At 36.2% G+C, this 576716-nt stretch overlaps 4 protein-coding genes across 6 annotated transcripts; 2 read left to right on the top strand and 2 right to left on the bottom strand.

Moving 5' to 3' along the window:
• Positions 1 to 3231: 3231 nt before the first annotated feature.
• On the bottom strand, positions 3232 to 63386 carry ZNHIT6 (zinc finger HIT-type containing 6). Of its 2 annotated transcripts, none has more exons than XM_059136851.1 (10): positions 62548 to 63386; positions 61088 to 61153; positions 60895 to 61001; positions 60724 to 60809; positions 51223 to 51326; positions 30964 to 31032; positions 30123 to 30203; positions 28610 to 28687; positions 8227 to 8351; positions 3232 to 4225 (listed from the first exon to the last, which is right to left on the bottom strand). In XM_059136851.1, the coding sequence occupies exons 1-10, from the start codon at positions 63207 to 63209 to the stop codon at positions 4185 to 4187; spliced, it is 1419 nt and encodes a 472-aa protein (XP_058992834.1). In that variant the 5' UTR covers positions 63210 to 63386; the 3' UTR covers positions 3232 to 4184. The 2 variants fall into 2 exon arrangements, 1 of the variants encoding a protein (XP_058992834.1); XR_009345237.1 differs by lacking the exon at positions 3232 to 4225 and adding an exon at positions 15289 to 15452.
• A 19408-nt stretch (positions 63387 to 82794) lies between these two features.
• COL24A1 (collagen type XXIV alpha 1 chain) lies at positions 82795 to 484914 on the bottom strand. 2 transcript variants are annotated; one of them, XM_059136719.1, is made up of 60 exons: positions 484474 to 484914; positions 474935 to 474999; positions 453616 to 454967; positions 445775 to 445828; positions 443151 to 443204; positions 420639 to 420692; positions 417259 to 417312; positions 404445 to 404489; positions 400230 to 400283; positions 398809 to 398853; positions 392951 to 393004; positions 390127 to 390171; positions 376598 to 376651; positions 374494 to 374538; positions 366200 to 366253; positions 366078 to 366122; positions 365575 to 365628; positions 365254 to 365307; positions 360884 to 360937; positions 338137 to 338190; positions 305394 to 305447; positions 303704 to 303748; positions 300355 to 300408; positions 297184 to 297228; positions 257113 to 257166; positions 254886 to 254939; positions 253628 to 253681; positions 252232 to 252285; positions 243752 to 243805; positions 243419 to 243463; positions 243254 to 243298; positions 227717 to 227770; positions 217185 to 217238; positions 210963 to 211016; positions 210504 to 210557; positions 209000 to 209053; positions 208730 to 208837; positions 186502 to 186555; positions 184305 to 184412; positions 180108 to 180161; positions 179798 to 179842; positions 178913 to 178969; positions 167523 to 167576; positions 163264 to 163317; positions 163099 to 163152; positions 156949 to 157002; positions 155720 to 155827; positions 134286 to 134393; positions 132590 to 132697; positions 132442 to 132495; positions 131810 to 131872; positions 127805 to 127858; positions 123548 to 123583; positions 114085 to 114120; positions 113955 to 113981; positions 100220 to 100285; positions 99432 to 99600; positions 90557 to 90666; positions 87550 to 87765; positions 82795 to 84255 (listed from the first exon to the last, which is right to left on the bottom strand). In XM_059136719.1, the coding sequence occupies exons 1-60, from the start codon at positions 484527 to 484529 to the stop codon at positions 84109 to 84111; spliced, it is 5118 nt and encodes a 1705-aa protein (XP_058992702.1). In that variant the 5' UTR covers positions 484530 to 484914; the 3' UTR covers positions 82795 to 84108. The 2 variants fall into 2 exon arrangements, with proteins under 2 accessions (XP_058992702.1, XP_058992701.1); XM_059136718.1 differs by having other exon boundaries at positions 179798 to 179851; positions 484474 to 484913.
• On the top strand, positions 313314 to 314957 carry LOC131809539 (Golgi reassembly-stacking protein 2-like). The gene is given in 2 exon segments (XM_059136720.1): positions 313314 to 313786; positions 313789 to 314957. Coding segments are annotated over 2 exon segments (1416 nt in total). The 5' UTR covers positions 313314 to 313348; the 3' UTR covers positions 314767 to 314957.
• A 52963-nt stretch (positions 484915 to 537877) lies between the features above and the next one.
• Positions 537878 to 538383, top strand: LOC131809256 (large ribosomal subunit protein eL27-like). The gene has a single exon (XM_059136121.1). The coding sequence runs from the start codon at positions 537923 to 537925 to the stop codon at positions 538331 to 538333; it is 411 nt and encodes a 136-aa protein (XP_058992104.1). The 5' UTR covers positions 537878 to 537922; the 3' UTR covers positions 538334 to 538383.
• Positions 538384 to 576716: the final 38333 nt, after the last annotated feature.

Genomic DNA, 576716 nt, shown 5'->3' on the forward strand with positions numbered 1-576716 from the left:
AGTGAATGAGAAGAAAGGCACAGAAGGGGGAAGCAGCCTGGAATGTCCCTGTAATAACCTTTATGTTGTTTCAGGACTGAGGCAAAGGGTGAAAAAGGAAGAAAGGAGAGGAAGGCGGGGGGGGGGGGGGAATGGGGAGAGGGAAGGGAGAGCAAGACACAGAGAGAGACACAGGGAGGGAGGTGGCCAAGTCATAATGGATAAGGGTTTCAGTACTTTATTTAGCAAGAAAGAAAACCGGCAATAGATTTGTGTGGTAGCTCATCAAAAGCTAAAGGATGCATTCGGTTATGGAGTTCAAGATGAGCGCAGTTGGCCATACTCCAGTATGGGAAACGATTACATTACAGTTCATTTTAAAGAACATACGCACACATGATTTAGATAGCTTTCACTGACCAAAGTTGAAAGAAAACACTTCGTAGCAAAGTAAGATCCATCCAAATTTATTTAAGGGCCAACTTTTATTTAAGCAGTGCTCATTTTGGGGGAAAGATTTTACTAATTCATTTGCCAAAGAGAGAAAGAGAGACAGACAGACGGACAGCACGCACAAGCAGGGGAGAGGTAGAGGGAGGGGGAGAAGCAGGCTCCCCACTGAGCAGGGAGTCCGATGTGGGGCTCAAACCCAGGACCCCAGGATCACAATGACTGAGGCACCTAGGTCCCCAATAGTGTTTGATTTTTTTAAGTATTTTCCTCTAATACATATCTCATTTCAATATCAAAATTTCCAAAGTATTGATGAAACTAGAAGTTTCCAAATCTGTGATGGCAATGGACTGGTGCTATGCACATACGACGAAACCAGGAGCGACAAAATGTCAAACACAATGGAAAAGTATTTTTTAAAAAAAAGTCTATAATGGCAACTCAAATCAGCAATGGCATCAAGTAGGAATTAAAATTTCTAGTTAAAGCCAATGAGGATTTATAGGTTAGTTTTGAATTTTACTCCTTATTTTAAATCAGAAAAATCTTACTACTCAACTCAAAGAGGGTGCAATGAACATCTGTTAGTTTTGTATTCTCAGTAACATCTTGCCTCTCCTGTTCCCTACCCTCTTCCTTTTTCTGATCATTTCCCCTTCCTCTGGGGTAACCCCTCTCCAGATCAGCTCAGGGACGGAATGTGATCGAATGTGGGCAAAATCAAGGTTCTTTCCCAAATTTTACATAACTTGCTGCCCTGCTTTGGTTATGATGACATAAGCTGACACTGTCAATGGCTGCCACCCACCATTCTCTCCTCACTGACTCCTTCCCCAAAGAGAAAGTTGGCCGGAAAGAGAAAACCAACAAAGGGAAAACACTGATCAGAGCTAAGTATGAGAGATGGAAAGATGGCTTCCTAGGGTGTTTGGACCAAGTCATGCCCGGACTTCCCTGTATAGGAGCCTGAGTTGAGTTTCTGTTACTTGCAATCAAAGAACAACTGGTTAATGATAAAAAAAAATTGTACAATATCTATTTGAAAATAAATTTTAACCCAATAGTATAAATTAAATAAAAGAAAACTAGGTATCTTTACTTAAAACTTAATGACTAATATGAAATCAGGTATAACACACTGTGTATGTCAACCATTTTAAACCAAATGTATAAAAGAAAATTGTTGGCATTAGAGTTATGTGTTTAACATTTCATTATGCACTGTGAAACCTTAATCGCACTACTTGCTACAGGGAAACAAATTGGCTCAACTAAACTTTGGAATCTTAAATATCTATTATACTAACTCTCTTTAACTCCTATTTATAATATGAACAGGTGCAACCTTTGTTTACTGTAATTTATGGCTATTAATCCCATATATAATAATTAGCAATTATGAAAGGCCTACCTTGCCTTTGAAATCATTGTTTGAAAAATAAAGAAGGCCAGGTGAAGCTTTCCTCCTTTAAAAATGTGATTCGTGGGACGCCTGGGTGGCTCAGTTGGTTAAGCAGCTGCCTTCGGCTCAGGTCATGATCCCAGCGTCCTGGGGTCGAGTCCCACATCGGGCTCCTTGCTCCGCAGGGAGCCTGCTTCTCCGTCTGACTCTGCCTTCCACTCTGTCTGCCTGTGCTCGCTCTCACTTGCTCTGACAAATAAATAAAATCTTAAAAAAAAAAAAAAAATGTGATTCGTGAACAAAATGCAGTATGTTGAACTTAACATGGGTCAGGGAGCTTGTTTATTCATCCGAATTTGTCAAGAATCCAAATGGAGAGGGGCCTCAAAAAAAAGAAATTAAGTCTTACTACTACAGACTTCTAGGGCTCAGTGAATTATTCCAACTTCACCCCCTCCAAGCCGTTGTCATAGTTATTTACTAAAAACATGTTTATTATAAATCCCATGGGAATAAATATGTATATTAATCAGTTGAGCTGATAGTTATATTTAAGAGAACTATGCTAAATTTCTTTCCTAAGAACAGTCCATAATTGGAAAATCTAATGGAATTCTAGACTACAGGGATGGCAAAGATGCACTGCATCACGCAGATGTCCTCCCCCTTTTGTTTTCCTCCTGGGCAGGGGGAAGCACAGGATAAATCCTTTGGTTGTCCAGTTTTCAATTTAAATGCTAGAAGACATGGAACTCAATACTTTTCTTGGAAATGAGACTATGTCATAACACATTTCACTATCAGGAAATTGCTCTCCATCCTGATATCCAGATCATATGCTCCTGGCGTGTACTTTATCCCACTTTCCCACTAACAATTCTGTGACACATTTGATTCGATTCATTCGATTTTTTGCCTGTTTTTCAAGAAAACAAATTTTACTTTTAGATTAAAGAGGAATCCTTTGAAATCCCATTTAGTTGTCTCCTCAGAAATACTGAAAAACCTAATTCTACACAAACCTTTCACTGTATGAGGAAGATTCCTGAAGTTGTTTTGGAAGTATAACTAATCCTCAAATTGCAAGACCTCGTTTTCTATGAATCACAGTTCCACTATTACTTTTATACTAAGGGTCTTTGTGGCATTATTGTCTTTGGATTTGCTTCTCCAGTTTTGACCCTCAAGTTACACGTATTTGTGCTCTACAAGTTTCTCCTATACTCATCCTCTTATTATTAATTCATATTTCTATTTTTTCCCAAGCCTCTTTAATTAATGCCTCTGGCTTCCTTTTGGTCTAAAACTTATTCCAATTTAAACTAAAAATGAATTCACCAATGTCCCATTTTATCATTGTTTTCTTAACCATTAAGTACACAGATGCAACACAGATGTAATAATCTTTTACTCTTTTATAGCCATATTGCAATTTCATAACTGTATAAATTCCAATAAAACTAGGAAACTTTAATTTCAGTATGTGAGATCATAATGTATACAGAGCGCCCATGAGGTATAAATTAGGCCATGTATATATATAAATGCACATTCCAGTAACACTTTGAAGAGTTCCAATTGTTTCTTTCTTTAGTTATTGCTGGATGTTTCAAAACAGCATAAAACTGCTCATCACAACACTCCTGTGTGGTAATGAGGAGAGTGAAATGGGAATGGGATGAAAGGCACAGAATTCATAATAAGACACAGCTCATTGTGCAAACAAGGAGAGTCAAATTTGTGAGCACCGAGGGTTCAAACAATGAGAAGCCACTGATTTTGTGAACTGAATATAAGAATTAGCAGTTAATAGTATTTATTTATCCTTTACATGTGACGCTATACTAGATGCTACCCAAGTTAAAAAGACCCACTCAGTCTCTCAAGAGGGTGAGTTACAAGTAAATCCCAAAGACAAGAATTGGCAACGATGGGCCAGTCCTCCTGTGGCTACATGGTAAGTCACATGGCTTCTATGTTTAGTGAGGTTCTACCAACGAGACTGCCAACTTTGTGGCTGACACAGGTGATCCTTGGGTTTGGTCTTGCATCAAACTAACATACAAAAGAAGTTTTCAGCCTATGGACTCAAGCATATTAAAACCCTGGGCCAAACTAAAATAAGCACTATGCTGGTCAGGTGCTAGGAATAAGGGCCTTACAAGTCAATCCACCAGGCTAGAATATACACCTTTTTTGAAAAAATTTTTAGATTGTTTAATTACTCTCAGAGAAAAAAAAATGTCAACCACCCACTGACAGTATCCCAGCCATCCGACAGCTAGTCAATGCATAGTCAGTCCTCTGCAACGGTCTGGGAATTTTCGCCTTCTTCCTCCAGAAGAAGTGCTCAATTTTGATTGCCAATGTTCTTGGTAGATTCACTTTTCACTGAAAAAAATAAGTAAACATACAGTCAAGTGTTTATACTGTTTCTGTTTAGCTTGTTCTGTTTTTCCTTCTTCTCTCCTCCCTTCCGATGCATACCAACAGCACTGCTCATGGGGACAGACAAACCATGTCATGTTCCAGGCAGCCGGAATATACAGATCTGGCCACAATAAAGAAAGGATGTCTGAGAGTAGCAATTATATTTTGTGAGGCAACATCCTTCCTGACTCTGTGGAAGACTTGGGAATGGTCAATTCACAGTGTGGTTATGATCCCCTAATCGTACCATTGAAAAGATCACTATCATCACATGGGCTGGCCAAGTGTGCTTGGAATTAAATTTTCCATTATTTCTTTTTAAACTTAAAATTGAGGGTCAGTGTATGTTGAGTGAATGTGGGCTGAGAGAGGACTAGCTAATCGCCATCTTCCTTTCACAGGAAAGATAACTTAGAGCAGAAATGGAGCTCCTTTAAAGGAGCAGTCCTGATTGGAGCGAGCAAGACTACGATTCACTTACTAAACTGAGAGCTCCTTAAGAAGGGAGACTAGATTTTTCCTCCTTATATCTAACTTCCCAGTGTAGCCTGCTTGCTGAATCAACATGAATGCAAGTCAACCAGAGTAACAGCTCTATCTCATTCCACAGAGCAGCTAAAAGGAAATAATATATTAAAACACTGAAAATTAAGGTTAAAATACAGATTATTTTGCTACAGGCTTATAGCCATTTATTTCCATTTTGTAGATGAGGGGAACAAAGCTCTGAGGCAGAGAAAATGTTCAAGGGGCCACAGCTTAGTAAGAGCTGATGCTAGAATCATAAACCTAGATCTTGCCTCATATTCAACTGCCAAGTTCCTTGGGGGTTGTCCGATGGTACCTAGATTTAAGATCATCCCAGCAACTGAAATGTTTACTAAATCCCTTTTTATGAGCAAACCACTGAAACAGGTTCAATCCAAGATATAGTCCTGATCCTTGTGAAATGTCAAACTCTAGTAGAATCCTTCAAGTATCTCCATGATAATACAAGTCAGTTGTTTCTCCTCTGGCTTTCTTTGCAATTAATACACATTTTATTAGAGCACCTACTGCACTGTAAAGTTTACATGTGTGTTCTTGTGCCTGAGATCCATCCCCATCTCCCCACCCCAATATGCCACACACACTGAAAGAGAGGAAAACAAAGAGGGTAAGGAAGAATGAGGGGAGGAGAGAGGGGGAGACAGAATGGATGAAAGGATACACTGGCCCACCAAGAGATTGATGAGTAGCTCCTACTTTATGTATTTTCACTAACTGAAGTCCTCACTTTGGGGCTGGGTTCCTTGTCAAAAGGCAGAGACATTTTCTATTCGAGTTATTTTAGAACAAGAGAGATATACATTTTGCTGATATTTTTAAATCAGTGGAACTTCGTACTACTGCAGTTTGGGGAAAACACTTCTCTTTCTTTCCTTCCTGAAGTGGCCCGTTTTCTTCTTTTATTGTATTCCATTCTTTGTTTCTTAAGACTGAAAAAGCAGCATGCTCTTATTTTTTTTTTTTTTAAAGATTTTATTTATTATTTGACAGAGAGAGCACAAGTAGGGAGAGCAGCAGGCAGAGGGAGAAGAAGGCTCCCTGCTCAGGGAGCCAGATGTGGGGCTTGATCCCAGCACCCCGGGATCATGACCTGAGCTGAAGGCAGCCACTTAACGGACTGAGCCACCCAGGTGCCCCCAGCATGCTCTTATTAAATCATTTAAAGCTCCTAGCTAACTTTGGCAAACAGGAACTATGAAGCAGGTAACACCATTCTAAGCACTTCCCACTGGACTAACAGAAGATGGGTGGTTAGCACTCCACATTTCTAATCTAGTGGGCTACCTTAACTGCTCAGTCTTTCACAGTCAACCTTTTACATTCCTTAAAAAGCAAAGAAACAACACCTGTCTATTGCCCATCAATACCAGCAGACTTTTGAAAAGAAATTACGGCACTCTACAACCATACCAAACATTATAACAATGATCAAGTGTGAAAACTACTGAATGCCGGCCCAGAAACACATTTTTCCCAAACGAGAAGAGAGACACCTTGTGCTATGAACTCAAGATCAAAATCCCAACATTTTTGCCTCCAGAGAGAGAAGGAATTTCAAGGCTTTCCAAAGAAAATGCCTTGTTCTTATATAAGCCTCCTCCTGCATTAAGGGGCCATCCTGCAGGATATCCAAAGTTATGAAAATGTTCAAAGAAACAGATAACTTGAAGTGCATTTCACACAAAGAAATGCACAGACAAAATTGTGTGCATTTCACATAAAGAAAGGCATGTACAAAAAACCCGGCATTATTTTTAAAGTGCGTGTATTTATGATGTAACAACACTGGTATGGTCCTTAAGATCCTGTCAGACTCACTAAATTTTTGCCACAGCAGCTCTAAATGATCCTCTATCCTGAAAGAACTAGTCACTTGTCTTCCTGTAAATAAGTCAAATATCATATACCCACCAAAAAATAGCAAATTTTACTTAATCAGGTTCCAAGTACACTACAAAAGTAGCCTTTTCATTCTGCTTCGTTACAGGAAGCCTTCCTTCAGTGTGCATTCCTAAACAAGGTGAAAGAGTTGCTGTGTGTGCTCTGTTTATTTACACAGACATGTTTGCCCTGGCTAGTAATCCACATTACTAAACAACTTTCCCTGAAACCAACATTTAGAGAGCCATGTGAATTATATGAAGGAAAAAGTAAAGTTTTACACAGCTTAAGAAAAAAAAGTGAAATTGGTCATTTATAACACATTTGTAATTTGAGAAAAAACCAGATATTCTCAAATTGTGAAAAATGTAAAGTCAAGAATTAATCTAAGGATTAAGAGGTCCATAACTGATTATTAGAAACTTCAACATTTGCTATCTAAAATTCTAGTTTCGAATTGTGATGCTGACAAAATTTTGGCTGCTTTGAAAAAAAAATTCTCCTATTCACTTCTGCCGAGAAAAAACCCCATTACACACATGTGTAAAAGAAAACCTTAAAACAAAGGTTACTGCCTATTTCAGCCTATACTGTTGGTATAACAATAAAACCCAAACTGTATGTTTCAAGTAATATCATTTAAAAAATAGATTCAAGCCAATCCAAGGATTCACTGGTCATCTGGAGACCGTTACAATGAAACTTGGCCTGTAACTATTATTCTTAGCTGAACAGTGGTATCTAATGGTTTTGAGTGAGTCACCTCTCTGTCTTTTAAAAAGTAATTTGTTGAATTTTATAAATCCTCTAGATTTTGCATTTAGAAACACAAGTAGCTCATTCTAACCAGCGGTGGCAAAGATGGATAAGTCATTTTAGATACTAAGCTTTTACACATTTCCAGTTTTATACTTCCAATTTCATTACTCGCCAAAGAGGGACAGTATCTACTTTTAAAGAATCACTAAAATGACAAGAAATATAGCCAAAGAAACAAACATCAAGGAAAATAAAACCACTGCGTTTAAAAAAAGAAAATAAAGGTCAAGTCAATGGCACTAGCTTATTCTAAACATAGTTCTAACTTTAAACCTGATGTTTTTTCAAACATTATCTCTTTCTATAAGGTAAAATACTAAAAATGTTTTATAATCCCTCATTTTAGGAATCTCTAAAGAAAGAGTTTTAACTAGAGAGTAAATTTATCTGATATTGGACAGACTGTTACTTAAAGGCTATTAGCTTTAAAAAAAGACAAAAGCCTGTAGTACCCTAATAAGACAAAGAATGTCATTTTAGAGACAAACTTATTCATTTTAAACTGATATTATAAGCTACGTGCTCCCATCATGACAGAATCAGTAGCTCATTCATTTGGTTCTTTACATTAACTATAGCTAGCTATAGAGCAAATTCAGGTAAGTGTGTGAATACAGGGGGAAAACATATATATAAAGAAATAAAGACAGTCATGTAAGTGCTCAGGTTCACTAGAGTTACTCTAAGCATTATAGGAACAAATTTACATTTACCTTGGTGAAGAACTTCCAAGTCATGACTGGATTCTTTTAATACCACATGTAATGTTGGATATTCGATAATCACTTTGTTCCTCAAATTGTCACGGAGACTTTTGTAAGGATCCAGTTCATAATACCTTACAATAAAAAAAGCAAAACAAAAATAAAAAACATCCTTAATACTCAAAGTTACTAATAAAGACGATATATCAGAGTCCCTTACATTAAAAAAATTTTAAATGTTGGGGCCCCTGGGTAGCTCAGTGGGTTAAAGCCTCTGCCTTCAGCTCAGGTCATGATCCCAGGGTCCTGGGATCGAGCCCCACATCAGGCTCTCTGCTCAGCAGGGAGCCTGCTTCCTTCTCTCTCTTTCTGTGTGCCTCTCTGCCTACTTGTGATCTCTGTCTGTCAAATAATAAAATCTTTAAAAAATATTTTTAATGTTAATAACATTAATTCAATTGTTATTTCCTTATAATATAGTAAGTTTAATACCTCTAAAAAATCAGATGCTATTACTATACAGGTTCTAAAGCTAAATCAAGAGCACATCAAATAACTGAATATTAGAAAAGCTTGAAAACAAGTCATTTTCAGATCAAGGAATAAAGGCTAACTTTTATACAGTATCTATGGTTTAATGTGTCATGAATTCTTCTTGGATCAGGGAATGACTAGTTCAAAATCCAAATTCCTCAAATATATTTAGTTTGAGCCTTTAAAGAAAAACAAAAAACTATCTCATGATAATTTCCAGGAACATATGGTATTAAAATAACTGGCTAGGAATACTTTTGGAAAAAGTTCATTCTAATTATAAATAAGAAATTTACATTGCCATATGATTAATTAGGTCTTCCTTTAGTTTGAAATTAAAAAAAATAAAACAGGTTTAAGTTTCTAGATGAGGCTAAAGCACAAAATTTAAGGAATATGAAGTTTACCACTCAAGGTATCATGACATAGCCGTCAAATGTGTCACCGGTAATTAGATGCTAATGTTCCTTAAGGTATAAAACTCTCAAGTCACACCTTTAAAAAAAAAAAAAGAACTTTTTTTGGATTGATTAAAAATGCATTCCTCTAACATTTTCCTCCTTGGTTGCTTTTCTGGGGCAGCAGAGAAAGGGGTAGAATTTCACTCACTTGGAGTTTCACTCACTAGCTCACTAGGAGTTGCACGTAGGAATATGTTGGCATATGAGTATCATGTCACATTAAAGAGGAAAAAGTTGAGAACATTTCACCAATGTAGTCATAATTTTCCAACTTTTTTCTTCCATCTCCACCAATGACAGATGATATTCATATGCAAAACACAAATCCTAAGGGATACCCACCCTGACAGCTGTAATTCCATCCTTTTCCCTCCTGCTCAAGAAAGCATACTGGATACAAGTGATCAAGAATGAAGTTATCACTGGAATACATTTGAATCTGCTGTAATTTTGTTAAGAGTAAATAATTTACAAACTTTGGTACTTCCTAATGAGTAATAGATTATTTGCACCGTAACTTGCAGCTGACTGAGACATGCAATGCACTTATGAAGAACTCCTGTGTAGATGTATAGATATGTAAGTTTGTTCCATGGAATACTTTTCAAATAAGGGAGGTGGTAGGGGGGTGGGAAGTGTTTAACAAAATGCAAAGACAAAACCCGCTATGGAAACTGATTTTTTTTGAGAAGTAGAAGTAGGTGAAAAGAGAGGGAACTGTACTTGACTTATGTTTGCCTGACTAAATTCCCTACCCCTGGAATTCAATTCTTCATTTTAGAATCACAGAAAAATTTTTATGTTGAAAGAAACATGAAATGCAAAATACTCAGTTTTCCTAAACCAGCCACCCTAGTGCCCATAGGCCATGGAATGCATACATTTTTCTCCCTGTGTAATGTAACACAGATGTGCTTACAATACTTTAAAAGTGGTTCCAGCATTCAAGGATTAAATGCTTCACATCTTTTAAACATTATTCCCCTTTGAAATAAGCAGGGTCTTTTTTTAAAGTTAGCAGCAATTATACATAAGAGAAAATGAGACTGAATTAGATATCAAAGTTTAAGATTAACTTTTAAAGCAGAATATAAAATGGATATAACCAAATTTTTCTTAAGAGAAAATAAGACTTGAATTCTCAGATAGGAAATTTTTTTTTTTTTTTTTTTTTTTTTTTTTTTAAAGATTTATTTATTTATTTATTTGACAGAGAGAAATCACAAGTAGGCAGAGAGGCAGGCAGAGAGAGAGAGAGGAGGAAGCAGGCTCCCTGCTGAGCAGAGAGCCCGATGCGGGACTCGATCCCAGGACCCTGAGATCATGACCTGAGCCGAAGGCAGCGGCCTAACCACTGAGCCACCCAGGCGCCCTCAGATAGGAAATTTTTAAGTAGTATATCTTACAAACACTTGCAGCAACTTATCGTCTGTGAATTTAAACTGAATCACAAGACTTCTATTAAGAAACATTTCACAAATAAGAGGATGTTTTCCACTTATTTCAGTTTTTGGTAATTTTCAGTGTAGACTTAACATTTTAGGCATTTCTTTTCATAATATTCAAACTTCATTAGGTTTCTCTGTATTTCCAAAGCTGCATTAAAAAAAAAAAAAAATTCTTCAAATGCCACATAACTGGAAGCCTAGTATTCTTGCTGATACAGTATAAAATATGTTCCCAGCAGAGAAACATCTAGAGATACTTAAAAAGTAACATGTAGTAAGTTATACATTACTTCAACCTCAAAGCTACAAGGATTACTTATTTAGTTATAAAAAATTTTGGTTCCTGTTTTATGTGTGTAGCAGGTCCTTTTACTTTTCTTTCTACTTTAACAAAGCACTTAGGATGCAAACATTTATAAGAACTTAAGAACTTACAATGAATTATTTTTAAAATACTTTATTCAAATACAATGAAAATCTGGTATGTTGTATGGTTTTCATTAGAACTGCTGAGTTTTATTTAGTGTTTCCCCTAAAACGTAGCAAACTTCTAATCACAGTAATATTGGTATTGTCAGTAAGCTTCTAGACTTTGGCTTTCAAGTCTGTTAAAGAGGTTTGACTTCACTAGATAATCTTTTAGTTGAAATCCTGAATTTCTTTACTTTTCTACTACTAGTGGTATCTCAGTCTACCATTAAAATTTGCCCATAAATTTAAAAAGAAAATTATGTAAACTGTTTATGAAGAAAAGTTATCAAACACATAAGGGTAACATTTTGTGACCTGTAGTTAAATAAAGCATCAACTTTTAGTGGCTGCTTGGGTTTGGGGCCTAATACCATGAGTTAAAGTCCTGGTGCCATTACTCATTGGTCTGTGATTCTGGACAAGTTACTTTACTTCTTTGATCCCTAGTTTCCACACATGAAACTGGAAAGAATGACAGTATCACTTCAGAGTTATTGCGGGGATTAAATGATAAAACAGAGAAACTGTTAGCTCATTTACTTAAGCCATAAACAAAGTTTTACATTTGTATTTACCTAAAACAAAATACATTCGGATAGAAACTTTAGTTCAGGTCATTGGACTTCTTCAGCGTAACAAAGAATGATACTTACTATGTAAGCACGAAACACACATTTGCTTTTTTATGCATTTTACATTTTAAATATAGAATTAAAACTTTCAAACTATTGTTTTAGATCACTCTTACTTCTAGGAAGCTAAAAGAACTTTCAATGTTTCTATTTCTATTATCTTTAGGCAAGCTGTAGAGTCCAGCTTGGCAGTGCCTAAAACATTTATAGGCCTTAGCTCTTTTTCAAGCCATTAAGTTACTGAATCCTAAGGGACAGCTTTATCTGTTTGAAATTTTCTCAACTCTGGAGTTCCCATTAGTAGAATGGCTCTGCTACCATAAGACAAACTACTTAGGTTTGGAAGAATTAAGACACCAACATCTGTCTTTTTTTTTTTTTTTTTTTTTTCCCCTAGGGATCCTCTCAGACATTTCCTTTTGTTATTTCACTTGTTCACCCTCACAGGCTGACTAGTTGACCTGCTCTAGGCAGCTTTACAGGGGCATTAGAAGGGCAGCATGGCTCAGTAGGCTAAACAGGTGTTACAGTGATTGACATTACATAAATAAAAGTTGTCTTGATAGTCAAGGGTATGTTTTTAATCTTGGCTCTGTTACTAACTTTCAAAGAAACTGCCCAAGTTCTCAACTTCTTCCTCTACTTTATTTGCAAATTAGGATTTTAAAAAAGTTTCTAATTCAAAAGAAGACTGAATTTTAAAAAGTCACAAACTACTTTATTTCCCATTACTGACACTCCTTAGATGATCTCCCTCTCCCCTCCTATAAAATATTGAAACTAAATATAAATATTCTCCAAATTTAATAATCTAATGGTAGTCCCTAGGCCACAGAACATTTTCCACTAAAAAAGAAGGTCACCGGATGAGGTGATCTCCAAATTGACTCCAGGTTTAAAATTCTACAAGTTTTGATATATTTTTTAAAGATTTTATTTATTTGACTGAGAGAGAGAGAGAGGGAGAGCGCACATGTGTGCACAAGCAGGAGAATGGCAGGCAGAGGGAGAGGGAGAAACAGGCTCCCCGCTTAGTGGGGGTTGATCCGGGGACTCCAGGATCATGACATGAGCTGAAGGCACACGATTAACTGACTGAGCCACCCAGGCACCCACCCTTATAAGTTTTGATATTTATGTGATGTTCATAGCACTTAACTTACATCCTTAATCGCTGCATTTATTTCTCAATCTAGATTTCTGAGTTAAAAGTGCAACTAACTGATTCCAAATGTACAAGGTTGAATCTTTGGCTATTAAAAAAATTAAAATCTTTCTATCCATATGTATGTGTGTATGTATATAAGCAAGCTCTATGCCCAGCACAGGAGTTGAACTCACAAACCCAAGATCAAGAGTCACATGTTCTACTGACTGAGCTAGCCAGGAGCTCTAAATTAACCTTAATATAAATCAGTTATTTGATAGTTAACTGTTTTTAAGGTATGGCTCCTCCAGGCCATACCAGTGAATTATGGTTTTTGAATCAACTGCAAACTCTTTTAGATCCACATTTATCAAATTCCTTGAAAATAATACAAACTTTGGGGGCGCCTAGGTGGCTCAGTGAGTTAAAGCCTCTGCCCTCGGCTCAGGTCATGATCCCAGGGTCCTGGAATCGAGCCCCACATCGGGGCTTCCCCGCTGCTTCCCCCTCTCTCTCTGCCTGCCTCTATGCCTACTTGTGATCTGTCAAATAAATAAATAAAATCTTTTAAAAATAATAATAATACAAACTTTAAAGTAATAAACTTATTTTAATAGGGCAGAAAGTGTACGGATTAAGGAAACAAATTGGTTTTCAAAATCCAAATGAAAAGGAAGAAAGAAACCAGATTGTTAAAAAGACCCAGAATAGGAGAAGATACATAAATTAAAACTAAGTACAGGGGTCAGAGAGTTTTAATTCTTCTGTTTAAAAGAAAAAGGTTTTACTTAAAATTTCTCCAAATAATACTCCTATGTCACAACTTCTGCAATTCATACAGTCCAGGTCATATAGAAATGGATCTTGCCAAAGTTGAATTTTTTTACCTAATTTCTCTTAGTTTTCCTACGTTTTTTAAAAATATTTTATTTATTTTTTCAACAGAGAGAGATCACAAGTAGGCAGAGAGGCAGGCAGAGAGAGAGAGGAGGAAGCAGCCTCCCACCAAGGAGAGAGCCTGATGTGGGGCTTGATCCCAGGACCCTGGGATCATGACCTGAGCTGAAGGCAGAGGCTTTAACCCTCTGAGCCATCCAGCGGCCCTTTAGTTTTCATATTTAAAAAAAAAAAAAAAAAAAAAAAAAAAAGCCAACAGAGGTTGAATTAGTAATTTGCTGCACTTTGTTTTGGGACTTCAATATATCTATGTAAATGAGGACTATAAGTGTTTGATATGGGGCACTAGTCACGAGCTGGGTAGTGCAGACACACATCTCCTCTTTCAGAAGGCTCAACAGTTCATACTGCGGCAACAAATGATTCTAGTCTATCCATCGTATGAAAGCTATGGAATGGGGTAAAATAGTGGCCAATTACTTATTTTAAAACATTAAAGAGGGACTTACAAAGCTCTTACTTGTTCTAGATGCCATTTGTTCAGTCTTTCCTGATCCTTACTTGAAGCTTAACTACTTTTAAATCCAGAGACTTGGGCTCCAATCTTAAGATCCTTAGACTTTAAGGTCCTCTGTGACTCCTCAACATTTGTTATTCCACTTTCTTCATTGGTATAATGATGGAAAAGTTATCTATTCAACAGCTAGCTTATAAAGATTACATAAGAGAATTTAACAGATGAAATGTTTCTAAAGCAGAAGTTGTCCAACTAGTATCAGTAGTAAGATTCTATACTCTGAAGATTTTTTTTATAATAAAGTATCTCTAGCAGGGAAATGACATACTAGAAAGGAATTATGTTCATGATCTATGACAAGATTAGTTAGTAGAAAAAGCATGATCTTATAGACAGACCTAAGTCCAAAACCTGACTTTGTAACTGTAAATTGGTTTCTTCTGGGTAGGTCAATTCTCAGATCTTAACCTTCCTATCTTGTGGAGATATAGTACATACTTCATTACACTTAATGCATGTGGAAATGTAAACACTTATTCATTGATTAATTCCTCAAATATTTATTTAGCATCTACCACATAGAGGTGGTCTACTAGGTAACAAGTTCAGAGAAATAAATCCCACAGTTTACTGATGGTACTAGTCAAAGAAATAATTAACAAATTTCATTGGGACAATTGTCATGATAGAAATTCTAAAGCTAAGCAGACATTCAAAATATATTCTCTTGTTCCTTACCAACCTGCACATATTCTTTCAGGCTGTGCTAAAAAAAGGGGAGGTAGGTAGAGTTAGGAAATGAAGTACCTAGATAACTAGTACCTACTAACCCAGCTCTGCCAACTGGCTGAGCTTCAGCTTCTCTGCAGCTAAATTTATAGTTCTTATCATAAAACTGCTGTAAGCAGAATGCCATGCATAAAACCCACTGGATATGTCCCTCTCTGATAAAAATATTTGGTACCTCACTCTACGTATTTCCTTTATATGTATGGACACTCTTCAGATTGATTCTACATTTTCTAGTCTTCAACTGTTCTCTTGCTTCCTTTGTTCTAAGGTCTAGATCCAAAATATGGCCATAGTTTAACAGCATTTTGAGCACGTACTCATCTTGACCGTGGCTCTCTGAAAAACAATCAACAATCCCAAAAAGAGATAACTAAGAACTGGGGTTGGGTTTCACATAATCAAAGAACATGCATTATGTCCATTTGAGAACACATACCAGTGTACTGGGAGACAGGCAGGCTTAGGTTTGGATCTAGGTACCACCATGTGGTGGTTACGAACCTACAGGTAGGGCTCTCTATCACTTACAATGTGTAAAACTTATAACGCCTGTATAATGTAACATAATCATAATGGATCTAAAAAATGCACCTAATGCACCTAAAAAACAGTGGAGGCACTCAATATGAGATTGTTATTAATATTTATTATGTTGCATAAAGATACCATTTGCCTCTCGATTTAACCTTGATCTTAATTCACCCTTGCAGCAAACATTTTTTGGTGTGTTTGTGAAAACTTATTCAGGATCTTCATACTTTTTTGGTTATGTATAACTTAAAATAGTTTTGGAAAACAATGATACTTTTGCATATATATATTTTAAAGATTTTATTTATTTATTTGAGAGAGAGAGAGTGCACATGCCAGTGAAGGCAGGAGGAGAGGAGGAAGGGGAGGGAGAGGAAAAGAATCTCAAGCAGACACTGCACTGGGCATGGAGCCCATCATGGGCCTTGATCTCACAACCCTGAGATCATGACCTGAGATAAAACCAAAGTCAGACGCTTACTAGACTGGGCCACCCAGGTGCCCCACTTTTGTATATTTTAAACTAGGTTATATAAAATTTCATTTAAAAACGTTACTCACAAATTTAAATAGATGAAAAGAACACAATTTATTGTGGAGTGTAAATACTAATGATTTAAAATGAAAATGTTAACTCACTCTTAAATTTACTCAAATCTAAATACCATAGTAATTCGATACCATATCATCCATTTAAAAGACAGATGGGAAAATTGGACAGCTATGTATAGAAGAATGAAACTCGACCATTCTCTTACACCATACACAAAGATAAACTCGAAATGGATAAAAGACCTCAATGAGAGCCAGGAGCCTATCAAAATCCTAGAGGAGAACATAGGCAGTAATCTCCTTGACATCGGCTACAGCAACTTCAAGACATGTCTCCAAAGGCAAAGGAAACAAAAGCAAAAATAAACTTCTGGGGCTTCATCAAGATCAAAAGCTTCTGCAGAGCAAAGGAAACAGTCAACAAAACAAAGGGGCAACCCAGGGAATGGGAGAAAATATTCGCAAATGACACTACAAAGGGCCGATACCCGAGATCTATAAAGAACTCCTCAAACTCAACACACACAAAACAGATAGTCACGTCAAAAAATGGACAGAAGACATGAACAGACACTTCTCCAAAGAAGACATACAAATGGCTAACAGACACATGAAAAAATGTTCATCATCATAAGCCATCAGGAGATTCGAATCAAAACCACATTGAGATACCACCTTATACCAGTTAGAATGGCCAAAATCAACAAGACAGTAAACAACAAATGTTGGAGAGGATGTGGAGAAAGGGGAACCCTCTTACACTGATGGGGGGATTGCAAGTTGGTACAGCCACTTTGGATAAGTGTGGAGATTCCTCAAAAAATTAAAAATAGAGCTACTCTATGACCCTGCAATTGCACTACTGGGTATTTACCCCAAAGATACAGATGTAGTGAAAAGAAGGGCCATCTGTACCTGTGTTCACAGCAGCAATGGCCACAGTCACCAAACTGTGGAAAGAACCAATACGCCCTTCAACGGATGAATGGATAAAGAAGATATGGTCCATATATACAATGGAGTATTGTCTCCATCAGAAAGGATGAATACCCAACTTTTGCATCAACATGGGTGGGACTGGAAGAGTGAATAAGTCACTGAGTGAAATAAGTCAAGCAGAGAGAGTCAATTATCATATGGTTTCACTTACTTGTGGCATAAGGAATAATGCGGAGGATATGGGGAGATGCAGAGGAGAAGTGAGTTGGGGGAAATCGGAGGGGGAGACAAACCACGAGAGACTGTGGACTCTGAGAAACAAGCTGAGGGTTTTGGAGGGGAGGAGTGTGGCCGGTTGGGTGAGCCTGGTGGTGGGTATTATGGAGGGCATGTATTGCATAGAGCACTGGATGTGGTGCATAAACAAAGAATTTTGGAACACTGGAAAAAATAAAATAAAATTTTAAAAAAAAAAAAAAAGATGAACACGCTCTTCTCTTTTTTCCCCCCAAGCTCTTCCTTAATAGTTAGAAAGCTTATATGGTTCCCTCTTCTTGAACTTGTATTTCCACGCTAATTCTCCACAAAGAAATTTTACCCTGAATAATGTATTTATGTTTGAAAATCTTTTAACTGATTACCCATTTATACTTTTCTGTAACAAAAATGTGTATGTAAACTACAAATTTAATTTTATTACCTATGACCTTAATACTTTAAATGTTAAAAATACTTCTGAATTGAATAATTTTAATAATTATTAGTGTAAAATTGATTAAAACTCAAGCATACTACATTTTAAGTAATATTTTTACTGGAAATTATTTTATAGATGGGCAATTTTGGATGATGGCATCTTCTATTACTTACAAGTTTGCTTACTATTGTAAGTACTCATTTATAGAATCAATTTCCAAAAAGAAAATAAGGAAATTAAGTAATCCCACCTAGAGAGCATACTGCTGTCTTTACTAACCCTTCCTTTAGCACATTTACTTTCAAGGGATCTAACTAAAAGGCAACAACGGAGTCTGCAATTTTCTTAAGGCAAGACATCTGAAAGTAATTAACACTATCCTTAGACATTCTGGAATCCCCTTAATGTTCTCTGATAATATATTTTATTCTGTACCAATATTCTCAAAATAATGTTAACTTCCAACACCCTCTTTTCTAATGGCAGGAAGTTTTTAAAAAATCCTAACTTTTAACTGCATACTAAAAATTTCTTTCTTTCTTCTTTTTTTAATGCAGTGGGGCAATCTGATTTTTTTTAATTTTTAAATTTTTTAATAAACATATAATGCATTTTTAGCCCCAGGTACAGGTCTGTGAATCGCCAGGTTTACACACTTCACAGCACTTACCACAGCACACACCCCCCCACAATGTCCATAACCCTACCACCCTCTCCTGATCCCCTTCCCCCCAGCAATCCTCAGTTTCTTCTGAGAGATTAAGAGTCTCTTATGGTGGGACACCTGGGTGGCTCAGTCAGTTAAGCTGCCACCTTCAGCTCAGGATATGATCCCAGGGTCCTGGGATCGAGTCCCGCATCGGGGTCCTTCCTCAGTAGGGAGCCTGCTTCTCTCTCTGCCTCTGCCTGCTTGTGCGTGTGCGCTCACTTTCTCTCTCTCTCTGACAAATAAATACAATCTTTAAAAAAAAAAAGTCTCTTATGGTTTGTTTCCCTCCTGATCCCATCTTGTTCCATTTATTCTTTTCCTGCCTCCCAAACCCCCCACGTTGCATCTCCACTTCATTGTATCAGGGAGATCATATGATAGTTTTCTTTCTCTGATTGATTTATTTTGCTCAGCACAATACCCTCTAATTCCATCCACGTCATCGCAAATGGCAAGATTTCATTTCTTTTGATGGCTGCAGAGTGTATACTATAAATTTCTTACTTAGAATATCTTCAAAATATGTTTTTCAATTATTTTCTGTAAGCCTGAAATAAGATAATTTTATAGTTCCAATTGAATTAGGTAAAGCTTACAGATTAATATCTTTAAAGACGTAAAAATCTGATTTAAAAAAATCCACCTTAATATCAAACTACATATTTCTTTTCACATCTTCAAAAATTCAACTGTATAAACATCTGCCAAATACTTATACAGAAAACATGTCAGACACTGTATGGGAATCAAATGTCCTCAAGGAGTTTAGCACCCCGGCCAGTGTTTCTCCAAGTTTGATCACACGGATAACTTAGAAAGCAGAGACTGTAAAAAATGCACTTTTCTGGGTCCTATGTGAAAATGATAAAATAGAGCCTCTCAAAGGGTAGGCTGGAAATCTGTATTTCCAACAACCGTCCTAAATGATTATGATGGACACTGAAATCTGAGAAGCACTTTGTGAGAAAAGAATACAGGTTAAATGTTCAGTTGTGGAGATGTTTATGGTCAGGAGGAATAATTGGCCAGTGGGGTATGGGTTAGGTAAAAAGCAAGGAGGGATATGGCAGGGCTATGTGGAAAGGCAGGCGAGAGACCAGGCTCTTAGAATTAACTGAGGCTGGGCGGTAGTATCTTGCAGGTAGAGCCGAGAGTCAGGGAAATCAGAATCTGAACAAGTTATATGAACTGGAGGTCAGCTCTGCTCTAAGGTAGAAAAGGTCTTTGCTTGCTGGGCAGGGGATGGGAGTGTTAGTGAAAACCAAAAGGAGGTCAGGTGGGTCTCACTTGAGGCCTTTTCATAGACAAAATCAATTTCTTTAAAACAACATAGGAAAAAGCATCTTCTTTAATTTCACTGTAAATGATTTTTAAAATATTTCATGCTACAGATCCAAAGAAAGTAAAGTAACCTTAGTTTTTATTTAAAAAACATCCTCTCAGGCACCTGGGTGGCTCAGTGGGTTAAGCCGCTGCCTTCGGCTCAGGTCATGATCTCAGGGTCCTGGGATCGAGTTCTGCATCGGGCTCTCTGCTCAGCAGGGAGCCTGCTTCCTCCTCTCTCTCTCTCTGCCTGCCTCTCTGCCTACCTGTGATCACACTCTGTCAAATAAATAAATAAAATCTTTTAAAAAAAATTAAAAAAAAAATAAAAACCATCCTCTCAGCATGGAAATAAAATCATCCAAGAGAAGGAGCTCATACTTTTGCTGGCTGATCCCCCACCCCAAGAAAGTTTTCCAAAAATTATTAACTGCAACCAGAACAGTAAGAAACAGCTAATAAAATCTGTGCAACTATAACATGGTAGTATCCCCAAGAAGAGTAATAATCTTCTGTGTTGCTCATTAAGTCAAAGCCTATTAAATAATATTTTAATTTGGCTTGGGTTTAAAGTCCAAACACTTGACTTTATATGCCAAACTTTGCAAGCAGAGTGAAGGCAACTGGTGTGCACGTCCATCTTCCAAGTCTGGAAGATCTATGCGAAATGCCCATGCCTTCCCTTGGGCACTTATTATGCCTTAAATATAAAATACATAGCTATTGTGGCATTTATCATATATTTGCCTTCTCTCCTAGACTGTGAGCTCCTTGAGGGCTGGTCTTTTAGATGCCTGTGTAGGGCTTAACACTGAGCTGACACATGCAAGGGGCTCACTGATACTTTAGGTCATGTTAATTTATTAGAAAGCCCGTCTTTGAGCAGGAACTGCTTTTTCTGAAGTAACTTTAAATTATACTGGGCAGTTGTTGTAATCTTTTTCTTTTTTTCTCTCTCATTTTCCATATTGAGAATTGAAGCCCTTCACTGATTAAATGATATAGTCAAATAACCAATTAAAAAATGCTTTAGGGGTGCCTGGGTGTCTCAGCTGGTTAAGCATTCAATTCTTGATTTCTCCTCAGGTCTTGATCTCAGGGTTGTGAGTTCAACCCCATGCTGGGTGTAGAGCCTACTTAAAAAAAAATCCTTTAGAGCAGAGATTGGCAAACTACAATCAGCAGGCCAAATTCAACCCACTGTCTGTCCGTTTTGTAAATAAAGTTGTACTGGAATGTCGTAAGTCATACCCATTCATTTATGTATTATCTATACTTGCATATGCGCTATAATAGCAGAGCTGACAATTTTGACTATATGGCCCACCATTCCAAAGACATTTACTCTCTGGCCATTGTAGAAAAAGTTGTCCCAATCCTGCTTTTGGGTATTAAAGTGGTATCAACATCTAGCAAATAGCAAGTATATATACATTTAAGTGAATCAGTATACTATTCGTTAAGAAATTCCTACTATGGGGAAGTCACTGGCTTAGTACTACAGGAAATGTAACAAGTACTACAGGAAATGTAACAATGAAGATGCCTAATATAGTCACTGTTTTTCAAAAGGGAGTTTATTATCGAATAGCATAAATCTTATTGGGAGGAAAAATAAGACAAGATTGCAGGAAACTATGAGAAGTACAACATATTTTTTATGGCACAAATGATAAGGAAATCACATGCAGTTGGTGAGAAGGGACAGGCTCCACTGCAAATACTGATAAACAATAGCCTACTCAGAAAAATGGAGAGGGAAGCAACCATGTAAGCCAGAATAGTAAGGGAAAAGTGAAACATGGCTCTAAGGTCTTACGTCTCACTACAAGAATGACAGTGCTAATAACAAGGAATAAGTATCAATATTTGCTGACTGCTTACTAGATGCCAGGAACATAATCAACCCATTTATTCTATATTTAAAATAAAACACACACACACCAGGAAAAAACAGATGTGGTGTGATAAGCTCTAAATGGTTTAAGATCTAATGAGATGTGTTAATAAGACAGCTATAAACCAGGATTTGGAGTTTGGGAAAAAGGTTGAAAATACATCTGAGAGACACTGTACAGAAATAATACTTGATAACACCGTAAATACACAAACTCCTCAAACCTCATATTCTCCCAATATCCAATTTATATCAAAAGAAATTGAAACAAACATGATTGGGTATCTGCCCCCATGTGGTTAATGGCAAACATGTTGAGAGTATAGCTAATATTGAACTTAGGGTACTTCTCACAAGTATAAGAAAGACAAAATGGCTGAAACAAGTTGTTATTTTTAAAAAAGTAATGCATAATATAGTCCACTGCTGACTACACAGAATTTTTTGTTTGAAACCGATTTCCTCCTTTTCGTAAGGAAGTAATCTTCAGGATTAAAACAATAATAAAAACCCTTATATTGAGTCAATTCTGCAAGATGTCTGAATATTGCAACTCTTATTTTTAATAATTTTTTAAGTAAGATTTTATTTATTTGAGAAAGAGAGAGTGAGCACAAGCAGCTCCCTAATGAGCAGAGAGCCCAAAATGGGGCTGGATCCCAGGACCCTAAGATCATGACCTGAGCCAAAGGCAGACGCTTAAAAAAACTGAGCTACCCAGGTGCCCCTATCACAACTCTTAATACATGAGTAATACGTATTTACTAAGAGCGATTTGCTATGTCCCAAGCATTGTACTAGCAGCTAACATCACAAAGTATTCTTCACAACAAGGCACTATTGCTTCTGTTTTGATCTCCACTTTCAGGTGGGGAAACAGGCTTAGTAACTTTCCAAGGTTTGTACCAAATTTATAACATTATTTTGACTTTACAGAAAATCTACTTTGATGTAGGCTTTTGCATAAAGACAAAAAGGTTATTTTGGAACATCTCATAATGTGGGCTAGGTTTGAGAAGCAGTGATCTAATAAGCTTAGTATTTACAATGGTGAGGCTTTTGGTCTACAAAGTCTAGTCTGGAACCTCTCAAAGTAAAATTAGGTCTACTTCTATTCCGAAATAATAGTATTAGTATTTTTTACTAGAATATGATATCATCTCACTCTGAAGGGATCCTATTAACAAATGAGTAGTATAAAAAGGCCATTGCTTTTAAAAATAATGTTCCAGAAAACGATGCCTCTTCTACTTAAACCTCAAATGTGCCCGAAGACTCTCCAGGCTCACCAGCATCTCTCAAAAAACAAATCCATGCCAGGAACCTCAGTCACTACTGCTTCAGGTCTGTATAGGAGAACTATACCCCATTCATTCTTGAATAAACCCCAGTTTTTATTTATATGCCACAAAGATAAAAGTGCTTAATTAATGGTTTTTGAGTAAATTTGGAAAGAACTATCCCATAATAGTTTAACCCATATCTATATCAAAACTATGCCCTTACAGGGCACCTGCGTGATGCAGTCAGTTAAGTGACCAACTCTTGGTTTCGGCTCAGGTCTTGGATCTTGGGGTTATGAGATCAAGCTCCACTCTGGACTCTGCACTCAGAGTGAAGTCTGTTTGGAATTCTCTCTCCCTCTGTCCCTCTCTCCCATTCTTTCTCTCAAATAAATCTTTAAAAAAATAAAAATAAAAAAGAACTTACATAAACATCAAAGCAGCAAAGTAAACATGACAAGAAAATGTATCTCAACTTCTTTATGGGAAATAAATGGTTCCATTAAAATACAGAAAACAGATTTTGAAAATTACAACTGAATGAACAGTATCAAACTTTGGAGTATTCTAAATTCTTCTGTCAGTAACAACTTAAGGGAGCAGCAACACAATGACTATCTCTTATAGGACCTGGCATTACCAACATAGGTTTTTCTGTTTCAAAACCACTCATTTACTATCTGAGAAGAGAGAGCTGGTTAAGAAATGCTGTGGCAAAAGATAAAGGGTGGCCTGCAAACGAAAGCACCTCTCATGAATTCTCCTCCACTGAGAATGTAAGCTCTACAGAGGCAGGAATGGTTCTCCTTACTGCCATTACCCTAATGTCTAGAATGATAACCTGAATCAAAGTGCGTATCACTGTTTGCAAGTGAATGAATACATGAATTTATTTACGAAGCCATATTAGCTTTTATAAGAAAAAAGCAAATTCAAAGCCAGTGTATTCTGGAAAGAAAACTCCCAAACAGATCAGCAGCAAATACCTTAGGGTTAGGCATGCACTCTATAATCCCCTAAGTCTAAAAATAAAAGTCATGTATGGCAAAGCTAAAAAGTGGGAAACATTTAAGACTGCTCTAGCGGATCAGGTACATCATGAGACAACTGTCATAAACCCTCCAAGAATGGAAAACACAACCAGTGGAAACTGGCAACATTAAATATTTGGTAAAAAGACTTTACTCCGGAGTCATTAGAATGCTGTAAATCGTAGGATACATTTAAAATCAACAGCCACAAGGAAACTACATGTTTCTGCCTTGTAAGTACATTTTAGGAAATAATAAAATCCTTCCATTTTAGCATGCTCATCTTATATTACAAGCCTAACATTTTAAAACCTATAATAATATTACTTTTATGTTCTCTGAATGTTTAATGATACATGTAATCAAGTTACAATCAAATATAAGTGCTCATTCTTATCCCATCTATGAATGCATTATCTGAAAAACACTGTGATTTAAAAATCTTTAATTAAAAAAAATCATTTAAAAATCATTTAAAAAAATCAAATGAAAATCTATTTTTAAAAGGATTCTCAGGTATCTAATTTCATTATTCAATGATTAAAAAATACTTGAAAACAGGAAGTTTTATAGCAATTAGGATCACGGCATCATGAAGTGGACTTAACAATTCAAAAATAAATGATGCACCTTATCCCAACTTAGAATAAAAACTCCTTCACTGGATTTTCTTTGCCTTCTTCCTAATGACTTCCAATAGACTACTGAGTTCAAATAAACAACTCAAATGGGGAAATTTGGATAACAAGTTTTTGATATAGGTAAGAGAAAGTCAAAATACTTTTCATGTTATTCAGATTGGCTCAGGTTTAGTATCAGAACAGCCTATTCTAGGTATTGCTTGAACAACATCACCTTTTGCTTTATTAATCTATCATGCCTTTCCCGTTGGGGATTAAGGTTAGGTCCCTTTTGGGTTCCTAAAGAAGGTATAAAAGAGAAAATAAAGGATCTTAATGGAAAACGAAGCACAGAGAAACTGAATGCCTACAATTAGGTCACTGGACCTTCAATTCAGTGCACTTTTTGACCTGGTTTCAGGTTCAGGTTTACACTCTCTGTTAAAAGAAACCTTTCCGATCTGACTGGTATCTTCCTGTGCTCTGGTCTCTCTGTATCCTAATTTCTAATGCAGTTGCATGAAATGATTTTCCCAACTGCTTCCCTCTGGATCATGCTGTAGACATTTCTGCCAGCCACTCTCCTGGAAAACCCTTGTCTGCGAGGAAATGCTGAAATCTCCATCTCAAAATCTCTAACCTCTCTGCCTCTTCAAGCATTTATAGCACACATTCTGAGCCCAAACAGCCTGTCCTGTATTATAAACTTTAAAATACTAAGCATCCACCTTTTAACATGTATAGTTTTGGTTTCCTTGAACTTTGGAAAAAGAGGATACCATGTCAAAGAGTCAAGTTTAACTGTCTCAGTGAGTAGCAGATTTCTTCCCTGGCCAAGCCCCAGTTTGCCTTGACTTAAAATGAAGATATAGCAAACTTTCTCTTTCTGGCAATGGAGGAAATAAAAACGGTAACAACAAAGAAAGAAAATTAAAAAAAAAAAAACAAAAAAACTGTAATTAACTAAAACAAAACGAAAAAGGAAAAAAGAAAAAAAAAAAACCAAACCTCTTGTTATTACCAGTTGTACCAAAATGATAATGGGCTGTTTTCCTTAGTTTTGGTAAAGAAATTTAATTATTTGCCTACCAGATTAGGAAAACAGGGTGACCGTAGTCAAGATGATGCCCAACCTCATCAAAATATTTTTATTAAGTCCAGAAAAGCATGGACCTTAGGGAGGGCATGTCCTATGGTGAGTGCTATGAAGTGTGTAAGACTGATGAATCACAGACCTATACTCCTGAAACAAATAATATATGTATGTTAATAATAAAAAAGCAATATATTTCAAACACATACTTATTAATTAAGAAAACCACTGCATTCATGCAGCATTAAAATAGTAGCCAATGTCTGCTATCTGTAATTATATACAACAAAGGAAATGATGAAGCTAATCAGCTGCATGGGTAGCACTTTTACTGTCTCCCTTCCAACCATTCCGGAGCCATTTACCTATTATCCCCCACCCTGGCAGTCTAGGACAAGGAGCTGGCAAACACTCAGAGTGGTGCAAAAGTGTTAGAAGGTTGGACACATCAGCAGGCTGTCAGGAGAAGACTTGGGAGAAGATGAGATGAGACAACTATCCGAAAGTGATTTCATTTTTCATAAAAACTCACAGGTGTTCTCTTAACAGGCTTATGAGACTGAAGCCACAATATACTCATCAAGAGCGTATGACATAAATGCGAGTAACATTTACAAGAATTAACTAAATAAAATATAGCAAATGTTAAGAAAGGAACTGAATTTGAATGAGGTAACAGATAATAAAAGAAGGAAAACTTATTTAATGATTGATAGGAGGTAAATTCCAAGGGAATGATGCAAATTGTTTTGTTTAAACATGAATTGTATGAAATTTATTTTAAGATTTTTGCTAGGCAAAACTGAAAAAATGCACCTTTTACATCAGTATTTCTCACTAATTACATAAATCTTTGATTGCCAATTCAGAAATACTGATTTTGGTTAACATGGATATTATAAGTGGATAAACTATCTTTGCAGAACCCACAAAATTTTCCACCCCTCACTTGAGACCCAAAATATTTTGGGGGAAGGAGTAGAGTTAAAGCATGAATTGTAAATAAATATACTGAATTAACAAGTCTAGGGAAAAAATATGTGATAGAAAACTTGAACTTTTTTTTAATCACTGAACCATGATCAATGATATGAAGTTGAGAGTGTCTGAGATATATTGGTAAAAGTTGGTTAAGACTTGGTGTTTAAATCTGTTCTTAACTACAGGTCTTATCTCATGTGTAAACATTTTGTAAGAATCCATTTATCTGTAGTAGTAGTAATAAAAGCATGCACTTACCATGTGCTGAATGAAATACCTTAATCTCTCATGACAATCTTTTTTTTTTTTTAAGCCTTTATTTATCTGAGAGAGAAAGAGAGGGAACGAAGGAGTGCACAAGCAGGGGGAATGGCAGAGGGAGAAGGAGAAGCAGGCTCCCGGCTGAGAAAGGAGTAGGACTAGGGGCTCCCTCCTAGGACCCTGGGATCATGACCTGAGCCAAAGGCAGACGCTAATCAACTGAGCACCCAGGCTCCTCATGACAATCTTTTTTTTTTAAGATTTTATTTATTTATTTGACACAGAGAGAGAGATCACAAGTAGGCAGAGAAGCAGGCAGAGAGAGAGGGGGAAGCAGGCTCCCCAATGAGCAGAGAACCTGATGCGGTGATCGATTCCAGGACCCCGAGATCATGACCTGAGCTAAAGGCAGAGGCAACCCAGGCAACCCTCCTCAGGACAATCTTATAATAATTATCATCCCCATTTTAAAGGTGAGGAAACTAAGGTAAGCGAGATCGTAAAATTTACTCAAGTTAACATAACTGGAGAAATCCCAGTTTTGCTTTCACAGCTTGGACTCTAAAACCTCTAAACTAACAAATCAAGTCATAGGTGAGACTGACCAGATACAGCCTGAACTGATTCTAGTAGTTTTGTTAAATGAACAATGAAAGAGCCTCAAAGGTCATAAAAGATCAGTGTTTTGTAAGTCAGTACAATGACAATGTCCCTGGCACTTAAGAAGACTTTGCAGAGACTCCCAGAGATCTTTGGTGTAGTCTATTTCACCACAGCATTAATGCAGGAACAGCCCAGTCAAGTTAAGAAGTTTCTCAAGTAATAGAGTTTGTTAGATCCCAGCTCTCTTTACATTTCTCAGCAGAGAATGCAAAGTACGCTATGCTCAGCTGATCATGTGAAGTTTTGTATTTCCAAAGGCAACAACATGAACTCTGTTGTAGAGAATATTTCTTGAAGTAAGTTAAAATGGGTTTTAGGATCTTTTACTTGTACATAATGCTATTTAAAAAAAGCGGGGGGGGGGGGGGGCTGGGTGGCTCAGTGGCTTAAAGCCTCTGCCTTCAGCTCATGATCCCAGGGTTCTGGGATTGAGGCCCCACATCGGGCTCTCTGCTCAGCAGGGAGCCTGCTTTCCTTCCTCTCTCTCTGCCTGTCTCTCTGCCTACTGTCTGTCAAATAAATAAATAAAATCTTTAAAAAAAAAAAAAGACTTTATTTATTTATTTGACAGAAAGACAGCGAGAGGGAGTGCAAGCAGGGGGAATGGGTAAGGGAGAAGCAGGCTTCCTGCTGAGCAGCGAGCCCAGTGGGGCTGGATCCCAGGACCATGACCTGAGCCAAAGGCAGACGCTTAACAACTGAGCCACCCAGGTGCCCTGTGCATAATGCTATTTTAAGATATTTTAACCAGAGTAATTTTTCAGTTGAATTTATCCTATAAGTGTGATTATTTTAAAATTTTAATCTGAAAATCATAGTAGTAAAATAACCAGCTACTTAAGCTAATCAAGCTACTTAATTATATTACAGAATTCGAAAATATTTAAAGAAACGGGGAGGGAAGCAGTTTTACCTTACTAAATTTTGCTGTGTATATTCAACCTTCATTAAAATTTGGACCCCGGTTTGAGAGCGAATGTAGGCTTTCAACCTGAAACAAAAATGTCATATTGAAGTAAACAAAACTGATTTTTAATATATTTCAAGATAATATCTATGGAAGACCAAACATTTAATTAAGAGTAGCTAATAATACTTAAAATTCAACTATCCAACACAGAAAAAAAGGTTAAAAATACTTTCTAACCAAGGATTTGAATTTTTAAAAAATTACCTTTCTTCTCTCTTAAATTAAAAAATATTTATTTCAGTAAATTAAGTTAAACTTGGTATTTATTTTTAAAAAATGCATCCAATTTAATGACAGGTACTTTGTCTTATTGCCAAACACATGACCAATGATTACAGTTGGATTATCAGTATTAAGAAGAAAAGAAATTCAATCACTATATGTGTACCAAAGACACTACTTGATATGGGGCGTGGATTTGGTTCAGTCTGAGCACAACCTTTTATTAGAAGTAGAAGATGAGATTTAATTAGAATTGGATCAGACATTTTAGAATCCACCCAATCTAAAGGTTAAATACCAGGTTACTCTGGAACCAAACCAAGCATTCATATCCTAAGCAGGTACCATCTGGAGAAAAAAAAGTTAAATGGGTTCCCACTCAGGAAAACTAATTCACACTCTAATAATAGATTTGCTTTTTGAGTGTTGCCTACTGTGTGCTAGGCCCTGTACCAGAAACTTTATAATTCTGGTTTTTTTTTAAGCTTCAAATAACCTTATCTAGTGAATATTATCATTCTCATTTACTGATGAAAAAATTAAGGACCAAAAGTTAAGTAACTTACTCCTTGATCACATAGTAAAAAAGAGAGCGAGCTACTGTAGACCAGATATATAATTGCATCTTTCTACTGTTCTATGTTAACCATTTTTATCCATGCTATATTTCTGGACAGGAGGCAGAGTGCATCTTAATTAGTTTTACGAAGACTTGGTTGAAACAGAACTCCCTGGTCTTTAACAATTATTCAGAAACTCTTAATTTGCCAAGTTTCTGATTCAGCTTTAAAGAAGCCTGATTCGAGAGTTAACAGTGCAGACTCTGATTCCAGAACATCTGGGTTTAAATCCCAGCTTCCCTGTTTACTTGCTATATGAAGTCATTTAACCACTTTAAGACTTAGTTTCCACCTGCAAAATGGGTATAAGTAGTAATCTACCTTAAAGGGTTACTGTGAGGATTAAATTACTTAGTACATATTAATTATCTCCTTCAATGAGTATCTGGAAAACAGTAAATACTAAGTATTATGTACTGTTTTTATTGCTATCCAAAAACATCATCCATGACTGACAAAGCCTTGAGTAAACACCAAGGAAATGGCACAGAAAGTAAACTGTACTGACATATCACATTCTAATAAAGTCATAGCTCTACATAATAAATGTGTACATAATCAGTACCTCAGCATTTTTAATAATTTCAGAAAATTTCAAGACTTTTGAAGCATACCTTTGACGAATTACAGGATCAGATTTTTCAGGATCAATGTAAGGTCTTAGGATTTCATTAATAGTTTTATCATCTGGTACTCTTCCCAACAAAAAAACAACAAAAAGAAAACATATTATTATGTATAAGTTTCTACTAATGGTGTTAACTTGGAATCACTGAATCTTGTGATGTTTTGTTTAAATGACTAAACACAGACCTTTTATTTTACTCTTGGCAAAATATAACATCCTTTTAAGCAAAAACTGCTTAGGAAAAAGGCTTAAAAAAATTCTTGGACACACTTAAAAAGTCCTAAAAAGCAATTATTTTGAGAAGCTCCCTATAAATCAATTATAAAAATATGAAGCCTCTTTTAACACACACCTGTGCTCACAGACGAGAAGAAAGAACTAAGGATGAAATATATTTGAAAGATGTAGAAATAAAAAATCCGAAAAAAGGTTGCAAATTTCAGTGCATGTTCAAGTTTATTCATTCTAAATCATAAGACCAGGGTAAAAAATTGATATTACTTTTTCTGGAAACAAAGTATTTCAAGTTTTTCAACTTTCCAGTAAATATGCACATTGTTTAGAATTATAAATCTGTAGAAACAAAATTAAGACACTGCTTTGAATGAGTAACTTTTTCCTCAATTATACATATTCATATATACTACTGTGCTATAAATAGCTCCATCCATAATATTTAAGTCCTTTCCCTGACTTTAGTCTGGTATAAACTTCAAAGGTAACAACTTAGTTGTCCATTTTACTCCTGATACACATTTAAGTTAACAGTTTATTGTAAATACAAAACCACAATAAGAACAAAGTTCTTAATAGTTGTAATACTATACCTTTTTTCTATGTACACAGCTTGACTCTGAGGAAACTGGAGCTTCACATGCCAACAAAACTGCTGTTTTCTAAATTAGAAGATAATCTTATGAGGATCAAGGTAGACAATAAATTTTCTTTTTCAGATAGTAATTCAAAAAGTATTCCTAACACTTAATGTATCTTTCAACTATTTTCTAAGGTTTTAGAAGCTGTTTTTCAAACAATATACCTGTAAGGATTCTGAAGAGGAAAACAAAATGAAGTGCAACAGTTTTGAATTACAAGGACTTTACACTCCTGAATTAGAAGGCAATTTCACACAGATCAGGGGCTTTTGAGATCAGTGTGTTACTACTTGAAGTTTACAAATAAATTCCTCCTGACTAAAAACAACGGGCTGATGTCTTTGCCTAACTAGTTTGGAAATTAAGTGAATGAAGTGTTGTCTGGTTACAACCAGCTGGTTGCAGATACACTTCCAAGCCATGAGTACGTGCATTTTATAGCAAAACAGTGGACAACAAGTTGGTTGCTAAGCAGAATGCACTCTCAGCTAGAGTCCTTTTGCTTTCAGGTCTAAACTTTGGTTTGATACACGATCAACAGTAATAATTCTCCAAATGACTAATTTTAGCATAATGACCATATGTTCTATTTAACACCCCTAAATTTGGTGACACTAAATACTATTCCTTCTTCAAAAAATTTAATGCTTCAAATATTCAATCCAACAGAGAAATTTAAATGTTTTCACCATTTGATGGTTTTACATGTTTTCCTTACTTAGAGAAAATTTCTAACAACCCACTGGCAAGTTAATGGCCAACAGCGTTTCCAAGCAAATGACCAGCATCACTATAAATCTGTCCCTTAGCAGGATGGCTCCAAAATCTCAAATAGTTTTCTTTTAATACAATCTAGTAGAGTATGTCTCACTAAACATTTACATGATTTAGTCAAATTTTTATCAGATACAATAAGAATAAAAGCAAGTAAAAATCCTTCTTTTAGGGTAAGTCTATCACAGATCTGCTTATGGAAGTTTTTGTTATTAAAAAGACAGTTTTTAGCATGAGCTAGAAAAAAAATATGCTTGATTATACTTCTGTTGAAAGTGCCACTTCTCATGTAAGAAATAATCATGTTAAGTTTAGCATTTCTTGGGCGCCTGGGTGGCTCAGTGGGTTGGGCCGCTGCCTTCGGCTCAGGTCATGATCTCAGGGTCCTGAGATCGAGTCCCGCATCGGGCTCTCTGCTCAGCAGGGAGCCTGCTTCCCTCTCTCTCTCTCTCTCTGCCTGCCTCTCCATCTACTTGTGAATTCTCTCTGTCAAATAAATAAATAAAATCTTTAAAAAAAAAAAAAAAAGTTTAGCATTTCTTTTTTTTCTGATAGAACAGAGCCATAAAGTACCCTTTATTAACTTAAAGACCAGATGTCTAAAATCTCAGAGGAAAAACTTCTAAAAGAAATCTGAATGCAAATGTAACAGTTCCTGGTTTTAAATAAACAATTCTTCCAAAACAAAACACCCTGCAATGTTCGTTATCTGTGAAACAGGCATTGCATCATATCACCATCAAAAGGCTCTGAGATGCCACATTTCCTTTCTCCCCATATTTATTTATTCATCTGAGAGAAAGAGCGCACACATGTGGGGTGGGGGACCAGAGAAGTAGGGAAGAAGAAAGAACCTCAAGCAGATTCTGTGCTTACTGGAGTATGGAGCCCAACATAGGGTTCAATCTCACAACCCTGAGATCATGACCTGAGTCCAAACCAAGAGTCAGATACTCAACTGAGTCACCTAGGGCCCAATTTCACATTTCTTAGTAAGATATAAACCAATTTTTAATCTAAATGTATAATATGGCTTCTTGCTAAATATATTTGTTTTTCCCATGTTATAGAGAAGAAAATAAGATTATGAATTCATCATCTTATGGGATTGTAAATCATATTTAATTACTCCAATCATTGCTTGAGTAATTTCAAGAACCATTCCTCTTTCTTAACACTCAGTAGACACTAAATACCTTCAGAAAGTACTTAGCATTCCAAAAACAATGGTAGAAAAGCCCCCGGAAATCATTTTATTTGCTATAGTTAACTAGTTGTGATTGTAAAGAAGTCATTCACTACTATTTTATTATATATACATTGCTAAATTATGACTATTATAAAAATATTTCTATATATGGTCTCAGTTCAAACATGAACAAATATGAGATGTATACTTTTAACAAATGTGACCTTGCAATTTTTCATTAACAAGGAAGAAGAATATAAAGAACACTCAATGCACCCATACTCAAGATTAATCCAACTTGCATGTTGCCATATTTGTTTGAAATATTTTTTTCTTCTAAGGAATAAAAAGTTAACTGAACTGTTCCTTGATCAAATTCCCTTCCCATCCAGAGGTAGCTAATTTCTTGAGGTTGGGTGAATATTCTTGCCATTCATGGTTCTGTACTTTATGTATGTATCTATACACATATGTATAAACAATATAGATTTTGTGTAACATTAACATTTACTTCAAAGTTATCATACTCTAAATATCCTATGCCTTGCTTTTCATTTACATTATCCTTTAGATTTTATTTTAATACATACAGATTAGTTCATTAACTTAAACTGTTCCATAGTATTTCATTTTGTGAAAAATGCCAAAATCTATTTATCCATTCTCTACTGATAGATATTATGATTGCTTCCACTTTTTTATCATTTGTTTTACCATATTAAATTACAGTAAAGAAAAAAAAATATTTTCCCTAGGGATGCGCCTATCATTTACCTCTTCTGACACACAAAATTAAATGTTAGCTTCATTGAAAAACTGCCTGTATTTTTTAACTCTATGGTAGTGTATAAATCATTTGCAAACAGTAGTTCAGAATACAAAATTTAAGGAAAAGAATGGACACAAGAGGTTGAAGGGTACTGTATAAAGATTCCTGAAATGGCTGAGTTAATTTATTTCTGAAGTAGTTGCCAGTTCTTTAGTGTTCCTGAAACTGATGTAGTTCTGCCATGGGCAATGAAATCTAAATCTCAAAAGAGTTAGGGTTTTTTTAAGTTCAATTTTTAATTTTAATTCTAGTGTGGTTAACATACAGTGTTCTATCAGTGCTCATCATGATAAGCACTATCATCTGTTTCACCCTCCCCCACCTCCCCTCTGATGAGCATCAGTTTGTTCTTCAAAGAATTAAGTTCATTTTCCACTTTTCATAATTACATAGAGTGATACATGTCCCAATTATAAAAATACATATACACCAAAATCACATTATTTTTGAGGGGGATTGTGAGTAATTTTATGTTTTATGTTTGCATCAGTAAATTTTCTAGAACACTGTAAAGGAAAATGGAACACTTTAGTGAGTATCTTTATGCATGCACACACACACATACATTTTTATATTTTGGACTATTCTGTAAAGACGGATTCCAAGGAGCAGAATCACTGGACTAGAACAGGGTTTCTTAACCTAGGCAGTGCTGACATTTTGGACCCCATACCCCTTTGTTATGGTGGTGGTGGTGGTGGAGGTGGGAAGACAGGGGAAACAATTCCCCCAGCAGGATGTTTAGCAGCATCCCCCAAGATGCCACTAGCAACACCCACTCCTCCAGTATGACAACCAAAGATGCCTCCAATTATTGCAGATGTCCTTTGGGAGGCAGAATCACCACTTGCTGAGAACCACCGGGATAGGGCTTAAAACATTCACTATTACTCCTACTATATCAAGACTACTATCCCCTAATTTCAACAAAATGCCTTCAACTATAATCATGTCACTGTGTCCTTGCCATAATTACCAAATTCTCATGAATGGAAATACTGTAAATAAATATTCTAGGTAACTTATGTACCTCAAGGCACTATGTCTAGAGTTTGATAAAAGACTAATGAAGAACAGTGGCAATTGTTAAACCTAATGTCCCCTTCTGGACCACCTGACAAGTAAGAGAACAGTGACCTCTCTTTGAGTCCATTAAACTAAAAAAATACTCATGCCCAGCAAAGCTTTTTCTCCTGCCCCCTCAATCATGCATTCTTAATGAGGGCAGCATCACCAAAGGGGGGTAAAGCTTGTTCTTGGGAGTGCTAAAAAAAAAGTCTCAAATATTACCATGGCGTGTGGGCTTCCAAAGGGTCCCCGTACATAAACAAGATTAATAAGTACATCCTATATCTATGGTATCAAATATCATGGAGGGGCAATTAGATAGAAATGTCTAAAAGGGCTCCTTGGGGGGCGCCTGGGTGGCTCAGTGGGTTAAGCCGCTGCCTTCGGTTCAGGTCATGATCTCAGAGTCCTGGGATCGAGTCCCGCATCGGGCTCTCTGCTTCCCTCTCTCTCTCTGCCTGCCTCTCCATCTACTTGTGATTTCTCTCTGTCAAATAAAGAAATAAAAATCTTTAAAAAAAAAAAAAAAGGGCTCCTTGGGAGGCAATAATAATAATAATAAAAAAGGTTGAGAAACATTTATAAGTATTAAAAGAGGAAAATAAATATTATACTTGATTTTAATAAGGTAATACAGGGCACTTATTTAAGAGCTAATGCTTACTAGAAACTGTTAAGGCTCATTCTCTCCCACAGTTTAAAGAAAACAGTATGTGCATGATGACACAAATTTACAGGGGATGCAAATTCTATACCCATGCCTGTAATTATTCTTCTGACTCCATGACTTAAAATTGCTAATTTTCATATCTGGAGCGCTACCACAATTCCAAGGAAGAAGGGCAGAAAACAAAGGCACCAGATCCTTTTAAATGGCACTGATTTCTTAATACAGTAAGATTTTCAAGTTCATTTATAACCAAAGAAATGGAAATGGAAATGAAATAGTTTTACCTGTCAGATTTACAAAGATGTCGTTAAAATCAGAAATACTAGGGACGAGTGGTGAAATGGACATTTTTCATTGTTGAGAGAAATATAAATTGGTATAAGCTTCTGGCAGTTTAGTTTCATAAAAGCCATAAATAAATATTCATAATAAAAAAAATACATATTTTTGCCTCAACAGTTTTATTCCCAGGAATTTATTCCAAGGAAATAATTGGACAAGTAATGACATATGTTCATGTCTGCTGTTTCACTCTAGAAAAAAAAAAAAACCTAAATGGGTATCATCAGAGAACTGATTAAATAAATTATAGCAGATCTACATAATGAATGAAAAGATGAGGCAGAACTATATGCATTGAGGTAGAAAAATGTATGTGTTGAATGAGGGCATATATGTTTAAAATACATATCCATAAATGTGTTTACAAGTATGAAGGACATGCCCCAAACTTTTAACTACGGTTATTTCATAATGAAAGGACTTAATTCTTACTTTATACATCTCTATTAAATCTCTGACATAATGATTTGCTAATTTTTATAATCAGCAAAATAAAATGTTTCCATGGGAAAGTAGAGGATCATAGTCCTAGAAAGGACAGGACTAATTTGACCATTCTTTTTAAACCTAAAAATATTCCTTAGTAGAAGTGTTCTTTTAAGAGGTTTCCTTTTTATCTCAGAGATTATTGCCCTACCAGAACTAGGGTTACCCATCTAATCATTTTGACAGCTTCAAAGCTCTCTTCCTCAAGAAATATTCCACAGCTAAGAGTTACATATGAAGGCTGAATTCTTAGTACTAAGATTTCTAATATAAAATTTAAACGAGCTTGAATATTTTTGTTCTTTAAAAAAAAAAAAATTAACAATTTTCATTCCACTCTCTCACTGACTAACCAGTTTTGACTCAAAGAACACTCCAAAGGGCTCCCTAAGCATTAAGCATGTGAACAAAGGGGACGAGGCCATGGAAAGCTTCTGTTTAGGGCTTAAATCAACCACCAATCCTGGGCACTGTGTTTCCCTTCCATATGGCTATGAGAGAAACACAGAGTTTCCATATGAAAGCACCTTGTTCTTCATGGCTGCTATACAGAGGAAGAATACTCAACATACCGTATGGACCAGAGGTAGGAGAAGGCAAAGGTTAAGTGGACTCTGGGCTTAAGTCCTACTCTTAACAATTTGTAACTTGATGTGATCTTGAGCAAGAGATAAATCTTTGTGACTCAGGTTTCTCAGAGTAAAGTGGGGAATAACAATAGTATTTATATCATAGGATTAAATGAGTAAATATATGTTGAGAGCTCAGAATATATAAAAAATGTGTTACTGTTTTTACCATTGTTGTAATTCTACATTCAATCTAGTGTTCTGAGTTACAAAGCTTAGCACAGAAATATTCACAGGTCCTTTAACTGAGAATATTTTGCCACGAGTTCCTGACCAAATTCCACTTACCGTGTGGCTGGAGATGAAACTGACCATTTGGATTCATATTAGATTGCTAAAAGTCCTGAATGTTCTGCTAAATCCTATGGATTTTATTTTGTGGTTAATGCACCAACAACAAAGCTTTTAAAAAAATGAAATGAAGGGCTTGGAGGGAGAATCATCATCCTACTACTTAACTTTCCTAGTAAATATTTCTATAGTATATTCTACAGTATATTCAAGACATTAACTTTTCAGCCCTTATTTGTAATTATTAAGGGAAATGTTTCTCACTACTTTTGAGAAGCACAATAATAGGTCATGTCAGTTCAAATATGTCTAAAATTTTTACTTCTGATTTTTAAATACAGGTAACTCCATGGGAGTAAACTAAAGCTAGAATTTCCACATTTCTAATCTTCAGAATACTGTATCACTAATTAAGTTAGTTAAGTCCATAGCTGATCAACCTACCAGCAGAACCTTTTACCAGAGTACTAGCAAGGAGCAACAGTAATAACAATAGTTTATTAAGTGCTTCTTTTTTTGCTTTCTTTTTTTTTTTTTTAAAGATTATTTATTTGACAGATCACAAGTAGGCAGAGAGGCAGGCAGAGAGAGAGGAGGAAGCAGGCTCCCTGCCAAGCAGAGAACTCAATGTGGGACTCGATCCCAGGACCCTGGGATCATGACCTGCCGAAGGCAGAGGCTTTAACCCACTAAGCCACCCAGGTGCCCCTAGTTTATTAAGTGCTTTTAATATGTCCGACATTGTTCTAAAGGTTTTACCTGTATTACTTCTTTTTACTTCTTTTAACTTTGAGATGAATGCCATTATTTCATTTTACAGATGAGAACCCTAAGACAGAGAAAAGTCTCTCAAGGTCATTATTAAGTTGGAAAGTTGCAGAGGAGGGATTTGAACCCAGACAGTACAATAACTCCAGAGTCTATGCTCTAATCAACTCTACCATTATGAACTTATCAGAACTGCAAGTTCAATAACAAACAATGTACCTTTACGTACTGTTAATTTAAATGCAGTTCAGTTATATTTTATATATTTGCCTTCATATTTTGAAATCATTTATAACAGTTATAGTTTAACTGCCTCCTTGGCAGTCTCTTACCACCACCCTCGTTCCTAATCTATAACCATGCTTTGAGGAATGGAACCCATTCCCTACCTCTAGGGATATGCACTTAATTGGTTGGCTTAAGAAAATCACTACCCTAGATTTTCCTTGACACAATGGATCAGGACTGGGCAGATGACCTAGGTGGTCTTATTGTGGTGAATTTCAGGCTTCCTGTTCAATAATGCTGGGAGAGAAGCACTCCTGGATCTTAACTGCAACTCAAACTGTTACCAGGGCACCCTATGAGCATGAGGATTGAGCTTACGCCACGGAAGATACAATGGAGAACCAGCAAAAAACTGAGTTATTGATGATGTAATCGAGTCATTTTATCTATTAACTCTGAAGTCATTCTACCTCTGGACATTCAGTTATGATGGCCAATAATATACCCTTTTAAAACTCAAACTGGTTTGAGTTGGGTATTTTATTTCAAGCAACATCAAGCATCCTGATATAAGGAATTGAAGTTTTCTTCTTTCTAGGTTTCATCTTTCATTTTTCATTCTGAAGCAGTAGAAAAGGAAGATAGACTAAACTGTAAATTGTCAACTTTTATGAAATTTGGAAGCAGCACATTCTACCTGAAGGAATTTCAGGAAAAAACCATTTTGTTCCACCATCAGTTATAAAACTTTACCTGAATTTAAAGCAGAAAGAAAATCTACCAAATTTTGAAACCCTTCGAGGGAAAAACAAATGTGTAAAATACCTACACAATCCTTCACTCACAGACATTTTATCTTTTAGAATACATTTCAAGAACAAATTTTAAAGTCTCAAGAATAAATATAACTATTCCTCATAAAAATAATCCATCTATTTTATTAGGATTGGTACCATAATAAGTGTTTTTGGAAGAGTGAATACAAAGGATCTGTGTAGTTACTTAGCATGGATTAAAATTACTGGAATTGGGGAGAATAAAAACCATAATTTTATATGTCTCACATCATTATGAAAATACTTTGAAAAGTTCCAGTTATATATTACATTTTGCTCTTTTAAAAATTAGTTTCACCACTACACAATAATAATAGGAAAGAGGTTAAGTATGTGGTACTGGCTTTAGTAGACAGTATATTAAAAAAATGGATATAGCAGGTGAATACTGAAATGAAAAAGTACATCTTGCTTCAAATAACTGATAAATACTTGAGCATTTAATAAACTAGCTCTCAACTGGGAGTTGTACCAACCTGGGCGGTGGGGACATTTGGAAATGGCTGGGCAGTTCTGACTGTTCCAAGACTAGGAAGCACTTCAGGCATTTTAGTGGGGAGAGAACAGAAATGCTAATCTTCCTGTAATGCATGGGAAAGTCCCACACAACAAAAAACCAGTCCTGTTCAAAATGCCAATAGAGCCCTTACTAAGAAACACTAGAATGCAGAAAGGAGAACACATGTATATGCATACCAAAAACCGAATGCCAGCACTAAATGCAGCATGTGTTTCGTATTAACTGTGGAGAAAATATGTACTATAGGAACTGTAGCAAAAAGAAGTAACAGAAAAGATGAGCTATTGTGTCTTCACAGATGGTTAGAAAATAATGGATGAGGAAAACATTCTAGGATTAAGCATGGTGACCAGCCTGGGTATACTTGCTTGACTGTATTAGGAAATCAGGTGGGGACAGACCATTCAGTAGGGATCCCTCATACCAAAAGGAACATTTTCTGCTCGAAGTATGACTATCTCAACTCCCTGACATGGCATATAAAGTCCTGCAAAGCCCAGCCCAAGTGGGGCTCTCTCCAACCTCATCTCCTACCACTTACCAACTCCCCACCCAGTTTCTAGACACACCAAACCACACACAGTGTTTTACCTTTACTACTTTATCCTGTTGCATCTGAGAGTCTCCCACAAGACCAGCCTCAAACCTAGACTTAACTTCTTGATTTTGAGCAGGTGACTGTTTCGATAAAAAAACATTTTATAAAGATGTGTCAGACAGCCATGTGTCAAGTGAATGAAGTAAGGAGACACTGAGGTAGGGTGGGCACTCAGAAGCTCTTCAATAATCCAGGGTGAGACAAGGTGGGCCCGCATGGGAGAATACAGCTGATAAATGCTATGGTGAAGGAAGGGGAAAGAACAGATGCCAGAGGCATATCATGAAGTAGTACACCTGGGGACTGCGGAAGGACTTCCTTAACTGAACCTAGGCGGGGACTCCAAGAAGACCAAGGGTGTTTTCCATTTTCATGAATTCTGGCTAATTGCTGCTATGGAAAAGTACCACCTCTGTGATGCTATGTCACAGAAACTTCCTTACCACTGCCTACATGGCCCCGGTAAGGAAATGCCTGTTTGGGGAATTATTAAGTTTCTACTTTTTCATACTGTTTTTTCTAAATCCCTGCTGTTGCTCTGAAATCTTTCCACCAAACTAGATCACTGCAAAATCCACTTGTCCCTCTATTACCACAACTGTTAAACCCATCATTTCCTTTTCCTTTGCTCTTTTCTAAAGTCAATTTGCAGTAAAGTATACTATTTATAGGTCATCATGCAAGTAAAATACTGTGTTTTATGAAGGGTATCACCACATAACTGGTTAAGGAAAAAATGCTACTGACATTAATAAAGAGGTAGATGGGTATATTACTGCAATATAATTAGAATGCTGTAATTTTATCTGAAGGAAACAAAGTAATTTTGTGAATCTGTAAATAAAAGGTTACTTCTTTACAAGAGAGACATCTAGTGGCTAGCTTCTAACACAGGACAGGCGCTCAATTATTAATTCAAAGTGTTGTTAAATAACGGACACACGTCTACCATCTTCTCAGACTTAGACTCTCTTAGACATTCCGTATTAGTACATTCAGACCTGTTCCATTCTTTTTCCATTGTAAAAACATGCCATAATTTATGCTGTCCACTCCTAACAAATTATTTATATTCATACTACTCTTTTGCTATCACAAACAACACTGCACTCAATATCCTTGTACATATTCCATTTAAATGGAATAAATTTCTAGAAGTGGAATTGCTAAGTGAACAAGTAATTATCATGTCTTCCTGATCCATCTCTTTTCCCCTACTGCCTTATCTTTGTACTGGGGCCACTGTTTATTTTAAACAAGACATTTTAGAAGAGATAATCTGAAAACCTTCTCAATAGCATACATTAAGAAATCCTGGAGAAATAAACAGACTGAGCTCATAGGCAGGTAAGAGATATCTTTCGGAACCAAAAGGAAGCAGGAACTAAAGACCCTGGGGGAATGCTGAAATGACACCTGCTCTGGAAACCTTTGCCAATTTTGGTACCGAGAGGCTTGTACACAACTATGGGATGACAGGAGACATGATCTTGGACCCACATATTTTGGAGACCTCAAACTGGGATCACACCATAAAGCCAGTGAAAATGTAAACCAGAAAAATCCTGACCACTAGCAAAGGAAACAACTAGGAAATATGTGGGCCTTAGCTCGGGCTCTAGGAGAAAGGTAGAAACAGTAGAGGGAAAGACCTCAATCGAAAATGTGGAACTGTAGCTTCCTCAAATTGGCTGGGATTCAAATTATCCCTACTAATATAGTCTAAGAAATTTAAGACTAAGAAATTAAAAAGGATCCTGAATTGGAGCCATAGAGTATCTTGGCATAAGCAAACGCATGCCACCTATGTCAACTTGTGTTCACAGCTCTTTTTTAGAAGGAAAAAAACAAGAAAACCAGCCACCATAACCAAAAGTCAGCAGAAACAGCACACAGCAGTAACAGACTTCTAATACTGGAATTATTTAAACAGATAATAAATGTTCTAAATTATTAAACAAAGGGAAACTTAAACATGAGAAAAGAATACAGTTCGATCTAAAAGAGCAGAGAGATTTGGGAAAGACACAAAACTTCTAGAAATGAAAAACAAAACTAAAACAAAAAACACTACATGAGCTAAAGATAAGATTAATTAGACACAGCTGAAGAGATAGTGACTTGAATGATGTAACTGAATAAATTACCCTGAAAGTAGCAAAAACAAACAAATGAGATATTAAAATAATGCCTTAGAATTCCCAGAACTGCAATATGCAGAAAGCACAAATGCTAAGGAAGATAAATAAATTTTTTCAAAAAATCACATGAAGACCCATATCATACTGAAGCTGCAGAACTCCAAAGACAAAAGTGAAGATCTGAAAAGCAACTGCAAGGGACAAAAAAGAGAGTGTTCTTACGAGTGGCAAAAAAAAGAAAGAAGGGAATAAGTAACTGAATGGAAGTATCAAAATAAAATATCAAGATATTTAATATTCAGCTAAACTCTCATTCAAAAGTAAGGGTAAGCTATATGATCTCATATATGGAATTTTAAGTCATGCAAAACTCAACACCAGGACATCACAGGATGTTCCTGGTGAGGAGAGGAACTAACAAGGAAAGACCTTTCTAGGGTGAAGGTAATATTCTATATATACAGTGTTACATAGATATAGGCATACCTCGGAGATAATTATGGGTTCAGTTTCAGACCACTGTAACGAAAGTAAATACTGCAACAAAGCCAGTGAAATGAATCTTTTGGTTTCCCAGTGCATAGTTATTTTTACATCATACTGCAGTCTGTTAAAAAAACAAAGTACATATCTCAAATTAAAAAAATACCTTATTGCTAAAAAATAAAAAATGCGAACCATCATCTGAGATTTCAGGGAGTCGTCATCTTTTTGCTGGGGGAGGGCCTTGTTTCAGTATTGATGGCTGCTGAATGATCAGGGTGGCAATTTTAAAAAACAAGACAACAATCAAGTTTGCTGCATTGACTGATTCTTCCTTTCGTAAATGATTTCTCCATAGCAGATGATGCTTGGAGTTCTTTACCCACAGAACTTTCAATACTGAGGTCAGTCCTCTCAAACTCTACCACTGTTTTATCAATTAAGTCTAACATTCTAAATCCTCTGTTGTCATTTCAACAATCTTCAGAGCACCTTCACCAGCAGTAGATTCTATCTCAAGATACCACTTTCTCCATTCATAAGAAATATCTCCTTACGTGTGAAAGTTGTATTGAGATCACAGCCATTCAGCCACCTCTTTAGGCTCCACTTCTACTTCTATCTAGTACTCTTGCTGCTTCTACCACATCTGTAGTTACTGCCTCCATGGATGTCTTAAACCCATCAACGTCCTCCATGAGGGTTGGAATTACTTCTTCTAAACATACCTGTCAGGCTGATATATGGACCTTTTCCCATGAATCACACAAGTTCTTCATAGCAACTAGAATGGTGGGTCCCCTTCTGGAAAGTTTTCAATGGATTCTGCCTGGGTCCATCAGAGGAACCACTATCTATGGAGGCTATAGACTTATGAACTGCATTTCTTAAACAGTGAGACTTGAAGGCCTAAGTGACCCCTGACCCATGAATTGCAGAATGGATGCTGTGTTAGCAGAAATGAAAACAAGATTCATCTTACTGTCTAGCTCCATCAGAGCTCTTGGATGACCAGATGCATTGTCAATGAGCAGCAATATTTAGAAAGGAATCTTTTTGTCTGAATAGTAGTTCTCAACAGTAGGCTTAATTCAGTAAATGATGTTATGAACAGATGTGCTGTTATCCAGGTTTTGTTGTTCCATTTATAGAGCCTAAGCAGAGCAGATTTAGCATGCTAGGATTTCTGGAATGGTAAAGGAGCCTTGGCTTCAACTTAAACTCACTGGCTGCATTAGTCTCTAGTAAGATAGTCAGCCTCTCCCCAAAGCTTTGAAGCCAGGCATTGACCTCCTTCCTAGCTAGGAAAAGTCTAGACAGCATTTTCTTCCAATATAAGCCTATTTTGTCTACACTGAAAATGTGTTGTGTAGTGTAATCACCTCTAATTATATTAGCTAGATCATCTGGGTAACTTGCTGCAGCTTCTACATCAGCACTTGCTACTTTACTTTGCACTTTTATGTTATGGGGAGGACCTCCTTCCTTAAACCTCACACACCAATCTCTGCTAGCTTCAGACTTTTCTTCTGCAGCATCCTCACCTCTCTCAGCCTTCATAGAACTGAAAAGATTCAGAGCCTTGATCTGGATTAGACTTTGGTTTACAGAAAGGTTGTCACTGGTCTATCTTCTATCAAGACCACTTAAACCTTCTTTGTATTAGCAACAGGCTGTTTTGCTTTCTTATCATTCCTGTGTTCACTGGAGTAGACTTCTAATTTTCTTTAAGAACTTCTCCTTTGCATTCAGAACTTGGCTAAGTGTTTGGTACAATAGGCCTAGTTTTAGGCCTACCTTGGCTTTGACGTGCCTTCCTCACTAAGCTTAATCATTTCTAGCTTTTGTTTTATAGTGAGAGACATGAGAATTCTTTCTTACACTTGAACACTTAGGAGGTCACTATAGCATTATTAATTGGCCTAATTTCAATATTGTTGTACTTGGAATAAGAGGCACGAAGAGAGGGAGAAAGATGGGGAATGGCCAGTTGGTGGAACAGTCAGAATCCACACATTTATCAATTAAGTTTACTGTCTCAAATGGGTGCACTTCATGGCACCCTAAAACAATTACAATAGTGACATCAAAGATCACTGATCACAGATCACCATGATAAATAATAACAAAAAAGTTTGAAACACTCTGACAATTACCAAAATGTGACAGAGACATGAAGCAAGCAAAATGTTGGAAAAATGGCACCAAAAGACTTGCTTGACGGGACTGTCATAAACCTTAAACTTATAAAAAACATAGTATCTGCAAAGCACAATAAAGTGAAGTGCAACAAAAAATGGTATGCCTGTATATGAATTTGTCAAAACTCAACAAGGGTACTTTTAAGATTTGTGTATTTCACTGCATGCAAATTTTATATCAATAGGAAAAGTGAGCTTCCTATCTTTCAGATAAATGTTTAAAAACTTTGTTTTTTCTTTCATTGAACATATGATGTCATTTGACGACAATTCTTCCACATCTAGTTTGTCTCTGGGTACCTAGAATTCCACCTTGGGAAGATACAATCAATTTAACTCAGTCCCACAGTACTGAACACTTGAGTTGTTGCATTTTTTACATTATTAAAAACAATGCCGGCATAGATATGTGTAATTCTGTAAAGTGTATGAATACATCTGTAGGCTAAATTATTTAAGTATGTGTATATAACATTTTGAAAAATATTACTAAACTGCCTCTAAAATGATCACTAATGTATATTCTCAACAGTCGAAGAGCAAATTGGCCTGGCTAACCCATACCTTCATTAGATATTATCAACATATACCTACAGGCCATGTATTTATATGTACATATCTTTCTATGATGTGCCAGGACCATCTATTCACTGAGATTTAAGAGATTCACAGTCATACTGGTCAAAAACTCCTGCCATAAAGGATGCCTGATTTACAATAAACCTCACGCTTCTAAGGTATGTATTGCACCTGCTATGTAACTATACTGATAGTTCTACAGAGGTAACCCAGACACAATGGAGCAGAGTCACACTTCACATGTATTTATGTGTGGTAATACCCACAAAGAATTCCTCACTCTATTCAAAAATTATCACTGGAATGTTTAATTTTAAACAAGTTCGATTTGAGTTTTTGACTATATTGTAACTCAAGCTGCTTAAACAAGCAATAACCAATTTAATATTGAGAGAGTTACAGCAATCATCTTCGTACACAGGACCAAAATCTCATGTGAACAATAACAGTAAAATCCCCAAATATCAGAAATTGTAAGTTTTCTCAGTAACTTTTTTGCCAGCAAAACCTGCCTGACTGAGCCAGTTCACAATCATTATTTACCCATTATAATGTAAACATTTACAGGTTTCACTGTAGACATAGTATCCTTTGATTATGTAATGCTGCTTCAGACCTCTTAGAGGTCAACTTAATATAGTAAATTTACCATATCTCCAAGGATTTCAGATAAGAAAAGCAGACCTTGAATTGTCATTGTATATCATTTACTAAGTGCCAGGTACTACTTTAGGTGTAACTTCATTTAATCCTCTCAACACAGTAAATTCAATCTTGCCGAAGGTCACCTAGTATGTACTTAATGGTAGAAGCAATATTCAAATTCAGGTTTATCTGAGTAAAAGCATTAATCGCTTCTGAAAGTTGAAAAAAAGTACTGAAAACGAACCTCTTAAAAATAGAATACTGGGGCATGGGAAGTGAAAATAATCCTTTAAAAAGATTTAGTATCCCCCTCTTCTCCCTTTCTAGCAATCATCTTAAATAACACATCATCTAATAACACTAAATCATAAAATAACACTTAAATCATTAAAACCTAGTCATTTTCATATGAATGGCTAAGAAAACAAAGGTATCTTAAAGAAGATACTTCTAAATTTTTAAATATTTTATTTATTTGAAAGACTGAGATCATAAGTAGGCAGAGAGGGAGGCAGAGAGAGGAGGAAGCAGGCTCCCTGCTGAGCAGAGAGCCCTAAGTGGGGCTCAATCCCAGAACCCTGAGATCCTGACCTGAGGTGAAGGCAGAGGCTTAACCCACTGAGCCACCCAGGTGCCCCAATACTTCTAAATTTTTTAAAATTTTGTTCCATTTTTTCCCCTATGAGTGAAGACAGGATCTTATATATTTATCTTGCTACTTATACACCACCTTTGAGCAACAGAAATTTTTTGCAATCCTGATTCTACTATACATTGAGTTCAAGAAGTATATCTTTTGTATTAATCTAAATCACTTGAATCTCAAGTAGGAGTGATTCTGTCTCTCCCCTCTGCCCCCACCTCCAGGAAACATCTGGTAATCTCTAGAGACATTTCCTGTTGCCACAAGAGAGGTGGCTGGGTAGATGGGTGAGTGTGTGTGTGGGGGGGGGGTGTATGTGTGTGTGTGTGTGTTACCAACATCTAGTGGGCAGAGGACAGGAATGCTCCTAAACACCCTAAAATGCACAAAATAGCCCCTCAAAACAAAGAATTCTCTGGGTCAAAAGGTCAGGAGGGCCAAGATGAGAAATCATGACCTAAATCACTAATGAAAATGCTGAACAAGAATGAACAAAATATTGGGACACACTAAGGAGATTTCCAAGCTGATTATCAATTAACTAACCAGCAATATTCTCAATATTCAGTATGGCTTTCACCCAACTGGGACCTCACCTTAATGTTTTATTCATCTAACATCTAAATGCAGACATTTTAAATTCAGTTAATAGCAAAACCATTTCATTTAAAAATAATAATGGGCAATTTCACAACAAACTAATGGAAAATTTAGTTACATAGATTTTGAATTATTTTTATTATTATTTTTTTTTCACTGAACTGACCCCCAAAATGGTCCTACGAATGAAAGATCATCTTACCATAATGGACTGGATTAAGTCAAACTTTATACTCTGAAACATGTATTCAAATATTCCATATCACAGTAACAATTAATAAAAAGCAAATAAAAAAATGTCATTGCAACCTTCCAATTTAGCAACATTTTTTTAAAGAGAAAACTCAGTGGTATTGAGACATTTAAATGGATATTCTCAAACACTACAAATGGAAATGAAAACCAGTTTAGTCCCAGTTTATTACTATAAATCACAGTTTACAGATGAGGAAACTGAGGCAAAAAGAAGTTCGTGGTTTAGCTTAGTATCACGTAGCTAGGAGGAGGCTGATTACAAATTTGAATATAAGTAGTCTGGCTCCAGTTTCTGCTCTTAATTATTCCATCTTACTATCTCTAGGTTGTAGAGATATTTACAACTATTTAAAATGCATCAAAAATGAATGTAAGACCAAATTCAAGGATAAAGAGACTAGTAAAAATATTCCCTATGTATGGAACAGAGTAAGATGAGCTATAAACAGGCACATCTTAAAAAAATATTCAAGTAAAATGAGCTATAAGCAGGTACATCTTAAAAAAAAATTCAAGAGCTCACCCTTTCCAATAACCAGATGTAGTCTCTATTGTCTCTGATCCAGTTAAGTCTACTTTCTAAGGATGGTACAGAAAAAGCCAAGTAAACACACAAAACAGTTCTTCAAGGAAGAATAATTTAATGTAATGTTTATCGTGGCATTATTGCTAACAATTAGAAACCAGAAAAAAGCTAAATGTTCATGAATATGGAAATAATTAAATAAATTTAAACATAGTAGCCATTGCTGGAATACACTATTTCGAAATAAGGCAGATCTGCATTAACAAGAAAAGAGACTCTAGTTGTAGAAAAAAGTAATTCTTTTAGTCATAAAAAATTAGCAATGTCTAACTTGAAAAGTCATGTAACTTTGTATATTCTTATGCATTTAATACCATGTTTTATTTATTAATGGAAAAGTAGAAGAAAACAGGGTTAGAAGGAAACATCAAGTGGTTATCAGTGGTCATCTCTACATAATGGAATTATAGGTGCTCTTTTTCCTTGAAACTTTTTTTTTTTTTAAGATTTTATTTATTTATTTGACAGATAGAGATCACAAGTAGACAGAGAGGCAGGCAGAGAGAGGAGGAAGCAGGCTCCCCGCTGAGCAGAAAGCCCACTCGGGGCTTGATCCCAGGACCCTGGGATCATGACCTGAGCTGACGGCAGAGGCCTTAATCCACTGAGCCACCCAGGTACCTCCTTTAAACTTTTGAATGATGAGTGTGTGTATATATATATATATATATATATATATATATTTTTTTTTTTTTTTTTAAGAATTTATTTATTTGACAGAGAAAAATCACAAGTAGGCAGAGAGGCAGGCAGAGAGAGAGAGAGGAGGAAGCAGGCTCTCTGCCAAGCAGAGAGCCCGATGTGGGACTCGATCCCAGGACCCTGAGATCATGACCTAAGCCGAAGGCAGTGGCTTAACCTACTAAGCCACCCAGGTGCCCAATGATGGGTATATATTATTTTTACAGTTGCTACATACACTGATTCCTTCTTACATTCCAGTTAGTGGTTAGGTAAATTTTTACAATAAAGGTTACAACTTGGGGCGCTTGGGTGGCTCAGTCAGTTAACCATCTGCCTCTGGCTCAGGTCATGATCCCCCGGTCCTGGGATTGAGCTCCACATTGGGCTCCCTGCTCAGTGGGGAGTCTGCTTTTCTTTTCTCCCATTGCCCCTCCTCCTGCTTGTGTACTTTCTCTCTCGCTCTATCTCAAATACATAGTCTTAAAAAAAAGGTCACAACTCTATATAATAGCTATCATCATCTCCATTTTACAGATGTGAAAAAAGCAAAGAAACTGACTCTAAATCCTATTTTGAATTATGTTGCTAATCCCCTTATGTGAAAACACTAAAAAATTTTAAGAATATCAATTCCAAATAACTATAAATTCATGAGCAAAAGAGTCCCATTTGCTACTTCAGAGATCTGAAAATAACCAACTATAAATTTGGGTTCTAAACCCAAGAAATACACTTAATATTTATTTTTGAAAAAACAAAAACAAAAACAAAAACTTCCCACATACATTCATGTTTCTAGAGACCCCATAATTTTACGTTTGAGGGTATATGGTTTTAAGTACTAAGAACTAAGCTCTGATGACAATCTGAATGGCTTCCTTCATAAGAATACATTTTGTATTTGAGAAGACGTGATCCAGTTACCTTAAATTTCAAATACAGTATGTCAATTTCTAAATATGTTGGTTTGAAAATGCACACTGGAATTACCTCATATTTGATAAATGAAAAACATTACTTTATTTCTGGAAGCTACCCAGAAAAAAGGAAAATCACTTTTATAAATATTTGTCTTGAAACATATAAAATAAATGGATCTACAACTTCTAACGTAACTTCTTTTGAAAATGTGGAAAGCTTATCAGAATAATGGTAATTCTGATGGTTTTGCCTTTTCAGTTTATGAAGCATTACAACTGGGAGGGAATCTTAGTTTACCTACTACAACCTCCACATCATACAGATGAGGCCCAGAGAAAGTAATCTGTTCAAGACCTTGCAGTTACTAAGAGGCTGAAGAAGGTAGAACCCACTCAGGATCTTTTACTTCTGAACCCACTCAGGATCTTTTACTTCTAAGTCCAGAATGCTGACATTTCAAAGTATTACCTAAGGGCGCCTGGGTGGCTCAGTGGGTTAAACCTCTGCCCTCAGCTCATGATCTCAGGGTCTTTGGATTGAGCCCCGCCTCGGACTCTGCTCTGTGGGGAGCCTGCTTCCCCTTCTCTCTCTGCCTGCCTCTCTGCCTACTGGTGATCTCTCTGTCAAATAAATTAAAAAAAATTAAAAAAAAAGAAAGTCTTACCTAATAATTCAGCAGGCTACTTACAGTATTTTGGGAATCCTGTCTCCTCTGTACTAATGGGACCTTTTAGATCCAGCACTTACAGAAAGCAGCAGGCTAATCTCTTTTGTATTTATCTGTACTCACAGATTTACTATAGAGTAAATGTTTTCAAAGTCCCTCTTTTCCAACATTGGCTTTCAAATAAATCTTACTGGAATCCCAAAAGAGTTTGATAGAAAACAATAAAAAAAACTAAACTCCTCCAGTCAAAATTGTACAGGGGTCCTGCCTTATTATTTTGTCCTTGTAATCTCTAAAATACTTCCATGGTACTTAGGTCTCAGATATGTACACATACAGTTACACATATATACACACACACCACAGGCCCAAAATTTTTATTAGTCACATGACATAAAATTGGTGTAAGTTTTTAAATGCTTATTTTCAATTTGTGCAATTACCTTGGCATAGACCAATAACAAAAAGCTTACAGACTACATGTTAGGTAATAATGCTCTAGAGCAAACCAAACTTTAAAAGATGTTCCTGATCAAATCAGAATACTCAATATACTAAGAATGAAATTAGAAACTTACTTCTTATCAAAAAATGTTGAATTTTCTTTTCTCTTGGTGAATCCATTGGGTAGAAGCTTTAAGTTAATACCTTGTCTTCTGGCACGATTTTTCATAAAGTACATCTAATAACAAAAAATAAATAAATGGACAAATTAATTTTAAAATGCCTTAAATTTCAGAAGTGAGTAAAACAATGTTCAAAATGTAATAGTTAAGATTCATTGGGTACGTATGTTTCACAAACTGTACTAAACAGCAATAACTCATTTAATCCTCACAATATTATCAGACAGGTACTATTACTACCCCCAATCTAGGAATGAAAATTAATGAGATGTCAACATTACATAGCTATTCCTGAGAGAGACAGTCTGTATTCAAACTCTTTTATCTAATTCTAGAGCCTGTGTTTTCAACCATACATTCTATGAGCCAGAAGAAGGATTTAATGGGATTTTTAAAATATATAGGTCATTTGGCAATTCATAGGGGCTACCTATACAGTTCCTTTTCTTTTACTGAAGGGTTTTTACCATCCATACTTGGCTTTATACATGCCTGCTTTGATTACCAGACAGGCAGTTTACTCAGGGGAGGAACCATGGCATTGCTAGTACAAAGCCAAACTTAAAGTAGCCACCACTGTAGACCATACAAAATGGGGTATGTGAATAATCTGGCTCTGAAATGTGTTACTCCACTGACTGTCTGGGTTGGTTAAGCTGAACTAGTCAACTCCAGAGAGTAGTGAAGGAAATAATATCATCAAGACTTCTTCCTTGACACTCTAAAGGCAAATATAAATGCAAGTTTTTGGTTAAGTGAATGGCAATCTAGATTTTGCAATGCAAAGAGACAATTAAATCATAAGCCCAGGTTAAAGAAGAGTCAGTTATCATTTGTTAAGAAGAGAAATAATTTAAGAAATTACATCCAATTTTATAACTCATGTGACTTTGGTATCAGTAGTGGCAATGATTATAAGGATCAACCCTGCCACTGAAAACATGGAAGAATTACAGACAATGGGGGAAATAAATACATGTAATAAGATACATTTAAAAATCACCTTAGAACCACCGAAAAGCTGTAAAAAAAGACAAAACAAAACAGAAAAATACAAATATACACACCAATATTTAGTGAGAAGTGAAAGCTCAGAGAGGTAAGCAAAGCATTGAAGCCACCTTTTTAAAAAATTATTTTTATTAACATATAATGTATTATTTGCCCCAGGGGTATACTTTGTGGATTATCAGGCTTACACAATTCACAGCACTCACCATATCATATATCCTCCCCAATGTCCATAACCCAACCATTCTCTCCACACACACCCCTCCCCCCAGCAACCCTCAATTTGTTTTGTAAGATTAAGAGTCTCTTATGGTTTGTCTCCCTCCCAATCCCATCTTGTTTCATTTTTTTCCTTCCCTACCCCCAAATCCCCACTCTGCCTCTCAACTTCCTCATATCAGGGAGATCATATGATAACTGTCTTTCTCTGATTGACTACTTCGCTCAGCATAATACCCTCTAGTTCCATTCATGTCATTGCAAATGGCAAGATTTTATTTTTTGATGGCTGCATAGTATTCCATTGTGTATGTGTATGACCCCCCCCCACATCTTCGTTATCCATTCATTTGTTGATGAACATCTAGGTTGTTTCCATAGTTTGGCTACTGTGGACATTGCTGCTATAAACATCCGGGTGCACGTGCCCCCTTGAATCACTACTTTGTATCTTAAGGGTAAATACCCAGTAGTGCAACTGCCGGGTCGTAGGGTAGTTCCATTTTCAACTTTTTGAAGAACCTTCACGCTGTTTTCCAGAGTGGCTGCACCAGCTTGCATTCCCACCAACCTTGTAGGAGCATTTCCCTTTCTCCACATCCTCTCCAACATCTTTCATTTCCTGACTTAATTTTAGCTCTAAAGAACTTATCAAACTCAACACCCAAAGACATTCAATCAAGAAATGGGCAGAGGACATGAACAGACATTTCTGCAAAGAAGTCATCCAGATGGCCAACAGACACATGAAAAAGTGCTCCACATCACTCAGTATCAGGAAAATACAAATCCAAACCACAATGAGATACCACCTCACACCAGTCAGAATGGTAATGAAGCCACTTTTGCAAATTCTAGCAAATATAGGCTTTCCCTTTCAACAGCCTTCTCCCCAAAAAGGTCAGAGTCAAGACCCTGTAATCTTCAACCCTCCTCAAATGAATCTCAGTAACAGAACATGCCTAATAATATTAAGTTAAGGGCAAACCAGAAATAAACCCTATCCCCAGAGCATGCAAGAAAACTTATATTGGAATGACTGGAATAAAGGGGAAAAAGGAAAGCAATTCATTAGAAGCTGTGGCCATGGGCCAGTTCTTGCTAACATTCAAAATGATTGGCCTTGCTTATGTAGTCAAGGGAATCTTAAACTTTCAACTTGGTTTAAAACAGATGCAGATTTGCAATATTCCCAAGTACCTGGCAGAATACAAGAAGGCCTGCACTCTACTCTTCAAAAAGTTCTCACAATTTAAGAAAAAAAAGCAGTACTGAATAAATAAAAAATAAAGAAGCATGAATAATGCAAAGGTCAGTGAGCAAGAACCAAAAGAGAAAAGAGGTAGCTGATAAATCCCCATATATTCAGATACTAAAAGGATCATACACAGACGGTAGAGTATCTCTACAAAATTTAAAAACATTAGCAGTTTAAAATATGCACAGTGAAGAGAAACTATAAAAATGGACTCAGCAGATTTTTCAAAGAACCAAATAAAACTAGAATGTTTGCAGAATACATTACAGAGACAAAAAAGATTTAAAAAATCAAAGACCTTAAAAGGTAAGTAAGATATGGGGAGAGGACTTAAGTCACATTTAATGGTAGTTATAGAAAAGATAAGGAATAAGGTAGACGTAATCTTTTAATAGAAATGTGCTAAAAATTTCCCAGAACTGACGGAAGATATGCCACAGATTCAAGAAATCTAACAATTATCAAGTTAAGATGAAAAGAAATTTGCATTTTTTGTATTATAGCACAAATACACAATACCAAAGATAAAAAAATGCAGCCAGATTAAAAGATTTCAAAGGCAGTTAAAAACTCTAGGTGACTGCAATAATAACAGAAGCCGTAAGACACTGGAACACTAATCCTAAACCAGAATTGCAGAGAAAAATCATTTCAAAGTGAAGAAAGGCAAAGAAATAGAAAATTAAACAAACAAACAAAAAACAAAAATCCGACAAAGGAACCCAAGAAGTGGAAAACCCTCTAATTTTCTTCTCTACAGGAAATCCTAAAGGTGTACTTGAAGCAGGAAAAAAGTTGTCTCTCAGATGTAAGATCTAAGATGATGAGAGAAGGAATAAAGAGCAAAGAAAGTGGGATATATAAACTCAAGGGGCGCCCGGGTGGCCCAGTGCAATAAGTGTCTAACTCTGGCTCAGGTCATGATCTTGGGGTCCTGGGATGGAGCCCAGTGTTGGCTCTACACTCAACAGGGAGTCAGCTTCTTCCTCTCTCTCTGCTCATCCCCCTGCTTGTGCTCTCTCTCTCAAACAAGGTCAAGAGGAATTTAAGGTAATTGCTAGTAAAATCTGCCTGCTACTTATCTTCACAGATAAATTTTGTTGGGATGTCACTCCAACCATTCGTTTATATACTGCTTGTGACGGCTTTCTCGATACAACAGCAGAGCTAAAGTAACAGAAACGATATGGCCTGGAAAAAATATTGACTATTTGACCCTTAACAGAAAAGTTTGCCAACTCCTATTATAAGGTCTTCTGCGTTGTTTAGGCACAGGGTTCAGGTACTACTTAACTTCAGATACTGGCAAATTAAGCATGCACGTTGTGGAGTCCAGCTTAACTAATGAAAGGATAGGAAAAGGGCCCATAAGTTCTAAACTGATAAAGAGAAAAATTTAAATGACTGAAAACAACAACAACAGTCCAAAAGATAAGAAGAAGAAAAAAAACTGATACAAATAGCAAAAATAATGTGACACATTTAAAGTCAATTATACAGGTGATTTATTAAAATGTAAATGAACTTAATGATTTAGTTAAAAGTTACAGACAATCAAATGGAAGAAGAACTTGGAAACCAACCACAACCAGAACATAAGGACACAGAAAGGCCTTAAGGAAAAAAACAGACCATACAAATACCAAGCAAAGAACTTTATAAGTATTAGTCAAAGTACACAAAAATCTAGAGACAAAGAGGGTTACCTTATAATGCCAAAGGATAAATACACCAGGGAAAAGTACTTCCTGAGGTATGCATTTAATAATTTAGCCTTAAAACATATAAAGAAAAACAAACTGAACCACAAGGGGAAACAAATCAAACAGGCCTGTTTGAGTTTATCCACTGGGAAATGTTAACATACTTCTTTTGGAAACTTACAGACAAAACACACAGAAAGTATCAGTAATTATAAACAATTTGAACAACATAATTAATAAACCTGAGCTATAAGGGGTATATAGAGTACTATATTCAGCAACTGCAGAATATTCTTTCAAGCAAAAAAGAACATTATAAAACTTAACCATAAACTGGGCCACAAACACAAGCACTAAGGTATTTTAAAGGAATGACCTTGAAGAGTATGCTCTCTTAAAAAAAAAAAAAAAAAAAAAAAAAGAGTATGTTCCCTGACCACAGTGTAAGTAAGCTAAACATAAAAAAGATATAACAAAAGTCAAGAGGACACATTAGCAAAATAGAAAAAACATATAACAGCGACTGATCTAAGGAAAAAAAAGATACAAATAACCAATATCACAAATGAAATTACTACAACTCCTACAGAACTGTAAAGGATAGGTTTATGAAGAACTTTATGCCAATGAAGGTGAAAACTTGGGTCAAATGGACAAATTCTTAGAAAAATGTAATAGCTAGTAACACTAAATCAAGACACAGTAAACCCACAGAATCCCACAAATAGTAAAAACTATACCTCAGTGGCCCAAACCCGAAGTCTATACTGGTTCCTTAATAATTTTACCAAAGTCCCAAGAAGGAAGTAATTCCAACCTTAGTGAATGCGTCCAAGAATAAAATGGGAACACTGCCAAATAATTTTATGAAATTAGAATCATTTTGATACGGAAATCTGAGAACACTAAAAAGGAAATATCACTCATGAAGAGAAATACAAAAATGAGAGCACGGATAAGGTGAACGCACACATATAATTCAAAGGAATTCTGCAGAGTATAAAAAGCATATGATATGATAATAGCACACCATGCAAGTTTAGCTTAAAATAGAAAACTGATTAAGATTACTCATATACGGCGCCTGTGTGGCTCAGTGGGTTAAGGCTCTGCCTTTGGATTGGGTCATGATCTGAGGGTCCTGGGATCAAGTCCTGCATCAGGCTCTCTGGTCAGCAGGTAGCCTGCTTCCCTCCTCCTCTCTCTGCCTACCTGTGATCTCTCTCTATCAAATAAATAATTTTTTTTTTTTAAAGATTACTCATACAGATTATAGATTAAGAGAACAAAAATAAAATAATCAAATACAGAAGAAGCATTTGATGAAATACAACCATCATTCATGTTAAAATCTGATAGCAAACTAGGACTAAAACCTCCATAATCTAGATGTCAAATTACACCTAGAAAAAATTTAAGAGCAAACATCATGATGCAATCTTGGAAGCTTTTCTTCTATAATTAGGAGTTATAAAACAAAGATGTACAGAGGCATTAAGATAGCAGGCCTGAGGGGTGCCTGGGTAGCTCAGTGGGTTAAAGCCTCTGCCTTTGCCTTAGGTCATGATCCCAGGGTCCTGGGATTGAGCCCCTGCTTCCTTCTCTCTCTCTCTCTACCTGCCTCTCTATTTGTGATCTCTGTCAAATAAGTAAATAAATAAATAAATAAAAATTGAAGAAAAAGATAGCAGGCCTGAGACTGTTATCATTAGGTGGTTTTGCTTGCAAGGTTTTCCCTGGCTGGTGCAAGGAAATTTGAATGATTGGTAAGTGGTTCCCTACACTAACTTTTTGTAAAACAGTAAGTGTGGTTAACTGTGCCTGAATTGTTTATATAAACAACATGGTTTTACTTGCGTTCCTTCTGGGAGTCTGGAATTTGGCACCTGCTAGGCAGAGGGAAGGTGCTTCTGTGACCAGCCCCCCTTGTGCAGTGAGTTTCTAATGAGCTCGCCTAGCAGACTATACTTCACAACCTTTATCACAACTCACTGACAAAGGAATTAACTGCATACTGTTGTGACTCCAAACGGAGAGGATTCTTGGAAGCTTACAACTGGATTCCTTCAGACTTCAAACTCTGTTCCTTTTCTTTTCTCTAACTTTTCTCTACATTCTTTCACTGTAATTAGTTTTAGCCATGAGTACAACTGTATGTTGAATCATGTGAATCCATCAAGCAAATCAAATCCAGGGAAGGACTTGGGACTTACAACATCAATATTTACTATCATCATTAGTATCTGACAATAAATTAGCTATTCTCATAAGAAAAAGAGAACAGGACAGAAAGATAAAAACAAATTGGGACAAATTGTTTATAGAGAAAATCTCAAGGAATCTATAGAAAAGGCACAGTATAGATTTTAATTCTATAAAATGCGAATTATAATCCCATAAAATAACAACAAAAATATCATTCCTAAACACCAGCAAAGAGATTAAAAATAGAAAATACTACTTTAAAAAGCATGAAAAAATAAAGTGTCTAGTAACAAATCTTTTTTTTTTTAAATTTATCTATTAAATTTATTTATTTGAGAGAGACAAGGAAAAGACAGCAGAGGGAGAAGGAAAAGCAGATTCCCTGCTGAGCACAGAGCCTGATGTGGGGCTAAATCCCAGGACCCCGAGATCATGACCTAAGTCAAAATCAAGAGTCACTTAACCGACTGAGCCACCCAGGTGCCTCTAAAATGCCTAGGAATAAATCTAACAAAAAACGTATAAAAGCTCTACAGAGAAAATTAGAGAGATATTAAATATATTAAATAAATGCAGAGATTTCAAGATTTAATGCTGTAAAGAAGTCCAATCACTCAAGTTACTCTGTAAAATAAATGTAACCCCAATTAAAATTCTCAGGTGGGGAAAGAGGAATGTAGAATCAATAGGTGATTCATCACATCTGTATAGAATTACAAAGAATCATACCCATAGCTAGAGTATAGCAATACTCCAGAAAATGAACAAAGTCAGAGGAACTATTCTGTGAGATAGTGAGTTGCAGTAAAAAACTACAGTTGAGAGTGTAGTATTGGCATGGACAGACAAGTAGGCCAACAGAATAGAAAAGATAGGCCAAATACTGACCCAAGCATAAATGGATAGCTGCCCTGCAGAGCAGTAGGAAAGGATGAACTTCTCAATAAATGGTACTAAGAAACTGGATCATCCATACAGAAAATTAAATGGGATCTCCACTTCACATGATGCACAAAAGTGGATTCCAGGTACTTTACAGACATAAATCTGGATGCAACACGATAAAACTTTTAGAAAATAACTATGGGAGAACAGCTTCATAACTTCAAAGTGGGAAAGGGTTTCTTTATAAACATATAAAACTACTAACTATAAAGGGAACATGATAAATTTGACTATATTAAGGTTAAGAACATCTGTTCATCAAAGATATTATAGAGTGAAAAACAAGCCACAGAATGGAAGAAGGTATCTATAACACATACAACCAACTGCCGACAGGCATTCAAGAAATTACTTACAAACCAGTAAGAAAAAGAAAGCTGACCAATAAAAAATGATCAAGAGACTTGACCAGGCATTCTACAAAATGAAATCCAAATGGCCAATAATATATTTGAAAGATGCTCAATCTCATTAGAAATTAGAGAACTGCAAATTAAAAACCCTGATAAAATTACAAAGCCATCAAATTGACAAAAACTTTAAAACTCTGCTCAAATCAAGTATTGGAGAGGACATGACAGCAGGTACACACAATATTGTAAGTCTAAACTGGTATAACCACTTCAGAAAATGTTTTGGTTACATCTAGTAAAACTGAAGATGTGCATACCCCACAACAGAGTAATTCCACTCCCAGGTATAAACCCTAGGAAAAAATGTGTACATACACAAATCACAATTCATAAACAGAAGTGCTCATTGCAATACCTTTAAGGCTTTTGTTGTTGTCGTTATTACAGAATACCTGGAGTCCATGTTATAATAGAAAATTCAGAGTCCATCAACAGAATGGATAAATTAATGATGATATAGTCCTAAACTAGAAAACTATTCAGAAGACTGAATTAAGGAACAGCATAAGTCTGTGGCAAATAATTTTTGAGAAGTTGATAATGTTCTAATTCTGGGTGGTAGTTACATGATGTTCACTTTATAATTACTCAATAAGAGTATATTTGTATTTAATGCTTTTTAAATATGTATGCAATTCTTTATGATAAAAACAAAAAAATTTAAAAATTTATCTTTTAAGCAGAATTTTAATTATGCTTAATTAAACTTGAGAAAACCATGCTGATGCACGATAATTTTTCTTTTAGATACGTGAAATGTCAAGTCTGTATCAGTAACAACAATAAGGTGTTTTAAAAGTGCTAAAATGCTGCAACTCCAAAATTAAAATGGTCTTTGAAAAAAGAACATAATTCTATGGCATGATTTAATAACACTATTAAAGAATTTCTAGAATAGCAGTTGCAAAGTATTTCAAATACATAAGCTTTAATTTGCATACTTAGCTTAAGGAATGCAAAAGGGATGAAAGAGTATGAAAATGAGGTGTGTTAGAAGAGCAAGCCCTGTTAGTTCTTCCTTCAAAATCAGAATCTAAACACTCTCTTGCCCAATGAAGCTCATTTTTCAGAGCGCAGCAAGAGTGACCTTTCAAAAGGCAAGCGTGCTCAAAAGCTTCCCATGGCTTCTATTTTCACTTAGGATTTATTAGGAGCCCTCAACAGTTTTTCTAACCCCATGTTCAACCTTCTCCTCCTTACTCACCTATGTTTCAGTCACCCTGTCCCCATTTTTAATCCTCAAACACACCAACCTCATTCCTAACTCAGTCTTACTTATGCTTTTGTCACTATCTGGAACAATCGTCCTCCAAAGGTTCATATGGCTGCCTCTTTCTCATCATTCAGATGACTGCTTAAATATCATCTCTCAGAAAAGCTTCTCTGAACTACAGTATTGAAAATACTCATGACCTCCTCCAATAAACACCACTTTCATATTCTTTTATCTCCTGTGCTTTATTTTCTACACGCAATTAACTCTATCTGAAATTATATTTGTTCCTCTACTCATCTCCTGTCTCTCCCCACACAATACAAGCTCCATGAGGGTAAGAACTTTGTTTTGGCCAGTGATGTAGTATCCCTAGTAACTGGAATAGCTCTGGATCACAACGCCACTTAACTACATTCATTAGGTGAAAAAAACGAAATCTGATTAAAAGAATTCTAACTGGAAGAGATTAAAAGAAATACTTACATGCTTATTGCTTATTGGTCTTTTTAAGAAAGCATCTCGAGAAATGTGGTCTGCTGTTCTTGCCACATCTTCCAAAAACCGATAATCTATAAATTTTAAAACAGGAAAATAAACAAATGACATATGCCAATGGCCAGGAAACATCAATCTGCTATGCATAAGATGACTTACCGCTTAGGAGATTCATTTCAGTAAACTGTTGTATGGAAACATATGCAGTCTTATCTCGAACTCCATTACAGGTCAGTTCTGCTTTGTGTTTCTTTACACATGGCAAACTGAAGAGAAAATGAGGTGGTACTATTATACTCTGAGGTGGGAAGGGTACAAACAAAGGTAGTAAGACAGGAAATTACACATATACCTGCAGGAATATCGCATACAACGTGGACACTTGTACTTTGCTTCTTCGGTACCACAAGTTTCACACCTACAAGAGTCCACAAGAAATTTAGTAAGTTATCAAATATTAATACTACTTATTGATTTATAAATTTTTAATGCTAATTCAATTACTCATCACAATTTATAGACATGCAGTCAGTGAATGAAATATATGCAAGTTACTCTGATAAAAGTACTCGATAGCTGTCAAACACCCTTGGAACATTCTCCTCTTAGGAAACTGTCTCCTCCAAAAGACCACTACATTTACAATGTTGTTAGTACTACATAATTCAAGAAAACATGTATTAAATTAAAAAAAAAAACCTCACTTTTGACTTCTTTGTTCTACTGTGATCAGAGAATGGGATTATTCATTAATATTTTAATTTGTAATTCCTGGCAGTCTGCTAAAGATTGTGTGTGTGTGTGAGTGTGTGTGCACACATGTATATAGTCCAATCCATGAATTTACATATCCTTAAACGCACACATACCACAAAAAGAATAGGAGGCCAAGTCAAATTTACAAAGTATCAGCTGTACCTTTTTTTAAAGATTTTATTTATTTATTTATTTGACAGGGAGAGAGGGAAAGAGGGAAACACAAGCCAGAGAGTGAGTGAGGGAGGGGCCCCTGGGTGGCTCAGTGTGTTAAGCCTCTGCCTTCGGCTCAGGTCATGATCCCATGGTCCTGGGATCAAGCCCTGCATCGGGCTCTCTGCTCAGTGGGGAGCCTGCTTCCCACCCCCACCTCCCGCCTGCCTTTCTGCCTTTTATTATTTATTATTAAAAATAATAATAATCTAGAAATGCAATTACCCATCATCTTTCTTCAATTACTCTTCTAGGTTCTTGGGATACTGACAGGCAAACTACAGTCATTTTTATTTGGCCCACTGTGTCTAGTCAGTAATAGTCCCAAGAATCTGACCACTTTTATTTCCTATGCTGTCACATGGTCATACACTATAAGGAAATTATAAAGCAATAAATATTCATATTCCTAACTATCCATTAAGAAAGTGGACAGTTGGGTGAGTTCAAGTGCATTTTTCTTCCTAATTTTAACTTAATCCATGTTGTCACTGTTAGTTTTTCCTATGTTTATCCTTTTTTAAAGAATATTGAGTCAAGACCATATTAAGTCAAACCAGAATCTGGTCCAAGGGTTTTCTGGTCCCCAGAATTTACACTTTCTTACTTGGCCATTGCCGACTGACCACTACCAGCCTGACATATTTTTACTGAATCTGCTGTTCTTTGACAAAACCCTTTCTTCCCAATTACCCCCTCCCTGCACTACCAACACGCAGGCTCCAGGTACCCACGTTTGTATTTATTTTTCATTATTCCACACCTGCCTGCTAGATTTCCTTCCATCCAGACAACAGAGGACTCCATAGCTTTATTCCCCCAATGAATTTCTCCCTGTCCTACCTTGACATGGACAGTTTCCGTCTTAAACCCACTGGGGGATTTATCTGAGGCTCTTCTTTCACCTTTGTATCATCCATCCCTTCTTCCTTTGGGAAATACTTCTCTTCTTTTACACAAACTTCATCCATCATTTCCTCCTTTTTAATGTTCTGAGCAACAAACACCTCTTCTTTTATCTCCAAGTTATCTTTCTTCTCTTCTTTCACATCTAGCCAGTCCATAACCTCCTCCTTCACCTTCACTTTCTCTTCTTTTACCTCTGCTTCATCCACTTTCTCTTCTTTTACCATAAAACTACTATCCATCTCCTGCTTCACCTCCGAAGTGCCTGGTTTCTCCTCTTTCACCTCAGGCCCATCCTCCAGCTCCTGCTTTACCCACCGGCCATCCGGCATCCCGTCTTCCATTTCCGACCAGTCCATAACTTCTTGTTTCACAACCGTTAGGTCCACACGCATCTCCTCTGCTTTTTGTCCACTTCCTTCTCTACCCTCTGTCTTCTCCATTCCTACCAGTCCATTCCTCGCGTCTACACTGCCAGCGTCCGCCCCTGCTGTGCCCTCGACTCTCTCCCTACCGGACTCGAGACTTAGCCGCGCCCCCTCAGCACCACTAGGCAGACCTCCACCCAATGTCCCTTCATTTGCAACAGCAATATCCATCAGCTCACGACCAGTGGCCTCCGCTCGCACTATGTCCTTCAGTGTGGCTTATCCACGCCAAAAGGAACGAATTCTACGCCGGTCCACCGACAGTCTCCCACGTGGGCGGCCGAAAATCGCAAGCAGCAAACGCCGGCCTGCAGCTTTCCTCCAAATCGTCGTAAAGCGACACTTCCGCCCCTCGCCACTTTACGACTGGTAGAACCCTTTACGGCTTCGCGGCAATCCCGCCTCGAGACTCCGAGAGAACCGGCGTGAAGCCGCGCCCATTTGAGCCCACTTCCGGGGCGGGGATTCGTGGAACCCTTTCCCCCGGGCAGGCATCTTCCACCGGCTTTCCCCGCCCTCCACCCGTGTCCTGCACGCTCTTCTGTAGAATGGGGGTGCGGGACGAAGTAAAGAAGCAAATCTCTGACAGTTTGGGAACGGTTGAGACCCACCTGTGTTAACGATCAATCCTGTATGAAAATGGAAGAAACCCTTGATGCCATACTTCTGCAAACTTTCTTTTCACCCATGCACTAGAGACGATGGTGTTCCGTGTTACTGTGAAGATTAAACGGAGTCATGCATGGAAATGAGCCAGTAGTTACTGAAATAAACTCAATATATGGTGGTTATTATAGGGAATCCCGAGAGTTTTCAGATAAGAAAGAAGGAATTAACTTTTATTGTAAGGACCTATTTTACTGTCCCTGCTCCCCTCCCCCAGGGGACTTAAAAACAAGTCCCAGAAACCAGTTCCAGGTGTGAAGGCCAAGAAAAACAAGGTTGTACCCACCTCCAGTCTAGCCCTGACATAAGTACAGCCATCTTGGCAAAGCAAAAGCTGGCACCTTGCACCGTAAGAGTGGGTTAGTATAAGAATGGTCATCCTAAAGGCGGGGAAGCCATTTTACTGAGTGTCCCTAACCAGTCCACAGGGCGCACGGAACTTGAGATAAAAAAAAGTAGCTAAAACCTGAAAAAGCAACTTAATCATATACCACCAGGGCAGTTAGGTGGTGGTGCCACAGGGACCAGATGTTAAAGAAAAACAAATAATTAACTTGCAGAGATCACAATCCTGCAAGACAGAAATCTCCCTTGGTTTGCAAATATCCTGGTGATTTACAACAAAAAGGGCTATCTCTTCAAATGGCCCGATTTCCAGAGACAAAGGGCTCAGTTCCTCAAGGCCTAAGAACGCACCATAACCCGGAAAGAGGCTGAGGCAGAAGGAAATGCAAATAAAGTTAAATTTCCTCTAAACCTAAATCTCACTTAACCGCCAGGATGACACCAGGGTGACACCGGTGTGGCAAAAGGTTAAACAAAATTAAACTGTCAAAGGGGTGCATGATATGTATGTAGCTATGAAAAAGTGCCTTGAAAATGCTATATGAACCCTTGGCTTTGAGTGCTCGGGGTCCTCCTTGAAAACCGCTAAGCTGGGCGGATACTTGGACCCCAGCTAGCTGGAAATAAACCTCGCTGTATGACTTGCATTATCGAGAGTGTTCTCTGTCGAATTGAGGGATGGTGGACTCTGTACCCTAACATTTGGAGGTTCCACCGACATTTAAGACCCTCCTCAGAGAGACAGACAACTCCCCGATACCGAGGTTTAACTAAAGGAACTGCGGAAGGAGAATTGGCCATCTCCGTCTGGAGAACTTAAAAGTTCTTGCCTGGAGAGACTAAAGGTTCCTGTCTGGATCTGATAGAGAATATAAGTCCAAACAGGGCTAGTTTGAATCTTGGTACAACTTTTCCTGTGGCTGACGACCCTGCTGACAGCCCTAGTGGGACCCTTGGTTATAATTCTGTTTGCCTTAACCATAGGACCCTATATTATTAATAGGTTAGTTCCTTTTAAGGAGAGGATCAACACAGTACAGCTCATGGTTCTTAGAGCTCAGTATCAGCCTATTGATCCGAAGGTAGCAGAATCAGGCGTGTAAAGTCAAGATTGACTATAACATGTCCAACTGAAAGGGGGAAATGAGATGCCTAAATTATAACCATTACCGCTATTTCTGCTTCTGTACCTTCGCTTGCTAACCCATGAGGAGATGGAAAATTACCAGCGGACTTTCTACAGACACTCTGTAACCACACATCCCCCTCCCAGAATTGAACCTGACAGAATGGCTGCTCCTGGACCCCTCCCCGGCTCTGGGCCAAGAGATAACAGCCATCTGACGCCAGAGAAACCCCCACCCGGAATTGGACGTAACAGAATGACTGCTCCCGGCCCCCCATCCGGCACTGGGTCGAGAGATAACAACCATCTGGTGCCCCGCGGCTTGACAGGAAGACCCCAGTCAATCCTGAGGTGACACATACCCTAGCGGCGCCAACTCAGCAGTTTGAAGAATGACCCTTTGTTTGAAGAGCCCTTTGCCCTAACCAATAATCCATTCCCAGCCTTTTCCCGCTCTGTAGCGCGCCATATTCTAGAGTACCTTTTTGATTTTTCCCGCGGTATGTGGCGATTTGTTACAAGATACTATGATGTATGCTAAGTCCCTGCCTTCCCAAAAATAGTGCATAAAAAGTGTTGTGATCCTGAGCTTGGGACCTCTTAGCGTCACCGGCAACAAGTGCGCGGAGGTTCGGGTTTGAACTCGTAATAAACGACTCTTGCTGTTTGGCTGTGACTCTGGACTCTGGTGATTGTCTTTGGGGGGGGTCTCAAAATTTGGGCACAACATTATTCTTTCAGTTCTGTCAGTAATAGCCTACAACAGCCAGTTTCCCATTCCTAGCATCCTACAGGATTCTCTTAAGAGAATGTGTTTGTGTGTGTATCCCTAAAGACTGGGGCAAAAGTTCAATCCCCAGGAAAAGAAGATCTAAAAAAAAAAAAAAAAAAAATGCAAAAAACAAAAACCACACTTTTATCTATTTCAGTCACTTTTCAAAATTATTATTATTACATACTGGGCATTAGGCCCTTTCACCTAATCTTCACATAATGTCTGCAAGGTATTTTTCTCACTGTTTAAGGAGAATTCATAGGAGATATATTTTTCTTGCTGCATAAAGGAGACTTCAAAGAAACGGTGTCTCAGCCGTGTGCTGCTTTGTATTATCTCCTCAGTGCAGGACATTTAACTGTTATCTCTTATTTGCAAGTTGGTCAAGGAATGGGAATTTTCAATGGATGAGCAGAGTGAGGAAGGAAGAAAATTTTGAAACCTAATTGGGGCACCAAGGATTAAGCGGAAGGAGCACTGAAGTAAATTGGCAAAGTTTAGTACAATCTTCTTGTGGAGTGTGAGAAAGAAGCTTTCAGGGGAATCACATGGATAGTCTCTTTTGGAGATACTTAGAAGTGCTAGCTGCCCATGGAGTCAAAGAAAGCCTGATTGAATATTCAGGCCAGATCACTTATTTACAATGGGGGAATGGGCTAAATGATAGAAAGAATTCATGTGGTTTTTGCTAAAGACAAGATTTGTGAGATGGGAGCAAGAAGAAGGAGTGTTGATCCTCAAGAGAGTAAGACCATCTGGATTTCCATTTAAGAAAGGGAAAAGTTTTGGAACTACAGATCAGACACCAGAAGCATAAAGACTCTGTAAGATTTTAAAACTTTTGTCAATTCCCTACGTTTGTTCTTGTAATCTGTGTGTGGGGTTTTTTGTTTGTTTGTTTGTTTGTTTTGTTTTGTTTTTGTTTTTTAAACAGTCACTGGAGGCAAAATCGTTAAACCACTGAGGCTCCTTGATGGCATCACAGCTAATCATTTACTTAAGTTAAACAATCCATCTGTGTGACTGTAGTTTTAATGGAGATACTAAAGGTTGTGGTGATATTGTTGAATGGTAGCTTTGAATTTAAAAGGAAGGCTCAGGTGGTTCTGAAGGAGGGAACTTTGGGTTGTTGGCATATAGAGCACAGCACTGTAGGACAAGGACAATGAAAGGATGGCAGAAGTTCTGTGGAGCTGTCACTGAATTCCTATTCAGTTCCTCAAACTCCTTTCCTCCCCTTTTCCTCATCAGTGGAGGAGAGGGACAACCCCAGCTCCTTCACTATAGGATTGTGCCTATCATTTCTGTCTCCTGCCTCTGCATCAGGCATCACCTTGCCACTCTCCTAACCACTTTGGGAACTGGCCCTTTGCCAAAATCATAGTTGAGTTCATTTTAATAGCCAGAAGCCTAGGAGTACTTTCTAGGAAAGCATTTTAGCTGTGACTGAAATGCCATGAAAAAGTATATCTTGGGGGGGGCGCCTGGGTGGCTCAGTGGGTTAAGCCGCTGCCTTCGGCTCAGGTCATGATCTCAGAGTCCTGGGACTCTGCTCAGTAGGGTGCCTGCTTCCTCCCCTCTCTCTGCCTGCCTCTTTGCCTACTTGTGATCTCTCTCTGTCAAATAAATAAATAAAATCTTAAAAAAAAAAAAAAGTATATCTTGGGGATGGTTAAATCATTTCAGCAGCTCAGCAGGTACTTTGTGTAGTCAATTGTCTGCTTGACTAGAGAATGAGGGTCAGACGGGCCTTTCCTGACCCTCCATTAGACAGGTAAGAAAACAAAGACCCAGAGAAAGAAAATGATTTGCTCAAGATTCAGTGGCTCTTCAGTGGCAGCACTGAAAGAGAAATTTAACATTCTGATCAAAGCCCTTTGTTTGCACTTGAGCTAGCTTAAGATAAAGGTCAGGATGTGGAATTTCAGCTGTGTCCGCAAAAAAGGCAGCAGCTAGGAACCAGAAAGCCTGGAAGTCTGAGTCTTATTGTATATGGCTATGTGCTGTGATGTGTTGCAGGTTTGGACTATTCAGAAACAGGTGCTGATAGGAGTTGTTAGGGATCAACACCTGTGAAGAGAAAGGGGAAGCAGGATTGGCCAGAGAAAGCATTTAAATTGCGATGCAGGTCTGACAAACTTTGGCCAAGCTGACAAGTGACTCAGAGAAAGCATTTGTCTTTAGAGAGTCTCACTTCAGGCAGAACTGCCTCATACTTTTTATCTGGCCCCGCTGGGTCATCTGATACAGAAAGGGCATGATCTTGGGCAAGAGAGCCTCTCTGCGGCTGGAGCTAAAAGATGAACTGTGCTCTTTGAGGCTAGCTAGCAAGTCCTTCTTTGAAGATCTGGGTGGCACATCTCTGTGGCGACCACGGTGTAAATGTGGTCTCTGTACCCACATGGCCTCTTGTCACTAAATTGACTTCATTCTACTTTCTCTGTAGGCAAGCTGTCTCTTTTCTCCAATGTACTTTGTTAAAAAAAAATACTGTCATTCCACAACTCTGAGTTTTCTGTATCCTCAGTGCTTATATAATCATGGAGACTCACTATTGTCTATTTCCAAATGTCTGGAGAAAATAATCTGATTGGATCAGCCAAGTAAGAGAGGTAGGGAAAAGCGCTGGGTTTAAATCTCCTTTGCCTGTAGCTAGGTGACCACTTTGAGTCTCAGTGAATTTATCTGTAAAATGGAGGTAGTTATATCTATTTCACAGAGCTATTTTGATAATTAAATGAGAAAATGTATGTGAAAGAGTTTTGTAAACAGTAAAGCATTCCACAAATATAAGTATTATTTTCCTTATCCTACCAGTAATTTTGAGACTCCTGCTGATGACATCTTGCCCAATTGTTTTCTCTTTCGGATCATGGAAGACAAAGTTGAGATAATCACATTTCTCAGTTCTTGGAACATTCTTCTCATGTGTGACAACCTTCTCCTTAATATTTTTGCTATTTGTACATCTCAACTATCATTACCCTCTCCCTCACTCTTATACGTGTAATATGCTTCCCTTAAAAATATGGGGGTCCTTGGATGGCTCAGTGGGTTAAAGCCTCTGCCTTGGCTCAGGTCATGATCCCAGGGTCCTTGGAGTGAGCCCTGCATTGGGATCTCTGCTCAGCGGGAAGCCTGCTTCCTCCTCTCTCTCTGCCTGCTTGTGATCTCTCTGTCAAATAAATAAATAAAATCTTTAAAAGAAGTAATATGTTTTAATAAATAAAATCTTTAAAAGAAGTAATATGTTTCACAGAAACATATATATATATGTGAAATATGTAGAATTTTTATTGTGTGCATCATTTAACAGCTTCATTGAGGTATAATTCACATAAAATATACCTATAATAAACATGCAATTCATTAATTTAAATTCAAAATTTTATACAGTTGTGCAGCCATCACCAAAATCCAGTTTTAGAGCATTTCCATCTATCCCCACCCGATACCCTTGTTCCCATTCACAGTTAATCCTTGTTCCTAACCCTAGTCCCAGGCAACCACTAATCTACTTTCCATTCTTATACATTTGCACTTCTTGGAAATTTCATATGAAATAATACAGTATTTGGTCTTTTGAGTCTGGCTTTTTCGGTCAGCATAGTTCTTGAGGTTCATCCATATTGTAGCATGTTTCAGTAGTTTATTCCTTTTTACTGGTGAATAATAATTCGTTGTATGGATATATTGCATTTTGGTCATTCGTGAGTTGATGGGCATTTGGATTGTTTCCGGGTTTGGTATTATGCAAAATTCTGCTTCCACATTCCCATACAAGTCTTTGCGTGTGTGCATATATAGACATATATATATGTATATATATATATACACAAGAGAACTGAGAATATATATATAAATATAATATATATAAAAATATAAATATAAATTATATATATATATATAAATTAAACGTAAACTTACCTTGTGATCTAGAAATTCCACTCGTAGGTATCTACACAAGAGAAATGAGAATATATATATATTCTCATTTCTCATATATATATATTCTCATTTCTCTTGTGTAGATACCTACGAGTGGAATTTCTAGATCACAAGGTAAGTTTACGTTTAATTTTTAAGGAACAGTCAAACTGTTTTCCAAAGTAGCTAAACCATTTTACATGCTCACTGGCCATGTATGAGGATTCCAATTTTTCTAAGTCCTTGCCAACAGTTGGTATTTATTGTCAGTCTTTTTGATTATGGGTAGGTAGTGGTATCTCACTATAAATTTAATTTGCATTTTTTAAAAGGTTTTATTTATTTATTTGACAGAGAGAGATCACAAGTAGACAGAGAGGCAGGCAGAGAGAGAGAGGGAAGCAGACTCCCCGCTGAGCAGAGAGCACGATGTGGGACTCGATCCCAGGACCCTGAAATCATGACCCGAGCTGAAGGCAGCGGCTTAACCCACTGAGCCACCCAGGTGCCCCAATTTGCATTTCTTTAATGACTAACCATGTTGAACATTTTTTCATGTGCTACTAGCCAGTTCTCTATCTGGGTTAGTGAAATATTCAAGTCTTTTGCTTACTTTTAATTTAGTTGTTTTTTTATTATTACATTGTAGTTCTTCATATACTATGGATAGAAATCTTTTGTAGATAGACATCAGGAGGTTCCTCAATGATCCCCACCTCCTGTTATTCATGCCAGTGTATAAAACTTCCCCAAATTATCCAGGATTGGCCTGTGTTACTCATAGGGTACAGTAAGAGTATACTATGTTGCTCCTGAGATTAGGTTAGAAAAATGGCTGTGGTTTCTGTTTCAGGCAATTGCTCTCTTACTCTCTCCCAGATTACTTACTCTGAGGGAAGAAAGCTGCCATGTTTGAGTTGCCCTACTGGGAGGGCTCATGTAACAGGGAGCTGAACTATTATAAGGCTGAACTGTGTTCCTCCAGAATTCATATGTTGAAACCCTAATTCCTGGTACCTCAAAATGTGGCTGTATTTGGAAATAGGGCCTTTAAAAGGTGATTAAGTTAAAATGGGCCATTCAGGGGCACCTGGGTGGCTCAGTGGGTTAAGCCACTGCCTTCGGCTCAGGTCATGATCTCAGGTCCTGGGATCGAGTCCCCCATTGGGCTCTCTGCTCAGCGGGGAGCCTGCTTCCCTCTCTCTCTCTCTGCCTGCCTCTCCATCTACTTGTGATTTCTCTCTGTCAAATAAATAAATAAAATCTTAAAAAAAAAAATGGGCCATTCTGGTGGACCCTAATTCTGTCTGTCCAGTGTACCTCTAGAAGGGGAAATTTGGACACAAACAGAGATCAGGGATGTGTGCGCACAGAAAAAAGACCATTTGAAGACACAACGAGAAGGAGGTCATCTGCAAGTCAGAGAGAGAGGCCTCAGAAGAAACCAAACCTGCTAACACTTGATTTTGGACTTCTGGCCTGCAGAACTGTCAGAAAATAAGTTTCTGTTATTCAAGCCACACATTTAACCTATTTTCTTATAGCAGCCCTAGCAAACTAATACACTGGGCAACAACCAGCAAGGAACTGAGGTCTGTCAACAGCCATGTGAGTGACCCTGGAAGCAGATTCTCTAGTTCTAGTCAAGTCTTGACATGGCTGCAGCACTGTCCAACAATTGCACTCAAATTCCTCATATTCAAAAATTGGGTAATAGAAGAAATATTTATTGTATTAAACTGCTAAGTTTCAGGGCAGTTGTTACACAGCAATAGACAATTAATACCAAGTCCTTGTATGGTTTGCATATACATTCTCCCATTATGTGCTTGTTTTTAATTTTTTCTAATTATGTCTTTTAAAGAGAAAAAGTTTTATATTTTAGTGAAGCCCAGTTCATGAATTTTTAAAATGAATTCTGCTTTTTTGTGTCACACTAATACATTTTTGGCTAGCCCAATGTCCCAAAGATTTTCTACTATATTTTCTAGAAGTTTTATAATTTTAGCTCTTACATTTAGATCTATGATCCATGTTGAGTGTTTTTTAATTAATTTATTTATTTGACACAGAGAGAGAGATCACAACTATTCAGAGAGGCAGGCAGAGAGAGAGGGAGAAGCGGGCTCCCTGCTGAGCAGAGAGGCCCATGTGGGGCTTGATCCCAGGAGACCATGAGACCTGAAACCATGACCTGAGACCATGACCTGAGCTGAAGGCAGAGGCTTAACCCACTGAACCACCCAGGCACCCCCATGTTGAGTTTTTTCATAGTGCAAATTGATGATTTATTTTTCACATATGGATCTCTTCTTATCCAAGCACCATTGGTGGAAAAGATCATCCTTTCCCCTTGAATTGCCTTGATATGTTGTAAAAAATGAGGGGATCACAAATATAAGGCTTTATTTCTGGACTTTTCTGTTTCATTGATTTGTATATCTGGCTTTGCACCAATACCACACCTTCTCGATGACTCTAATTTTATAGTAAGTTCTCAAACTGGGTAATTAAGTCTTCCTCCTTTTTCAAAATTGTGTTGGTCATCATAGCATAACAGACAGAGATGTTGAATCACTATGTTGTAGACATGAATAAAATGTAACATTGTGTGTCAACTATAATGAAAATTCTTTTTTGAAAAATTGTGTTGGCTGTTCTAGGTCTTTTGCATGTCCATATAAATTTTAGATTTAGTTTATCAATTTCTACATAAGAGCTTGTTGAGATTTCGACAGGGATAGCGTGGTATATATAGATCAGCTGAAGAGAATTATCATCTTAATAATACTGTGTCTTAGAATCCATGGAAATGGAGTGTCACTCATTTATTTAGATTGTCTTTAATTTCACTTAACAATGCTGTGTAGTTTTCAGTGTATGCGTTTTGCATGTCTTTTGCCTAATGAATTCCTAGGTATTTTATTCTTTTTTTATTTAGTTAAGTAAGCTCTACACCCAATGTTGGGCTTGAACTCATGACCCCAAGATCGAAAGTCCAATGCTCTACTGGGTGTGGTGCAAAATCAATGAATACTGTTACGCTGAAAAGAAATTAAAAAAAAAAAATCTTAAAAAAAATAAAATAATAAAAGAAAAGAAAAGAAATGAAAAAAAAAAAAAAAAAAAAAAGAGTCCCATGCTCTACTGCCTGAGCTAGCCAAACACTCGAGTGTTTTATTCTTTCTGATGTGATTTTGAAAAGAATTATTTAACTTAATTTTTGGATTTTCCATCACTAGCCTATAACAATGCAATTGATTTTTAAAATTGATTTTGTATCTTTCAACATTACTAAATTCATTTTTTATTATATATGTTATATATAGCTGGATTCAAATAGCTCATATTTTGTTTAGTAGATTTTATGTATGTTTATGAAGGATGTTTGTCTACAGCTCTCTTTTCTTGTAATGTCATCAGGTTTTGTTATTAGGGTTCTTTATGCCTTTTAGAGGAGTTCCCTAACTAATTTCTACTTTGCTAATTTGTTATTTGATAGTATCAAATGTTAGTCAACTCATCTACTAAGTTCATTTCAATCACTATATTTTCCATAATCAGTTTCCCCAGCTTCTTTTTGTTTCATATTGCTAATATTCTCCCTTATCTCTTCGGAGATATTTCTTTACTCATTTAACATTTCTCGCTTTAAAAAAAAAATCCATTAATTTTGTTCCACTAGTACAAATTGTCCAGTTTTCTAAGAAAGTTCTTTTAAAGAATTACACTTTTCAGATTCTGTAATTTTTTCCCCTGTGATCTCATATTCACTTGGGAGTATCAGCAACTTCAGTTACAATTCATACTTGAAAGGGAGGATCAAAGGCCTGAGACTTGGTTTGTGATTCTTCTGATGTTTCTTCCGAGGTGGCTGATAAGGAAGAGAGTGGATGAGTCTTAGGGTAGAAAGCTTCTGATGTTCTAGTTGGGGCTCCACTAGAACCACTTGGACTTTTCATGAGGAGAATATGCCCCCTCCTGCACTTGCCATCCCTTTCAATAATTACTATATTCTGTGTTATTACCCAGACCTCAGGGTAGAAGCAAGAGAAGAGAACTGTTACAAGCCAACCTGTATGTACAGTTATCAGCTTCCCTGATGTTATTCCACCTACATGGGCAGGGGTTGGGCTAGCTCTGCTGTTGGCCCTTGAGTTGGGGTAGGCTGTGATCCACCCAGGGTAATATGGGTAGACAAGGAGACAACTAGAGATACTATTCCTCCATTTTACCCCTTATTTCCATCAGGGTCCATCTACGACTCTAGGTCTTTCATTTCCCCACTACAATGGGCCCCAACTCCCTTTCATCTTCTATAGTCTTCTCCGAATTTCTGAGGAGGCTCTAAGATCTATTAGCACCCTCTCATTTATATGACATCATCAAGATTAGACTTGGAGACATTAGGAAGTACTAGTGTTATTCATTGGCTACCTTTTTCAGGAATTGGATTCTCCAGATTTATTTTAAAAATATGGATGATAGTAACTTTCTGAAATAATTTCAGAGGTGTCCTTAACATCCTTCCTACTAGGCTTCCCATGCTATAGCTCAAATTTTTCCAGCATGCAAGATGTTTTATTATATCTGCAAAGGTTTCATTATATTTGCAACTTTGAGGCAATATATGCAACAATTGCCATATACTTGTCCATGGACTGTTGTATCAGCATCACCTGGTGTGCTCAATAAGATATCTGGGTCTTTCTGTAGAGGTACTTAATCAAAGTAGAGAAAGCTACTGGAACATCTTTTAACAAGCACCTCTAATGTGTACTTAAGATGTAAATGCAGGTTCACTGGGTGAAGGCATTACAGTTACACAGACCTAGATGGTAGCCATGATGGCTACAGAGCCCTTGGAATGTGGTTATCCAAATTGAGATGTGCTGTAAATATAAAATGTACACTGACTTTCAAAGATTCAGTATTTAAAAAAAGAATAAAGTATCTCATTAATAACATTTTTATATTGATCACATGATGAAATGAAAATATTGTAGGTATATAAGGTTATGTATAATACAGTATTAAAATTAATTTCACCTGTTTTGCTTTATTTCTTTAAATGTGGCTACTGGAATATATATTTATATATATATAAATATATATATATAAATATATATATATATTTTTTATATTGAACAGTGCTGCCCTATGAGATTATTAGAATTCAAATGTCAATTGCTGAGATTTAGATAAAAGAAATATTCAAGAATCAGCTAAGTGTGGTAGTTCATTTATTAATTTGATCAATAAATACCTGTCTCCTCATTCTTCAATTTGTAGCCTGAGCATCTTTGCAAATCACAAGTCTGATAATGTCAACCAACTCCTTAAAACCCTTCAATGTCTAATTGTTGCTCTTAGGATAAAGAACTAAATAAATCCTTATCATAGCCTTGCAAAGATCCCTCATAATGGCCCATATCTTCTCTTCAGCCTCATGTCTAATTACTCATCCTTCAGAAGGAAGTAGGCCCTACTTTCCTACAGAAGCATTCCTTAGGCACTTCTCCCCTCTACTCCAGCCTCGGTCAGAGTTCATGTATATGAGCGTATTTTTTAAAGAGCACTGGTTTCAAGTTGTAATGATAAATTCACGAATACTATCATTTGATTAACATCAGTTTCTCTCCTAGATAGAAAGCTCATTGAGCACAGGGACCTTGCCTTTTTTGTTCAATTTGAGTTGCCAACTCACAGCACAGTCTCTAGTCCACAATATGCAATAAAACATGAAGACATGGAGGCCCTGAGCACCTATTTGCATCATACACTGTGCCATTCTGTGTAATTATAAGCATTAAAATCCATACTTTGAGAGACTATGGACTCTGAAAAGCAATCTGAGGGGTTTGAAGTGGCGAGGGTGTGGGAGGTTGGGGTACCAGGGGGGTGGGTATTATAGAGGGCACGGATTGCATGGAGCACTGGGTGTGGTGAAAAAATAATGAATACTGTTTTTCTGAAAATAAATAAATTGAAAAAATTAAAAAAAATCCATACTTTGCCTTCAGGGAGGTCACAGTGAGTGAAGGGAAACAGGCATGTGAAGGACAATAACAACCTACTGAAGCAAGTGTAGAAGACAGAATGTGGGGGTGCCTGGGGGGCTCAGTCGTTGGGCATCTGCCTTCAGCTCAGGTCATGATCCCAGCGTCCTGGGGAAAGAGCCCCATGTTGGGCTCCCTGCTTGGCGGGAAGCCTGGTTCTCCCTCTCCCGCTCCTTCTGCTTTTGTTCCCTCTCTCGCTGTGTCTCTCTCTATCAAATAAACAAATAAAAAATTTTTTTTTAGATTTTTTTTTTGACAGACAGAGATCACAAGTAGGCAGAGAGGCAGGTAGAGAGAGAGGGAGCCTGTAGTGGGGCTCCATCCCAGGACCCTGGGATCATGACCGGAGCTGAAGGCAGAGGCTTTAACCCACTGAGCCACCCAGGTGCCCCAACAAATAAAATCTTTAAGAAAAAGAAAAGAAAAAAGAAAAACAACAGAATATGCCCCAAAGAGGAAGCAGCATGCATTCCTTTGTGGGAAAAGTTAAGAAAGTTTTCCTAAGGATCTAACTTGAAGAAAGAGTAGGAGCTGGCCAGGAGAACAGGGCAGGAGAACTTTCCAGGCAAAGGAATGAAAACATACAGCATGTTCAGAGAACATGAGCTAAGATAGGTATGTCTGGAGTATATGGACTCAGATGAGAAAAGGAGGGGAGCACGTTGACAAGGAATCAGAGGCCCGGCCACCAAGGCCTTATAGGCTTCACAGAAAAACTTGCATTTCTTTATCCTATAGGTGATCAGGAACCAGTTTCATTTCCTCAACTTGGTTCTGAGGTTGGGATACAGAGAAGAAACCCCAGATTGGTTCTGGGTGTGATAATTCTTTACCACAGGAGCATGACATACTGTGATTTGGATGGGCCTATTATTACAACACAAGTAACTTGTTTCCAAAGAATGGGCTGGATCTATTATTGGCAAAAGCATTATTTGGATCAAACAAACAAATCATGATTCAGGAGGTTCAGTCATAATTAATGAGACTTTAGAAGGATCCAACAATTGGGTCATTACTATTAGAGGAATCCAGGACCTAATACAGAAGGCCTAACTATTTGCAGCAGGGAGGTATAAGAAATACATTTCTGAAAAGATTTTAGAAGAAAAATTTCTGAAAACTATTCTAAAATATTTATTATCTTTTAACATCTGAACCCTGAAGTCAGCAATAATATTGGTTATAAACTCAAACTAAATAAAGTCTGATTGTTTTAATTTCTCTCTTCCAACTATTAAACTAAAAACTTATTGGTATCTAGTAATTAATTTTTGTCCCAAGTTTTTAATTTTTTCATCATATGAAGACTTGGAAAAAGATATATAGTATTTTTCTATGATATACTGAATTATGTAGGAAATATTTAGAAACAACTAAAAATTATTTTAACTGAATGTTTTATATAGTATCTTGGCATTTGTTTTGGTACTTAAATGGCTTAACCCCTTTTACAAATTGAAATATTCAAGTGAGAAAAATTGAATGTAAAATCAATAAAGTTCAAATAAAGTTTTTATATTCTAACAGCTGAGGGAAATCTTTATCCCTTCATGAAGAATGTCCATTTCACGAAACTGGATTTCCAGTGTTTCCTTCAAGAAATGAGAAGTTTTCTTGAATTTCAGCTCTAAATTTGTTCTGAACTAGATACCTTGTGAAATTAAATTATTTTTAATGGACTGTTACTGAGATTACTTTGTCCTTATGTAAAGTCCTGAAATTCCACTGCTAGCTAGGCACAGCCAAGATGATAGCTCGATACCCCACTGGTTGCCCTTCTCTACAAAGGTGCCATTTTTCTAAATTAGCTTTGAGTTATACCAGGACTCTGAATCCAAAGCACACAGATTGCATAATTGTGTACCTGGGCTGAGGTGATAACGACTTAATCATGCCTTCAGAGCCAATTACTATGTAGGTCATGGTAGAAAAGTTGTGTTTGAATAGGGCAGAGCACATTACATTGAAGGCTTAGCTTACACTTATTTCTGAAACTATAAAAGCTGCTAGTCTTGTATGGGAGAACCAAACTTAGCATTTTGGACAGAAAATGAGGTCTGTCACAGTGCTTACTGCTGAACACCATGTTTCTACTGCACTGGTCATTCCTGTGCCACTAGCAACAGTCCCTCTTTTTGTTTACTATAGTCATCTGTTATTTCCTACAGAAAGAATGACATTTATATTTCATCCAGGTAAAACTCGTACAAGTTAGGGTCCTCTTTATGGAAAATAACTAAAAATTACTGTACTTTTGCAAACTCTACAAACATAAATGCCCCCGTGAAGACATTTTGAAGGCCACTTCAGGGCCCTAAAGCTTAAATTTATTATCTTCAGTGGTAACTCTGCCTCTGTATAAAGCCTATGTCATCTCTTCTTGCTTCTTTCAAGTCCACCTAAAATATGAAGGATGGAAGGAAGGAAAGAAAAGTATAGGAAAGTATAAATAGGTGGATAAAACCAAATAAATATTGCCAGTTTAAAATAATAGCAAATAGTAATATCCCGTAGGAGTCTAAATATGTGCTGAATTAAAATACTTGACAATAACATTCCAAAATGTCAGAGAAAGATGAGTGGGGTTGAAGTTTTGTAATATCCTTGAGTTGTCTGGAAGGTAGAAAAGTACTAATTTATATGACCTCTACAAAGTCAAGGATACATATTATTGACTTTAAAGTAGCCACTAAAAGAAAATAAAAATAATGTTTAACAAGCTAAAAGAGGGAAAATGGAATAAAAAGTATTTTACCAATCCAAAGGAAGAAAAAAGAAAAAGAAAGGAGACAAATACAAAATGATAGTAAAATATCAGGTTTAAATGCAACTATAACAGTAACTACATTAACTAAACAGACTACATATTCTGAGTCTAAAATTGTCAAAATAGATTAAAAATATACACATCTACAAGCATATGCCGAGTATAATAAATATGCCTAAACAGAAGGATGTAGAAAGGTCAAAAATAAAAAGACGAACAAAGATGTACTATCTTGACGCTAACAAGTTACAGCACAAAATTGGTATGGTCCAAGTGTTTATGCCATGAAAACTGGCTAATGCTACAAGTAGTGATTGTTTCTCTTTTTACCCTGGAGCGCTAGTTATTAAACATGTAGTGCGATACCTCTGAAAAAAGCTGTGGTAAATTTGAATGCAACTGATTACAAGTATAAAGCAAAAATGGGAGACGTAAAAGAAACGGGAATGTCCATAATCACAGTTTGAGATTTTTTAACACACCTACCTCATATAAGTATAAGAAGCAGGCCAAAAAAACAAAAAATTTTGCCCAGTATAGATAAGGAAACAGAGAATTAGTGACTTAACCAAGTACCCCAAACCGATAAGTGAGAAGGGAACTTAGTTCAAGTTTTACGCATATATTTAAAAAAATATATCATCCATCCATCCATCCATCCATCCACTCATTTGAGAGAAAGAGAGCACAAGCAGGGGGAATAGCAGAGGCAGAGGGAGAAGCAGGCTCCCTGCTGAGCAGGGAGCCAGATTTGAGACTCCTTCCCAGGACCCCAAGATCATGATCTAGCCGAAGGCAGACGTTTAACCAACTGAGTCACACAGATGTCCCAAGTTTTATGTATCTAAATCCAATATTCCTTCTGCAATGGTTTTATATTACAAAAAAAACCTGGTGATATTTACTTTTAATGACAACTATAATTCCCACATTAATAAAAAAAAATGGGGAGAAGAGGGAGGCACATTATCTAATTATATACTGTTACAGTTGTACCTTATTTCTAGAAAGCCTTTATATTTAATCTATGTTCCTAAAATATAAAATCTATTGTTACAAAACAAATTATGGGACTGGCATGGCTATAAAACAGATGAGTAATTTTATTAAGGGATTTGCTACCACCTCCTTGGTGATAACTAGCATGGAGCTTATCTATTAAATCTTCAATGATGTTGTTACTTCAACAAGAGCAGCAGGGAATGCTTACAGAGTGATTGATGGCTTTGTGCCAGGCAGTTTTATACTTCTCCAGGGTAATTTATTGAACCCATTCAACCACCAAGTGAGATATGTGATAGTTAATTTTATGTGTCAATTTGACCGGCCATAGGTGTCCACATTAAAAATTATTTCTGGGTGTTTCTGTAATAGAATTTCTGGAGATTAGTCTTTGAACCAGTGGACTCAGTAAAGTAAATCGTCCCTCTCCCACAATGTACATGGGCATCACCCAATCCACTGAGGGCCTGAATCAAACAAAAGGCAAAGTAAGGAAAAATGTGCCTTTTTTGCTCTGTCTGCTTGCTTGAGTTGGGACCTCCCATCTTCACCGGCCCAGAGACTGGATTTTAATCTATTGGCTCCACTGCTTCTCAGGCCTTTGGACTTAACTTACATCACTGGCCTTTCTGGGTCTCTAGTTTACAGGTGGCAAATTGTGGCTATTCTCAGCTTCCATAATTGTGTAAGCCAATTCATCATAATGCTTCCATATAAAAACATAAAATAAAAAATGTATTTATATATCATAACAATATTATATGTGTATTATATATAAAATCTGTGTTTCTACTTCTATCTATCTATATCTCCTACTGGTTTTGTTTCTCTAAGAAGCCTAACTCATAAAGATTTTTACTTTTATTATCCTCATTTTGCAGTGAAGAAACTGAGGCAGTGAAGAATAATATACCCAAAGTCACACAGCTAGGCTCCAGTGTACTCTTAATCACTATATATGCTATATTATCTATGATTATGTTGATTAAACTGTGCTTTAAATTTAATATTTCAAAAAAAGCATAAAGTGAGATATTTCTATTATATATATACATATGTATATATATATATTTAGTTCTTAAATGATACCTAGAAAAACCATTTATGTCTCTGAAATAAATTATTTTTGGGGGGGAGAAACAAAAGGTATGGCACATTCTGCTCCTTTAAAAAAGCATTCCATGGTTCTCAAGCAGGAAATCAGACATATTTGTCATCACCCCATTAAAAAAAATTGTGGTAAAATGTACAACATAACATTGGTCATTTAAATCATTTTAAGTGTTAGTTCAGTTGTACTGAGTGCATTCATGTGTCGTGCAACCATTATTACCATCCATCTCCAGAACTATGTCATCATCCCAAACAGAAACTCTGCACTCATTACAAAATTGTTCCCCATTCCCATCTCTCCCAGCCTCTGATAACCTCTGTTCTATTTCCTGTCTTTGAATTTGTCTATTCTTGATACTTCAGATAAGTGATAGGTATTTCAGATAACTCGCCCTTTTTCATCTGCCTTATTTCACATAGTGTAATGTTTTCAAGGTGATCAGTGTTGTTAGCACATATCAGAATTTCATTCCTTTTTATGACCCAATAATTTTCCATTGTAGGTACATACCACATTTTGTTAATCAATTCATCTGTGGATGCACATTTGGGTTGTTTCCAGTTTGGGGTTATTCTGAATAATATCTCCATGAACACTTGCGTACAAACATCTCTTTGAGTCCCTTCTTTCAATTCTTTTGGGCATATACACAAGTTAGAATTACTGGGTCATATGGTAATTCTGTGTTTAACTTTTGAGAAACTGACAAACTATTTTCCTCAATGACTACAACATTTTACATTCCCACCAGCAACATACAAAGGTTTCACTTTATCCACATCCTAACCAATGCCTGTTACTTTCATTTTTTTTGGTTTTGTTTTTCTTTTGGATAATAGTCATCACAGTGAATGTCAAGTGGTATCTACCTATGGCACTGATTTGCATTTTCCAAATAACTAGAGATGTTGAGCATCTTTTCTTTTGTTGGCTATTTGTATATCTTCTTTGGAGAAATATCTCTTAAGTCCTTTGCCCATTTTTCAGTTGGATTGCTTTTTATTTTGAGTTGTAGAAATTTAATTAATTAATTGATTCATTAAATTATGGTGCAAAATGGTGGTTTCTTAAAGCATGGGGACAGGATCTGTGGGCAGAAAGAGCTGTGGAGGTGTAGGAGTTTAAAAAAATACATCCTGGGGTATTAATTCTTTATCAGATATATGATTTGCAAATTTTTCCTCCCATTCTGTGGGATGTCTTTTCACTTTCTTTCTTTTTTTTTTTTTTTTTTTTTAAAGATTTTATTTATTTATTTGACAGAGAAATCACAAGTAGATGGAGAGGCAGACAGAGAGAGAGAGAGAGGGAAGCAGGCTCCCTGCTGAGCAGAGAGCCCGATGCGGGACTCGATCCCAGGACTCTGAGATCATGACCTGAGCCGAAGGCAGCGGCTTAACCCACTGAGCCACCCAGGCGCCCTCTTTTCACTTTCTTGATAGTGTCCTTTGATGTACAGAAGTTCTTAATTTTAAAGCAGTCCAATTTATTTTTTTCTTTTTTTGAACATGCTTTTAGTGTCATCTTCAAGAAATTACTGCTAAATCCAATGTCATGGAGACTTTCCTCTATGTTTTCTTCTAAGAGATTTATAAGCTTAGCTCTTATATTTAGCACTTTGATCCATTTTGAGGTAAGTTGTATATGTGATACCAGATAAAGGTCCAACTTCATTATTTTGCTTGTGGATATCCATTTTTCCCAGCACCATTTGCTGAAAAAACTGTCCATTTCCTATTAAATGATATTGGCACATTTTTTGAAAGTCAATTGACCATATATGAGAATTTATTCTGACCTCATTTTGCACAAGTAGAAAATAGACCCTATAATCCTCTTATAGGTGTGTAACAGATACTTTGTAATAATGTATATGTACAGAGGACAGAAGGACTCTGCCAGAGAACTACCATTGGTAATACAAGGATATGATAACAAAAGAAGAAAAATGAATACCACCAAAAAAGGTTTCAAGCATATTTTTATTATGGATAGGTAAGTGTGGTTTGCTGTGGCTAAAGATATGTTTATAATGGATGTACAAGCTTTTCTATATACCAAAAGGTATAATATTTTTCTTTTAATACTGAATAACATTTCTCTGACAAGGGAATTCTGAGTGGGCTGAGCCTATTTTAAATGGCTAAAGACTTTTTTCTTCCTGAATGTTGCTTTTAAGACTGGTAAATTGAAGTCTTTTAGGTCCAAACACAATAAATTTAAGAATAGTGAGATAAAATCAATGAATACTATAAAACATGTAATTCCTATGAAGAAGAAATAATGGTTTTTATAATTTAAAACAGCAGCAATTTCAAAAGATTTGCTGAATTAAAACTTTACAAAATATATATATATACATAGTATCATTCCAGATGATCATGGATTTTTTAAAAATAGTATATCACAACCCCAAACTCTATCCCAAACCTACTACAGGAAGTAGCTGGCCTGTAATATTTTTTACAACACTTTAAAAAATAAAAACAAAAGAAACCTCCTAATTCTCTTGTGCATAAGCACAGGTTACTGTGTGCTGGCTTTGATTCCATATCACAAAGAGAATTTTAAAATAGAACAAGGACTTCACATAAATAATGTTTTACTTGTTATTAAGCATGTAACCAAACAAATTAAAATAAAGTACTAACAACCAAAACATATCTTGATGTAACCAGTACATACACTCTTAAAGAATGACAAAGACGAAAAAAGAAATAAAACAGTCTATGAAAGCCACAAGCACCTTGTTTTAGGAAGAGCACCAAGCAACATAAAAAGGCAACACGTAAGAGGTAGTGTACCACCGGCTAAGATGTATATGCCCATTGGGGACCTGAATACAGCTTAGTGTTTGGGAAAATAAGACATGTTGGACTGTGGCTTGTGATTTTTAGACAGAAGCATCACACATGTGGAAGCATTAGCCAGTATTGCTCCATAGTGCTCTGCATCTCCAGCTGTCTAATGGGTACTTTGCTCTCAGTCAAAAAATAGAGGCTACCCTGAAGAATTCCATGTTTATAAATTTTCAGTTCTAGGGAATTCTCTAAGAAAGCTCAGATCAATATAATTTTTTAAAGAATTAAATACTTTATCAATTATAATCCTTTAAAAAATGCCTTTTCTCCTTCTTTGGAGGAAATCTTTTCTTCCTGAGATTCTTTAAGATTTAGCCAATGCTTTATTCCATGCATTTCACAATGATAGTATCTCTCTGTCTGTATTTTTCCCTCTGCAACAATTACCTGGCCAACAGCACAAATTCTGAACTAATTCAGAAACCTTAGAGAAAGCATACAGAACTGCTTTCAATGTAGTACTTCCTTTTGGTTTTGAGATGAGGAAGTTTTTGTACTTCAATGACTGGAAGCTGATTAGGGTCCTGGGTGTGAAAAAGGAATTTTGCCTTATGCCAGCTGCCATCTTGAATCTGTAAAACAAGAACAAAATGCTTTGATATGTAATCATGTCATCAGAAGTTGTTCTCAGCAGACAATGCCCTTCACTCTCAATGAAGATTTAGTTTAAGAATTAGAGATAATGAATAGGAAGTCCCTAAAACAAAGTAAATGCTGGCATAGAGTAAGTGTGCAATGCTAACACTCACTATGACTAATTGAAAACATGGGTTCATTCTTTTCTCCAAATGGCAATGTGTGTTCTGATTTTTCAGTCCCAGGGACTAAGGCTAGGCTTCTGCTTCTGTTGTCTGTAGATCACTGGACCAGGTATGAATTAAAAGGCTGTACTATTCCTAATATGAGTAACACATCTGTTCTCTGTTCCTTTATTTGAGGCTGATTCTTTAGGATGGGCATTCTTGGAGGAAAAGCAATGAGCTGTCTCAACCTCTCTGTAATTTAGGCAAGAAATAACCAAAATTGCTTCATTAGGAAATAAACTATAATTCTGTTGAATCACCGTTAAGGTTTCTTTTTTTCCAGTCTGTGGTTACTGTTTATATAGTTTCTTTCCTCTCTTCTTTCTAGGTCTTTCTGTTTTTTTTGTTTTTTTTTTTTTATCACTCTATGTTCTTTTGTTTCAGACAAATTCTACTATGGAACAAACACATATCATAAAATCTCTTATGATTAAGATTCAACAAGATAAAATAGAGAAACACAATTCGCTAGTTTTGTGAAGCTTTTTATTAAAAAGTTGATTCACGGGGCGCCTGGGTGGCTCAGTGGGTTAAGCCGCTGCCTTCGGCTCAGGTCATGATCTCAGGGTCCTGGGATCGAGTCCCACATCGGGCTCTCTGCTCAGCAGGGAGCCTGTTTCCCTCTCTCTCTCTCTCTGCCTGCCTCTCCATCTACTTGTGATTTCTCTCTGTCAAATAAATAAATAAAATCTTTAAAAAAAAAAAAAAAGTTGATTCACTTGTTTATAGAATTATGATATAAATTTTAAAATGTGAAGAAACCTCAGTGATTATTTAAGCTTTAAATTTCATTCACTAGTCATCAGCTTGGTGTGTGTGTGTGTGTGTGTGTGTGTGTAAGACACTATTAGATTAACTCGTTAAGTCTTTTAAGCAGTATTTATTGGATACTAAGTACAAGTGGCACAGCTGAGTAAGATGTAATCCTCTATTTTCTAACAGTCCTTGGGAAATATGAAGCTGAATAAATCAGCTCTGGATTTTGAAGACTAGCAGCTTATAAATCTAGTTGGAGAGGGGAAACATGAACGTAGACATAACACAAGACAACATATGGTGAGTACAGTATAAATAATGTAGACAGTGAGCGCTAAATTCCTCATTTCCAACTGAAGTACTCAGGGAAAGGTTCATGAATTCAGACTTCAGAATTTAAAATGGGCCTTCAAGTATGCCTAGTACTTCTACTTGGTTAGAGAGGTAGAGAAGGCATTTCAGAGAAAGATAATGACATGAGTAAAAACAAACATACAAAAAACTGTTGGAAAAGTAGATGATTGCCAAAGTAAGCCTACATGGGGATGAAGAGCAGATTTTGATAGAAATCCAGGTACCACCATTCTCTTTATATATAAAATTTGAAAAATAAACACTTACCTCACACAGTTGTAAGGATTAAATGAGATTTCAGTTAAGCAGTATAGTGTGGCATAGATTTTGGAGTTATACCCACCTAGGGTTTATTTCTTGCTCTCCACTAATTAGCTACATGACCTTGAGCAAGTTATTTAGCCTTTCTGTTTCTTCATTTTCTTACCTATAAAATGAAACTTCTTTATAAAGCTCTTATAATTAAATAAAATAATGTATGTAATACAGGGTAACTGCTATATAATAAGGTCCCAGTGACTAATAGTAGGGATTATTGTTGATATTATTATTGTTATTATTATTAATAGATCAGTTTCACCATACTTTAGGGCGAACAGCCACCGAAAGCCCAAGCTAGAAAGGTTGGGGCCGGACTATTTTAAGCGCTAAACAAAGAGCAGATAAGTTTAGATTGTATCTCAGAGATAGTAGTGAGTCATTGAAAGTTTCTGGAAAAAATTATAAAATTCAAATGAGTTTGTTGATAATATTGATCTCTTTGCTTTTAAAGAATGAGCCATATATCTCTGTTTGCCTCTCATTTTTCAAATTCTCAAGCACAATTTGTCTGAAAATAAAATGTGAAAAAGTAGAATTCCCTGGAAATGGTAAGAGATATTAAATCACGGGCTTTATGGTGCACAAGAGCAAGAAACCAAGCTACTTGAAATCATTAATGAAATGTATGTGATGTGGATGCTCTTTCTAACAGTGTTGGGAAACTCTTCTGTAAAGTGCTAGATAATAAATGTCTTAGGTTTTGTGAGCCACAGTCTCACATTTATTTAACTCTGTCATCCCTGTGTGACAAAAGCCATAGATACTGAGTAAACAAATGAGTGTGGCTATGTGCTAATAAAATTTATTAACAAAAACAAGTGGCAGGCGGGGCACCTGGGTGGCTCTGTTGGTTAAAGCCTCTCCCTTCGGCTCAGGTCATGATCCCAGTGTCCTGCAATGGAGCCCCACATCCAACTCTCTGCTCAGCAGGGAGTCTGCTTCCCCCCACCCTCTCTAACTGCCTCTCTGCCTCCTTGTCATCTCTGTCAAATAAATAAATAAAATCTTAAAAAAAAAAAGTGGTGGGGTGGATTTGGTCTGTGAAATGTAGTTAGCCGACACCTGCTTTATACCAAAACATTTTAAAATTATAGATTTTTTATAATATTAGTTGTTTAATTGTAAAACAAAAATGGGCTATTTTTCAAATATCAATTGGTAGGGCGAGTCAATATGCAATTTTGCTCGTATTTGGTTTCAGGAATAGGAACTGACAAAATGAAATACAACAGACTTGCCTCTATAACCTGTCTTCCGTATATAATGAGATGTAGAATTACAGTAGTGAAATATAAGAAATAAATCTATTTATTTATATGCTCTTTCTATCCATGCAGGGGTAATATAGATATTTCATACGAGCAATAAGAATTAGATTTATGTATTAACATCTGTTCTGCATATAAAAATCTATGGATGACCAGTGGGTGTTACAGAAGTTGACAAGATACGATACAAGCAAACGATTGATTCTGAAAAATGTAATGTTATTACAAATAGGGCACCTTAAAACTTATTAGCCTCTGGATCTTCAGTTTGCAATTAGAGTCTTATCCCCATTATTTTAATTTTATGTCCTTTTCAGTTTTATGTTAGCTATATTGAACAATTCTAAAAGTTGCCATCCCTTACCTTGCAGTCATCTGAAAGCACCTTAGGCTCAAGTAGAGTGTTTTCTTCAAAAATCTGGCCATTCCATCCCTTGAAGCCAACAGACAATCCTGAGCCATTTGGCTGAGCACTTGTCCACACTGGGGTGTTTAGACAGTGAATGGTGATGATATGGGTGGCTTCTGAGCTCAGTAAGTGAAGGAAGTTCATCTGGACTTTTCCAACTCCAAACTCCAACTAATGTCATAGAAATAATATCCAAGTTATAAGATGTGGCAACTGAATAGCTTATAATTTGGGGGAACCTGAGGAAAGTCCTTGAAATGAAGACCTGAGAAAGCCCCTTTCCTTGGCATTTAAGTGCCAGTCAACAGTATGCTGATAAATGCTTAACCACTGGCTCTTGCTAGGTGGAGTGGGGTGGGGGCGGTAATCGCTGATTTAGAGCATTTTCCAGTTTCTATGGTGTAACCACTCCTACCATGGCTGACTTCAGGCAATCATGGTGGTATCACTGAACACGGAGCTGGAAAGGGGTGTTAACAATAGGGTCTCCTGAGTCTGTATGAGCGGGCCTCAGCATACCACGAGGATACTAGACATGACCAAAAAAAGCGAGGTAATTTTCACATTATCTAAAATGCATTAGTTATTTGTTGTTGATTAATTCTTTAATAATTTCTTCCACAAAAATCTGAAATTATCTATAATTTACTTTGAAGATCTTTTTTTGAGTTTCTGAAGATAAGTTACAAGTTGTAATAATACCTTGTTGAGAAGTTTTAATTATAAAAGCATTTAAAGACAAGGATAGAATCTTATTTTTTGTGTTGCCAGCCCCTAATGTCGTTCCAGCCATAGAATGGAGTCATCAATATATGTTTATTGAAATGAATGAAGGCATGAACAAGTACTGATAATGAAGTCAACAGTGCAGGGCAAAATTGGAGCAAGGAGGTCTGACTGAAGATTTCCTAGGCTTGGAAAAGGAAGTAGATTTTTCTATAGCTTTTGACATTTTTATTATTTTATTTATTTAAGCAGGCGTATGGTCATAACATAAGTGAATGAAAGTGATTTCAACAAGGAATTTATATTGATTTCCAAACATCAAATTAGAAAAATATCAGTTATGAGGTATCAGAGGGGGAAAAAAAAAAGACAGGCACCAAAAAAGTAAAAGGAAAAGAGAAGAAAGGTAAAGGAAGGTCAATAAAGATGAAAACATGGAAGGATCATCATAAGGAACATTAGAATTTAAGTAGTTCAGGTTCCTTTATTTTACAGTTGAGAATCACAAACTTGTAAATTAATTTTTCTGAGCCTTAGTGTCTTTGTTGGTGAAGTGGAATATGACACTGACATGGCAGGATTGTTGTAAGGGTTTAAGGGGCCAAATGTCACTTAACCAACACAGTGCCTGGCACAGAGTAGGATATTTGGTGGCTCAGAGCATCATTTGCCAGATTAGTAGAGGGGTAGAGACTAGAACCCAGGTCCCTAATTCCAAGTTTACCATTCTTTCCACTACCTGCCCAGTCTTTCTCAGGTTGAGTTTATGCATAGGACAGATGGGAGAGTTGATTCAGTGAAGGAAGGAATTGGAGTGCAACGACTTCAGTGTTCCTATTTCCTTTGTACACACCTCCTGGTCTTCATCTGTCTTTTATGATAATCCAAATAAAAATCCTGGACCAAATCCAGGGGAATGAGGATGATCATACAGATATTTTGGAAGTAAGACTATCATGCTGATCTTCATGAGAGGAACATGCATTCCCTAGGGATGGAAGACTCTTTCCTGGTTTGAGAATAATAATGGTGAATGCTACTGTGATTAACTCGTGAAACACCCTTAATGAAGGGGGATATTTTATAAAAGGCCAGTGAAACAATGAGCAGCTAGAGAGATTAATAGACTGCACATTTTAGCTGCGCCTCTTTGTGATGGACCAAATATATAAGGGGCAGGTGTATCAATTCTTTGTTGATGAGAAGTAAGTCCTTAGTAATAATACCAAACTGGTTTAGCCAGAAAAAGAAAGAAATGCACTTTTGATTTCTTCAGGATATTATAGGTAGAGCTAAGCTATAGGTTTCATAAATGCTTGTTATAATTCCAGTATCATGCCAAACTAACTTTCATTCATGTTATTATACTTGAAAGGAGTTTTAAAAAATATTCAATGGATGTTTAAACATCCATTGAAGGGATGTTCTTTGTGCCAAATCATCAAAAATAGCAAGCTTTGTGGCAAAATTCCTCTTCTAATGATGTGATTTTCAGAAAACCTTTAGGTAACTGGTTACTAATTACAAATATTGTAGCTGTTTGGGGGATTTTTCCAAGGTATGTGTATGCATAAAAACATATGTTGCACATTTTTTGTTTTAGAGAGAGCATGAATTGGGAGGGGCTGGGGGGGCAGGGAGGGGTAGAGGGAGAGAGAATCTCACGCAGACTCCTTGATATCACAACCTGAGCTCAAACCAAGAGTCAGCTGCTCAACTGACTGAGCCACCCAGGCGTGCCCTCCCACAACATTTTTAAAAGGAGATTAAAAAAGCATAATCAGTAGACTAAGCCATGACATGCCAATCATAAAATACAACCAAAATATCAAGATTCTCTTGGAATTATTTTTAATTTTTATTTCATTTTAATTTTTTTTTAAAGATTTATTTATTTATTTAACAGAGAGCGAGAAAGAGAGAGTTATCACAAGTAGGCAGAGAGGAGGAAGCAGGCTCCCCGCTGAGCAGAGAGCCCGATGTGGGGCTCGATCCCAGGACCCTGGGATCATGACCTGAGTCGAAGGCAGAGGCTTTAACCCACTGAGCCACTCGGGTGCCCCTCTTAGAATTTTTTTTTAAAAACAACAAAAGAAATTTTCTTTCTTATATATGGCAGAAAAAGATATCTTACTTCCATTCATAAAAATCATAATTATTTAAAGTAACATTTTAAAAAATCATGCTCTTTGATACTGGGCAAGTATAGGCATATATTCTATAATTCAATACATACCTTTGCTACAGAAACAGGAGATAAACATGTCTGACCACCAGCACTGAAATTGCAGAAAACCTCAATGGCATCTGAAGGGCATCCGAGATTTGGATCAATCCAGTATTTTCCTATTAATTTATTATAAAACATAAAAATATTTAAATTACATACTAAAACATATTTGAACCATCATTACAAATTATCATACTTTAAACATATCTTTACAGTTTTAACTGTGAAAAAACTTAGAAGATTATAAAGATATTTACATTCAGTCCATGAATGGAAGGAGTAAATGTTATGTAACATTGATACCAAAAATAGTATATTTTTCACATACCTATCAATTTAAGGGCATTTCAACAACAAAAAAGATATAATGGTTGAATTTATTGCTTCTTTCCACAGATGAACTCATCATCTTAAAGGGAACTGTCTAAAGTTACATAGTTAATAGAAAAGTTGCAGTTGATGTGGTATACTTGTCCACTTCCGTTCTATGTCATTATAGATTTTAAAAATAAATATACAGAAACAACATCAATCTCCTGAGGTAAAATAATATCTTCACGATAATTGGAATAAAAATAATAAAACATCCTTTGTTTCCATAGAAAGAAAATGTACAATTCAATGGTTATCACTTTGGGGCTTTCTTCATCAGATTTCTAAGCAAGAAAAACTGAAATCCCTACAGCCAGTGTAAGCCTGCCAACCATTGTCTTCACCGAATGCCCAGCAGAATCAAATGGAGTCTTAGTCAGTCTACAGGAAATACTCAGGCTGAAAGAGTGTTGATCTAGTATCTTAATTCTGGAATAACAGGCCTAGAATATTGAAGTAGCACCTTATACTAAAAGCAAAGGCAAAGAATTTTTTAATGAGATAGTGCTGCTTTTTTGCATTAAAAAGGCAAGATAGTCAAACAGTATTTGGCAAATGTCATTTCTATCCTTGTCCATTCCATCCTTACCCTATTAGAAAGATTCTTCTACATCATGCTGGGCTTCCTCTCTGGCCCATTATTTTAGACTTCCAAAACATCCTCAACTCTTCTTTCTTCTACTATTCTACTAATCCTTCAAAACGAATACTTGCTGAGTTGGTGGCTCCAAAAGTAGGGACTGTCCTTTCCTGCAGGTTTTCAAACTTTGGTGGCATTAGAACCATCTGTTAAAACACAGATAGCTGGGCCCCATCCCCAGAGTTGCTGATTCATTAAGTTGGGGCTTGGAATCTGTATTTCAACAGAATCTCATTCTGGTCCAGGGACACTTGAAGAACCACTGATCTCTTGTGATATGGAAGAAAGGGGCAAAAGAAATCCGATCCTCTGGTCCCTTTTTGTTCCCTTCCCTTAGAATTTTGGACATTTTGTAAAGTTTATAGAAATGAGTGCCAGATTTTTTACCAGGATCTAATGTAGGCTTCCAATATTATCCAGTGGGTGTAAAAACATTATCTTCACTACTACCTCTTTTCTTCCAAGAAACGGTTTCCCCTTCTATTATAATAAATAATAAATTTATTTTATTAATAAAATAAGCTAATAAATTCCTTATAAAAAGTTTTCCATCAAGCACAATCCCGTTGTTTTATAGGGTATAATTCTTTGAATTCAAGCATTATGTTGTACAATGGTAACCTGGTGGGGACTTTCTAATTGTTCTCAGGATATACAGAGCTATTAATAATGCACTATACCATAATATATCTTTTGCAGGCCTAAATGTTCTAACCTAAAACTAGGTCTCCCATGAGGACAGTGCTTCTTTTGCAGTCCTTTCAAGCTCTGCCACAGCCTTTATTAGCATCGTACTTGTAGTACAGAAGGTGTAGAGATCACAGTAGGCAGAGAGGCAGGCAGAGGGAGAGGGGGAAGCAGACTCCCTGAGCAGAGAGCCTGATGTGGGGCTCGATCCCAGGACCCTGAGACTATGACCTAAGCCAAAGGCAGAGGCTTAACCTACTGAGCCACTCAGGTGCCCCAAGTCATCCACTTTCTTTGAAGATTTTAGTATTGGATGCCTATGACTTTCAGAAAATCTATGTATTAGCCAATTCTTGATGATTTTAAATTCTCATGGCTAGCACTTCCCATACCCTGGCCTCTCAGTTCCCTGAACTCTTCTGCCAAAATTCTCATATCCTTCTCCTGCTCTCCTGACTGCCCCATTCACTTCCCAGGCCATATCCTGGCCTTTTTAATCTATCACCTACAACTAGAGTTATGTCATAATCTCACCCCTTCTCTCTTAAGCTCATTCACTCTGGTGTCCTGAGTCTATCTAAAAAACTCTTCCTTCCCATCAGGACCTAATATCCATTGATACTACCACTTTTTTCATCATCCCTCATCATATGTGGATCATATGTTCAATTCCCTTCCTACCCAAGTAAAAACCCTGAGTTCTTTACTATAATTACTTCTTCGAAGACTTCCTTAATATCCCTGCCCTGCCTCACTTCAATGTACTTGTCTTATAAAGTCCTAACCTTATAGAAGTCCAATTTTGTGCCTGATCTATGCCTGAATTTATACAGCTAAAAGTAGCTGAAGGAAAACACAACTATGCTGACTGGACTCACTTTAAATTCAAATGTTTGTAAGGCTTCCAGAAAATGACACTATGTTGCCCTCTGTCACTCTCCCAGCTGATTATTTAAAACCTTTTCATCTTCTCTCAACTTTATTATACCTGTTCCTTCATTTTATTCTTGACTGATAACCTTTCAATTTTACTGAGACATCCAAAGCCATCTGAAAGGAACGTCTATAACTTCCCACTATTACATCTATTTACCTATTTGAACTTGCACCCATATATTCTGCCATCTTTGTTACTATTGTGAATATGCTGTGCTCCTATATAGGGCTTACCTTGTCTATTATACTTTCAGTTTCAAATTATTCCTCTTATTTTTCTTTTAAGTCTAATTCTGTTTGCTGTTTCTGTCAGTTCTCATTTGTGGTGTTTTATCAACCAGTATGCCTCATTACCATTGATTGTGTGCTGGGCACTGTGTTTGAGAAATGATTTGTAGAAGTAATTTGAGCCCTAGGATGATGGTATATTTTGTAGAAGACTTTTGTTTCTATCAGAATGGGGTGGGGGTTCTATCCATCTGGAACCATCTTAGTCCAAGTTCAAAGCTTTAGATTCTGAGCTATCTTCATGATGTGAAGCTAGGCTACAATCTATATGAATGTCTCTTTTCTTCCAGTTTATGTTTTCTCTTAGAATGGAGCCCTTTGAAAGCCTAAATCCCCACACTCGGTGGACCACAGATGCTAACTTTTGACTCTTAGCCCCATAAAGCCACCAAAAGCCGTATTTAGTTTGTGATCACATGTAGGGCAAGAGCAGCTCTAAGTGTGTTCATCTCTCCATTGTCTTCTTTTTTCTCCACCATTCTTCTTTTTTATTTTTAAGATTTTATTTATTTATTTGGCAGACAGATCATAAGTAGGCAGAGAGGCAGGCGGGGGGCGAGGGTGGGGGGTAGCAGGCTCCCTGCTGAGCAGAGAGCCAAATGCAGGACTCCATCCCAGGACTTAGGATCATGACCTGAGCTGAAGACAGAGGCTCTAGCCCACTGAGCCACCCAGGTGTGCCCATTACTATTCTCCTAAACTGCTCTTGTGAAGGTCATCGTAAAACTTAATGCTACTAAATCCAGTAGCTTCTCTAAGTTTTAACTTTATCCAACAAGGACCCCATAGAACCCTTCCTCCTCAGGCAAATATTTTCTTCACTCCACATGCATCTAGTTTTCTTCCTATCAGGTATGTTTTCTTCTTAGCTTTCTTTGCTAGTTCCCCCTCATTTCCTTGATCTCTAAACACTGAAGAGCCCTAAGACATGATGTTTAGACTTCTTCACTTTTCTTTCTCCACCTACTCTTTAGGGAGTCTTAAGCAGTCATAAGGCATTGGATGCTATTTATATGCAAGTGAATTCATAATTCTTATCCCTACCCAGGATCTCTCTCTTTAACAGCCTCCTACCTCCTGGACATTCTTACTTGATACTTAACAGACATCTCAAATGAATTGTATCTGAAATTGAACTCCTGATCTTTTCTCTAAAAATTGCTTCTCCATCTCTATACAGGAACTCACACTTCCATCTGTTAGTCAAAATCCTTGTTAAAGTCATAATCTATCCATCTATTTCTCTCTTAACCTATATCTGATTACCATAAAAAACTGCTGGCTCTTTGCAGTATAAACATTTTAACAGTGTTTCTTCTTCCAGTTCATGAGCATGGAATGGTCTTCCATCTTTTTGTTTCTTCTTCATTTTCTTTCATGAGTGTTCTGTAGTTCCTTGAGTACAGATCCTTTACCTCTTTGGTTAGGTTTATTCCCAGGTATCATATGGTTCTTGGTGCTATAGTAAATGGAATCGATTCTCTAATTTCCCTTTCTGTGTTTTCATTGTTAGTGTATAAGAAAGTAACTGATTTTTGTACATTGATTTTGTCTCCTGCCACATTACTGAATTGCTGTATGAGTTCTACTAGTTTGGGGGTAGAGTCTTTTGGGTTTTCCATATAAAGTATCATGTCATCTGCGAAGAGAGAGAGTTTGACTTCTTCATTGCCAATTTGGATACTTTTATTTCTCTTTGTTGTCTGATTGCTGTTGCTAGGACTTCTAATACTATGTTGAACAAGAGTGGTGAGAGTGGGTATCCTTGTCATGTTCCTGATCTCAACGGGAAGGCTGTGAGCTTTTTCCCATTGAGGATGATATTTGCTGTGGGTTTTTCATAGATAGATTTTATGAAGTTCAAGAATGTTCCCTCTATCCCTACACTTTGAAGCACTTTAATCAGGAATGGATATTGGATATTTTCAAATGCTTTTTCTGCATCAGTTGAGAGGACCATGTGGTTCTTCTCTCTTCTCTTACTGATTTGTTCTATCACATTGATTTGCGAATGTTGAACCATCCTTGAAACCCAGGGATGAATCCCACCTGGTCATGGTGGATAATCTTTTTAATGAGCTGTTAGATCCTATTTGCTAGGATCTTGTTGAGAAACTTAGCAACCTTATTCATCAGGGATATTGTTCTGAAGTTCTCATTTTTGGTGGGGTCTTTGTCTGGTTTGGGAATCAGGGTAATGCTGGCTTCATAAAGAGTCTGGAAATTTTCCTTCTGCTTCAATTTTTTGAAACAGCTTCAGGAGAATAGGTACTTTAAAATATAGCCAAAGACTTGCTCATTTCTTATCACTTTCTCTGCTACCAATTCTAGTTCAACCCATCATCATCTCTTACCTGGATTTTTTCAATGGCCTTCTCAGTGGCTTCTTTTACTCTTGCCTCCATTATTATTTGTAATATATTAGCCAGAGCAATATCTTAAAAATCTAAGTCAAATCATATCATTTCTTTGCCTGAAAAACTTCTAATGGCTTCCCACCTTATTCAGAACAAAAGCTGGAGTCTTCTGTGTAGTTCAGAAGATCCTATATAATCTGTGTTTTGGGTATCTTTCTGGCTTCATTTTCTACCACTTTGTGCTTATGCACTCTCTTCTAGTCACACTGGCCTTCTTGCGATTCCTAGAACACACTAAAGACACTCACTCCCAGGGCATTTGTTGGTGTTTTTTCTGCCCTGAAAGCTCTTTCCTGTTTGCTTCTCCTCTTCCCCCCTTTTGACATTTCTCAAATGCCATGTTCTCAGATATGCCTTATCTAACTGCTATATTTAAAATTACCCTCACTCTACTCTCTATTGTATCCCCCTTCCCTGCTGTTTTGTGTTTTTCTATAACATTTCCCATCTCCTAGTGATGAAAATACTTTTGGACATTAAAGCCTTTCTGATACCTTGCAATCCATACCACGTAGCTATTTTTCTTACAAGGAAGGCAGACCTTGAATTAGATTTCAGTCATTTTTATGTCTTAAAATGTCTTTTTTTCTTTCAATTCTAAAGAATCACAGTTTTATGCCTTCAAATATGGGAAAGAATCAAACAGAATTACTATAGCCAACTAACTATAAATATTAGTTTAGTTTTTGTGGTAATCTAGAGCAAGAAATATCTATAGAAGATAAGCATTTTATTAATATAAATATTTTCTTTGCACTTCTAGTAGAAGTATGTGTTCTTGGGCAAGAATGTATGAGAGAGTGTGTGTGTGTGTGTTATGTAGTAAATATGTATGTAAGTTAAAGAAAATACGGAATACTATTCACCCTACAGAAGGATATAACATGATTTTTTTTTTTCCCCCAAATCAGCATATATGTTACTCTGTTGGGAATAGAATTTTTAGCAAAAACCAGTAACTACTAATATTGAATATGCAGCTAACCTCAGACCCAATAGAAATTAAAATTAAATGATGTATTGTAGCAGACAGGGTTCCTTTACTTATCATTAGATAATTATAGCTGTTCTACTTGCTTTAAAACTTTTCCTTGATGCTTCTACTCTAAATTCATTTTTGCACCTCTGGTTAAGGATTTTGGGCTATCTGTGTAGGGACAAAAAAACTCCAAGAATACCAAACCATCTTCCTACTCAGTGACTCTACAATGATGTATTTAATTTCCATTTTGTGTAAAAACCATAAATTCAGGAGGTGTGGTGGCAGGGGTTCTACCATATTTTTTTTTCATGTTACCACTTCTGGTAGACCTGACATGTACTCCAGTTTACCCCAAAGGTCAGTCCTTCCTATTTTAATTTTTAAGATGAGTATGACATGTTCCAAGCACAAAAGGTAAGCAAATAATATAGTTATTGTGGAGTAGGAAACACTGGGGATCAATAAGGCTGTGTATAGATGGCCCTTCTTTTCACGACATCTGTATCTTTGGGGTAAATACCCAGGAGTGCAATTGCAGGGTCATAGGGAAGCTCTATTTTTAATTTCTTGAGGAATCTCCACACTGTTCTCCAAAGAGGCTGCACCAACTTGCATTCCTACCAACAGTGTAAGAGGGTTCCCCTTTCTCCACATCGCATTGGCCACGATCGCCAAACTATGGAAAGAACCAAGATGCCCTTCAGTGGACGAATGGATAAGGAAGATGTGGTCCATATACACTATGGAGTATTATGCCTCCATCAGAAAGGATGAATACCCAACTTTTGTAGCAACATGGACGGGACTGGAAGAGATTATGCTGAGTGAAATAAGTCAAGCAGAGAGAGTCAATTATCATATGGTTTCACTTATTTGTGGAGCATAACAAATATCATGGAGGACAAGGGGTGTTAGAGAGGAGAAGGGAGTTGGGGGAAATTGGAAGGGGAGGTGAATCATGAGAGACTATGGACTCTGAAAAACAATCTGAGGGGTTTGAAGTGGCGGGGGTGTTGGAGGTTGGGGTACCAGGTGGTGGGTATTATAGAGGGCACGGATTGCATGGAGCACTGGGTGTGGTGAAGAAAAAAATAATGAATACTGTTTTTCTGAAAATAAATAAATTGAAAAAATTAAAAAAAAAAAAAAGAAAAAAAGAGCAAAGACTGACCTCCCCTGAGCAAGAGGGAATTCTGGCAGCAGACTTTGGACTCGGTCTGCAACTCCCCCATGGGTTTGTAGCCTGCTGGCCTATTTTGGATTTATCATGCCCCCATAATTATATAAGCAAACTTCTTAAAATAAATCTTTCTCTAAAACCAAACAAACGAAAGTCTTTGTGGAAAACTGCACAAGAAAAAGTGAAAAACTATTAACAACAGGGTCTTTGGAAGAAGAAGATTAATACCCCACTCTTTTTGGAGTCTGCAAATTCATCTCAATGAAATACAAAGAAGAGCCCGTGTGAAACACAGCTAACCAGCTTTCACTGCCTCGTTGTGAATAAGTGCACACTGTCACATCCAACAATAGCAACAGCAGTAAACCAGGGTCACCTCTCTTGCTCTACCCCCATAAATAAATAAATAAATAAATAAATAAATAAATAAAATAAGTCCACTTACACTAAATTCCTGGCTTCCCGATGAAACCAACTTTCTTTGTGGCTTTTATAATATTGACAGGTCACTACCTTTACTGATAGAACGGTCATGTGAGGGAACAGTTCTATCATGAAAAGACTAACTCTTATAGATTTGATAATATTGGGGCACCTGGGTGGCTCAGTGGGTTAAGCCTCTGCCTTCTGCTCAGGTCGTGATCTCAGGGTCTTGGGATGGAGCCCTGCATCAGGCTCTCTGCTCATTGGGAAGCCTTCTCCTCCCCACCCCCCCACCGCATGCCTCTCTGCCTACTTGTGATCTCTGTCTAATAAATAAACAAAATCTTTAAAAAAAAGATTTGATATGGGACGCCTGGGTGGCTCAGTTGGTTAAGCAGCTGCCTTCGGCTCAGGTCATGATCCCAGCATCCTGGGATCGAGTCCCACATCGGGCTACTTGCTCCGCAGGGAGCCTGCTTCTCCCTCTGACTCTGCCTTCCACTCTGTCTGCCTGTGCTCGCTCTCACTCTCTCTCTCTCTTACAAATAAATAAATAAAATCTTTAAAAAAAAAAAAAAAAAAAGATTTGATAATGTTATCAATTTTCCCCTTTAAATGCCTGTTTATTGATTTAAATATGGTCAGCTAGTTTTTCTAAGGCTCAAACTCACTGTAAAATTTTTGCAAGTAAACTTACTTTCTTTTCTAAAAAAAAAAAAAAAAAAAATAAGGCTGTGTAGAAGACATTGTTAATGAGCCCTCAGAAAAGGATACTCTGACTTCAGGATTATGTCCCTCTAAGAGTATTTGTTTTTTGAAAACACTAAAATGCCTTCTACAAGGGTTTTATCAAAATGATAATGATTCTAAATGAATACACTCTAAATCTCAAATGCACTGAAATGATGAAATCGGACATCAGAGTTAGAAAAAAAAAAAAAAAGCCAAGAACTTACCATCTGATACTTTGTGTTCACAGTTAAGCAAATCTTTACAGATTCGTGCTGGGTTATCTCGTGTGCCAAGAGGGTTCTTGATGCTGTGCAGTAAATTGCTAAGGTAGTTCAGGGTTTTGAATATCTCTGCGCTGTAGTCAATTAAAGTCACTTCGGTATTCTGGTAGCTCTGCCAATTCATCAAAGGAATCAATCAGCAAAAAAGCATAGGGAAGCCATCACCAGTATGTAACCTGTATGATCAACATGGACCAAGGCAGAAGAAAAATGTATCCTTGTTGTATGCAATGAGTTGGAAGAGAGGTGTGAAGAACAGTTTATCTGTAAATACAGGCCTATGTGTAGATTTTATTAATCGTGACCCTAAATAAGAGATTAAATTGATTCTAATGGCCTAGTTTGCAAGCTAACATAAAGCTAAACAATTACTATGCCTGGTATAGTATAATGTTTTAAAGAAAATTATACACTGAATAGAGTTTAAATGAGAAAAATGAGTAACAATGATAGATCCTATTTTAAGAGGCGGCTATGCTTCATTTAACTATTTTCTCCTACAGTATCTAATTCCTTATTAAAAAATTCCTTAAATGTATTACATTTTTGTTTTAAATGGTTTCCTTAAAAAACATCCCATGCATATATTTCTGTTTATTAAAAAATGCCTACTTTGTTCAATCTGTTTTAAGTACAATCTCTGAGATAAAGCCACATTTTGGACTCAGAAAAAACTTTCTGTTTAATTTGTATATTGAGAGTGCCAATGTAAATAAAGCCAGATATATTACCTCCATCTGTAGAGCAGTATGTGATTCAATCAAGGCTTGAATAGCAGCATTGATATCCATTTGTTTCTGTGTAAAACAAAACCATTTGAGATTAGCAGTAACATCAACACTGAGTACTCTACAGTAAGGGCTGTAAATTCTGAAAGCAGTGCTATTAAAGTATACTAGACTTATTATCTGAAGGTGGTTTGTAACTCTTACGGTTAGACAGATCTTGCAAATTTTGCCTGGATAGCTGAAAGGACAATATGCTGCCTTCATCCAAATCTCAAAAGTCTCCTAATTAAAACAGGACCAAAGTCTAGAGCCCTCAAATGAAAAACTATTTGTCACTGCTACATAAAAACACACACAAAAGTTACTCAAATGGCAGAAGAATGAAATATGACCCCCTCAGTTAATAAATTGTAAAGTGAAGAATAAATAACTGTAGTAATTTATAACAGTTACATTCTTGGAAGGAAAATATAATAAAATACTACTGTCCTGAGGTAGTCACCACATTCGTTTAATCTGATACTTTTGTGGTCTTAAAAACAATTTCTGAAGTTGGAAAATGCACCATTAGTCCCAAAAGAAATACAGCATGAATCCAATCTCCTCCTGTATTTAATAAAAGATATTTTTAGAGAAAGCCTCACCATAACCATCAGTAAAGGTATTTTTTGTATTTTATTTTTTAAAAAGCTTGGAAACTAAGAAGCATGAATTGGGAGAAAGTTCTGTGAAATGGCATCTGTGTCAACAAATCAAGCAATCTAATTTCTTTCAGAATAATTATGTTGCTAAGATATCTTTTTACTTGGAGGGCCATACAATAAAAACTGTTTTCAACAGATCTCTCCTAACTCATGACTTGTAATTTGAAAAACTATTTAAAATGATGGGACAATCAGTAAAATGCACTCTTCCTTACTTCAACATGTGGTTTTCATATTGGAAAATAATTGAATCATTCTGTATATATATACTGCCAAACACTGTGATACATATTGAGGACAAAACAGTAGGCTCAAAGAAAACTGCCCTTGTGAAGCTGAAGTTTAAGGGAGACAAAGGCACTAACCAAATCCTAAAACTACATAATTAACAAATTGTGATATGTGTTAATGAAAGAAAAAATGTGCTTGGACTCATTAAAGAGACTAGGGGGTTTTAGTGAAATCTGGAGAAGAGTTTTGGAAGCAATAGGTCAGGGAAGTTTTTTCTGAGATAGTGACATTTGATTTGAGATCTGAAGACTAAATAAGAATTGTGAAGAGTGGGTGCGAGAGCTTTCCAGGCAGAGTAATAGCCTTGCACAAAAGCTATCAGATGGAGAAGTGTGGTCTATTCACAAAACAGAAAGGATCAGCCTTTCTGGTTCCCTGCAGAATAATTCCAACCATCATGCCTGCGTGGATGAGCAGATTGGGGCATGGGTCACATAAAAGGCACTAAACATGGGCAACTGAATTAAATACTGAATAGTAGCCACCTTTATATTTTCCAGTTGGTTTGTGATTAAGACTTTGATCTTAGAAAAACTACCGTAAACAATTCTCAAACTTTTCAGTTCAAGACCTTTTTGCCCTTTTAAATATTATTAAGGGCCTTAAAGAACTTTTATTCAGGTGAGTTATAACTTTTGGTTTTTATCACAGTAGAAATTCAAACACAAATTTTATTTTATTTTTAAAGATTTTATTTATTTATTTGGCACAGAGAGAGAGATCACAAGTAGGCAGAGAGGCAGACATAGAGAGAGGAGGAAGCAGGCTCCCCACTGAGGGGAGAGCCGATGCAGGGCTCCATCCCAGGACCTTGGGATCATGACCTGAGCCGAAGGCAGAGGCTTTAACCCACTGAGCCACCCAGGTGCCCTGAAACACAAATTTTAAAACTATTTGTGCTAACTGCTTTAAAATAAACCATATGTTAATATAAATATCTTAATGAAAAATAACTGTATTTTCCAAAAACAAAAAAGTGTGAGAAGAATGGCACTGTTTTACACATTTATATGTATCTTTAATGTCTGGATTGATAGAAGATAGCTAAACTGTTGTATTTCTTTCAGTATTCAGTCTGTTATGATATGTTATTTTAGTTGAAATGTGTGAAGAAAATTTGGCCTTAAAGAGATACACAGTTGGAAATAGAATTATTTTATTTTATTTTTTGAAAAGATTTTATTTTTTATTATTTGAGAGAGAGCATGCCCTGGCGAATAGCGGGAGGGGTAGAAGACGAGGGAGAGGAACTAGCAGATATGCAAGGTGGCACATTCCACCACCCTGAGAAGAAATAGGATTCTTTTAGTAGCCTTTTCAGATATTTGTGGATATTCTTCTTTCATAGCAAAACTTGATAAATGATAGTTTCTTCAGGGTTAGTTGAAATGTGAAATGTGAAATCAAATCTAAGATCTTTTTGTGCTTTTTATATTAAAATCTATTGGTCTATCTTAAACTGTGGAAGTATCTTCTATGCATCCATGGCTTTGTTAAAAACATGCATTGCTTATCTAAAAAATATTGAGTTATGCAGCTCTTCTAAATATGGGCACATTTCATTATTAATATCATACAATTATATTTGTTAACATCATCACCAATCATATGAGAAAAATATAAGTACTGCACAGCTATCGAAGAGAGTTGTAGATACAAGTTTTCCCAAATTTTTATTTTTGCTTGAAAGTTTAAGACTTATCATTGGGATCAACTTCTGTCAGTAGTTTTGTTGACATGACAGGTTCACTTAATTCATGTTTAAGGAAATATCTGCCAAATACTCATGTCTGTATAACACTGTTAGTCTGTCACATAAATATGGTGTTCTATGAAAAGAGCAGCTACTTCAGTTTCTAACCGAAACAATTGCACAAACGCTTTTATTTGAGGCAAACACTATACTTCAGTATGCAGCAGAATTGTTCTTCTATATCATCACACAGATTATTAAAAAGCTATATACTCAACACTGGAGTATTTAGGAGACAGAAAAAACAGTGGAGTAATGACCTCCCAGAATTTTCTCTCCTATAAAAGCAATAAGAAAACTGGAAAAAATGTCAGGATGAAGTTTTTCAGGATTATGGAAATTAACAAAATTCTTGCAGCAAGGTGAGGAACATTTATTTAAGAAAAATAGCTGAATCTTGGGAAGGGCAGTGAGCTTCATGTAATTTAGTTTGCCCTACTCCCATGTCTTCCTTTCTTTCTTCCTTTTTCCCCATGTCCTCTTTTTCAGTTCTGTAGTAGCTAAAAAACAACAGCACATAATTACAGGAAAAATAAGAAGTCACAGCCACAGGGGGAACAGAATGGAGTTGGAGTTGCTTCAGAGTCATTTCCAGTGAATTATCATTATCTGACTTGTCTGGTGGTTCCCTAGAAGACACCACTTGCAAAGCTGTCTTTATTTTATCTCACTCACAGCTCATCCAATACAAAACACCTTTTCCCTGGGAGCATTTTTCAAAAACATTTAGAGGGAATTAACTTTGTGGCTGTCTGGAGCACTGGAAAACAGTTGGGCAAATAATAAGCTAACAAAAAACTTACAAGAAAAAGGTAGGGAATAAGATGTCCACAGAGACTCTGAAAAGCTTTGACATATTTCTGGAAATCTAGAAGTCCATGTGCATATGTAGGGTTCAACACATGCTTAGAATATACGTAGACGGCCCTAAGTTCTCTCCTCTGGTTTTCAGTCTCTGAAATCAGGAAGTTCAAGCTAAGTTATAGTGTTCAATTGGCTGAGAAATGAAGGGGTGCTCCAACATACACAGAGACATTTGGGAAAAACTGGGAGATTTACTCATTCTGCCATTTAAGGAAATCTCATTCCAATTGTTAGTTGGCCATTAAGGTAGTTGAGTAGACTTTAATGGTCACACATGTTGAAGAATACAGACTTTATAATATTCAGAAAAGTAACTAAACAAATAGCAACAAAAATAAACCTATTTTATTTCTAGAAACACCACATTACATTATTTACAATGTACAATTTTCAACCACCACAACAAAGACATGCAAATAAGCATTCAAGTATGGACCATAAGCAAGCAAAAATGCAGTCAATAGACAGAAATTGCTCCTGAGGGAGCCCAAATGTTGTATTTAGTAGACAAAGATGTTTATTAGTTATTTTAGATATGTTCAAAAAACTAAAGGAAACTACTTCTATAGAACTAAAGAAAAATATGAAAAAAGACCTCTCACAAATAAAGAATATCAATTGAAAAAAAAAATAGAAATTACCGAAAAGAACCAAATAGAAATTCTGCAGTTGGAAGGTACAAACAATGAAATGAAAATTTACTAGAGAGGCTCAACAGTAGATTTCAGTAATAGAAGAATCAATGAACCTGAAGACAGATATATTGAGATTTTCAAGTCAGAAGAGTATAATGATAAAAGATGAAAAAAATGAACAGAGGCTCTGAAACTTAAGGAACACCAACAAGAATACTAACACACACATAATGAGAATCTCAGAAATGGAGAAGAGAGAAAAGGGGGCAGAAAGAACATTTCAAGAAATAATGGCTGTAAGACAGTGATGAAAGAAACTAAACAAGAAGATACAAATAAAAGGAAAGACATTCCATGCTTGGATTAAAAGAATTAATATTGTTAAAATGTCCATACTACTCAACATAATCAACAGAGTCATGCAATCCCTTATCAAAATTCTAATGGCACTTTTCACAGAAATTGAACAAACAATTCTAAAATTTTCATGGAATCACAAAAGACCTTGGCTAGCCGAAGCAATCTTGAGAAAGAAGAGGTGGAGGTATCAGGCTCCCTAATTTCAAACTTACTAAAATCCATAGTAATCAAAACAGTATGGTATTGGCATTAAAGCTGCACAAAGACCAATGGAACAGAATAGAGAATCCAAAAATAAATCCATGCATATGTGACCAATTGATTTACAACACAGGAGCCAAAAATATACAATGCAGAAGGGACAGTCTCTTCAATAAATGGTATTGGGAAAACAGGACAGCTGCATGCAATAGGATGAAACTGGACCACTACCTTACCCATACGCAAACATTAACTCAAAATGGATAAAGACTTGAAGAAAACACAGGTGGTAAGCTTCTCGATATCAGTTTTGGTGATAATTTCTTTTTGTATTTGACAATAAAAGCAAAGGTAATGAAGGCCAATATAAACAAGTGAGACTACATCAAACTGAGAAGTTCTGCACAGCAAAAGAAACAATCAGCAAAATGAAAAGGCAACCTACTGAATGGGAGAAAATATTTGCAAATCATATAATCTGGAAAGGGGTTAATATCCAAAATATATAGAGAATTCACACAACTCAATGGCAAAAACAAAAAATAAAACAAAACAATTAAAAATTGGGCAGAAGATCTGAATTGACATTTTTTCCAAAGAAGACATAAAAATGGCCAACAGGTTTATGAAAAGGTGCTTAACATCACTACTCATCAGGGAAATGCAAATCAAAACCACAATGAGCTATTACTTCACAACTGTTAGAATGGCTATTATCAAAAGAAGAAATAACAAGTGTTGGAGAAGATGTAGAGAAAAGGATGCTCTTGTACAGTGTTGTTGGAAATGTAAATTGGTAAAGCCATTGTGAAAAACAACATAGAGATTCCTCAAGAAATTAATAGAATTACTAAATGACCCAGCTAATCCAATTCTGGGTATGTATCTGAAGAATACAAAAATGCTAATTTGAAGACATATATGATTCCTATATTCCCTGCAGCATTACTTACAATAGACAAGAAATGGAAAGAACTTAAACCACCTGAAACTAATACAATGTTATCAATTATACCTCAATTAAAAAAAAAAGGAATAGCTGAACATTTGATGAGAAACATTAACCTACAAATCCAAGAAGCTCAGTGAACTCCCCAGACACATCATAATCAAACTGTTGAAAGCAAAGGAAAACAGAGAATCTTGAGAGCAGAAAGAGAGAAGACTCATTAGACCCAAGAAATCTTCAATGAGATTGACAGCTAAATTTCCACAAAAAATCATAAAGGTAAGAAGGCAGTAGGATGACACAGAGTGCTGAAAGTAAAAGACTGTCAACCAAGAATTCTACATCCAACAAAGCTATCATTTGAAAATGAAGGAAAAATTAAGACATTCCTAGATAAACAAAAACTAAGAGAATTTATCATTAGCAAACCTTCCCTAGAAAGATAAAAAAGGGAATCCTGGCTCTTTCCACAGTTTGGCTATTGCGGCCTTGGCTGCTATGAACACTGAGGTACATAAGAGCCAAGATGCCTTACATAGATGAATGGATTAAGAAGATATGGTCCATATATACAATGGAATATTACACCTTCATCAGAAAGGATGAATACCCAACTTCTGTATCAACATGGATGGGACTGGAGGAGATTATGCTGAGTGAAATAAGTCAAGCAGAGAAAGTCAATTATCATATGGTTTCACTTACTTGTGAAGCATAAGGAGTACCATGGAGGACATTAGGAGAAGGAAAGGAAAAGTGAATTGGGGAAAATTGGAGGGGGAGACAAAGCATGAGAAAATGTGGACTCTGAGAAATGAACTGAGGGTTTTGGAGGGGAAGGGAGTTGGGGGATGGGTGAGCCTGGTGGTGGATATTAAGGAGGGCACGTACTGCATGGAGCACTGTGTGTGGGGCATTAACAATGAATCCTGGAACACTGAAAAAATAAAATTAAATTAAAAAAAAGAAAGATAATAAAGGGAATCCTTTAAACTGAAATTAAAGTCTATTATGTAGAAAATTGAAGTCAGATGAAGAAATAAAAAGCACTGCTAACCATAGCTATAAAGACAAATATAAAAGGGAATATAGATTCCAAATAGCCAAAATAATTCTGAAAAAGAACAGAATTAAAGGCCTGGAAATCTGATATCCACATGTAAAAAACAAATGTAGACACTTACCTCACATTATAGACCAAAATAAACTCAAATAAATCACAGATTTAAATATAAGGACTAAACCTATAAACCTCTTAGATAAAAATAGTGGAAAAACTTCATTAGATTGGCTTTGGTAATGGTTTCTTGGATATGATAGTAAAAGCAAGGCAAGAAAATACAGAAAAATTTGACTACATCAGAACTAAAAACTGTGCAAAGGACACAACTGACAGAGTGAAAAGGCAACCCATGGAATGGGAGGAAATATTTATGTCATATATTGGATAAGGTATTACGATCCACAATATATAATGAACTCCTACAATCTAAGAACAACAAACAAGCAACCCAATTCAAAAATGGACAAAGGACTTGAATAGACATTTTCCCAGAGAAGCTATATAACTCAATGAACATATGAAAAGATGTTCAACCTCACTAATCATTAAGGAAATGCAAATTAAAACCACAAGTAGATACCACTTCACTCTCATTAGAATGGGTGCTATAAAAACAAACAAGCAAACAAACAAACTAGAATATAAAAAGTGTTGGCAGGGATGTGGAGAAATTGGAACCCTGTGCAGTGATGGTGGGAATGTGTAAGTGTGCAGCTACTATAAAAAACAGTATAGCAGTGCCTCAAAAAATAAAACATAGACTCACTATATGCTCCAGCAATGCCACTTCTGGGTATGTATCAAAATGAATTGAAAGGAAAGACTCAAACAGATATCTATACACCTACATTCATAGCAGCATTATTCACAATATCCAAAAAATGGAAGCAACTCAAATGTCCACTTAGATATATCAGATGTGGTATATATAAATACAATGGAATATTATTCAGCCTTAACAAGGAAAGAATTTCTGACACATGCTGCAATGCGTATGAATCTTGAAGACATTATGTTAAGTAAAATAAACCAGTCATAAAAGGACAAATATTGTATGACTGTCACATACATGATGTTCCTGGAGTAGTCAAATTAATAGGGACAGAAAGTGGAATGGTAGTTGCCAGGTACTGGGGAAGGGAGGGATGGGAAATTACTGTTTAATGGGCACAGAGCTTCAGTTTTGAAAGAGCAAAAAAGTTCTGGGTATGGATGGTGGAGATGGTTGCACAACACGTGAAGATACTTAATGCCACTGAACTGGATGCTTAAAATGGTTAAAATGATAAATTTATGTATATTTTACCAAAATTAATAACAATAATAAATAAGTAAATATGTTCATTATCCCTTACACTTAACTATCCCACTGTTGGGAATTAGTCCTATGGATATTCTGCAAAAACGATAAGCAAAGGGACTGGGCATTGGTACTGACTGTAATAGTAAAAGATGAGAAACAACTTTAACACCCATCAAAAGAGGTCTTAGATGAATATTCTTATGTAAAATGACTATTATTTAAAATTTTCTGTGAATGGGTGGCAGTGAAGAATACAATGACTTTTAGCAGATTAATAGTGTAGAGTATGTTACTTAATGCATAGTAAGGTACCAGCAATTTTAAATGTCAGCTCAATGAAAAAGGTTCCCCCCCCAATAAGCATTAGAAAGAAATGTTGTAACAATTGGTCACTCATAAATTTTCTTGGCTATACATATATTTGTATAATTCCCAATGAAGTCCCAAAGCCTAGGTCATGCCTAGGTCATGCCTGGCACATAGCAGGCATTCAATGTTTTCTCAAGGATAGCCTTTCCCTGGACAGGCTCAGAGAGACTATTAAGAGGATGTGCTGGGGGAAGTCATTCAGCAACATCCAAGTGCCCACATCTGAGTGTAAAACTCTCATTAGTTGCAGTGAAGGAATGTAAAAGCAGAAGCTCCCTCCAAGAGCTCTTGTTAGAGAGAACGTGTTCTCACATGAAAATCACTTAAAGTATAAAAATATGCACGTAAGATAGAATATAGAGAGTAAGAAGTAATCAGGTTGTTGGCACTGAGAGGAATTAGAATTCATTATACCTTGGGGGAATGAAATCTTCATAATTCTCTCCCAACTTATTTGAATAAAATCTAGAGTTAGTCTGAGCACTCTAGTATTTTGAGGAGCAGTATAATTTTTAAAAGGTTTTTGAAGTCTTAAGATCACTGGATCTTAACTGGAAGTTAAGTGAGCCACTGGGTGGCTCAGTGGGATAAAGCCTCTGCCTTCAGCTCAGGTCACTATCCCAGGGTCCTGGGATAGAGCCCCACATTGGGCTCTCTGCTCTGCGAGGATCCTCCTTCCTCCTCTCTCTCTGCCCGCCTCTCTGCCTACTTCTGATATTTGTCTGTCCAATAAATAAATAAAATCTTAAATAAAAAGAAAAAAAAAGATCACTGGATAGGGTAAACTTTATGGGATAAGAACTGATTTCAGGTCATGCCCCACTCCACAGTGGAAGTAACTTCTTGTCCTAGGGAACCAGGCCATCCCAGCAGCTGCAGCCTCTGTATTCACCAATCCAGGTTTCACAGCTGACCCACTAACTGGAGGAAATCAGTTGAATACTCCTTATCTCATTTAATTATTTTTAATGATTACTGTTTCTACCCCCCATACCAACACACATATTCCTGTTCTTCCCTCCTCCCCACCAATCATTTTTGGTTAACTTTAGCATCCTGTTGAAGATTTGTTAGTTTCTAAATATTCTACCATGTGCACTGAAGTCTGGCCATTGCTGTGATAATAACCTCAAACTCAAAAACACCATCAATATATATTCCTTTTCCTGAAATACTTTTGAGCTATTCTTCTTTAGAAAATTGGGTACATCTTTACTTCTATAGGTCTTTAAAAAAAAGGGAGTTAAACTGGATTTGAGGTTTTTAAACTTATCTTGACCCATAGCAAGAAATATATTTTTACTTCATGATAAGATTCACACAACAATACATACATGGAACTGAATAGTTTTAAAAACCATATTTACTCTTACTAGGACTGATATATGAATTTTGTTTAAAATTTTTTGCCCTTTTTATTGAGATAAAACTCACATAACATAAAATCTACCATTTTAACCATTTTTAAAGCATACAATTCAGTTGCTTTTTTCACTATGTTGTGTAGCCATTACCACTATTTAATGTTGGAACATTTCCATCACCTCTAAAAGAAACTTTGTACCCATCAAGCAGTCACTTCCCATATTTTTTCTATTCTATTTCATTTCATTTCAAAAGAATTCTGAATAAGACTCACTAAACTGTTCCAATCCATGAGTACAGAATATTTTTCCATCTCTTTGTCTCTTCCTCAATTCCTTTCATAAGTATTCTTTAATTTCTAGAGCATAGATCCTTTACTTCTTTGACTAGGTTTATTCCTATGTATCATACAGCTTTTGGAGCTGTTGTAAATGGAACTGATTCCTTAATTTCTCTTTGTTTAGTTACATTGTTCATGTATAGAAATGCAGCTGATTTCTGTGCATTGATTTCATATCCTGCCAACTTGCTGAATTGCTGTATGAGTTCTACTAACTTGGGGGTGGAATCTTTTGGGTTTTCCACATGAAGTATCATGTCATCTCTGAAGAGAAAGAGTTTGACTTCTTCTTTGCCAGTTTGAATGTCTTTTATTTCTCTTTGTTTTCTGACTGCTGAGGCTAGGACTTCTAGCACTATGTTGAACAATAATGGTGAGGGTGGGCATCCTTGTTGTGTTCCTGACCTTAAGGGAAAAGCTCTGTTTTTCCCCATTAAGAATAATATTTGCTGTGGGCTTTACATAGATGGCTTTTATGATATTGAGATATGTTCCCTCGATCCCTATAGTTTGGAGAGTTTTAATCAGGAAAAGATGCTGTATATTGTCAAATGCTTTTTTTTTTTTAAACTCAATAAACTGGTCTAAGGAATCACTAACTAACAAGTCACCAGTCAGGGACGCCTGGGTGGCTCAGTTGGTTAAGTGGCTGCCTTTGGCTCGGGTCATGATCCCAGCGTTCTGGGATTGAGTCCTGCATCGGGCTCCTTGCTTGGCAGGGAGCCTGCTTCTCCCTCTGCCTCTGCCTGCCACTCTGTCTGCCTGTGCTTGCTCTCTCGCCCTCTCTCTCTGATAAATAAATAAAATCTAAAAAAAAAAAAAAAAAAAAACAAGTCACAAGCCAGTCTCAAATAATTGCTAAATAAATTACTAAAAGAATGTATTTCTCTAATTCTATGATCCTATGATCCTATTCCATTCTAGACATTATTTCCCTCCAAGTGAAATATTTTATCTTGGAAGATTCCCAATGAAATTTTCCAAGAGATGCAACTTGCTTTTTGGACTCATTTACTCATTCACTCAACAGACACTTACTAATGGCTTAAATAGAAGAGAAATTAAAAAAAATAGTTTCCACCTTTATAGAGTTTATAATCGCATAATAGAAAGATACTGGCATGAAAATAATTACCAATATGAAGGAGAAGTGATCAGTTCTACCTTGTGGTGTGATGAGAAGGAATTAAGAAGAATTTCAAAGAAGGTATAACCGTAAGTTGACCTTAGGAAAAACATATAGATATTTTTTCACTGACTTTTAGACTTCTGCTCTAGAAGTCTTCTTCTCAGGGTTACATTGCCACTTCCTACAATAGACTGTGCAAATCCCAGAAAGATATTATAAGGAACCGGCTTTTATACTGACCAAGAAAGAAGACAAAAGAAAAGAAGGAAATAAAGAAACTAAAATTTATTAAATTTATCTACAATGTGACAAGCACATATATTTTCTTATTTAATCCTCCTAATAATACCTCAAAGTATATATTCTTTTTTTTTAATTTAAAGATTTTATTCATTAATTTGACACACAGAGAGAGATCACAAGTAGGCAGAGCAGCAGGCAGAGAGCGTGAGGGAAGCAGGCTCCCTGCTGAGCAGATAGCCCAATGTGGGGCTCCATCCCAGGACCCCGAGATCATGACCCGAGCTGAAGGTAGAGGCTTATCCCACTGAGTCACTCAGGCGCCCCAGAATATATTCTTATCCATATTTTGTTCAGGGCAAAAATCTCTCACGTTACTTCATTTTGGCTGTATAGGAACACATACAAATATTTTCCAAGTGAGACAGGGCTATGGTGCCACAAAGTTTGGTATTTCAATGTGAAAAATTTCACTAAACATCTCTAATTTGTCAGTGGTCTTTTAGGACTTACATCAAAGTCATTATAAAATGAGAAGAAAACTGATGAAGGTACTTGTAATCCATGCTTTGTGGAGAGTCAGGGGTGGTGAGGAAGACCACAGTAGAGAATAATTTAAGATTAAAGAAAGGCATTTCTGGGGCACCTGGGTGGTTCAGTGGGTTAAAGCCTCTGCCTTCAGCTCAGGTCATGATCATGATCCCAGGGTCCTGGGACAAGCCCTGCATCGGGCTCTCTGCTTAGCCCTGTCTGTCAAATAAATAAATAAAATCTGAGGGTTTTGAAGGGGCAGGGGTGGGAGGTTGGGGGAACCAGGTGGTGGGTATTGGAGAGGGCATGGATTTCATGGAGCACTGGGTGTGGTGCAAGAACAATGAATACTGTTACGCTGAAAATAAATTTAAAAAATTTAAAAAAAAATTAAAAAAAAGAAAAAAAAAGAAAGACATTCCTATTGATGTTCATGCCAGGGAAGGTTTCATTCCCCCAGTCAGATGGCCAGAAATGGGGAATAATTTTTAAAAATCATGGAGAATGAATCTCCTGTCTCCAAGGAGATAATCTTACTATAGCATCTTGCTTGAAAGTTATTCTTTGCCCTGATGAAAAGCTGAGAGAAATGAAGAGTTCCTGGCCTGTTCAGAATAGACCACAGTGATCCGCTAACTAGAACTGTCAAAAGATCCAAACGACATCAGAGCAGCATGTGGAAATAAGTAAGGCTAGAAAGCACAGGACTAGGCATTGTTTGGGATAACGTAGGTGGACCTTTTTTAGCAGGAAATCTGAACAAGGATCACTGTATTTGACCAGGTTGCCATAGGAGTGGGCATCGGTGAAGGTTGGAGATGGAGGAGACCTCTTGGAGGAAGCAGGAAGACAAATAGATTACTGAGTAGTAGAGTAAATGCACAGCATGTGGGAAACCAAACTTGGAACTTTAGAGTCCAGGAGATAACAGTTGATAATGAGGCAACAGAAGCATTGCTTCAAAGATAGGGGTAGAGAGCTCCGGGTTGTCATAGATAACAAGCAAGTACAGAAATCTGAGGGCTTCTATAGCCACCAGTAACTGAGAAGAATTCATATAAAGCCCAAGAAGTAGATTACTGGTTGGTAGAAAAAGAACATTTTAAAAAGGAGAGCCAGAACTTGAAGTAGGGAAAAATGGAAGGAGTTAGTATTTTATTGAGCACTTATGCCAGGTACTGTGCTGTGTGCTTTACATCTTATATAAAACTCATGGGACACCTGGGTGGCTCAGTCAGTTAAGCATCCAACTCTTGATTTTAGCTCAGGTCATGATCCCATGGTCATGGAACTGAGCTCCGGGTCAGGCTCTGTGCTCAATGGGGAGTCAGCTTGGGATTCTCATTCTTCCTCTGCTCCCACACCCACTCTTCCTCTCAAATAAATAAATCTTAAAAAAAACAAACAAACAAACAAAAAAAAACTTAAATTCACCCAAGAAAGTAAGAGATCATCCCTATTTTGTAAACAACAAATCTGGGGTTTAGATTTTGTTTTTATAGTTGGGAAGACTCTATATCAGATTAGCAAAAAGACCAGAGGTAGGGAAGAGAAACACTTTTTAACAGGGAGTTAGAAGAAGCTTTAAAAAGCTTTAATATATTATACTAAGATAAAATAAACAAAACCAAGAAAACTTACCCTTGGGCCTGGTGCTCCAGGTGGACCCTATAACATGACAAATTAAAAAAGGATTTTTCAGTAGAGATCTCAAACCAGGCAAGGCATATAAGCATCAACAGTAAACAGATATAAATGTAAATACACTCACTGGAGGTCCTGGTTGACCTCGTGGCCCTTGGGGACCCTAGAAGAAATGGAGACAAAGCACAATACATGTATCTTATGCTTTTGGTTTGATATAAACAAGACAACTAAGATTCAACCTCTATCATTGCCTTTCATGTGAGGCAGGTCATAAGATTCAAAGTTGTTTTACTGTTTTGAAGTCATACCCTCTTTGTATTCAACTATCATACACATTCATGAACAAGCTGGATATTTACTTTCATGTTTTATTGATATTACTAGAAACTGAATTTATTCGTTTTAACAAACAATTGGAAATACAACATTTAAAAATGTTAATACTGTCTAAGTATGTTTTTCTCGTTATTCCTACCCTCCACCTTATCAGCAAAGATGAAACTTTAGTGTTCTTAGACACCTCCTTTTCCTTCAACATCCACCTATAATTTGGTTACCCAACACTGTTGAATTGACCTCCAAATCTCTCCAAAATACTACTTCACAGTGACTTAGTTTAATGTTAATCATGTGCTATAGACTGAATGTTTGTGTCATCCCCATTAATATATTAAAGCCCCAATCTCCAATGTGATGGCATTTGGAGGTGGGGTCTTTGGGAGGTAAACAGATCATGTGGAGCCCTTATGAATGGTAATGACCTAGAGAAATGATCTCTTTACCATATTAGGATACAACAAGAAGGCAGCTATCTGCAAACCAGGAAGAAGACCCTCACTTGACATTGAACCTATCAACATCTTGATATTAGACTTCAGAGCCTCTAGAACCAAGAGAAATAATATTTGCTGTTTAAGCCACCAGTCTATGGCAATTTGTTGTAGCAGCCCTAGCTAAGGCATCACATGTTGCTTGTACTCCTAATCTGAGGTCCTGACTTTATTCTCTCTACTATGTTAATTATATTTATAAAATGGAACTCTAATCAGGTCATTATTTAGTTAAGATTATGCAATGGCTCTTTATTGTCTAGAAATTATAAACTTCCTAACAGTAATAGCTACTATTTACTGAGAACTTATTACATGCTTAGTCGTGTGCTCATTTTCTGAGAACTATATGCTAAGTTGTGTGCTATATTTCAGTTAAGAGAATGGCAACCAGCAAATACAGGACAGAGCTAGGATAAAACTGGTCAACTGGATAAAGAAGTATATGTTCTTAATCAATGTACATCCCTGCCTCCTCTTCAAGATCTGGGCCTCACCTCTGCTTATTCACCCAAACACACCTACACTCCATATATAACCAACTACTTGTGGATCTCTGAATCTTCAAAGTTCATCACACATGCTTTCTCTTGCATGTGCTATTTCCTTGACCAGGAATGTTCTTCCTTACCTTCCCTATCTGTTTAACTCTAATCCCTCTTTTAGAGTTAAAACTCTATACCCACCTTGCTCACCCCTCCCCCACCATCTCTCTCCTGCTCAACGGAACCACTTTTGCATTCCCTAGTACATAACATGGTGGAAAATCCTTAGGAACCCTTAAGAGTGTCTTAGTCACCTTCGCACTTTCTGGAACAAGAATAGTGACTACTTTGTAGCAGGTGTGTGAAAATTGTATTGAATGAATGCATAATATTAAAATTAACTTGTATTAGTTTAGAAATTAGAACAATTAAAATGTATATAATAAAATGTGAAGAGTTATGTTGACATTTTTCAAAATGAAACAACAGTAATCACTATTAAGAGAGGGTATTATGCTAAGAAAATAAGTCAATCAGAGAAATACAACTATCATATGATCTCACTGATATGAGGAATTTGAGAAACAAGACAGAGGATCATAGGGGAAGGGAGGGAAAAATGAAACAACATGAAACCAGAGAGGAAGCCAAACCATAAGAGACTCCTAATCTCAGGAAACAAACTGAGGGTTGCTGGAGGGGAGGGTGTCAGGAGGGATGGGATAACTGGGTGATGGACATTGGGGAGGGTATGTACTATGGTGAGCACTGTGAATTGTGTAAGACTGATGAATCACAGACCTGTACCCCTGAAACCAATAATACATTATATGTTAATAAAAAAAAAAAATAAAGTGGCTTGTGAAAAAAAAAAGAGAGAGAGAGAGAGAGAAAGAATGTCTGCTAAAGGGATACCTGGGTGGCTCACTCAGTTAAGCATCTGACTTTGGCTCAGGTCATGATCTCAGGGTCCCAGGATTGAGCCCCCCATCCAGGTCTCTGCTGAGCACGGAGTCTGCTCGTCTTTCTCCCTCTGCCCCTCCTCCTGCTTGTGCCCTCTCTCTCTTTCTCTCAAATAAATAAATAAAAATCTTAAAAAAAGAATGCTCGAAATTTCACTTATTTGATGATCAACTGAATGGTAAGACGACATTGAGTCAAATTCAGATTATGGTTAAAAGATGACAAAACACAATTTATCTTCAGATGACAAAACACAATTATTTAGATTTGAATAAAGTTGATGTTATACTTGACTTATATTAAGTATTGCTTGGAGCTATTGATTCTAAATATCCTGTGACAACTAGAGCAAACAACAGTAACTTAAAAATGATAGAGAACTCCAGTACCATGCCTGCTGGACATTTCTTGGTTTGCATGATTTATGATTACAATTTACAATAAAGAATGTATGAAACTTGTACCTCAGAAGCTGCATGATAAATTACGGAAATGTTATATTGGAGATAACCTTTAAATATATACAGGCTCAGAATGAATTTGGCTGTGTAAGTATCTCCATTCTGGAGCAACATTATAAAAAAATAGTTGACATTTCACCCTACTTAGCATATTTTGATATTTTGCAAAATATCACTGGTGGTTCAGGACAAAACATATATCTTTGACTTTGAAAGAGGAATTTATCATAAAAGGAAGAAGCTACTTCTATGCTGACTTTATTGATTTCTTTTTGTTAACCAAAACAAGTCCAGTCATTGTAAATGTGACCAAATGAAATACTTGCAACCAAACAAGACAGGGCAAAACAACTTTAAGAAAACAACTACATAGAATGATGCAATTAGCCAAGTAAAACAAAATATTAAAACAATATAACATTTATTAGTTCTTTTCTATTCCTTTAGCTCAGCAATAAGAAAAAGTGAGTAACTTTCTCTAGATACTATAGAAAAAAGTATTTAAAGCAGTTTATAATAGAAGCAGTTTATAATAAAACTATGATTGTCTGTGTTACTTTCCTAAAGGGAAACAAAATTAATATGAATGCTTCTAATGATAATTTGGCCATAGTCAAAGCACTACTATTGGAAATAGACACTCTTTCCATTTAATCCCAGAATTTACATTTGATCCTCCAAAGGTAACATATTTTTTCTTATTCTTTAAAAATACTGATATGTGCACATTCTTGAACTTGAATATGTTAGACTTTGCTGTAATGTAAATGCAATCTTGACTTAGTTTCATAATCTTCACTTTAGGCAGGCTTATAGATTGAGAAGCTTGCACTATAGGATGTTTAGCAGCATCCCTAGTCTCTACTTGCTAGATGCAACTAGCAACTCTCCCTTTTCCACAGTTGTGACAACTAAATATATCTCTACATATTGCCAAATGTCTCCTGTGGTATGTGTGTGGTTTGGGGGCAGGGGATGGCTCCTCGTTGAGAACCACTGATTTAGAGGGTTTAATTGGGAATTTAGTAATATTAAATAAGATTTATTAGAAGTAATATGCTTATAAGGAATCAGTGAATAATAAGGCACAGAGGATAACTACAAATTAAGAACCTACTCATGTGGAATCTGCCATATAAATGGCTGAGCTACTCTTAATGTAGGTGAGAGGCATCTATCTGTCTGTCTATACCATCTTCTTATCAAGTTGCTCCTAAAGCTTATTTTCTGAGAAGCACTATAATTAATAGAAAAGTGCAATAGTTAAAGGAATTGGGAGACCTGGACTGTAATCTTTTCTCTGTACCTCATTAGCTGCCTGTCCTTGAGTGAGTTGCACATTTGGATCTCAGCTATATCAACTGTAAGAAGGTTTGGTGAAGATATATCCTTAAGACTCACTTTAAAATTGTGATTTTTCAAACATTTTATCAATTTTCTCCTTCATATGTTGTATTTGAAGAAAGAAGGTAGTCACATGCATACATATTGGGAATTTTATAAACATATATTTTTATCCCCAGGGGTACAGGTCTGTGAATCGCCAGGTTTACACACTTCACAGCACTCACCAAAGCACATACCCTCCCCAATGTCCATAACCCCACCCCCCTTCTCCCAACCCCCCTCCCCCCAGCAACCCTCAGTTTGTTTTGTGAGATTAAGAGTCACTTATGGTTTGTCTCCCTCCCAATCCCTTCTTGTTTCATTGATTCTTCTCCTACCCATTTAAGCCCCCATGTTGCATCACCAACTTCCTCATATCAGAGAGATCATATGATAGTTGTCTTTCTCTGCTTGACTTATTGAAACAAGTTGGGAATTTTAAATTTGAATCTTTTTTTTTTTTTTTTTTAAATTTTTATTTATTTGACAGATCAGAAGTAGGCAGAGAGGCAGGCAGAGAGAGAGAGGAGAGGAGGCAGGCTCCCCGCTGAGCAGAGAGCCCAATGTGAGGCTCGATCCCAGGACCCTGGGATCATGACCTGAGCTGAAGGCAGCGGCTTAACCCACTGAGCCACCCAGGTGCCCGGGAATTTTAAATTTGAAGTTTGTATGAATGTAAGGAAGTATGTCCTTGAATTAAAAGAGTTTGATAATATTTGAATGAATTATGCTATCTATGGATTTTAAAAATCATATACATATATACTTTAAGTTCTTAATTTGGTAATATTTAAGAAATATTTTCCCATAACTTAGCTTTTCCTTATAAGGCATCTTCCTCACTTTCAAACTGGAGGCAAATAAGATAATTCTGCTAATCAAGAACTGTGAAGACACATGAACTTAGAGGTAGTATGTGAGAAAATGTCAATTGTATTCTTTAACATTTTATTGATTTTCATTAAATAATATGCTACAAAAATGAGACAACTAATCTAAAAATTTAAATGCTGAGATTATTCTCTATTTTTTTCTACTTCTGTGGCTTTAAGCTATATGTTTCAAGTTGTGACATTTTGTTAAAACCCTTTTCAGATGATTGACACTAGGATATTATTTTTGTTATGAGTTAAAATTCTATTTTTTTTTTTTTACTAATTATATCTATTATTTCTGGTGATTTTTTTTTTTTTTGCATTACTTACTTCATAAATTAATCATGTTCTGAAAGTGTTTGGTGTCTCATGGAAACCAGGAAATTTTTATAACTTTTAAAGATTAATTTGCATTAACATGATAGTTTTGAAGCAGGGGAAGAGGAGAGATTTCTACATGCTATATGCTAGGAAGCCTTCCTAGGATGTCATAAAACTCTGGCTCAGTTTAGAATATATATACCAAAGGCAGGCAGATATGGAGCACATATAAAATAGAAAGGAAAAAGTCACTCTTTAATATACGGCAATACAGAAACAACTTTCTCAGCAGTGGAGAGGACCTATTTGGGACCAATACTGGAGTTTGTAACCTTAAATTGTAGAACATAAAAGCTTCCTAGCCAGGAAACCCAAATTTATCCTAAAAGATATATATATTTCATATACTGTATAATGAGCTATAACTTTTTTTTTTTTTAAAGCATTGAATAATGATTTGGTCTTAGTATAAAATGGCATAGCTTTATAAATTCTTATGCCAGCTTCATGGAAGATTTAAAAATAAGATTTATAAAGCCTGCTTGATATATTCTTATATTTCTTATTTTTTATGAAGAGTGATATATCATGTTTGTCTCAATATAATAGATCTTGGCTAATAAAAATTCATTCCAAAAATGTCCCATTTTGGGCATATGGGAGGCCCCATATTACTTGAGGTTGACCCCCTTGAGGATATATTTGGAAACATAATAATTAACTAAAAGTCTTTAGGTAGTCAGGTAGTTAAACCATTCCCTTAAAGAAAACAAACCTGCAGAAAATACTGAAAAAAATCCTAATGAGAATATCAGAAATGTTATTAAGCTTTTCCATAGGATGAAAGCAGAGTATGGTTTAAATTGTACATTCTATAAAGTTGATGCTGATGATTTCTAGGAATTAAAAGATTACTTTTTTAAAGTTCCTTAAGCCATAGTGGGATCAAAGAGAAAGAAGTGATAAAAAGATACTTAGTACTAGTTAATCAACAATAAACCCCAGTAAATTCTAATGTGCCAGTTAATCCTTTTTTCAACAGCTAATTTTATTGCCTATACTAAATACCACTCGGCTCCTCCCCCAACCTTGTGTACTAGGAGTTTTCACTTTATTTATGAAGGGAACTATGGTGATCTACAGAGCAAAAGACTAATAAGTAGTTGTCAGTAAATGCTACTTTACCAGGCATAACAGAAAATAGTTGTTGACTTTTAATTTTACGGAATAGTATTCATTTAGTTATTAATTCTTTTCTCAAATATTACCTATTACATGGTAGATTCTTTTCTGGATACTGATAACCAGTGTATTAGACAAAGTTCCCTGATCTCATGTAGTTTATATTCTAGCAGAGGAGACAGAAAAATAATTTTTAATACTGCTAACTACTAGAAAGAAAACAAAACAGGATATTGTGAAAGAGAATGACCAGGAATAATGAGACTAAATGATGATGCAAGGCTTCTCTGAGATAGTATTTTAGCATAGACCTGAAGAATGAGATAAGAACCAGCCATGTGGAGAGCAGATGAAAGAATTCTCTAAGTAAAATGAAGGCAGTTCCAAAGAATAAAGAGAAGTGTGGTAGGAAGGGGAAAGGAGTTACATCATGAGTCTGGAGAGAAAAACTGGGGCTAATTCTTGTAGGCTATGGTAGACTAAAGTAAGGAATTGAGACTTTATTCTCAGTGCAAGAAGGAGTCATAGGAAGGATTTAAAGAGGAGGGTGATATACTCTGGTTTACGATTTAATGGTATCACTTTAGTTGCTACAGAGAAGGAACTGTAGTAGGGAAAAGTGGAAGGAACACAAAGAAGTCAGGAGACCAAGGGAGACATCAGGGCGATCTGGACAACACTGCCAGTGATGAAGAGTGGGAGACTTACATGGATTCAGAATAAGAATCAGACTTGACACGATCTCGCCTCTACTTTAAAAAACTCTTCTTTATATTCTGTACCTTTCTTTGTTCTTTTATGGGATGTCTACTTACTTTTCTTTTTTTAGAATCATAAACTCTTAGAGCTGCAAGGGGCTTTAGATGTATAAATTCTAGTTCCCTACTCAGTAGAGGACTACCAGTCCAGTAACTCAGAAGGATAGTCATTAGGCTTCTACTGACAGGCATTCACTATCTTGGCAAAACTATCTTGTTTTAAAATAGTCCCCTTATTGGGGACCCTGGATGGCACCATCAGTTGAGTGGCAGATTCTTTGTTTCAGCTCAGGTTGTGATATCCGGGTCCTGAGATCGAGCCCCGCTTGGAACACTGCTCAGAGAGCTCTGCATGGAGCTCCATGCTTCACACTCAGCACGAAGTCCGCTTGAGATTCTCCCTCTCCCACTGCCCCTCCTGTTTATGCTCTCTACCCCTCTCTCTAAAATAAGTAAATAAACCTTAAAAAAATAAAGCGGTTCCTTATTATATTAGCTTATTATTATATTGAGCTGAAATCAGCCTTAATGTTCCATCCATTTAGTTAATGGTATCTATTCTGTATAAATTATGTGCTAAGTTGTGTGACAGGCTGGAAATTAGGTTGTATTAAATATACTTCATACTCTTATGGAGCTCACTGTCTCTCAGGGAGCTAAGCACAGAAATGGAAAATTCAATTCAACAAATAAGCAATTTAAAATATATCTTGGAGAGTGACTCATATTATACAGATTCTTCCTCTTCCTTTCAAATGTTTAAAGACAACTATCATGTCCCAACCCCTCAAATGTTTTCTAATTCATTCACTAGTAATTTCCTTTCCCGTCTCCACTCCTCCTGGGGCATATGACTTCAATGTGTGCAGTCATCCTTGCTTTCTGCTAGAGTAAGTCCCCAGAGAAAATATGAAGGGCATGCTTCTGCAAATTAAAAACATCTGTTTCGGGGTGGGCACTTGGCTGGCTCAGTCAGTAGAGCATGCATCTCTTGATCACGGGGTTGGGAGTTCAAGCCTCATGTTGGGTGTAGAGAGAACTTAAAAATAAAATCTTTTTTTTTTTTTTAAGATTTTATTTATTTATTTGACAGAGAGAGATCACAAGTAGGCAGAGAGGCAGGCAGAGAGAGAGAGGAGGAAGCAGGCTCCCTGCTGAGCAGAGAGCCCGATGCGGGGCTCGATCCCAGGACCCTGAGATCATGTCCTGAGCCGAAGGCAGCGGCTTAACCCACTGAGCCACCCAGGCGCCCCTTAAAAATAAAATCTTAAAAAAAAAAAATCTATTTTGATCCCTCTGGGATTCTTAGACTATCTAAAATCACTCAATTTCCCTTCTTCAGCTAATTAACATAACTGTAACTTATTTATCCTGAGCCCCAAGAATACCCTTTAGTGAAAAGAGAAAATGTCAGCTGTCAATATAATTTCATTACTTATTAAGCAATATTTTTCTGCGACCTTCAATTTTATTCTTTTTTTTTTTTTAAAGATTTTATTTTATTTATTTGACAGACAGAGATTACAAGTAGGCAGAGAGGCAGGCAGAGAGAGGAGGAAGCAGGCTCCCTGCTGAGCAGAGAGCCCAATGTGGGGCTCGATCCCAGGACCCTGGGATCATGACCTGAGCCAAAAGCAGAGGCTTTAACCCACTGAGCCACCCAGGCACCCTTCAAGTTTATTCTTATTTGCCTTCTGTACTTGGTTTCACTCCATGCCTGCGCTCTGTTTAAGCTGGTACTTTAGTAAGTTCAGCAGAATCTCTGCTGGAAAAGTGGCCCCTTTACAAAATATCTTCTTTAACTGGGGGAAATGGCATCCCAGAAAAGTAGGACATAGTGCCAGCATAAGCCATATAGAGCCAGAACGTGCTATGTACCTTTTGTCCACCCTCCCACGATTGTTTCCAATTGGCTGCAAAGCTAACGATTTGCTTCTGCTTGGCACCTCTTGGGCACTGACTGGACGTAGTGGGTAAAACCCCCTACTCCCCCGCCAAGGCAACTTGGTGGTGCTCTCACTCCAGGACTGTTGTAGAAGGCTCACAAAGCAAATGCCTGATGCTCGACAAGGCAAATATGCCATTTCACACAGGGCCTGGGAAGAATTTGATTGGCAGGCTCTTAAACATGTTTGGGGGGGGGGTACTCAGGTCCCATGACAATGTACCACTTAGATTAATTCTACTTCCTGAAAACTCTAATTTTATTTTTATTCCACAAGTATTAGAGACATAATCATGAAAAAACCCCAAACAAGGTCCTTGCTTTTATGAAGCCTAGATAACCTAGTGACAAGTGATAATATAACCAGAAATTTAAACTTACAGTTTCACCTCTAATGCCTTTTTCACCTCTGGGTCCCTACAAGAAAACAAAAAATGTTGTTTTAGTGCTACTGACAGTTATTTACCAAATGCGGTTGAGGCTATATATAGAAACACGGTAACCTCTGTTTTTGTTTTTTCTATCTAGCTAGCCTTCTTTAGCAAATTTATATAAATTCTAGTTTCCTTTCCCTAAGATAAGCAAAGCAAAACACAAAAACAAGGTATTGATTTATCACCTTGCGCACAAAGTGAGACAGGGACAACAAGCACTCAGTGAAGCTGAAACAGCAGATCTGATCATCAGATACAGAGCTATTTAGAAGGGAATTTACCAGCTTCAATTCTTCTAATATTGGTTTACCTCAGCCTTTGAAACCCTTGTTTCTAGGGTGATGTCCTCCTTTTCTTTCATTTTCTCTACTCCTCCTTCTGGGCTACATCCCACAAACTTGGGTATATTGTACACAAGAACATTCAGTTTTAATTATTTTCTAACTTTCCTTGAGATTTCCTCTTTGATCCATGGATTATTAAGAAGTACATGGTTAAATCTGCAAGTGTTTGGAGATTTTCTTATTATCTCTCCAGTTTACCAGTTTTTACTTTAATTCCATTATGGCCAGAGAACATACCTTGTGTGACTTCAGTTCTTTTAGATTTAGTAAACAATTTTTTTATGATTAAAATATGGTCTATTTCAGTGATTTTCCATGTACACTTGAAGAGAAAGTATAGTCTGTTACTAGATGGACCTTTTGTTCAAAAAATCTCTGTTAGTATTTTTGTTTTCATCCTTGTGGAAATTATATATGTATTTTTTATTTTAAAAACAAGATAGTACTACTTGTCTTTTCAGAAACCTGAATTTACACTTTCACAATATGTTATGAGTGTTTTCCACATCAATCCACATTCTTCCATACAATTATAATGTTTATTTAGTGCTTAATAAACAATAATCTTTTTATTGAATTTCCTATTAGATTATTTCTAATTTTGGTCATGCTAACATTGCAACAAATATCCTTGTACTCTATAAAAATTGTCCTCCAGAAAGTTTATTTGAGTAAGCATGCATGTCTGCACAATATGGGGGTTTATGACTTCTGACACACACCATGTACTATCATTCTTTGTTAATCTTGCAGGCTAAAATTACGATCTCCTTATTTCACCATTGATCAGTTCTTCTGTGTTTCCTGATTGTTCTAAACTCCTTTTAAACTGGGATATTAACTTTCAGAAACGAATTGTTAAGATACCTTTATAAAACTTGTTTTAATGCCCTAGTCCACCTCCAGCCCGGTATTAACAATTTAGTATGTACGTTTTTTCATACCTCTTTTCCTAAGCAAATATTGACAAATATATTTATGTATGTATGGGGTGACTGGTTATATTTTATAAAACTGATATATACTCTTCTATGCTTCAGATTTTTCACACTTAACAATACATCATGAACAGCCACAAGGCAGCTGAACTAGATATAACTGGTTGTTTTCAATAGTAGCATAGTATTCTATGAAACGGCTAGGCCACGGTTTACACAACCATTCTTCTACAAATGAACATGGGATTTCAAGTTTTGCTAATATATCCAGTACTGTGAAAAAAATTTTTTGTAAACTTTCCTTAGTGTATACTGAGTGCTTAATTTCTATTGCACAAATTTCTCTAAGTGGAACTGATTGGTCAAAAGGTATATGCACTTATATTTTAACAAATATCTTTTTCCATGAGGGCTATAATTCACATTTCTACTACTACTGTTCTCCCTAATCCCCTTCTGAGAGGTTAGATGTAATATCTTGTTATTACTTTAATTTGCATTTCTGTTACTCTAAGTTAGGAGAGCATCTTTCCAAAAAATTATTGGATTTGTTTTTCAATTTTCTATTGAGTTTTCTATCTTTTTCACACCAAATTGAAAGAGTTCTTTACACATGAAGTCTTTGTATATTTTTGCAATTGCTTTTCCCCAACTTATATTAATTTTGTTTATGGAATCTTTTCCCATTCAAAATTTAAAAAATTTTAAGTGAACACATATTCTGTTCTATTATATAGTTTTAGGATTTCCTTTCTTATATAAAAGGTATTCTCAACCTTAAAGCTACACTTTAGCTTTCTAAGTTTTTTAAAATAATTTTAAGTCTTAAAAAAAGTTAAAAAAAAGTTGGGTGAAATATGGTTCCAATTTCTTACAGCAACAGTGAGACTAAAATAATTCCATCTCCCCTGTCAGTGATATACGAATGGGCATGTGGCTGATCAATGGACATGAGGAAAAATGCAATGGGAGACTTCTGAAAAAAAGCTTTATTTTTTCTCAAGATAGGGCTGGAGATCAGTTTTCACTTTGGATAATTATATCTGGATTTAATTGCTGAGAAATTACAGTTATAGAAGCTTCATTATGAAGCTAACACTCTGGATGACAGAGTAGAGACATGGAAAGAACCTGGTCTTACATAACATGATTGAGTCACTAAATTAACCAAATCTGAAGCCCTTCCTACCTCTGGGCTTCCCATAATGTGATATAAATTTCCTTATTAAAACCAGTTTGATTCAGGCTTCCTATTAACTTAACAGCCACAATCATCCTGATATATCATTTTTGTTATAATTAAATTCCTATATATTCTGAGATCTAATTCTGGGCTCTAGCCTCTTTACACTCATCTATTTGTTTATTCCTTTGTGCTACCATATAGTTTCATTTATAAGGACTTAAAAGTAATGTTTCCTGATTCAGAAAAGCATATCTTTCATCCCCCACCACTATTTTTTTTATCTCTCACAAAGTATCTGCCATTCTCAAATGCTTATTCTTTCATAGTAGACTTTTCTTAGAAGATTCTTCTTAGAATGGAAAAAATGGAACTTGGAAAATATTTGATGGGCATGGTGAATATCATAAGGATCTTTAAGAACTAGCTATACATAAAATTGATTTTAATTGAGCCATTTCTTTATTATCGTTACTTTGACTAATTAATATTTCACATTTTTTGACAGAGGAGAATTATTCAGTAATCACAAGTATGTGTTTCTTAGCTTGCTGAAAAACCACCGACCAAAATCAGAGAATTCTCCCACTTACAATCTCCCACTTAGACTATATAGCTCTGAGTCGTAAATGCTGAAAATCTAGAGAAATGTTGAGTTACACTTTTTGTTTGCAAAATCAAAAAGTCAACAGTTTTTGTGAGAAATTTTCCCCTAATTTATCAAAGAGAACATTGTTTATACACAAAGTTCCATTTTATATATTAAGATTCCGCGTCTCTCCCTATAATGCTTTCAAAGGATTCAAAATATTGATTCCATGCAGGGAATGCCATTTTCCTCTCCAAATCTCAATTTGTCCCTACCTACTGGGTTCTTTCTCTTGTATGTTTACACTACTATTAGTATTGTAAAACTCTCCCCTGACCACTCTGCCAACCATTATCTTATTTTTCTGTTTTATTTCATATTCAGATTTCTAAAGGCACTGGCCTCTACTAACTGTCTCAGTGTCCTCTCCAGACACAGCTTGGATGGGGGCAGAAAGAGCTGAAGAAACATCACCTATGTAATTTACTAGCTGTACCACCTTGAATTAACTAGGTGAATCTTTATAAACCTAATCTGTTTCCCCATGTCTTAAATAGAAATGATAATACCTATTTTAAAAGTCTGTATAGGAATTTGAGAAAAGTTATTAAATATTTATATTTACTGCCTTCCTTATTGCAGTTTGTGCTTTATCTTCCACTATAGTTTATTTTCTTAAAGATCACTGTTAACCACTCCTTACTTGAAACTCATCTAGCTGAACCTTGTGCTTTTCTGTTTTTCCTGGTATTCCCACAAACTGTCTCTTTTCTTCATAGTGTGTGGGCACTTCCAAAGATTCAGATCTTGACTGTCTGCACTTTTTTTGTTACAATTTCTCCTTCAGAAACGGATTCTTTTTATTGCTTTAGTGATCACCTCTATACTCATGGTGCTCAGCCCCTTCTCCCCTGCTCCAGTCTACTTTCCTTTCTCAACTCCAGTTTTCGTGTTTATCTCACTATACACACCTTCTTCAGTATACGTATAGTATCTAAGCTCTCAGGAATCACCTTCTAGATGAAAATTTTGCCCTTGGCTTCTCAAATACCCAGAGTAATCCTTTTTGGATTGCTCTAGAAATAGGATTAAAGAGGGAAAAACGAGAATATGGAAAAGAAAAGGAAGATCTATATTGTAACAAACTTACAGTTCTACCTGTTGGGCCTATTATACCTTCTTTGCCAGAGGGGCCAGTGTTTCCCTGTTGAGGTAAAAGAAAATCAGTCAGTGCAGAAATGCAGAAAAATTCTAGAGAATTTCTTGTGTAACAGTAAAATAGTCCATGTCCACATAATTCCAGTTTTTAGTAGAAAATCTAATAATATCAAAAGAATTCATAGTACTTTTGACTTGCCGTATGTGACACAATTCTATATATTATTACAGATTCCTGTCAGAAGAGTTACATCTGTGTAATTTCTAACAAACTGCTAAATCAGCAATACAATTTTTGTGTGGTGATAACTTTAATGATGCCATTTTACATGTGGGTTATTACATAAAAAATGCAAGTACTTTACATAAAAAAGAATACATAGAATGATGAACAAAATTTTGAATAACTTTCTTTACGGAGATTGAAGGAGATGTCTGAGTGACTTGCAGCATGGAATTGAGAGAAGGCATGGGAAAGAAAGAGCATCATATATGACTAACTTCAGTTTCTCCATCTATTAAATATGACTGCCTGTATCATAGAGCCATTTTGAGACTTAAATGTGAAAAATGTTTTGAAACTGTAAGTTGTTATTATGAAGATAACCTTGAATAAGCTCAGTCTGGTAATTCTTCCCAAACTATATATGGAAGCTATCTTTTTTTTTAATTGAAGTGTAACTCACATACAATATCTTACTAGTTTCCGGTGTATATCACAGTGACTCAAAATTTTTGTATGTTATAAAATGATCCCCACATTAAGTCTAGTTACTATCTGACAGCATACAACGCTATTACAATATGACTGACTACACTTCCTATAGTACAGATTACATCCTCAGGACTTACTTATTTTATAACTGAAAGTTTGTACCTCTTAATTCTCCTCACCCATTTTGCCTACCCCCAACCCCTCCCCTCCTCTAGGAACCAATAGTTTGTTTCCTTATGTCTATGTATCTGCTTCAGTTTTGTTTTTTTGGCTTGTTTTATTTTTTAGATTCTACACGTAAATAAGATCATGCTGTATCTTCCTTTCTCTGTCTGACTCACTATGTCTTTATGAATACAAAATACCTGTTGTAGTTATTTTCCCTCAACCTCCACTCCCACTCCCATTTGCAGCAAATTTCAGTCTTTCTGGCTTATGCTTAACCTGTATTCTTAAATGTAGGTATCTGATAGACTTTCTCTTTATCCAACTCCTGCCATGGTACAGAAAATACTAACAATTGAGATCATTATGTCATAAAGTCTATTCACAGATAGCTTAGAATGAGAGAAATTAGCTGGTACTATAAAAAAATCTAATGGAATCACTTTTAAAAACAAAGACTGACTTTAAATGGTAATTTGTAAGTATGGTCCCCAAATCTCAAAGATCTCCAACCAAATCAAGACATAGAACACTACATCAAAAACTAATGATGTACTATATGGTGACGAACATAACACGATAAAAAAAAAAAGAGAGTTGATTCATAAACTAATCAAATTTAAGCCCTAAATTGGTTTATCACTGAAAAAAAAGTCAACAAAGCTTTAATTTAATGAACTGGCCCATGATCTGACTCTAAAATAGTGATTTGTTAAAAGAACGGAGAGGTATACATGAACTCTAGAAAATGGTAGACCAAACAGCAAAAAACAGTGTCTATGCTTATCTAAATGTGTCTGAAAGACAAGGTGTTATGATTTTATTTATTTTATATTTGTATATTTTTATATATTTTATATTTATATATATTTATATATTTTATATTTTTAGAGAGGGAGAGAGAGACAGTGGGGAAGGGGCAGAGGAGGGCGAGGGATAATCTTAAGCCAGCTCCATGCCCAGCATGGAGCATGAGGCAGGGCTCCATCTCACAATGCTAACAACATGACCTAAGCTGAAACCAAGAGTCAGACACTTAATTGACTAAGTCACCCAGGTGACCCTGATGATTTTAATGGTTGGTCCAGTTAACTACACAACAACATCTTTGAAATGAAGAAAAATTAATCCAGATTTCCTACTTCAATTAATTTATTTAATCATCTAGTATTTATTGATTTATTGATTGTTGAGCAAGAACTAGTTACTAGACCACTTAATATCCATTCTATATTCTAATTATACACCTCATAACGTATTATTTGGCCAGTCAGCTGTGGATTCAGATTTTGGCTCTTCTACTTACTAGCCAGGTATGGCCTTGAGCAAATTACCTTTCAGAGACTTAGTTTCCCCATCTAAAAAATGGGGATGATGGCATCTCTCACAGGATTTTTATCAGGATTAAATGAGAGAAGGGACACAGACTGAACCCTGGTAGATAATAGTTTTTTTGCTAAGTTATTAACCTATCATGACTTTTCACTTGAATTTATAATGACTCAGTAAAAGATATTGCAATTATAAATTAATATTCATGAGCAGTTACCAGAACTTTATTATTGGTGAACTGATAAAATTTCTGGAGCTGCAAAGCAGGATAGGGCTCAGACCCTGGCCTACAGAAACCCAGCGCCTAGTAAGATTCTGCTTAGGACAGATGTTAGGCAGGCAGCCAAATATCAAGAAAGGACTAATTAATTGAGAAAGCTTAATAAAAATACAATGAAAGGATTTAATTAGTAGGGAACTTAATATATGTAAGAACTTAAAAGCAATATTTATTAGAGAGGCGGCGTTCCACATATAACTCACCTGCGGATAATCAAGAATTGGGGCTCATATAAAAGCACCAACTTTCCACGGTTCTTCAGAAATCATAAAAATAACTAATAAATTTGCACCTGAAGAAATGTTGAGGTGGGTCTTTAAACAAACATTTCTCAGGGTAACATTGCCCTTTGTGTTACTGAAAATAATTTATTGTAAGAGTTGGAGAAGTGTAGGATTTAAAAAATTTGACTGTTCATTTAATATTTTGCACAAGACACTGATTTTCAGCTGTAAAGTTCTTCGAGATTCTTTTCTCCTGCTTCTGGACCACTTTCCTTTTTCTCTTTGCTGTCTCCACCTTTGTCCCTGTAGTCGCTATTACTCAAGGGGGTGCAACTGCTACAGTCAAACCACTGTTCGACATTTTATCGCTTTTTTTTTTTTCTCCCAGTTTTACAGATCATCTCATCAATCAGGAGACTGGTTAATGAAAGCAAAAACAAAACAAAAAGCAAAATAAAACAAAACAAAAAAACCAAAAACCAGTGACTGCTGATGGCTTATCTATCCCTACTTATTATATTTGCTACACTTTGCAATTCTAAGTACTAAATAGCTAATGGAATTCTTCAGACACCAACCTTTGTAACTCTTTAAGCAGTTCCTCATCACTCTCCAGGGATAGCTACCCCTGAGTTGGGAAAACATAGCTATTGGGAAATATTTTTCAAAGTGTGGTGTGAGGAGTTCTGGTCCTAGACAAGCCTCCTCCAAGTGGTGCATGGGGGTGGTCTCTGGTCTCTGGTTGCATTAATGCATATAACACCAAACTGCTTTATGTTTTTGTTCCTAATGTGAGTTAATAAATACATTATTCAGTATCAACATTAATTCTGATATGTATTTTCTAATCTAAGAACAGGGAAGATGGGTGGTCTCTAGGGTCTTTTGCTCAAATTAATATATGAAGTGAAAAAGGCTAAGAACATTTGCATGGGGTCTACTGAATTTCTATCTTTTTTTTTTTTTTAAAGATTTCATTTATTTATTTGACAGACAGAGATCACAAGTAGGCAGACAGGCAGGCAGAAAGGGGGGGGCAGGATCCCTGCTGAGCAGACAGCCTGATGCGGGGCTCTATCCCAGAACCCTGGGATCACGACCTGAGCCGAAGGCAGAGGCTTTAACCCACTGACCCACACAGGCGCCCTTGAGTTTCTATCTTTAAAGTAATTTTATTAAGTTCTTAATTTGGAGTATATTAATTTTAGAATTCTTAACGCTAATTCTTAAAATAAGCAAAGAATCACAATCTCCCGGCAAGTAGAATGACTTTACACTTACTCTCTGTCCAATAGGACCTTTAGGACCTGATATTCCAACAATGCCAGCATCTCCCTCAGGACCCTAAAAATAGAATAAAAATAAAAAGTCAAAATCTTTCATTCTATATGAACATTTTACAAGTGAAGTAATCTTATAATAATCTATTGAGTTGATTCTTAAAAAATGGAACGTTAATTAAACGGCTAGTTAATGATGTACATGCTGAAGTACTATGGAGGAATTGTTCTGAACTATGCAAGTTACTTTGAAGTGTGCCAAAATGAATTCAGAGAGGGAGAGAGGGTTAGATAAGAGTCACAATAAAGCAAGTCCAGTAAAAAGTTATGGTGGAACCTAGGTAAGAGGTATATGGATTTTTACTCATTCTCTCAACTTTGCTGTATTTTCAAAATAAAATGCTTGTGAAAATGGAATGTGAGGGGACAGAGGTGAGTTATTCTTAAAATTGGTAGGAAAATATATACCTATGTAAAATTTTATATTAATATTCAATTTCAAAATTCAAATATGTAACTCTACGAATGGAAATTTTGCAGATTAGGAAATAGGTTGTCAAAGACTCAAGTCAGAGACTAAATATTGGTATTTCGACATCTTTCTGATGAATAGCAGAAAATGTGTAAACATACTCTGGGGCCTGGGAATCCTTGGAAACCTGTCAAACCTTGAACACCATGTTCTCCCTGCAATGTGAATGGATAGGATAATCATTATTATGCAATGGTGGCCTGGCCTGTAAAATAATAATACTTAGTGAATTTCTGAGTTGGCACATACAGGCTGCCCTTTCAGACCAGGATCTCCACATGGTCCTTGATCACCTTGTGCTCCTCGGTGACCTCTTTTACCTTGAATTCCAGGTTGACCAGGTAGCCCTTGTTCACCCTATGGACAAATAAAAAGGGTGATCTTGACTTTAGAATCTATAAGCATACCGTGTTTTAAATGAAACCCCAATACAGGTCCATCCTTAGGCAAAAGTACAAGGCACTGGGGAAATCAAATTCTGCCTGGTCATTCTCCCTACCAATATTTTTCACACAAGTAATGTTTGATTATAATAAGCAAGAGGTGTAACAGTGGGGAAAGAAAATTTCAGGGATGTGGTCGTAAGTGTGGAAAAAAGAGGGAAAGGGGAAGGACAGTTGGGCTAAAGAGAGAATGGTGAGAGGTGGTGTGTGTGTGGGGGTGTTTATATATCATGGAATTTGTATTTTATTTGAATCAGTATTACTTTGTTGTGTTTTCCTCACCATACAGAGATGATTCAGCTGATACCAGAAACTGAGCAGGGTCTCCTGAAGTGTGCGAACCTTGGCTTTTACCATGGTTATCTTTTCAATCCTATCATTAAGAAATTTCTAGTACTTGTTTCCCAAGGTTCCCTTTCATATATATTCCTTTCATCTCCTCAAATGTCACTTTAAAAAATATATTTAAGCACTGCTGTTTTGTTTGTAAAAGTTAAGGGTTTTCTAAATTCATTTTTATTTTATTTTTTGAAATGAAAGTTGTAATATCTTTCACACCACTTCTAAAAATAATAATCAGGAGGAGTTTAGAGTTAGGTTAATAAAAAAATGAAGGTTGGTTGATTTTGATCAAAGATTATTTAAGATTAGCATATTATCCTTCACTGTCTGGAAACAAAGACACAGCTTTGGGACTTGACAAATACAGATCCTTCTTATTGTCAGGTCATACTTAAGAGATAGGAATTTTATTTCACTTTCTGGTTTTAGCACTGGGTCAACTACATTGAATTTTAGTGGAAAGGAATGAGTCATTTCCAGTTTACCCATATGGGTCAGAATACCTGAACATTCTGTAGAACTAAAACTATGAAAATCAAATTAAGAGGTGATAATGATGAGGGTGCCAACATCTTAATCCCTGGCTTTTATAAAATTGCTTTAGACACTGGAGTCATCTTTTGGTTGTAGGGGTCAATTCTGCATTGAGATAGCTCTAAAACAGGTTTTGCTTAGAAAGCCTTATTGAATGTACAATACTCCATTCAATGAGTGTTAATGCAAGATTTCAAGATGATCACTTTGACTCTAAGAAATAAGCTCTACTCCTAATCAGATTTATGAACTGTTGGGTAGATTCAGATTCAGAGGAATAGGAAGTATTTCTAAGAAAGTATGTATCTGGAAGTAATAAGATTTCTCTTTTTAGGAGGAGACAGAGGATGACAGGAAAGAAGAAACAGAATGAGTCAAAGGGCATCTTTTAAAGCATTGCCAATACTGAATTAATGAGTTGTTCTGGCAATTATATGCACTGTGTTTATCACAGGAGAGGAGAATGTCCAGGCCACACACTTTCTTTTTCTTCCTAATGTGTTTTTACTATTGGTCAAATTTATTAAAACCATTAATCTTACCATCCTGTGACCTAGCCAAAGAACTCAGGGACAAGATGTTTGTCAATGGTGCTGCTCATCTATCAGAAGAAAACTTTGAAATACCTTTGGGCCTGGGATGCCTGGGCTTCCTGGGAGGCCTGATGACCCCTTGGCTCCTCGAGGACCTGGAGACCCAACCAGTCCTGTTCTTCCTAGGCTGCCTCTGGTGCCCTAAGAAATAAGAAATGAAAATTGGGGTATTTTCTAAAAATCCATCCAGAGGCTCAGTATATTTAGGAGGGGATGGTGTTCCGAAAGGCTGCTGTTGCCACACTACCCGGGTTTGAGACCTATCCTGGGCTTCTTTCCCAAATAAGTGAAATATTTAAGTAATATTTTGACTCACCTAAAGACTCTAATTATAGTTAATGTAATGGTCTGAGGTATTTAAAATGAAAGTACTGAGGCAGTATAGTCTGTCAGTACCTTCTGACTTAAATAGCCAAGGTGCAAAGTATGTGTGTTATGTTCTAACTTTCTGTATTATATTCTGGGTATGCATGACAACTCTAATAACTGATTAATGTTTCCTTAAGAAAAATATTCTATGGCTATTAACTAGACCTACTGTGGTGATCATTTTTCAATATGCACATATATTGATTCATTATGCTGTATACCTGAAACTAATGTAATATTTTATGTCCCTTATATATGTTTCAATTAAAAAAAAGATTAAGAATTTAAAAAAAGTTTGAGTGGTTTATTTGTTAGCCCAGCATGGAAAATCACTTAGTGATATGACTTACATCATGTCCTCAAAGTAAACTTGCTTAAGATTATTACCTTTTGGCAAGAACAATGGCCTGAAATGGTAAAGACATTGGAGCAGCTTCAATAGCCAATTAAAAAACAAGGCAGATGCTTTTCATTGGTTTTCCTTGCCTCTTGATGAATCAACAGATGTTACCAATACTACTCAGTTGTTGATTTGGGGATCCAACGCTGTGTTGAAGTGACTGAAGAGCTAACCTACATGAACAGTTTGCAGATTGACTATAGGTGAGAATATTTTCGAAAAAAAATTAAAACACTGAATCAGTACAACCTCAAGTGGAATCTGCTAAAATGTAATAAAAACTAATAGCAATGCATTGGGAAAATATTTATTGAACAAATTTATAAAAGTTGTGAAAATGTAGTGTATTTAAAGCTATGGATGTTCACTGTATTATCCACCATCAGGTCCACTGAGGAAAACACTCATCTAGCATGTGTTATTGAACCAGTAGTGCCAATAGTGAATTCCACTGACTCTGGCAACCTTCATCCATTTTGTGATATTTTTTGTGAAAATAGAAACCAAATATCCTAATTTTCTCTATCACACAGCAGTCTGATGGCTCGGCAGGGATAAAGTTTTATTGAGATATTCTGAGAATGAGATTGAAATGTCTTTGAATGGGAAGACCCACCCTCAACCTCTATTATTAAATGATGAACGGGTTTAGGAATTGGATTTTGCTGCAATGCCTATAAGTGAAGCATATACTTTGGTAGTTGTTTCTTTTTCTTTTTCCTTCTTTTTTTTTTTTAAGGGTGAGGGCAGAGGGAGAGTGAAAATCTTAAGCATGTTCCATGTTCAGCACGGAGCCCAACACAGAGCTTGGTCTTACAACCCTGAGATCATGGCCTAAGCCAAAATCAAGAGTTGGATGCTTAACTGACTTGACTCACCCAGGTGACCCAAGTCTTTTCTTTTTTTTTCTTTCAAAAAATCTCTATACCCAACACGGAGCTTGAACTTAAAACCCCAAGATCAATAGTCACATGCTATACCAACTGAGCCAGTCAGGCACCCCATGTGTCAGAGTCATTTTGATGACAACTAATGTTTGAATCACAAGTAACATCAAGCGACTTTATACATTTCCTGTGATGTCAGAAATTAAAACAATAAGTCAGATCTTCATTTCTCACACAAATTTGCAGTGGGTAGATTTTCTGAGCTCAACTCCCTTCAGTAGCATTTTTTAGCACTAGAGGCAAGACATTTCTATACCTCAAAATCCATTTAACTGTGCAGCAGAGGAGTTCCCACCTAACATCAACTGGAAATGCTAATATACAACGTAACGACATGCTAGAAGGCAAATAATCAAGAGAAGAATCTAACAGAATTTTACAAATTCCTTCCAAGCAACAAATATGCACAATTAAAATCACATGTTCATGAATTTGGCAGCACTTGTATGTGTGAAAAGAATTTTCAAAGATAAAATTTGGAAAATGTGTAAAATCTCATTATAAGTCAGCATTAACAAATAAAAAGAAAATTTTGATGATAGGGAACTGTAATAAGCTATCTTTCCTCCCACAAATAATTCTATTTTTTCTCATAAGTTGACTTGTATTACAAAAAATTGTACTAAATTATTATATTTTCAATTTCATAAAGAAAAATTTTGTGAAAATCTATTTTTTCTCATTATATAAGTTCTTAAATAGTACCTTAATTTTGCCTACTGCCCTGCAAAGCCCAAAATACAATATTTACAGAAACCATTTGTCAACCCCTATTTTAGGAGATGACTGCTACTTTTTGAGTTGATTCCTGGGATACTAAACTGGGTTGTGCAATCTTTCTTCTAGGCATTCAGCAAATATTAGATTATGATATAGAACATCATTATGTGAAAGCTAGGTCATGGGAAGCCCTATGAGCAATACAGAAATAAATAAAATAAGGCTTTTATTTTCAAGAAGCTTAAAATTAAGTTAAAAATTATAAAATGTTGGGGCGCCTGGGTGGCTCAGTGGGTTAAGCCGCTGCCTTCGGCTCAGGTCATGATCTCAGGGTCCTGGGATCGAGCCCCGCATCGGGCTCTCTGCTCAGCAGGAAGCCTGCTTCTTTCTCTCTCTCCCTGCCTGCCTCTCAGTGTACTTGTGATTTCTCTCTGTCAAATAAATAAATAAATAAATAAAATCTTTTAAAAAAATTATAAAATGTAATATATAAATAGTTATAATAAAAACAAATATTTTAAAGATTTTCCGATGAGAAGAGAGATACAAAGCAAATACTTAGAGGGGTCCTGAATAGGGGAAATTTTTTTTGGTGTTAATCAAAAAGGCATTACTGAGAAAGTAGGTTAGAACAAGATCACAAGATAAAGATATTGTTGGGGCACCTAAATGGGCTCAGTCAGTTAAGAGTGCGATTCTTGATTTCGGCTCAGGTAATGATCTGCATTAGAATCCCGTGTCCAGCTCTATGCTGAGCATGGAGCCTACTTGAAATCCTCTTTCCCTGTCCTCTTTCCCTCCCCCCCACTCACATATGCTTTCTCTCAAAAAAATAAAATAAAAGATAAAGATATTGCCCTATCACAAATGTGATAGGAGAGGTGATTCGTCAAAAATAGAGTCTCTTAAAAAAATGGGGCACCTGGGTGGCTCAGTGGGTTAAAGCCTCTGCCTTCAGCTCAGGTCATGATCCTAGGGTCGTGGATACAGCCCCACATTGGGCTCTCTGCTCAGCAGGGAGCCTGCTTCCCCCTATCCCCCATCCCCGCTTGCCTCTCTGCCTACTTGTGATCTCTATCTGTCAAATAAATAAATAAAATATTAAAAATAAAATAGAGTCATTTATGTAGAAGGCCTGGTTTGGAGAATAAGATCTAAAGATAAAGCTGATTTTGAATATAATACTGAAATATTATTCCTTTTTTCCCCAAGTTATTTCTTCCAAATTATATCATCACATACATTTTCATTCTTTTACTTATGGTAAATAATTCAACATAGTTAAAGATTTACCTTTTCCAGGTAGATTTTCTTCATTATCACAAAGCTGACTAAAATAATGAATGAAAATGTATTTTTATATTTATATTCCTAGGTGCCATGTACTATGCTGGGCACTCACAGGAAGACACCTACAGGATACCTACAGGATATAGCTTCATATTTCTTAATTGATCTCTAAACATTTTTTTTTTGTCCCAATCTACATTGACTATTTTTATCTCTTACCATTTCTCTATGTTAATGGCTCTCAATATACATTAAGGAACAATTATGAGGACAAAATCCTCACTGGGAAAAGGTGAAAGGAAGGGGAGAAATAAAGACAGAAGTACAGTAGGGGAAAGAGCAAGAAGGGGGAAAGGTAGGGAGAGAGAGAGAGACAGAATGAGAAGGAGGAAGCAGGGTTGGGCAAATAGAAAAGAGAAAGAGAGCCACGCTGTGGACTTAAGATTCAGGTGGTATGGTTCTCCCATGTTGCTTGCATCATTAATCCAAGTGCACTAATCTCTACTTCCTTCCCCTTGCCACATGAACTTGAGAACCCCGAATTCATGTAATTTATCCTATTTCTTTCCTCTTGCCACACAAATCCTGGATTCGTGACATGGTGTCATTTTAGAACTCATCAATGCAAATGAAAGCAAATCCAGTCATAGTCATCTGAGACTCTGGGATATAAAATTTCAAAAATGTTCAGTGAAGATAGCTGTTATACCAATGGCCAGGTCTCTAAAAAGAATATGACTTTACAGAAAAGGCAAGTCTCAAAAATTGAATTCTGATAAACACTGTCCTCCCCATTAAAAACAAAAACAGGTGGGGCACCTGGGTGGCTCAGTGGGTTAAGCCTCTGCCTTCTGCTCAGGTCATGATCTCAGGGTCTTGGGACCGAGCCCCGCATCAGGCTCTCTGCTCAACAGGGAACCTGCTTCCCCCCTTCTCTCTGCCTCTCTGCCTACTTGTGATCTCTGTCTGTCAAATAAATAAATTAAAAAAAATCTTTAAAAACAAAAACAAAAAAAACAGGTGAGAAATCCAAAGAAACCGATGACTTGGAGAAAAGGAAGGTATGTAAGCAAGGGAAAACAAAACAAAACATACATACTCAGATCAATATATAGACTTAGTTCCAGAGATAAACTAGGTAGAAAGCAGATCAGTGTAAGGATTTAAAAACAAAAAAAAAACCAAAAAAAAAAAAAAACCAAACAAAAAAAGAAAGGTGGATTGTCTTGCAAGGCTGTGAATATCCTACCTTTGAATGTATTACAGAGGTAATAGATGCCACAGGGAGAGGATAACACATGACAGATTACCTGAGACAATTTTAGGATACCTCAACATTCCAGAATTCTAATAGAGTAGCACTTCACTTATAATTTTAGGCAATTTTTTAAAGACCTTTATTCACCAACAGGAAAAAAATATATATCTTTCCAGTGATGCATGGACAATGGACATTCAGATCTTGTTGAATGCTCCAGAAATTCAATAGGTATTTTTAGCTGAGAATAAAAGAACCCTAAGACTAGTCCTCAAGGTTAACTGAAAACTAGAAACTTTACTCGCAGTGCTATCACACATTTAACAGGGCACACTGGATATGTTCCAAGTCACTTACTGTTCATGTTGGTTTCTTAGAGAGAAATTTGAGGATAGTGGCAGAGTGTTCTGCACAAAGTTCCAAACAATGTCTCATACAAGTAGAGAACAAATATTTCTTATTGTGAACACAGAGATGGATGAGTAATTTTACTTTCAAGAGAAACAGATGCTAATGCCTAAGCATTCTTTCCAGTGTCTTCTAAATGATTTATTTAAAACCAATCAGCAAAGAGTAAGTAATTCTGGGAAATGTTTTAAAAGAAATAAAATCGTATTTAATTTGTTCAGAGATGCTAAAACAATGAAGTTTACCTGAGTTAAAAAAAAAAAAGTTGATAGTATGATAAGAGTACATGATGTCTCATGGCTAGAAACTTCCACTATCCTCAGATGGAGGTTAGATTCCCTGCTGAATAAGTTTTTATTTTTTTTTTTTAATTAACATTAACTGACATAAAGTATTATGTAATTTAAAAGCCTACTTAGTGCTATTTTGGTACATTTGTGTTTATTTATTACAATATGATTATTGCAGTAATGTTGGCTAATACATTTATTATATCACATGTTTATAATTTCTTTTTTGTGCTGAGAACAGTTAAGATTCAGTCTGCTAGCAACCTTGAAATTTACAATATGATATCATTGACTATAATCACTATGTTGTGCATTAGATCTCCAAAATTTATTTATCTAGTAGTTTTAAGTCTGTACTCTTAAATTGGTTTTCAACTCTGCAGGAAGTATCAATTTTGTCTAAACTGAAGTTTATGACTGCTTGGGTCAGTCAGTAATCAACAATATCAGCCACAACAAGAGTTACTTTTTACTGAGTGTCTTTTGTGTATCAGAAACCATAATGGTTGAAAAAGAAGAAAGAAAGAAAAAAAGAAAAAAAAAGAAAAGAAAGAAAGAAAGAAAGAAAGAAACTATATGGTAATATGGTTGTATTGTTTTATTTAAACTGATGTCAGTGAAGGAAATAAGACTTTGACTTCCCTGTGGGGGAGGGAAAGAAGGATACATAAGCATGTACATGTTTTTCTGGAATTGAATGGGAAGATCTGGAACGGAAAATGGAGTTATCTGTATACATTCAGAGGACAGAAAGAGAAAAATTTTGGAACAATGATGACTAGTTTATATATAATAGTGAAACATAAAGTGAATGTCACTCTGTTACTTCCTAGGCCCCTTAATTTAGATGTTGTAATTTCATTAGAATTGAAACAAATATATTAAGGAATAAATAACAAATACACATTTTTAAGTACAGGCAAAAATAGAAATCCACATTTTAAAGTAGATTAACAAAGGAAAACCATCTTTAAGATATGTTGAATGAAAAGACAAATATTTTTAATATTAATTTTATAGATGTCTCAACAGCAGAGTGATAAGTTTAAAATGACACTAAACTTCAAATTAATTGTTTTTCTTTAAAGTAGCACCTTGAAAATCGCTAGAAAGATTTTTCCTTTCCCTACTTCCAAGCATCCTCTGTGCTCATACCATTATGTTTATATAGTTATAAACTATATAAATAGTTCTCCCATATTTCTCCCATATTTATGGGAGAAAATAGCAATTAAAATTACTTTACTTACTGTAGTACAAAAAAACAAGTATGATGCCGTAATTTTTTTTTTTTGCATTATTAGGCAACATAAGTACTGCATTTTTTGTTAAGCCAGCAAACCAATGAGTTATAAAAGTAATGCTTTGCTTCCTTTATTCCAAGCAACTAAAAACACTTCTGTTTAAGTAAGAATTTCTCATTTTATTTGGTTTACTAAATATATCCCCCCAGGAAAGAATTGGCTGTTAAAAAATGTGGGATAATAATTATTAGGTGATTATATGCAAGGCTATATTATATAAAAATAATGTAGCATTCATAACATTTTCTTTCAGTGTCAGTCAAAAGTAATGTGGCCAAACGTTGGAAATAAAATTTATGAATGAGCTGTACACTAAAGTCAGGAGGGGACTTTAGTTTTGAATCTCTAAACATACTAAGGCTTATGGAACTTGGAGCAGGGTTGAGACAAGTCACAGGGCAGCGGAGACAAGTCAGGTCTGCTTGACTTATGTCTATTCCCGAGAGTGTACAAAACTAAGTTTGTTCAGCCTTAATGAATACAGGCATTTCAACATTGTATTACCTCACAGAAATTATTTATACATTTCCATTAGAACAACTGGTGGTCTTACAAAATGGACAGTGCAAATGTCACTCTAATATTGGGCAAAATTCATGTGCCTTATGAAATCTCCTTTACTCAGAACTTCACCTATAATCATAGGACTGACAGGGACTAAAAAAAGGATTATTTCATTATACTTTGGATCTTAGACATGTCCAGGCTCACGCTACTATGAAGAAATAAATGTCCCTCTTTCATTTCAAAAATAACAAATCTATACCCATACTCTCTTACTTGATCCTCGGATAATCCTGTGAACATGCCAGTTCTTTCCTAACTGCAGGTTTTTCCATTTTGGTTCCTTCACAGAGTGTGTTTGCTCCTCATTCTTTATAGACCTGGCTCAGTGTCACCTTCTCAAGGGAGATACAGTCTCACTATACCCAAGTGCAACCTCCTCCACGAGGCCTGCACTGTCTATTCCATCTATAATCTATCTCCCACATGCTCTATCTCACAACCGTATTTCTTTCTTCCACAAGCTGGAATTACCAGATTTCTTTATATATGGACTACTAACCAATTACTGGGTTGATTCATAGTACATTATGAATTCTTTTTATTTTTTTTTTTTTTAGGTCAAAAATAGTCAAATGTCGGGATGCCTGGGTGGCTCGTTTGGTTAAGCATCTGCCTGCAGCTCAGGTCATGATTCCAGGGGTCCTGGGATCGAGCTCTGCATTGGGTTCCCTGCTCAGGGGAAGAGCCTGTTTCTCCCTCTGCCTGATGCTTCCCCTGCATGTACTCTCTCTCTCTCTGCCAAATAAGTAAAGAAAATCTTTTTTAAAAAATGGGCAAATGTCAGACATTTCTTGCTGTTCCATGTATGTTTCATGGAGGCAGTTCTTTGTCTATCTTGTCTAGTGCTATATTTTCCAACTCTTAGCTCATAATAAGCACTGAACAAATATATGTTGAATGAATGCACGTTAGCTTAACCATGAGTATCTATTATTATGGGAAGATGATTAATAGCAATAAGGGCATGTAGTCAGCTAAACACGTCACATACGAACCATATGAGGTAGGTGTTATTACATTCCTGTTAGAGATGAGAAGCTTAAGATGTTAAGTAGCTGACACATCTTAATTTTATTCAGGACTCCAAAGTCACAGTTTTTATGCAAAGACCATTCACTCTTCAAATATTTATTGAGCTTCTTCTTCTTTTTCAGATTTTATTTATTTATTTGAGAGTGAGAGAGCGAGAGAGAGAGCATGAGTTGGGGGGAGGGAGAGGGATAAGCAGACTCCCCACTGAGCAAGGAGCCCAATGCAGGGCTTGATCCTAGGAGCCCGGAATCATGACCCTGGAATCATGACCCCAGCCAAAGGCAGACGCTTAAACTAAGCCATCCAGGCACCCCTATTGAGCTTCTTCTATTGTCTGAGGCTGCTGAGTGCTAGAGCTCCAAAGATGAATAAAACACAACCCCGAATCTATATGAGTTTGCCATCTTTTGTCGCAGGAAGACATTAAAATATGTAATCAGCAGCCATATGATTGTGCTCTGACGGAAGCAGTGTATACAAGTTCAGAGCAGGGTTGCTTAACTCTGACTGGAGAGTTCAAGGAAGAGTGTCTGAAGGAGGTAACAGTTCAATTACGTCCTGAAAGTGCAAGAAATTATTCATCCTAAACTTAGAGAGAAAGATGAAAGAACTTTCCAAGCAGAAGGCATAAAGGACATGTACAAAGACAGGAAAGTAAGAAAAAAATACAGAATTTGGGGGGACTATCTAAGTAATTAAGCATAGCTGAATGGGTATAGCATAGTGATTAAGAACACAGGTTCTGAATCTAGATTGGCTGATTTTGAATTCTGGCTCTATTGTTTGTTGTCTATATGACCTCAGGCAAGTTGCTTAGTCTCTCCAAGTCTCACCTTCATTTTCTGTACCCTAGAGATAATAGCTATACCTACTTTACGTTTTTTTTTTTTTTTAATTGTTGTTGTTGTTTTTTTGTGGGATTAAATAGCTTCATACATATTCAGCACTTTGAATAATTCCTGGCACATAGTAAGCATTTAATAATTGTTAGCTGTCATTATGACTGAAATGCATAGGAAATGTGAGGATAAAGGCAGAATAGAAGACTAGAAACGTAAAGAGAGGTCAGACCATGAAGATCAACATTACACAAGGAGTATGAACTTCATTGGATGGGGAGTCACCGAAGATTCAACTAGGAAAGTTACATCCTTCAGCAAATCTTTCATTTTGTTGCTAATAAGCAGCCGAACTGGCTGTGTTTTGTCTGTTCTGGAAGAGTTCCTAATGAGCAGTAAAAGGGCCAAAACAAGTTGCAGGGGGGAGAGGGAGAAAATAGTAATCAGGATAAGCCATAACTGGAAATCACCCTTTTAATAATTAAGAGTTGACAGGATCTACTGAATGTAAATCTGGCAAACACAAGAGTGTTTCTTTCTCCAAAATACCATGGGGAAATAAATGTATTTTCTCAGAAACAGAAGTTTCTTTGGTGTGACTAGCTCACAGGCTAGAGAGTGCCACAGGTGGGTGGCAGACCTGCTAGTGTCCCTAACAGAGGCTTCCATGGTGGTCTTGCTACTCTGTGCTTGGACTGTGAGTTGGATGATGAAGTGTGTTTTTCCTTCTTATACTGGACACAATCCACAGTGGAAAACTCAAGACTTCCGATGTTCTTTCAGGATAAGCATCTCATTTCCTATAACACTTAAGCCTGTGTTCACCTTACAAAGTGTAAAGTCAAGATTGAAAATCCTTGATTTGTCTTTAGTCAAGATGGTAGGTTTGTTTCTTTCCCTCTCTTCCAATAACCAATTTTATTAGTTGTAGCAATAAAAAATAAGAAGACCAGTAAGCCTTCATTTTGGTGACAAGTAGATTTATGATCTTTGCAGGGAAAAGTTGTTTTCCTTTTTCATAAATGATTGAGGCACTACAGAAGTCCAAAGCGATGAAAACAGCAATGGTAGACTCATTTACTGCAGATGTGCTAAGTTGACTCGTCTCAAAACACTCATTTATACAGAAGGAAATTCACATAGGCAACTGTGAGCCTCTCCAATACTGTCCTTAGTTATAGTCACATGACTTTGAAAAAACACTGAAACTGTGGACCGAATATGCCAAGAATTCTTTAACTCCTTGGCCACATCAAAAAAAGAAAGAACATTGTTTAGGAAAATCAGGCAGTTGCATAATGCTAGAAATCCTAGAATAAATATTTTTCTTAGTGGAAAAATCCAGCAGTCTTTAAAGGTAAGCCAAGAAACACCATGGTGCCATGATTTAAAAAAATAAAATAAAAACTTAAAAAAAAAAAAGACCAATGGAAAGATGTCCTTATCTGTTGTTGAAAATATTCCAGGGAATATGCGAGTATTTAGAGACTATGTTACTTTCTCTTAATTAGTTTTTCTATTGCCATAATAAGTTTCAGAAATAATTAGAAATTACCAGTTAGCCATTGTTTTCTAAAGTCACTGACCAGACTAGTTCCTTATAAAGCATCACCACTTTAATTTCATATCATATTTCTACAGGAAACAGAAACATTTGTAGAAAATATTTCCATATTCATAAATACCAATAGCATGTGTAAACTTTGGGGTTAAAAAGAGGATTCCTCAAGGGAAAGTTATTTTTTTTTATTTTGATGGATACAAAACACTTCCATATTTATGACATCCTGATATTCAAAGTATGCATGTGAAATTTTTCTAACTTATTCTTTGAAAATGCTAAAGGTAGGAGATGATGAATTATGATCTGATACCAAATTGCTTACCAATGGGAATAGCATATACCATTCTTCATACTTCATGGCCCTGGGTGATATACTACAGCAATATTCAACATTATTCCTTTCATCACAAAATTCCATGAGATTCTTATACTGGCCCTATATAAAGGGACATCTAGCTCAGAATCTGTTTTTCAAAAATGATGGCCCAGTTAGAAGTAGAATAGCTTTGAAAATGGAACTAGAATGTACATGTTTTATTGTCCGACTAATTCATACTCAGATGCTCCTTTCTCTTTATTATGTCATCAGCCTCTCTGTCTCTACTCAGTCCACCTAGCTTTTAAATGTGCTCAAGGTTCTCTCACTTCAAAATAACTTCTACTTTAATTTCAGTTTCATCTCTAGTTATTGTCCTACTTTCTCTTTCAGAGCCGAATTTCTCCACTGAATTGCCTGAATATCTGATTTCTTCACTGTCCATGCTCCTCAAGCACTGCGATCCTATTTCTGCCCCTACTAATCAAATCAAATGGCTATTTGCTGAAGTTAACGATGACCTCCATATTCTAAAATATAATGGCATAATTTTATCTTTTTGAGATTTTGGTACTAGTCAGGGTCCTTACACGCAAACACCAGAAACCAATTCTGGAAAATTTTAACGGAAAATTTACTGAAAATGCACTGAATAGCTCCTAAAATCACAGGTAAATCCAGAAAGCCAGATTTGGAAAATACACAGAATAAAGGAAGTTTTGGCAGCCAGAATTTGGACACTGCAGTGTGTATCACAGTAGCTGCTGGACATGGACTCGTGTCACCCCTGGAAACTACTGATGTTACTGCCACTGCCACTAGAACAGAGTCTCTATTGTCCTGGCTTCTGCATATCACAGACTCCCCAGCCAAAGGTCTTGGTGAACATAATGATTGGTTTGGCCTAGGTCATTGGCTTATGTCCTTGTTTCAGGAAGGAACCAGAAGATGAGAGTCTAGCCTTTGACTTCTGTGGAAAGGGGCCCCCTATTGGGGTGCCTCAGTGGCTCAGTGGGTTAAGCATCTGGCTTTTGATTTTGGTTCAGGTAATAATCTCAGCATTGTGGGATCAAGCCCTACATCGGGCTCCGTGTTCAGCAGGGAGCCTGCTCAAAGATTCTCTATCTCTCTTCCTCTTCCCCTGCCCACTCTCACCAAAATAAATCTTTAAAAAGAAAAAGGAAAAAAGTAGCCTCCCTCACCAAGATCAGAGAGTAAACACAAACATTTATAAAGCTAAAAATGAGGTAAGATGCTGAATAACCAAACAAATAAAATTAAGAAAACACATGTGCAACACAATCTCTTAGGATTATTATAGTTGATGACTTACTCCTTGAAATATTTTTTGCTAAGTTTCCATGACATTATATTCTTTTCCTCCTATCTATTATGATAACTCCCTCTTGGTCACCTTTGTAGTCTCCTCTTCCACCTTTACCTTACTTCTAAATGATGGCATTCCCCACAGCTTGATACTGAACCTTCTTTCCATTGTTTACTTATATTCGTGTTTTTCTTCATTTGTTCCACAAATCTATTCACTGCTCCTTCTCTATCTCGCTATTTGTTCTGGGAATTTGACCTTTATGGACTGCATCACCTGGATTCTCTTGTCCTCTCTTGACTTTCAGTTGAGGTTGGCCAATGGGATATACTTCACTAGGATATTAGAGGAGGAAGGTGCACTACATTTACTGCTCCCATTTCCTTCTGGCCTTGGTGTTCTGTCAGTGGTTGGGTTACTTTCAGCTCTAGCTCCTGTGGGGTGTCCCTCTTCCAATAGCTCCGGCTCTCAACTGGAGTCTCAACTTGACATTATTTCTTTTCTTTAACCTTTCAGGTCTAAGGGCAGTAAACACTTCCTACTGCTGACAGTCTCTGGATTCTCCCAACATCCCTTATTGACTTCCCCGTCAACATTTTTGTAAATATTCTCTTCAATATTCAGAAGTAGAGTATTTCATCTACTTTTTAACATGACCAATTAAGTACATTTGTATACGCCGATGACTGTCACGTTTATATCTGACCTCCTCTCTGAGTTTTCTGTCAGAATATTTAACTGCCTACTTAATATCTCTACCTGGATCTTATAACCTTGCCTATAAAATTTGGGTCTCTTTCAGTGTTTGCTTTTTTTAGTGATGGGTACTATGATGCATTGAGTTAGAAACTTGCACAAGTTAGAAACCTGGAAGTTATCCTTGACATCCTTCTCTTTCCCTTACCTCCCATGATCAAATATCAAAGCTACCTCCTAAATACTACTAAATCCACCCACTTCTTTCCATTTCCACTCCACTAATCTAGTCCAAACCATGGACATGTGTAGCCTAGAATACTGCAATACATAGTCTAATAGTCTCCTGCATCTCCCTTGCTCCTTTCATTTTCTATAAAGAAACCAAAGGGAGTCCCCTAAAAATGTAAAATTGGATAAAGTTCCTCAATAGGGTCCTACTGTCTTCAGCTAATATTCAATATCCTTAATATGTCCTTCAACACGCATGATGATGTGGTTCCTGTAGACCTGAATGGTATTTAGCTTATTGGCTACATCTTGCTCATTGAACTTTATTACTCTTTTTTTTTGGTTCTTCAAACATACTAAGCTCTTCCTAGCTTCTTATATGCAGCTGTTTCTGCATAAAATATTCCTTTCTGGCTTTCTTCACCCACAATAATCATTCCTAATTTATTAACTCCTACTTATTGTTTAGTGTTACTTCTCCTTCCCTACCCCCTCATATCAAGCCACTTTACTGAGTGTAATTAACATAAGGTAAATTGCAAAATACATAATTTGATAAGTCAGCATAAGGGATTTCACATGTTTGTGTAATCACACAATCATCACAATCAGAATACTATATCATCATCACAATCAAGATCATCACAATCATCACAATCAAGATAATATATCTGCTCCCTTCCTCCAAAAGTCTTACCCTTTCCCTTTGTAAGCCCTTATTCTCATACCTCTCTATATGCATTCCATCCAGGATATTCCTGATTTGCTTTCTGTCACTACAGATTAGTTTGCAATTTCTAGAATTTTATATAAGTAGAATCATACAGTATGGGCTTGTTTTGGTCTTATTATTTTTTTTCAAGTAGGCTCTACATCCAGCATGGAGCCCAGTGTGGGGCTTGAACTCATGACCCTCAGATCAAGACCTGAGCTGGGACTGAGTTGGGTGCTCAACCTACTGAGCTAGCCAGGCACCCCTGTCTGGTTTTTTCCCCTCAGCTTATTTGAGATCCACTCATGTTGTAGCATTTATCAACAGCTTATTCTTTTTATTGCAAACTAATTATTTCTTTGTACATATGGAGCATGTTTTTTCAGGCAGTCATTTTTTAACGAAGATTTGGGGTGTTTCTGTTTTGGAGCTGTTAGAAAGATAAATGCTATAAATATTCATGTGCAGGTTTTTGTGTGGACATATGTTTTCATTTCTCTTGGATAAGAGTAGAAAGGCTGGGTCCTATGACAGGTATATGTTTAATGTTTTAAGATACTGTCCATGACAAAATTGACATCCTAATAGTATGAAGTGTTCTGACCCATGAACATAGTATATATACTACTTATTTAGGTCTACTTTGATTTTTGTCAGAAATGCTTTATAGTTTTTAGCATATAGGTATGCACTTTTTTGGGGTCAAATTATCCCATTTTGGCACTATTGAAAGTACTGTATTTTAAATGTCACTTTTTGAATGTTCATTGTTAGTATATAAAAATACAATTCAAATTTGTATATTGATCTTACATCCTGCAACTTTGCTAAATTTACTTAAATTTTTTTGGAGATTCTTGAAGATTTTCTATATAGATGATCATGTTGTCTGTGAATAAATACAGTTTTATTTCTTCCATTTCAATCTGGGGGTTTTTATTTTTTTATTACCCTGACTAGAACTTTATTGCATTGATTAGAATCTCCAGTACAGTGCTGAATGTGTCATTTAAATATTAGAAGGTAATACAGATATCTTTACACAACTGAGGCCTCAGAAGGTTTGTCTTACACATACCCACACTGGAAATACTTTTTAGGGGAAATATAATAATATATTAATAATAATATATTATTATAATATATTAATATTAGATACAATATTAATAATAATAGAAATAATAATAGAAACAAATTCAGGAGATTCTATAGAAATTATTCAAAGTAATAGTGATCAAATAGCTTAATTAAGTTTATTCCTCAAAAAGAAAAGCAATGGAAATAAAAAGAAAGAGTAAATGCATAAAAACTAAAAGTCAGGGGCACCTGGATGGCACAGTCAGTTAAGCATCTGACTTGGTTTTCGCTCAGATTGCGATTTCAGGGTTGTGAGATTGAGCACCTCTGTGCTCAATGCAGAATCAGCTTGAGACTCTCTCTTCCTCTCTTTCTATCCCTCCTCTGGTGCTCACGCACACACTCTCTCTCTAATAAATAAATCTTTAAAAAGAAAAACCTAAAAGTCAAAATTCAAGGCAATATCAAAAAATGATAAAGGCAAAGAGTAATTTATAGAAACAAAAGGAAATGCGAGCTCACACAAGAACTTATTTTGTTAGAGAGAAGATACAGATAGTGATATATTTAACAATCAATAAAGTTAAATACATACATATTTGGTTTTAAGTTCAGTGAAACTGCTACAAAAACATCCACCAAAAAAGAAAGGGCGACTTTTTAACAATTCTAAACAATGTCAGTGATAAAACAGTTCTCCTTATTAGTGCTATTATCATCCTTATTTAGTTGGGTTTGGCTAATGGGACATCCTTGCAGGAGCCTGGGGGTCAGGAGAAGACTGAAATCTACAGCAGATTCCCATGTAAGCTACCTTGTTATTTGAACCTTATGATTGAGCAATGATAATATCTAATAAGGATTATATTTGTATATATGTTATAAAATTATTAGCGTATCCAGTGGGAATCAAGAAAGAAAAAAAAAGAAGAAAACAAAAACAAAAAAGACAGTATTAGAAAAGGAAATACAGAATCAAGATGGCAAATATTCTTAGTGGAGAAAGTTTTAGATGCTTCCTTTAAGATCTACAGCACAAGGATGTTTACTATTGCTGTACTGTTCAACATAGCATTGAAGGTCCCTGCCAACATATGTGGAAGGAAAAAGAAGTGTAAGGAAAGAAATCAATCTGCCATTATTTGAAAATGATATTATCTACCTCAAAAACCCAATAGAATCACAAAAGGAAACTACTAGAAATTTTCTAAAAATCTAATTGTATAGAATATATCCTGAATCAGTAACATTTAAACTAGTAATAACTGGGGGTGCCTGTGTGGGACAGGCAGTTAAGCATCTGATTCTTCATCTTGGCTCAGTTGTGATCTCAGGGTGATGAGACTGAGCCCTATCACAGGCTCCATGCTCAGCGCAGAGTGTGATTGGATTCTCTCTCCCTCCCTCTGCCCCTCCACACCACTCTCTCTCTCTACCTCTCTCTAAAATAGCTAAATACATCTTAAAAGAATAATTGTATAAATAAAAGAATAAAATAAAATAGTAACAGCTAACTAGAAAGTAAAGTAATATACAAGGCCTTTATTAAGAGACAATATTGCATATTGATAAAAGCAAAGAGATAGGCTGCTTTTGTGGCTATGAGACAATGAAAGTGACAATCTCTCAGTACCTCAGTATGTGTGTAGGTATGTATTTTTTTAAAAATTGAGGTATAATTGACCTCAGTTTCTTCATGTATAAAATAAGGATCATAATTGTATACATCTCCTAAGATTATAACGATTGAGTCAATATAGTCCAACACTTATCATGGTGCCTGGCACATAATTAGCATTATAAAAATTTTGCCATTATTATTTTGGAGCTCTTCTATTAGAGCACAATAAAGATGATAACAATAAATATTTCATCTCCTTTATTGGATAACTATAATGATATGAATTTTCTCCCAATATATCTATAAACTCAAGGCAAACCTAATGACAGTTCAGTTCAAATTTACATTAGGTTTTTAGAGAGACTCAACAAATCTAATCCCAAATGTGCATGTGGCAGAAGTATAAAGAAGGGGGACTTGCTCTCTTAAATATAAGGACACATTACAAAGCTATAGAATAAGAACAGTGTGATAATCCAAACAGACCAGACAACGGCCAACTTTTTCTGTAAAAGAGCCAGAGAATAAACATTTTAGATTTTGCGAGGCCATTGGTCTTCTTTGCAACTACTCAACTGTGCTTTGTAGTGCAAAAGCAGCTATATGTAAACAAATGACTGTGGCTGTGTGCCAACAAAATTAATTTATGGGTACTGAAATTTAAGTTTCATGTATTTTCATGTGTGACAAAACCCTCTTCTTTTTACTTTTTTCTACCATTAAAAATTTAAAAACTGGCTTAGCTCATGGGCCATACAAATATAGATCCATTTGGTTCATCAGGTATAGGTTTCTGATAACCAAGAGTGGTCCGCTGATATAGACCATGTATAAATGAGAACGTAAATAGAATTGGTTGGATGTTTTCTGTTTGTCTTTGAGATTGAGTCTCTGCCCTTCTCTACCCCCACCCCCCCAAGCTGTAGCAGATTCCTTTACCCTCTAGCGGTTGGTTAATGATATAAGGAGGCGATGTAGATGGGAGAGAGCCCACTCCTAGTGCAAGCAGAAAGGGAATATATTGTCGTTAGTGAATTTTTAAAACAGCAATCACACTTTTTTCATCATTGTGTACTGGCCATTCTAAACAACGTCAGTGATAAAACAGTCTTCCCCATTAGTGTTGCTATTATCACCCTTCTTTAGTTGGGTTTGGCTAATCCAAACCTAGGATATTTTGGACATCCTGGCAGGGGACTGGGGGTCAGGGAAAGACTGAAGTTTATGGCAGATTCAGGATGCTATGTAAGCCACCTTGTTATTTGTACATTATGGATGAACAACGATAGTAACCAATGATAACAGAGGAATCTGTGGCTGGTAGAGATGCTGTATGGACCCTCTGGTAACCCCCTGTAACAGAATCACAGCTTTTATCCATAAGGTTTTGAAGATAAGCCATGCCTTTCTTTGTCATGTGTAATTTCCCATCTAGAATCCAGTTCTACACTTGCTCTGGTTAAAACTGAAAAACCAACCTTAAGACATTAAATGAGTATGTGTCCTGAATTACCCACTATGAACAAGGGGATATTTGATCAACGGAATCATAAAATTGGATGTGCAGCAGCAGCATTCTCCTCCTAAATGAAAAGGGGATATATTACGGCTGGGTACTACCAGGTCAAGAGACAGCAAACAAAATATGTAAGCAGCCAACTAAGATTTCCATGATACCTGCTCAACTGCTTTACCTCTGTTCCTTCAGCCTAGAGAAGGGCCTTTACCAGTATGGTGGAAGGAAAGATCAGATCTAATATGTAGATAGATCAGCATTGAATGTCACCACCCGCTAGAAGTGAATGGCTGCTGCATTAAAGCCTGAAAGATATCAGTAAAGGGAAATCCTCCCAGTGGGCAAAATTTGGGGCAAGCCACATATATGGGCAATCCCTAGATCCATGTCTGGTTATTTGCAACCAAACAGCCCTGGTTGATACTCTAGAATCCTAACTGCCTTTTGGAATAGCCCTGAGTGTGCAAATAGCCTCAAAATCTGGCTTTAAGTGCCCTACATTCCTGTCTGTTCCATGTAGAATCAGTGACTTGACATCATGCATAATCCTTCACCCATACAGCCAATAAAAACAGCATGGTAGATTCTAGCAATAAGGCTTAGAGTGGCCTCAAATGAAATCAGTATCTTATTTATGCTGATTATTTCCTGTATTGGCCTTCTCTTAGTCATTACCTTATGGTCCTTTAAGCATGATATCACTATTGAAGAAGAGTGTAGAGTTGTTAGAAAATGTCTATTTTTTTGGCTAGAATCTAGCAGCAGGTAACAATTACTTGCCACATTGCTGTTTTCATGCCTAGAAAACAATTCATATTTTAGAAATCTAAGTCAATGTTTTCATTCTATGGAATTTTCAGCCCTTTCTGGGAAAATTCAGGTGTCACTTAATTGCCAGAAAAAAAGTTGTTTGTCACATAAACCATTAAGTAAACAGATATAAAACATAATTGATAACTTTGACCTGTCATTAATGTCTGATGATTACCTAATATACTGAATTATTTGAAATTCTTATTAAACACATTCTGGTGTCTATTATCCATATCAGGAATGAGGATCTGAATTAATAGTATTAGTCAGATAAGAAATGATTCTCTCTTCCCAGTAATTAAATAAATCTCTTTCCTATTAGTAGTATTTACAACTCATTTTTTATACCATCTATCCACATATGCACCACCTCCATGGTCAAACTTGTGTTCAGCAGCAAGAAATATGATATGTTTTGAAATCTGGTTTTCTTTGTTTTCAACCTTCAAAATCTTACCTAAAGTAGTAAGGTAAGATTTACTGTAACATTTCCCAGTAAAACTTAATCCATAAAAAGACTCTCAGGCCAATTCAATATGCTCTATTGTTTTAAAAATCCCCAAACTCATTTAAAAAAAAATATTTTATTTATTCGTTTGACAGAGAGAGAGTGAAAGCACAAGTGGAAGGACGCAGGCAGAGGGAGAGGGAGAAGCCGGCTCCCCGCAGAGGAGAGGTCCCCACAGGGCTGGATCCCAGGACCTATGGCAGATGCTTAACCGACTGAGCCACTCAGGAGCCCTCGCCCCCACAACCTCATTTTAAGACTAGTATATGGTAAGTCTGGAGAGCAGCATGAGAATGAGGATCCAGGGCATAAACACCCTTAAAGACTGAGATCTCAAATGAAAGAAAATTCTCTTTCAACCAGACTGTTGTTAATGGCAGACAGAAGTCTATAAAATATCTATTTTAATTAAAGACATCAGATTGCTATCAAAGTTTTCTAGGTCTTAACCTGTTGCTCTGATGTTCTGACATATTGCCTCCCAAACAAATAGAAACCATGTTTAAACTCCTTTTCAGATAGAATCTGAAAATTCTTTTTCACCTTTTCAAATGGAATCTGGCTGTATTACTTCTGAAATAATGAAACTGGCTAGCTCATAGTTTCTTAATTTAATTAATTAACTAAGTAATTAACTATTTTAAAGGGAGACATGTCATCATAGTGAAAGAAGAATATTAGTTTGGGTTTGGGCTTAGGTTTAGTATCATGCTACATTTAAATAAACAAGTAGGATTGATTTAGTATTTAACAGAAGAAAAACAGGTCCATAGAAAACCACATCCAAATAGCAGAAATGTAAGAGTAAATATTACAGGGTTCTTGAAAGTACATGGTTTATTATTCTAATATTTCAAATGAAAACACCAAGTTAGATTAAAAAAAAATCTGGATTATGAGGACATTAGGGAAGGAAAGAGGAGAAATGGCTAAATGAAGACAAAATGTGACTTTTAAATTTCTGATCAAATAAATTAGATAAAGATTTGCATTAAAATCAGGGAGAAGCTATATTATTGCATCACCACTTGATAAACACAGAAAATAGTCACACAATTTTTATAAAATACTGAGGCTGTAAGTAAAGGGAAAATGAATTTTGGCAGAATTTCCACTGAGTTACTGCTAACCCTTAAATGTGCCAAAGGTAGCTCAAGATATTTGATGAACCCAAGACACAGCCACGCTGTGTAGTCGTTAAAATTTTGCTTCATTATGGTTCTTATTTACAAGCTTTTATATGCGCAAAAATGTCATGTTTTATTTATTTATTTATTTATTCATTTATTTATTTAATTCATTTGACATAGAGAGAGATCACAAGTAGGCAAAGAGGCAGGCAGAGAGAGACATGGGGAAGCAGGCTCCCTGCTGAGCAAAGAGCCCAATGCGGGACTTGATCCCAGGACCCTGAGATCATGACCTGAGCCGAAGGCAGAGGCTTAACTCACTGAGCCACCCAGGCGCCCTCCTGTATTATTGATAATAAGATCATAAACACAATTCTAAAACAACTTTGTCGTTGGCTACAATAAGCTTTGTTGTTGGCCAGTGGTTGGCTAATCTAAACCAATATCAAAACTAAGAAAGCCAAAATATATATGGTCTACCCAAGAGATGTGTATAAATAAGGAAAAGTAAAAAGAGATTCATTCTACTCACAGGAAGTCCCTGTTTTCCTGGTAGCCCAACTTTTCCAGAGTTTCCTGAAATGCCATCAGCTCCATGGTATCCTTGCATGCCTTTTGGCCCAGGTAGGCCAGGAAGACCCTTGGTAATCAAAAATTACATGGATTATAGAGAGATGCTATGCAAATGTTTAAGTGATAAATACCTTTATATTTGGGAGAGGGATGTTTACATTTTTAATACCCTGCCCTAGGATAAATTTTCCTGTTTCCTGAATTCCCTTTTGTATTCAACAGACCAGCTACCTGTCTTTAAATCCCTAAAGAGAAATGCCAAGTTTATGAAAAATTACTGTATAAGCTTTTCAGTTTCAGGGTAATTCTCCCATATTTTTCATTGTCCTGGCCTCTGCTCTCTCCAGCTATGGAGAAAAGTAAGCTGTCAATTTATGATACAACAGTATTTTACCATCTGCAAAACCTCATGTCCTGTTACTTTCTCAAGAAGTGTATGTATTACGGTTCTTTTTGTTGCCACTCTGAACTACATAATTATATGACTGCATAAAGGTCTGAACATTTTGTTTCTACTCTTGGGCAAGTGGATTTTATCTGTATGAATCTCTGATCTGTATGTGTTTTTAATTTATGTTCATTTTCTTTACTTTTTTTGGAACCAACAGAGGCCACCCAAAGTAGGCATCCAGCCCTTGGCTATGGAAGACCAGCAAGAAGTAAGTATTTGCTAATAAGCCAGTCAACACATAATTCGGTTGGCCAGAGGAAACTGATGGCTAAGGTAAAATTAATCTTTGTTCTGTGATGAAATGATTTGAAATATTTTCTTCTAAGACTTTCTGTTCTGTTTGCCAGGAAACTGAAAGGATATGTCCTTCAAGTACAATCCAGCTCATGCTTTTTATTCATGCTTGAGGATCTCTGACCTTTGTCACTAATCATTTAGTCATATTTCAAGTTCCCTGTTTTCAGTTATGATCAGAGAGCAGGATGAGTCCACAGAGAGAGCTCCATAACACCGGAAAATAGCATCCTTCAACTGCAGAGACTTATACTTAAATAGCAAGCCTGGTTTTGAGCTAACGGTCATATTTTGTTCCCTCTGTGTTCCAGCTTGGGCTTAAATTTTTTTTGAAGACAAGCTGATTTATCCAAGACTTGTCATAATTGACCCCAAACTTTTCTGCGTGCTGAAGCTGCCAATTCTATTTAGAAAAACAAAGATGAAAAGGGCCTGCTACTTACAGGAATCCCAGGTTTCCCAGAAGGACCAGGAGCTCCTTTTTTCCCCCTAGGACCCTAAAAATGTGAAACACAATTGTCAGTTAATTTTAATAAACTTCGCTAAGCTGAAGGCATAGAAAAGAAACCGGAGCCTGGGATTCTGCAGCCAGTGCTGCCAGAGGCTAGCTATACATCACTGAGATTGCCTGGGAGCCATTTTCTTTATCTGAAAACAAGATAATTTGACCAGATAATCTATGAATTTCCACCTAGCTCCAAATCCTAGGATTTAAGAATTTAAATCTTGGCTCTAAAAGGGAACTGAATATTATCAGATAAATGTTCATGTTTTCAGATAGGGCCTTTGTCTTCCCGTTGAATGTGGCTAAGTGGTTTACTAATTTCATAAACATTTATTGACTATTTTGTATGTGCTGGAGATGCAAAGGTAAAGTTACTGATCCCAAGACACTTACAATGTCATAAGAGACATGAACCAATAGCCTAAAATGTGCTTATCTGGAATCAGAGAGAAGAACATACTTGTGAATCAAAGAAAAGATATTTATTTCCCACGGAACTCTTTGTTTTTCCATGTGTGAGATGTTTTAAATCATAATTGATTCAGCAGTAACTGGTCTGCCAGGATAGTTAGGAACTTTGCCCTTTGAGAATCATGCCATTATTCTGATGATATCCTAAAATTATTTTAAAAAGAAAAATGTGGAAAAGAGTGACCTAGTTCACAAATAAGAAAAAGAAGCATATTGTCATTACCAGACACATTTCTCAGAAGTCACTGAAAGTTCTCACAAACAGAACAATTCCACCAAAATGGGATATTAAGTTATTCAAATTTGAAGGTAAATCATGCCAAAGATTCAAGTTGACAACAATAACAAAGTAAATAATTTTATAACATATTACATCCTCTGAAAATGATCTTAACATTTCAAGAAGAAATAGTACATGCAGTCATAGGAAAAAAAGGACATTTTCTATAAGAAATAAAAATCCAACTTTGTACAAATTTGATAATGGGGAGATAGATATAATAAGAGTTCTACTTCCAGCTTGGAAAACTAATTTACTTGCATTAAAAATTCACTAATATGAAGTCCTTCTAAGGGTAAGGAAACCAGGAAAAGAAACAGTAGATGATCTGACTTAGCTGAAGAAGATGCAATTCCTAGAATTATTTGATCTCTAAAATGTAATATATCTTTTAGAACAAAATAAGGAAGTAAAATAAATAAGATTTTAAATATTGAAAAAATTGTTATTTCAGTTATCTCTAATAGCACTCATTAAATATTATATGAACTGTGATAATATTCAGATATATTAACAAGAGTGTTTTTTCCTTTACAGTATTTGTTTTTAGGCAAAGTGATAGATCTGTTCTGGATTTTAGGTTTTCAAAATAGACTATTCCTTAGTTTATGAATTTCAAAATAGTCCTCTGTAACTCATGGCCGAGTAACAATTTGAGGATATAATATTTTGGGAAGAATATATTTTTAAAAGCAAAAGCCTGATTTTTAAATATTTAAAGTCTATATTTGATTATCAAAAACCAAGTTGACAAAGAATGCAAGTCATACATTCTGCCATAAAGAACAGACTTAGAATTGCAATAGTGTAAGAGAAAATTTTTCCTATTTAAGGGGATATAAAGATCTTCAAATTGGAGAAACGTAGAGAAGCAAGATTGTTTGGCTCTGACGGGAGTCTCTGAGATGGGCCCTTCACACCTCACTCTGTCCTCATGTCCTGGGGTGTGTATAAGGAATGATACCCTCAGAGAAGTGTGGGGATTTGAGCACGGAGACAATGGCTAGGGAGGCTAAAGTCTTCATTCTGAAGTCCACATAAACTGCACTGAGTGTCAGCAATAGAGTAGAAATTTCTGCATGAGATGTGTAGGCTGGTGGGCTTGAGAAAGTCTGAGATCCCCAAGCACCTAGCATGGTATAGGAATTAGCAGAATGTATTTCCACAGGGCCAAGAATAGAGCATATAGCCGTTAAGGGCCTATGTAAGGAGACTTTGTACCTTTTCTATACTCAGAAAATAGCTATACATGTCAGCATGGTTTGAAGAGCTTCTTCTGCAAGGAAGGGTCAAGGTAGATGTCAGCATGGTGGGATGATGGCAACTGGGGACCTACATGGATGATGAGCATTTCAGTGTATACTAGGGTGGACAGATGACTAAAGACCACACTCACCTTCCATTCCTCTTCCCCACCACTGCTACTCAGCATGTAACTATAAACTTGACAAGGGAGTGAATAGGGAAAACTCTAAATCAAATGTAGGATATTTGTGTGGCTAGAGTTAAAGGCACTCATTGATTAGATTTCCACCAATTAGGTTTCCTTTTTTTTTTTTTTTTTTTGTCTCCAACCCATTAGGTTTCTACCACCAGGCAGGCTGGGCACTCAGGACAGATGTTAAGTTCTATTATAAAGAACACAAAAAACAAAGTTATATTTTTAGTATACCTGATTTTATGTCTTATGGTTCAGATATACTACACATATAAATAATGGTTTTACTTCAAATGTTTGTATAACAAAATAAAAACAAAGAGATTCACATATCATCACAGACTGATTACATTTTTGGATCATGATTATGTTAGGGATTATTTCAGAGAAGTTAAATGTTGTGTACTGAAATCTACATGTATGGGTCTATTATCATGAAAATCAGAATATTTTTCAGACTTGAATGGGCAACAGGAAGCAGCTCCCTATAGAATAACATGAAAGGGAAAGTATGACTATAAAAATTATTTTGAAACTATATTTTGCTACTTGTAATAGGACACTTGAGGCAAAATCTGTCTATTCAAGACAAAAAGTATTTAGCAAACAAAACTATAGTCTGCTGTTTTGAGATGTTCAATTCAGGAAAGAGTTCTTTATTACAATTATTATGATCATACTCAAAGGAAGTAAGCCAGCTACAAAAAACCTAGTCTTACAATTGAGATTTTAAATGCATAAAGATCAACAAAGTGGTGAAAAAATAATGATACTGTTATGATGAAAATAAATAAATGAAAAAAAAAGCGTAGAACATTGATTTTTTTAAAAAAATGTGCATAAAAAAAATCTCAAAGTGGAATTATTGACTTATAAATAAATTAAGAGCCAAACATTACTAAACATTAATCTTATACAGAGCAGGTCTATTTCAATAGGAAATTATAGTTTTGGGCCAAAGACAAAGAAAATATTTGTCATATAAGGTGCTGGTACATGACTGAGTTGCTATCTTACAAAGGAAAAAAAGTCACTCTTTAACCAATACCCAGAATTCAAACAGTATTCTAATGATACTTTTAAACTTAACTTATTCATATTACTGTATTTAAATATTAAGTACCCCATAAGTGAACAAATAGACTTTTCTGTTCTCATAATAGGAAAGGAAAATAAATTTACATGTATTCTTTAGAGTAAGCATAAAATTGTGCTTTCTTTTTGTTTGGCTAGTTTTAAAAAACAGAATGGCCCATTTGAAATTAGATCCACTTAAAACAGCTTTCCTTTCATGGAGATTGTACCAGTTTATAGGCTCCTAGAGAAGGTAGTCTAATTCTTTGGATAAAAGACATTTTAAAATGTGTCATTATAGGGGTGCCTGGGTGGCTCAGTGGGTTAAGCCTCTGCCTTCGGCCCAGGTCGTGATCTCGGGGTCCTGGGATCGAGCCCCGCATCTTTCTCTGCTCAGTGGGGAGCCTGCTTCCCCCTCTCTCTCTGCCTGCCTCTCTGCCTACTTGTGATCTTTCTCTGTGTCAAAAAAAAAAAAGAAGAAAAAAAGAAAAAAAAAGAATATAAAATGTGTCATTATAGTACAACCCTTGTTTGTTTTTTATTTAAGTGAAACTGAAAAACAGTTACCTTGATACATTGTTAGTTCTAACTTTGTTAGAGAGGATAGGTTTACAATCAATAGAGTTTGACAATAATTATTCTTTCTCTCTTCTTTTTTTTCTTAACCAAGAAATTTCAATTCACTGAATCTGGAATTTGGTTTTGGAAGAAAAATAAGATTTTGGCTTGAGTCTTAGTCTTTGAAAGCCATTATAGGACAGTTCACTATATTTGAACTTAAAAAGTCTTTGAAAATGTAGTGGTTGTGCAATTGGCTTTGGCTTGCTCTTTTTCTTTATAGTTGCCCACTGTCTCATGCATGAGAGTCCAGTGAATAAGTTAGTTGGTTAAGTTAATCATATTTTCCTTAACTTATAAAAGATTTCAAAGTAATAGAAGGCTTTTATATAACATTGGGAGTCAGGAAATTTCTAGCTTTGGTTCTGTTAACTAATTCTGCGATCTTAGGTAACTCAATCTCTCTGAGACTTAAATTTCTTCATCTGAAAAAGAGAGGGTGGTTCAGATGATTTTAAAGGGCCATTTGCAACCCTAAAAAACAAATTTGAAGCTTTGCAAAAACAAGATGACAACAATTGGACAAAATCCACCTGGCTGCTGAAGGTGTCCCTAGTGAGTAAGACAGGGTCAATGATTATTCAATTTGTAGCAATTATAACTACTTTAAATTCTAAGAGGGTTTTTTTTTTAAAAGATTTTATTTATTTATTTGACAGAGAGAGATTACAAGTAGGCAGAGAGAGAGAGAGAGGAGGAAGCAGGCTCCCTGCTGAGCAGAGAGCCCGATGCGGGACTCGATCCCAGGACCCTGAGATCATGACCTGAGCCAAAGGCAGCGGCTTAACCCACTGAGCCACCCAGGCGCCCCTCTAAGAGGGTTTTTAATGTAACTTGAACTGTATGGCAGCATTGCCCAAAGCAGGGTAGAACTAATTCCCTTGAATTATACAGAATTTAAAGTATGTTTCCCCAGCATTTTTTGGCTCTAATACCAAGGGAGATCTGACCATGTCAGCTGGAAATGTAGTTGTCTGAGAAGAATATTTGAATTGCATTGGCATAATTTTTAATAGATACTAACAAATATTTCAAAAATTTCTTCTTCCTGACATATGTCAAAAAAGAAAAAAAATATTGAGAATATGAAAGTACTAATTGTAAGAGATTAAAAATTTTAGACTCAAAGTTGGGAGAGCATTTGTACCCTTAGGCACTTAATGCAAATATAAGGAAGTCAAATGAAAGCAGTAGTAGTGTTCTAGGCTTTTTCCACTATTCTTTCCAATTTGGGTATTAAAAATTCCAATTAAATGGGACAATTACCTTCTCTCTCCGCATTTTTTCTTGTTAAAGGTTGCCTTCAATTGGATGTTTTTATTTTTTATTTATTAGTTCTTATTTATTAAGGAAGCTCACAGGAAGTCAAGACTGGAATATAGTCAAGACTATTCAAAATGGCTTTAGGTGAGTGAGCACCTATGTAATATCAGATTCAACCCAATTTTATTACTTATTTCCATAAGTAGGAAACACAAAGTATGGAGGAAGACTTAACAAATTAGGAGAAATGTGGTCTCAAATTGATTGCTTTTTATCCATTCTCACCTGATTTATTACTAAAATACAGTATGTTTTCTCAAGAAATTAAAATCAATAGCAAGTGAAATCAGAATGCTATGAAAAACAAGGTAGCAATGAACTGATGGTACAAATTACAAAGCAAGTTATAAGGCAACAACCTTCAGTAAGGTTGAGGCAACATTTAACAGTACACAGGAAAAGACATGTCTAAATGCAATAGTTAATACATTTGTTGCTTGTTTGATAACAGATAATTGGCTTGTCATATGGAAAAAAATATTTTACACCAATTGTGAATCTGTGTACCATAGTCAAACTATTTCTATCCTTAACCTTATTACAACTACATAGGTTTGACTGATAGGTTTTCACTTTTCAATGCTGGTTTTAAGGATTATTGATATTTTTGCTTGAAACCCCAAGGAGCGACCATTTGTTTTGGACTACTCTAGGCCATTTTCACAAAGCCAGAAAAGGCTGCTGATAAAGGGAAACTGGGATTGCAATCAAAACAGATGAAATAACCAATAATCCTGTTTTGGCACAATTATTGCCCAACACTCTCATTAGGGGCCTACAGTGATCCTTGCTCTGGAAAGGTGAATGTTCATTTAAATTACAAATGTCTGTGCCTTCTCAAACCAACAATAAGTTTCAAGTTGTCTTAAATAATTTCAACTTACTTCAGATCCTCTCTCTCCTTTTAGTCCTTGTTCACCCTGGTCACCTGGCTCACCCTTTAACAGGAAACCAAATGTAAATCACATATGAAGCAGGGACAAAATGAGATATATAAACATCAATTTTTTGTCAATGCCAGAATTACAAAGAGTATTTTCAAAACATACTGGGGGCCCTTGTTGTCCAGCAGCACCTCTTGGTCCCGGTAAACCCACATGACCCTAGGAAGATATGATTATATTATTAGAGTAAATAGAGACATGTAACTTAGAGAATAGAGTAGTATCACTTAAAATGGTAGCAAAATGTTACAAAATGCAATTTAAATATAATAAATCATTATTTTCTCTCAGAAATGTTATAGAACATAATGTCCAATAGATATTATGATAACTGAGAAAGAATGGAAAGTGTAGTTTTGTTTTGCACATAGGTTAATGTAGTGGGGTGAATGAAGATTCTATGTCCTAATCCCCATAACCTGTGAATATGATCTCATTTGGAAAAAGGGTCTTTGCAGGTATCATTGAGTTAATGATCTTAAAAAGATATTATCCTGAATTGTCTATGACAAGTACCCTTAAAAGAGAGAGAGAGACAAACAATAAAGGGGAGGGCCTCGTGAAGACAGAGGCAGACACTGGAGTGTCTGGGGCCACCAGGAGACCTGTCAACCACCAGAAGCCAGAAGAGGAAAGGAAGGATTCTCCTCTAGGGCCTGTGGGAGGGAGCATGGTCTGCTACTCTTCAATTTCAGGTCCTGGTATTTGGAACTATGAGAGAATAAATTTCTATTTTTTAAACCACCAGTTTACAGTAATTTTGGTCAGTAAATTCATACGGTAAATGACCATAGGAATAGAAAGTTTGCGAACAAATTTCTTTCTTCAACCTATTCTCACTGTGGAAGTAAACTATGGTCTCCATTTTTGAAAACTGGGAGTTGTTACTGTATCTAATACCAAGGCACATCAGGTGACTTTGATATTCAGCAACCTATCATTACCCTAGACCTCCTAAGAAGGAATGCTAACCTACACATTTCCCTTTTCAAGTGTGTAAATAGAAACTAGCAACAACCCAAGGGCATGTCAGAATTCTGCATGAAGAATTCTGCATGTAATCTCTTTTATCCCCTTCCCTACTGTCCTCTTTGCTTCAGAATTCTTTTTTCCTACTCTGTATATTACAGAAAGAATGCCATAGGCTCATCTCCTTTTTCTGGACTAGGAGAATTAAGGATTGTCCACATAGGCTAACAATATTTAATTTATCTTATAGAAAGATCAGTTGAAGCCTTCTTTGTTTGCATTCTTTGAGGCCAATGTTTATGGCTTTAAAATCCAATTTCCTTAAAAAAAAAATACATCTTCCTGATCTAAAAAAAAAAAAAAAAAAAGAAATCCTCTTTAAGAGGATGAACAGTGGCAAGAGAGAAAGGCTAGTTTGGAAAGGTTTCTATAGAATATGGACATAACTAAAGAGAATACCATTACCACACATGGCCTTACCAGTAAAACATGAGCAGAGTCAGCAATAACAGAATCAGGTCAGTCAAGAGGAAGTTTGGTACAAATAAATATAAAGATTATAGGTCATTAATAAAGCAGAACTCAGGAGAGAAGCTATTAATGAAAAGCTGGAGTTATAGAGTGCAGTGAGGCTGAGCATATGAGCAAACTGTAAAACTCAAAACCATCAATGTCCAATTGAATTTTCTACCATTTTTGTCTATAGTTTACAGGGACTCTTTTAGGATGATCATTAAATAGCCAATTGCTTCCTTTGGTTTTGTGAAGTCTGGATATAAATCTTACTAAAAACAAATATCCTTTCTAGGGGTTTCACTATAAATCCTCTGATTCTTTCTATCATAATAAAAATTGACAAATGCCATTTTTCTGCAGGGTTAAAAATTAAATATGCTATAGTAAATATTATAAAGTCATGTAGACAAGGTTATGAGAATGACTGACTTGCCTAATAATATTAGTAGTAGGATGAGCTAAAAGGCCAAGGGGAGGTAGATGGTCAATTTTACAAGGGAAGTGATGAATCTTGAAGGATGAATGTTCCAGGCTGTAAAGTAGAAAGAAGCCATTCTGGCAGAGGAGATAGCATGGGGGAATAAATGGAGATTCATCTGACAGAACATGTTAAGAGGAGAATGGATTTGAAAGGGCTATAACTAGGGATAGGGAGTCTAGTTAAAAAGTTATTAAAGTAATTCAGGCAAAACTGAGGAAAACTAAACTAACATAGGGCAATTTTAAAATTTAATTTTAAAATTACAGAAAAGCAAATATTTAAAAATTTTACCTGAGGCTACAACAGAATCATCTAACTAAATGAAGCATATTTCCCCTATATGAATCAACCTTGTGCTTGGGAAAGCTTGGCAGGGGACCAGTGTGGATATTTCATGGCTTTCAGATATCTAATCAATAAAATTACTGTGGCTGTCTGGCTCAAGATGGCTTGTTTAGAATAAAAACAGCAACAAATGATGAAATGACCTCTAAAGCCTAAGGACATAGGGTAGAATAAGACAGAAAGGAAGATGTGGATCAAACTAATTCATGAAATATCTACAGCTGAAAACTTCAGAAGTATTTATGGAATGAGGAAGGAGAAACAGATTCCACAGTAGCACTAGAAGAAGTTCTCTGATGAAGGATTTCTGAATAAGGTCTGACTATCCAGAGTGAGGCAGGCAGGGTTTTTCTTCTGCTCGCCACGTGAAGAGATTGTCTTCTTCTTCCAAAAGAATAGTTACCTGTTCGTTTGGCAGTAAATTTGCTGGTTTAGCTACCAAATGTTTTGTAGTTGGTAGAGGCCAAAAGAAGATATTTCAAGAACCTGATTTTCCCGAGAATGTGTCAAGTTATGCACAGCAAAAACCAAGGATGTTTAAGATGCTTCTCAAATTATTCTGGAAGCAGTGGGTTGGCTTTTCAACCCAAAGAAAACCCATTTTCAAGTAAATACACTGGATTCTTTAGATTAATAAACACTTATAGATACAAATGTTACATAAATTTGAAAGAGAATATATGTATAATGTTCTAAAAATGCTTCTCTAAAAATAGAAGAAATGCAAGATGGTCACCACAACAATTTCACAAACATTTAGAACTACCTTCAACATTTGCTTCAAAGAGAATTTTAGGAACTGGAAGTTGATTTTTCAGATTTCAAGTTTGAGAAAATCAATTTATTGATGATAATTATGTACCTACTGGCTTGTTCACTGAATCTGGCTATTTAAATCTTCATTTCAGATATGATTACTGAAATTTTATATGAGAGGTGCATATCGGCTCAAATAACCCATCACTTCATTATTAAAAATGAATGATGGTTATATACATATTATATACAATTATGTACAAAGCTCAAAACAAAACATTGTAGAAGAAAGAGAGAAGTCATACTCAAATTGGAGAGCCAAGAGACCTGCACTTAACAATAATTAGCAAAATATCAGTAACAGAAGATGGTAACATATTTCTGTTGAATAATTTTTATAAATAATAAATATTATGGGACTACAGAATAGGAAAATATTCCTGTTAGAGTGAGTTGTGAAAAAAGGAGTTTGAACTAGCATATAAAAGATAGATAGGATTTATGTAAATAAAGATTGGATAATACTGTAAGTAGGCACAGAATGCTGTGAGCAAAGGAACGACATAGAAACTATAGGAGGAGAGCTAGCAGTGACTATTTTGTTTAGCTATTGACACTTAAACAGGAAGAAAAGTGAGATGAGGCAAGAATACACAACATCTTAAACACAAATATGCTAATAAAAAATGACACAAAATAAATTCTACACTTAGCCTAATATAATTTTGGCTGATGAAGTTGGTCTCACAAAATACGTCTAAGAATGAAAGAGGACAAGAACTGACAGAAGGCTTGAGAATATGACATTCATTCTCCCATTTGACAACTCCATTGAATTCCTGCTGTACACCAGGAACATTATGTTCTAGAAATTTGGGATATGATGAAGAAGCCAGAAAAGAGTATTATTTTCATTGATCTTACTTTTTGTTAGGGAAAAATAGGCAATGAACAAACAAACAAAACCTACACAAATGTATAAAAAAAGAGGTAAGAAAATATAGACAACATTAAATATGTTATAAAGGGAGGGCTAGAAAGGACAGTTAGAGAAGGTCTTTCAGGACGTAACACTTCAGCTGAGATATGAATGATGAGGAAAAAACAGCAATAGGAGAAGATGAAGATGATTTTAAAAAGAAGGAACAGAAAGTACAACCAGCTAGGCTTGTTCTAGGATCAAAACCACAAGATGTTACTAATAACTCAGTGATGCTTGTTTTCTTTTGAAACTGAGAAAGATCACAGAGAACACTAATTAGAATTAGCAGCAGGGTGTGAAATTTGCTATATTTACCTTATAGCCCTCTCCTCCAGGCTCTCCTCTCTCTCCTTGTTCTCCAACAGGACCCTACAGAGACCACATGCAAAAATAATCAGTTTCACAGCTGGATCCAAGTACTTGTGAATGCAGATTCTGTTTTGTTTTTTAGACTCCAAATATAAGTAAAATCATACAGTATTTTTTTCTTATTTATTTCACTTAGCATAATGCCCTCTAGGTACACCCATATTGTCACAAATGGCAAGATTTCACTCCTTTTTATGGCTGAGTTATATCACATTGTGTGTGTGTGTGTGTGTGTGTGTGTGTGCGCGCACATACTACATTTTCTTTATCCATTCATCTATCAGTAAACACTTAGGCTGTTTCCATATCTTGGCTATTGTAAGTAATGCTGCAATGAACATATAGGTGCATGTATCTTTTCAATGTTTTTCATTTCCTTCAGATAAATACCTGTAAGTCAAATAGCTGGGTCATACATTATTTCTATTTTTAATTTCTTAAGGAATCTCCATACTGTTTTAAATAGTGGCTATACCTATTTACATTCCCACCAACAGTTCATGAGGGTTACTTTTTACCCCACACCCTTGCCAACATTTTCTTTCTTTCTTTTTCTTCCTCCTCCTCCTCTCCCTCCCCCCCCCCTCCTCCTCCTCTTTTCTTTTTGGATACTAGTCATTCTGACAGCTGTGACATGAAATCTCATTGTGATTCCGATTTGTATTTCCCTGATTAGTGATGTTGAGCATCTTTTCATGTGTCACTTGGCCTTCTGTATGTCTTCTTTGGAAAAATACTTATTCAGGTTCTCTATCCATTTTTTAAAAATCAGATTGTTTTATTTCTGTTGAATTGTATGAGTTCTTTGTGTATTTTGGATAGTAATCTTTTATCAGATATATCATTTATAAATATCTTCTCCTATTTATAAGGCTGCCTTTTTGTTTTTTGATGGTTTTCTTTACTGTGAAAAAGCTTTTTAGTTTGATATAATACAATTGTATATTTTCTTTTAATTTTCTATTTCTTTTCAGCGTAACAGCATTCATTGTTTTTGCACCACATCCAGTGCTCCATGCAATCTGTGCCCTCTCCAATACCCACCACCTAGTTCCCCCAACCTTCCACCCCCAACCCCTTCAAAACCCTCAGATTGTTTTTCAGAGTCCATAGTCTCTCATGGTTCACCTCCCCTTCCAATTTCCCTCAACTCCCTTCTCCTCTCCATCTCCCCCTGTCCTCTATGCTACCTGTTGTATTCCACAAATAAGTGAAACCATATGATAATTGACTCTCTCTGCCTGACTTACTTCACTCAGCATAATCTCTTCCAGTCCCATCCATGTTGCTACAAAAGTTGGGTATTCTTCCTTTCTGATGAAGGCATAATTCTCCAATAGCGTATACGGACCACATCTTCCTTATCCATTCGTCCGTTGAAGGGCATCTTGGTTCTTTCCACAGTTTGGCAACCGTGGCCATTGCTGCTATAAACGTTGGGGTACAGATGGCCCTTCTTTTCATTACATCTGTATCTTTGGGGTAAATACCCAGTAGTGCAATTTCAGGGTCATAGAGAAGCTCTATTTTTAATTTCTTGAGGAATCGCCACACTGTTTTCCAAAGTGGCTGCACCAACTTGTATTCCCACCAAAAGTGTAAGAGGGTTCCCCTTTCTCTGCATCCTCTCCAATACATGTTGTTTCCTGTCTTGCTAATTTTGGCCATTCTAACTGGTGTAAGGTGGTATCTCAATGTGGTTTTATTTAAATCTCCCTGATGGGGCGCCTGGGTGGCTCAGTGGGTTAAGCCGCTGCCTTCGGCTCAGGTCATGATCTCAGAGTCCTGGGATCGAGTCCCGCATCGGGCTCTCTGCTCAGCGGAGAGCCTGCTTCCCTCTCTCTCTCTCTCTGGCTGCCTCTCCATCTACTTGTGATTTCTCTCTGTCAAATTAATAAATAAAATCTTTAAAAAAAAAAAAAAAAATAAATCTCCCTGATGGCTAGTGATGATAAAAATTTTTTCATGTGTCTGATAGCCATTTGTATGTCTTCATTGGAGAAGTGTCTGTTCATAACTTCTGCCCATTTTTTGATATGATTGTCTGTTTTGTATGTGTTGCGTTTGTGGAGTTCTTTATACATCCTGGATATCAACCTTTTGTCTGTACTGTCATTTGCAAATATCTTCTCCCATTCCGTGGGTTGCCTCTTAGTTTTATTGACTATTTCCTTTGCTGTGCAGAAGCTTTTGATCTTGATGAGTCCCCAAAGTTCATTTTTTGCTTTTGTTTCCTTTGCCTTTGGAGACATATCTTGAAAGAAGTTGCTGTGGCTGATATCGAAGAGATTACTGCCTATGTTCTCCTCTAGGATTCTGATGGATTCCTGTCTCACGTTGAGAGCAGAGATCAATGAGGTAGAAACCAGAGATACAGTAGAACATATCAATGAAACTAGAAGCTGGTTTTTTGAAAGAATCAATAAGATCAATAAACCATTGGCTATACTAATCCAAAAGAAAAGAGAGAAAGCCCAAATTAATAAAATTATGAATGAAAAGGGAGAGATCACAACTAACACCCAAGGAAGTAGAAATAATCATCAGAAGTTATTATCAATAGTTATATGCCAATAACCTAAGCAACCTAAATGAAATGGATGCATTCCTGGAAAACTATAAACTCCCAAAATTGAACCAGGAAGAAATTGACAACCTGAATAGACTGATATCTGTAACGAGATTGAAGCAGTGATCAAAAACATCCCAAAAAACAAGAGTCCAGGACCTGATGATTCCCTGGAGAATTCTACCAAACTTTCAAAGAAGATATAACACCTATTCTCCTGAAGCTGTTTCCAAAAATTGAAGCAGAAGGAAAACTTCCAGACTCTTTTTATGAAGCCAGCATTACCCTGATCCCCAAACCAGGCAAAGACCCTACCAAATAGAATTTCAGACCAATATCACTGATGAATATGGATGCTAAGATTCTCAACAAGATCCTAGCAAACAGGATCCAACAGCGCATTAAAAAGATTATCCACCATGACTAGGTGGGATTCATCCCTGGGTTACAAGGATGGTTCAACATTTGCAAATCAATCAATGTGATAGAACAAATTAGTAAGAGAAGAGAGAAGAACCACATGGTTCTCTCAATTGATGCAGAAAAAGCATTTGACAAAATTCAGCATCTGTTCCTGATTAAAACACTTCAAAGTATAGGGATAGAGGGAACATTCCTGAACTTCATCAAATCTATCTATGAAAGACACACAGCAAATATCATCCTCAATGGGAAAAAGCTTGCAGCCTTCCCGTTGAGATCAGGAACACGACAAGGATGGCCACTCTCACCACTCTTGTTCAACATAGTATTAGAAGTCCTAGCAACAGCAATCAGACAACAAAGAGAAATAATAGATATCCAAATTGGCAATGAAGAAGTCAAACTCTCTCTCTTCACAGATGACATGATTCTTTATATGGAAAGCCCAAAAGACTCCACCCCCAAACTACTAGAACTCATACAGCAATTCAGCAACGTGGCAGGATACAAAATCAATGTACAGAAACCAGTTGCTTTCTTAAACACTAACAATGAAAACACAGAAAGGGAAATTAGAGAATCAATTCCATTTACTATAGCACCAAAAACCATAAGATACCTGGGAGTAAACCTAACCAGAGAGGTACAGGAACTATACTCGAGGAACTACAGAATACTCATGAAAGAAACTGAAGAAGACACAAAAAGATGGAAGACCATTCCATGCTCTTGGATCGGAAGAATAAACATTGTTAAAATGTCTATACTGCCCAGAGCAATCTATACTTTTAATACCATTCCGATCAAAATTGCACCAGTATTTTTCAAAGAGCTGGAGCAAATAATCCTAAAATTTGTATGGAATCAGAAGAGACCCCGAATCACTATGGAAATGTTGAAAAACAAAAATAAAATTGGCGGTAGGCATCACATTACCTGATTTCAAGCTTTACTACAAAGCTGTGATCACCAAGACAGCATGGTACTGGCATAAAAACAGACACATAGACCAGTGGAACAGAGTAGGGAGCCCAGATATGGACCCTCAACTCTATGGGTAAATAATCTTCGACAAAACAGGAAAAAATATACAGTGGAAAAAAGACAGTCTCTTCAATAAATGGTGCTGGGCAAACTGGACAGCTATATGTAGAAGAATGAAACTCAACCATTCTCTTACACTATACACAAAGATAAACTCAAAATGGATAAAAGAACAATTGTTTATTTTTGCTTCTATTGCCTTTGCCTGAGGAGAGAGATCCCAAAAAATATTCCTAAGACTGATGTGCAAGAGTTTATTCCTGTTTTCTTTTAGAATTCTTATGACTTCTGGTCTTATACTTAGGCCTTTAATTCATTTTGAGTTTATTTTTGTACATAGTGGGAAGAGGTGGTCCAGTTTCACTCTTCCACATGTATTGTCCAGTTTTTCCAACACTATTTATGGAAAAGACTATCTTTCCCCCACTGTATATTCTTGCCACTTTTGTCATAGATTAATTGATCATAGAAGTGTGTGTTTATTTCTGGGTTCTATATTCTGTTCCATTGATATATGTATGTATTTTTGTGCTAGTACTGTACTGTTTCAATAACCACAGCCAGTACTGTACTGTTTTGATAACCACAGCCTTGAATCAGGCAGCATGATACCTACAGCTTTGTTCTTCTTTCTCAAGATTGTTTTGGCTATTCAGGGTCTTGTCATTCCATATAAGTTTTAGGGTCATTTGTTCTAGCTCTATGAAAAACTCTGTTGGAATTTTGCTAGGAATTGTATTGCATCTATAGGCTTCTTTGGATAGTATGAACATCTTAACCATATTAATTCTTTCAACCCATGAACATGGTTTTTTGTCATCTCTAGTTCTTTCATCAATGTCTTACAGTTTCCAGAATATAGGTCTTTTACCTCCTTGGTTAAACTTATTTCTAGAGATTTTATTATTTTTGACTCAATTGTAGGTGGGACTGTTTTCTTAATTTCTTCTTCTGATAGTTTGTTATTATTATATGGAAATCCAGCAGTTTTCTGCATATTAATTTTGTATCCTGAAACTTTATTCAATTAGTTTAGGAGTTGTAATAGCTTTTTGGGAAATATTTATTTTCCATTTATAGTACAATGTCATCTGAAAATATTGACAGTTTTACTTTTGTTTTACCAATGTGGATATTTTTTCTTTCTTTTTCTTCTTTGATTGCTATGGCTAGGATTTCTAGAACTGTATTGAATAGAAGTGGTGAGAGTAGGCATCTTTCTATTGTTCCTGATGAAAAGCTTCAGCTTTCACCACTGAGTATGATGTTAGTTGTGAGTTTGTCTTATATGCCCTTTCTTACACTGAGGTATTTATTGAGAGTTTTCATCATAAGTGGATGTTGAATTTTGTCAAATGCTTTTCTGCATCTGTTGAGAGGATCATATGATTTTTATCCTCCATTTTTTTGGTAAAGATTTTATTTATTTATTTGGCAGAAAGAGAGATAGCACAAGGAGGGGAAGCAGCAGAGGGAAAGGGAGAAGCAGACTCTCTGCTGAGGAGGGAGTCTGAAGTGGGTCTTGATCCCAGAACTCTGGGATCATGACCTGAGCTGAAGGCAGACACTTAACTAACTGAGCCACCCAGACACCGTATCTTGCATTTCGTTAATGTGTGTATCAAGTTGATTTGAAATACTGAACCATCCTTGCATCCCTGGAATAAATCTTACTTGATTGTGGTATAAGATCTTCTTAATGTATTGCTGAATTCTGTTTGCTAGTATTTTGTAAAGGATTTTTGCATTATGTTCTTGCATCTATGTTCCATGTTCATCTATGATATTGGCCTGCAATTTTCTTCCTTCCTTCCTTTCCTTTTTTATTTTATTTTATTTTTTGTACTGCTTTTTATCTGGTTTTGGTATCAGGATAATGCTAGCTTCACCGAATGAATTTGAAAGCATTCCTTCCTCTAATTTTGTTTTATTTTTGAGTAGTTTGAAAAGTATAAGTATTAATGCTTCTTTATACATTTGGTAGAATTCACCTGTGAAGCTGTCTGGTTTTGGACTTTGGTTTATTGGAAGTTTTTTTGATTACTGAGTCATTCTCATTACGAGTAATGGGCCTGTTCAAATTTCTATTCCTTGCTGATTCAGTCTTGGAAAATCTTCCAAGACTGAATACATGTTTAGGAATTCATCCATTTCTTCTAGGTTGCTTATTTTATTGACATATAACTGTATTTAGTAGACTGGGGGATACTGTTTTTATTTTCAATTTTCTTCAGGTATTTTTTGATTTCCTCTTTAATTCTTCATTGATCCCTCATTTGGTTAGTAGCATGTTGTTTAGCTTCCACAAGTTGTGCTTGTGCTTTTTCCCAGTTTTTTCCCTTGGTATTTATTTCTAGTTTCATAGTATTGTAATTAGAAAAGAGGCTTGATATGATTTCATCTATCTTAAATTTATTGATTTGCTTTGTGACCCAGCACGTGATCTAACCTACAGAATGCTCCATGTGCACTTCAGAAGAACGAGTATTCTGCTGTTTTTGAATGGAATGTTCTGTATATATTCATTAGGTCTCTCTGGTCTAATGTGTTGTTTCAGGCTATTGTTCCTTAGTGATTTTCTTTATGGATTATCCATCCACAGATATAAGTTAGGGTTAAAGGCCCTACTATTATTGTATTACTGTTGATTTTTCCCTTTATGTCTGTTAATAGTTGTTTTATAAATTTAGGTGCTCCTAAGATGGTTGCATAGATATTTACAATTGTTATATCTTCTAGTTGAATTGATCCTTTTATCATTATGTAATGTCCTTCCTTATGTTACGTTACAATCTTTGTTTCAAAGTCTATTTTATCTGGTATAAGTATGCTACCCAGGTTTTTTTCATTTCCATTTGAATGGAATATTTTCTTTTCCATCCTTTCATTTTCAATCCACGTGTGTCTTTAGGTATGAAGTGAGTCTCTTGTAGGAGCACATAGAAGGGTCTTGTTTTTCTTATCCATTCAGTTACCCTGTGCCTTTATATTGGAGCCTTTAGTCCACTTACATTTAAAGTAATTATTGAAAGATATGTACTTACTGCCATTTTGTTAATTGTTTTCTGGTTATATCTGCAGTTCTTTTCTATTCTCCTGTTCTCTTCCCTTGTGATTTGATGGTCATCTTTAGTGGTTTGAATTCTTTTCTCTCTTATTTTTTTGGTGAATCTATCATAGGTTTTTGTTTTGTAGTTTCTATGAGTTTCATGTTTAATACCTAATATAGTACATAGCAGTCTATTTTAAGTTGATAGTCACTTAAGTTCAAGAACATCAAGAACATTTAAGTTCAAGAATAAGAATAAAAAAGTCCTTCATTTTTATTTTCCTTTTCCCACATTTGTATTTGATGTCATAATTTACACATTTTATTTTGTATATCCCTTAGGTAATTACTATAGATATAGTTGTTTTTACTATTTTTTTGGGGTGCGGGGAGCCAGAGGAAGATGGGGGAGAGAAAGAATACTAAGCATGCTCCATACCTAACATGGAGACCAACACAGGGCTCAATCTCATGACCCCGAGATCATGACCTGAGCCAAAATTAAAAAAAAAAATCAGACACTTAACTAACTGTGGCACCCAGGTGCCCTGTTTTTACTACTTTTGTCTTTTAATGTTCCTACCAGCTTTATAAATGGTTGAACCACTCTCTTTACTATGTTTGCTTTTTCTTTCATAATTTTTGGATCTCTAGTTATGGTGTTTTCTTTTCCGCTTAAAGAAGTCCCTTTAACCTTTCTCATAAGTCCAGTTTAAAGGCGATGGATTCCTTTAACTTTCATTTGCCTGCGAAACTCCTTATCTCTTTAATTATGAATGATAATCTTGCCAGGGAGTGTATTCTTAGCCATAGGATTTTTTCCTTTCAGTGCTTTGAGTATATCAGGCTGCTCCTTTCTGGCCTGCAAAGTTTCTGAAAAATGACCTGATGGTCCTATGGGTGTTAATGTAACCAGTTGCTTTTCTCCTACTGTTTTAAGATTCTCTCTTTATATTTAATTTTGACATCTTATTTTCTGTTGGTGTGGACCTCTTTGGATTCAACTTTTTTGGAGCTCTCTGTGCATGCTGCAGCTAGATGTTTGTTTCTTTCCCCAGGTTTGGAAAGTTTTCATCTATTATTTCTTCCTTTTGTCTTGTTACACTCTTTATTGTAAGGTCCATTTATAAGACTTATGTTGATTTTGTATGCTGGATATATTCCCAGAGGTTCCTTAAACTATTCTTTTTTTTTTTTTTTCCAACGTTTTTCTTTTTGCTATTCAGTTTGGATGACTTCTACTACCTTGTCCTCCAGAATGCTGATCTGTCTGTATCCTTTAATCTGTCATTGTTCCATCTAGTGTATTTTTTTCATCTCATATTGTATTCTTCCATTCTGTTTTTTTTTTTTTAATATTTTCTAATGTCTTTGTTGAAGGTCTCATTGTTCATCTATTCTTCTGTCAAGTTTGGTGAGCATCTTTATGACCACTACTTTGAATGCCTTATCAGGCAGATTTCTTATCTCTGTTTCAATTGGTTCTTTTTCTGATTTGTCTTGTTCTTTTGTTCAGAACATACTCCTCTCCTTGTTAGGACAGACTTACTTTGTTTGTTTCTATGTATCAGGTAGATCAGCTATGTCTCATGGTCTTGACAGAGTGATCTCATGTATAAGTTGTCTGTTGGGCCTGAGAAGCACACTCCCCCTGCTCACCAGAGCTGGGTACTCCAGGGGTGCCCTGTGTAGGCTTTCTGTGCCCTCCTATTGTGGCTTGGCCACACCTGTTGCTGGCATGTTGGTAAGTGGGGCTGACCCCTGGCCCAGATGGCTGCAGTGACCGACCACATTGTTGTGGGTGGGGTATTTCCTGGTGTGGCTCGTTGTGAGGTCAGATCACAACTGTTATAGGCATATTTTTAGGTTGGCCTTGCCCCTGTCCCAGTCAGGAGCCACTCTGGAAGGGTGCAGGTTCAGGCTGAAGCCACTTGTTTGGTGTATTAGGACAAGAACTATTTTAGAGAATGCCAGGCCTGAACAAGGATACCTGCAGGGTGTGGCAGGATGGGAGCTGCTTTGGGAGACACTGTTTAATGATCTTTTTGAAAGTATTTAATAGCTGGGGCTCCTGGGTGGATCAGTTGGTTGAGTGTTGGTTAGTGGTTGGTTAGTGGGAGTAAGCCCTGTGTGGAGCTCTGCGCTCAGTGTAGAGACTGCTTGAGATTCTCTCTCCCTCTCCTGTTGCCCCTTTCCCTGCTCTCTCTCTCTCTCTCTAAATAAAATCTTTTTAAAAAGTATCCAATAGCTAATCTTACTTTATCATTCTTTATCAGAAATTATATTGTTTATTCCTTAATCTGTGAACTTCTAAATTTTTTAGAAGATTTATTTATTTTTAGTCAGAAAAAGAGATAGAGAGAGAGCGTGTGTGAGAAGGTGGAGGGTGGTGAAGTGGGAGAGGGAGAGGGAGAGAAAGAGAAGCAGACTCCCCACTGAGGGGGAAGCCTGACATGGGACTTGATCTCATGACCCTGAGATAATGGCCTGAGCCAAAATTCTAGAGTCAGACACTTAACTGATGGAGCCTCCCAGTTACCCCTGAACTTCTAAATTTTTACAATATAAATTAACCTAATAAAAATGTATTTATTTATTTTAATCCTTAAGGTAGTGGCAAAACTAATAAACTTACACTTAACTTTTGCCAAACATTCCTAATAGAAAATCTTTGATATGATGAACTGTTCAAATTTTTAGACTAAAATACACTTGAAAAAGCACTTTTTGTAGATGAGGAAAGAAAGTCGAAATGTTTGGCAAAACCATAAAATTAATAATGGACTACTAATCGATAAATTTTAACTTTTTCTATGTGAATAAGGATATCTGACATAATGTAAAGACAATAATCTCTGGCTCTGCATTAGTGATTTAGAATATTCTTCGTTTAGGTTCACATCTATCTTATGTCCACTAGATACAACGATGCATTTTATGTTAGACTTTTAATATATTTGTTATATTTCAATGACATTCTTTGACCCTGGCATACCTGAATCTGGGGAAAACAAGCACTGTTATATACCATTTGCCCATATTTTTCCATTTGCTTTACATTTTTATATTATTTCCATACTTTCCCCCCTGAGGGCTTTAGCGAGACTAGAGCCTATTTGATAAAAAACCTTATTTATTCTTATAGGCAAGATGAGACTCTGTATGAGCTAGCTTGATTTAATCAAAATAATTCTAAAATCTTTATTTCTAAAACAAAATATAACTTTCAATCATCTCCAAACAGCTAGATCAAAATATCAGAAATGACTACATAATGTGATCCTTCTGCTTTAGGATTTTTAAAAATCTTATCTGTGGAAAATGGAAAATTTAACCAATTATATTTATTTTTTAAATATATTTTTAAAAGATTTTATTTATTTACTTGAAAGAGAGCGCACGAGAGAGAGAGCATGAGAGGGGAGAAGGTCAGAGGGAGAAGTAGACTACCTGCTGAGAAAGGAGCCTGATGGGGGACTTGATCCTTGGACTCCAGGATCATGACCTAAGTTGAAGGCAGTCATTTAACCAACCGAGCAACCTAGGTGCCCTAACCAATTATATTTATTTCTATAAACTGATCAATTTTACTTTACCTAATTAATTTACATATGTCCTCTAAGATTTTTTTTAGTCAAACATGCTTATAGAAGTGGTTATTTTGATAATCAAAACTACAATAGCTACTTTTCAAAATACTGTTTAGTTATCTTGTAAAATCCTGAATCAGAAGATTATAGATCAGGGATCTTTAAAGAATATTTGTTCTAATAACTAGTTAGACAATTTTAAAACTTAAATCATTTGGTAACTGCATGTAAATTACTGTAAAAATGTACACAGATCAGATTTTTTTGACACTTAAAAACAAATCTGAATTTGATGACTGAAGAAATATAAGAAATATCTGCCCTAAAATGTCTAGGGTATATAGCAATTTTATAATGTCTGCAAAACGTTGTTATAATACATTTAATGCGGAAAGTTAGATTTGGAAAGTTACAGTATTAAAGACTATATATTATGCTAAGGATCTTGACCTCAATGTAAATAGATTTTTCGTTTAGATTATACAGCTACAAATAGTGTATGTCTATGTTACGAAACAAACAAATGTCTATGTTATGTCTATGTCATGTTACGAAACTAACAAAATGAAACCTCTTGAAATGATGTGATTGGTGCTGTAAATCTATTATCTTCACTGTATTTTATCTTGAAACATCAAAATAATTTTAGAAAAAGACCTACTGGTTCACCTCGAGGCCCAGGTGGTCCCAATACTGTGCTATCTTCTCCTGGATAACCCTGTAATGAAGATAATGACTTATAAACAAAACCAAATTAATAAAATAATGCAGGCTATCATTGTGTAATATGTTATGAAATATAAAATCTTTATCTATTTAAATGGAAATCTTTTACCTACAAAGCTTAACATAGCCTATTTTATACAGTTGAGATTCCTATAGGTCCTAAGAAGAGTCAATCTGCTTTAATTACATAAAAAGCAGTTTGTGAATTTGCTCAAAGTTTCAGATTTCCAATGATATTGTAAATCAACAGGAGTACTATTGTAGCTATTCTTTTTTTTTTTTTTTTTAAAGATTTTATTTATTTACTTGACAGAGAGAGTTCACAGTAGACAGAGAGAGAGAGAGGGAAACAGGATCCCTGCTGAGCAGAGATCCCGATGCGGGACTCGATCCCAGGATCCTGAGATCATGACCTGAGCCGAAGGCAGCGGCTTAACCCACTGAGCCACCCAGGCGCCCCTATTGTAGCTATTCTTAATCCATAAAAAATTTAAGTATAAATGTGCTAGTTAGTCATTTAATCTGTAGTCTCACAGTTTGTTTTGATAAGTAATTAATTTTACTTTACCAAGCTTTACAGATTGCAAAGTGCTTTAACATATATTATTTCATGAATATCTATAAACAACCAATTGAAGAAATTTAATGACATCTACACTACATTTTTGTCCTTTATTATTTATCTTCTAGAATTTTCAAAACTTCCCAAGTTGAAAAGTGTTTCTTTTATTCCATGAAAATGTTTCCATGCATATTTTCAGAAAGAACACAAAAATTTAATATTTAAATCTAGAATTGAAAAGTCAATATATACACATACCTTTTCTCCTTTAGGTCCTGGCAAGCCAGAGAGTCCTGGTTGACCCTGATGGCCCTAACAAAAGGACAAGTAAGCAGACATTCTCCACATCATTTGTGCATGTTCTACCTAACACCACCAAGGCCATGCTATTAGATATTGCAATATTCTGAAAGAAAAACAAGATTCACTGTCTAGGGGGCTGAGGCCTAAATATATTAGAAAGGTTTATCAGTGAGATTTCATTTTAATTGGCATAATCAGGATGACATCTTTATATAACCATTTTCATGTAATACACACATTTTAATTTCCAGTTAGAAATGATTACCCTATATCCTGGAATTCCTGGTTCTCCATCAGGTCCCATCAATCCTAAAGGCCCCTAAAAAACAAAGTAAATATTAGAGAGAAAACAACTGTTTCAACCATTAATCTTATACTCTTATTATTTATTTGTTTGTTTATTGATTTATTTATTTAGTACTCTTACTACTTAAAATTTAGATTTTTTGAGGTATAGTATTTTACTTAGTATGAAATGGGAAAACAAAAAAATAGCATTCTTTTATTTTTCTTCTAAACCACAAAATTCCCTCTAAAAAAATGTCCCTGTAGTTTACTTCTGGAATGAATATTCTTAATCATATTAAGAAAAATATTTTCAGTTATTAGAATCCAATAGGTTTGTTTAAGTTCTTGGAAATATAGTTTGTATCTGACAAAGTTTATGGTAGATGTGCATCATTGAATATTAGAATATAGCCTGATAGTTTTTGATATTATTATGATGGGATCATAAGGAAAGGAAAACATATTCATTGGTAGTTTCAGATGCTTTGATGAATAAAGTTTCAGCTCCAGTCAAACTTCTTAAAATAGAAGTGATTGACAACTTATGTGCAATAATCATCCCATTATTGTTTTCCTTATCAATATTTTACAGATGAGGATACTATATAAATTAAAGACTAATTAGTAAATGTCATAAAATACTGAAAATGTGACTCAGACAACTGAAAAGAGCAAAAATAATAATCCTAAAAATGTCTTACGCTTTTTACTATTAAAAAGTTTCTGTACCGACCTCTGCCGCAGCAACATCTTCCTAGGAACAACGCAAAAGGCAAGGGAAGCAAGGGAAAAAATGAACTACTGGGATTTCATCAAGATCAAAAGCTTTTGCACAGCAAAGGAAACAGTTAACAAAATCAAAAGACAACTGACAGAATGGGAGAAGATATTTGCAAACGACATATCAGATAAAGGACTAGTGTCCAGAATCTATAAAGAACTGAGCAAACTCAACACCCAAAGAACAAATAATCCAATCAAGAAATGGGCAGAGGACATGAACAGACATTTCTGCAAAGAAGACATCCAGATGGCGAACAGACACATGAAAAAGTGCTCCATATCACTCGGCATCAGGGAAATACAAATCAAAACCACAATGAGATATCACCTCACACCAGTCAGAATGGCTAAAATCAACAAGTCAGGAAATGACAGATGCTGGCGAGGATGCGGAGAAAGGGGAACCCTCCTACACTGTTGGTGGGAATGCAAGCTGGTGCAGCCACTCTGGAAAACAGCATGGAGGTTCCTCAAAATGTTGAAAATAGAACTGCCCTATGACCCAGCAATTGCACTATTGGGTATTTACCCTAAAGATACAAATGTAGTGATCCAAAGGGACACATGCACCCGAATGTTTATAGCAGCAATGTCCACAATAGCCAAACTATGGAAAGAACCTAGATGTCCATCAACAGATGAATGGATCAAGAAGATGTGGTATATATACACAATGGAATACTATGCAGCCATCAAAAGAAATGAAATCTTGCCATTTGCAACAACATGGATGGAACTAGAGCGTATCATGCTTAGCGAAATAAGTCAAGCAGAGAAAGACAACTATCATATGATCTCCCTGATATGAGGAAGTGGTGATGCAACATGGAGGCTTAAGTGGGTAGAAGAAGAATAAATGAAACAAGATGGGATTGGGAGGGAGACAAACCATAAGTGACTCTTAATCTCACAAAACAAACTGAGGGTTGCCGGGGGGAGGGGGTTTGGGAGAAGGGGGTGGGATTATGGACATTGGGGAGGGTATGTGATTTGGTGAGTGCTATGAAGTGTGTAAACCTGGTGATTCACAGACCTGTACCCCTGGGGATAAAAATATATGTTTATAAAAAATAAAAAATTACAAAAAAAAAAAAACCAAAAAAAAAAAAAAGTTTCTGTACCAACTCTCCTATTTGTGTTTGAAACTAAACAGGAGATGAGAAAATTAAGGAACAGAATAGGGATATGCTTAACCAAATATCAGATGACCAGAAGTTCTAAATATGATTATTTAACCAAAGAACCATGAGAACCACCTAGCATTAAAGTGGATATAAAGTAAAAATATTAAAGTAAATAGATAGCTTAAACAGCATCTATAAGAAGATATAATGGAAAAAAGGACTGCATTATAAATCATTAAGTCCATAAGAAATGAACAAAAAAAACCTAATGAGACAGAGGTAATAACAGAATGAAGGAAATAACAAAACTTTATTAAAGCATATGTAAAAAGATATAAGTAAATGGAAAGACATATAGTGCTTCTCTACTGAAAGATTCAATATTAAAGGAACTTGAAGAGCTGAATTTAAAGTTCACATGGAAGAGAGAATTATAGGAAGAGCTGAACTTTTTAGAAAAATGAATTATGGAGTACTTGCCCTGAGAGATCTCAAAAAATACTGTAACAGTATAGTAATTTAAACGGTGTGGTATTGGACCTAAGAAAAGACTAACAGATGGACAGAGGAAAACAGAGAGAATGAAAACAGGCCAATAAATATTTGAGAGTTCAGTTTATGGTAAAGGTAGTATTTCAGAAAAGGGAGAAATAGATTGACTGTTCATTAAATGATCTGAGACAACTGAATATCAAGTTGGAAAAGAGAAAATCCGTTCTTTACAACTTATTTCATAGCAAAGAAATGAACTTCATATAGGTTGGGGGTTAAAAATAAAGCCATAAAAGTATTTTAAAAAGGATATTGAAGAGTATTTTTATATAATTTAGGTAGGAAAGGGATTTCTTATGAAGAAATAAAACCTCAACTGTAAAGTAAAAAACTGACAAATATGATTATATAATTAACCTTCTGTCCAGCAAAAGATTTCACAAACAATATTAAAAGATAAATGACAGAAAGGGAAATATATTTGTAACATATCTCATAATACATTTAACAAAATATATTATCTAAAATATATAAGGCATTATTGCAGGTCAATAAGAAAAAAACAACCTGATATAAATCATGTAAAGTGCATATGAAAAGGCAATTTCTAGGAAAAAATACAAATTACTTAACTGCAATCAGGGAAATGTAAATAGAAAGAAAATGAGACACACTTTTTCATTTATCAGACTGTCAAACATCAAAAGGATTAACAGGAAGTACCGGTGGTGGGAGAGTGACTTTGACGGAACCTCTGGGAAGGTTAAATACATGTCAACATTTAAAAAGTGAATATTCTTTTTAGACAAAATCCAAAGTAGAAGCCTACTTTGATGGCAAGATTCCAGATTAATTCTGATGTTCATTAAAAATTAATCACATTATATAAAGTTTTTAAATATATAAGCAAAAAACAGAGAAATACTAGTGATTTAAATAAAAGGAAGTAAGAAAGACTTCAAGTAGTAATGATGAATATGTAAAATGAGCCTGAGACAAACTTTCTCAGAACTTTGTTCTGAGACAACAGACGGATTATGCAATGCTCTCAAGAAGGCCTTGGTAAAAGTCTAGAATTTGTGAAATTTCATGGAGAGTAGAAAATATATATGCATTTTGTATACAAACTTACAAAACAGTAAAAACACTAAACACTAAATCACAAATATTCTGCATCTCTTCTGCTAGGACTTTCTGAACAGGTCCAAATATATTAGCACCACAATTTTGCTATTATTGGTTCAGAAGTACCACGCTAGCCTTGTTTCCAACATCATATAAAATGCATGCGAAAGATTAAACATTAGATGTTATAGATATTGATCACAACTGGTTAAAAATATCTCCAGATAAGCATTTGGAGCCCAAGCTAATAAAGAAAACTCATTTTTAAATAAACCTACTTTTCAAAGCAATTTGCCAATCCTGAAAGTGTAGTTTTATACAGATATTAAATTCTGATTTTTGAGTGTAAAGCATATAAACTTTCTTACTTAGGTTAGGAGTTATAATCTGATATTTTTAAAACTCCATTTCATATTTTATTTCCATTTTGAGTTTTTTTTCCCCTTTCCCTTTCCCGTGTCCAGAAACCACTAAGCCATTTAAGTACTGTGGAATGCTTACAATTCTCCGCAGCCCATGGAGGTAGATTATTTTCAATGGAACTATTGCTTTCTCTGTAAAATTAATCAAGGGATGAAACTTTAAGGACATGGATACATTTCTTTTCCATCCACAGTGAACTTAGGTCTGGAAACAAATCAGATACTAACCACAGCACCTCTAGTTCCTCTGGCACCCTTAGGACCACTTTCCCCCATTTGTCCAGGAGCACCTCTGCTTCCAATTTCTCCTGTGGACCCTATTTGTCCTTTATCACCCTGTGGATGTCATTAGTAAGAGAGAAAAGTGAGAAAAAACAAATTTTTACTTAGATGAATTAAGTATATCATATACCTAGAATGACACCAGACGACATTCCGTAAGTAAAGAGTAACTTTGCTTTAACTTAATAGTAGTAGAGACCATCACTGACAATAATAAACCATCACTACCTAGGTTATCCTAAAGATATAACTTAAAGTAATTTAGGAGAAAGAACATTTAAAAAACAATTTTGGTATATTATGAATCACATCTTCTTTATCCATTCATCTATTGAAGGACATCTTGGCTCTTTCCACAGTTTGGCGATTATCATATGGTTTTACTTACTTGTGGAGAATAAGGAATAACATGGAGGACATTAGGGGAAAGAAAGGAAAAGAAAATTGGGGGAAATTGGAGGGTGAGGCGAACCATGTGAGACTGTGGACTCTGAGAAACAACCAAGCGTTTTGGTGGGGAGGAGGGTGGGGGTATGGGTGAGCCTGGTGGTGGGTAATGAGGGGGGCACGTACTGCATGGAACACTGGGTGTGGTGCATGGACAATGAATCTTGGAACACTGAAAAAATAAAATAAAATAAAATAAAAATAAAATAAAAACAATTTTGGTTAAACACCCAGGGGAGATCTGGTGTTAATGCTGAATTACAAAATAAGTTTTTTATCTTGAAATTTGTTATGTACGTATGTTCTCATGCATACACGTATTTCTTGTTACCATGAGAAACACAGGCCCTATGAGAATCCTGTTTCTATAGACAACTTTGATGCCACAAAGATCTCTTTAACGCAAAGTTTCCAGTGTATGGTTCTATATATTCATAATCATCATTCACTGGTTTTGAGTCTGCCTTTAAAATCCATAATTTTTTTAATCAATAATATTTTTTATATAATTTTGCATCCTTTTAAAAATTAGTTAGTTGCTTTCTGTTTTCCATTAAGCTGACTGATCATTCTCTACCACCAAAATACAGCTGCTTTGAAGCAACTTTAAGTACTATAATTCATTTTCTGAAAGTGGGAACCAACCTGTTCTATTATTGATATTCAAGTAGATAAAAAGAAAAATTAGATTCTGATCACAGTCAGAAAGTTTTTGGTAGTTGTAATAATTCCCAGGGGTGCAGGTTATTGTAAGGACTTACACTGTCCTACTCCTAATGTTGATTTTAGATATAACATTATGCATGATGAAAAGAGACTTCAAATATTGGGGTTATTTTCATAGGCAAGAATAGTTACTAAGTATATCAGAGAAGAATCACTGAATTCTACTCCTGAAACTAGTATCACACTATGTTAATTAACTAGATTTAAATAAAAACTGGAAACACACAAATAAAGAAAAAAAAGAATGGCTACTAAAATTTACCTCATTCATTTTTTCTTTACTTTTTATTCTCACTTATACTGTCCCTACCTTATGACAAAGATAGAGTGAGTATATATTAGCAGAAATGATGAAATTGGACTTTGGGAACTAGATATGGTGTGATTTGAAGCTAAATATAGTAATATATTAGAATTGCTGTGGTAGAATTAAGAAAATAATTTCTGTCTCACCAATAGTTGAATAAATTATTGACCCCATACAGAGATGAATTTTTCATTATAACATTCTAGTATCTTATAAATATATCATCTTTTAGTAAAATATAAAAGAAACAAATAAACCACATTCTTGATTTGTGTTTCTTACTCAATATATGCGAAAGCTAAAATCAATCATTACCACAAATGGGATAGTGTTTTCCTTTTCTCTTTTCCTGCCCATAGTCTACTAAATTTTTGGCAAACAGGAGAAGGAAAAGCAAAGATCTTTATAGAAACTACAAAGTAGGAAATTTGTCTTTAAATAATTAAGGTGAGGGGTACTCCTAAGTAGAGTTAAATATTAATTTATACAAACATGCCTTTTAAGATCAATATATAGTTCTTTATTACTTTATATCTATGTAAATAAAAACATCACAGCATCCTATGGAACTTGGGGCACATCAGAAGAAAGATGTGCCAGAAAAAGATGTAAAAAAAAAAAAGAATGTTAAAAAAAAACATAAAAAGATGTTAAAAAAACTACCTTTTTCCCGGGACGACCTCTTTGTCCTGGAATTCCCACAATTCCTTCAGGTCCCTGGATATCCAATATAAAAAAGAAAATAAACTGTTAAGGAAAGGACTAGATAGGAGTGTTTAAATACTTACATCACATAATCACTGAATTGAACACTATGTAAAAATGAGGACTGTTTTCAACAATAATTATTGTGCTTGTGCATTTATTTTTAAAGATTTTATTTATTTATTTTAGAGAGAGCATGCATGCACGAGTCGGGGGAGGGCAAGAGAGCTAGGGAAAAGAATCTCAAGCAGATTCTGCACCAAATGCCTAGCCCCATGTGGGTTCCATCTCTCAACCCTGGGATTACGACCTGAGCCAAAACCTAGAGTCTGAGGCTCAACCAAATGAGACACCCAGGCGCCCCTGTGTAATTATTTAAAAATAGGTCACAATGATTTAGAGGTCTAGCTGTTACCAGTGAGTAAAATTTACATACACAAACCAGCCAAGATAGATAAAATTAAACTGTTCTTTATTATAGGAAGAAAATTACTTGGATTCAGTGTAACTGTTTTAATTGGTAAGACTGTAATTAAAGTAAACCCAGGGCATCCATTTTAGCAGTTCTATGAGCTGCTGTGGGTTCAATATCTTATTGAATATACAGGGTTATAAAATATATCTAAAAATGATCAAGAAGACTCTGAAAATCTTATTGGAGTAGGTTAGGAGATTTTCTTTGATCTATGGAAAATAGATTGTAAACACACATTTTATTTTTGAAATCAATCGGGAGAGGGAAATACATTGAGAAAAAGGAGGTAGTCACATTAAACTGTTTAAAACAATATTTTCATTTCAATCAGTATTTTATTTAGACAAACACAGAAGTTTTTAATATATATTTTTTTAAAGTAAAAATTGGCTAAAATATTTTAGATGTCATGTGAATTTGCAGGTCAACAATAATTAGGCTTAAATGAGATCCACAGTAAACCAAAGGATGCAAGTTCTAAAATGGCTAATAATTAATCATGGCACTCCTTGCATTAGCTGGAAATGAAAATGGAAATCTCAAATTTGTGTCCCGAAGCTTGGAAAACTGCAAAAATGATGTAGACAAGAAATAAATTGTGGTTTACCACTGTGCTATGTAGGCTCTTGATAAATATTTGTTGAACGAATAAACAGATACCTAAGGAAATGACTCATGCCCTCTACTCCTGAGCAAATGCTCTTCTAGCTTCACGAAGTCACTGAATTTAGAAGCCAAAATGGTTAAGTTCTATTGCTGTAGTTCTAGCTGCATCCAGAGGTTGAAATGATAGTTGCACTAACCTGTGATTTCTTTGTGGTTAATGTGGAGTTTTAAAAGGAGGCATATTAACTTTCATTAGAGATTAATGGTGTGAACTTTTTTTTTTTTAAAGATTTTATTTATTTATTTGACAGAGAGAGATTACAAGTAGACAGAGAGGCAGGCAGAGAGAGGTGGGGGGGGGAAGCAGGCTCCCCACTGAGCAGAGAGCCCGATGCGGGGCTGGATCCCAGGACCCTGAGATCATGACCTGAGCCGAAAGCAGTGGCTTAACCCACTGAGCCACCCAGGTGCCCCAATGGTGTGAACTTTTAAAAAGTCAGACTGCTTGTTTCATATTCTGGCTCTTTCACCTTACTGCAATACGACCATAAGTAGATGATATAACTTCTAAAGGACCCAGTTTTCCATTAGATAAAAGAGGTAAAATAATACCTTTCAGAAGGTTACTAATATTAAATGAGATAATGCATGTAATGCTTATTAGAAAGAACTGGACTTACACTGAAGAGCCTAACTCAGTTCTCACTACTACTGTTGCTTTTTTCAGGCATATTATGTAATATTCAAATATATATAAAAACATTAGAAGGTACAAAAAATACCCTTGTACCCACCACCTACTTGAAGAAAAATAAGCAATATACATATGTACATATTTGAAGTCCCTTTACACATACCTTTCCAGACATGTCACCCTCTCTCTTTACTCAGGTGCAAACATTGCCCTCAATTTGTTTATCATTCCCATGCATTTCTTTATACTTTCACTCCATTTGCAACATATGGTTATTTTGCATCTTTTCAAACTTTAAATAAGCTGTACTTAATATATTCTTTTGAAACTTTGTAAACACACATTTTGTTTTTGAAATCAATCGGTCTTTAATCCATTCATTCTCTGGTTTTAATTCTACAGGATTCCATTTTAGCACACATTTTGTTTTTGATATCAATTGGTCTTTAATCCATTCATTTTTCTGGTTTTAATTCTATAGGATTCCATTTTCTTACCAAATCATAACTTATTTAAACCTTTCCCTACTGATGAATATTTGGCGTGGGTTTTTTTTTTCTTTTATGGATAATGTTGCAATAAATACCTTGTGCATCTCTCTATGTGCCATGCCAAAGTTTTGTTCTGTTTTCTTGAAGTTAAATTGCTGAGTTATAGAATATACACAACTCCAAGTAGGCAAGATATTGTCAAATTGTTCTCCAAAGTAGTTTTGCCAATTTACATTTCCACAGCAATGTTTGAGTCTAATTACTCCAAATCTTCTGTAATGCTGGGTACTGTCAGACTTAAAATATATCCATCTCACTGTGGAAAATGAAAAATTGTTTGTATCTTCAATTTGAATATTTCTGATTACTAAGGAGGAATGATTATCTATTCATACTGTTATCTGACATCTATATGTGAATCTCTGGCTCTTATCTTCTGTCCAATATTCTCCTGAGCTATTCTTATTGAGTTGTACATGAAAGATTTTATACATATTCCTGATACTTGTATTTTGCTCATTCTATGTAATACATATTTCTTCTCTCAGCCTGTAGCTTATTTTCTCATTTTGTTGAACATAATTTTTGATTAATACAAACTTGCAGTTGAAATGTATTCATCATATTCATCAATATTTTCTTATTTCTTTCAGTGTTCAGGAGATCCTTCTCCTCTCCCTTCAGGAGATCATGAAATAATCTCATAAATGTTCTCATATTTAACATTTTGATGTTCATAGTGAGGTCTTCAATTGGAATTTCATTCTTTTGTGTGTTTGCATACTGGTGTGAAGGAGCTGTTTTATTTTGTTTTCCATTTGGATACCCAATTGTACCAGTACCGTTTATTGAATATTTCATCCTTTCCTTAGTGATCTTCCATCTATAATCAATTTATCAAACTTCAAGTTTCAAAATATACTGAGATCTGAGTCTAGGTTATCTTCTATTTCCACTGGTCTCCTCTTTGTCTTCTGTGAATGAGTGTCACACTGATTAAATTACTCTAGCTTTAATCATAAGTTATGATACCAGGTAGGGCAAGTTCTCCCTTCCACACACCACTGTTCTCCCACCTCCTGCAACTTGTTCTTGAAAACTGTCTTGATATCAGTCCTTTGTTCCTCCACATTCCTTTTAAAATCACTTTTCATTAATCAAATCCTATAAATAATTCTTGTGGGATTTTGACTAAAACCATATTGGATTTATAGATTAATTTAGGGGAGAGTTGATAATTTTTTGATATTGAGTACACCTACTTATGAATATAAAATATCTCTCCATTTATTTAGGTCCTTGTTAATAAACATTATTTTCAAGAAAACTTTGCAAATCTTTTGTTAGATTTTTTAAAAAATTTATTTTTTTTCAGTGTTCCAAAATTTATTGCTTATGCACCACACCCAGTGCTCCATGCAATACATGCCCTCCATAATACCCACCACCACGTTCACCCAACCCCCCACCCTCATCCCCTCCAAAACCATCAGTCTTTTGTTAAATTTATTCCTAGAGGCTTAACTTGGTTGTTGGTTGTATTATAAATAGTATTTTTATTTATTTATTTTTGTAATTTTATTTTTCAGTGTTTAAAGATTCATTGTTTATGCACCACACCCAGTGCTACATGCAATACATGCTTTCCTTAATATCCACCACCAGGCTCAACCAACCTCCCACTCCCCTCCCCTCCAAAACTCTCAGTTTGTTTCTCGGAGGCCACAGTCTCTCCTGGTTTGTCTCCCCCTCTGATTTCCCCCAATTCCCTTTCCCTTTCTTTCTTCTAATGTCCTCCAAGTTATTCCTTATGTTCTGCAAAGAGTGAAATCATATGATAATTGACTCTCTCTGCTTGACTTATTTCACTCAGCATCATCTCTTCCAGTCCCGTCCATGTTGATACAAAAGTTGGGTATTCGTCCTTTCTGATGGAGGCATAATACTCCATTTTATATATGCACCATATCTTCTTCATCCATTTCTTTGTTGAAGGGCATCTTGGCCCTTTCCACAGTTTGGCAATTATGGACATTGGGGTACAGATGACCCTTCTTTTTACTACCTCTGTATCTTTGGGATAAATACCCATCAGTGCAATTGCAGGTCATAGGGTAGCTCTATTTTTTAATTTCCTAAGGAATCTCCACACTGTTTTCCAGTAATAGTATTTTTTAAATTTTTCTAACTATTGCTGGGGAAGAGGAATCTATATCTTTGTATATTCTTATATTTAACATCTTGCTAAAATCTCACTGATTCTAATAATTTATCTGTAGATTATTTCTCTTATTTTACTATACTGGCTGAGTCTCTGAGTAAATGTTGAATAGAAATACTAAATAGTGGTGATCTTTGCTCATATCTTTGAGGTTTCACCATTTCATATGATAGTCAACATGGATATTAAATTTTTATAAATACTTCTTGTTTCATCTATTGAGATTGTATCTTTTTTTCTTTCTTTAATTTATAGTTATGTGACTTAAAGTTACAATTCTTAAAAATGTTAGGCCTTTTTTGCAATACTTGTAAGAGAGGGAATTCATAAGTCCTTTTATTATATCAACATTTCATAACTGCATTGAACTCAAATACCCAGATGTCAGCTGATACTACTGTGTGGCAATGCTATCTGGCAATGAACAAAGCAGTTTAAACATCATTGTGTTTATATATTTAAATATTAATAACAATTTGTAGATAATGTAAAAATGTGACAAATTTAAGTCTCACAAATGTGTATAATTGGGAAATTTATTACTTTGCAAGATGGTTTGCACATTCTTCAAACTTCCATTCTTACCTCATTTTCAAGTTAATTACCTTGCTTTGTTCTACACTGAGACCAGTAGCAATTAAGAAAGAGAAATCTCTTCCCGACACCCAATGTACAGACGTACCTCCTTATGTACGCACATATTGTTTCCCTTCTCCGATGAAGGAAGGAGTTTCCCTATTTCTTACCTGAAGCCAGATCCTCACTTGGATCTAAACCATGTCCTCTTCAAGGCCTTCTCCTACACTTGCACTATCAATTTTTTGCTCTTAACGGAATCACTTCCAACAGCAATTGAATATGCTGGATAGCACTCATTTGAGAAAAATCCTTCCTTGACCTCATGTCCCTTCCTCCCTTTCTATTCACTCACTCAATTTCTCAGGTACTCTTCTAGTTCTGTTTTTGCTTCCCCATCATAGCAAAGCTTTTTGAAAGATTTGTTTATGCTCATTGTCAATACTTCTGTACTTCTCTTTCCATCTTCATTTGGGCTTTTGTTCTTACCACAACTCTGCAATTGCCTCCTTTTGGACAACTGACCTTCAAATAGCCACATCCAATAATGCAGTGGCTCATTTTATCTGAAACTGTTTTCCATTCTTACAACTTTTAAAAACTTTTGTTTACATGGCAGCATGCTTCTCAAATTTTCTACTTATTTATAACATCTCTTTATCTCCTGATAGACTAATGATTCCTAAAGTTATGTCACCTCTCCTGACAGCACCAATGACCTGATTTTCCCACCTACTGACATCTTTTTGCAGTTCTAATAGGCATCTCAAACTTCATGTGTCCCAAACTGAATTCCCTCCTCAAACCCCTAAACTTTGTCTCTCCTTATCTTCCACATCTCTGCTGTAATGGGGCAGTATTTTGAAAATTATTAAAATTCCTTTTCTATTTTGCCTTTTTGAATATATAGACTTTACCCTATTCAGCTTGAGGGGTTCATTTGCCAAAGGGCTGAATGTATTAAGAGAAAATTTTTCTTTTTTCATTGTTTGCAACTTTAAAATTTCCAAGTTGAGCCTAGGGTACCCAGCACACAGGTTGTTCTATATTATAGAGAAGACACACTTTCCAATAGAACTCTAAGGTCTCCACTAGATTATAGAAGGATGAGAATATGACATAGGGGAAATACAGAGAAGGCCAGTTTTGTTTTTTTGTTTTTTTTTCCTTTCCCTATTGATTTCAGGAATATGCATGAAGGCAAAGAGAGAGGGAGAGACATAGATGTTCAGATTTTCCTCTTCCTGAGTTTTGGCAGAGTGAAACCCTTGTTCCCTACTACCTCTTCAGAATGTAGGAAAGGTACCTTCTCTTTAGATTTCAATTGATTTATGGCCATGTCAATTTGGATGCTCAGGAAAATAAAAATGAAGAATATTTGCTAAATTTTCCCAAGCTACTCTTTGATTCCTCTATGATGTAGACAGGAACCTAGAAACACACCTGGGGAACTTGTGTGTGTGTGTGTGAATAGTCATTACTCTAGAATAGTCATTACTCTAGTAAGACGGGGCTCTACTATAAGGGCTAAAAGGCAGATTTCCTGGGCTAGAACTGAATGAGAATCCAGAAGACCTGAGAGGGATCTGCAGATTGCTGGAAGTTCAGAGGGAACACCCCCTCCCCCAAAAGAAATGAAAACTACTAGCTATAGATGTCATCATCACAGGCCAGCAAGGTAGGTGGTAAGCAAATTGACAAGGATGTTACCATGTCCCTATCATTATGAATAACACCTGCATCTAGAACCAAGACCTCTTCACCCTTACCATCAGCAGACATTCAGACTCTCTAATGGGAAGGAATAAAAGAGGGAGGTCGAGAACCGATAAATTTGAGAAAAAGTATCGTAGGAGTCTAAGTCTTATCTACAGAGACTACTAATTTATAGGCATAAATTGTTTAAGCTTTCAGCTGAGTTGGATTTAAAAATTTATTTTCCATGACAGCCTGGGTGGCCCAGTCAGTTAAACATCTGACTTTGGCTCAGGTCATAAACCCAGGGTCCTGGAATGGAGCCCTCTGTCAGGATCCCTGCTCAGCAGAGGAGTCTGCTTCTCTCTCTCTCCCTTTGCTTCTCCCCCTGCTCATGCTCTGTATCCCTTGCTCACTCTCAAATAAATAAATAAAATCTTTAAAAAATTTATTTTTCCCCTAGCCCCTCAAAAACTCCTCACTATTCAGTAACTCAGAGTTTGTGAGGAAAACCGGATGAACCAAAAACAGTATCACGTATTTGCACCTGTGTAAGTACCAGTTTGTAGCCCCATACTATGCTTAATAGTATGATTACCAATTCAGTTACTCCAGCTAAAAACCAGGATTTATTCTTTATAATTTTTTCCCTCTTTCTCAACATCCAAAACAATGAGCAAATCCAATTGACTCTATCTCCAAAATATGTCTTGAATGGGATCACTACTCATTATCTCTATTGCCCTCTTACATTCCAAACCACCACACCAGTTTTCATTTACATTACTGCCACAGCCTTCTAAATTCACTTTTATCCTTAGATCTGTTTCTTCAAAAGACCCCAAATTATCACTAACACCGTTAATCAAACACATCTCCTTGTTTAAAACCTTCCAAGTGGCTGTCCACTGAAATCAGAATCATCATCAAACCTCTTATCATGGTCTGCAATCCTCCTCATAATCTGGCACCTTCTATTTCTCTGGCATCATGTTTTCCAGTCGCTTACTACATTCTAGCTCCTTGGCCACATTTCCCCCTTTCTAATAGCGCATCTAATAAATGCCCTTTCTGCCGTAGGGCATTTGTGTTAGATGGTCCTTCCGCCTAGAAAGCTTTTTCTTAGATATTCACACTACTGGCTTACCTTCAGGCATCTGGCTCAGTGTAACCCTAGGAAGCCCTTTTGTGACCACCTTAATTTAAAATAGCCTATACCTAATCACTTTTCATCCCATTACCATGTTTTATTTTTTTCACAGCACTTATTACTATCAGAAATTACCATTCTTATGTACATTGCTTTCTCACGCTACAATGTATGTTCCAAGACAGCAGGGAACTTGTCTGTTTTGTTTATTGCTATAACATTAGTACCCAGAACAGTGCCTGGCATATAGTTGACACTTAATACATACTTAATACTTAATAAACAAAAGAATGATAGAATGCATGCCCATTCTATCATTTTTATTTAGCCTTAATAGGAGAGTAACCTAGTCTACTTGGTGTCCATTTGTAAAGAAATAACATCTTAAAAAGCATGTATTAAAGTTCATAAACCAAAGTTTATGTATAAAAGGTGTAGTGAGATATTTTTATGCTACTAAAACTTTTAGTTTCTAAGAAATGTAGCATATGGATCTACTTGAAACATTTTGCAGAGTAAACTTTTGTACACTCGAAGAACATATTATGTGTGAAAAAGGGGGTTGACTGTATTCTATATTATATTTTCTTTTGACATTATAATCAGAAAGGTTTCCCCTGGTTCTTTTGTCCACATTTTTTTTTTTTCTTTTCAAAGACAGGTTTTCTCTTTTTGCAGGGGTTGGGGGCAGGTGGCAGAAAACTTCCACTGATATTAGGCTGGTTTATTTTAGTGCTTGTTCTGAAATGCATAAGAAATATCTTGCTCTAAAATGTGGGCTATTAAAAGTTAACAGACCCATTGCAACCCATTTGTGTATTCACAAGCTTATAGGGCAGACTGGAAAAATAGCAACAATTTTTAAATGTGCATGTTTTAATAGATTTCTTCAACAATTATAAAAATAAGAATCCTTTTATATAAATGTCATGTTGACAAAGAATAGTCGGCTTGATGTCGAGCCTACTCATAAAATAGAAGGAGTTGGGATTCCAGTCTATTACTTTAAATATGTGGGAATAGCTATGCTGTCTTCAAAATAACACACCACATATATTTTTTAAACAACTTTGAGATATAATTCACATTCCATATTATGAACCCATATAAAGTGTACGATTTAATGATTTTTAGTATATAGGCACAGAATTGTGCAACCATTACCACAATCAATTTTACAATATTTTCATTGCCCCAAAAGAAATCCTGTGCCCATAAGTAGTAATTTCCCATTTTCTCCCAACCACTGCACTGCCCCCCAACCTCCAGTCCTGGGCAACCACTAACCTACTTTCTGTCTTTCTGGATTTGCCTTATTTGGGATATGTCATACAATATGTGGTCTCTTTTGACCAGCTGCTTTCACTAAGCATAATGTTTTCAAGGCTCATCAAAGTCATAGTATGTATGAGTATATCATTTCTTTGCATTGCCAAGTAATAGTCCATTGCATGGACATACTACATTTATTAATATACATTTACTAATTCATCAGTTGATTATCATTGTGATTATTTCCATTTTTTGGCTATCATAAAAAATGCTGCTATAAATATTTATGTACATGTTTTTGTCTGAACCTTGTTTTCACTTTTATTGGGTCTATACCTAGGAATAGAGCTGGTGGGTCATATAGTAACTGCATGTTTAACATGTTGAGAAACTGCCAAATTGATTTACCAAGTGGCCACATCATTTTAATCTCATCAACAATGTATATTTACATCCTCATCAACACTTGGTATTTTCTATTTTTGTGAAAAATTTTAAATTTTTTTTATTATAACCATCCTAGTCAAGTGGAGTGGTATCTCATTGTGGTTTTATTTGCATTCTTTTAAAGGTTAATGATGTTGATCATCTTCTCAATTGCTTATTGGGTAACTATATATCTTCTTTGGAGAAACATCTGTTTAAATGTTTTGCTAATTTTTCAATTGGTTTATCTTTATACTATTGAGTTGGAAGAGTTCTTTATATATTCTGGACACAAGTCCATTATTATATATAATTTGCAAAGATTTTTCTCCCCTTCCACAGGTGCCTTTTCACTGTCTTAATGGTGTTTTATGAAGTATGGAACTTTTAATTTTAATGGAGTCCAATTTATTTATTTCTTTTGTTATTCATTACTTTGGTGTTATCCAAGAAAACTTTGCATAAATCAAGGTCATGAAGATTTACTTCTATGTTTTCTTTCAAGACATTTATAGTTTTAGCTCTTAAATTTCAGTGTAAGACCCATTTTGAGTTAATTTTTGTGTGTAGTGTAAGGAAGGGTCCAACTTTATTCTTTTGTATGCAGATTTCCACATGTTCTAGTACCTTTTGTTGAAAAGACCATTCTCTATTTGAATTATCTTTGTACATAACATGCTCTTGCAATTCAAATTTACTTTGTTCTATTTTTGCCCCTCTGGGGTTTATTGTATCCTTTGAGATAGCCAATAACATTAGATATACTAAACAAAGTTTACAAGTTATATAGTGATTCCTATATAACTATATAACATATAGTCCTATATATCATATAACATAACAGACTATGTTCCTCTTATGCTTGAAACCTTTCAATGCCTTTTTACTATACTTTGAATAAAACCCAAACTTCTTACATGATTTAAATAATCCTTTATGATCTGCTTCCTATTTATTTCTTCAATCTCATCTCAAACAACTTTTGACTATTTATTATGCTGCAACTGTGAGTAGCTTCCTTTAAGTTTTCCAGAAATACCTAGACCATTCTCATTTCCACAACTTGGCCCTTGTTTTTCCATCTACCTTGAATAATCTCCCAAAGTTCTTTGGAGAGCTGGTTCTTTTTCATTCCTCAGGTCTTACCTCAATCCTCCCTGATCCAGAGAAGTCTTCCCTCAATGCTCTGTTGGAAGCAGGCTTCTCTTCCCTTAACCAGCTATTCTTTTTCATCGCCCTAGTTATGATCATCTCATTGCATTTATCACTACTTGCAATGATCTAGTCTATGGTCAGTGCTCATAATACTATAAAATCTGAGATCAGGAATATTGCCCATCTTGTTCCCCTTGATCCCCACTGCTTAGCAGAGTTCTTGGTTCATAGAAAGTACTCCAAAACTTTGCTGAGTTATTGAATGGACAAATACATTTTACAGAGTCACCATTTGTAAGGCTAATACAAATTTAGGAACATCCAAGCTAATCCACCCACCCCCCCTTTTTTTCTTTTAAAGCTATAGAGCCTTTTTTCCCAAAGAAAACCTGTACAGAAGGCAATATATTAGATATATATACAAATATTATATTTTCTGACTCACCTAATAATAGAAGAATACTCCTGCCCATTCAGCATCCCTTCCTGACACAGCTATCCTGGGAAGTTCTGCATTGCTCCCTTTATGTGTAATGTGTAAACTGAGAAACCAAAGAATGACTCACCCAACAATGTACAGCTCTTTAGTAGTAGAGCAGGGATAGTGGTAGAACAATTCTTGCATAATGGTCAGTGCAGAGTTCTTTCTATTTCTGTGTTGGTTTATGACACAACAGTTCAGAACAAACAAGCCTAAGACCAGAGTCATAAAAATCATTCAGAAAATAAAGATTTAAATAAGTCCTTTACTCCCTAATGCCACTGACCTCAAATTTCCAAAGTTACTATTTTTCAGAGTTTCCTGGGAAATTACCCCAGAAATAAGAGTCATGTATATCTTTATCATTCTTTTTTAACTACTGATAAGTCCTCGCATCTCTCTGACTTTGCTTTTAAAGATTCTATTGAGAAAGCTTCTAAGCCTTACTTGGTTTCATGTTTTAAGATAGTCCCCTATTAACAATGATCCTATTGTTCTATACAAATGGAAAAATCACACTTCAATAAATCCAAACAAGTTTTGTCCTAACAGAACAAAAGAAGACAATTTCATTTTTATATATTCAACTTTTAACTCCCATAGTTTCACATCTGTTTAGATGTTAGACACTACAGTGATAGATTTTTTTTTTTTTTTAAGAAATGGGTGACAGACCATAAGTCAGGCAGATGTTTCTTCTCAGATGTTTCCAAATTCTTTTCCCCTACAGTGTTATACATGTAGACAACTGAACACTTTAGCATGTAATTCAAGCATAAAATATACATACTAAAATTCTGTTCAAAGAAGTCTACATTTTAGATTTGGGAATTTGTTACGGATGCTTCCTGTGCTTTATTTTTCAATCTAGTTCTCATTTTCCAATCTTCTAGAAAGAATAACATTTCTTTCCTTGAAAAACAAGTTTTATTTCTTTTTCTCATTCTCTTTCTTGTTTATTTTTTAAGAATAGGTAGCATCTTAATGACATTGCTTAAGGAAGAATTTTTTAAAGTGAAAAATAAATCCAACATCAGGCTGTATGATTAAGCAATAGTTCCTTGGATCATAAAATTCTTTTGAAAAAATGTGCCATGGTATTTTTATTGAGTTTATGAGCTGAAAGGCATTTAAAATTCCAAGGAGAACAACAAAAAGAATAAAAAGAAACACACATGTGTTGTTACTAAAAAAAGGCACCAAAGATGTGTATGAGGCAAGATTGTTCCTGGGAAAAATTATGAAGCAGATGAAATCTGTGTTTATCATTTTTCCATGTCTTGTTTTGAGCCCCTTTTTTCATCTCTGTTCTGCCCATCACCAGCTGTCATGCTGCATCATCCCCTCCTGGGACTTGTGTCTATTATCCTATGGCATGGCTAGGCCCTTCTTTTTCTTAGTTTTGTTCTCCCCACCAACATTTAGTGTTCTGCTGGGGAAATAGATTAAGTGATTGAAAAAAATCCATACCAAAGTATTAATAGTTGTTAATGGCTAATGATTTTCTCATACAAAAATGAATTTGATAAGAACTCTCAGAAATATAATCACACTTCTTCAGCATTTGTTACTTGGCTTCTCTGTGAGTCCAGCCATGGTGAGTCCCCTAATAAAGATGGAAAATATCAAGAACTCCAAAAAGGTGAAATATAAGGCCAGCCTGGTTACCTCATGTGGTGTGGCTTAGAGGAACAGAAGTCATAATAAAAGAACTAGACAGAGCCACCTCTGCCATCTGCTATATTCTTAGCTTTGTCTGAGCCTGTGTTATTGTTGTTGTTGTTTTGTTTTCAGTTATAAAGTAGGGAAAAGAAAGCATCACTAGATTATTGGTAGGATCCTATGAGAAAATATAAGTGAAACTCTATTGGTCAGGCTGGACCAAGAGTTTGAAGATAATTTGGGCGGGGGTGGTTGATTCTCTAATGCTTTGTATTTGCTGCAGTGGAACACCTATCATAGTTTTCCAGGACTGAGAGGGCAAGACAAAGGAGAATTGGGCACTTAACCACTTATGTAAAACCATAGGGAAAAAAGACTCAATTTGCCAATTGCTGAAAAATAGGCAATGTTTCTGGTTCACTTTCAAACTTTAACTGTCATGTTGAAGTACACTGGTACAGTTGTTTATTATTTGGGGGAAGAGGTGAGATGGCATTATTTCTAATTATTGCTAAAGGAATCAAAATTATTGGTAAATGATGTGAATGGTAAGATAGCCAATGTGTGATTCATTTATGGTATTTGTTCTATTCTTCCAGATAGAGCTTCTTCTCGGTTATTGGAAATGTAATTGAGATTACTGGGGGCAGGAACTATCTTTGAAAGGCTGAGTAAGATTCCCATGATCTCATATTTAAAGATGTGAGGAAGATGAACAGTAAAATAAAAAAGTAAAATATCCAGAGAGGCCATATCTGAAAGAATATAACAAATATCATAAACTAAGGATTTAAGTAAAAGACAAGATGTTCTCATTATTTATTTACATCTTATATTTGCTCTGTGGTTAGAGAATCTGTCCAATGTGACATTTAGAATTTCCCTTGAAGTAATACTACAATTTGAGATCAGATATTGGTAGCTTAAATTAGCCTGCAAAGGATTTCTTATGTCATTCTAGAGTTAGGATATCACTCTATAGGAATAATGTCAGCTATATGAATAAAAATCAGAAATATTCAAAGTAAGTTTGAGATAACACAATGTTCCCCTTCAAATACTTTATGACAGAAGTTCCATAGCTGAGGTGACATCATCAGGATAGTGACATAAGTCATTCCTGAATTCAGCCATCCTCAGAAGAAGACCAACTAGCAAATATCCACATAAAAGACCACCATTGTGAAAATCCCAGAACCTGTAAGTGAGGATGAAGCACTCGCCTAGATCACAGAGATACAGCAGACCACAGTAAAAAGGTGAGAGTAAAGATTTCATTTTGATTTCATTGTCCTTTCCCAAGAACAGCAGAGCACTGCATCAGGTGGCTCCCTTGGCTTACAGTTTCTCCAACGAGGGAAAGAAAACCAAAGGTGGTCATTCACCTTCCCCAGGATTATGGAATGCTTTCAGGGTAGCCTACTAAGGTCTTACTTCACAGGGTTCACTGGGGAAGCCTGGAGGCTTGACCACTAAGGATCAGAGAGAGACAGAGAATGGAGGCAAGGATTATAGCAACCTGTACCAGACCTTGGTGGACTGCATTTCTCCTTGCAGTAGCACCTGAGCGAGATCTCAGGCAGTGATTCTGCACTTCCACAGAGCTGAGTTGGTCTCTCTGTCTGGTTAGGAGTTTGGCTGAGGGTTCTGCACAATTTGGGCCCCCAGCCAAAGGGTCATACCTGCTGTGGAGCCCATTATATGGCCCTGAGTAGCAACCTTGCCCAACAGCTAACCACACACTTCCATCCCACTATGCCTAGCCATAGAACCTGGACAGTTATGGAGTCCATGCTATAACTCTACACAGGCAGGCAGTCAAGCCAGCAGTCCTGCCAAAATGTTGGGAATGACCACAGAACCTGTACAGCAGTCATGGGAAGCCTTGGAACCTAGCTTAAAGTACTGCCCAGCTGTGAGGCCCAACCAGCAGTTCTACCCAGCAGCAAAATCTATCTTGTGGCCCTGTAAACTTACTAAACACAGCTTGCAATCTTGTATAAGCAAGAAACCCAGAAAGTGGCCTTGTCCAACTACAAAGCATAGCATTCAGCCCCACCTAATAAAACCACAGACAGTAAATCTACGCAATCATGGAACATATAGCCTCCGGCCCCAGCTAACACTGAGATACAGCTGAAGAACCTACTTAATCAGAAAGCCTGGCAAGTGACCTTACCCAACAGAAGGGCACAGCCTGTGGCCCAAGTAATCCTGAAGCATAGCCTGTGACTCTATACAAACTTGGGGCACAACCTGTGGGTCTGCCCAACTGTGAAGCTATGCTTGTGGTCTCTGAACATGGAGTTCAGCCAATAGCACTACTGAGATAGGGTGCACAACGTGAGACCTTGCCTGACTACAGAGTCCAATCAGAGATATTGCCTTGCCAGGGAATATAACTTGAGACCTCACCCTACAAGCTCTCCTACCCAACCAGGGTACATATTCTCTGGCCTCACTTGAAAATGATGCCCAGTCAGTGGGCTCACTCAGTTCCAGAAAACAGCCAGTGACAGCCTTTTTCCAACCTCAGATCATGGGTAGGGCCCTTGCCCAACTGGAGACCTCAACAGTAAGCTATGCCTGTCCACAAATACTACCAGTTAACCAGTCAGCTAAATATTACTAGTTAACCAATCAGCTAAGCAGACTAATGAAGGTCTTTCCTTGCCAAAATAAACCTCTAATGTCTGGAAAAGGGGCCGCTTATTCAAAAGTGAAAATACCAGTGCAAGGATACAAGGACCATGAGGAATCAAGTAAAGATGACAATGCCAAAGGAAACTAATAAAAATTCAATAACTGATACCAGAATAATGGAATTCTATAGACTTTCTAACAAAGAATTCAGAATAACATCTTAAAGAAGTTCAATGAGTATAAGAACACACAAATAGACAAATAAAAATAATAAAAACAATGCATGAACAAAATGAGAAATCTAACAAATAAATAGAAACCATAAAAATAAAGAAAACAAAAATTCTAGAGATGAACAATACAATGACTGAACTGAAGAATTCAATAGAGAACTTTAGTAGTAGACTCAACCAAGCAGTAGAATCAGTGAACCCAAAGACAAGTCATTTGAAATTACCCAGAAGAGTTAATAGGGGAAGAAAAAAAAAATAGAAGAACAAAATAAAGGGAAAAAAGTCTATGGTGCATATGAGATAGCATCAAGTGAAATATGTGCATACCTATAATGCTAGAAGGAGAAGAAAAAGAGCAAAAAGTCTATTTGAAGATATAATGGCTGAAAATGTCCCAAACCTGGGGAGAGAAATGGACATCCAGATTCTTGAGGACCAAAGGATCCCAAATAAGTTGGATACAAAAAGAGTAACTATGAAACACATCATAATTAAATTATAAAAAAATCAAAGACAAAGGAAGAATTTTGGAAGCAGCAAAGAAAAGCAACTTCTCACACAAAAGAGAGACTCTGTAAGACTATAAGTACATGTCTTAGCAGAAACTGCAGGCCAGGGGCACCTGGGTGGCTCAGTGGGTTAAAGCCTCTGCCTTCGACTCAGGTCATGATCTCAAGGTCCTGGGATTGAGCCTCACATCAGGCTCTTTGCCCAGTGGGGAGCCTGCTTCTTCCTCTCTCTCTGCCTGCCTCCCTGCCTGCTTGTGCTCTCTCTCTCTCAAATAAATGAATAAATAAAATCTTTAAAAAAAAAAAAAAAGAAACTGCAGGCCAGAAGAAAGTGGAATAATTTCTTCAAAATATTCAAAGAAAAAAAGTCAATCAAGGATACTATACCCAGCAAAGATGTCTTTTAGAAATGAAGAAGTGATAAAGACTTTCCTCAAAGAACAAAAGCTGAAGAGTTCACCATTACCTGTCTTACAAGAAATGTTAAAGGGTATTTTTTAGGCTCAAAGAAAAGAATGTAATTAATGTCATAAAAACATGAATGTATAAAGCTCACCAATAGATGTAAATATATATTCAAAGTCAGATTCTCTAATATTGTAATGATTATGTTATAAATCACTTATAACTCTAATTAAAAAGTGAAAAAACAAATGCATTAAAAATAACAATAACTAAGATAATTTGTTATTGTATCATAATTTAAAAAGATGTAAATTGTAACATCAATAACCTGAAATATGAGGAAGGGAGAAGAAGTAAAAGTATAGAGTTTCTGTACAGTATTGAAGTTATTATCTGCTTTAAATAAGATATTAAAACATATTTTATGTTAGCCACAAAGAATGTCGTAGATACACAAAATTTTAATAAAGGATTAAGTCATACTGCTACAATAAGTCATAAAGCCTTATAATTCATAACATCACAAAGACAACAAGAGAGAAAACAAGGAGATATGATCTATAAAACAGTCAGCAAACAATTAAGAAAGCAGAGTTAGTTACACTAATATGAGTCAAAATAGACTTTATAATATGTAATTATAAATATTAATCAATAATATATAATAATTATAAATATATGTGCACCAAACTTTGGAGCTCTTAATTGTTGAAGCAAATATTAACAAATAAAGGAAGAAATTAATAGCTGGTTCTTTGAAAGAATTAATAAAATTGATAAACCCCTAGCTAGACTTACCAAAAAGAAAAAAGAAAGGACCCAAATAAAATCACGAGTGAAAGAGGAGAGATTACAACCAATACCATAGAAACACAGTTATAAGAGAATATTATGAAAAATTATATGCCAACAAATTGGGCAATCTGGAAGAAAAGGCCCAACTTCTAGAAACATACAAACTACCAGAACTGAAACAGAAAGAAATATAAAATTTGAACAGACCTATGACTAGCAAAGAAATTGAATTAGTAATAAAAAATCTTGCAATAAACAAAACTCCAGGGTCAGTTGCCTTCCCAGGGGAATTCTACAGAACATTTAAAGAAGAATTAATACCTATTCTTCTGAAACAGCTGCAGAAAGTAGAAATGGAAGGAAAACTTCCAAATTCATTCTATGAGGCCAACATTGCCTTGATTTCCAAACCAGACAAAGACCCCACTAAAAAGGAGAATTATAGGTCAATATTCCTGATGAACATGGATGTAAACAAGATACTAGCAAATTGAATCCAACAGTACATTAAAAGAATTATTCACCACAATCAAGTGGGATTTATTCCTGGGCTGCAAGCATGGTTCAATATTCACAAATCAATCACTGAGATACACAACATTAATTTTAAAAAAAAAGGATAAGAACCATATGATCTTCTCAATAGATGCAGAAAAAGCATTTGACAACATACAGCATGTATTTTTTTTTTTTTAAAGATTTCATCTATTTATTTGACAGACAGAGATCACAAGCAGGCAGAGAGGCAGGTAGAGAGAGAGGAGGAAGCAGGCTCCCCACTGAGCAGAGAGCCTGACGCGGGGCTCGATCCCAGGACCCTGGGATCATGACCTGAGCAGAGACCTCAACCCAGTGAGCCACCCAGACGCCCCTACAGCATGTATTCTTGATAAAAACCTTCAACAAATTAGGGATAGAGAGAGCATACCTTAACACCATAAAGGCCTATATGAAGGATCCACAGCTAATATCATCCTCAATGAGGAAAAAACAAGGATTTTCTTCTAAGGTCAGGAACAAGACAGGGATGTCCACTCTCACCATTGTTACTTAACATGGTACTAAAAGTCCTAGCCTTGGGGCACCTGGGTGGCTCAGTGGGTTAAGCCGCTGCCTTTGGCTCAGGTCATGATCTCAGGGTCCTGGGATTGAGTCCCGCATCGGGCTCTCTGCTCAGCAGGGAGCCTGCTTCCCTCTCTCTCTCTCTGCCTGCCTCTCAGTCTACTTGTGATTTCTCTCTGTCAAATAAATAAATAAAATCTTTTAAAAAAAAATTCTATAAAAAGTCCTAGCCTCAGCAATTAGACAACAAAAAGAAATAAAAGGCTTATTTGTTCTTTGGGTGTTGAGTTTGCTAAGTTCTTTATGTTAAATGAAATAAGTCAGTCAGAGAAAGACAAATACCATATGATTTCACTCACATGTGGAATTTAAGAAACAAAACAGATAAACGTAGAAGCGGGGGAAAAAGAGAGGGAGGCAAGCCTTAAGAAACTCTTAACTACAGAGAACAGAGAGTTGATGGAGGGGAGGTGGGCAGGGAATGGGCTAAATTAGTGATGGTGATTAAGGAGGGCACTTGTGAGAAGCACTGGGTGTTGTATGAAAGTGATGAATCACTAAATTCTACTCCTGAAATCCATTTACACTGTATGTTAACTACTAGAATTTAAATAATAACTTGAAACAAAAATGGAAACACAACATAGAAAAAATTTATGGAAAGCAGTTCTAAGAGAGTTTACATGCCGACTTTATAAAAGGAGAAAGATCACAAATAAATTACCTAAGTTTATACCTCAAAGAAGTACAAGTTCTCAAAGTTAGCAGAAGAAAAAAAAAATGATGAAAATCAGAGCAAAAGTAAATAAAATAGAAAACAGAAAAACTAGAGAAGAGGTTAACAAAATAGCTGTTTGCTTGAAATGATAAACCCGACAAACACCAAGACAGAAAGACCTCAAATACAGTTAGAAAAGAAAGAGATTATGCTGAGTGAAATAAGTCAAGCAGAGAGAGTCAATTATCATATGGTTTCACTTATTTGTGGAGCATAACAAATAACATGGAGGACAAGGGGAGTTAGAGAGAAGGGAGTTGGGGGAAATTGGAAGGGGAGGTGAACCATGAGAGACTATGGACTCTCTGAGTGGTTTGAAGCGGCAGGGGGTGGGAGGTTGGGGGAACCAGGTGGTGGGTATTAGAGAGGGCATGGATTGCATGGAGCACTGGGTGTGGTGCAAAAACAAGAAATACTGTTATGCTGAAAATTAAAAAAAATTTAAAAAAGAAAAGAAAGGGAAAACATTATAAATTGTAACACGGCAAAACGAAGGATTATAAAAGACTATTAATATATAATTATTTGTCAGCCAATTGGACAGCTTAGAATATACTTATTCCTAGAAGAGTACTACTTACCAAGACTGGATCATGCTGAAACAGAAAATTTGAATAGACCAATAATGAATGAGACTGAATAAGTAATGAAAAACCTCTCAACAAAGAAAAACCTAGTTTTTGTTGATGAATTCTGCCAAACACTTAAAGAAGAAGTAATGGTAATATTTCTCAAACTCATCCAAAATTTTGAAAAGGAGGAATATACTCAAGCTCAGGTCAGCATTATCCTGATACAAAAGCCAGATAACTATATTATAAGAAAGCAACAGATCAAAGCCCTAATGAATACGGACGCAAAAATTCTCAACAAAATGCTAGCAAACTAAATTCAAGATCAAATTAAAAGGATCATACACCATGTTCAAGTGGGATTTATTCCTGGGATGCAAGAATGGATCAATCAATGTGATAAACCCCATTCACAGAATTAAAGATAAAACCATATGATCATCTCAATAGATGCAGAAAGAGTATTTGACAAACTTCAATAATTTTCATGATAAAAACTCTCAATACAGCAGGTATAGAGGGAACATACCTCAACATAATAAAGGTTATACATGACAAACTCTCAGCTAATGTCGCATTTAATAGTGAAAGGTTGAAAGGATTTCCTCTAAGATCAGGAGCAAGAGACTCTGACCACTTCTGTTCACAGTAGTACTGGAAATCCTACCCAAGCAATTATGCAGGAAAAAGAAATAAAAGGCACCCAAATAAGAAAGGAAGAAGTAAAACTGTCTGTGAAGATGGCATTATCTTCATATATAGAAGACTCTAAAGACTTGACAAAAAAAAAAAAAACCAAAACAAAAACCCTGTTAAAATTAATAAATGCTTTCAGTAAAATGGCAGGATACAAAAATCACCTAGAAAACCCAGTCATGTTGACATGTGCTAAGAATGAATTATCTGAAAAAGAAATAAAGAAAACATTCCCATTTATAATAGCATTTAAAACAATACAATATTTAGTGATAAATACAACCAAGGAGATGAAATATCTAGAGACTGAAAACTGTAAGATATTGATGAAAGAAATTGAAGAAGACACATAAATGGAGAGCTGTCTCATATTCATAGGGAGGAATAATTAATATTGTTAACATGTCCATATTACCCCAAACCATCTACAGATTCAGTGTAATTCCTACCAAGATTCCAATGGCATCTTTTATAGGAATAGAAAATAATCCTAAAATTCACATGAAACCATGAAATACCCCAAATAACAAAAACAATCTTGAGAAAAATTAAAGCTGGAGGTATCACACCTCTTAATTCCAGATTGTATTAATATAAGACTATATTAATAGAAACAGTGTGGTACTGGCATTAAAACAGACATAAAGACTAATGGAAAAGAACTGAGAGCCCAGAGAAAATGCATACATATATGGTGGTCAATTTATATTTAAAAAAGAATGGTATATATATGGTTTATATATACAATGGAATATTCAGCCACAAAAAGAAGGAAATCTGGACATTTGCAACAATGTGGATGGACCTGGAAGTCATTATGTTATGTGAAATAAGTCGGAGGAAAAAAAAATTCTGTATGATTGCAAATATGTGTGTTATCTAAAAAAAAAAAAAAAAAAAAAAAAAAACAACCCTGAAATCATAGGAACAGAGAATAGACTGACGGTTGTTGATGTCAGTGGAGAGATGGAGTGGAGAATCTCTCCACTTCTGGTTGTTGCCAGAAGTGGAGAGATGGGGGAAATGGTGAATGGACACAAAGTTCTAGTTATAAATAACTCACAGAGATATAATGTACAATGTGGTGACTATACTTAACAATACTGTATTGTATATTTGAAAGTTGCTAAGAGGGTAAGTCTTAAAAATTTTCTCCACACCACAAAAAGGTAAGTAAAGTGATAGATGTGTAACTAACCCTATTTGGTAATCATATATGTATACGTGTGTGCATGTGTGTGTGTGCTCATGTGTATAAAATTGTCACATTATACATCTTAAATTTACACAATGGTACTTGTCAATTATATCTCAAAGTGGGAGGGGGGAAAAAACTTCCAAGGACTTGTGTCCATTTGACACATGGAGAAATTATCTTTCTTCCTTGGATGTTAGGTAGGCTGATTATCAGTCCCTGGTTTGGCCTTTTCTCAAGCCACAGTTACATACCTTCAATTACCCAACGAACATCTAAGAGAATCAGAATGCGTGTGTGTATGTGTGTGTTTGTGTGTGTGGGTGTGTGGGTGTACATATACACAGAGGACTGAATTCACGGAGTACTCAAAAATAAACTCAGCAGTACTCACCGGAGGGCCCATTAGACCTGTCCTACCCGAGGGTCCTAAAGCCCCTGGTAAGCCTGTCTCTCCTTTTTCTCCATCTTCTCCAGGAAGACCCCTTCCTCCTGGGTTCCCCTGAAAGCCAGTAAAATTTTTTAAGAAAGGGAAAGCAGTAAAATAAGTATACCACACAATAAGCAGATTTTTGTTTATAACATAAAATCATGTAATTATGTAATATTTTAAAGATTTCACAAGAAACATCTACATACACATAATAAGAAAAGTATGATTTACCTTTAAGCCATCTTTCCCTTGGAGACCTTCTTCTCCGGGAGCTCCTGGTTCACCCTATTTTTTAGCAAAAACAGTAAGATTTATTATTTTGCTGAATTGCTTGCCTTAACTTACTCTTTGTTCCTGGTATCTATAGAAAGTATCAGGTTTCTGCACATTTACTCCTACTTATACTTTATTTATAAGGAATATTTGGCAGTATAATAAGCTTGATATAATTTGCTTGGAATAGCTCTGAAGATGATTTGAAGAATCAATATTGTAAATTCAAATATAAGATAGGCCCAGAATTTTAACTTTCAGATAATTAAGAGAAACACATATTCATTTGGTAGCTCTGAAAATTTATATAGTTACACCTGTGTTTCCTGAGTTCAAGGACTAGAAATCCTATATCTCTTAAAGTTATAGTACCTTGCTATACTCAATTAAATGGATTAATGTGACTTAATTCAGTTAAAACCATACTTTTACGGTCTGTATTTTCTCGCTTACAAGGGAACAGTTAAGGCCCTGGTACATCAAAAAGCTGTCCTCCAGATATAGAATTTAACAGAAAAATACAGCCATTGTCTATGAAGATATTACACTCTTGTCACCTAAAATAGTTAAAAGTGAGTTAATTAGTGCATCTTCACAATTTCTCTGTTGCTCCCACCATTGACACTTCCACTACCCCAACCTCACACTGCCAACCCCCCTGCAAAAAAAGGGAAAATGAAAAAGAAACAAGTCTCCAGACTTTGCCTTTTAGTATGCAAATGTCTCTTGAGATTATCTTGGGCATGGTTATCTTGGGAAAAAGCTTACCACAGCTCAAATTTCAAGCTGTCTATATTAGAATAACTTCTGTAAACTCTCTAATTATTCTTATTTACAATTATTTCCTTGAATCTTGTTAACTTTTCGTGACTTTAGATTTTTGTTTTTGTTTTTTTCAAACACAAATTAGGTTGTAATCATTTGTTTGCTTTGTTAGGTCAGGAAATATCCTGAGAGTTGATTACTGTTATTTGTGAATTTCTTCCTAATGTGAATATGAGTGACAATCACAGCTACTCTGCATATGTGTAAAGCATTCTATAGAGAACACTCCACACCGAGAAGAGGATGCATGAGCTTAGGACCCCAAATACTACTAAATGACAATATGAACAGCTTTAAAAACTAAGAAATAAAGACAAACGTTTTCTATTAGGCACCAGGAAGATTTATTATGCATTTTTGAAACTTTATTTATGCTGTTTCAAGTCTCTGAATCACTCAGGCCAGTGCATTAAAATGGTTCTCAGGGTACCTGGGTAACTCAGTTGGTTAGGCAATTGCCGTTGGCTCAGGTCATGATCCTGGAGTCCCATATCAGCCTTCCTGCTCCTCGGGGACTCTGCTTCTCCCTCTGACCTCTCCCCTTTCAGGCTCTCTCTCTCTCTCAAATAAATAAATAAACAAATAAAATCTTTTAAAAAAATAAAATAAAATAAAATGGTTCCCAGCAGACATTTACCCGTAACCCTGGTTCTCCAGCAACTCCAGCATTGCCTGCAGGTCCAACATTTCCCTAAAGAAACAAAGGGAAAGATTAAAATCATTTTCTACTAAAACAGTATATCTAATAATTATGGAAGGTGTATCATGAGGATAGGGCTTTTAAAACAATTCCCATTTTTTTCTTTTCCCCAGATTAATTTATCACCCCATTAGCTTTAATTAATATATTACCCCATTAGCTTTATCATTTTTATTTCCTCTCTTTCTCTTATACAAACATATACATGGAGTCAGTGAAAAGACAGATACATAGATATAGATATACATATTTATTTTCTGACTCATTTGAAAACACTTCCCATTTTTATCTGCTATCCTCACTTGTTTTCAAGATGATTGATATTTGCCAAAATGTGGCAAACAGGGGATTCAGTGGTAAAAATTGAGAGACCTTTTCACTATTTAGGAAGATTACCTTTACACCTGGTTCGCCTTGCAGACCAGATTCACCCTCAATACCTGAAGGTCCCTAGAAGAGAATGATTTGACACATCATTTGATATACATTCCTTCACTGATTGCAAAGGCAATAACAACCTCGCAAGAAGATCATAGTAATTTTTAGCCCAAGGGTAAGATATATGTCCAGGAAAATATTTTTGCTTCCACTTTATAAACTTGATGGCATAAGACCAGATAATTTTGGGACATTTTAACAGTTCAAATGCCAAAATAACATCTCCTGAAGTCAGGACTTTTAAGAACAATTTCTTCTATTCTTCCTGTCATCCTTCAATCCTTGGTCAAAGACAAACACTTCCCATTTCCTCTTCTAATTTCCTACCCTCATACTCTTACTATTCTCAGTGTTTTTTTTTTACCTTTCACCCTTATCCATTTCTGTTGAGCCCTCTGGAGCACACTTCTTTTAAAAATTTCAGTTTTCTTTATTCATTTTATGAAGAAAGATTTCAGATACAAAGATGATATGAATATATTCACATTATGAAAAATGCAAATGGCAGCTTTTCTACTTTCCTTTTGTGGGTGGGTCCAGTTGGGGAGAATTTGGTTCTTTATATCTTGAAAACATACAACTTCTTGCAACCTCTGGCTCTGCCTAGGCCTGACGCTCCTACAACTGCTGTTGTATTGTTTTTTTAAATTTGTTTGTTTCAGAGATATTTATCTTGTTTTTGAGCGCACTAAGGATATCCTTTCCCTCTTCCTCATTCCTCGTTCTTCTTTCTCTTTGACTGTGTACATGTACCTACGTATGTATGTATATATATATATATATAACTATAAAAACACACATGTATTCTGTAATTCCCATGTTTTTGGAGTAGAGGAGTAGCTTAAAGTATTAACTCACAACACACTCTTGACAAAAAGCTTCCTGTTGTCCTTCTATCTTTCAGTGATTCCTTAGTAGTTCTGACTCGTGGGTGATATTCTTCCTTATAACTACGAGAGTTTAAAATATCTTTTATGTAATAGTATTTTAGATAAGAGGAAGTTCAGTTTTCCATTTTTGACTCTGCTTCTGCAATACATATTCACCTTGCTTTTTTTTTCTAAAATAAAAGCTATACTTGCACAACAGTACTGATGGGAATTCTAATAAAAAGCCCAGTCCCATTCCTCAGAGGCAACTACTTTATTTTTTTATTTTTATTTTTTTAAAGATTTTATTTATTTATTAGAGAGAACACAAGTAAGGGGGAGAGACAGAGGGAGAAGCAGACTCCCTGCTGAGAAGGGAGCCTGCCTTGGGGCCCTATCGCAGGACCCTGGGATCATGACCTAACCTGAAGGCAGATGCTTAACCAGCTGAACCATCCAGGTGCCCCAGAGATACCTAACTACTTTATAAAACAATTTTTGTTTTCTTAGTGGTTATTTCTATAACTCAAAAATTATACCTTTACTTCTCAATGTATCACCTTGCTAAAGGTTAATTTCCTTATTCTCCCTCCATTTTACCATCATTTCACAATATTTTAATAGTCACATTATTTAAATTCTTCTGTGGGTTAGTTTTGTGACTTCTTTGCTGTTACAAGAGATAGTATAGTACAGTACTTAAGAGGAAAAATTATGAACTGAGATGGCCTGGGTTTCTGCTCTCTCTCAGAAATGATAGAATTTAATATCCTACTTTAAGATTAATATTCTGTCTTGAGAGAGAATCCCAGCTCTCTTAGAATTCCTTCCATATTAAAATTGCTTTCAATGTCACAGATTTTCTTTGGTTCCTAATTTCTCCCAACCTCTCAGCTCTTCCTGGCTTCTTTTATTCCTTTCTTAAACTAACTCTAATTGTTGATCTTCTAAAACCCAGCTGTTCCTTTTCTTATACCAATCTTGGATTAGCACTTTAAATTATTTCCATTTCTATTTCCAGCTGAATACTGCTGGAAAAAAAATTACACACTAGTGCAAAGTGGCATCATTACCTGTTGAGAGGCATAGTGGCTAAGATAAAGGATCGTGGAGAGAGAATCCCTGAACTGAAATGTAGGCTGTACCACTATTATTAGCTATCACTCTTCAGCAAGTGAGTTATTTAACCATTTCATGCCTTTGTTTCCTCATCTGTAAAATGAAAATAATAGCTGCATCTATCTCATAGGGAGTTGTAAGAATCCATTAATACAGCAAAACACAAATAGTGTTAGGCACATAGAAAATGCTTCATAATTGTGGGCTATTGGCATCATTATTATCAATATAAGGCAAATTCATTGCCTCCTACTAAAAGCTTGACTTTTAGTAAGGTGTATCTGCTCTTCCACTTGTCTATAGTCATTCCCTCCCCTATTATCTTCAACCAATGTTCTAAATCAGTGAATTTTCCTCGAATGACCTACTCAACCTCTACTCCTTATCACAACAGAATTTTTGTCTCTTACTCAGTTAAAAAAAAAACTTCTAGTTATTAGGTATGACTTTTCTCAGCTTTCTTTAGTCTCAGAGGATGTGGCATAGAATAGGTTATCAGCATCAGCTTTTGTGTCAGTTGTGGATTCAAAAGCCAGTCTCACTTCTTAACCATTTACCTTGGGCAGATTAACAGATGATGACCCTCATCTCCCTAATATTCCTCTTTGGTCTCTTGAAAGGTATTGTCATCCATCGTGTTGCACAGCCTAGAAAACTGGGAATAATTTTTGACTTCCCTTTCCACTTTACATCACATATTCTATACATATGAAGGTTCTGCAGAATTTATATAAAAGACATTTCTCAAATCCATCCACTCCTCTCCCTTTCTGTGCCTGCTACTTTCATTAAGAAGTCCATCATTGGGGTGCCTGGGTGGCTCAGTGGGTTGGGCCACTGCCTTCGGCTCGGGGCATGGTCTCAGGGTCCTGGGATCGAGCCCCATGTCCAGCTCTCTGCTCAGCAGGGAGCCTGCTTCTCTCTGCCTCTCTGCCTGCTTGTGATCTCTCTGTCAGATAAATAAAAAAAAAATTAAAAAAAAAAAAAAAAAGAAGTCCATCATTTCTTGCCTGGTTGAATGCAATGGTCCTTTAGTAGGTATTCATGGTTTCATTCCTGTCCTTTCAAATACATTCTCTATGTAGCTGTTAGAGCTATCTTACCACCCAAAAATTAAATCTGACTTTTTCACTGTCCTGTTTATCATATTTTACAATGACTTAATATGGCCCTTAAGATTAAAAAAAAAAATGAAGCTTAACAGAGTACACAAAGCTTTTCATACTTTTTCTATACTTTCGTCTACTACCACACCTTGCTTTGACTTTCAAAGAATCCATATTGCCTTATGTTTGTATGTTCTTGCTTATACTATTCCTTTTTCTGGAATTTCCTTATCTTTACTACTCTTTTCATATGGCTAACTCCTATTCATTCCTTAAAACTCATCTCGTAACTCATCTCGTCACCATTCCACATTCCCCACAAGTTTTCTTCTTCCTTGTATCCAGGTGGAGTTAAATGCTCATTGCCATGTTCCTATATTGACCTGGGAATATCTGCATCACTGGGTCTAATACATTGTAATGTAATAATCTTTTATATGACTATCTTCTGGAATAGGTTAGAAACTCCTACAGGAGTCAGGGACCATATATCAGCCTTCCTTGTATCACCTTCCAGTGGCTACAAAGTGCACAGCAAGAAACATGGCATCATTGTGGGATTAAAAATAGGCCAACAAACCTGGACCACAGAGGGCAGGAGAAGAGCTTTACTGGCATGTGGCTTAACGGTCTGCATAAGTCAGATAATGTGGAACATTATTCATTATGTTAAAAGGTTGGCATTTTACTAAAGGTCATGAGAGCCACGGAAAAATTCCAAGGAAAAGAATGGTATGACAAAGAGAAACTGGCAACAATTAGCTAACGAATGATGGAAGTTGCTGGAGACCTGCAGTAAGAGCAGACTAGAGCACTGGCAATAGGGATGAAAAAGAAAGGGTAAAACAGAGACACTATGGGGGTTCATTCACAGGGAAATGATGGCTGACTGGAGAAAATAAGTAGGAAGAGGAGTCTAGGAAGACTCAGTTTTCGGCTGTTCGGCGCAAGGAGTATCTTTCAATGAGATGGGAATAAAAAGAGAAAGAACACCAGGAAAGTAATAGGTTTGGTTTAGATATTTTGAATTTAAGATGTATGTAGGCTATGTAAGTGCATATGTAAGATACAACAGGGAATCAGTAACTGTAGCTGAAGAGACAGGTATGAGCTAGAGCCATCAAGATGAGAGCTCTAAGAATAATATTGGTAATTAGAGTCATTGTGATACTATGACTGCTAGGCTGAGAAAGAAGGACAGCTTCACATCATGACTGAGAAAGGCTAATGAGAAGGTAAAGGGCAGAATCTAAAGACAGCAGTTTCACAAAAGTCAAAAGAGGAAAAATTTATGTCTAATTTATTTAGAGCTAAAGTAAACAAACAGAAATGAAGGAACTGGGTTTTATAATTATAATTATAGTTTATTATTCCAAAAAATGTCCTAAATAGGGTCTTTTTTTTTTTTTTTTTTGAAGATTTATTTATTTGAGAGAGAGAGTGTGTGAGTGGAGAGAAGTAGAGAGAGATAATCTTCAAGTTGACTCCCTGTTGAGCACAGAGCCTGAAGCGGGGTTCAATCCCAGGACCCAGAGATCATGACCTGAGTGGAAATTAAGAGTTGGACACTTAACAAACTGAGCCACCCAGGCAGCCCAGGGGTCACTTCTTAATATTCTTCTATAAAGGAGATATAACATCTTAGAATGAAGGGTTATCAAATTAACTCAAAGTGAGTGAAGGGTAAGTTTTATTCACGTTTTTTGGTCATTTCAATGGGCTGTTACAAGAACTTTATGTGAATGGGCAGTAACCTCCTTGACAGGCTACAGCAACTATGCAAATATGTCTACTGAGGCAAGGGAAACAGAAGCAGAAATAAACTACTGGGACTTCATCAAAATAAAAAGCTTCTGTGCAGTAAAAGGAACAATCAACAAAACTAAAAGGCAACCTAAGGAATGGGTGAAGATATTTGCAAATGACATACCTGATAAAGGGTTAGTATCCAAAATATATACAGAATTTACAAAACTTAACACCCCAAAACCAAACAACCCAGTTTAAAAAATGGGCAGAAGACATGAATAGACATTTTTCCAAGGAAGACATACAGATGGTCCATAGACACATGAAAAGATGCTCAACATCACTTATCAGAGAAATACAAATCAAAACTACAATGACACATCACCTCACACCAGTGAGAATGGCAAATTAATAATACAAGAAACAACAGATGTTGGTGAGGATACAGAGAAAGTAGAACCCTCATATACTGTTGGTGGATACTGTTGGTGCAAACTGATACAGTCACTCTGGAAGACAGCATGGAGTTTCCTTAAAAAGTTAAAAACAGAACTACCCTACCATCCAGCAATTGCACTGCTAGGTATTTACCCCCCAAATAAAGAAAAACTAATTTAAAGGGATATGCGCACTCCAAAGTTTATAGCAGCAATATCAACAAATAGTCAAATTATGAAAAGAGCCCAAATGTCCATCAAGTGGTGAATGGGTAAAGAAGATATGGTGTATATCCAGTGGAACATTTCTCAGCCATCCAAATGAATGAAATCATGCCATTTGCAACAATGTGAATGGAGCTAGAAAGTATTATGCTAAGCAAAATAAGTCAGAGAAAGACACCATATGATTTCACTTATCTGTGCAATTTAAGAAACGAAACAAATGTTCACAGTAGAAAATGAGAGGAAAACCAAAAAACAGAGTTTTAACTATAGAAAACAAACTAATGGTTACCTGAGGGGAGGTGGGTGAGGGAATGGGTCAAACAGGTTATGGGATTCAGGAGTGCATTTGTGGTGATGAGCACTGGGTGTTGTATGTAAGTGCTGAAGCACTAAATTGTACACCAGAGACTAATCTTATACTGTATATCAACTAACTGGAATTTAAATAAAAACTTAAAAAAAGATAACTTTATGTGTATAAAATTATACTCATAAAACAGTCACCTTATTTTTTAATGGAATTTTAGGCTGTATTTTCTGAATATGAAACATAACACTACAGAACTATTCTTTAAATATATACCTAATGTATCAACTTTACTTTGAGGTGTCTTATAAAAAGTACTGGGAATTGATGAAACAACAAAGAAGAGCCACAGAAAAAAAAATTACCTCAGCGCCCATTTCTCCAGGAGGTCCAGCATCACCTTGCAATCCTCGTGGTCCCTACATTAAAATAAAATTTAAGATCTGAGAATCAAAGTTTACTCTGTATTTTGATTAACATATGCATCAAAATATGGGATTTTTAATATATTATATGTAATAGGACACATTTATCAACTTTTTGTATAAACAAAATTATAGCTTTATAGTTGATTCATCTGTTTTGTGTGTATGTGTATGTGTGTGTGTGTGTGTGTGCGTGTGTGTATGAATAGAAGGCTATGTTTGAATTCAAGAGTAAAGAAAGGACAGTACCCTTCATACTTTCATTCCCTAATTCACTCATCCATTCAATAAACATTTATTAAGCACCTAAGTTACTATTATATTCCATACTATATATTATATATATTATATCATACTAAGAGCTTTCAAAAGTTATCTTATTTGATGGATATGACAATAATATTTCTACTGGATATTTGTGGCAAAAATGTGACAAAATAGCATTTTTAAAGAAGCAAATACATGGTCTCCAATGAAATAAAAATACGTTAGAGTTCCATGATGTCATACTTTATCATGGTAGTGAATCCAGTTCAACATTTTCTCTGTTTCACATGAACAGATATAACAATGTTTACTCATATGAAATAATCACTAAGGTGCAATAAAAATCCATGTTTGGACCTTTATTGGAATCTGGTCACTGTAATAATGAATAGTGTAACTTTAAGTAAACAAACATTGAATATTTAGTTCATTGCATAAACATTAAATTTCTAAACCAAATGGATCGTCTTAGTGTGTAGAAGCCACTTATCTGGCTAGAACTATTATTTTACCATTAACATCTATGTAGTTTTTCATTTAATTTTTTTATATATTGTTAAAGATAAACTTTTCCCCCTAAATATGATCACTGTAGAATACCTGGAAACTCATAAAGTAAAAATGATCCAAAATAGCCACTTGAACCAGTTAACATTTGCTGCAGTTCTTTAAATCTTTGAGCTTAAAAAAAATTGGGATGAGAAAAATTCATAATTTTTATATAGTTAAATCTGTTAGTATTTGAAGACTTTTTCCACTACATTTTAAAACATCTATTTCCATATAATTATTTTAAATTTATTTAAATTTTAAAAATTATTTTAAACTCTACCAATCCTAATTCTCCTTTTATGGCAGGTTAAAAATATTAAGCTATTTTGCTGGCTCATTTTTATGTTATCCTTATAATAATTAAATCTCCACCTGATTTATATGGGTAATGGGATTTTTGAAGGGGACTGTGTTAACGCTAACAAATACATTAATTTTAAAAAATATAGTCTTCTAGTTAGACAATAACTTGACATTCTACCTAAGTCTATTTTTATGTATCTTAATGAATTTTTGAAGTTTTATTTATATGTGTCCTATCAACTTCCCATTAAGTTTATCCTTAATTATTATTTTGTTTCTATCTAAAGTGAGATATTTTTCTATTACATTTTATTGCTTGTATATTATATGTATATCAGAAAACTGATTTTTTAAAATGTCTATTTTAGGTGTTACCTTATATTACTGTATCTCAGAAATTGAAAAATACAGAATTAATGCTTTGGTTTTATAAGTTTTGGGGGATTTATTTAAATTTTCTCTAAATAATAATGTTTTTCTTTCCTTATATGTTCATTTTTGTGTCATATACCAATACACTAGCTAAGATTTTTCAAATAATGTTAGACAATATAGTGACAGTTGGCAATGTTATATTGTGGTTCCTATGCTTCCAGTGTTTCCGGATTTCCTAGTAGGTTGGGTGCAGATACAAGATAAGCTACTTTATTTTATTACACAACTATGTTTGACATTACCAGAAAGTTTCATTTCAATTAACAAACTTAATTTCTTAGAAAAGTTTTAGATTTACAGAAAAGTTGAACAAAACGTACAGAGTTCCCATATACCACCCTTGTCCAGTTTTCCCTATTATTATTAACATCTTGCATTAGTGTGATACATTTGTTACAACTGATTAATTGATATTGTACACCATTACCACTTAAAGTACTATTACTACTTAAAGTCCATAGTTTACATTAGGGTTCACTCTGTGTGAACACAGACACAGTTGTGTGAGTTTTGAGAAATGCATAATATCATGTATCCATCACTACAGCACCATATAAAATAGTTTCACATCTCCCAAATTTCCATTTTCTACCTATTCATCCCTGGTCCTCCACCCCCAACACCTGGCAACCACTGTTCTTTTTTACTGTCTCTATAGTTTTGCCTTTTCCAGAATGTCATGTGGTTGGAATCATATGGTATTTAGACTTTTCAGATTGAGTTTTTTCACTTATCAGGATGCACTTCCTCTGTCTTTTTGTGGCTTAATAGCTCTTTTTATTGATGAGTAATATTTCATTTTATGGATGCACTACACTTTTTTTTATTATTTAACTTCTGAGGACATATCAGTTGCTTCTACTTTGGGTAACTATGAATGAAGCTGCTATAAACATTTATGTGCAGGTTCTCGTGTAGGCATTAAGTTTTCCACTCATTTTGGTAAATACCAAGGAGCATGATTACTGGATCATAATGGTAAGAATGTGTTCAACTTTGTAAACAACTGCCAAATTGTGTTACAAAGTTGCTGTACCATTTACATTCTGTATTACTACCAACAATGAATGAGAACTCCTGTTATTCTAACGGGAATTTTGCTAACATTTGGTATTGTCGGTGCTTTTAGCCATTCATACAGGTGTGTAATGGTGTTATTGTTGTTTTAATTTGCAATTCTCCCTAATGACATATGATGATAAACATATTTCCTTATGCTTCTTTGCCATCTGTAGGTCTTTGGTGTATTGTCCATTCAGATCTGTTGCCCATTTTTTAAATGGATTGTTTGTTTTCTTACTGTTAACTTTTAAGAATTCTTTCTTGTCGCGCTCTCCCGCCTGCAGAGATGACGCAACACCAACACACACACAGGTCGATGCACAAGCTCTTGTTTATTCCCTGGTCGATCTTTCTCCTTCCCCTGCGGGGAAGTTCTCTTGCCTTATATAGGACATAACAGCCAATCACAGAGGTGTTCACATGACCAGGAGGTATCTGGGGCTCGTAGGCAGTGGTGGCATGCGGTGTTCATGTGAAGAGCACGAGGTCACGTGTGGCCAGGGCGGATGTTTTTTAGGCTGTCTGTGCTGCTCCGGCTATGTAGCCGGCGCCATCTTAGGGGCGTGACCCCGACACTTTCTGTATGTTGCATACAAGTCCTTTATTAGATAAGCGTTTTGCAAATGTTTTCTCCCAGGCTGTCACATGTCTTTCAATCTCTTAACATGTCTTTCACGGAGCGGAAGTTTTTAATTTTAATGAAATCCAACTTAACAGTTTTCCATTCATGAATCATGCTTTTGATGTTGTATATAAAGAAGTCATTATCAAATCCAGGGTCAGTGGTATAGAAGTTTCAGCTATACATTTTAATTTAGGTTTATAATCCATCTTGAGTTAATTTTTTTGAAAGGTACAAAGTCTTTGTCTAGATCCTTGTTTTTTGGATTTGCTTTTGTTTTTACATGAATACCTAGCTGTATTAGAACTAGCTGTTGAAAAGTGTTGCCTTGGCAACTTTGTCAAAGATCAGCTGATTATATTTGTAGACTTCTATTTCTGGGCTCACCATTCTGCTCAAATTATCTATTTGTCTATTCCTACTATGCTGTCTTTAATACTATAGTGTTATATTAAGTTCTTCAAGTTGGATAATGTCAGTCCTCTGACTTTGTCCTTCCTCAATATTTGTTGGCTCTTCTGGGCCTTTTGCCTTTCCATGAGAACTTTAGAATTTTGTTATCAATATCCACAAAGTAACTTGCTAATATTTTGACTGGAATTGCATTGGATCTATAGTTGTGACACCCTAACAATATTTACTCTACCTGTCCATTAACACAAAACATCTCTCCATTTATTTAGATCTTCTTTTATTTCTTTAATCAGTTTTGTAGTTTTCCTCACATATATTATGTGTAAATTTTGTTAGATTCATACCTATATCTTTTTAAATTTTTGATGCTAATGTAAATGCTGTTGTGTTTTAAATTTCAGATTCTAATTGCTTATTGCTGGTATATAGGAAATCAACTGACTTTTTTCTATCAGTCTTGTATCCTGATCCTGTAAACTTGTTGTAATTGCTTTTTAGTTCCAGGAGTGGGTTTTTATTGGTCAATTGTTTGGGGTTTTCCACATAGTGAAAATACCTACTATCTTTGTTACTGTTTTTTATTTGTTGCTCATTTCCTTTTTTTATTTCTTTGTCTTCTGCTCTTTTTTAACTGTGAATTTTAATTGATTCCATTTTCTTTTATTTTATCATATCATTTACACTTCTTTTAAAAGAATTTTAGTGGTTTCTACATAGTTTGTAATGTATATTTATAGTTAATCCAAGTTAAATCACTATATTTATCCATAAGGTATGAGATTAAATACACTGCTGTGATTATTTTGCACAGACTACCTATTCTAATAATTAAGAAAAAAAAGATTTAATATTACTTTTATGTATTCCTTCTAAAGTTCTTCCTGTCTTCTCTCCTAGATTCTCATCTATATCACTTTTTTTCTCTCTGAAGAATTTCATTTAACATTTTTTTATAAGGCTGTTCTACTGGTGACAAATTCTGTCAGTTTTTGCTTGTTTGGGAAAGTTTATTTCTACTTCACTTTTAAATTCCCAGTCTGAAATTTCAAAATCTCTGCTATATCTGAGTCTGTTCGTGATGCTTGCTTTGTCTCTTCAGACTGTTTTTCCCCTTTTAGCATGCCCTGTAATGTTTTTGTTGAAAGTCAAACATGGTATATAAGGTAAAAGGGTCTGAGGTGAATAGGCCTTCAGTAGTATAAGGTTGCAAGTTACCTGTTTGGGAACTAGGCTGTGTTTACTGTTTGCTGCACTATGGTGTCAGAAGCTAAATTTCCTGCTAGTGTCATTGTTTTTGTCTTGTCTGTTGTCTTCAGGCTTTCCCAGAGATGTCTTAAATAGGGTTTGGGTCTGCAGTTCTTTTAGCTGTAATCCCCAGTTGTTATACAGGAGCCCTATTCATCTGATGGTAGGTTTCAAGAGGGGTAGAATCACTCTATAGTTTTATAATTAGGTCTCAGTCTTTCAGTGAGCCTGAGTGCGGGTATTTTCTTTCCCCCATGTCCGAGACTAGAAGCATCTAGGGTTGGAGAATTGCTCTTCTTCCAAGTTCAGTAACTTTTTGCTTTGGCAAAAACCCAAATCAGTTAGTCTCAGATAAACCGATTTCCCTTTGTTAAGGAGAGCAGAATGTTCTGAGTGTATTTCAAAATGGTTACTTTTCCCAACCCACTGCTAGAAGAAAAAACATGTATGTCCCTGAACTTTACAGAGAGAACCTACCAGGTCCCCTAGTGGTAAAACTCAGAGACATGTGGGGTCTTGCCTTGGATGGGGTTCCCTCTTGGTTTTTTAATATTTATGATAGTCTAAATTGTGTCTTAAGCAATTTGCCAACTTTATATTGACAAATATAATTATAGTTAAATGTGTTCCTACCATTCAGCTATGGCCTTCTCCTTGCGGTAAGATGTGGTTCTCTACATCTTCCTGTCTGTCTCCCAAGTTTTCAGGCAACAGTTGGTTCTCTGACCTCAATGATCTAAAAAGAGTTGTTGATTTACAGTTTGCTCAGCTTTTTCTTTGTTGTTAGAAGGGGGATGACAGCTTCCAAGATCCTTACAATTAAGACCAGAAACTATTTTACTACAATTTTTAACAAAACAAAAATAGTTAAATTTTATTGAGTATGTGTTTTTAGCATTTTCCATACTATATCTGTAATATGTTATATTATGGGTTTCTTAATATTAAGTAATTTTTGTCTTTTTGTAATTCTTCTTATACTTCCTTTTTCTTTTTTTTTCATTTATTTATTTTCAGCATAACAGTATCATTATTTTTTCACCACACCCAGTGCTCCATGCAATCCGTGCCCTCTATAATACCCACCACCTGGTACCCCGATCTCCCACTCCCCTGCCACTTCAAACCCCTCAGATTGTTTTTCAGAGTCCATAGTCTCTCATGATTCACCTCCCCTTCCAATTTACTCCAACCCCCTTCTCTCTAACTCCCCATGTCCTCCATGCTTTTTGTTATGCTCCACAAATAAGTGAAACCATATGATAATTGACTCTCTCTGCTTGACTTATTTCACTCAGCATAATCTCTTCCAGTCTCGTCCATGTTGCTACAAAAGTTGGGTATTCATCCTTTCTGATGGAGGCATAATACTCCATAGTGTATATGGACCTCATCTTCCTTATCCATTCGTCCGTTGAAGGGCATCTTGGTTCTTTCCACAGTTTGGTGACCGTGGCCATTGCTGCTATAAACATTGGGGGTACAGATGGCCCTTCTTTTCATTACATCTGTATCTTTGGGGTAAATACCCAGGAGTGCAATGGCAGGGTCATAGGGAAGTTCTATTTTTAATTTCTTGAGGAATCTCCACACTGTTCTCCAAAGAGGCTGCACCAACTTGCATTCCCACCATCAATGTAAGAGGGTTCCCCTTTCTCTGCATCCCCTCCAATACATGTTGTTTCCTGTCTTGCTAATTTTGGCCATTCTAACTGGTGTAAGGTGATATCTCAATGTGGTTTAAATTTGAATCTCCCTGATGGCTAGTGATGATGAACATTTTTTCATGTGTCTGATAGCCATTTGTATGTCTTTATTGGAGAAGTGTCTGTCCATATCTTCTGCCCATTTTTTGATATGATTGTCTGTTTTGTGTGTGTTGAGTTTGAGGAGTTCATTATAGATCCTGGATATCAACCTTTTGTCTGTACTGTCATTTGCAAATATCTTCTCCCGTGGGTTGCCTCTTTGTTTTCTTGACTGTTTCTTTTGCTGTGCAGAAGCTTTTGATTTTGATGAAGTCCCAAAAGTTCATCTTCGCTTTTGTTTCCTTTGCCTTGGGAGACATATCTTGAAAGAAGTTGCTGTGGCTGATATCGAAGAGATTACTGCCTATGTTCTCCTCTAGGATTCTGATGGATTCCTGTCTCACGTTGAGGTCTTTTATCCATTTTGAGTTTATCTTTGTGTACGGTGTAAGAGAATAGTCGAGTTTCATTCTTCTACATATAGCTGCCCAGTTTTCCCAGCACCATTTATTGAAGAGACTGTCTTTTTCCCACTGTATATTTTTTCCTGTTTTGTCGAAGACAAATTGACCATAGAGTTGAGGGTCCATATCTGGGCTCTCTACTCTGTTCCACTGGTCTATGTGTCTGTTTTTATGCCAGTACCATGCTGTCTTGATGATCACAGCTTTGTAGTAAAGCTTGAAATCAGGTAACGTGATGCCCCCAGTTTTATTTTTGTTTTTCAACATTTCCTTAACGATTCGGGGACTCTTCTGATTCCATACAAATTTTTGGATTATTTGCTCCAGCTCTTTGAAGAATATTGGTGGAATTTTGATCGGAATAGCATTAAAAGTATAGATTGCTCTAGGCAGTATAGACATTTTAACAATGTTTATTCTTCCAATCCAAGAGCATGGAATGGTCTTCCATCTTTTTGTGTCTTCTTCAATTTCTTTCATGAGTGTTCTGTAGTTCCTTGAGTACAGAACCTTTGCCTCTTTGGTTAGGTTTATTCCCAGGTATCTTATTTTTCTTTCATTTCATTCACTTAATTCTTTATACGTGTATTTTAATTTTACTTGATTTTTTGGGTATTTATCTTTAGTTTTTTCTGCGGGTGCTATTTTTGTCTGATTTTAGCACTGTCAAAATTCTAAGGAGACACTGATCTTTTATCTTTTGCTTCTAGAACTATTGCTATTTTTTATATCTTCGTAAGTAATTTAATGTCCGGGTTTATCACATACTTTTAATTAATCTGAGAATCCTGCTGATCTTTTAAGGTAAGTGGAAGTGACTTCTAACACTTCAACTAAGGAAGTGTACCTAGAAAATAATTTTTTAACTGGAAGGTAGAGTGTAAAGCAAATTTATCAAGAATTGATTTTTTAGAAACTACAGCATTCCCCTCATATTCCTCTTTAAAGGCAGTGTTCAATGTTTAATGATACCAAAAATATTTATTTGGATCAGCCAAAAACTTAGGAATCACTTTACATATAGAAATCAATCTCCTCTTGATTTTATACTCCTTTTGAATCTTTTATATCTATCCACTTTTCTCTGTTAATCAAAAACATTCTACCATCTCTTAATTGGATCACAACAGAAAGCAGGGCTTATCCACTCTTAGTCCTTTCCAATTTGAATGATCTCTACAAAACAATAATATGATCATAAAACTAGTACTATCTCTTTAACAATATCCTTTTGTTTTTATGATAAAAATACAAATCCTTGGGATTAGGGCCCACAAAACTACCTGTGTTTCCCCTGCTTCCTTTTCCAACCTCATCTTACACTTACTCCCCACCTGACTCTCTGTGCTATTGCTGTGCTAGCCTTCTTTTAGATCTTCAAATAAATATGTGGAACTTCCTCTCAGTTCATGACTTCTCTCCGAAATAACCTCTCCCCATCTTTGCCTAAGTAACTACTATTCATCCTTCATATCCTAGCTCAAATACTTCTCCTCTGGAAGACTTTCCCAAGTATAGTTTCTCTGTTATACATTCTTTTAGAATTGAATTCCTATACTTCACAGCATTTATCTTAGTTTGTAATTTTCCATTTATCTCCATGATAATTCAATTAGTATATATTTCTATCATTAGACTGAAACCTCCATACTTACCAGTACATTCCAATGCAGGTACTTAATAAATATTTGTTGATTGAATGAATGGACAACTATCTAAATCCCAGTATTTGCATTGCTATGAGCAAACTAATTTTGAAAAATTGGGGAGAAAGAGACAACTCTAATAGCTGCTGACTATAGAAAAGATGTAGTCCTCTCTATTTTATTATTCTCAAAGTATAAATATGTTTCAACATCATTTCTGTGTCCTTCATTTTACCAATTTACTTCTTTTCTTTTCTTTAATTTAACCAGGCAGCTCAAATATATGAAACAAAGCCCATGATATCCATTACTAACTGATTTATATTTTATTTTCCAGCCCCACTGACTCCAGTGACTTGAATATTAATTTTTAGGTGCTGTTAAACTATTTAGTTGTTTATGCCTACAGTAACAAATCTTTTCTTATTTAAAGCCTGATATTGTCTTTGCTGATGACCTAGATCTTTTGACATATTTTACTGAAATGTGTTCCTCACTAAGATTAAGTTAACTTCCATTGCATTTCACTTCATCTAATATTACTGGCTAAGCAATTATGCTTTTTGTATATAACCTTTTGTTAATTCAGTTTAACAACCTTAACACTAAGTAGATCCAAGATGCTATGCATTACACCAGACATGATTGCAAAGATGAGAGAAATGGTCTCTAACTTCAAAGAGCTAGAAATTTTTTCAAAGAGATATTTAAGTAAATAATGCTAAATAAAGTTGCATTATTTTTGGTCAAATAAATATTAGGATTGGGATGGCAAGAGGTATAAAACAGGGAGAGAACCAAAAGGAGTTCAGTTTAATAAAATCAATACCATATCTAAAATTCTTCATTTGGAAAGAATTAGATATACAGTCAAATCTTTACTTATTGCTTGGAGAGTTTATACCATAGGTTAAAGGAGGAAATTCTTACCATTTGGTAAGAATACTTACCATTTGGTAAGAATACCTCTTTGTTACATTTTCCACTTGCTACAAGCTAAATGAATTATGTAAAGGCCACCTGTAAACCTTTGGGTCAATTAATAGATAAGATCAACCCATTAGAGTTTGAAAGACTATATTGTATTATAAGTCTTACAAGCATGTTATAGCATATTACATCTGATACCATTAACCCGAAGAATGACTTCATATGCAATAAAGAATAAGTTGTGAGAAAGTTGGTGTGACAAAAATCTTTCCTTTTCATAATCATTTTCCATGGAAATTTTATAATTGAATCACATTTATAAAATCATGATGTAAGTTTTTCATTATTGATATACCAGAATTTCTATGTTTGTATATTTAGACCCATCAGATGTAGAGTTTGGCTCCTTTGTGAGGTATTTTATTACAGAGTTGGCCTCAAAAATATGATTCTGTGTGTCTGTGACAGTATAATATAGTCATTTAAGAACAGCAAGCCATTCACAAAGAAAATTTCTGCAAGCCAATAAAACAGAGCTATCATTGTTGAAAATAGAAATAGGTAAAATCTTAGCAGTTCCAGAAAAACAGGACCAAATCTGGCTATATGAGATCCGGAAGGTACTAAAACTATATTTCCAGCAAAATATTTTCTGTATAATTAGGTGTTCATGATAAATGTTGCTTTCAAAAATGTACCAGTCACAGCACAAGGGGGCAATAACAGAAAAGTAAATGTATATTATGAGAAAAACATAATTAGAAATGTATAAAGATAAACTTACTGGTTCTCCTTCAAGTCCTCTTTCTCCTGTACTTCCAGGGGGTCCTTGTAAACCCTGAATAAACAAAGGCAAAATCTGAAGAAAAAGTGATGCTTGAAAATATTTTACTTTCCTTATTTCAGCTTTCCTTTATAATCCTCCTACCTAATTTTTCTGTCTACCTCTATTCTCTCTTTTCTTTTTGTGGTAAAATATACATAACATAAAATACACAATTTTAACAGAGTTCAAATGTGTAGTTTTATGGCATTAAGTACCTTTGCATTATTACACTACTATCATCACGATCTATTTTCAGAACTTTTCATCTTCCCAGATTGAAATTCCATACTCATTAAGTAACACCCTTTCCCCCTTTGTGGTTCTCCTGGCAACCACCATTCTGCATTCTCCCTCTAATTTGACTACTCTAGGTGCCCTAAGTAAGTAGAGTTATGCTACATTTTTTCTTTTGTGTCTGGCTTATTTCACTTGGCATGATGTCTTCAAGTTTCACCAATATTGGAGAGGAGGAAGATGTCAGTAGAATAGGAGGATCCCAGACTCCCCTTGACCCCAAATACAACAAGGTCACTATCTCATCCTAAATATCCCAGAAATTGACCTGAATACTGACAGAACAAACTCCACAACTAAAGGGAGAAAAGAAGCAACACTGAAGGTAGGAAATGCAGAGACATGGTTTAGTGGGGAAGCAAGTCTTGACTGCTGTGAAAGGGAAGGAACTATGGTTGTGGAGAAGGGTGAGACAGAGGAGTACACAGTGGACTGCACAAAGAGAATGATTCCCTATAGCTATTGGCTTGGAAAATGAGAAGGGCTGAATTCTGTGAGTTCTTGCAGCCAGTGGGGCTCAAATCCTAGTTTTAAAGTCTAGCAGGCTTGGCTGGGATAGAGCCTAAAAGGCACTGTGCTGCTCTTGGACAGAAGGCAGGCAAACCACCTGGGAGTATACAGCATGGAAACAACAATCTGAATAGTGCTTGGGGCACACAGTAGAGGAGATTATACACTCTTTATAGAGCAGATCCCTAAGAGGCAGTATTCAAGGACACCTCTAGGGGAACAAAGAAGCTAGCCAACACCATTTCCCTCCCCTTCCCCCAGTATAAATACAGCGTCATCTGGGGGGAAGCAGTGCAATGCTGGCACTTGCTGCCTAATGATATGTTTACACTAAACCCCCCCCCACAGCACTCTGGTGGAACTGACTGCCTTTCTCAGTCATGCTTGCCTCAGTCCCAGCACAACAGCACATATCTCTGTTCATACCACATCTCCCAACCAGAGAGTCTGGCAGAGCTTCAGTTCTGGTCTCATTTCACAAGCAGACCAGAGCATACCTAGTTAAAACTCACCACATTCAGGCAAAGAACCAAACACTGTCCACTTTAGACAAAAGGGACCTCTGCAGATGGCTGGCCTGAAGGATAGAGCAGCCAAAGCACAACAGCAGAGGACATACAGCACACACTGGAGAAACTCCCTGAAGTGCCAGGCTCGGGTACTACATGAGTTCTTTTTCATAAGGCCATTACTTTCAGAAAGAGATGACATAACTGGCTTTTATAACTGTTATGACATAACAGAGAAGAAGGCAGAGATTTAGACAAAATGAGAAGACATAGGAATTTATCGCAGATGAAAGAACAAGATAAAGTCATGGCACGAGATCTAAGCAAAACATATATAAGTAACATTCCTGATGGAGAACTTAAAGCAATGATCATAAGGATACTCACTGGACTTGAGAAAAGAATGGAAGACATCAGTGAGACCCTTATCACAGAGATAAAGTTAAAAAAAAATGAATCAGAGATGAAGAGTGCAATAAATGAGACTAGAAACATACTTGATGCAATGAATATCACTTTGGAAGAAGCAGAGGAACAAGTTAATGCCCTAGAAGACAAAATAATGGAAAGCAATGAAGTTGAACAAAAGAGAGAAAGAATTATGCAAAACAAGCATACAGTTATGGAACTTAGTGACTCCATCAAATAAATACCATTTGTATTACAGGAGTCCCAGAAGAAGAAGAGAGAGAAAAGGGTGCAGAAAATTTATTTGGAGAAATAATAGCTGAAAACTTCCCTAATCTGGGGTAGGAAACAGACATCCAGATCTAGGAGGCACAGAGAACCCCCATCAAAATAAAAAAAAGCAGGCCCACACCAAGACAATTACTAAATTGCAAAATTTAGTAATAAATAAAAAAATCTTAAAAGCAGCAAGACAGAAGAAGTCTAATTTAAATTACAAGGGAAAATCCATAAGGCCAGCAGGAGATTTCTCAACAGAAATTTGGCAAGCAGGAAGAAAGAGGCATGATGTATTCAAAGTGTTGAATGGGAAAAATCTGAAGCCAAGAATACTCTTCCTAGCAAGGCTATCATTCATCATAGAAGGAGAGATAAAGAGTATCCTAAATAAATGAAAACGAAAGGAATTCATGACCACTATCCCAGCCCTGCAAGAACTATTTAAAGGGACTCTGAGTGAAAGTGAAAAACCCAAAGTCACAATATGAAACACAAAATCAGTAAAAATGAATATTTTTGTAAAAAATTAGTCAAGGAACTCACAAAAAGGATACAAAATATAACAACATATACCTAAAACATGGGAAGGACAGAAGGAAAAAGGGGTTCAAACTTAAATTACCATCAACTTAATACAAACTTCTATATGCAGAAGAGGTTATTTATAAACCTAATGGTAATCATATATCAAACACCAGTAAGATTCATGCAAAGAACAAAAATAAAGAAATTCAAATATATCACTATCAATATATCAGCAAATGATGACAGAGAGGAAAGCAAGAGAGGATCAGAGAAAATCTCCAGAAACAATTACAAGATAAGTAATAAAATGACAATAATTATGTATTTACCAATAATTGCCTTGAATGTAAATAGATTAAAGAATCAAAGACAGAGTGTCAGAATGGATTAAAAAAAAAAACCCAAAACCAAGACCTATGTATATGCTGCCTACAGAGACCCATTTTAGACCTGAAGACATCTGCAGATTAAAAGTGAGGGAATAGAGAAATATTTATCATGCAAAAGGATGTTAAAAAAAGCCAAAGAAATAATACTTGGACACTACATGGACAAATTAGACTTTAGAGCAAAGACTGTACCAAGAAACAAGGAAGGACACTATATAATCATAAAGGAGATAATCCAACAAGAAGATATAACAATTGTAAATATTTATGCACCTAAAGTGGGAGCACCTAAATATTTGAAAAGATAACAAAGATAAAGGAATTAATCAATAATAACACAATAACAGTAAGAGACTTCTAACACCCCACTTACATCAATAGATAGATGATCTAAACAGAAAATCAACAAGGGAACAATGGCTTTGAATGACACACTAGACCAGATGGATTTAACAGATATATTCAGAACATTCCATTCTTAAACAGCAGAATACACATTCTTTTCAAGTGCACATGGAACATTCTCCAGAATAGATCATGTATTAGGTCACAAAATAGGTCTCCACAAATATGAGAAAGATTCAAGTTATACCATGCATCTTTTCTGACCACAACACTATGAGACTAGAAGTCAATTACAAGAAGAAATTTGGAAAGGTCAAATACATGGAGGTTAAAAAACATGCTACCAAACAATGAATGGGTCAGCCGGGGAATACAAGAAGAAATAAAAAAGTACATGGAAACAAATAAAAATGAAAACAGAATGGTCCAAAACCTTTGGGATGCAGTAAAAGCAGGCTTAAGAGGGAAGTGTTTAGCAATACAGACCTACCTCAGGAAGGAAGAAACATCTCAAATAAACACCCTAACCTTATACCTAAAGGAGTTAGAAAAAGAGCTCCAAAGCCTAAAGCCAGCAGAAAGAAAGCAATAATAAAGATCAAAGTAGAAATAAATGATATAGGAACTAAAAAGACAATAGAACAGATCGATGGAAACAGGAGGTGGTTCTTTGAAAAAAAAAAAAAAAATCAGTAAAACTGAAAAATCCCAGCCAAATTTATCAAGACGAAAAGAGAATGGGCCCAGATAAATAAAATCACAAATGAGAAAGGAGAAATGACAACCAACACCACAGAAATACAAATAATTTATAAAAGAATATTATATAAACAATATGCCCCCAAAATTGGACAATCTAAAAAATGGATAAATTCATAGAAACAAATAAGCTATCAAAACTGAAACAGGAAAATACAGAAAACTTGAACAGACCAGCAACCAGCAAAGAAATTGAATCAATAACCAAAATGTCCCCCAAAGGTTTCACTTACTTGTGGAGCATAAGGAATAACATGGAGGATACTAGGAAAAGGAAAGGAAAAGTGAATTGGGATAAAACAAAGGGGGAGATGAAGTTTGAGAGACTGTGGATTCTGAGAAACAAACAGGGTTCTGGAGGGAAGGGTGGTAGGGGGATGGATGAGCCTGGTGGTGGGTATTAAGAAGGGCATGTATTGCATGGAGCACTGGGTATGATGCATAAACAATGAATCTTGGAGCACTGAAAAAAATAAAATAAAATAAAGATGTTAAAAAAAAAACTCCCCCCAAAACTAACATCCAGGACCAGGTAGCTTCACACCTGAATTCCACTTAAAGAAGAGTTAATACCTATTCTTCTCAAACTATTCCAAAAATAGATAAGGAATGAAAATCTCCAAATTTATTCTATGAGGCCAGCAATACCCTGATACAAAAACCAGATAAAAACACTGTAAAAAAAGGATCTTTAGACCAATATTTCTGCTGAACATAGATGCAAAAATCCTCAACATAATACTAACAAATCAAAACCAACAATACATTTTAAAAATCATTCACCACCATCAAGTGGGATTTATTCCCGGGTTGCAAGGGTGGTTCAATATTCATAAATCAGTCAACATGATACATCACTTTAATAAAAGAAAGGATAAGAACCAGATGATCAATGCAATAGATGCCGAAAAAGCATTTGACAAGTACAACATCCATTCATGATAAAAACCCTAACAAAGTAGGTTTAGAGGGAACAAACCTCAACACAATAAAGGCCATATATAAAAAATCCACAGCTAATATCCTTATGGGTAGAAACTGAGAGCCTTTTCCCTATGGACAGGAATAAGACAGGGATGTCCTCTCTCAACACTTCTATTCAACACAGTACTGGACTCCTAATCATTGCAGTCAGCCACCAAAAAGAAGTAAAAGGCATCTAAATTGACAAGGAGTAAGTAAAATTTTCACTATTTGCAGATGACATGATACTATATATAGAAAACACAAAAGATTTTCACCAAAAAACTCCTAGAAGTGACAAATGAGTTCAGTAAAGTCACAGGACACAAAAATCAACATACAGAAATCTGTTGTATTTCAATACCCCAATAATGAGGCATCAGAAAGAGAAATTAAGAAATCAATCCTATTTACAACTATACCAAAAACATAGGATACCTAGGAATAAACCTAACCAAAGAGGTGAAGGACCTGTACTCTGAAAACTATAAAAGATTGGTGAAAGAAATTGAAGACGACAAAAAGTAATGGAAAGACATTCCATGCTCATGGATTGGAAGAACAAATACTGTTAAAATGTGAATACTATACAAAAGCAAGCTACACATTTAATGCAATCACATCAAAATACCAACAACATATTTCACAGGGCTAGAACCAATAATCCTAAAATTTGTACAGCACACAAAATAGACCAGATACCCAAAGCAATCTTGAAAAAGAAAAGCAAAGCTGGAGGCATCACAATTCTAGACCCTCAAGTTATATTACAAAGCTGTAGTAATCAAAGCAGTATGGTACTGGCACAATAATAACCACGTGGATCAACGCAACAGAATGGAAAACCCAGAACCCATAATTATATGGTCAATTAATCTGCAACAAAGCAGGAAAGAATGTCTGATGGGAAAAAGTCTCCTTACTAAATGGAATTGGGAAAACTAGATAGCAACCAAAAGAATGAAATGACCACTTTCTTACACTGTATATAAAAATAAATTGATTAAGGACTGAAATGTGAGACACAGAACCATAAACACCCCAGAAAAGCACAGACGCAGTAACAGTCCACTTCTTTGACACAGACTGTAGTTACATCTTTCTAGATATGTCTCCTGAGGCAAAGGAAACAAAAGCAAATATGAACTATTGGGACTTCTTCAAAATAAGAAGTTTCTGCACAGCAAAGAGAACAATCAACAAAGCTAAGAGGAAACCTAAGGAACGGGAGAAGATATTTGCAAATGACATCTGATAAAGGATTAGTATCCAAAATATATAAAGAACTTATAAAATACATAAAGAACTTATAAAACTCAACACCCCAAATAATTCAGTTAAAAAATGGGCAGAAGACATGAATCGATTTTTAATTTTTTTTTTACTTTTTTATTAACATAAAATGTATTATTAGCCCCAGGGGTACAGGTCTGTGAATCGCCAGGTTTACACACTTCACAGCATTCACCATAGCACATACACTCCCCAATGTCCATAACCCCACCACCCTCGCCCTACCCTCCCCCCTCCCCGGACCCTGTTTGTTTTGTGAGATAGATTGAGTGTCTTTTATGGTTTGTCTCCCTCCCGATCCCATCTTGTTTCATTTAATGAATCGATATTTTTCAAAGAAGACATACAGATGGTCAACAAATACATGAAAAGATGCTCAACATCACTTATCATCAGGGAAACACAAATCAAAACTACCATAACTACCTCACTCTCATGACAGCCAGAATGGCTAAAACTGAATATAGGAAACAAGGTGCTGGTGAGGATGTGGAGAAAGAGGAAACCTCTTGCAGTGTTGGTGGGGGTGCAAACTGGTGCAGCCACTGTGAAAAGGGTATATGCTATGGTGAGCACTGTGAACTGCATACGACTGATGAATCACAGACATGTACCCAGAAAACAAATAATACATTATATGTTAATTAAAAAAAACAGTATGGAGGTTCCTCAAAAAGTAAAAAATAGAACTATCCTTTATCCAGCAGTCACACTACTAGGTATCTACCCAAAGAATAAAAAAATTAATTCAAAAATATTAATTCAAAAGTTTATAACAGGATTACCTATAATAGCCAAGATACGGAATCAGGCCAAGTATCCACCCACTGATGAATGGATAAAGAAAATGTGGCACATGCACATACACACACACACACATACATACATACCTATACATATTTGTGTGTGTGCATATATATATATATATAAATTATATACATTTATATATTTATTTCATTCTTCAAAAAGAATGAAATCTTGACATTTGCAATGACATGGATGGAGCTAGAGAGTATTATGCTAAGTGAAATAAGTAACTCAGAGAAAGACAGATACCATATGATTTTACTCATATGTGGAATCTTAGAAACAAAACAAGCAAGCAAAGTGGGGGGGGGGGAAGAGAGAGACAAATCAAGAAAGAGATTCTAAACTATAGAGAACAAATTGGGGGTTACCAGAAGGAAGATGGGAGAGGTATGGGTTAAACAGGTGATGGGGATTAAGGAGTGCACTTATGATGGGCACCTGGTAATGTATGGAAGTGTTGAATCACTAAATTTTACACCTGAAACTAACATTATACTGTATGTTAATTAAGGGAATTGAAATAAAAAATTTTAAAAAGCTTTCTTCATTTTTAAAGTTCAATAATATTCTATTGTATATATATATTACATTTTGTATATCCTTTCATCCATCAGTGGACACTTGGGTTTTCTACCTTTTGGCTATTGTGAATACTGTGCCTGTAAACACTATAAAAGTGTTAGTTTCTAAGTCCCTGCTTTCCAATTCTTTGGGTTATAAATCTAAAGTGGAATTGATGAATCACATAGCAATACTATGTTTAACTGTTTGAGGAACCACCAAACTGTTTTCCATAGTAACCTCACCATTTTACATTCCTGTCAGCAATGTACAAGAGCTCCAGTTTTTCAACATCTTTGCCAATGTCAGTTACTTTCTGTGTGTATACATGTTTTGCTTTGTTTTTCTTTAATAACAGCTGTCCTAATTGGTAAGAAGTGGTATCTCATTGTAGCTTCAATTTGTATTTCTCTAGTGTCTAGTGAGTGATACTGAGCATCTTTTCATGTGCTTATTGGCCATTTTTATGTTCTTTGCAGAAATGTTTATTCAAGTCCTCATTTTTTGCTCATTTTTTTTTCATCAAGTTGTCTTTGCTGTAGTTGAGTTGTAGGAGTTCCTTATAGCTATCTCTATTCCCTATTTAATTCTGGCTCATACACAGAGACAATGATACAGAATTTTTATACCTTTATAATTTTATACCTTTATAATTTTATACCTTTATACTTTTAATATTGATTAAAAATGGTTTCTTTCTCCAAAAATAACAATCTTGTGATATGTTAGTAAGTATAACTTACGTCCTTAAAACCTGGTAAGGCACAGAAGTCTCGGAACCAAGCTGACCAGAAATGACTAAAACACTCTAATATCCTTTATTTTCCTCTATTTTTACACCATGCCATCCACAGTACCATTAAATTGAGTCTTAGAAGTGGGGGGATATTCTAAAATGGTATATAAAACTAAATCAAATTCTAAATTCTCTTTGATTATCCCATTTAAAGATTTACTGAGAATGTACCATGTGCCAGACACTGATGACTCTTAATGATATAGAAAATACTGCCATTCTCTATTTGCTATTTGTCTGTTTTATATTATTGTCCTTGAGAAGGCTGGCAAATATACAGTGGTCAAAATCACTATTTTATATTAAAACTAAAAACTAAGAAAAATATGATATTAAATTGGAAGTAAAGATATAAAATATTTCTAGCAACATAAAACTTTCTAAGTTATAGCCATTAATGCTATATTTTTCTGGTTAAGGAAAGGGTGGTATATAAAATCGCAAACTCACACCTGACTAAGGCCTTGTTTTAAATGCCATCCATTCACTCCAGGCTCCAATATTAAGAGAAAGGATCAATATAAATGTTCCCTTTGTGCCTAATAAACCAACTGAAACATACAGCAAAAATTCAGAACCGTGAATGTCTGCTTGATTTGTTTTGTAAACTACTTGTACACAATGTCAAACTTGATACATACTTTTAATGATGTTAATGGTGCATAAATGCTGTTTGCAAAGTTATGAAATGATCTAAATGGATCTATTTATTTTTATTAGAGACAAAGAAGTAAAGCACAAGCTGGTACAAAATAAAAATCCCCTTTAAGGCTTTTCAGATAGTATTGAAAATATATTCTTCGTAGTGGAACTTCTTGCTCTATGACTTCAAACCAGCAATTATGATAATGATGCCTGGGAGAATAATGATTATTGTGGTTACTATGTAGTAAGAACCTATGCCAAGCACATAATGATCATCATTTGATAGAACTATAAAAGTTATCTCATTTTATTTTTATTTTTTAAAAGATTTACTTATTTATTTGAGAGAGTGAGAGTGTGGACATGTGGGGGGCACATGTGGGGTGGGGGTGGGGAACAGAAGGTGAGGGAAAGAAAAATCCAAGCAGACTCTGTGCTGAGCATAGATTCCAACACAGGGTTTGATTTCATGACCCTGAGGTCAGACCTGAGCCAAAACCAAGATCTGGATGCTTAATCAACTGCACCACCCGTGCTCCCCAAAAGTTACCTCATTTTAAAGACAGGAAAAGTGAGGCTCAGAGAGGTTAAATAATTTGCATAAAGTCAAAACAGCTATAAGTGGTAGAACCAGTGTTTAACTTCCAATGTCTGAGTCCAGTGTCATGCCATCCACTATACTGTCCTGTGTTCTACTGATTTCAACAAGAAATCAGACATTCAATGACTCTCCCATTTACAGTAATATATGGATAATCTTCAAAGCCTTTTTATGGGAATAAGCAAGGGAGCCTGTAAGTATGTTTTCATTGGAGGATTATGAAAACTGTGTGCCTTGTTATCTAAAAAGGAAGAAAGAACAGAGTTAATACTATATGTTTTTTATATTGTAAAGGTTATGAAATAAATGTTTCTTAAGTATTCTGAGCTACTCCAGAGAAAACTACTTAAAGAAGAACAGTTAAGAGTTTCCACTTCCAATATTAGCCAAGTAGCTCCTATCAAAACCATCTATATAGGGATAACTATAAATCCAGGACAAAATATTTTTTAAAAATCTGAAAACAATGAAGAAAGACCACAAAGAGGTAAAACTCAGAATGGAGAGGTCTACATGTAGAAGAAAGGAATGGCACTAAGTAAGTGTCTGATTTTTTATTTTAAATGTGGCTTTTAGCCAGAAAGTAAGCTATGTAGGATTATTAAGAAAAAAGGAGGATAGAAACATTCAGTCTTACTGGCATGGAGAACTAGAGGGTAGAATGTGGAGTGACCACAGCTGCTGGGAAGTGAAGGAAGAAAAAGCAAGAGAGGAGGAAGCTCAAATTCTGCATGTAAACTCTGCTTAAATCTCTTGCTGACATTTCAAGTATGTGTTGATATGACAGACAACTAGCATCCTAGCGAGGCCTAAAAGAACTGGACAGAGATTTTAGCAGTCATTTACTACAGAGGAGAGAGAAGTTGGAGTTTGAAAGCAGCAAAGTGAATAATTCACCAAATCAAAAAACAAAATGAATAAAAAAATACTCTTTGAGTATTTACTCTTGGAGTCTCTAGAATGAATCATTCAAAATGTTCCAGAAAATACGGGCACGTGGGTGGCCCAGTCAGTTAAGTATCTGACTCTTGATCTCAACTTTGGTCTTGATCTCGGGGTCTTTTGTTCAAGCCCCTTATTAGGCTCCATGTTGGGTGTAGAGCTCCCTTAAGAAAAAAAAATCACTACAGCAAAAACTGATGATATACTATATGTTGGCTAATTAAAAATAATTTAAAAATGTCCAAGATATAATTCAAAATTACTGGACAGGAAAATTTTCCCATATTCAAAAGAAAAGGCAATTAATGGAGACCAAACTCAAGATTACCCAGATGTTAGAATTAACCCCATAAAGATTTTAAAGTAGCTATTATATATATGCTCAGTAATGTAAATAAAAAATACACTTAGGATGAATAGACAAATAAGAAATCTCAGAAGAACATCATCTATAAAAATGGAAATTATGGAACTGAAAATTAAATATCTGAAATAAAACTTAAAAATTCCCTATCATAAATAACATTTCAATGAACAGGCTTAAAAAGTGAGTAAAATAAGAGTTAGGTTATCTAATTAAAAAAAAAAAAAGAAAATGGGAAAAGATTAAAATAGGAATGAATAATGGTTCAGGGACCCGAGGGATGATATCAAAATGTTGAATATATATTTAATTAGAATCCAAGAAGGAAAGGAAGAAGACAGAGTAGGAAAAAATTTTAAATAAAAGTTGAAAAATTTCCATATTTAGTGAAAACAGAAACTTACACACAAAAGAAGGTCAGCAAATCTCAAGCTGAATAAATGTAAAGTAAATCCATTTAGACACATCATAGTCAAACTACTAAAAGTCAAAAGTAAAGAGAGAATCTTGAAAGCAGCCAAAAAAAATGATACATTACATGCAGGAAGAATAATGATACCAATAAATATGGACTTCTAACTGGAAATAACTGAGGCCAAAAGAAAATGACATGTCATCTTTATAGTGCTGAATGCAAACAAATAAAAGAAAACCCTGTTAGCCCAGAATTCTATAACCAGTGGAAAAAAATGATTTTGCTCATATGCAGAAACAAAATATAAACAAGCAAAGGGGGGAAAGGGGGGAGAGCAAACGAAGAAACAGGCTTTTTTTTTTTTTTTAAGATTTTATTTATTTGAGAGAGAGAAAATGAGAGAGAGAGAGCATGGGAGGAGGGAGGGTCAGAGGGAGAAGCAGACTCCCTGTGAGCAGGGATCCCAAAGCAGGAACTGGATCCAGGACCCCAGGATCATGACCTGAGCTGAAGAGAGTTGCTTAACCAGCTGAGCCACCCAGCCATCCAGAAACAGGCTCTTAATTATAGAGAACAAAGTGGTGGTTACCAGAGGGGAGGAGGGGGGTGGTGAGTTAAATAGGTGAGGGTGATTAAGAAGTGCATTTGTGATGAGCACAGAGTGATGTATGTAAGTGTTAAGTTACTATATTGTACACCTGAAACTAATGTAACACTACATGTTAACTAACCAGAATTAAAAACTGAAGAATTCATGTAAAACAAAAAAATAAAAGTGAAATAAAGATGTCCTCACAAATACTAAGAGAATTCACGACTAGCAAAACTTAACTCTAAGGAATCTAAAAGAAGTTCCATAGGCTTCAAGGAAATGATACCATTTGGAAATGCAGATTACAGAAAAGAGTGGAGAAGATCAGAAAAAGTAAATGCAAGGATAATTTTTTTTAAAAGCCCACTACTTTCCCCCTAAATACCCTAAAACACATATTTCATTTACAGTAAACAAAAAATATTTTATTTATAATAAAGCAAAATTTTAACTTTTTAAAATGGGTTTATAACACACATAGATATAATACACACATAGATATAATACACAAAAATAATTACAGCATAAACAACAGGATGTTGGTGGTGAATGGGTCTATATGGTTTCAAGTTTCTTACAATTATTTTAAGTATTACTATATTAACTCTAAGTAGACTTTTTGGAAAGTTAGGATATATATTGTAATCCCTAAACCAGCATCTGGCAAACTACAGCCCTAGGGGTCAAATCTGAACCAGCACTTGTTTTTACAGAAAATGTTTACTTTGTCCTGACCTAGAATAACCACTTGAAAATAATAGCTCAAAAAAGTGTAACTAAAAAGCCATTATCTAAATTAAAATATGGTGCTCAATGCCAGAAGAAGACACTGAACAACAACAGCACCACTACAATGGAAGAACAATTATAAAGTGGTTGATCAAAGAACAACCAAATTGATAATTACATTAAATGGATATGGAGCAAACACTAACTAAAAGGTAGAGATTTTCAGAATGAATAAAAAAAGAAAGGCCCAATTATAAGACACTCATTTTAAATACCAAAACACAGATGGGTTGCGTGTAAATGAATGGAAAAGATAAGCCATGCAAACTGCAAGGATAAGTAGCCTGGAGAGGTTTATTAACCAAATAAAGCCAATTTCAAAAACAGTATTATCAGGAATGAAAAGTATTACCAGAGATATGGAGGAATATTTTGTCAAAATAAAAAGGGTCAGTTCATCAGGAAGACATAATAATCATAAACATGAACTCTAAAAATAGTGTTTCAAAATATATAAAGCAAAATTTGACAAATTTAAAGAAAGAAACGTAGAAAAACAAAATCATAGTGGACATTTAACACCCCTAACTCATCTACTGAAAGAATATCTAGATTTCTAAAAAAATCATTAATAGTTATGGTTTTTATAAGATTTAGAAATCTAAAAAGAGTTACCCAGGTTTTATCACCTTAATAACATGGATCATGGCCTTAACTCTTAAGTCAGATCTACATGTGGATGGAAGGCAAGTATAGGAAACAGAGTTGGCCCATAGACAAATGCTGGTTACCTTGACACGCTATGTGTTAGCATTTTTTATTTCATACCTGGCTTTAGAATTATAATTTAGAGATGTCTCTTTATTTTATAGACAAGGAAAATACCATCCAGAGAGCTAACCCATTTAATCAAACTCTATAGCTATTAGGAGCATGTACTGGAGCAAAGGTCAATCAGGCCTTCAATATATCTTTCTATTATACAGCACTGCCTGCTAGTCAACAGTTGCATGAATGATTAGAGACAATGTGGAGGATCAAACCAATCTCAATTTCTTGGATTGATTGATCCTAGCTTCTGTAAAAAAAAGTCCATTTCAGTTCAGTCAAGAAGAAGGGGACAATGTAGGTAGGGGGCCATATAAACCTCAAAAACTACTATCAACTTATGATTTAATGTACGACCCATGTCATCCACTAAAATAAATTTACTCAATGTCCTGCCTTAAGCCATGGTTACAAAATGGTTCTAATGTCTTTTATTTGATTGAGGAAGTCAAACATCACATTTCACATTTATCTAGGCATATCTAATAGGCTGCAAATGAAAGTAAAATTCTTTTTAAATTTTTTTTTATTTTTTATTAACATATAATGTATTATCAGCCCAGGGGTACAGGTCTGTGAATCACCAGATTTACACACTTCATAGCACTCTCCATAGCACATACCTTCCTGAAAGTAAAATTCTAAGGAATGTCAACAATATGAGTAAGTAATTTTACTTCTCTAGGCCTCCTTTCTCTACAGTAAAGAATGACCATGATGAGCTTGGAAATTTTCTACTCATTGCCACGTATTTTAACAATGCAGCAAAGTGAAAAGAATATACAGAAACACCATTTGCATTGATATAACAGAAACCCAGATGATGAATATTAATACTCAAAGAATTTGTGGGGGGAATGACTTCAATGGATAACATTGTCACAGACAAATTCTTTCCCTGGATGTAGTCATTTTTCTCCTTCAGGTCTCCGGTATTTGAGATTTGACCACTGTCAAATATAACGCCGTTATGGGAAACAACAGGCAGGGGGCAGCAGATTTCAAAGAGGAACAAGTAAACAGTGACAACTATAATAGCAGAAAAAAACATTTTTCTCTTATCTTTTTCTGATTCTTCAGTTGCCGTCTATTTAAATTATTATTTAATTTTATAACTTTAAATTGTATATATAGATATGTATATAATAAAGCAAGATGTCACTACAAATTATAAAAATTATGATTCTAAATAAAAATACATGAGATGTACGAAAGCTCAGACAATTAAACTTATGTATTCAAAATTTTATATAATGTACTAACGTGTGTATACATATGCATATGTGTATCTTTTTGTGTGTGTGAGTTTTTTTTTAAAAGTATTTCTTCCCTTCATTGGGGAGAAATACTTATTAAAAAAAAAAAGAAAAAGATACATATATGCATATCTTTTTTAGCTGACAATCTTCTGCTTGTTTCTGCACTATGGCCATAAAAAAGAACTTGTTGCCATTCAGGGGAAAAAATTGTATACTTCTGAAAAGATGTTTTGATAGTAGGAGAATATCTAGCATTGTGTAATATTAAAAATTCTTAGAGCAGTGGCATGGAAAAGCATGGTGACACACACAGAACCACATTCCAAGGGTCCAAAGAATATTCCAACAGAATTAAAATGAAAGTAGGCAAGAAATTCCTTGTTATGTTAGCTTTATTCATATTCCATTATATTTATATAATATCACACCATTTAATTATAAGATGGATTTTATAGAAAAACTAATTATACCAGGGTAGAGTATAACCATCAGCTTATAAACAGGTAGCACAAGGGCCTAAAATGATTAAGCAGCTTGCACAAATAACCCGTCCACCTAAAGACTGAAGGAGGAAAAGAACTAGTACTCTTTCAGTCTAATGTACTGATAACAACAATAGTTGTGCCAGAGAATAAAACGGAAAAAATTTATTCTAGCTTAATTATTCTTTATTACTTACTGGTTTCCCTTGAACTCCTCTCTCTCCAGGGTTTCCAGTCTTACCCTACACAAGGAAGAAAATGTGTGAGTCCCCTAGCTCCTTCACCAAATATTAACCACACACCAAGAAAAACAGGGAAGATTTTATCTATTTATCTTTAATGTAAAATGTTTTACTACTTACAATAAGACCATAGGGCCCTCTTTTTCCTTGATCTCCTTTTTCACCCTAACAAAGTATCAGTACCAGAGGAGTTAATAGGAATATGGATTATGGTTTTACACGTGCTAGCATATACTGACATACAAGAAAATAAGACATCAAGTATATAATTCAAGATTCAAAAGAAAGTATTTGTCTGTGTAGAGTAAAAATTTTATGTATGTTTCATATGTTTACTAAGAGAAAATTTAGAACTACACTTTCGTAAGAAAATATAACAGTTTTAAATCAGGTAGAACACCTATGGGCTCAAAAAAACATAATGCGTATGAAATGAAAAAAATCAGTATTTACCTTGGCACCTTGTATACCTTGTTCCCCTAAGAGACCGTCTGGTCCTCTTGGTCCCTAGGGATGGAAAAAGTTCTATTGTTAATTTGAAATGTTATTATTATTATTGTTTACTGTTATACATCCTCACAAATGAACAGACTGTTCTTGACAAATTCCTCTGCTTCCTTCTATACCATGACCACAGAAAAGGATACAGCCGGATACATGGATGAACCTATTTGTTGTGTTTTTTTTTTTTAAGATTTTATTTATTTATTTGACAGACAGAGATCACAAGTAGGCAGAGAGGCAGGCAGAGAGAGAGGAGGAAGCAGGCTCCCCGCTGAGCAGAGAGCCCGACGCGGGGCTCGATCCCAGAACCCTGAGATCATGACCTGAGCCGAAGGCAGAGGCTTTAACCCACTGAGCCACCCAGGCACCTCAAGACATGGCATTTTTAGGGCTAAAAGGATTCAAAGGAGGAAGAGAACTTTCACATGTCTATATAAGGAATAAAGGTATCATTTTGACAATTGGAGATCATGCTCTAAAAGGAACTCTGGACAGAGGGATAGGATAAGAAAAGGGTACAGAGGCAGGAAAGAAGATAACCAAGAAAGAAAAAAGTAGTTTGTTTAGCTGGTTTATTGACTACAAGTAGTATTTCTCAATATTTCTAACTAAGTATTTTCTATATTAAGAAATAATTGTGGAAAGCCTGGGACTTAAAAGGTCAAAGACTGGAGTTTATATTTAAATCAATAGGTAATGAGAAGGAACTGAAGATTTCTTTTTTTCTTTAAGATTTTATTTGTTTGAGAGAGAGAGCCCATGCCTGTGCACTCAAGCAGTGGGGAGGGGCAGAGGGAAAGGGAGAAGTAGACTTCTCGCTGAGCATGGAGCCAGACTCAGGGATCTGGGCCTCTGGGATGATGACCTGAGCCGAAGGCAGATACTTAACCAACTGAGTTACCCAGGTGCCCCTAGAAGGCACTGAAGATTTCTATACAGAATAGTGATACAAATTTCCCAGCACAACAGGCTCCTTCTCTTTTCTCCCACCTGAGGTCAGTTTGGTTTAGCTTTATATTCTTACTGCTTACTGTAATAGGACTCTTTTCCTGGGTGTTCTTATGATACTGCATTCCCTGATCCTCTTAGGCACATTCAGGGTATTAGAGAGAAGGTTCACACTCCATGAGATCTGTAGCTCTACTGGTCATACTAAAGTTAAAGCCATAGCTCTAGCTCTTCAATCTCAGTTTGTATTGAAGGTACTCAAGGACCTGGCCCTACCTTCTTTGTCCTATTTTCCCATGGAAGACTATCAAGCTGAGTTTCAGTCTTATTGTGTAGAACGTTGACTGTCAAGTTGAGGAATATGGATTCAATTTAGTAGGTAAGAGAGTGCTATTCATTTAATAAACATTTGCTGAGTGCCTATTGTAAGCCAGCCATTACTTGAGGCACAGAAGATACAGTGGGGAGAAGAGACACATCCCTGAACTCATAAGCAATCAAATAAATACCTAAAACTATAAAATGACAGTGAGTAGTCAAATGTAATGAAGTAAATAAAGGAGCTTAAGGGATTAGAGAGAATTCAAGATGGGGAGCCCTATTTTAGAGAGGGTAGTCGAGAAGCCTCTCTAAAATGGCATATAGGCAAGATCATTCTGACAGAAGAATCTACAAAGGTCCTGAGATAGGCACATGCTTGGAATGATTGACAGTTAAGTAACTGAAGAAAAAAACAGGAACAGTTATTAAAGGATGACTTTGAAGTTTTAAGTGCAAAGATCCCTCAGGACCTCATTCTAAACATAATCTTCACCTTAAAAATTCAGCAGCCTATATTGATTCTCTTTCTCTGTCACCTTATAAGCCCATTCTCCTCTTTCTGCCCTGTAAGAAAATACTTTAAAAAATTTTTTGGAGTTATAACAGAAGGTGGCTGAAGGAGTATGAAAAGGAATGAGTGTTGTCCAGTGACAGATGGCAGCTACTCTTGTGATGAGCATAGCATAACCTAGGAAGTTGTTAAATCAGTATGTTGTACACCTGAAACTAATGTAAGATTGTGGGTCAACTATACTTCAATTAAAAAAAAAAAAGGGAATAGATGATCAACATTCTTATCAACACAGCAGAAAACAAGTGAGATCTAGACTGAAAATGTGTCCACAGGGAATTAGGCACTTAACACTTTTGAACCTGAAATCTCTATCTTGCTTGGATATTTTATGATAATAATTAGTAGAGTGATGACAGCATTAATAGCAAACAAACTGGAAGCGTAGGCTTGCTTGGGTGGAGAGGGAGAATGAAGCGAACACAAGGAATGTGATTCTAAACGATCAACCACAATGAGGCAGGTATCTCCAAGGCTAGTGCTAGAGAGTGCAAAGTCATTCTGTCTAGGTTTACTTTTTTTTTAATTTTTAAATTTCTTTTAGATTTTATTTATTTATTTGACAGAGAGAGAGCGCGCACGAGAGGGAGCGAGCGCGAAAGAGCACCAACAGAGGATACTGTAGGCAGAAGGAGGGAGAGAAGCAGAGTCCCTGCTGAACACAGAGCCTGATGCAGGGCTTGATCCCAGAACCCATGACCAAAGGCAGACACTTAACTGACTGAGCCACCCAGGTGCCCACATTCTGTCGAGGTTAAAATGGTAGCATCGAGGGGCACCTGGGTGGCTCAGTGGGTTAAAGCCTCTGCATTCAGCTTAGGTCATGATCCCAGGGTCCTCGGATCGAGCCCGAAATCGGGCTCCCTGCTCAGCGGGAGCCTTCTTCTGCCTCTCTCTGCCTGCCTCTCTGCCTACTTGGCATCTCTGTCTGTCAAATAAATAAAATCTTAAAAAAAAAAAAAAAAGATTGTTTGGTCTAAAGATGGCAAGTATCTTTTCTTATATAAAATCAGATTAAGTGGCTTCCCGGATACATACATAGAAAAGACTGAGTCTAGGTCAGGAGGAAGATCTCAAAATCAACTGCCAGTTTCTGCTTCTGAATATAAATCACCTAGTGTTCAAGGCTGAACTAGTGCAAACTCTGCTTTTTTCTGTTTTTTTAATATGAAGAAACGGAAGCCTGCAGATATAAGCTGCCTGATTCATATGATGTCTAAATGTATAAAGACTTTAAATAATTATGCTTTATTAAGTTTATGATATTTTTTCAAATGTTAGAAAGAAGAAAAGGTTAATCCTGTTAACAAGTGAATTTAGATTGCAAAGGGGACCTGAAGTTTAGGGGATGTTTATAAAATGGATATGAAACATTTATAATTAAAGTGCTGATTGGCATTATAACTGAAAGGAGCTCCCTTTTTTGCTCTAAGTATAGCAATTGCATTAATTAAAGGCAATAAAACCTAAGGTTGCTGGTTAAGAGGTTAAGGCTGAAAGAACTCTAAGGAAGCTTAATGCTCTCTATGTTTCAGTTAAGGCTAAACAAGCTCTAAGACAGACCAACAGCATTAAAACAGGCATCTAATTGGGCATTAAGTTATTTTTTTTTAATATCTGCTTTAAAATATCTGATTATCAGGGCACCTGGGTAGCTCAGTCAGTTAAGTCTCTGATTCTTGATTTTGGCTCAGGTCATGATCTCAGGATTGTGAGACTGAGATCTGTGTTGGCTTCCATGCTGGGCGTGCAGCCTGCTTCAGATTCTCTTTCCTTCTCCTTCTGCCCCTTCCCCCAACTCATGCACACGTGAACTCAATAAATAAAATAAAATAAATTAAATATCCAATTATCTATAAAGCTGTTGGAGAATGTATGCTAGCTAAATTAAAAATCTGATCTTTTCCTCATCATCTGTAAGAAAAGTTAAAGTTTGCTATGATAAGTGGCTATTAGTAGGTTCTAAAAACTGGAATAAAGTCTGGTACCTCAACTATATAAATTAAGCATATTTCATAAAATAAGAAGAACTTGAATTATAGGTAATAGTCTTAAAGAATTAGCAAAATTCCTGAATAGTCACATAATCCTAGAAGTATCAGATGATAGGAGACAAAACCACTACTGTATATAAATTCTACAATTTTAAAAAAATTATCATTAACACTAATATAAACTGCATACTAGCTTATGTAGGAAGCTTTTATGAAAATTACAAGTCCATCTCTATAATGCTTATAATCAGTTTTAAAGAGCTGAAGCATCTATGAAAAAGAAACAACCCTTATTCACAGAACAAATGTCCTTCTAACTTGGATTCAGTATGTTTCTATTTCCTTTTAACCACATCCATCTTCGCTTGACCCTTCTGTTAATTTAAAATTACCCAGATGCCTAACTAAGTATGTCTAGCAGTCTGCTCTGGCTATCGATTGATACCGCTGGGACAAAACTTTCCCTTAGACAGAAACTATTATCTGTGATTTTGTGGGAAAAAAAAATCATTTCATTCTACTCTTGTTATAAACTTTTTCAGGAGAAGAAACCACACAAAAAGTTCTTCTCTTATACTTGGTGTACTCTAGGTGGTACTCACATTGAATCTAAATGCAATGGCTGGTTTCCCAATATGGTATGCATTTCCTCGAAGAAGCCACAATTTAGAATTTTTATGGTCATATCCAGTTTCCATCTTGCATACAGAAATCTTAAAACATTTCTAATACAGTTATTTCAATCTTTTTTCCTCATTTAAATATTAAGTAGCATAGAATAAAAAATTACTCAGTTGTATGCCTCTATACCCTCCTTCCTGAGAAAGGGTACAAAATCTGAATTTGTCTAATGATCGAAGGCACAATCCATGGGCAAGAAAAGAGATGTTAACTTTGCTCAGTGGGTCATCTCTCCTGTCAGGGAAGCTGGAGATAGGACACAGAAGCACATACTGGAAAGACACCAAAGGATGAGTTACCTAGCCCCAGTGAGTTAAATGTGTGCATGAGGGACAGCAAGTAAAGTTGTGCCAATTCCTAGTGACCCCCAAATGCTAAGCCATCATCTTACTGGTACTGCAGTAGAGAATCTGCTAGCCTGTATTTTCTATATGGTGGATGTGATTGTATATATTATATTGATTAGCTGTGGCATAATAAATTGTATTACTACACTTAAATGACTGTTCTTCAGCCAAACTTGGCAGGTAAAAAAAAAAAAAAAAGCTTAGAGTATGTAGGATAAATAATAATACTTTAAATTCATGCCAAATCTCCCACCTAGGAATCTCAAACCATAGGAATAATACTTTCAGCCAATCCTGCTCTTTTTCAGCTATGTAAGAAGTAGGATTATACAACCTTCACAAAGCAGGTGAGACAAATATTCAATATATTAATTTGTTTAAGTTGTTTGCTGAAATGGCAGACTTTGTTGTTTGCCTGAGCTTTTTTTGTCCTCTGGAAAAGTACCAATGTTGTACAATATTTCAAAAGCCACTGGGCTGTAACTAATTGAATAGTAAAACCCATGTGGTCCAGATCTGAAAGATCATTACTCTTGAATCCTCCATGGTATGAGGAGAATGCTTGACAAATGATAAGAAACCAGTAAATGTTAGACAGTTGAGTGACAGACGGATGGGCACGCAGACCCCTAGGAGAATGTCCTGTTATTGATGATGTTCACATGGCCATGTGATAACAATGGAAGTCACAGGTAAAACAGTAATAAGCACTAGTTCCATAATGATAATTCTCGGTGCGATCTCCAGGTCAATGTGTGTAGGGTACAGCTTCCTTTCCAGTGTACTGTGACACAGTTGTATGTCATGAAGTGTTTACAGATGTGCTGGGAAGATCAACCCCCTCAGCCTTTGGGGTGAGCGGGAAGAGCTGGAGCACAGAAACTTCCAGGTAGATACCTTTCCATTTATCTCTGTGGGTTAGACATGTAGTCTTTTTTTTTTTTAATTGAAAAACACTGGGAAAGATGGACCTAGCATATTGATACCACATGTGTAGGGGAGAACAGATTAAGAAGAAGATAGTAGAAACAGGAAGACATTACGTGACATCTGGGATGGAACTTTATAATAATAAATTCTTAAATATTCTGGTCTTCAGTTCTTTTTGTATTCTCAATGTTCAGAAATTGCCTGAAATATTCTCCTGCAAAGGAAGTGTTTTTGTACTAAACAAAGCCTTTATTTCTAAATCAGATTTCTTTGTTTAGAAAGAACTGAATGAACTTTAGGTAACTGTGAAAAGCCATTTTGGGAGAGAATCAGTAAAATGTATTTGGAGGATAAGAGGAAAACAGACCATTGAAAAGATAACAGTTGAGGACAAAGTGGCAAATCAGAAAAGGATAACGATCTATTTGACTAATGAGTGGGTAAAGAAGATGTGGCGTAGATATACAATGGGATATTACTCAGCCATAAAAAAGAATGAAATCTTGCTATTTGCAATAAGGTAGATGGAACTAGAGCATATTATGCCAGGTGAAATTAGTCCGAGAAAGACAAATATCGTATGATCTCACCTCCATGTGGAATTTAAGAAACAAAACAGATGAACATAGGGGAAGGGAAGGAAAAATAAAAGAAGATAAAAACAGAGAAGGAGGCAAACCACAAGAGACTCTTAACTATAGAGAACAAACAGGTTGCTGGAGGGGAAGGTGGTGGAGGGATGGGTTAACTGGGTGATGAGCATTACGGAGGGTACTTGATGGAAATGGATGGTACTGGATGGTATATATAATTGATGAATCACTAAATTTTACTCCTAAAACTAATACTACACTTTGTTAGTGTTACATTAACAAACTTGAATTTAAAGAACACCTTGGAAGAAAACAAAGGGGAGGGGGAGAGAAGGATAACAATTACCCAGGGATCATGGGGAGTTTAGAAAACCATAGAGCCAATGACCTTTCTGTATGACTTAGGAGAAAACACAAATGGTCCAGGAGAATTCTTTTTTTTCTTTTTTTAAAGATCTTATTTATTTACTTATTTGACAGAGAGAGATCACAAGTAGGCAGGAGAGGCAGGCAGAGTGGGGGGTGGGGAAGCAGGCTCACCGCTGAGCAGAGAGCCTGATGTGGGGCTCGAGCCCAGGACCCTGGGATCATGATCAGAGCCAAAGGCATTAACCCACTGAGCCACACAGGTGCCCGGTTCAGGAGAATTCTTGTTTAGTTAGGTACATGGCTTCTATAAGACCTCAATTACTTAATTAACAAAAGGCAAAACATTAACAAAAAGTATTTCCGCTTTTTTTCAACTGCATAAAACTGGTTGAACTTTCTCACTTTGAATAATACAAAGCTGAATAAACACATTGGAGCTGATGAAGTACTGAATGCTGGCAAGGTACAGACCACTAAATGAATAAATTATTATTTTAAATTTCACTTGGGCTAAAATAGAAATGGCCATCAGGATTATTCGTAGATTGTAAATCTATAACCCAGTGAGGAAAAGAGTTTTTCAGAAAAGAAATAATAATAAAGACAAATTTGCTCTCTTTCATCAATCTTCACTTAAAACACAGGACATGATACTGAAGTTATTACTTCAAACTGGGCATTCTTAACACCTTTCTCCCATTTGCCAACTTCAAAAATGAAGTTTTTGTTTTGTTTTTAACTTCTGTTAGTTGGACACCATGTTCTTAGAAGTTAGCCCTAAAAATCAAAGTAAAGCCAAGGGAGAAAGGAGAATTCTTACAACCCACATATTCAGATTTATCAAGAAAAAAAAAAGAAAAACCTCCTTCGTATTCTGTATGGTGTCGAATAAGCACAGGACTGGGAGATAGGCACACTAAGGTTTGAATGCTGGTTTTGTCATTTTTCTCTGTGTGCCTACAGGCATATAGTTAAATTCCCTGAGTTCTGTTTTCCTCAGCTATAATATCTAAGATGATACATCTTCTTCAGGTAGTTCTAAGTATTAAGTAAGGTAACAGATGTAAAGTTGCCTGACATGTAATGGACATGCAGTAAATTGTGGCTCTTATTTCTTCAAAGGAAAAAAAAAAAGGATTTAATGTTTAAAAAACTCAAAGATTGAAAGATTTCTAATTTAATTCTTATATATAATCACCAAACAATGATGATTATATCACTTCTGATTTATATTTAATTAACAGTCATCCTGCATTTGTCTTCATTCCATTTCCTATTGCTCTTATTTTGTCATGTTACTATTCCTTGCTCTGTAAGTCTCTTGGGAGTAGAAAAACAGTTTATTTAAACATCTTCACACTTATAATTCTCCCAAAGAATGGAAATGGAAATTGAGAATGTGAAAGAAGTGTTCTATATGAATTAGTAAAATTTGTAAAACATAAAATGGAAAAGTATGGTTTTATGTGTACAAATGATAACAAGTCACATTTTAATTAATGCAGGTAGTTAGTTCATCTAATATAATGAAAACAAGGAAAAAGCCAACAATATCTAAGCACAATCTGAAGACATAGAGCTATTTTTATCGAGCACATCACTATTTGTGAAGTTTTTTTTTTTTTTTTCTATTTAGGTTAATGTATTAGATTACTTCTTCCATTAGATAACTTACTCTTTGTCCTTTAGGACCTTGACTCCCAGGTGGTCCTCTTGCCCCCACATGACCCTACTCATTGAAAATTTAAAAATCAGTTACAGAAGTCACAGAAATGTTAGCAAAATAGCAAAATATGACATGTAATTCTCCTTGGGAATTCTTAAAATAAAATTGATTAATCTCCTTTAAAATTTGCTTTATTTATGAAATAAATGCCATACTTCCCTCCCCCCATTATTCTGCTATTCTTCCCTTTCCAGGTATTCCAACTAGTTTTCAGGAGGAACCAACCCATGGAGTGACAGTGAAAAGAGAAAAATAAATAGCCATTCAGCCAGTCTGACTAGTTTAATCAGCTTGGTCCATCAAAAAAGCAATGGCTGTTGCTGAAAGATTTCTTTCTCATTATTCTAGATGTTAATGATAATTACAAGAGTAATAGAGTTTTTTTCCTGTTACAATGAAAATGTCACAAATTACACCAAATACGTCACAAATAGATGTAATGAAGATTTAGTTGTCTACTTATTACTAAGTCAATTACAATGAGTTTTTTAGACTTGATAGTTTTTCATAAAGACTTAATTATAAAATAAAATCTATTTATTTATATGACATTAGGTAGATAAAAACAGTGAACTTTTATAGGATTGAAGATTTATTTATTATCTTATGTGAGTAAAAAGATTGGCAATCATACCAATCTACAGTTTGGCAACTGTACCAATCTCAGTCTTCCTAATTTTAGAAGTTAATAACATGCCTATCAAAGTACTGGAAAGCCAAGGCTTTCTTCAAAACAAGAGCTTCACAAAACAGCATAAACCATTTCTGATAACAGTTCTATTTAGGGGATTATTAAAGCTTATCTTTTTCATATTTAAGTTGATAATAATGACCAAATTTTGATAAGCAAATTTATTTCTTGGAGTCAAGATTTGATTACCTTTCTCTATATAATAAATGGAGTATTTTCAAAACTCAAGTTTTGGTCAATAAAGATATATTTTTTTTCTGACTTTTATCTGGTCATTTGAGAATACTTCTAAATTTCTAAGAAAAATATTGTAACTTATTTATGTTTTGTTTATCCATGCTCGCATGTACACTTGATTACTGACTCTGTTTTCTTATATGTGGTTTTTCAAAAGAAAGTTTAAATTTCTTTTTGTTTTAGGCTACACAATTATACTGATTATTAAAAGTAAATAATATAGCAAGTAGCGGTGAGAAAGTTTAAGATACCATGAAATATTCTAGAGTGTTTTACATTGAATGAAGAGAGAAGTAGCCTCCATCAGTTTATACATTACTTATTTTGCCTAAGAATAAGAAGTTTTTTTTAATTAAATAAATCATAGATTTAAATTTAAATAGACATTGAAGAAGGGAATATAAAGACTTTACTCACTGGTAATCCCAGTGGACCAATGGGTCCTGGATCCCCAGGAGGACCTGGATATCCCTATAATTTGAGTAAATATGAAAGACATAAAGTTTCTATCATATCTGATTATTTCCATTGAAGACAAACCAGTAAATTATAAATAGTAGTAAAAGTGATAATGTAAATAAGATCTCTCTTTCCTATCCAATATATAAAAGGTAATGGGAAATGTACTACAGTTAGAAATAAGACATGATTATACAGAAGCTGTATATCCTTTTTTTAGTAACTCTGCCTAGAAAAGAAATTTGCTAACCAGAATCACATATTATAACCTATTGAGAAGAGAATATTCATCTTATCTTTCTGTAGGTTTTGTTATGTTATGAATAGATACTATATTATCTAGATTATGAAGCCTTTTCATTGTCAGAGGCCAGAGAATTCTGTAATTAAGGAATGTGAATGTGTATAAATACTCTAGAGCTTGTTAAATTTTAGAAGGAACACACCCTTTACAGCATAATTACTAATTCAGAGAATCTCTTAGTAGATAATAGTTCCTGATATTGATTAACCTAATGGATCTACTAAATTTCTTAGTTTACAGCAACTGGACATAGCTAAAAAAAAAAAAAAAATTTACAGAGTTTTGCTGATACAACAGAAGTTAAAACTAAAGAAAAACTTATGTAAAATAAATTTGTAGACAGTCTTATGTGCCACCAGATCTATTACAATATATTTTCTGAAGTAAGATTCTTTCATTGATATTTTTTTGTTCTCATTCCTATCATGTTTAGAAACTACTTAATAAACTAAAAAAATACAATCTATATATAATAGTTGTCAGCTATTACTACCTTAAAGATGCAAGATAGGTAAGATGAATTCTGGATTCTGATGTTTCACATATCAAAAATTACATCAGGACCACAAACGCATGGAAGAGTGACAGTGGTGATATGTGCTATAGAAACTATAAGCTATAAAAGAAAAGTAGAGCCCTCGTCATATTCTTTTTTCATTCATTTCACTAATTTATGGTGGCTTAATTCTTCTCTTAAATCTATAGAGTCATTTGACCAAGTCATCTGATTTTTCATGCTTTGCAATAGCAATCAGCATTTGAAAGGTAAACTGTTTAAAGGAAAGGAAAATTCAAATGGAAATATACTGTAAAATAAACACTTTTCACTTATTTAAATTTCACTCAAGGTAATTCCACTTCTGGAATTATGATGTTCTTTGGAAACATATATTTCAAATCAATGACTCTTACCATAACACCCTTTTCTCCTTGGGGACCTAGTGGACCTGGACTTCCCCGTTCTCCCTTTTAAAACAAAGATAAAAGAAAAATATTGAGGCAAGTTAATCAGTCAAGACTGAGATAAGCCTTGACAGGAAAATTGTCAGACTCATATCTTACATGCACATATCATCCTAACTGCCAATACTTTTTAATTTACAAATTGTATATTTTTACCTTAAAGTTGCTATACTTCTAATATAATAAAAATCCTCAAAATATATTTCAAGAGATAAAATACTAAAAATATTTTTATAAGTAAAAATGCTTGTCATTTTGAGGCATATAAAATAGGAGGATAGTAAAAGTATCAAAACATATTTTAAGAATTAACTAATTCCTATAACCATTGAACAAAATTTTATTTATGTAATCTGTCTACCACAAGTATAATTATGATAATCAAATATGCCATAGTACATTGAAAGAATTAAACTGATTCACATTAAAATTCCTAGGATTAGTATAGAGCATTCGACCTTGCACAGAAAAAAAAAGTCAGAATAAAAAAAATTACAAATCTAAGTTTTTAAAATGAGCTTATTTTATACTTGTTAAATTGTTAATAAAAAATAAATAAGTATACATATTAAGCACTTTCAATGTACTGAGAGTTGGAGAGCTATAACAGAAATTTGGCTTAGAGTCTACTCTCAAGTATTTGAAGACATGACGTTAAAAAAGGTCAATCAATTAGAGGACAATTAAATTGTAAATTGTGTGGTGCTTATTCTAAGTCCAGGAAGGAAAGAAATCAGGAAGGATCAGAGGAATCTGAGAAGACTTTATGGAGGAGATGAGACTTTGAGTCCTACAGTCTGGCTTTGAATAAACAGAGGGAAACAGAGAGAATACTCAAGCTAAAAAAACAAAACAGTAAGAACAGGAATAAGAAAAGTATGTAATATAGGAGAGGGGAGAGAGAAAGGTTTATATTGGAGACTATTAGAAAATGTGTTAGATGAACTGATTAAGCCAAAATTATGTACTACTTTGACAGCAAAGTAGAGGACCCAAAGTAATTGAGTCAACAGTAGGGAGCCAATGACGGTTTTTCAAAATGTTTCAGATGACCCATCAAAATTAGTCCTCTGCTTGTAGTATGTAGGATGGATGAAAGGATAGAAATATGACAGGATAAATTTAACATAAACTGATAAGAGTATGTTGGGGGTAGGGTGGGTTTTAGATTGACTATTAGAAAAGATAAATTACATAGAAAAAAACTCTAAGCCCTGCTAAAAGATTAGGCATAGAGAATGGAGGAAAAAGGAAAGCAAATATGGGTTTCCCTCTATTTATTCCAGAAGACTGGAAGAACTGAAATAGGTATAAAGTACACTAATGGACATGAGATTATTGGGAAGAGATCAGTTTTAAACCTGGGGAAAAAAGTGATAAATTTTAGACAGGTAGACTTTGACTTAAACTAAACATTTCAGATAGCAGTAACTGGAATATTTTCTAATTTACTCATAGTCCTGCCTCTACTATCTCACAGAGTAGCCTTATGTAGTAACTGCACAAGACTATCATGCTTACAATTTATATCGAGCACAATAGGTTTTAGTCAAAGACCCAAAGTTTTGGTTTATAACCTATTAGTCCATTATAAGATTCCATTAAAAAAAAAATTAAAAAAAAATTTAAATGCCCTTGGTTTCAAGTAAAGAATTACTTTTTATTTTTTAAAAAGACTTTCCTAAATTTGAAACTCAACATGGACAATCACTCCCAAGGTAATAATGATTTCTAGGTCATCTTTAAGCAAATTACAATTTCCATTTCCATAGCCAGGAATATGCACGAATAATTGCACACTGGATTCCAAGTGAAAAGCAAGAGATTGTGACTGAGACTTGGATCAGGTAGTGATAATTAAATTCCTTTCAAAACTGCTTCCTTTAGGGAGCTTGCTCTGATAAAGTTGATTTAAATATGATCTAGTCATAAACCTAGACCATCAGTTTCAGTTTCTCTTCAGACCACATCATCACAACCCAAAGAGTAGTCTGCCCTTTAAAAATTAGAAACATATATCCCATTAACTATATTTCAATATATTTAAGATATTCAAGACAGATGGTATATTTTAAGTTATGAGTGATTTCTAATCAACATAAAATACCATATGAATGTCTCCTGTTTGAGTTTAGCCTAGAATTCTTATCATTAGAAAAACAATGAAAGGCATTACCTTTTCACCAATGCTTCCAGTAGTCCCAACTTCTCCAGGTAAACCAACAGGTCCCTTTTAGGAAAAAAATATAACAGAAAGCACACATTTTTACTGCAGTGCTATTACAGCATTTTGGTTTTAAGTAACGTTAACCCATGTTTCTTTTTAACTCATCCTAAATTTTATCTTAGAGTAAAATTCTTCCTAGTATAGATGTCTAGCCTATGACTTCACATCAAAAAGTAATCTATTCATTCATTCATTCAACAAATATATATGAATGTCTAATATGTGGCAGGCCCTGAGCTAGGAGGCACTTAGTTTCATATCCAAACACAGTCCTTGACCTTGTGGAATTTGTAATCCAGGGGATGTTATAAAGAACTGTAGTTTTCATAGCTTCTTGATGTGGATATATCAGTTCATGAAGTCATTTCTGTGACTTCTTTGAAAATTCCCAATATTAGCACACATCCATTCATTAATCCATTGTCATTCAAGAAATATTTGGTGCCTGCTCTGTGCTGGTATTACATTACTTTGCTGAGATTTCGTTAGCAAGTAAAGCAGACACAGGCTCTCATGAGGCAAAAAGTCTGATACAAAGACTAAAACCAACTAAATTAAAAAGTAATAATTACAAATCATCACACTTGCTTATCAAGGAAACAACTGTGATAACGAGGTAGAGACTGAAAGAGAAGAGAGGGTAAAGCTGAGGTCTGACATCTAATCTGAAAGCTGAAGAATAAGAAGAGGCCAGTTGGCCAAGAGAAGAAAGCAGAAAGAGTGTTCTAGATGAGTAAACAGCTTGAGTAAAGGATGAATTTAGTGCATTGAAAGGAATGAAAGAATGCAGTCAGTAACACTGTTTCAAAGTGAACAAGGCTCAGTGTTCATCTACCTTGTCTTTATGGATTCTACTTCAAACAATATAGCAAACAAAATAACATAGACCTAGCTGTATAACAACCTAATCTTTTTCCTAGGATTATTTAAAGATGTATGAAGCATTTTCTTTTTCAATAGCTATACTTTGTTTAAATAGATTATTGTATGATAGTATAAATTAGCTTATAGAAGGCACCTAAATCATGAAAAAAAAATGATTTGCTATGTTGAAGCTAACTGAAGTTAAAGCATGGGGTATGATTTTATCTACATATCAATCTCTCCCTCACTCCCCTACCTACCTCTCTACCTACCTACCTACCTATTTATCTACTCGTAATGGATACACCGATGTATGGTAAGCACTTCCTGTGTGTCTTATTTAATCCTCACAAGAGCCATATTTGGTAGTATTATCCCGCTGCACTTACAGACAAGGCAGGTGAGTTAAATAGCTTGCTGAGGTGGATGTGTTTAAGTAGTGTGGTTGAGTTTAAATGGCTATTGGGCACTTAAAATGTAGCAGATCAAAACTGATATGTGCAGTAAACATAAAAGACATCAGATTTTGAAGACTTACTACAAAAAGAATGAAAAAATTAAATCACTGTTTAAATTGATTACATTTTTAAATGAATGTTTTGGTAATATTGTTTGGTTTAAATGAAATGTTAGTAAAATCAATTTCATCTGCATCTTTTTACCTTTGTAAATATGGCTGTTGAAAAACGTTAAATGACATTTGTGACTGGCCTTGTATCTCTATTGGACAGCACAAATTTATATTCTCAAAAACTATTCTAATGTTAATGGTTATATCCAGTAGAAGTGATCTAATATATTTCTATGATTACTGATTTTAAGAGCATTGACACTTTCACTCTGAGACAATGATCAATGGTCAGTTAATCAAATCTGAGAAGAACAATGAAATATAAATATTTGTGAGACAGTAAACAAAATATCAGAAACTGAACACAGACTAATATTGATTCAGGGGAAAAACCCTTTTCCTAACACAAATAATCTAGATGAGTGAATGGAGTAGGCCCACTTGACTTATACCAGTATTGATTATGTGTACCAGATCAATGTCCCCTACAGAACTATTTTGCTTAGACCATAGCACTTGCTTACTAATTAATGGAAACTGAATTAGGTACTAAGATTTAAAAATCCAGAGATTTTATATATGAAGATTAATAAGATTCCTAGTTTTAGATGATCTAGCACGCACAGACAAGCATTTTCAAAGGCAAATCTGGATGGATCTAAGCAACAGTTACTACTTAGATGCATTTTTTCATTCACCACAGTCCATACCAATTGCTCTTAACTCTTATTACTATATACCACCTGCTTCCAATAGGGCACTTGAGTTTGTCAGTACTGATGTCAAGTATTAGGAAGTGCAGTCTACCAAATTTGGAAGAAATAAGTTCTCACTGGAAAATGGGCAGTTCACAGGCTTATATCTTTGTCCACTGGGAATCGTTAATGAAACTTATATTAAGAAAGCATAAATAATGTATTAAGACTATGATTCCTCCCAACAGTTTTCTTTAGTTTCTTCTATCTGTTTTCAAGTTACACAGAAAACAGAGAAATTTCTAAATTAGTGTTGTAGGAATGATGTACATTTTCCCAAAGGCAAAATGTATAAAATTTCATTCATAATTATTTCATTAGTTATTATCTACCAGGTATAAAACAATATACTAGTCAACTTAGAAATAACTAGTAACTAAAATACAAAGATAGCAAAAATAATACATAAAACATGAAGATAAAGTACTATAGAATATCAGATAAAGTTAAGTCAGCAAACTGTGACCGCAAAGGCTGGCTACCTCTTTTGCTAAGTTTCACTGAGACACAGCAATGTCTACTTGTTTACTAATTCTCTATGGCTGCTTTTGCCCTACAAAGGCAGAGCTTAGTAGTTGTGAGAGAGTCTGTAGGGCCCACAGAGCCCAAACTATTTCTCTTGGTTATTTAAGAGAACTACAAAGCAGTCACTGAAGCTATAGCCTTCATTATAAGAACTATCAGAAATTTATACTTTTTTTCACCAAGAATTCTCATTTAAAAAGTTTCAAAACACTGATTCTACATCTAACACACATTAAGGAAAAATGACAAAGCCTAGAGCCAAAACACACTGTGTTAAGAGCTAGACAACTCTACAATAATTGAAAATATTTCATTTTTTATAAAATAGGATATGTAATAGACTATTTATAGATTTTGTTAGCTGAAGCAGAAATTCAGAAGGCCAAAAAGCCTTGCATATAATAAATCACTTGTTAGAACTGAAAAGAAGTATTATTTTTTTCTAAAAGTCAGTAAAACTCTAAAATACACTAGTTCTATTTTTTTAAGTAACCACATCCTCCTTATTCACTAAAGACTAATATAAAATTAGAATGTTTCCTAGTTGAAACTAAAATGTTTAAAAAAACTTTTACATAAAGTTCATAGACTTGACAATTCTGCCTTAACTGTGGTTTAGAACTTGTCTATATTGTTTCTAATTTTCTTTGCAGTACAGAAACAACTGCAGGTTTAAGATAAAATAAAATAAAATAAAATAATTCAGAGCCCACATCTCTTTAAACTCACTTGAAAATGGGGTATTAGAAGGTGAATTCTCGAGGATGTAGCTCAGTTTTATCTTAGAAATATTAATTTCAATGTTTGCACTTATTAGTGTTACTGAGTTTATCCACTTTTTAAAAATTTTTAGAAGTTATCTTACTACAATAAAAGCAATATTTGGTTATACTATATGAAATTGCTGATATTGACTTTTTTAAAACATTAAACATTGATAATTTTACACGGTTCAATCTAGTATAAAACTTTGAGGGTAGGAGAAACAGATGACTGGCCATGATGAGAAAGTGACAATTTTAAGCACTACATCAGAAAATGTATTTCCATTCTATTATTTACTTCTCCTCCTTAAGATCTCATACATTCACACATTTGTTGAAGATAGTGAAAATACAGACTTCTTGTCAGTCTAGACAGGTACCGGGAAGATGCAGAAAAGTGGAAATACAGTGCAGGTAATCTATCTGTGCAAGAAAGAGGAATGTGTTTTTAGATAAGACGGATATGAGATATATAGTGGACATTCTGGTAGGAATATCTGCAACACAACTGAGTACACAGGTCTAGAGCTAAGGAAAGATAACTGTGAACTATCAACAAAAAGAGTAACTGAGTAGATGCATCACCAAAGAGATTATGTGGGCTGAGAAAAGGAAGGACCAAGAACAACAACATTTAGCAAGCAGGATGACAAAAAGAAAACTTACAGAACTGACTATATAAAGAAAGTGTACTGTCAAAAGGAGGATATTGTCAGGGTAGCTGGGTGGCTCAGTCAGTTAAGCATCTGACTCTTGACGTCAGCTCAGGTCATGATCTCAGGGTTGTGAGATCTAGCTCTGCATTGGCCTTATATTCAGTGCATTGTCGGGCTGTCCCTCTCCTTCTGTTCCTCCCCATTCTTGAACATGCTCTCTCTCTCTCAAATAAATATATAAAATCTTAAAAAAAAAAAAAACCTAAAGGAGGATATTCTCTATTTATTTTTGTCCATAATGTTTTTTTTAGACTTTTTCATTTAGGGCTAATTTTATGACTTGACAAACACTAATGGGCCTTTTCTGTTTATTTCAAAATGCATCATTATTCCTAAAAGGCTAACCATTATATCATATCACCCCGATTTTCAAATGAAACCTATAAGCTAAGGATATATGTGATAGTGTGATGTGGACTAAGCAACTTCAGCTCATTGTGCCTCCTCCTTTATCATTCAGAAGATGCAACCTCAATTTCATTACTCTGCATGTTTTATAAAGCAAGGATAATGTCTTATCTGATACTATATCCCTTATACCTGGCATACTTCTTGGAATACAGAACATAATTACAAATACATGTTGAATGAATGAATGTTGAACAAATTAGATGGAGCCGTAGCTGTGGAAACAGATGAGCTGCCCACATCACCAGCAGAGATGCATAACCAAAGAGGCCTAGATCCAAAGACTAACTAAAGTGAGAGTATAAAGGCATGTCCATTTTTGCCCAATACGGGATTACTCTGTTGGGCTATATATGCTCCAGATCTCCCCTAAATGATTGTTTGGCTCTCATTTCCTCCAGTGGGAGGACGGAAAAACTAAAGCCCAGGATTTAATAGAGTGATCAAACTCCAGGAGAGGTTAAATGTCTAACCAAGATAACTCTGTTAGAACAAAGCCATGGCCTTCTTTGGAAAAAAATGGGACCCTGACACTTGTCATGAGGATACCTGGATAGAGGTCCCTAAGATTTTGAAGCACCAGACTCTATAAGCTTACAAATGTGGTCTACCTCTCATTAATGCTAGCACTTTCCCCTCTAAGAAAACATGTGCCCCAATTAGGATTTTTCCATACATCCTCTATTGGCCATTATGTCAAGAACTAGGGTTAAGTTACAGCATAACCCATCTGGGAGCTTGATATGTCTGATATAGGAGGAAGAGACTATATCCCAAAGGAATGAAAGATCTAGCCAATATATACTGGTAGGAATTGGGGCAGTGGGAACCTGATTTGAGAGGTACTTAATCAAGGGAGACATAATATAATCTAAAAAACATAAATATAATATAAATTAGATATGAGAGTTTATTAATTTGGGAGCACATATCAAAGATATAGGACTTAAAATCCTGTCAAGGACCTCAAGAGATTGTGCAAGCTCTTTTAGTGGGTTTAAGCTGTGAGATAAGTAGCTCTGTCATGTGGTCCATATGACCAGGCAGACCCTATAGTTTTTAGAAACATCACAGGTAGGAAAGGAAGATATGTAGAGCTAACAGCAAGCCTTGATAGGAAGGTCGCAAAAGTCTCCTTAGATTTTGTAGCAAGGCCATGCCATTTGCAGAAGAGAATTATATGTGTTTTGAAAATCAAATTCTAGTGTCCTTCTAGGCTCTAAACTGAGCACTTAATCATGGACACCAGATGACCGTGCATCATCAGCTGAGTTATGTCAGACACAAGGTGAGCAGTTCCAGTGCAATCTGGCATGGAACATGAACAGGACAGAGGTATAAGCAAACTGAATGAACAAGTAGTATAGACCCCCAACCAGGACCTCTTTTTTCAGCAGATACCTCTGGCTGTCTGGGAGATATCATGACCAGCTGCTTGAGAACAGATGTCTAAACTTGGTTTATGGATTGGTAGGCTTACTACTATGTACTTACTATTTGTGTCCTCTCAAAATTTCTACCTTAAATATCCAATGGAATGGTCTTTGGAGGTAGGGCTTTGGGGAGGTAATTAGGTGATGAGAATGGAGATAAGGTGATTAATTCCATGATGGGATTAATGTCCCTATAAGAAGAGGAAGAGAACTAGGGCTTTCTCTATCTACCATGTGTGGATACAGTGAAAAGATGGCCATCAGCATATCAGGAAGTGGGCCCTTATCAACCACTATCAATAACATGTTTGTTGTTTAAGCCACCCAGACTGTAGTGTTTCATTATAGCAGCCTGAACTAAGACACTTACTATGTAGTTGCAAACTGAAAATGGATGGAAGCTGTACTGTAAGTTTACTCAGGAGTGTCTTAAAAGGCAGTGGATAGGGAACATTTCTAATGAGCAGAATTTCTGACAATGCACCAGACTGTCTACTTTCTGGGAAGGAGAAGTGGCTTCAAGTTAGAATATACACAGACTAGCAGATATCTGTGAGTGACCCAGCTGGTTGCTTATTCACCTGAAAGGAAGAAGACTGTAAGATTGGGAACAAGGCTTCAAATGAGGCACGCAGCACACATAGGTACCTTAGACACAAAGTGCAAAAATTTTGCATCAAATGTTAATACCTAACAGAGAAGGTCAAACCTGGAAGAGTGCCTGGAAGGATACTGAATAATTCAGAAAGTTGACATCAGCAAGTCTTGGTCATTAGTCATCTCAGTGTTGGATACTGGGAGTATGAATGAAATGAGCATGGTGGGAGGGATGAAGGTGTGTATGGGTCTGACATCATGGGTTCCTATTAACAAGCCTGAATTAATTACTGCTGATACTGAATATTCACACTGAAAACAACAGAGAACAATACTGTTCCCATGATATGATGCCATTCTTTGAGGAGAACAATCAACCCCTCTGGAGCAAATTCACACTGGAAAGGCCAAAGAATTACTGTAACAGAAATGACACACTCTGGGAATGTGTTTCTTTCTTATCCTCAGCCCTCAACTAGCAGCAGTATCTGATAGTTTACAAAGTGCCTAATCTATCTTACAAGATCCCAAAAACATTGTGTTAGACCATGGTACCCATTTTACAGCAAATAAGTTGTGACAGTGGGCCTATGTTCATGGGATTTAGTAGTTATATCATTTGATATAATTTCCAGCCTGCTGGAACACTGGATTAGCCTGCTAAAGGAGCAGTTAAAGTGCCAGCTAAGAGGGGATACATTTTTTTTTCTTACAATTTTATTTATTCATTTGAGAGAGAGAATGCACAGTAGGAGGGGCAGCAGAGGGAGGAGGAGAAGCAAGCTCCCTGCTGAGCAGGGATTTCCCAATGCAGGGCTGGATCCCAGGACCCTGAGATCATGACCTGAGCCGAAGGCAGTTGCTTAACCAACTGAGCCACCCAGGTACCACCTGGAGGTGATACTGTTTAATGATAAAGCACTACCCTATAAGATAAAAAAAAGTATACACACCAAATCAAAGACCATTATATGGTACTAGATCTCCAACAGGAAATAGTCATTGGTCTTGGAACCAAGGCGAGGAATCAGAATTAATACTACTTACTACCACTCCCAACAACTCTGTGGAGGACCCTGTGCTTTCCATTCCCACAAAATGTAAGCTTTGCCAGAATAGAGGTCTTGGTCCCCAAAGAGGATGTATTTTCATTAGGTGATACAGTAAGAGTTCCACCATTGATGTATAACCTATGGTTGCCCTTTGAATACTTCAAGTTCTCTGTATCAGGGCACCAGAAATCAAGGAAGAGTAACTATTGTGGCATAGTTCATTCACCCCGATTATTAGAGGCAGAAGATTGATATCATTTGTGGTCCTAAAGCTTCATTGTTAGGGGCTATACTTTGTACTACTAAGTCCTTTTCTAATTTTTCCCTCAGGAGGAGAATCTACCAGAAAACTAGAGCAATCCCTTGAAAAGATATGAAGTCAACCCAAGTAACACAAGGAGTAAATGGTTGTGAACATCAATATGGGCCACCAAGATACATCACCAAGGAAGAATATGTTGCCTAAGCTGTTGTCAGCTTCATGTCGTCACCTTCAGAGGGCATTCCTGACCAATGCACACCCCAGGGTGACCCATATACTATGAGTGCTTGAGTTGGAGTATAAAAAGCCCAGCCATTCAGCCCAGCATGGTGAGTTTATAAAGGGTTCAGAGCTTCCTGTACAGATGGTTGAGATTTAAGTAGGGCCTGTATCAGTTTGACTTCTCTATCTATTTAACCCTATTTCCTCTTCCTCTTCCTCAGGTGTTACTTTCTAATAAATATCTTGCAGCAAAACACTATCTCAATCAGTCTACTTCTGGAATATCGCACTTGTGGTCACAGTTCTTCCCTAAATGGGGGTCTCAATCTACACGGGGCCTTGGAATTATGACAAAGTATCAGTGAATCCATACATAGATACTGAGAGTACACAAAATACAGAAAAGCAGGACTTCAACTTGTTGGTCTGTAAAAATGATCCTCATTTGTGAAAAGTCAGGATTGTCACTAAGAGTAGTCTGAATTAGTAAAGGGAGATTCATTTTTCATATATTCCCTTTTGTCAAGATATAACTGTCATACTTAGTGTAGCTACTAAGGTATACATTGTCAACCTACTTTTAATGCCTGGGTAATGACTATTATCATTGTTAGGAGGAACTGAACGCTTTATCCTTTTTACTAAAAGGGAGGAAATTGTTCCTTACATATATATGGTTTGTGGGGATTGGCTTGCATGTCCAAAGTGTAGAAAAAGCATTTGGAATGTATCCCAAATGCAACTCAAGGGAGACTCTCTGAGATAGCAATTGGAGTGAAATTTCATTCCTCACCCTTTGTACTAAGTGATAAATCTTTTCTTGATATATCAAGGATGAAATTTTCAAGCTCACCAAAGACTAAAGACACTTTAGCAGCAAAAAAGATACAGCTTATTATAATTTGATTTCCAGAATGTTTGACTTACTTTACAAAAAGTCCTTTAAACCTAGTTCTCTTTCAAGTAAGGTACACTTATATTGTATACAAACACTAACACTATACCAATACCTGGTGCCCAAGAATTTAAATAAACCAAATGAGGAAGCCATGTAGCATAGTGATTATGATAAATCATACCTGTTACTAAATATAGATAAAAACTCCCTTGATTTTTTTTTCTGGAATAATGTATAAGTAAACAAAAACAGTGATTATTCATCTGTGTTCTCTACTGTCTTTGAAAGCAAGAATGTGCCTAATTAGCCTTATTAGAGTTTCTGAAAACTGAAGATAAGCTAGCTATCTATAAGCACTGGTGATGGTGACATACTAAAGGAAAGCCAATTATTTAGAAAGCCTGCATTCATTAACACTTTAAAAAGTAGAGACATGCCCCCAAATTAATTAATTCACTCATTTCATCAACAAACATTTGAGAATATAATACATGCCAGATATTAATAAATAGTGCAGAAAATTTATACTGTGAGTTAAATTTAAAATACAGACAAGCATTTCATTATTTTAGAGGCTCCTGATTGGACAATAGTTTATTGTGGCAACAGTTGCTCCATTTCAGACTGTTGGTATTTGGATATACAGGTTTTCTGAGATATATAACTCCATGGTCTGCTCAGTACCAAACAAGGATTTCAGTTTCTGACATTCCCCTGACAACTACTTGACTCTTACTTCCTTGGATCATACATGTAGTCATGAAATAAGAGTTAAGAATGAAGTTTTGCCTTAGGAAGGTCTGGCAATAATTAAAAGAATATGCCTGGAATGTCTACTCAACAGATGCTTTTACTCACACTTATGTTATGAGAAGCTTGAGAATAGAAAGGCAGCTGGTGTTGTCCTCACTGCACTAAACTGCCTGGCATCTGTTGTTCACATTATTCTGCTCTTCTGAAGGAGTCTCATGACAATAAATCAAAGGTGATGAAGTGAGTATCAACACAGGGCTACCCCAATCTTGGTTGAACTTCTTAAATTATTGATTAAAAAAATAAAAATTTCTTATGAGAAATAAGTCTCCTGCTGTGACACTTGTGTTGCAAAACATTTGAACTGTAAGCTCTTCTTAAAGTTCTAATAAATTAGCAGACTCATTCACAGAAAAGAATTTGTGCTTATAATTATATTTTTTCCACATACAAAGCATTAAATTAGTTCTGCATTCTTTCATGCAGATCTTGTATGTCTTGAGTTTGTGTGTGTGTGTGTGTGTGTGTGTGTATTCTATCTGAAAACAAAACTACTAGTCAGAAAATCTGCTGTCTGATGACTCCCATCAAACCCCTCTTCCATCAAAATCTCTGTACCTAAAAATGAAGAAAATAAAAGTGTTGTATTGGTAGATTACTAGAGAGTTGAGTTCTAGTTTAGATCTTCATTCATGAAACAAGTCATGGAACCAGTTTGGGTCTTATCCTTCTAATTTTACAAAACAAAAAGGATGGACCAGATCATCTTTCTCATACATCACAGTATTGAAATTCTATAATCTCTCTCAAAGTTTCCAGTACTAAAATTCTATAATTTAACCACAGGAAGATGAAAAGCACCCAGGTATTTAGAGATGCTTAAAATCTTTTGAACAGGTGGCAAAGAGATGTAATTTTCTTTAATTGGAATACTTTTATTTTGGAATGAGGAAGGTGCATCTGCCATCTGGGATCTTCATTACCACTATGGAAACAATTTACTGATAAACCCCTACAGGAGGCAGGCTTTGTGATCTCTCTTAGATCTTCCTTTATTATTTTCTTTAAACTCATTGTTTATTACTTTTTTAAAAAAGCTTCTAACTTATAAACTCTTCGAGAGTGGCCTGTGTTCTGCTCGTCTTGATGTTCGTCTCAGCTAATCTCATCGCCTAGCACCTTACTTGGCACAGAGCAGGTGCTCATAAAATATCTATAGAATGATGCATAGCATAAATTGGATGCTAGATTTTTCTTTTAAATTCCAGTATAGTTAACATACAGTGTTACATTAGTTTCAGGTATATAATAGAGTGATTCAACAATTCCATACATTACTCAGTGCTCATCACAAGAGGACTCTTAATCCCCTTCACTTACTTCACCCACACCCTCACCCATTTCCTCTCTGATAAACATCTGTCTGTTCTCTATAGCTAAAAGTCCGTTTTTTACTTTTCATTTTTTCTTTGTTTTGTTTCTTAAATTCCACATATGACTGAAATCTTAATAGTATTTGTCCTTCTCTGACCTATTTCACTTAGCATTATACCTTCTGGATCCAACCATGTTATTGTAGATGAGAAGATTTCATTCTTTTTATGGCTGAATAATATTCCATTATGTATATACCACTTCTTTATCCACTCATCTATCCATAGACATGTGAGTGGCTTCCATAATTTGGCTATTGTAGATAATGCTTCAATAAATATAGGGTGCACATATCTTTTTGAATTAGTGTTTTTGTATCCTTTGGATAAATACCTAGTAGTACAATTACTTGATAGCATGGTAATTCTATTTCTAATTTTGGAGGAATATCCATACTTTTTTTTACTGTGGCTGTACCAGACTCCATTTCCACCAAAAATGCATGAGGTTCTTTTTTCTCCCATCCTTGCCAACACCTGTTGTTTCTTGTATTTTTTATTTTAGCCATTCTGACAGGTGAGGTGGTATCTCATTATAGTTTTGATTTGCATTTCCCTGAAGAGTGATGTTGAGCAGTTTTTCATGTGTCTCCTGGCCATGTATATCTTTTTTTGGAGAAATGTCTTCATGACTTCTGCCCACTTTTAAGTTGGATTTTTTGTTTTGTTTTGTTTTAGTGTTGATTTGTATAAGTTCTTTACATATTTTTGATACTAATATTTTATCAGATATATTATTTGGATATATCTTCTCCCAGTCAGAGGCTGTTGTTTAGATTTGTTGATTGTTTCCTTTGCTGTGCAGAAGCTTTTAATTTTGAGGTAGCCTCAAGAGTTTATTTCTGCTTTTCCACTGCCTCAGAGATACATCTCTGGATGGCAATATCAGAGAAATCACTGCTTATGTTCTCTTTTAGGATTTTAATGGTTTCAGTTTTCACATTTAGGTCTTTAATCCACTTTGATTTTATTTTTGTGTATAGTATAAGAAAGTGGGTCCAGTTTCATCCTTTTGCAAGTAACTGTCCAGTTTTCTCAACATCATTTGTTGAAGAGACTGTCTTTTACCTGTCACATATTCTTGCCTCCTTTGTCAAAGATTATTGGTCATATAATCATGGGTTTATTTCTGGGTTTTCTATTCTCTTCCATTGATTTATGCGTCTGTTTTTGTGCCAGTATCACACTGCTTTGATGACTACAGCTTTGTAGTATATCTTGAAATCTGGGATTGTGACACCTCAAATTTTGTTTTTCTTTTCAAGATTGCTTTGACTATTCAGGGTCTTTTGTGGTTCTTGAGAAATTTTAGGATTATCTGTTCTAGTTCTGTGAAAAATGCTGGTAATATTTTGATAAGGATTGCATTAAATTTGTAGATTGCTTTGGATAGTATAGACATTTTAACAATATTTGTTCTTTTAATCCACCAGCATGGAATACCTTTCCATTTGTAAGTGTTATCTTCAATTACTTTTATTAATGTTTTATAGTTTTCAGATACAGCTTTTTCACCTCATTGGTTAAAAATTTAACAGGTAATCCTAGGGATTTTATTATTTTTGGTGCTATTTATAAATGGGATTTTTTTCTTAATTTCTCTTTCTGCTACATCATTAAGAGTACAGAAGTGTAACAGAGTTCTATACATTGATTTTGTATCATTCAACATTACTGAATTCATTTATCAGTCCTATTAGTTTTTTGGTGGAATCTTTAGAGTTTTCTATATATATACTGTCATGTCTTCTACAAGCAGTGAAAGTTTTACTTCTTCCTTGCTGATTTGGATGCCTTTTATTTCTTTTTGTCATCTGATTGATATGGGTACAACTTCTAGTACTATGTTGAATAAAAGTGGTAAGAGTGGACATCCTTATCTTGCTCCTGACCTTAGGAAAAAAGCTCTCAGCTTTTCCTCTTTGAGTATGAGGTTCGTTGTGAGTTTTTCATATATGGCCTTTATTATGTTTAAGTATGTTCCCTCTAAACCTAATTTGTTGAAGGTTTCTATCATGAATGGTTGTTGTACTTTGTCAAATGTTTGTTCTGCATCTACTGAAAAGATCATACGATTTTTTAATCCTTTCTCTTGTTAAGGTGATGTATCACACTGATTGATTTGAGAATCTTGAACAACCTTTGCATCTTGGGAATAAATCCCACTTGATTGTGGTAATTTTTTTAATGTATTGTTGGATTCAATTGGCTAATATTTTGTTGAGAATTTTTACATCTATGTTCATCAAAGATATTGGCCTTATTTCTCTTTTTTGTAGTGTCTTTATCTGTTTTTTGGTAGGGTAATGCTGGCCTTAGAGAATGAATTTTGAAGCTTTCCTTTTCTATTTTTTGGAATAATTTGAGAAGAATGAGTATTAACTCTTCTTTAAATATCTGATAGAATTCACCTGTGAACCTATCAAATTCACATTTGGTAGAAGCCATCTTGTCCTAGACATTTGTTTGTTGGGAATGTTTTGATTACCAATTCAATTTCATTGCTGATAACCTGTCTGTTGAAATTTATTATTTCTTCTTGCTTCAGTTTTGGTAGGTTACTTGTGTCTAATAATTTATCCACTTTTCTAGGTTGTTCAATTTGTTCACTTATAATTTTACATAATATTCTCTTATAATTATTTGTATTTCTATGATGTTGTTATTTCTCCTCTTCCATTTCCAATTTTATTTGACTCCTCTCTCTCTCTTTTGTGAGTCTCATTAAAGGTTTATCAGATTTGTTGATCTTTTCAAAGAACCAGCTCCTGTTTTCACTGACCTGTTCTATTGTTTCTTAGTTTCTATATCATTTATTCCCCCCCATTTACCATCTCTTTTTTTTAATGTTCAATTAGCCTATATATAGTACATCATTAGTTTTTGATGTACTGTTCAATGATTTATTAGTTGCATATAACACCCAGCGCTCATCACAACATATGCCTCCTTAATATCCATCACTTGGTTACCCCATCCTCACACCCTTTCTCCCTTCTGTAACCCCTATATGAACCACATCTTTATCCATTCATCTGTTGAAGGATATCTCAGCTTCACAATTTGGTTATTGTGGACATTGCTTCTATGAACACTGGGGTGCATGTGCTCCTTCTTTTCACTACATCTGTATCTTTGGGATATATACCTAGAAGTGCAATGCTGGGTCATAGGCAGCTCTATTTTTAATGTCTTCAGGAACCTCCATGCTATTTTCCACAGTGGCTGTACCAACTTGCATTCCCACCAACAGCGTAAGAGGATTTCCCTTTCTCCACAACCTTGCCAACATTTGTTGTTTCCTGTCTTGTTAATTTTTGCCATTCTAACTGGTGTTAAGGTGGTATTTCATTGTGGTTTTGATTTGTATTTCCTAGAGGGCTAGTGATGTTGAACATTTTTTCATTTGTCTCCTAACCATTTGTATGTCTTCTTTGGAAAAGTGTCTGTTCATATCTTCTGCCCATTTCTTGACTGGATTATCTGTTTTCTGAATGTTGAGTTTGATAAATTCTTTATAGATCTTGGATACCAGCCCTTTATCTGAAATCTCATTAGCAAACATCTTCTCCCATCCATGGGTTGTCTCTTAGATTTGTTGACTGTTTTCTTTGCTGTGCAAAAGCTTTTTATCTTGAAGAAGTCCCAAAAGTTCATTTTCACTTTTGTTTCCCTTACCTTTAGGGTCTTGCCTTGAAAGAAGTTGCTGTGGCTAATTTGAAGAGGTAACTTCCTATGTTCTCCTCTAGGATTTTGTTGGATTCCTGTCGTTCACCCGTTTTGAGTTTATCTTTCTATATGGTGTAAGGGAATGGTCCATTTTCATTCTTCTGCATGTGGCTGTCCAGTTTTCCCGGCACAATTTATTGAAGAGACTGTCTTTCTTCCACTGGATGTTCTTTCCTGCTTTGTCGAAGATTAGTTGACCATAGAGTTGAGGACCTTTCTGGAGTCTCTGTTCTTTCACTGATATATGTGTATCACTTATTTCTGCTCTAATCTTTATTATTTCCTTCCTTCTACTGGTTTGGGGTTTTGATTGTTCTTCTTTTTCTAGCTCCTTTATGTGTAAGCTTAGGTTGTTTGAGATATTTCTTACTCCTTCAGGTGGGCCTGCATTGTTATAAATTCCCCTCTCAGAATTGCTTTAGTTGCATCTCAAAGATTTTAGATCACTGTGTTTGATTTTCATTTGTCTCCATACAGTTTTTGATTTACTCTTGATTAGTTGTTTACCTATTGTTTAATAGCACATTATTTACCTTCTATGTATTTGTGTTATTTCCAGACTTTTTTCTTGTGGCTAATTTTTAGTTTCATAACATTGTTTCAGAAAAAATACATGCTATGAGTCAATATTTCTGAATTTGTTGAGACTTGTTTTGTGGCCAAATATATTATCTATTCTGGAAAATGTTCCATGTACACATGAAAAGAATAGATAGTCTGCTGTTTTAAGGTGGAATATTCTGAATACATCTGTTAGATCCATCTGGTCCAATGTGTCATTATAAGCCACAGTTTCCTTATTGAGTTTCTGTTTGGATGATCTTTCCACTGATGTAAGTGGGGTGTAAAAGTTATCTACTATTATTGCATTACTATCAATTATTTACTTTATGTTTCTTATTAGCTGCTTTATGTGTTTGGATGCTCCCATGTTGGGTGCATAAATATTTACAGTTGTTCTATCTTCTCGTTGGCTTATTCCCTTTATAATTATTTGGTGTCCTTGTTTGTCTCTTGCTACAGTCTCTGTTTACATTCTGTTTTGTCCATTATAAGAACTGCCACCTAGGTTTTCTTTATACTTCCATTTGCATGATAAATCCTTTTCCATTCCTTCACTTTCAGTATGGATGTATCTTTAGGTTTGAAATGAGTCTCTGGTAGGCAGCACAGAGATGGGTCTTGCTTTTTATCCATTCCACCACTTTGTGTCCTTTGTTTGGAGAATTTAGTCCATTTATATTCAAAGTAATTATTGACAGGTAAGTACTTATTGCCATTTTGTTACTTGTTTTATAGGTCTTTTTGTAGTTCTTAATTCCTTTCTTGTCTTGCTCTCTTTTCTCACTGCTTGCTTTCTATAGTGATATATTTGTATTCCATCCCCTTTATTTTTGGCATGTCTATTATTGGTTTGTGATTTGTAGTCACCATTAGGTTTATATTTAACATCTTATGCACACAGTAGTCTATAGCTCATTCTTTACTACCCCCACCACACATTTTAAATATAAGGTATCATACATTATATCCCTTAATTTGTGAATCCCTTGACTGATTTTTATAAATATACTTAATTTCCCTGCTTTTGTGCTGCCTACTTTTGCTACTCCTACTGATGGTCTTTCCTTTCCACTCAGAGAGTCCCCTTTAATATTTCTTATAGGGCTGGTTTAGTGGTCATGAATTTCTTTAACTTTTTTTCTCTGAGAAGCCCTTTTTTGCTCCTATTCTGAATGATAGCCTTCCTGCACAGAGAATTCTTAGTTACAGGCCTTTTTTCTTTCAGTACTTTGAATATATATATCATGCCACTCTCTTCTGGCCTGTAAAGTTTCTGCTGAGAAGTCAGCTGATAGCCTTTTGGGTTTTTCTTGTATGTAACTGTTTCTTTATCTCTTTCTGCTTTTAAAATTCTCCTTTTATCACCATTTTTGCCATTCTAATTATGATGTGTCTTAGTGTGAACCTCCTTGGGTTGATTTCGTTGGGGACTTTCACTACCTTCTGGATCTGCATTGCTCTTTCCTTCCCCAGATTTTGGAAGTTTTTAGCTATTGTTTCTTCAAATAAATTTTCTACGCCCCCCCCACCTTCTCCCTCTGGGATCCCTATAATGCAAATGTTATTACACTTAATGGTGTTTCTGAGTTTCCTAAGTCTAATTGTCTTTATTATTACTATTTTTTCCTCTCTCTTGTTCAGTTTGATTGCTTTCCATTACTCTGTTCTCCAGGTTGCTGACCCCTTCTTCTTCTTCTTCCTCTAGTCTATTATTTATCCATATAGCGTACTTTAATTTGAATTTTTGAGTCCTTCATCTTTGATAGTTTTTTTTTTTTTTTTTTTAATATTTCCTATCTCTTTGTGGAGGATCTCACTGAGGTCCTCTAACCTTTTCTCAAGTCCAGTGAATATCCTTATGACCATACTTTAAATTTTCTATCAGGTAAATTATTTATCTCCTTTTTTTTTTTTTTTTTAGCTCTCTTGCTGTGATTTTTGTCTTTTTCTTTCATTTGGGATATAGTCTTGTTTCTTCCCATTTTGTCTAACTCTGTGTGTCTGTTTCTCTGTGTAGGTGGGTCAGCTACATCTTCTGTTCCTTAAAGTAGTGGCCTTATGAAGTAGAGGTCTTGTAATGGCTTTCAGTGCCATGTTACTTGTTCACCAGAACTTGACCCTTTGAGTATCTCTTATGCATGTTGCATGTGCCCTACTGTTAGAGCTGTTTGTCTTCAGTCTAGTCATCTGCAGTGGTTTTCTTTGCCTGCTGTGGGCAGTGTCTTTTTCCCTGTGTTGTTAGTGCACCAGTCTGGGGCCTCCTTGGGCTTACACTGAGTCAGACCACATGTCTGTCAGAGATGCAGCAGAACTGAACTGGAAGTTGATTTCCCTGTGTTGTCCCCTGAAGAGTTTTCTTTGGTGGTTGAGGCCTGCAGTCAGACCAAATGTCTGCTTCCAGCCCACTGTTAGGGCTGCAACTGAACTGGAAAGTATCATTATCTTCCCCTCTCCTTGGGGCAGCAGTCACCTTGGAGTGGTGTTGGATCCTACTGGGGCTGCTTGCATACTGCCACGGTTGTGGTACTCCTTTGGAGGGGCTCCAGCCAGGACATATAGGAAAGGCAAGTCTACAGAAGAGTAGAGGGGCAGGGCTTGCACTGACAGCAAGATCCATGCTGGTCCACTGTGGGAGGAGACATGTAGTCACCTGGGAATACTCCTGCTAGACTGGATTGGGTTGGAAGGGTTGTTTCAGCAGAAGCACATGGAGGTAGGACACGCTGTTAACAAGCTAGTTAGAGAGTGTTTCACCATGCTGATTCCTCCAGGGGTCCTTGTATCTAGGCTAGGAGGCATAGGAGGGAAATGGTACCTATCAGCATATTGTTCTTGGAAAGTCTTCCAAAGGTTCCTGCTCTATAGCACAAGCTCTGAGATTAGTAAATAAATCTCCTTCCTCTAAACCCCAGCATTTTTTTCAAACTGCTGACTCTGTGCTGTATCTCCATGGTCTGTTTGCTGTGTTCCCCAAAGGGGATACTGCTGATTTCTAACATTCCATGTGTAAAATCTCACCGGTTGTTAAAACCCTCTGGTTTTCTTTCTTTTTTTAAATATTTATTTATTTATTTGACAGAGAGAGAGTGAGCACAAGTAGGCAGAGCAACAGGAAGAGGGAGAGGGAGAAGCAGGATCTCCACTGAGCAGGGATTGATCCCAGGCTTGATCCCAGGACCTTGGGATCATGACCTGAGCTGAAGGCAGCCGCTTAAATGACTGAGCCACTCAGGGGCCCCTCCCTCTGGTTTTCCTTAAGAAATTAAAAATAGAGCTATCTTATGCCTCTTCAATTCCCTCTAGTTTTCAATTCCAAATGTTACAGGGATGTCTTCCCTTTGCAGGTCCTGCATGCCTTGGGTACCTGCTGTAGGGATCTGTTCATCTCCCTTCTCTATGCCTGCTGTGTTCCTCCCTCCTGCAAGACAGTCCAAAGGATCTGTTTGGCTACCAACTGCCTCTCTGTCTTTCCTACCCTCTTCAATGTGGCCTCTTCTTTACATGTGGCTATGGAGAGTCTGCTCTACCTATCTTTGGGTCATTTTCTGGGTTTGATGTTGGTGTTATCTAGTTATATCCATGGGGTGAGTTGAGCTTAGGATCCTCTTATTCCACCATTCCTGAAATTCCCCAGGAATTTCAGATGCTGGATTCTTAATTAAAAGACTGAAACTTGGAAGTTCACATAGTTTACTTATATAAATGTGATGATCTTTACTTTCCTATTTAAATTATTAAAAAATAAGGAAGGAAAAGTGGAGATCAGAGACGAAGAAGGATGTCCTCAAGAGACTTTCTTCTTTATGAAATAAAAAAACTTTTTTAATTTGTCTGTGAACTGGTTGGACAATGGTTCTTTGCAAGACCATTTGATTGACACCTATGATATTCTTAGGGCACAGGTGTAGAACAGTTTTAAGATATGCTGCAAAACAAATAAACAAACAAACAAAAAACAGACCTGAAAAGCTCTCCTGAAAAGTGAAGATACCATTTGCCACAATGAAATTGTACTGAGTCACATTTGTCATGTCTTTCTTGCACCATTTATTCCTGCTAGTTCTGAGTATCTATGCTATTTCATTTTGACCTCATTAAGTGATTGGCTTATTCTTGCCTCATTCTGTATGTTGTATAATATTGCTCACTAACTCTCTAGTATTAACTCTTACAGACCTTGGTTTTGGTTTCGTTACATTGTAGAATATGCTGGGTAAATTAGTAATTTCACTAGAACCCTATAAGTAGAAAACTCTTTTTTTCTGCAGAAAAAAAATGTCCTTGAACATTTACTGTGCTAATGATAAACATAATAGCATTGTGCTGAAAATATTGAAGCTTAATGATGGCCTCAGTGCCTGTTTGAGAAGATGAAGCAATTTTACAAAGCTCACATGTGAGTTCTTAGGTTCCTCATAACTCCTGACTTTCTCCAAAAAAGCTAGCAAGGTGGCCATGTCTACCACCATGCTGGTCATATGATATTCCCCATTATTCAACTCAGGGCATCAAAAATAAAAGATACTTAGGGATAAACTGAACCGAGAATATAAAAGACCTGCATCCTGAAAACTAAAGACATTGATAAGAGAAACTGAAAAAGACACAAATAAAATATCCTGTGTTCATGGACTGGAAGATTTAATATTGTTAAAATGTCCACATTACCTAAAGCAATCTGCAGATTCAATGAAATTCCTGTCAAGATTCCAATGGCATTTTTTACAGAAATAAATAAAATAATCCTAAAATCTGTACAGAACTTCAGAAGACCCCAAACAGCCAAAGAAATCTTGAGAAAGAACAAAGGTGGAAGTAGCACACTTTCTTGATTTCAAATTATATTACAAAGCTGTGATAATAACAGTATGGTATTGGAATAAAAGTCACACAGGTCAATGGATCAGAATAGAGAGCCTAGAAATAAACCCATGCATATACAGTCTATTAATTTATGACACAGAAGCCAAGTATACTCAATAGGGAAAGGACAATCTCTTCAATAACTGGTGTTTGAAAAACTGGATAGCCACAGGCAAAGAATGAAACTGAACCCTTATCTTATATTATACATAAAAATCAACTCAAAATGGATTAAAGATTAAATATAAGACATGAAACCATAAAACCCCTAAAAGAACACACATAGACAGGGTAGCCCCTTGACATTGTTCCTGGCAATATGTTTTTCACAGCAAAAGCAAAAATAAACAAATAGGACCATATCAAACTAAAATGTTTCTCCATAGCAAAGGTAAGCATCAACAAAATGAAAAGCAGAATGGGAGAACCACACATCTGATAAGGGGTTACTATCCAGAGTATATAAGGAATTCATACAAATCAACAGTAATAAATAAATAAACAAACAACCCAATTTTAAAATGGGCAAAGGGGTGCTTGGGTGGCTTAGCTCATTAAACATCCAACTCTTGATTTTGGCTCAGGTCATGATCTCACGGTTGTGGGATTGAGCCCCACGTTGGGTTCTGTGCTCAGTGCAGAGTCTGCTTGTTCCTCTCCCTCTGCTCGTCCCCCCTCTCTATCTCTAAAATATATAAAATCGTTAAAAATATAAAAAATAAATTTAAAAAATAATGAGATGGGAAAAGAATTTGAATAGACATTTTCCCAAAGAAGATATAAAAATAACCTTCTGTTCCATAAACGTGCTCAGCTGCACTAGCCATCAGGCAAATGGAAATCTCAACCACGATGAGATACCTCCTCCCACCTGTTAGAATAGCTACTGTGAAAAAGACAAAAGATAACAAATGTTAGCAAGGATATAAAGAAAGGGGAACCCTTTTATGCCATTGGTGGGAATAGAAACTTGTACAGTGCTATGGAAAACAGTACAGAAATTCTTCAGGAAATTGAAAATACAACTACCATATAACCTAGCAATTCTAATTCCCAGTATATATCCAAAGGAAATGAACTATTATCTTGAAGAGATATCGGTACTCCCATGTTCATAAAGGCATTATTTACAATAGGCAGTGTATAGAAGCAAACTAAATGTCTCAGTGTATGAATGGATAAAGAAAATGTGATATATAGCATGCTCTGAGATGAATAAGGCTTGAGGACCTAATGTATATCACTGTGACTACAGTCGGAAACAATGTTTTGTAAAATTGACATTTCTTAAGAAAGTAGAACTTAAATGTTTTCACATACATATAAAAGGTGAATATGTAAGGTGATGGATGTGTTAAGTAACTCTATGGGGGATTTCTTTCGCAATGTACATGTATATTAAACCATCACATTTTACACTTTAAATATCTTACAATGTTATTTGTTGATTACACCTCAATAAAGCTGAAAAAATGAACTGATATAATAGAACATTTTATTACTGGAGATTGTAAATGATCTTTGATAATATAAAGAATTAGAAGATCTCGAGAAAAAGAAAGAGAAAATGCTGAGAGGAAGGATCTGAATGCGTTTGGGAGGAGAGGTGATGAGTGTAGATTTGAATCCAATTAGTCTAAGGTACAATTTTTAACTTTAAAGGAAACTACACATTGGAGAAAGCTTTTGGATTTATCTTCATCTATTGTTTATTTCTTAAATATAAGTTATACTTCACATTTAGGCTTTGCTCCACCAATTCTGGTGTTTAAAGAACTTAATCTAAACCTGGAAAGTCATGTAAATAAATAAGAACAATAAATTATGATAGAAGTATGTATAAGGTATTGAGGATAAAGCAATCAAGGTTTAGAGGAAGTGAAACTTGAACTGATTTGTAGAAGAACAGTACGTATTTGTGAACCAGAAAAGACAGGAAAGACATTACAAGTAAGTCATAGCCAGGTGAGTTGTGACCACTCATGCCTTACCTTCCTCCAGCCACTCTGAACTGTTTACAATATCATTTTGCAAACACCGCAAATATTTCATGCCTCCATATATTTTATTCTCATGCTGCTGTTCCCATTGAAATGTCCCTCCTTATTCAGACTGTTTCACAAAAATATGTCACAGTTTCAGACTTTGCTCAAGCACACAAAAGTCCTCTTAAGATGCAGCCAGTAGCAAATAAATTAGAAAAATTACCTTTCATTCTTAATTTATTTCATGTAAATTTCATCTAAAACTCATGTAAATGAAATTTACATTATTTCATCATGTAAAACATATACTATTGCCAATGTAAAATGTATTAGGCATGTGTTCATTGCTATGGGAAGCAGTTTTCTATATAGATAATTCACATAAAAAAGTAACTCTGATATAAAGCAAAATAAGCTAAGGACCATGATAACATAGATAAAGCACTGAAAAGTTTAACAAAGAAAGGTACTGAATCTAACCTTGGGCGGGGATACCAGAAAAGATTTCATGATAGAGCAGATGATTTGAGAAGGGTGTTGAGAGTTAATGTTAGGCAGACAATGGAAATGGGAAAATGAAGGCCTTTAGAGATGACAGAAACAATCTGAACACAGGCAAAGATAAGTGGGTTCCTTTTAAGGAACATTGAATTCCCAGTTTGGTCTAGTAAACTGGGAAGTGTGAGAAATAACAACTATAAGGATAGATGAAGGATATATTGTAGGAGGTCTTAACAGTGAGGTTGAAAAATTCTTGTGATCTGTATTCTTAAGGCTTCTACAAACTCACTTCCCCCTTAAAACCTATTATGTCCCACCCCTGTAGCATTTTTGGAGGAGCTTGTATCATCTAGGTCTTTCCAGAGTTCAGTGAAAAAATTGATTTTATTGCTAATGATGTAATCAACACAGCAAAGAAACATAGGTTTTGACAGAAAATTTTTTCAAAACTCATTAATCAGAAAAAAAAAAAAATAAACAACCCTCACAAAACCAAACGTTTAAGACTACTATTTCAGCAGCTATGATCTTTCCATCTGGAAGTGGAGATATACAGAAAGGTTATATAGTTATAAAAAGTTTTCTATAAGACACAAAGTTGGCTGTATTTATGGTTAAAAATAAAATCATGATTTCACTTAATTATTTTTGCTATGGTCAAAAGAAGAGTATTAAACATGCATCTTTTTGAACAAAAATGCTGTGATGTTCCCCCTCAGGCTGTTTTGTTGAATTGATGAAAAAAAAAGAGATGTTTCATAAACAGAAGATAGAATGCAAATGTGAAATATCTCAACCTAATGGGAAATAGAAGCCTAATGACATTTCTTAGAACTTGTCCCAAAGTAATGAAAGAAAAACTCACTAAAGCTTAATATATGGAAATCCTTTGACTCAGAGCAGAACTTCAAAAATACAAGTATAATGTTCAAAAAAATGTTGCCCATAAACTTGTGTACATAAAAAAGCAGATTTCTTTGTTCCTGGGAAATACCTCCTGATAAGATTCTTTAGTGTTTCTTGAGGAGAACAGAAAAAGATGAATTAACTAGAGTACTTTGGATGCACATATGGTCTACATATAAATGCAAATTTATTCACTATGTTAGCACTTAGTACACAAAATTGGTGCATGGTAGCAACACAACACATCTGCTAGTTTAATCTGCTTTTTGATTTGAAGAAATCACATTCACATTTAGTGCTTTTTTATCAATAACAAAAGAGTAATGAAGCAGAAATGCATATGGCAGATTCGTTTAATAAAGACTGGTATATCCCAAATAAAGTGTAACTTTCTGTGAAAGTAAAGGCAAACTAGAGCCTATAGGCCAAATTCTGCCTGTTATTTCTTCTTTTTTTTTTTTCCACTGTTTTTTAAAATATTTATTTATTTGAGAGAGAGAGAGAGCGAGTGAGGGCACACATGGGGGTGGGGGTGGAAAGGTAGAGGGAGTGGGGAGAAGCAGACTCCCTGCTGAGCAGGGAACCCAACTAGCACTGATCGCAGGGTCCTGGGATAATGACCTGAGCCGAAGGCAAACGCTTAACTGACTGAGCCATGCCCCTTTTCCACTATTTTTGTAAATAAAATTTTATTGGGAACACAGCCAGAGTTATTCATTTAAATATTGTCTAGGAGAGTTTTTGTAATGCAACTGCAGAGAGAGTTGTGTAGTTGTAATAGAGATGATATGGCCTGAAAGTCTAAAATATGTAATATCTGGCCTTTTATAGAAAAGTCTGCATTGTTTATATAGAACTTATGCATTTTTTTTTAAAGATCAGAACCATAAAGTTTTTTCACTAGCCTTTCTCTTAGATTCAAAACTGCCTTTGACTTCCTGCAGTGCCTACAGGTAGCCCAGGGCAACCCCTTTACCCAAGTTCCTACCCTTATTTCTATCAGTTCGGTCCATTCATTTTTTTTTTTTTAAATTTTTAAAGATTTTTATTTATTTATTTGACAGAGAGAAATCACAAGTAGATGGAGAGGCAGGCAGAGAGAGAGAGAGAGGGAAGCAGGCTCCCTGCCGAGCAGAGAGCCCGATGCGGGACTCGATTCCAGGACCCTGAGATCATGACCTGAGCCGAAGGCAGCGGCTTAACCCACTGAGCCACCCAGGTGCCCTCGGTCCATTCTTTGACACGAATAAGAAATATATTCTCTATCTTATAAATTCTGAACATAAACACATCATTAGAACTCTATATTTATTGAAGTGTAGTATCTACATAAAATAAAATAGTGCACTCCTAAAAATGAAGAGAGTATATTTTTAAAAAAGATTTTATTTATTTGATACACAGAGAGAGATAGCACAAGCAGGGGGAAAGGAGTAGCAGATTCCCTGCTGAGTGGGGACTCCCCCAATGCCTGGCAGGATCGCAGAACCCCAGGATCATGACCTGAGCCCAAGGCAGATGCTTAACTGACTGAACCACCTAGGTGCCCCCCAGATAGTGCAGCTTTTATGCAAACATAGCTCCAAGGGAAGTCCTTTAGCACTCCCTTCCAACCAAAGTGCTGCCCCACATCACTTCTATATAGAAATTTAGAGGGGTGCCTGGGTGGCTCAGTGGGTTAAGCTGCTGCCTTCGGCTCAGGTCATGATCACAGGGTCCTGGGATCGAGTCCCGCATCGGGCTCTCTGCTCGGCAGGGAGCCTGCTTCCCTCTCTCTCTCTCTGCCTGCCTTTCCATCTACTTGTGATTTCTATCAAATAAATAAATAAAATCTTAAAAAAAAAAAAAAGAAATTTAGAGCTGCCATTTCCTCAAAAACTGTGATTACCACATTGTAGTTATATCTAATTGAGAAAACAGTAACATGTTTTTAGCCAAATAAAGCCGGGGGTTTGTTATCAACATATATATCCTTATGATAGGCATGAAAACAATTTTTACTATTTTTTTTTAAAAGACTATCTTCTAGGGTGCCTGAGTCACCCTGTGTTCAGCTCAGATCATGATCCCAGGGTCCTGGGACGGAACCCCACATCAGGCTCTCTGCTCAGTGGGGGGATCTGCTTCTCTGCCTGCCTGCCATTCTCCCTGCTTGTGCTCTCTATCTCTGCCAAATAAATAAATAAAATACTTTAAAAATTATTATTTTTTAAAATCAATTCTAAAATACATAAAGTGATCAAGTTTATGTTTCCTTAGTCAGAATACTAACAGCCCCCCAGGCAGTAGCACACTAAATGCTTACATGTGAAACGGACTAATGATATTGCTTGTGTTTGGAAGCACAAGCTTCCATTTTCATCTCTCTTCTATTTGATTACTTTGAAGCAGTGTATTGCTATTTCATTTGGGTAATCTGGAAACTTCATTAGAACAAGAAGGGTTTTCTTGTTTATTACTCTTTAATATGATGTATATGATAAATACCTTGTTCCCTACGTTAATCCATAAATGTTGGATCTTGTCCCAGAATATTTTACTTTTTACCTGTCACTAAATGTATATTTAGTAAGCGCTCTCTCTCTCTCTCTCTCTCTCTCTATATATATATATATATATATATATACACTTAATATAAAGTATATAAACCTTTATATTTCTAAGATATGATGGGCTTTCAAGAACTTCCGTGTTTTTAGCTTATAGCACAGTATTCTGTGTATCATTCATTTTCCCCACAGAAAGAAATTTTGACTTTTACGTTTATTTTATTATCATGTGATCTTTTTTTTCATTTTTGTTAGTTTCCCCTTTAATAACCACTTATATGTGCTTTAATCTTGGTCTACCTCTAGGACACTTAGGTTGGCGAACCGAACAAATTTTTATAATCTTCATTTTCCCATATACTTCAACTTTCATAGCTCCAGAAAAAAGCTTTGTAGGACTACATTTAATAGAGTATTTGTTATTTTCCTACTAATTTATTTTTCTTTTTACAAAGAGATGTCATAAATGTCGAAGAAATGATGTATTTTATAGCCCAAAGGATTCAGAAATCCTTCCACCTTTATAAACATTTAAAATGCTCCTAGAACTGTAACCCTGGGGATAAAAATATATGTTTATAAAAAATAAAAAATAAAAAATAAATGCTCCTAGAAATTTGCTGACTCCATTCTCTGAGAAAAATCTCCTGTATTTGTGATTAAAAAACTATTGATCTCAGGGGGGCTGGATAGCTCAGTCAGTTAAGTGTCAAACTTCTGATTTCAGCTCCGATCATGATCTCAGGGCTGTGAGGTCAAGTCCCACATCAGGTTCTGCACTCAACATAAAGTCTGTTTGGGATTCTCTCTCTCTTCCTCTGTCTCAATCCGCCGCACACACACCCTACTCTACATTCTCTCTAAAATAAATAAATAAATCTTTAAAAAAACACTACTGGCATCTCATTTATGAAGTAATAGCTCACCTTGGAGTTGTCTATACCTGGTTTTCAGAGAACACTAGGCTTTGAACTGTTCTAAAAACTCACTTCTCTTCAATTTGCCTAGAATTGCAATGTCATATACCTTCTCTGTTCATATCCTCTGGTATGTTCATACACTTTGTGTGTATTCCCTTTTGATTTCACTGATTTATGTTTTCTAATTTTCTTTTTTTTTCTTTCTAATTTTCTACAGCTTAGTGGACTTAATACTACTGTGAAATTAATTTGCTGTGGCTTCTTAATCCAGTAAGTGTTGCTATTTATACAGTTCAAAGATGATAAATGTCAAATATATGATCCTGAAACATAATAATTTCAGTATATCTATGTTTTTGAGACTCTTCCTCAAAGGATAATGTGGTATTTGGGACCCCATAATTTCTAACTTTATATAGTAACAACAGGACAATATGTATTCATTAGAAAAACGATTGGGAATCTTCCTCTCATTGTTAAGAGGAAGCAGGGTGCTAAATTTCTTAACTTCTCTGAAACACTTTTTTTTTGTACAAAAGAGAAGTGATTTTTATTTCGTAGAGCCTGTGTGAGGATTAAATGATATAACATACACAAAGTATCTGAAATGTCAGATTTTCAATAAATAGTACTTATTTTTATTATTTATATATTTATATTTATTTATTTATATATTCAGGTAAATATCCTTTTCATGATTGTATGTATGGTAGATATAAATTTTGTGTAACTTTCCATTCTGAGAAAAATTACCTCTCCCTGCCATGTAGGAGACATACAACAGCTTTGTAGCTGTCCCACAGGTATGCTGTGTGCCACTTGGAAACAGGAAGGGATAGATGACATTTTTAAGATAAAAGCACTGAGACTACAGAGACTGTATAAGGTCAGTTTGATAGAGTTTTACTTTGTTCTGGGACTTTTCCTCAAGAAAATATGAGTCACTTTTTACGATTTAGGTAAGTCCATCTAAAGTAGCAGACTCCTTTTAATGAAAGAAGAAATGGAAGTTACTAAATAAAATAAACTTGTATGAAGTTTGATAATAATTTTACGGTAATAGCAGAGAGCAACAAAACTCATCACTGTATTAAATGAAGTTTTTCGATGAGCACTTCTTAAATATTTTCTTCCAGATCTTTCAAAATCTTTCCTGATTCCACTGTAAGTATATTAAATTATGTTTTAATAATTATCAGAAATTAATAACATTTGACAATATTTTAAAATTTAGTTGCCAGCTTGACCTAAGAGATTATAAAGTAAAATTTCATTTTACTCATTTCTGAATCTATTGATTCCCAAGTTCCCATTTAAAAGACAAGACAACTAGAGTAGGATGGGAGGACAGCAGTTAGAGGATCCTAAACTCATCTCTTCCACATATACAATTAGGTAGCACTCATATTGTAAATACCCTGGAAAATGACCCGAAGACTGGCAGATCAAACTCCACAACTAAAGGTAACATCAGAGAGGGTACAAAGGGCAACAGTGTCCCCAACAATGGGGAACAAAAAACTGGCAGTCCATGGAGTGGGGGAGGGAGCTGAAGGCATGGGGGGGGTGGTGGTGAAAAGACTGTCACACAAGGGAGCCTGCATGGAGAAGATGAATCCCCATAAACTTTGGCTTAGAAAGTGAGAGGGACCAAATTTTATGAGTTCTTATAACCAGCTAGTTTTAAAACCTGGAATTTTAAAAATTGGTGGGCTCAGCTCTGGGAGAGCCCAGAGGGTAAGGGGAAACTAAATCCCAGCCCTCACAAGTACAGCACTGAAGCAGCAGTTTGAAAGATGCCTTGGGACTTGTAAGCAGGAGAGTAGTTTACGCATTTTGGAGAGCATCTAAGGACAGGGATCACAGGAAAACCATCTAGAAACAAAGGAGCTGGCAGGCACTGTCTCCATGCCCCCCCCCCCCCCGGCATAAACACACAGCCACCTGTGGGAATCAGCACAGTGCCAAAATTTACTACATAATAGCTTACACCAAGTCCCATCCCTTCAGCAGATGGGGCTTCAGCGGATCTGCCCTTTTCAGTCACCCTTGCCCAAGTATCCCAGCAGCAGTCCCTTGCCCTAGAAGACCAGCACAAACCTTGCCAACACCATGTCTCCTGACCATAAGCACTTTGTTGATCAACCCAGGCCAGTCCCAGTCCCAGCAATTGCAGCAGCAGGTCTCATTTTGCAAGCAGACTGGCGGACACCATGCTAAAACTGTGTGCCCCACACCAACCTGGCTGGTCCCAGCAGTGGCATCAAGTCCCTGTCAATACACTCACAAGCCTGTCCAAAGTAGTGCTACAAGCCTGGCAGCATGCAAATAGCTCCCTCAGGGGCCAGGAACACTTCAAAGTGACTACTGCCCTGAGATGAAGGAAAGATAATCACACACCAGACCAGATCGATTTAACAGATCGAGTCAGAACATTCCATCCTAAAACAACAGAATACACATTCTTTTCAGGATAACACAGAGAACATTTTCCAGAATAGATCATATATTAGGCCATAAAACAAGTCTCAACAAATTCAAAAAGATTGAAGTCATACCATGCATCATCTTTTCTGACCCTAATGCTATGGAACTAGAACTTTCTAAAAAAAGTCTGGAAAGAGCATAAATTTATGGAGCTTAAAGAATATGTGCAAGGAATGAGTCAACCAAAAAACTGGAGAAATCAAAAATTACATGGAGAAAAATGAAAATGAAAACACAATGGTCCAAAATCTTTGAGATACTCTAAAAGCCGTTCTAAGAGGGAAGTTTATACAGGTCTACTCAAAGAGCAAAAAACATCTCAAATAAACAACCTAAACTTACACCTAAAGAGCCACAAAAAGAACAAACAAAACCCTAAACCAGCAGAAGATAGGAGATAATAAAGCTCAGAGCAGAAATAAATGGAACTAAAAAAACAATAAAACAGATCAATGAAAACAAGAGCTGCTTCTTTGAAAAGATTAAGAAAATTGATAAAACTTGAATCAGACTCACACACACACAAAAAAAAGAGAGAGAAAGAGAGGAGTCAAATAAAATCAGAATGAAAGAGAAGAAATAATAAGCAACACCACAGAAATACAAAGGATTGTAACGAACATTATGAAAAATTATATGCCAACAAATTGGACAACCTGGAAGAGATGGAAAAATTCATAGAAACACGTAACCTACCAAAACTGAAGCAGAAATAGCAAATTTGAACAGACTGATTATCAGCAATTAAACTGAATTAGTAATCAAAACACTTCCAACAAAGAAAAGTCCAGTACTAGATGGCTTCACAGATGAATTTCATTAAACATTTAAGCAAAGCTAATACCTGTTCTCAAATTTCTCCAAAGAATAGAAAAGGAAAAAAACCTTCAAATTCATTCTATAAGACTAGCATCCCTGATACCAAAAGCATATAAAGACACTACCAAAAAAGAGAACTACAGGCCAATAACTCTGATGAACATAGATGCAAAAATCCTCAGCAAAATCTTAGGCAAACTGAACCTAACAATACATTAAAAAAATCATTCCCCACTATCAAGTAGGATTTATTCCCAGGTTGCAATAGTGGTTTGGTATTCACAAATCAATCAACGCGATACATCATATCAATAAGAGAAAAGAGAAGAAGCATATGATCATTTCAGTAGATGCAGAAAAAACATTTGAGAAAGTACAAGATCCATTCATGATAGAAACCCTTAACAAAGTAGGTTTAGGGGGATAATACCTCAACATAATAAGGCCTTATATGAACAACCCACAGCTAACATCGAACTCAATGAGTAAAAACTGAGAGCTTTTTTCCCCTAAGGTCAGGAATAAGACAAGGACGTTCACTCTTACCATTGTTATTCAATGTAGTATTGGAAGTCCCTGCCATAGAAATCAGACAAAAAAGGAACAAACGACATCCAAATTGGTAAGGAAGAAACAAAACTTTCACTATTTGGAAAAGACATTATACTATATATATAGAAAACCAGAATGACTCCACCAAAAAATTAGTAGAACTGATGAATGAATTTGGTAAGGTTGCAGGATACAAAATCAATGTACAGAAATTCACTGCATTTCTATACACTAATAATGAAGCAGCAGAAGGAAAAATTAAGAAGAAATCTCATTTACAATTGTACCAAAAATAATAAAATAGCTAGGAATAAACTTAATCGAAGGGGTGAAAGATCTGTACTCTAAGAACTATGAAACACTGATGAAAAAATTGAAGACAACACAAACAAATGGAAAGATGTTCCATGTTCATGGATTGGAAGAATAAATATTGTTAAAATGTCTATACTAAGCAAAAGCAATCATTTAAGACAATCCCTATCAAAATACCAACAGTATTTTTCACAGAACTAAACCAAACAATCCTAAAATTTGTACGGATCCACAAAAGACTCCAAAGAGCCAAAGCAGTCTTAAGAAACAAAAACAGAACTGGAGAGATCACAATTCTGGACTTCAAGTTGTATTACAAATCTGTAGTAATCAAAACAGCATGGTACTAGCATAATAACAGACACATAGATCAACAGGACTGACTAAAAAACCCAGAAATAAACCTATAATTATGTAGTTAATTAATCTTTGACAAAGGAGGCAAGAACATGGAATATGAAGAAGACAGTCCCTTCAACAAATGGTGTTGAGAAAACTGGACAGGTACTTGCAAAAGAAAGAAACTGAACAACCTTCTTACACCGTACACAAAAATAAACTCAAAATGGATTAAAGACCTAAATGTGAGGCCTGAAAACATAAAAATCTTAGAAGAGAACACAGGCAGTAATTTCTCAGATATCAGCAGTAGAGAATTTTTTCTAGAAATGTCTCCTGAGGCAAGGGTAACAAAAGCAAACATAAACTATTGGGCTATATCAATATAAAAAGCTTCTGCACAGCAAAGGAAATAACCAAAAAATCTAAACAACAACCTACTGAATGGAAGAAGATATTTGCAAATGACATATCCAATAAAGGGTCAGTGTCCAAAAATATATAATTATACAACTCAACACCAAAAACACAAATAGTCAAATTTTAAAATGGGTAGAAGTCATGAACAGACATTTCTCCAAAGAAGACAACCAGATGGCCAAAAGACACATGAAAAGATGCTCAACAATACTCACCAATAGAGAAATGCAAATTAAAAATAGAAAGAGATACTACCTCACACCTGTCAGAATGGTTAAATTCAAAACACAAGAAACAACAACTGTTGGTGAGGATGTGGAGAGAAAGGAATCTGCATGCACTGCTGGTGAGATTGCAATCTAGTACAGCTACTGTGGAAGACAGTATGAAGTTTCCTCAAAAAAGTAAAGATAGAAGTATCCTAGAATCCAGTGATCACACTACTAGGTATTTCCAAAGAATACAAAAACACTAACTCAAAAGGATATAAGCACCCTATGTTTACTGCCCCATCAATTACAACAGCCAAATTATGGAAGCTGCCCTTATGTCTACTGATAGATGAATGTATAAAAAAGAGGTGGTATATATCTACAATGGAATATTACTCATTCATAAAATGAAATCTTATCATTTGCAACAACACGGATGGAGTTGGAGAATATCATGCTAGCGAAATAAGTCAGTCAGAGAAAGGCTAATACCATATGACTTCATTCATATGTGCAACTTAAGAAAAAGAAATGAACAAAAGGGAAAAAAAAGAGAGACAAACCAGAGACAGACTCAACTATAGAGAACAATCAAAGGCTACCAGAGGAGAGGTCAGTGGGAGATGGGTGAAATAAGTGAAAGGGATTAGGTGAAATAAGTGAAAGGGCTTATCTTGATGAGCACTGAGTAATACATGGAACTGCTGAATCACTATATTGTATACCTGACACTAACATAACACTGTTAACAACACAGATAAAATACAATATAAAATAAAAAGAGAGAACAAGATAATAGGCCAACTTATAGAAAATAAAGACAGGATAAGTGATTTTTGATGTAGCTAAAAGAAGCTTGGAACAGGAAATAGAAAATTCAGACATGAAACCCACAGCCACTGCTTCCTAACTGTATGAATTTGAACACTTCAATAAATTTCAATTTCCTCACTCCCAAAATGTCAATAAGCTTTATCTTACTAGGGTTATTTCAAGATTAAATGAAATATCTCCAAAAAATAGATTTCTTTCCTTTCATTTCCTCCTCTGACTCCACACCTCTATTTGCTCTTGAAGGAACTGGTTATAAACCAACTTAGAATCAGCCATGGGAAGCTCTATGATTCTAAAGGTTTTGTAATAAGAAGTGGAATACCTGATTTTGAGGATTATCCATGGCCTTTCCTCTTCCTCTTCCTTTCTGCTCCTCAGTCATTTACTATACACTAGCACACCAGAGGGCAGGCAGAAAAACAGAGAGGACATAGCAGATGGCTTATGAAATTATGCTAAATTGATAAATTAAGGAATAAATGATGTAAAATCAAGTAGTTGAGCTCTACTTTAGGAGGTAAATCAATATGCCAGACTATCGGACACTCTTAATAATACCTTCAAGTAGAAAAGTTGCAACTGAAACTTCATGTAGTCACTTTATGAAAAAAATATTCCAAATTTTATATTCAAAATAACAAACCAGAAAAGAATTCTGGGGGTCACTGCCAATCGTTTTCCAAAGACATCCCAGGTTTTCTATTTTTGTTTTGTTTTGTTTTGTTTTGTTTGTTTTTCTACAGGAAAAGGCCTACATGGTTTTGATTATCTCAGGAATAAAGGAAATAGAAGTTATTATCCCCTTCATGAAGAAGGTTGTGGAACTGTTGCCTCTAAAATATTTAGTCTAGTTCTGTTTGCTATAACAGCAGGAGAACATAATGAAACTGGAGGAGAGCCAGAGAAAAGAAGCCAAATTGGCAGGTAAGAGGAAGACTAGAAACATTTAAATTCTTAGAAAAGCTTCCTAGAGTCTTAGAATTGGAATTATCCTTAGACATCATATATACTAATTCCTTATGCTTCCCGAAAATGCCTCATCAATCATAAATAGTTATCAAAGGCCTACTATATGCTAGGGACTGATGAGGATCCTTCCCTTTTTTTGCTGCCTATGTGCAAATTATCTCTTCAAATATATCTCATATGCATCCACTTCTTTTATATCCACTGCCATCGCCCTGGCCCAAGTCAACTTTCTTTCTCATTTAGGCTACCACAATAGCATTCTAACTGGTTACCCTCTTCTACTCTGCTCCTCATAACCATGTTCCAACTTACCAATCCATTGCCACCAGTATGACTGTGAAACACAAATTAAATCCTGTCATTGGCTTACATAGAATACTTCAATGATTTTCCATCTAATTCGGGATCAAGTCCAAAGCAATAAACATGGCCCCGAAAGAATTGGCTCCTGCCTCCTTTACTAATAGCCCTTCACTTTGCTTTTCCCTTGGCTCACCAAGGTCTATCCACACTGGCTTTCTTTCAGTTCCTAAGACAGCCAAATGCTTTTCCATATAACGATAACCACCACCACCACCATTAAAGCTAACATTTCTTGAGTTTTTAACTACATGATTGGCTCTGTGATAAGTGCTTTAAGGATATTACCATATCTAATCCTCACAAGAAACCCCATGAAATAGTTATTATTTTTATCCTTTTACTGTTGAGAAATATTTATTTAGAGGATATTTAGAGAAATATTTAGAGAGCAAGGTAAATCCAAAGGTATTAAGTCTACTATATTGCATATTCTAGGAATGCTCTTTCTCCCTACTCTTCCCTAGCCAGATCATACCATGCCTTATGGTTATAACTCGTATGTCATTTCCTCAAAACACACCTCTCATTTTCTGACCTAAATTTGGAACCTCTGTCACAGACCTTTAAACTTATCCTTTATAAAATATATCACAGCTTTTAACTATGTATCTTTATGCAGTGATTTATTTAAAGTTTGTCAAACCTCCAACAAACTATAAATTTTATGAAGGATCATATGAATATAATATAATTTCTGTTGAATAAATGATTGATGAAAATCATCCAAACCTTCTAAGAATGAGGGGTTGAATCACTCCATGGGAGAGTCTGAGGGTTAGAAATTCTACTAAAATATTTTTGCCTACAAAGTAAGCTGTCTTCTTACAATGTCTATCCATGATCCTAGTTCTGATCTCTTGATCTATACTAAAAAATTAAATTCTTTTCTCTTGTATATCTCTTCAAATATTTCAGCCTGGAGAGTTAAAGACAAAGAGGACTGGCTATTAAGGTGAGCTAATTCCAGATTTGTTCATAAAAAAAAAAATAGTATGCTAGAGTGCAGAAGATGAGGGGCATCATTTGGAATTACAGACTTCTTAGGGCACATTTACAGAAATTACTTACTTGCCTGCAGCAAATTAATGTAAAAAGTGTATAGACATGAAATATAGATTGGGCTGCTGTGCTGGGCACGCTGTATCACAAACTGGGTTCTAATTTGTATAGATCTAGAAAGACACAAAGCTGGAGGAGGTCTGGTAAAGGCAATTAAATGATGTACAAAAAGTTTGGGAAAAGTAAAAACTGGCTATGCAAATACAACTAATCTTAGATATCCTCAAATTATAAGGCTGATGTCAGGAAGTGTGATCCTATCTTCCTATATCTCTTATAAGTTTGTTTTAGGAGAACTCTAGATTAGATGAACTATATTTCTAAGATTTTGAAATTAATAACATGAAATAAAAATATAATAGAAAATAAAATAATAGTAAATAAAATATTCTTTAGGTATTTTATGTATTTTAAATTAACTTAATATCGTCACTGAAGTTTTTTTTTTTTGTCTCCCATCCTGAATGAGAAAGAAGGAACCTCAAAGATGAAAAGGGCCTCTTGTTTGATAATATATTTGATGCCTGAAATCTCTCTACAACTTGTAGTCCAAGTGGCTACTAGTTAACAGTAAACATCATCAGCTATATTAAATGACTTGATGGTGGCGGATCCTTAAATCATCACATACACTTTAAATATCTTATTAACTTTGTCACATTATACCTCAATAAAGGTGGGGTATTATGCTTTGGATTTTGAGATTTAGATTTTGAGTTTGGATCTTAGGCTTAAAATCTCAATTCCAGAATTTATTAGCTGTGTATCTTTGAACAGGTTACTTACTGTGCTTCAGTTTCCTCATTTCAATTTTTTATTTTTTATAAACATATATTTTTATCCCCAGGGGTACAGGTCTGTGAATCACCAGGTTTACACACTTCACAGCACTCACCAAATCACATACCCTCCCCAATGTCCATAATCCCACCCCCTTCTCCCAAACCCCCTCCCCCCGGCAACCCTCAGTTTGTTTCGTGAGATTAAGAGTCACTTATGGTTTGTCTCCCTCCCAATCCCATCTTGTTTCATTTATTCTTCTTCTACCCACTTAAGCCTCCATGTTGCATCACCACTTCCTCATATCAGGGAGATCATATGATAGTTGTCTTTCTCTGCTTGACTTATTTCGCTAAGCATGATACGCTCTAGTTCCATCCATGTTGTAGCAAATGGCAAGATTTCATTTCTTTTGATGGCTGCATAGTATTCCATTGTGTATATATACCACATCTTCTTGATCCATTCATCTGTTGATGGACATCTAGGTTCTTTCCATAGTTTGGCTATTGTGGACATTGCTGCTATAAACATTCGGGTGCATGTGCCCCTTTGGATCACTACAGTTGTATCTTTAGGGTAAATACCCAATAGTGCAATTGCTGGGTCATAGGGCAGTTCTATTTTCAACATTTTGAGGAACCTCCATGCTGTTTTCCAGAGTGGCTGCACCAGCTTGCATTCCCACCAACAGTGTAGGAGGGTTCCCCTTTCTCCGCATCCTCGCCAGCATCTGTCATTTCCTGATTTGTTGATTTTAGCCATTCTGACTGGTGTGAGGTGATATCTCATTGTGGTTTTGATTTGTATTTCCCTGATGCCGAGTGATATGGAGCACTTTTTCATGTGTCTGTTCGCCATCTGGATGTCTTCTTTGCAGAAATGTCTGTTCATGTCTTCTGCCCATTTCTTGATTGGATTATTTGTTCTTTGGGTGTTGAGTTTGCTAAGTTCTTTATAGATTCTGGACACTAGTCCTTTATCTGATATGTCGTTTGCAAATATCTTCTCCCATTCTGTCAGTTGTCTTTTGATTTTGTTAACTGTTTCCTTTGCTGTGCAAAAGCTTTTGATCTTGATGAAATCCCAGTAGTTCATTTTTTCCCTTGCTTCCCTTGCCTTTTGCATTGTTCCTAGGAAGATGTTGCTGCGGCAGAGGTCGAAGAGGTTGCTGCCCGTGTTCTCCTCAAGGATTTTGATGGATTCCTTTCGTACATTGAGATCCTTCATCCATTTTGAGTCTATTTTTGTGTGTGGTGTAAGGAAATGGTCCAATTTCATTTTTCTGCATGTGGCTGTCCAATTTTCCCAGCACCATTTATTGAAAAGGCTGTCTTTTTTCCATTGGACATTCTTTCCTGCTTTGTCGAAGATTAGTTGACCATAGATTTGAGGGTCTATTTCTGGGCTCTCTATTCTGTTCCATTGATCTATGTGTCTGTTTTTGTGCCAGTACCATGCAGACTCCACTCCAAAACTGCTAGAACTTATACAGGAATTCAGTAAAGTGTCAGGATATAAAATCAATGCACAGAAATCAGTTGCATTTCTCTACACCAACAGCAAGACAGAAGAAAGAGATATTAAGGAGTCAATCCCATTTACAATTGCATCCAAAACCATAAGATACCTAGGAATAAACCTAACCAAAGAGACACAGAATCTATACTCAGAAAACTATAAAGTACTCATGAAAGAAATTGAGGAAGACACAAAGAAATGGAAAAATGTTCCATGCTCCTGGATTGGAAGAATAAATATTGTGAAAATGTCTATGCTACCTAAAGCAATCTACACATTTAATGCAATTCCTATCAAAGTACCATCCATCTTTTTCAAAGAAATAGAACAAATAATGCTAAAATTTATATGGAACCAGAAAAGACCTCGAATAGCCAAAGGGATATTGAAAAAGAAAGCCAACGTTGGTGGCATCACAATTCCGGACTTCAAGCTCTATTACAAAGCTGTCATCATCAAGTTTCCTCATTTCAAAAACTGGAATAACAAAATGTGTCTTTGAAAATTGTTTGAGAATTAAATGCAATGCCACAGTATTAAACATCACTTTGTATTATGCCTGGCACATAACAAATAAATGCTCAATAAATGCTCATTTCCCTCTATTAACAGAAATCTACTACCTGCCAACAGAGTCCATTTCCACCTTAGACAATGGGTTCTTATCTGTGTGGAACCAGTCCAATACTGCTAAGTAAAGAACACTTGGAAGTTTAACACACGAGGTTATGTTAAGAAAAAATGCTCTTGGGGTGCCTTGGGAGGCATAGTCGGTTAAGTGTCCGACTCTTGGTTTCAGCTCAGGGGCTGACCTCAGAATTGTGAGATCAAGCCTCACACCAGGCTCTGGATTCAGCACTAAGTCGGCTTCAGATTCTCTCTCCCATTCTTTCTGCCCCTCCCACTCGTGCCTTGCTCACTCTCACTCAAATAAATAAATAAATAAATATCTTAAAAAAAAGAAAAGAAGATTGATATTTTAACTTTGGCTATTAATTCTAGTTTGTATATATTTCTTAGCAGTTTGTCACTCAGAAATGGCAGAATTTAATCTCTTTGAATGATCTTAGAAAAATATGAGTTATAATTTTATTTGAGAAGAATTCTTGAATAATCTAATTGATGTAAACGTTCCACTGGAATTACCCTTCTCGGTAAAAACAACATAAAATTCTCCTTCTAGTTATTAAGGATTAATTGATATGACAATGGTCTTTTAAGGCTAAATGGATTCTCTCCTTACTTTTATTAAGGATTAATGACAAAAAATAAGAATATCAGAAATGTATTGCTGTTTTATCACAAGACCAGGAAAAACAATTCTTTGATTACTTAATTTTGCAAGCAATTTTTAAGAAAAGTTTATTTTTAAGTCATAAGATAGGTTAGAAGGAATAGAATTTATAGATTTAACCTATTAAATGGTACCGCTTGCTTTGTGATAACCCAGCACACTTTGTAAATAAATTAACTTGCCTTGCATCAATGGAATTCACCACTTTATATATGCTATATGGGTTCATTTGTTAGAAAATACTTTATCTGGTTTCCCCACCACAGAAAATAAAATTACTTCTAACATACCCGACTCAGCTACAACACAAAGCCTCCTACTTTCACAGAAAATGTAAACTTAAACAAGTCAAACTTTTTTTGAGCAAAGAAATTATAATATGTTTTCTAATACTTCACCTCTTAGCTTGACCTTTCAAATCTAAAGAAAAAGATTTTCAAGCTTACTATTTTATGGCTTGGCAAGTTATAGCTTTTTAACAACAAAAAAAAAATCTTAAGATCAAATTTAGATTGAAATTGTCAGAACTAAAATTAAAGACCAAATATTAGAAACAAGAATGCTCCTGGTATTACAAATATAATTTATATTAGACAAAAATATCAGCAACTCTATTTCCCTTCATTTCTCCCATAGAGTAGATTTGTCACATCACAAGTAACTTTAAATTTGTAGGAGCTAAGAATATTTTATTGTGAATTTTATTAAGCACAGATGATGGTTAACATGACTGCTAAAGAGGCTTACAGATAATGGTAAAAATAAAAGAGCATAAAATAAGCTTACTGTTTCACCAATCTTTCCAATGTTTCCTTGATCTCCTACTTCTCCCTGTTAATAAATAATATAAAGCTGTAAAAATGATTACTTTCAAACAAGATCACTCATGGCATTGTTTCTATTTTCATTTAATGTAATTAGTCAAATTCCAAAAAAAAAAAAAAAAAAAAAAAGGCAGCAAAGAAAACCTCAGTTATTCAAAACTCTGTTACAGTATTTCTGTGGAACATAGTCTTTCTGCTATTTTCTTAAGTGACACTCTTCTGTTTTTGACTTTTAATCACATTTAAAACACTTTTGCAAGTAAAAATTTTAAAATGAAATATTTATTGAGGTGTACTCTGTAAAAAGCAGAGTTGTCGGTATTGTGGAAGGTATTAAGAAGAAAAAAGTAAAATAAAGTCTTTGTCCACAGAATGCTCTGTTTCAGGAGAAAAGATCTCACAACACTGAACAGAGCAGAATACCCACCACAATTAAGAAGCGAGGGAGTTCAGAGGAGCACGTTTGCTGTGGGCTGGTACAGCTAGAGATGGCTTAATGTACGTGCATAACCTTGACCACAGTCTCCAGTCCGTAACGCTCTGAAAACTCAGTTTTTCAAAACTTGTTTGGTAGCAAACTTGGCCTAACCTGATTTTATTTGACAGCAATGCTTTATCTCATCTGAGTGAGGCTATTTATAGTCTTATTTTAATTAACCTGAACACCCTTATATTTCACCACAGAAATATTAATATTTCTAATTATGGTGGGCTGTCCCATTGCCTGCTGGCAGTGTTAAGTAAAATGTAATATATTCACCTATTATCTTTTGAAAATCCAAACATCAATGATTTCAAGTAATGGATTATGAAACTATATTTGAGTTGGGCTCTGAAGAATAGGTGATATTTCACTGGTGATGAGAAAGGTCCATTTTTGGTGTTGAGGGATGGCATGAGGGAAGGCTGAACAAAGGCGTAGGTTAATGAAAGTTAGAAGATTAAGTTCAGGGTACCACACAGAGTTAATCTGACAAGAATATATGTTTTATTTATAGAAATAGGAAATTAAACCATCAATCGCCATTTAAAAATTAGTAATTATATTGCGGAATAGAGTAGTAAAATGTTAAGCTGAACTGAACAATATTAGAGTCACTAAGAACATATAGATAGCTACTGAGCGTTTGAAATTGGCTAGTGTGAACTGAAATGTGATGTAAGTATAAAATCCCCACTAGATTTCCAAGACTTTGTAGCAAAAAGAATATAAAATATCTCATTAATAATTTTAATATTTGTAAGATGTTGAAATGATAATATTTTCTTATTTGGGGTTAAATAAAATATATTACTAAAATTGATCTCTTTTTTCACTTCTTTATTGTGGCTCTAATCTATGATTCATATTATATACTCTATTGGCTAGTGCTGATTTTAAGCATTGAAACCTAATACTCATATGACTAATCAATTTGAAATGAACTTTCAAAGACTACACTAATTTTTATTTCAATTTTTGTAGACACTTAGATATACAGTAAAAAATGAAGCATTGTAGTAGTTTATAAATCCTAGTTTTTGACAGTTCACTAGATAGTTTTTTTTAGAAAATCTAGGGTCAGAATGATATATAGATTACTAATTTTCTTGCATTTTCCCCTCCTTTCCCAACAGTCCTTTCAAATTCCAAGGAAAATGGGATGTTTTGAATTTATAGTTGTAGGGGTGGTTTGGGTTAACAAGCAGAAAGCAGAAGTTGCTTGCAGATTACCTGCATTCCTGCTTTAGTTTTCAGAGAGCTGAAGGTAGGAGGTGAGTTGGTCTTTGAGGGCAACAAGATAGAGAGGAATATTTCCCCAGGCCTACGAAGAGAAGAGAGATCCTAGGGTTCTGTAAAAGGTGGTATGACCCTTAACCAACTCCCAAGTGCTCCCCTCAGGAATGCCAGGTTCCCCCAAGGGAACACCAGTTCTAGTGAATAGCTATGTGATACACCAATACTAAAATTTCAGGGACAAATACGAGGAGCTGAACAGTAAAGAACTCTTCATCCTCTGGGGAACAAATCTCAAATCTCGGGTGATTCTAGAAAAAAGGCAGGATGTCACTATGACTGAGATTCAGTTTCCGGCAAGTTTGGATGGTAGCTCACAGGTGGGTTTGTTTAGAGCTATCTGGCAGTACAGTGATTAATCTTAGTCAAGCAGAATTAAGCTTTCTGTTTATAAATACTGTGTTTCCATTTTTATGTATAACTTGAAAGTCAGCTACACATATTTCCCCAGGATAACTGCAGCCACAGAGAGACAGGCTGACACATCAGAAAATAGTTTAGTTCGCCTTCCTTTGTTAATTGACCTCAAAAGATATTGTTAATCTATTTCTTAGATTCTAGGATCACAGAAATAGTTTACTATAAATGATGACTTCTAACTTTAAGAAACTGAGCTATAATGCTATAAAATTTTTCCATTTTTCCTAAAGTTTTAAATTTGAATAAATCACCAATTCTTATAAGCTAGTTTCCTTTAGACCTTAGTGTTGCCCCTAAGAAACCAGTGCATTACCTTATATTTGTTGGTTTTAAAAGTCACACAAAACTTGGAAACAAGGCAAAAAAGTACATGTTGCATTCTTTCAATGACATAAAGTGGTGAAGGTCACCTAGTGATTTTCTAGGGAATGTACTTAGAATCACTATATAATTGCTTAAAAGACCCAGACTTAGTAGGGAAAAGAAAAAATATATCTCTCTCTATATATAGATATAGATATAGATATAGATATAGATATAGATATAGATAGATGGTGAATTTATAATATTAACTTGTAGAATTCTGTCCAGTGAAATGGACAGCCCCCAAAACTTTGGTTTATTTTATATCTCACCACAAATTTAGCAATTCTTTATTAAACTGCATATCTATCCAAATAAAGATATAGATATACACAGTCACATTATAGATATTTATAAACACACATATAGATGTAGATATAGATATAAAGATATATACGTAGATTTAAAGATATATAACTTTTTTAATGTTATTTGAGTCAGTTTTAACATATCACTGATACCTTATTAATAAGTTGACAAAATCTTAATGTTCATTTTATATTTTTATGAAAGTCATAATTTTATCTTTTTGAAAACTATAGTTTATAACTCCTAATAAGTCAGCTAATTTACCTTTAAGCCTTCTGGTCCTGGTTCACCTGCAAAACCCTTTTGACCTGGTTTTCCCTAGATGAGAACAGGAAAAAAAAAAAAAAAAAAGAGGTATGTTTAATGATTTTCATTTTTGGAAATTTCCAAACATTTATGAAATTCAGACCATTTCATGAGATGAAACACTTGATAAATGTATTTCAGCATACCCATTAGTATTCATTCTACAGTCTTTAACTGTTTACTATGTGCCCTACACAGTTCTAGGGATTGGGGATTGAGGAAAGCACTAATCATACCTGCCTTCATAGAGCTTACATTCTAATGAGGATGATATTATTTAATGAAATAAGTAAAATATGTAGTATGTTAGGTAGTGGTAAATGTGAAGGACATAGAATTAAGCAAGGAAGGGAAATATAAACTGTTTCAGGAGTTTTGTTCAAATTTTTTATAAAATTGCCAAGGAAGACCTCACTGAAAATAATAATAGCATCTTTGTTTGCTGATAGGATTGATCCATTACAAAGACTGAAATTAAGATGCAGATGAAAGTGGGAAATAGCTGAGTCAATGTTTTTCGGTAGACAAAAGGATAAGATATGTAGTAAACAAGTGGAAGTTTGACCTAGCTAGAAAAATGGCCTGTTCATTCACAATAACAGCAGGAAAGGCCAAGTAAATGGTATAGATAGAGAGGTAGATAGAAGCAATAGTAGAAACTTGTAGAAGTCCCCTGAAAAATTCAATCTTCTCAGGGAACTGGGATGCAAAGTAATGGGCTAAGAATGAAAATCAGAGGGGCACCTGGGTGGCTCAGTGGGTTAAGGCCTCTGCCTTCGGCTCAGGTCATGATCCCAGAGTCCTGGGATCGAGCCCCGCTTCGGGCTCTCTGCTCAGCGGGGAGCTGGCTTCCCCTCCTCTCTCTCTGCCTGCCTCTCTGTCTACTTGTGATCTCTCTCTGTCAAGTCAATGGATAGAATCTTAAAAAAAAAAAAAAAAGAATGAAAATCAGAGAGAAACGAATGGAGTTAAGAAGAGAGAAAGTAGAAAATAATAATTAGGAAATTAAAAGTAAAGGAATATGGAGGGGCGCCTGGGGTGTTAAATGTCTGCCTTCAGTACAGTTCATGATCTCAGGGTCGTAGGATGGAGCCTCGGATCAGGGTCCCTGATCAGCAAGGGGTCTGCTTCTCCCTCTGACCCTCTCAAACTTATGCACATGCTCTCTCAAATAAATAAATGAAATCTTTTTAAAAAAGTGAATGAGTATGGGACTAGAATCAAAATGAAATCAAAGGGATAATATAGTGTTTTAAGCATGATGAGGAGGGATGTGAAGTCTCTGAGGAAAATAGGAATAATGGAAAGGCAATTGGATCAATGGATTAAAATTCCTACTGGGACTATCGGATTGGTTACAAGATAGAATGCATTAGAAAGAAAGGAGATTATATTTGAGGAGTAAGAAGTCTGAAACTGAAAATAAGGAGAATCTATTATTGGCAATGACAAGGTAAAGGTTATGACTCCAACAGTACTAAAGAGTAGAGAATAAGATCACTGAAGGAGAGGAAATCAAAATCCCAGACACTTGGTAGATCAATCCATAGTATGTGATTCCTATTATCAAACAACTGATATCTAATATACAAAATCATATTAAGAAGATCACTATGCCTCAATCAATGTATGTGACAAATTCAATCTGAGAGTAAAAAAAAGTGTGTGGGGGGGCAATGGCTAAATAGAATACTAATTTATAATACCTATCACATATTATAGATTTGGATTTTATTATTTCTATCCATTAACAAATACTCCTAGTTTTCTTTCTTAAACAAAACAAAACAATCCTCGAGCTTTTAGTCAAAATACATTTTGACTACACATAAAAACTTTAGAAACTTAAAAATTATATTTAGTATGTCTATCAAAAAAATTGTTCTAATTTTTACCTCTGCCTTGCTTGGAATTGTCTAGTGTTTTTTTACCAAGCACAAAGTAAAACAAAGGACCAAAATCATCCTATTATTGCTGACAATCAATTGCTCTCTAATCAGAGATAGTTGAAGAAATGTAATGAAAAGTCTAAATTATTAGATTTGTCTATGATATTTACAGAATTTAAAATAATACAGTTAATTCACATTGTTTTATAAAAAGCCTTGGTGTGACTAATTCTTTTATCTCAAATAATGTAATACTCAGGAATTACAGTATATTAAGAAATAATTATACATTATATCACATTTTGAATGGAATCTGTATCAGCACATTTAAACTCTATTTGAAGTAAAGGAATTCAGGGCATCAGTGCTGAAGTCATCACTTTCAGTCCTGTTTAAGTTCTGCCATATTAGTTTTATCCTGAGCAGGTTATGTTTGAGCATGTAATAGTAAGGCCTTATTTTAATATTTTAAAAATGTGGACAATATCCTGCAGGGTTGTTTTCAGGATTAGAAATGATTCATGTGATTCATACTTCGAGGAATACTAGGTTTAAATTTATCTTCAAACAACAGTAGAACAATAGTAATACCTATTAAGACTGAGTTGGTAAGAGGCAACTGTGGTTTTCTTGTTTTCTAGAGAACTAAGTTTTAAATGAGGTCAATTATCCTGGGCTCAAATAATAATAATCTTTCTGTTATATAACTCACTTCACATAAAAATGAAATAAAAATTCTCCTTTCTCTTTCAGTGGGATAGTGTAGTATATGTACTAGTGAGGTAAAGGTGCAAAGGAAAGATTTATTGTCTCCTAAAATGTAAAAATGTTTGAAGAAACTGCATGTTATGATGTTCTCAAGAAAAAAGAATGAGATGTATTTCATGTGAGTCTAATGATCCCTCTTAAAATAAATGTGATACACATGCCTTAATTATTTCATAATAATGTATTCTTTGGTCATGCATGCCCAAATTCTTAAGGAGCTAATTTTCAGAACTTGAAAATAGGTAATTCATTTATTACCACACAATATTATCTGAAGAAAAAGTTGACAGAAAATACATCTTATTTAGGTTCCATAATTTTACTGGCATGCTTAGAAAACAGAAATTCCCAGAATATCACTAGAATGGCTACAGTATTTCACTTTCTATTACTTTATGAGAAACTTTATAATTAGCACAAATTACTAAGACCATAAAACTACTGAAGGAACAACCAGATATACTGTAGGCATATCATTTAAAATATTTCTGGGAAATTCCAGTTATAGGCTTGTATTATTTAGAGGGATTGTACGGTTATAGTGTTTTTTGTCCTTTATTACAACTTAAAATTTGGTGCTATTAAAAGGCATTCACATAACAGTTATTTTAAGAGAAGCACTTTTTCAAAAGTATTTATATGATACCTACTCTTGGCCCCAGTTCTCCAAAGGGTCCAATTGGTCCTTCTTCTCCCTTAAAAAAAAAAAAAAATCATAACATATCATGGCCTGAAATAAGTTTTTAAAAAGGTAAACCCTTATTCTATTTATTCTGAAATCTTAAACTCACTGAGAGGTGATGAAAATAATGCTGTGACTTCCTTGTATTTCATTTTCTTAAAGATTTTATTTATTTGAGAGAGAAAAAAAAAGAGAGAGACCAAGCAAGAGTGGGGATATGGGGGGGAGGGGCAGAGGGAGAAAGAGACTCCCTGCTGAGTGGAGAGTTGGAAGTGGGGCTGGATCCCAAGACCCTGATATCATAAGTTGAGCCCAAGTCAGATATTTAACCCACCAACCCACTCAGGCACCCCAACTTTCTTGTATTTTACTCTGTAATCCCAGAACGTTTTAAATATTTGGAGTGAGTGACAACTCCACATCTACTCTAAAGGGCACTATTTGTTTTTAAATTGGTAGAGCATAAAAGTTATATATAGAAAGTTGAGAATTAATAAGTGTTAAAGTAATTAGCATATCTATCACAAAATCAGGATATTTGTAAGGGGCTTAATATCTAAAATATTTGAAGAACTTATAACCTCAACACCAAAAGCCCACATAATCCAATTAAAAATGAGGACCTGAATAGACACTTTTCCAAAAACGACATACAGATGGCCAACAGACATATGAAGATAGGCTCAGTATCCCTAGTCATCAGAAAAATGTGCATTGAAAACCTAACAAAGATTAGGAATCATAAATTAAGGATTACCTTTACTTCTTGGGCTCAATATCTCTCCCATACAGAGGGAAAATCAATTAAGTTCTTAATATATGGAAATCAATATATATAGGTATATTAAAAAGTTGTTGGTACAGGACATGTTTGCTCTTGGCATATTTTAATATGTCATTCATTCAATACATATGGTTTTGAGCCTTAGTTCTGTTTTCAACAATATACAACAGTATATTGGATCCTACTGAATGGAGTTAATATTTAGAGCTACTTCTTGACTAACTTATAGGTCCAGTATTCTTGGGGTGAAGCCAGTTATAATGTCATTAAAATGCAAAAATCTTGTTCATTCTTCTAAGGATCAAAGAATATATGAGTGGATAGAGAACAGAGAAACATAAAAAAAGACACTTTATGTATTATTCTCTAAGAAAATTAAAAAGCAATAAATGTTTTTATTACATGTATTGACATATTTTCTAAAACATACTGACTTTTCACCTTTAAATAAAAAGCTGATGTTACCATATCTGAACAGCATCCATAGACCTATTTAGTATCATGTATTCTATTTTATTTATTTGATCAGTAAACATTTTTGCTCAATTCACAATTCAAGTAAAATAAAATTTACTAGACCACAAATATAAAACAGATACAAATAGTAACTATATTCTAGTACATATGAGTGAGAGTCTAGCTCATATTCTTCAGATATTCCATGGAGATTAGTGACATAAATTATTTAAAGTTCACAACCCTGAAAACATTCCAAATCCCACTCCATAACTGCCAATATAAAGTGGTTAGTAACCCGAAATCCTCGGTGGCAAGAACTGTCCATATTAAAACAATGTTTTTCTTTAAACAAAAAGTAAAAAAGGGAAAATTGGAACTGAAGCAATTTCTGCCTGGATATTTATTTCTTCCATACCTGAAGTCCTTTGAGACCAGGAGGTCCAGGAGGTCCCCTATTTCCGAGGAGTCCCTATAAAAGCAAAATAAACACAAATAATAAAATCTTCAGCTCAACTAATATTTTTCAATCAGCATGAATCTGAGATGATAATACAATTTGGTACCATTCTTTTCCATTATTAGGTTATCAAAATGAATTCAGAGGGTAGGTGAGCAGAAAACTATAGGGCATCCAAAAAATTGGGAGAGGTAGGATAAACTTATTTTTTTAAGCATGCTGGTGTTCAAATAATGTGCTCAGTATGTTACCCTTCAGCCAGACACTCAGAAAAAGTAGCTCTAAATTTCAATCAATGAGTACAATTGTTAATTTGATAACAGTACAATAAATACATAATAGAGTATCCACAAAGTCTAAAAACAGATGGAAGACATATGCACTATTTTAATATCTATTAAGAGACTAGCAGAATCCAGGGCCCATTATTCTCATTACATGTTCCACATCTTATTTCCCTTCTTAATACAAGCTGGTAAAAAGAGGATAATCCTCAGAAGAAAGTAACAATCTGAATGTGATTAGTAATTTCACAATTAAAAACCTTTTGTTAATCAAAACCAAAATCAATGTTGTTAAAAATCAAATGCTCCTTATCCATTCGTCCGTTGAAGGGCATCTTGGTTCTTTCCATAGTTTGGCGACCATGGCCACTGCTGCTATAAACATTGGGGTACAGATGGCCCTTCTTTTCACTCCATCTGTAACTTTGGGGTAAATACCCAGGAGTGCAATTGGAGGGTCATAGAGAAGTTCTATTTTTAATTTCTTGAGGAATCTCCACACTGTTCTTCAGAGAGGCTTAACCAATTTGCATTCCCACCAACAGTGTAAGAGGGTTCCCCTTTCTCCACATCCCCTCCAACACATGTTGTTTCCTGTCTTGTTAATTTTGGCCATTCTAACTGGTGTAAGGTGATATCTCAATGTGGTTTTAATTTGAATCTCCCTGAGGGCTAGTGATGATGAACATTTTTTTCATGTGTCTGATAGCCATTTGTATGTCTTCATTGGAGAAGTGTCTGTTCATATCTTCTGCCCATTTTTTGATATGATTGTCTGTTTTGTGTGTGTTGAGTTTGAGGAGTTCATTATAGATCCTGGATATCAACCTTTTGTCTGTACTGTCATTTGCAAATATCTCCTCCCATTCCTCTTTGGTTTTTTTTTTTTTTTTTTTTTTTTTTTTTTTTTTGACTGTTTCGGTTGTTGTGCAGAAGCTTTTGATTTTGATGAAGTCCCAAAAGTTTATTTTCGCTTTTGTTTCCTTTGCCTTGGGAGACATATCTTGAAAGAAGTTGCTGTGGCTGATATCGAAGAGATTACTGCCTATGTTCTCCTCTAGGATTCTGGTGGATTCCTGTCTCATGTTGAGGTCTTTTATCCATTTTGAGTTTATCTTTGTGTACGGTGTAAGAGAATGGTTGAGTTTCATTCTTCTACATATAGCTGTCCAGTTTTCCCAGCACCATTTGTTGAAGAGACTGTCTTTTTTCCACTGTATATTTTTTCCTGTTTTGTCGAAGATTAATTGACCATAGAGTTGAGGGTCCATATCTGGGCTCTCTACTCTGTTCCACTGGTCTATGTGTCTGTTTTTATGCCAGTACCATGTTGTCTTGGTGATCACAGCTTTGTAATAAAGCTTGAAATCAGGTAACATGATGCCTCCAGTTTTATTTTTGTTTTTCAACATTTCCTTAGCGATTTGGGGTCTCTTCTGATTCCATACAAATTTTAGGATTATTTGCTCCAGCTCTTTGAGGAATACCGGTGGAATTTTGATCAGAATGGCATTAAAAGTATAGATGGCTCTAGGCAGTATAGACATTTTCACAATGTTTATTCTTCTGATCCAAGAGCATGGAATGGTCTTCCATCTTTTTGTGTCTTTCAATTTCTTTCATGAATGTTCTGTAGTTCCTCGAGTACAGATCATTTACCTCTTTGGTTAGGTTTATTCCCAGGTATCTTATGGTTCTTGGTGCTATAGTAAATGGAATCGATTCTCTAATTTGCCTTTCTGTATTTTCATTGTTAGTGTATAAGAAAGCCACTGATTTCTATACATTGACTTTGTATCCTGCCACGTTGCTGAATTGCTGTATGAGTTCTAGTAGTTTGGGGGGTGGAGTCTTTTGGGTTTTCCATATAAAGAATCATGTCATCTGCGAAGAGAGAGAGTTTGACTTCTTCATTGCCAATTTGGATACCTATTATTTCTCTTTGTTGTCTGATTGCTGTTGCTAGGACTTCTAATACTATGTTGAACAAGAGTGGTGAGAGTGGGCATCCTTGTCATGTTCCTGATCTCAGCGGGAAGGCTGCAAGCTTTTTCCCATTGAAGATGATATTTGCTGTGGGTCTTTCATAGATAGATTTTATGAAGCTCAGGAATGTTCCCTCTATCCCTATACTTTGAAGCGTTTTAATCAGGAATGGATGCTGGATTTTGTCAAATGCTTTTTCTGCATCGATTTGGAGGACCATGTGGTTCTTCTCTCTTCTCTTACTAATTTGTTCTATCACATTGATTGATTTGCAAATGTTGAACCATCCTTGTAACCCAGGGATGAATCCCACCTGGTCATGATGGATAATCTTTTTAATGTGCTGTTGGGTCCTGTTTGCTAGGATCTTGTTGAGAATCTTAACATCCATATTCATCAGTGATATTGGTCTGAAATTATCTTTTCTGATAGTGTCTTTGCCTGGTTTGGGGATCAGGGTAATGCTGGCGTCATAAAAAGAGTCTGGAAGTTTTCTTTCTGCTTTAATTTTTTGAAACAGTTTCAGAATAGGTGTTCTTTCTTCTTTGAAAGTTTGGTAGAATTCCCCAGGGAATCCATCAGGTCCTGGGCTCTTGTTTTTGGGGAGGTTTTTGATCACTGCTTCAATCTCATTACAGATATCAGTCTATTCAGGTTGTCAGTTTCTTCCTGGTTCAATTTTGGGAGTTTATAGTTTTCCAGGGATGCATCCATTTCATCTAGGTTGCTTAGCCTTTTGGCATATAACTGTTGATAATAATTTCTGATGATTGTTTCTACTTCCATGGTGTTAATTGTGATCTCTCCCTTTTCATTCATAATTTTATTAATTTGGTCTTTCTCTCTTTTCTTTTGGATTAGTGTAGCCAATTCTTTCAAAAAACCAGCTTCTAGTTTCATTGATACATTCTACTGTATCTCTGGTTTCTACCTCATTGATCTCTGCTCTAATCTTGATTATTTCCCTTCTTATATGTGGAGTTGGTTTGATTTGTTGTTGATTCTCCAGCTCTTTAAGGTGTAGAGACAGCTGGTGTATTCTGGATTTTTCAATTTTTTTGAGGGAGGCTTGGATGGCTATGTATTTCCCCCTTAGGATCGCCTTTGCTGTATCCCATAGGTTTTGGACCGAAGTGTCTTCATTCTCATGGGTTTCCATGAATTGTTTAAGTTCTTCTTTGATCTTCTGGGTGATCCAAGCATTCTTAAGCAAGGTGGTTTTTAGCTTCCAGGTGTTTGAGTTCCTTCCGAACTTTGCCTTGTGATTGAGCTCCAGTTTCAAAGCACTGTGATCTGAGAATATGCAGGGAATAATCTCAGTCTTTTGGTATTGGTTGAGTCCTGATTTGTGACCCAGTATGTGGTCCATTCTTGAGAAGGTTCCATGTGCACTTGAGAAGAATGAGTATTCTGTTGTTTTAGGGTGGAATGTTCTGTATATATCTATGAGGTCCACCTGGTCCAATGTGTCATTCAATGCTCTTGTTTCTTTATTGATTTTCTGCTTCGATGATCTGTCTATTTCTGAGAGAGGCGTGTTAAGATCTTCTACTATTAATGTATTCATTTCAATATGACTCTTTATCTTGATTAATAGTTTTTAAAATGTAATTGGCTGCTCCCATATTGGGGGCGTAGATATTTACAATTGTTCAATCATCTTGGTGGATAGTCCCTGTAAGAATTATGTAGTGTCCTTCTGTATCTCTGACTACAGTCTTTAGTTGACAATCTAATTTATCTGATATGAGAATCACTACTCCAGCCTTCTTTTGAGGCCCATTGGCATGAAAGATGCTTCTCCATCCCTTCACTTTCAGTCTGGGTGTATCTTTAGGTTAAAAATGGGTCTCTTGTAGAAAACATATGGGTGGGTTCTGTCATTTTTTATCCAATCTGCAACCCTGTGTCATTTTATGGGCGCATTTAGGCCATTCACATTGAGAGTGATTACTGATAGATACATTTTTATTGACATTGCATTACCTTTGAAGTCTCTCTTTCTGTAGATTGTCTCTATATTTCTGTTCAATGCTATTCTTAGGATTTTTCCTCTTTTATAGAACCCCCCTTAATATTTCCTGCAGTGTCAGCTTAGTGGTTGCATAGGCTTTTAAGCCTTGCCAGTCTTGGAAACTCTTTATCTCTCCATCCATAAAATGGTGACATTCTTCTTATTCAGTTCTGTTTCCCTAACTATCCAATATGTCTGCAAAGCTTTAAGTAAATCTCTTCTAAAAACTTTTACATTATTGTTTTTAGTGATTCTAAAACCATTAAAAGATTTTATCTAATTTTTAAGTGTAGTAAATAACTATGCCAATAGTGACTCTATCCAAGTGGGTTTAATTTTTAGTTCTGAAATGCAGCAGAGTGATAAACTGCACAAGAATCTTGTCTTCATATTATACCTTGTTCTATCATTGCTATGTTTTAATATAATCAAAAAATGAAAAGCTCTTGGTCAGTTTAGTATATGTGCTGCCAAAGCAAGCACCTCTTGGTCAGTTTAACAGTATATAATATATTAGCACAAGCTTATGTATAGAGCACCATTTAAGAAACTGTATGACTTTAGGCAATAACATTTTTGTGCAGTTATCTTATTTTTAATTGGAAGAGATGGATTAGATTATTGAAATGGGTGTATGTTGTTTGATGCCAGTCCAATTACATTCTCAAAAGACTCTTAATTTTTCTGGTTTTATCTTATTTTTCCTTCCATTTCCCTTATGTTAGTCTGTTTACTTTTTATTTTTTGTTCTTTTACAATTTAGGTCTTATTTGGTTTGTTTGTTTGTTATGTTAGTCACCATACAGTACATCATTAGTTTTTGATATAGTGTTCCATGATTCATTGCTTGCATATAACACCCAGTGCTCCCTGCATTACGTGCCCTCCTTAATACCCATCACTGGACTAACCCTTCTCTCTGAAACCCTCAGTTTGTTTCTTGGAGTCCATACTCTCTCATGGTTTGTGTCCCCCTCTGATTTCCCCTTCATTTTTCCCTTCCTTCTCCTAATGTCTTCCATGCTATTCCTTATTTTCCACAAATAAGTGGAATCATATCAGAATTGACTTACTCTGCTTGACTTATTTCATTTAGCATAATCTCCTCCAGTTCCATCTATGTTAATGCAAAAGTTGGGTATTCATCCTTACTGATGGCTGAGTAATATTCTATTGTATATATGGACCATATCTTTTTTTTAAATTTTTTATTAACATATAATGTATTATTAGCCCCAGGGGTACAGGTCTGTGAATTGCCAGGTTTACACACTTCACAGCACTCACCATAGCACATACCATCCCCAGTTGGACCACATCTTATTTACCCACTCATCTGTTGAAGACCATCTTGGCTCTTTCCACAGTTTGGCTATTATGGACATTGCTGCTATGAGCATTGGGGTACATGTGGCCCTTCTTTTCACTACATCTGTATCTTTGGGGTAGTAGTGCCGTGGGTCATAGGGTAGCTCTATTTTAGCTTTTTGAGGAACCTCCACACTTTCCAAAGTGGCTGCACCAACTTGCATTCCCACCAATAGCGTAAGATGGTTCCTCTTTATCCACAACCTCTCCAACATTTGTCAATTTTTGCCATTCTAACTGGTGTAAGGTGGTATCTCAATGTGGTTTTTTTTTTTTTTTTTTTTTAAAGATTTTATTTATTTATTTATTTGACAGAGAGAGATTACAGGTAGGTAGAGAGGTTGGCAGAGAGATAGAGAGAGAGAGAGAGAGAAGGAAGCAGGCTCCCCGCCGAGCAGAGAGCCCGATGTGGGACTCGATCCCAGGACCCTGAGATCATGACCTGAGCCGAAGGCAGCGGCTTAACCCACTGAGCCACCCAGGTGCCCCTCAATGTGGTTTTGATTTGAATATCCCTGATGGCTAACAATGATGAACATTTTTCCATGTGTCTGTTAGCCATTTCTAGGTCTTTGGAGAAGTGTCTGTTCATGTCTTCTGCCCTTTTTTCTTGACGTGATTATTTTTTGGGTGTTGAGTTTAAGAAGTTCTTTATAGCACCCTAATTTTACTTAGGGAAACAATTTCTCCTCACTCAGCCCATATGATTGAGGAGAGGTTGAGTCCACCCCTGCCTAAATTCGTGGGTTGACATGTGACATGTATAAGTCAGTCAGCATATTCTACACCCTAGAAACAGTGATTGGTTCAGTAATGAGCCAGAAACCCAACTCAGTCTTACTAAAGGAAATTTTAGACTACAGTGGAACAGCTGGAAGTAGCATTAAGGATGGTATAAACCTAAAGAGTAGGAAACCATGAAGTAGAGAGAGCCTGGGAATGCAATCCATACATTAACAAATTAAAGAGCAGGAGTAATTGGATTCTAATGATATTGTTTGTGGTCCCGTATTTAGTTGTTTGAATTCCTAAACTTTTCTCATATTTATATAATCACATTTAAATTGGTTTTTATTACTTACAACTGAAAGAATTCTGACTGGTAAAATGATTTCTAACTCTTTAATATCCAAAATATTCTTCTAGATCTCTAAGTGATACATTTTAAATATTTAGACTGACTTAAGGTATGGGATCAGCATGTTGTGATATTTCCATTCTATCACAAGACACCTAATTCTTAATTATTTAATTCATTGTTCATTCATTTTTAAAAATCCTACATTTACTAATTTTCTACTCTGCATTAGGTCCAATAAACAGCACAACATTAGGCCCTGAGTATACAAAGACAAAACACAGTTCATATTCCCAATGAATTCATAATTTCCTAAGGATGATGATACTTTAAAATAAAAATTAGTAAATAAGAGTTGTGATAGAAAAAAAAAAAGAGCTGTGATAGAAGTAGAAGCAGAAGCAAAGTATAATGGGAACTTACATGAAAGAACAAAATCTTTTCTGGGAGGGTCAGAATTTTTATCGTGAGAGTGTAAACACAGATGGTAAAAGTATGGCAAAAACAAGAGAGTGGTTATCTATAAACAAGATGGGAAGAGGCAGACATGATTAGTGAGGGATACTCAAGAAGCTTATAATGGTTCATTTCTTAATATAGTTTGTTTTATTATCAGTTTAAATTATGTGCATGTTTCATATTTGTCATGTTAAATACACAAATTCTTTTTCTTTTTGAATTTGAAATATATAGAATCTGAAGTCAAGTCTGGGCTCGAATTCCAGCTCTGAAGATTCCTAGGGCTATAGTCCAAGTTTCCTTATCTGTAGAATCATGTTACCATCATCATCATAAAGTTATTGCAAGAAAGAAAAAGATACCTTGAATATAACAGAGACTCAATAAATATTAGTTTTCTTCTCCTTATGGTGTTTGTAACAGTCTTTAACTGATATTGCACTTATCTATCCTATATATCCACTACATTCATATTTATAATTTGTTATTGTTATTCTTCCAAAAATAATGTTTCATCATCTCATACCTCTCAAAATCTTCCATAGAGTAAAAGAGTAGAGTTTTTGTATGTAACCAAAGTTAAGTTGTAATCAGCTTAAAATAGATTGCTATAATTAAAAGAGGTTTTATATAAGCTCCACTGTAACCACGAAGAAAGTATCTATAAAAGATACACAAAAGAGGCGGAGGAGCGGAGCGGGTGGTGCGCGGGGGGCGGGGAGCAATGCGGATCCCCTTCGGGCCACACCGATCGCCCGCCGCCATGGGGTCCTCGCAGAGCGTCGAGATCCCTGGCGGGGGGACGGAAGGCTACCACGTCCTTCGGGTACAAGAAAATTCCCCAGGACATAGAGCTGGACTGGAGCCATTCTTTGATTTTATTGTTTCTATTAATGGTTTGAGATTAAATAAAGACAATGACACTCTAAAGGATCTACTGAAAGCAAATGTTGAAAAGCCTGTAAAAATGCTGATCTACAGTAGGAAAACACTGGAGCTGCGAGAGACATTTGTCACCCCCAGCAACATGTGGGGTGACCAGGGCTTGCTGGGAGTGAGCATTCGTTTCAGCAGCTTTGATGGGGCAAACGAAAATGTTTGGCACGTATTGGAAGTAGAATCAAATTCTTCCGCGGCACTGGCAGGTCTCAGTCTTGTATCAGGTCTTGTATCATTGGAGCAGATACAGTCATGAATGTGTCTGAAGATCTGTTCAGCCTTATTGAAACACATGAAGCAAAACCACTGAAGCTTCATGTGAATAATACAGACACTGATAACTGTCCAGAAGTGATTATTACACCAAATTCTGCATGGGGTGGTGAAGGCAGCCTAGGATGCGGCATTGGATACGGTTATTTGCATCGAATACCAACCCGCCCGTTTGAAGAAGGGAAGAAAATTTCTCTTCCTGGACAGATGACTGGTACACCTATTACTCCTCTTAAAGATGGGTTTACAGAGGTCCAGCTGTCCTCAGTTAATCGCCCATCTTTGTCACCACCGGGAACTACAGAAATTGAACAGGGTCTGTCTGGACTTTCTATTAGCTCAACTCCACCAGCTGTCAGTAATGTTTTCAGTACAGGTGTCCCAACAGTGCCATTATTGCCACCACAAGTAAACCAGTCCCTTACTTCTGTGCCACCAATGAACCCAGCTACTACATTACTAGGTCTGATGCCTTTACCCACAGGACTGCCTAACCTGCCTGCCCTCGCCAACCTCAACCTCCCCACACCGCACGTCATGCCAGGCGTCAGCTTACCGGAACTCGTGAACCCGGGTTTGCCACCTCTTCCTTCCTTGCCTCCCCGAAACTTATCTGGCATTGCACCTCTCCCCATGCCATACGAGCTCCTCCCGTCATTCCCTTTGGTTCCGGAGGTGTCTTCTGCAGCAAGCTCAGGGGAGCTGCTCTCCTCTCTCCCACCCACCGGCAGCCCACTCTTCGACCCTGCCACGACCACTGCAAGGGCAGACGCTGCCTCCGCACCCGCTGCCTCCGCACCGGCTGTGGATGTGACGCCCCCCGCCCCCAAGGCCCCCAGCACTGTTGAGGACAGAGGCTGCGAACCCACCCCAGCCAGCGAGAAGCCTGTCTCTGAGGTTACGGATGAGAGTGCCTCCGAGTCACCCTAGCTTTGAAGCAGCCTTCGGAGTCAGCGTGGTGGGCTTATTTAACCACGCGAGCATGTCTGGAAATGCAAACTGTCATTAATTTCATCCTAGTTTGTACCATACCTGTAGGCATCCTGTAAATAATTCTAAGGGGAAAACTGAGGAAGAGGACATGGGCTTGTATCCTGCCAGGCTGGGGTGGTACTCACAGGCTGGGGAGGGAAATGTCAGAGAATGCTTGTATGTTTAAAACAACCAAAAAGAATTGTGAGTGGCTTGCTGCCAGGTTTCCACTGCCATTCTTGGGGGTATACATCTTTGGGAAAGGTGGTGACAGGGCATCCACTAGGCTCCCTGTCCCCCTGCTGCTCCTTCTGTAAGAAAATGGAATATTTTATGCCTAGTACTCACACGCAACATTTCTCGTATTTTGTAAATCGTTTTTGAGAATGCAGACCACCTCACTAAATCGTGAAAGGAGAAGCTATTTTACTTTTGGTCTCTGTGAGTCACATCTCTCTAAAGGTTTACATGAAAATTCCAACTAAAGATGTTTGTTAAAGTTAAACAGTGTACTGTTTAAAGTTAAACACTATGAATCGAACATCTTTTTATTCAGCATGTACACAGATCTTTGTTTAGAGCTCTTAGAATTACTCAGACAACATTTTGTAACTGCTGCTGTTGCTTTATACGTCCACCATAAAATGGCATTTAAAAAGAAATAAAGGAGATGTTGCACAGTTTTAAACAAACAAACAAAAAAAAGATACACGAAAGAAAACAAGAAAGGAATCAAAGCATATCATAATAAAAATTCAACCAAACACATCTGAAGACAGGAAGAGAAAACCTGAATAAAGAAGCTATAGACATAAAACAGCTGCAATTAACAAAATGACACTAGTAAGTCTTTCCTTATTTGTAATCACTTTAAATGTAAATGGATTAAAGGGTACAATCAAAAGACAGAGTGGCTGAATGGATTTTTAAAAACTACATCTATATGATATCTACAACAGGCACAATTTGGATTTAATGACATATGTCAGATGAAAGTGAAATATGAAAAAAGACATCCCATGCAAATGATAACCAAAAGAAAGCAGGTGCATAAGTATGTAAGCATACTTACATCAAACAAAACAGACCAAATAAAAAAACGTTATAAGAGACAAAGAAAGACATTACCTAATGACCAATGGGTCAACTTGCCAGAAAGACATAACAGTTATAAATAAACAAGCACCCAATATAAGATACATGAAACAATTATTGACAGAAGTGAAGGAAGAAAGAGAGAGAAACACAATAAATGCAAGAGATTCCTATGCCCTATTTTCAATGACTGATAGAACAACCAGATAGATGATTAACAAAGGAACAGAAGGCTTGAACAACACTAAGATCAAATGGACCTAATAAACATACAAAGATCATACCACTCAAAATAGCAGAATATACTTTCTTTTTAAGCACATATGGAACATTTGCCAGTACAGATTACATAGATCATATTTTAGGTCACAAAAGAAGTCTTAAAAAATTTAATAAAGTTAAAATTGAAATTATACCAACTATCCTTTCTAATCTTAGTGGAATGAAACTAGAAATCAATAGCAGAGGAAAACTGAAAAAGTCACAAATAGGGAGGAAATTAAACAACATACTCCTGAAGAACCAATAGGACAAAGATGAAATCAAAAGAGAAATTAGAAAATATCTTGGGACAAATGAGAATGAGAACACAATATTGCTCAATTTATGGGATAAAAAAATAAAAATAGTACTGAGGGAATTTTAAAATGGTAAACAACTACATTAAAAAAAGAAGAAAGATCTCAAGTAAGCTACCTAACTCTATACCTCACGAAACCAGAAAGAACAAAGTAAACCGAAAGTTAAGAGGTAGAAGGAACTAATAAAGATTAGAGCAGAAATAAGTGAATAGAGGATAGGAAAACAGTAGAAAAAAAAATCAACAAAACTAAAAAAAAAAAAAAAAATCAACAAAACTGACAAACCTTCAGCTAGACTAACAAAAAGACAAGACCTAAATAAAATAAAAAAATGAAAGAGGACCTTAAAATACTAATATGAACAACTGCATACCAACATTTTGGTTAACCGAGAAGACAAAAGATAGAAGATAAAATTCCTAGAAACACATACCCTAACAAAACTAAATCATGAAGAAATACAAAATCTAACAGATCTCTAATGAGGAAATTGAATCAATAATTAAAAACCTCCCAAAAAGAAAAAGCATAGAACCCAATGACTTTACTGGGGAATTCTACCACACATTTTTTAAAAAGAATTAATTCAAATCCTTTTCAAACTCTTTAAAAAAGTTGAAGAGAAGGGAACACATTCAAACTCATTTTACAAAGCCAGCATTACTCTGATACCAAAGCCAGACAAAGACACTACAAGAAAAGAAAATTACCTGCCAAATTCTCCAGTGAATATTGGTGTAAAATCCTCAAAAAAATACTAGCAAAATGAATCCGACAGCACATTAAAGAATCATATACCATAACCAAATGGGATTCATCCCTGGGATATAAAAATTGTTTATATATGAAAATCAACCAATCTGATCCACCACACTAACAAAATAAAAGATAAAAATAACATAATCATGTCAATAGATGCAGAAAAAGCATTTGACAAAACTTAAAACCCTTTCATGGTAAAACACCCCACAAACCAAAAATAGGAGGGGATTACGTCAATTTAATAAAGGTCCACAGTTGATATTATACTCAAAAGTGGAAAACTGAAAGCTTTTCTCTAAGATTAGATGTAAGGCAAGAATGCTCATTCCTACCACTTCCATCCAACACAGTATTAGAAGTCCTAGATAGGGCAATTAATCAATAAAGAAAAAAATGTACCCAAGAAAGAAAGGAAAAAGTAAAATTTCTGTTCACAGTTGCCATCATCTTGTATGTAGAAGATCCTAAAGATGTTACCAACATATTGTTAGAACTAATAAATAAATTCAACAAAGTTGTAGAATATGAATTCAACATACAAAAACTAGCTGCATTTGTATACATTGACAAAAAAACAATCTGAAAAGGAAACTAAGATAAAAATTCCATTTATATTAGCATCACAAACAATAAAATACTTAGGAATAAACTTAACCAAGGAAGTGAAAGACTTATACACTGAAAATTATAAAACAATGCTGATAGAAATTAAAGATGACACAATTAGTGTAAAGATATATCATGTTCTTGGACTAGAAGACTTAATACTGTTAAAACATTCATACTACCAAAAGCAATCTACAGATTCAATGCAATCCCTGGCAAGAACTAAATGGCAAATATAGGAAAAATAATTCTATTATTCATATGGACATTCATATGTCCTCCACAAAGGACCCTGAAGAGCCAAAAGAATCTTAAGAAAAAATATTGCTGGAGGTCTCACATCTCTTGAGTTCAAAATATATGTTATTAATAAAAATTTGATACCAACATAAAAACAGATATAAGGGCCAATAAAACAGAACCCAGAAATAAAATCACAAACATATGATCAGTCTTTGACAAGAGTGCTGAGACTATACTGTGGGAAAAAGATAACCTCTTCCACAAGTGGTGATAGGAAAGCTGGATATGCAAAATCGGACCCTTCTTTTACACCATACCTGTGAATCAATTCAGAATGGTTTAAGGAATTAAATAAAAGACCTGAAACCATAGGCAGAAAGCTCTATTACATTGGTCTTAGAATGTTTTTTTAGACTTCACACAAAAGAAAGACAACAAAAGCAAAAATAGACTGGTAAATACTTCTGCATAGAAAGAAAACAACATAGTGAAGAGGCAGTTTACAGAATAGGAGAAAATACGTGTAAACCATAAATCTGGTGTTTAATATCTAAAATATATAAGGAACTCCTATAACCCAACAGCTAAAAATGAATAATCCAATTTAAATAATGGCCAAAGGACTTTAAGAGAAATTTCTCCAAATAAAACATACAAATGACCAAGTGTATGTTAAAAATGTTCATCACTAATCATGAGGAAAATGCAGATCAAAGCCACAAAGAGATATCACCTCATACCTGTTAGAATGACTACTGTAAACAAACAAAAAGAAAATAAATGTTGAAAGGATGTAGAAAAACTGGAATGCTTATGCACCGTTGATGGGAATGTAAAACAGTGCAGTCACTATGGAAAACTGTGTGGAGATCCTCCAAAAATTAAAAACAGAACTAACATATGATCCAGCTATCCCACTTCTGGGGATTTATCTAAAAGAAATGAAAGCAGGAGCTCAAAGAAGTAACTGCATTCCCATGTTCAAGGCGGTATTATGCAATAATCTATAGGTTGAAACAACCCAAACATACATTGATGGATGAATAGATAAAGAAAATTTAATGCAATTCCTATCAAAGTACCATCCATCTTTTTCAAAGAAATGGAACAAATAATTCTAAAATTTATATGGAACCAGAAAAGACCTCGAATAGCCAAAGGGATATTGAAAAAGAAAGCCAACGTTGGTGGCATCACAATTCCGGACTTCAAGCTCTATTACAAAGCTGTCATCATCAAGACAGCATGGTACTGGCACAAAAACAGACACATAGATCAATGGAACAGAATAGAGAGCCCAGAAATAGACCCTCAAATCTATGGTCAACTAATCTTCGACAAAGCAGGAAAGAATGTCCAATGGAAAAAAGACAGCCTTTTCAATAAATGGTGCTGGGAAAATTGGACAGCCACATGCAGAAAAATGAAATTGGACCATTTCCTTACACCACACACAAAAATAGACTCAAAATGGATGAAGGACCTCAATGTGTGAAAGGAGTCCATCAAAATCCTTGAGGAGAACACAGGCAGCAACCTCTTCGACCTCTGCCGCAGCAACATCTTCCTAGGAACAACGCAAAAGGCAAGGGAAGCAAGGGAAAAAATGAACTACTGGGATTTCATCAAGATCAAAAGCTTTTGCACAGCAAAGGAAACAGTTAACAAAATCAAAAGGCAACTGACAGAATGGGAGAAGATATTTGCAAACGACATATCAGATAAAGGACTAGTGTCCAGAATCTATAAAGAACTTAGCAAACTCAACACCCAAAGAACAAATAATCCAATCAAGAAATGGGCAGAAGACATGAACAGACATTTCTGCAAAGAAGACATCCAGATGGCGAACAGACACATGAAAAAGTGCTCCATATCACTCGGCATCAGGGAAATACAAATCAAAACCACAATGAGATATCACCTCACACCAGTCAGAATGGCTAAAATCAACAAGTCAGGAAATGACAGATGCTGGCGAGAATGCGGAGAAAGGGGAACCCTCCTACACTGTTGGTGGGAATGCAAGCTGGTGCAGCCACTCTGGAAAACAGCATGGAGGTTCCTCAAAATGTTGAAAATAGAACTGCCCTATGACCCAGCAATTGCACTATTGGGTATTTACCCTAAAGATACAAATGTAGTGATCCAAAGGGACACATGCACCCGAATGTTTATAGCAGCAATGTCCACAATAGCCAAACTATGGAAAGAACCTCGATGTCCATCAACAGATGAATGGATCAAGAAGATGTGGTATATATACACAATGGAATACTATGCAGCCATCAAAAGAAATGAAATCTTGCCATTTGCAACAACATGGATGGAACTAGAGCGTATCATGCTTAGCGAAATAAGTCAAGCAGAGAAAGACAACTATCATATGATCTCCCTGATATGAGGAAGTGGTGATGCAACATGGAGGCTTAAGTGGGTAGAAGAAGAATCAATGAAACAAGATGGGATTGGGAGGGAGACAAACCATAAGTGACTCTTAATCTCACAAAACAAACTGAGGGTTGCCGGGGGGAGGGGGTTGGGAGAAGGGGGTGGGATTATGGACATTGGGGAGGGTATGTGATTTGGTGAGTGCTGTGAAGTGTGTAAACCTGGTGATTCACAGACCTGTACCCCTGGGGATAAAAATATATGTTTATAAAAAATAAAAAATTTAAAAAAAAAAAAAAAAAGAAAATGCAGATATTTAGACTATTGGGCAATGGACTGTTATTTAGCCCTAAAAAAGAAGGAAATTCTAAAATGTGCTACATCATGAACCCTGAACACCTTATACTAAGGGAAATAAACCAGTCACAGGAGGACAAATAATGCATAATTCTATGTATATGAGGTATCTAAAATAGTCACCATCATAGAAGCAGAAAGTAGGATGATGGCTGCCAGACATTGGGGGAGGTGGAAATACAGGGTTGCTGTTCAATGGGTGCAGACTTTCAGACATGCAAGATAAAAATGGTCTAGAGATTCACTGAAGTTAATACATATAGTTAATATTATTGTATTATACACTTAAAAATTTGTCAAGAGAATAGATTCTGTTATGTGTTTTTATCACTATAACAAAACAAGATCTTCTGTGAGATTATTGGCTTATTAGTATTTAAACTTCTCAGCTTTATATTTAATATATGTCACAGTCTGACTCCTAACTTTTTTTTAAATTTTTTATTTTTTATAAACATATATTTTTTATCCCCAGGGGTACAGGTCTGTGAATCACCAGCCATTTGCGACAACATGGATGGAACTAGAGCGTATCATGCTTAGCGAAATAAGTCAAGCAGAGAAAGACAACTATCATATGATCTCCCTGATATGAGGAAGTGGTGATGCAACATGGGGACTTTTTTTTTTTTTTTAAAGATTTTATTTATTTATGTGACAGAGAGAGAGAGATCACAAGTAGGCAGAGAGGCAGGTGGGGTGGGGCGGAAGCAAGCTCCCTGCTGAGCAGAGAGCCAGATGTGGGGCTCGATCTCAGGACCCTGGGATCATTACCTGGGATCATGACCTGAGCTGAAGGCAGAGGCTTAACCCACTGAGCCACCCAGGTGCCCCAGACTCCTAACTTTTTTTAAGACGAGTGGGTTTCCTTTTGCCCTCCATCCCGTGTTCATTTTTGTACCTGTTATATAAAAACTTTCATTCCTTGACTCTGCCTGGCCAAATTCAACCCATCCAACTCAAATCCTAATTTTTCTTCAAAGTTTCTCAGAAAAATGGTCATATTAGTCATTCTTTCCCCTTCCTTTGAGCTCCTTATTGTTCGCTTATGTGCTGCCTAGTTGTGCTTTTTTAACTTTTCACATGTGGAAATCTCACGCTTTCAGAAAATTACAAGTTCCTAGCAGACAGTAGACCATGTTTTAATCTTGTTTTCAAGTAATTGTTTAACACAGTACATTGTTCATTGTACAAACTTGTAAGTATTTCTTAGCTGACTAAATGATATCTGGAGAATAAAAGGATAAATAATAACAGAAACTTTTATTTAGCATATTAAATATGAGTCTTCAGGGTGGGGTCAAGGTGATCTTAGAAAACTATTACGCATTTTCCTCTTACCGTGTTAGCTCCCCTCTATACAGATGATCACATGACATATTTTAATAATTCAGTGTGAAGGTTATTTTCATACATTGTGTAACATAGCTTCACAAATAGGCTTTCTCTAAAACCTTATCAGAGATGTTATACAATGAAAATAACAGCCTATTTTGCTATCCCTAATTCCATAACCAAAGTAACAATACATATACAGCAATAAATTATTCCTCTGTTTACTAGAGAACAGAGAATATATTTATTGGATACTCACTTCCTACAGTAAGCAGCAAAGGATGTGGTTTTTCTAATGTTGTGGGATGCTTGAAAGCAGATGGCCAAATTGGGTAGCTCTTAAAAAAGGCTCGCTAAACTATGTTTTGTATCTATATACACGCATACATATACACACATTCTCGCAATCAGTAGAATCATAATCAACACAAGTTTCCAAACTTAGTTTGAGGTTTTTTTTAGTCAACTGGCAGAAAATGAAGAGAAAATAAAAGGTTTCTTTAGAGCTGTGCCAAATTCCTCTGGAAAGAACTCAATTTGTCTACAAATAGGGTAACCATATATTTCACATAGAGTACACAGAATTGTCTTGATGACCACCTTGAATAGCCTCAATGGAACTTTAATAATTTATACTGTCCTTACTTTCCAAACAAGATATGTATATTAAAATAAAGGAAGTTTTAAGATGCTTCCATGATACAGTATATACTAACGAAATTCATCATGCTAATAGGGTCAATATGTTTGACTCTTTCCTTCCCTTCTGTTTCTAGAAACAATTTCAATAAAAATAGGAAACACCAAGAAGAAAAACATAACCAGACCCCTCTTAAACTATAAGACAAATTCACGTCCCTCTTCCTTTAAAATTTTCTGATCCTTTTCATCTTTTCTGAAATATTACTTAAAATTTAGTGATATATAAACAATTAGTCTAACAACATTGCTGCTGATGGGACTTCAAGTTCATGTTTACTGAATAAATTTAGATAAAGAATCCACAAAGTGATTATTACTCATTGGAAAGTCAACCACTGTTATTCATTAAAATGTCTTGTTTTCAGGGTTTTTGTCCCACTCTTAAAACAACATAATTCTAAGACTAAAATAAGGAATGAGAAGGGAGTTTTAAAGATCACTGTTGTAATATTATTCAAGAGGGCAGTTGGAGTTTTTCAGTTCTCTGACATTTTTCTTGACAAAACTTGAAGCGAAACAAAATTTCCAAACTGAAAAGAATTTAGAAAACTAGCTGCTTCTTCACCTAGTATGATATGCATTCTTGAAAACATTAAGTTTAATTATCATTTCCTCTTAAAGTAATTTTCAATTTCCTAGAGCAGAATCTGTTTCCTTAATTATTATTTAGGCTCTCATAACACCTCACCAACTCTTTTGTATAGCATTTCTTACATTTTATAGTTTTTTGTTTTGTTTTGTTTTTGGATCTTTTGCTAAACTGTTACCTGATCCAGGCGAGGAACCACAATTTAGAAATCTTTATAATCTCACATTTACTGCTTGGCTGAACACATAAAAGAAACACAGTATATATTAAATGAAATACTAAATGAATGGGTGAATGGTGTTTATATATGCATCAAGTTCAAGTATGTAGCAGGTGGAGGGTTAAACATTACAGAAGTTATCAACTCCATTCTTTATACTACAGTTCTCTCTCAACAGCCCTCATGCTACTATTTCTACTTTCAAGCTTGGTTTACTGCTATTTATTGATTACTTCCACCTTGATGTCAAACAGTACTTCAAACTAAATATACCCAGAATGAAATCTCTTATATTGCCCATCCCCCAAACCTACTCCTCCCGAGTTCCCTATTTAAGTCAGTGACATCAGTAACCCAAGTTGCAGTCTCAGTAAAAGAGACTTCCCTGTCTTTGGCTTCCCTTTCCCCCATCATCTTTGTTTAATAAATTACCAAGTTGTATTGTTTCTGTTTCCACAATAGCTTTTAAATACAGTTATTCAATCAATCAACTATTCAGCCAATATCTACTGCATTCCTATCCTATGCTATAGATATTATTATGGTTATTGTGATGTTTATAAAATCAATTAGTCTCTTCTCTGAAAAGCTCATAGTCTAATAGAGGGATAAGCAAATCAGCAGATACAATATAAGAAGGTAGCTGCTTGACAGATTTTTTTTTTTTACAGGAATATAGAGAAAGGATATCCTGATCAGATTTGTAAGATACAGGAAAAGTTTCCTAGACAACGTAGTATGTGATGTGTAAGTGTTAGCTAGATGAAGCAGGGCACAAGAAGGTAGAGAGATAACCAGAAAAAAAGGACAGCACACTGGAAGCTTTGAGATTTGAACAAGAATGGCATGGTTTGGTACTCTAAACAGCTGGAGTAGTGCTTTTGGAAGAGTGCTGGTAGATGGGACTATAGATAATAGAGTTAAAGAGAGAGGGTAGGTCATAAAGAGCTTGTGTAAAAAGTAAAAAAATACAAGCCTTAACCTGGAAGTTGTAGAGATCACTGAAGGATAGAAGAATAGGAGTTACATGATAAGAGCTATATTTTACAAAGGTTATTCCATCAGCAGCTTGGAAGCAGATTTGAAGAAATACCAGACTGGAGGCTAGAAGAACAAATGAAGGATTATTACTAATGCTGTGAAAAATAAAAATGGCCTAAACTACATTAAAAGTAAGAATGGTTTTAAGGGCAAAGGGGAAATTTTGATTCAAGGGAGAGATCAGTATAAAGGTGATAATTGATGCCACGAGGTTATTCAGAAGTTAAAGGAGAAGTTTTGATGCAAAACATGTGTGGAACTTGAATACCAAGGAAGAAGAGGAGTATTTCTTCTGTAGAAACAGAAAAGAAGGGAGAAAACACTGTTGTATATATGGAAAGTTTGTAGGTGGCCAATAGGGTTATCAGATAAAATACAGGATGCCCAGTTAAGTTTGAACATCATATAAACAATGAATAACTTTCAGTGTATGTTCCACATACTGTACTTCCATCCTCTCATAAGTTTCCTTTTCCTGAATTCCATAAATCTCCCTTGTCTGTATGCAAAGTTCCACGCATGTGTCATGTCAGCTCATGGGCTACCTTCTCTGCAAAACATAATCTGAATTCCCTATCCCATTACTTGCACAGTGTTACATATTGTATATTACTCCTATGGTCATTATAAAGGTTTCCTTGCATATCTTTCTCTAGATTATAAGTTTTTTTGAAAGTAGGGATCAACAATTTTCATCTTTGTAGATGGTTGAGCATCTAGTACAATGGCTGTCATACAAAAGGTAGTCAATAAATATTTGCTGCCTGAATGTTCTATTTCAGATCTTTATAATTCTTTTCTTTTTCTAGTTTATCTCCTTGCCCCAAGTTTCCCTCTGATTTAAACCATCCTCCGAGCTGAAAGGTATTATTTTTAAAATGTAAATCACCTAGGACACTTAACTACTTAAATACCTTTGATTATTTCATGATGCCCTTGGATAAAGTGGAAACACTTTAGCATCGTAGTGAATGTTTTCCATGGTTTCATCCCAAAGCTAAGTGGTTAAGAATTCAGACTTTGAAATCATATCTGGGTTAGAATTCTGGCTAAGTCACTTGATAGTTATACGATGGCGAGACAAAAATTTAACCATCTAAAGTGAGGATAATACTTACCTCATAATGCTGTTGTGAAGATTAAGTAAGATGTGCATAAGACATTTACTGTAGTGTTATAGTACTTAACACTATAGCACACTAACAAATAGTTATTAATATCCTTTCCAGCCTCATCTCCTCTCAGTTTCTCTAACTCACACTCACCTTCCACAGCAGCAGTACTGTGCTTCATAACCTGTCCATTCTCTAAACTTCAGGCTTTTTCATCCTCTCGTGTCTTTATTAACAATACATTGTTTACAATGTTCATTCTATGTGAGTCTGCATGGTAAACCTGAATATTTAAATTTTTGTTATGGAGAGATAATACAAGATGATGGCATAAAAAGATCCTGAAGTCACCTCCTCCCATGGACACACCAAATTTACAACTACATATAGAATAATTCTGAAGAAGAACTAAAGGCTCATTAAACAGCCTTCTATACAACAAAAGATAAAGGACCACACACAGAAGGGCAGGACAGATAAAGGCAAGTTAACAATGGGAATGCCACTCCCATTGTGGTAATCTGTAGTAAGGAGAGATACCACTCCCATGCAGATTTGCCACAATGAGGCAAAGAGAAAGAGCAGTGGTTTAAAGGGAAACTAGACTGTAAGTAAAGGAAATCCATCCTAGAATGACTGTCAAATGGGCAGAAAACTGTTGAACTCTCACCAAAATCAAAAGAGCTGGTGAGCACCATTTTTTACATTATCCTTCCATCTTGATGGTGCAGAAAAGAATAGGGTACAGGTCCTCTAGCTGATCTGGTGAGGCCATCCCAGTTCACCCTGGTTTCTGGGCCCATACCAGCTCCAGCTGTCCTTAAAAGGTGGCACTGCACAGCATGCTCAAGGTCCCAATACCTGTGACACAGTTCCAACTGTGCTATTACTACAGTCTTGGCATGGTATGCTTTGGAATTCTGCAGTCTTTGTCTGATCCTGCCATCCCACCAAAGGGACTTTGGTAATATGCCTGGGAACCCCTAGCATGTGCCTATATTAGCTCCAGCCATCCTATCAAGTCAGCCCCAGCATGGCATGCTATGGGACTGTATAACCTGCACCAGACACCACCCCACCAACATGGCACTGGCACAACACATCCTGGACCTCCCCCACCAGCCTGTGCCTACTCCATCTATCCAAACAAAGCAGCCTCCTGCAAAAGATTCCCAGAAACCCTCCTGGCCTCTGGCCACTCAAGCTCTAGTATCCTGTTAAGACGGCCACAGTGCAACAACTCCAAAGACCTTCCTAACCCATGCTTGCCAAAGCTGCCAAGCACATCTAGTGTATAAAGGGGATTTTTCTACACAAGGTCACTCCTTCAAGACAAGAGATGCTACCTAATTTACGGAAACAAATACAGAAAGTTAAAAAAATAAAAAAAAAAAAAGAGGAAACATAGGAATATGTCCCAAACAAAAGAACAAGATCAAAAACTAGGAAATAAGCCCTAATGAAAAAAAGCTAAGTAATTTATCTGATAAGGAGTTCAAAGTAATAGTCATAAAGATACTCATCAATCTTGGAAAAAGTAGAGAAACACAGTGAAAACTTCAACAGATATTAAAAATATCAGAAAGAACGAATCAACGCTGAAGAATGCAATAACTGAAATAAAAAAATACTGAGGAGAATCAATAGCAAATACAGAAGAATGAATCAACAAACTGAATGAAAAAAAAATAGTGGAAATGCCCAATCAGAACAGCAAAAAGAAAAAAAATCTTTTAGAAATGAGAACAAGGGACCCATGAGACAACATCAAGCATACTAATATTCACATTAGGAGAAGAGAAAGGGACAGAAAACTTATTTGAAGAAATAATGACTGAAAATTTCCTTAACATAGGGAAAGAAAGAGACATCCACGTCCAGAAAGCAATGAGTCCTCAACAAAATGAACCCAAAGATATCTAAACCAAACCTATTTTAATTAAAAATATTATAATCAAAATGTCAAAAGTTAAAGAAAGAATCTTAAAGGCAGTAAGAGAGGGCACCTGGGTGGTTTAATTGGTTAAGCAATCAACTCTTGACTTCAGCTCAGGTCATAGTCTCAGAGTGATGAGATCAAGCCCTGTATTTCTCTCTTCTCCTCCCTCTGCCCCTACAACCCCCAGCTCACACACATTCCCTCTGTCTAAATAAATAAATAAATAAAGGCAGCAAGAAAAAAAATAAATAATCACAAACAAGGGAAACACTATAAGACTGTCAAGCTAATTTTTCAGCAGAAATTCTGGCAGTCTGAAAGGAGTAGCAGGATATATTGAAAGTGCGGAAAGGGGAAAATTTACAACTGAGAATATTCTACCCAGTAAGGTTATCACTCAGAATTGGAGGACAGATGAAGAGTTTCCCAGACAAGAAAAAAAAAGTAGTTCATCAGCACTAAACTGGCCTTATAAGAAATGTTAAATAGTCTTGAAAAAGGAAAGTTCCTATTTAGAAATATGACTCACTTCAGGTCTACAGATATATATAGACTGAAAATTAAAAATTGGAAAGAGATATTCCACACAAATTCAAGTGAAAAAAAAAGGTAGAGTAGTAATACCTATAAATGACAAAATGGATTTTAAAACAAAGATTGTAAGACAATAAAAGAATGGCATTACATAGTGACAAAGGAATAAATCCAAGAAGAGGACATAACATTGATAAATATTTGTGCACCCAACATCTAGAGAGCACCTAAATCTAGAAAGCAAATGTTAACAGACAAAAGTGGAAAAATTAACAGTAAAGTAATAATAGCAGGAGACTTTAATATCCCACTTACATCAATGGATAGATTATCCAGACAGAAATTAATAAACACTGGCCTTAAATGACACATTAGACCAAATAGACTTAATAGATATACATATGGAATATTTCATCTAAAAACTGTGGAATACACATTCTTTTCAAGTGCATGTGGGCTACTCTATATTACGGGTAACCTATAAGGCAACAATATAAGTTTCAATAAATTCAAGATGACTGAACTATGTCAAACCTCTTTTCTGACCACAGCACGAAACTAGAAATCAATTACAAGAAAAAAAAATTAGAAAAAACACAAGCACACAGAAACTAAGCAGCACGCTACTAGACAACCAATGGGTCAACAAGGAAATCAAAGAGGAAATTAAAAAATACCTTGAGACAAATGAAAATAGAAACATGACTTTCCAAAAATCTATGGCACAAAAGCAGTTCTGAGAGGGAAGTCCACAGCAATACAGGCCTACCTCAAGAAACAGGAAAAATCCCAAATAAACGATCTATTTCTACACTTAATGGAACTAGAAAATATGCAGAAAAAGCCCAAAGTTAAGAGAAGAAATAACAAAGAACAGAGTGGAAAGAAATGAAATAGAGACTAAAAAAAAAAGACAATTAAAAAAAAAATCAACGAGGGCGCCTGGGTGGCTCAATGGGTTAAGCCGCTGCCTTCGGCTCGGGTCATGATCTCAGGATCCTGGGATTGAGTCCGGCATCAGGCTGTCTGCTCAGCAGGGAGCCTGCTTCCTCCTCTCTCTCTCTCTCTCTGCCTGCCTCTCTGCCTATTTGTGATCTCTGTCAAATAAATAAATAAAATCTTTAAAAAAAAAATTAATGAAACTAAAAGCTGGTTCTTTGAAAAGATTTTAAAATATTGACAAACTGGAGAGGAGTCAAGATGGCGGAGAAGTAGCTGGCTGAGACTACATCAGCTAGCCGGAGATCAGCTAGATAGCTTATCTAAAGATTGCAAACACCTACAAATCCATCGGCAGATCGAAGAGAAGAAGAACAGCAATTCTGGAAACAGAAAAACAACCACTTTCTGAAAGGTAGGACCGGTGGAGACGTGAATCCAAAGCGACGGGAAGATAGACCCCGAGGGGAGGGGCCAGCTCGCGGCAAGCGGCGGAGCAAAGGAGCACAAAATCGGGACTTTTAAAAGTCTGTTCCACTGAGGGACATCGCTCCAGAGGCTAAACCGGGGCGAAGCCCACGCGGGGTCAGCGTGGCCTCAGGTCCCGCAGGGTTACAGAAGGATCGGGGGTGTCTGAGTGTCGCAGAGCTTGCGGGTATTGGAATGGGAAAACCGGCTACAGAGACAGAGCCGACAGTAAGCTCACAGCTCGGTGTTACCTTGAACCAGCCACAGGCTCGGTGAGCTCGGAGCACGGCCGGAGGTCAGGCAGACGGGAGTAACTGGGCGCTGTTCTCTAAGGGCGCACTGAGGAGTGGGGCCCCAGGCTCTCAGCTCCTCCAGGCCGGAGACCAGGAGGCCGACATTTGTATTCCTGTCCTCCGGAACTCTACGGAAAGTGCTCAGGGAACAAAAGCTCCTGAAAGCAAAGCCGAGCGGATTACTCAGCCCGGTCCCTGGTAAGGGCGGTGCAATTCCGCCTGGGGCAAAGACACTTGAGAATCACTACACCAGGCCTCTCCCTCAGAAGATCAACGAGAAATCCAGCCAAGACCAAGTTCACCTACCAAGGAGTGTGGTTTCAATACCAAGAAGAGCAGCAGAATTCCAGAGGAGGAGAAAGCAAAGCACGGAACTCATGGCTTTCTCCCTGTGATTTTTTTTTTAGTCTTGCAGTTAATTTAATTTTTTTCTTTTTCTTTTTTTTTTTTTTCTTTTTTCTCGCCTTCAGGTAAAAGTTTTAAATTTTTTACCCTTTTCTTTTTTAACGTTTTTTAACTAGTTTATCTAATATATATATTTTTTCTTTTTTATATTTTCCTTTGTTTTCTTTTTTAAAATTCTTTTCTTTTCTTTTCTTTTTTTCTCTTTTTTTTTCTTTCTTCCTTTTTGAACCTCTTTTTATCCCCTTTCTCCGCCCTCACAATTTGGGATCTCTTCTGATTTGGTTAAAGCATATTTTCCTGGGGTTGTTGCCACCCTTTTAGTATTTTCCTTGCTCCTTCATATACCCTTATCTGGGCAAAATGACAAGATGGAAAAATTCACCACAGAAAAAAGAACAAGAGGCAGTACCGAAGGCTAGGGACCCAATCAATACAGACATTGGTAATATGTCAGATCTAGAGTTCAGAATGACAATTCTCAAGGTTCTAGCCGGGCTTGAAAAAGGCATGGAAGATATTAGAGAAACCCTGTCAGGAGATATAAAAGCCCTTTCTGCAGAAATAAAAGAACTAAAATCTAACCAAGTTGAAATCAAAAAAGCTATTAATGAGGTGCAATCAAAAATGGAGGCTCTCACTGCTAGGATAAATGAGGCAGAAGAAAGAATTAGTGATATAGAAGACCAAATGACAGAGAATAAAGAAGCTGAGCAAAAGAGGGACAAACAGCTACTGGACCACGAGGGGAGAATTCGAGAGATAAGTGACACCATAAGATGAAACAACATTAGAATAATTGGGATTCCAGAAGAAGAAGAAAGAGAGAGGGGAGCAGAAGGTATACTGGAGAGAATTATTGGGGAGAATTTCCCCAATATGGCAAAGGGAACGAGCATCAAAATTCAGGAGTTTCAGAGAACGCCCCTCAAAATCAATAATAGGCCCACACCCTGTCACCTAATAGTAAAATTTACAAGTCTCAGTGACAAAGAGAAAATCCTGAAAGCAGCCCGGGAAAAGAAGTCTGTAACATACAATGGTAAAAATATTAGATTGGCAGCTGACTTATCCACAGAGACCTGGCAGGCCAGAAAGAGCTGGCATGATATTTTCAGAGCACTAAACGAGAAAAACATGCAGCCAAGAATACTATATCCAGCTAGGCTATCATTGAAAATAGAAGGAGAGATTAAAAGCTTCCAGGACAAACAAAAACTGAAAGAATTTGCAAACACCAAACCACCTCTACAGGAAATCTTGAAAGGGGTCCTCTAAGCAAAGAGAGAGCCTACAAGTGGTAGATCAGAAAGGAACAGAGACCATATACAGTAACAGTCACCTTACAGGCAATACAATGGCACTAAATTCATATCTCTCAATAGTTACCCTGAATGTTAATGGGCTAAATGCCCCTGTCAAAAGACACAGGGTATCAGAATGGATAAAAAAGCAAAACCCATCTATATGTTGCCTCCAAGAAACTCATTTTAAGCCCGAAGACACCTCCAGATTTAAAGTGAGGGGGTGGAAAAGAATTTACCATGCTAATGGACATCAGAAGAAAGCAGGAGTGGCAATCCTTATATCAGATCAATTAGATTTTAAGCCAAAGACTATAATAAGAGATGAGGAAGGACACTATATCATACTCAAAGGGTCTGTCCAACAAGAAGATTTAACAATTTTAAATATCTATGCCCCCAAAGTGGGAGCAGCCAACTATATAAACCAATTAATAACAAAATCAAAGAAACACATCAATAATAATACAATAATAGTAGGGGACCCCTCACTGAAATGGACAGATCATCCAAGCAAAAGATCAGCAAGGAAATAAAGGCCTTAAACGACACACTGGACCAGATGGACATCACAGATATATTCAGAACATTTCATCCCAAAGCAACAGAATACACATTCTCCTCTAGTGCACATGGAACATTCTCCAGAATAGATCACATCCTCGGTCCTAAATTAGGACTAAATTGGTATCAAAAGATTGGGATCATTCCCTGCATATTTTCAGACCACAATGCTCTAAAGCTAGAACTCAACCACAAAAGGAAGTTTGGAAAGAACCCAAATACATAGAGACTAAACAGCATCCTTCTAAAGAATGAATGGGTTAACTGGGAAATTAAAAAAGAATTGAAAAAAATCATAGAAACAAATGATAATGAAAATACAACGGTTCAAAATCTGTGGGACACAACAAAGGCAGTCCTGAGAGGAAAATATATAGCAGTACAAGCCTTTCTCAAGAAACAAGAAAGGTGGGCGCCTGGGTGGGTCAGTGGGTTAAGCCGCTGCCTTTGGCTCAGGTCATGATCTCAGGGTCCTGGGATCGAGTCCCGCATGCTCTCTGCTCAGTAGGGAGCCTGCTTCCCTCTCTCTCTCTCTCTCTCTCTCTGGCTGCCTCTCCGTCTACTTGTGATTTCTCTCTGTCAAATTAATAAATAAAAGCTTTTAAAAAAAAAAAGAAAAGAAAAAAGAAACAAGAAAGGTCTCAGGTACACAACCTAACTCTACACCTAAAGGAGCTGGAGAAAGAACAAGAAAGAAACCCTAAGCCCAGCAGGAGAAGAGAAATAATAAAGATCAGAGCAGAAATCAATGAAATAGAAACCAAAAAAACAATAGAACAAATCAACGAAACTAGGAGTTGGTTCTTTGAAAGAATTAATAAAATTGATAAACCCCTGGCCAGACTTATCAAAAAGAAAAGAGAAAGGACCCAAATAAATAAAATCATGAATGAAAGAGGAGAGATCACAACTAACACCAAAGAAATACAAACTATTATAAGAACATACTATGAGCAACTCTACGCCAACAAATTTGACAATCTGGAAGAAATGGATGCATTCCTAGAAACATATAAACTACCACAACTGAACCAGGAAGAAATAGAAAGCCTGAACAGACCCATAACCAGTAAGGAGATTGAAACAGTCATTAAAAATCTCCAAACAAACAAAAGCCCAGGGCCAGACGGCTTCCCGGGGAAATGCTACCAAACATTTAAAGAAGAACTAATTCCTATTCTCCTGAAACTGTTCCAAAAAATAGAAATGAAAGGAAAACTTCCAAACTCATTTTATGAGGCCAGCATCACCTTGATCCCAAAACCAGACAAGGACCCCATCAAAAAAGAGAGCTATAGACCAATATCCTTGATGAACACAGATGCGAAAATTCTCACCAAAATACTAGCCAATAGGATTCAACAGTACATTAAAAGGATTATTCACCACGACCAAGTGGGATTTATTCCAGGGCTGCAAGGTTGGTTCAACATCCGCAAATCAGTTAATGTGATACAACACATCAATAAAAGAAAGAACAAGAACCATATGATACTCTCAATAGATGCTAAAAAAGCATTTTGACAAAGTACAGCATCCCTTCCTGATCAAAACTCTTCAAAGTGTAGGGATAGAGGGCACATACCTCAATATCATCAAAGCCATCTATGAAAAACCCACCGCAAATATCATTCTCAATGGAGAAAAACTGAAAGCTTTTCCGCTAAGGTCAGGAACACGGCAGGGATGTCCATTATCACCATTGCTATTCAGTATAGTACTAGAAGTCCTAGCCTCAGCAATCAGACAACAAAAGGAAATTAAAGGCATCCAAATCGGCAAAGAAGAAGTCAAATTATCACTCTTTGCAGATGATATGATACTATATGTGGAAAACCCAAAAGACTCCACTCCAAAACTGCTAGAACTTGTACAGGAATTCAGTAAAGTGTCAGGATATAAAATCAATGCACAGAAATCAGTTGCGTTTCTCTACACCAACAGCAAGACAGAAGAAAGAGAAATTAAGGAGTCAATCCCATTTACAATTGCACCCCAAACCATAAGATACATCACAATTCTGGACTTCAAGCTCTATTACAAAGCTGTCAGCATCAAGACAGCATGGTACTGGCACAAAAACAGACACATAGATCAATGGAACAGAATAGAGAGCCCAGAAATAGACCCTCAACTCTATGGTCAACTCATCTTCGACAAAGCAGGAAAGAATGTCCAATGGAAAAAAGACAGCCTCTTCAATAAATGGTGCTGGGAAAATTGGACAGCCACATGCAGAAAAATGAAATTGGACCATTTCCTTACACCACACACGAAAATAGACTCAAAGTGGATGAAGGACCTCAATGTGCGAAAGGAATCCATCAAAATCCTTGAGGAGAACACAGGCAGCAACCTCTTCGACCTCAGCCGCAGCAACATCTTCCTAGGAACATCACCAAAGGCAAGGGAAGCAAGGGCAAAAATAAACTATTGGGATTTCATCAAGATCAAAAGCTTTTGCACAGCAAAGGAAACAGTTAATAAAATCAAAAGACAACTGACAGAATGGGAGAAGATATTTGCAAACGACATATCAGATAAAGGACTAGTGTCCAAAATATATCAAGAACTTAGCAAACTCAACACCCAAAGAACAAATAATCCAATCAAGAAATGGGCAGAGGACATGAACAGACATTTCTGCAAAGAAGACATCCAGATGGCCACCAGACACATGAAAAAGTGCTCCATATCACTGGGCATCAGGGAAATACAAATCAAAACCACAATGAGGTATCACCTCACACCAGTCAGAATGGCTAAAATCAACAGGTCAGGAAATGATAGATGCTGGCGAGGATGAGGAGAAAGGGGAACCCTCCTACACTGTTGGTGGGAATGCAAGCTGGTGCAGCCACTCTGGAAAACAGCATGGAGGTTCCTCAAAATGTTGAAAATAGAACTGCCCTATGACCCAGCAATTGCACTACTGAGTATTTACCCTAAAGATACCAACGTAGTGATCCAAAGGGGCATGTGCACCCGAATGTTTATAGCAACAATGTCCACAATAGCCAAACTAGGGAAAGAACCTCGATGTCCATCAACAGATGAATGGATCAAGAAGATGTGGTATATATACACAATGGAATACTATGCAGCCATCAAAAGAAATGAAATCTTGCCATTTGCGACAACATGGATGGAACTAGAGTGTATCATGCTTAGCGAAATAAGTCAAGCAGAGAAAGACAACTATCATATGATCTCCCTGATATGAGGAAGTGGTGATGCAACATGGGGGTTTAAGTGGGTAGAAGAAGAATCAATGAAACAAGATGGAATTGGGAGGGAGACAAACCATGAGTGACTCTTAATGTCACAAAACAAACTGAGGGTTGCTGTGGGGAGGGAAGTTGGGAGAAGGGGGTGGGATTATGGACATTGGGGAGGGTATGTGCTTTGGTGAGTGCTGTGAAGTGTGTAAACCTGGTGATTCACAGACCTGTACCCCTGGGGATAAAAATATATGTTTATAAAAAATTAAAAATTAAAAAAAAATATTGACAAACCTCTAGTGACACTCATTAAGAAAAAGGAGAGCCCAAATAAAGTACAAATGAAAGAGAAAACATGGGCAATACACTTTTTGACAGCAGTCTTAGCAATATGTTTTTGGCAAAGCAACAAAAGCTAAAATAAAAAATTGAATTACATCAAACTAACGTGGTTTTGTACAGTAAAGAAAACTATTAACAACAAAAAAACAACCTACTGAATGAGAGAAAATACTTGCAAATCACATACCTGATAAAGAGTTTATATCTAAAATACATAAAGAACTTACACAATTTTTTAAAGATTCTATTTATTTATTTGAGAGAGAGAGTGAGAGTGAGAGTGCATGCCAAGGCAGAGGGAGAGGGAGAAGAAAATTCTCACTGAGCAGGGAGTCCATCACAGGGCTCTGTCCCAGGACCTGGGACCCTAAGGTGATGACCTGAGCTGAAGGCAGATGTTTAACTGACTCAGCCATCCAGGTGCTCCTACACAATTTAATACCAAAACCAAATAAATAGGGGCACCTGGGTGGCTCAGTCGGTTAAGCAACATCAGGTCATGATCATGTCATGATCCTGGAGTCCTGGGATCAAGTTCCTCATTCAGTTCCGGGCTCAGCAGGGAGTCTGCTTCTCTCTCTATGACCCTCTCCCCTCTCATGCTCTCTCTCACTCTTTCTCAAATAAATAAATTAAGTATTTTAACAAATCAATAAATAGCAAATTAAAAACCTGGTTAAAAAATGGGCAGAGAACTTGAATAGATAAGTTCCCAAAGAAGACATACAGGTGTCAACAGGCATATGATAAAATGTGCAACATCACTAATTACCAGGAAAATACAAGTCAAAACCATAATGAGATGTCAACTCACAGCTCTCAGATTGGCTATTATCAAAAAGACAAAAAGTAAGTGTCAGCTATGATTAGAGAAAAGGGATTCTCGTACATTGTTGATAAGTATGTAAACTGGTATAGACACTATGGAAAATAGTATAGAAGTTCCTAAAAAAAATTAAAATAGAACAATCATGTGATCCAAAAATTCCACTTCTGGGTATTTATCTGAACAAAATGAAAACACAAATTCAGAGATATATATATCCCTATGTTCATTGCAGCATTATCTGAATAGCCAAATATGGAAGTAACCTAAGTATCCATTGATAGATGAGTGGATAAAAAAGATGAGCTAGAGATATACAACAAAATATCACTCTACCACAAAAAAAAGGATGAAGTCTTGCCATTTGTGACAAAACAGATGGACCTAGAGGGTATTATACTAGATGAAATAAGTCAGACAAAGACAAATGTCGTATAATTTCATTTACCATAGAATCTGGAAAACAAAAACAAACAAATAAAATAAAACAGAAACGGACTCATAGATGCAGAAAACAGTTGATTACCACAGAAGACAGGGGTCAGGGCAGGGAGACAAAATAGATGAAGGACTTAAGAGTTAGTTACATACCTCCAGTTAGAAAATAGTAAGGTATGGAGAGATCATGTACGAATAGAGAATAAAGTCAATATTTCAGTAACTCTATATGGTGACAGATAGTAACGACACTTATTGTGGCAATCATTTCATAATATATTAAGTTGTCAAATCATTATGATGTACATAGGAAATTAACAGGGTATGTTATAATTATACTTCTATATATAAAATTTAAAAAGAAAGAAATTTTGCTAATTCCTAGTAATATATACACAACAACAGTAAAGGAAGTTAAAAATGCTTAGTGTTCTTCAGGTATTCTGTGCTATTTATAAATTCCAGGACACTGCAAGCTTTCTTGTATTTTAATCAGAGGATTTTTTTATGGACCCAAAGGGTTTCAGTAGCCAGAAAACTCTCATCCATATATCATAGGTTATGGCCTTTTAGTTTATTTCACCTCTTCCAAGAATTCCTTTTTCAGTGATTTACATTTTTTTGAAAATATTATCCCCCTAATCTATGTCTATACCAAACAAAGAAAATCATTTTCAAAGACCTGAACTCAAGATGTTGGAGAAGATACTCTAACTAAACAAAGGGTGCTGAAAGAACAACTAAACATGCAAGCAACTTCCTGATTATCTTGAAATAAGCTCTACAATTTATTAAATGCGCCTGAGACAGCTCAAAAATATCCAGACATCTTCTGATATTCCTAAAGTCTTTTTCTTCAACCATTCATTGAAACATGAGATTAGGAAACTTTAAATATAATACTTTTTTCCTCCCTTCCTTCCTTCCTTCCTTCCTTTTTCTTTCTTTCTTTCTTCCTTCCTTCCTTCCTTCCTTCCTTCCTTCCTTTCTTTCTTTCTTTCTTTCTTTCTCAATTTTCTTTTACCTTTGATCCTTCAGGGCCATTTTGTCCAGGAATCCCAATATCTCCTGGAAAACCCTAGGGAAGATAAAAACATAGAGAATTTACTCAAAAGCCATTATTATATGTCTGTTAAACATATAAAAATTTCCTTTGCTATTCTCTCATCCCCAGTTAGAGTACTTTATACCACTCAAAGACTCAGTATTAAAAGCGAATTATTAGGCAGTTGTTTAACTGTGGAATAAAAAACTGACAAAATGTACTAAAACAGAATTTACTCCAACAGTTATTCACAATTTTTGGACCCAAAGAAAATTCTTCAATCCAGTCTAAGAGTACCAAAGTCTTATTCCAAAACCAACCACAACATGGAAAAAAGGCAAAAAGTTTCATATAATAGGTCCTTCCAATGATCTATGGGACACATGGCCACCCAAGGATTAGGGGAATATAATTTGTTAGATTTACTGTTTACTAACCGAATGTTAATTTGTACATTTTTGTTAGGCAGAAATGCAAATAACTTCTATCTGGTGAAAAAAATAACCATAAAGGTTACTGGTTAATAGACAGGATATTAGTTAGTTTTGTATCTAATTTAGTTATCTTATTTTAACATTGCCATATTTAATAGTCAATACTTAGCTCTTCAAATGCTACTCAAACTCATCTTAACATCCTACCGATTTCATCATTAATTAATGAATTCAAAAAATTTTTTCACCCATATTTACTTTATATTTGCCTGAAAATCACAATTTTATGTTTTTGGAAATTATATTTTGGCAGTCTAAAATAATTGGTTCAAGAAACAGAATGGAGCTAGTGTTAAATAAAACTTGTTCTGGGGAAAGTTCTAGAATGTTGCTCTAAAATAATTAGATCAATCAATGTTCTTGCTGAAATAATAAATTAGAATGTGATTTATCATAATTAGTTTCAATAATGAGAATAAGCTAATAAGTGCAGTTTTATTTCTATTGATTTTATCACAGATAAACCTATTTTCTGCTGACTTGGGAAAAGGAACAGAAGGTAAGATGAGTACAAGAATCAGAATCTTTATTTAGTATGTTATTTATTTGAGAGAGAGAGAGAGAAGGGGCAGGGGCAGAGGGAGAAACAGACTCCCTACTGAACAGGAGCCCACAGCGGGGCTCCATCCCAGAACCCTGAGATCATGACCTGAGCCAAAGTTAGATACTTAACTGACTGAGCCACCCAGGTGCTCCAAGAATCAGCTTGTTAAAAAGTAAAAGTTGCAAGTAAATATGAATGGAAGCTAGAAAAGGTAGCTCAGTGAAGAAGTAAATATGATGGCAGTAAAAATGCCCACAAGTTATATGGAACTGCAAGGTTGATTCTGGAATACTCATACTGGAAATAAAAACAAATAAAAAAAAGCGATACTAACTCATCCAGTCCAGATTAGGAGAGAAAGGCCTTGACTCTGATTTAAAATTTGTATTCTATGGAGAAAAATATTATTTAGGGACATTTCTGGCAAGAAAGAAGACAATGATAACAGAAAAACTGGTCACAGGATCAGATTTAAGTTTGGCAACAGAATATTTTTAACACAGACTTGTTGATTGCTTTTCTAATTAAAGAAAAAATCAGGTTCAACTATGCCTTCTATGCCTAAATAATCTTCCCTCATCTTTCTTCAACTAAAGACTTATGTTTTAAATAGAAAATTGAATAATATTTTTTTCCAGGTTTTCATTTAAATACCAGCTAGTTCACATACAGTGCAATGTTAGTTTTAGGTATAGAATTTAGTGATTCATCACTTACATACAAGATCCAGTGCTCATCACAAGTGTCCTCCTTAACACTTATCACCTATTTAACCCATCGTTTTGCCCACCTCCCCTCCAGTAAACAACAGTTTGTTCTCTACAGTCAAATTATGAAGAAGCCCAAATATTTATTGACCAATGAATGGATAAAGAAAATGTGGTGTGTGTGTATATATATATATATATATATATATATATGAATATTGCTCATCCATGAAGGAAATATTGCCATTTGCAATGACATGGATGGAGCTAGAAAGTAATATGTTAAGTGAAATAAGATGACCAGAGAAAGAAATAACATATGATTTCACTCATATGTAGAATTAAAGAAAGAAAAGTGAACATAAGGGGGGGAAAAGACAAACCAAGAAAACTGAGTGATATTTTGCTTCTTTGATCCCCAAACCATGAGTTAGGTCTCTTCTAGGAATTCACACCATCTTAGAGTCCTAAAAGGTCACTTAATATTGTGTTAAGGCTTATATTATTTTCCTCATCAAACTGTAAACCCCTTGAAGGCAGTTTTAGGTCTTATGAACTATAATATTTCCAGCAACTAATACAATGCCTGGCACATAGTAAGTGCTGAAAAAGTTATTTTGTTGTCATTGTTGAGTGACTGACTTGTTTCTTTCAGGGGAAAAAAAAAAAAAAGACAACAAGTCTTTTTTTGACTTTTGGTTCCTGGGTACTGGTTTACAACCACTGGTTGAGAGCATCCTCACGGATAAATTATTAGTTCCTGTCCATCCTCTAATGAGCCTGAAAAACCTTGTCATTCTAGAAAGCAAAAAGACTATGAAAGATTTTAACTCCGGAGTTATGTTAAAAGAACCAAGGGGCTTGAAGAGGATCCCAGTGAGAGGATATGGAACAATATGAATTTCAATATGGATAAGAATTGCAATGGATTGAAACATATCAAATACTTTAAATTTACGAGTTTGTAATGATTCAACAATTAAAGAACTGCCCATGTATAGAGAATGAAAGGAAGTCAACTCCTTGTTTTGAAAACTGGTAAAGAAAGGTGAAGAATCAAGCACTTTTTCTACTTTCCCCATATGCACTGTGCTGCTACTAATGAAAAAGTAGATGAGGGAGTGTATGCAACCAAAAATAATCAATCACCTACATCTAATACGTCTGGGCAGTTATCAACTGTTATTAACATCATTAAGAAAGAAATAACTAGACATTATGTGCTTCCTGATGAAAGAATACAGTATCAACTATAGTCTTACCAAAAACAAACAAACAAAACTCAATATGGTCAGGTCTCTGTATGTGACTACCCAGGTCACATGACTGGGGATCTTTAACAGCTAAATTGTGAGGGAGAAGGGGTGAATGGAAAGAGAGCTTGTAGACTGAAAGACATAGTAACAAAGTAAGTCTACACTATAGTTTTAAAATATGCACACTTGAATGACAAACCATAAAAGAAAAAAGTACTGCCAACTTTTGAGAGGAGAGAAAGGCTGTGGTTCCTTCTTAAACATTAAAATAATAGTAAAGGAATATTTAAAAAAAAAAAAAAAAAACCTGACATGCTAAAGACCAGGAGAATAGAGGATGACAGATGTCAATAATTTGGAAACTTTTTATTTCTTTTTGTTGTCTGATTGCTGTGGCTGGGATTTCTATACTATATCAAATAAAAATGGTGAGAATGAACATCCCTGAGTTGTTCCTGACCATAGAGGAAAAGCACTTATCTGTCAGAATGACTAAAACTAACAACACAAGAAACAACAGGTGTTGGCAGTAATGGAGAGAAAAAGGAAATTTCTTGCACTGTGTGGAGACTGAGCAGAAGGCAGCGTCTTAACACAATGAGCCATCCAGGTGCCCTAAGGAATTCTTTTTAACTCTCAAATTTAACATTCAAAATTTAAATCAAATGGCAGGACATGGCTGACCTTGCCAAATAGCAACATTTCAAAGAACTTACAGGCTGAAAGACAAAAAGTACATCAAAGTATAATTTCTGTTAAAAAATTATGTTCATAGTAGCAATGGCCACAGTCGCCAAACTGTGGAAAGAACCAAGATGCCCTTCAACGGACAAATGAATAAGGAAGATATGGTCCATATATATTATGGAGTATTATGCCTCCATCAGAAAGGATAAATACCCAACTTTTTTTTTTTTTTTAAGATCTTATTTATTTATTTGACAGACAGAGATCACAGGTAGGTAGAGAAGCTGGCAGAGAGAGAGAGAGAGAGAGGGAAGCAGGCTCCCTGCTGAGAGAGCCTGATGTGGGACTCGATCCCAGGACCCCGAGATCATGACCTGAGCCGAAGGCAGCGGCTTAACCCACTGAGCCACCCAGGTGCCCCAATACCCAACTTTTTTATCAGTCATCATGGATGGGACTGGAAGAGATTGTGCTGACTGAAATTAGTGAAGCAGAGAGAGTCAATTATCATATGGTTTCACTTACTTATGAAGCATAAGGAATAACATAGAGGACACTGGGAGATGGAAAGGAGAAGTGAGTTGGGGGAAATTGGAGGAGGAGACAAACCATAAGAGAACTGTGGACTCTGAGAAACAAACTGAGGGTTTTAGAGGGGTGGGAGAGGGGGGTTGGGTGAGCCTGGTAGTAAGTATTGTGCAGGACAAGTATTACATGGAGCACTGGGTATGGTGCATAAACAATGAATTTTGGAACACTGAAAAGAAATAAGACGAAAAAGAAAAGAAAAAAAATTATGTTGGCATGAAGCTATACAAGAAAAATATTACAAATAAAAATCTGATAAAGATGTTTTCATTCATTTTAACTTGAAATAATTTGGAAAATTTTGAAAAGTCAAAATGGTTTCTCCCACAATGTGTTTCATTATCTCGGTTAAGTCATCACATCACAATAGAAAATAAACATCTCAGTGAGAAGAAGAAACAGCAGCCTCACTTCTGGTGCCTTTATTTTCAGCTGAGATACAAGAGACATATAACATATTAATTTCAGCTATAAAACACATTCATTCAAATATGTATTTATTGTGAAATGCTTACCACAATGTCTAGTTAACATTTTAATCACTACAAATGGTTACAATTCTTTTTATATTATGGTGAGAACTTCTAAGATCTACCCCCTTAATGACTTCTGGCAGTAGTTAGAAGTTTGGAAACTACAGTGTCCTAATAAAGTCCATGATGCTCTATGACATACATTGAGCACTTTAGTATTTCTTTGTTAAGAGTTATAAAGTCTCTGTTTTCTACTAAAATATATAGTCCTTCTGGGAAAAAAAAAAAAGGTTAAAAATGGTAAATGGATAAACAATCTATAAATAAATAAATCCAAAGGATAAGCTAATTATGGTATATCAGAAAATGAAACCTGACGTGGCAACCTAGATGAATATTGAATGTGTTCTATATTCTTGGCTCCTTTGTCATAGATTAATTGACTGCATATGGATGGATTTATTTCTGGGCTTTCTATTCAGTTCCATTGACCTATGTATCTGTTTTTTGTTTTGTTTTGTTTTTTTTAAGATTTTATTTACTTATTTCAGAGAGATAGAGAGAGAGAGAAAGAGAGAGAATGAGAGGGGAGAAGGTCAGAGGGAGAAGCAGACTCCCCACGAAGCTGGGAGCCCAATGCGGGACTCAATCCTGGGACACCAGGATCATGACCTGAGCCAAAGGCAGTCACTTAACCAAGTGAGCCACCCAGGTGTCCCTATATTTCTGTTTTTAATGCAAATACCATACTGTTTTGATTATTATAGCTTTGTAATATACTTTGAAATCAGCAGAGTGATGCCTCCCTCCAGCTTTGTTCTTCTTTCTTGAGATTACTTTGGCATTTTGAGTTTACCTGTGGTTCCATATACGTTTTAGGACTATTTGTTCTATTTCTGTGAAATAGAATTTTGATAGAGCTTGCACTGAATCTGTAGATAGACACATTTGGGTAGTACTGACATTTTGACAATATTAATTCTTCTAATCCATGAACATGGATTATCTTTCCATTTTATGTGTGTCTTCTTTAATTTCTTTCATCAGTGTCTTAAAGCTTTCAGTAAAGATGTCATTCACCTCCTCAGTCAATTTATTCCTAGAGATTTTATTCTTTTCAATGCAACTATTAAGTGGGATTGTTTTCTTAATTTTCATTTTCAGATAGCTCATTATTAGTGAATAAAAACACACTTTTTGTAGGTTGATTTTACACGCTTTTTAATAGAAATAGTCTAATCAATTTCTATCGAGAAGCAGAAAACTGAAGTGGCTTTAAAAATCGTAAATAAAAATGTGTCTTCTATTTTCAGACTTCTCACATGGGTTTACAGTACTGATAAGAGTGACTCCGCATTCTCTCCAGTAATGCCAATGTTTTATTACTCCCTAATCACTAAAGGCCAGAGACAAATTAAAATTTTTAAGGCAAAACCAAAGTACTAGCAGACTCCATTAGTTTCCTGGGAAATCACAAGGATAAAATGTGGTCATTCTTATTTTGGCAGTAGTTAGAGGTTTGGAAGCGAGCATGTTCTATTAGAGTAAGTACATGATACTCTATGGCATACATCGAGCCCTTTAGTATTTCTTTGACAAGTGTTACAAAGTCTGTTTTCTACTGAAAATGGTTAAAAAATGGTTAAAAATGGCAAATGGGTTTTTGGCAGCTTCCAAGATGGAGGAGTAGGATACCTTAATTTCATCTGGTCCCAGGAATTCAGCTAGATAGCTATCAAACCATTCTGAACACCTGTGAACTCAAACGGAGACTAAAGAAAATAGCTGCAACTCTATGAACAGAAAAGCTACCACTTTCTGCAAGGTAGGAGGTGCAAAGAAGTGAATCTGAGGTGATATATGGGAAGATAGACCACAGGGGTAAGGAAGCCTCTGTCAGCTGGCTACTAGAAAGTGATAAAGCATCAGAACCCAAAATCAGAACTTCTAGAAGTCTGCTCTGGTGAGGGACATTTCTCTGGTGGCTAAGTTGGGGGCAGAACCCTCGCTAGGACAGTGTGGTCTCAGGACCCCAGGGTCACAGAAGACTGGGTGTGCCTGAATGCAGCAAAGCTCCCAGGGAAGCGAGCAGCAGAGTGAGCCACGGAGTGGGCTCTCAGCTCAGGACTGTGATAAATAGTGATCGACGGCACAGTCAGGGGGCCACTGTTCTTCAAGCAGGGACCCAAAAAGCAGCAAATCCAGGGAGATGCCCCTTCCTCCCTGGGGACGTGCAGCATGGGAACCTACTGTAGGAATCTGCTGGGTTTGGAGTATCCAATGGGGCCATTTGCCCGAGATACAAAGGCTCAGTCCCAGGCTGGGTGAGCACACAGTGCAGATAGAGACTCGGGACACAGGAGTGATTGACTGCTTTTATCTGGGTGCTCTCTAAGGAGTGGGATCCCAAGCTCTGGCCTCCAGGGCTGCAGATGGGGAGGCCACCATTTTCATTCTATCCTCGAAAGCTTCACAGAAAGCCTTTACGGTACAAAAGCCACCTAGAGCAAACCGGGGTTGATTACTTAGGCTGGCCCCTGGCAAGCAAGGGTGGTCCAATTCCTCATAAGGCAAAGACTTTTGGGAATTAACCCAGCAGGCTCCTTCCCCAGAAGATCAGAAAGAACATCCAGCCTAGACTAAGTTTACTGATCAATGAGAACTACAAATATTCTAGGGGAATACAGCACACAGAATTCATGGCTTTTTTCCATGATTCTTTAGTCTTTCAACTTCAGTATCTTAATTGTATCTCTTTTTAAAATTTTTCTTTCTTCCTTTTCAATCAACTTATCAACTCCTTTTTTAAAAATCTTTTTAAATTTTCATTTTTATAGTCACGTTCTATCCCTTCATTATATTTAACCTTATTTTTGCATATACGTAAGTTTTTCTTTCTTTAAAATTTTGGGATGCAGTTTCCTCTAACAGATCAAAATACTCCCCAAATCTAGCATATGGCTCTGTTCTATTCACCTGCCTGATCACATTATCTCTCTCTACTTTTTTCTTCTTCCTCTTCTTCTTTTTTTTTTTTTTTTTTTTTGGTCTTTTTAAAGTTTTTTTTTTTTTAATTTTCATCTTTACAGTTATATTCTATATAACTTTGTCAAATTAAAAGTTTTTCTTTCTTTACAATTCTGAGATGTCATTTCCTCTAACAAACTGACCACTCTCAGGAGACAGTGTATTGCTTTGTTCTGTTCAAAACTGAAGGCATCACAATTCTTGATTTCAAGCTGTATCACAAAGCTGTACAGTACTGAGCCCTAAAACAAACACATATATCAATGAAACAGAACAGAGAACCCAGAAATAAAATGCTGTTATAGGCAGTAGCATCATTTAGGCCATTTAACTCTTTTGAAAGTTTTCTATTTTTCATTGACTTTTATATTGATTTTGCTTTAAATATACAAGAACACAATACAGTTGGCTTAAATTTATCTTAAGTAGTTTATAAGTCTGAACAAAGTAAAAATGAATTTATCTCTTATAAAAACAGTCCTATTAAAACAGGATAAAACTAATAAATCATTCAAGCTGGGGCAACACATAAGTTATGGACTCCTAAAGGGCGAAGTTATTCTAAGTCTAGTTTGGTGCTTGGATATAGTACATTCAATAAAGATTTGACAGCTTCAATTGATGAGCAAATTAAAAATAAACTATTTACACAATTATATTTTCAGTTGTATAGTTTCAAAGTTATTCTTTGTCAAAACAAACAAACAAACAAAACACTGCCCCCCAAAACCCAAGTAGCATCGCTTCTATAGATAGGATAATAACATACGCAAACGAGAAAGAATGCAGTCAGACGGAGAGAGGTTCTATAAGGGGAGAATTCCATTTAAGACATGGATCCAAAAAACAATTGCAAGATTTTATTTTTTAGTATTTATGGAAGTACATACCATGTCAGTAATATGGTGAATCCAAGTTAGAAAGCAATAATAAAAAAAAAAAAGATGAAAATGACCTTTTCAGAGTGAGAATAATCCATGTAAAAGTTAATGCCAAAAAAAAAAAATTTTTTTTTTTGACAAGGCAGATGTAATAAATTCACTTTCCCAGGAAACTATAGAAACGAAACTTAAGCACAGAGCAGCATACAACTGCAAATTAAGGAACTATTCTGTCTTCAGGGAAAACCACAAACAGAAAATATGAGCTTCTGGAAAAATAAAGACAAAATAAGGAATTCATCTAGGTATCTGGCTTTCTTTCACTCTCTTTTGCTGTTTTAGAACTAAAAACAATCAAAAGCAATTTTTTTTTGTTATGATATTGAAAATCTTTGCAATCTTTGCAAATGATTACTGCTATTCATGTATTTTCCCTTTTGCAATTCTATATTTTTGAGTAATAAATTTAGCACAGCTGAATTCCATTAATATGTAGCATCCTAAAAACTCAACAGAGAAAATCCAGAGACAATAATGACAATGAAAATTCCTTATAACACCACATACACTCTCTAAATGACTTGTTTGGTAGGGCTTTCTTTAAATAATATTATTAGTACACTTGAAGTCACGCTACAAAATCAGTTGCAAAGTCCATTTTTATTTTACTGAAATCCATGCAAAGCTATACTAAAGTTTTAATTTTAAGATAAACTATGTTGATTTGACCCTTATTTGACCCTTAGATTTGGATAACCTATGTGACAAAAAGCAGATCAGTGTTAGACTAGGGAAGGGAGGAACATGAGAGAGAGAAAGGAAGAATAACAATGGTGACCAAAGAAATTTTGGGATTTTTAAAAAGATTTTATTTATTTGTGAGCAAGAGAGGGCTCATGAGCAGGGGGAGAGGGAAAGGGGAGTGAGAGGGAGAGACTCTAAAGCAGACACTGTGCTGAGCATGGAGCCAACACAGGGCTCAATCTCAGGACCCTGAGATCATGACCTGAGCCAAAACCAAGAGTTTGACACTTAACCAACTGAATCAACCAGGTGCCCCAGAAATTCTGGGATTTGATGGATGTGTTCACTATCTTGATTTTGGTGATAATTTCATGAATTATACCTATGTTAAAAATGATCAAATTGCACAATTTGAACATATGTAGTTTGTTATGTCAGTTACACCTCAATAAAAGTATAAAAGAAAAGGTAAATGGTACTGGGTGTATCCAGTCCTCGTACCATACAATGTATATTCTGGAGACCATCTCAGATTTTCCCTTTTTCAGTGTGTTTAAGTTTGTGGCAAGGAATAGGAAGTTAGATGACTTAAAAGTTGATTTGTATTTTTATGAGGGACTGGCATATATCAATCGCCTACTTTTGTTTTAAATGCACAGCTATGGGCATGGGCCACTCTACCTTGTTTCCTATTCTCTCTTTTCTCCAAATGGAATGAATATTGTGGCTATTTTGTTTTCTTTCTAAAATCATACTGATTATCTGAGAGATCAGACCTATATATAGACCTCACTGAAAAGAATCCACTTTACTCCCAGAATCTGGACTTGGAGCTCAAAGCAGTAAGTGATCAATAGATTGGGTTATCTCCCTTTGGAGAAGGGAGAGTCTATTTTCAGCTGTGCAGGTGGCTGTCTATGTTACTAGAGGCATTTAAAAAACTATATAAGTGTGGTTTGGGGGGGTGCCTTGGTGGCTCAGTTGGTTAAGCATCCAACTCTTGGTTTTGGCTCAGGTCAAGATCTCAGGGCCGTGAGACTGAGCCCTGCATTGGGCTCCATGCTGGGCATGAAGCCTGCTTGTCATTCTCCCTCTCCCTCTGTCATCCCCTCCATCCTTTAATTTAAAAAAGAAAAAACTGTATAAATGGGAGAATGGTATATGTAGATACTAGGCACCAAAAATGTAAAATGTAGAGAGCATCTTCTTTTTGTCTGCTCACCATCTCTGAAAAACTACTCTTCAGTTTCCAGTCTATGTGCTTCTGGTCCCAATCCCAATTTCCAGGGGTGAGTAAATGACCCAAATCTTGCCAATTACAGTATTCCAACCTCATGATTACTGTGACTGATTTAAAGATAATCATGTAACCCAAGCCAGATTGGCTGAAATCTACATTAGAATTTTTGCTAGAGCTCTAAGGAAAGAATGCTTTCTTTCTGCTAAGATTGCTAACTCTCAGGGCAATATAAGCGTAGAATTGCCAAAGGCCACCTTTTCCACAGTGTGTTGTGAAAGAAGCCAACAGACGTAAGTAAGGCTAAGAGATGGACAGTGTCTTGATTATAGTCATCAAACTTCTATAGTCAGTCAAAACTCTAGGCACATGCACTGCTGGACTTCCTGATTATATTAGGCCATGCTAAGTTTTGCTTAAAACCACTTGAGGTAGCTTTTGTTATTTTTAATGGAAACGGACTTGACTAAAACACTGAATTATATGCAGTTTTTTAAGCCCACCTAGCTTCGTCATATATCTGTGCTAGAGTACCCTTGCCCTCTGTTTCCATTTGACAAGCCACTACTATTTCTTCAAGTCTTTGCTCAAGCCACCAGACTTCTTGGAAGCCTTCTATAATTCCTTGCTCCAGGTTCCCTATTCATATAAATTGTTACCAACTCAAATATAACATAATCTGTGAGGCCTTTCACGGTTCCCCTTAGCCAGAATCAGTAGCTTTTTCCTTTATATTCATACAGAACTCTGTTAATATGGCTATTTAGTACTAATGACTCCATATTGTAATTAAGGTTTTTTTTTTCTTTTTTTCCAATAAAATGTGACCTCATAGAGGAAAATGAAGGTATCTTACCTATCTTTATACTGCTAACATTTAACTTAACATGCAGCTGGTATACACTTCTCCATAGTCACTTGCATTTCTGCACATTATACAAATGGGTTACCAACTATCCACTGTTCCAGTCTATCTTTTCAGAGATTTTCACCATAGCAAAAATGGCCATAGTGTCTCCCTTTGCAGCAAAAGGCAGGAGTGCTTACTGTCCATGTAATAATTTCTTTCTGGAACAAAGTTTTTTTTTGTTGTTGTTGTTGTCTTTTTTTTTTTTTTTTTAAATAACTGACCATTATAAAAGATTCAGTTTCTCTAAGTTCAAAGTTCCTTTTAGGTAATACAACTACTGCATATGCAAATGTCATCTAGCTCTCTCACATCACCCTATGAGAAGTAAACCTCCATGAATCAGAGCAAAAATGCTGATATTCTGGAAACTGTTATTGTTAAGAATAATAAAATATCCTTTGTCTCTGTCTGAGGAGTCTTGCATCTTCTTTTTTTTTTTTAAGATTTTATTTATTTATTTGACAGAGATCACAAGGAGGCAGAGAGAGAGAAGAGAAAGCAGGCTCCCCACTGAGCAGAGAGCCCGATGTGGGGCTTGATCCCAGGACCCTAAGATCATGACCTGAGCCAAACAAAGAGACTTAACCCACGGAGCCACCCAGGCACCCCTTGCATTTTCTGATAAAAATCTGTGAAACTATTAGGCTAACTTTCAGGCATGGGATCCTTCACAGTCTCTGACAATTCTGGTGATGAGAATGGGATACTGGTGGAGACATAGCTTTTTGGAAGAGGAAGTATGAAGGCCTTACCACATGTTTAATTATATTTGAGGAAAGGCCATGCGAATAGGCAGTAAACACGTTAACCAAAGTGTATGATCAACCAGACAATAACTGGTTCTCTTCTTTATTGTCTGCTAAAAGGAGGAATTGGAGGAGACGGCTATAGACCAAATACCGGGAACAGAAAGTATCTTTGAAGACAGTTGTTTTAGTTGTTAACTTTCCTCGGGGTGGGAAGATTTCTTCATTAATCTAGTGAGCAACCTCAGATCTACCTCAATGTAAAAAGAGTACTCAGTACTATTAGTAATAGCAACTAATAGTACTAAGGTTCCTCCTGGGTAGCCAGAAGATTCTGTCCTCTTTTAAACAACAGTTATGAAAACTCCCACCTACACTATGAAAGGGCAGAAATTTGTGACCACTATGGGCAGAAACCAGGCAAATCAATAAAATTTTGCCTGGTTCATTTGGGAGATCGGGGGTAGGTTCCATATTTTTCACAATAAAGAACTGTAATATTAGGCTTCACTATCTAGCTACTAAAAACTCTGTCTTGGTATCACTTGGAGTCAAAGGCCTTGTGCAATTTGGCACCAGCCTAGTTTTATAACATTATCTACCACTCTATACCAACACAAGGAATCTGCATCAGGAAGTCAGTTTCATTCACTGTTCTATAAATCCACTCTGTATATTACCTAGATGGCGAGGCTCAGGACCCTGATATCGTGACCTGAGCCAAAATCAAGAGTTGGATGCTTAACCAACTGAATCACCCAGGTGCCCCAGAAATTCTGGGATTTTATGGATGTGCAATGATTGTGCAATGATCAAATTGCACAATTTAAACATATGTAATTTGTTATATGTCAATTAGACATATGATTTGCTCTGCCTGGAATGCATTCCCCTTTTCCTGCCATTTATTCATCAACAATGTAATTCAAGATCCATCTTTTCAATGAACCCTTCCCTAATCCTTCCATCTCAATCCTTTCTTGCTTAATCTCTCTCTACTAACACTGAACTATAATAACTACTTATTTCTTACATGATACTTTTACTATTATCTCAGAGTATATGTTTATATGCTCTTTTTCCAAAATAGATTATAAATTGTCCCAAATTAGAGACAATATATTATTTTTGTATATATCCTATAGTGTTTATAGGCATAGCTCTCACACAGTAGGAACTCAAGAAATGATTTGTTATTGACAGATATGATCATATTTTCTTTCAGCAACAATGTTTGAGTAACAACTAAAAACATCAAATTACTCAACCAATCCCAAGTGGTACTTCTTTGTTAATAAGTAACTGGTTTAAGTAAAGGGGATCCATCTGGACTAAGATCTACTCAACTGGCTACAGGTGGCCTTATTCAAGTTAAGTCCACTGAGGTGCTAAAATGGACATTTACAAGGTATACCTTTGCTTGATATGGGCAGACTCTCCAAATGAACTTTGATATTTGTCTCTAGTGAAGACCACCCTGGTGGAAAAAAAGGACCCACAGCTTGGCCACTTCTGGGATCTCTCTGATTAGTAGTCTCAGCTCATTTTGTAGTAAACAACTGGCCTCACTTACTGAGAATGTCATCCAATATTCAACTATTTGGCAATCTCACTAGTCCACTGAGGTTAACAGCTGAATCAACAAACATTCTAACTATCCTGCTACCAAATCTGAAGACGGTTTGCTGCCAGAACTGGGAGGAAACATAGGTTTAGTTCTCAAAACTGATACTACTATGGTTAAAGAAATAGGGAAGATTTCTGTACAGCATTTTCCATATGTTTTTGTTAAAAGCAGACAAAGGACTAGCATGGAAAAAAATTAATCTTATGTTTTAAGGTACATGATGTCTTATCTTGGGAGATCTCTAATATTTATAATTCTGGAAAGAGCTAAGTGCACAGATATGTTTACTTCTCTGGTACAGCCATTTAACTTGCCTACAATAAGTAAAACATTATGAAGTAAGGAGAAAAAAAGCTTTGAAGTGGTTTGAAGTGACATTTGGTCAGATGATTTTAATGATGAACAGTCTCTTCAAAGCAATGGCAAAAAACTTAGCATTTATAACAAAAGCTTCAGAGTGCTTTGCTTTCATTGATTTTGAAGATCTGAGATTCTGAACTAGAAGGTACTAGAAAGAAATATTGGCCAGTCCCATCTTATTGGTAGTACAGATGACAACACAGATGGTACAATTAATTTGAGGAGCACCAAGTTTGAATCACCCATGAATCTTTCCCTGCTCACTAAATGACATCCTAAATTCTACAATTCAAGACTCATTGCATTAGTTCCAGGTATCTGTTTAGTGTTAAAATGTAAATATCCTTGAAAGGGGATTCTACTGAAGTTAGCTCTTCTACTAACCACTTACTGCCTGGAGTAAAATATATTTATCAGATCTTTAGAAACAAGCTTTGATGAGAAGGGTAAATTATGGAAAGGAAAAGAGACACTGGTTGTTTGAGATAAATAAGAACTCATGCTCCAAAGGAAAAGAACAGAGGAAGCTCATTGCCCATAACAATTGAGTTATTTGGCTATTTTATAATTTTTTTCTGAGACTAAACTGATTCTAGACTTTCAAAGTATTAGCTGATTTTTAATTTTTTATTATATCAAACCTAATTAATTTTGATGTCTGAAAAAAAGACAAACAGAGACAGTGGAGGCTTTGACATAGTCAGAATTGAATACTGAATTCTTGAATATAAGTTCTTTGCAGTCAAAACCAAATCTAATTGACCTAGGCATTTTTAAATTTTTTTATCTTTTTTAGTGATGAACATACAATGGTTATCTCAAAAATGATCTGTTGAAAAGAAATAGTTAGAACTGGATTCTCTAAAGAAGAACTTAAATGGAAGAGATATTTCTATAGTTAGGTAGACCTCTGGGTTCTAAGGATCAGACAGTCACTCACATCTACATGAATACCAATCATATCATGTAGAGTGTATGTCAGAGATCCTGCCAGCATTAAAAAAATCTAAAATATCTTTGTGTGATGGTCTCTATCAGAACATTGTTTAATTCACCAGACTACCACCTACAGAAGTCAGTTGGATTGTGGAGACTGACTGTAGACTACCACAGCTCCAGTTGCAGCTGCTGTGTTAGACACAGCAGATTACTATGTCCTTCTATATTTGGTATGTAATCACTGATTTGGCAAGCACACTCTTTTCCTTTATAATTAAAAGAAGATTTAAAAATAGTCTGCATTCATGTGGGGCCCTTCAAATTTGGAAGTATCAGTTCATCTTCACAGAAACAAATACATATTTGTAAGAGTTTACCCTTTCTTCCTTTAAAGCTCCAACTAGCACCACTATCTAAAAAATTATAGAATGCTTGATCCAAAGGCATTGTCTCTAAAAGACAATGGTAATAAAAATACTGCATAACAGAATCTTTGAAATACATTTAAAGTAGTAGGCAGAGGGAAAATAACAGTTCTTAATAGTTTTTGGAATGAAAATAAAACAACAAAAATAAATAAAATTAATTAAAATTAAATTCCTAAATTAAAAAAATAATATTCAAGAAATAATAAAGACAAAAGGAGAAACTAATTTGTAGAGAAAAGAAAAACAAAAAAACAATAAATAAAAATTTCAAAAATTTGAGATAAAAGTAACTGGACAAATGGAATCACCTAACCAAAACAAGAAAAAAAGGATAAGTACGTACACAAATATTAAAAAAAAAAATTCATGGCACATGGGAAACAATCATTAAAATAAAAATTTAAAAACAATGAGACTATTTTGTGGATTTATATGGAAATAAATTTGAAAACCTAGATGAGACAGATAATTTCCTAAAGACAATTTAACCAATCTAACCCCATTAGAGATAGCTTAAGAAGATTAATTTCTGCAGAAGCTGTAAAAAAAAAATTCATCAAGGAACTACCCCATAAAAAAGCATCAATTCCAGATGGTTTCACAAAGGAACTCCATCAAAGCCTCATAGATAAGATAGGCCCAACGTTTCATAAATTACTCCGTAGCACTAAAAATTAAGAAGACTTCCTAATTATTTTCACAAAATAAGTATAACATTAAAACCTAAACTTGACAAAGAAGTACAAAAAAAGATTGAATATTATAGATCAAGACCACTTATAAATACTGATGCAAAAGTACAAATAAATATTAGTATATATTGGTAAATATTGATACAGCCATTATAGAAGACAGTATGAAGTTTCCTAAAAATAATTAAAAATAGAACTACCATATGATCAAGCAATTCCACTTTTAGGTGTTTATCTAAAGAAATAGAACACACTAACTTAAAAAGATGTATTCACCCCATGTTCTTTGCAATATTAATTCACAACAGGCAAGGTAAGGAAACAAAATTCAAAAGTGGATTATCTAAAAATAATCCATTTGATGAGTGAATGGAAAAGAAGTGATACGAAAGAGAGAAGATGGGGGCAGAGGAAGAGGACCCTAGGTATGCCCTGTTCTGCTAATACAACTATTAAAGTATTATAACTATTAAATCCTCCTACATAGCCCCAAAATTGATCAGAAGACTGGCAGAACAAACTCTACAACTAAAGGTAGAGAAGAGGCCACATCAAAGAAGGTAGTAGAAAGTGCAGAGATGTGGGGTACCTGGGTGGCTCAGTGAGTTAAACCTCTACCTTCAGCTCAGGTCATGATCTCAGAGTCGTGAGATCAAGCCCCGCACCAAGCTCTGTTCAGCAGGGAGCCTGCATCCCTCTCTCTCTGCCTGCCTACTGTGATCTCTCTCTCTGTCAAATAAATAAATAAAATATATATATTTTTTTTTAAAAAAGAAAGGATTATTGCTGATGTGCTGGGGAAGGAGCTACAGTTGTAGAGGAGGGTGAATGATAAGACTAGAACACAGGTCAGTATGTAGGGAAAAGTAATCCACATAACAATAGCTTGGAAAGGGAGAGGGGCTGAATTTTTTGAGTTCTTGCAACCAATAGGGCTTAAAACCTCAATATTTAAAGGTGGGTATGGCTGAGATAGGCCCCAGAGTGCACTGCCCTGATCGTGGAGAGAAGGCAGGCAATCTGTTGACACACAGCATGGAAACAGCAATCTGAAGAGTGTTTGGGTCACATAGTAGGGAGGTTATTCATTCATCTTGGAGTATGTCTCAAAGAGGCAGCATTCATGGAAAGACCCCTCTGGAAACAAATGAACAGACTAAAGCTGTGTCCCTGCCCTGCACCTCAGTATAAGCCCAGGGTGCCCTGCAGAAACCAGCACAGCCCAGTACTCCCTATCTAATATGCTTATACCAAGGCCTATCACCTTGTGCTCCAGTGGAACTGGCCCTCCCAGTCATGTTTGCCTCAGTTGCAATGGGTCTTTCCCCTTTAAGATCAACCCAAAGCCCTGCTCATGTTGGATCTCCTAATGTGAAGGTTTGCAGAACATCAGTTCCAGTGGCAGTGGCAACAGGTCTCATTTCATAAACCAATCAGAGCATACCTAGTTAGAACGTGCCACATTCAGGCCAAGGACAAAATACTACTCACAACAGGCAAAGAGAGCCTCTGCAGATGACTGGGCTGATGGATAAAGGAGCCAGAAGAAAGCAGCAAAGCACACATACTCTGTAGACACTCTAAAAATTGCCAGACCCTGAAGGACAAGGGATACTAGAGAACAGGGCAATATAGGACCTCCTTTTCATAAGGCCATTCCCCTCAAAAACAGCAGACATAGTTGACTTTCTTAACACAGAGAAACAGGCACAGAAACTTAGAAAAAATGAGAAGACAGATAAATTTATCCCAAATGAAAGAAGAGGACAAGGTTACAGCCAGAGATTTAAGTGAAACAGACGTAACTGACATGCATGATATAGAATTTAAACTACTGATCATAAGGATACTTCCTGGACTTGAGAAAAGAGTGAAAGACATGAGTGAGACCCTTAACACAGAGATAAGGAATAGTGTAGCGGAGATAAAGGGCTCCATAAATAAAATGAGAAACATGCTTGATGGAATTAACAACAGACTGGAAGAAGCAGAAGAACAAATTAATAACCTAAAAAACAGAGTAATGGCAAGTAATCAAGTTGAACAAAAGAGAGAAAAAGGAATTATGCAAAAGGAGAATAGAGTTAGGGAACTCAATGACTCCCTTAACCATAATAACGTTCATATTATAGGAGTCTCAGAAGAAGAAGAGAGAGAAACAAGGGAGCAGAAAATTTATTTGAAGAAATAATAGCTGAAAATTTCCCTTAACTGGGGAAGGAAACAGATATCCAGATCTAGGAGGCACAGAGAAGCCCCAACAAAAATCAACAAAACAGATCCATACCAAGACACTGTAATCAAACTGGCAAAATACAGTGATAAAGAAAAACATTTTAAAGTATCAAGACAAAAGAAGACTAACATACAAGGGAAACCCCTAAAGCTAGCAGGTTTTTTTTTTTCTACCTCTGAAACAGTGTGACATTTGTGTAGGAATCATTCAATGGAATCATTCAAGTGGAATAGAAAACAAAATCCAGACATAGACCAAAGAAACATGAAAATTTAGTATTTATAGAGGTGGCATTTAAAAATGACTAAAGTAAAGACCAATTGCTTAACAAATAGTTCTGGGACAACTGATAACCCATTTAGAAAAAAACAAAAACAAACAAACAAAAAACTCCAAGTGATCTGCTAAAGTTACTCAGGCTGTATTAATCCCAAAACTATGTTACTTTTTCAGATATCAACTTAAACTTTTTATCACCCAGTAATTAACAAACACTATCACAGAAGTATAAAACTAGGTGTCACCATTTGGCTCCTAATAGAATTACTTTTACTGAATTATACTTTGACATTATGACATCAGTCTTAAAGATGGAAATCACACAATACCATGAACTGCTGCCCTTCTTTTGAACTATTAAAGTGTTTTTTATACAGAGGAGAAGAGAGTCTTATAGTTGAACATGTTTTACTGTTTTGGCCAGTAGGAAGTTCAGACTAAAATTTACAATACAATTAAAAAAAAAAAAAAAGTACAGGGCTTTGCGGTTAGGTTTTGAGAAAAGACGGCTTTTCAATCTCAGCTGAGTTATTTATTTTTTTAAAGATTATTTCTTTATTTATTTATCTGTCAGAGAGAGGGAGAGAGAGAGAGAGAGAGAGCATGCACAAGCAGGGGGAGTGGCAGGCAAAGGGAGAAGCAGGCTCCCCACTGAGCAGGGAGCCTGATGTGGGACTTGATCCCAGTACTCTGGGACCATGACCTGAGCCAAAGGCAGACACTTAAACAACTGAGCCACCCAGGCATACCCTCAGCTGAGTTCTTAATACCACTCAGAAATTATTTTATAAGTCTTTACTCACTCTCCCACTTACTTCTCACAGATCTCCTCAAGCACCCTCTTTCCATATGTCCACAGTCCTCTAACTTTTGGGTGTGTCTCCTACATTTAAAGAAAACAAAATCTACTCTATTTCACCTCTTTTAACTTCTTTCTCCCTTTGAAACAAATCTCTATACTTGCGGTATGAAAAACTCACTTGTTCTTTTTTTCAAATTATTTGTATTAACATAAAATGTATTATTTGCCCCAGGGGTACAGGGCTGTGAATCATCAGGCTTACACATTTCACAGCACTCACCACAGCACACACCCTCCCAATGTCCATAACATGTCTGTAACCAAACCATCCTATCCCCTACCTCCCCACCCCCCAGCATCCCTCAGTTTGTTTTGTGAGTACACAACTCATTTATTCTTGATCTTTCTTGCTTTTTAGAGAAATGTGAATTTTCCCCCCAGGAGTTACTTTAGGTCCAACACCTGAAGTTTTTAAAGTGGTTTGTTCTCATCCAGTTCTAAATATTTTCTAATTTCTATTGTGATTTTTTTCCTTTTCTGTATGTCTTTACATTACCAAAGTTTATTTTACAGCTCTTATATTGTTAATTTAAAGCTTAATTGCACTGTAGTTAGGAAATGTATCCTTCTGCACGTGAGTGTCCAGGTGTGATATTTTCAAAGCTTGTTGCATATAGTCTCACTAAATGATTTCGTCTGTTACAATTGTTTCATCTAATAGCTCTATGTGGATGATTACAAACGTTTATTTCTAGTGAGCTTCAGGTCTGTAGTTTTCTATACACTCACAGACTAATTTCTTGTATGTCCAACAGACACTGCAGCCCTTACAAATTCAAAACCAAAGCATCCCTCTTGAGTATTTTTCCTACTCCCTTTTTATTCTCTTTTTAGAATGGTGATCCCACATTCTACCTAACTCTTCAAGCAAGAAACATTAAAATTGTTTCTTATTCCCATCTCACACAAACTAAATGAACTGGAGTGGTTCAAGTGCTGTGAATTATATATCCTAATAATTTCTTGAAGCCGTCCTTTCTTCTCAATTGTAACAGGCCTTCATCATTTATAGACTGGCCTTGCATTATCCTCTTAAATAGTGTTCGGTTAGCTTTGTCACCTCTCCCTCTCTCCTTCTCTTTTTTACCATTTCGCCCTTGCTACCAAGCATGTATTGAAAACACAAGTCTGATCATTTCATTCCCTTGCTTAAAAATCTTTGATCACTGCCTAAATAAAGTCTCAATTTAACACAACATACAAAACTCCTTATCTGAGAAAATTTATCTACTGTGCAAGTAGAAACTTTTCAGGCTTGATATAATATTAAACATACTATTGTAAATTCTTGGGCCTGCAACTCTATCAAAAGTCTAATGTTGAGAAGGAGTCGGATACAAGTGTTGCCTCATATACAACTGCCTACACATTATACTTTTATGATTAAAAAAACCCTTAAGATCTTTAGACTAGACCCATTTTCCAAAATGAATTACATGAGTACAGCTTACATCTTTGGCCTAATGAAAACATTTAATGCAGTTGAGCAGACGAAATGGGCACAGCCTGACAAGACCGGAGCTCAGGACCTTATATTAGCAGTGCAGAAATCAAACACAAGGAGACAATGTTTTGAAAGATGATTGCAAATCATAAAAGCTCAGAGGTAAGAGAGGAAAAAGAAACATCTTTGGAAGACCAAGTAATATTTTAAAACATGGCCCATGCATGCTTTAACCTGGCTTTAGGAAAAAGAAGAAAATGATCCCAACCATGCAGATAATTAGGAGGGGACACTGTCCTCCCTAGCAGGTATCTTATCTGTAACTAAAGTTACAACAGAACAACCCATGTTCATGATAATAATCTTTAAAGATAATAAAAGATAAATTAGGTTCTGTATCCTCAGTATGTGAAGACAGGTAAAAAGAATTCATTCCAGGAAGGTTTTCATGAAATAATACTAAAAGCATACAGGCCCACAGAAGATATAAACTTATATTAATGTGTTAATTACTAATTTAATTATCTGTTAATAATTGCTTAAATTACTCAAAACAATATCCTCCTTCCCAGAATGCTAACTTTGATACATTGCCATATTTTATCTCCTACTATGTCCTTATTAATAAAACGAGGTACAATGTTGTTTTTTAGATTTTTGAACTACCAATATCCAATGTGTTTTTAAATGAGACAATAAGAAAGAATGGTATTTGCTGAAGAAATCAGGGAATCCTGAAAGAGAGATGAAGCGTATACAGATTTTATGGTTTACAGAGAGAGAGAAAGCATCAGTACAGTGCTATTTCTAGGAATTCTGTCTGCTGCTTTGACACTGTTTATTGTTCTGATTTATTTATTCTGAAACCAAATTCATTTTCTCAACTTTACTGTTATACCTATGATTCTGAATTAGATGTGTATGTATATTTACATGTGTATTTACATATATTTCTTTGGCCTATATTTCCGAACTAGAGTGAGCTTCAGAAGTTTTATTTCCATGTGGTACATATCTTTGACTCAGAAAATTATTATTTAAAAACTCAAATCTTTCACGTTAGAAGCTTGCATTCTATATGAACTTGCAGGAAAAAAAAGAAACTCTCTATCAGATATTCAGCCAAAGTCAAATTTCAAAGAATAAACAAGCAAATTTGACATATATACTATAGTCCTAATTGTATTTATTCTAGAATGTGAGATCCAAATGATGTATACATACAGCAAACATTGGAAGCATTTTGTATTAAGAATTCAGTGGAGTTTATCCTGAAATTTGATTTCATGCCCCAAGTATGTGTTATTAAGAGTTGTGCCAAACAAATTAAGTCAGCTGTGATCTAATCAGGACTATAATGTGGCTACTACATTTCTGTTGCCTTGGGATCACTGTTGCATACCTTCTGATACAGGAGAAAAAAGATTTTAGTTCAAACTATTTACAAAGATGTGAACTTTAACAAGAATCTTTCTTAAGCCTGTTATGTAAAAACATGTTTTACAATCAAGTTTAATTTTTATGACTTTTGCTTTAAATTTATTATTTTCCCACCAACATTTTACCTCTGGTCCTGGAGGTCCACATGGTCCTTGGGGTCCTGGGTCACCGATCTGGCCCTAGGATGGGGGTGGGGATCAAAGTAGAAGTATGAATCTGATATACAATTTAAAGCAGACATATGGTAAGCAAACAGAAATCAAGTATTATACCACATAAAATTTTAATGACTTTTCAGCAAACAACACTCAATATATTGTGTCAAACAAAGTTGAAACAACCATTCAGAAAGACTTAATTTGTAACCATCATCACTGTGGAAAACTTATTTAAATAAAAGGTATATGGATGTAATATATATTTACTCCTAAGTGCTGGAGATACAAACAAACAGAGTTAAGTGTTCAAGATAAAAATAGTGTGTGAATGTGTAGGTTATCCAGAGATAAGGAGCTCGACTTAACAAGGTAGGGGACTCTAGATAAGGACTTGGTTTCATAAACAATCAGAGTCCGGGACAGTCCCTGAAAATTCCTCTCTCCTTTGATACTACAAGGGCCTGATTTAGTAATTAAGAATCATCTGGATTTAAATCCCTGCTGCTTAATCCCTCTTAGGCTCAGTTTTCTTAACAATAAGATAGGAATAAAAATGCTAACAGGTACTAACATTGTTACAGGGTAATTGTGAGGATTAAAGGAGGAAATATATTTAAGGTGCTCGGTTTAGCACAGTGCCTGGCAATAAATGTTAACCAATTTTATAACCATTAACCTTTCCCTTTATATCCTCTGTCCTCTCCTGTGTGCCTATAATTCCTAGATTATTTAGATCATTATTATATTAAAAATTTGAGGATTTGTTGTCAATATTTCTGACATCTGGAATAACCAGGCAAAGTCAGGGCTGGAGAGCAAGTTCAGAGGAGAGAAAAGTGGTTAAAAAGCCTGAAACTAGAGATGAAAGGAAGCAGTAGTTTAATACCCTTCTTTTCACCAGAAAAGCTGCTGAATTCATTATTTCTGCCATATTAAATTTCTATGTGAGTTTCAAATTTGACCTAATAGTTCTCAGATTACATAAAATTATAAGAAATAATATGTGCTTATCCACATTTCAAGAAGTAAAGCAATTTTCCATAAGCACTAACACCATTCTCATACAGCATTTAAGTATCTGGATACAAAACAATGCACAATCAAATCTAGAGAAAAGTAATGAAGTATTACATAAAACTTGACTTAAATGCTCCTATATAAAGTCAAAATTCATCATAATCAGTACCTAGAGGAGCCTTGAATTCTTAAAATGGCAAGTACCTCTCAGAGAGATAAAGATGGGGCTCTCACTGGAGACCTCTGGTGGCAAAAAACAAATGAGAGGCTAAATTCACAAGCTTTAGGAAAAAACAGCATCCTCTAGGTGTTTGTTTCTGGAAAAGTTAATTGACAACTAGATATCTATAAACACAAATTTTGAAAAATTTCATTCTTCAGAATAAATCTTCATTTTAAAAAACTTTAATTGGAAGTTTCCTTGAATGTCAAGTCTCCTTTAAAAAAACTCAGTTTTCAAGTAAGTTTTAGACAATGGAGTAGGATTGAGTAAACCTCTCTAATTGACAACTTCTAGTTAAAAATATAGAAAGGCATAATAATTGTCTTTGTTTTCTTGGTTTTAAGGAAATAATATTAATTAACAACTTCTGATTGGTAATTACCAATCAGAAACCTCTGGTTTTTAGATGTTTCCAGAGCTATAGATTCCCTAATTCCAAAATGTAGAAAGCCTTCCAAATCAGGACATTCTTTTTTTTATCTTATAGGTATTCTTTCATGTTCCAACTTAGATTCATTTGGGGGGACAAAAATCACTAATGCCAGCATCTTAGAAAACAGAAAGCCAAAAGTAGGAGATATAAAATGAGAGACATCTTTATGACTTTGATATTCTTTTCATGATAGTAAACAATTGATTTAGAGAGGCACTAACTTGTATAGTTTCTTTTTAATATAACAGATTCAGTGCAAGCAATTTTTCATTAAACAGATGTCTCCTTCCAAAACTAGAGAAGGTTTCTTGGTCAAACCTCTATAATTTTTTTCTATTAGTAAGATACAAACAAGTGAGAGACTACAAACTCTTCACAAATATTAATTCATATATCTCTAGCCTATCTTCAGTCTGATGTATATATTTTTCAAAGATTTGATAAAACAAACAAAAGATGGTAAGCTATCTCCTACCAAAGTAATCACTACTGACATTAAAAATCTATTTCTTATTAGAAAAACAAAGAAAGGTACAAAATGAGCAAGTAAAAGCCTCACTATTATCATCTTAATGCTCCCTGCATCACAGCCCTAAAAAAAAAAAAAAAAATAGTTGGTTCTGGTGATTTATTTCAAGAAAAAAAATAATATTAAGGGTTTTAAGACAAAGTGTTAAAGGCGACACAGGCTCTCCACCTTTTCTTTAGCTTAGACTAGAGAATTACTGGTAAACATTGTCACTGAGAGAGAAAACCAAAGAGTCACAGATTTACAAGGAACCTTAAATAGGATGTAGTGAGACTCTCAGTTTAAACAAGTAACTGGATGTCACAGTGGTTAAATACTCAATAAAATAGGAATAAAAATGCTAACAGGTCATAGCAAGTCAGTGTCAGGGCTGCGACTAAAATCTAAGTCTGTTTCTCAGAGAAGTATATCCCCTCTGCCTCACAATAAACATGTTATCAATACAAACTGTATCAAAAAGTAAGGGAGACATTAAAAAGATTTACTTTGTTTAAGCATGATACTTGACTTAAGTTTTATCCAGTAATTAATTGTAAAGCATTATAGAATAATATTGATATGATTTATCACTCAGTATTGGTCTTAGAAAATGTGTTGTACCTGCTCCTTTTATTATTATTGTTGAAAGTCAGAAAACCCTCACATTATGAACAATTAGGATGTAAGAAGTTGAGGGGTTTGCTTTGCTAGCCACTGCAGATATTGTAAGTTCCTGTTATGTGATTGGACAGATCCTTGAAAAACAGAAGCTTTTTGTTAGCTTCATGACCTGTTTTCATGCCTTTTATTTATACAGTTTGGAATTTCTGAGATTCAACTCCAGAGCCCAAGTCTGGGTACATGACTGACCAGGTTTACTCCGAGTTCAGGGCAAAAAACTAGTAAGAGCAAAGCTCACCACCAGCATGTCACTTGACAAAAAGACACCGAAAATTTTTCTTTGGAATAAAGACTTTCTGAGAGATGTATATGAATTCCCATCACTGTTAGAAGTTATACTAAATGAGGTATGAAAAGTGTTATGTCTTAATGCTGCTTCAATCCTGAGATAGGAGGAGATAGTTAGAGGAAACACAATGATTTGCTCAGGGAACAACTCTTTTTAAAATGTAGATTTTAGTGTTATATTAATAAATTATAATTTCCATCTATTTTTCTATCTATAATCACCTGCACCTTCATAGAGTTGTAATCAATATTAGAAATCCCAGAGCAATCTTAAAATATTAAATCCTACAACAGTATGGCACAGTGGCTGAGTATGTGAGCTCTGACATATGATTACCTAGATTTTACCAGATGGCCAACAACTAACTATGGAAACATGGACAAGTTACTTAACTCTGTGTCTCAGTTTCTCCAATCTGTAAAATAAGAATAATAGTACCAACTTCATATGATTTTTATAAAGACTAATTTAGAAGTATAGACTGGTATAGTGACTGGTACTTAACACTCAGTACATCTGAGCTATAATAATTATCATGATTTTTAATGTAGAAAGACATACTTAACTCATGTTTTAACCATTATTTAAATGATTTTAATTACTCGATAATTTCAGTTTGAGTTAGGTTTCATGTTAACTACAATATAAGGTATTCTTTTTTTTTTCAATTAACAGATGCCCAAAGGTTAAAAAAAAAAAAAAAAAAAAAGACAAAGAATTAGTATATTTGTGCCCATGGGGAGTGACATGCTATCGTTTCTTCACAATATTTCTTTAATGAAATATATTAGAATGAAAGATATTTGGAAAAATTAAAACATTATTTAAGGAGCTTTGTATTTTTTGTCTTAAATATCTATCATTTACTTCATAATAGTATTATTATGAATAACAATAGTTATGAATAGTATTATTCATAACAGATCGAACAAAATCTTTAGGGCCCACAGAAGTTTGGTTTTGGCCTGGGATGAGGGGGAGGGCAGGAAGGAGGAGGTCCAATACTCTACGGAATGTGAGCTGAAAACTTGAAGGATTAGCTGTACCCTAAAACTGAGGAGAAAAAAATGCCAGATTGGTAACCCTAGCTCCTACTTACATTCCACTAATACCAACAAGTGTCAAGACTCATGCCATGATGTACACTTTGTTAATGGGAAAAAGCAAAGGAAAAGTTCAAACCTACTGAAGGTCCTGGCTTTCCTCTCATCCCTGGTGGTCCTGGAACACCAACGGCACCCTACAGAAGAGAATCATAGAGAGAAGATGAAAGCTATTATACCACGAGAGACTCTTGTCTCTGTATGTGCCTCTGTATACAAACTGCTTAAAAAATTCATGGAGTGAATCTAAAAACTGAGAAAACCATTTTGAACAAAACGTGTAAAACCATATTGATACCACATCCTAAGTACATGGTTAAAATAATCATTACTCCTTTTTTTCTTTTTAAGAATTTATACTTTTTCATATTTATATAAACTTAATGGTAAAAAAAGAAAGTTACCTTGTCTCCAGGATACCCTAATTCTCCTGGCTCCCCTGTAATGCCTTGTTCACCCTAGAGGGCACATTTAATACAAAGACACTTAAGCAACACAAACATGGCAATGTTATAAGAAAGTAAATATTTATTATAGAAAAATAATTTCTATTTTTCCTACTTCTGATAAAAATTGTATAACTGATGGGGCGCCTGGGTGGCTCAGTGGGTTAAGCCACTGCCTTCGGCTCGGGTCATGATCTCAGGGTCCTGGGATCGAGTCCCGCATCGGGCTCTCTGCTCAGCAGGGAGCCTGCTTCCCTCTCTCCCTCTCTCTGCCTGTCTCTCCATCTACTTGTGATTTCTCTCTGTCAAATAAATAAATAAAATCTTAAAAAAAAAAATTGTATAACTGACAATACAGATTAGATCCCATATATAAAAACAAGATATTTTATAAGTATTGACTAACAAGAAAAAAATGTGATAAGAAATTATCTCTATGATAATGCAAATATTTAAATCACCTTATCACCTTTGATTCCAGGTAGGCCCTTATTCCCGGAAAGACCCTAAAAAAAAAAAGTGATATTTTGTGACATCATAGAGAAATTAAAGGAAAATATCCATTATGCAAATAGAGACGTACCATTGGGCCAGGATTTCCAGAAGGTCCAACTGGTCCAATAGGGCCAATACTGCCCTGAAAAGCAATCAGACAGAAAGGCATCATTAAGCATCCACTAGGATTAGAAAGAGAATATGATAAAATTAATTAATTAACTAACCCAGAACAGTTCATCTCACTCAGCTCCCACATGTGTCTTGTTCTTCCACAACTTCTTTTTCTCTCCACATTTAGAAATCATACCAGTGTTTGAAACTTTAGCGAGGTCATCCTACTCCCTGAAGCCTATTCATACCCATGTAGTCCACAAGGATCCTCCCCTTCCTCTAGTCTGTATAATGCTTAACTCTCCTTGACATTCATCTTGAAATACTTCTCTAACTAGATAATATCTTGAAGAGCAGGGAAATATTTTAGTGCCACATTCCCAGTTAATAAATACTTCATTTGATCATCTTCTATTTTAACTCCATCTATTTATTCAGGAATTATTCATTGGGCACTTACTATGTTCCAGGCGGTTCAGTGATTTTATTTCATGATTTGAAATTTGCAGAACGATAAAGTTTACCATAATTTCAGGGATAAACTGAGTACTGAACAAAAGACTCTACTCTTCTGGGCTTCTGTCATTCATTTAACATTTCATCATTTAACATTTGTTGAACATAACACGGACACAGACACTGGGTTTGTGTGAAGGAAATAAAGATGAAAAAGACACAGTCACCAACATTGAGGTTCTCAGTTTAAAGCTCCAACCCAAGATTCCTCAAAAATATAACAAACTATCATCTCCTGTAAGCAAGGGATTTAAAAAAAACTCCTCAAATCTATCATCTTAAAAGACAAAAGACAGGGGCACCTGGGTGGCTCAGTGGGTTAAAGCCTCTGCCTTCAGCTCAGGTCATGATCCTAGGGTCCTGGAATCAAGGCCTGCATTGGGCTCTCTGCTCAGTGGGGAACCTGCTTCCTCCTCTCTCTCTGCCTGCCTCTCTGCCTACTTGTGATCTCTGTCTGTCAAATAAATAAATAAAATCTTTAAAAAAAAAAAAAAAAAAGGAAGACAAAGGCCAAGAGCCACAATAAGGGTATTTCAAAGTAAAATTTGAAAAAAAAAATGGCTTGGGGATCACTTACAATTTTTGTGTCGCTGACACATTCATTTTCCTTCCTTCTTTTGCTACCTTTCTGTGCCTAGCTTCTGTATCATCCTTCATCTTCACAGAACAAGTTGTCTTAAACCTCCCTTTTATGGTTTTCAAACATTAAGGAAATTCTAAATGTGTATTTGTGGCAATGCTAGAAATGTTGCCCCTTTTATCAAATTTCTTAGGAAAGCATCCCAGGCCCTCACTACTAGGTTTGCACCAACCCTTCCCATCTTGTCTACTTCCATTTGTCGCTACTTCTCCTTTATTTCTACCTTGTCCAAATCCCACAGTCTTGCCATAATGGACGGTTTTCCATTCTCTGAACATGGTCTCTCTTTATTACATGCTCCAAGCCTTTGAAGATATAGTTACCAATACTGAAATGGCTTTCTGCTGCACTAGTGAGTATACTGTACCATACTTTTCTCCTTGTGTTCCTAGTCTGCACATTCTGTGAAAGTAGAAGCATGTTTATTGACTTTTTACTTCCCAGACCCAACATAATTTGCATATAACAGTTTTGAAATAAAGTATGGAATGAACACTGTAGGACCTGTCAGAATAGCCAAACCCAAAAAGACAAGAAATAACAAGTGCTGGTGGGGATTGCACATATGAGTGAAAAAGGAACCCTTGTTCCACCTTGGTGGAAATGCAAATTGGTGCAAGCACTGTGGAAACCAATATGGACATTCTTCAGAAAATTAAAAGTAGAATTGCCATATGACCCAGTAATTCCACTACTGGCATTTACCCAAAGAAAAGAAAAACACTAACTCAAAAAGATATATGGATCCTGTGTTTATTGCAGTATTTCTTACAACAGCCAAGATATGGAAACAACTTGAACATCCACCCACAGAAAAATGGATAAAGAAGATGTGGTGTACACACACACACACACACACACACACACACAGGAATATTACTCAGCCATAAAAAAGACTGATATCTTGCCACTTGTGACAACATGGATGGACCTAGAGGTGAAAATGTTAAGTAAAATAAACAGAGAAAGACAAACCGTATGATTTCACTCATATGTGCAATTTAAAAAACAAAATAAATGAACAAAAAAAAAGACAAAAAAACAGAGAACTGGTGGTTGTTAAAGTGAGATGGCTGAAATAGAAAAACAGAATTAAGACTACACTTACTGTAATGAATGCTGATTAATGTACAGAGTTATTGAATGGTTATACTGTACACTTGTAACTAATATAACACCGTATGTTAATTATACTTTAGTAGAAAACAATTTTTTTAACAGGGATTTCAAGAGCTCTATCTCCCAACATAACAGAGCATTGCTAACAGACTGCATTCATATTACACAAATTTCAGAATGGAAAATATGACATCTTTTGCATGAGTCCTAAAGTCTGTGAAATATAATGGAGATAAATTATTTCCAACATGTTTAATCCTGAAATATATGAGAAAGGGAAGAGTAATACTTTCCAACTTAATAGACAGATACACAATAGTTATATGTCACTGACAAATTCTGTCAGTAGGAAACAACTGTTCTTATAATTACAGTAGCTAGTTTATTCAAAGTTCCTGGTTTTAAAAATAATGAGAGTTTTAAAAAATACAAAAAATGTTTCTGTTTGGAAATTCTGCAGCAATAATCTATGAAGTATGGGGGAAATCTTATGAACAAATAAACAAACATTACTTTGTCATCCTGTTGGTTTTTTTCTATGGGCAATAACATTAGCTGTATTTCAGTAAACATATCACTGTGCATAGACTAATATTTTCAGATGAATGAATGTACTTTGTATGCACAATCTGTTTTACTTTTTAGTGACTCTAAAAAAATTATCACAAAATAGTAAGTGTTGAGAAATGTTAAAGATACAAAAAATTATAGTAAAGATAAAAAAGATTTAGTATTATAGGGAACTAAAAAGTAAAATAATACAGGTATAGAAAGCTCCAAGAAATAGCAAACATTTTGTGGTATGTTACAGATGATGTGGAAAATCCTGGTCCTGAAAAATTATAGCTTTCTCAAAGCAACCCGCAATAAGCTAAGAGCAGTTTTTAGTTACACAAGGATAACCCGAAAGCCTTCAGCACTCTCTGCTTACGATACTTCTCTTCCCATGAGAAGACAGAGCAGACAGGAGAAATACTTCCATGCATGGCAGCTTAGCTGAGGGTGTCTGGGATACAGAACCAAAGGCAGAAAAGCCTTCCACACATCCAGAAATAATAAAGAACTTTCGAGTCAAAGTGAGTTGAAGAAACAGAGACCTAAGAATAGGTTCTTCGTATAAAATGAGCAGCCGCTAGCCAATTAGAGCTCATGAGTGAGCACACTGTGGGGAAGACTTGGGGCTTTGGAACCGCCACCACCCACCCTCACAGGTGAGAATCACCATCACTAATTAAGAAAGCAAATGACAATCAGCTGCAAGGAAAATATCATTTAGAGGAAGCTGTGTCATCTCTTCTCAGAAACTATGCTTCCTATAAGGGAACAAGCAGATGTGTGCTTGCTGATAAACTGGGCAAGCAGACCAAGTGTTGACTATGAAATATAAAGGTTCCATAGAAACCTCTCCCAGTTATCTTCAAATCTTCCCCTCCTTCCATTCCACTCCCATCCCCCCCGCTTCCTAGGCTACAGTCCCACTACTCCTCTTTCCATTGCCCAAACCGCACTTTTCTTGTTTTTTTTACCTCTTCTGTGCATTTAGAGAGGCATTCTTCTGCCTCAAGAATCCTTTTCCTGACTACTCCACTCCATTCATGTATAATCTTCAAGATATGGTTAAAACACGTCTCTTTTATGAAGTCTCCTCTCTCAGGATGACATAAATTGCTCCTTGCTCAGTGGTTTTTAGTCCATGAGAACAGTGATCACATCATATGATATACTGATTTTTCCTTCTATGCCCTGGATTATAATGTTGCCCAAAACAGAAATCTTATTTGTATTTTTAGGCCTAGCTCTAGTTCAGCATTTGATACACAGTAGGTGCTCACACTGTTTTGACTTAAAAATTTAGTAAATGTAAAATGGAGGTTGTTCTATCGACTTGAGGAACAAATGAGATACGAGTGTAAAAGTACTTTGGAAAGTATAAAGTACTACCTATATCAATGATGAGGATAACAAAGATCTATATCAGAGATGAGGATTACAAAGATGACTGTTAGTATCATTTGGCATTTTCTTTTCTCTTTTTAGAATTTCTTTCTTTTTAGAATCTCTTCCCAGCAACCAAAGGGTATATTGAGAAAGAGAAAGGACAACAAACAACAACAACAAAAACCCAGTTATTTTTACCAGCACTATTATGTGTTGGAACTGTGCAAAGTCCTGGAGTAGAAAATGAGTAAGGGTTAACTATTAGACAGAGAAATCTAGGTAAAGTATTTCAGGTAGACAAACAAGTGAAAGTACAAAGGCCTTTTGGTAGGAAGGTTGCATGGCATCTGAGAACAAACAGTTTGCTAGTGCACAAAGTATGTCTCAAGATGCCCATAAGAACCAGAACAGTCTAGACATGATAAGTATTTTGGTCTTAAACTAGAGCATAATGGCCTCTTCAATAAATGGTGCTGGGAAAATTGGACAGCCACATGCAGAAAAATGAAATTGGACCATTTCCTTACACCACACACAAAAATAGACTCAAAATGGATGAAGGACCTCAATGTGTGAAAGGAATCCATCAAAATCTTTGAGGAGAACACAGGCAGCAACCTCTTCGACCTCAGCCGCAGCAACATCTTCCTAGGAACATCGCCAAAGGCAAGGGAAGCAAGGGCAAAAATGAACTATTGGGATTTCATCAAGATCAAAAGCTTTTGCACAGCAAAGGAAACAGTTAACAAAATCAAAAGGCAACTGACAGAATGGGAGAAGATATTTGCAAACGACATATCAGATAAAGGACTAGTGTCCAGAATCTATAAAGAACTTAGCAAACTCAACACCCAAAGAACAAATAATCCAATCAAGAAATGGGCAGAGGACATGAACAGACATTTCTGCAAAGAAGACATCCAGATGGCCACCAGACACATGAAAAAGTGCTCCATATCACTCGGCGTCAGGAAAATACAAATCAAAACCACAATGAGGTATCACCTCACACCAGTCAGAATGGCTAAAATCAACAAGTCAGGAAATGACAGATGCTGGCAAGGATGCGGAGAAAGGGGAACCCTCCTACACTGTTGGTGGGAATGCAAGCTGGTGCAGCCACTCTGGAAAACAGCATGAAGGTTCCTCAAAATGTTGAAAATAGAACTGCCCTATGACCCAGCAATTGCACTATTGGGTATTTACCCTAAAGATACAAACGTAGTGATCCAAAGGGGCACGTGCACCCGAATGTTTATAGCAGCAATGTCCACAATAGCCAAACTATGGAAAGAACCTAGATGTCCATCAACAGATGAATGGATCAAAAAGATGTGGTATATATACACAATGGAATACTATGCAGCCATCAAAAGAAATGAAATCTTGCCATTTGCAACAACATGGATGGAACTAGAGCGTATCATGCTTAGTGAAATAAGTCAAGCAGAGAAAGACAACTATCATATGACCTCCCTGATATGAGGAAGTGGTGATGCAACATGGGGGTTTAAGTGGGTAGGAGAAGAAGAAATGAAACAAGATGGAATTGGGAGGGAGATAAACCATAAGTGACTCTTAATCTCACAAAACAAACTGAGGGTTTCTGGGGGGAGGGGGTTTGGGAGAAGGGGGTGGGATTATGGACATTGGGGAGGGTATGTGCTTTGGTGAGTGCTGTGAGGTGTGTAAACCTGGTGATTCACAGACCTTTACCCCTGGGGATAAAAATATATGTTTATAAAAAATAAAAAAAATTAATAAAAAAAAAAAAACTAGAGCATAATGGCAGAAGCTGCTGAGTTAACCAACTGATAGGTGAAATGAAGAATACATAAAGACTGAACTCCCTTCTCCAGCTTCCTTTCCTCCCATTGGTAAAACCATGGACTACCACCTACAGTTTAATCCTACTCTAAGTTCTGAGCAAAAAAAAAAAAAAAAATGGTCCTTTGGCTTCCACCTTCACACAGAGCTTCTTGCGAAGCCTAAAGAAATCTCATGAGTTAAATGGCACCCATTATAAGGTAATACGAGTTTTAAGGAGGTGGTATAGCACACAGGTAGAATTATGGGCTCTGGTTCGATCGCCTGCTTCAAATTTGGGCCTAATACTCATAAAGTGAATGGTCTTGGCTTGTTCTGAGAATTAAATGACCTAGCACTGACTAGCACATGGAAAATGCTAAATAAAAGTGAGCTGTTATTGGGGTGTCTGTGTGGCTCAGCTGGTTAAGCATCCGACTCTTATTTTGGGCTCAGGTCATGACCTTAGGGTTCTGAGATCAAGCACCACAGACTCGGCAGGGAGTCTGCTTGAGCTTCTTTTCCTCTGTCCCTTCCCCATGCTCTCTCTCTCTCTCTCCCTAAAAAATAAGTAAATCTTTTTTTAAGTGAGTTGTTATTGCTCATTTTATTGTTAGTATACTACTATTATCATGTAAAAGAGAAGTTAAATGTGTAAGACTCACTCAGGTGCTCTGATCTTAATTCTATACTCTTGCCAGCCCCGAATGGCAAGTTAAAACTTGTTATACTGATTTTAACCATAGTTCCAATAATTGAACTCCTCATGTATTCTGTTGTTCAAGTTGTCACCTTCTGCCTTGGGGTGGTTAAGGTGGGGGGAAAACATTAAATTAGAAACAAAAGACCTGTGTTCAAGTTCAAGCTACAAATAATTGTGGCTGTAACTTATGACATAAAACTCTGGAGTCTTAATTACCTATTTCATATGTTAGAAGCAAGCTCTGAATTGATTTTTAAGGAAAATCTTACCTCTGCCCATGGTCACTTACCTATTTTTATACAGATAGACATAGTTTCCTTTTAAGATTATACTTTCATTAGACTCCTTACATTTCATAAAAGTATGAATCTTGCCTTTAGTTCTGCTGCTAAAGCACATGGTTCTAAATTTATAGAAAATATCTGCAACTTACATCCCTGTCATGAACCATAAGCTTGACTGAGAGAAATATATTTATGGAGATACGGCAGAAGTAGCAGTCTGTTTGCTTCAATGAACAATCTAAAATTTATCAGGTAACTATGTAACTGGAGTACATTATTTTGGTCTCCACAGAATTGCTTTACTAAATTGTACTTTGCCTACATCAAAACTCCAGTGAAACTCAGAGTTAAATTCACTAAATAAAAATGATTTAGTGAGCAAATAATGCAGTCACTTATATTTTTAGTATAATAAATTAGGCATCAGGACACCTGGATACCTCAGTGAGCTTGGCATTCTGCCTTCAGCTCAGGTTGTTGGGCTCCCTGCTTAGTGGGGAGTCTGCTACTCCCTTCTTCCTCTCTCTCTGCCCTTCCCCGCTGTTCATACACACTCTATTTCAAATAAATTTTTAAAAAATCTTTAAAATATGTTTAGCAGCATTAATGAAGTGCAACTACTACTGATTGTTCAGGATGTTTCCCAACTATTTATTCAATTTTATTCAGAAATAAAATCTACAGTTACCATGTGCTATATAATATGGTATGGTATGGTATTCAGACCTATCTGTATCTATCCAGGCCTGATGCTATGAAAGAAAATTCAAAGGAGAGAAGTGGCTGTTCTATGTCACACTTTTGAAGAAACAGAGTCTTAGGTATCTATTAATGAAACAGACATAAATAAATCTGTAGAAATTTGTCATTTTAGATTACCATAAAGTTTAATTTTTGATTAGTATTCCTGGTCTAATTTGTATATCTCTTGGGAAAATACATTTGAGCAAGTCTGATATCCAACAATGACACTAAAACATCTCATTTTTTCTAAAGATTTTAACATGCGGGGGTGCCTGGGTGGCTCAGTGGGTTAAGCCTCTGCTTTTGGCTCAGGTCATGGTCTCAGGGTCCTGGGATCGAGCCCCGCATGGGGCTCTCTACTCAGCAGGGAGCCTGCTTTCCTTCCTCTCTCTCTCTGCCTGCCTCTCTGCCTACTTGTGATCTCTGTCTGTCAAATAAATGAATAAAATCGTTTAAAAAAATGCGGCTAACAAATACAAACATAATATTTTACAAGAATGATAATACTTGATACTCACTCTAAGGCCAGGAAATCCCGGAGGACCAATGCTACCAACAAGTCCCTATGTAAAAGAAAGTACAAGGGTGGTTAAATACAATTGCAAACTACTATGGGCATTTTCTAAAGACACAGACAAACATTTCTAGGAAAAAAAAAAAAGTCAAATTTTACCCCCATGCATCTTCCTAAGAAGCATAAATCTCTGGTGATAGTGTAAATTCTCCCAAAATGCCCTTGGCCCCATGCTTTTGGATGCCAGGACTACCACCTAGCCTAGGATATAGACTGTTCTGTGTCTTTTATGTATCTAATAAAGGATGTAAATCCTGTAAGTAGTCAGCATTATAGACATAACCAACCTATGTATTATGTAAAAAGGTAAGTTGTCAGCATATAAAGTTAGAAGAGCATTTTCAGATGGTTTAAAACACTACCCACTCTTGATGTATAATATTTAAATTCTTTAAACTTCAGTTTTTTTATTTAAAGAATAGAAATAATGATATTTGGGGGTGCCTGAGTGGCTCAGTCAGTTAAAGTATCCAACTTTTGGTCTCAGCTCAGGTCTTGATCTCAGGGTCTTGAGTTCAAGCCCCACGATGGGCTCCACAGTGGGCATGAAGCCTACTTAAAAAAAAAAGGAATAATAACATTTGTTCTCACTATTATAAGATCACAATGAAAACTGTCATAATGTATAAAAGGTTTTGAAAAATTTCTCACAAATATAATAAATTACCAACACCATTAATTATGTATATAATTGAGATTTTAAATGAGATTTTAAATTATCAGTATTAATTTTCCAGTTGATTTATGGTCTTGTGAACCCATCATTACAGTCTTTATAACAATTTCTATTTTAGTCCAAGGCAGTGTTAGAAAGTGAAAAGTACCCCCTTTTTTTTGTATCTGAAGTGTTTTGAAAATAAGGTACAGTAAAATACAGAGAGAATTATAAGCCAATAAACTAAAATATCCAGTTTATCCTTATATTTTAAAGATATTAAAGCCTGAAAATGCTCAAGAACCCTTATATTTAAATAAAGAGCAGATTTCAAAAAGAAATATCTTAAATATGGTAGAAGCCCAACCCTAACAAACTTCATGTATATTTAACTGACAAAAATTTAAATAAGAGGGCTTCACAGTAGTTACAAAAGTACATAAATGGTATTAAAAGAAAAAATAGATAATGATTTCTTATCCTTGAAATGAAAAGCTCCGCAGAATCAAAGGCAAGAAAACTATGGTAAACATTCTATTTAAAACATCATTCAGGTTTTTAACAATTTATTTGGAATCAGTTCTATTCTCATCTGCCAAGACTTATAACAAATAAAACTTTGGCTAAATTAACCGAATAACTGATAAAGTCATAATTTAGAAAACTAAATAAAAAATAAATGATTTTCAAACACTTTAAGTATAGATGCTAGTAATTCACCTGTATCTAAATATAAGAACTATTCCTAATTTAGGCTAAGAGGATTTAGTGATTAACTCTAATTCACCTTAAAATCTTATTAAAAGAATGTGTGCATGGAATAATTGAAGGTATTTGATAGATGCTCTTTGAGAGAAAAAAAAAATTGAAGATTTTGCTACCTAATGTCAAAAAAACCAACAATCTATCATCATCCTTTGATAATGTAATTAAACTAATTATAGAATAGTAACTTTCTAAACTGCAAATAATAGCTGAATAATCCTAAAGGAAAGATTTCTCTAGAAATCAATACCCAAAAGCCAGGTAGATCAATGACAGGCTTGAGACAAAAAGGGCAATCACTGCAAGCACAATATGAGGCTTGTTAGTACCTTCATGTACATGAAAGGCTCACCCCAAAAATATACAGGTCAGTATCATGATCATGTACTTCTAATATTTTACTTAAGCAGGTACATTTAACATGGTCACAATGATTCATTTTAATGATTCTCTCCCAAGACAGAATATATTCATAACATTTTTGTCTTTACAAATAGGAATGTGCACAGAGGTATTAAAACTGTCTGGCCAACAGCACTTATTTGAATGTCACGAGGATAGCAAGTGCAGGTGCTGTGGCGTCTGAGTGATGTCAGATCACAAGGCTGGACCATAACAATATACTCACAGGACTGCCATCAGGGCCAGCAGGGCCTCTGTCTCCAAAGTCACCTGGAAAACCCTGGCCCAGGGAAAAATGAAGAAATGCTGTTAAAACCAAGAATTCATTTTTGTCCATTCATCTGTTGAAGGGCATCTCAGCTCTTTCCACAGTTTGGCTATTGTGGACATCGCTGCTATGAACATTGGGGTGCATGTGTCCCTTCTTTTCACTATACCTGTATCTTTGGAGTAAATACCCAGTAGTGCAGTTGCAGGGTCATAGGGTAGCTCTATTTTTAATGTCTTCAGGAAGCTTTATACTGTTTTCCAGAGTGGCTGTACCAGCTTGCATTCCCACCATCCGTGTAAGAGCCTTCCCCTTTCTCCACATCCTCACCAACACTTGTTCTTTCCTGTCTTGTTTATTTTTGCATTCTAACTGGTGTTACAGTGGTATCTCATGGTTTTGATTTGTATTTCCCTGATGGCTAGTGATTTGTTACATATATACAATGGGATATTACCCAGCCATCAGAAAGGATGACTACCCACCATTTGCATATACATGGATGGAGCTAGAGGGGATTACGCTAAGTGAAATAAATCAAGCAGAGAAAGACAATTATCATATAGTTTCACTGATATGTGGAATATAAGGAATAGTGTAGAGGACCACAGGGGAAGGAAGGGAAAACTGAATGGGAAGAAATCAGAGAGGGAGACAAACCATGAGACTCTGGACTCTGGGAAACACACTAAGGGTTACAGAAGGAAGGGAGGTGTGGGGATGGGGTAACTGAGTGATGGGTATTGGGGTGGGCACTTGTTGTGATGGACACTGGGTGCAACTAATGAATGTCGAACACTACATCAAAAACTAGTGGTTACTATATGCTGGCTAACTGAACATAATTTTAAAAATTCATTTTTGCTGTGTTCTCTGATAAGGAGTTTACTAATAAGAAATATTTATTTCCTAATCTCTAAATTATGATACAGCAAAAACTTGTATTTGTTTTGTGTAATACTTCATTGATTTTGTTCAGTACTATATTTCTATGTTTTACAAAAATTATTTTACATGCCATATGATATATACAGAAAGTGAAGCTGAAGAAAATATACATTTGTTTGGCACTATATAAAGAACCACTGAATGAGAGAAAACATAACAAAGATTTCTGCCTGACCAATCCATTAGTTATGTCTACGATTTCTTGCCATTTTTAGACCCACATCACACAGAATGAAATGGCTAATACTATTTAAGCATGTACTTACCATATGCTAATGGCTTTAAACACTTTATTATATACATACTACTTTATTTTATCTTCATAACAAGTTAAATCAATGAATATCAATATCCCCACTTTGCAATTGAGAAAGCTGAAGCACAGAGAGCTTAAGTCACTTTCATTCACTAGCCACACAGGAGAGGGACTGAAATTTGAATGAAGTCTGAATGCAGAATCCATGTTCTTTCTCCTCTTCTACACTGAATAGTTTAGCTAATCATTTCAAGATAAGATAAACATGTAACAAACATCATTTAAGTACTATGTTATTGGGGAAAGCCATAATGTACATAAATCCTGCAACCATAAGGTGCAATGCCACTGAAAATCAAGATTTTCAGTGAAAATCTACCGAAGATTCTACACCATAAACTATGAAGGATAGTAAGTAACACACTTTCTTATTATATATTCTTCTGTAAAACAACTCAATTACTCAGTAACTATTACTTTATACACTAAAATTCTTCTCTGAATATTTGCCACTATATTTATCAACTTTAAATCACACTTTTAAAAAGCTACTTTGCAAAATGGTTTATAAGATTTATTATTAACAACATTTTAATAATATTCTTTTTAAAAATTTTTGTAAGACTAACAAATAAAAGTATATTATTAGAGTCTTATAATCTATTTAGGTAAACCAGTTATTAAATACATATTTAATAGATCGCCAAAAATCACCAGTTCACTAGTACAAACGTGAATGGGCAAAATTTAAAAGATAGCAATGGAAAAAAAAAGTACGATGTATCTAAGGCATAGTTAACTCATACTAGAAGCAGTTTTTCTTATTCTGTAATCAGAGGATAATGCAAAAACCATCTGTGTAGCCAAACATATTGTAGCCATACCCCCTTCAGAGTCAGCTGAAGTTAAGGCAGGCATTTTGCTTTCATTGTCCTTGGAAGTCTAATTCTGTTGTCAACAAGCTCACATATCTGCAATACATCATACTGTTCGGTATGAGCTAATAAGGGTATTTGAAAGTATTTATGATGTACAGGTAATGGAACAAGTGGAGGAAAAATTCGGTAAGAGGCCTAAAACATAGGAGATGATTGATTTTTTAGATAGATCATAAATGGGTTTTACAGAAAGTTCAGTGAAATAATAAAGATGGGGGTACATATCGCATGATTCCATTAATGTGAAATGTCCAGAACAGGCAAATCCAGAGACATAGAAAACAGACTAGTGGCTGCCTAGGGCTGGTGCTGCAAGGGGAATGCGGCAGTGAGTGCTAATGGGTACAGGACTGTTTTTCTGGGTGAAGAAAATGTTCTAAAATTCGTGTGACAGCTACACAACTCTGTCAATATAATAAAATATACACTAAATTATACATTTTTAAAGGGTAAATTTTATGATATGTGAATTAGATCTCAACAGTTTTTCTTAGAAAATGAAGACACAATCAGTCTGAATAAGATGCAGAGAGGGACTACTACAAACATCCTTGGGGACTCACTCAGGATGGCCTAGAAGATGTGCTATTTGGGACTGAGTGGCCCCATCTTCAACCAGTAGGAGGAGCTGCTCTCCAGTTCAGCTTTCCATAAAAACTGGGGATTCCCCAACCCCCACACCCCCACCGGAAGGGAAAGAGGAGAGAACTATGATGAATGCTTCACTTACAAAAAAACTGAACTAGCATAATAAATAATAGAGAACTTATTAATTTCAACATCCTATTCTTCTGGTAGTTCAACATTATAATAAATATTAGCTGTTCAACTTGACTTTGCCCCTGAAACAATTTAGTTAAACTGAGTAATATCTACTTTTAAATTTTTTATGTATTATTTCTCCTCTCACTTTACTACCCATTAAACATTTCATTTCATTCAATTCTCTAGTCTAGACGGATCATTTGTTTTATTATTTTTTATCCTTTCTATATGTTGACTACTGTGTCATCAATTTCTTTTTTTTTTTTAAGATTTTATTTATTTGACAGAGATCACAAGTAGGCAGAGAAGCAGGCAGAGAGAGAGGAGAAAGCAGGCTCCCCGCTGAACAAAGAACCCGATGCGGGGCTTGATCCCAGGACCCTGGGATCCATGACCTGAGGCAAAGGCAGAGGCTCCAACCCACTGAGCCACCCAGACACCCCTGTCATCAATTTCTGATATAAATCCTCCAAAATCTAGACATACTTTCCTGTTTAATGAAACATAGCACAGTTCATGCCACCAAAAACAAAACAAAACATTATATATGGCTATTTACCGAACATATATTTCTTTTAAAAAACATCATGCCAATATTTTATGTTTTTGAATATGTCATATGTTTGCTATTTATCAGTTGTTATTTAATTTCTAGTAATTACATGCATAAATTTTTTAATGCAGGAGAGTTTCTGTATTCCTTTAATTAGAAGCCTAAAAGTTCACAGCCACCAATCTCCACTGTCACAAACTGATCTTAAAAGATTGGTTTTGAAACATGGAACAATAGTGATAAAACGCTTTGCCTTTGAACTTAGTATACGAAAGATGGCTTCTACAGTTTCTTTCTCCACTTGAATGAATTTGTTATAAAATAAAATACCAAATTTTCTCTCACATTTACCTAGTGGAAAATTATAACCATTAATTTAAATCAAATTGCACTTTCCTAGGAATACCTTTATACTGCCAAAGGATTTAATAACCATTTTCCAGGATTACCATCCATAAGGAAGCTTGAGTTTTTTGCCTTTCTTGCCCCATTTGCCAACTGCATCAATGTAGTAACTGTCTACTAATGGGCAAGGCAGAGTTGCACTGTTCCTTCTATGTTGTGCATAATTCTCTTTCTTACATTTTAATCGCTTTGATGGGTCATAAAATTTTATCTTATGAAGAATATGACATTCAGGGATTTCATTCAATCTCTTCAAGTCATGAATAAGGTTCTTGTTCATTTCTACAGTTGGATAAGGATAGTGGACAGATTTTAAAGTGACCTCCTGCTATTCTTGCTTTTGTGTGCTACCCAGCCATGAGTATGAGTGGGAGTATGATTTGCTTATTCTAAAAAACAGAATATAGCACGGGTGATGGGATGTCCCTGATATGATCATGTCATACTATATATGACTTCATCTCCCATATGACAGGGAATTGTATGATCTCTAGGAACTGTGGACAATCCAAAGGGCCTAAGGTGTTCTATAGCCAAGAGCCAGCAAAAAGTTCCAGGGCGTTCAGTTCTACACCCTTGAAGAATGATGTCTTTGTACAACCCGAATGAAGCTGGAAGTGAACTCTTTCCGAGCCAAGCTCCAGATGATCGTGCAGCCACCTGACAGTTACTTTGACTGCAGCCTTGAGACCCTGAGCAGAAGACCCTGTAAATTAGTACCTGGATTCCCAACCCAGGAGAACTGTGAGAAGATAAGTGGGTATTGTTGTAAGCCACTAAGTTTGTGGTATTTGTTATGCAGTGATCGAAAACTAATAAAATTGGTAACTAAATCTTTGAGTAGAGATTGTGTAAAGTCCTATTTGCAAATTTTACCAAGTGGTAATGTTTTATAAAAAACTACTTGCATTATTTCTAGATTTTTAAAATTTAAATAGGTCACCTCTCTGAAGACTTTCTATGGCTTTCTATTTTCTGTGGCAACTTATAATTACTATCAATATTAGTTTAATTAAAATGTTATATTTACTTTAGATTTTAAAAATTTAATCTAATATCTACATTTTAAAAGTTTCATCATTCTAGCATTTCATATTCATTTAATTGCTAATGCAAAATTCATGCTTCATGAATTTTGGGTTTATAGTTATAAAATGCAAATTTAGGAGTAATACAAATTGCTTAATAATGCAAAATATTTCAGTCTCTAGGTGCAGCTATTACAAATACTACACTAATTCTATTAACTCTGAAACCATAAATTGTAACACAAAGAGAAGGAAGAGAACAGATATCTGCATTATCAGGAAACAGTACTTCTTTATACAGGATTCTATTGCATTCATACTGAAAGAAGAATTAGATAAGTTAATTAATTAATCTTTGCTCTTACCTAAGTGCTTCTACTTCCTGCCCAAATCCTCACCACCATCTTGAACAATTTCTGTCTCTAATTTTGGCAGTTGTACCACCTACAAAGCTTCATGGCATTCAGACATTAGATTAAAGGCCACAGGTATGGAGAATTTTTCTGAGGCCTGAAGACACTAAATTGTGATAGTCAGCCTCAAAGGTAGACTCCCCATGATTCTCACTTCTCAGCATTAATGCTTTTGTGTAGTCTCCTCCCATTTTCAATCATGGCTGGCCTATGTGACCAACAGAATATCGAAGTACAGTGGGACTTCAGAGGTTAGATCATAAAGGCACGACACCTCTACCTTGCTCTCATGCATCACTTCATTCTAGTCCTGAAGACATTCTAACTGCCACATAAAGAAGCCCCTATGGAGAATAAATGAGGTCTTCCAGAATCTAGCACCAAATTGGCTGGCTGGCAAGTGAGCTCCCTTAAAAGCAGATCCTCCAACCCCAGTCAAGCCTTCAGATGATGGTAGTCTTGACCAAAATCTTCACTGTAACCTCATGGGAAATGCCATGCTAGACCCACCCAAATAAAACTTCCCCAAATTCCCAACTCACAAAAACTCTGAAAAAACGGTATCTACTTACTGTTGTTTTAAGCCACTAACTTGGAGTTACTTGTTATATAGCAATAGATAATACATAGCAATAAGAATGGTTGTCTAGCATTACAGGTCATATTATATCAATGCTAACTGCTGGATCTTGAGTGACAGGGGCACTCATCTGTTTTGTTTTGTTTTATTTTTAATGCATTTACTTCTGTGATATAACAGGGTCCTCAGAAGTATAGTGTCCAGATCAAGTTTCTCTTTTGCTTGGGTCTAACAATGGTACTGTTACTCAAACATGATAATTATCAAACACTAAGAACTATTCTAGACTTGGTATGACTGAATATATACATGGTATTAATATTTTAGAGGACAGATACTAAACTTGGTAGTTACATCTAAATATCTTGAAACATTGGAAAACTTATTACATAGAGAGTCTAGTAAAATGGTTATTTTCCTAGTTCTACAAAGAAATTAGAAAAATACTGCATATAAAATAATTAGGAAAGTATGAGAACCAAAATAACCATAAAATACTAATGACTACATTTATGGAATTTTAAAAAATAAAAACAATGCAAAATTTTTCTGTTAAAGGCCACAGTTAACTATGAACATATTTTGCTCTTTTCAGAGAACAATGCTGAAACAACGTATTCAATCTAAAGTAGGGACAAATAAGAATTATCACAAAAGATATATATACTAAATAAGCATTATCAACAAATACAGGATTTCAACTTTTTCTAAGACTAAGTAATGAAAAGAGAAGATCAGACTAACTTGTCTAGGATTAGAAACACTGTAATAAAACCTGGTAGTTGCTTCTACACCTTTTACACATGAATACATATTACCACAAAATTGTGATATTTTTAAATCCTTCAAAAATAAAGTACAATTAAATTATTATAGGAAAAGGCTAGACTGTCAAGTACTCTGTGAATATTCATTAGTCTCTTCCCCTTTCTTTTCCTCACAGGTAGGGCAATTTGATCCATACTTCAAGGGTCAACTATTTTCCTGTTGGTTGAAACTAATTTTAAACTTGGGAATTTAAGGACTTCTAGCCCAATTCTTAGAGACTTAGCATCAAGTCAGGCTGACTGTTTACCTAGGTACAAACTGGGCCTCAGTTCTCAGATTCAAATTCCTGCTTTGGGGGTGCCTGGGTGGCTCAGTGGGTTAAAGCCTCTGCCTTCGGTTCAGGTCATGATCCCAGAGTCTTGGGATCAAGCCCCACATCCCACAGTGGGCTCTCTGCTCAGCAGGGAGCCTGGTTCCCTTCCTCTTTTTCTGCCTACTTGTGATCTTTGCCAAATAAATAAATAAGATCTTTAAAAAAGAAAAAGACAACAACAACAACAACAAACAAATTCTTGCTTTGTTCTTAAAGACTGGTTACCACAAAACAGTATCCACAAAACAGTTTTGGTATACATGTTCTATCCCTTGATCATAAGGGCTCCAACCTTATTCTTGCCATTTTCCCACACAAGGAACACAGTCCCTGAACTCAAGCCAAGTTTTATGGCCATATTTGCACTCACATTCTTGACTTTGATAACCTACAAGTCTGAATTTTCTCTTATGTTTTCTGCCCTGAAAGTAACTGCCTGCTTGAATTTCCACCTGTTAGTGTTATATCTCTATGAAATCATTCTCTGCCAGGACTTCACCCAAATTATCAGCTGTAGTTCATTGGGTATCTCTCTTCTCTATCTATCCCAACCTGGAAGGAGGTTTAAATTCAAAGTCCTAGTCTCTTCTATGTCAAGATGTGGGTAAGCGAAATATAGTCACTACAGACTACAATCAGTAAGTAAAAATCAGAAAATACATTTTTTTAGGAACGAGACAGAATATTTAAAAATTAATAACATTTTTTTCAGAATGCTCTAGCAACAGTAGTACTTTCTCTAGAGCCAAATTAACTATGACCCTAACAAAGAAAACACTCTCTAAATTCTTGATAAAAATGTGTGTATCTGAGACACTATTGTGTAACATGTATTTAAAACTGTCTTAGGCTAAGGATAGAAACTAATAACAGATGGCTAACAGAAGGATTTTATATTCTGAAATTCTAACACTGGAGTTAGAAGCCAAAGTACAGTTTACTTTAAATAGACTCTTCTAACAGAAAGATGTATGAGAAAAAAAGAGGAGACACTGCTTTCTATAGTTAGAAAAGTAAACATCTCTGAAGTCCAGGTGCCTTAAGGGTGTTATTTTGTCTGCATTCCAAGGCTATGATATTTTTATTTGCATCAGAAGAAAACAGAGTATACTTCTTTGTCAAACTTTAATGTAATATGAATTCATTATTTATAATCTACTCCCATCAGGTCTGAAAAACTCCTTCAAAAACTCTCTAGTTTGACAACGGTTTTCTAGGCGTTGTTGAGAGTAAATTACAGCTCCCATTTCATGTTTATCTTTAATCCCAACAAGTCAGTTCTGGCATAAATATTTTAGATCTGTGGAGTCATACCAATTTGCATAACTAACTGAGTACAACAAAGGGAATACTGATTAAATCAATCCGGGAACCATCTAAAATGCTTTTTTTCTTTAAGCAAATATAGAACTTCCTGACTGTGGCACTCCAGAATAAAGTTTGAAATCTTTGCATTAAAAAAAAAAAAAAAAGCTGCTTACAATTAGGTAATACATATCAAATCTGATGTTAAATATATATATGAAACCTCTTCCTACCTTCTCTCTCTCTCCTTTTTTTAATAGCATTCTTCTTTTCTATTATAAATCAGTGAATGACATATGCTTTTAAAGAATCTGGATCATCAGTTATGTTCCAAGAGGTTTTTCAAATAAAGACAGTAAAGTCTATAAAATAGAATGGTAGTTCTATGGTATTTAAAAGAGTCCTGGACAATAAAGATTGTCTACCATCTTGTTTTTATCAGTCCCTCAGAAAGTACTTGAGATAAATTCAAATTATATCCAGAGACAGCAAAAAGCATGAATGAATAGCACTTAGACCCTCATGGCTACCCTCTAATATTAACTGACAGTAAGGAATTTGATCCAATTGTAATTATGTAGGGAGTGAAAGAGGGGAGGAAAGAAAGAAGTAAGAACTATAATATCTCAATACCCAAAAGCACAAGTACACAAGTATTGACTAATATATAACTTACTACATGAGGTCTTTAAAAATAATTTTAATGATTATTAGTAAATACCTTATCTTACATCTTGAAATAAAATAGCTTATAGTTCAAAGAAGAAAAAAACTTCTCCAATATCAACAACATAAGGCCAAAGAACATAAAAATTTGTTAATATAACTACTTTTATATACTCTGATCCTAAAATCCACCAAGTTTCCAACAAAACCAATTTTCCTACTTTTCTGGTTTGAAAAAATAAAAACACATTGTGTTATAAATATCAAATCAATCAATAAACACTGAATAAATATTTTATTTTGGGGAAAAGTTTCCTGGGAAGTAAGATTTAAAATGAAATAATTTTAACCCAAACATTAAATTTAAAAACAGCAGTATGGGGGTGCCTGGGTGGCTCAGTGGGTTAAAGCCTCTGCCTTCGGCTCAGGTCATGATCCCAGGGTCTTGGGATCGACCCTATGTCGGACTCTCTGCTCTGCAGGGAGGCTGCTTCCCACCCCCCCGCCCATGCCTGCCTCTCTGCCTACTTGTGATTTCTCTCTCAGTTAAACAAAAAAAATCTTTAAAAAAAAAAATAGCAGTATGAGGCTAAATACTAAATAACTGTTAAACAACCAAAATAATATGCTATTCTGAAATGTTTCCATTTTCAAAAGAGTTCATACAATACTTATACTATTTAAGAGAAGATATCCCTTTCTTATAAGTCTATCATTTTATTTGAAAAAAATACAAAAATCCCTAAGGAAGTTGGTTCACACAACTTAATTCCATGCTTAGTGTTTATTCACAAAAATAAGTGATGATTTGGCCAGCAGTAGGAATGTATGATTGATAGCAACAATTTTCAGAGCCTAAGCTTAGTAATGTTATTAACTCACTGAACAATTTTGAACAGGATTTTTACTACTCCTCTATCTTTCTGTACTATATGGACATAGTATATGATGTCTATACATAAGGAAAAGATGTATCTATTAATATTTTGGTAAACTTCATATCAAACACAGCTTTAGTACACAGGTTAAAAACCAACTCAATAGTGCAAAGAGACTCATCATGATTAATATTTAGAAAGGCTTGAACTTGGATTTTGGAGGTTTTCTATGTCTATTTTGACTGTCAAAATGTTTCATATCATAAATAATACAGAAAGTGAAGTACTTTACCAGCTTCTGTCCTTAATTTCAGAGACTTGACAAAAAAAAAAAAAAAATGTAAAATATTACATAAAACTTAAGGAGTTACCTAAAAAGAATTACTGGTTTTCTATAAATTACATTATAAGAACTACTCCAAACTAAACTTCAAACTAGAGTATGTTCTCAAGACTGCATACTTCTAGCTACCTAAAATTTGAGGAAATGAGCTAATTTAACATACAGAAAGAATAATCAGATTAATTAAAGGGGAGTGATGATTATTAGAAAGTACATCTGATGACTTTCATACTAATGATAGTAAATGAAATAACATGGGATCTACATAGCAGCAGCCTAATAAAGCATGAACCCACACTTCTGAATGACTTCGAAGTCAGCTGAAAATTGGAAGTAACTGTCTTTGACATATGCAGAGCCAAAAGTTTCTTAGATACAAGTACTTTTAGATTTCAGTATTTCCTCGGTTTCTGTTATATTCTTTCAGATTTTTGGTTTCCTTCCTCTTCATGGTAGACTGGCATGCCTTAGTTCTGGCTCTGTATTTGAATATCTACGTCATACATAAAAACAAATACTAAACATAATTGAATAAGGTGCCCCCCAAAATGGTCAAATTTGTATTCCACACACCTAATATTTTCTACATCAGAGAGTGTGTACCTCATCAAAGATATTTTCCTTTTACAGTTATTAAAACGGTAAATAGTAATCATTCTTCTCATGGAATTTTAATCATCTAAATTGAAATACAAGTGTCCCATAATATGTAAAATCCCATGCTAGCACTTTTGCCCTTAATGTCAAAGCTATTTGAAGATGATTTTACTTATAATTAACAGGACACAGAGGAGCATTTATACATAAGATACTATTCTAAGAACAATGTCTGAAGTCAGTCTTGGCTTATTGACTTGTGGCTGTAACCATATCTAACTTTAAGTACTGTGATTTCCATATAAACATGCCAAATCATTTTGTGGTTAAAAAAAAAAGTACGTATAACATACATGACATAGTACAGTAACCAGACAGATTTTCTACTATAAACACTATTTAGGAAAATGAGATACATATGTTTTTCAAATATAATTTTCCTAAGGATCTAAATCCGTGAGGACATATGTTTTTAAAGCAATAAAACTTTACAAATTTTGTAATGTAAAGAACAGTGTAATCAACCCAGTAATCATTCATTCATTCTTTTTCTACAGTTTTCTTGAACTCCTCTTTTGAATTCAATAGCATCTGTTGGATAATTTTGTAATTCTCTGGGGAGTAAAAAACCAGATGTTATTTATAAATTTCCATGGATAATTGGAGTTCATGATGGAGCAGGAAACTGGAAATTACCTATACATTTCCAAGATAAAGTTAATATCTATATAAAAACAGCCATATTAATATGGCTACATAAGTGATAGCTGTGTAGCTATATAAGTGATATATCACAGGAGCTTTGGGAAAACACTCTATTTTTTCAATAATGCCTAAGATTCCACCATTGTAGATTACTTATTTTGTCTTAAACTAAGCTTAAATATAATTACTAATGGGTAACGTAACAGTTGAAGCATTAGAAATAATTTATATAATACCGTAAGTAACTTTATTCATTCTTTTACTGATGTCATACTTTGAAAGGAGGAGGACTAGGGGAAAAAGATGAAGAATGGAGAATATAAAAATAAAGAAGATAAATTTCGCCTATTGTCAATTTTGAGACAACCCACTTCTGAATATTTAGATTAGATATTTGTATATGGTAATAAGAGAGGCATTTTTGTTGAGGTGTGTGTATGAGGGCTTAAACAAAAGGAAGTAGCATAACATTTTACAGTATAAGAGAGTGTAATTAAATGAGATGGCATACAAAATATTTATCAGAGTGCTTAAGAATTAAAAATGCAGATGGTGATGGTGGCAGTTTCTGTGGCTACAAATGCTAGAAGATTTGCTTTAAAGTTGAATATAAATGTAAGAAAACCAAACGGTTGGCTTATTTTTAATTTCTTGACAGTTTGGTAAGTTTATATTAGTAAACTGAATTTTTTTTTTTTTTTAGATTTTATTTATTTTTATTTAACAGACAGAGGTCACATGTAGGCAGAGAGGCAGAGAAAGAGGAGGCAGGGTCCCTGCTGAGCAGAGAGCTCGAAGCAGGGCTGGATCCCAGGACCCTAGGATCATGACCTGAGTTGAAGCAGAGGCTTTAACCCACTGAGCCACCCAGGTGCCCCAGTAAACTGAAATTTTTAAAGTGAAACTTAGAAATAATTTTATCATATTTTGGCCAAATGTCATGAAAATATTAATCATGCTCTTGTAAGCTGTGTGAGTAGCAGAGAGCACAAATACTGAGAGAGTTAAAAAAAGACTCCTGAATTTATACTCAGAGGAGCCGAGATTAACTCTTGATTTTACCACTATTTTCTATGGGATTCTGAGCAAGTCTCTAAACATCACTGAGCCTCATTCTCCCCCCACCTATATAATGGTGACATTCATACCTATTCTAATCTACCTTCAAAAAATCCTGCAAAGCACAAGAATGAAATGCTTTAAAAGGATATGAATATTCTGGTGAGGTTTGTAACCTTTTATAATTATCATCAAGGTTTTACTTACATACACCAAAATTTTAGGAAAGCTGATATGAAAAACTCAATTTCCTTCCTCATAGACTAGAAAACCGTGTGAGCACAAAAAGCGTTATCCTAATAAAGACCTGTGGATCGCTGTCAAAACAACACAAGTGACAAGGAGGTGGCTAGGGTTATGTGAGGAGGTCATGAGGATGCTTCCCTGAACCACAGTTTTCTCGTTTGTTGAATGATGGAGGTATGGGATGATGTCAAAATTTCCTCTCATCTCTGAAATTATTATTTTATCTGGCAAAATTCACTTCCCTTCATCTTCTTAAACCTGAAAATAGAAGAAGCTGTAGGGAACTAGTCTCTGAGCTAATACCTGAAAGCAGGAATTTTGAAAACGTGTAAAACAGGAGGGTGAATAGTGCTATCATTAGTGTTTTAAACTGTTAATGTATTTTCTGTGACATTTTAGTTCTTTGTCATAGGGATAAAGGTCCTTTCTACTGGTCTATTAAATGGGTTAGGAACATTAAATTTCATTATTTTTTAATCTAAAATTTCCTTCAAAATTTCAGGTATTAATTGATAGACAAGGTAGCAAAAATTAAATTCTGTTGAATGAGATAGTTGTGGACAATAAGGACAAGTACAGTTATATTTGTATAGGTGAGAAATATGCACATAATTAGATTATATTTCTCTGAACTGAACCTCAGAAAACAAAGTTGAATTACCTGTCTTCCCTTAAGACCCCTCTTTCCCCGGAGCCCAGGAACACCCTAGAATATATAAAAGTAAAAAAAATCAACATTTGTTGAATAAATGAATGAGTTAGATGTTATAGACCTTTTTTTCCTTTTCAACGTCAATCAATGAAGTATGATGAAGAGAAAAATGAATTGTTCTTTAAACTAGTATGACATTCAGAAAAGCTTCAATATATTAATTTAACTAAAGTGTCTCCTTTTCTTCATAAAATCTGCAACCTGATTTTTTTCTGGAATGCATCCTATCTGTACTTCCAAATGGGATCCTGACATTCTCTGGTGATAGTTATTTGTCCAGAGGTAGGCATACAAACAAAGTTGACAAAACCAGATAAACAGGAAGATCTTACTTTTCCAAAATCTAAGGGTGACAATCACCTCATCTGTCTCCCTCTCTCTCTGGCTGGGCATAAATGAAAGCATGTTTAGCCCTCACACTGGCAATTCTGCAACGGTATGGGAAACCTGCCTTTGTCAAGCCAACATTCGGCAAGGCAAGGCGGAAAGATGGTATCACTGTGCTCAAGATCATAATGTGCCTAGATCCCACCTAACCTATAGATTTCTGGTCCTACAGGAAGCAGTGGGGCATAATATCAAGCTTTGGAGCTGAATGAACATCTGTGTTCAAATCCTGGCTCTGCTCTTATTACATGTATATAGTCTTAGACACGTCTTTCTCTCTGTATGCCTCATCTTTTTCCATCTGTAGTGAGAATGATAATAATAGTACCTATCTCACTGGGTTTGGGGAATGTTAAAGGAGTTAATTCATATAAAATATTTGCACAGTGCATGCATATATATAACAATTCAGTAAACTGCTTGCTATTATCATTGCCATCATTATTAAAAATTTTCTCATTTTAAAGCCAGTTTGAGTTGAGGTTTTCTGTTACTTATGGTCCAAAATAGAATCACACTGAGACTTAGAATCACTTAGAAATCTTAAAGACTAAGAAATCCTACAGATCTATATATTTTGGGATTGACAGCATATATAGATAAGTTAGAAGATACCATTAGTTGAAGTAATCCATCCACTTTCAATTGAACAGTGTTTGATAAATACTTATCTAATGTCTTATCAGAAGAGTATGTATGGGTAAGCAATTGGACTCATTTCATTAAGACTTTATACATCTTTTCTTGATATAGCAAACCTTTTTTCAAAAAATAAGGTAATTAATTTTTATAACTCTAGTAGCTCTACTAAATCTCAGCAGGAAACCTAAGGATATTACAGACAAAATTATATAAGCACTTTGCCATATATTTACACATACGTATTTTACTAACTCCCAGGAATTTTTCTATTTTTTTTCCAGGAGTGATTAGCATTATACACTTTTTGTTCTTCTCTACATTTCTTCTCTCTTCTCTATGCTTCTTATCTCTTCTCTGCATGTATACATTTTATAACATAATAAAAACACCCAGTTAGCTACATTATTCACAGTTTTAATCAAAATTTTGAAGTAGCCAAATAATATTAGGACATGTTACCCATGACAACCAAAATATCACAAAATGGTCTTACATTTATGATTTGAGACAGGTCTTAATATTTTCACTTAGACTGGTCAAAACTAATGATCATGATTACACGCATGTATCTAATGAGAGTCAGTGATGGGATCCTTAAATCCAAGATGATAACATTTTCAAGGACATATAGTTTTGCTTTATTTATTACATCATTAAGTAGAAATAAGGTCAGGAAAGTACTATATCATGAGCAGCAGAGTAATAACAATGTAAACTGTATATAATCCTTTTGTCAATGAGAAGCAGTTCAATTCTTTGCTTGACAGATTGGGAACATGATCTGAAAGTCTGTGGTATCACATGACAATTAAATAGCTTAGTTGTGGGATCCCACTGAAGATATTTCTGCAAGTGAAAGAAATGACTTGTATATTCAACAAGGGAAAATCTTCACCTCATTTCATCAAAGAAGACTGGACATTTTGATTGTCACTAGAGCACATTTAAACTTGGAAGATTTCTTCTCTGTCAGGAAATTCACAAGTGATTACAAGAAAAATGTGATATAATTCACTCACACTATGCATTTGAAAAATTCACCCAGCAAAGAATAATCTGGTTTATTTCACTTGCAAAAAGCAGTTTCCAGAAATGAAAATTCTGGTTTGAATAGCATACCTACAATCATAGTGTTGAATGCTAAATTCTGAATATGACTATTTCCAAACCTAATATTGTTTGATTCTATTTTTTCGTTGAATACTGGCAGTAAAATGAAGGAATACAAATAGAAACCGATGAATTGCATACAACACTGAAAATCAGACATGATGAAGTTGGAATGCTAGAACTCTGTACCTAGTTTGATTAACTGTTTTAAGATAACAACCATTTTGCAAAGATCCTGTCTTTACTCAAAAGTACCTTTCTCATACCTACATTTATAAACTACCTTCCATTATTAAATTAAACAAAAAATACATCTTCTGTGGGTGAACTAATTACTGTGTGTTAAGCCTGTCATGAGTTTATGCTTAAAGATTAATGAATTATAAAATATAATTTTGTTATTTTAAAATTTCAATTTGTGTTTTTTAAAAATTAAATTTAAAATAGTTAACTGTATAGATTTGTATCATCTTACTTCCTTAAAATAAAATTCAGTAAAATTCCATAGAGTTTAATTATATTTCTGGTAGGTGATTTTTCTTAAAGCTGGCTTGCTTTACTATGTAAGATTACCTGTCTAATACTATCATTAGCATATCACTTTAGAAATAATATTTGAAGGAAATGGACTTACTCTTTCTCCTTCAGGTCCTAGTTGTCCTACTTCTCCAGGAGAGCCAATGAAACCCTTAAAGTAAGAAGATAATCTTTATATTATTTCATTTGAATACTTACTCTGCAAGTAATTCCAAGTAGAGATCATAAATTTTTTCATAATAATATGAAACTTTAAGGCTTAACAGAATAAATAACTTCTCCTTGCTTTATCACCTTCCTTCCAGAAATCACAGATCAATCTTTTCATTTAAAAAAAAAAGTAGGGACCATAACTTAAGACAGTGACCCATGAAAATCAAGACCAAATCCTTTTCTTTGTTGAATTTTACAGTGGGAAGAAAATATATAATTAACTAAGATATAAGGCAGAATGGAGTATCAAAAGATACTTAATACAGAGGAAGAGGAAATTCATTCCAACGTGGCAGAAGGTAAAGGCAATAAAAAAAAAAAAGACTTAATAAGAGACTGGCACTTGAGATAGGCATATAGAGTAGGTAAAGTCCTGACAAGCAGAGGATGGAAAAAGGAAACTCCAGGGGTGCCTGGGTGGCTCAGTCAGCTCAGGTCAGGATCCCAGAGTCCTGGGATAGAGACCTACATTTCAGCCTGCTTCTCCCTCTCCCACTCCCCCTGCTTGTATTCCCTCTCTTGCTGTGTCTCTCTGTCAAATAAGTAAATAAAATCTTTTTAAAGAGAGAGAGAGAAGAAAGGAAACTCCAAGCAGAACAATTATAGGAAGTAGAAACAGAGAACTTCACGAAGTGTTTGTAAACGGTAATAAATGGTAACAGGTAACATTATAACCGTAAATGCTTTGGAGAAGAGCAAAGATGCATTGTATCCTAAAGAAGATTCCAGCTGGCCTGACAACAGGGGATAAATAACAATGCAACTGTATTTTATGTTAGGATAAAGTTACATCTTTGTGGCAAATAATAATATCTTCATCAATTTAAAAGAAAGTGTATGATAGTTTGGACACTAGGTTAAGGAGACCTTTAAATTTCAAGATAAGAATTTTAGACTTTATGTTTTAGACAACTGAAAGCTCCTGCCTTGAGGGAATGTGGTAGTGCCTTGAGGTTCATTTGTGTTTCTCAAATATTAATCTATTGACAGGATATAGACTACATCTGAAACAAGAAACAATGAATGTAGGAAAACCTATTAGAAGGTTCTTTGGATGGTCCAAATTTGAAGTAATATGAGCCTAGATCACGGATTCTAAAACATTACTTAAGTGCCCACTATGTAGAATACCATTTAAAAAAGAAGAAGAAAGAAAGAAATTTTGCCATTTGCAATGATATGAATAGAACTAGAGGGTGTTATGCTAAGTAAAATAAGTCAGAGAAAGATAATTATCATATGATTTCACTCATATGTGTAATTTAAGGAAAAAAACGGGATCATAAGGGAAGGGCGGAAAAAATATAACAAGTTGTAATCAGAGATGGAGAAAAACCATAAAACTCCTAATCATAGGAAACAAACAGGGCTGCTGGAGGAGAGGTAGATGGAATAGGGTAACTGGATGATGGACATTAAGCAGGCCATGTGATGTAATGAGCACAGGGCATTAAGTAAGCATAATCACTGGACTGTACCTCTGAAACTAATAATACACTAAATGTTAATTAATTGAATTTAAATTTAAAAAAGAAAGAAAAATAAAAATAAAGAAAATCCATTCACATATGTAAAAGAAAAACTGTGAGCAAATCCAGAGAAAATTACTAAAGCAGCGTTGGTCCAGGATATCCCAATTCGAACTGTCAATGCAACACTGCCAAGCACGTTCAACTGACTTACATGTCATCAGAATAGATATTTTTTTGTTTTGTTTTGTTTTTTAAGTAGGCACCCACTGCAGAGCCCAGTATGGGGCTTGAACTCATGACCTTGAAATCAAGACAGAAAGTAGAATGGTTGCCTAAAGTTGGGAGGAACTAAGAATGAGGAGTTACTTTTTAAAGGGTATGGAGTTTCAGTCTGGGAAGATGGAAAGTTCTGGAAGTGAAAGGTGTGATAGCTGTACAACAATGTGAATGTACTTCATGCCTCCTGCTATGGACTGAATTAATATGTTGAACTGTAGTCCTCAGTGTGTCAGTATTCGAGGTGGGCCCTTTGGAAAGTAGTTAGGTCATGAGGGTAGAGCCCCCATGAATGGGATTAGAGGTGACTGCTATTTTAGCTATGTGAGGATACATTAGAAAAGCAACTGTCTTTAGCACATGAAGTGGGCCATCATCAGATACAGGATCTGCTGGTGCCTTGATCTTGAACTTCTCAGACTCCAGAACTGTGAGATACAAAATTTGTCATTTAAGCCATCCAGTCTATAGTATTTCTATATAGCAGCCTAGACTAAGACCATTAAACTGTACTCTTAAAAATGGATAAAATGGAAATTTTTATGTTACGTAGATTTTACATTTTTTTTCCTATGTAAATATCTCAGGAATCATTTCTGTTTTGCCTGGAATAAGAACCTTGGGAGGGATTTAATCTCTGAGTGAAAGCTAGTTGGGTGTTGCCTTGGTGAGAGCAGCACTTTTCTTTGACAAAGAAAAACACTTTTAAAATTCCCTACATTCCAGAGTTTGTATGAACAAGCAAAAATTTTTTAAAAAGAGAAAACTAGTTTCCTTCTACTTAAATAGTAAGTAAAACATTATAATCTGTTTGCTTAAAAGCCAAGCATGTGGAGGTTGTGAAAAGTTTCTTGTGAAATGAAGCATCCAAAAACATTCCTGATATCAAAACATTTAGGATTATGATGACAAGCTATATGTATTTTCAGAATCACCAGCTACATTTAGCCTCAAATTTAAAAAGCCTTAACTTTTGTTTTGTTTGTTTGTTTTGTATATGTTTTATATAACATATACAACTGAAATTTTACTTATAAATAAAAAGAATAGACAGCCTAACTGGCACACACTTATTGCTGCACTAATCAGCTGAGACCTCAGAAGAAAGACCTCTACTCAACATAGCCTGATTAGAATGCAAAGACATGTTACAATTAAAGATTTTAATGGGTGATCACACAGGTGTTTCATAAAGGTTCTTAATAATTATTATGCTCATGCTAACAGAAATAAAATGCCAGCAGCACCCACTATGAAATCACATGGGGTTGTGGTCATACTCAGGCACTACCTGAAACACTACTTGTTTCATTAATGTGTAATGAAACAAGAACAATAATAAAAAAAAAAACATATATGCTTTTTAATTTCAGACTGAAGGTTGTATATCCAGTTAGATGCAATTTTGTGTCATCAGTAGGGCCACTAAAAAGTCAGAAGAGGCCCTACACACTTCTACTTTTTGAGGCTCTGAGCATATAATTACACAAAGAAATGCCAAAAGAGGGTTACAAATTACACATTTAACATAAAAGTAATATCAGAGGACCTAGGTGGTTCAGTCAGTTAAGCATTTACCTATGGCTCAGGTCATGATCCCGGGGTCCTGGGATCGAGCCCCACATCCAGCTCCGTACTCAGTGAAAAGTCTGCTTCTACTTCTCCTTTTGCACCCCCCAACCTCACTCATGCTTGTGCTTTCTCTTTCTGTCTCAAATAAATACATTCTTTAAAAAAAAATGCACATAGAAGTAATATCATTACACCAAAAAATGGAATCAAATAATGCTGCCAGTCAAAAGATCATTTACCAACATGATTTATTAAAATATTAATTTACAGTAGATAGCATATGAGACACAAATCAAATGAAAAGCATCTTATAATCCTGTCAGTGTTTTTTTGTAATTTTTGTCTTTTTAATCAAATGTGAATTTGAAGTTAATGTTAAAAGTCTACATTTGAGGGGCACCTGGGTGGCTCAGTGGGTCAAGCCTCTGCCTTCAGCTCAGGTCATGATCTCAGGGTGCCGGGATTGAGCCCCACATGGGGCTCTCTGCTCAGTGGGGAGCCTGCTTCCTCCTCTCTCTCTCTCTCTGCCTGCCTCTCTGCCTACTTGTGATCTCTCTCTCTGTCAAAAAAAAAAAAAAAAAAAAAAAAGTCCACAATTGAGACCCTTTGTGAATGTGAAGACTACAGAAATGGCCTTCCTGAATCCCCCTGTATTCTCAAAGGAAAATTAAAGAATTAAATCAATTGAATCGATCAGAAAATAAATTATATTTGTTATTGTTTTAACTGCTTTTATGAATATGGCTGTCAAAATCTAAAAACACATCCTAAAAATGGTTACAACCCAGACAACAGTTTCTATACAAGTGAGGAAAAAAGCAACAAAGGATATATAATACAGCACATAAGGATGTGTAATATAATGGTATAAAGAAGAACTTAGAAAAGTTCTGGGAATCACTGAAGCAAGATGAGAAAATACAGTAAGGGAATACCACATGGTACCAAATAACATGTATTGGAGTTCCAAGTTCATGCACAGAATATACTCCAAAATTCCAATAAAATGATAAAGTCTTCATAGAAAATGGATTGTCTATGCTACACACTATGGTTTAAGAATGTTAAGCTCTGGCAGTTATTGTAACTACCTTAAAGGTAAGTTTCGCTACCACTATCTAATAAGATCTTTTTAATGAAGGGAAAAAAGCAGGCCTGTCTAACTCCAAAGCCCAGGTTCTTGACCACTGTTCTCTACTTCCCAGATCCAAGTCAATATATGCTTTTGGTGCAGTTTCTAATTAAAAAAAAAAAAACAAAACACATGACTTTTTTCCTCTATATTCTTACTTAATAGAAGGGACAGTATAGGGTAGAGGAAAGAGTACATAGCTAGAGGTAAGAAGATTTTGGTTCTTTGGCCAGATAAGACTTTGCCAACTTGTATAAATTCCTTAGCTTGCTATTTTCTCATCTGTAAAATTATTTCACAGGATTGATAGAAAAATAAAAAAAGAAAATACATATGAAAGTATTACTTAGAAATTTTTAAAATTTAAAGTATCATTATAGCACATACTGTTTAAATACTTTATGCTTTATTTGAAAAAGGTAGTTCATTTTTTATTTATCTGTATTTTTTAAGAGAGAGAGGAATGGGACAGAGGGAGAGGAAGAGAAAGAATTTTCAGCAGGCTCCACACCCAGCATGGAGCTCAACACGAGGCTCCATCTCACCACCCTGAAATCATGACCTGAGCTGAAATCAAGAATCAGATACTTAACCAACTGAGCCTCCTAGGCGCCCCTCAAAAAAGGATTTAAGATAATATAAGGCATAGACGTAGATTCTGGAAGATAACTTGCTATTAAAAGTAGAGCATTTTAAAAACAAAAATTCCAGTTTACTTTTTCTAATTTTTCCTAGACCACCTTTGATTTTAATTTGTAGCACACTACATAAGATATCACAGGAATTTTTTTTCACTCCCTTAATGATTAAAAATGACTAAACTCTTTAGTGGTTTAAAGTGCAATGGTATATTCTTGATATGATAAGCTTACTTCCTTCTTTGCAGATAAAATCTTTTTTACTCCATATAGTCTTTATATATTATCTCAGCTTTGAAATTAATATGATTTTTTTGCCTCATGTTTTTTATCATGATTTCCTATGTCTATATACGTTCATACGTTCATACATAATGAACTACCAATGTTGATAGAGTCCATTCTAACATAAAAGACATTAAGCTAGCAGCCAGAAAGTAATAGAAAAGAATGAAGTAAAACCTACTGCTATAAGACTGCTTTCTGTGGCTGTTAACAGTGAAAGCATCTATTAAACAAATATATTTCTTTTCAGGCTAACCTGGCATTACATTCAAACTTCCTATGGAAGTCTGAAAATGATATCTATTTTACATACTTCATTTGACTTTTATGCAAACATGCTTACAAGATGATAAAAATGCTTACTTACTCGTACACCTTTAGGGCCTGGGTTACCTTCTGGTCCAGCTAAACCCTAGTGTGAACAAAAGACATCATTATCATACTACAGTATTCTGAAAGCACTGTTGATAAATAAAATAAAATAGGCATATAAAGAGGTGTCATTGTCACAAGTAGAAAATTCAAAGCTAAGTATAATTAAGATTATATATGTTCAAGGAATTTTTAGAATTTCAGAATCAAAAGAGGTATTAATCTATGCAAAAATGTGTTTTAGATATCTAAGCAAAGTAAATTAACACACATTAAAAGATATAAAAAATAAATCTTAATCTATTTCTCATTGGAAAACCATGTTCTTTTAAAACACTTCTAACCAACTCATCTAAAATATATTGCCATAATTTAAAAAAATCAACACATTTTTAATTTCAGATCAATGTCCATAGGCTTGAGTATTTAATCATGTTTCAGACAACACAAAGTATCACTTAGTGGTAAGATTCTAATACACATTACTCTTCAAGAATTTTTAAAGGCCTAAAATATGGAATGTTGTTACTTTTTTTGGCATTTTCATTTCCCTCATCCTTGAGAATTAAAAAGATATTATAACTATAGTTTTCTAGTATACTAAATGAGTAATTAATTTTAAGAGTAAGACTTCAATTCACGAAAACCTCAGAAAGAAAATTTGTTCTAGGGGCGCCTGTGTGGCTCAGTGGGTTAAGCTGCTGCCTTCGGCTCAGGTCATGATCTCAGGGTCCTGGGATCGAGTCCCATGTTGGGCTCTCTGCTCAGCGGGGAGCCTGCTTCCCTCTCTCTCTCTCTCTGCTTGCCTCTCTGCCTACTTGTGATCTCTCTCTGTCAAATAAATAAATAAATAATCTAGGAAAAAAAAAGAAAATTTGGTCTATTATTAGTCTATATGAAATAGATAAAGTTATAAATGAGAGGAAAATAAATATGAAATGTTTAGAATGAATTTTCAAAACTGTATAGAAAGACTTGAATACATTTCACATAAAAGTAACATAGCACTGCCAAACTGTGTCTCACATTTTTATTACTCTGCTAATAAAAAATAATGCTTGTTATACAGTCTTAACTTCTACCATTACTTCATTACAGTGAGTAGTAGTATTGGAAAATCAGTAGCGGGATCACTTTAAAATCTTATTAGACCCTTGGGCATTTTAATTTTGAAGTTTCCACTGTATCACATCACACATGTTTAAAAACCCCACTCCCATTTTAACCAAAACTTTCTACAGTAACATTTTTTAAGGATTTTTATAACTTTAATTTTGAAATTATTTGCCATGAGTAATTCATTTTTTTAATAGAAATAAAATAGTTATTATTTAAACATTAACCTTGAAAATCAGAGCATACAATGCATTAATGAAAAGGAACATAAAAGGAGAAGTATAAATTTAGTTACCTCACCTGCCTGCCAGGGTAACCACGTACACCAATATTACCAGTGAATCCTGGAATTCCCTGAAATAAAAAATAAAATAAATAAAATAATACAACAAAACCAAAAGAAGCCCAAGGAAACAAATTTGACACAACTATAATACACAAATTTATAAAGAAATTTTTCCCTACAAAAGTACTAAGGGGACTTCACATTGTTTCTCTGACTGTTTTCACCTATTTCAAATAGAAATGAGCCAAAATTATTAAATAAAAAAATAAAACTGTCAGATTAGGAGCTCTAAATGAGACACTGACTATTAATAATGGTAAAATCTAGGATGGAAAAATCCAGTACTACATAAAGAAGATATTTATTCTAGAAAAAGAGTGGGTACATTTCTTAATAAGCATTATCTTTTTATATTGAATTCCTTCTTATTTCAATCATCTTGCAACTCTCCTTAAATGTCTAAGCATGACCCTCAGAAGATTAAAAGGGGCAGGGAACCTCAGAACCAACCTCTTCTTCCTTTCTAAAGTAAACTCATTCTTACAGCAAGTCTGATTAAAAAACGGATATTGAGTGGTAAGTACCTTTATCATGACACAAATCTATCTAAAAATTCAAACTAACTTTGGGTGGTAAAGTCATTTTAAATCGACAAATTTGTATTTTTAATTTTAAAACAAGGTTTGCTGAAGAACGGAGACTCAAAGGCATAAGAAAGGAAACTTGCTATACCACTGTGGAGTCAAGCGAGAAGAAATACTTCCACTTTGTTTTTACTTTCCTTCATTGACAAATTATTCATTCATTCATTAGTGTATCCAGAGTTTAGGTCTATTAAATAATCCTTGAACCAAGGAAATGCCAAAAGAATGTACGCTAAACCACCTTTACCTAAACTTAGATGGTGACAGCAAAGGTAAATTTCATGGATTACTTATTTATTATGTAAAATTCATTTCCTTCTTATTGTTTGTGAGAGATAAAAGACACTAGCCCTTTTCCCTTTTGCTCTGAAACACACAGAGAGTGCTACCTTCAGCTTAAGTAAACAAATACTATTAAATTCTTAAAAATTTGGAAAATCTATAGAAAGAACAGACAAAGGAAATGCAATTGGAGGATCATAAGTGAACGTTTTTGCCCTCCCATTTTATTAGACATGTAGCCTCCTAATATATCTTTATCTCCACTTTTCTCAGACTCTCTCTCAATTTTGTTTTCTCATCTCTTCCTCCTCTCCCACTTCCTCCAACAATTACCATTTACTGAGTCCTTTTTATGTGCTACTTACTATGCTAAGCACATTACATTAACTTTATGGCTATGAGACAGATACTATTTTCTCTGTTCTACATTTGAAGAAAGTAAGATACAGAGAAGTTATGAAACTTGCCCAAGATGCCACAGCGAGTAAGTAGCAGAGCCCAGATATGAACTCAGAACTCAGACAATCTGACGAAGTTGTCATGTCATGCACACACACATACATACACATATATGTACCCTATATACATATAGACATTCATCTATATATATATGTAGATGAGTGTGTGTGTATATAAATACATATATATATATGACAATGGATAATTTAACAGAATGTAAATAAAACAGTGGCTTTCTGAGAAGTACAGAACAAAATTCTTATCTACATATGGAGAGATTTATCCTATGAATTTCAGAAACCATATTTCTATACTAAATATTACCTTATTAAAATAATGTATAATATATAATATTATATTCCCATAACATTCATTAGCCCCTGTCATATGCCAGGCACTATTTCAAGTATTTTATAAGTATTATCTTATTTAAATCTGTCTAAACCCTATAAGGTAGGTATCATTATCCCTATTTTACAGATTAAAACATGAGACATACAGTGTCTGTCACCAGCGGAAAGTCACTCAGCTAGTATGTGGGAAGCCAGGATTTGAATCAGCATGTCTAATTCCAGAGAAAACCATCCAAGGCTGCTTCTCTAGTGTAGTTCTGAAGTGTACGTAACTTCCCATAGTACTCTAGGGAAAGCCCTCTAATTGTGAGATTTGCTCCAATCTATTTACAACAGCTTCCTTTATGCCTCATCCAATTCTAAAATACATAGGACTATATACAGACATTCACAAAAACTTGTATTTGGGTATGCCAATAGAAAGCAGTGAAACCAATGAAAAGGGCTGTTTTGTTCTGTAGGTCACTCTCTGGCTAAAGCCAGCCACCATCCCTTTCATTCTTCTCCTAGGCAAATTAGATTAATTGAGCTCTATTAAAAAGCAATCTGTTTTAAGACATAAAGGAAATCTCATTTTGAATGGATTTTCATGGAGGGTATTAGGGTAACAGGTAGATATCTAACACATTCCAGCTGTGAAGAGAAATACAAAAAGAATTCTGGGGGATGGCTAAATTCTGCTCTCCTGGAATGGCAGTAAACAAAGTAAACAAAGTAAACTGCCTTCAGCAGTCTTCTATGGCATAAACATGTCTAAGCCAACCACACCCTAAAATCACTGTGACAACCACAGAAGCTCAAAAGAAACTCAAAGCAAACACTACAACTTAAAATTCACTATGCGCTTCAAAATGGTTAAAAACAAAAAAGTTGGCCCACTTCAATCTATAGATTGAATGGAGCAATTTAGACACAAAGATCTATCTCTAGACCCTGGAGAAATTAGGAATAGGAAACCTGCCCCAATCCCACTTCTAACACCAAGCATTAAAAGCACACGCTCAGAGACAATCAGACTTCACTGAGAATCCCAGCACTGCAACCAAGTAGAATTAGTAAAGTGGAATAATAATATAATATAATATAATATATCATTTTACTTGCCATTTCTAGTAATTAGTAATCTTGAGAAATTGTGCCTCAGGACTGAACAGAATGTACTGTCCCACTTAACATGAATGAAAGAGAAAATTAACTTTATTTCATTTCTATCTTTCCTCAGGGACATTCTATCACATTTCTTTCAGGACCTTTCTTTAGGGCTTCCTGAGGCTCTTTGCTCAATCTCCAATAATGGTGTCCATCACCCTAGTTAGTTCCTTATCTCTTATCTTTTTCACTGCTTTATTTATACTGACCTAGTACAAACTACATTGAAAACAAGAGATATGGCTTTTTTTTTTTTTTTTAAGATTTTTATTTATATATTTGACAGGCAGAGATCACAAGTAGGCAGAGAGGCAGGCAGAGAGAGAGGAGGAAGCAGGCTCCCTGCTGAGCAGAGAGTCCGATGCGGGGGGCTCGATCCCAGGACCCTGGGATCATGACCTGAGCTGAAGGCAGAGGCTTTAACCCACTGAGCCACCCAGGCGCCCCGGCTTTTTTTTTTTTTTTTTTTTCTATGACATACATTATTTTCTGATGGGAGAGAGAAAGAATAACATGATCAAAAACTAAATAGTTCCCAAACTATTCTGACTTTTAAATACGTGCGTATGTGTATAATGGACAATAACATATGTGCTATTCTAATTTGGGTTTTTATTAAAATTTATTTACATTCCCTTATGCAAAGATCAGGAAATTAACAGTTATGAGTAGGCTTTTGTAAATAGGCAAATTCCTGAAACTGTATAAAAAATCAAATGTGGGGGGCACCTGGGTGACTTAGTCAGTAAGTATCTGCCTGGTTAAGCGTCTGCCTTCTGCTCAGGTCATGATGCCAGGGTCCTGAGATAAAGCCCAACATCGGGCTCCCTGCTTAGTGGGAAATCTACTTCTCCCTCTCCCTCTGCTCCTCCCTCCCACTCATGTGTGTGCATGCACTTTCTCTCTGTCTCTCTCAAATAAATAAAATCTTAAAAAAAAATCAATTGTGTGAAAGAAAAAATGAAAACAAAAAATAAAAATAATCAAATGTGTGTGTGCGTGTGTGCATGCATGTGTGTGAAAATGTGTGTTTTCCTGGGAAAGAGCTCATAGCCTTTATAACACTCTTAAAGGGGTTTGTGAACCTCAAATATTTAAGAACTGTTCTTAAAGTTCTGGAACATGTTACGCAGATAGTTAAAGTCAGTCAAGGATCTGGGAAAAAACAAAAACAAACCTATAACATGAGCAACTGAAAAAGTCTGTCCTGCACTAAACAGAGTGAAAATCATTGAGGAGAAGAAGATCTTAATAAGTAGGGGAAAATAATCTCTCCATGGAGTTCACCAATGTGTGTCTTTTTTATTGGAGAAGATACAAGTTTTATAAATGAAGTACTTACTGGTTCACCTTGGAGTCCGGGGAGCCCTGGATAGCCTTTGAGTCCCTGCAAGGTTAAAGGTGAAGACATGCTATGAACCGTAAGCTCATACAAGCCTAAAACTAAACAAAGGTTCTAAGTGCTTTTTTGTCCCAACTTTTGGTTTCCTCATCAATGGCTTTTTATAATTTATTTCTTATTTATTTTTTTATTATGAGTAATTGTATTATTCATTACTATCAACAAAAATGGCAGCATAGTTTAAAATAGAGAATTAAAACAGCATCTTCTATATAAAGCTGGTATCCAGCAATGGATCTATTAAATCTTTTAATCTATTAAAGCTTTTTGAAGGCTGATTTTAGTTTATTATTTATCTATTATTTATTTTTGGAGAAGTAGGTAGGGTAGGAGGGAGAGGGAGAGAGAGAATCTTAAGCAGTCTCCATGCCCAGCATAGAAACCAACACCAGGCTTTATCAAGCCATCTTTACTTTATTAACATTGAAGCAAAATGCCCTCGGAAGTAATCTATTGATAATTACTGAAAAACTGGACCATAATCAGGCAGTTTCTCTGATCCAAATCATTGTTATCACACTCCATACATGACCTAAGAAAAATCGAAGAGGCTGCTCATAGATCCTATAAAAAAAGGGGTTTTATAGGCCTAAAAAATTAGTATCAAAAAATTTTTCCATATACTAGAACTCAAATCAAATCTTTAATCTCCATTACTAATGCCCAAAGATATAATACAGATATTATCCTTTTTCTTCTAGAAAGGTCTTTGAGCAAGATGAAAGAAGTAGAACAAAAGAACAGGAGGAAAGAAATAAAGGAAAACTTAGGAGTTAAATTGGTATAGCTCTAATCAACAATTAGTAAATCAACCTATGGTTTACTAGGCTTAGACATATTTTTAAAAAAAAAGAAAAGAAAAAGTTCCTTTCCTTAGGAACCTCATAGAATTTCTGGGTGCTTGTGTGGCTCAGTCGGTTAAACACCTGACTCTTGATTTAGCTCAGGTCATGATCTCAGGGTCTTGAGATGGAGCCAGGCATAGGCCTTTGCATTCAGCTGGGAGACTGCTTTTCTTCCTTTTCTCTTTCCCTCAAGCAAGAGTATGTGTATGCACATGTGTGTGCTCACTCTCTTTCCCTCAAATAAATAAATAAATCTAGCAAAAAGACAGAGAGTATCTTTAGTTAGAATTTTCTAGAAAATTCTAACTAAAAAACTTAAATAATTTGAGCTCACAAATATCAAAAACTTGAAATTAATGTACTGTCAACTGATGATAAGTTTTTAGAATTACAGGATATAGAATAATGGAGTTAAAGAGTCATTCAGGATTAATCACTGAGGGCTTTATCAACTTGTATTAATGAATTAAAGAAGAAAGTAACGCTTTGGCTAGACAATGAGGAAATTATAAGAGGTGTCTATTTGAAAAATAAGAAAGTGATTTAAGCAGCTTCTGAGATATTAAACTTAAAGCAACAATAAAATGCTGAAGTAAACAGATCTCTTGGGAACCAGAGAAAAGACAGGAAAAACTAAGAAAACAAGGCTAGAGAATAATTTTTTTGTTACCTCTCTATTGTATGTAAGCATATTAGTCACAATGAGGTAAGAAAGGAAAAAAACAAGGGGCAGAGGAAAAGGCCTGCCCTGTGGGAGCTTGGACCTTTTGTGTTTAGACTATTAGAAAGAGAACAGAGAAGTGGTCATGAGAAAGAAGGAGGGGAAAAAAGAAGGGGGAAAACGAAGAAAGGAACTTCATTGGGCTATGTGCCAGATGATGTACCAGCCATTTCCAAATACTTCCATTGATTCAATGGCAATCCTACAAAGGAGTTATTTCCCCCATTTTTATAGATAACAATTAAACAATTTGACCAAAGTGATACAGGTAGCAAGGTAGAATCATGTCAGTTTGACAGATTTATCAAGAATTGAATATTTTGTCCTTCTACTTATTCTAGATGCATGTAGCTTTCAAATACAGACTCATTCTCATCGATAAACACAAACATTAATTATAGATCACCAAGACAAATCAATCAAAAGAATTATATATCTCATAAACATGGTGTTATCAAAATCACTCATTTACCAACAGCATCTAATAGACCCAATGTTTTGACTCAATTTTGCTCTCAGTTTATACTTTTTTTGAGATAGCTAAATATCACCCTAATTACAAAGCACGAGACATATTGTTCTCAGTTGTTCAAGTGTTATGTGGGATTCCACAAGTAAAAATATTATCAGAGCTAAGTCTCTTCACTTTTTATAATAGAACATAAGAAATGTCTTCAGCATTAAGGCAGTGGTGGTGGCTCCCTAGGGTGGTATAGCAGCTCTAGGAGGGTGGGGGCTAAGAAGCTCCTGAGGAGTGTCAGGAGGATGAGGAACAAGGAGCCAGGGTAAGAAGCACATAGGTATAGAAAGTTCTCTCATAAGCCTATTTCCTTTTCCTTTATTTAAAAAGTATGCGTTTATTTATTTACTTATTTATGTTTATTTCTGTGAATACTTGAGTCTAACCACATGCTTCCTTTTCTTTGGCTACCAGCTGTTTTTCTGACCAGAGTTTCTTCCCTCATCTAGCCCATGATGAAACAGTGGAGATACAACTTCTTTTAATGGTCGACTAGGCATGTTAAACATGTTATCTTCTGTATGTACAATTTCCTTTGAAGGGTTTGTCCCATATCCAGAGACTTTAATAAAGGGACAGCAATAGTCATGATCTTTTCTTCATGATCTCATTTCTACTCCATCTCAGCCACAGAACCCAACACGTGATCTAAAGGAGACCAATATGAAGTCTGACCAGTAGCCAATGAAGTCACTTGGAGTAAAGACCGTTGCCTGAATGGGAACAAGTCAGGTGAGTCAAATCCTTTTTTTAATTAGGTTAAACTATTTTTTAAGAAGGAAAGAAAGAAAAATTCAGGTACTTAGCAGTGGGGAGGGGGGCTGAATTTCCTTTTATTGTTAGCATTCTGTGGTTACTCGGGTCTATAAGAAAGTCAGTACTTTTTCTTTTTTTCTTTAATTTAGCTTTCATTGAATGAAAAATAAAGGCATATTCATGAGTCACTTTGGGCTTAGAGGCATAGGAAGAATTTAAATAAGATTGATGTATATATCAGAGAAAAAAAGATTCAGGCATATGATATAAAATAAAGATAGAGACTCTGAGACGTGTAGAATGGAAGAGAATGGGTCAGGTGGAAACTTTTATAGTACAGTGAAAGATAATTATAAATCAGATTTTAGAGGTAGAGTAAGAGATGGTATATAAGCTCCTACGGTTTTAATTGAAGTTTTTTATTTTATTCAATGTGGTATCCTCAGTGTTTAGAACAGTTCCTGGCTCACAGGAAGTGCCCATTAATTAATTTATTATGATACTTGTATGTATGAATGAACTGATAGAAAGACTTAAATGGATTTGAGTTACTTGAGTAGATAAGAGATTCTAGTTTTGTTTTGTTTTTTTTTTCTTTTAAGATTTATTTATTTATTTGTTTGGGACAGAGAAAGACAGGCTATGGGGGTGGGCAGAGAATCTCAAGGAGACTGCCTGCTGAGCACAGAGCCTGATGCAGAGCTCCATCTCATGACCCTGAGATCATGACCCAAGCCGAGATCAAGAGTTGGACACTCAACCGACTGAGCCACCAAGGCACCCCAAAAACAGATTCTAAGTATCTTATATTACATCTCAATTCTCTTAATGTTAAAATGAAAGGTAAATAAGTAGGACAAAGAACGTCTTTGATATTATTATATCTTTAATACACTGGAATTATTACCACTATTGTAGAAAGGCCTCCATTTATTTCCTGTATCTGTGACTATACCCATTATTTATTTTCTACTTTAACACCAGTCTGTAAAGTTTTTGAAAGCAAAGAGAATAAGTTCCTGGGAAAAATGCCTACATTTAAATTTTGGCATAGCTACAGTCTAGGGACCTAACATTTTATTTTTAAAAATCAGTTTATAGTATAGTCTTTTGGAAATATTATTTGGGTCACTGTTTTCTATATTCAGATAGGAAGAATAACAAAAAAGTCCAGTAAATAACAACATATAATTTTTACCGGATGAATATCTTGAAAAAAAACTGATGTGAACATATTCCTTAAGGTATGCCAATAAGAAAACTTATAAACTCTGTTTTTAAGCAGATTAAATAATAAATTCAGTAGACATAGTAGAATCAAAATCAGAAATATTAAGATATGGGAAAGAAACAAATTTCAAGTTATTTATATATCTGAACTTGGCCCAAGTAATTAAAATTTTGGATACATAAATAAAAGGTTTATCCATAAAGAAAATAGTGGTACCATTTATATGCAGGCCATCCTCATTTGGCATGGTACTAGAGGACCATAAAACTGATCATCCAAACTGAAACCATGCAAAGCAATATTAATTATGGGAACAACTACAAATGTTCTGTGACTTTTAAAAATTTTTGTCAAAATGTTAAAAATTCTGCCAATTACAATTGTGTAGGGAAATGAAAAAAAAAAGTTAAACTAATATTTAGAGTACAGTGTAATTTAAAACATTAAAAACATTGAGAAAGTATCATTTCTTTAAAAAATTACAAATAGTAGTTTGAATAGGGCTGGCCTTCTTATATAAATTAACATACTGAGCAAGCATATTTTGTAAGCTTTGGCAAATTGTCAAACTCCTTTCCAAGTCTGGAGAGACTTTGAACATTTTATCCTTTGTACTGTCAATGTCATGAAATAGTTCCAAAAGTTCTTCTACTGTGGAGATTTCTTAGCTGGTGTTACCTCTGGGACATCTGTCATATTCATCACAACACTTTCCTCATTTATGTCAAAAAGTTATCCTTCACTATGTTCCTCTGGCTACATCATGTAGAGTCTCTCAAATAACAGCTATGTTCCCGAATCAACTATTTCATCTATAATTCCATTTGTTCAACTCTAATTTTAAGTCCTCTGTTATCAGTACTCCTTTATTTTGCTGTACTCTCATCTTTGATGGTCAACTACACCTTTTGATTATCTATTTGTGTAAAATATCACATAGGTTTCTCATTGAGAGACAAGGAAGCAACACACTATATGCTTTGCTGTCTGTGCATCAACGAACAGATGTGCGTGAACAATCACCAGCAGACTGAATAATGATGTGACCGGTGGTTGATCTTGATGCTTATCTATTATTTATGTAGTTTTTGTAATTTATTTTGTTTTGTAGGCTGAGGAGACCATAGCAAATTTTGTACTTTTTGCAATTAATCACAGTTAACCATTGTTGTAAGCAAAATTTGAAACACATTGCTGGGAGACTGGTGTTACTTAATTAAACATGGTAACTGAAATCTGTATACATGGGAACCATGCAAAGTGAGGAATGCCTATATATATATATATATATATATATATATTTTTTTTTTTTTTTTTTTTACTAGAAGGAAAAGACTTATACTTACTCAGATAAGGATTTCTTCCTATGTATGAGGAAGCTTTCCCTATGGTAAAAGACAGCTTCAGTATTGTTGCCCTACCATTCCACCTTGGCTCTCCTTCTATAGACTTCAGGTTTCAGAAAAGTAGAAGCATCCTTTTCTGGAAGCCACAAAAATGCCAAAGAAACTGGATAGTAGATAATTTGCCTCTGGCACTCCCTTTCTTAAAACCCTCCAGTAGCTCTCTATTACCTGATAAATAAATAGATATGAGTGATACATGATACAATCCTCTATAAGTTAACCCCTGTATACCCCTCAAGACTTATCTCCTGACACCTCCTGTCTCACACTTTATAGCCCAGACACTAGGAACTGCTTCTTGCCTGTGAGCCTTTATTTAACACTGACACCTGTGTGTTAGGTGGCATACACAGGTCTACTAAGGATAGTAACATCAGGATAACTGCTGCTCATCCTCGATATGCAGGTCAGATGTTGCCTTCTTCCCTGGTTCCCAAACTATCCCACTCCTGCCCTTGGAAGTTTAGGTAACCCTCAACTATGTCCTATAATAACCTTTTCATATCTCCATTTTTGCCCTTGCAATGGCATAATTCACTTTTGTAATTTACTTTAGAGTGCTTTCTTTTTTAGACAGTACACTGTCTAAGAACTGTTTACTCAAGTAAACTACTTGAAGATACTATACCTTATTTACATAAGGTTTCCTGAATGAATTACAAGGCAAAAAGATACGACTAAAACAACTGTAGCATTCCAGAGTTAGTGACAGATTTTATCTCCAGAAGGAAACTGCTCTTTTGTTTGAGACCATTTCCCTGGGACTTTTGCTTCTGTCTAGTATCAAGAAGCTAAGGAAAGGTGGGCTAACCTTGTATATAATCATGTGAAAGGCAACATTGCTTAGAGATTAGTAAACAGGTTAACTAGTTTTACTCAGCCTACTTAAAATGGGTGAAATCCTGAAAAGAGGACCCAGGGAAAATAAGACAGGAAAGAAGGAACATTGATTTGAAAAGCAGACACTAAGGAAGAAGATGACCACTAGGACTGGGTGAAAGGGCACAATCAGTTAAACTTAGGAGCAGCAATGTTCAGTCACTGAGATACCACAGTGAATAAAATATAGTCTTTGCATATAAGAACTAAGTCACTAAGTCACTCATATATTTTTATATTTTTATATATTTACATATATTTATATATTTTTACTATTGCTACTTCGCTATTGAAATCACTATTAAATTTCATTTCTCTGTAATATAACAGTATTAGATTAGGTAATTCCAACTTTCCAATGAAACTTGTCAAACACTACAGGACTCAGTGTAACAATACCTTGAGGAATACAGACAAAGGCCTCTAACCATGTTTTGGCCAAAATAACGGAGGAAACTATGGCAAAATTGAAAAGCAGTGATAAGATGACCATAAAAAAAGAAACCCTAAGCAAGAAATCAGAATAAGATGAAAATCAAGAACTGTGAGAATGTAAGCCCTTTTGGGGGGAAGGCAATATATTTCCTTAAGTCCTAAGAATAAGAAGTTTAATTTTTTTAAAAAACAAATAAATAGGAGGATCCCAGGTAAATGGAGAACTTGAGGGGATTCAAATTATAGGATGAATACCACACGAACCTCTCTATTCTACCTGCCTCTCCTTCTTGGAACATACTTCACTCATGCACACAGCAGACTTGTACCAACTTTTGCCCCAAACTCCTCACAATACTGACCCACTAACCCCTGTTAATCAGCACTCAGTTTTCACTCTGGTCCCATCAACCCTAGTAACAGTCCTTCTCAATAATTTCTCATGGAGAAAAAGAGTAGGATAAACTAATTCTCAAAATGGTGCTCCATGACAGATAACAGCTTTTTCTGAGGACACAGAATTTTTTTTTTTTCAAATGTCTGGAAACTGAAATACTTTTAGCCAAATGAATTTATCCTTAATGTTAAAATGTCAATCATAAAAGCCAGACAGAGGAAAATATCTTTGGACACATGAAAGTTTTCAGAGTCCCACAAATTACACCACTCTGGCAACCACTGACTTGCCTGTTGGGGGGCTCAATAGGGCACCCACCGTAGGTACCTGGTACCAGTAGGCCTGGCTCTCCATGTCCCCTCTGCATCCCCCCCATCAGTGGGAACGGGGGATTGCAGAGAAGATGGCCACAGTGGTGTCCGCATAGCCCCTATTAGCAGCATTTGAATTAGACATTCAGTACTACCCTTGGATTGGAAACCAAACCCAAATAAAGTACAGTCTGCAGATTTTTACCAGGATAGTGGGCAAGTGAGAAGAATCTCTAGAGATAACTCTATAGAAACAATAGAACTCTCCTTATTTTCCTCTCCAGGCACCCAATGTATGCCAATCCTGACTTTTTATTGTTGTTCTCATGGACATACAGTATTTTAGCTCCTCAACACTGTCCTTGCTTTAAAAAGATTATGAAAAGCTGTATAGTTTTTGAGTGACTAATATATCCCAATGCATTCCCTTTAATACTTTCACTGCTCTTTTCCTTTCCAACTTCTTAAAAATATTTACTGTGTACCTCATATGTAATGGAAATTTTTTTAAATAATTGAAATAATTCCATTAAAACTAAGAATTCACACTGATTTGTAATTATTGCTAAAACCATGGCAGTTAGTATTTTTGATATTCAGAAAAATACTGCCATACATTATTCATAAAAATCTGTATTAAAATGTGTGCGTTATATTTTACAATTGCCGTGAGTTATATGTCTGTATGCTAAGATGTGCTTAACTGCTCCCATCTGGTTTATCCTCTTGATCATAGAAAAACTGCTCCAATTGAAATCATTGTTAATGCTCTTACAATTTTAAATAGCAGACTTCCAATGTTAATATAACAATTGATTGGCTCTATTAAAAAACAATTTAAAACTCCATCTGGAGTCCAAGCTCAGAATTATGACTCTTGTCCTCCTTCCAGCACAGCATGCACTCTGGATCCAACTTATCTGCCTTTGGCACAAATTTAGACACTTAGTGGGAAGTAAAAACATACTTCAGTTCCTAGGAAAATAAGAGGACACGAAGGTGGCTCACTGAGGCAGTATAACCAGTCAATCTGGGGAAACAGTGCTTGTTAAGATGTTAATACTGGTTTAAAAAAAAAAAAAGAGTAGGGACAAGAGAGATTAAAAAAAAAAAAAGGAAAAGAAAAGAAAGAAGCAAAATAGACTCTCTGAAGAGTGAAAAAAAATTGCTACTGATTTATTCCCTTCATTATTTCTCTCAATATTACTTGTGCTTTCAGAATGTTTTCAACATCAACCTTCTGTTTATTTACCTCAAAAGTTTTCACGAGCTCTCACTGTGTTCCACGCAACTTTTTTGCAGCCATTTTCAAGACTGCTTGAGTACAGCTTATATTAAAAGAATTTTAGTATTTCCAGAAGGTTACAGCAAAAAGGAATAATGAAGTCATTATTATCTGTCATCCAAAACTATATTTGTTCCCTTGGCTCTCATGAAAAACAAGACTTTACTTCCTCTTGCATACATATCTGGGACAGTGAGAAGTACTGAAATACACATCTAACAAATATTAACTTAACAAACTAATTAGTGGGGTAGCAGTATTTGAAGTTGATAAGAGAAGTTATATGCCAAACGGGCCTGGATTTGAGTCCTAAATCAGCCAATTAATAATTCTGTGGTCTTCGGTAAGTGATTTATACTAAACATTCTGTTTATCTCAATAAGGTTGATTTTGGGTTTTTGTTTTTTTTTTTTTTTAAGATTTTATGTCTTTAGTTATTTGAAAGAGAGAGAGAGAACATGGATGTGTGTACGCAAATAAGTCAGGGAAAGGGCAGAGGAAAAGAGAGAGAGACTCAAGTAGACTTCATGCTGAGCACGGAGCCTGAGCAGGGGCTCCATCTCATGACCCTGAGATCATGACCTGAGTCAAAACCAAGAGTCGGACCCTCAACAACTGAGCCACCCAGGTGGCCCACAATTAGTTGTTTTTAAGATGCAAGGAAACAAGGCTCAGGAGGGCAACTGGAATATTGTACATAATAAAATAGCTACTACTGATATTAGCATAAAAAATGTAATAATACTTCAGAAAATAGTTTAATAGATAAAAAGATGGGATAGACTCCATATTAATCAAAACCCAAGTACCTTATTTAATTCTCATAATATGTAAAGAATAGTTAAAAGCACGGAGGATTCTAGCAGTAAGTTTCTTCTCTAAATCCTGCCATAATCTTGAGTGACCATGAGCAATTCTCTTAACCTCTCTGGGCTTATCTTAGATTTCTCACTTACAAAGGGAATAACTTCAGTTCTCGTCCTGACGTTCAGAATTCACCAAGCACTAACACTATGGATAGAAATGCAAGGATGAAAGAAACAAGAGCCCCAGGTTACAGCTAACATGAGCCATTATTCTAGGTTCTCCTAGCATGGATCCTGTTTCAGAGAAGTAAGCTAGAATGACTTAGGTAGTTCAGAACATGAGCCAAAATCAGTGAATTCCTTAAAACAGCTCATGATTTACCTAAACATTTTACCTAATAATTAGTCTTGCCCTTTCCTGTTCTGTAAAAACCACAGTAACAGCCTATCAAGTTCATTTTGAATGTACTTCTTTTATATATTCATTTTAAAACAAGACATGCACACATTGTGATAGAAATCGTCCCAAGACTGCTATGTGGAGAAATAATTTGGTTTAGATTGACTCCTTATGTCCTTTCCCCAAGAATACTTTTTTTAAATCTGTATATGATTTCTATTAATAGCCATTTATTTAGAAAGAGGAAAAATCCTCAGAAAAACTACAAAATCATTTCAAATGTTTCAGCATTGTTCCAAACTACTATCAAATCATAGTAAGCCATGAACACTTCATTTAACAGAAAGTAATTTTGTTTCTAAATATTTTCAATTTAGGGCACCTGGGTGGCTCAGTCAGTTAAGCAGCTGCCTTCTGCTCAGGTCATGATCTTGGGGTCCTGGCATGAGCCCCTACATTGGGCTCTCTGCTCAGTGAGGAGTCTGCTTCTCCCTCTCCTTCTGTGTCTCTCTCTCACTCTCATTCTCACTCTCCTACTCTTGCTCTATCTCAAGTAAATAAATAAAATCTTCAAATAAATATTTTCAATTTTATCTCTAGAGAAAACTGAGCTACAGCTGCTATTTGATCACTGGTTCCTATACAATCAATTTTAACAACAACAACAAAAAGGCAGATTTTAAGTTTAAGAAATCATTAAGAGGAAAAGAAGTCTGTGAAAGAGAGTTTATAACCCGATTTGTTTAAAATAGTGCTGTATTTCACTTTACTAGACTTACACAGACCAAAAAGCATGTATTAGTCTTAAGATAATCTGCTTTAATGGTTAAAATTAGCCTTTTCCAGTTTATCTCTATAGACACTTCTTTATATATTCTTCTACACAATAACCATTCAACCTTTACTTAGAGTTCCTTTTTCTGGATTGCTGATGTCATGAACCACTGGCATCATTTAACTTTGGAAAGTAGTGATTAGTTTTTCTGTCATATGCAGTATCAATCTTCAGGATGAAATAACTGTATATTTAAAAGCAAATAAAAGTTAAGATAATTTCCATGAGATTGTCTCTATTTGATGCTATTCATCCAAACAGTTTCTTTAGAGGTATACTTAGCAGTCAGGGGTATACTAAGTAGCATTAATCAAACAGATTCATGACTATCTATATCAAGACCACTTTTGTTAGAAATGATCACTCTCGGGGCGCCTGGGTGGTTCAGTGGGTTAAAGCCTCTGCCTTCGGCTGAGGTCATGATCCCAGGGTCCTGGGATCTAGCCCCGCATTGGGCTCTCTGCTCAGCAGGGAGCCTGCTTCCTCCTCTCTCTCTGCCTGCCTCTCTGCCTACTTGTGATCTCTGCCTGTCAAATATATAAATAAAAATCTTTTTAAAAAAAAAGAAAGAAAGAAAGAAAGAAAGAAAGAAATGATCACTCTTCAGTTTTCTGACTCCACAGGAGCAAACAACAACCTCAAAGAAATGATCAGATTCTAAGCACTGTCTATGATGATGATTAATCTGAAGGCCATAAAAATAATGATAGTGGAAGAAAAAATACAATATGAGATCAAAATCTTTCTCAACATTTTAACATTCAGCCCTTTAGCAGGAGTTATGAAGAAAACAAACAAGGTCAGATTTCTAAAACCAGATAAAGAGCTGATGGCTAACAGTTATTAGGGCTTTGTTTAACACTTTTTGTCTGACACTCCTTGTCTGATACTGTATTGCATGGATTATCTCATTTCTTGTTCCCCAAACCTCCTTATGAAATGGGTAGTATTATTTCCACATTTTACAAATGAGGCGACTGAAGGGTAGAGAGGTTAAGCACCCTACCCAAATCAATGGGACCTAAAAAAATGGCAGATGGGATTTGAACCAAGTAACCAGAGCCTAAATAACACTTCCAACCTAAATCTCCCAAGAGGAAAGGAATATAACAAACTAAGACATCAACACAGCTCATTATTATTTGTATTTAGATAGCCATACCAAGTCAAATATTGCCCTGCAATATTTGGGGGCCCTTAATACTTTGAAAGATATTTTTGATCTTCCTATTCCCCTGTAGAAAATCAACAACTCAGTATTTGGGAAAAACAAAATAAGCTGAATATAGAGAGAAGAAATAGGAAATTGCACAATATATTTTCTTCGAAATAATTCTAGCAATTATGTTAATATTCCTTTTTACCTCAGAAAAAGCTTAGTCATATACATACCACTACTGTTTTTTACCACTCATCCCCAATTCTCACTTCTTTCCTACTCTTCAGGTTGCACATTCTCATGTATATCATGGCAGAGAGGATTATTTCCTAAGAAAATAAACTAAGGGTATATTTTAGGGTAAATTATTTTAGGGTAAATTAAAAAGGGTATACCTATAACCAAGTATATCTCACTTCACATATAAAAGTTGAAGAGTGACTTCAGAGTTTCAGAAGTGGGTTACTGCCCTAATATTAGAAAAGGAAAAAGAAAAGAAAAGCTTCATCATTCTATCAGTAACTTTAACTTCGTTCCCCACATGAATTTTGTCCTCATCATTAACTAAAGGGGTTTTGTTTTTGAAGGGTTTTGTGGGCTCCACTTTCATGGATGAGGACAGCATCTTAATCTCTTTCGCTGAAAAAAGTAATTTAAAACAATGACTTTGGGCACAACTTTAAAACGAGATTTTAAAGAGTTTAAGAGCTTCTAGACCCAGATGACATCCAATTATGTCAAAGTAAAACTATTTGTTAGGGGTCTTACCTTATCACCTTGCATACCAGGGGGCCCCATTAATCCAGAAAGGCCTTGATTCCCCTAAGAACAAAACACAAACAGAAGTTTAATGTTATGAAAAGGAAGTAAAAATTAGAATTCCCTTGCTACAGGATTTCATCTTGGACGTCAAAACCTTACTGCATTCATTTCTGATCTTTGCAGTCTGCCTCAAGTTCCCCCTCTTTTCTGAGTCCTTTTGAGACTTTTTCTGAGGTTCCTGGTATTTCTCTCTTCCCACGCTGAGTGCCACTGGACTTCCCGCCTCCATACTCCTGCTCCTTTTTCCCTGATGCTCTTTTCTCTAGGAATGAGAAAAACTCCCCAAATTCCTATAGTTCCAAGGTTTACTGCGTTAAAAAAAAAAAAAAAAGTTTACCTAAAATTCCTGCAAGCACCTCGTGGTGCAGCAGTGGAGGGCTGGCTGCCTCCTACCAGGACTCCCACTAGGAACTGGGTTGCGGGGAGCAAGGGCTGGGCTCACGTGACACACCAGAGAAAGGGACACTTCCGCTTCCGGCTACACTGGTATTGGCTGCTGCACCTCTGGGAAGTAAATGCTGTGAAAATTTGGGGGGAGCACGCATGTTTGGCTCCAGCAGATGCGACTTCACCTATTAGGGCGGTCCATCCTCCTGATCCTGCAGATTTGATGAGGGCCTCTGAGCCCAGCTTAGGATAGGAGGGAGAAAGTGTACTCATGTGAGGGGGAAGGAGTATCCGGCGGCTAGAAGTGACGGTGGGAAATACAGAGGAGTCTGTGTAAACTGACAAAGAGAAAACACCACAAAGGAATGGGAAGATAATCTTGAGGCACTTTGCTGCAAGTGGTTTTTCTTTACTTCCCTTCCCCTCCCTGTTTCTGCTGCAACAAATATATTGTGCATTGAAAAAAAAAAAATGTTGTGAAAGAAAAAAGGGCACTTAGGTAATAATCCTAAATAAACTCCTAAGTGACTGTATTGTGTTTAACGTTTACTGCACTATGTACTTTAATATGTCATCAAGTTAAATAATAAGAACAGAAAAGAATGTTTCTGATGATAAACAATCTAATACCTTTCCATGTGGACTAACTTCATTTTAATACTTCTTGACATTTTACTAAGATGGCTTCCATTTGTGATGGGATAACCATTTTATACAGATTATTTTTTTAACCTTCATTACTCTGATGGGGGGAAAGAAAGCTGCACTAGGAAAAAGGTTATTGGAGAGTTGTCTCCTTCCACTAGGTCTAATCATGGGTGGATCACTTAGATTTCCTTTTAAAGTTCCTCCACCAGGAAAATGAGAATAATATCTCACTTGACTTATAGGAAAGGAAAAACATAAAGCACCATTTAGTGGTTATTTTTGTGTGCCACTGAGATTCCAAAATGGCTTAACACTTAAACATGCTCTATGAGAGACGTTCTTTAATACATGTTCCATGCTGAAGGACTAGACCCTGCACTTCTTTTGTGTTATCACTGACAATATATTTATTGTAAAAATGGTTAAGTGATTAAAAATAAAACATAACTGTTTCCCAAACCCCTCAACTCTCACCAATATGAAGTTCATATTTTATTTGTATTCATAATGTATGTATATAACTGATATCTTGCCTCCTCAGTTTGAACTTAATCTTAAATGTAAATACAATTAAATACAATGTCCAAGAAATGTTTTTAAATTTTACCATTCTAAAAATACATCTCTCAATGTTAAGAGTTGGATTTCACTTAAAGCTCAATGGTAATATATTATTAAATCCTGTATCTTACTACCTTACTCCTATATAACATTAACCACAATTAGTATATGACTAACTCAAAAAGGCTTGACATACTTCGAAGCCTCAATTCCAATGCTGAATCATCCTATATTTCATACAGATACTGTACACATACCAAATCACCCTATATCTTGAAAAGGAAAGCCACAAGTAAAGATAAAACCAAGCATTTGATATAAATGTGAAGGCCTAATTTGGGGATTTAAAGAAGTCACCAAAACAGAATGGGCTTTAATTTCTAAATTTTAAGTAAGAAATCAAATGTTCTATATTTAGATATTTTAAAAGACGGCATGTTGTTTCTCAGATTGCAGGATATTTTTCCCCACAATAACTAAGGGAACAATGAAAATAACTTTCTAATAAATTTCCATTCTTTTTCTAAATTATTTATATTCAGTGAACTCAGTTCCATCACAGGAATAAAATTCTCAAGATTCTAGATTAAAAGTTTTTTGAGGATTTACTTTTTAATGTAATACCTGTAAAGTTCATTAATATGATTTTCTTTTTTTTTAAGTTTACAAGAGTTTCTGTAAGCCAATTAAAAGATCAGATTTCAGAGGCGCCTGGGTGGCTCAGTGGGTTAAAGCCTCTGCCTTCAGCTCAGGTCATGATTTCAGGGTTCTGGGATCGAGCCCCACATCGGGCTCTCTGCTCCCCAGGAGCCTGCTTCCCCCCATCTCTCTGCCTGCTTCTTTGCTTACTTGTGATCTCTCTCTCTCTGTCAAATAAATAAATAAAAATATATTTTTTAAAAAATCAGATTTCAACCCAGGAACCACCAAAATTACTCAGGGATTCTAAAAGTTTGTGAATGTATACCATACAAAGAAAAACATCCTATAATTGTATCACACTTGTCCAAATAGAGATTCCCAGATGTATTCCTAAAGACTCCAATTTTATTCAGACTCACTAGAAAACAGTATCCTCCTCTTGACAAAGATTTTGTTGCTAGCTTTATTCAAAATATTAGTTTCTTTTTACCTAAATGTGAATGTGTATGTTTTACAGCATTACAATAAAGTGAAATGCATACTAGACTAAGTCAAACAAATATATCATTAACTTAACCACTTACAATCAATGAGTCATTTAAATTCTAAGAATTCTGTTTTCCTAACTGGAAAACAAGATAATAATGAGTGCTTCTCTCAATTACTCAGGACTTGAAAAGATAATGTACATGGAATAGTCTAAAAAAGGCACAAACAGCATTAGAATTTATGTATTATTGTGTGTATGCCTTTTAATAGCAAATTTTTGAGATTAAGGTCACATACTGCTCTAATGTTTCACCCCACCCATCCCTAAAGAGCAGGTAGCACAATGGTAGGCCACTGTAGACACTCAATAAAATAATGTGAATATTTTAATTAACATATTAAGCTGATGATATAATTTATTTTTCAAATATTTCTTCCTTCATTCAAGTTCTCTACCTTATCTATCTGATTGATACCTTCTCTAGTTTTCTATCTCCTCCATCTGATATCAAGTAAAATTTACATTTTAAAAAGGTAAAAATGAATTTTTAGTGCATGAAATATATCACCATGATTTTATTCCTTGGGCAACTAATTACCTTTTCTCCAGGTACAGCTTGACCAGGGGAAAATCCTGGATCTCCTTTGGGGCCCTAGGTAAAATAATTATAAAACACTTTGTGACATATAAATTATATACAGGATAACACACTTCTTCAGTTGAATGCAATATAAAATAATATATATATTATATGGTCTTAAAATTATTTTAAATTGAGATGGGCGTGCATTATTTGCTTTTTTATTGTACATTTTTATTAGCCTTAGTTTTAAATCCTGAGAAGATTGTCAGACATGGATGATTTTAAAAATCTAATAATGCTACCATTGAAACATCTTTCCTTAAGGGACCTATATAAAGGCTCCATTAACATCCACTTTTGTGACATATTCAGTTATAACTCCTACTTTATCATTGGAAAACTAGTAACTTTAAGTAAAAAAATCTGCTTAAAATTCTTAAAATTTTATGATATCATTCCCAGTTTAAATATTTTCCAAAATCTTGCAACATACATGCATTAATTTGTAATAAAAAATAAATCAGAAATAGCTCTAATTGCCAAAATATATATAAAAATAGATACTTTTCCTACTTTGGAATCTTATATTTTACATTTCAAGAGAAATATTACATTAGGTTTCAACAAAATTTTTTTGCACAATATTAATCTTTCTTACTATGCTTACTGGCAAAGGATCTCTTTTTCTATTTCCCATCTCATAAAATTAAGAGGCCACAATTCAGACTCTCTATAATTCTAATTATGATTTCATTACCATTCTCAACTAGTAATAATTTCCATTCCTAGAGAGTTCTAAATGCTATTTTCATTCTATGAGAAATAGTCATGTGTTCTTCCACAAATTCAGGGATGCTTTCAAATACCACTCAAACTGAAGAGACGGAAGACCAAAAGGAAAGTCTTTCTGGTTCTTCATTTATGAGTCTTCCCATTTCACAAATTAGAAATAAATCTTCACTGGCTAAACAGCCTATACTCTTGAATCAAAGAAAATTTTTAAGGAAAGGCTGTTTTCCAGGTTGACCTCTCCCTTTCCATAGCTATCACAAGTTCTATTATTAAGCCTACAATTTTAGGCCATGGATTAGAAAATTATGGAACCTGAGAAAGAGCTTTAATGATATCTCAATATTTAAGAACTCAATCCATTCTCCAGAAAAAAGGTTAATATAGTTAGAATTTATAAGAGATATTACAGCTTATCTAGTAAAACACATTTTATAGGCAGAGGAGCAATGAAGTTCAGAAATGTTAAATGACTTGCTTAGAAAAGTACTGGCAAACTAGGTCAATTTTTTTTTCTCATATCACAATGTCTATTAAATAAAAATCATACTTATCGGTTTTAATATATTACAGTCTTTTATTAGAAAACCTGGCCAACTGATTTGAGGCAATATGTACAAAGAATTTTTAAAGAACTTAAGAAATGATAGCCCTTGAGAATTTTAAATATAATAAAATTCTTACATTTAAACTTTAAATATAATAAAATTTTTACTTATAAATATCACATTAAAAATTCTTATTTTTAGGTTCTTTCCAAATTTCCTATTATCTGTCTACTTTCTCTTATCAACTAATTTAACATTTCAGCTCATTAGAAAAAAAACTCTGAGAACATGGATAAAAGTAATCAATTGATCAATAAAAATCATATTTAAAGAAAGCTTTTTCTTATTCATAAGGCTTATGTATCTGGGCAACATATTTAAAGAAATACATGCTGAATCTCTTTTATTCCCACACAAATGTGCTTTAGTTTATTGATCAACTTGTTCTACAACCAATTCTAGTCTTCATGAAGGGAATGCTCTTAACTTGGCCAGTCGTGGGTTGGGATCCTCCTTAGTATAAAATGCATGAGCAGAGATTATTGAACATGCCAATTTTACCTAATGTCAAAGAAGTAGGGTATATTTTTCTGCATTAAAGAAGACTCCAAAATTTCTTGCTTTCTCCCTCATTTTGTTTTAATTCTATGACTCCCAACACACTTTTAGTCATACTTGATTGGCTTTTCAAATCCCCTTTGAAATCAAAAAATAAATATAATTGACTTTGACTTTCAATACGGACTTCTACATGACTTTTGTTAAAGGAGTTATATATCCTTTTGAGCGTAAGAGGAAAAGGAAATTGCCTATTCTTTATTACTCAAAGAATTCTCAAAGTCCCACCTAGTCTACTATTCTGCTATATAGACTATATAGCAGACATGGATGATTTTATAAATAATTTTTTGGCACAGCTCTTTCAGACTATTATTGGGTCTCTGAGGACCCTCTGTCTAGTGAGGAAAACTTCTTAAGTACTAGACCCATTAGCATGTTAGAACAGATTTATCAGATTAGAGACCATTCAATATAATGGAAAGAACACTAGGACTTAGAGTGAAAACACTGAACAAATCATTTAATCTCTCTGAATTCGAGATTCCTCCTCTATAAAATGGAAATAAGAATAATAATATTTGCCTAGTTTAGCTTGTAAGATATAGGTAAAATTCTCTATAGAGTATATATATGTAAGTATTAAAAATATCAAGACCAGAGACAATCATTAAAATCTATTTTACAATTATTGCCATCTTAAAAAGCAGAGAATACAATTTGTGAATGATCATTGATGAAACAGCAAAATTTAAATAAAAAGAATTTGGAATTAAGAATTCAAATATGGAGGAGCTAAATTAGGAGAGTCCCATAAAAGAAATACTAAGTGACATGATCTTGAGGTAACATCACTTGAATATTCCTCACTTTAACATTACTAATAACTATATGACCTCCATAATACTTGAAGCATAAAATTTGAAGCATTACATTCTCTAAGCAATACTTCCTATCTTTTTAGCTCACTCTCTAAGCAGCCACAACAATTATTTGACCTACTGCAACTGCAAATATGTGATCCCACCATATTTTCAGTGTCTCATCCCCATGTGGCCTAACTTCCAATCCTTAAGCAGCCTAAATACCAAAGTCTGACATTATAATCACTTCCTTGCATACATAAGTGGCACCACTTTTTCTTTCTCCCTCTGTCTTACAAGCTTATCTAGAAATTCTTAAATCTAAACTCACCACCTCTTCTGTCCCATCCCCTAGTAGCTAACTGTGACTAAGAGAAAACAATCATGCTGACAAACCTCACTTTAAATTCATGACTTTTTACATTAATTGGTTTTGTTTTCTTTTGTTTTTGATATGTCTAATAATTATCTTAGTCAATTCACTTTTCCATTTTCAAGGATAATTATTTCATAACTCTTGCTCTCCACTCTAAGTGGGTGATCCTGTTTTTAACATTTACAACCTGTCTCAACCAAATCCATTACCCACATAAATCTGTTCCAAAAATACTCTGCCTGCATTACCAAACCCACTATTCTCTCTCAATTATTTTCTCTCATAATTGATCCATTATTTTATTATTTTTATTTTATTTATTTGTATTATTTATTTTATTTTTACTTTATTGATACATTATTTTAATTTTTATTTCTTCCCAGGATAATTGATATCACCAAGTAAACACACTATAATTTCTCCAATCTTAAAAAACAACTTTCTTTGAGCTACATCTCTTTTCTCTGCTCCATTACACTATTTTGAGAGCCAAACTCCTGTACTAATAAGGAGACTTCTTCCATTCTCTCTAGGACCTAACCCACTCAGGCGATTGTCCTTACCTACCTCATTGTCATTCTTTCTCAGTCTCCTTTGCTAGTTCCTCTTCTTCATCCTGATATACTAAACTCTGGGATACTCAAAGATTTGGTCCTTGGAAAATTCTCTGTCTATATGTATCCATAGGTCAAAATACATAAAACAATTATTTGAATGCATAGGAGAACAATCAAAAAGCAGGACACACTGGAGGGGATTCAAGAAAAGAACCACACTTGGTATAGTACACATTTATACAACTCTTCTTCCTCTTCTTTTTCTTCTTCTGGAGATTTTATTTATTTACTTATTTGAGAGAGAGAGAATGAGAATAAGTGAGAATGAGAATGAGAATGAGAATAAGGAGACCCCTTGCTGAGGAGGGAGCCTGATGCGGGACTTGATCCCAGGACTCCAGGATCATGACCTGAGCTGAAGGCAGTCACTCAGTCAACTGAGCTACCGTACAACTTTTATTCTGAGGACCTTCCACAGTCTGCATGGAATGACTAGAATTCAAGCAAAAAACCGTAGATGTTTTGGCTAATGGTGTCAAAGGACAGAATGTGAGACTACCTGAATAACTGTAAGTTGAGATGGGAAATCCTAGAAAGAAAAGAACAGATGAAAAGAAATGAAAAAAGAAAGAGGACAGCTTTCCCCCAAAGTCTAGATAAAGACTCTCTTCAATTCTTGGCTGATCCTAAATGTGGTTGCATGAGATGGATTCCAGAGTTCACCAAAAAGCAACAACCAGAAGGCTAAAATAATTGAATATAAATTTTAGCTGCTGGCTGCAGGGGAAATAATTTGGGATTTGAGTCACATCACTTTAAGAGACATGGTAAATGCCTTGGTAATCACCTTTCCATTGAAATTCAGGAAGGGCTATACTTTAGAAGCAAGCATTATATGCTTAGACTACCACTAACACTATAAGCAAAACTGAAACAAATCTGTCCCCTAAAAAGTTACCAAAACCCATACAAGTTTAAGATGATGAGCCAGTCATTTAATTGTTATTTAATTAATAATTTAAATAATTGTTATAATTGTTTATAATTTATAAACATTTATAATAATTTAAGCAATTATTATTTATTATTTATAATAAATAACTATTTATAATAATTGCTTAAATTATTAACTAAATAATGTAAGTTATTTAATTGTAGAACAAAAAAAAATCAGCCATTATCAAAGGATTTCAGAGAAAACTAACAGAATCTAAAGTTCTTCCACATATTAAACATAATACGCAGTACATAATCAAATGTTTCTAAGCATACAAATAAAAAGCAAGATCTGACCTGCATTGAAGAGAAAAGTGGTCAATACAAACAGACCTCAAAAGGATCCATATATTAGAATTAACAGCAGAGGATTTTAAATTGACTATAATAAATATATTTAAAGATGTAAGGTAAATGATCATCATAATTAGTGAACACAGAAATATCAGCAGACAAGTGAAAAGTACACAAAAAAGAACAGTAAAATCTCAGAACTGATAATATACTATCTGAAATGAAAAATTTTCTGGATGAGATTAACAATATATTATAGAAGGCAGAAATTAAGTTTAGTAAACTTAAGTAGAGATCCATAAAAATTAACTAATCTGAAGTAAAGAAGAAAAAAATGAAAAAATAAAGTTCTAGTGACCTGTGAGACAACATGAAGTAGTCTAACATACATGGAGTCCCAGAAGGAAAAGAGAGAAAGAATGGGACAGAAAGATTACTTGAAAGAGTAATAGCCAAAAATATCCCAGATTCATTACAGAAAGACCAAAAACTTACAGATCCAAGACATTCAGTGATTTCCAAACAAGAGATATCTAAGGGAAACTACCCCTATGTACATTGTCATCAAACTGCTAAAAGCCAGACAAAGAGAAATGCCTCAAGAGCAGCCTACGAGTAATGACACATTACACAAAAGGGAATAACAAGGTGACTAATGATTAACTTTTTATCAGAAACAGTGAAGATTACAAGAACCACAAGTATCTTTATTATTTTTATAAGACTCTATTTATTTGACAGAGAGAGATCACAAGTAGGCAGAGAGGCAGGCAGAGAGAGAGAGAGGAGGAAGCAGGCTCCCTGCCAAGCAGAGAGCCCAACAAGGAATTCGATCCCAGGACCCCGAGATCATGACCTGAGCTGAAAGCAGAGGCTCAACCCACTGAGCCACCCAGGTGCCCCACAAGTATCTTTAAAGAACTGGAACAAAGATACTCTCAACCAAAATTTCTATATTCTATAAAAATTTACTTCAAAGAACATAGATAAAACAAATTTCAGGTAAATAAAACCCAAGATAATTCAACACCAGCACGATTGTTCCCCAAGAAATATTGAAGGAACTTCTTTTAGCTAAAGGGAAATGATACCAACTAGAAATTAGATCCATAGGAAGAAATGAAAAGCCCTGGAAATGAAAATAAATGAAGAAATATTAAATGACTCCCTTGTTTGTTTCTTCTCTTAATTTCTTTAAAGACTGATCACTTAATACAAAAATTACTACATTGTACTTTATGGCTTATAATGATATAGATGTAAAATAAATGACAATAAAACACAAAGGATTATATAAATATAATCATAGGGTCATAAGGGTCTTATATTTTAAATGAACTGTTAACATATTAACTCTAGTAAACTTGAATGCGTTAAGGATGGATATTATAATTTCTAAAGCAACTATTAATATCAATCAGTTAGAGATACAGCTGAAATGTCAATAGAGAAATTATATGGAATACTATGGAATATTTTATTAACCCAAAAGAAGGCAAAAAAGGAGGAATGAAGACCATAAAATATCTGAGATAAATGGAAAAGAAATGACAATGTAGGTGAGACCAAATCATATCAATAATTACACAAATATAAATGGAGTTAACATTCCAATTAAAATCAGAGATTATCAGACCAGATAAACAAGCAAGATCTAATATGTATTGTCTAGAAGAAATATATTTTAAATATAGAAAGGTAAAGGAAAAGAAAAATATATACCAGTCAAACAATAATCATAAAAAAGCTGGTGTAAAGGAGTACCACCAGAGATAAGGAGAGACACTTGATAATGATAGAAAGGATCAGTTCATTAAAAAGACACAACAATCCTTAAACATGTATGCACAACACAGAGCTGCAAAGTAAATGAACCTCACACTGACTAAATATTTCCTAAACACTAAACACACAAACAGACAAATACAAATAATAGTTGGCTGTTTTAACACACCTCTCTCAGTAATTAATGGAATAACTATATTAAAAAAAACAACAACAACAACAACCAGTAAGGATAGAGAAAATTTGATCATCATCAACCACCTTAGTCTAATTGGTATTTATTGGACACTATAACCAAAAACTACAAAATACACAATATTTTAAACTTTACAGCAAGGAAGAGAGTCGCATGATATATTCAAAGTGCTAAAAAAAAAAAAAAAAAAAAAAAAAAAAAATCTTCAGCCAAGAATACTCCATCCAGCACAGATATCATTCAGAATAGAAGGAGATATAAAGAGCTTCATAGATGAAGAAGACCTAAAGGAGTTCATGACCACTAAACCAGGCCTACAAGAAATGTTGAAGGAGATTCTTTTGGTGGAAAGTAAAGACCATAAAAAAGAGTATGAAAATAAGTACATCTGTAAAAATCAGCCAAGGGATTAAAAAAATAAAAAGATGTGATGTATGACACCATCTATCTAAAATGTGGTGGGGAGAGGAGTAAAGAACGAGTTCAAACAAAAGTGACCATCAACTTAACATAGACTGCTATAACAGAAACCTAATGATAACCACAAATCAAAAACCAGTAATAGATATGCAAAGAACAAGGTGAAAGGAAACCAAATATATCACGAAAGAAAATGAGCAAACCATGAAAGAGGGCAAGATAAGAAAGGATAAAAGAAAAATCACAAAAACAACCACTAAAAAGGTAACAAAACAGCAGTATTTGATACATTTGATACAAATCTATCAATAACTACTGGGAATGGACTAAATGCTCCAACCAAAGACACAGCAGAGTAACAGAGTGGATAAAAAAAGACCATCTGTGTACTATCTACAGGAGACTCCTTCAGCCCTAAAGACACCAGCAAACTGAAAGTGAGAGGATGATAGTTGATTTATCATGCAAATGCATGTGATAAAAAGAAGCTGGAGTAGCACTGCTTACATCAGACAAAACAGACTTTAAAATAAAGATTGTAACAAGAGACAAAGAAGGACACTAATCACAAAGGAATCAATCCAACAAGAAGATATAACAATTGTAAATATTTATACACCCAACATGGGAGCACCCAACTATGTAAAACAGTTAACAATAACATGAAGAAACTAATCAATAGTAACACAATAATAGTAGGGCACTGTAACACTTACATCAATGGACAGATCATCCCAAGAAAAAATCAACAAGGAAAGAGTAACTTTGAATGACACACAAGATCACATGGATTTAACAGATATATCCAGACTATTCCACCCTAAAACGGTAGAACACACATTCTTTTCAAGTGCACAAGGAACACTTTCCAGAAGAGATCACATACTAGATCACAAAAGAAGTCTCAACAAATTCAGAAAGATCAGTCATACATATTTTCTGAATACAATGTTATAAAACCAGAAATCACTGTAAGAAAAAAATGGAAAGAGCACAAATACATGGAGATTAAATAACATGCTACTAAACAATTAATAGGTTAACCAAGAAATTAAAGGAAAAAATAAACTTACATGGAAGTAAATGAAAATGAAAACATACAGGTCAAAAATATTTGAGATGTAGCAAAAGTGGTTCTAAGAGGAAAGTTTATAGCAATATAGACCTACCTCAAGAAGCAAAGAAAATCCCAATTAACAAGCTAAACTTATACCTCACAGACTTAGGAAAAAAAAAATCCAAAACCAGCAAAAGGAAGGAAATAAAGATTAGAGCAGATATAAATGATATAGAAACTAATAATAATAATATTATTATTATATTTATAATAGGATATATTATAAATAAAACCAGGAGCTTGTTCTTTGAAAAGATTAACAAAACTGATAAACCTCTAGCCAGACTCGAAGGAAGGAAGGAAGGGGTCAAAATCACAAATGAGAGAGAAATAACAGCCAACATTGATGTGGGAAACAGAGACAGAAGAAAATCATTGAAATTCCTTACCTACTGACAAGCTCTTGAAACAGAGTGGCTCTCCCCTGGGGACTCAACTGCCCTCACCTTGAGGTTTTGCTAAGGACAATCCTAGCCTGACCGACCCCTTACTCCAACAGGTCCAACCAGGATCCTGTAAGTCTACTTTAACAATTCCTTTAGGAAAGTTTATCTCTAAACGGCCAAGATAGTGTTGACAATCATTCCCAAGCATATGGCCCACTGATGTACATCTAAAGGGTCTCAGGAAAAGACCCTGTAAAAAGACCCTGTAAAAAGACCCTGTATTGGTTATGAATAACCTTTTCCCCAGACAATAGCTAGCCCCTCAAGGTCCTAGAAACCTTGCTTCCAAATTTCCTTAGAGACTTACATCATCCATAATCCCCTTTGTCCTCACCCACCCCTACCGCTGAGTCCACCCCTACTCTGCCTTTAAAAACTCCCACTGTAATCTGGTTCCGGGTCCAAGTCCCTACACTGCTGTGTCAGGTATACTTGGGCCCAAGCTTAAGCTTGTTAAATAAACCCTCTTGTGATTGCATCGGGTGTTGGCTCCTTGGTGATCTCTTGGACATGAAAACTTGGGCATAACAAACATCACAAAATACAAACAATTGTAAGAGAATATTATGAAAAATTATAGGTGGACAATTGGACAACCTAAAAGAAATGGATAAGTTCCTGGGAACATATAACCAACCAAACTTCCCAAAGCAGAAATAGAAAATTTGAACAGACCAATTACCAGTAATGAAATTGAATCAGTAATCAAAAAAATCCCACAAACAGAAGTCCAGAACAGATGGTTTCACAGTTGACTTCTACCAAGCATTTAAAGAAGAATTAATATCTATCATTCTCAAACTATTCCAAAAAATAGAAGGGTAAAAGAAACTTCCAAATTCATTCTATGAGCCAACATTGCTCTGATACCAAAACTAGGTAAAGATACCACACCAAAAGAGAGAGGGAGAGAGAACTACATGCCAGTATCTCTGATGAACATAGATGCAAAAATCCTCAACAAAATATTTGCAAATAAAATCCAACAATACATTTAAAAAATTACCACAATGAAGTGGGATTTATCCCCAAGATGCAAACCAATCAACCAATCAACATGATGTAGCACATTAACAAGAGAAAGAAGAGGATATGATCATTTCAATAGATGAGAAAAAGCATTTGGTAAAACATAACATCCTTTCATGATAAAAGTTCTCAACAAAGTAGGTTGTGAGGGAACATACCTTAACATAATAAAGGTATGTATGAAAAACCCACAGCAAACATCATACTCAAATGGGGAAACACTGAGAGCTTTTCCCCTAAGATCAGGAACAAGACAAGGATGTCAGCTCTCTTCACTTTTATTCAAGATAGTATTGGAAGTCTTAGCCAGAGTGAACAAACAATAAAAATAAAGATATCAATTGGGGGTGCCTGGGTGGCTCAGTGGGTTAAGCCACTGCCTTCGGCTCAGGTCATGATCTCAGGGTCCTGGGATTGAGTCCCGCATCGGGCTCTCTGCTCAGCAGGGAGCCTGCTTCCTCCTCTCCCTCTGCCTACTTGTAATCTCTCTCTGTCAAATAAATAAATAAAATCTTAAAAAAAAAAAAAAAAAAAAACCAATCCAGAGTCCATATGTCCAACCACTTGGGCTTAAAAAAAAAAAAAAAAAAAAAAAGATATCAATTGGTAAGGAAGAAGTAAAACTTCCACTATTTATAGATGACAGGATGCTTTGCATAGAAACTCTGAAGACTCCACCAAAAAAACTACTAGAACCAACAGTTCAGTAAAGTTACTGGACACAAAATTGATGCACAGAAGTATGTTGCATTTCTATACACTAATACTGAAGCAGTAGAAAGAGAAATTAAGGAATCAGTCCAATTTACAATTGCAACAATAATAATAAAATACTTAGGAATAAACTTAACCGAAGAAGTGAAAGACCTATAATCTGAAAACTATAAAACATGATGAAAGAAATTAAAGATGACACAAACAAATGGAAAGACATTCCATGCTCATGGATTGGAAGAACAAATATTGTTAAAAATGTTTATATTACCCAAAGCAATCTACAGATTTAATGTAATCACTATCAAAACACCAACAGTATTTTTCTCAGAACTAAAACAAACAATCCTAAAATTTGTATGAAAACACAAAAGACCCTGAAAAACCAAAGCAATCTTGAAAAAGAAAAACAAAGCTGGAGTTACCACAATTCCAGACCTCAAGTTATATTACAAATCTGTAGTAACCAAAATAGTATGGTACTGACACAAAAATAGACAGATGGATCAATGGAACAGAAAAGAAATTCCAGAAATAAACTCACAATTATATGGTCAAATGATCTTCAACAAATCAGAAAAGAATATCCAGTGGGAAAAAGACAGTCTCTTCATCAAATGGTGCTGGAAAAACTGGACAGCTATGTACAAAAGAATGAAACTGGACCACTTTCTTACACTATACACAAAAATAAGTTCATAATCAATTAAAGAGCTAGATATGAGTCCTGAAACAAGAAAAATCCTAGAAAAGAGCACATGCAATCATTTCTCTGACATCGACCATAGCAGTATTTTTCTAGATATATTTCCCAAGGCAAGGGAAGCAAAAGCAAAAATACACTATTGAGGCTACATCAAAAGAAAAAACTTCTGTACAGCAAAGGAAACAATTAGCAAAACTAATCAACAACCTATTGAATGGGAGAAGATATTTACAAATGACATAACTGAAAAAGGGTTAGTATCCAAACTATATAAAGAACTTAAAAACTCAACACTCAGGAACCAAATCATCCAACTAAAAAATGGGCAGAAGACACGGACAGACATTTCTCCAAAGAAGACATACAGATGGCCAAGAGACACATGAAAAGATGTTCATCATCACTGACAATCAGGAAAACGAAAATCAAAACTATAATTACCTCTTGCCTGTCAAAATAGCTAAAATTGAAAACACAAGAAATTAAGTGTTAGTGAGGATGTGGAGAAAAAAGAACCCTCGTGCAAGTTGGTGGGACTAGAAACTGGTTGGGAATGCAAACTGGTGCAGCCGCTCTAGAAAACCATATGGAGGCTCATCAAAAAGTTAAAAATAAAACTACTCTATAATCCAGTAATTGCACTATGATGTGTTTACACCCAAAATACATGAACAGTAATTCAAAAAGATACAGGCACCCTGGTGTTTATTGCAGCATTATTTACAAAAGTCAAATTATGGAAGCAGCCCAAGTCCACTGATAGATGAACAGACAAAGAAGATGTGGAGTATGGGGATATGTGTGTGGATGTATATATACTATTTGTAATGGAATATTATTCAGTCATAAAAAAGAATGAAATCTTGCCACTTGCGACAATATGGATGAAGGTAGAATACAATGCTAAGCAAAATAAGTCAGTCCAAGAAAGACAAATATCATATGACCCCACTCATGTGCAATTTAAGAATCAAAAAAAAAAAAAAAAAGAGCAACAGAAAAAAAGAAAAAGAAAAGAAAAAAAAATCAGAATCTCAACTATAGAGAACAAACTGGTGGTTACTGGTGGGAGGTGGGTAGCAGGAATGGATAAAATAGGTGATAGGGATTAAAGAGTACATTTCTCATGATGAGCATGAGTAATATATAGAATTGTTGAACCATTATATTGTACGCTGAAATTAACAACAGTTTAAGTATACTGCCCCTTGTCCTTTCCTGCCTTTCTTCTGACAATACTTCATTAATGTCAGCAAAAAAGACCATCAGCAAGTTGATATTAACCTAACAGGCAGACAGATACATGACCAATGTCCTGATTGGCATGACTCAGCACACCTTGATTGCTTAAGATAGTTCTGCAAAAGAGCTCATAAAACCCCCTAAACTTAGAAACTCTGAGGGCAACTCTCTGAGGTCCCCTCCTTCTCTGGGAGCTTTGTATTACTGCTCAATAAACTTCTCTTTGCTGCTCATCAGTCTTAGTCTGGTCTACCTCTTCATTCTTTGAAGTGAGATGACCAAGAACCATGAGCACTAAAGGCAGAGAAATCCTGCCAACACAAGGGCCTCTGGCTATATCTCGGACCTATCATCCAGGATTTATCTCCATCAGCTTATCCTCAAAGAATGTCAAGCAGCCGCCTGCCTCAAGGCTTTTGGATTGACTGGGTTATTTTTGCTGTTCTTCAACCCTTTCCTCATCAGGATTGCAAAAATGGTAATTTTAAATTCTAACATGCTTTCCTCATTTCCTAGCTTTTTCCATAGAGAGAAAATATCCTTCATCAGCTATTTGGTTGTCCTGAGCTTAAGTTCTATTAAAAAAAAAAAGCAAGATAATTTTGTAAGAAAACTTTTTTCCTTCCCCTTATTTTTCTTCTATTTATCATTTTTCAAAATAATGATATTGTAGTATAATAAAAATATATATTTTGTCTTTGTTCTGGCTTCTGGCACAGAGCTCCTAAAACCCTTGGAATTTCCTGAGTTCCACAAGTGTCTTTTGTTATTCATAACAATCCCCTCTGGCCACATCTGAGTTTATGCTAATGAGGTGACTCAGTGTGGTATCCATAGATAGCTTCAGGATGGGGGCTAGTCACCAGAAAGGCAAACAAGTGGCTAGAGGGTGAGAATTTAGGCAGAGTGGGGGGAGGGGAGGATGAGAGATTGAAATACACAAACTTCTGAACAAAGCGATTCCAAGAGCTTCCAGGTTGGTGAACACATTAATATGCCCAGAAGGTGGCACACCTGGAGAGGGCGCTGAAGTTCTAAGCCCTCACCTTCCATATCCTGCCCTATATGCTCTTTTCCACATAGCTATTCCTGAGTTGTATTCTTTATAATAGACTGAGAAATCTGTTTTCCTGAGTTTGTGAGCTGTTCTAGTGCAGTATTAAGCTTGGGGGAGTGGGGGGCTGTGAGACCCCTGAATTTGTAGTCAGGCAGACAGAAACATGAGCAGCCTGGACAACTCCTCTGTGGCTGTTGTCTCAAGTATAGGCAGTGGAGTCTGACACTAACTCAATGTTGAATACCCAGTTGGTATGAGAGGATTTGATCATTTCAGAGATGTAATTCCTTAGCATCCTCTAAAGGTGACCAGAAAAGTTTTGTCTGTTTGTATTGAGCATCATGATAACTCAATGGATTTAGACATATTTGATGGGATTCAATCCACTGCAGTTATTATCCTTAATGAAGTCCATATCACATCACTCTTTGGCTAGAAGTCTTTCAGATCAGCTCCAGAATCCTTCTGACATGACCGTAATAATCTTTGGTACCCAGAAAGTAGCACTTTTAGTAGAGTTAAGTCATATTTTAACTGAAATCACAGGCATAGAATGAAAAGAAAGGATCATATTCTTTTGTCTGGTCCTTAATAAGATGGTCCCTTTGTTGATCAGAATAACAGAAGCACCTCAGACTTCAACATTTTAACATACACTTTAACATTCAAAATGCTGGATTGAACATTTTTCATAGCAATTTGATTCAGCAAAATTTCTTAGAATGGGTCAACATCTATGCTCAATATATTTATTTATTCACATGTAAAGAAAATGGGACTTCTAGTTTAGAAGACATGAGGACACTGGGTCAAAATCAGGAATAGAAATAGCACTAAGATTATTCTTTGGGATTCAATATTAACTATTATTAACAACATTTAACTTAATATTACTAATGAGACCTTGTTATTACAGTTTATTAAGGTTAGATGATTCATATAACTGAATTAAACTTGGATTTTTTTTATTAGCAAACGTTTTTTAAATCTAATTTAATTTTAAAACGCTTTTTGAGTATAGTTGACAGACAATGTTACATTAGTTTCAGATGTACAGTATAATGATTCAAAATCTTTTTACATCATGCCACACTTATCACAAGTGTAACTACTACCATCTGTCACCATAGAATGTTATTCTACCATCACTGACAATATTCCTTATGCTCTGCCTTTTGTTCACATGACCTATTCATTCCATTACAGGAAGCCTGTATCTCCGGTTCCCCTGCACCGATTTTGCCCATTGCTCTTGCCCTTGGCAACCATCAGTTTGTTCTCTGTATTTACTTGTCTGATTTTGCTTTTTGTTTATTCATTTGTTTTTTGTTTTTTATTTCTTTTAGGCTCCACATGTGGGTGAAATCATATGATATTTGTCTTTCTCAATAAGTGGATTAAATTTGAAGGAACTATTGGACTTGACTAAAGTAATATAAACTGTGAATGTTTATGGCAAGGTTTTAAGTTTCCTTTAAGAAGTGTTTTTGGGGGGCGCCTGGGTTGCTCAGTGGTTTGGGCTGCTGCCTTCGGCTCGGGTCATGATCTCAGGGTCCTGGGATCGAGCCCTGCATCGGGCTCTCTGCTCCGCAGGAAGCCTGCTTCTCTCTCTCTCTCTCTCTCTCTCTCTCTCTCTCTCTGCCTGCCTCTCTGCCTACTTGTGATCTCTGTCTGTCAAATAAATAAATAAAATAAAAAAAAATTTAAAAAAAGAAGTGTTTTTGGGAGGGGTGCCTGGTGGCTCAGTGTTAAACCGTTTAAGCCTCTGCCTTCAGCTCAGGTCATGGTCTCCGGGTCCTGAGATCAGGCCCCATATCGGGCTCCCTGCTCAGCAGGGGGCCTGCTCCCCCCCCCCCCCGCCTGCCTCCCTGCCTACTTGTGATCTCTCTCTCTCTCTCTCTGTGTCAAATAAATAAATAAAATCTAAAAAAAAAAAAAAAAAAGAAGTGTTTTTGGGAAAGGAACTATCTTGACTACAAATAGATTGCCTGGCCTAGAATTATATGGTAGGCTAAAGATATAGACTCTGCATTCATTACTCAGGTTTAAAGATCTACTGCATAACTAATCATGTGCTTAATTAATAGTAATAAAAATATTCATCACCCTGCGAATAAAGTTCATTAAATAGATAAATATGATAAACTGTGAACCCAGATGGCATTTTGCCAGCAAGAAAAAAAAAGCTATTCTCTCTGGTATATAAGAAACGGAATTAAACTTTCTTATCTTTCTCCTTCTCCTTCTTCTTCTTCTTTTGTAACAAATTATTTATGCAAAAACACTCTCCAACAAATGATTTGAAGGGAGAGAATATGAAACTTAGTCAATCTCGAAACAGCCTATACCAAAAGTTTTTATAAAATCCCTAGTGTACTTGCTTTTATTTTTTTATTCCTTTATTTTAGTCAAGTGTATTCTATACACAGTGAAATGCTCTGTGTTATTGTTTGATGAGTTTTGACAAATGAATATACCATACATCATACTCTTATCAACATATAAAATATTGACATCACCCTAGTAAGTTTCTAAAGGCCCCTTCTCTGTCAGCCTCCATGCCCACAAGAAAATACTATTGTGATCTTTTCCACTATAGGTTTGTTTTCCATGTGCTGGATGTTCATATACAATGTATTCTCAAGTGTTTTGTTTGCTTCTTTCCTTCAGCCCAATGTTCCTGAGACTCATTCATGTTGCTACATGTCAGTATTTAGCTCCTTTTTACTGTTGAGTAACATTGTATGGATAAATTAAAAACCTATTGTTAGAAACAGGTTCATTATAGTTTTTTTACTTTATTTGTAAATAACGCTGCTATGAAATTCCAGTTAAGTCTCTTCAGATACTATTTCCTTTTTCTTGGGTAAATACTTAGGAATATAATTTCTGAGTCATAGGATAGGTTATGTTCAACTTTATAAGAAACTGCCAAACTGTATTCTGGGTCCTTGTACCACTTTATACTCCCTCTAGCAGTGTGCACGGGTTTCAGACGCTCTAACTCTTTGCCAACATTTAGTGTTTATAGTCTTTTTAATTTTATCCATTCTGGTTGGTGTGAAGTGGTAATTAATTGTGACCGTATTGGTATTTCCTTTGTGACTAATAATGTCAAGCAGTTTATTGACCATTTTGGAATTCATTTCTTGTAATTTTTCTTAGAAGTTCATTATTTCTATCATTAGTCTCCTGATTTCAGTTAATGAGCTCAATAGTTTTTATTTTGAATCATGTTAGTGTTACTAATGTTGAAAAAAATTGCTATGTAGCCACTAAAATTTTGTGTGGCACTTCATTCTGTTATTTAACAATTTAACAACATAGTTCCCAAGTACTAGAGATCAGTTTCACTCTTAATGCAGTTTATCTTTATATGTTATTATCAGTATCCACAGAATAAGCTGGAATGTTGGAATAGACATGTTTTGTTACTATTGTTAAATCAATTCCTAAAGTCTTTAAATTCTGTTAGGTTACCCCAACCCCACCCTTCCTCCTTTAGGTAGTGTTTTATAAATTAATTATTCGCTATTGTGCAAGACAACATGGTGTTAGGAAGAGAGTAAGACAGATTCACTTCTGAATATAACTCTACCAGTTATAAATTGTGTTACCTTGGTTAAGTACTAAGCTCCCTATGGATGTTTTCTTCTGTGCAAAGTAAAGTACTAAGTTGAATAGTACTTTCTTTTAATTGAAATGAATCTGAATGAGATGCCAGACATAAAATAATTGTCAGAGATTAGAAGCTTAAGAAGTACTAGTTCTCCTTCTCTTATGATACCTGTGCGAAATTCAGCTTTTTGGTTCAGTTTTACATTTATTGAGTCCCCAACACATGCTGGGTACTGGGCTAGACACAAATGCAAAAATGAGTAAGTTCTGGCCCCTGCATTTAAACAATTGAAGAGTTTATTAAGACCAACACATAGTGAGAACTAATTTCGTCTGAAAGGAGATGAGAACTACCAAGATCAGTTTACATTTCCTGTTCTTTATGATAAATACTAATTTTATTGTAAAAGCAAAACAAAATGATTAGTTTTTGCATCAGTCTAGAATATTTTAGCAAAGTAAGCTTTATTCTCATGAATTTTAAAATAGACTTATAAATAAAACCTATTTATATACTGTCTTAAGGTATTTTCATTCATAAGAATCACAACACTCTTTTTGTTTTATTTACCAAATAAGAAGTGTGGTATTTTTAGCGAGTCACATTTGTAATTTGCCTAGTTGCTTCATAAGTAGCTCCTTCAAGAAAAGAAAAATAACATTTTCTTAAGTGTCAACTATATTATACCAGATATTTTATATGCTTTAAATCATTTAACTTATATAAGGTACCTTTTGGTTCTATTGACTTTCATAAAGCCCATTAATCCAAATGTTTATATAGAGATTCCATTATGGATTGCATTTCCTATTTCAGTTAAAACTTTCTAAACTGCAGTTGCTTTCATTTGCTCTTTCCATAGATTCAAGTAACCTCCCTTTGAAATGGACAGATTATCTCTTGTGCAAGAAACAAGATGACTTTTTAATACACTTTTTGTAGTGGCCAACAACTCTACCTCTGCGATTCCTGCTATAACCGAGAAAAGAAAAATATTTGGCATTGTCTTCATACTTCAAAATTTCTTAAATTAGAAGAAATCTTTATTCCCTAAAGGAAAATAAATTCTATGATTGCATGTCAAAATCTATCATAAAGACCTTGCACTCTTCATTTTTTGCATTACCTTGAAAACAATTATAGGAAGATTATAAAGTTTGAACGTTCTATCGATCTTGGTTAATTTAAAATTCATGGTAAACATAAATAGGAATTTTTTAAAATAAAACCACACCCAACAAGCCTTATTGGATGCATTTAAGACAAAGTGGTAATTTTTAACACCTGTCATTAATCTAATGTCCTCTGCAAATATGTGCAATTAAAATAAATCATGGTCAGTTTTGGCTACTTTGGACATAATCATCAAATTATTAAGTTAAACATAAATTAAAGACTAATTCCAGCTTATAAAATTAAGTTCTTAAGAAGTCTAATTAGTTGCTTACAAATTAAAAGTAGGGCTTTTAAATTCCCTCATATATGATCACATAAAAATATTTTATTGGTGAATATTTATAAATAGTCAAAATACAGCCACACTACTAAATATAATATTAAAACTTGAGATCCAGGAGAGCCTGGGTGACTTAGTCGGTCTGCCTTCAGCTCAGTTCATCATCACAGGGTACTGGGATCAAGTCCCACATCAGGCTCTCTGCTCATCAGGGAGCCTGCTTCTCCCTCTCCCTCTGCCTGCCACTATGCCTACTTGTGATCTCTCCTCTCTCTTTCTCAAATAAATAAATAAATAAAGTCTTAAAAAAAAGAAAACTTGAGATTCAAATTTTTATCTATCCTAGATCATTTTACCAAAAACACATTCATACTAGTCAATACTAAAAAATACACTGTTTTTAATCTTGAGAAAATAATAATTTTTACTGCAGAGTTTTTCATTTTCTCAAATATGTTTCTTCTCTAAATATATACATTTTATTTTTTTATTTTTTAAAATTTTATTTATTTATTTGAGAAAGAAAAAGTAAGTGCATAAGCAGAGGGGCAGAGGGAGAAGTAGGAGCAGACTCCCCAAGAGCAGGGAGCCTGATGTGAGGCTTAATCCAAGGACCCTGAGATCATGACCTGAACTGAAGGCAGATGCTTAACTGATTGAGCCACTCAGGCACCTCTAAATATACACAGTTTAAAACTTTAATTAAATCAAATATTTTTCACTATCTCTATCTTTATCTCCTTCCCTTATTCTCCATATTACTCATTTGTTTGTTTTGAGTACCTAATTATTACTGACTGAGATAGGGAAAGGGGGGGGGGGCGAATAAAGCCATGAGGAAATTCCTCTCACAAGTTCTCTCTCTTCCTTCATATTTGTAGGGATGAGGTGGTAGGTAGGACTATGAAGAAATAAAAATTTGAGTAGGCTGATTACTAGTAAGGAAATTAAAGCAGTAATCAAAAACCTCCCAACAAATAAGATTCTAGGTTTTACAGCTTCCTTGGTGAATTCTACCAAATATTTAAAGAAGAGTTAATGCCAATGCTTCTCAAACTCTTCCAAAAAACAGAAGATGAGAGAATGCTTCCTAACTCATTTTACAAGGATACCACAAAAAAAGAAAACTACAGACTGATATCCCTGATAAACACAGATGCAAAATCCTCAACAAAATAGTAGTGAACTAAATTCAACAATAGATTAAGAGGATCATCAAGTGGTATTTATTCCAAGGATACAAGGATGGTTCAACATCTACAAATCAATCAAAATTATACACAACATTAACAAAATGAAGGATAAAAACTATCTCAATAGATACAGAGAAAGCATTTGACAAATGGATGCAACATCCATTTATGATAAAACCTCTCAACAAAGTGGATATAGAGGGGATGTACCTCAGCATAATAAAGGCCATATAAGACAAGCCCACAGTTAACATCATACTAAATGGTAAAAAGCTAAAAGCCTTTCCTTTAAGATCAGGAACAAGGTAAGGATGCTCACTCCTACTACTTTTATTCAACAGAGTATTAGAAGTCCTACCCATGGTAATTAGGCAAGAAAAAGAAAGAAAATACATCCAAATTGGAAGGGAAGAAGTAAAACTGTCACTATTTGAAGATGACATAGTAGAATTAATAAATTCAGTAAAGTTACAGGGTAAAAAACCAACATACAAAAATCTATTGCATTTCAATAAACTAACAACTATCAGAGAAATTTTAAAAATCCCATTTATAATTGCATCAAAAAGAATGAAATCTAGGAATAAATTTAACCAAGAAGGTAAAAAACTTGTATGCTGAAAACTGTAAGACATTAACAAAAGAAACTGAAGACACAAATAATTATAAGATAGTCTATGCTAATGGAGTAGAAGAATTAGTATTAAAATATCCATATTACCCAAAGCAATCTATAGACTCAATGCACTCTCTATCAAAATTCCAATTGCACATTTCACAAAGATAGAAAAAATAATCCTCAAATGTGTATGGAACCACAAAAGACCATGAATAGCCAAAGCAATCTTGAGAAGAACAACAAAGCTGGAGGCTTCATGCTCCCCGATTTCAAACTATATTACAAAGCTATAAAAATGAAAACAATATGGTACTGACATAAAAAGACTCACACAGATCAATGGGACAGAATAAAGAGCGCAGAAATAAACCCATATATATGGCCAATTAACTTACAACAAAAGAGGCAAGACTATACAACAGGGAAAGGACAGTTTCTTTAATAAATGGTGTTGGGAAAACTGGATGTTATATGCAAAAGAATGAAATTAGACTATTATACTATACATAAAAATAAGCTCAAAATGAGTTAAAGACTTTAAAAGACCTGAAACCATAAAACTTCTAGTACAAAACATAGCCAGTAAGCTTCTTGACATCATTCTTGGCAATGATTTTTTTAGATCTAACTCCAAAAGTAAAGGCAACAAAAGCAAAAATAAACAAGTGGCAATACAGCAAATTGAAAAGCTTCAGAAAAGAAAATTATCATAAAAGTGAAAAGGCATTACTGAATTCGAGAAAATATTTGCAAACTATGTATCCAAACTCATACAAGTCAACATCAAAACAAAACAACTGATTAAGAAATAGGCAGAGGGTTTGAATAGGCACTTTTTCCAAGAAATACAAATGGCAAACATGAAAAAGTGCTCAATATCTCAGAGTCATCAGAGAAATGCAAATCAAAACCACAATGACTTGTCACTTCACACCTGCTGGAATGGTTATTATCAAAGAGACAAGAAATAACTAGTGTTGGTGAAGACTGGTAAAGGTGTGGATTACAGGGAACTCACATGTACTGCTGGAAGAAATGTAAATTGTACAACCATAAATGCAAATGTCAACAGTATTGACTTTTGTCAAAAAAATTCAAAATAACTTCTAGTTATAAGATAAATAATTTAAGGAGATGAAAAATACAGCATAGGGAATATAGCCAATCATGTAAAATAGAAAGTGAATAGAACTAATAATCCAACAATTCTAATTCTGGGTATTTTATCACAAAAAGACAAAAACACTAATTCATCAAGATATATGCATCCTTATGTTTATTGCATCATTATTTACAACAGCCAAGATATGAAAAGGACCTAAGTGTCCATCAATGATTGAAAGGACAAAGAAGATGTGGTATAAACACACACACACACACACACACACACACACACACTGCACACATAATGGACTACTACTCAGCCATGAAGAAATGAAATCTTGTCATTTGTGACAACATGGATGGACCTTGAGGGTATTAGGCTAAGTGAAATAAGCCAGACAGAGAAATACAGATATTGCATGATCTCACTTATATGTGGAATCTAAAAAACAAAACAGATGAGCAAATAAAACAAAATTTATGTATTCAGAGAACAGAGTAGTGGTTGCAGGGGCAGGGGGGAGTATACACTTCTACTTGTGAAATAAATAGGGGATATGATGTGTGGCATAGTGATCACAGTCAAAATTTGAAGATTGTCAGGAGAATGGATCACGAACATTTTCATCACAAGAAAAATTTTTTTTGTCACTTTTAACGGTGATGGATGGTAGCTGGACTTACAGTGGTGATCATTTGCAGTATGTGCAAGTGTCAAATCATTATGTTATATACTTGAAACTAGTCTAATATTTATGTCAACTATACCTCGATTACAAAAAGTTAAGGACCTTCTTTAATAATGTCAGGAAAATAATGTGATACTCACTAGTCTTCACTCACCTTTGGACCTGGTAATCCAGGTAACCCAGGATTTCCATGTGGCCCTGGTATGCCCTGAAAATAGTAGAGAGGTCAGATCGCTCTTAGAACAGATCCAGATACAAATAATAGGCAATAAACAATGTTTATTGTAACATTCAAATATTGCACAGCATAATTTCATAAAATGAATGGGACCTTTTTTTCTCCCCCACAAAGTTCTTCATGTTTTCCTAGATGTTGGATATTTCACTCTTGGACAAGAGAGCTACACTAATTACAGAGGACTGTATTTCCCATCTTTTGATTCAAAACCCTGCCTTGAGATGCTTACCTCCCTTATTTTTCACCCTTATCTCCAGCCATATTGCATAGTGCTACTTCTAAAAGCTATGCAGAGTAAGAAGCCTAAAAATAAGAAAGTGCAAATGTTTAATCTTCTGCTAACATGTGTTAACCCTTTCTGCACTTGGGTTTTTGTTTATGACATTATGTATGCCTATAAGACTTAGTTCATTTCATTTTGCCCTCCTACAGCTGCCCAAATCATTCTTCAAGTGTCAGCTAAGATCCCACCTCATTTTTAAGTCCTAGCTACACTGTTATAAAGTGATTTCTCTATCCTACTAACTTCCATAGGAATCAATGCCTGGAAAATTCATTTGCAATTAATTGTATATGCTTTAAAATATCTCTTACACTGTTTAATCTGTTCTTTAAATATTTTATTGCTATTTTAGCTATCTTATGACATGTGCCATTTAGTTCTAGGATTTTTTTGAAAAGGGGCTGTTTTTCATATCACCAGTATAGCACTTGGAACATATTAGATACTCAATAAATATTTGTCAATAATTGCTTCTATTTACCAACTATGCATAGATAACTGTGCTAATGCTTTACTTATTTCCCATTACCTATTTATAAGTGAAGAAACTTAAGCTCATGGGACCAGCAAGCAGAAGAACTAAGATTCACCTCCAGCAAGCCTTTCAGGTGACCCCTATATTCATCTGGGTTTGGTACCCACTCCTGGGCTCTTCAGCCATACTTCTAGGTTAACATATCACATATAGTTAATAATTACTTATTTTCCAGCCTTTTCAATTCTGAATTGATAGAGCATTGTGTTTCAGAAAGGAGAGAGGCATCAGCAATGGCAATACTGGTGGTATATCTAGCAAAATCAAAACTAAGGGAAAAAGATGAGATATTATGACACATGCCATTTGTAACCTTCAAAAAGTAAATTTCAATAAAATAGGTGGAAAGATTATGGAGATTTACAAGTGAGTTATTGGTGGAGATGTAGGGCAACGGCATAAACTATTATTTAACAAAGCTCAATAGTGCAATGGTGAGCTAGGAGCATAACTTTAGGAAAAATTAATGTCAGTGAAAGTTTGAGGGTTTTTCTTTAAGAATAATTTATTAGTTGTCGCCAAATGAGACAAAATCTAGGGAGAAAAAAAAATAAAAAGTTGCAAGTTTTAAGATAAATAATGGAATGAGGATAAAATTAGGCACAAAAATGGGATAATTAGTCTTGAGAAGAGGAATATATTCCTTCCTTAAAGAAAGGATTAGAAAAATCTTTTAAAAAGATAAAAATTAAAGAAGGAAACTGCTGCATCATGAGAATAGCTGGAGCCTCAGACGTTGAAGGTCATGCTGTGGGGAACAGCCTCCATGGTGGAAAGGGAATGGAATTAGGGCAGAAAGAGATCCAGTTCCTCAGAAGAGTAGGACCCAGACAGAGAGTGAGGAGGACAGAAGTGGTGCGCCAGCCACGGGAGGGGGTGTGGGCGCGTTCATGAGAGACTCTGAGGGGAACGTGATAGGTCATCAAGTAGAAAGAAATCAACCAAATGCCAAACAAAACTACACCAGTCGTGTTCATTTAAGGCCTCATACAGACAAAAGTTTGTTGTGAATATGGACGACTCACAGTAATAGTTCAGGATGATTTTTCATTATATTGTTTACATGACAGATAAAAATCAGGATAGAAAGAAAGTGGATTGTCCATGGCATACGTATTTGTCTTTGTAACAGTCATAATTCCTTTTCTGGCTCTTACAAGAATGCCTGTTAGTAAAAGTCCACGTTGATTTTTTTCAGTTTCAAAAGAAATGAATTTTAACACAGCAGTAAATCTTTTTTGGACCTGTGTAATGTGAGAAACTACTGCTGATCCTTAAGGCAGCTTTTTCCTCAGGACAATTATTTTTCTAGTCCGTAGTTCCAGCATTTTCCACTATGTAATCCAGGAACGTACTATTTTAAGGCAGCCCACTCCTCTTCATTTCCCAAAGCAAATGAACCCCACCTTGAACCATCAACTACCGATGAGATCACTTTATAATGAAGAATAATGTTACAAGTAGCACTACAAGAGCCACTAATCTACAAATTTGATAATCCTCTTTGGGCATGTTCACAGAGAATGCTTTGGCTGGGTGTTTACTCTCAAATAAACAAGCTGCACATGTTCCCGAGTTTTCTCTTGAATTGGCAAAGGTAGGGCTATGTTTGAAGATCCAGGCAGGTTTCCAAAGGAAGTATATACTGTACAATACTAGGAAGAACATACTGCAAAGTTACTAATTCTAACAGCAAGTGGGACATGGAACTCATTCACTTACCCGTGGACCTCTCTTTCCTGATGGACCTGGGATACCTGCTGGACCCGGTGGACCCTTGGAAAAAAAATGCCGAGATGTTAGACACCGTAATAGACCCATCTTTTCTCAAAAGTCTCATTAAGATTCCCATACTAGGGCTTCTTTTTCAGTCCCCAGTTCCCAGTTGATAATGATTTTAAAGTAACATGAATCCCCTCACCCTAATCAGCAGGGATGAGAGTTGAAACTCAAGTGTCCTCTTTAATCTGGCCAGAAATGGCAGCAGGAAGTCTGTGACTTATGGTTACAGCCACTGTATCTGGTTTTTACAGGGACCATAACTAGTAGTTTTATGGGTAATTTTTACCTAACTTTACTTTTACTACTGAAGGCGGAATTCAATTTAGGGTTTGGAGACTGACAAATACAGGTTTTTCCAAACACATTTCAAAAGACTTGCCCTGAAAAATTAAAGCACTGACCATATTATGTTCCTTTAAAAGACTTATAGCAAGAATCTGTGTAACGTGTTAAATTGTTATAATGAGATCCTTCTAGTATATTCAGTAATAAATCTGCCTTACACCAAATACAGCATACCCGGAGGTCAGTAATAGACTTAAATAGTTTGCAAAACAAAGTAGGAAAGCAAAAATTGATCTATTTTAAAGTGTTCTGAATTCTTTAAATGTTACTTATTAAATATATCAAATAAGAAATAGGAAATTACTACTTTACTTCCTCATGTAATGCTTTCTATCATCTTTTTTACTTTAACAATCAACTGGGGCAGAATGAATTTGGGATATGGTTAACACATTCATTCATTCATTCATCTTTCATTCACTTGTTACTGAGCACTCTGCTGACATGGAATTATTCTTCATGTCTTTAGACCACATACATCTTCCATTTTACAAATATCCATTCAATATAGCCTTCAAAATAGTATGAACATTGAAATTAGACATACCAAAGTTAAAGTACTAGCCCTCTCATTAACAAGTAGCATGACCTAATGAGCCTCATTTTTATCAGGCATTTTTTCTCATTTCTCATTCTTGATATTAACTACTCTTTGAAATTTTCTTCTTTTATTTATATTACAGTCATTTTGAAGTTTTGTAATGCTCTTTATATATTTTGAAATGTCCATTTTCCTTTAATTGTATTTTTTCCTCTCTTATCCCCTAACCTGATCAAAATCTTTCATGTATTTCCTAATATTGAGAGATAAGTACTATTTCTATTCAACCTCAGACTGAGGGCATGCTCCTTCCTAAGCTGTTCAAATATTTTAACAGCTATTATTATGTTACTAGCATTCATCCAAAATTGACTTCCACTTATTTTTTTTTAAATTGGAATTCTTTTCACAGTTCTGGTTCTGTTGTTATAATCAGAAATTAAAGGCTACTTATTTGAAGTCCCCCCAAAAATAAAAAAATGGAAAATTAAAACAGAATGTCTAGTTTGGTTTATTGCCTTATCACACAATACATTACAACAAAAGGAAACACGATTCCATTCACACTGAAAAGGTAACAACATTAGCTACTGGGGAAGAAAGAAAGTATATTTTATGTCATGATGGAAATATTTATGTTGTTTAATAAGCCCTAAATAAAAATCAATTTTAGCTTTCTTCACAATTTTGCATTTTCAAATCTTTGAGAGTTGATTATTAAGAGGGACTTCTAGAAAACAGGAAAACAAACTGATTTGATATGTCATGACTGACTGAGGAGAATAAGTTATTTTCTGTAAATTAAAGTTAAATACTAAAAATGGCACTTTAACTTTGAGATTATTAGTTATTAAGAGAAATTCAATGACAATTCAATGACAAGAACAGTGGTTTTGCAATTGTCCTGTCTAGATTCAAATCATGCCTCAAGCATTTACTAGCTGAATGACCTTGGACAAGTCAGTTACTCTTTCTAAGCCTTAGTTTCCTCATCTTTAAAATACTGACGATAAAAATACGCCTTTCTGGGCGCCTGGGTGGCTCAGTGGGTTAAGCCACTGCCTTCGGCTCAGGTCATGATCTCAGGGTCCTGGGATCGAGTCCCGCATCGGGCTCTCTGCTCAGCAGGGAACCTGCTTCCTCCTCTCTCTCTCTCTGCCTGCCTCTCTGCCTACTTGTAATCTCTCTCTGTCAAATAAATAAATAAAATCTTAAAAGAAAATTTAAAAAAAAAAAAAAAAAAAAAGAATTAGAGGGCGCCTGGGTGGCTCAGTGGGTTAAGCCGCTGCTTTCGGCTCAGGTCATGATCTCAGAGTCCTGGGATCGAGTCCCGCATCAGGCTCTCAGCGGGGAGCCTGCTTCCCTCTCTCTCTCTCTGCCTGCCTCTCTATCTACTTGTGATTTCTCTCTGTCAAATAAATAAATAAAATCTTTAAAAAAAAAAAAATACGCCTTTCAAAGTTCCTGCGAACATTAAAGATACTAGAGGTATAAAATACTTATAACCATTGCTGATACATAGTAATTAACCAGTAAACTCTAAGGTAATGAATTTTTTAAAGGTGTATATGGGCACAACAAGCACTCAATTCATGTTAGTTATAATTACTAGGATATATATACACTAAGGCAAATATATTCACTAGACAAAACTTTTAAAACATAGTAATGCCTGGGTAATTAATCTTGGAAATCCTGTATCTAAATTTCCTTTTTTAATTGCTTTAGTCACTCATTCATTCACTCAATCGATAGACATTAGTAAGCATCAAGCCCTCCTGCAGCTTAAGACTGGATAAAAAGACACACGTTAACAGATAAGCATATAATTATACATTTTACTTAGTGATATGAAGGAAAAGAACAAACAAGCAACAGAGAGATTAACAGGGTGCACCTAATTTATTTGTTGTAGCAGAAAAGACTTCCCTGAGGAGGTGCTAAGTTAGACTGAAAGACAAAAAAGAGAAGAGAGGAGGAAGTAAAATTCCAGAAAATTGGAAGAAAATGAACAAAGCAAATGGAACAAAAAGCAACAGTGTTATTGAGGAATTAAAAGAAAACGTAGTGAGCGTAAGGAAAAGGGGGAAAAAATGAGGCTGCAGAAAGAAGGAGCCAGATCACATATAGCTGCATAGGTTATAATAAGAAGTCTTTCATTTATTCTAAGTGCTTTATTCTTCTGCCACTGAAGAATTTAAGCAATTAAATGATGTGATGTGATTTGTGTTTTCAAAAAGATCACTGGAGAATTTACATAAAATATGGCAGAATGAGAACATTTTTTAAACTATCCTCCCTCTCTCAAAACCCACTGAAAACAACAAAAAACACCATCTCGAAGGAAACAACGAAAGGACCACAACCACAAACCACAAAATATGATGATTATCTTCCAAATACTGAGAAAGTCTGTGGTAAGGAAAGATGTTGAGAGATGACCAAAAACAGAAAACCTCCTCAGACCTCAAATCTTGGACAGGCTGCAGATATCTAAATGCATGTCAATCCTGAAAGTTCATTCCAAAAATCCTTTGATTAACAGTGGAGAGGTTGAAAGGGAATGAGAAAGCTGCAATACATGTGATTAATGACCCAGTGAAGACCCAGCTCCAAACCCCCAAGAGTAAGGAAGGTAGATTTGAAGAGGAAAACCCCACCATTTTTATGATCTGCGACCAAACTCCTAACCCCAGGAGATTGTTGGTGGTGAGAAGGGATAAAACACAGAAGCATAAATCATCATATTGGTTCTTAGAGGTCCTATGAAATAAAGGGCTTCATAACAAATTGTACATGAAAATAAGAGGAGATATGTTTCTGGATAGAGGACAAAATAAATATGATCAGATGGTGTTTAAAGGCAGCAACTTAAATCTGACACTGTGTACCACTCCACCTTACTTCCCTTTGCCTTTCCCTGTACTATTCTAAAACAAATGGTGGCCCAATTAGAGCTCTCTTTATTTTAAAAATGGCTAATAACCAGAAAGAAACCAGCAGGCGACCTATACATACATATAAGGAGAGGGAAAAGTATGAGGACAGAAAAGTAGATGAAAATTATTTATCAAAGGAGGAATTACTCTACACAACAGAGAAAAAGTTCAGACATAAAGAATTTCAAGATGCCATTTTTCTAGATAAAGCTCAAAGAAGAGTTATAAGAAATACAAGTAACAATGAAGGTAATAAAATGTGAACCAGAAGAGTTTAAGAAAGACATGAAAAGAGCAAAAAAAAAAAAAAATTATAGATGAAAACCATGTCAGATACAATAAAATCTGATTAAATACAATTGAAAAATCAATAGAGGAATGTGAGTGCAGGATAATCGAAATCACACAAAATGAAATACAGAAAAGCAATCACATAGACATGTTTGTAAAAAAGATAATACTATCTATCATCACAAAGAACATCTAACATATACGTATGTTGGGGTGCCTGAAGAAGAACATGGAAAAATGGGAAAGAAAAAATATTCGAGGATATAAGGGAAGATGTTTGTATAATGAAGTAAAAATAATCTTCATATCAGAGCAATAGCAGAAAAACCTGAAACAGGCCTAAATGGGTTTAATGAACCTCAGAGATGATGAAAGAACTACACAGGTGAATGGCAGAAAAACATTATCACCTACAGGTAGGAAAAACCAGGCTGGCCTCAGCGTAATAGTAGAGTAGTAGTAACATCTACTTCAAGAAGTGGGGCCACAACCCCCACAAAAGTTCATCATTTAATTACTATTCACACTTTCTTCACCTTTTTAAAAACCTACCTTTAGGCTTCTACCCTACACTTAAGTTGGGCTCATGAAGTTCAACAGTGACTTTCTCATCGGAAGAGCTGACGCATTTCCTCCACTGTTTTTCAGTCCTCGTCCTTTTTGACTTGCTGTAGCTTTTGGCACTTCTGATCGATTTCTTCTCAAACTCTCTTCTTGGGCTTTTGCCACGGTACACTATACACTATACATAGTACACTACACTCCTCTCTCCTATCTCCCATCTCTCCCATCAGACTGTTTTATGACATTTCTGCCATAATCCCAAAGCAAACATTTCCCATGATCCCCATGATTTGGCTCCTGGCCCTATGCCAAACTCTTTGCCTTTACTTCAACTGTATTGATAGAAGACCCCCAAATCTATATCCCTATCTTAATCTCTCTTTTCCACTTTAGATTTTTAACTTTTCCAACAGCTGACTGAATTTTCTTTAAAGATTTTTGTTTATTTATTTGACAGAGAGGGATCATAAGTAGAGGCAGAGGGAGAGAGAGATGGGGAAGCAGGCTCCCTGCTCAGCAGGGAGCCTAATGCGGGGCTTAACCCACTGAGCCACCCAGGTGCCTCATGAATTTTCAACAGTATCTTCAATGTTCTAATTTAGTGTCCTCTCCTAATTACTGATTTTAGTGATGGTATTACCATTTTCTCAATCCACAGACTTAAAACTTCAGACATCTTTTATTCTCTTCCTTTCTGTTTCGTCCCAGCTCCAATTAATTTCCTAGTTCTACCAAACCTTTCTTCAAAATATTTTTTTTCTTCAAAATATTTCTTAAATCCTACCTTTCCTCTTTATTTTCACTGCTGTCATCCTAGATACTGTCCTAGTCTTGTAACATCAAGATGATAGCAGGAACCTCTTGTCTGTATTGGGTGCTACAAACAGACTGACTTCCCTATTAGTATCTCTGTTTAGAAACCTACAAAATTCCTCATGAGGACAAGATCAAGTTAGAACCATCAGTTTGACAGTTAAAATTCTCCATAACCTGACAACATCTAACTTGGGTCTTATATGTGTCCAACATTATTTGCTCTAACATCATGAAAGAGTTTGAGCTTTAGAGGCTGAAAATCTGAACCCAACTCTGGCTCTGCCATTTATTAGCAATGTGGTTATGAGTAAGTAAATTAACTTTTCTGGACTTCAGCTTCTTCAAATGAAAAATGAGGATAACACCAGCCTCACCAAGATATTTTAAGGTAAGATAATGAATGTAAAGGACATGGTAGAGCATCTGCCACAAAGTAAAAACTCAATAAACAATTGCTGTTATGCCACTTTTCCTATATAAAAAATAGACCAGTTCCTTTCCCCTGTCAAAATCTATCCGTTCTTTGAGGCCTAAGTTATAACTAAATTTATCCACAAGAACCCGTTCTGAACAGCTCAGCCTCAAGTGATCTTTCATAGGAATCTCCTCAGAAAATATTTCCCTTATAGACATTTGTACCTTCTAACTTAGTTTGCAAGCTCTGTCTGAAGAGTGACTCTGTTATACATACTCTGTGTTCCTGCTTTGCCTAGGAGAAACTACGTAAATATCTGTTAAATATTAATGCTTCATCTACCAATGTTGAAATGACTATTTGGGGATTTATAGAAGAGCTTAATCCTCATCTCATTATACTGACTTTCTGAAGAAAGTAAATGACTTCCATACCTATTTGTTTAATATGACCCACCCAGTAGCTCAGTTTTATTACTAAGATGTTAATAACATTGCTATAGCTGAAAAGAGTTTATTTCTCTATAATAATATATTCTTCAGATTTTACTTTAAAACCGTTAAACAGTCAACCTAATAAGAATTTTTCCGGATGTCCGGGTGGCACAGTCAGTTAAGCTGCTGCCTTCAGCTTAGATCATGATCCCAGGGTTCTGGGATCGAATCCCACATTGGGTCCCTTGCTCAGTGGGGAGCCAGCTTCTCCCTCTGCCTGCTCTGCCTGCTATTCCCCCTGCTTCTGCTCAATCTCTCTCTGACAAATAAATGAAATCTTTAAAAAAATTGTTCAATACATATAAATTTACACTTCAAGAAAGAACCACAAAGGAAACATAAGCTAAGCAAGTGACATAATCTTCTCCCATTCAGTGGCTTCTGGCATCAAACCAATAACTCAAATTTTATTTTCATCAAAGAAAGAAATATTTTAAGATATATTTCAGTCAGCTTGTAATTAGAAAATTATTTTCTAAACACATATATGTTCCTTACTTAAGATACACAAATTAAAAAAGCAAAAACATGTTTCTAATGTGATTTTAAATAGATTTAAATAAGTTTTAAATGACTTAGAAATTTTTCAAATGTTCCTCTGTAATTGTACCTACACAACAAAAGAATTTCAGAGCTGAAAACATCTGTCTATTATCTCATAGTTTTGTTTATATATTATTAAATAAGTGATTTGACTGAGTTTTTTTCCCATTGAATAGACAGATGGGCTGCTAGCCATTTTTTTGTACTAGGTAGCTGGAGATTTTATTAATTCATAAATGTAAATGAACCATATCATTAAAGGCTTAATGAAATATGTTATTCTTAATAGATACTATTTCATTTAGAATGATAATGCAAGGGTTTTCTTTTTTCCAGTCAGTGAATCACTACAAAATTATCTCTAAAATAAATTTTTATAATCTATTTTAATCCACTTGATATTATTTTGTTGAAAGATGTATTTAATGACTATAATTAATTTAATTGATGTGTTTAATGTATCTTTCTTTGGTGTACTACAACTTCTTCATATTCTCTTAACATGACTATGTATTAAGTCTATAAAGAATGCTGACCTATATTTAGCAGTTGAATTCCTGATTGAATTTCAGCTGGACAAGAAAAACATATAGCTTACTCATCACTTTACCAGAATTAAGTAACCTTTCAGTCTGCCAATCAAAACAATGAAAACAAAAATACAACATTTGAACCAGTGTTGCATTCTAGTTGGATGCATTATAGTAACGACAAATTCACTCACTATAGCCAGGATACATTTCTGAAACTCATCTGTTCTGTACTGTTCAGTCTAGAGATTTCTTTTTGATAAGCTAATACATTAAGGCAGATTTAAAGAAACAACAACTTACGGGAGGTCCAGTGTCCCCTTTTGGCCCTCTTAGTGTCTCCATTTCGAGTATTGCATTAAGATCCTCATAATAATAGTAATAATCATAAAGGTCAGTCTCATAGCTACTTGCGATGGGGTAGGTAGCATCAGGATCAAATTCACCTTCTTTCCTCAGGTTGAGGTGATTGTCCAGAGCTGGCTCATCTGTCACTCTGTATAAGGTTGTGTTTAAAATCTGTTGTAGTTCCATGAGTTCATTAGTGTGAAGATTTGCTGTGATAGCCTTCTTGAGATCAGTAATGGTTTCTTGTTTCATATGTGGAAGAACAGATGATATCTTCTTAAATGGTGACAAACCAGTTACTCTATCATTATGTTGTGTGACATTGTCAAACACATTTGGGAGAGAACTAAATTTCTCCTTGCTATTTGTTCTTGCCTTATTGAGATGACGGGTCGCTGACAGGCTTACATTTGTCTGTGTATATTCCTCAGTGATCATTTCTTTGGCCTGAATTCCATGGTTTACAAGATCCACAGCAGAGACATTGCTTGAATGAAGAGACTTTGACTGAGCCTTTGATATCTGGTGTCCTTGTTGTTTATGGACTGTTGCAGATTCATTATTTATGATATCTGGGATGCTTCTGCCTCTGGTAAATGTGTCTTCTAACACCAGTTTTTCACCAAATTGTCTGGGCAAAGGAGAGTTTTCCAGTATCTCAGCTGATACAATGGTTGTATGAAGAATGTTTATCTCAGGGCGACAACGCTGGCTCACATATCTGCAATAATGTGCAGATGCTTCTGCAGAAGGAATAATGTCCAGCTGACATACTACTCCTTCAAAATGGACAGAATTATTATTCATACTTCCTAAGGTAAACACACTGTTAGGATCAAAAGTCTGAACTTCCAAAAGAGTCTCTCTGCTAAAATATTTCTTTCCACAGTCAACATACATTGAGACAACTTGGTTTCTAACAGTAATGGCAAATGAGTGCCATCGCTCATTGTGAACACTGTAGTTGAAAAATACAGACTGCTTTCCTCCAAGGTATACTACTAATTTTTTAGGTAATAATTGCACTCCTAATTGCAGTCTATTTTTATTTCTAATGCTGAAGAGAAATGCATTGTTTACTCTATGGGACTGCAACCCAATTAATATTGTAAATGGCTGTTCTAAGTTGACTGGTAAAACTTGCAAAAGAGGTGATTCAATGTAAGTATCATTTGTTAAAATGACACCTAATTCTGTTAAATGGACCCCCTGAGGTAATGGTGTAGATGATGATGGTACAGCAGTCACTGATGATTGGTGTCTTACATCTTTGCCTCCAAGGCCTAGTTGATGAAGAATGTCTATGCCTGGAATTAAAAAGAGAGAGAGAAGGAAAAAGAATCTTACTCTTAGGCATTCATGTGTTTATATAAATGTTTGAATATGAGAGCATATTCCTTGTCTGTATCAACAGTAACCCCTAAAATAAGCATGCTCTATCAATTTCCAGGTAATAAGATATGGATAGGAAGAGTAAAATGTTATACTCAGTAATTTGACACACATATACATATACATGCAGCCATGGGTGTGTATGTGTGTGTGTATGCACATGCACACACACCAATATTCCTAAACTCCAAATTTAATAAATGTTCTCTGATTTTTCCTAATCAATTAGGAATCTTATTTGTTACTCCAATGAATATTATTTAACTTGGAACTTAAAACTGAATGACTTCTCTGTTAAATAGAAACAAATTTATACAAACAAAAAAATTTATAACTTGGAAATCATTTTATAAATTAAGCTCACATAATCTTTTAAACTGTATTTTTTCAGGCTACATTCCCTTACAGTCTTTTGGGAATTTACAAGTCACATAAAAGTTTTCCCTATGCCTAATATCGTAAGTTTGCTACACATAGAATATTCAGTCACCTTGGATTCTACCATGTGAGGGCATAGCAAGAAGTTGGCATTCTGCAAACTGTAAGAGGCTCTCACCAGAAACAGACCATGCTAGCACCCAATCTTGGACTTCTGGCCTCCAGAATGAGTGCATCTTGTCTGGATTGTGGTTGATACATTCAGTTATACATCCCTTCAACCACCTCTCCACAAAATGACTAAGAGGAGGAACACCCAACAGAGGAAAAATTCAGAGACTGTGCCCTCTGCCACAGAACTATTGAATATGGACATAAACAGTATGTCAGAAAGGGAATTCAGGGTAACAATTATCTAGGCAATGGCTAGGTTGGAGAAGACCATTAGTGACAACACAGAATCTCTAAGGGCAGAAGTGAGCTAATCTGGCAGAAGTTTAAAATGCTATCAATGAGATCCAATCTAATCTAAATACTCTAATAGTTAGGGTAACCAAGGCAGAAGATAGAACTAGTGATCTAGAAGACAAAATGATAGAAAAGAAGGATCAGGAGGAGGCCTGAAACAAACAGCTTAGAAGCCATGAAAACAGAATTAGGGAAATGAATGACACCATGAAACATTCCAATGTCAGAATTACTGGGATCCCAGAGGGGTGGAGAAAGAAAGAAGACTAGAAGATATAGTTGAACAAATTCTGGATGAAAATTTCCTTAATCTGGGGAATGGAACAAGTGTTTGTGTCCTAGAGGCAGAAAGGATACACCACAAGATCAACAAATCTAAAAAGACATCCAGACACTTAATCGTGAAAATCACAAATCATAATTTCAGACAAGAGTTCCTGAGGACAGATGGGGGAAGAGATTCCTTACATACAGAGCAGGACCATCAGAACAAGGTCAGACCTGTCCAAAGAAACCTGGCAAGCCAGAAAGGGCTGGCAAGACATATTCCGGGTACTAAATGAGAAGAACATGCAGCCAAGAATACTTTATCCAGCAAGCCCGACATTCAAAATGGATGGTGAGATAAAGAGCTTCCAAGACCGGCAAGGTTTAAAAGGGTATGTGACTACCAAGCCAGCACTACAAGAAATATTAAGGGGGGTTCTATAAAAGAAGAAAGAACCCAAGAGTGACACAGAACAGAAATTTACAGAGACAATCTATAAAAACAAAGGACTTCACAGGCAAGATGATGTCAATAAAAACTTATCTTTCAATAATCACTCCCAACGTGAATGGCCTAAATGCTCCCATAAAATGGCACAGCATTGCAGACTGGATAAAATGACAGGACCCGTCCATATGCTATCTACAAGAGACACATTTGGAACCTAAAGATACATCCAGACTGAAAGTGAAGGGATGGAGAACTACCTTTCGTGTCAATGGGCCTCAAAAGAAAGCTGGGGTAGTAATTCTCATATCAGATAAATTAGTTTTATGCTAAAGACTATAGTCAGAAATGCAAAAGGATACTACATCATTCTTAAAGGGTCTGTCCACCAAGAAGATCTAACAGTTGTAAATATTTATGCCATATGGGAGCAGCCAACTACATAAGCCAACTGTTAATCAAAATAAAGAGTCATATTGATATGAATACATTAATTGTAGGGAATCTCAACAAGTCACTCTCAGTAATAGACAGATCATCCAAGCAGAAAATCAATAAAGAAACAAAAGATTTGAACTACACATTGGACCAAATGGACCTTATAGATTTATACAGAACATTCCACCCTAAAACAACAGAATATTCATACTTCTCAAGCACACATAGAACTTTCTCCAGAACAGACCACATACTGGGTTACAAATCAGTGCTCAACCGATACCAAAAGACTGAGATTATTCCTTGCATATTCTTAGACCACAATGCTTTGAAACTGGAACTTAACCACAAGAAAAAGTTTGGAAGGAATGCAAACACCTGGAAGCTAAAGACCATCCTATTCAAGAATGTTTGGATCAACTTGGAAATCAAAGAAGAACTTCAACTATTCATAGAAACCATTGAGAATGAAGACACATTGGTCTAAAGGGGGAAATACATAGCCATCCAAGCCTCACTCAAAAAATCTGAAAAATCCCAAATATACCAACTCTCTTTATATCTTAAAGAACCGGAAAATCAACAGCAAATTAAGTGAACCCCATGCACAAGAAGGGAAAGAATCAAGATTAGAGCAGAGATCAATGAGTTGGAAAGTAGAGATACAGTAGAACACATCAACAAAATGAGAAGCTGGTTCTTTGAAAGAATCAATAAGATAGATAAAGTACTGGCCAAACTAATCCAAAAGGAAAGAGAGAGGAATTAATAAAAATTAATAAAATTATGAATGAAAGGGGAGAGATCATGAACAACCCCAAGGAAATGGAAATAATTATCAGAAATTATTATCAACAATTATATGCCAGTAATTTAAGCAATCTAGAAGAAACAGATGCATTCCTGGAAGCCTATAAACTTCCAAGACTGAAACAGGAAGAAATTGACAACCTGAGTAGACAAATATCTAGTAATGAGATTGAAGCATTGATCAAAAACCTCCCAAAAAACAAGAGCCCAGGAGTTAATGGATTCCCTGGGGAATTCTACCAAACATTCAAAGAAGAAATAATACCTATTCTTCTGAAGCTGTTTCAAAAAATAGAAACAGAAGGAAACTTCCAGAATCTTTCTATGAAGCCAGCATTACTCTCATCCCCAACCAGGCAAAGACCCCATCAAAAAGGATAATTTCAGGGACACCTGGGTGGCTCAGTGTGTTAAAGCCTCTGCCTTTGGCTTGAGTCATGAGCCCAGAATCCTGGGATCAAGCCCCACATCGGGCTCTCTGCTCAGCAGGGAGCCTGCTTCCTCCTCTCTCTCTGTCTGCCTGCCTCTCTGTCTACTTGTGATCTCTACCTGTCAAATTAAAATAAAATCTTTAAAAAAAAAAAAAAAAAGGAGAGTTTCAGACCAATATCGCTGATGAAGATGGATGCCAATATTCTCAACAAGATCCTAGCTAATAGGACCCAGCAGTACATTAAAAAGATTATCCACCATAACTAGGTGGGATTTATCCCTGGGATGCAGGGGTGGTTCAACATTCCCAAGTCAATCAATGTGATAGGACAGATCAGTAAGAGAAGAGAGAAGAGCCACATAATCCTCTCAATTGATGCAGAAAAAGCATTTGACAAAATACAGCATGTGTTTCTGATTAAAACTCTTCAAAGAATAGGGATAGAGGGAAAATTCCTCTATTTCATAAAATTTGTTTATGAAAAATTCACAGCAAATATCCTGAATAGAGAAAAGCTGACAGCCTTCCCTCTGAGATCAGGAACATGACAAGAATGTTCACTCTTGCCACTGTTGTTCAACATAGTACTAGAAGTCCTAGCAATAGCAATCAGAAAATAAAAAGAAATAAAATGTATTCAAATTGGCAAAGAAGAAATCAAACTCTTTCTTTTCACAGATGACAGGATATTTTATATGGAAAACCCAAAAGATTCTACCCCCAAACTACTAGAATCCACACAGCAATTCAGTAATGTGGCAGGATATGAAATCAATGCACAGAAATCAGTTGCTTTCTTACACACTAACAATGGAAAAACAAAGAGGGAAACTAGAGAATCAATTCCATTTACCATAGCACCAAGAACCGTAAGATACCTGGGAATAAACCTAACCAAAGAGATGAAGGATCTCTACTCAAAGAACTATAGAACGCTCATGAAAGAAATTGAAGAAGACACAAAAAGATGGAAAAGCTTTCCATGCTCATGAACCAGAAGAAGAAACATTGTTAAAATGCCTATACTGTCCAGAGCAATCTATATTTTCAGTACCATCCCAATCAAAACTCCACCGGCATTTTTCAAAGAGCTGGAACAAACAATCTTTAAAATTGTATAGAACTATAAAAAACCCCAAATTGCTAAGGAAATGTTGAAAAAGAAAAACAAAACTAGGGGCATCAAGTTGCCTGATTTCAAGGTTTACTACAAAGCTGTGATCTCTAAGACAGCATGGTACTGGCACAAAAACAGACACATAGACCAGTGGAACAGAGTAGAGAGTCCAGACCCATAACTCTATGGTCAAATAATCTTTGACAAAGCAGGAAAAAATACCTAGTGGAAAAAAGAGAGTCTCTTCAATAAGTGGTGCTGGGAAAACTGGACAGCTATGTAGAGAAGAATGAAACTCTACCATTCTCTTATACCATACACAAAGATAAACTTGAAATGGATAAAAGACCTCAACGTGAGGCAGGAATCTATCAAAATCCTAGAGGAGAACTTGGCAGTAACCCCTTCAACATCGGCCGCAGCAACTTCTTTCAAGACATGTCTCCAAAAGCAAAGGAAACAAAAGTGAAAATGAACTTTTAGGACTTCATCAAGATAAAAAATTTCTGCACAGCAAAGGAAACAGTCCACAAAGCAAAGAGGCAACCCATGGAATGGGAGAAGATATTCGCAAATGACACTACAAAGGGCTGATATCCAAGATCTATAAAGAACTCCTCAAACTCAACACTCAAAAAACAGATAATCTCATAAAAAGAATTGGACAGAAGACATGAACAGACACTTCTCCAAAGAAGACATACAAATGGCTAACGAACACGTGAAAAAATGTTCACTATCATTAGCCATCAGGGAGATTCAAATCAAAGCCACTTTGAGATACCACCTTATACCAGTTAGAATGGCTAAAATTAACAAGACAGGAAACAAGTGTTGGAGAAGATGTGGAGAAAGGGGAACCCTCTTACACTGTTAGTGCGAATGCAAGATGATACAGCCACTTTGGAGAACAGTGTGGAGATTCCTCAAGAAATTAAAAAACAGAGCTTCCCTATGACCCTGCAATTGCACTACTGGGTATTTACCCCAAAGATACAGATGTAGTGAAAAGAAGAGCCATATGTGCCCCAGTGTTCATAGCAGCAATAACCACAGTTGTCAAACTGTGGAAAGAACTAAGATGCCCTTCAACAGACAAATGGATAAAGAAGATATGGTCCATACATACAATGGAATATTACACTTCCTTCAGAAAGGATGAATACCCAACTTTCTTATCAACATGGACAGGACTGGAAGAGATTATGCTGAGTGAAATAAGTCAAGCGGAGAGAGTCAATTATATGGTTTCACTTACTTTTGGAGCATAAGGAATAACATGGAGGACATTAGAAGAAGGAAAGGAAAAGTGAGTTGGGAGAAATCGGAGGGGGAAACAAAGCATGAGAGACTGTGGATTCTGAGAAACAAACAGGGTTTTGGAAGGGAGTGGGGTGCGGGGATGGGTGAGGGTGGTGGGTATTAAGGAGGGCACATATTGCATGGAGCACTGCATATGGTGCATAAACAATGAATCTTGAAGCACTGAAAAAATAAAATTAAATTTTTTTAAAAAGACTATACAGTCATCTTGATATCTCCTAGACAGGAGAAATTTAATTCCTATTGATGATCACATACTGCTTCTTTCTAGAAACATGTTTCTTTTGCTTCCATTATTTTCTCAGGCCTCACAATAATTTTTATCTGAACAATTTTTAGACTCTTTTTCAATATTTGTTATATAATATAGATTTTATGTAATATAAATTTTATGTGATTATTGTCTTTCCAAGTTTATTTTTATTGCAATGTTACTGATAGCATACTGCTTATCTCCCTTGGAAGACAGATTCTGTGTCTGATTCATTATTGAATATCTACTATTCTTGCGATGCAAATAGTTCTACAATTTCTAAATTAATGAATTTTCCCCACCAGGATTTTATCAGATGCCACATTTATCTCTAAAGTCTTATAAAATTAAATATAATTTGTAAAGAATGATGAATCATTTCTTAGAGATAAAGAACAGTTTAGTCAGCCATATGACCGCTATGATTTGGGGGGTTATAAACCTCCCACCTGTATCTTTGAACATATATAACCATCTCCAACAGGAAATGTCAAAGAATATTAATTCATAACTGTGATAGGCAAGAAAAAAATAAAAGTTTTGAACATTAACCAAGAATATTGTGAAACATCTTAGTTTTTCTTTTATAAGAAATTAATAGATAATTGATAATTCGTGTTTATTATAAATAGCAAACATAATGACAAATATAACTCGTGCATAATCTAGCAATACAGTTAAAATATTTTCTCAGCAGAGAGCTTTACAAAATACTCAGGTGTTTTTATTTTAAAGTTAGAACAACTGTCTTTTTTTTTTTTTAGACTTTATTTATTTATTTGACACAGAGAGAGAGATCACAAGTAGGCAGACAGGTGGGCAGAGAGAGGTGGGAAGCAGGCTCCCTGCTGAGCAGAGAGCGATGCGGGGCTCAATCCCAGGACCCTGAGATCATGACCTGAGCAGAAGGTAGAGGCTTAACCCACTGAGCCACTGATTTTATTTATAAAGTAGTTGTAGTTTTATAATAGGTTTAAATGTTATAAATGTTTATATCTAAGACACAGTATGACAGCATCTCTCAATCTTTTCCACCAAAACATTACTAACAGTGGTTTAGAATTACATATGTCTCCAGGGATTTGGGGGGAGTATTTTAAAAAGGCCCCATAAAAACACAAAAACTATCTTGACTTCTCATATTTTATAATTATAATTTAAGAAAAACTTTAATTTTACTCTATAATATGTCTATTTTTAATATAAAATATAAATTACCAGCTAAATTAGTTAACTATCCTATTCCCAGTCTTCGCTGAAAATTTATACCCCTGAAACATATATCTGCTTAGTCTCTAACTTTGGGTACTCTTGCTCAATAATATCTGCCTCTGGGGGTGTGCATATCTCAATCTGAGAAGTTAACTATGTTAGAAACACTGCTCCTATGAAAATCACAATGCTTACTGTGCATATAATCACATATTGTGAAAATTATCATTCTAAGATTCCAGATAGGTTATCTTTACACAAAGGAAGTGCATATTTATGTGGTATGATAACAAGGGTTGCTCCTTGCCCAACAAAAACTTATCCTTGCATTTAACAATAACCCCTGCTCTCTCATACCACAAATTTCTCACACTATTAACGGAGATATTACTGGAAAGAGTATTATTTTTAAACTTCATTTTATATGTGTGTGTGTGTGTGTTTAAATATTTCATATATATTTTCCTTTAATTCTATTTTATTTGAGTTTTTATAACAAATAACTAAGTTTAAAAAGGTCTTTAAAAATTTGCTCTTCAGTAAGTGTCTTATTATTGAACCATCCTTGCATTCCTCAAATAAAATCTACTTAATGGTTACATATTATTCTTTTTTTTCTTTTTTTTTTTAATTTCTTTTCAGCATAACAGTATTCATTATTTTTGCACCACACCCAGTGCTCCATGCAATCCATGCCCTCTCTAATACCCACCCCCTGATTCCCCCAACCTCCCACCCCCTGCCCCTTCAAAACCCTCATATTGTTTTTCAGAGTCCATAGTCTCTCATAGTTAACCTCCCCTTCCAATTTCCCCCAACTCCCTTCTCCTCTCCATCTCCCCAAATAAGTGAAACCATATGATAATTGACTCTCTCTGCTTGACTTATTTCACTCAGCATAATCTCTTCCGGTCCCTATATATTATTCTTTTGATGTCTTTCTGGGTTCTTGAAGGATAACATATGTAAAACAATCACATTAATATTTATAAGTTAAGACTGGTCTATGTTTTTTCTCTTATTGTACTGTCTTTTTCAGACTATAATACTGATTCATTATTTTCTTTTTTTTTTTTTTTTTTTTTTTGATTTTTTATTTTTTATAAACATATATTTTTTATAAACATATATTTTTATCCCCAGGTCTGTGAATCACCAGGTTTACACACTTCACAGCACTCACCAAATCACATACCCTCCCCAATGTCCATAATCCCACCCCCTTCTCCCCAACCCCCTCCCCCCGGCAACCCTCAGTTTGTTTTGTGAGATTAAGAGTCACTTATTTTCTATTCCCTAATTTAAATAGAAGTTATTAGGTTAAGTTTTAAAAACATAAAGTACAAATTAGACACCATTCTCTAATCACAATGCTAATAAGTTAGATTTTAATAACAAGATCAGAAAACAAACAAACAAAATGTTTTAACTGGAAAATGTAAAGGTTTTCTCCTAAATAATTTGGGTCAACGGAAAACACAAATAAAAATTACATGGTTTTTAGAAAGCAGCAAAAATGAAAATACTGCAGATCAAAATCTATGGGAGAAGGCTTTAGAATTACCTTTTAGAAAGATTTATATTTTTAATCTGTTACCTTTAAAATTATAAATGTACACAATGTCCCTAATCCTCTTCATTTAGACATATCTATTATTTCTTTCCTATGAATACTGTTTCTTTTTTCTTTTTCTCTCTTCTCCTTTTTCCCTTACCATCTAATACTAGCCAATAGAATTAGCTTTCTTAGCATTTGCCTTTTTATTATTAAATATCCTGGTAGTATTTTTATTTGCTTTATCACCTTTGGATAATATTAATTCCCAGCTTCAACATATAAGCCAATCAGCAAACTTAATGCACTTCCTGTCTTTTTTCCTTCTTCTGCTCCCTTTGTCAATGATTGTACTGTTCCTACATTAATTCATATGGTAACTTATATGCAGTTCTGCTCCCACATTTTCTTCTGGTAAGTAGAGGCAGTCTTTTGCAGTCATTTTCTCAGTTATTTCTTTTTTGATGAAGTTTGTCCTCTATTAGTCTCCTTAAGAAGCATTCATAGAAAATTTTCCTGGATGTTTGACTTTTTGGAATTGTTTATTGGTAGCCTTGTATCTTAAATTTCATTGGATATAAAATTCTTTGCTGTTACTTTCTTTCCTTGAATATCTTATAGATACAATTCTACTATGTATAGGTGTGGAATGTTAGAATAGAAAAGTCTGAAGACAGCCAATTTTAGTTCTCCCTCTAAGTGACTCAATTTTTTTTTTTCCAACATGCCCCTAAGAAATGTCCTTTATCTTTGAAGTGAAGTGCATATTTTATTAGGATATGTCTTTATGGGGTGCCTGGGTGGCTCAGTGGGTTAAGCCTCTGTCTTCAGCCCAGGTCATGATCTCAGGGTGCTGGGATCGAGCCCCGCATTGGGCTCTCTGCCTAGCAGGGATCCTGCTTCCCCTTATCTCTCTGCCTGCTGCTCTGCTACTTGTGATCTCTCTCTTTCTGTCAAACAAATAAATAAAATCTAAAAAAAAAAAAAAAAAAAAAAAGGAATTTGTCTTTATATTGACCATTGTGGGTAAATGTTTCAAGGCGTATAGGATGTCCACTTGTTGTACAGATCCAAGTTACTCAGCGAAGTTTTCAAGAATTATATCCTTGAATATTTGTTCTATTTTATACTTATGGTTTTCTTCTTCAAAAATTCCTATCATAAGCACGTTTACTCTCCACTGCTATCCTCTATGTCTATCATTTCTCTGCAATCACTTAAAATATGTTATCTTCAGTTCTGTTTGATTTTCTCATTTCTAATTTTACCATGTTTTCTATAATGTCTAATCTCTCTTTGTGTGCCTTCCAATCTCATCTTGATTTATAAAAAGGGTTTTTTCCTATGATATCTTTTCTGAGTTCTACAAGCTTGCAATTCATATCTTTTTAACATCTTGCCATATCTTCCTTCTCTTGAGTTGTTATATTTCTGTTTTATGATCTTCCTTCATAGAGGTGTTTTTTTTAATGTGTGCATTTTCATTTTCCTGCTTTCCCCTATATTTTCCTTACTGTAGCTTTCTGTTTATGCTGTGCCAGTTGCTTTTAGTTACTTACAATTTCATGGCCCAACAATTTATAGAAGGATGCTGAGGGAGAAGAGAAAGGCCATGCCTTCCAAATTTCAAAACCCAAAGGCTTTTTCAACATTACCAGGGTTCCTTCTCAAATGGCTTTTTGATATAGCCTCACCTTCTCTAACTCCACCCTAATCTAGGAGATCTTCTATGGCCAGCCCAGCTGGCCACACGTTACTCTCCTTCCCCGGTATCCACTCTCATTGGTATATGCTTCAGAATGAATCCTTCACCTTATGAAGCAGATTTGTGCATGTTCTGAGACCTGTCCCCACTGAGCCATTTAGCTATTATCGGTGTGCTTCCTTCTTGTACTTGCTCCCAGTCAGCTTCTGTCTTCCCCTGATCCTGTAGCACTTGTTTTGTACAAGCATTCAAGGTTAAGGACTTCAGGGTATGCGCCTCATCTTTAAGAAGTATGTGGTTATGCTGGCATGTATATGCTTTTCTCAGGATATTTTAAGAGTTTGCAGGTTTCATCAGTCCCCTACTTTTGCTGAAAATGCAGTTTTCAGGGTTATTTATTATTTCATTCGTCTCTTTTTTTCATGTGATATCCAGAAATAGAAGTGAGAAGTTAATATCTTATGGTTTCATGTTTATACTTAATGTCTATACCTATTTCCCAGATGAAGAATCTGAGATCCAGAGAGATTACATAACCTGGTCAAGGTCATACAGCTAATAGTAGAAATGGATATGAGTCCAATCAGTCTAGTTTCAAAGTCTATACTCTTTGCCCCCCACACTGCCTCACAGCCACTTTCTTCTCCACATCACCTCACATATCCCTTGGCAAGCCGTTAATTAATCATAACAGTTATTTCTTCCCACAGAATCTTATAATTGGGAAATACTGTCTAGGTAGCCACCAGAGTTGGTATCTGAGTGGATATCTAAATGTTAATGCAGTTTTAAACTTTCAAATCTTAGTGTGAGTATGTTTAGCAAATGCTTTGAGCAGATATTGATAGAACAGTGAACTCTAAAGAATAAAAGGCACAGATGAGAGGGAGTGGGAAGAACAGAAGAAAGAAAGTCTTCTATCAAGGACACACTCTTTATTGTTAATTTAGGTCTGACACTAGATATCACCAAACTGCAATTTAGAGGTTAAATTTAGATAATTAGTGATGTGGGAAACAAAGGCAGAGGAGAAATTGTTAAATTTCCTTACTACCTACAGCCCATTGACAAATCCTTGAAACAGGCAGAGTGACTTTCCTCTAGGGACTCAACTGCCCCAATGTTAATACTTTGCTAAGGCTAAAAGGCAACCTTAGCCCAATCTCCAGGATCCTGTAAGTCTACTTTAACATATAAAAATTCCTTTAGAAATTTCCTTTATCTCTAAACCCCTCAAGATATGTGTTGACGATCATCGCCCAAGCATATGGTCCACTGATATACATCTGAAAGGTCTCATGACTATTATTAGATGGTAATAAATTACTTTTTCCCAACAATAGCTAGCCTCAAGGTCCTGGAAACCTTGCTCCCAAAATTCCTTATAGACTTATGCTATCTCTAACCCCTTCCCAACTTGAAAGTATATAGTGGGCCATTCCTTATGACTCCAGGGCAGCTCTTTCTGCCCACGAGTCCTGTCCCCACACATTCATAAAACCACCTTTTTGCATCAAAGATGTCTTAAGAATTCTTTCTTGGCTGTCAGCCTTGAACACTTATATCTTTTCTTACATCAATTGGTACCAACGAATACAGCAAGAAAAAACTAAGTTGTCTATAGTAAGTTACTCGTTTCATGAGGGACCCTAACCACAAAATCGATCTAGCCTGTGTCACTTCGGAAATCAGTTACTATTTAAAGAATACTGATCATCAACTAGGCACTTGAGGGCTTTGAATTCTTTTTCATTAAGAAATTTTTTTCCTTTAGAAATTTTTTTCTATAATTTTTTTAGTATATTTGGCATACGATGTTACATGAATTTCAAGTGTACAACCCAGTTATTCAACAAATCTGTATGTTATGCTATGCTCATCATAAGTGTAGCTCGCACCTGTCTCCATAGGATGCTATTACAATACCATTGACTATGTTCCCTGTGCTGTACCTTTCATGCCCATGACTTCATTCCATAACTGGAAGCCTATACCTCCCTCTCCCTTTCATCCATTTTGCCCATCTTCCCACCCTCCTTCCCTCTGGCAACCATCAATTTGTTCTCTGTATTTATAACTCTGATTCTGCTTTTTGATTGTTTATTCATTTGTTTAGTTTCTCAGATTCACATGTGAGTGAAATCATACGGTATATTTGTCTTTCTCAGTCTTATCTATTTCACCTGTCCTTTGTATTTTTTAAAAGAATTAAAAATAATAGCAGCATTCATTAATTCTATGTACCAAGCACTATTCTCACAACTTCATTAAGCCACATAATGCTCACAATAACCCTATGAGGTAAGTACTACAGCTAACTCTATCTGACAGTCATAAAAACTAACTCACCGACAGACAACGTTCCCAAGGTCACCCAAGGAGGAAGTGTAGAGGCAGAATCTGAAAGCAGGCAGACTCAATCTCTCCGCATGGCAACTTTTTAGGAATGCATATATCACCTAACAGCAGAACTGATTTTATCTCTTTGACCCATTTGCTTCTTAAACAGAGAATAAATCACCGTGTCACCAAGGCAACCGGGCTTTGCACTTTTTTACTGTAAACACCAAGCCTAATGACTTCACCCAAAACATGATTTCAATAACCACATATGCTGACTCACAAACCTCTCTTCAGGACTTGCATATCCAATTGCCTACTGAATTTATGCAGTAGAGATTAGATGTCCTGCAAGCACTTCTAACTCAATATATTTTCCCACACATTTGTTCCTCTTACTTTAATGCCTCTCTTAGTGAAGAACCCCACTACCAAACCACCAGCCAGAGTAATATTTTTATAGTGTCAATTATATCATGCCAATGTCCTGAACAAAATCCTCCCATGGATTCCTGTTACAGAAAAATGCAATCCAAACTTTTTAGATGGTGTATGAATCTATGTCACCAGCTCCCTTCTTACCTCTCTTATCTCATCTCTTTTCATTTCATCCCACCTTACTCTGCACCGGCCACACTGGTCTTTCTTTATTCCTCAAAACCTCTAAACTCATTTTGAATTCGTGGCATTTACATTTATTGTTCTTTCTGCTTAGAATGCTCTAAACCTTCAGTTCATTCAGATCTAGGCTCAAATGGGGCCTTTTCAGAGAGGCCTTCCCTGAAAACAATACCTAACATAGAAAATCGACCTCCTCCTTGCTCCAGTGACTCTCCAACATCTTACTATACTTTATTTTTTTTCCTCACAGCGCAGAAAATGTAGGGGGAGTTATGTATAAATATATTTTATATCATACATATCACGTTATATATGTGTGCGTGTGTATGTGTGTATACACACACACTTGCCTATTGCCTTGCCCCCCAGTTGAAATGTAAGTCCATGAGGGGAGCACTGCATCATGTTTTACTGTTATATCCCAACATTTAGAATAATGACTAATACGAAGTAGGTCCCAAGTATTGCTTGAATGAATGAATTAATCAATCCAGCCATCTAACCCAAAAACCTGATAATCACATTTAATACTTCCTTTCCACCCATTCTCCATAGCTATTCAGTCACCAAGTCTCACAGAAACCTTACTTAAGCTCCCTTTATCCTTAGATTATTATCTTAGTCTCCTAATAGATTTCTCTGCCTCTTTTAAGATACCCTCATCCAATCTGTCATCCACACTGCTGCCAGAGAAACCTTTCTTTCTTTGTATAGAACAAAATGAACCTTTAGTTCATGACACTGCTTCCTATAATACATCAGTGGTTCTCAAAGCTTTCAGTGCAAAATTGAAACTTCTTATTTCAGCCCTCAGGCCCTTAGTGATCTAACTCCTGCCTGCATTCCCAGTCTCTTATCTCATGCCTTCCTAATGAGCTTTCCCCCTTTTTAATTTATGCTAAACATCAAAGGTGATCAAACCCAAAAGATCAGAACAGGAAGATTTAGAATGTAGGAAAAAAGGACTACTCTCAGCCAAAGAATATACCAGAAATAAAAGAGAACCATCAAACAAGGAATGAAATATCCATGTTCTTTCAGCCCTATGGGTATCCTGTTTAAAAAAAATCTTTTTACCATTTTCCATCCCTTACTCTTTCTTTAAAGGATTATGACTTCATTTTAAAGTAATTTTTATGTTAAGATATTCCATGGAACTGTGTATGTCCACCACACAGCTGATGACATTGAGCAGATGCGCATATTTAAGATTATCCTTGTAATTGTGAGTGGTATGGTGGCCTTATTGCAAACTGTCAAATTATGCAAGTGAATCATCGGAAGCCCCCATCTTGATCTCACTTTCCGCAGCCCTGCTTTTCTACCCTTTCCACTATGGCACCCAAAGTCCTCATGCTACTTGTGTAGTGAAAAATTAAACCCTGTCCAAAGAGCAGTCATACATTTGTCCTCACCTCCTAGGAGGCACTCTCTAGGCCCTTGAGTATCTTGCCTGAAAAAATATCTTTGCTTATCCGAGGGTTGTGGACAACACCAGGTAGTCCAACAATGTGATTTATGGTAAGGGCTTTGGTCCTGTGGTAACTGTTCAACCTCAAGAAGGACTGGAGACGGAGGTCAGCTACATGGGCAGTCCATCCTGTCTATATGGCAGAACCCTACTAAAGACTCTGCACAGGCCTAGGTTTCACTGGTTGGCAATATTCTGTGCACACCATCCCATATCATTGCTGGAGAGTTGGCACAGACTCCACTGGAGAGGAAAACTGCAAGTTCTGTATATGGGACTTTCCTAGACCCTAACCCATGTGTCTCTTCTGTGGGTTGATTTTAATCCATATTCTTTTGCTGTAATAAACTATAACTGTGAGTATAACAGATTTCACTGGGTTCCATAAATCCTTCTAACACATCGTTGAGACTGAAGGTTGTCTTAGAGACCCTCAAACTCGCAGTTGTGTAAGAAGTAAGCTTGGTCTTGCTGACTGCCCCCTAGTTTACACTAGCTCTTACACATTTTTCCTTCACTGTACCTACTCACTCCATGGCATTCTCCACTCATCTTTTTTCTTCCACTTTTCTTAAATTTCTTGCCATATCCAAATGTATCTATTAAAAAAAAATCCCATTCTTTCAGAGCCCTGCTACGTATACCCCTTCATGCCGAATTTACTCATCTTGTAAGACTCAGTTTGAGGGTCACCTCCTCTCTCTGTAAGCTTTCCGTGTAATTTTTGTTTGTTGTTGTTTTGCTATGCACTGAAGACAAACAGATCATACTCCATTTGCTAATAAAATCAGTCTTCGAAGGCTACAGGGCTGATGCTGAGGTGTAGGCACAGCGCTCCAACCTTGATTGCCTTTCATGTGAAACTTGTATAATAAGCACCATTGATTCTATCCTCATTAGTTAGAACAAAAGAAAGAGGGCAAGAGGGAAGAAGAGAGGAAAATGGAAAGAGAGATAGTATGTAGGAAGAGGTAGAAAGAATAGGAAAGGGGGGAGAAAAAGGAGAAACTGAGTCTCAGTAGATGATAAAATTATGACTCATACCCTAGTATTTGACTTTAAATCCAGTGACTAGATAATTAACTCTATGGTGAAATGTACTATATACCTAAAGAAATAGAGATGGGAGAGCTAATGATTATACTTGTTTTACAAGTTTTGTAAGCACTTCTTTTTACAAGAGAGCCAAAGAAAACATTGTAGCTGTCAATATTCAACAATATTCTATCATAAATTGGAGGAACAATAGAAATACTGTGTGTGCCCTCAAAAATGTAAGTATTCTTACATTTCTTAATTACATTACATTTCTTAGTAAGTAGCAGTTTAAAAGAATTAAAAGTTATCAACTTTTAGATAAAAGGTAAAGAGTAATATCACTTAACAGAGCATAATAAATTAGAATGCTAACTCATTAAATAACTAATATAATATAGCATTTAATTTAATAAATTCTCACTGTTTAAAAGTTTCACATATCTGAGTCAGCCAAATATCCAAGCTATATTCTTTCTAGTTTGTAGAAATGAAAAAATTAAATCATTGTTTAAAATAAAAACACAAAGGGGTCCCTGGGTGGCTCAGCCGGGTAAGCATCTGCCTTCAGCTCAGGTCATGATCCTGGAGTCCTGGGAAGGAGCCTTGTATCAGGCTCTCCACTCAGCAGGGAGTCTGCTTCTTCCTCTGACTCTCCCCTTCTTGTGCTGTCTCTCACTCTCTCTCAGATAAGTAAAATCTTTTTTAAATAAATAAGTAAATAAAATCCCAAAGTTGTAAATAAGAAAAACCGTATAAGCCTTAATATACTTTACTTTGCCCATTTACCCAAATTGACTAAAGGAACCAGATAAATTGTCCAGTATCTACTCTCTACTGTTCTATACAGCCTCAGCCAACAGTGCTAGAATCAATACTCGAATACAAGCTGACTTGCTTCCAGCTCACACAGTTAAGGAACTAAAGGAAGTTGCTTAAATTCAACTATTTAAGTTTTTCAACATTATGAGTACATGGGAAAAGAGAAGGATCCTGAGTGTTCTTTTTAAAAAAATTATTGTGTCTTCATCATATAACAAGGAAGCACTAAACATTTGACATGTATTACCTCATTTTACCCACACATCAACCCTATGTAGTAAGAACTATTGTTATCTTAACTTTAGAGTTGCTGAAAATGAAGCTTACAGTATTTAAGGGACTTGCCCCAGATCACACAGCTAGTAAGCACTGCACCTGGCTTTGGGCTCTAGAACAGCTGTGCTTTATTTAGCAACATTGTCATACTGGGTATGTGTGATTTTAAAGTATCCTACTGTGAATAACACATCTATTATGGATAAATAGATAAAAGCAAACTTATGCATAAAATGAGAAATGAAGCTTTAACCTATGTGTAAAGATTTGGGTTAAGTGTCCATAAGGGGTTTTGGCAGAAAATCCTTAGAGTAACTGCAGCTAGAATGAGCTGATTCTCTGTTAACAATAAACACACTTTGGATTCACGTCCACAGGAAATACTCTTTTTGGAAATAGCACTCTACACACAGCGATTGCTATATATGTGGCTTTCACACGCAGGGACCATGAACCTGAGACTGTTGTGCATGTTGAGGATTTGCTACATAGGTGGCATGGTGTACATTAGCCTGAAGAGGTAGTGCAGCTCGGTCCATCTCTGGAGGCAGCTCACCCACCCAGACTGAGCAATAAGGAAAGCAGACTTTGTCAGATAGGAAAAGGGATCTATCTCAGTCAAATCCTCAGAAAAGTCAGCCCTAAATAAATTTTTCCTTGAAACAGAATCATGTATTCAATAGGTTATACTTGGTTGTAAAACAAATGCATAATTTAGATAAATCTGAGAGAGCGAGAGCTCGTGCACATGAGTCTGGAGAGGGGCAGAGGAAGAGGGAGAAGCAGACTCCCCACTGAGCAGGGAGCTCCAGGTGAGACTTGATTCCAGGACCCCGGCATAATGACCTGAGCCAAAGGCAGATGCCCAATGACTGAGCCACCCAGGCATCCTGGAAATCAAAGAGCTTTTAAAAAGATTTTTCTTTTTGTTAAGAACTCACAAGAAGATGTTACGGTTACAGGAAAACTAAAGATTGTGATGTTCACTCTGAAATAAAGGAACATATTTTGTATTCTATAAATGAAATCTTAAGGCTGAAAGATATTATTTCCTTCATTAGTTCTGAATTTTTTAAAAAAATCCATTCAAAAATACTCAGTTTTCCTTATATCCTTCTTTGCCTGGGTTTTCAATATCTTGATAATGCTACCCTTTGAAATTATTAAACTCATGATACCAGCAGATAACAACTGTGAAGCCAGAAGATGTGTAATGGGAAGAGGCTTGTTGTGAGAGATGGGCAGGCCTGGATTCGAGTCCCAGCTGTACAAGCCTGAGCAAATCCCCTTCTGTGAGCCTCAGTTTCTTCACCTATAATCCCTATCCTGCAGGCTCATTATGAACATTAGAATAATAGATGTAAAGGGCCAGGCAAGGACAATCCACAAAATATATATATGTAATTAATAATGACGGGTTCTCTTCTTTTTGCTCTTCTCTGTGGTCCAATTTTAAAGAATTTATAGACTTTGCAATCAATATACGTGCGTTCAAATGTTGGTTTTTCCATTTATTTGCCTGTAACCCCTGGGGTAGTTACTTATTCTTCTTAACCTTGGTGTCACCAATTCTATCATGGGCATAATCATAAAAATCCTGTGATGAAGTAGTGGTAAATATATATTCTGTACACATGGGGCTGGCACATATTAAGTTCTCAGAAGGTATGAGTAATAACAGTGTACTAACAGTGTACTAACAGTGAACTAAAAGATACAGTTTCTCTCCTCTTTATGGCTAATCAAAGCAAAATAAAGTAGCAGAAATGACTTGGTCAAGAAAAAATTTCATGAAGTTATACGTGACATGTGACCTAATGTAACCATTTCCCCATAAAACAGAAAATGCCTTCCAAGATATCTTTTAATTCACCTATGTGCGACTTGACAGAATTCTTCTCCGTCTACTTGTCAGTTTGGTCAGTCAGATAGAGCACCACCCCTTCCTTTGCACACCCTCCCTCTACCTATGTATATTTCATTTACTTCTCTCTTTCTTACTGTTGTTTAGTTGATTGGCCAAATTGACAAGTAGCTTGTGGAAATGGTCACTGAACTGAAATGATAGTTTTGTCAGAATGAATAATTTGGCAGCCCTGCTGATGTGAGACAGAGGAGTAAAAATAATAATAATAATAATAATAATAATAACAAATAAATAAATAAATAAATAAAATAGGGCCATGGTGATACTCTCTGTAGATCCAGCAGAGTTCCCAGGTTTTTCTCTTTGACTTTGGCTTTTTATTCTTAACCTTTGACAAAGGCACTTGTTTTTACACTTTGAGGCCAGAGACATTGTCTTACTTTGTTTCCACTGCTGGCAACTAGGACATTATATGGCAAATAGAAGATACCTTTTAAAATGCTGCCTAATAATTATATTAATCTGAATGTACATAGATTCCTGAAACGCTGTATCACCATACTACTAGAGCAACTAGCCAGCAGGCAAAAACAAAACACTGAACTATTCTCTAAACCTCTCCATTTGAATTAGATAAAATCCCAAACCCACTGGTAGGCAAATTGCATTTTGTTTCTTAATGACATAAATCTAGATGGAACATTTAGTATATGCTTGTGTTGTTTCAAGAAGTGCAAAGGTAACTCAGTCACAGTTTGCCACCCCCAAGAACTCCCACTTCAAATGAAGTCACAAGCAAAGCCTTTTCACTATACAAAACTTCCCTTTTATAAAGAGTTCGCTTAAAAATGTAAGTAATTTCTTAAAGGTCATATTTCCCCCCAAAATCGGTTTCTTCACCCTTACACTCTCATTGTACTGGGTAGAAGTTTTTATTGTTTAATGTTGAATTTAAGCTTCTGATGATTTTGAAAACATATACTTTTGCTGTTTGGAAGGAGAATTTTTATATAAGCAAAGAAGTAACAAGGTAACTTTCTTACCTTGTTCTTGTGCATGAACAGCACCCGCTGCCACACATAGCACAATAAAATGGAGAAGCAGTTTCCTAAAAAAAAAAAAGAAAAAAAAAAAGGGAAAATTTTAGTGGATATTTACAACCTATAAATCATATAAAATCCCAAATGAACTCCAGTACAAGATTAAGAAGTGAGCTATCATTTTTCAAAAGATTTTATTTATTTATCTGAGAGAAAGAGAGAGAGAGAACATGAGTTGGAAGGTCAGAAGGAGAAGCAGCTCCACCCCAAGACCCTGGGATCATGATCTGAGCCAAAGGCAGACACTTAACCAACTGAGCTGCTCAGGCATCCCAAGAAATAAGCTATCATTTTAATTTATACATTATTTTAATACTCATAATGGTTAAAAGCAAGGGCTCTGAATTTAAGTTCCAGCTTTGTCACTTACTGTATGACTTGAAAACATATTTTTTATCACCCCTGTGTTTCCTCATCTGTTCAATCTATCTCATAAACTTTTTCGAAGATTAACTAAAAAATTTCATGTAAGGCACACAAAACAGTACCTAGCACAAAGGAAGCACTCAACAAACATGACTCATATAAATGATATGATGATGATGATGACTACATATTACATCAAAGTATCATACATGCAATTTTATACAAAGTAATATAAGTTTACACAAAGTAACAGAACTTATAGTCACTTAACTATAGGGGTTATAAACTGTGGAACCAGTGATTTTTTTTAAATGAATGTTTATATGGAAAAGCCATTTGATTATCATATCAAAGCCGTTTGAATATAACTTGTACTAGATTCATGATGTTTGGGTTCTGAAAAGAACAATGGCCTGTATATATCAACATCAAACATTTTGGATTTGCAATAATTGTGAGCATGACACTTAATCATTGCATATCAAAATGTTCATTCACACTGATTAGCTGACTACAAATATTTCATGATTTTTTTTAGTATAGCCAAACTTTGGATAGATTTTATTGAGTAGCCTTCATAATTGGTTATATCTACCTCTCCAGTAAAAACCAAAGAGATAATTTTAAAAAGTAATGCTAAGCTTGCTGAAAACAATAGCTGATCACCTAATTCTGTTTTTTATTTATTTTTTATTCTAACTCAGGGACTTCCCAAATGACATTTCTGTAAAATGCAGTTCTGTAAGGAGTGATTACAAAGCCCTCTGAAAAATATTTATTCTTTTTATTAAGTTCCTGGTATGCTGACAGTAATTGGTACATTCCCTGTTTATTACCAATGATAAATATGTTTTTATCTTTTCAACTAGTATAGGGAGCATGTTAATATAATCTTTTACAAAATGAGTCAACAATATGTAATTATACTCTTCTCAGTATAATGGAACTGTCACTTATATTAAAACAGCCTTAGCCATATTTTAGTGGGTGCAAAAAGTATACTCTATGGTCATACTCAGTACAGAGCACAACTTTTATATGACAAAGTTTTGCTAGAATACTTAAAAATGTTATCAATTCTATAATCTAACCAACTGAACAATTACAGAAATTGCAACTGATCTGGGCAAGCGAATAGCTGACCCATATGTGTTAATAAAGCATATAAAAGATTCCTATGTGTGGTGTCATCCATTTAAAACAACAGTTCTCAAATGTTAGTTTGCTAAAAGAATCACCTGAGATGCTTGTGAAAATGTAGATTCTGGGCTTGCCTCAGAGATTATGATCCATAAATTCGGAGTGAATCCTCAGTTTGTATACATCTTTAACTAGGTGATTCTAACAAGGACTGTGCATATATCAAACTCTGAGAAAAAGCAATTTAGAACATTTACTAATTATAGTCACACTGTACCTAAAATATACAAATATTATTTTGCTCAAATCACAGATATCTAATTACATGACATAAGATTATTTGACTCTTGGAGGGGATTGCTGTTTTTTGTTTGTTTTTGTTTTTATCTTTTTCTCTTGCTCTAGATCAGTGGTTTCAAACTTCACCACGCAGCAGAATCACCTGGAGGGCTCGTTAAAGATCGCTGGGCTCCACCCTGAGAGACTCTGACTCACCAGGTCTGGGGTGAGGTTTGAGGACTTGCATGGACAGCAAGTCCCCAGGCAATGCTGATGCAGTGAATCTGGGGTTGATGCTATGAGGACCAGAGGAACAGATGACACTCCAGGGTTGATGAAGGGCCTACCCGTTTCGAATCTGGTTTTTACCTTCCACTGCACAGTGGAATCACCTGGGGAGTCTTAGAAACTACTAATACTTGGATTTCCCCTCTCCACCCGTTCCCACAGAGATTCTAATTTGTCTCTGGTACAGGGATTCTTAAACACTCCCCCCGGTGATTCTACTGTGCAAGTTGAGGACCGCTGTGTGAGATTAAAATGATAACTCAAGGTTCTCCAAGATGGATCCCAAAGTGATCTAGAGTTTGAGTAAAAAGAGGCTCTCTTCCTTTCAACTTTATATTTTCAACAAATAACTGGCAGGATATATATATCAGTGAGACTAAAAAATAGCTCAGGATTGCAATCACTGAAGGAGAGTACAGCAGATTATGCCGTTTTAGCAGTAAATGGGATGTGAAAGGAATCATGTCTCATCTGCCCAAGGTAATCTGGCTCACTCAGAGTTTAGAAATAACCCAACAGGCACTCCTCTATTCAGAGGAAGCTAACTAATCAAGAGTACAACAACCAGCAGTATTCATTTAGCAATTCAGCCAACTCACAGACTTTCCCCAATGACCTCAGGGGAGAAAAATAAAAAATAAAGTTCTTTCTAGACATGTTAACAAGTCTATTCCTGGTGTAAGGCAGGAAAACCTGAACACATCAAACATCACCCCTTAGCCAGGTGATCTTAGGGGATTATGACAAATCAGTTGAGCCATACCTTATGTAAGTGTACCTAAGTATTGAAACCGATGACTAATAGAGAAGTAGAGATTGATGACTGGAAAAAGACTTTTTCCTCTTTTTCTAATTATGTCCCAAACTAACAGCCACCTAAGGAAGAACATATGGATATCCATATCCATAGCAATATGGATTCCATTACACCTACCTCCCCTCCCCTGAAGCTACAGCCATATCACATTATACTGTATTTCCTGGAGAGAGCTTATAAGTGTCTTAAAGGCCATCCTCATCTCCACCTGTCAGAATCTTAAATATTATCAAAGCCTAATTTGAATAACATCTGCTCCATGAAGTTTCCATCATCTCTAAAGATGCCTGGATCTTTCCCTCCTCTCTGTAACTCTTAATGCTTTAATTGTAACTTTATTATATCTCATATATGTTGTACCTTTTAGGATTAATTAGTAAGTAAATACCTGAACAAGCAATAGGTCTTCACCTTTTATCTATTGCTTACATGAAATTGACAATTAATAAACATTTTTAACCAAGGGAGCCACCCAGGCATCCCTTTAAAAATTTTATTTATTTATTTATTTATTTGTCAGAGAGAGAGAGAGAGAACACAACCAGGGGGCAGGGAGTAGGCTCCCCACTGAGCAAGGAGCCCCATGTGCAACTCGATTCTAGGATCTTAGCTAGGAAAAGGAGTACTGTTACTCCTTTCCATTTTGAAAATGTTTATTAAACAGTCAGTTGAGCGTCTGCTAAAAGGAGTAACAGTAACATCGCCCAGTTACTGAGGAATTCAATTTTCCCGTATGGATCTAATTCTTTTAACACTTGGGAAAAGTAAAGTAAAATAAAGAAGAGTACTTTTATTTGGCTGTCCAAAGAGTGAAAGAAGAACATTGAAAAATATCTGCTACAATAGGCTAAGTGGAAAGGCTTCTTTTTTTTTTTTTCATTGTGACTGTTTTTCTCATTTCTGAAGTGGGAACACAGAGAAGACATCATGCTTAATTGACATACTCAGTTAAAGAGCCAAACTCCATCATTGTATGAAATGGATGTCTAATGAATCCAAGCTTTCTGGAAAATGTCTAGGTGGGCTGGGCCTGTTTATTTCTTTGGTTTTGCTCCACTCCCATGACATCACATTTACTATGCATTCACTTAATGAAGAAAAAGTGTCACATTTCCACATTAGCAGTAGACGGAGTTCTCAAGGGCATCAGCTGCACCAGGAATGCATTTAATGCTAAGACAGGCAGGAGTCATTGAATAAGTTAAAATAAAAACTACATTAGGTTGGAGAGAAAACAGCGTGATAAATAAGAAAGTAAAACTAGACTGAGAGTCAAAAGACTAAACCTGGTTCTACTTCTAACTTACCGTGTGACGTTGGGCAATTCACTTCAATGTTCTGAGTCTCGGCTGACTCATCTATCATGGGATAAGATACTATAAATTTCATATTGTGCATTCTAAATATAAAACCCTAGAATCTGTGTGTATAGTAGGATCCTGTTAGTATACTAGCATTAAAAAACAAAGATCAAATTATTTAGCAAGATGTTCCATAAATCACTATATGTAATAGACATGATGTTTAACCACAAATCTGGAAAGGTCTTCCTGAAGTTCTGGCCAATACTCTTTTAATTATGTAATGTAAAATCATCTACTAAGCTTGCTCATTTGTTCACATATTTACTTTCACAAAAAGTCTAATTGGTATATTAAACATGACTATTTTTCAAATATTCAAAGCATGTCTGCTTTTGGTCACTTTTCTGCATGTCTGAACTGTATGTCACTAACAGGATCTAACAGAAGTACATAGATTCAGACATTTCACAAAATCAGACCAGATATAAAAGAAATCAACAATATGGTAACAGTCAATAAAAGTTCAAAAACATACCCATGATATTAATATGTGAAGATCTCTAGGAAAATATTAAATATTTCTGTGTCTGGTCTGCTAGCCACATTTTCAGTATGACAGAAGCCACAATCAAAACATAACCAGATATGTCAGAGGTGAAGGCCTAGAGGGGACCAGACAGGAAATAGATATCCAAAGACCATACTCAGAATATTTCAGGAACTAATATCCATCCCAGGCATCTTCCCTAAATAATTCTTAGAGCTATTCAACTTTCTCTTTATCTGAAGGGTTTAAGTTACTTTAAGAGAATCCCAGGCATCTTTTTGTTTAGGGCACCCAGGAGACTCTCACATCTTGTGTTTGTGGGCTACCGAAGCTCGTTCCAACATAGATTCAAGTTACAATTTTAAGAAGGACTTGTGACATCTTACGACTAGGGAATTTTTTGTGTGTATGAGTTGCTTATTTTAATTTAAACCATTTGGAAAAAGGCAAAATAATCTGAAAACCATACATGTGAAATATATCAATAATTTCAGCAATTACCATTATACTACATTTACAAGCCAAAAACTCCTTTAAGTTATGACAACTTTACAGATTTTGCTCTTTATTAGATGCAAAGATCCAGAAATAGTAACATTTTTGTCCTTTGTTGACCAAATAACTGAAGATCAGTTCTCATCCCAGCAGTGGGGTTAAAGTTGAATGATTCAGGGCACAGTGAAGTGTTGTCACTAACTGATATACAATGAATTTCTGAGATTACCAATTCAGCTCAGTAGGTACTTGTATAAGTAACATAGTGTGAAAGATACTAGAAGTTTTGGTTAAATTTCAAGCAAACAGGCAATTCATGAGTAGAAGGGAAATAAATGCTTAAGAACTTCAAGTAATCAAAATGCCTAGAATCTAGTCAGTAACAGGAAAGAAAAATAACTCAGCTAGTCCATCCTCATAATACCCCACAGAGCGTTAAAATGATTGCTGCCTACCCTCGCAAAGTTCCTGGCACACACTCATGTTAACTAAAGTTTTTTAAATGAATGAGTCAATATTCAGTTAGCAAGACTATCAGGTGGTCTTGAGTTTCAATAAACATATAACTTCTCTAGCATCTTCAACATGCTCACTGATCCCAAGATCAAGAAGTCAGGTCATCCTAACCTCCTTTTATTTAGCTGAGAAAGTAATCCAGTTTAAGGACCTTTCAGAATCTGGTCTCTGGTCTCCAGATGCAGCTCCAGTCACTTCTCATCTAGAAAGCGTGGTCTACAACCAACTTTTCACTTCTTCCAGGCCCTCAAAAGAACTATGCCATCTCGCCTCTCAGTCTTTTACTGCTCTGTCTGGAAAGTCCCATGCCTTTTCCAATTAGGTCTCAGTGAGGATTTCATTTCCTCTCGTCAGCCTTTCTTTCCAGGATTACCCTTCCGTATATACCCCACCTACCCAGAACTTCTAGGTGTCCTCCTCTCTCATTTTTGTATACCTGGTTGTTCATTTTCTGTTTCCTATACTAACCTGAGCACACTGGGAGGGCAGCAGTTGTGTTTCTGTCTTGCTCCACCATTGTATCCTCTCTGCTTAGAGCCATGCTGGGTACATAGTTGGGGCTCAGAAAACATTTGTTGAATAAATGAATGAATGATTGAGTGAATGACTGTCCGAATAACGTTAGCCTTTTAGGAGAATGAAAACGAAACAGTCTTTACCTCACTTCTTGCTCAGAGTTACAAATATAAACTCATAGTTGCAACACATGGCATGGAAACTAGCTATTTTAATTTCCATAATAAAATTTATATTTTTCTCCTGCCACTTCACAGATTACCAAGCAGAATATCTAAGCAACACTCAAAGCTACAATCCCTCTCCTTGAGACATCAGCTTATTTTATACATCTACTTGAAAACAAAGATAACTAAGCAACTTTAAAGAACGGAGTTTCATGCCAACTAGGAAGTAGATGTTTATATCCAAAACTACCCCCCAACCCAGACACACCTTGGTTATAGAAACCCTTTAATTACAATAATAGCCTTCCTGGGGGACTTTCTGATACTGTTAAATCATTGTATCTAACACTGACTTCTGGTTTTAATTTCCTTTTATTACTACCACAAATTCACATTAGGTAACTCACTTAAAAGTTAGCCTCATGAAACAAAATGTTTTTAAGGATCCAGTTTTAAAACTGCAAATGTTTTTGGGTGAGTAATCAGAATTGTGATTTAAAAAAAAAAAAAAAAACTGCTTCCGTTTTTACAAAAAAAAGTCACTGCAGAAGGATGGAGGAAAATTAAAACCTCAAGGATTTCATTAGGGACTCTAAGGTTTAATTCAGTGGACTGACATTATCATCAGCTAATCAGCTGCCTCTACCAAGTCCCCTCCCTATAGGGTTGGTAGTGTGGTTTTTGTTTTTTTTTAAGATTTTATTTATTTATTTATTTGACAGAGAGAGCACAAGAAGGGGTGGGGGGGGGGTGCCAGGGAGCAAAGGTAAAGGCAGAGAGATAAGCAGACTCCCAGTGAAGCAGGGAGCCCAGTGCCCAGCTGAATCCCAAGACCCTGAGATCCCGACCTGAGCCAAAAGCAGAAGCTTAACCGACTGAGCCATCCAGGCACCCGGTAACTCTTTATGGAAATTTGATTTTTTTGAGAAACAATTTTGTCAGATCAGTAACTACTCTTTCCCCTACTTGGCGTGTGTATGGCTGGAGCTATGAGGGGGTGCAATCTGATGTAACCTTGAATTACCCTTAACTCTCTGCAGCCCATCCCCACTGACAACTGTAGTCGAACAAACTTGACTACTTCAAGTCAAAGGAGGCTGCAAGTTTCCTCACGGAGAGACCTTCTGGACCAGTGCCTTCATCCAAGGTCTCCTATCCACCCCAATTCTCTCAGCAAAGGTTCCTTTCCCGTTCCACGTAGTCTTATTTTTCCTCAGTTCCTCCGTGTAATCCATTCTGTTTGGTTTCTCTGCCTCCCTCCCCCCAATCATCTGGACCCAATTTACAAAGCCCAAACTGCCCAAAAATTTACGCAGGGCCTTTTCTGGGAGCGTCTGGAAGGGAAGTGTAAGCAAGTCAAGACAGAGGCTAGGAGCAGAGAAGATCTGCTTTAATCCGAGAAGTTGGTCACCATTACCAACCCCGCGGATGGCTGGGCAACGGCGCAGGCCTTACCCAGTGGCCAAGGGAAAGCCCTCTGGGTGGGACCTGGCGGGAAAAGCAAGAAGCGCACAGGAATGAACGCGGAGGTTGCGGGCCGGCCAGGAGGTTGCGGGCCGGCCAGGAGGTGGCCGACCTCACCCAGCTTCTCCTGGTGGCTGGATCTCCGGGGGCCCGACGCTCATACCACCACCATTCCACCGGCTCGGATCAGCGGAAACATGAGCGGGGTCCCGCAGGATCGGCTGCGCAGGGAGCCCGGCTTTCCGACCGGGTCCACGTTGAGGGGCTTTTATTGAGAAATGTGGCGGGAAACCTGCCTGGGACGCCGGTGCGACCCGCGGGAGTCGCCCTGGGGAAATTAACCCGCATTGGGTGAGCTCTTCCGGGATCCGGGTCTGCCCGGTCGCCGGCCCCTGGCCCCAAGCACGGGACTGCGAACTTTCCTCCGCACTGACTAATGCGGCTTCGGGCTCGTGGGGAGGCGCGTCCTCAGCGGGGAAGCCCAGCTGTCCGAACTCCCAGGGGTCAGAGCAGAGAGCGCGCGAGCCCCAGCCAGCGCCGCTGGGAAGCACATGTGCACACAAACAGTGCCACAAGGCGGTCTCTCCCGCGCCCCGCCTCCCTCCGCCAGCCCTCAGCGGTACCGGCGGGTCTACCCCTTACCCTCACCATTTCTCCCAAGGGACAGCTTCGGGGCAGAAAATGACCCGAGCCGCTTTTGGTTCCTCCGATTCCAGGGGCCAGAAGCAAACTTCCAAAACCCACTGACCTCTTCCAGGGGGAGCAGGGCAGCCAGCCAAGGCACGCACTCCCCTCCACGTTGTTTTCCCAGTGAGGGAGGGAGCAGGAGCAGGTACGGCGCCCAAAGAGGAGGTGGGGTGCCAGTCCGGGCCTGCGCGAACACGCTGCAGTAGGAACAGCCCCGCCCCCGCGTCCAGCCCCTTCCCCAGTGACAGGCCCAGGAAGCAAGACGCTGCCTCAGCCCCAGATGGGCAGCACGTGTGTTGGCCTCCTAACCACAAGAGCCGATTGCTTCCGAGGCTAGCCGCGCCCCGATGCCCGAGATTTTGCGGGTACCCTCTCCTCCAGTCCCAGCAACCGCGGCCCACGTCTGTGTCCCGCGGTCCAGGCTCCGCGCACACAGCCCAGAGGACCGCCGGCGCCCGGGCAGTCCCCAGGCTGGACGCCCGGAGAAGAACCGCGGGATAGCAGAACCTCAGCCAGGGCCCTGAGAAAGGAGAAGGAAAGGAAGGCGCAAGGGCGGCGGGAGCCGGAGCTCCAGCCGGCGTCCGATCTGAGCTCGGGGAGTCGCGGGAACCGCGGCCGCCGGCACCGGGACGCGAGCCAGCGAGCTTTCCCTCCCCAGCCGCAGGACCTCTTTAGCATGAACTTTCTGAGAGATCCGCTGGCAGGAGGCTTCCTTTCAAACACGGTATTTTACAAATTGAGGAGACAAGAGGAGGATGCCACGGCTGCTCGCCGGCTCCCAACTTCGAAAAGTGCCAAGGAGCGGGGGAGCACAGATCTCCAACCCGCCCAGAGGGTCTGGAGGACGGGGAGAGGGGTGGGTCTAACCCTAGCCTCCGGGCGAGTGGGCTACTTACGTTTTTGCCGTGTGGGAGACCTTTCCACGCCTTGTCCTGTGGGCTCCTAAATGCATTTGTATGCATTTGTTCCTGCAGCGAAGCGCTAACGGAAAACAGAAGGCAACTCCGAACTGCTAAGGGTGCAGGTACTGGCCATGAAAAAGGAAGAGAAAAAAAAAAAAAAATCACATGAAAACGATGCTCCAAAACCGCAACAACAACAACAAAAAGGGAGGAGAGAAATAGGAAGGGGAAAGAAATAGCACCCAAAGGGTCGATCAATCAGCTAGGCTTAGTTCCCTAGCTCGGTAACGGACGAGCCCGGGGGGAGCGCTCCCCTGGGAGGGCGGGCGAGGAGCAAGACCTCACTGGCAGGCGGCGGGGCGCCGGCAGCAGCTGGAACTCCGCCGCGAGCGCAGCCCTCGAGTTCACTTGCGGTTCAAAGGCGACTCTGTGACTCCAGTGGAGTCCTCTGCTTTGGGGCTGGGAGGAGAGAAGGGCTGGAGGAGGGAAGGAGATGAAGGGGTGGGGGGGAGTCCTTGGAAACAACCCGCGCCTGAACATTTGTCAGACAAGCACACACACCCACTTCGGAAATCTGGTCCGTGAGAGGGGGCCGGTGGCAACTGCAGGCGCTCAGCGTTGACTGCCGCCGGCTGCTTCCCCGGGAAGAAGAGGAGCCCAGCAAATCCGGCCGGTGTTAAATTTCACCGCTCACTGACTTGCAATGACATCACCAAACACAGTGCACACCTCCCCCCTCCGGTCCGCAACCTACCCCCCAACCCGCGCTGGGGGTCCCGCGCCCGGGTTCGTGAAGCCCCGGGCCCGCCGCGCCTGGGGAGCGCCAGCAGCCGCCCCGGCGACGCCCGCACGCTCTCGCTTCCCACGCCACCCTCCTCGCTGTCCCCGAAGCTCGGAGGTGACTAGTATCTTTCCTTCGTCCCCTTTTCAGCAGTCCCCAATATGATGTCCTCTTACATGTTCCCTATCCGTCTTTTTCTCTGTCCTCCTCACGCATGCCCCTCTGAAATCCTACTCGGCGCAGCCCTTCATTCGCGACCTTCGTGCATTCTTTGCAGTGATGCTCGTGGGCTAAGTCATGTTATAAACAGACTGCGACGGTTCTCATTGCTACCTTTCCTTCCTTTCACGCTTGCCTTTCAGTCTGCCCCATGTACTCCTTTTCTGCTGATTTTTCTATCTTGTAATCCACTTACCTGCTTTCTGCCCTTTCCTAGCTTATAAACATGGATTCATGATCTGCATTTATGCATCTAGAACATGCTAACAGACCATGGTCTTTCCGATTTGAATACCTTCTCCAACTTTTGTAACTTTCTTTCTTTCTTTTTTCTTTTTTTTGACATAAGCCTCCATACCCGCACATCCTTTTCACAACCTGTCCACCTTCCAAGTTTTGGGGAGTTAAAAAAAGTTAACTGATTTCACCTTTTTATTAATAAGACTGGAAATTCCAGGAGGCTAGGGATCTGTTATCTTGCTCACTTCTGTATTTTCAGCGCCTAAAATACTACTTAGCATGTTTGTTTCACCAGTGACTGTTGTACACCATTGAATATCATTTCTCTAATAAGTTTTCCTGACCTTTTCTGTGAGCTTTCTCTAGCTAATGATCCCTCTACGTGCTGAAAAAATCCCAGAGTATGCACATATTATAAAAGTTAAAGCAACCATATTGATGAAGAGAAATGATTGATGCAAACTTTGGAATTTTAGGTATCATTTCCAAAAAAAACTGAGGGATTTTTCCTCTCCAGGAATATAGAATTTAATTCCTCTTCCTTTCCCTCAATTTTTCAACTATTTATTTTGAAATAATTTTGAAATAGATGTACATATGAGTTCCAAAAATAGTAGAGAGTTCCTGTATACCCTTCATTGACTTCCTCTAATACTGATATCTTAAATAACAGCAATATGATGATCAAAACCAGGAAATTAACACTGATACAATACCATTAACTAATCTATAACTCTTATTCAAATTTTGTCAGTTTTCCAAAATATCCTTTGTCTAATATTTAATTCAGGATCTTATACTGTGTTTAATTAATTAATTAACAGAGAGATTCAACTGTTAGATCTCCTCAGTTTCCTCCCATCTGTGGAGGTTCCTGTCTTTTGTCTTTCATGACTTGGAACCTTTCAAAGAGCACTGGTTCATCATTTGGTAGAAGGTCTCTCAATCTGGATTTGTGTGATGTGTTCTTGTGATTAGGTTCAGGTTATGTATTTTTGACATAAATACTAGTGAAGTGATGTTTCTTTCTCGGGGCATCATATTAGGTATATATAATGTTGAAATATCTTATTACTAGTACTGTTATCTTTGATCGTGCCCGATCTAACTACTGTAAAACCCTTCCCACCCCTTGATTTTTGTAACAAACAGCCACAGCTTTTTGGAATTCTTCTAGAAATCTGGGGCTGAGGGGAGATAGCCATTCTTTAATAGTCTTAAACTACAGTTTTTCTATTTTTGGATTACCAGTCAACTAAAGAAAGGTAATTTGGTGAGTAGAAAGAATAGGTAAGAATTAAGCAGTAACTCACCTAATCTCTCTCTCCATTTTCCCATCAAATCATTAAGGATTAAAAACATTTTTTTTCCTTTGAGTGTGAGTATTTGAATGCTGTATGAAATTGAATTATCATTAAAATATATCTCAGGTTCTTTGACTATAAGAAGAGAATAGTGGCTCATTATAGTTAATAGAGGTCTTATCATCCAGAAGATTTCAAAGGATACACACAGCCTCAAAGAGAGTACTTGTGTTTATAGGAGCAGAGGCATTTGCCCAGTTAAAAATAAACAATGTAAGGTTTAAATGCTATAGACTCTTAGGATGGTGGAGATTCACATAGATCAAATTAATCAAGACAGAGACCTTGGGACTTAGCTGGGCCTTGAAAAGTAAAGAGGATTTACATAGGTGGAGCAGAGACAGACCAAGTGCTTGGAAACGGAGAACAGGAGATTGAAAACAATGGGGGAAAGGAGGATATCTTAATTAGATTCAGAGGGAAAGAAATAGATTCATCAGTTTGTCTTAGAAGTATCGAAGAGAGGTCTTAGAGCAAAGTATGGAAGTCTCTGAATGCCAGGATAAGGTTGATTCAGTCATTCAATAAACATTTAGTGTGTTACCTAGTATATGCCTGGGAGTCTTCTAGGCACTGAGTTACACTGGTGAAAAAATGCATGAAAATTCCCTTCATGAAGTTTACATTCTACCATTTAAGATTTGATCTATGGGCAACAGGAAACAAATTAAAGAATTTCAAACTGATAAATGATTATGTTTCAAATTCTCATTTTAAAGAAGACTGATCAGTTCCAGATGCCAAGATTGAAAAGACAGAAGGTTAGAGGATAAGTTAGATGTATGTATTGCAATATGCTAGTATTTTCAATGATGGGAGAAATGACAGAAAAGCTAAATAAGGGGGTCATTATTCAAAGAAAGTAGGAAGTTCTGATAACTGGTCACATTGGGAAGGGAGAATGAAATTTCAAGTCCAAATGACTGAAAAATTATGCCATTGACCAATGTCAAAGGGAAGACAACTAATTCAGTTTTAGACATATTTAGCTTGATATCTTGGTAGGAAATTCTATTGGAACCATCTAAAGATCTGTTGGAGTTGGAAGCTAGAGTTCAGGGGAAAGGCAAGAGCTAGAGTTTTACATTTCTTCATTTTCTGCACAAAGTGGTATTTGAGGCTTTAATGGTCAAATCTATTTTCAAAGAAGTGAATGTCAAAATGGACAACAGAGAGCCAAGGATATAAACTTAGGTTACAGGAAATGAGGAGAAGTGATGCAGAATTAAAAGAAATAGAACCCAAACTATGCATTATTAAATAATAGTATAGGAGTTCAAAAAATAATAATATAGTAAATACATCATAATATTTACTATGCATGAAGAGTGTTTGAAATATTTTTTATATATTAACTCATTTTATCCTCTTAATAAATCTTATTAAGATTCTGTTTAAGAATCTTATTAAGATTCTTATTAAGGTTCTGTTTATCATCCTCATTCAGAGTAGGAAACTTAAAACAGAAAAAGATTACAGTGGAACCTTGAACAACTCAGGGGATTAGAGTGAGTTAGGAAGGAAAGAAGGGAAAAAGAGAGGGAACGAGTGGTGGAAATATTGACAGCATCGGCTTTTTTTTTTTCCCAAGATGTTATTCATCTATTTGATAGAGAGAGAGGGAACACAAGCAGTGGGAGTGGGAAAGGGAGAAGCAGGCTCTGCGCTGAGATGGAAGCCCCATGTGGGGCTTGATCCCAGGATGCTGGGATCATGCCCAGAGCCTAAAGCAGATGCTTAAGGACTGAGCCACCCAGGTACCCCAACAGCATCAACTTTATCCAGAGTCAGTCTGCATGGGTCCAAATCTTGATTACCAGTTTTGTGATCTCAATTTAACTACAACTCACCTTGGAATAACTTGGGTTTGAACTGTGTGGGCCTTCTTATATATGGGTTTAGTTCAATATAATACAGTACTGTAAATGTATTTAGTCTTTTTTGGATTTTCTTAACATTTCCTTTTCTCTAGCTTACTTTATTGTAAGAATATGGTAAATAAGTTGCTTTTTTTTACAATTATGGATTCCTAAGTCTTATGCTTAGAGATTCTGATTGAGCATTCTGAGGTGGGACTCAGGAATCTGCATTTTTAACAAGTAATTGTTAAAAGACTACAAGTGATACAGATAGACTGGTACTGTTTTAACATGTCAACCCATTCTTGACTTAGTTATTAAACAAAATGCTTATTGACAGCCTGTGAAATCTCTTAATGAGTAAATACTCTTGTTCTTATGTACCTGAGCAGAATCATCATGGCATAATCAAAATTCCATGCTTAAATATTTATGGAATGAATGAATAACTAAAAAAGAGTGTCATGCCTACTGTGCATCAGGTAATGTCCTCAGACCTGCAGTTATGAAGATATGAGGCATAATTACTCCTCTTAAGGAGTTTATTACCTGCCAGGAACAGAATCTAATAAGAAAAATGAACTGGTATAGATGATAGAAAAAAGTAAGAAAAAGCATCTGGTGACACAGGGCAAGAGAGAATACATTATTCTGTTGAGAGTAAGTGGGAGGGAGCATGTGAAGCTTGGGTCTTTAAAAATGAAGAGGTGTTTGCCAAGTAGACATGAAGATTCAAAACAGTCTGGGTGGAGGTGGCAGCACAGACAGCAGCATGGTGGTATGGAAAGGTCCTAGCACCATGATTAGGGACCTGCAGTTGGGATGACTATAATACAGAGAGGAGGATGGAAGGATCATGGAGCGCCTTCACTGGCATTTGAGAGATACTTATTTAAACTTTACTTACTTTAAAATATGGGTCCTGGAAATTCAGATTTCATTTTGTGTTTAGTACATAATGTATGTAAGTTAGAGACATAGAGTTTGTTAAAATACGAGGGATACTTACTGTGGCTACAGTAATTAGGTGGGGACACCAGGCCAATAGCTGGAAGGGTCTTTTACTGGGGCTTTTGAGAAGATGACCAAAAAATTCATAAGAATGACTTAATATTCACTTTGGGATGTGAATTATATACACTTGTCAAATAGCTAGCTGAGTCATGTTTATATACAATGTATTGCATATGATAAAATATTTCTGTCCCTCCTCACTAGATAAACTGATGAAAATTCTTAGCTTGGATGGCAAGGACATTTTTTCAGTTCTGATCCAATGTGAATTTCCTGTCTTTTATGTGCAAACTTTTTGGATCTTTTTACTGCCACTATTACCTTCCCAAGTCTGTTTCTGCTAGGATCTTTCTTCTTTTCTTCTGTTACTTTATTGTCATGAACTAACTCAAATGTGCATCTAAAACTGTTGGCAGAATGATGTTCCTTCCTTGGTTTGCTGGTTCAGGAGCTGGTGAACTCTCCATGGTGTATTTCTCTTCCATGTGGGTGCCCATGTTCTCTGTGATGCTTTGGGCCATGTAGAGCCGGAAGGGTGTTTTAGTCTGACTTTACTGGGAAACATAACATGTTTATTGGGACTAGGCCTGAAAACCAGACAGAAATACACCAGGCAGTCTTGATACATTTTGCATAATACTAAGAGTCCACCATTCCACTCCCACACAACCCCTTTCCCTTTAAGCAGGATCAGTTTGATCGTGCCACACACCCTAGAGTCTAGTGTACTGGTTCAAATAAAACTAGGAAGTACCAAGAACTAAGTTTCAGTCCACCGTCCGTTACTTACTTGCTTCTGCCATCCCAGTTCTTTGTTTCTCATTCCTTCTGCATAATGTCTTATTGCTCTCACCAGGTAGCACAGATTCTGTGTTATTCGTTTGTGAAGCGAGCTAGGTGGAAAGTACTGATTGATTTGAAGGCAACTCGTTTTTCTCTGGCAAGGAAACTTAATCAGTTTTAATGTCCTAATCAATGGACTAGAATAATCTGAGTCCCAATATCAGACAAGGTAAAATAAAAGGGACACATATGTTCGGTATGTCCTACTAAGTGCTCTGATATTTTATTTTGGTCTGCCATTCGAACAAATGTCTGTCTGTGTTGTGTGAAATTAAAATATGGCCATGGGGATGTTCATTACAATGGGCATCATGCCAAGAAGCAAAGTGTTATAGTGACACCGTTCATATCACTGAAGTGCACAATCAGTCAGCATTTCCATTTTAAACTCCTTCTGGATGAACTCCAAAAGCTACAGTATTACCAGAAGGCCCATTAATTTTCAAATGTGTATTTAAAGTTAAATTGAAACTGGTACTTTAGGGGATGCCTGGGTGGCTCAGTCGTTAACCGTCTGCCTTCGGCTCAGGCCATGATCCCAGAATTCTGGGATCAAGCCCTGCATGGGGCTCCCCCCTCAGCAGGAAGCCTGGTTCTCCTCGCCCACTCTCCCTGGTTTGCTCCCTCTCTCACTGTGTCTCTCTCTGTCAAATAAATAAAAAATCTTAAAAGGAAAAACAAAACAAAACAAAACAAAAACAACCTGGTACTTTGGAGTGTGGCTTTGAAACCTTAAAGATTTCTCCCCTGACTCTCTCTTCCCATTAAAAATTAATTGCTACCAACAATGTGCTCCTGATATCAGATGCAGCATGGTGGAGACAGGAGACAGACTTATTTAAGGAGAATTCTCTATAGGGATATAGATTTTCTAAACTTTTTAGTGTATGTCCACCCAAATTCCTTTACAGAACTGTTATAATGGAGTTATTTTATGGAAATAGTAGGTATTTCTGTAGTGAAAGGAATTTTTACCCAGATTTACTTTTCCTGAATTTCCTCTGGCAATTTCCCTCATTTTTCATAGTATGAAATTCTAGTCTAAAAGTTGGTGAAAAAAGTTTAATGTTATAGCTTTTAATTAGAGTGTGATATTCTAGATGTACATAAATAATTTCTAACTAACAATTTAAAGTTATGTTAACAGGTGATTGTGGTACATAGAATCACACTAAATGACAAATCTAAATATTAAAATTTTTCTACCAAGAAATATATCATTGGGGTTTCCTGGTTGGCTTACTTGGTAGAGCATGTGATTCTTGAACTCAGGGTTATGAGTTCAAGCCCCATGTTGGGTGTGGAGCCTACTATTAAAAAAATAAGAAGAAGAAAAGAAAGAAAAGAAATATAACACATGTGAATATAAAAATTAGAGAAGAGTAAAACCCAGTGCCAAATAGGAAATGTGACAATATTACTACCTTTAAGCTTTTGTGTGCTTCATTCCCCTATATCTTCCCCAGTCACATCTTGTAACATTTTAGGAAATATTTTAAAAGAAGGTTTAGGCTGAAACTATTTTGTTTTCAAGTCTTTGAAGAATTACTGTTTACTGAGTGGCTTTTGTGAAAGATTATGCTAAGTGTGATAATATTTCTTTCCCCACTGAAAATAAATCCTTTGGTTTTTTGCTTCAGACACTTCTACATTTGTCCAATCTGTCCATGACTCCATCTATGGGACTTGTCTAGATCTTTGGTTGGAAAGGGCTCTCCCATGTCTGATCTCTCTGAGCCAGCTCTGTCTGCCACAGTTGTTTCCCGGCAGTCCTTAAAGAAGAGTGTATGATTAATAGCAGGATTTGATATAACTATTCTTGATTCATTTGGCTCTCACCCAATAGAGAAAATGGATCCAAATGATTACATGTGACCCTCTTGTGCTCTAAAATAAGATTTCCAACATAGTCACACTTCTATTTATACCAAGGTCTCAAAGATTTCAGATTGACAAGAATTCTAAAATGAAGTTTTCTAAATTTCTCTTTGAATGGTACTTTTAAAATTGGTTTTTCTGACATAAAATTCTTAGGCTTTAACATTTACTATGATATAGAGCAGGTCTCCCATTTTGTTCAAGCAAACACTACAGCTTCTACAGACAATATAAACTGTAATTTTATGTAATTTTCCTTCTGTTTTGTTTTGTGTTTGCACACAAATGTTAAATCAAAATTCTTTCCTGTGTACCCATTGAGAAAGAGAGAGTAGAGAGACAGAGACAGAAAAAGACAAGACTCAAGACTCAGTTTCTCTCTCTCTCTCTTTTTTAAATTAACATAAAATGTATTTTTTGTTTCGGGGGTACAGGTCTGTGATTCATCAGTCTTCTACAATTCACAGCACTCACCAGAGCCCACGCCCTCCTCAGTGTCCATCACCCAGCCACCCTATCCCTCCTACCCCCCCTCCCAATTTCTTTCTCTTTAAGTCTATTTATTTAGCTCACATTTCCACATTTCAATTTAGGAAGTATATTGACTAGAAGGCTTTATAGGACAACATACACATAATTTCTCTCCTCAGAGGAAACTTCAGTCATGTTTAAAGATTCTATAACAGTTCCAAAAGTTCTTTAAATTAATAGGTGTGTGGGGCACCTGGGTGGCTCAGTGGGTTAAGCCTCTGCCTTCAGCTCAGGTCATGATCTTAGGGTCCTGGGATCGAGCCCCTCATGGAGCCCCACATGGAGCCCCGCATCAAGCCCGCATCTGGCTCTCTGCTCAGCAGGGAGCCTGCTTCCCCCTCTCTCTCTGCCTGCCTCTCTGCCTACTTGTGATCTCTGTCTGTCACATAAATAAATAAAATCTTTTAAAAAATTAATAGGTGTGTTAATATTGAATAAAACTAAAAGAATTGCAAAACCATGTTGATGCTTAAATTGTCTCAAAATTAGGGATTTAGGATAATATCTGCCCACTATAATCACTCATCATTTTCTTCTCAGAGAGCATTTAGTTCTTCTTCATTTATCCACCCTCATAACCGCTAGAGCCAATGTGTGTTTTAACAAAATATCTGTAGCCTAGGACAAGAACAATATATTTTGGAATATATATTCAAGGGGAAAGTATTTAGAATTGCATTAGTGCCAGCCCAAAAGTATGGGGCATTACTTTGGTCAAAAAAAAATACTAAATGTGGATAGAAAATATTTAAGAATTATAAGAAATGGAAAGAATTAGAGAGTGCCTTCAAGGTTAACCAGACTAATTCTAATAGAGATGGATGCTCTTCCTAAAAATCTTTGGTTTAAATAAAATGCAAGAGAAATAGTATTGGACTACAGTAGCAAAGATGATTTTTCCCCAAGATCAGCATTTTATAAAAGAAGGAATATGAAAGGAAGGATTTTTAAATTTATGGACCAGATTGCCTAAAGGATTGTTTCCATTATATGAAAGTTATGTTGCTTTTGAATGTCATGAATATCTGCTTTGTGTGGAATGCTTCTTTTAAATACATTGTGATATTAAGCACATTTATGTAAATAATGGGTGATAGTTTGAATATTACATAAACATCACTTTTGTTACGTGATACTTCTGAAAGACTCCACGGACCCTGTTACTTTTGACTTAAGAAATCAGTGAAATCATATAGGTTTTTAAGGAAGTCCCCAGGAATGTATAAAATTCCCCTCCCACTCTGGAAGAGAAAATCAATGTACCCTTTTATGCACTTAAATTTCTATAGGCAGGTCTATAGCTTACAGCAGGAACAAGTCCACATATATTTGATTGCGATATGGTAGAGTAGGCTTAACCCAGTGTGGGATCAAATCCTAGCTTTACCACTTCAAAGCATGGGCTCTAAGGTGGATTATGGAATTTCTCTCGCCTTCAGCTTCCCTGTTTGCAAAGTAAGGGTCATATACTGCTATTCATTTCACAAGGGTTCTGTGAAGATTAAGTGAAATAATCTCTGAGGTGCCTGGGTGGCTCCGTTGGTTAAGCATCTCTTGATTTTGGCTCAGGTTATGATCAGAGAGTCCTCAGATTGAGCCCCTCACCAGCTCCACACTCAGTGGGGAGCCTGCTTACTATCCTCTCCCTCTGCCCCTCTCCTCACTTTCTCTCTCTCAAATAAATTTTAAAAATCTTTAAAAAATAATAAATGAAATCATCCCATGGAGGGTGCCAGTCTCTGGCACATAGCCCATGTTCAATAAATGTTATGGCCTCCCAAACACTTTTACAAATCATGAAACAGACTTGAAGACAAAGCTGTGGTCCCAGAGCTAATGAGTAGCAGAGTCACAGTAGGAATACAGGTCCTGCTGATGATAATGATAATGATAATAATAGTAGTAATACTATTTCTGAAGATAATGATAACAGTAGTAACATTATTTTTACTATTGTTAGTAATGACTTTCATGCTGGTTGATTGATATTTTACTGCAGTTTGCTTCTCATTTGCAACTCCTACAATGCTTTCATTGCAGGCAGGAAACAAAGTATCCTCTCACAGAAAGAAAAGCTTCTCTTCCCTGGCTGCATGGTACAAGCCCCAGTCAACCAGAAACAGCCCTGTTTTCGCTTGGAAACAAAACAAAACAAATGCTGAAATTACTTAAGCTATCAGTTCAAAAGGAGATGCATCTCCCTCCTAACCTCTCCAAAAGTTAAAAATTATTGGTTTTAATGTTGATGACTTCACTACTCACAACCTATATTTCTATCTGTATAAATGAACATGTATTCACAGAGCTACGTTACATATGAAATAAACATTTGTATGAATCCTAGAGTGTTTGCTTTAGACTCTTAGCCAGTTAGTTCACCAGGTATTACCAAGCCAGAGCCCATGTCTGGGCTCTGAAAGTTTTTTTTTTTTTTTTTTTTAAAGATTTTGCTTATTTATTTATTTGACAGACAGAGATCACAAGTAGGCAGAGAAGCAGGCAGAGAGAGAGGAGGAAGCAGGCTCCCTGCTGAGCAGAGAGTCTGATGCGGGGCTCAATCCCAGGACCCTGGGATCATGACCTGAGCTGAAGGCAGAGGCTTTAACCCACTGAGCCACCAGGCGCCCCTGGGCTCTGAAAGTTTTATTTCAGTCACATAGCTTAATACTGACTACTGAATTTAGTAGAATCAGGAGAGGAAAATCCTTTGCTCCCTTTATTGGTTTCAGTATTCTTGAAAACCTGCAAAATCTGTGGCCATGTGGGTACAGGGTAGAATATATTTCTTTATAAGTGAATCAATGTAGTTCTAAGATAAGGTTCCAGAGGGGTTCATTCTACTCAGTTAAAGAACTGCTCAGATGTCTGTGTGTGTGTGCATTGCACACATGGAAGCTGCGACCATGTGAAGCCAGTAGAGTTTACAAATCACAAGATCTGACAGAGGAATCTAATTTTCTTTTTGGGAAGATTGGCAAAACTTGGATCAAAGGAGTGAATATCAAATGGTATATCTGGGTCTTGGCAAGGCATTTGACTAGATTTTTATGATACTCTTAGGAAACCAGAAAGAAATATGTTTTAGATGATAACAAGCCAAATAGTGCATAATAACTCAAGGGATATTCATTAATAAATAGATATGAACCGGCATAAATTTCTTACAGTACATCATAAGTCCTGATGTTAGAGATTTCCAAGTTGAAGTTTTCAAGTTCTTAAATGAGGACATCAAGGACATTTGGGGATGCTGATTAAATTTGGAAATGCTGTTATCATGGGGATTTGAGTGGGGTGACCAGATTTTCCCAATTTGCCTTAGACTTTTCCACTTTGAGCACTCAATGTCCCAAATCCCAGGAAATCCCTTGATCCCAGGTAAACCAGTGTGATGGTTAGTCAGCCTAGATTTGAGCAGTGACACCATTTTACATTTCCACCAGGAGTGTACAAGAATTCTAATTTCTCCACATCCCTGACAAAACTTAGTTTTTTTTTAATAGAGATTTTATTTATTTGTTTGACAGATAGAGATCACAAGTAGGTGGAGAGGCAGGCGGAAAGAGAGGAGGAAGCAGACTCCCTGCTGAGCAGAGAGATCAATGCAGTGGTTGATCCCAGGACCCTGAGATCAGGACCTGAGTGGAAGGCAGAGGCCTAACCCGCTGAGCCACCTAGGCGTCCCCAAAACTTACATCTAAAAAAATATATAGTAGCCATCTTAATGCATGTGAAGAGTTACCTTATTGTGATTTTCTATTTCCCTAATGATTAGTGATGTTGATAATCTTTTCACATGCGTATTTGCCATTTGTATATCTACTTTGGAGAAATGTCCATTCAAGTCTTTGTCCATTTTAAAAACTGGGTTGTTAGTTTGTTGAGTTATAGTTCTTAATATGTTATAAATAGCCATCCCAATGGGTCTGTCCACAAGATCTTAATGCCATCAAATGCATTTAGGATTATCCTTTCACAAGATGCAATTATTTTTTTTTAAAGATGAAATTATTTAATAATTTTGAGCAGATAGTATCAAGAGATTTAAACTTAGATGGCTCACTCTGGAGAAGAACAAAGATTGAAGGGGGTAAAGCCTGAAGTAGGGTAACAATACAGAGGCTCTTACCATTATCAGTCAAAAAACAATGAAGACCTTTGGTAGTAGAGTTGAGGAAGAAGAGATACACATAAGATTTTTAACAGGCCAGTATCAAAAGGGCTGGATGACTAATGGGCTGTGAGTGGGAGAAATCCAAGATGATTTCCCAGTTTCTTAAGAGACTAGGTGGTTGGTCACATCACTCGCCATATTAAGGAGTCAATGGAAAGGTTAAACCAGTTTTATTTAAGTTGAATATGAGGTACCTGTGAGGCAGCCAGGTAGACATGCCTAGTTGGTGGCTAAATATATTAACCTAAAGGTAAGCACAAAATCAGGGCTTGGGATAGACTTATCACCATGTAGGTGAACCCTGAAATCATAGATTGCTGGAGGACAATGGGTGAAATAAGAAAAGCATTTTGAGAGGTGCCTGGGTGGCTCAGTGGGTTAAAGCCTCTGCCTTCAGCTCAGGTCACGATCCCAGGGTCCTGGGATCAAGCCCCACATTGGGCTCTCTGCTCAAGGGGAGCCTGCTTCCCACCTCCCACCCCCTGCCACCGCCTGCTTCTCTGCCTACTTGTGATCTCTGTCAAATAAATAAATAAAATCTTTTAAAAAAAAAGAAAAGCATTTTGATTTCTGAGATACACCCAAATTTATGGGCTGGGCAGAGCAAGAGAAGCCCACAAAGAAGAGCAAGAAAGAGTATCTATGAAGATGAAATTATAGAGATACAATTTCAGGTCAATATAAGATGAATGTTCTAAAAATAAGAGTTACCTGGAAAATGGGGGAAAATCCTTTTGCTGAAAGTAGTTCCCAGCCAGTGGGACTATTGTCAGAAGCACAATCACTTACCTGGATGTCATAGGAGGGATTCATTCCCTGGGAAGAAGTTGGTTTCTATTTAAGAATATACTTTTTGGGGCGCCTGGGTGGCTCAGTGGTTTGGGCCTCTGCCTTCAGCTCGGGTCATGGTCTCGGGGTCCTGGGATCGAGCCCCACATCAGGCTCTCTGCTCGGTGGGGAGCCTGCTTCCCCCTCTCTCTCTGCCTACTTGTGATCTCTGTCTATCAAATAAATAAATAAATAATTTTTTTAAAAAAAAGAATATACTTTTAAAAAAGGATTTAATTCATTTATCTGAGAGAAGAGAGAGAATGCATGCACGAATTCAGGGAGAGGAAAATAGACAAGCAGGCTCCCTGCTGAGGATCCCAATGCATGGCTCCATCCCAGGACCCAGAGATGAAGACAGATGCTTAACCATCTGAGCCACCCAGATGCCCCCAAAATATACTTTTTAATAACTTAAAAAAACCTACTGTTTCATCAGAAAGCAATGTGAATTAACAAAACCCTGGGAGATATTTACTTGTTTAATACTTGAAGTTCCTAGGACTGATTGAAAAAGAAGAAATACATGAGGCTTTTTTTAGTCTTCTAAATCAAGGGCTAGGCATATCCCGCTCAGAAACTGCTGCAAATATAAGCCAAAATAATATCTGTGATTCTCTAATAAATAATGCTTGCTGAAAGACTCAGACATACTGGCCAAAAGATCTTGGTTTCAGTAAGACAAGTAAAAGAACTTGCCAGTTCTTCAGAAGACAACTCCCCCTGTTGTGTGTGTGTTCAGTTTTATTTCCAGTTATTAATTATGAATATGGAAACATGATGAATAGAGGAAATATGAATAAGAACATACAGCAGAATTACTCTTCTTCTCTGTCCCAAATCATGAGGTTTACAAAATCCTGGGGAAATAGAAAGCAATAGAATAAAATTTCTCCAAAGAGCCATTTGATATATATTCCATCTCCTGGGTGAAAGGAAAGAGCAACCTTTGCCTTTGAGACCTTTCTGTGGTTCTGTAACTCATAACAAGGCCCACCTGCTTCAGCACAAGGACTGACAGCACAGCTGTGCTCCATCAGGAGAGGTCTGCTCCCAGGACCCACCAGACCTGGAAGCCATTCAGATCGCCAGTTAAAGCAATCTCCTTGCTGGTCTCTGAGGAATGGTCACTGGCTTTCCAAATAAATACGAGCAGTCTGGGAATCATCTCTATAGTCTACACATAGGCAAAGCTATTTGGGAATGAAGGCAGGAAATCTTTTCTTTTTGTCTAAAAGCCTGAATTATTCATTTTTTGTCAGTCCCTCCCCCATCCTCCCCTCCAAGAAAGTGAGATTTCTAGAGAACCTGCACCATTCTAATATCCTTTCAGGGTCAGACAGTGATGATTTGAATATTGCCCTGCCGTGTATTAGCTGTGTATGCTCAGCAATCTTTGCTTTTGTGTCCTTATCTGCCGAATTGGTTATAATACATACAGAGCTTGCAATAGTGCAGATACATAGGACTTAACAATGTATGCAGGATATGTAGGGCTCCTGTACCCATCAGTTTACAGAGCTCATCAAATCAAGTGATGTTTGTTCCTGAATGGGTAAGGGAAGAAGACCAAGGATGCTCAGAAAACTAGCCTTTGGCTCAAAATTGAAACAGATTGCTTCACTTGTTGAGCTATTGGTGTAAATCACCTTTTCATACTTATTATCCAGGGTCGAGAGTCTCCAATCTTTTCCTGATGAGGAGCTATTGATGAAATAATGCCATCCCCCATATCTTCAGCAAGCTGACCTGTTTTTGCGTCCTTAGAGTTCCAAGTGATGGGAGGTTTGGAGGCAGGAGAAAACCAATTGCTAAGAACTGATATCATCTGGCTCACTGATTCAATTTTCAAACTGAAGTACCTTTCTATTTTAAGTTATCACCATCACCATCAAATCCTAGAATTTTAGAACTGAAAGAGACCTTTTATTATTATCAAATCTAATTTCTTCATATATATATAGATAGAGAGAGAGAGAGAGATTCTAATTCATTGAGGAAGTGGTGATACAACATGGGGGCTTAAGTGGGTAGAAGAAGAATCAATGAAACGATGGGATTGGGAGGGAGACAAACCATTTGCTCAATTTTTTTAAAAGAATGTATTTATTTACTTGAGGGAGACACAGAGTGAGGAAGAGCACAAGCAAGGGGTGAGGGAGATACAGGCTCCCACCTGGGCAGGGTGCCTGACACGGGGTTTGATTCGAGGACCCTGGGATCATGACCTGAGTTGAAGGCAGAAGCTTAACTGCTTGAGCCACCCAGGCACCCTGCTCAATATTTTTTAACCAACTAGTAGTAAAGGACTAAAATCCACCCTTCCTGGCTCAGTTCCCTCATTCATACTCCCATCCAACAACAGTGTCTTAGAATCCTCTGATGTGCAAAATATTGAGAGTAAGGAGTTGAATACAACATAGTCTTAGCCCTCAAAACTTACAATCTAGAGAATTATATGAAGTAGGTGTACCATTATAATCTAATGGTAAAATATTCAGTGCTCTACTGTTGAGTGGAAAGATGCTTGAAGGTCATGTTGTCGTCTGCTGGGAACGTCTCCTCAGCACTGAGAACTTACTTTGTGTCAACACTGTCTAAGACTCGGGATACAAATGCACAAAGGCACACTGCTACCTTCCAAAGGTTGTCAAGATTATCACAAATACAGTAAAAACTAGCACATTCTGCCTTATATGAGTGTTACAGACAGTATAGTAGTACTAAGGAGTTCAAAAGACGGAGAGCTCACCAAGGGATGGGGCCACCAGAGGAAATGAAAATGGCATTGGACTTCTAAGGAAATAACATTTGGTGCTTGGAATTTATCCCAATAAAGTAGAAATATGATTCTTCCTTATGTCAAACCTGATACCTTCCCCCAGTATGACAGGTGTTCTCACGAGTCTTTTTCAGAACTTACAAGGAAGAATTTAAATATGACGTTCTTAGAGCATCCCTCCCCTCTGCCACGTGTCTTGCTTTCTCTGTGCTTCCGAGTTTATCCTCTCTCAAGGATTTTTTTAAAGTATTCAAATGTATTTTAGAGATTATTCACCTGTTCCTCCTCATATCCCACTCTAGCTATTCCTCAACAAATCTTTTTCCTAATCCAGCATTTTAAGAAATAAAAAGAAAAGAAATATTTCAAAATAGGTTTTATTTTTCATATTAAATTTTGATTTTTTCTAAACATAGTTTAATATGTATCTTTTAAATAAAAGTTTTCCAAACAACAAAATTGTCACAATGCTACTGTGAAATATATTTCAACCATTCAAATGTGATTATGTGTATATGAATTTTAAACTATTAAAGTCTGCTGAGTAAGTGAGTGATAGGAAAACAAACTGATATTGAATGCCTAGACATTATTACTTGAAGTTGGACAAGCCAGGGAATTTTCCAAATCAAATATGAAATCATCAGCCCAATATGATTAGGAGAAAAGTGATGTAATAAAATCAACTTTTAAATATCTAAATAGCATGTTGCAAAGTTTCCTTAAGGATAGCCAAAGCAATTGCAATAAAAGAAAACAAGTCTTTGAAATCATATTTCTAAAAACTTATAAATTTCCCCAATTCCCTACATTATTTAAAGAAAAAGTTATTTTCCCAGGAAGGAAACTTCATTAAAAAAAAAAAAAACCTCCAATATTCCTCTTGCAAAGAAATAAGCCAGATGATTCTAACACATGGAATTTTACTTGGGGAAAATTCAGAAATAGAGGGAAACTTCAGTAACTCTTTCATACTAACAGCCACTGTGTAATTCCTAGAAGTTTTCTTCTTGGTGAAGGATGATGAGATAATAATCAAAGTCTGCTGAGAAACAAAATAAACAAAAACCTGGAAACCAGCAGCAAGTGGTATTATGGGATCCATACGATATTCTAGAAAGAACCTGGGCTGGGATCAAGATGCCTGGATTTGCCACTTACCAAGGCAAAGAGACCAGATTCCATAGAGATGTTCCATTTGATGTTTCTGACAAATGTATGTACCTGTGAAACCACAGGTTTCCAAATAAGATATGGCAGGTTTCTATCACCCTCCAAAGTTCCCTCATGTCCCACTGTCATCAATGTCCTCCCCCATCCCTGCCCCAGCCAGCTACTGATTTTATTTCTACCACTACAAAGTAGTTTTGCCTTTTCTAGAACTTCATGTAAATGGAACCATATAATACATAGTTGTTTTTGAGACTCATTTATGAGTTTCAACCATACAATAAATAGGTTATTGTCCGACTTCTTTGGTTCAGTTGTTTTTGAGACTCATCTATGTTTTCATGTGTGTTATTCTTTCTGTTGCAGAGTATATCCCACTGTATAAATATACAATTTATTCATCCATTCCCTTGTTGATAGACATTTAGGTTGTTTCCAGCTTGGGACTACTATAAATAAAATTGTGATGGATAATGTATCATCATACTATTTGTTTTCCATTTGTGTCTTCAAATTATTTGTTCCTCTGTTTTTCCTTTCCTGCATTTATTTGGATTAATCAAATATGTCTTTATTGTTCCTCTTACTTCCTTGATTGGCTTCCTTACTATAACTTTTTGTTTCTAATTTTAAGTGGTTACTCCAGCATTAACAATGTATCTATTTAATTTATCAGACTATTTATAGTCCAATATTTTACCACTTCACTCTTCATACCAGACTTCACACTTCCTATTTGCTATTCCCCGTGTCACAAATGTAATAATTTACAAGAATATAATTCCATTTACCTACCCTCCCTTTTACTCTTTCAAAGCTGTCAACATCACTTTACAACATTGTTATTTTCCATTTGATGGTAAGTGACTTTTATGTTTACCCATTTACTTACCATTTCCAGAGCTCTCCATTCCTTATTATAGATTGGAGTTCCATATGACATTACTTCCCTTTAGCCTGAAGAATACCTTTTATCATTTCTTAGAATGCAAGTCTTTATTATAGGGGTTTTTGGAGACTATTTCCGAAATTATTCAAAAATTGAACGCACAGGGGTTTTTTTCTTCCAGCAATTTAAAGATATTATTCCATTGTCTTCTGGCCCCCATTGTTTCTGATGTTAGCCATTACTTTCCTATAATTAACACGTCTCTTTTCCTTCACTTTCCAGATTCTCTCTCTCTCTTTGGTTTTCATCAATTTAATGTTTTTTTTTTCTTTATTTATTACTGCTTACTTTTTGGGTATAAATCAATGTGTTTTCTATCAAATTTAGTAAAATTTCAGTCATTATGTCTTAAATATATTTTCTTCTTTATATCCAGTCTTGGGGACTCTGTTACAGGTATGTTAAACCATCTGATATTCCATGGATCCTGAGACACTGTTAATTTTCCTTTTTTTCTCTATTCTTCAGAATAGAAAAGACCTGAATTTTAACTCAGGGTCATTGATTTTTTTTTTTTTTCTTCTGCCATCTATAGTTTGCTGTTAAGTTCAACTGGTGAATTTTTAATTTTAGCTGGATTTTTCCATTCTAAAATTTCCTTTTATTTTTTTCAGTTTTTTGTACCTGCTGAAATACCATATTTCCTCATCAAAATCATATTCTTTTATTTACCTGAATACATTTTTCTTTCATTCTTTTTAACATATTTATAATGGCTACTCTAACGTCTTTATGTGCTAAAACTAGTATGTGGGAATTCTGGAAGTTGGTTCATATTAACTGCTTTTTTTCTTGACTATGAGATTTCTTTGCATGTCTAATAATTTTTGTTTGCTTATAAACCTTGTAGATGATTTCTGGCAGAGACACTGGATTTTGTTACCTTATTTTGAAGACTCTTAATTTTCTTTTTAAGATTTTATTTATTTATTTGAGATATATATAGAGAGAGCCAGCACAAGCAGTGGGGAATAGCAGGGAAAGGTGAAGCAGGCTCCCAGCTGCTCAAGGAGCCTGACACGGGGCTCAATCCCAGGACCTGGGGATCATGACCTGAGCCAAAGGCAGAGACTTAACCGAATGAGCCACCCCAGTGCTCCTAAGAGTGTTGATTTTGTTCTAGAAGTAATTTAGCTGCTGAGCAACTTGAACTTGGGTAACCATTGTCTTAACACTTTGCTAGCATGGTTCTGTGGAAAGTCCACAGTGTTTTCCACATTCCTATTACCGGGCCATATATATCTCTAGGCAGGGAGAGAGTTTGGAAGTTTAGGTTTTGTTATAGTGGATCTAAAGTAGATTGTATTCTAGAGTGTGCTTCTTACTTGTAGGGTATGGCCGTACTGGTATTTCAGCTAAATGGGTAGGATATTGATGAAATAATAACTCAATTCCTCTATTCTGATTGGGCTGGGGCTCTGTTTTCCGGCATTGCTTAGTCCATCAGCTCACTGTGCCAGGGTCAAAATTACCCCCAGACAGAGATCAAGGGTGAGGCTCCGCCATGAGCTTTCCTTCCTCAGAGATTAATTTTGTGCTTCCTGTGGTCAAGTGCCTGCAAACAGTTGTCTTATACTTCCTGCTTAGTTTTATAATTCTTTATGTCAGGAGGAAGTCCCATGCCAGTTACTCAGTCTTACCCAAAAATGGAAGCCCTTCCCAGGTATAAAATGACTTTGCTTTCTGGCTTGAATGACTGGGTACTGATGGCTCCATTAACTGCCACAGGAAATCTGGGATCAGGAGCAAGTTTAGGATGAAGAGTGATGACTTGGGTTTTGTTCATGTTGCACTGGAGGCATGAGAGAGGCTGGTAGAGATAGCGATTGTGTTATTCATTCATTAATACTTACACTGAAAATTGATCACCATTTATGCATACGCAAACTATTCTTTCCTATTATATTAAATATCCTCTTTAGGTTCGCCTGAGTGGCTCAATTGGCTAAGTGTCTGACTCTTGTTTTCAGCTCAGGTCTTGATCCCAGTGTCATGAATTCAAGCTCCATGTTGGGCTCCGTACTGGGCATGGGGCCTACTTAAAAATTAAATAAGATAAATATCCTCTTTAAATTTTAAGAAATACACATAGCATTGATTTGGACTCTTCCTTGAGTTATTTTAGAACTTGAAACAAAGTTGTAGTAAGGGAAATGTTTGTTTTCCAAGTGAGGGGGAAAGAGCATCTGTTTAATCTTGTGATAAAACTATTTCTGTCTTTTTCTTCCACACTGCATGAGTGTTACCATTCAGCTACTGTAGACCAGATATAACTCTGTGCCACACACGTGTTCTCACTGAAGCCAAACTCCTCCAGTGTACCAACCACAAATATGAAACATAGATGCTGACACAACTGGAAGAACATGAGCAATAATGACAAATATATTTGGGTGTTCCTGTGCGCTAAGACAGGAATGAAAGTAAAAAACAAACAAGCAAACAAAACAACAACAACAACAAAACACTCTTGTAGGACTCTGAGTCATCACTATTCCACGAGATATCTCAGTTTTACCAGTGGTAGCGTGAAGGGAAGGTGGGGATTAGACTATAAAATTCTCTTGGCAGTCGGGACACCTGGGTGGCTCAGCTGGTTGGGTGGCTGCCTTCGGCTCAGGTCATGATCCCAGTGCCCTCGGATCGAGTCCCACATCGGACTCCTTGCTCAGCAGGGAGTCTGCTTCTCCCTCTGCCTCTGCCTGCCACTCCGCCTGCCTGTGCTCCCTTCCTCTTTCTCTCTCTCTGATAAATAAATAAAATCTTAAAAAAAAAAAAAGTTCTCTTGGCAGTCATTCAGGGGAAGACACTGTCAAGGAGAAATGATACCATGTCCATTTCTGCATAGCTGTGCAGGTCAGCTTCCCACCTGCCTCCAGTCTATGACATTCCCTAAATCTGGCTGACAGCTAAGGGGGCTGCCATCTTGAACCAAAGGTCCACAGGGATTTGTAGGATCTCTAGTCTCTGGTTTCTCTTCTAAACATGTTCATGTTGGGCCTCATCAGTGAGAACATTTTGGTGCTGCAAATTTACCAGTTTTACTTTCCATCTCCTTCCTCTGTCTCCTTGTTCCCTTCCTCCCACTAGGACCTGTTTCTCACTATCTCCGGTTCTGCTCTTTGTGCTGTATCGATGCATATGAATTGAACTAATCTTGGTTGCATAAAGATGAGCAGAAAGTGCTATGGTTTGCTTTGAATGTTATGGAAGAAGTCAAAATAATTCATAGGCATTTAATATTGTTTAGCTAGATTGGTGACTATTAGATGAAAGACTGCTATAAGTCCCTATTTTTATTTACCTTGTTTAAATTCTTGGTGCCAACTCAGTGCCTAACCCATGGAAAGTGTGCTCAACAAATCTTTGCTGTTGAATGAACACCAGGAAAAAAGATACCTGCTCCAGTTACTTTGGCACAGGACACCCTAAAGAAAAGTAATATGTTGGCATTCCATCATCTTTAGTCCCACCTGCCCTTGTGTGATTTCCTGACATAGTGGAATGAATGAATGATTTGTTACACCAAAAAAAAAAAAAAAAAAAAAAAAAAAAAAAAAGATGTTAACCAACATTGACATTTAAATGCTGGTCTCATTAATTACTTCTTAGCTGTATGGCAATGGGCAAGCTACTTGACATCTCTGGGCCTCAATTTTCTCATCTGTAAAATGTAGGTAATAATTGTACTAACTTCATAGGATCCTTTTTTTTTTAAATTTATTTTTTATTTAATTTCGGCATAACAGTATTCATTATTTTTTCACCACACCCAGTGCTCCATGCAATCTGTGCCCTCTATAATACCCACCACCTGGTACCCCAACCTCCCACCCCCCCGCCCCTTCAAACCCCTCAGATTGTTTTTCAGAGTCCATAGTCTCTCATGGTTCACCTCCCCTTCCAATTTCCCCCAACTCCCTCCTCCTCTCTAACTCCCCATATCCTCCATTCTATTTGTTATGCTCCACAAATAAGTGAAGCCATATGATAATTGACTCTCTCTGCTTGACTTATTTCACTCAGTATAATCTCTTCCAGTCCCGTCCATGTTGCTACAAAAGTTGGGTATTCGTCCTTTCTGATGGAGGCATAATACTCCATAGTGTATATGGACCACATCTTCTTGTAAAGATTTTGTTTTTTGGGTTCTTGTAAGGATTAAAGAACAAATGGCATTATACATGTATTGGTCAAAATAAGATCTTAATATACAGTTATTTTTATGATTGTAATTGAATAATTTTTAAGGAGATAAATTGAAAAGAATGATGTTTCTAAATGCTATAAAAGCTACAACTAGTAGCTGTATAAATGCTAACCAGAAGCAATACATACGCAAAATTTGGTTGTTAACCAAAAATTTGGCTTCAGTTCAGTGGAAAATAATAAATTAGTTCTCATAAAAGCAAAGATTTTTAATAATTGCAGCCCATTCTCATGCCTGAAGTAAAGTATATAATTTACTCGATAACTATAGTTGTCTGAATTGCATCTCTCTGAAAGTTAGGTTGAAGTCCTAATTCCCAGTACCTGTGAATGTGATCTTATTTGGAAACATGGTCTTTGCAGATATAATCAAGTTACAACAGGCATTTTAGAGTGGGTCCTAAATCCAGTGACTGATGCTTATATTTGAGAAAGGAGAGGAATCTCAGACACAGGGACACAGATACACAGTGAAGAAGGGCATGTGATGATGTGGACAGGGACCCAAATAATGCAGACACAAGCCAAGGACACTGGCAACCCCTCAGATGCTAGGAAGAGGCACGGAAGAATTCTTCCCTAATCCTTCACAGGGGGCATGGTCCTGTTGACAATTTGACTTTGGACTTCAAGGATGCAGAACTGTGAAAGAATAAATTTCTGTTGTTTAATGTCACAAAGTTTTGTGACATTAATATAATATAATATAATATAATATATTATAATATAATATAATAACCTACAGAAAAAGGCAGGGGGGGCTTTTTTTAACTTCCATTTTAAAATTTCATTGTGAAACAAAGCTTTAAAAAACATCTTGAGTTGGATTTTGTTTAAAATATATGGTTTGTATGCAGGAACTTCACACTTCTTTTTCCTTTTTAAAAATTTTTGGAGGAGACTGGTATAAACTATGGAAAGACAGCTGCAGGGAGAGGTGTTTTAAACATGGGGCTATGTTTAAGTAATGTGGCTGATCTTTAAAGAGTGCGAGTTACATTCTAATAATGTGGAAGTTCTTTATAATGTTTTCCAGGAGACGGGGTTTTGAACTCTATGTGCAGGAAACCATTACATTGGGGGAAAATATTGCTTTATGGGCTTTTGGCTGGGACTTTTAAGTGTTACGTATGAGAAAACATTGAAACTGGGGGGAAGAGAAAGATGTTATAACAAAGTGATCTTTATTATGTTTCAAAACACCAAATTCTGAGGAGTGTTCATAAGCACTCTTCAAATTCATTCTTATTTGATTGCTTTTGTTCACATTTCTGGAGCTGATTTTACTTGTTAAAAAAAAAAAAAAAAAAAAAAAAAAACCTTTGAAAGTAAAGTAAAAAATTAAGCATTAAGTCTTTCAACCAAAAGCACACGATGCTTTTTCAGATATCACAGTTCTAGTTAGAAAAGAGAACATGACAGAGCTCTCTAAATTATGAACAAACAGCACAGGCCATTATGTAATAATAGAGGGTATCCAGGATTTGGGCAGCCGGCAGCACGGGCAAGAAGAAAGAGCTTTGAAGTTACAGAGAGTCCAGATACTTGGAGGACAATGGTGATTTCAGTTCCATGTATTTTACCTTTTGTTTTTCACACCTATATAATGAAATAATTTTTTTAAAGATTTTATTTTTTATTTAATTAAAGTATTTGTTTTGTGTCATGTGCTTCCAATATTGGGAGAGCACACAAACAGGGGGAGCAGCAGGCAGAGAGAGGAAGAAATATGTTCTGTGCTGAGCAGAGAGCCTGCTTGGGGCTTGATTCCAGGACCCTAAGATCATGACCTGACCTACAGGCAGACACTTAACCGACTGAGTCACCCAGGCAGTTTCTTACACCTCATTGGTTCTTGATGAATTATTTGAGCTAAAACAAACAAAGTGGATAGAATAATTTCTAGTACTCACAGAAGCTCAATAAATATCTTTTCTCCTTCTTCTCCACTGAACTTTTTACATTTGAAATGATCTCTCTGTCTTTATATATGGGGACTGGAGAGAGGTTGGATGAAATGTCAGTGCTATGTTCATAGACCCAAGTTATACAGCAATGACTAGAAAATTCCAGTGTCTTCTTTAGCAGCATGGGGCCTGTTAGATTTCCCCCAGAAAGCACAGAGTTTTTCCATCATACTGGGCAATGTCTGGAATGGCCTGTCCAGGTGTAATCACATTCTGTCCCAGAGCCTGAAGGAGATTTCTGCTCACTTTGCAATTTCAGCTTGGTACAAAGAAAAAAATACTGAATTGGGAGCAATGAGAAATAGTCTGGGGTATAGCTCTAATCCATTTTGTCCCTGATTGCTTCAACTGTAAATTCAACCAGTGGAAATAGATCGATCTCCAAGATTATTTTGGAGATACATTAGCTAAAGCATATTTTGGAGTCAGAGGGCCATTGGTTTGAATCTTGGCTCCACTACTTAATTGTTCAATTTTTGCCAAGTCATTTAAACTCTCGGGGCCCTAGCTGCACCTACTGAAAAATAGCCAATAATACATAATTGAAAGGATTGTTGTAAGGACGCCTGGGTGGCTCAGTGGGTTAAGCAGCTGCCTTTAGCTCAAGTCATGATCCCAGAGTTCTGGGATCAAGTCCCACATTGGGCTGTTTGCTCAGCAGGGAGCCTGCTTCTCCCTCTGCCTGCTACTCCCCTGTTTGTGCCCTCACTCTCTCTCTCTCTCTCCTGGCAAATAAAATCTTTTTAAAAAAAGAAAAGAAAGGACTGTTGTAAGGATTCAATAAGAGAAATATTGGAAGCACCTGGCACAAAGCAAATACTCAATAAACATTAGCTCCTTTTACTGGATGAGTATTTCTTAAACTATTAAACTGCAGCACGAATCAGAGTCACCTGGAAGGCTTGTAAAAACACAGAAGTGAAGCCCCCAGAATTTCTGATTCTGTACCTCTGGGGTTGGAGCCCCAAGATTTGCATTTCTAGTGAGTGCCCAGGTGATGGCGCCCCTGGCCCCTGCCACCGATCATGTGTTGAAAATCAATATTCTCCATTAGGAATTAGCAAAGTACAGCACAGGGCTCTATTTGGCCCACTATTTGCTTTTGTGAATAAAGTTTTATTGGAACACATACATGCCCATTGGTTTACATATTGTCCGTTTTTACTTTCCCATTATAAAAGCAAAGTTGAGTGCTTACAACAGAGACTGTATAGCCCACAAAGCCTAAAATATTTATTATTTGGCTTTTTATAGAGAAGTTAGCAGACCTGCTGTAGACTGTCATGTGGCATTCTTCCTAAGGAGTTTAAGGGCTCTGACAATTTGTTTAAAATATATTTTCTGTTAGGAAGCCTAGATATCCTCCCAAATATTAGAAAACATATTCTCTGTGAGCCCGAAGACTTACTTAACTGAATCCATGGAAATATAATGATATCTTTCCACAGCATAGTTATTAAGAGACCTCTTGAGTTTGAACCCAAGCTTTTCGTAAGTTATTTCACTTCTTATATGTTAAATGGGGATAATAATACTACCATTGCATAGGGCTATTATGAGGATTAAAGGGAGTTATACACTTGAAGCATTTAGAAAAGTCCCTGGCATACAGAAAGCCATCAGTAAGTGTTAGCTATTACCACCATCATTATTAAGGGAAAAGGCACCTTCAGAGGGCTCTGTTCTCAGAACCACATTTTCCCTTTCCAGGTTCTTCAAGATTTTTAATTAGTGCATATGATCATAAAGTGTATTCACTGTATGTTTATGATAGCAATATAGCCACTTACTCTAGTTTAAAATATTTTATCACAAATCTTGTTATCTCTAATAAATATCAAAAGCAAAAAGGCCAAATTGCATTTTTATGGGGATGACTCATTAGGACTAATGACAAAATTAATAGGGCAGATTTAGACAAATCTGTTCTTTCCAGCAGTCCTTTGTGGAGCCTAAAAGTCTTTTCTGAAGTGGGAAGTAAGTAGATGAAAGGTCCTTTAAATGAAAAAAAAAAAAAAAATCCAAAAAATCTGGCATATCATCTGAAGGAATCTCTGTGGTCAAGTATAAATTTTTACCCTGAGTTGTTTGTCTGAGTCTGAGGCTATCCAGAAAGGTCACAGAAAATAAGTTTTCTTACAGGGCCGTTTGGCTTGTAGAACTTTGTCTTCTAATAATCTTTGAACTTGAAGCACTGGGCACACAAATGATGAAGTACAGACACTAACTCATGACGTAAACACGGTATCAGTCAGCTCCACCCTCTTGTCCATCCTGTTGACTGTCATCTTGCTGCCGCTCAGCAAATTAACACCACGCTTTTCTTCTACCTTCTAACAGCACAATGGTCTTAAGAGTTGGGCAGGTATCCATTAGGTTCCTGGTTTTTTCCTTAGAATTTGTAAGCCTGGCCTTTAGTACCTCTTTTCTAAAATGAGATCATTGACTCATACAGTATTGTGAATATTAAAACTTAGAGCATAGGAAAGTGCTTTCCAAACTTCTGATGTATGTGAGGATTCCTCAAATGTTAACAGCTTTGTCTTCTACCGCTCTTGCCCCCCATTTTTTGAACTATGTAATGAGACCTTATAAAGTAATGTCTTTACTTAGTCCTTAAAAAATGGTTTCCTAAAAAAAAAGTTTCCTAAGAATCTGGGTCCTTTAAACTGAACTGCAGCCCTCGCTCAGGGGGATCAGCCATGTGTGAAAGAATTAAAAACAGCTGGGCTAGGCACAAGATTTCCTTTAAAAGGTGCACTGGAGAGTGGAAGGGGCCAGAGGAATCACTTAGGCCAGGATAAAGGAACTGCTGCTAGGGAGTAAGGGACTGCTGTGGGAGAAGCCTCATAATGTTAACGAGGCAATGAACACTAGGGTTAAAAATAGTAGCTCAGTTCAAACTGAAGCAGATGGAGTTGAAGGCAATGAAAATGGCCTGAGGCAGTTGTAGGTGCAAATAAGGTAAATATACATATATTTTAGGAAACCAAACTGCTAAGTTAGTAAGGGTACAAGTAAGATTTTTGAAAAGAAATGTCCCCTAACCATGGTATTGCATAGATAAGAGTATATAACATATAGATAGTATTAAATAATTTATTTCTATTAAAAACCTGAGTAGAGGGGCACGTGGGTGGCTCAGTTGGTTGAGCGACTGCCTTCTGCTAGGGTCATGATCCCAGGGTCCTGAGATAGAGCCCTGTGTTGGGCTCCTTACTCAGCAGGGAGCCTACTTTGCCCTTTCCCTCTGCCTGCTACTCTGCCTGCTTGTGCTCTTTCTCTCTCTGTCAAATAAATAAATAAAATTTTGAAAAAATTAAAAAAAAAGAACAAACAAACCCTGAATAGGTAGAGAAATTATTCCTACACTTGTAGAGTACTTCTCGACTCTGGAAGTAAGTCAGACCATCTGACCAGTATTTTCACAATTCCGTATTTCCTGGTGACAGCCTTAGAATTGCTGGTGAAACGTCCATAAGCTTGTCCATCATTGCAACTGACCCAAAGTTGCAGAACCCATGCAGCTTTCTCTTGAATCAACACTAAACTCTAAATCTTAAACTTTGAAGGTAAAGGTATACAGTTCAACCTTCATTTCTCTTTACTTCTCTTCTTTCAACCAGATATAACTTTTTATCCTCATTCTCCAAGTACTGACCTTCTATTTCTTGGCTCCTGGCTTCATCTGTTCATTTCAATGACATCCAGAAAGCAGGTAGGAATCACCTGATTTTCAATATTCCTATTTATTATGGTAGATGATTGAGAGGTGACCTGCAGAAGTCTTTTTTTTTTTAAATTAAAGTATAATTGACAAACAATTTTCTATTAGTTTGGGGTTTATATAATAGTGATTCAATATTTTTAGACATTGCAAAATGATCCCCATAAGTCTAGTTACCATCTGTCTCCACATAGTTACCACAGTATTAATGACTTAATTATTAGAGACTGGTGTTGAAGTAGTATCATGTGTAGTTTTGTAAATAACATCTTAGAAAATTTCTTGTAACATTCAAGTAAACAATCAGAACCACATCAAGGTGCTGTGGAGAACCGAATGAAGGATAAAAGGTTTCTATATGCTTTGTTTGTTACAGAATATGGTATTTATGCAAATTCATCTGGTATGGAGTTTAAATCTCCATCCTAATTGTAATTAATGAAGAATTCAAACTTCAGAAGGCAAGGAAAAGTTGATCTGACCAAGACTTTTTCTTCCTAATTTATTCCAGAATCCCTCTTCCTTTTTAGGACTTAATCCAATTGGCTATGAACAATAATCAATGGGACTTACTACATGTAAATTGGCTTATTATTGTTTAGATGTCCTAGAAACATTTTAGAAAGATAAACAATGACAGCAATGAACAGTTTAGAATTTATCTGACATGCTCAGGAATTGAACTCTAGTGTCAGGGCACAGCTATTACACCACTGGGCGAAGGAGGAAGGCACTCAGAAGGTACTGGACAGGACTGAGAGGGAAGCACCACTTTTCCCACCCCCCAGTGCCTGCCTTGCATAGCTATTAATTTGTAAAACTTACTCAGTCTTTCAAGATTAAATCATGGATGTTTAATTTCTCAAAAGAACTGGCTCAGTGGCAGAGAAGAATTTATCAAGAGGGTCAGACAATTACACAATGGTCTTAGGACAATATGTAAAAAGCATGCTGATGATTACAATGATGTCTTTGTTTTATGCCTGAGTATCTTAATTTTATTTGGCCTTCTTGATGCTGGCGTTAGAACACACAAACAGCTGTTTTACATCAATGCACATTTAGTACATTCCACATAGTCCATTGATTGTGAAGAGCAATCAATCAATTCCCCAATTTTTCAACAACCACAGGGCCAGATAAGATATGCTTCCTTAAGACAACATGGTTTTGACTCTGTAGCCAGAAGTATTTTACACTGACCATATATGTCGTTCCTCTTCCCCACTAATATATTTTTTTCCTTTGCCTTTAGCACCCATGACTAATAATACCCTGTGCCTAATTTCAGGCTGCGTGTTGTCCTCATCTCAACTTTATTAGTTTATCCAAATCTTGTTTCTTTGACTGACCATCTTTTATAATTAGCACATTGGTCATACAGATTTAGTATTGTTCAGTGGTAGGGAGGGTAGAATATGTGTCCAATGGCCCAGGTCCTCTCTCCTCTCTGCCCTCCACTCCAGGACCCTCACTCATCAAAACCTGATGTTTTTGTCATCAAACAAGCTGAAAACATTTTCTATCATGTATTTATGTGAGCAAATATACTGGGGGGAGGTGGGAATTTGACTATACAAATCTATGATATCAATAGTCTCATAATGCATTTTATATATCAACATGTACAAATGCATCTATGTGCAAAATGGATCTCATAATGTAAAAGATAAAACATTGTAAGAAACTTGGGGTGCCTGGGTGGCTCGGTGGGTTAGGGCCTCTGCCTTCAGCTCGGGTCGTGACCCAGGGTCCTTGGATCGAGCCCCACATCAGGCTCTGCTTCGGGCTTTCGGCTCGGCGGGGAGCCTGCTTCCTCCTCTCTCTCTCTGCCTACTTGCTATCTCTGTCAAATAGATAAATAAAAATCTTTAAAAAAATTTTTTTAAGAAACTCTAATTGGTTTTCTAAAACAGTAACAACAAAAACAAAAAACACCCAAACATTGCAGTTTGTGTATACCTGATAAATATTTATCAGATGCCATTTAAATTATAGTGAGTCAAATTCCCTTTAATTCAAACTAAACTCAAGAAAAAGAAACTATTTTAACTATTAGTTTTCCTAATACCAGTTAATATGGCATGGTATGAATAATTTTATCCTGTAACAGAAATTAATGAAATTCCAGATAAAATATGATTTATAGACTTGGTAAAGGGGGGAAGAATAAAGGTGAAACTGACAAAGTTAGCATAAATTAAAGCACGAGGAGAAACAACTGAGATAAAGCAATCTTCCACCACTGAAGAAATCACATACAAGCTATATATCTCCTTGTGTCAGACTTATAAGGTGGAAAATTCTGATATCAGTACTTGAGAGCTTAAAAAGACTCAGTTATGGCTAGTAACCCTTTTTTAACAGGAGAATATTCATTAGTTATTATTAGTGATATTTGCAAACAGGACACCTTCCATTACTAAGTTACTAGAAAAATGAAATGATTTTAAACCAATTCCTCTGTAATTATATAGTGCATGGTGTTCCCCCAAATTCACAATACCTGAAGATTTACTTTCACCCTGTTTTCCTGTGGTAATGCTGTTGTTGATCAAGGTAATCTGAGAATCTTCCTCTGAATTAAAAACTCCAGTTCCCACCAACTGGGCTCTGATTTTTGTCCCTAAATAGCTCTATCACCTAATCAAGTTCATGTAAACACAGTCTCTATTAGTGCCATACCAGATTTCCATCTTGCTGCCAGTCCTAATCTCATCATGGTACCTAAGAGTTCTCCTCCCTTACCTGCACACCTGTACTTAAATGTTTATTGTTTTCAGTTGCTCAATCCAAACCTGATTTTATTGTTCCTCTGACTTACAGCATGTATAAAAAAGCTAGTGAGTTTATGGTCTGAACTTCAGGCAGCAAGCCAATTCTGAGATAAGTTTCTGCAATCAAAATTAACTGCAACATCGAATGGAATGAAGAAAAAGCATGGAAGTAGAAGTTAACATATCATAAAAAGAATAGAAGAAACTGTTGGGGGGAACTACATCTCCCCACTCTATTTTCTTAAGATGTCTTTCAAGGATCTTTCTGGACTAACAATCAAGACCATTTCTTTGTTACAAAAGCTCTATCATTAAGGCAAAGGGCACAGTGGCCTTTCCATCCTAGATTTTATTGGCAAATGCCCAGCTTTGATACTATGTATGATACTATGTATGCAGTGTGTGTACTAGACAATTTGAAATAGACCCCAAAGTCTCCAGTGCTATCAAGGATTAGACTTTTTTTCCCTCAACATAACATCGACTTCTAAAAGCTAATTTTTTTTTTTTTCTGACATCTTCTATCCTACCCCCTGGACTGTGTTAGATGGCTGTCCCATTTGTTTGCATAAAAACCCTCCCTTGGCCTGGATTTGGATTTTATGTTTTCCCACTTCAATGGATCAGATACCACCCTAACCCATCAAACCACAAGAACCCATCTGTTTCATCACAGAATGACTGACCCTCCTCTGACCCCCATGGGCCTACCTGGGCTCCCAGTCTAGATCTTCCCTCTGGGCCTTGGGTTTCCTGTTGCTGCCTGACAAGCTCTGGAACACCTCAGGCTTCCGGTGCCAAGCATCCTGCTCCAGACTGAGAGAACATGCTGATTATCCTTCCAAGTGACAGATGTCACCATGTTTTCTGTCTCTGAGGAAGAAATATGCTTCTAGTCAGAGTTAACAGTGCCAATGAAAATAAAAAAGTTTGGGCTACACAATTTCTAAAATTTATTTCAGGCCTACATTCCGGATTTCACATTTATAGATGAGAAAACTGAGACTTGGAGAAGTTGACTCTTAAGGAAAGGAAAAGAGAAAATGTGAAGTTGCGAATTGAGAAAGGTGGAGGTCCCATCAGAGATGTGCTGGTAAAGGCTTAACAGCAAGATCTCGGGGGTGGGGAAGAAAAAAGTTCTGTAGCTTTTCTGTAGTGTACTTCTGGTGCTGACTGCTATGGTATCAATACTCCCATGAGAGTTGATTTCAAACTACCAACATGAGTCAACCAGCTGCAAAATTCCTTAAAACTTACCAATCAGCTCTTGGAATCTGGTATCTGTCAGCTCCAGCACATCTCCACAATGTTCTGATTTGATAGTGATAATGAAAGGGCCACTTGGTTGGTTCTATTGCCCTGCATTTCTCTTTTATAGGATCACTTAACCCCAACCTGAGGGCATGGCACTATTTCAGATTCTGAGACTAATGCTGTCCCTCGACTCAGGCAACATAAGGCCCCCTAAGGCAGTAATTCATTGAGCACTGACTTTCTCAGGCTTCCACACACCCCTGTTCCCTGCCTCATTCTTTGGTTCTGCTGGCTAGCTACCAGACAACCCACTCACCTTAAGACTTGAGTTTCCATAGATGGTAACTAAAATCCACCCCAAGACACATTCATGAGTTTATTTTACTCTAATATTTTATTCAGTTGTGTAGGTGAGAACTGAAACACTAAGAGAAGCAGCTACAGCTGAATTGTGGAAAACAGGCATCAGGGTGGTGTGAGAAATGCTCATAATAAATTAACTTCCAGATCTATAGCCACTATAGAAATGTATTATTTCTAAAGACATTGAGTTCCTTTATCTTCTCTCACTTCTGACTTATAAAAGACCAAAAAATGCATAAAAGCCTTTGATGCTGAGTCAAAGAAACCTCAGAGTCATGTACCTCCCTCTTGAACAAAAGACATTCCACTATGATGTCAGCAGGGATAAACTGAATTCAAAATGTAGCCTAGGAAACCCTTCATGAATGGCTATCATTTGGAAACCAGAACTTAAAAAATATGAACTCTGGCACAAAAATGGATACACAGTCATGATCAAAAATCATAGTTCACTGATCAACTTGTTAACAATATAGAGAAAATCAATCCAATGACAGAGAAATACACAAGAATGCATCATACAAACTATTATGCAAACCTTTAAAATTATAGTTATGAAGACCATGCAGCCACATGAGGAATGCTTAAGACCTGTGAGGGTAAAAAGACATAAAACTGTGTATCATTAATAGTATAAAAAGCCCGAGTAGATACTCCTGAATTGTTACCTTAGGGAACTACTAGTTTGTCCTTTTTTCTAACTTCCTAAAGTTAGAAAAAAAACCCGAGTAGATACTCCTGAATTGTTACCTTAGGGAACAATTGTGAGGGTAAAAAGACATAAAGCTGTGTATCATTAAAAGTATAAAAAGCCCGAGTAGATACTCCTGAATTGTTACCTTAGGGAACTACTAGTTTGTCCTTTTTTCTAACTTCCCAGTTTCTATAATGGTTACATTTTTCTTACACTGAAGGAATATCTAAGCTAAAAACAAACAAATAATAAATTCAAAAGCAACCTGATCCCTAATGAGGACCCTGGCCACTCTTACGAACACTGAGAAAGTCCTCGCCCTGAATAAGACCCTAGCTGCACCTGTGCAAGGCTCAAGGCGGACCTCATCACATCTCTTAGACCAGAAATACCATTTCAAACACCAAAAGACTTGTGGCAAAGTGAAGGCCCTTGAGGTGAATTGCTGTCACTTGTGCATTTTTCTCAGCTCTCCCAGGGAAAGACCAGGTCCCCTTCCTTGTCACATTGTTACTGCTACAGAATGCCTCACCTCAGGTTCAGTCCCCTACTGACCATCTCCTCCTTTGTACCATGGTCTCTAGATCCTTTATTCCGTTGCTAACTCACTTCTTCATGTCTTCAACCTTTTCGAACACTTGAGTCAAGGGAAAAATTTGGCTTCCTGGTTTCCCTCGGTTGCACCCCAAACCGCTGATCCTCCCCATTCTGGTAAAATCTTATCCTTCTTGAGACTCATGTTACTCTCTTGTCCCACTTCCATCCTTCCTTGGTAATGTTGTTTATGGTCTCCTGGCGACTTCCTGTCTTTCACTGAAAACTTAGGCATGTGGCTCAACATCTCCCTCTTTACTCCCACCAGCAAAACCCAAGTCTGGATCAATACTGTATCTGCAATCTCTATTCTTGTATTGGGGTGCCTACAAATTGCTGAAAAGCAAACAGCCCTGCAAAGTAGAACTACTACAAATTTGCAGTTTCCCAGTGGTGCTTCCTCAATCCAATCTCTTTCATCTTTACCAGAGACATAAAGAAAGGTCTTTGGTAAACAGAGTAGGAAGTTGCATGGAGTCCGTGCCACTATCAATTGTCTCTCCGTTCCAATTCACTCTTCAAATATAGACTCTGTGATAATGGACGGAATTGCTCGAGGCATTTCTCTGTTAGCATGATGTGAAGCTTTCTCAGTAGAGAGTGCTGGAGGGACACTGTAGGAGGAGGGGGTTCTCTGGAGGTTTCTGGCTGTCCGTGTGGCAGATCAGCAGTGTGGGTGTGAGGACATCTGGTGTTACTTGGCCCTAGGCACCCACCCAGCAGGCACTGTCCCTCAGGAACACTGCAGCCCTGGCACAGCCTGGTGACCATCTTCCTGCTGTCCTCTCTATACAGATATCCTGCACTCCAGGCCTCCTTTGGGCACTGACTCCCTGATTGTTTGCAGTAACTCCCTCGTCAGGTGTGGCTCCCATCGTCGTCTCCACATTGTGATCTCCCAACCTCACATTGTTCCCCACATGGGAACCAGGCTTCCACTGCTATGGCACGTCCATGCACTGGCCACCAGCTGCTTGCCAAAGGGTTCCAGTCCAGCTATGGCCAGCAAATCAGCAAACTTCTCTGCCATCTAGGAGGTTCAAAAACATGTTTCTCCAATGAGATTAAAACCATGTCCTTGAAGAAAGGGCCCCTTTCCAAGTTTGTCCATCTCCTGCCCTAAGATACTGGAAAGAGTAATATTACATACTGAAGTTACTCTATTATTATAGTTTAATAATTCTTTATATTAAACTTACCATTTATTTTTTTTTTAAACTTCCCCTGTTTAAATCACTGTGTGGTCTCCATCTCCTGATTGGATCCAGACTGCTAGAATCTAAGAAGCCATCTATTTACCCAGAGAGGATGGAAGTAGTCAGTGAAAAATTTGTCTACACCTGCTGCTTCCACTTGACATCCTATCTAATCTTCATCGTACTGCACTCTGGTTTCCACCCCACTTGCTGAAAATATTTGCTCTAAGATTACCATCTTGTTTTTTTGTTTGTTTGTTTTTTTGGTTTTTTAAAGATTGATTTATTTGAGAGAGAGAGAGCATGGACACATGAGCACACACAAGCCAGGGGAGGGGCAAAGGGAGAAGGAGAGAGAGAGAGAATCCTCAAGCAGACTCTCTACTGAACGTGAAGCCTGACTTGGGGTTTAATCCCAGGAGCCTGAGATCATGACCTGAGCTGAAATCAAGTGTTGGCCACGTAACTGACTGAGCCACCCAGGTGACACCAACCATCTTATTGTTAATGTTAACAGATCCATTTTTGCTCCCTCTGACACTGACTGGTTGCTTTTATTTTATAACATATTTTCCTGGTTTTCTTCCTACTTCTTTGATAATTTGTTCTTAGTCTCTTTCAGAGGCACTTCCCTCTGCCTGTTTCTTCAAATCATGGTTTTTCCAGTATTCTGCTCTTGGTCTTCTCCACATAATTTCCTGTGTGACTTCTTCAACTCTCATTTACATAAGACACCTTTCAGATCTGGAGGCTTAGTTCAGATATCTGTCCTGAACACTATCTTTCCTCTACACATTTTCACCATCATTCACAGGCAACTCAAACTCAATGTGTCCAAATTGAAATGATCATCTCCTCTGCCAGATTTATTTTTCTCCCCCATTTTCTATATCATGAATAACTCCACCAGACACCCTGCTCAAGGCAGGCACCTGGCTGGTACTCCACATTTGCTTCCCTTTCTCATCTTCAGTCACTCATCGGTCTCAAAAGTCATTAGTCACAAAGTCCTCTTGATCTCCCTCCTGAATAGCTCTTGAATCTTCCAACTTCTTTTCTTCACCATGACCCAAACTTTAGTAAGAAGGTAAATTCCAAATGAGAAGGAAGTATATTCAAGGAATAAGTGGACAACATGAGGGGGTACCTTCCAGAGAGAGGCTCGTGACAGCTTGTACAAGAGCAAAGACCTAAAGCAGTATGATCTCAGTCCATGTTTTTTTTACCATTCCCGCCATATGGTAAATAACATATTGCTGTGAAGGTATTTTGTACATTAGTTGAATTTAAGTAAAGGAGATTACCTTTGATACTATAGATGGGCCTCACCCAATAAGTTGAGGGCCTTAAGGGCAAAAACTGAGGTTTCCTGGAGAAAAATAAATTTTTTTCTTAAGACTACAACATTAACTCCTACCTGAGTTTCCAACCTGCTAGCCTACCCTACAAAGGTCAGTCTTGCTAGCCCCAGTAATTTTATGAGTCAATTCCATTAAAAATACCTATGTGCATCTATATCTTTATTTATATATATTCTATATTATATGTATATAATATCAACTCTCTCTCTCTATATATATACACACACATACATACATATGATACACACACACACACACACACACACACACACACAATCTACCTCCCATTTGTTCTCTTTTGTGAATCTTGACTGATACATCTGCAAAATTCCTTCACTTGGTCTACTTGAATACTTGATGGCCAAACCACAGATGGGTCTATCTTGGAGTTTCAGACTCTTCAATTTAAATATCCCTACATTCAGCTAAATCACAAGATATGAAAACCAAAGATCATGTTTTTCATATTCAATGTATGAAGTCATGTGGCATTTGTGATAAGAACCATACTTTTTAGCAGTTAGAAATATACTTGGTCAGAATTTTTGGTTATGAGAGAAGAGAAAAAAACAAAATATGTCAGGAGAAAACCAGTTTGGTTATCAGTAAATTAATTGGCCTGACAACTTTAGCAAAGATTTGTAATTAATTTCTCCTTTGGATTAAAAAAAATTGACCAGTTCAACACACAGATGGAAAGAAGTCAAGAACTAAATTCCATTTTGTTTGTCCTAGTAACTTTTTTGGGTTGTTCTTTTTATTTCTTTCTTTCTTTTTTCTTTCTTTCTTTTTTTTTTTTTTTGGTTTTATTTTTTTAAACAAAGAGAAGCTGTAGGAGCAAAAAGGCAGTGAGAAATATCTTCTTGTTGGCACATTTAATTTAATTTCTGGTGTTGAAAACCAGTAGAATAAAAGGGTCTAATTAGCATTTATAGCAAACAGAAGAACCCATTTGTAGTGTCCAAGTGATTTGAAGAGACATTCTTTTTTTCCCATGACAATTGTTTATTATAAAGGTGAACCCTGATCCTCATGATGGGCTTATTGGTAGGATTTTTGGTAGCGAGCATGGCACCAGGACAGTCAAATTTTTGGATTCGTAGTTCATACTTTGTAGTTTGAGGGATCAGCTACCAGCAGGGTCCTATTGTACTGGGTAAGATGTCTTTGATCTCTGACGGGGGCATTTTTGAATCAAATTTCCCTCCAGAGATTATCTGGATTAGTTCAGGGATCATCAACAAATGCATTTTGCAAATGCAACGAAGTCTCTTTTTATAACAGTTCCCCATCCTGAGACGTTGTATCCTATTTATCCTGAAAGAGTATCCCCAAGCATGTGTTCTTTACTCAAGAAAAAATTTAGCAGAACTAGTGATCTCCCCCAAATGATGCTGTGACTCATGCTTACCCCATAGTGCCTGCAAAGAGCTCAGACGACTCACTTCTTTGATCATTTGTCAAATACTAAGAGATTTCTTTTTTCTCTTCATTTTCAGGACAGAGGTAAGGAAGAAAATCACAGGAATTATTTTAAAAGATCTAAAGTTTTGAGTAGAGCCATGTCAGTTTTAAATTAAACAATTGACTTTAAAAAGTTAAGAGTCTAGGGATGCCTGGGTGGCTCAGTTGGTTGAGCCGCTGCCTTCGGCTCAGGTCATGATCTCAGGATCCTGGGATCAAGTCCTGCATTGGGCTCCTTGCTCGGCAGGGAGCCTGCTTCTCTCGCTGCCTCTCTGCCTGCTTGTGTGTACTCTCTCTCTGATGAATAAATAAAATCTTAAAAAAAAAAAAAAGAGTCTAATACTGTATGACTTAGATTTTTTAGCTTCCTAATGGCTCCTTGCACTTAGAATAATTAGGGAATTCATGTCACCCAATTCTCTACTGAACTAATGTCACCCAATTATCAACTGAACTAAATTGGAAAATCACAAAGCTCAAGAATACCATAATAGTATAATAATGAAGAAATAAAAATTTGGGGGTGGGATTTAAACACGTTAATAACACTATCTCAAAAAAAAAAAAAACCATAAAAATTCAGTTTATTTGTCTTAAGTTTTCAAGTGAAATTTGATTGGACTTTTTTCTTAAAGATCAAAATTTGCCAAGCAACCAACTTTGTAGTTCCCCTGCCAGTCTTCATGACAAATTTTAGTGGCATATGATTGCAAGAGTCAGAATCTACAAAAAAAACAGGAATTTGTCTGGTTTCTATTGTGCAAATTTCCACATCTAAGTCTCACCTTAACCTTACCACCACTCTACCACAATTTTAATGGTATAACATTCTGGAAAGTCACAAGGAGCTAGCAAAATAAGGTGTTGAGCACTTTCTTAGCACTCAAACATTTTGTTAAATTGAAAGAATAAGTAAGAATTAATGAAATATGGATGGTGTTGGGAATTCTAAAATGTTTTTGATAGGAGCACTGGATCATTACCCTAACCTGAAATTCAGATACCATGAAGGTTATGGTGTTACATGTAAATAATGTTACATGTTACATGTAAATAATAGTCTTATCTCAAGACTCCATTTGTGGGATCTCAATCTACTCTACACAAAGATATAATGTCGCAATTTTCACATTTGTGGAAAGTAAATAATATATGAGAGATTAAAAAAAATAATAAAGCAAACTGTGTTACATTATAAATATCAGAAATTTTCTTACTTAATGGAATAACATACATTAAGTCCCTAAGAATAGCATCTTGACATACTGACTATAGCATATTGGCACATGATAGGCACTTGAATGTTTGCTAAAAAAAATATTAAACAGGCATGTGGTTGTTTTTATTTAATGGATAAACTTTCTCAGATTCTTGCATTATTTAGCAGTTGTTGGTGCATGCAGCACAAAAATTAGTATTTCAATTCAGTTCCAGTCGAAGCAAGTGTCCAGTATTGGAGGTTCAGTAATACTGTGGTTTTGCATTAGCTACATGTTAATGTGGGTTTGTTCAGCAACACCGTCAACTCTGGACCCTCAAGTAATTTATACAGAAACGCTCTATTCATGGTTGAATTGAAACTACGACAGATGATTTGCAAGAGAGAGACCCTCCCTCTCTTTTTATGACAGAAGGGAGGAAATTGCTGGGGCAGGATCTGCAACTTAGTAGCAACTAAAGCCTTGCCAAGAGCCTGTCTCAGGAGTAGCTGCTGTGAGGACAAGTCATCACCCCCACTTGGGAAGTGGTGGGGGTGGTGGCTAAGATTCTCTCAGCTTGGCCCACATCCCAGGAGGAGGGAGGATGCTGGAAGCTGAAGGAGTGTAATGGGTGAAAATGAGAAAAACTGGCATGTAGCTGGGGCTGTCAGCTCCCAAAAGGCTGGGCTCTTCTCAAGTGTCACCGAAGGTGAACCGGAGGCGAGATCTATAAACCACCACAGTTGTAATAAGAGTCAATAAGAGTCTGGGAAACAAGACTCAGTCAAAAGGTTTTGGGCCTGGTTAGTACTTGGTTGGGGGGGTGGATGAGTTATTCTAAAGAAGAGAAGCTGAGAAAGATGTATTGGAGCTACTTATGACTCGGTAGGGACATAATTCTACAGTTGACTAAGTGCTTTTGCAACAAGCCAGGCATTTTCACATTTGTGACTGTCATTTTAATAGTAACCCTATGAAAAAGGGTTATGGCTGAGAAAAATGAGGCTCTCAAAAGTTAAGCAACTTACATCACAGAGCTGCTAAGGACAGAGCTGGGATTTTCTTCCAAGTCAGCCTGACTGCCACAGTCTTTCCCTAAAGGGCAGTGACTGCTCTACAAAGTTTCCTACTCAGAGACGGATTTGCTCACAAGCCCAGACATGAGGCTCTAACAGAGTAGGAGAGCCGTCTGTATAAACAGCCCATGCCTGCCTCTAGTTGCCTTCTGTCTGTTAATGGCAACACAGATTGCACCTGTCTCCCATACTCCCTACCCAACATGGTTGCACAATTGTTGCCAGCCTAAAGAAGAACACTCAATTCAAATCTGAGTGACTCCAAAACTTAATGGTTTTACACACAGACACAGACACACACACCCCTCCCTCAAAGCTTTTAGACTAAGATCATATACTTCAATAAAACAGCCAGTGCTCTCTAGTAAAGAGGCAAAGGACTCTGACTTGGCCAATGTTAGAGAAGAAAATAAGTCACTACAAAGATGCTTCAGGTAGAGACTAATAATGCTGTAACAGTTCCCTTCACCATATCCTAGGGCCAGAGTAGCACCATTATAATATGATGTTAGCTCATATCTGACATTCCTAACAGAGAAAGGCAGAAAAGAACTTGGGGTCACCTGGTCCAATTCTTTTTCTTTTTTTTTTAAGATTTTATTTATTTATTTGACAGAGAGAGAGCAAGCACAAGCAGAGGGAGAGTGACAGGGAGAGGGAGAAGTAGGCTCCCCACTGAGCAGGAACCCCAATGTGGGACTTGATACCAGGATTCTGGGATCATGACCAGAGCTGAAGGCAGACACTTAACCAACTGAGCCACTGAGGCACCCCTCACCTGGTCCAGTTCTTACATCACTCATGAGGAATCTACCACCAAATAATCTTGGTTTAGACAAAAATAGGAATAGTATCTGTATTTCCCAAATACTCCAAGATACTCCCACCAGGCTCCTATACAGTATTAGTGCTTCCCAGGTCCCAGAAGATGTCATTTATTTATTCTCGTTTATTCCCATTTATTCAATTTCTTCAGGCCAACTACATCGGTTCTAGTCTATGTCATCCTACCTTTCTACTCCACCTCCCAACTCTAGTCCCATGTACTCTATGCTTTAGCCCCCCTATTCCCTGTTTTCTGAACACTCCATGCATGATCATACTTGGTGGACTTTTGCTCATGCACTTCCTTGGGCTTGGAATTTTCCTACTGCTTAAAATGGCAAACTCCTCTTCGTTCTTCAAAACCCAGCTCCAAATAGTCATCTCAGTGAAAACTTCCAAACTTTGTGCTCATGGCAATTAATATGTAAATAGTGTGGCATTTATGATAATGTTACAGTATCCCACTTCCAAACTAATATGTATCTTTATTACACACACTGATATGAGCAACTGTACACTTTCTCATCTCTGTGTTTTTTCCCTTTCTCTATTGTTTGACATCAGCTTCACTTTCCTTTAGGAAGTACTTATGAATCTGGAGGTCCAAGAGAGGTCTTGTGGGAGTCTGGAGGAAGGAAAGCAGGAAACTGAAGTCTTGGGATTTGCTCTGGGTTTAAGGCAGACAGAAGTAATGAGGACCCCAAGTTTCTATTTAGACCATATTCCCCAGGTTACCAGTCTTGGAACAGCAGCAGCAGTTGAGTGCAGAAACCCTTCCCAGAAATGAATCCGATCTTCATTTGAACAGTCATGACGACTGAACTGGCATTTACAGGAGAGTGAAAAAACCTCAAACTCTACCACACAGTTACATTTAATTAACACTTGCTATACTTACTTGAACTGAAGAAAACTCTCTGACATATGTAAGTTTAAGTTTTTTCATCCAGATCTGGTCTCAATATAACACTTACACAAACCCCAAAAACTCCTTTACCCCTGGCCCCAAAAAGTTATTTTGGCAAAGTCCCTGAAGGGTCCCTATGATAGGAAAAGGATTAGACTATTATTAAGCATTATCCCTATGACCCAGATTCAGTTCCTTAACTGACTAGTTAGCCAGCAGCTAGGGATGATGAAAGGGAAATAAGGATGCTTGGGGAATAGATTTGAAAATGCCTGAAAGTTCAGGCATTGTCTGGGAAAGAAGACATTGTAGAAAAATGTTTTGAGAAATTCTAATGGGAAAATTCTGCAGTGTACATAAGTGGGACAAAGGTATTAGGCGTCTGGAGGTGACTAGGAAGGAGGTGACACTAGAAAAGATGAAAACTGAATATTGAGAGACACCTAGATAAGCTTTGCTCAACTTCTCAGATCTTCCCTAGCTGTGACCTTCCTTACCATATGTCTATGCCCTTAAATTTCTAGTCACCAGTCAGAGAAGTGGGCACATGACTTGTAAAAGCCTGAAGGAGCCCACTCTCCTCTAAGGACCCATTGTGTTCTCCCTCCCCAAGCGATCAGGGATCGTGGCACCACAGGGAATTAGGACTGCCTGCAACCTAAGCTGCCAGCTGGTCCTGTCCTTTTAGAAGCTGAAGAGAAAGTAAAATCTCAAAAAACATATAGAAACTACTCAAAGTCACACTGAAGTCCTAAATCTCATATTAGGCTTTCTATACACAATACTGTCTTAATAGCATTACAAAACAAAACAAAAAACTAAAAGATTTATATAAAAAATTTTTTTTCTATTAAAGCACCACATTTCTAAGGGCAATATCTTTTCCCTCAACTCTTAAACATATCTTTATTGGCTATAGGTTCCCTTTTGCCCCAAACAAACCATCTCATCCTTAAATGCCCTAAGGAAGATGTTTTGTTGCTCATACCTATGGGTCCAAAATGTTTTAGGGTATTCACATGCAGCATAATTTGATGACCTGAGTTCAAATCCTGGCTAAACTTTATAGTAGCTACAACCTCTCTGAGTCTCAGTTTCTTCTTTTGTAAAATGAGAGTAATAATATTTACCTCATGGAGGTAAATATTTTGTGGAGATTAAATCTAAAGTGCACAGAAAACTTTTAGTATGGTGACAGACAGTAATTCTCATTAATGTGGTTATTATTTACATGCTCTTTCTCTTATTTATATTACTTAATTTCCACACAATATTTCTTTTATATTAGGTGTCTAGTCTCCACCCCTTCCAGGCATGTTTTGCCTGCCTTGTTTGGGATCTGTCATTCATTTACAAGGGCCATTATGTGCCTGGCACTATTCCAAATAATGGCGATGTGAAAAGTAAAGCAGACACAGCTCTTTGCTTTAGAATCTTCTTTCAGGCTCACTGATGGAGGCTCTCTCATCACTCTGCTCTGACAACGTTCTGCTTTTAACATGACATGACAGGTGTGACATCTACTTCATGTCCACATTTCCGTACGAAAACAGTATTTTGGATGCTATTATTTGAGGTCCCCGATGAGGACTGCTTTACCAAAATCAAAATGACAATAGCTTAAGAAAAACAGAAGATTTTCTACCCTCTCATGTGGCACTCTAAGCTGTTAGGTGGTTTGGGGCAGGGGGAGGGGGATGAGGTCCTAAGTCTGCTACTTGCATTGTCTGGGGATCAAGGTTTCCTCTAACTTACTGTTTCCATGTTCCCATAGGCTGTAGTCTTCATCTGTTGGTGAAAGCTGTCTCTTAAAACCACATCCACTTCCAGAGAAAGTGGAGGACAAGCATGACTTCTAGGGCAAGACTTGGGAATTGCACACATGCCTTCCATTCCTATCCCAGGAACGAGAACTCAATCATATGTCCACACTTAGCGGCAAGGGAGGCTGGGAAAGGTAGTCTCTCACTGGGAAATCACATGCCCAGCTAAAACTCAAAGAGAAAGTAGATGTTGAAGGTCCACTCTTGGTACCTTCTGCAAACAGAGAGGTGGCTCTCCTGTGAAGGACACTAGCCAACCAGTTAGACCCTCAGAGATACAGGAGCCTCACTAAATCATACATCATTCATATATGTGCTATTTGCATAAACCATGTGATAGGGTTTGTAATAGGGTATTTTCAGCTTTTATTAAATGAAGAGTTACTTATGTTTTGAGAGTGTTTCTTCAGCAAAATATATTGAATTGACCATTGCCAGATATTTATTTAGAACAACAGAAAAGCTATTTTGGGCACAGGAAATCTAAACTGCACAATATTACTTCATTACAGAATTATTGCATATACAGAATTATTGCAACTTGCATTCTTATTAAAGAGCATGATTTGATTAATTCCTAGATCCACTGGACCATGAGTAGTTTCCACCAATCAGATCTCAGTCACAAACAGTTCATTTCATCTCTCAGAACAAAGCCATAGTAATAATAAGTATTGTAGTATTTTATATGAGCCACATATACATTCACTGATACAATGAATTAGCTCATTATCAATTTTTAAAAAGATTTTATTTATTTCTTTGACAGAGAGAGAGAGAAAGAAAGCACAAGCAGGGGGAGCTGCAGGCAGATGGAAAGGGAGAAGCAGGTTTCCCATGGAGCAGGGAGCCTGATGCGGGGCTTGATCCCAGGACCCTGAGCCGAAGGCAGACGCTTAACCAACCCAGGTGTGCCCTGGATCACTATCGATTAATGAATATGGTGTGACCATTATGAAATTATCTCCAGTGAAGAGAAAGACCAGAACATTTAACTCTATTAACATAAAAACACAAATTCAGGTGACTTTGGGCAAACAGGATGGTTACATATATAACAGTTTCTTAGGGCATTGCTAGCGCTGGATTTGCTTCTGTTTGGACACTTAGTATCAATTTGAATGAAAAACTACAAATGGCAGAGGAACACTAAGTTGCTTATAACCTAATCCATAGTTAACATTTATTGAACTCTGATTATTCTAAGCACTTTATAGAGGTCATTTATTGGATCTTTATAATAGCCCCATGAGTTACATGCATTGACTGATTTTAAGGCTGAGAAAACTGACCCACAGAGCAATAAGGTATCTCTGTGAGTCATGCAGTTTGAAGTGGCAGAGTCTGACCACACCCTTGACTAGTACACAACATTGCCTCTTAAACAACAAATCGGTCCCTGCTTACCTCTTCTATCTCATTCCTTGCCACTTGTAACTCTGCAAACTAAGCTCTGGCTATACTAAGCCACTTGGTTTCCCTGACACATGTCCTGTTTCCCCCTGCTGAAATGCCCTTCGTCCAGCCTTCTCTCCTAGATAACTTCCTCTTACCTTTCAGATCTCTGCTCAGATAGTGTCTCCAACAGGGACATCTTTCTTGCTGTCATCCACCAGCAACATAAAGCCCAGACTAGGTCTGCCTCTGATGCACTCCCATTACCATGCTTCCCCCTATCCGAACCCCTATCTTTTTACTTACTTGCATGTTCCCCCGGACAGAATGCTGCTTGAGTGCTAGAATGTTGTCCTGTGGGCTGAGCATTGTGGCTTAGAAAATGGGAATCTATATGGGATAGAGGAGACCTGACACTTAAAGTTGGAGGTCTCGCACACTCGAGAGTTAGTTTCTATTTTCCTAAAAAGATTGTCATTAGAAGAATGTCAGTTTCATGAGAGCCAGGACGTTTGTCACGGATATTCACTGATGTACTTCTAGAGCCTGGAAAAGCACCTGGTACCTTGGAAAAACTCTGCATATATTTGTTGAATCACTCACACACACACACACACACACACACACACACACACAGTCTATCCTTATTAATGATATCCTTTACTTTGAAAAATATTATATTTTTAAAACAGATTTTTATTTATTTATTTGACAGACAGAGATCACAGGTAGGCAGAGAGGCAGGCAGAGAGAGAGGAAGGGAAGCAGCTCCCTGCCGAGCAGAGAGCCTGATGTGGGGCTTGATCCCAGGACCCTGAGACCCTGGGACCATGACCCGAGCTGAAGGCGGAGGCTTTAACCCACTGAGCCACCCAGGCTCCCCTGAAAAATATTATATTGAAAGACATTGTTACATTACTGTTTTTCTAGAGTTTCCTAATACCCATCTCTTACTGGATATATATTTGAATGTTAACTATTGATTTTATTTTTACCGTGATTTTTAAAGCAGATAGATTTTGCAAAATACATATTTATATTTTTAAAGAACTTCTTAAAATATATTCAAGGGTATCTATAATTTTTATTCAAAATAATACATGCAGATAGGAAAAAGTCGGGCAATAAAAACCATCAATAGTCATTGGTAATCACTGCTTTTAACATTTTGGTATCCTTCAAGACCTCACATTATTTTCATTTTTTCTCTCAGTCTGTACACATACATGATATATGTGTGATATGAGTGGCCTTTATACCAAATATTTATGTACAGATTGAGAGAGAAAATACATATTTTTATACATGTACACATATTTGAAAATACACACACATATAGGTCTTACAAATGTATTAGACATGCCGTCTTACAAATTCCCTAATTCACTTAACAGTTATTATAAACATAGTTCTGTACTAATAAAAACTTTTCCACATTGCCATTTAGCCTACTTCATGGATTTATCCTCTACCAGACAGTAAGCAACTTGATACTGGTTGGAGGGCTTATTCTGAGTAAGGATAAACATAGTAGCCCTCAACGAACACCTGCGCAATGGATGAGTGCTATATTCTAAGAATACCCTTGGTCGTTCCCACTGCATACATTTTTTTTTCAGGTCTAAAGTTTCCATGAGGGATCATTCGCCTCTGAGTGGTAGATAGTACCTCAACCAGGAAAAGAGGAGACTCCTGGTGAGAAAGAGTCAGGGGCCACAGCTGGAACTCCTGAGGCACAGGAATCAGGAAGCCCCGGCTCTGGAATTCCCCTGCGTGCCCTGCCCTATTCCCATCAGTTCCCTACTCTGGACAAGCAGAGCTGACAGAATCAGACTTTTGGCTCACATATTTCTGTTCAATCAATGAACAGAGTCCACGAGCATCTCTGAGCACCATCTTCACCCTCAGAGGAGAGACAATCTGGGTCAGAGACCCACAGTGGGTTCAGTTTATGTTTAACAGGGAGACAGAACAGGTCATGACAACTCTGTCAGAACGAAGGAAAATACTGGAGAAGGAGGCTCATGAGCCAGTTACGTGAGGTGATTCAATGTCATTAACCTCATATGTATGTCTTGGAGAGAAGGAGAAATGAATAGCAGAGTAGATGCTAACTAGAATGGAGGCATACAACAATTTTCCACAAGCATTTCCAGCAATAACTGATCTGACGGCTCTGTGTTTCCAAGGGCCCACCCTCTGCATAACCATGAAACAGGTCAAATTTGTCATTTGTGCTGTTCCAGCTGTAATTTCAGAGTCCCCATCCTGCTGTTCAGTTAGCCCCCTTTCTCCCTACTGAGCAGAAGCCCAAATTCTGTCCCTCTTCCTCTGGAAGTGTCCCTCCAGCTCTCCCGAAATAATGTTCCATTCCCTCAGAACTCTCTTTTTTCTCTCTGCAAATCTAATGAACAAGGTCTTCACTAAGTTAGAAACAGCGGTGACTTATATATACCCTTTCTAGTTCCAGAAAGAATTAAGGGCAGCTTATGAGGATACCTAAAGTAAAGCAAGATATCTTAAGTAAAAGTAGGAAAGAAAAATAATGGTAGGAACATAAAATGAAGCCAGGGGTAAGGTTAATTTAAAAATGGTTTCTTTCTATTCATAAAGGCCCATGAGTTTTCTACGAATAGATTATTAATTTAACTCAGAATTCTTAGAACTAAGACTAAAATAGAATTGCTCTATGTCCCTATAAAGATGACACAGTCTAATATTATTTTTAAGATATCCTCACAAACGGGGCGCCTGGGTGGCTCAGTGGGTTAAGCCACTGCCTTCGGCTCAGGTCATGATCTCAGGGTCCTGGGATCGAGTCCCGCATCGGGCTCTCTGCTCAGCAGGGAGCCTGCTTCCTCCTCTCTCTCTCTGCCTGCCTTTCTGCCTACTTGTGATCTCGCTCTGTCAAATAAATAAATAAAATCTTTAAAAAAAAAAAAAAAAAAAAAAAAAAAGATATCCTCACAAAGGCCTCAGTAGAGCTGATAATATCACACTAAGAACTCAAGGGAGGGGCCAGCCTGCTAGGCATTTTCCAGGGTTGCTAGTTCAACATTGTCCTTGATATATTGGAAACCCTGTGCCAGTTGACTCAAATATTTTTACAAGACTTTACATGTATCTGGTAAACCATAAATTGAACCTACCACGTGGGATTCTGCTGAAGAAAATTATGTCCTTGGATCAAAGTGGGCACTGTATCCCTAACTCAGTTTAGTCTTTGTGGTTCATATGAGTAAGTTTTTTCATGCATTTACAGCCAAAATCAGCCATGTCTCCAGCACCTGAAGCTGAAATTCTGAATATGAATAATTCATGGGGTTGACACATCTACCGGGGAGGAACGATTTATTTTATTTACATTTTAAAGAATTTAACATGTCTCTCAAGAAGTCATCTAATTCCAAATATTGCAAATAACTGCCTATAATAAATTCCTTATTTTAAAAATAAAGTCATTTGTGCCCTATTTCCATTACCAGAAGCCATTTTGTTCACCATCTCCACTAAGTACCTACTGAAAAAATACTTTAAAAAAATAATGGTTTGAGAATGCCTGGGTGGTTCAGTTGGTTGGACATCTGACTCTTGATTTGAGCTTGGGTCTTGATATCAGGGTCTAAGTTCAAGTCCTGCCTTGGGGCCTCATGCATGGAACCTACTATCTATCTATCTATCTATTCATTTGATGAGGTGTCCCAATACTGTCTTAACTAGGGCTCCCACCTGCCTCAGTCCAGACCTGATTATTCCAATGTTCAATTCAATAAAAGCAGGCCTACATGAGACTGATGACCTAATAAGCTGCTTCTCCCAGAAGAAGCTAATGGAGAGAAAGAAAAGAGATCCCAGCTCTGGGGGTAAGTGCCTCTGTACTCACTTATTTACTAGTGCTGAAGTCTACATAGAACATGACTTGAATATGATCAAATATTACCAACCAAGTACAAATTTACTTTCAAAAGTTATTAACAGCTTGTTAGAACCAATAAAAAAAAAAAAAAAAACCAAATAGATAAAAGAGCAATCCAAAGAAAGTCTATAATACCATGAGACAATTTTCATTTCTCCACATTTGGTTGTATAATTGGGTCAGCATTTAATGCCTCAGTCTATGACGAATAATCAGTTGATGTTCATCAGCCCTTTATCCTTTGCAAATTTCACAAGCACCTCATAAGGAAGGATAGTTATCATCTTAAAAAGAGTTCTAATCTTTTTTTGAAGAAAGACTATATAGGTATTATACTTAAAATTTCAAGGTGTTACAGTGAAAGTAATTGCCCACAGAGAAACTGGGAATCCAGATGAGGAGTTTCATGGCCTCACTAATAAAATTCTGCTGATAGGAAAATATGAACTATTTCTGAAAGAAGAATAATTTTCCTAAATTTTCAAGAAAATTTAGCCAACTTCTAGTTTGTACATAAACCAGTACAAATAAATATATTTTAGAAAAGTGTCTGGGGTAAAAATATCTGAATCTTCATCTCTGAAAGAATTTTAGGGCCCCTCAAATCTTTAAAAAGTGCTACCACTCTCCTGAGAAGTGTTACCTAAAATAACATGGCCTGTGTTTTCATACTCCAAATGCTGAGAAGAAAAATAAAAACACATGTGGCTAGGATTTCTTTTTTTAAGAAAAGTAAACCATACTTAAGTTTTCCTGTCCAGATGCATCAATGAGACACATCTTGCTTGTCTGCCTCTATAACATCCTAACCTCCGGTCATGGTGCACAATTTTATGTGAACTGACAGATTCCTACCAGAGGAGAAAGGAACTCAAGCTTCTGAATTGTGAGTTAATTTATGCCACAGAGTATACAAAAGTAGCTGAGGATGGTATTTTTTCTCCAGTTAAGTCTTTTAATTTAACTTTATATATCCATCATGGTTCTTTTTTGGATAACAAAGATAAATGAGCAGCTTGTGTCCAAACTTGAATGCTATTTTTAGCCCTTTCAGAGTCAGTTAAGCAAATAAGAAAGTATTTCTGTTCTTGTCTTCCTTTCAAAATTGTCTTAATAGGCTAATAACTAAGACTTCCTCTACAGGGTGTTTTGTTTCTAAGCTATGAAGATTAAGCTAAGCTCGGTGTTTTAAATTTTAGGCTTTGGAGTCAGATAGACCCGAGTTGACCTCTGCTTATTACTGTATGAGCGTGGGCCAGCCACTGAATCCCACTAAGCTCTGGATCCCCAACTGTAAAATGGAATAATAATAGCATCTATCTCACAGGTATTGTAAAATTAAATGAAAGTATACGAACTGCTTAAGGGGTGCTAAGAACAGTAAATATTGACTATATGTTAGTTTAAAAAATAAGAACACACACACACACACAGCCACCAACAAGGGACATTTCTCCCAGTAATGGCAGACCAGGTAATTTGGAAAAACCCTCCTAATGATAAAAACTAACAGAATAGACAAAATATACTTTAAAACATTGCCTGAATATGTCAAAAGAGTGAAGAATTTTGGGAGTAATATCTAAAAAAAAACAGTTTTAAAGAGATTGGCTTTCAGAGCTCTTTTCTCCCTTGGAATTTCTTCCAATCATGGAAAACATAGCTGAAAATCTGAGAAGCCAAGTAGACCTTTTATTGGCCTCATGGAGTTAGGATGACAAAATTTGGTTCAAGGACTTCCAAAGGGAGAGACTTTGGGTTAGACACCAAAGTAAGGGTCAACTTGAAACAGGTTCTGGTACAGATAAAAGTCTAGTTTCAAATCATCTCAATTGCAAGTTTTTATTAAGGTGAACTGGCATTTATGTGGTCCCTAGATGCTTACAACTATGTAAATACTTTCTGGGGATAGAGAATCACTTGGGGTTCACTTCTTTATAGAATTTTTCATACACAATGTCAGGTGCTCAATCAAAAACAGACCATTTCTTCTTAGATAATTCAACTCATAACCCCTTAGTAAAATGGGTGTTTTTGAGGGTGACAGGGCACTAGTTCAGCAATTGGGTGGTGGGGACTGAGCAGGGTGATGAAGGCATCTGTGAAATAGAGAAGGATGATTAAGATATTGGGAGTTTATCCAGTAAGTAAACATACTGAAGAAGATAGCAACCAGGTTTCTCCTGTCAGACAAGGGAATTATAAATATGGAAGGAAAACTAGAATAAATCCTCTGCTGCTGTATTAGAAGTGGGGTTTTGGTATGAACTCATGTTTTTCAATATTTATAGACTGACCTAGGAATAAATATAGATATAAATGTAAGTGTACACACATCTACACACATTCCCTAGTTCTGTCCAATGAGAAGGCCTAGGAACAAGACACCCCATTGGTATTGAGTATACCCAGCACCCAGGTCTTGTTTTCTAAATTCCATTCTCCACTAAAAGAAACTAGAGTTGCATGGAAAAAAAATCATTAATCCCTGGTTTATTTAGAGAAAGTACAAGTTATGCCTGGGCTATAGTAAAGAAGTACTCAAATAATGAAGGGATATGTAAAAACACAAGAAAGTGTATTAGTTTTCTATTGCTACATAAGAAATTACCATAAACTTAAAAGCTTAAAACAATACATGTTTCTTAGCTCATAGTTTCTATGGAATAGGTGTCTAGGCACCATTTATCTGAGTTCTCTGCTCAGGGCCTTAGAAGGCTGCAATCAAGGCGTCATCTGATCTGTGCTTTCATCTGGATGTTTAACTGGGGAAAGATCCACTCACAAGCTCCACAGGTTGTTGGAAGAATTCATTTCGTTATACTTGTTTCTTGCTTGTGACCAACTGCAGTTCCTAGAGGCTTCTTGTCATCCCTTGATATTAGATCACTTACTTCTTCAAGTCAGGGGAAGCAGGAGAACAGTCTCCTAGGTGGTTAGTATAGATTGCCACCAACTTAGTGTATTACAAGAAATTTAGTGTATTATAAGAAAGAAAAATTATAGGCCAATCCCACTCATAACTTAGGGATAAAAATCCTAAATGAAATGCTAGTAAGCAGAATCCAACAATATATAAAAAGGATAATATGTCATCACCAAATTAGATTTATAGAATTGTAAAACTGATTTAACATTCATAAATCTATTGATGTAATTTACCACATTAACAGAATAAGAAGCACAAAACCTCATATGATTATCTCTATAATGTGTAGAAAATCTTTGATAATATTTAACACTTATTCAATATAAATACTCTTAGCAAGCTAGAAATAGAAAATAAAGCTGTCTTAATTTGATAAAATGTTATCTACAGGGGCACCTGGGTAGGCTCAGTGGGTTAAGCCTCTGCCTTCAGCTCAGGTCAGGATCTCGGGATTCTGGGATCGAGCCCCGCATAGGGCTCTCTGCTCAGTAGGGAGCCTGCTTCCCCCTCTCCCTCTGCCTACCTCTCTGTTTACTTGTGATCTCTCTCTCTCTGTCAAATAAAAAAAATATATTTTTTTTTAAAAAATGCTATCTACAAAAAACCTATTGCAAATATCACCTTTAGTGGTGAAATGTTGAAATTGTTTTCTCTAAGATTAAGAGGGAGATAAATATACTCTCTGCTACTACTAAATGCTATATGGCATTCCTAACCAGTTCAATAAAGGAGCAAAAATTAAAAATAATTGAAAAGGAGAAAACTAATTATTCATAGATAACATAATTATTTATGTAGAAGATTTAAAAAATCTACAGATAAATTATTAGAAATAATAACAAAGATCAGCAAGTTTATTGGATGCAAAGTAAAATTTAAAAAATTAACTTTTATATTCTGGCAACAAATGGAAAATGAAAATTTTTAAATTTCTATGCATAAATACCAAACATAAAAAAATCAATTACCTAGGAACAAATCTAAAAAATTGTGTATGACCTCTACATATGCAAGTATGCAACACACACACACACACACACACACACACACTACTGGAAGAAATTTTAAAAGTCTTAAATAAGTAGAAGAGGCCCTTTCTTCCTTTCTGCTGTAGGCCCGAGTGGTTGGTGTCGAGATGGGCAAGTTCATGAAACCCGGGAAGGTGGTGCTGGTCCTGGCCGGACGCTACTCCGGACGCAAAGTGGTCATCGTGAAGAACATTGATGATGGCACCTTAGACCGTCCCTACAGCCATGCTCTGGTGGCGGGAATTGACCGCTATCCCCGCAAAGTGACAGCTGCCATGGGCAAGAAGAAAATCGCCAACAGGTCAAAGATCAAGTCTTTTGTGAAAGTTTATAACTACAATCACCTCATGCCCACAAGGTACTCTGTGGATATTCCCTTGGACAAGACTGTCGTCAACAAGGATATCTTCAGAGACCCTGCTCTTAAACGCAAGGCCCGACGAGAGGCCAAGGTCAATTTTGAAGAGAGGTACAAAACCGGCAAAAACAAGTGGTTCTTCCAGAAGCTGCGATTTTAGATCTGTTTTGTTTCAGTCATTAAAAATACACCCCCCCCCCAAAAAAATAAGTAGAAGAATTTATCATGTTCATGAACTATGAGACTATTTTAAAAGATATTTCTTTTTCCCAAATGGACCTAATGGAATCAATACAATCTCTTACAAAATCTTAAGGCTTTGTGTGTGTGTGGTAGAAATAAACTAGCAAATTCTAAAATATACATGGAGATGCAAATGACTAAGAATGGTAAGGCTCTGGGAACATAACAAAATGTGAAGAAAACTTACTCTTCCAGATAGCAAGAGTTATTATAAAGCTATAGCAATTTGAGACAATATAATAATATAATAGTTGAAGGAATAGAGAAACTGACCAGTGTACAGGATAGAAAATGGAGAAAGGAGACTCACACATATATGGGCACTTGATTATGATGAAGCAGCGCTAATGGAACAGTGATCCATTTCAATGGAGTGTTCAAAGAAGAATGATCTTTTCAATAAAGGATGTTGGGTCCATTTTTTTTTTTTTAAGATTTTATTTATTTATTTGAGAGAGAGACAGTGAGAGAGAACATGAGCGAGGAGAAGGTCAGAGGGAGAAGCAGACTCCCCATGGAGCTGGGAGCCCGATGTGGGACTCGATCCTGGGACTCCAGGATCATGACCTGAGCCGAAGGAAGTCGTCCAACCAACTGAGCCACCCAGGCGCCCCTGGGTCCATTGATATTAATATGGAAAAACTGAAACTTAAGGACTCACACCATCTACACAAAAATGAATTTCAAGTGGATTGTGAATCTAGTGCAAAAGGGAAAATAATAAAACTTGTAGAAGATAATATAGGATGATATCTTCATGACCTTGGGGGAGGAAAGGATTTCTTAATAATGATGCAAAAACATAACTACAGAGGAAAAGACTGATATATTGACTGAAGATAAGATTTCAGGGGAGCCTGGGTGGCTCAGGCAGTTAAGCGTCTGCCTTCAGCTCAGGTCATGATCCCAGGATCCTGGGATCAACCCCATATTAGCTCCTTGCCCAGCAGTGGGTCTGCTTCTCCTTCTTCCTTCTCCTTGATTATACTCCCTTTTCTCAAATAAATAAATAAATCTTAAAAAAAGAAAATAAGAATTTTAATTCATCAAAAATCACCATAAGAAAGTAAAAGACAAGCTATATAATGGCAAAGATATGTATGTCAGATGTAACTGTCTAAAGTTTCATGTTTGGAATATGTAATTTCCATAAATCAATAATAAAAAGTCCAAATATTCAATAGAAAAATGGGCAAGAGACGTGAACAGGCACTTTACAAAACAGGATATCCAAATGGTCAATAAACAAATGAAAAGTATTCAATTTCATTATCCACCAGGAAAATATAAATTAAAGCTATAATATCTCTAAATATCCAGAAGAATAAGCATAAAAGATTGATAATATAAAGTCTAGGCAAGGAAGTAGAACAGTGGGAACATTCACCACTTCCAGTGGAAGTATAAATTGGTACAACAACTTAAAAAAACTTGTAACATTATTTACTGAAGTTTAATGAATGCCTACCCTATGACCTGCAATTCTTCTTGGTGTATACCAAACAGAAATGCATGGGGTGCCTGGGTGGCTCAGTGGGTTAAGCCACTGCCTTCTACTCAGGTCTTGATCTCAGGGTCCTGGGATCGAGTCCCACATCGGGCTCTCTGCTCAGCATGGAGCCTGCTTCCCTCTCTCTCTCTGCCTGCCTCTCTGTCTATTTGTGATCTCTCTCTGTCAAATAAGTAAATAAAATCTTAAAAAAAAAAAGAAATGCATGCACATGTATAACATGAAACATGTTTATGAGTGTTTATTAGCAGCATTCCTCATAATAGCAAAATAATAGAAATAATCCAAATGTCCATCATAGTAGAAAGAAAAAATAAATTTGTTACATTCACACAATGGCATTTGATATAACAATGCAAAGGAACAAAATGCAGCCACATAAAACAGCATGGATGAATTTTATAATTTGTAAAATTGAATGAAAAACCTTGTCACAAAATAGTATAGACTCTGTGTTCCCACTTACATAAAGTTTAACACCAGGAAAAACTATCATGTAAGTATTTGGGATAGTGGCTACCGTAGAGGAGGAAAGAAAGATTAGTGGTTGGGAAAGAGCATAACATAGGTTTCTGGGAAGTTGGAGGTATTATTTCTTGAATAAAATGTTAATTACGTGGTTATTTGTTTTGTGGCCATCCTGAGCTCTATGTTCACCTTTTGCTTACTTTACTATCGGTAACCTAGAACACACTATAAAAGATTCTATACCTTTTCTTCATTGGTGTCAGGGGAGGACCATGTGAGAGTCAGGAAGAATCTGGTTAATTAATACTAATATTGTTTCTATCATCACTTTCTTAATTTTTATATTTTTTGATGTGATGGTATAGTTCTTTTCTTCTTAATTAGCACGGCCTAACTCCTCATATGTGAAATATAATAGGAAAACAAGTAATCTAGTCAGTAAATGGGCAGAAGACACTTTTCAAAGAAGATGTACAAATGGCTAACAGATACATGAAAAAATGTTCAACATCACTAACCATCAGGGAAACACAAATCATAACCACAATGAGATACCACCTTACATCAGTTAGAATGACAAAAATTAACAAAACAGGAAACAACAAGTGATAGCAAGGTTATGGAGAAAGGGGAACCCTCTTACACTGTTGGTGTGAATGCAAGCTGGTACAGTCACTCTGGAAAACAGTATGGATTTTCCTCAAGACATTAAAAATAGAGCTATCCTATGACACAGCAATTGCACTACTAGGTATTTACCCCAAAGATACAGAAGTAGCAAAAAGAAGGGACATATGCACCCTAGTGTTCATAGCAGTAATGTCCACAATAGCCAAACTGTTGAAGGAGCTGAGATGTCCTTCAATAGATGAATAGATAAAGAAGATGTGGTTCATATGTACAATGGAATATTACTCAGCCATCAGAAAGGATGAATACCTACCTACCATTTGCATTGACATGGATGGAACTGGAGGGGATTATGCTAAGTGAAGTAAGTCAAGCAGAGAAAGACAATTATCACATATGATTTCACTCATATGTGGAACATAAGGAATAGAGCAGAGGACGACAGAAGGGAGGGAAAATGGAATGGGATGAAATCAGAGAGCAAGACAAACCATGAGAGACTCTGGACGCCTGGAACCAAACTGAGGGGTGGAGTGTCGGGATGGGGCAACCGGGTGATGGGTATTAAGGAGGGCACAGGTGGTGATGAGCATTGGGTATGATATATGCAACTAATGAATCATTGAACACTATGTCAAAAACTAATGATGTACTATATGCTGGCTAATAGAACATAATTATTAAAAAAAGAAACATAGGTGGAGACCAAGAGAAATTAGAAAACTGACCCATCCAAATTACAGATTTCCTGGAGAAAGGTAGGGAAATGTAGCAGTAAAACTTTTGCTTTATCATATTGATTGTTCCTGTTGATACTGGTAAATGACACATCTCGTTGAAGCTGAGATAGTACTTATTTATCTTCTTCAGAGTGGAGTGGTAAATGCCAATTCCTGAAAGGATGTAATATTTTGTAATATTTTGAAGAAACGATGATAGACACCTGCGTGGCTCAGTCAGTCAAGCATCTCCCTGTGGCTCAAGTCATGATCTTGGGGTCCTGGGATCGAGTCCCACATTGAGCCCCACATCAGGGTCCCTGCTCAGTGGGGAGTCTGTTTCTCCCTCTCTCTCTGCCCCTCCCCCTGCTCATGTTCTCTCACTTGCTCACTCTCTGTCTCAAGTAAGTAAATAAAATCTTTAAAAAAAATAAAGAAAAGATGATAGATACTTAAAACCAAATGTCTGTAGTATGTTTCATCCACATTCACAATCCAGTGAAAGATTTCTTCAAATTCTCTCTCTTCCAGTTTTTTTCCTTTATTCAAAGTGAGCTCATGGGATGATGTCAACATTCTCATGCTTCCATGTAACACATTTCTTCTTTAGGCACTTCATTCCCCAAACCTGCTTTCTTTGTTGCCACCAGTTGGATCTCCCAGGTGACTCCAATGGTTTAGTTCCACAAGTTTCAGTTACGTCAGATAAATAAGTTCTGGAGATCTACTGTACAACATTGTGACCATGGTTAACATTATTATATTATGCACTTAAAAATTTAAGAGGGTAGACCTCACATTAAATGTTCTTGCCACAGAAATAATTTTTCTAACATTAAAAAACCATATACTGACCACTTACTGTATTCCAGGAATCCTGCTTCAGCCTTTCTGAAAAGGCCTGTGTCCCATTCATAGGCACAGATATTAGACTTTCTTCCATAGGAATTTCCTGATGACAACATTGCCAAAGCTTATTTTAGGATTTTGCTTCACTTTATGGTGAATTCTAGAGTGAGTGTTTTCACTTAAGAAGTCAAACAAATTGGAACAACTTTGTATTCTACATGTATGCATTTTGACTCTCATCTCTCTCAAAGGGGGCTGGAGGAGCAGGGTCAATAAAAAACATGAGAAACAAAAGTGGAAAGAGCATGACTCTGGTTGGGAAAGTGTAATTGAAACCAAAATAATGAATACATCAAGTTATACAAATGAGGCATCCGTCATTACACCATCGTGTGTGTATAATAAGGCACCAAGAAATAGCTGCCTAATTTAATGGGATTAGAGCTAATTGGACTGGATGCCTCTACCCATAAGTAATCTCCTGCAGGGAATGAAAATACTTCTGGAAGTTTCTCCATTCTGTATGTAATGGATGTGAAAAGGAAACTGGAAAACAGATAGGCTTGATCTCTTCGGAAAATATTTTAACATAATTAAAAGTGTACAGCTTTGTAAGCATTGGATAATGTATGCCAGTGATTAAACTATTTTTAATTTGATAAGGGCTTAGAATCTTTATAAATGATTACGAAGTAAACCCTGCACATATCCAGATACAATACAGCAAGTGCAAGTGATCATGCAAAGGTGTTTGAACGTAAAGCCACTCAAGACTAAAGATCCCCAGCAACACAGAGTGAATGGTAAAACCCCACCACAGACTGCTACAGGCCTGACGGCAGAAATGACTTTTCCATTGCATTTCCTGATCTCACAATCCCAAGTTATATAACATGTTTAAAATGAATGAATTTGTCTTCTTGATGCGTTTCCCAGTCGTGGGTTTTAAAGAGGAAATGGAAAAGACCGTAGTCCCCGCACACACAAAAACAGTTCTGTGTGTAAGCTTCTCACATGCCTCATTTTTATTCAATCCAAAATAAACTCTGACCCTCTGATACTGTAGGTGGCTCCTTGGGGAAGGATGTCGAGAGCAAACCAGCACATATTTGTGGCATGGAAATGAATGGTCTTGCTCAGGCCCTTTCAAAACCACAGTATCCCTACACTTTCTGCACAGTGCAGGTCAAAAATACCTATCAGAAGAATCAAAGTCCTTCCACTTTGTTTGGATCTCTTAATTAGGAAAAACCATGCAAAATAACTTATCCAGACTTTGTTCTTAAATAATTAGCAACTGCTTTTAAAAGGCTTGTGGCCTTTTTTTTTTTTTTTCCCCCTTAGAGGTGGGGAGGGGCACAGAGAGAGGGAGAGAATTTTTAAGCAGGTGTGGAGCCCAATGTGGGGCTCAAATTCATGACTCTTGAGATCAAAACTTGAGCTAAGAGGAAGAGTCAGATGCGTAACCGACTGAGCCACCCAGGCGACCCTAAGAGGCCTGTGGCCTTTTGACATTTCAGTTGTACAATTCAAAGTAATTACAGAACACAATTAATTTGGACACTTTTCCATTTAGCTTTATCTTCCTTTAGGGTATATGCATGTGGCTTATTAAGTGTAGGTTCCAGGAAGTCCATGAGCTGTGTTCAACACCATCACTGGAACTGTTGTTCAGTGTCTGTGTTTAAGGCAGTGAGTCACTCACAGGATATATCCTGGGAGATCCTGAAGCAGACCCAGGATGAATTCCCTTCCTAGCTTCTGAAACCATCCAGTCATGGGTCCCTGCTGAACCAGTCCGTAGCCTTTACGTTGGGATTCACATCTGTAGGAAGGTATTCAATTTCCAAACATCCAAACATATCACTGGACTGACACATCTTTAGACATGATTGTGTCTTAAAAGGAAATTAGCCTGATGGAGCAAAACTTGCTAATTTTCCTTTTGTTCCCCTTTCTTCCCTCTCCTCAACTTTCCTAAATGCCTCATAAGCAATACCCTCTGGGCAAATAAATGACTTTCTGAAGCAAAAGGGATCAAGGACAGACCCTGGTTGAGAAACTCCAGGCTTGACTTTTAGTGTTCTCAGAAAGCTCAGGGGACCTACCAGAGTAGCCAGAGTTGCTTAATATTTTATTTTCTTTAGTGTAATTATAATTATAATGATGATAGTAATACTTATAGCTACTATCTGTTGAATATTACCATGTATGAAATAGATACTAACGTTCCTATTTCATAGGTGAAGAAATGGAGTTTACTAAATTCATTAACTTACCCAAAGTGGATTTTTAACCACCAAGTTATATCATTCCATGTTTTCTTCTTTTTTTTTTCCTTTTAATTTTATTTCTTGCCTTGTTCTAAAAGGAGGGTTTGATATAGAGATGTTATTTTCAGTGTCCAGTAGCAAGTTATTCATTAAAGTAGCATTTTCCCTATCTATCATATATACACATGAGAATATTATTGTTTTAGATTATTATCAGATTATTGGGTTTGAATAGATTGTAGGAAGAAAAACAGGGAAGGAAAGTGTCAGAACCTTAGCTCTAGTCATAGTTTTGTCACTTCTTCCCTTGTTGGCTGATCTTGGGAGAGCCCACTGTGACCTATCTGAGCCTCAATATTGTTATTAGTAGAATGGGTAAGGTAATAACATCTAACCTAATCACGTTACAGAGGTTAGTAATTAGAATACTTACAAACTCTAAAGTGCCACACAGGTATCAAATGGAATTATCACTCCCCATATGATCCCAGATGCTGGGCAATCTCAGTAGGTCTTGCTCCTACCTTGGAAGTCTTGCAGCAGCTCACTGCAGAGGACTGAACATGGGTCATATGTTCAGGATTTAGACTATCAATCACTGTGAATACAGCAAGGGGAGTGTAATTTTTCATGGTTGAACTGGCATCTCTCAACTGAAGGTCTGCTGGCTAGTAAACCCTGGGGACAAGGGTGATGCCTTGCTCAACTTGTATCCCCAGCACTCTGCACACAATAAGTGCTCAGTAGCCATTCATTAAATTAAACACACCAGACAAATGAAATGTGATCATAGATCCAGAGGTGGAAATTAACTTTCTTCCCAAATGCACAAGTGGGAAGCCTGTTCATTCACTACCATAGAATTGTTAAATTTGGCAGCTTAGCAGAGTTTTGAACATTTGGGATGTTACTCCTACCAATGTGTTGCCTTTCTCTCTAACTTGGGACAACTCCATGGCAGAACAAGTCTGATATTTTAAGTGAATATGAAAAATAGAGAAAGCAACTGTGACAACAGTTCCTAATGAATGTAACAGTGAGGAGAAAAGAGAGCAGAGTAGCTTTAAGCTGTGGAAGAAAAAGTGATTGTTAGGAATGCTGGGAAACTGTCAAACCCACAGCTTCTATGAAAGCCAGAATTCTCCTTGCAAAAATAATGACAAGTGACATCTGAGCTGCCTTTTTACGGCTTACTATACAAAAGGCATTTGTGCCTCTCAGCACAAGGGCTGAAAATAGAGAGCAGGCATTGCAAGAGGACACAGGTTAGGAAGTCTAGAAGGTCAGCATGGATGTAGAGTCCAGAGGCAAGAAGGCTCTGTGGTATGGCTTATTATAATGATTCAGGGTGGCACTGTCTTGGTCCAGTTTCCTGAAGGGGCACATCCCTACCACTCAAAGACCCTCTGGGATTTGAACACTTCATTCTATTCCCTAAGTACCCTTTGAGTGGACCAGGAAGTGCTTCAGGTAAGGTGATCTTGGAACAGTCCTCTGGATCCCCCAGTACCAGATCAGCCTTTATCTTGCTCATGTTCACCATCCAAACTTAGCTTGATTTAGTCATGGAGTGGGGTGAAGTGGGCGTGAGGGAAGGAGAGGAGGAAGGACTGTTCATGTCTAATAAAGCACTTATCAGATGTTTGACATTTGGTTAGGCTTCAGAAAGTCCTACTCAGGACAGAGATTTTAACAGACTTCAAATGTCATTATGCTCTCCCTGCCAAGGACATGCCCCATATTCAAAATCTCTGAGACACAGAATAACAGAACAAAGCAAAGAGGCATAGAGAAAACAAACACTTGTGTTCTCCCTGGAATGTAATGATTCCACAGCACTTTTTTTCTTTTTTTTTTTTTTTTTAAAGATTTATTTATTTATTTATTTGACAGACAGAGAGGGAGAGGATGAAGCAGGCTCCTCCCACTGCTGAGCAGAGAACCCGATGCAGGGCTCGATCCCAGGACACTGAGATCATGACCTGAGCCAAAGGCAGAGGCTTTAACCCACTGAGCCACCCAGGTGCCTCATTCCACAACACTTTTAAAGCCTATGGATAATTCTTTATTTAGTACACCATATGAGCATTCTACATGTATAAATGTAACAATATTCATATTTAGAGTCATAGGTATCACTCAGCTTAAAATCATTTCAATAAATTCATTTGGTCTATGCAAAAATATCAACAACAGATTGATTTTTACTTTATAATTCATAGAGGGTCTAAAACACCTTCTCTACCAACCTCTTCCACACTAAGAGATAAATCCTAGCATCCTCCCTCATTTTAAAGATGAAGGAACTGAGGCTTAGTGAGCTTAAGGGCAATGACTAGGGGATTTGAATTAGGAACATGGGCTTCTTGACCACCTTCTTCTGACAACACCTTTGAAGCCTGAGAAACGTGACTTCTATATTTTACAAATAATGGAAATTGAAACTGCCCAGTTGGCGACCAAAACTCAAGGGACCTGAATTTAAACATGTCTTCCTGACTCCTGAACCTATGCTTTTCCCATTGTATTGTGCCACTTGCCAAGTTTCAGGGTAGAAATAAGGACAGTTTTAACTTCTTTTTTTTTTATTTTTTTTTTATTTTTTTTTATATTTTTTTTATTTTATTTTTTTAAGATTTTTTATTTATTTATTTGACAGAGAGAAATCACAAGCAGTCGGAGAGGCAGGCAGAGAGAGAGGGAAGCAGGCTCCTGGCTGAGCAGAGAGCCCGATGCGGGACTCGATCCCAGGACCCTGAGATCATGACCTGAGCTGAAGGCAGCGGCTTAACCCACTGAGCCACCCAGGCGTCCCGACAGTTTTAACTTCTAATGCTGCCTTAGAGCAGCCAATATAATTTGAGTAGGATATGCAAATTAAGCACTACTGTTATGTAAATATCCTTCTCTGCTCTCCCTAGCAATTTCAAACACAGCTGGCTGTTGCCCTTGAAGAAATCCAGGTTAGAAGCAGGGCTGTAAATTGAATGTTTGTTTTTCATCTCCTCAGACTTCAAATATTCACTAACAAGGGGGTGTGTGAGGGAGTTCTGGGGATAAACACTCTTTACTAAGAAAGAGCTTTGTGGCCTTTTCTTCCAGACAGAAAAAAAAATATGTATCTGGTAGTTTCTCTCCTATCTCTCTTTCTAATAACCTCGGAGTCATCATCAACTGGCTGGTATGTGATGTGTGAATGTCTTCTATCACAGGGAGACATGACCTTGGCAAACAAATTGGAAAGAGATCTCATTTCCACTGTTGGGCTCACTCAGAATAGTAGATTTTCATCCTGAAGCCTAAGTTCTTGGAACTGGTAGAAAATATTAAGTCTGAGTCAATAACTTCCCATAAATATCAATACAGGCATTTTTTCAGTCAAGAAAAGCTTTGCTCTATCACCATTGGGTGGTATGTCTCCTCTGCACATCCTTAGGCAGAGAGGGGTCTATTGTGGGGAAAAGAATAGGGAGCCCTACTGAGAAAATGAGATGTTTCATACAAACACATGTCTTTAACCCAGTGGAATATTATTAATATAAAACTAGCTTTGATCACTAAGGAAAGTTTCTTCTCATCTCTGGTGGCCCACATGAACGTTGCTACAGGCTGAACTGTGTACCTCCAAAAAAGATAAGTTGAAGTCCTAACATATCCTTGAAGTACCTCAAAAAGTGACCCAATTTGGAAACTAGGTCATTTCAAATGTAATTAGTTAAGATGAGGTCATACCTGAGTTGAGTAGACCCCAATCCAATATGATTGATGGCCTTATAAGAAGATGGTCATGTGAAGACAGAGACACAGAGAGCATGTCATGTGACAATAAAGGCAGATACTGGAATTATGCAGAAAATGCAAAAGGTGCTACCAAACTATTAGAAGCTAGGAAGGACTTTATGTTACAGAAATGAAAGCCACCTTAACTAGAATAGTAAGTGACACAAAGGCATTTCACTGCCTCATCTGTTTCTAGTCACTCTGAGGTTCTGAGAAAACTGAAAAACCCTCCAGCTGATAAATAGCAAGAACCCAAGAAGGGATATAAAAGAATATGGGGATATAGCAGGCCTCAGATATCTGGGGAAAAAATTATGCTGTCACTTTTTTTCTTAGGTCAATGTCAATTCAAGTTGTAGGACCTATATATAATAAGAAAACAGAGTGCTGCCTAGCCTTCTCTTCATCTCTTTAAGATCTGAGATCCTGACAGCAAGTTTTGTTTCGTTTTTACCATTTCAGCTGGTTTTGATTTGAGTTCACACTTCAGCAAATTCAAATGCTAAACCAGCTGGTACCTCTAATCTACAGTTTTTCTAACTGCTAACCATGTTCTTTGGAGTGTTCTGACTCTTCTTAGCTATAAAAGAAAAAACATCAATCAAGTTGCCTCCTTTCTTTCTTTCTCTTTTACTTTCACACAGAACACTTCACTTCTGATACCTGGGGTCACCAAATGTGTGCTTGTTTTTCCCCACACCAAGCAATTCTCCACGACATCAGATGGAAATCTCATCGTGTACTATGTAGAGACAGTGTCAGATTCCATAGGTTAAAGGCTCAGTCCCACAAGACTGCCCACCCCACTTCAGACGCCAGTCACAAGTAGTGGGTCCTTAGGATATTCATTAACTTCTGTATGACCTGGCTACAAATTGGGGGTTCTCATGACTGTCCTCCTCAGGATTGACTAATTTTCTAGAGCAGTTCATGGAACTCAGGGAAACACTTACTTAACATCTTCTACCATTTTATTCAATTGGTGACAAAAGATATAGACTGAACAGCCAGATGAAGACATGAATAAGGCAAGATCTGGGAGGATTTAGAATGCAGGGGTTTCCCTCCTCATGGACTTGGGTGTAATACTCTCCCAGTATGGATGTATTCGCCCACCTGGAAGCTCTACAAATCCCCAAACCATTGGGCTTATGAAGGCTTCATCACATCGGCATATCCATCATTAACTCCATTTTCAGCCCTTCTCCCTTCTCAAGAGGAGGAGGGTGGATCTGAAAATTCCAAGCTTCTAATCATGGCCTGGTCTTTTGGTGACAAGTCTGATCCAGGGCCCAGAGAGTCACCCCCTTAGAACTAAAGACACTATTATCACCCAGGAAATTATGAGTTTCAGAAGATCTATGTCAGGAACTGGGATCAAAGACCAAATATTAGAACAAAAGATGCTCCTAGAGCTCTTATTAGTTGGGAAATTACAAGGGTTTCAGGAGCTCTTTGCCAAGAATTTGTAGTAGGAACCAATATTTATTTTCTATTATTTCACATTAGCTAAAGTCATTTTGGGGGGGTGGGGGCAAGGTCTCTGCAATCATTGACCCCAGAAGTGAAGTGTTTAACACTGACCTACACATTTTATGGCATCGTCAAAAAGCCATTCTTCATAATCTGTTGACCTCAGTTTCCATGTAAAGCCAGTCCAGTTAGAGAAATAGCCCAAAGCTCAGACTTGCAGAGAGAGGTGAGACATTTTTATTTGGAGAGATTTTTTTTTAATAGGCCACAATCTTCTTTTCATTTCTCCACACTATTATGCTTTGTATTGTGTAGGCTCCTCATTTGTCCTTTAAATGGAGCATTCCTTTGTGATACAGCTTTATTTTTTTAAATCTTCTTCCTTTTTTATTGAGTTAAAATACATATACAACATTTATCAGGTTAACCATTTTTCAATGTACAGTTCAGTGTATTAATCTTTTTGTGCTAGCTTTTATATTATTGTTTATACTGTTTATTAGTCAATCCACCTGACTATAGGCCAGATACTATCCTAGATGATACAGATAGAACAGTGAACAAGGCAGAGAAGTCCCTGGTGTTTGTGGAATTTATAGGCCAAGACAAAGTGTTGTAAATTGTTAAATCTAAACACAATGTTAAACCACCATCAGTGGTTTTTGAATCTTGGCTATCCTTTAGAATCTCCTGGAAAGCTTTAAAATATCCCAATGCCAGGACTTCTGGTACCAGACATGATAGAACAGCTTGAATTAAAGTAATCCTTCTACTGAAAATAACTTTAAAGGCTAAACAAAGTACACAACTGTGTAAAGTCACTGCAGAAAACCCAACTCTGGTAGAACTTGGGGGACTAACTCCTGAGAGAAGGGAAATACCACTTCATATCCATACTGGCTTTTTTCCTTGAAAGGTAAAATCCCAGAGAGGTAAGAACAGTTAAAAAAGCAAACCTTAAAGTCTTGTGCGATTCCCCTGTCAAAGTATTGGAGAACTGCTAAGCTATCCATGTAAGGGCAAGGTTCCAAGAAACTCAGCAAAAAGCAGTAAATGAAAGCTAAACTCCTTTTTTCCATTGGACATTCTTTCCTGCTTTGTCGAAGATTAGTTGACCATAGAGTTGAGGGTAAGGACCTCAATGTACGAAAGGAATCCATCAAAATCCTTGAGGAGAACACGGGCAGCAACCTCTTCGACCTCTGCCGCAGCAACATCTTCCTAGGAACAACGCAAAAGGCAAGGGAAGCAAGGGAAAAAATGAACTACTGGGATTTCATCAAGATCAAAAGCTTTTGCACAGCAAAGGAAACAGTTAACAAAATCAAAAGACAACTGACAGAATGGGAGAAGATATTTGCAAACGACATATCAGATAAAGGACTAGTGTCCAGAATCTATAAAGAACTTAGCAAACTCAACACCCAAAGAACAAATAATCCAATCAAGAAATGGGCAGAGGACATGAACAGACATTTCTGCAAAGAAGACATCCAGATGGGGAACAGACACATGAAAAAGTGCTCCATATCACTCGGCATCAGGGAAATACAAATCAAAACCACAATGAGATATCACCTCACACCAGTCAGAATGGCTAAAATCAACAAGTCAGGAAATGACAGATGCTGGCGAGGATGCGGAGAAAGGGGAACCCTCCTACACTGTTGGTGGGAATGCAAGCTGGTGCAGCCACTCTGGAAAACAGCATGGAGGTTCCTCAAAATGTTGAAAATAGAACTGCCCTATGACCCAGCAATTGCACTATTGGGTATTTACCCTAAAGATACAAATGTAGTGATCCAAAGGGACACATGCACCCGAATGTTTATAGCAGCAATGTCCACAATAGCCAAACTATGGAAAGAACCTAGATGTCCATCAACAGATGAATGGATCAAGAAGATGTGGTATATATACACAATGGAATACTATGCAGCCATCAAAAGAAATGAAATCTTGCCATTTGCAACAACGTGGATGGAACTAGAGCGTATCATGCTTAGCGAAATAAGTCAAGCAGAGAAAGACAACTATCATATGATCTCCCTGATATGAGGAAGTGGTGATGCAACATGGAGGCTTAAGTGGGTAGAAGAATAAATGAAACAAGATGGGATTGGGAGGGAGACAAACCATAAGTGACTCTTAATCTCACAAAACAAACTGAGGGTTGCCGGGGGAGGGGGTTTGGGAGAAGGGGGTGGGATTATGGACATTGGGGAGGGTATGTGATTTGGTGAGTGCTGTGAAGTGTGTAAACCTGGTGATTCACAGACCTGGGGATAAAAATATATGTTTATAAAAAATATATGTTTATAAAAAATTAAAAAAAAAAAAAAAAAAAAAAAGAAAGCTAAACTCCTAAGTAGAGACTTCAATAGCCACACAGAGCTGGGAAGATGGAGGTTGGAATTCCCCACCAAGGTGCTGAATCCTAGGTAAATACCTTGCAGTTTCATAAGCCATACAAGGGTTACCATCTAGGAGTAGGGGATATACTCAGGAGTGAAGGCAAATGAAAATAGACCAGCCCTAACAAATCCTAAAACCAGCCCTCAACAGGATTTCTGTGATCTTCTGGCTCTGTATATACTGGCCCAAAGATGTATTAACCCTCTTTGGAGAAAGATAACACCATTCAGAAATGATAGCTTTTAAAGCAGAATGTTTGGTACTTTTATTTTTTTTAAAGTAACCATATTATTAAAAGTTAAAAGAAAATAAACCTATGGGTACTTCAGTTATTTTAAAGTATCAAGTATCTCTAAAATCTATAATTACTATGTTCAAGACATAAAAGAAAAGAATCAAATGGAAACTCTAGAACTGAGATACTGTAACTGAAATTAAAATTTCAATACATATATTTAATAGCAGATTAGACACTGGTGAATAGAGAATTAATGAATTGAAAGAAAGGTCAATGTAAAATATCAAGATTAAAATTCAGAAAAACACCCTGATGCCAATTATATAAGAATTTTGAGGACTAGAACACAGGCATCAATAATGTTCCTAGGCCTCCATTAAGAATTCAGTGCACATCTTGTCAAGAATCTCTGCACAAGAGAGTTTTAAAAAGGGGGTGATATGCTTTGAGCTTATGTTTTAAAATGACCACTGGATCCTATGAGAATAAAATGAAGGAGATAATGTAGAGGCAGGATATCAGGTAGGGTGATCTTGCACTTGATTGCTGTGGTCTAGACAAGATTTGATGTACTACTCTATAGCAGCGGAGCTCAAGGTACAAAATAAGACACAAGATAAGCAAGGATGAGATAATACAGGAATTGCTGATAGATCAGTGGAAGGTGGGAATGAAAGAGGAGGAGTTCTTGTTTAACTAAGTGATTCACATCCAGGAGCAGTATTTAGGGAACACATAGCAAGATCTGGAGACATGATGACTAACCTCCTTAAGCACTGACAGCCCTGATAACAAAGAATTATCTGGTCCAAAATGTCAACAGAGCTGCTGTTGAGAAACCCTTGTTTAACCTCTTAAAATGGTATGCCTTGTCTCCACAAACTAGCTTTCCCCTTTTGTATATGTTTTCAACTACACCATAAAATTCTAGAGAGCATAGACCTAACTTTCACTTCTGTATCTTCAGCTATACTGTACTCATACAATAAAAAAAATTAATAATGCTTATCTTTTACAGCAGTTTTAGGTTTACAGAAAAACTGAGTGGAAAGTACAGAGTTCCCATATACACCTTCCTCCACCCACACACACTATCGCCAATTATTAACATGCTACATTAGGGTGCATTTGTTATAACTGATGAATGAATATTAATATATTATCATTAACTGAAGTCCTTTGTTCATATTACATTGCTATACAAATTCCTCTTGATGAATAGCCAATTACCAACTAATGCAATAATTTGTCAAGGGTCATGACAGTAGAAAGAAAGGAAGAAGGGAATTACCAATAATTCTTTTTGGAGGAGACTACCAATAATTGAGTACCAGTTATATACCAAGCACTATGCATGTCCATACACACACACACACACACACACACACACACATATATATATATCTGTAATATTATTATATGTATTCATGTCAATAACTGAGTTGGGTAGTATAAATATCAGTCTTAAGGAAGAGGAAATTTAGGCTCAGAAATTTTATATTATTTGTATAAAGGCACATAGCTAGTAAGTGGGGAAGTAAGTGGAACACAACATCAGGGTCCATATTTGAGTAGTTACTTCTTCTTTTTCTATTTTTCCTCACATTTCCTGCTTTAAAAAGTCTTCACCTGCCTCTGGTGCACAGTCCCAAGGGGAGAGCAGTCCTATAAGTCCTTTTCCAGCCTTGCCTCTCAACTCCACCAGTGGAGGTCCATGTGGTTCCAGTCTGTGCCAAGTGGCTGCTCCACCCTTGATACTTTTAAGCCAGGCTAACAGGCTAACACACCCACACAAAACCATAAAATCAGCTGCAAATGCTAGCAGATGTTCACCAGTCTCTCAGCTCCCACTCTCACCTCTCTTCTGATCCTGGCTCATTCTTATCAATCCAGGGCTGAACTCTCAGGTCTCCCTATGCTGGCACCCTGTGCCCCGGATTAGAACTCACTGATTTTTCCTTGAAGGCTTTCTCATCTGGGTACCCCAGCGTGACTTGTGGCTTAGTTTTAACCTTTCACTCTGGCATCTCTCTTTGCCTCATATGTGTCATGGAAAGATACTTTTATTTCCTCTCAGATCTAGGTCTGGTTGGGAATCTTAGCTGAGGGTGAGCTTGACACTCAGTATTTACGGGTGTTAAGACTGGATGGTGTTGACTGATCAGATGAAATGTGGGAGGGGGCTGGAAGGCCTGCCTAGACCAGAAATAGTTCATAAACAGTCTAACTGCCCTCTGCCTTAGGAGGTGCTGGAATTTAGAAACAGCCCACACCAGAGCACCGATGCTCCAATTAGCATGAATTGCCTTGGTAGTTCTGTATTCCCACCCACCTCCTTCACATCTTTGTTTTTGTATGCGTTGGTCTTCTCCCTCTAAATTATAAATTCCTGTGGGAGCAAGAATCATTTTCATTTCTAACCATAGTTTCCTTTCCTCAAAATTCCAAGATCCATACACATCATTTGAACTTCTATAAAGCAATTGTTCTCTTCTGCTTCTTTGGAATGATATTGAGAACCCCAGTCCTTGCCTCTCTCTATGACATCAGTTCACTGTAAATGGATGTACCACTGTCATCAAAACACTACTGAATGCACTACAGGAAATGTCAGCTTAGGGTCCCAGAGATGGATCTTGTTTTTGTTCCCTTTCCTGAGCTTTTCTCTTGTCCTTTTAGTAACATTGGGAGAAATGAAATTTATCTGTCAGAAAACTTCTTCTTATCAACTCTAGATATTGCTTTGGTGCCATCTCCACAGCGATAGAAGTCCTTTGGATTTTCCTTCTTTCCTTCTCTCCCTATGCCTCCTTTTTCTTCCACTTTCTTTCCCTTTCCTCCTTTTCTGTAGGGCTGTGGATGTCCCCTTACATTCAGTTGGTTTCAGGAGAATAGCAGGTGAAAAAAAAAATCACAATGCTTAGGTGAGACTCTCTTTCTAACTTTTAGGTTTCCATTTATTCGAGACATTTTGCTTCTTCTTCTCCCAAGTCAGTCTAGTCATTTTGTGCTATTTCTGGCAGCTCATATGCTGGGGGAGGGGGTGCAATAGAAGGAGAGGAAAACAGAATTTTCTGCTTAGTGAAATAGGATAAGAAAGAAAAATTTGTTTAGTCAGGCTCCTGAATAAAACACCAGACCTTGGATAAAGCATGTTCTCTTTAAAAGAGAGAGAGAGAGAGAGAGAGAGAAACTGTTAAGTATACCAGACATAAAAGTAGATAAAACACAATATACAATTAAAAAAAAAAAAGATTTTGTTATTTATTTGAGAGAGAGTGAGTGAGTATAAGTGGTGGGGAAGGGGCAGAAGGGGAAGCAGACTTCCTGCTGAGCAGGGAGCCCTACAAGGGGCTTGATCCCAGGACTCTGGGATCATGATCTGAGCCAAAGGCAATGTTTAACCAACTGAGCCACCCAGGCACCCCACACAATTTTTAAAATAATGTGTAGCCATAAAGAGTATTCCTCTCCTTAAATGATATTTAAGCCAAAAATTTTACAGTCATCTTTGATTCTTTTTTCTCATACCCATATCCAATCAATCAGCAAATCCAGTTATTTCTACTTTCAAAAGTAGAAAAATGGACCCCTTCTTTCTACCTCAATTCCACCATCAAGATGCAAGCCACTAACATCTCTTGCCTGATTACTGCAAAAGAATTCCCTGCTTCCACCATTAACAAGCTTCACAATCTATTTTCAAACACAATGGCCAGAATGATCCTTTCATATGACTAAGTCAGAACCTGAGGCTAGCTCTTCTGCTCAAAAACCTGCAGTGGCTCCCCATGTCACCTAGCACTGAGGTCGGCAAACCAGAGCCTGGAGGTTAAATCTACTCACCATCTAGTTCTGTAAAGTTTTATTGGAATAGAGCCACGTCCATTCACTACATATTATCTATAACAGCTTTCATGTTCCAACAGCAGAGTTGAGTATTTGCAGTAGAGGTCCTTCGGCCCATAAAGCCTGAAATATTTACTATCTGGACCTTTATAGAAAGTTTGCTAATTTCTGAACTCACACATAATGCCCTGTAAAGCCCTACCAGCAGTTCTGCCTCTCTGACCATATCGTTTATTCTGGTTCAGCTGCAGTGTGCTTGTCACTTCTCCCCAAAGACACCAGGCATATTGTATTAAGACCCTTGCACCGGTTATTCCCTTGGCTTAATAGGCTACTCCCCCAGATACTCATGTGGCTTACTCTTTTACCTCTTTTAAATCTTGGCTGAAATGTCACCTTCTCAACGAAGCCTACCCTTATCATCCCACTTAATTTTGCAAACTATATATACCCCTCTGATCTGTCTTAACCCCCACACTTTCTTCTTTCTTCCATAGAACTTAATATCCTTTAAACACAAAATAATTCAACAATTTAATTTTAACATTTTTGTCCGTCCTTATGGACTATATTCTCCATAAGAGGCTCTTGTACCCCATGTAGTTGTAGCAGTGCCTGGTACATAGTAGGTATTTAATAAATACTGGTTGGATGACATGGTACTGAAGAAACAGAACGTTACTGTGCCTCTGAATCCCTCTATGTGTCCTTCTGTAATCACACTCTTACCTGCCCTCCTCTCATGGAAATACTCTTTGAGTAATTTTTAAATAATTCCTTTGCTTTTCTTTATAGCTGCAACAAACTTTATATATCCCTATAAAACTTATGCTTAGTCTAGCCAGCTTTGTAACTTTATAGATTGAATATGTATGTATGTATGTATGTATCCTTCTGAAACTTCCTTTTCTCTCCTCAACACTGTTTATAACATTCATTCATATTAATGCAGATGGTTATACTAACTTTTGTTGCTGGACAGTATTACAGTATATAGTATATCACAATTCACCTATATTGTCTACAACAAATATATTAGGTTGTTTCAGTTTTTTGTTATAAACATTACTGTCAGGAACATTCCATATACATGTACTACACGGTATAAGATTTTCTCTAGGGTTCCTACCCAGAAGTGGATTTCCTGGCTTGTAAAGATTGACATATTCAGTTTTATAGGGTAATACCAAATTGTTTTCTATAGGATTATACAAATTTATATCTCTACTATAAGTACGAGAGTTCAGTTCTATAGCTCCATATTCTAACTAACATTTGGTTCTGTCAGATTTCTTATAATGGTGGTGTATAGTAGTAATTCACTGTGGTTTTAATTTGCATTATTTGAGAATTGAGAATTCGAGAATCTTTTCGTATGTTTATGAGCCATTTGCTATTCCTTTTCTGTGAAATGCCTGTTCATCCCTCCCCCACCCCCCGTATTGGATTGTTTTGTTTTTTCTTTTTTTTTTTTTTTTTTTTTTTTTTTTTAATTTTTTTTTTTTTTTATTTTTTATAAACATATATTTTTTATATACATATATTTTTATCCCCAGGTCTGTGAATCACCAGGTTTACACACTTCACAGCACTCACCAAATCACATACCCTCCCCAATGTCCATAATCCCACCCCCTTCTCCCCAACCCCCTCCCCCCGGCAACCCTCAGTTTGTTTTGTGAGATTAAGAGTCACTTATGGTTTGTCTCCCTCCCAATCCCATCTTGTTTCATTTATTCTTCTACCCACTTAAGCCTCCATGTTGCATCACCACTTCCTCATATCAGGGAGATCATATGATAGTTGTCTTTCTCTGCTTGACTTATTTCGCTAAGCATGATACGCTCTAGTTCCATCCATGTTGTTGCAAATGGCAAGATTTCATTTCTTTTGATGGCTGCATAGTATTCCATTGTGTATATATACCACATCTTCTTGATCCATTCATCTGTTGATGGACATCTAGGTTCTTTCCATAGTTTGGCTATTGTGGACATTGCTGCTATAAACATTCGGGTGCATGTGTCCCTTTGGATCACTACATTTGTATCTTTAGGGTAAATACCCAATAGTGCAATTGCTGGGTCATAGGGCAGTTCTATTTTCAACATTTTGAGGAACCTCCATGCTGTTTTCCAGAGTGGCTGCACCAGCTTGCATTCCCACCAACAGTGTAGGAGGGTTCCCCTTTCTCCGCATCCTCGCCAGCATCTGTCATTTCCTGACTTGTTGATTTTAGCCATTCTGACTGGTGTGAGGTGATATCTCATTGTGGTTTTGATTTGTATTTCCCTGATGCCAAGTGATATGGAGCACTTTTTCATGTGTCTGTTGGCCATCTGGATGTCTTCTTTGCAGAAATGTCTGTTCATGTCTTCTGCCCATTTCTTGATTGGATTATTTGTTCTTTGGGTGTTGAGTTTGCTAAGTTCTTTATAGATTCTGGACACTAGTCCTTTATCTGATATGTCGTTTGCAAATATCTTCTCCCATTCTGTCAGTTGTCTTTTGATTTTGTTAACTGTTTCCTTTGCTGTGCAAAAGCTTTTGATCTTGATGAAATCCCAGTAGTTCATTTTTTCCCTTGCTTCCCTTGCCTTTTGCGTTGTTCCTAGGAAGATGTTGCTGCGGCAGAGGTCGAAGAGGTTGCTGCCCGTGTTCTCCTCAAGGATTTTGATGGATTCCTTTCGTACATTGAGGTCCTTCATCCATTTTGAGTCTATTTTTGTGTGTGGTGTAAGGAAATGGTCCAATTTCATTTTTCTGCATGTGGCTGTCCAATTTTCCCAGCACCATTTATTGAAAAGGCTGTCTTTTTTCCATTGGACATTCTTTCCTGCTTTGTCGAAGATTAGTTGACCATAGAGTTGAGGGTCTATTTCTGGGCTCTCTATTCTGTTCCATTGATCTATGTGTCTGTTTTTGTGCCAGTACCATGCTGTCTTGATGATGACAGCTTTGTAATAGAGCTTGAAGTCCGGAATTGTGATGCCACCAACGTTCCATGCTCCTGGATTGGAAGAATAAATATTGTGAAAATGTCTATGCTACCTAAAGCAATCTACACATTTAATGCAATTCCTATCAAAGTACCATCCATCTTTTTCAAAGAAATGGAACAAATAATTCTAAAATTTATATGGAACCAGAAAAGACCTCGAATAGCCAAAGGGATATTGTTTTGTTTTTTCTAACTGAGTCACAGAAGCAAAAAAGCATAATTTTCTCAAAGTATTAAATTTAAGGACAATTGCAATACATGGCATCACGATGCCCGAGGGCAAAAGTGGCTTAAAGTCTAATATAATCAATAATGGGGACAATGATCCTGACTCACCAAGAACAGTTTATATAATACTTACTGGCTAAGCATTGAATGCAGAAATAAATATTCAATAGAACATGTTAAAAGTGTGGTCTGGGTTTAACTTAGCCAAATAAATATCTTTAAGGAAGATTTTAACTAAAAATAGGTAAAATAAAAATAAGGGCGCGTGCATAAATGAGGTTGTGTTTTTGAGTATATGCTAGATATACTGATATTTAACTCAGTTTTTCACTGTTAGAAAGACTTTTTTCTTCTACAGTTCCAGCCAGAAACAATGATGAAAACTGACATTAATAATTTGCAAAGTAAATATCAACATTTTTTCCAAGGGTTATGTTAATGTACACCCCAGCCAAATTACATTTACAACAGTTCCAAATGCAAATCTAATCATTTTTCTATCTTAGAGTGAATGATGCCCATTCACTGCTAAAATGGAATATTGTTCCAAGTAACCAAGAAATAAATCCCATGACTCTGTTGCTGGACATATTGTTCTCACTTGGGAAACATTTAAGCTATTCATGCATGTCCTCCATTTTGTTTAGTTGAAAGGGATTTCCTGTCCATGTATCTATGTTAGAAAACAGGATAGACTTTATTCATTACCCAATCAAAGCCAAGGAATTTTGGTTGCTTTATCCACCTAGTAAAGACATTGTTTTACAACAGGTTAAAGAAACTTGTCACAGAAAATTCAGTATCTCAATATTTATTGAGAAATGTTTTTTCAATTCTCCTAACTCCAGTGTCTTTATCTACTTAAAATCACGTCAAACAGTAATTCTAATAAGAAATAAATTTAAAAAGGACTTTTGAACTTGTGACTATAGAGCATATTAGAAAATAATATTTAAATAAAATTACTTTAACCATTTAGGAATAGAAAGATAAGTTTCAAGTTTGAAAGGGTCCACTGACAATCAAGCACAACAAATAAAACTAGACCTACTTTCAGAATGTAAGTGCGAAATTTCAAGACACTAGAGTTAAAAAGAACATGTTTAAATTTTACAGTGATTACAAATAAAACAAAAAGCAGTTCATCTAGGAATTACTGAATAAACCTCACTATAACAGAAACACTGGAAATGGGAAGACAACAGAGTAATGTTTTAAAATCTGGGGGAAAATATTTCTGACCTATAATTCTATACATGAAGTGAAATTATCAATTGTAAGAGCAGAACAAATATATTTTCAGATATGCAATGTCTCAAAAACAAAAGCCATTTTTCCCTATTGAGAAAACACTACTGGAGAGTGTGCTTCTCCAAAATGAGGGAGTAAAACAAGCAGAAAGGAGATATGGAATACAGAAAATAGAGAATCCATTACTAGAGTGAGGAAGAGGTATCCCAGGATGGTGACAGGAGATAAGATTCCAGGCATTTGGTCACATAGCAGGTATAGAGGACACAGCCTAGTTTAGAGCAAGAGGATGAAGGACTCTAGAGGAAAGGTCTTCCTTAAACTGAAAGATTATGAGACATGTTCAAGTGATGTAAAGGATATCCATAGTTTTGTAAAGATTTGGGGATAAATTAGTGGTACTAGGAAGAAAACTAAGCAAACAGGAAAGCAATAAATTGACTACCTTCAGGGAAACAAACCAAAAAAATTGCATAAGGAAGGAAAGAAATGCTATTTATCACATTTATTATCAGAGTAAAGTGTGAATAACAATGTAAAATTTGAATATCTAACCAAAATTTATGATCTACTATATAGGAAAATATATTTAGGAAGGACAGAAGAAAAGGAGTGTTTGTGTATGTGTCTATGGCAGGATTATTAAATCCTTCTTTCCCATATCAATAGTTAATAACTAGAAGTTAACAGATAATAACCAAAAGTCAATAGATAATAACTTGAACTTCAAAAACAATCAAGAATTGAAGTGTAAGAGTATTGTTCAGATATGTGGAAGTAAATTCCCAAAGAAACAGAAGCGTTGAAAGTAGTTGACTGAAATTGGGAGGAGGAGATGGAGAGGGGCTAATTTTTCCACTGTAAGATTCATAAAATTATTAGTCTTTTAAACTTCCATGTTCAACTTAGATAAAAATAAAAATTATTGGGGCGCCTGGGTGGCTCAGTCAGTTAAGTGGCTGCCTTCAGCTCAGGTCATGATCCCAGGGTCCTGGAATGGAGTCCCACATCAGGTTCCCTGCTCAGTGGAGAGCCTCCTTCTCCCTCTCCCTCTGCCTGCCTTTCTGCCTACTTGTGTTCTGTCTGTTAAATAAATAAATAAAATCTTAAAAAAAATTATTCAATAATATAATTAAGTAAAATAAAAATATTTTACCTAAAATACTCTGTTATGGCGAAGTATCTCCTTTAACAGGGGAGTTTCTGAGGCCTGGAAAAATAAAAGTCCAGGCTTGGAGGTAAATAACGGCTCAGCAGACAGTCTAAGAGGCTTTGCCCAAGGTTAAATTACTTACTGGAGACAAACATACTACTAGCACTGAATGCTCTGACTTCAACTTACCTTAGATGCCCTACATTAGGGAGTTTTTCAGACTATTATTAAATATTCATCCATAGACTTTTATTCCTTTTGGATGATATTATATAAACATTAATGAGAAACAGAAATATAGTCTCAGAATTGACGTTTCTTGAGAACCTACTATATGACATCCACTTAAGATATCTTAACCAGTTCTATTTCCATAACAATCTGATGAAGTAGTAGTCATCCCCATTTTACAAATGAGGAAATTTAGGCTTCTAAAAGTAAATTATCTTGCTCTAGTTCACACAGGTAATAAGTATGAATCCAGGCTTGGAACCAGATTTGTCTAACTCCCAAACTTAAATCCTCTCAGCTTCTCTTCCTTATGTGACTACAGAGGGGCATGAAGGTGGCAACAATCAAGGGTCACTACTTTTGTATCAAAAATAGGTCTGGTGGGTAGGTGTAGCACCATCTGGTCTAGGTTGGTGGGTGGATGGATAGGGCGCCTTGCCCCTACCTATCATGTATTTCTATCATAGACTTACCACAATTTATCACAGGTCATCATTTGTACATCTGTCTCTCTAGACTGAGGAGCTTCACCAGGACAGGGAGTGAGTACCATTCATCTGTGCAGGCTCAGCACCTACCACAGGGCTTGCCACAGAGTAAGTGCTCAAGAAATATGCAGTGAACTAATCTGTTAGTTTCAGGCTAAGGCATTAAGGGTATTTCATATTCCCTCCGGACAAACTTTCCTAGACCTAAATCTCCATCTTTAGTCAATCCAGATGGTTGATGGTTTAATTAGAAAGCTCTAAAGGGGGTGTGTGAGTATCTCCGTAAGTTAAGCATCCAACTTTTGATTCTGGCACAGGTCATGATCTCAGGGGTCATGAGATTTAGCCCATGTGGGTTTCCATGTTCACCCTCTCCTTCTACCCTCCTTCTATCTCACACCCACACTTTCTCTCTAAAATAAATCTTTTTTTTTTTTAAAAGCACTAAAGGGCATTATAAATCAAACATCAATGTTTTTAAATCCTTTCTATGAAGCAGTGATTCTTATAAGTTTAGTGAATAATCAGCCTCTTTTATTTTTACCTAAAGTCCCTAGTTTCATAGGCCCCTCAATATGCTCTATCTTCTCAATTTTGAATCATCCAGGCTGAAAGGTGGAACTCACCCTTGATTCCAGCCTCATCTGGAATTCCCACCACATCTACTCAAACTTGAAACTTCACCAATTCCACCTTTCAGTGTGTCCTTTCTCCTCATTCCCAAAGTCTTAGCACAATCATATTTCACCTGGATAGAGGCAGAATTTTTTTCAATCTCCTTTTGCCCAGATTAACCCCATACCGAACAAGAAGGGGGAAAATTTAATAGGAGAACGAAGGAGATCAATTAGTTCTAACTAGAGGTAATTTATATGAGAGAACCCAGAATAATCACTGGCACAAAATAGAATCCCAATGCATGTTTGAGGATTTTGGCGTGTTTGTTTGTTTTGGTAGGAAGTGGGGGTTAGGAAGTTTGTCTGGATAAGGTGAAATTTAAACAGGCCCTGAAAGAGAAAATCCCTGTGCCTAAGAAATTTATTTTAACATTTCTGTGATAAAACAGGTGTCATTTGCCAAAGGGTGAATTTTGCTTCTTCGCAAAATGAAATATGAAACCTGTCTCACAAAACTGAACTGCCATGACCAATGCATTATATCACTTACGATAAGCATGCTGTATTTTACTGTGGAACAAACCTTGTCTCATTATAACAGTCATAAATCATGAAGCAAGGATGTATTTCAAAATAAAAGTAAGTGCCTATAACTCAAAGACAGTGGCTTCTTATTTAAATGAGAAATTAGGAGGAAAGCTTCTGTGTGGGAGGTTGCCATTGTCCACTCTCCCTTCCTACTAAAACATCAGTTCTTCATTTAATTATTCACTTCTTCCGGAGTACAAGTGTTCTGTCTGTTCTTTAGATATAGTCCTTATGCTGTTCTGAGTAATCCTGAGAGCCACCAGTGGACCCTGAAACCAACACTTCCTTGTGATCTTAACAAAGGAATTGAACTACTGGTTCTTTCTCCCTCATTCTCATTCACTTTCCACAAAAAAAATTTAAAAAAATAAAAAATAAAAAATAAATTATCATATAAAATCCTTCTGTATTGGCAGGGCTATAAGAAGTATGTTAGATTCTACTTTGTTTCAATCAATAAAAGAGCAGTGCGGAAGTTTAAAAAGTAAAGTTGAAGCTATAATTAGATAAAAGGGTGAGATAAGACGAAAATTCATGGTGCTGTGCTGTGCTCTGGACGGTGTAGGTATTTTCAGGACCTGCAGGTGGCCCTGAGCTGGTGAGCTGTTAGGCATCCTTTAACCCTGGCTGGATTCTCTCCTTCCTTATGGCTATCTTGACTGATACATGTCTGTGCTCTCTGAGTTCTTAGAACATGAAGTTATCATCAGCCATAGGATTATACTCTGTGCCAGGCACCGTAGTTATCTATCTCTTTATATACCTAACGTAATTCTTTTAAAAATCCTATGAAGTAAATACAGTTATTGTCTGCATTTTGCCACTGAGAAAACTGAGGCTGAGAAAGGATAAGTTACTTGCCCAGGGTCACTGAACAATCAAGAGCAGAGCCAGAACCTGACTACTTAGGATATTTATTCCCTGACCCACAGGTTACTTGAATGAAGTGAATGGAGCTGATGAATGTCAGATTTGGCAGGACATTGCTGCCACTCTTCCTGATGACTTGACTCTAACTGGAAAAACTTTCAACTAGGATTTCAAAACAACATGGCTGCTGTCATTCTACTGCCTTACACAAAAGCAGATAGTGTTGAGCAGAATGACAATCAGGCTGGTGGCCTGGGACTGAACAGAAGTAGAAGTAGGTTCTATGAGTTGGGTTAAATTTAAAAAATACTGTGCTAGAGGAAGTGTGACATTGGGCAGATTTGAAGATGGCTTTGAGAATGCAAGTTGGCTAATGAGGTAGGGTAGTAGAAGGCAGATACTGTCTATGGTCCAGGCACCAAGCTTGAGGGAAGAAACAGAAGCATTTGTATCTTTAAATAACAGAGGTAGTGTTCACTTTAGAGCAGCAGTTCTCCATTTTGGCCTCACGTTGGAATCACATTTATAGCTCACCCTCTTGGAGAGCTATTTTAAAAAGGCAGATGCCCAGGGCCAGCAGTTTGCTGAAGCCAGCTTTAGACTGATGTGCAGGCTCAATGTTAGCAAATCTTTTCAACTTCACGTCCAGTGGCATCATGTTTGTTGCATGAATTTATGGAAGTATTTATACCATAGAAACTGGCAAACACTACAAATCATGGTCTTTTCTTGGGAGAGCCAGTTGCTAACATTTACCAGTATGCTACTGCCTGGGTCTGCTCTCAAAGATTCTGATTTAATTGGCATCATTTTGCGCATATTAGAAATGCAGACTCTTACCACAACCCATGACCCCTGGGCTATTAAATCAGAAACTGCACTTTAATAATATGAACACAATAAAGCTCATGAAGCACAGCCCTAAACATTGGTAACAGGCAGTTGCTTATAGTCCAGTGACCTAATCATACAAAAATGAAAAGACAGAAGCAGAGACTAGCAATGAAGAGGCAAGACTACCTTGGTTAGTGTGAAAAAGGCACAGCCAGTCCACAGACTGGAGATAGCTGGGAACCTTCTGCAAGTCTAGGTTGATATCTCAGACCTTATTTCTCTGTACTTACATTATTTACCAATACCCTACTCGTGACTTTTTATAATACTCTGTGTCAATCATCTTTGACGTTTCTTTAAAGAACTGTGAAAATATGCAAAAGGGAAATATGTAGCTTAATTAATCAATACTATATTTCACAGCACTGCCTTTTCAAAGCATTTTTACTAAGCTCATAAAATCTGACAAGATGAAAGTGCTAGGAGACAGAGCATCAAGGATAAGGCTTGGTGTGTCCAGAATGAATAATGACTTCACATTGTCTTTTCATAGGTTCTAGAATTGAAATGTTTTTACCAGGTATCCTTTCACACTCAAATAATATTTCTTATTCGGTTTCAGACAGCTGGACTCTGCTATTGTTGAGCTGAGGAAAGCCTAACATGAGAGAAGACCTCTTTGTAACTTTCAAGTCAAGCTCATAGGCAGTTTAGTGAAAAGGTTTAGAAATGTTCCAAACTACATCCAATGAAATATTGAACACTCAATGTTGAAAATAATTATGGAATTATTAAATCTGGGAGAATTTTTAGAAATCCAACTTGAATCATCATTGAATCCCAAAAAGATCTGTTTCCCTCAAAGAGCATGCAAATAACTTCCTGATTCTTTTATCATCTTCCATCAAAGATAGAGAAAGAATGTCATTTATTTACGCACCAAAACTAGATACTTGCTCTATGCAAGGCACTGAACTGAATACCTGGAATAAAAAGATGAATGAAATATGTCTCACTTTTATTGATTCATGGATGATCCAAGAGACGCATTGTTGCAGCCATCCACTCCCTGAACTACTGCCTACCAAAACTTTCAAAGCAGAAATCAGAAATCTGAAACTATTTCTCACTGAGGAAAGACTATGGTTGGCTCAGAATTTCTAGTGACTACTTACTTAAAGAACTGTATCATTTTAGCATAAGAGAAAAATTATTTTTAAAATAATGAAATGAATGAATAAATAAAGATCAATGACAATTCTGGATTATTTCATCAGAAACATTTTTAGTTGGTTGGCCAAGTGTGGCAGCATTTACCTCTTAATCTGCATGTTGGCATTTTCTGGTTGAAAATAAAATTCAGCTTGCCTGACTTTTTTGTCCTTAGACATATTTTTAGCATTAGACAGCTTGTAAAACCAGAGGTAAGTGATGGATAGGAATCCATTCTATGCATCAGCTGTTCTGCCAGACAGGATTAGAAGCTAAAGGGAAAACCAACCAGCAAACAAACAGGTTCTCATTTCCAAAGTAAAAAAAAAAAATAAAGAAATAACATTCCAGTTTGTCACGGCAGTCTTTTCAGAGGAGAATTCAGAATTTCAGCAGCTTCCCACATGAACACATTGAATGCACCACAATGATTTGTGCCATCGGCAATCTGACCTGGGAACATGACCCTAAAAAGTAACCATCTTCTAAGACTTCTATTTGTTTACACTCTATAAAGCATCTTTTCTCCCTCTAGTGACCCAGCTGTGTCTTGGGCCACTTAAGGAGATGTCTGAGATCACTTTGTTAAAAACTGGAAAGTCAGCATTCCTGTATGGACACAAAGGAGAGGGTCAGCTACCTGCTCCTCTTATTCCACAGTTCATTCAACAACAACACAATACAACACAACACAACACAACACACTTTTTCCATATGTAACCTCAGATGAGACCGCTGATTCCTAAACTGTTTACAACAATGTGGAATGGCCTGCAAGCCAATCCAAAAGTACATCGCCTGGATCATGTCAAATCATATCCTTTCCCCCCTGTGGAGCAGAGGCCCTCCTTTGGCCTGATGTTTGCTTGGCAGGCAGAGTGGGTTGTTGCTCCAGCTGTGTCTGATAAGCAGATGACAAGATAAAACATTATCTTCATTTAAGTCCTTCACTAACTAGCAGAATGTAGAAAATCGAAGGCCTCAATCTTGTTTCAAGGCAGTAAGTGTGAATATTACTCATTGTTTACTAAATCTGTGACGTGAACTTCTGATTTGTCTTGCTGATAATTCATGAGTTATAAATATGCTGAATAATAAAGTATCACAAAGTCTTTGAAGATATCTTCTCAAAACTGGGAATACTGCTGTATTTTGTTTTGTTTTGTTTCAGAGGTATATATACAAATAGCCAGAAATTAAATTAATTCATTGATAGTGAATTATTATTACCAAATAATTACTATTTTTACGAAGCTTTACATTCTAAAGGCTTGTTTGCATCCATTGCCTTTCATAATTTTCGCAAGCTTGTCAAGTGTGATGCAGTATGCTATAGGTCATAGATTGGCTTGAATCCTGCTACTGAACTTACCAGATGCATTACTGGAGGCAAGATACCTAACTTAGCCAAAGGCTCAGTTTCCTCATCGTGAAATGTGGGTTAACAAAAGTTAAGTCATAGGAATCTGTGAGACTTATATTAGATAATCTTTGCTAAGTTGTGTTATAAGTATTACATGAGATAATTAGGTAAAGCTGTTAGCACAGTGTCTGTCATGTGGCATATGCTTGTTAAATGGAAATTCTTACTATTATTAGACAGGACAGGGTAGATGACTACCTTCAGAGATGGTAAGTGATTGCTTGAGGACATAAAATCACAGAGGACCAGAACCCAGGCCTTCTGCCTCTGACTCCTATATACTTCATCTGTACACATGAGCTTTTTCTTCATGCCAATGGTACTGTACTAGATGCAGCAAGGGATGAAAATAAATGTTAAAAACACAGTCCAGACTTCTACTTCAAGGCAAGATGAAGTCATAGGAACTAGAATTACTCTTCTGCTGAAGCAGCCAGAAAACAGACAGAATATATAAAATGACAGCTTTTAAGACAGTAGGCATCAGGCAATGAAGTATAGTGGTCTTTGAACGATGGAAGAAAACATGGTGTGAGCCCTATAATTATCCCTGCTTTATACTTTGAGAGAATTTCCTGGGTGTGGTGCAGGAAGGGGAAACAGAGGAGGCACACAAAGGACATCCTGAGGTAAGGACATGTAGCTAAAAGCTGGGGAGAGGAAGGCAATAAATCAATAGGGCAGAGTACTAGAGAGGACACAGCTACACAGAGAGAAAACTCTGGAAATCTATGATGGGTCTCCTTGGGTATTCAGCTGAATACTGGTCAGTGCTTGTGTGTAAAGAAATCAGTAGCAGAAAGATAACCGGAAGATCTTCAAATATTTGAAAACTAAACACACTTTGAAATAACCTAGGATCAAAGAATAACTCAAAAAAGAAATTTAAAAATATTTTGAACTGAATAAAACTGGGAACACAACGTCAAAATTTGGAGGATGCTGTTAAAGCAGTACTTAGGGGGAAATTTATAGTATTAAATGCCTATATTAGAGAAGAAGTAGTCTCAAATCAATGACCTAAACTTCTACCTAAGTAAACTAGAAAAAGAAGGGCAAATGAAGCCCAAGGTAATTGAAGAAGAAAGAAAATAATACAGATCAGTGCAGAAATTATTGAAATAAAAAACAGTGGATGATAGAGAAAAATCAGTTAGACCAAGCACTGGTTCTTCGAGAGCAATAAAATGTATATAAGCTGCTAGCTAGACTGATCAGGAAAATAATAGAGAGGATACCAATCACCAACATCAAGGAGTAGGGAAATGACATTATAGATTCCTCAGATATTAAAACTACAATAAGGGAATGTTATGACAATTTTATGCCAATAAATCTGATGACTTAGATGAAATGGACACATTTTTTCAAAGATAAATTACCAAAGCTTACTCAAGGAGAAATAAATTGGTTGGTCCTATACTTATTAACTAAGCTGATTTGTAGTTAAAAACCATTCCACACAATAAACTCCAAGCCCAGATAGCTTTACTGATAAATATTTATGGAAGAAAAAAATAGCAACTGTGTATAAACTCTTCCAGAAAACTGAAAAGGAAGAATACATGCCAACATATTATATGAAGTCACACCATGATACAAAAAGGAGACAAAGACATTATAAGAAAACTACACAAACAACAACAAAACTTAGCAAACCTAATCCAATAATATTTTAAAAGAATAATACATATGTCCTGGGAATATAAGATTAGTTTAACATTTAAAAAAATCAATATATGTAACTATATTAGCAAACTAAAGAGTAAAAATTAAGTGATAATGTCAGTTGCAGAAAGTGCATTTTAGACAAAATCCAACATCAATATTGGCCCAAACTATCTAAGAAATCTAGGAACAGAGGGTACTTTTTGACTTGATAAAGGACATCTACCAAAAACAAACAAACAAACAAAGTGTTAAAGTAAAATCCACTACATAAAACAGACAAGAGCAAGTGGTTTTGATGAGGCAAAGTTCAAACTCCCCTCCCCAGCCCTCCTTTCTTGTGGCGCCTAGGACAATGCCACTTGTCTCTGAGGGTCCAGAGCCTGGGCCTGAAAATCCCACTATGGGCTGTGGGGACCCATGGAACCAGGCCATCACTAAACAGTTATTGACACACTACTCCATGTGATGGTTGTGTCTTGGACATGGCCAGTAATCACCCTCTGGGTAGAGATGGTATATAATGCCTTAGTTCAAGACTACAGTCTGGCTATATGCTTTGCATATAGTAGGTATTCTATGTTGGCTGGCTTACAAGAAATAGCTTTATAAAGTGTAAGACTATAGAGTGATGACTTGTGCTTCTCAATCTGAAGAATATCTGTCAATACCAGGGCTGCCTAAATCCATTAAATAAATATCATGCAGGTTTCTTGAGTTTTGATTTGACTTAAAGATTGGTGCAAAAGTTATTTTTGCAGAATACAGCGCATATTTATCTGTATTTTAAAGGACAAAACATGAGACTTAAAGGAAAATTCGGACTGGTGGCAGATAGGCTCAAGTTAACAGAGTAGGTATTCATTTTCCTCTGTTACCAAGAGTTCCAAAGTGAAGAGGCTTGAGAAGCCCTGAATGAGTCTAAATGCATCATGATGTGGCCGATAAGGACCCAGATGGTTTACAAGGTTTATTTGAGGTCACAGTTAGATAGGAGTAACTCTTCATGAGGTATCCTAAAGGCCTACTCCTTCAAAAGAATCTGGAAAAAAAAATGATCTGTTCAAGAAGTAAAAAATTAGATTTAAGAACCTTCTGTATACCAGCTGACCAAATGAAGGGGGTTGGGGGCACCAACACAGCTAGAGTTAATGTACTTACATTTTCAAATTAATTAGGAAGATTATATATGCATTTGTAAAATCCTATAATCAAGACCATATAAAATAAGTTCCAAGTAAGAACTAAATACCCTGAATATAGCAGGCAGATAGATAGTGGAGAGAGAGACGGCACTTTCTTCTTTAGGATGGAAACTTTCATTGGTAGTCTCCCAATGAAAAGAAGGGGAGAAACTTACATTTTTCCTTCCTTAAACCAAGCACAGAGCTGACTTGAAACACCCTAAATCCTAAAAGCACATTTTCCCTATGAACTTAAGCTGGAGGTATTCTGCCCAGGTAGAATGGAGTTGCCAAGGCAAAGGCTGGATTACATGACCTACCAAGTCCCTTTCAATTTCTAAAGGTGTATGTTTCTATGATGACACAGATCTGCCCATTTTCTGCTCTGTGATGAAAATTTATAACATGCATTTGCCAAATACTTGCTTTGTGAAAGGGGTAGAATTTGTTATTCACTTGTTTAATTTCAAATGAGACCTTCATTAGTAGTTTAAAGTGATATACTCTGAGAGGCAATATACTGGTCTCACACACCTGCTTATAGATGTAAACAGTGACCCAATCATGGCATATTTGCAATACTGCAAGAGAAACTAGGAGAAAATGGCTTAAGGAATCCCACACCAGAAAGTAAACTATCTTCAATGGTAGAGAGCTGTTGGTCATATAGCCAAATCTTCTACTACCACCAAAAGAACCCTTTGTTAACCCAGATACTTTTTAAAGGGGCAAAAACACTTTTGATCAGCAGCACTCCCTTGAGGGCTTCTCCTTTGGTCTTCTGTCATGCAGATGTTCACTTGGTTAGCACTCAAGAAAGAAGCAGACAGATTCATTAAGAAACAGGCAGACACACAAATTCCTCTTTGGAAAATCCACCACAATTTTTTCTTAAGTGCTTGCCTTTTATGATTGCTGTCATGGACCTTTCAGTTCAGACTGTAGCCATGCCTCTTTCATTCTGAGAGCTACTGAGGACTCCATCACATGTCAGGCTTCTGCAGTAAAGCACTAGGCAGGGCAGGGTTGAAGAGCAGCAGGGAGGTAGGCATCCTGGCGCCTGATGCCCTGTTCCTACACTACATTCCAGTCTTCCTGGCATTACCCCCTTTACCATGAGTTGTCATTAATTCCTTCCAGCTTCTACTCTAAGCAAATCCTACGTCCCTGGTTATATTTTGGGATTCATTTGCTGGGCCAGTGCCTACTGTGGTTACACATGTGTAGCTACTATTGAAACCTAATATTGCACAGTAGAATACTGGATGTTGAATTGGCTTTCTATTCTATGGGCTCATTAGGCAAAGAAGAAGACCACTGCCTCTCCACTAAAATCGTGTTTTCTATTACAGCCTGAAGGGCCTCTCTGATTTTCTCCTAGACTCTGCAGGAAAAAAAAAAAAAAAAAAAGAACTGTTGAATGCACTGACTTTCCCAAAACCTAGGACATTGTTCCACCGACCCCACCCCCTAGAGTCAGCAGAACTCTGCTTTACAACATCATAAAACTCTCTCTGGGTGTAGTCATATTGTGTGTGGCCTCAGCAAGGAGTTCCATGCTACACTGTGGGCTGCGAGGGTGATAGGAATAGCCACTGATAGTGAGAGGAGAGAGGTAGAACACTTGCAGTCTTTAGATCATAAGGAAGTTCACCTTCTCTCTGATTCAGTCTAGTAATGATATCTCAGAGCTCTCTATGCTGAGGTGGGGCTCATCTTCATACAAGGCTTGAAGGATATAAAGTAGTGTGCCCAGGTTGATGCCCAAAGCCTGAGCCAACCCCTAGGGCAGGGGGGCTGAAAGAAGTGAGGTAAGTAAGATGTGGAATGTTAAGCAGGAAGCTGAGTACAAACCCAGTACAACAGTAGAAGACAGGTCAGCAGGCTCCCAGGCACCTGTGGACTCATACACCAATTCTAGAACCCTCCTTCAGGTCCAGAAATTGCTCCTTGTGACCTGCCACACTTGGTTCATAGCATGTAGATCTTTCATGACCCCCACAGGATAGTATGGGGGAAGGCAGGGCTTGACAATTATTTCTGCATTGTTGATCAAATTGTAAAATACATCCAGATCACTAAGAAATTCTTTCTGAAACTAAACAAGATAGGAACAATTAGTCAAAGTGGTCACTAAGCATTTAAGTGTCTTGATGAAAATTTTTCAGTTTACAAGAAGTCACTTTTCCAGGGGGCAGTCAAGACCTATTATTATTTTGAAACTTTCTTAAGTAGTCTTGGGTTTGCTCCCTTTCTTTGGTATTTTCCTTGGAAAAATTTGACCATTTGGAGAGCTTCCTAAAAAAACTATGCTCATAACCTGCAGACATGTAATCACCCTATTTATCTTACCACATTTCTGGTACCAGTTGTCAAGTTATTATGCTTTGAAAAGTACCAGTCCCTTTCTACCTTCTCCAACCTTAAGGGAAAGTCTTGATGGAAACTGACTTCATTAGCAGCTCTCAACAGACCCTCAAAACAGCAGAAAAAGAGCAAAATATTGGCTTCCTTCAGAAGTTTGTAAACTGAGGAACAAGAAGACTTTCATTTATTCTTTTTCTGTTCTGAGTGGATTTATGAGGTGCTAGAAACAGGAGCTGAAGATAAAAATCTTTTGTTTCACAGACTATATATCATGTTTACCTTTTCCAGATTTTTTTTTTTTTTTATATATACTGCCTTGTTAAGGACTTCCTCAAAACAGAATTGTAAGAAGAGACATGAATGGGCTGTTTATGAAAAATGGGTTTGGGAGAGGTTGTCTGAGGAATTGGATTGAGTATAGAGGTTAAATAACTTAAAAGGTTTGTACATAGAAGGAGAATTATTTGAAGGTTCAGAGACTTAAAAAACCCTGTGGAAAAATCCTGAGGCACTCTATATCCTCAAAACCAACACCATATTCCAGGATTCTCTCTGGTTCAATTTGGTTCAAAAAAATCTTCTGAATGAATCCGAATTAAGTTTATAAGACTAAAGGGAAAGATGAGACTTTGTAATATTGTGTTGTTTTCTGAGGGATTTAAGTATAAATGAATGAAATAGAAAACACAAAGCCAAGAGAGACAACCAATGAAACCAGCAGTTGGCTCTTTGGAAAGATCAACAAAATTTACAAACCTTTAGCTGGATTGACCAAGTAAAAGAAAGAGATGGCAAATTAACAAAATCAAGGATGAAAGAGGTGACATCACTAATAACTACAGAAATTAAAAATAATCACTTTGTGCCAACAAATTAGACAATTTAAATGAAGTAGACAAACCCCTAGAAAGCCATAAATTACCAAACTGACTCAAGAAAATAGAAAATATGAGTAGACCTAGAACAAGAAAATAGATTAAATTAGCAATTAATAATTTCCCCCCACAAAGAAGATCCCTGGTATCTGTGGCTTCATTGGTGAAATATATCAAATATTTAAAGAAAACATAATACCAATCATTCATAAACTCTCAGGAAATGGATAGGAGAGTACTTTCCAATTCATTCTAGGAGGCCAGTATTACTTTAATACCAAAGCCACAAAGAGACAGCTGATGAAATGAAAACATGTTCCACATGAACAGAGATACTATATGTATCAAATGGAATCAGCAAGACATAAAAAGGATTATACATCATAACCATATAGGATTGAGGCCAGCAATATAAGGTTGGTTTAACATATCAATTAATGTAATGCATCAGATTGATGGAATAAAGGAAGAAGAAAACATGAAGGTCTTAGCAGATGTAGAGAAAGCATGTGAAAAAACACAATACACTTTCATAATAAAAACTCTCAAGAAACTAAGACTATAAGGACATAGCCACAACCTCATAAAGGGCACCTGCAAAAAATTCACAGGTAACACCATACTTAATTTTGAAAGACAAAATACTTTCTCTCTAGGAGACACAAGGGTCTCCTTTCACCACTTCTTCTCAACATCCTCTTCTTAGCATTGTACTGGATGTTCTAGTGAGTGAAATAAGGGAGAGAAAAAAAAATGAAGCTTCTATGTTGGAGAGGACATGGTACTGTCATTATTTGCAGAAAACATATCTTATATGTAGAAAATACTAAAAATCCATTAAAGACCTATTAGAATTAATAAATAGGTTAGCAAGCACACATAATGCAAGATCAATACATAAATATTGGTTATATTTCTATACTATCAGCAATCTAAAATAAAATTAAGGGAACAATTACATTCACAACAGCATCAAAAAGAATAAAGTACTTAGAACTAAATTTAACAAAATGAATGATGGACTTGTACACTGAAAACTATAAGAGATTACATGTATGGTCATTTGATTTTTAGCAAAGGTGTCATGGTGATTCAGTGGGGGAAAGCATAGTCCTTTCAACAAATAGTGTAGGAAAAAACTGGAAAGTCAACATGCAAAAACATGAACTCAGATCCTTACTTCACACCTTATATAAAAATTAACTCCAGATAGATTACAGAATAAATTTAAGAGCTAGTACTAAACAATTTCTAGGAAAAATAATAGGAGAAATGTTTTGTGGCTTTGGATTAGACAGAGTTCTTAGATATGACACCAAAAGCATAATCCAGTAAATCCATTAAAAAGTGATAAAATTGGGAAAGTTTTAAATTTTCATTTCAAAATTTAGAACTTTTCATGTTCTTGTTGGTGTCTTTTTAAGTGCAAAAGATAAGCCATAAACTGGGAGAAAATATTTGCAAATCACACATCTGATAAAAGATGTATATTCAGCATATATAAAGAATTCTTACAATTCAGTAATACAAACAGTGAAATGGGCAAAGAAATGGACAAAAGAATTAAAAAGCTATTTTACCAACAAAGATACACAGACTGCTAATAAATACATGAAAAGATGTTCTACATCATTACTTATTAGAGAAATGCAATTAAAAACCACAATGAGGCACTACTACATACCTAATAGAATGATATAATCAAAAAGACAAGACAATTCCAAGCATTGGTGAAGATGTAGAGAAACTAGAACCCTCTTACATGGTTGATGGGAAGGTAAAATGGTGCAGAAACTTGGAAAACAGCTTGGCAGTTTATTAAAATGTTAAATATAAAGTTATCATACAACCCAGAAATTCCACTTCTGAGAATCTACCCATGAAAAGAAGAAAATAAAAAAAGAATCTACCCAGGAGAAATGATAGCACACATCCACACAAAGACATGTATATGAATGTATGCACAGCATTATTCAAAACAGCCAAAAGCTAGAAACAATCCAAACTGACTGAAAACAACCTAACAACTGGTGAATGGATGCACAAAATGTGATACTGTCAAATAATAAAATTCTTTGGAATGAGGAATGGATGAATGCTGTAACA

The sequence above is a fragment of the Mustela lutreola genome, chromosome 10 (assembly GCF_030435805.1).
Source record: "Mustela lutreola isolate mMusLut2 chromosome 10, mMusLut2.pri, whole genome shotgun sequence".
Taxonomy (NCBI): domain Eukaryota; kingdom Metazoa; phylum Chordata; class Mammalia; order Carnivora; family Mustelidae; genus Mustela; species Mustela lutreola.

Coding starts and splice junctions, on each gene's coding strand:
- LOC131809256 (XM_059136121.1), top strand. CDS start 537,923: ATGGGCAAGTTCATGAAACCCGGGAAGGTGGTGCTGGTCCTGGCCGGA.
- ZNHIT6 (XM_059136851.1), bottom strand. CDS start 63,209: ATGGATATTGCTGTTGCAAATGAAGGGACATTGGGTGGAGGTCTGCCT. Junction 31,033..51,222: donor TCAACATTTTTTGATAAGAA/GTAAGTTTCTAA, acceptor CTTCTAATTTAG/AAAACAGCAGTTTTGTTGGC. Junction 4,226..8,226: donor CTTGGAAGTTCTTCACCAAG/GTAAATGTAAAT, acceptor TATTTTTTTCAG/TGAAAAGTGAATCTACCAAG.
- COL24A1 (XM_059136718.1), bottom strand. CDS start 484,529: ATGCATTTAGGAGCCCACAGGACAAGGCGTGGAAAGGTCTCCCACACG. Junction 209,054..210,503: donor CTGGAGAACCAGGGTTACGG/GTAAATGTCTGC, acceptor GCTAAAAAATAG/GGTGAACCAGGAGCTCCCGG. Junction 99,601..100,219: donor ATACTGCTCTACAGATGGAG/GTAATATATCTG, acceptor ATGAATTGGCAG/AGCTACCAGAATACCGAAGT.